Consider the following 544,132-nt stretch of genomic DNA (forward strand, 5'->3'; position numbering starts at 1 on the left):
CTGAACCTTAATACTTTATTAAAAGTAAGCTTTATATTAATAGTCAAGAGCTATACTTATAGCGGACTTATAAATTACTTAATACTATCTAAAGTTAGTAAAAGGTAAAGCAAGAATATATTTTGGGTTAAAAATACCTTGGATTTGCAAGCCGGAATTAACTTAATAGTAGTATAAAAAGAGATAGAAGCCATATTTATAATAATCGGAAGCTTGGAAAGGGATCTCTGGAAGGGTATTAAAGAAAAGCATTTAATTAGAGGCTCTGGAGTTAGTAAAAAGGAGGGGTTTATATAGGGATCTCCTGGAATTCGGTAATCTGGAGAAATAATATATACTAAGCCTATTCGGATTGGAATATTAATACGGCTCTATAAAACCTATATATCGGACGAATTTCGCTATTTTAAAGCTCTCTAATTAGGCAAAACAGATAGAATACGGTATTATACCTTCCTGGGGAGTATATTATAATGAGAATTACTGAATTGGGGCTAGTATAATTGCTCTATTTAGTCAGGATCTATATACTTACTTTCTAAAGCTTTATACTTTACTCAAGCTCTTTTCTAGCTAGTTTAATAAACTCTTTTATTATTTAATGCAACTTCCTACTCTATAATCTTTATATATATTAAATACTTTAGTTCCTTAAAGAAATTCCTTTGCCTCTTTACGAAAAGATTATTCGGAAATATAGTATAGAGCTTAATATCTCTTATATAATGAATTTTAAGGCTTTTGCCTTAATAGCTATAAAGTATTATAAGTCAGATTAAGCTAATAAGGAAATAACTTATTACTAAGACTATTCTTATTCTTATAGTATTCTTGTTAATAGGCTCTAAGCTTAAATAACTACAGAAATAGACCTTATTTGCCTTATTTCTATTTATATAAAGCTAGACTATTACTAGCTATCTATTAGTATATAGCCTATAGATACTAAAGTTCTTATATTAGATATAGCTGGACTTACTTAAGCTATATAAATATTAGTACTATTTCTTAATAATATTTAGGGCTCTTTCCTGAATAGTAATATACCTAACTCGGATATATAAATAGTATTTACCGGATCTGCTCCTTTAAATATAGCTTAACCTCCTTGGTCTTACTTACCTATTTCCTAGTAAGAACTATTAAGATTTGCTAGAGCTAGTACCAGATATTATTTCTTATATTCCTCTTCTTTTTATTAGTTTATCTAATGCCCGGAAGTACTGGCCCTTTATATAGCGGGAATTATATATTTTAATTAAGCAAATCAGATCTGTACTAGCCCTATAGGTTCGGGAGATATAATATTCCAATTTGCTTCCGGGGTTAATAAAGTATAGTAACTTAAGCTATACTCTTAATATATGAATTAGAATATCCGTTCTGGCCCGGAAATTAAGGTCTCTTCTCTTTCTTTAGCTATAGAAGAATATAACTTATATACGGATTCTAATAATAAAATAAGAGATTTTATCTGAACTAATAATAAAGACGGATAGGTTATAGTTAGTGCTTCTAGAGCAGAGAAAAAGAAAGACAATAAGCTATATAAAGAACTAAAGAATAGTTGTAATTAGTACCGGGTATTAAAGAATTATTAAGAGAAAGAAACCGGTATTACTATAATATAATACCTTAGAAGTAGGAAATAAATGCCTATTATAGCTATAAATAAAAAGAAAGAAATAACTTAATAAGATAGTCTTATATTAGACTAGTTATAGCCTATTTTTATATATTTAATCTCTCTAAAGGATTTTACTATTAAGCCTATAGCTTTATCTGCGGCCCTTATTTGCCTTTTATCTAATTCTTGTCCGAGGGTCCGGTATCTAGTAAATGAATTTCGGGATAAGGCTAAACTAGAGCTATTATTAAATAAGATCCTTAATTAGAAAATAGAAGGCATTATAACTCGAGAGCTTTTATTAAACTTTCTGGCTCTTTTAAAGCTAGTTTTCCAAAGCCCTTAATATAACTTATTAGAATCCGGCCCTAGTATTACTATTACTTCCTATAATCTAAAGAGAAGTAAGGAGAATCTATATTATATAGTATCTATATTTAAGTTTAGTATATATCTTAATAGAGCTACTTAAGTTAAGGCTATAATTAATACTAGTACTAAAATTAATATTATAACTTAAGGCCTTATAGATAACTATAGTCTTATAATTACGGGAAACCCTTACTTAATCTTGGTTTCTTATAATAGGGAATATTACTCTTTTAAAGGACTTTATAAGAATATTTAAGTTAAAGTCAGAGGCGTATTATTATATATCTAGATCTTCCTTATTAAAGAAGCTAATTATTAACTTATTCTTAGGTAACTCTTTATTCTATAAACTAATTTCACTATTAAGTATACCTAATTAGGAGCTGCCTATATAATTATCTTTAATATTAGGAAGAATAGGTCTTCTATAAGCCGAGTTATAAAAGCGTTCGATTTGCGGAACTGGGTTTAAGAGTATATCTTTTCTTTAAATAACTAGAGAGTTTTAAAAGAGATATCGGAACTAGGAGAAAAAAGCTTTTAGAAAATGTTTTTATTTCTTCTTTAGGAGTTCGGAAGGGAATTATATATATATTTAATTCGGGGCCTTTAGTAAGTGCCTCTTATAATATTTCTTTATATACAAATATAAACTATTATATTTCTTTATAGTTTAATATTTATTCTTTTATATAGTAGTAAAGTCTTTCTCTAGTAGTATTAGTTAATAGGCTATATAAATCTGTTATAAAGAAAATTCGGCTAGTGAACTCAAGCAAGAGTACTGGCTTAGCTTCTAGAGGGCTAGATAATTAGAAGAAGATACTAGAAAAAAGAGAGGATATTAGTATATCGGGAATTAGGCGCTTTTCTTAGTAGTTAATTCCGAAATTTTCTTATATTATTTCAGGTTTATATTTAAGAGAGGAGAGAAAGAAGGCCTTAAAAATTAGTTCGGAATTATTATATAAGGAGAGAGATTTATTATTTGTAATATTAGATAATAGAAAAGAGGCTCTGGCTTGGGATTTTAGCTATCTAAAGCTATTAAAACCAGAAGTATCTCTGCTATTAGAAATTCGTACTATTCTATATAAAGCTTAGTAAAAATCCAGCTTTTTAGTACTAAGAGTATTAGCCCTAATAATTAATAAGCTTATACGGAAATAACTAGATACGGGAATCTTTAAATACTATAACGGGCTTTACTAGAATCCTTATTTTCTAGTAGGAAAAAAGAAGGCCTTTAAGTATTATATAGTATAAGTAGCTTTATAAGCAAATAAGATTACTATTAGGGATACTAATTTACCTCCAAGTACGAATGAGTTCTCGGAGCATTTTGCCGGCTATATAATTGCGAGTTTAGTAAATTACTTCTTAAGTTATAATTAACTTCCTTTAGCCAAGAAATATAGGGATATAACGGAATTTATGACTTTATATAAGCTTTTCCGCTATACTAGGATTCTCTAAGGAGATATAAACTCAGTTATTTAGTTCGTTCGAATTATATACTATATCCTTCGAGATTTAATACTATTAGTTTATATAGCTTACCTTAATAATATCGGAGTTCGGGGTTCTACTACTACTTATAATAATACTAAAGACTTGCCTAATATCCGAAGATTTATATAAGAATATATTTAGAACTTGGATTAGGTTCTTATATTACTAGAGTATACTAGATTAATTATATCCGGCCCAAAATTATAGTAGTATATAAATAGTATCCAAATTATTAGTTATATCTATTCTTTTAAAGGAAGACTACCGGAAACCGCAAAAATTATTAAAATTCTGAAATAACCGGCCTTTTAAGACATTATATAAGCCTATACTTTTATTAGTATTTATATTTATTATCGAATCTGGATTACTTGCTTTACTAAAATTATAGCCTCTATTTATAAACGTTTCCGGAAAAATTGGGTATTTATCTAGATATATAAATACTATAATGGGGATTTAATTATTATATGGATTTCGGACTATATATAGGTATTAGATGCGTGGGTAGAGGTAAAGAGGGTAGGAAGCTAAATAAGTAGAAGTAATAATCTTAAGACTCTTAGTACTAGTAATGAAATAATATGAATAGTCAAAAATAAGGGGCTCCGAAGATTAATATATTGGGAAGGCTAATCGTATATATGGACGGAGGTCTTATATAACCCCTTAAACTAGTACTAGTATACCTGGGAAGCAGGACACGTAATAGTAGTTACGGGACAAGAAAGAAAAAACCCTACCACAATACTAGCTTATAATAGATATCCTTAAAACTCTCTTAATCTCTTCCCCTATATTAGTTATATTAGGTTTTTTACCGGATACCGGATTAATTATTCTTATAGTAAATACTAGTTTTACTAAATAGAGTATAATCTTAATATAGATTAGCTAATATAATAGAAAGTGCTATCTTATATAATATAAGAGCAGTTATTAAAGTCAAGTTAAGGCGTTTTATAATACTATAAAGTGTAAATATAGAGGGGTTTTAAAGGTACTTAAGAAATACTATAGCTGGCTCTATAAAATAAAGTTCCTCTTAAAAACTAATACGAATATTCTGGTTATATAGCTTAATAGTACTGCTTTGAATCTATTCGGATTATTATTTATAAGATAGATTACTTAAATCCGGCTATTTAACTTTAATATTAAGTATATATTAGAAAAGAAGTATATAGTAGCTAATAGTTTATTATACTAATTATATATAATTCTGGAAATAAAGAAGAAAAAGAAGGAAAAGAATATTAAAGACTTTATAGATATCTAATTATTTTCTCTGAGAATTGCATTTATCTATATCTCTAGCTTAGTATTACTTATCTAGAACGTTTACTCTTATTTAACTATTATTATAGAGAAATAACTCGAAGTAAACTTCTATTTAGAAAGCTTCTATTTCATATATTACTAATAATATACTTACTAGCTTACTATACTTGTCTGGCTAGTAAAATAAAGTACTATAAAGTATTAATTATTTAAGAATAATACTATTAAGTTTCTTATATAAGACAAGATGCTTTTCTAGTAAAATTGAGGTATATTTAGAAAAGTTATTAACTTCCTGAAAAAGCGGGAAGATATTAAGATAGTATAGTATAGCAGGCTATACTCGTTAAAAATTATATTATTTTGGCGGTTTTAGGGTTTAGGTTATATAGTAAAGGCTGCGGTCTTTTATATATAACTTGCGGAAATTATATAAGAAAGCTGGTTTTTTTATAGTTCTAGAAAATAATTCTTTATAAGTATTTATTTAATTAAGCTTTTATATACTATATACTATTTATATTTTACTATTTACGCTTTTAATTTATTATTTTACTATTAAGTTATATTTTGCGCTCTAATATACTTTATATAGGTTTTTATCTTATTATAGTTTCTCTTTTATATATTTTATAATAAGTAATATAAGGAAAATTAAAACTTTATAGTTAAGATAATACTCTTATAAAGTTCTAAGAAGTATTTATAAGGCGGATTATTAGCTTAGTAAGTTAGGAGAGAAAAAGGGCTATTATAATACCTTAAGCTTAAGGCCAAAATATTAAGGATATATAAGTATTAATTTTAGTATCTTATATTAATTTCTAATATATCTAGCGACTTAAATACGGATTAGCCACAAGATATAATTACTAGTATAATATATAGGACTAGTAGAAATAGAGGCTAATTATAAAAGGAAAAGAAGCAGAGAAAATAGAATAGGAAATATTATACTAAAATAATATAAGTTAGACCTTAGTTAGAAATAGACTTTAGTATACGGAAATGAAATTATACTATTAATTTATATATTATTTTTAGTTATAATAAAAGTCGGAATTAAAGTAGCTTTAATCTTAGTAGTAAAGCTTATTTCTAAGTCCGAAGAAAATACCTAAAATAGGAAATACCCTTAATTTCAAGTAAGATAGTAAATAGAAATCGAAAAGAATTAAAAGGAAATCGGAAATAAGAAATTATATAGATAAATTAGAGAAGTCTCTAGAGAAAGAAGAGATTACTAAGTAGAGATAATAAGAAGAATTTAGAGAAATCAGGGAAAATAGCAGAATTAGAAAAATTATTTTTATTATTATTATTTTTATTACATTTATTAATAGTACTATAGAGTATATCTAGTTTAGTGAAATTAAGGGAAAATACTATAGGTATTAAGCTAATAAAATAGAAAAGAGAATATAAATAATAGAAATAAGACTAGAAAAGCTATTGCCTTATTATTACTAATACTAAAACTCGAACCTCGACTATATTCGTTATTATTAACCGGTTTCTTCCTAATTCCGGTTCTCAAATCAAAAGATATACTTAAATAGGAAGTTAGCTTTTTAGAAACCTTATTAATAGAAGTTTCAGGTATAAAAACTTTATAATTAATTATAAAAGAAATTATTAAGATTAATATAGCTAAGAATAAGTATATACTAGTACCGGATTTGAACCTGCCACTTATAGAAGCTTCTAAAGTACTATAGTTTTAGGAAAGTAATATTTCTATATTTTTAAAGTAGTATATAAATATATATAAGAACTATTATATTTCTAATAATACTAAAAGAAAAAGAATTATCTGTTATATCTTACCCATTTATAAGAATTAGATTAAGGCTATACCGGAGTACTATATTAATAATTCAGGAGATTATTAAGAGACTAAGTTCTTTAAGGCCTTATTAAAGGAATTCCGAGAGTATAACTAGGAAATACTTAAAATTAGCTATAACTTTCTTAATTAGATTATAGTATAAGCTTAAAATAGAGGGATCTCTTTTAAGTCTTATATTAATATATTTAATAGAATATTAAAGAAGTTACTAAAGAGAAAAGAGATAAATAAAATTACTTAGTACCGAGAATTTATAAGGGAATTATCTATTCTAGTAAGAGATTATATTTTTAAAAATATAAACTTTAAACCTATAGACGTTTCTACTTATAAATATAATAAGATATATAAGAAGGCAGTAATATTCTATTAATATAAAGAGAAGAAATACTATTTTAATATTACTAATAACCCAGATATATTTAGACTTAAATAAGAATATTTAAATATAATAGTTTATAATATAGTTCTCAAGCCAGAAGATAATTATTCTTTACTAGTTCCTTCTATTATACTTCCTGAAACTGCTATAAATATAGGTAAGAAGAGAATTTAATCTATAGCTAATTATATAAAACCTACTAAAAGTAGTAAATCTAAAAGAGATAATATTAACTAACTAGTAAAGAGTCTGGAAAAACTATTTATTACTACTATAACTTAAGAGAACTTATAGAAATAACTCAATATAGTCGCTATTATAATTCGGAAGAATATCTATAGTTTATTTATATAATCTAGCTAATTATAGCAGATATAATAGTATTAATAATCTAGTAAATATAATTCGGGTCTTCGGGAAAAATATACTAGAAGTTATAATAGAGGTTATAGAAAATACTATAGTAGCTATAGTAATTAAGCTGAAATAAATAGAGGGTCTAAATAACCGTATTCTAGAGGAAATTAGTCTTAAGCGCAATTAGAGAATATTACTTAATAAGCCTAGTAATATAAGTCTGTATTATATAGGGTAATTTGCTTACTAATGAGCCCTATAAGGAAATTTCAAACTTCTAAGCTTCGTAATAACTTCTCTAATTATTATTAGATAATATACTTTAGCTTCTTCTTAATTAAAATCTCGAAGTACAAGTAATAATACAGGCTAGTTATTTAGGGAATTTCAAGTAAAGTAAGTGACTTTAGTATTCCGAAGCCTAAAAAGTGCCCTATATAATACAGACTTATATTACTAGGCTTATAAGTTAATGCAGTCTATAGTATAGATCCAGAACTAAGAGAACGAATTTACTATAGGTATTATAGTAAGAATAAGAATAATAATATTAATCTAGAATATATTTATATCTCTTAATTCTATTACCTACTAATAAAAGAGCTTATAAATTATAAATATACTTACTAATTTAATAGAAAATAGTATAAAGAGCTATTTAAACCTAAATAAGAAAGTATTTCCTTCTTTCTTACTAGTAAGTACTAGTAGTTTGACTAAATTATTTCCTAAATTCGAGAAGGAGAATTTGACTATAACTTAAATACTCGACCTAAAAATATCTAGAAATTAATAGGAAATACCTAGTTTACTAGGCAAGAAAGAGAAAGGAGAACTAGCTAACCGGAATTTATATATAGAAGCAAGCAAGTTATATCTAGGGAATCTAAATAGCTGCTTTGCTTTAGAGGAAATTATATTGGAATTACTAATACTTTAGGTTCTGGAATTAATAAATAGTACTAAGATTTGGCTATAAATAGCGTTTTTATTAATACTATAATAGGTTTCTTATTAAGAAAAAAGAGAAAAGAGGTAGAAATAGCTAAAGAGGTTTTCTAAAAACGAGCTAAAGTAGAAGAAAAGCTACCCTATATAAGAGGCTAGAAAAATAGTACTTTAAGAAGTAATAAATAAGGGAATAGCCTAGCTAAGGATATAGATATTAATATTTCCGGAAATAAATAGAATGAATTGGGAATCTAGTATATTCTTAACTATAATAAGTATAGAACTTCTAAAGTTAATAATATTCTAATAAGACTATTAAAGAAAGCAACTATTTTATTTCTAAAGACTTAGAAAGAAATAAGAATACTTATTAACGAGTTTAGGGCCGCTTTACTAAAATTATTAATTAGCGGCCCTATATAAGCTCCGGAGCCAATTAATAATTTTGCCCTAAACTCGTCCCGAATAAGGTTGGAATTAAAGGAGATATATGACTTGGTAAAGGCCTTTACAGATAGTATAAGAAGGAGAATAGCCTATAAGTAAGTCAAAAGCTAAGCAAGACCCTATAATATTTCTGGGTATACTATATTACTTATATGGTTTATATTAGGGGGTAAAAGAATATAAAGCCCTACTTATAAGGTTACCCGTAAGGCTGCTATATAGAACTGGCCGTAAGAAAAGACCGGTAATTATAAATCCACTCCTACTATTTCAAATAACTGGCCCTATAACTTATTAATAGTTATTATAAAGGATAAAGCAAGTAGAAACTACTTATAGGAGAGTATAAAAGACAGTTACTGATCCGTTAACTAGAGCTTGATTCGTAAAATCGTCCGTAATTAGCTATTAAAGTTACTATCTAGTAGCCGTATATAAATCGAGAACCTCCCAAAGCTATAAATCGATATCTATAACCCGTTATAAAGCCCTTCCTATAGATAGAGATTCCGCAAGAGTATTACGGGTATACCGATCTTGAGTTATAGCTTAGAAAGAAGTAGATCCGGCAAATAGATACTTTATAAGATCTCTAGAGATAATTCTATAATTTCAGGATCCGTTTTATTTATATTAGCCGAATCTACTATAAAATATATCTGTTCCTGGCTAGAAAGCATATCCAGGATTATTTAGTTAAGCTTACAGACTATATTATTCAGGGTTAATAGGATTGCCTATTTACTAAAGGCCTAGTAATTATATAGAGCCTATAAGAGTCATTCTTATAAGTAGATATAATTAATCAGGTCCATAACTAACTAGGTATACGGAATAAAAGGCGGGAGTATAATCTGCCTATTTAAGAACGGGTTATATAGTAAATAACTAATCTAGTCTATAAAATCCTATTTGGACAGGTTATTATAGACCCATATATTAATCTGTAATAATAACTAATAGAGCCATAGCCAGATCTATATCTGCTATAAGCAGGCCCGTACTATATTGGCCTATAAACCATATAGGACTACTAGTAAGATCTGGACAAAATCCCCCCCGAGAATTATAGGTACCCTTCTAAAGAGAATATTGTCTATAACCGACCGTAAATTAACTATTAGCCGGTATACTATCTTAAAGCAGTACTTATACTATATGGGTACCTTATCCCAGATAATCAGGTCTATAGATTATAAGAGAGCCCCGAGCCGGCTTGTCTTAGTAATTGTACTTATAGATGACTTATTGAGTTTAAGCAGGATCCGGAACTAGAAGTAAAATATATATCTGTCCAGGAAAAGGAAAGCCGTAATACCCGTTAATACTATATATAGAACTATCTTACTTTAGCTATAATAATAGTAGTAGAGAGTCTTATAAAGGAATATCTTACTAGTTCTGCCCGGGCCTTATAAGTAGAAGTGGGCAGTTTGCGAATTATCTATAATTATTATTATAATTATCTGGAAATAAAAATACTGGTTTATATTTAGCTAGGCTTGTATTATAGTTACTAGTAATATCTTATAGGTATAATTAACCTATAGATTAGCTATATAGTAGCTTATAGTCTAATTAAAAATATTCTCAGATAGAGTAATATCTATAAGTATCCGCTAGAGATCTATAAGGCCAAAACCAAATAAAAAAAGGCTATAATTATAGTAAGGATTAACTAAGGGTAGCGGGAAATTAATTAACGGATTATAGGCTAGCTTACAGGCCAAGTTATTACAGAAATGCTTCTTATACCGGTCCCAGATTATTTATATATTTATAATTAGCTACTAGCGAATACCTATAAGAAAGAGTATCTATAAACCGTAACCGGTTATTAACCGGATTACCTTATTAAAGTACTAGAACTACTTCCGATTATTCTCTACTAAGCTATAGGTAATACAGGCAGTATAATATATAGGATAACGGATACCCTCGACCAAATAGAGCTCGTTAAAGGACTACGGACCGTATATAACCGTTAGTAAGAGCCGTAAGTAGAACTGCTTACCCGAAACTGGGCTATAGTAGTAAATATAGCTAATACTATACCCTTGCTTATAGTACTTCTATATCCGGGTCTTAGTAACCTATATAAAGTACTATAGGAACTTGTAATAGAGGTACTAGCAGTTATCCTTATATATTATATTATACTTAAAGAAAGCCATTAAAATTAAACGGGTATTTATAGCCCGGTCCGTAACTTACTCAGATAAGAGGTTAGCCGTAAAATAGACTATATACTATCCAGGGAAGTGAATTGCAAGGTATTAAACTAAAAGGAACTCCTGGTATATTAGATACTCAAACAGATACCAGAAAGCCTTTATAGGACCTATATACTAAGCCTGGAGATACTAGGTAATCTTATTATTCGTTTCCGAGACGGCTATAGTTATATGGTCCGTTTCTTTATAGATATACTTATAGATATACTTGATTACTTATATAGATATATAAACCTCGATATTAATATATAAACGGAACTTCTGGAAAAGATACGGGTTATATAAAACGACCTAGTAATTATTATGGATAACTTCCTGGTCTGGAAAGCCTGGTTTATAGACTATAAATATACGGCCGTTATTCCGGTACTAGTACTCGGGATATCCATTCTTATAGATAATTATTATAGCTATAAATGCCTTAGGGAACCTCTTCTAATATATAAGCAGGGCTATAGGTATACTATAGACCATATATAGGGCTTTCGGATTATTATTAAGGCTATATGGCCTATAAGATATCTGGCTAGTAACTATAGCTATAAGTTTACTAATAGGGTCCTATAACGGGTCTGGGAACTCGGTATAAACCACCTTATTAACTAAATTAGGGATTAAGAAAACAGTATCTCTCTTAAGAAATAAGAATAGGTATATATACGGGAGGCTATACTTCTAGTACTTAATTATATAGATATGGCCTATATATTATCCGAAAACATAGTTCTTGAGATCTATAAGAAGCTCTCTTACCTTTAGGATAAAGACCCGGTAAAGGAGATTTAGACGGTTAATTACTTACTATCTATTTAAGAGGTAATCTATAATCTTAGGCTAGTACGGATTAGCTATAAAGGGAATAAAAAAGCTTAGCTTACTAAAGTATTATATAATAGCTATTAAGTCTTAAAAGAGCTATTATATAAAGTAATTACTGCCTATAAAGCTAGATAGGAGAATAAAGTAATAGCTAATATTACTTATATGAATATTCTTATAGATTAGAATATCCATAAGACCCGTATAGATATCTATACGGATATTCTACTAGTATAAGCGGAGCTAGTCAAGCGAGGTCGTCTTATAGGTAATATATATATTAATAATATACTATTAGAAAAGGCGGCCAGTATAAAAGAGTAAAGAGAAGGCTAGATAGATATAGAAGTAGTACCGGTAAAAGGCCTGCTATTCGAGCCGTATCCGCTAGCAGGTCCCGGTACGGTCCTGTAACTATAACTTATAGTACTAGCCCGGGTTACTATATAGGAAAAGTAAGATATAATAGAGTAGTATATATACTATATAGGTAATATTAACCGTATATATCTATAGATACTTGCGGCCTGTTTTGCGGGCTATTAGTACCAGATTATAGTAGCTTATATCTATATATTTGTCCGGAATTAGAATAGTAACTTTATTACTTATAGGAAGGTTCTTATAATAATAATCTATACCTAATTCGAGAATCAAGTATATCTATAGGTTAAGTAAGATCCGGAAATCGGTTTACTAGTTTATAAGATACTTGCGGGCCGTCTTATAAACTATAATAAACGGATTATAGTCCGTAAGTATATCCGTAAACTATAAAAGAACTATATAATCTAAATAAGGGAAGTTAGTAGCCCGGATATTAGTTGCAAAAAACGGATTATAGAAGAAGAGCTATATAAAGGAGGGTTTGATATATAGAGCAGGCTATAGTAGGCCTTGGAAATAGAAGAGCTTGCTATAGATCTAAAAGTACTAGATCCTATAGGAGAAGTTAATCCGGATATCCTTCTTATAGCTAATTAATATAAAGGCAAAAGTATAATTATATATCCGGATATTTATCCGGAAGACCCGGTAGAGCGGGTTATTACCCGTAAAGAGGTAAGAGAGATATAGAAGAGGCTTATAGATTAGAGGAAGTACCATATTACCCTTCTTATAATAGGCCTTAAAGCAATTATCCGTATAGCCAAAATAGAAAGCTCTATAAGCTATATAGTAACCCGTAAGCAGACCGGTTATATATACGGGAGCTGGCCGGAAACGGGAGAGGAAGGCAGGAGGCCATATAGGAGGTGGGTCGGTAGGAGGGTCCTCTATAATATAAACGGGGGCCGTAACGGACGGTTAATGGATCCGTCACTGGTACCGTAGGGCTGGCTCGTCTATAGTAATATCTGCAATTAACTATTATTATTACCGGAAGAGAGAGAGGGCATTTGGATCGAGTTCTTATAAGGCAGGATACTACTAGGTATAATTAGTAGTATTTTGGGCCTATTAACTAGTTAGTTAAGTTAAGAAAAGGGAAGGATATAAATTCGATAGTAAGAGCAAGTCTTATATAGCTTAGCCCGCTCTGTAATAAAGTCAGAAGTAGGCCGGTTCTACTTATAGGAAGTATAAAAGCGGAGAGGATCTATAGTAATAAAGAGAAGAAGGAGAGGAGAGTAATATAAGGTCAGGATTTTTTTTTAGTACTTTTTATAGGACCCCTAGCTTAAGATTTTCCCCCAAGCCTTAAAAAATCATAATAAAAGCCCCTTATATTCCAGAACCACTCAAATACAGAATAAGGTACTTGAGCTACTCTTTTCTAATCCCTAGCTGAGCCCTAAGGATTTGGACGGAATTATATTCCGATATGCGATTCCCTAAAAGGAAGTAATTCTGGTATTCCTTATATGACCCGTTTTTTCTATAGAGTCCCGTAAGCCAACTGCTTAGGATGGCCTAAATATAGAATAATATAGAGAAGATGCCTTAAAAATACTAAATTCAGCTACTATATTTTAGAACTAATAAATTAAGGATAATACTCTCTATTTTACTATCTTGCAAATAAGAAATACTATTATATTAAGTATAGTTAGATATATTAGAAGATCTATAGAGCTAGTAGCTGTGGCTTATATAATAAATAGAATATTTATGAAATTGAAAATACTAGCTCAGGTACCTAATACTAATAGAATTATTTAATTTAAAGGCAATTATAATAGGTATATATAATAGCATATAAATAGGTATCAGATATTATAGATCTAGTTTCCTATTTTGGGTATAGCTTACAATCGGAATTATATAGATTATATGGGATTTCCTAATTAAGTAAAGGGCTTTATATACCTGGCTAAGTACTAGGGAATATATAGGGAGATACTTCTAGCTTTAGAAGGGATATTAATTAGTCTCTTATTAGAATTAATTCTTAGAATTAGTTATACTTACAAGTATTATTCTATAGCTTATTTACCTTAACTACTTATATATTATCCTGCTATTATATACCTTATATTCTAATTAATCTAACCTTTAGGGAGTAGTTTATTATAAGGTAGTTAAGCCGTTAATAGACAAAACTACTAATAGCTAGAGTATTAACTAGAAGAAGTACCTCTATTATTACTAGAGTAATCTAGTCGGGTATTCAGGAGAGTACCTAGTTAGCTACTCTAGCTACTGCCTAATTAGGAGAAGGGAATAGAACTCAGATATTTCCAGAACTAGCTAGTAGGATAATAATAATAGAAAAGCTAGCGGTGGCTCGTTATTATATTACTAAGTTAGAAGTAGAGATATAATAGAGGGAGGATCTAGAGGATTTGGAAGCTCAGATTTACTATTTTAAAGATATTCGGGTACCTATTATAGAACCTATTATACTACTAGTAGTATGTTTGGTTTATAGGGCTCTAAAAATCCGAGAATTACTAACCTATAAGGGGAAGAGTATTAAGGAAGCCCAGGACTTCTTCTATTAGGTAGAGCTAAAATGGTATAAAAACGGCGGAATTATCTGGGCTATAGATATAATAAAGATTATATATTATATTTCTTGCTTTAAGGATATAGCCAGAAATATCTGGAAGTATAGGAAGCGATTAGTAGGTATTAATATTACGGATTAGGAGACCTTTATTAAGTTTATAAAGGATTCTATTTTGGATCCGGAAAACTATAGTAATAATACTTTTACTAAGTTTAAGGATATAAAATAGTAGCCAGGTTAGAATATCTAAAGCTTTATATCCTACTTAGATAGCCTATTAGATAACTTGGGATATATAGGTTTACTATAAGAATAGAATAACTTGTTTAGTAGCTTAAGGTAGGAGATTCGGAACGAGATTAATTACTAAGGGAATACTTTATAAAAAAGAGAAAAGCTTATTTCTATAGCTATAAGAATCGAGAATAACTTAAACTAGTCTATTTAATAGGAATATAATAATAAGCTAATAGGTTAATAAAAGAAAGAAAATTAGAGAAAGAAGAAAGGGAATAATAAAAGGAAACAGAAGAGAAATATATCCCTATTATAAGGTTTATATAACCGGGATAGTAAAAGTATAGTAATAGGATCCAATATAGTATCCGTATTAGGATCTATAAGACCGGATATAACTTGCTTTACCTGCTAGAAGGAGGATTACTATACTATTACCTGCCCAAATCGGGGAAAACCGACTTACTATAACTATAATAAGTCTAGCTATAAGGTATATAAATATCCAGAACTAAAGAAGCCGGGAAACGGGTATATCCTATAATAGTTATACTCGTTTATACTATAGAAGGCAAGGCCCCTAAAACGAGAATAGTAATTGAGGTTACTATTAAAATAAGGAAAAGTAAATAAAGAGTTAGAGTATTAGTTAACTTAGATATAGAGGCTAATTATATAAAGAGGAGATTAGCCTTAGATATAGGTATTCTATTAATATTAAGGGTAACTCCCTTATTCTTATTAGAGGGAAAGAGGATTTATTTATATAAAGATTATATTCTTGGAATTACTACCGAAAATATACTAGGGAATTAAAGAAAGGCTAATATATACTTTATATTATATAATTTCGATCTAAACCATATTAATATAATACTTGGATTCCTATAGCTCTATTAGGTCGACCCTCTAATTTCCTTTAGGAAGGCAATATAGAGATACTAGATTTAATTATAGAAGATTAAAGTTCTAAATATTAGGAAGTTTATTAAAATAATAAAGTATAAGATATATGTTTTTCTATTAACCGCCTATCCTATAATAAACGGCTAAAGAATTACTACTATTACTATAAACGGAATAGCTATATTTCCCAGAAAGTATTAGAACCTTCTCCGAGTATTCTCTATAGAGGCTATAAATATACTACCTAACTACTATATAATAGAGTATTATATAGATCTGGAACCAGGATTCTAACTACTATATAGTCCTATATATACTTTATTAGAAAGGGAGCTTAAAGTCCTTCGGGAATATCTTAATACTAGCTTAGAGAAGAAATAGATCTGTTATTTTACTAGCCTAGCTAGTACTCTAATTATATTTGTTCCAAAGAAAGAAGGCGGCCTATATTTATATATTAACTACCGGAGTCTAAATAGGATTATTATTAAGAACTAAATACCGTTATTATTTATTAATAAGATAATAAATAGGCTTTATGGAGCGAAGATATATATAAAGCTAGACTTAAAGAATACTTACTATTAGTTATAAATATAAGAGGGTAATAAGTAGAAGATAGTATTCCGAATATACTATAGATATTTTAAGTACTATATTATATTCTTTAGACTATCTAATATTCCGGTAATATTCCAGGTATATATTAACTATATACTAGTAGGTCTTATAGATATTATTTATATAATCTATCTGGATAATATTTTAATTTATTTAGAGAACCCAGAATAGTATATAATAGTAGTCTAATATATACTCGAGCAGTTATAATAATACTAGCTCTTTATAAACTTGGTAAAATATAAGTTTAATATAGAGAGAATAAAGTTCCTGGGATTTATAATTAGCCCAGATAGTATAGAAATAGAGGCTAGCCGGGTTATAGCTATTAGGGAATAACTAGCCCTAAAAAATAATATCCGAGAAGTCTAAGTATTCTTGGGTTTTACTAACTTTTACTAGAGATTTATCTATAAATACTTTAGGATAGTAAAAGGATTAACTAATTTACTAAAAACTGGCGAAAAACTACTATATTAGTTTAGCTAGACGGATAAGGCAGATAAGGCTTTTAGGGAACTATAAATTATATTTATAATAGTACTAATTCTTTATTATTTTAATCTAGCCTTAAAGATTTATATAGAAATAGATATTTCAGGATTTATAGTTATAGATATGATTTCCTAGCTCTTTAGTAAGGGAGCAGAAGCCAGATAATACCCTATTATTTTCTATTTAAAAAAGATAACTATAATTAAGAGTAGGTATAAGATATATAACTCTAAACTCTTGGTTATTATTCTGGTATTCTATATTTAGTAGTATTACCTAATATATACCTGGTATACTATTATTATTAAGATAGATTATAATAACTTAAAATACTTTATAACTAAGAGAAAACTAAATAGTTAATAGATAAGATAGGTAGAGAAGCTAGCTGCTTTTGACTTTATTTTAGAGTATTAGCCGGGATATAGTAATCCTGCTAATAGGCTATTAAAGAGGCCAGATTTTATAGTAGATATAAATAAAGATATTTTACTATCTATATTTTATAATAAGCTATAGAATATAGAACAGAGAACTCTATAGGTAGTAGTAATAGGATGCTATACTATTCCTATAATACTGTAATATAAGGCCCAGGAGAGAGAAGATAGGTATTTCTCGATTAGTAAAATATTAAAGAATTCCAAAAAGAAAGTCTATTTTGGTAATAAAGTAGTACTAGAGATACTACTACTTAAGCCTATTACTAGTATAGCTAGTTATAAATAGTATATACTACGGATTCTAGCTATATAAGTAGCTAGGTCCGAAATAGTATATAAGGAAAGCGGAAAGATATTACTTGAACTACTATTATAATACTAAAGGCTCGATCTATTAGTATAATACTAGTAGTATGAATAGTTCTTAAAGGAAACCTCTACTAGAGCTATTAAAACTTAGGAACTTAATATATCTGGATTATTAAGATATTAGAGTACTATCTATATACCAAATAAGCCGGCTCTTAAAGAAGAATTACTATAAGCTAACTATAATAATCCTATAAGTGGGTATTTTAGTACTAGTAAGATACTAGAGATTCTTTAGAGAAAGTACTTCTAGTAGAATATAAGAAAAGATATAAAAGACTATATTAGAACTTATCCTATATATTAATAAACTAAGGTAAAAAGATATCTGCTATATAGTATACTTAGTTCATTTCCTCTCTTCTTTAAGCCATAGTAAGAAATTACTATAGACTTTATTACGGGACTGCCCCTTTTTAGGTTTTGTAATAAAGTATATAATTCTATACTTATTATTATTAATAAATATACGAAAATAATATAATATATTTCGATTACTAAGGAGGTTTTGGCTCCTGAGCTAGTAGAGCTATTTATATACTATATTATTAAAGACTTTGGTATACCTATAGGTATAATCTCTAATAGAGGATCTGTTTTTATAAGCAAGTTCTAGTTAAGTCTATACTTTTATTTAAAGGTTTAATAATAGCTAAATATAGTATTCTATCTATAAACTAATAGATAAACGGAGAATCTAAACCAAACTCTAGAATAATACTTGAGATACTATACTAGCTACTAGTAGGATAACTAGGTAATAAAGCTTACTCTTATAGAATTCATATATAATAACTCTATATATTTAATAATAGGAATATCTCTATTCTATACCTTATACGGATTCTATTCTAGTATTAAACTATATATTAAGAATAATATTCCAGAAAGAGGAATACCGGTAGTATAGGAAAGAATATAAAGAATTCAAGTAAAACGGGAGGTATTAGAGAAATAATAGCAAGAAATAGTAAATATATAGAAAAAATACTATAATAAGAAATATATTAATAAGAAGTTTAAGATATATAATAAAGTTATATTTTATATAAAGAATATTTAATAGCTATAACCTAATATAAAGCTAGTAAATAGATATCTTGGCCTTTTTAAAGTTCTAGAAATTATAGAAATATATAAATAAGTATACTACTTGGAATTATTACTATTATATTAGATCTATAATATTTTCTATATTTCCCTCTTAGAACTATAATACCCGTAAGCTAGTACTATAGTAGAACTAGAGCCGGTTGAGATCGAAAGTAAAGAGGAATTTGAAATAGAATTTATTATAGCCTATAGAGAGAGTAGAAAAGGAAGGGAGTATCTCGTTTATTAAAAGGGCTATTTACCGGTAAATAATATATAAGAACTACTAAGTAATCTAGAGAATATAGCTTAAGAATTATAAAAATACTTGGAAAAGAGTAATATTATAATACTATTAGCCAAACGGAGGTATAAAAGATAAATACTTTTATTAGGAAACTATTAAAAAACTATATATTTATTCTTGGAAAAACTATATGAAAATTATTAAAAACTCTAATTTCTATACCTTATAAATACCCTATTCTTATAACTACTTTCTACTATTCTTATTATTATCCTTATTAGGATCCTCTCGAGAAACAGGTAGTAAATTAGCTTATAAAGCTATTAGCTATTAGTAAGAAATAAGGAAGAAGTAAGCTTACTTAATACTAAAGAATATTAACTATACTATTAAGAGTACTTTATATTTATACCAAACTAGTAAGAATTACTTAACCTATTCCTTGGATTATTAGAGGAATCCGTTAGCCTTAAATAATAGCTTTAATATAAGAAGTATATATAGTTTAGTATAGAAGAAGGGTAGTAATAGCCTTCTTTCTTTCGGGTAAAGAATAGGGAAAATACTTATATATATTAATGGCTTAAAGAAGGCGGTTTAATTATACTATATATATTTAAGGAACCTTAGATAGTATTAAAATAAGGAATAAAAGAAGGAATTTATAACTTATAGGATTATATTTCTTGTTCTTAGAGTAGTAGTAATTATATACCAAGTAATTATTACTCTTAATATAAGTAAGGTTAGGAAACTTGGTAATATTCTTGGAATATTAAAAATAGTAAAGGCAAATTAAGGATATAGGAATATTGGCCAAACGGGTAGTAATAGGCTAATAAATACCAAAAGAAGTATTTATTTTAATAGATAAAGAAGTAGAAAAGGGAATTAGAAGGGGACTTGAATAAAGCTTAAATAAGGCTTAAAGGAGCTTAAAGAAGCTTAAAGAAGGCTTAAAAAAGGAAAGCAAGGGATAAGAAGAAGCTAGATACGGTATTATGGTTAAGGAAAAGGAAGATTAGTTAGTAGGAAAAGAGAGGCCTTTTTATAATATCTTTTCTCTGAATAGTAATTATGAATTCGGAACCGGTTTTATACTAGGAATATTTAGAAAATTCCAAAGAAGAGATTTATAAATAAACCAGAAGATTGGATTAACTTTTCCAAGCTCTTAGGCCTATAGAATAATAATTTATTTGCAAATAGAGGCTAAGTTAGGATTTACAAACTAATTAGGAGATTAGATAAGCTTTATATCTAATAGTATATACTATATTTATACTACTTTTATAAGGGGGAATTACTAGAGGTAATTTACGAACTAGCTAGAAAGAATTAGTAAACTATATCCTTAACTCTATTATCTGGTATAATAATAGGGCAATTATAGGAAGTCTTTAGGGAAAGCTAGTAGCCAGAAAAGTTTCAGGGAGATATTTATAAAGCTATTTACAGTTTTCCCAGGCCTCTTAGGGATAAGGGCCCAGAAGAGGGGTTAATATAATAGATATATATAATAGTATATAGATAGGTATTAGATATTATAGATCTAGTTTCCTATTTTGGATATAGCTTGTAATCGGAATTATATAGATTATATAGGATTTCCTAATTAAGTAAAAGGCTTTATATACCTGGCTAAGTACTAGGAAATATATAGGGAGACGCTTCTAGCTTTGGAAGGGGTATTAATTAGTCTCTTATTAGAATTAATTCTTGGAATTAGTTATACTTACAAGTATTACTTTATAGCTTACTTACCTTAACTATTTATATATTACCCTGCTATTATATGCCTTATAGTAATAGTATTAATATTCGGATATTACTAGCTTATAAATATATTATATAATCTCTATATCTCTAATTTATATTTTAAGAATCTTAAGAAAGTATTAAATATAAAGAAATAATTAATACTAGGGCTAAAGTTAATATTTTTCTCGAAAAGATCTCTAGAAATATTAGTAAAATAGTATATAATACTATAGATTATTAAATATCTACTATTACTAGAACTAAATTTGGATTTATAGAAATAGTAAAGCTTAGAGCTAAGGTTATAAATAAAGTAAAATGTAAAGATGTATTTTTTCTAGTTAAAGAAGCTCTAAAGATCCTGCTTAATTAACTGTTCTTAGCAAAAATAAAGATAAATATTATATATAGAAGTAATAGTTTATAGGATAAAAGGTTTACTAATTCTGAAAATAATTAGAATACCTGTACTATTATAATTATTTCACTTTTAAAGAATACCGGGAAGTAGAAGAAAGTAATAGTTTAAGAATACTAAGCTTCTAGAATTAAGGAATTAAGTAATACGGAATAGAAAACGGAAGGTAAAGAAGAAAAATAGAGCCTGGTATTATAACCGGTAGTAATATTAGAGGAAATAGGAAGATACCGGAATTTCCTATAGATTCTTTTATTTTAGGTTTAGAAGTTCAGGAAATCGATAATATTTTTAGAGAAACTAAAATAGAAAAGGCTTTAATTAGAGTATTAATAAAAGTAGTTCCGGATTTAATAGAAAAGGAAGTAAAAAAGGTATTAAGTAAAGATATTTCTGAAAAAGAAATAAAGTAATATCTTCTAATAGTAAAGAAATATATTCCCGAAGCTGAGAAATATTAAACCTAAAACTAGAAAGAATTCTGAAATATATAGAAGCTTAAAGAAAATATATTAAAATACCGGATAAAAAGGTGCTTTCTATACTTAATTAGGAAGAAGCTAAGTAGAAAGGTTATAAATTCCGGAGATTAGATAAAAAGAATACTAAAGAAAATAGCTATAGCTTTTAAAGAAAAAGATAATAACTATAGTTTATTTCTAGTTACAGAAGTATATAAAATAAAGAATAAGAAAATTCGACTAGTAAATACTAATAATAGAACTAGAAAAGGCCCAGATAAATGTCCGGACTAGTTTAAGAGATCCAAAACTAGAGAATACTTATAGAAATATACTAGAAAGTATAAGAACTATCTTTTACTAAGAATATTAGCTATTTTAAGAGATTTATAACTTACTCCGGAATACCTTAAATAATTAGATATTAGTAACTGGCTTTAGGAAAAGAAACTAACTATATTCCGAGAATTAATAGTTAATTAAAAAGATATAATTATATTTAATTAGAAAGAAGTAGGAAAAGTTTATAAGAATATTAGCTTATTTATTCTAATTAAAACTATTAAATATAAGGCCTGGCAAGAGAAGAATTTCCTATATCCTAAAGCTCTAGTACTAGTAATAATAAAAATACTATTAGAATATTTAGATTATAGAGTTCTTGAGAAATATAATAAATCTTACTAAAATCTATAATTCTTAGTTATAAAGAAGGTTACTAGAACTTATAGACTAATTAATATTACTATAAAGATAAATTCAGTAATTTTATAAGATACTAATCTACTTCTATCTACTAACGAGATCTCGGAGGAATTTATTAGATATACTTATATTTCTCTAATTAATTTCTTTTCTAGATATAATTAACTTATACTAGATTCTTATAATAGAGATTTAACTATATTTATAATGCCTCTGGAACTATTAAGAATAATTATACTGCCTCAGGAAGCTACTAATTCTATTATATAGTTTATATAAATTATTATAACTATTCTAGAAAATCTATTTCCTAAAATCGCTATATTATTTATTAATAATATTAGAGTTAAGAGACCTTATATAGACTATAATAGGCAGTTTATTTTATCTGGAATTTGGCGTTTTATATTCGAATATCTTTAAAACCTAAATATAACCTTAAATAGAGTTAAATAAGCCGGGGCTAGTATTAGAGAAAAATCGCAGTTCTATTATAATAATATAATTATTATTAGCTTTATTTATAGAGTATTTGAAAGAAGCCCTTTAAGCTCAGGAATTACTAAAATCTTAAAATAGGAATATTATAATAGTATAACTAAAGGTAAGGCATTTATCGGAATTATTATTTATTATTATATTTAGATTAAAGGTTTTATAATTATTACTGAATTTATTTACTACTTAATAAAGAAAGATATAATATAGAACTAGAGTAGCGAATAAAAGCAAGCTATATAAATTCTTTAAGAAAAGCTTATTACTACTTTAATACTCTGCAAGTTATACTATAATCCGTTAGAAGATTAGGGAATAATTATATTAGTAGTAAATACTAGCCTAAATAGATAGGACAGAACTTTTAGTTAATATAATAATAAAGGAAAAAAGAGAGTTATATAATATAAGTCTGGAATCTGGAATAATACTAAACGGAGATATAATACTACTAAGAGAAAATACTAAGGGCTAGTAAAATATCTGCAGAAAGTATAATTCTAGCTTTATAAAGTTTACTTTATTTTTAAACTAGACGCTAATATACTTGTTATATAGCTAAGTAAAGCGGCTATAGATTTTTCTAGAGCTTTAGTTATTTGCTAGCTAGTATAAATTTAACTATTTAACTTTAAAGTCAAGTATATTAAAGGAACTAAATATACTACTACTAACGGATTATTAAGACGCCTATAATAAGAAGGTAATACTAAAGATAATGAGAATATTAATAAATAGTTAGTAATAGAGTTTAATACTATTAAAATAATGCCTATTAGATAGAAAGTTCGGTTAAAGGAAGCGGTTCCGGTTCAGTCACGTGACATCGTTTTAAGAAATCAGATTCCCAAAATCTTTACTAGATATTTGAATACTAGTATCCAGTTACTAGAAATTAATAATTAAAGCCTTACTATATCTGGAAGCGAATTAGTAATATTAATAATTAATAATATTCGGAAGTTATATAGTAAAAGCCGCGGCTTTTTATATATAACCTCTAGTAAAATAGTAAATAATAATACTAACTCTTATACTTTACTTAATAATCCGATATTTTTATTAAATCTTTTAGATAATAGCTATTTCGAATAGTACTAGAATATTATATAATATCTTATAATACTTTTTAGACCGGAAGAAATATCTAGAGCCGAGTTTTAAAAGTTAAGTAAAGAAGCTTTAAATTATAGTATAAGAGATTAATTACTATAAAGAATTATATCTAAAGTATATTTGCCTTAACTTATTATTAATAATTAAAAGTAAAGGGAAATCATTATTAAAGAGCTATATAATAAGATTAGATATACCGGAAGAGAAAGCACTTTTTGCTTAATAGCTAGCTATTATTACTAGAAAGGTTATTATAACTATATATAAAAGTATATTAGTACTTATAAAGTCTATTAATATAAGAGTAAAAAAAAATAAGAAGAAGCTCTATATCTAATAAAAGCTATATCTCTTTTCTATTACCTTAGAATTAATATAATTAAACTACTAGACTATAAAGAATATAACTTATTAGTTATTACTAGAGATAACTTCTTAGGATAAATTAAAGCTAGATCTTTAAAGAATTCAACTAGTAAGAAGATTACTAAGTTTATTTAGGAAGAAATTATTTACAGGTATAGTTTATTTAGGTAGCTTAAGGTAAATAGCGGATCGGAATTTAAAGAAGTAGTAATTTAAGAGCTTAATAAGCTAGAAATTAATAGAATTATTATTTTGGCCTATAATTCTAAAGGAAATAGCATAATTAAAAGAGGATATTAACTAATTATTCAAGTACTTATTATACTTATAATAGATAAAAAGAAGCCTTAGATAGATTTACTATTATATATTCTATTTACTAATTAAGTTACTATATATAAACTAACTAGATTTACCTTCTTTTATATAGTTTATAATAGGAAAGCTATATTACCTGTAAAAATACGCTTTCTAACCTAAAGAATATTTAAATAAAATAAAGTCTATAATAGAGAAATATTTCTGGAAATATATATAAAGTAAATATAGATAAGAGATAAAGATATTAAAGAAGCCAGAATAAAGAAGAATAAATAATACTAAGAGAGAAAAGAGTAATTTAATACTATTTACTAGATTTATTTAAAGCCTATTTCCGAAAAGAATCTGGTTCTTATATATAATATTAAATTAATAAATTAAGACAAATTAAGAAATATAAAGCTATTATACTACTAGCTTGGCCTATATAAAGTAAGATATATAGATTAACTAAAAGAATACTATATACTAGAAGAGCTTAATAATACTATATTTTAAAGAATATATACCGGAAATTAACTTAAGTAGTTTATTAAAAGAAATGAATTCTGGTATTTTTCTAAAAACGAAGTTAATAATAAGTATATATCTGTAAATAAATATTTCAAAATAGATATAGAATTAGAAAAGAAAGTAGTTATAGAGTATTATAAGTAAAATAGTATTTATAAGATTAAGAAAGCTACCGGTATTATTATATATATTTTAGAATTACTAGAATTAGAGAAAATAAAGTATATCTTTTTATAGAGAACTAGAAAGAAGTATCTAATAATAGAAACTTTTTTTAATCTAAAATAAAGCTTATTATCTTTAATTCTTTATATATCTTTTATTTTCTTTCTTCTAACTATTATTTATAATCTTTAGAGAATATTATTATTAGATTATTATTCTGGAAATTAGACAAGCTTTACTATTACTTATTTCCTACTATTATCTAATTATTATTACTAGATAATATTCTTAATATATAGAATTCTATTACTAGATTTTGGGAATCGAATATAAAGTATTTCTTTTAATATAAAAATAAATGAGAGGTTAAGAGATTACTTTATAGACTTTTAACTCCGAATTATAGTAATAGATAATAACTATATTTAAAGATAAGAAAAGAAGAGAAAAAGAAAGAAAGCCTTTTATATATCTCTTACTAAGCTAGAAACCTTTTAGAAGCTCTACTCGCCTTTTTAACTAGCTATTCTCGCGGCTTATACTAGTCTAAAGCTAGACTATAATATTTATAGATCTCGACTTTAATTTAAATTACTATTATAAGTTTACTTATAATATTTAAGTAAACTTCCTAATTAGAAGCCATATATAAATAGAATAGCCAAACTAGAAGCCTTATAAGAGGAAAGAGAAATCTTATTAAACCTAATAGTTATTTCCGAAAGTACTTAATAATATATAATTCTAGAAATCTTTTAGATATTAGATAAACTAAATTTATTTATTTAAAGCCTATTTTATATCTAGCTTATCTTAAATTAAGGAACTTATCTTTTTTCCTATATATTTATAGCTGCTTTAAAAGTATATACTAAAACTTATTTAGTATATTATATATTTCTGCTTCTATATAAAAAGAACTTCTTCTATATAGAACTCTTTCTCTAATTATAATATTATTTCATTACTGGGAACTAATTATTTCTTTAAAAAGCTAGTATAATTCGCTAATTCTTGCTATTAATCTATTTCTTACTATTAAATATTATCTAAATAATTAAGAAGATATCTTTAAACCTGTATTTTTAATATTAATTTAGAATATCTAATCTTTCTATATTTTATATTAACTTTAATATTAACTATTTCAAATTTAATAATGGTATTATAAACTCTATTTATATTATCTTATAGTTCTTCTTTCTATAAACTTTAAAGTATTTAATATTACCTTTATAAATATAAATACTATTTTAAAGTTCTAATTAACTAAATGGTTTTATATTATATAAAGTTAATATTAATAAATACTAAATAAATGGAATTAGCTTTCAGAAGAGAGATAGGTTAGTTTCGGAAGAAGTAATATCTTATTCTAAGTTATTTCTTAATTCTATTATTCTAATTTCCTTTCTATTAATACTTATTTTATATTTTTCTAATATCTTTATTATACTTATATATCTTACCTCTTATATATTTCCTATATTATTTCCCTTCTTTTATACTATTCTTTAAGTTAATAGAGATATCTTTAAATAAATAGAGAATCGGGATATACCTATATTATAAAATTTTTATTATTTTCTTTTATATTTCAATACTTTAGATATTATTACTATATCTATATTTCTATTATATTACTTTCTTATTTTTCTATTATTACTATTTAGTTTAACCTACTTTAATTATTTTCTAGATTATATTTCTATAAATATATATATTTATATTCTTTTTTATAATAAAAGCCTAATTCCATATTTTATCTTTTATATTTATTTCTAATTTATAATTATATTACTTCAAATATATCTAATTATTATATTTACTTTCTCAATTATATATATTACTATTTTAGCTTTATTTCTTACTAAAAAGAAAGAAAAAAATTCGAATATATATAATATCTTTATATAATTCAAGTCTATTTCAATTTACTCTTTATTTTGGAAAGTACTTAAAAGAAATTCTTATAACCTCAAAAACCTTTAATTCTATAATCTATAACTATTATACTAATAATATCTTTATAACCTATTAAGAATAATAAAATAGCCGAAATATAGATTTCTTAAGCTAGTAAAGCGTAGTAGCTAGTTCTTATAAGCTATAGTATTATTAAAAGCTTATAAATTAATAATATTAAAGTTCAGAGTATTAAAGAAGCTTGGGTAGTTATAGAAGGCCTGCTAATACCAGAAAAGATAGCTATAATTACCGAATTTAATATAAATATTCTAGATAAGCTAAGTAGTATATATAATAAGCTCTTAAAGTAAAAAACCTTTATTAGAGACGGAACTAAACTGGAATTAACTAAGAAGAAGCTAAAGAATTACTAAGCTAATAATATGAAATTCGAGAATATTATTAAAGGCATTTCTAAAGGCAAATAAGAGAAGCTTAATAAGATTAAGACTATAGTAAACGGTCTAGAAACTAAGGGTTAGAATGAAATTATATTATATAATAAAGCTTTTAGCTAATATATTAATAATATCTATAATAACCTTAATAAAAATATTTATAAAAAGTTATATTCTCTCTTTAAAACAAAAGCTTTAGTATATAAAGCTATTTAGTTAATTAATAAAGCTACTTTAGAGTATATTAAAAATAAGAAGTATTAAAATACTAGTATATTTACTAAATTAGATATTACTAAAGTACTCAAGTATATTAAAGCTATTTTGGAACCTGAAGAATTAAAGTTTAAACTACTATTAGCTAATAATCTTAAAGCTAAATAGTATATCTTTAATACTTCCGGAATCCTAATTAAGGGAATTTATAATAATAAGCCTTTTCTTACTTTCCGAAATAAGCCTAAAGAATAGGCCCCTATTATAATTTCTGCTTTAACTCAATTAGATTTAGCTAATAAAAATAAAACTAATTTAATATAGCCTAGTAATAAAACTACTAATAAGGCTAGCGGAACTAATATAACTAAATAAAAAGAATCTGGCAAGAATAGAAAGTAAGCTAAGCCTAAGATTTCTAATAAATAATAGAGATCTAAATACTAGACTAAGTATAAGATTAGTAAAATAGAGGAAAATAATAAGGAACCCTTTATTCTAAAGAGAAAGATATTATCTAGAAAAACTCCTATAACTATATCTAGAACCAAGAAGTAGAAGACCAAGAATATTAAATTCAGAGAATTTAATAAAGGTATTTAGTATATCTATAAGATACTAGCTAAATAGAAGCTAATACTTACTCGGTAAAATAAGTATATCTTTAAAGAAATATATAGTAGTATTTTAGAACCTATTTATAAGCAAGAATATTATAAGATTAATAATGAATTCCTTAAAGCTCCCTATATAGGATATATCTAGTAGCTTACTAATACTCTTTCTATTAATATATAAGATATTAAGAATATTCTAAAGCTAGTTACTAAAATTTATAAAGTTACTAAAGGCAAGAAGCATGTTTCTATTATTTGGGTAAATAAGGAGATACGGAATTTCTTTTTTAAGACCCAGAAAATTAAGTAATATAGATATAAGTACTATATTTCTAATTAATTCCGCTCTAATCTATAGCTTTAATTCAATATTATAGTTCCTATTTCTAAGTCTAATACTACTAATCTAGATATAAATAGCTATATTTATAAGAAGAATTATCTAAAGTAAATTAAGAAGCTTAGTATTTGAGAACTTTTAATAGAAAAGATAGAAATACTATAGTTTTACCTCCGAAAAAATAATATATTAATATATAGAGATCTTAGTAATAGCTACTTTACTTTAGCCTCTTAACTTTTAATAGTAGATTTATTAATATAGCTTGAATTTTATAAGGTATTAAATAAATATTCTATTTATCTAATTACTTACCCTTAGCTAGCTAGATACTTTATTTCTAAAAATATTAATTATAATTAATATAAAGGTAATACTAAGAATTTGGCTACTACTAAAGCTTTAAATAACAAATTTTACCTTAGTAAAGAATATTGAAATATTAGCTATATTTTTCTTATAGACTATAAAAAGGCCGCTATTTTTAATAAGAAGTTCTTTAAAGACATTAATTACTCCTCTATTTCTAATAAATTTAAGCCGGAAATAGCTAAGGAATTAGGTAAGTATTTACTAAAAGTAGTAAAAGGAAAAACTTCGAATATAGTCTATTTAACTAAACAAATAAATACTTTTAGCTAGATAATCTATAAGTCTGAAATTATAGGAAAGTATTAATTCTCGAATAATATATAAGTTAAAGAATAGCTTAATAATAATTTATTACTTAATAGGCCTTTTATTATAATTCTAATAAATCTAGTTATTATTAAGAATAAAATATACGAAAATAGAGTCTTCTATAAGGTTATTAAAGCCTCTTATCTAGAGCTTTCCCTTTTTATTAAAGGTTAATTCAAGAATATTACAGATAATATAAAATTTAAAAGAGCTATTTATTTAAAGTATATTAGTATAATTTATAATATAATTTACTATAATAAGTCTTTTTATTATCCTATAGTAAAAGCGGAAATTAAATAATAATTAAAGGCAAATACTAATTAATATAAAGAACTATATTATATTTATTATAAGAATATAGCTAAGCGGATTCAGATTACTTTTAAGTAAGTTCGGAAGTATAAAATAAGACTATTTAAGGGTAATAAGTCTTATTTTAGGTATACGGAGAAGAAATTAGATTAACTAATAGAGGAGGATCCTAAATATTTCATTATTTTGGACTCTAAGTAGAAATTTTCTATTATTTTTAGTACTTAGAAAACAAATACAAATAAATAAGGGATCAGATATAATATAGTAGGCTATATTTATTAAAAATTATATTATTTTGGCGGTTTTAAGATTTAGGTTATATAATAAAGGCTATAGCCTTTTATATATAACTTGCAGAAATTATATAAGAAAGCTAGTTTTTCTATAGTTCTAGAAAATAATTCTTTATAAGTATTTAATTAATTAAGCTTTTATATACTATATACTATTTATACTTTACTATTTATACTTTTAATTTGTTATTTTGCTATTAAATTACGTTTTGTACTCTAGTATACTTTATATGGGTTTTTGTCTTATTATAGTTTCCTTCCTATAATAGTAGCTTATAAGGTTAGAAGTTATAAGCCTAGAGAGGCTACTTTCCGCAAAATTACAGACTATTTTTAGTAAAATAAATAATATAAAGATATTAAAACACATATTAAAAATTGCGAGTAATATTAATTTATAGCTTATATAAGAATAAAAAGTAAGCTATATTTTATTTGAATATAAGTACTATAATATAAAGTAGCTTTAAATATAGTTTATATATCTTTATATTTGGATAAAAATAGGCTAGTATTAGCTAGAGGGAAAGGCTCGGGGTGAGTTAAAGGAAAAGTACTAAAGAATACTAATACTTAATTAATTACCTAGTTTATTTTTAAAGATATTATTTATAAATATAAAGTTTTTCTGGAGCTAGTTATAGACGGGAAACCGGAGAATAATAATACTATTATAAAAAAGCTTATAATAATATACGGAATCCGTTATATTATTATCTCTATCTTTAATTCTCTAGCTAATAAAATAATTGAGAGGAAATATAAGCCTATAGTTACTACTCTAACTAAAGCTACTAAAGGTAGTATTAATAATTAGGTTTTCTATCTTCTAGTTATATTTTGGGCTAATTAAATAATAGTTAAAATTACTACTAGTTATATACTCTTTTATCTTAAAGGAGGTCGAGAAAGTCTTTTACTAATAGATCTGGACTATCTAACTTAAAATATATTACTATAATATAAAGTTTCTTCTATATCTAACTTGCTTACTATATATATATATAATAGCTCGAGTAAAGAGATATAAATCTAAATAAAGTACTCTTAGTAGTATATTACTATTAGAAATATAGAAAGAAAGTATTTAATAATATCTATATCTTAAGGCTATCTGGATACTTCTCTATTAAAATTTTTTTTTTTTATAATACCAGGCTAGAAAATAACTATTTATTAAAGCTTTATTACTACTAGAGAGAACTATTTAGGATCTTTAGAGCTAGTTAGATAATTAGTACTTTTATAATTACGGAACTAGATAGTATTCTTTAAGCAAGAACTATAGTTATAAGCTGTCTTAAGAAGTTTGTTTTTTGTAGTATTACCCTAGAAACCTTATATAATTTATATTACCGGAATAAAGAAGTATTAGAGCGGATCTATAGCCCAGTTTAAGGAGGGCCTAATACTTATAGAAAAATGCTATTTCCGAATATAGAGATTAGTATTTTGGAGGAGGAAAATATTAATTCGGATCTAAAGAACCAGGTTATAACTTGGTAAGAATAATAGAGAAGGGAAGAAGAGATTATAAGAAAAGGGAATTAAACTTATATTCCGGCTAGGGCTAGTTTTATAGTAGTTATTAGGCCTCGACGGGAAAAGTAAAGAAAATAAGAGAGAGATACTATTAAAAGAAGTTACTATATATAAATCAAGTATCTTTTTTATATAAAAGAATATTTCTTATATTTATTATATTTAGAAAGTCTTAAAAGTAAAAGAGATATTAGAGAAGAAGAAAAGATATTATATTACTAGTTAATTAAAATTAGAAAAGAATAAGAAAAAAAAGAAACTTGGGATTAATATATAGGTATTTATTTATATATATAATAGTTATAAATAGAGTTTTATAGGGGAAAGTTAATAAAAGGCACTAGTAAATAAAAGATTAATAAGTTTAATTACTAGAAGATATTACAAGTTTCTTAACCTATAGCTCTAACTTTTAAAAATAATAAAGCGAGAGGTAATTAGAAGTAATATTCTTACTTAGCTCCGTTCTATTAGCTATATTTAAAGCTCTTATATCTTTATAATAGCCGGAACTTGGTAGAAAAGAAGATTGCTTTTACTAGATACTAGTATATAAGAATTAGAAGTTAGAATCTGCTATTATTAGAACTTGAATTCGAGTGGAATTTAAGAGAGGAAAGTTATATAGAAAGAATATTTATTTTTATAATATATTCGGAGATAGTTAGCGCAAGTACTAGTATAGAAAAGGCATTAGTAGTAAACTTTAAAGTATTAGAATTTAGTAATATCTTAATATCTTATATAGGCTTTATTATTAAGTTAATTAACTCTAAAGCTTTATATAACTATTATACTGAGTTCTTAAGTATTAGACAAATTATAATTACTATTTATAAAGAAGTGCTTATTATTATAGTTGCGGAGAATATAGTTAGCTTTAAAATAAGTATTAGAGGCCGAAATAAGGTCTGCGGATATATAAGACAAGATTTATTAGAAGAGAAGAATTATAAGAAGGGAATTATACAGAAATAAGAAGAGATATATTACCTGCTTATTTAGTATTATAATACTATTATTTATCTTTATAAGTGGCTTATAAGCTAGTGAAATAACGGGGGAAGTATTATTAGGGTTAGCTATAGTAAACTAGATATTAAGGAAAAGAGCTTAAATAGTAAAGAAGTAATAAAAATAGTTAATAGATATAAAGGCCGGATATAGATAAAGATATTTAGAAGAAGAAGTTATTATAGGAAGAAGAATAAAGTGGGAAGAAGTAGGAATTATATTATAAGAGAAGTAACTCGGAAGAATTAGAGAATAGAATAGAGGTAATAGAAAGCGGGGAATAACGTAAAAGAGCCATATAGGGAAAGGAATAGGCTATTCTAGAAAGAAGTAAAAGAAAATATTAGATAAAAAAGGGAAGCTAGAAGTATATTTTCTGGACTTGCTATAGAAAGAATAGGTAATTCTTTAAGAAGAGAGGAGAGAAGAATTAGGAATATATAAAGGGCCGGGAAATAAGGGAATAATACTTAATAGCTTATTCTTAAATAATAGGAGAGAAGTATTAGATATTGGGAAAAAAATAGCAAAATATTCTTTATTTAGAAAAACTTAATAATTTTGCAAATACTATAGTTTTATACCTATTATCTAATATATATAAGAGAGAGTTTGGCTTTCTAGAGAAAGAAAGTATCTTATAGGAGGTTACTATAAGGAAGGGAGCTAGATAGAGAGGAAATTAGAAAAGGAGAGAAAATATTATATTACTAGTTAAAAGAGATTAGAGAAAAATGAGAGAAAAGAGGGAATTATAAGGTATTTATTTATATATATAATAGCTATATCCGGGATTTTACGAGAAAAAGTTAATAAAGCCAAGAAGGAAATGCAAAATTAATAAGTACTATTACTTTAAAGCTTAATACTAACTACTAATTTTCTTTACTAATACTAGCCTCCTTTAAAAATAATAAATAAAAGGGTACTTTAATATACTTTCCTTATATAAAATAATACTATCTATAATGTTTATTACTCTAGTACCTTTATAATAACCAGAACTTAATAAAGAAGAAAGCTTAGGGAGCTAAGAGACTAAAGGCTTGTTTTTCTAGTTAGGATCTACTACTATTAGTACTTAGATCTGAGCGGAATTAGAAAGAGGCAAATTATATAAAAGAAATATCCGTAAAAGTTATACTTCTAAAAATAACTACTATAGCTAGAACTAAGGGAGCAATATTAGTGGCATTTATTAAAGTGGAACTTGTTCTCTTAGTAGTTTATATAGGCTTAAATACTAGCGTATATAACTTTAAAACCTATAGTAGTTATAGCTTTAAGTTCTTAAATATAGAAATAAGTATAATTACTATTAGTAAGCTTATTAGTATTATTATTACAAGTAAAAGAAGAATAGAACTTTTTAAAGTAACTAATAACTACAGAAGAAATAGTAAAGTAATTAGAATAGCGGTTTAAAATCTATTTAAAGAGGAAAATTATAAGTAGGAAATTATACGGAAATAATTAGAAATATACTTACTATATATTTAGCTAGATAATACTATCTTTAATTATTATTAGGAAGAGGTTATTAGGTATTATATTATAGAAAGAGGTTATTAGGTATTATATTATAGGAAGTATAGCTATAGGCTCGTTTATTAATCTCTATAAACTTATTAGCTTTTGAGGATCTATTATTACTAGAAGAGGCAGATATAATAATTAATAAATATAAAGGCCGGACATAAATAAAGGATAGAGAAGATTAAGGTTATTATTAGAAGAAGAAGAAAGTTATTAGAAATAAGGAAAAAAGGTCTTTTTATAATAGAAAAGTTTATCTAATATTTATTACGGAATTTCTCTCTTTTAGAAATAGTTATATAAAGATAATTTATAGATAATTTATATAAAGATAGTACTATTATAGAAGAAACGAGAAAATTAGACGAAATATTAGATGAAACTAGAAAGAAGGCTAGAAGGCAAGATACTTGGCTTTATTATATTAGAGATAGTAGCGTCTTTAGAGAGAGAGATAAGAGAATTAAGGATATATAAAGAACCGGGAAATGAGGGTACTATATTTAGATACTTATCTGGAAAGGAAAGAAGGGAAAGGCTAGGTGTCTCAAATACTAGAGGAAGTAAAGCTAATATTATTTCTTTATAGCTACTAAAATGCAGTTTTTTTTCTTTTATTACGAGCTTCTATAAGCTTTTACTAGTTATAGAAGCTATATATAATTCTATTATAACTATTATTACTGCATTTATATTCTTTTCTTAGGGGGAAATAAAGAAATAAAAGAAGCGAAAAGGGTCTTAAAAATATAGGCTATAGGTTTCTTTGAAAACTATTTAAGCTTCTAGATTCTAATGGGTTTTATACTTATACGGGCTTAATATTTTCTTTACTATAATTAGGGAATAATTATAAATAATAGAGGGAAGCTATATAGTAGGGTTTTTTCTCTCTTATTCTATAACTACTATTATATATTCTGCTTCCCAGATATACTAGCGCTAGGTTAAGGGGTTATATAAGACTTGCGTCTATATATATAATTAGCTTTTCTAATATATTAATTTTCGGAGCCCCTTATTTTTAACTATTTGTATTATTTCATTACTAGTATTAAGAGTCTTAAGATTACTACTTTTACTTATTTAGCTTCCTATCCCTTTTACCTTTACTTATATATTTAATACCTATATATAGTTCGAAATCCATATAATAATTAAATTCCCATTATAGCGGAACTAATATAACTAGATAAGAAGAACCTGGTAAGAATAGAAAATAAGCTGAGTCTAAAACTTCTAATAAATAGCAGAGATCTAAGTACTAGACTAAGTATAAAATTAGTAAAATAGAGGAAAGTAATAAGAAACTCTTTATTTTAAAGAGAAAGATACTATCTAGAAAGACTTCTATAACTATATCTAGAATTAAGAAGCGGAAAACCAAGAATATTAAATCCAAAGAACTTAATAAAGGCATTTAGTATATCTATAAGATACTAGCTAAATAGAAGCTAATACTTGCTTAATAGAATAAATATATTTTTAAAGAAATATATAGTAGTATTTTGGGATCTATTTATAAATAAGAATACTATAGAATTAATAATGAATTCCTTAAAGCTTCCTATATAAGATATATCTGGCAGCTTACTAATATTCTTTCTATTAATATATAAGATATTAAGAATACTTTAAAGCTAGTTACTAAGATCTATAAAGTTACTAAAAATAAGAAGTATATTTCCGTTACTTAAATAGATAAGGAAATATAGGATTTCTTTTTTAAAACCTAGAAAATTAAGTAGTATAAATATAAGCGCCGTATTTCTAATTAATTCCGCTCTAATCTATAGCTTTAATTCAATACTATAGTTCCTATTTCTGAGTCTAAAACTACTAATCTGGATATAAATAATTATATTTATAAAAAGAATTATCTGAAGTAAATTAAGAAGCTTAATATTTAAGAACTTTTAATAGAGAAAATAGAAATACTATAGTTCTATCTCTAAAAAGATAATATATTAATATATAAAAATCTTAGTAATAGCTACTTTATCTTAGCCTCTCAACTTTTAATAGTAGATCTATTAATATAGCTCGAATTTTATAAGATATTAAATAAGTATTCTATTTACCTAGTTATTTACTTTTAGCTAGCTAGATACTTTATTTCTGGAAACATTAATTATAATTAATATAAAGGTAATATAGAGAATCTAGCTATTATTAAAGCTTTAAATAGCAAATTCTACCTTAATAAAAAGTATTGGAATATTAGCTATATTTTTCTTATAGATTATAAGAAGGCCGCTACCTTTAGTAAGAAGTTCTTTAAAGACATTAATTACTTCTCTATTTCTAATAAATTTGAGCCAAAAGTAGCTAAGGAATTAGGTAAGTATTTACTAAAAATAATAAAAGAAAAGACTTCAAATATAGTCTATTTAACTAGATAAATAAATGCTTTTAGCTAGATAATTTATAAGTCTGAAATTATAAGAAAGCATTAATTCTCAAATAATATATAAGTTAAAGAATAGCTTAATAATAATTTGCTATTTAATAGACCTTTTACTATAATTCTAATAAGTCTAGTTATTATTAAAAATAGAATATATAAAAATAAAGTCTTTTATAAGGTTATTAAAGCCTTTTATCTAAAGCTTTCTTTTTCTATTAAAGATTAATTTAAGAATATTATAAATAATATAAAATTCGAAAAAGCTATCTATTTAAAATATATTAATATAATTTATAATATAATTTGCTATAATAAGCCTTCTTATTATCCTATAATAAAGGCGGAAATTAAGTAATAGTTAAAAGTAGACGCTAATTAATATAGAGAACTATATTGGATTTAATATAAGAATATAGCTAAATAGATTCGAATTATCTTTAAGCAAGTTCGGAAGTATAAAATAAGACTATTTAAGGGTAATAAGTCTTATTTTAGATATATAAAAAAGAAATTAAATTAACTAATAGAAGAGAATCCTAAATATTTTATTATTTCGGACTTTAAATAGAAATTTTCTATTATTTTTAGTATTTAGGAAACAAGTATAAATAAATAGGGGGTCGGATATAATATAGCAGGCTATACTCGTTAAAAATTATATTATTTTAGCGGTTTTAAGATTTAGATTATATAGTAAAGGCTATAGCCTTTTATATATAACTTGCGGAAATTATATAAGAAAGCTGGATTTTCTATAGTTCTAGAGAATAATTCTTTATAAATATTTAATTAATTAAGCTTTTATATACTATATACTATTTATACTTTACTATTTATACTTTACTATTTATACTTTTAATTTATTATTTTACTATTAAGTTATATTTTGTATTCTAATATACTTTATATGAGTTTTTGTTTTATTATAGTTTCTTTCCTATACTAATAACTTTAACTTAGCAGAAATCCTTATATAGGTTATTATTCTATAGAAATATTATAATATCCGGGATCTTATAAGGGTATTTTTTACTATATTTTAGTAAAATAGCAGAAATAGTAGAAGGAATTATATTTGTATTACTTTTAGCCTTATTATAAAGTTCGGAAATAGATTTAGGTTCGGAATTATTAGTAATAACCTTAATATTCTCTATATAAAAGAGCTTTATAAAGGTTAAATAAAAGGTAGTATTACTATATAGTAGAGCTAGTATATAGTTCTTTTTATTAATAGCTACTAGTTTATATAGTTTATTTTAATTACTAAATTAACTAATATTTCTTTTATATTAAATAAGAATATTCGAATTCAGAAATAATTTATAGATATTAGTAGTACTAGAACTATTTCGGATATTTAAAGTATTTATAATTTGATATCTAGTTTAAAGCTTCTAAATTTCTATTATTGCCTTCTTAAATACTACTAATTACTATAATATAGTAGGTAATAAGGTATTATATTCGGTTATTTGAGATAAAGTACTATAAACGAAAAGAGTTAAAATAATGCTATTAGGTTTTATAGAGTTATTAATAGCTTTAAAAGCTATTTGAAATATAGTATCCTTATTAATTCTATTAACTTTAGCTATAATAATAAGATAGATATATTAGATTAAGCTATAATAGTATTTTATAATTTTAATAGAGTTATAAGCTTCTATAGAAATAATCTTAATTTTAGTTCTTATAGTATTTATAAGCTAAGTAAACTTTTTACTAGTAAACTGCTTTCTAGTATTTACTATAATTTAATTAGAAGAGCCTAAATAGTTATTAATTTAGTATTACTTAAATATATTTCAGATATATATTATACTAATATTTTAGAGCTATTAGCCGGCTTAATATCGAGTGCCTTTATTAATAATATAAAGTATAGACTTATTAGAAATATAGAAAATATTAATAATAATAAAGTAATTAAAGCTAATATTATCTTTTAGATTAAACTTAAATTATTCGAATAATTAGCTATATTTCTAGTATTATTTATAATACTTTATAAAATATTTAAAGGCCTTTATATTAATATTATAGCCTGTTTATTCTAGTATATTCCGGAGTTTACTAATAAATAAATAGCTAAATTAATAATATAAATATTATAATTTGATTTCTATAAAAAAGCAGAAGTTATAAGTAAAGAATTCGGAAATAAAGCCTTATAGTATAGTATTTTAAAGTAAGAAAAAGTATCCGAAATATTATACTATAGATATATATTTTCTAGTAAAAGTAATAAAATAATTAGTAAGATTATTAAAATAGATCTCTAGCTTATCTATATTAGCTAATTTAAGTAAAAATAAAGTCTTTAAAAGTATAATATAGAATTATACTTGCCTAATTAATATATTTACTATTATAGATCTAATAAAAGATATAGATCTAATATTAAACTAGATATTAATTTAACCTTTAGTAGTTTTATTAAGTTTAATATTATTATTAGTCTGCTAGAGAGCTTGGAATTAATTAGAACTAGTAGTTAAATATCTAGAGGCTCCGGTATTAATTATAATTTCGTAAAAGTAGTAAGTATTATATTTTAATATATTATTAACTATAAAAGTCTAGGCATCTTTTATTAAGAATTTAATAGACTTTAAAGTATGGTTTTTGCCTATTATCTAATATATAAAAGAAAAGGAAGTAAAGTTATTTATAAGAATATTAGCTATAATTATTAGTAGAATAGAAGTAGTAAAAGTAGTTAAAAAGCTTTTAATTAAAGTAAAGTAGAAATCTAAATAGTATTTCTTTTCTTTATCTATTTCTACTAATAAAGCCTTAAAAGTATTATTTACTAGTTTATTCTTACTACTTTTATTACTATTTTTGCCTTTAGCTTTAGTAATATACTATATATAAGTACTATTAAAGTCTTTATTAAAATTACAAGTATTTCGGAATTTGAACTAATAGATATTTCTATTTCTAAATTAAGCTTTCTTAGCTTCTTATTTCTCTAATATATATTTCTATAAGTAATATTCGGGTTTCTTATATATAAAATATAACTTCGGAATATAATTATTATAATTATAGGGCTTAAAGTAGTTATTATAGATTCCAAAATTATAGTTGAGTCTATATTAATAATTTCCGGAGAAATAATAGCTTAGAGAATTCTAAAAGTAGTATTATTAATTAGTAAAAAAGATTTCGAAATTGGCTTATTATTTATTTTTATATATAGTAATAAATAACTAGAGCTTATTAATAAGCTAGCCGAGATTTACAAAAGAGTCTGAGATTATATATTTATATATTTGGAAACCTTAATAAAAGGTAATAATCTTATTATAAAAGAATTCGGTATTTTATAAGTTAGATATAAAACTATATTATAATTAATATAGTTTATTAATTAGTAATTAAATAGTCTTAAATATTATTTTTTCCGGGAATTTAGTTATTATAAAAGCTAATATAATAGTATTCTATTTATCTAAATTTCGATATTTAAATTTAGGGCCTTTAAAGAAGCTATAAATATTAATATAAGCCTCTTTATATATATATTAAAAGAGCTAGTTATTATAAAAGTGGTTTTAAGCTAGTTTCTTTAATATAGTAGAAAAAGCTTGTATTAGTACCTTTTATAGAAGCTCTATATATTAGTAAATATCGAGGAAAATAGTAAGTTTATAATTAAAATTACTATTAAATCTATTATACTTTTACTTTTTAATATAGATCTTAGTAATTTTTCTAATAAGTTTTATAGTTAGAGATAAAAAAGATAATTAGGAAGTATTTAAATATAGTTATAGTAGTAATAATAAGGCTAGTAGAAGTATACTATTTGCTTTTAAAGCTTCTATACTAATATATAAATCTAGTAAAAATATAAAATATAAAGAAAAAAATAGTAATAATAGTATAGAAATATTAAAAATAATAGGTTCTAGATACTTATTCTTTATAAAAGTAATAAAGCCTAATAGAATTAGTTTCTTTATAAGATCTAATTTAGCTACTAATAGGTTCTTATTTATTTAGATATACTATATATCTTTCTTAATAATAAAAAGCAAAATAGTTATAATAGTAAAAGTATTAGTATTCTATTATATATATATATACTACTATATTAAAGGATCTTATATAGATATAATATCTCCGGAAATTCAAGCTTATTAAAATTCGCTTAATAAATAAAGTCTTTAAAGTTATATCTAAATAGTTCCTAAAAGTTATTATTAACTATTTTATAGAAAATATATTAAAATAGCTTAATATTCAAGAATTCGAATATCTTTTATACTATAGTAATATCTAAATTAATTTTATATCTCTATTTTATTACTATATTCTTGAAATTATTATTTTTTATAAATATAAAATAATTGAATTAAATAGATTTAATAAAGAAATTATTTACTATAATAGGTTCCGTTATTATATATTCTATAGGCTTATATCTAGTTTAAAGTATAGTAATTTATAAGGAGAATAACTTTATAAAAAGAAGAGTAGTTTATAAGATAAGTAAATAGAAGTTATTATATTTAAGATAAAAATTTCGTTTATAATAAGAAATAAAATATCGAGATTCCGAAAGAATTTAATAGTTCTAAAGCTTAAAAGCTCCAGATATTTAGGTAATTATAAGAAGAATGATTTTTTATAAAGAAGGTAGTTTTATAGAATAGTTAGATAGTTAAATAGCTAACTATTTAGTAGTTAGTAAAAAGCAGTATCTTTTCTTTTTATAAAACCGAATTATAGATAAAGGTAACTATTATTTCTTTTCTTTAATATAGCTTAGTTAGGCCTTAATAAGATTAAATGCCTTTTCCTCTCTATAGAACTGAATTATAGATAAAGGTAGTTAATAGTTGTTTTTTCTTTAATATAGAATAATAGCTTTATTTTTAAGAAACCGAATTTTAAGCAAGTATAGCTTAATTCTTCTTACTATCTAATCTATATATATAAACTAATTAGTATTAGTTTATTAGAAATATATAGTACTATTATATAGTTATAAAATACTATTTATATAAGTTAGTAAAGTAGTTATTATTTAGAAGTAAGAATTATAGTATTATAGTATTAATATATAATTTCTAAATCTGCTAAATCTAATAGAGTCTAGTTTATTAGTTAAGTAATTTATAGAATATAAGGTTATATAACTATATCCCGTATCTAATATCTCGTTATTTATATTCTATTACCTATATCTTATTACCTATATCTCGTATCCCGAGTCCTATAACTATATATATAACTTCTAAAGAAATAGTTATACTAATAGTTTTATTATAATAGATTTTATAAACTCGTGCTATAATGGGGATTTGATTGTTATATGGATTTCGGACTATATATAGGCGTTAGATGCGTGAGTAGAGGTAAAGAGAGTAAGAAGCTAAATAAGTAGAAATAATAATCTTAAGACTCTTAGTACTAGTAACGAAATAATACGAATAGTCAAAAATAAGGGGCTCTGAAGGTTAATGTATTGGGAAGGCTAATTATACGTATGAACGGAGGTCTTATATAACCCCTTAAACTAGCGCCAGCATGCCTGGAAAGCAGGACACGTGACGGTAGTTACGGGACAAGAAAGAAAAAACCCCACCACAGTGCCTAGTTCGAAATATAGTAATTTATAAGAAGAGTAAATTTATAAAGAGAAAAGTAATTTATAAAAGATATTATATTCGAGGTAAAAATTTTATTTATAATAAGAAATTTAGAAAGTAAAATATTGAGATTTCGGGAGAATTTAACGGTTCTAAAACTTAAGAGCTTTAGAAATTCAAAAAAAAAAGTAGTTTTTAAGAGAGTTTTATAGGAATTAAATAGAAATAAAATAAAATAATTAAATAACTAAATGTTTTAATATTTGGTAAAATTAAATACTTTTTTTACTTATATAACCGAATTATAAATAATAGAATTAATAGTTATTTCCTTCTTTAATAAGATTAAATATCTTTCTTGCTTATATAACTGAATTATAAGTAATAGAATTAATAATTATTTTCTCTTTAACTTAAATAATAGCTTTGCTTTCAAATAATCGAATCTTAAGCAAATATAGTTTAATTCTTTCTAATTTATAAGTACTAACTAATTAGTATTAATTTATTAATAATATATAATATTATTATATAATTATAAAATACTTAATATATTAAGTTAATAAAGTAATTAATATTTAGAAATAAGAATTATAGTATTATAATATTAATATATAATTCTTAAATCTACTAAGCCTAATAAGAACTAGCTATTAATTAAGTTATATATAAAAAATAAAGTTATATAATTATATTTCGTTTCTTATATCTTATTACTTATATTCCGTGTCCCGAGTCCCGTGACTACACACGTGACTCCCGAAGGAATAGCTATACTAATAGTTATAATAATATTATTATTATTATTAAAAGAAAAAGTAATAATTTAATAATATATTTTAAAATTAGAAATATAAAAATAACTACTAATAATTTATAAGTTATATATATACGAGTGTAATAATAGTTTATAAAAAAGAAACCTCGATTTTAGTAAAGTAATATATATAAAATAAGATACTACTATTTCTAATAATTTTTAATAAGTATAATATAATATATACTAAAAATAAAAAAACATTACCTTACGGGCAATTCTAGCTACATTACAAGATTAAAATGAATATATAGTTATTAGGATGTCGAGAATACTATAATATATTAATATGTAATAGAATTTGTAATTATAATGAAGGTATAATTAAAAATCGATTTTTTTTGGGGTGGGCGGTTGGCTAGTGGATACTTCTAATTGGCTGGTCTAATACGCCACGTGATGAAGCGAAATTAGCCGGGCCGAGTTGCTCCGGTTAGTGCTATAAGTGCCTTACTAAACTGTGCCTAGAATAAGCGTACCCCACTTTACACGATATAATATTGCACAACACAGCCTCAAATTCTGCTGCTTTCCTCTGCTCTCTTCAGAAGCACACCAAGAAGAGTAAACAAACAGTACATTATTCCCTTTCCATCGGACATATCACCCTTTTCCACAAAAAGCGACAGCATGGCGGCGTCCACTTCATCCGTGAAAAGTAAGCGTGGAGAATTCTCTTCGCAGGACTGGGTACCTCACAGGGCAGAAATCGAGAGGCTCTACCTCAAAGAGAACAAAGGCCTACCAGCCGTCATGGACATCATGCGAAAGAAGCACGGCTTCGAAGCCTCGTACGCCAAACCAGTACCCTGATATCTCAAAATGAGGCGATGACTATTATGCTGAAAACTTTGTAGTAAAGCGCAGTATGAAGCCCAGTTTAAACGCTGGGGCTTTCGGAAAAACAGTAATGAGCGTCACTGGCGATACGCGTATTTCAAAAGTCGGACTCGAAAAGAGGCGGGGAAGAATAGTTTGATATATCTCAACAACGTTTTGAAACCGGAGAAGACGGTCAAGAAAGAGTTTCAACGACATGTCAAGCTCACGGAACAACATATGCCAAGTAAGTGAGCCAAAGTAAATTTTATTGATCGAGGTCAGCTAACTGGTACCGCACCTTTGAAGCGCCATCGCTCTCAGAATGTCCAGAAGGGCTATTTGTCTGCACACCTCCAGAGGCGTCGTTGGAAAAACTAAGAACCGATAACTTCCCATGGATGAGCTTCCGAAATATGTTCGGAATGAGTTGTGGGTGCTTTTTACTCTCCCTTGCTGTAAGGGTATCGCATAAAACTAATATAACCTTTTCTGCTAGCCAAATCGGCTCAGTTTGGCTTTGATTTTACGGAATTTGTTCGCCAATTGCCTGTTATCGCCCTCGAGAAATCGAATTTATCCGAACCTTCTTTTGGCTTAGGAGTCTTCGAAGATGCCAGTGACTGGTGGCCGTCAGAAACTTTATCTCCGATAGATCCACCGGCTTCCAGCTTGATGGTAAAGGAGCAACCATCCAACCGTACTTACCACGAGCCGTTGACCTTGCTTCCGGCTACCCTCCGGGAATTTGCTCCGCTGCCGGCTTCCCCGGAAGATGATCCAGATAGCCTACAGACGCATTTAGACCTGCAACCGAGGTCTTCTGAACCAGATCCTGTCAACCTCTTATTGAAACTTTTCATGTACTTGTCGTCAAACAATGGTGATCTAAGTATTGCAGGGAGCGTTGACAGAACAGAGTATAATTTCTTTGACTGGATCATGGACAACCTGCCATCGGCAATGTTGGATGCGTTAGTATCATCGAATACGTCTACAGCAAAAGCCTGCATAGAAAGGATGTTTTTCTACTCACTTATAAAAGGCAAGATGGAGCTTGCTTGGACTCTGCTCACGAAGAAATCCACTCTCCTTCATGAACTACGTGGCTCCAAGACGAACCCGATGAAATTTGAAAAGTATTTCAACGAGTGGGGTCCTGCATCATCATTTCAGGCACTTTTCCTACGCGCCCTGCATATTGACGATGTTGAGCTTGTTCGCCGGTTCCTTGAAACGGCCAAATGGGAGGGCGACCCTAACCTACCACTTTGGAATGCTGAGAGTCCCGAAGTTGTTCAACTTCTGATGGATGCTGGGGCGGACGTGAATACGCTGCATCAAAACTTCTGTGGAGGCGTCTCTCACCACGCAACCGCGAGCTTTTGGGCAACTTACTATGGTAGAAGTTCCGTTGTCCAATCTTTGATTCAGAACAATGCAGATGTCAACATCGCGGCAACTGAGGTTGGCAAATTCGGGCAACACGAGTTTGGCCTCACACCACTCCAAGCAGCTGTCCATCGAGTATTGAGGCATTGTGAAACGTGGTCTGAGCATCAAGATGCAGGTGCAAATGGACTTGATTTGGTCACAATTTTGGTGAAAGGTGGTGCAAACATTGACGCTCCAAGCCGAAGGTTTAAATTTGAACCATTTGGTGTTACAAATACAAATTGGTCCGCAACGCCACTTCAAACTGCGTCGAATGTTGGGCATGTACCACTAGTGGAGCTTCTACTTGATTTGGGAGCGGATGTCAATTCAACAGCGTGCCCTGGGGGTAAGACGGCGCTATCTGCCGCTGTTGAGGCAGGTCACGCCGAGGTTGTCAAAATCTTACTTGCCAGAGGCGCTCAGGTTGATGCTTTCGGTAATCATGAGTCCGAGCCGCACGTTACGTGCCTGATGGCAGCAGTCAGGCGAGGCGATGCTATGCTTGTTCAAATGCTACTAGAAAACGGGGCAGATCCTGATTTGTTAGTTGTGGATTCTTTTGGCTTTTCAATAATTGAAATCGCCGAGGCTTTCCCTGACACTTCAAGGATTGTAGAAATCTTGGTTCAATTCGGGGTTTCACGAGACAAGAAAACCCAGGAGCGAGGCCAGCTTCTTCGGGCAATATCAACCGGTGATTCCACACGTTTCAGCTCTCTACTCGAATATGGGATAGATTTCACAGAGCCGTCCGACTACAGGTCCAAAATTCTTAGCGCCGCCATAGACTCTGGAAACAATAACGCTCTTATTTCCCTTGCTCAAGCCGGAATAGACATCAACCAAAGAATCAAAGTGGACTTTTTGAAACTCAAAAACCAACTTCAATTTACTCCAGCTTCGGATGGGATTTTAGGCATTACGGCTGAGTTGATTTGTATCACTCCGCTTGGTTATGCCATTGCCCACGGAGGATGGGTCAGAAGCGCAGTGCCGGATATCGCAATGACGATGTTGGACCTCGATGCAGATCTTAATGCCAGCTTATGGGAAGAATCTTTTGAATATCAGTCATTGTTGCATTTTGTAATTAGCCAATGGATTGGCAGGCGTAATTCTTTCTACCAAGGAATCAAACATGTCAAAGGGCTTGTTACGCCCAAATTGATTGAGATCCTGTTGAGCAGAGGGGCTTTTCCGGGTGCATCCGGACATGGCCTGGATTCATCCAATCAGGCTACGCCACTCCAGTTAATTACGTCTGATGAACCTAAGGAGGGATGGCCTGAGACGTTTGAAGTTGCCGAAATGCTATTGAAGGCAGGGGCCGATGTGAACAACACGCAATGTTTAAGTGTTCTTCAACCTCTTGAAGCTGCAGCTTTTATGGGGAACTTTGACTTGGTGAAGCTGTTGCTAAGTTATGGGGCCGATGTCAAAAGCTCGGCTCTCCAGGAGGCAATTCGTGGCTTCTTCAAATATGATGCTCAACCCGAAGTCAGCTTGGCAGTTGTGAATTTACTGTTGGAGAGAAAGGCGGATATCAACGCTCCACCGTCTTATGATGGCATGGGCATGACAGCACTCCAATGGGCAGTTCATGGGAACTTTCTGCCTTTGGTTCGTCGTTTAATCAATCTTGGAGCTGAGATCAATGCAGTCTCGCCCGACGCTACATACGGAGGGACAGCGATACAGATTGCAGCAAAGGATGGCCATCTTGAAATGGCGTATCTATTGATTCATCATGGCGCAGATGTCAATGGAGCAAGTCACAACTTTCCTTATGATGAAGAAGAGACATCTGCAATAGACCTTGCAGCAAGAGAAGGACGACTCGACATGGTGCAACTTCTTATCAATGAGGGTGCAGATACACATCTGCCAGGAAGCAAAAGATACCGGAGAGCCGAAAGACTTGCTGAGAGGGAGGGGCACGTTACGGTTGCTGATCTCCTTAAACACTATTTTGAAGATGCAACCTGGGATTAAAGGTCTAGTGGTAAAAGCGTGCCCTCTTACTTCCGACTTCTCTGGTGATGAAGGTGCATAGAAGAAATGCATGGATAAAGGTAATTAAGTGAAAGACCGCACGACATCTGGGTCTGTTAATAATGTTTTGTCGTTCTTCGGAATTTTGATTCCTTTTTAATGCTTGTAAGAACGAAATTAGTTGCTATGATTCAATCTGCAATTAAAAAAGCTTCTATATTTGCTTTCAATTTACTGCCATACCCATTCCTCACACACCTCTCTAACTTGACACGTTTAGAGCTCACCCTTGAAAGATAATTATAACGGAAAACTTCAAGGCCATCAAATTATCAATCGCCATCTACGCCCGCTCAGACCGTAACTGCCCCCACGTACACGCTGCAGACCAAGCACACCTGCTCGCCGGCGACACCGTCGAAAGCACCTACCTTTCCATTACCGCCATCACCGCCATCATCGCCATCGCCAAGGCATCGGGCGCAGAAGTAGTTATACCCGGCTATGAATTCCTGTCCGAGAGCGCTGAGTTTGCGGAGGCATGTGAGGGGAGTGGAATTGTTTGGTTGAGACCTACGCCGCTGCAGATGAGGAGTCTAGGGCTCAAGCATTTGGCGAGAGAACGCGCCAAAGATGCTTGAGTGCCGTTGTTGCCGGGCACGGGATTGCTTGGGGATGTTAATCAAGTACTTGATGAGGCTGAGGTGATTGGGTATCCGGTTATTGTGAAGAGTAGCGCTGGTGGAGGGGAATCGGAGTGAAGAAATGTGCAACTCCTCTGGAGCTGAGAGAAGCTTTTGATTCTATTAGATATCTGGCGGTTTCAATCTTCAAAGATAAAAGAGTCTTTATCGAGAAGTTCGTGGAAAACGCGAGACATGTTGAAGTTCAGATTGTTGGTGATGGGGACGGGTTGGTGAAACATCTCGGTGAGCGGGACTGCTCGCTCCAGCGGCGGAAGCAGAAAGTTATTGAAGAGTGTCCTGCTATATTCGTGCCGGAAAAGATTCGTGGGAGTATGCGCCGCGCAGCCATCGAGCTTGCTTCTTCCGTCTCGTATAGAGGTGTTGGCACCGTTGAATTCTTATATGATATCGGAACCGAGGCTTTCTATTTTATGGAGGTGAATACGCAGCTACAAGTAGAGCATGCCGTCACCGAAATCATTACTGGGCTAGAACTCGTAGAGGCAATAATCAGGATTGGCGCCGGCGCTTCGTCTTGTTGAAGCTCGAATCTATGGCGAGTCACCGTTACAGGATTTTGAACCCTCACCAGGGCAACTCTTAGAGGTGTCGTTTCCTGAGAATGTACGAGTTGATACGTGGATCGAAGCTGGTACCATTATCTCCTCTCTATATAATCCTTTGTTGGCAAAGGTCATCGTATGCGGCAAGGACCGTCCAGAAGCCATCAGGAAGCTAGCCGCTACTCTCCAAAACAATGTTTTTTCTGGCATCGAAACGAACCTAGATTACCTCAAGCAAATAGTTTCGAGCAGCGATTTCCAAAATGGAACGTACACAACGACAACACTCGATACCGTCAAGTTCCAAGCCGATGCATTCGAAGTCTTAGATCCAGGGCCCTCGACCACCATCTAGGATTTCCCAGGTCGTCAAGGGTTGTGGCATGCTGGAATCCCTCCATTGGACCTATGGATGACTATTCATTTCGACTCGCCAATTGTCTGCTGGGAAATGGCCTTGGAGCAGCGTGCTTGGAGTGTACCCACGCTAGACCTACGATAATTTTCCACCAAGACGCTTATGTGGCAGTTGTAGGTGGGCAGCTCAGCCTTGAAATAGATAGGACGCCTATCCCTCTTTTCAAACCTCTCCACGTGCATGCAGGTCAGCTATTGAAGCTTGGGGGACTCAACACTGGCTGTAGAGCATATATATCGGTCAAAGGCGGAATTACTGTATCGCCAGTACTTGGTAGCCGTTCGACTTTTGCTCTCGGAAAGCTCGGTGGGCATTCTGGTCGAGTTTTGCGTGAAGGGGATATCGTCCCTTTTCACGAGAGCGCTGGCACTGGTCAGACAGTGAAAAGTGAAATCTCCGCTCTTCTTGTACCGAAATATGGGAGATGGTGGGAGGTTAAAGTAATGCTCACATACTCGCCCTTAGATTCCGACTCTTGCCTTGAGCTCTGGAAAACATTCGTCTTGAACGGTACCGCGGAGAGCAAATATAAATAGTTCAGCGAGGATTTTCTCCGAGAAATTACAAACCAGGAGATCAATGGACGACAGATTAAGAACATCGTTCAGATGGCATACTCAAGGGCAGGCAACACAGGTCGCGTGATGACGGCGGATGATATCGTTATTAGGTCAAACGCCTTGACCTCCTTCGAGATAGACTTCCAGCATAGGGCTGGCTCGGTGCGGCATTTTGTACCATAGTAGCAGAAAACTTTTCTAGGACGCTAAGGGAAGACTTGACTAACACGAAAGAGGAAATATTTAGGAGGTAGTGCGAGACAATGCTATATTGCGAGAAAATCCGCCTTGGATTTGAAGGGAGTATTTTGGATGGGTCCTGTTTGGGCTCCTCAGGAGCCGACTTGGTCCCACAGAACATAGGCATATAGAGTTGATAGTTTTCGCAGCTGAATAGTAAGCAAATTATGATTGGTCATTAGAGGGGAGAGCAGGAACGTGACTGAACAACCTGAGTAGAGGTGAGACGAGGGTGAGTAGCGCCTGAGCAGAGCGGCGATGGAGACTAACCGCGTTGGAAGGAAGGGAGGTTTAGATTTAATGAGATTACCAGAATACACTCGAAAGGGGGGGCGGATCACGTGAACTGGGACTGGAAGCACCAGATTTGCTACCGCAAGGAATTATTATGGGATGAGGGTGGAAAAATAAATGAAAAAATGAATTTTTTTTAGAAAATTTTGACAAGCCACTCTCCTTGTCAGAAATGACGCTTCCTAGCGCTTTCCCCTCATAATCACTCTAAAGTGGAGCTGAGCAAGCATTTTGAAAGCGTTGCAACCTCAGTGGGGGAATTTATCCAACCACACTGGCACAAAATACACATGTCACCATCGCACGCAGTATCCGCCACCAACAGCAATGTCTGCTCCTGTAGTATAGGATGATACATCGGACCGCAAGTACACGAACGCGCCCTTCAACTCCTTCGCCACATGTTTGGAACTTCGGACAGCTCGTGGATCTAACCAAGATTGGACAGCCGCCCTTCTCAGAAGCAGGATACTTGGCGCCGCTATTTCGCAGGTGCCTCCCTTCCTACCATTGGATAATCTTCTCTTTGACTAGGGAAACAGTCATGTTGCTCGGAGGCTCACGACCTTTATCTGATTTGTTTGTACTTCCCATCTTTGAACCTTTATCTCGCCTGGAGGTATGATACCGCCTCTTTTGTCTCCTTCTCCGGGTATAGTGGGTTGGATATCGCATCCTCTGGTTTAGATACCCTTTTACTATAATGGGGTTGCTACATAAAAGCACCCGAGGCTCTGGCTCTCCGTCCTCGCGCTAGTCGGCGATGGTGATCCTCCTGTTCCGTCATCTTTGAACGATACTTTCTCCAGAAACGTCGAAATGGCAGATATTGGTCTCCGCAAATACATCGACAACATGGTGTCAAAGAGCTCCAAGGGTATCTTGATTCTGCTGATTCTTTGTGCAAGCATCACTTCAACTACTGGAGGATGCGACAGCTCCATAATGAAAGGACTAAACATCTCGGCATCTTATGCCGATTATTTCCACCTCAACACCGCCACCCTCGCTCTCAACTTTTCATGCGTTTGGGCTGGAAGCGCGATTTCGGACCTCTTCTATGGCCAGATTACGAATTCCCTGGGAAGCAGGTGCGTGATGCTCATTGCATGGGTGATCACCATCGTCGCAGCGAGGGTTGCCGGTAGATGAAGACAAGTCTGTGATTTGTTGACTCAGATTAAGCCTGATACTGTACAGCCTCGCCATGGCGATCATCTTCCAAGGTGGAGCGGAAATTTCAAGGTGGTCGAACCCGTTCGAAATTGCCATAGCCAAGGACTTCGAAACCTGCAATTTTCTCAAGATAATGGCAGCTTCGATGAGATCGCCGCCTTGCAGGGGGGCTTTCCGCCGGAGATAGGAGAGCTCGAATATGTCGTTGAAAAAATCGTGAGAAACTCCTACCAAAGAAGACTCTCTCCAATCCTTCCAAAAATTGGTTTCTTGACAATCTCAAATAAGGGCTTGGATCAGGACCTAAAGATCTTCACACCTTGTCTCATCTGCATCCTGAATGGAGGTAAAGGGGCTAGCAATGGCGAATTGAAAGATGTATTCTTCTAAGAGGTCTTTGTAAAACCGATTTCGTGGCATCTGATTATATAAACTCCTTTTATAAACCATCTAGACCCATCAAGGTGCAAGCGATTCTAAGATCGACATCCTGGCGTATTGTCTGGGGGTGGCATGTTAGAGACATGATCTAGAATGCATTTCCGCCAAGCTACTCACCTCAAAAATATGCCGAGCATTCACAGTTACCAGTAGCCATTCATCTCTTCAGTAATGCTCGCAGTCGCGCAAAGCATCACGGACTGAATTGACTGCCTTACTGTAGTTATTCATAGCCACCTGCTCCCACGGAATCCGGGCTTTGAAAGTAATGCTGTACCACACGCTGCGTAAGCATGTATCAGTGGTGGTGAATCGAAAACGCATAGTATCGAAGGTGTCAAAAGCGCAACATCTGATTTGATGTATGAAAGAGAAGAAGTGTCCGAAATTTCTTCAACAGAGACTTCATCAAATCGAAGCTCATGGGACATCGAGGTACAACATCAATATCCTCGGAGAAAGACTGTCATACTTTTCAGACGTCTGTGAAGATATGACAACTTCCAAACTTGCAGAAGGTGTTTCGGAGCACCTGATGAGCTCTCGGCCGCGAAGATTCCGGGGTATCCCATACACAAGGCTCTGCTGAGAGATTCCGACGGCATCTACAACATACAAGCTTTTCCTCACTACATTTCTTCTTCTTACACCCATCATAAGCTTAGCATGCGTCTGGTCGAAGAGCTAAAGCGCTGTTGGAAAGGGAGGAGTGAAAGGGACAACACACAGGTGAGGCAGCCAGAGACTGTACGGCTGTGCTTCTTGGTAGGTTGGGGTGCACGCAAGCCAGCTGGAGAAATCTTGAAATTGGCAACATCAAGAGCTACATGTGTAATCATGCGTTCACAACATTAATTGAAACCCCGAAACTCTCGAGCCACTCGTTATTGAAAGTGGGCTTTTAGACAGTGCTCGCAGAGTGATTCAGATGCGCTTGGCAATGTCTAATCCAAATATGTTTAGAACAGAATGATGAAGCAGAAGCTATATCAAGTGGTGGAGGAAAGCGCAAGCTGCGAGGAATATCAAAGGCTAATGGGTGGAGAGAAGAAGGGTTTGATTATCAACAGGGAGTGAGAAAGTTCAGTGCAGCCCTTGCTTACTCATCCTCACAAACTTATTTTGGTACCCCTGAGTTCCCCGAAAGGTACTGGATAATAGCAAACATGGAGTATGCATGAAGGTGAGTTGGGAAGGCACCTTTGCAACATCATAATACTCAAAGCAATATCGCAGGGAAATGTGATACGGTACATCCTCCAGCTCTCGACGAGCAGCTCCTTTCTGTCCATCAGAGCACTTCAAAATGGTGCCCCTTCACAGTAGTCGCAGGCTTCATTATTGAACTACGGATAGTGAATTATGTATTCCGTTTCTAATTTCTTGACATTCTTTCAAAGTAAAAAATTACTTATTTTGTCCTTTTGAAGTGTTCTCGTAATCTAGTACGGGCTATTAGAAGTACTATACATGACATGAGAATGAGTCGAGACGTCTGCAATGCTGAAATGGCTGGTTTGCACGTGACGGCGCAAAGGATAAAACTCTGATTTTGGGCACCCCAAACCTTATAGGTTACATCAATTATATGCTCTTTTGCTGAACCTCAAAATTGACCTCTCAACATGCAAGTGATAAATGGCAAGCAGAAACTTGTCCCTTGAACGATGCTTTACTTTTTCAGTGAAGTGTACATCAGCATGATCAGGTCATAGTATCCCGCACCTACCCCGCCAAAGTAACGCATAGGGGGTCCCCACCATAATTTAAGCGAGAGGCGCTAATTGTGCCTCAGGACTTGCACCAAAGCCCCTACATCCCTGCGGGTTTGGTGCGTATCAGCGATACGGCGCAGTCACAGCGATACGGTCATTCTTGGTAACAACTTCCACAAAATTAAAAAGTTGAGAGAAGCCAAAATTGCTTAATTATTGGGCGTACCTCTATCTAAACTTTTTCTTTTCAGATCTTGTATTACGTTGTGGAGTTATCAAAAATTCTAGATTTTTTTTGTTAGGGAATAAAAAGTGACCGTATCGCTGACTTTTGACCGTATAACTAATACGCACTAGACCCGCAGGGACTTAGGGGCTTTAGTGAAAGTCTTGACGCACGATTAAAAACAGTTTCGGCTGTACTGACACAAAAGCCTCGGCAGCGGCAACTTCATCCCTTTCATCAATTCTTAACAATATATTGACCACACATCAACAACAAGGTGCTTGAGATTTTTGAGATGACACACTATGGGTGGCTATGAGCTTCACAACGGGGGGGAGGCACAGCCGTCAGGTCCGCGACCGCATTCGAACCAAGGACATAGCTCTGGCCCTCCGAGCTCATCTAATGAGCGCCCGCCGCTCAAGAGAAAGTATCATCCCAGAGCCTCTCGGGCCTGTGAGCTATGCCGAGTAAAAAAGCTAAGGTGGTTTACTATTAAAACAGCCCCCGCTTCCGCAGCACTAACGACTTCTAGTGTGACCAAGGCAGGCCGTGCCAGGTTTGTAAAGGTAATTCTTTCCAGCACTCCAGCATTTAAACTGTCCAGAGTTAATCGACTCTTAGATCGTGAAGTCCCATGTATTTATAGCGAGAGTTCCTCCCAAAAGTTTATGAGAGGATCCGATACAGGTAACTCGTTTCTTCTGGACAAGACTTCGAGACCCCCGCCTCTCCGAGTCTCGCCTGTCGTGCGTGAGCGAGCACTCGAAGATGAGTATTTCCAATTACCTGGCATACCGTCTCAATATCAGCATCAGGAACGGCCTGTTTCCTTTCAAGATGCTTTTCCGTCAAGTGGTGACTATCCCCTCTGGAGGGAATTCGAGAACGAGACGATGCTTGCAGTCAACCACCAGACGAGTGGTACAGAGTTCTACGGACCCTCTTCAAACTTCATATCTTTGAATAAACTCCTATCAAAGGCTCGTCAACTGATTGCAGCGGATCCTTCTAAACCAGCTTCCACGGACCACCACACTGTCAGCCCTGGATTTCTGCCGGACCCATCTGCCGGTTCCTCGAATCTGAGTACTGTTCGTTCGCAGTCTACAGCTGCCGAAACTCCAGGCTTGACACAGAATCTCGCATCGATAGATCCACCACATACCCCTCTTTCGGTTGTCAATCTTCTTTGCGATGAAACTGCCACTCTGCCTGATCCGAGGCCATCATCTCCAGTTACCGTTGCAGGCAGAGCTCAGAAGCAGCCCAGTTCTGCCCCTGTGACACCGGCAACCATTCAAACTGCGTCTCCACATGAACCAAACGCGCACCATGACCCGGAAACACCAGGGGCTCAGCCACGGTCTATTGACGTCCAAGTTGCAGTCCAAAACTCCTCTGATTGTTTCTTCGGGAATCCCATGTTATTGGAGATAGAGTATGTAAATATATACTTTAACAACTTACACTACATCTCTCCCTTCCTAGATACTGGGATATTCAAGGAAAGATGTGGGCGTGAGATATGGGCTGCTAGCGCGTTGAAACGACTTCGGCGCAACCAGATGCATTTTTTGGCACTCTATAATGCAGTGCTTGCGGTCGGGGCATTGGCCGCTCCCACAGACGCACTCGAAAGCAGCCGTTCCGAACTCGGTGCACCATGGGAGGAAAATCACTCTCTACACAGCCGAAAGGTGGTACCATCTTCCATTCGACTTTCGAAGCTTTATTTTCAACGTGCCCGGAGGTTGCTTGGAGATGTGTTCGAAATCTGCTCCTTAGAAGGCGCGCAAGCACTTCTTCTACTTGTAAGTTAATCCCCAATCGAAGCTCCCGATTCCGGACAATTGCTAAATATTCTCTTCAGTCCATATGGTGTCATCATGCTTTGCGACCACATGCCAGCTATATGTATAGTGGGATGGCGGTCAGGACAGCTTTTGCTATAGGAATCACATCAACAAACCGCTCACAGCCCGAAGAATCCCAAGTTGCATCTGCTAGGACATGGTGGTAAGTTGTCACCCAACAATTTCCCCCCCATGTTCCACAACTCAGTCTTAAGCTGTCAATCAAATTCTTGAACCTCGCAGCTAATAATGGATGTTCACAGGTGCATCTACTGCCACGAAATGTGACTGACTACTCTTGCAACCCAACACAATTAGAATTGTTCGCTGATCAGTTTTTCCCAGCAAGATAACTTGTTCCTCCGGTCGAGAAAGTAGTATGAGTGCTCCATCTAAATATCGCCTTCCAACTCCTCTATCAGCTGTAAGTATTCCCAATATTTCAGTCAAGGTTCTCACCAGAGCTCAGGTCTTCCCCTCAACCACCAACTCTTCAAGCTGTAAACCTTCACAAACGTCTATAATACCTGCACAGGTTTCCCTATCCGCAATACATCGGTCGGCATCTCGGAATATTTACTCCTTAGAAGCGAACTATGAACAAATATCTCAGTCCGCACGACAGCTCGACGAGGAGTTGACAGTCTGGAATGCAACGCTCCCTCGTTGGCTTAACCCCGACGTTGTCTCTTTCAAGGAGCCCGAGTGGATGAGCAAACAGAAGCTTGCACTGCAAATAGGTAAGATTCGATTGAGTTTTCAAAATTGCAGCTAAAGTATCCTAACCTTAATAGGCTTTCATCACATCAGAGCATTCATCTATCGCCCGTTCCTGTCATTGCCGTCAGCTACCGTTGACTTTGATCACTCTGTTTCCATCTGCTTGTTGGAAGCAAGCGCGACAATCAAGATCCTCCACTCTGCTTTTACTCATCGGCATTACGTCCGGAGCTGGTGGTACAACGCAACATATATTCTCTATGCGAGCACCGTTCTCTTACAGTGATCTTGCTTGATAGTCCATCTATTCTATTAACAGCAGGATGTGTGAAGGCTGATCTTATTGAAGATGTCAATAGATCACTCGAAATATTGCGGTCCATGGACCAGATGGTCGTAGCAATTCGCTATGCGGATTTACTCCGAGATATCCTCGAGGTTATGGGGCAATCCCATATCAATCATCAGAGTACCCAGACAGAAGGACTACCAGCTCGGGATGTCAACTCGAATATCAACAAGGAAAATCCAATGGAATGTCAAGGGGCAGGCACGGCTGAGATTGGAGGAAATATTGCCTGTTCACTTCAAGCAACGGCACAATTTCAACCGCCCCAGAATTCTATCCTTTCAAGAGATGATGTACTGGCCAACCTTGTGAACCATAACCCGATTGGTCACTTCGAGGCACGATCTGATGAGATGATGTTTGGGGCATTAGAAGGGTGGAATGTTGCCGGGAACGTTTTCTCTAACTTCAATTTCGCTGGACAAAACAACGACGCTTCACTTTGGGACTGGGAACATAATTGAGGGGATATGACATCTTTGCCACTATCTACTGTATAGGGTTCTGAATGGGCGAGGAATGGGCAAATCGTAAGTATAAATTCTATGGTTTAATGCTCAATGGACAACTGATTATCCCCATCTCAGGCATCCTGGCGTACTCCAGCGATCCGTTCACTTCGAACCCTTTGGACTTCTTAAGCAACACTCGCAACGCAACTTGTATCATCCTGCAATCCCGAGTAATGCATGTCAGCTCCACAAAATCTAATTCCAGGAGAGGAATATGGGCTATGTGTGCAACTTACATCCTCGCCAACGGCATTCCTGCACACCGATGCCTCCCTCTTCCAAAACCGAGATGAGAGGTGAGATTTTCTCTGTTCAAGATGAACTTATCAGGGTCTGGAAATACCAAAGGGTCGCGGTTGGCAGCCGCGTAAGAAAGGGTAATTGGTTCTCCTGGGTTGATCTCTCTGCCATGCAAAGAAACCGTTCTGGATGCTGTGCGAGAGAAGCCTCGATATGGGGTGTAGAGGCGTATGAACTCCTCCGTTGCGGCAGGAATCAAGCTGAGGTCCGATCTCAATTGTGTTTGAAGCTCTTGGTCTTTCGACAGGTGGTTGCATATTGCTCCGATCAAGAGGGGTGGAGCGACCATTCCAACAACGAGAGATTGGCGGAGGCAGACTCTAGATCTTGTTAGCAAGATTGCTCGGTCGTTACAATGTAGACTCACATAAGCTGGCTATTATCCAAGAAATTTCCATCGGCATCCTTTTCAAGTAGCAACGACGAAGCTGGATCGTCTTCTGGACATCGAGGATGTTGCCTTCGACTTTCAAGTAATGTCTCGGCAGTCCTATACAGCTTTGTCGAGAACTCCGTTGTTGCATCGCCGTCTTGTGCTCTCCATGCCTTTATCCACCCAGCGGCACTAGCTGCCAATCCTTCAGTGTAACTCGAGTCCAAGTTCAGCCACTCAGTCTAAACCCAAGCTGGAAACCTCGCTCCATATTCCATACATATGTCCCCTCCTCCTGCTTCAAGCATTGGGGCCAATTCCTTCTCCGCATGCGCCTCGAGAGTTTTCTCCAGACGCTTTAGTCTTGTGGGCTTGAGTGTCCTATCCAGTGCCGTTCGATAGGGTGTATGTGCTGGCGCATCAAAATTCAGTGGAGGTCGACGAATGCCTCGTGGGTCGCTGGGTACGACTGCTTTCACTGATGAAATGTATGTAGTCCCGTCGAGAGCAACACTTTTTACATCTTCGAGTCGGCTGAGGAGCCAGTAACCATTGTATCTGTCTGTGAAGGCAACAGGGCACATGGTTCTTAACTTGTCGTATTTAGCGTAGATGTGTCCGGGATCATTGCTTTCAAGGGGATCGAAATCATTGGGCTTTTGGCTGGAAGGGGCAAGGACTTCTGCCATTTTCTCGAATACGATGAATAGAGTGGTTTTGTTTTAAGTCAGATTTCCAGTCTATGGAAGTCACTGAAGAAAGAGATCGAGGTATATGCCAGAATAAAGACTGTACAAGGCCAGGGGGGGGGGGGGGGGGGGGGGGGGCGCAGAGATAAATGTCGTTGCTACTTGCCGAGAAAAGTCGAGGCTTGGAATGGGATCTTCTCAAGATGTTAACTGGAAACCGGGTCTTCTTACGGTATTCACGTTCTCATATGCAGCGAGAACAGAGACCGATCTCAAGCTGGAGTGTTGTTCCGCTTTCCGTTCATCCGCTCTTCCGCTCTTCCGCTCTTCCGCTCTTCCGCTCTTCCGCCCTTCCGCTGTCCCACCTTCGCGCTTCCAGCCTCTTATTCGGGGAACTTAATCTCGACCATCTTATAGGGTCCAACCCGGAATTTACTTCGCCAAGCGTGGTCCACAGTGGAGAGCCCGGTCCCCAGAAAATTTCACTCTGACAAGTGAGTGCACGCCCGCGGGGACCCCGCACGGGGTGGCCTAAGTGGCTCAAGTCGTATATTTCGCGTTTCCCCTTCCCCTTTCCTTTTTTATCACCTCATTTCATGTCATCTTCCATCTCATACGATACGCTCTTGCAGATCCCTCGCAATGGCAATTGAACCGAATTTGAAATATCCTAGCGAGTCTCGCACAAGCGTAGACAAACCTGTCGGTGATGTTGATCTTGTCGAGAATTTGCCAAGTCAAAATGTCCCACACTTCTATGTGCCTCGAACACCGCAGGAAGCGGCACTCGATAGGTCGATCAACATGAAATTAGACTTCATTGTACTTCCGTTGCTTGCATTCAACTTCATGGTAGGCGGCTTCCTCACTCGCTAGATTATTCGAAGTGTTCCGGACTGATGAATACAAGTTGTGCGGTATCGACAAGACGAATATCGGGAATGCTGCTACAACGAGTAAGTTGAACAGAACCCGTTTACTTATGGCAGTAGCTGATTTTTTCTCGTCCAGGCTTTGCAAAAGATGCACACCTAAAGCCTAACGATATTTCCAATGCCGTGTCCTTGGTAGGCTCCTCATACAAGCAGGAAACCCCCATCTGGATGCTTATTTCCGCTGCCTAGCTTTCAGTCACATTCGTCACGCTACAGCCGTTATCTACCATCATCGGCAGACGCGTTGGAGTCAAATACTGGATCTCATTCATGATGGTGGCATGGGTTTCACTTTGCATGGCTCATGCGGGAATAAATAATAGAGAAAAACTAATCGCTTTACGTCTCCTGCTTGGAGCTGCTGAAGCTGGATTCGTGCCCAGTGTTTTCGTAAGTGTCTTGTCGTTCTCATTGAAAACCTGGCACTGATTCTATGGAAGTTCTACCTTTCAACCTGGTATCCCAAATACCATCTGGGATTTCGACTTGGACTGTTCGCGTAAGTTGTCATTTTTATCTTGATGAGGGGAAACTGATTCAGAGTAGGGGAATGTACTCAATTGCTGGAGCTTTTTCGGGTCTCATAGCAGTGAGCGCTTTCGATCCTAGGTTGTGTGATATTGAATGCTGATTGATGTCAGTACGGCGTCTTCAAAATCCATTCATCGAAATACAAGAGTTGGCAGTTGTTGGTAGGTTTGAATCCACGCTCCTACATATTTCCCTGCTAACAATCAAATACAGTTTATGATTGGTACGTTTTGGAATACCCCAATAATACCTATCAACCCTAACATTGTTCCCAGAGGGTGGTATCACAATATTTGCCGTCCTTATCACATTCTTCGCTCTTCCCTTGAAGCAAACCTCAGCATGGTGTAAGTTGACCCACCCCCTTGCCCTCTTGACTCGTGCCATCAACTGACTACTTTTCAGTTCTCAGCAAAGCCGAACGCGAACACTCTCTTCACAGAATGGATATCGACGTAATGAAAAACTTTGAAGTTGACCAAGATGGCAACGCCATTAAAGACACCCGCATGGTCAGCATGCGAGATGTTAAAGCCGTCCTCACAGATTGGAAGAAACTTCTCACAGTTGTTTTCAATATTTTGGCTACGCTACCTGTCAGCGCTTTTGGAACTTTCTTGCCCCTCATTGTTAAAGGTATGCAGCACATCCGTTTTCTTGGCTTTATCTGAGTCTGACTTTGTGGAACAGGTATGGGATACTCTGGTGTTCAGGCAAACTTGATGAGCGTATCACCTTTCGTGGTGTAAGTTCACTTTTCTCCTCCATTTAAATTAAGACTTACAATGTTGCCTCCAGTGGAGCCTTCGGTCTCTTCATCTTCGTCTACTCCTCCGACCACTTCCACGAACGCTCCCTGCACACAGTGACCAGCATGGCCCTCGCGCTCATCGGTTTGATCGTAATGTACACCTCCTCCGATCCACACCTCCGTTACGGATTTACACACGTCTGCCTGGCCGGAGCCTTCTCTGCCGGCCCTCTCATCGTCGGCTGGCTCGCCAACAACACCCCACTACTTGGACCACGTTCCTTGATCATCGGTATCAATGGATACAGCAACATCGCTGGCATTATTGCAGGCCAGTTGTTCAAAGCGCAGTATGCGCCTTCGTATGGGTATCCCCTTAAAATTACGATGATATTGATTGGCGTAGGGATGTTGGGGTTCTTGGGAATGAGAGGCGCGTATATGTATGAGAATCGTTGGAGGGCGAAGCAGATTGCGGGGTGGGACGAGGAACAAAGGAGGGCCGAGGATAGAGGGGAGAATGGGAGGCGCGGAGATCAGAGGCGGACTTTTACGTTTACTTACTAGTGATCATATTTCGCGCAGGGGCAGTGCCGGAAAACGATTGCAGCAGATTTGTCCCGTATTTGTTCCAGTATTTGACTCTTGGTGAAGATAGTTCCCCAAACATTGAAGATCATCTTTTAGTTTGGCTATTTATTTTCCGTTCTTTGCTTCTTACCAAGGTCCTGGCTGCTGTAATGAAGTAAGGTCGGAAGCTTATGAATCGGATTTTGGTGAAGCCCGAGGAGTGATTGTCCGTGGGGATTAGACATCGCTAAACTTTTTAGCGAGCAGCCCCTGAATCCCCATTCCGAAGGGAGAAAATTCACGAAGTCTACGAAGCAAGCCTCTCGTATGTTTCAATTCTTCATCAAAAAGGTTGCATACCAACAGAATCCCAAAGATACAGGCGCAAGCATTAAAAACGCCGATCTTGTCGACGCTCTCGCCGACGGCGATTCATGGAAACGGGACATCCCATACCTAAAACAACTTGGAGCAAATCTCGTCAGTGTATGCGTTATTAATCAGTTATACCAACAGTACACTTCTTTGGTAGACACTCTGCAGAGGCATTCAAGTATTTTTGGCTTCTCTGTAGGCAACGAAGTTGCCCAGAGTGCAGAGTCAACCAAAGATGTTGCCTTCTCAGAGCTGCAGTTCGCGATATCAAGGCGTACATCACGGCCAAAGGATGTCGTTCCTCCCTGGAAATCGGATACACGCACAAAGACCTTAATGAGACTTTGACACCGGGTATCAACATCAACTTGGCCAACTACTTCAGTTGCGGGGACGACACAAACACCGTTGACTTCTGGGGCAACACTATCTATTCCTGTGCAAGCCTTCAGACACGGTGACCTCCAATTATTGCAAACATACCGAAGAGTTTGCAACGCACTCCGTTCCTGTTCTTTTCTGAATATGAATGCAGTGTACCTCGGAGGGGGGTGCTGCTGCCTACCCTTTCACAGAAGTTAAAGCGCTCTATGGTGACCAAATGAAGTCGGTCTTCTCCGGCGGTGTTGTATATGAGTACTCCGAGGCAGACCAAAAGGACCAAGACGCGGATTGTGGTATTTATTCCCTTTTCCTATCTAATGGCTTATTTTGCATTTGCTAACCAAGCCCAGGCCTTGTTTCAGTGCTGGGAAATTCAATAAGCGCCATGACCGATTTCAATACTTATTATCTGTATTATAACTCTACGCCGTCAATTTGCAATTTCGGTGGCAAGGCTTTGTCTGTGACACCAAGCAAGTCTGCGGCGGCATGTTCTTCTCTGCTCAATGTTCTGGTTTCCACTGGAACATCACCTGGAACATCCACGTCCACCTCGACTGGACCAACTGGTCATGGTTCAACTCTGATGACAGGTGATCGCTCAACAAAACCCTCACCTACTTCCATTATCTCTAGTATGGAAAAACCCCCAGCTGGCCATTTCTCATTCTCCAAGCCATTTTCGTTCATGGACCGGGTCTGGGGGTTCATGTACTTGATTTGGTGATTATTGGTGGTGGGCTTTTGTATATAAAGCGTTTCCAAGGCGTATAGAATCTGATTTGGGATTCTCGTCCTTATATTTATAGTGAGAAAGCCAATAGATTGACGAGGCGGGGCAATTTTCAAATTTGCGAGAAGTGAAAGATTCGTGAAAGATTCAAATATCATATGACTAATGACCTTTAATACCTTTTAATGATAGCATTTCACAATCATATACGGGAATGAACAAGGTGACTTAAGCAGTTGTTTGAGTAGAACTCCAACGATAGATCTAGGAAGGGAGAGATGTTATCGATAACGTGATTGTCTTTCTCTTCGTAGGTGAGGTTCTGGTATTACAATGCAACAATTCGTATGCTGAGATGGAATTTATAGGTAGTAAGCAGTTTATCACAGGTTAGGGCAGAGGAGTATTGGGCAAGGTTTTCGGGACGAACTACCGGGATCCGACTTCTCGTCCCACATTTCGTCAAATCCTCTCTGGGCAAAGTTTTTGAGAAGCTATACAGTCCGAACCAAGAACGGCAAACAAGACAATTTGGCAGCACTTCTAAACCACGAAAGATTACGGCAATCCGGCTTCGGGGTAGCTCTCGGGAATTCGGCAACAGTTGAGGATGGGCCACTGGAGCCAATCAATGGACGGGAAGCTGCAAAGGCTGTAAGAAAACGAGAAGTTCGGGCTCAATATATCAACAATCTTCTATTGGATGCGCCATTGTTCGGAGCAAATGAGATTAATGATCGACTGATGTCCTTCCAGAGCTACAAAAAGCTGGTCACTTGGTCATGGCGGCAGTATTGGGACAAATGGCTGTGATGCGGCAGTGTCCCAATGGCGAGTTGTTCGCCTGGTCTGTGATCCCGCGATATCTCCCATATATAACAATTGCTCAAATCTCTGGTTGGGTGGTCGAATGGATGACCGAACACCATGACAATTTCCATGCCATGCATCTAGAAGCGCTTACAAGGAAGGAAACTGACATCGATGATATCAACGGTTGGGTGATTGATCAAGCACGCCAAAATTCCATGCGATCGTCATGAAGGCATGTGGGATCTGGCCAAAGCTAAATCAGAGGAAATCAGGAAAGAAATTGAGGCAATGGAGGCAGCCAAGTACGCAGAAAGCAAATCTCAAAAAGATATTCATCCATCCCTCGACTCCAAGAGTGATATACGGCCCTGGACAGAGTGGAGGTGAAGAGAATGGGGAAGGCGAAAAGGCAAATGGAAAAGCTTGGCAACCAGGAAATTCCAGGCCATGCGTCGCCGAATATCTAGTCACATGGGAAGAAGTAGGAATGGGGAAGAAGACAGATGGAGTTCAAGTGCCTAAAATGCCGAGCCATTTGGAGGGCTTCGTGGCTTCTGCTTTGCCTACTGTATGTATTCCATGACCATCTTCACTTCATCAGGCTTAGAGGAGAGTAAGAATCCGCATCTGGGGACCTCGAGCTCCTTACACGTTTCTTGAGAGTACGTGTCGTGGCTTCAATAACAGCTTGAAATTCGAGCCTCTAAATCAACCCATGCTGGATGATATGAGGCCAGAAATGTATTGCGAGAATGCAGGAAATAAGAAATATGACTGAAATATGAATGAATGCTCGATCAGAAATAGAGACCCATTATTCGAGGAGACATATGGAGAGTGCTCGGATCCCGTGACACCCATGATATGACCCCGAAGGCGGACCATCCCCTACTTCGCAGACGTCTCTCTTTTGACGGCACATGACTAGAGATTAACACTGATGCACGAGTACGAGAGAAACCCCAAGTACTTCAGCTTACGGAACACAACAATTGTCATCGAAGTTCTTGTTCTTACAAGCTCGTCATGTGGCGCCCCATAACGCCTTGCACAGCCCCTGAACATCGCCAATAGTCGCGTGGCTGTGCTAATTATGGAACCCTTGCACTAAACCCGTTGGCACGAACTTTTTATCGAACTTCATCTTACTAATATATTCGCGCCTCAACTTTACGCACCTGTGCGTATTTCTCCTTACCTTTCTTCTGGAGAAATTTACTGAGGTTTCAAGGTGACCCGTGGCTGGAAGGCAAGGGGTCGGTCAGAAAAAGAAAGTTTGGGTTCGAGGGAAGGGGAAAGAGCCGAGAGACGATCATACACCTCGTTGACTGGGATCGCATGCGAGAGGGGGGACAAAGGTGATCAGGGACCTCAAGATTGAGATCGGCCTCTGGACAGCGCAAGGAAACTGCTACGGAGTCTGCAGATGCCTTCTCTCTTCTAACCCGCTTCTCCCATCTTCCAACATACCGATGCGGTAACGAATTCGCGCGACGAGCATAACGAACGGGTGATTTGAGGGAGCGCAATCATGAATGGGACACCTCCTAGCCGCAAGGCTCTTCCGCCGAGGCCGAGTGCAGACTTGGGATACAGAGGAGGTCAAGGAGAGTATGGGATGCCGCAGAAGGGGTACAGGAGTGACGAAAACGTTAAGCCACAGGCCTATGGCGCACCAGGTCAGAACGGACAACGAGCGGGCCCGCAGGAACCCAAAGGGCGCGTAGTCCTAGAGGGATATCGTGAAGATATCATGAATGGATTTGAGGCGTCGAAATCGCGGTTCAATCCAGTGAGTAGACCATCCCTCAAAACATAGCGTTGGGAGCAGCGGTGGATGACATGGGATGGTACTGATGGAGATACTACAGATGAATCCTACGCGACCCCAGAGTTCACCTCTTCTCAATGTCAACGATCCGATTCAAGTTCATCTTCTGGTCGAGACTGCTCTGTTCGATAGCAAGGAGTACGAGATATTTTCGCAGGAAGAGGTGGATGATCTGAAGAAGCAATGCCAATACCTCACTCAGCGGATCGAGCAAACGAGACAGCACCTGGCCATCCAGTCCAAATACCGCGATGCCGCGATTTCAATGGCAAAGTTATACAAGACGGGTGACAGCCCAGACTCTAAGAAACCGAGGAGAAGTATTCTTGGGCACACCCGCCAACCCAGTGATCAGGTCCGCGAGGCAGAGCAGGAACGGATAGCCAGTGAGAAGAAGTGCGAGGAACTGGCTGCCGAGCTGTTCTCTCTTGAGAAACGACTGATGGAACCCCAGAGCAAACTGTTGAAGCATACAGCGGGCATATTGCAGATGACACACAAAGGACCCAAGAAGATGCCCAAGGAGCCAGGAAATCAGCAGCAGCCTGGAATTCCGGGGAGTCCAGAAAGCATGTATACATATTCGAATGCTAGGGGCAGCATGGAGCCTATAGGGGACGAGTTTTTCTTCGACGAGAGAAGTGCATATAAATCTGCGGCCAACCTTGATGGGTTTGGAGATGTCGAACGGGACAGTGTCATTGGACCGCCTCCGAAATCTCAGGCCAGGGAGCAGATGCAAATCATCACGAACACGGAGCAGAAGCTGGAAGCTTTGAACAGTCGGTTGAGGGAGGTCATAGTGAAGGCAAATCCTCAGCGTGATGCAAGCTATGCCGCTCCTACAAGCAAGTCAAATCCTGAAGAGACACTACAGAGCCATCTGGAATACCTTGAGCGGAGTATCACGACAATGGATGAAGAGCTTGGTCTGGCTACGAGGAAGCATGCAGAGTCAGAATCCGCTATGGAAGAAACTCTCGAGTCACTGAATCGTGAACTCAGGGGTCTGCTGCTCCCATATGACGAGAATCAACCAGAACCACCAGAACTTACCGGCAAGGGACTGAATGAGCAACTGATGTTCTTCCAAGATACTATCGGTGCTGTCGAGGTGGAATTGGCTCGAGCCGTTGCTAATGCCAAGAACATGGGCAATCAAGACAATTTGGAGCAGATGGAGACTGTCGTGATGGGCTTGTGGGATATTATTCAATCTGGCGAAGAGGAAAATCGGCAGAGAAAACAGCAGCGAAGGCAGACGAGAACCGCTCAGAATCTTCCTGAAGACGAAGATGATATGTCACCTGACGAGGGCGGGGACCCGAACGAACCGTTCACACTGCAAGGATTCTCTACGAAGGTACAATGGCTTTACGCTCAAGCTACACGCCTGAAGGACCAAAAGAAGGTCCTTCAACGACAGATCAAGCAGCAGCGAGAACTGAACAGCAAATCTGACGCCACGAAGGATGCTGAACTTGACCAGAAGGTCGAAGAAGTTGAAAGGATTCAGGCTCTGCTTATCAGAACTGAGAGGGACGCTGATTCGGTCAGAGAGCAACTCAGTCTCGTCATGCAGAAGCTTGACGACGCTAGACAACAAGAACGAATGCGTGAGCAATCGCGACAAGGAGACGAATCAGCCGCGATCCGCGCCGCGCAAGAACAGCTCAATGAGCGTGCGCAGACGATCGCTGCTCTCGAGGAGGAACTGCAAGATCTGAAAGACGACCACTCGATAGCCAACGCAGAACTGCAGGGCAAGATTGCGGACTCGGAAAGGAAGATTGCCACCCTGGTGCAGGAGTTAGCTGCAGCTGCAGCTGCCCAAGCAATATTCGAGGCTGGCATCAAGGAGAAAGAAAGGGAGGTCTTGGATAAAGAACAAGAGCTGGAAAATTCGAACATGGAGATTGCTCGCTTGCAAACCGAAGTCACGATCGCTCGAGCCGAGCTTGACGGCGCCTATGGATCTCGAGCTCAACGCGCAGCAGAAGTAGCAGCCAACCCAGTAATCCAAAAAGAGATCGACGATCTCAAGGAACGGAATGTCGCTCTCACCGCTCAGCTCTCGGCTCTGAAGCAGAATGGCCCGAGTGGCGGTGCTAGCGACGAGAAGATGCGCACGCTAAAAAAGGAGCTTGAGGAGACCATCGAGGAGTACGAACAGATGACCAAGGCGTCTATTGAGTGGGAGAAGGAGCGCGAGCAGCTGGAGAGCACGATCGATAAGCTCAGAGATGAAAGAGAGAATCTTGAAGCGCAGCTGAGTGATGAGAAGGTTAGGTGGCTGGGCATGAAGAGCCCGGGTGTAGATGGGGCCGCGCAGCCGGGTGCGACGAGCACGACGGTGCTGAAAAACGAGTTTAAGAAGATGATGAGAGATACGAGAGCTGAGAGTGCGAAGGCGTTGAGGGTATGTGTTTACCTTCCCTACTTCCTACCTTTGAATTTCTTGCTAATTTTTCACAGGTCGAACAAGCAGAGAGGCGGCGATTAGAAGACGAACTTCGCGCATTGAAGAAGGCCCAGGGACCAGGAAAATCTAGCTTGAGTCAGAGCTATGGATCCTCTTAACACCTGGTTCATCCCCTTTCCTGGACTTCTGTTCGAAGTTGTACGATTAGAAAGCGCTATTTCTTGGCTGTTGGATTTTATGAGTAATGAATGCGGTTGGGTAGACGGCTTGCTTCTCTTTATTGTTTGATTTAGGGGTGAGAGGCGACAGGTGATCGGTGATCGAGGGGGAAAGGATGAAAGAGGTGTAATTGCATATGCATTATTGGCGTTTTGCAAGCGTTTTGCGGGAGTATTACTTGGGTTTGGGTTTGTCTGTATGAGATAGAGAAAAGAAGATTTGAGTGGTAGGAGTACATTATTTATTGATTTATATATCTAGTGTAGGGTTTCGTTTCGAGATGTGGGATGTGGTTTGCCCTTGGATCCTCGTACAGCCCCAGTGACTGCGGATGTATTGCTGTTTCTGTTCTGCTGCATGTCCCCTTTGGGTTGGTGCTTGGATGTTGATGCTTAAGTGAGCCCTGGTGTTGAAGTGGAACTGGATCCACAAAAGCCTCCACCCTCCAACCCCACCTTCTTATCACGACATTCATATTCTTAATAGCACCATATCATCCTCGAGATTGGGCTTTTTTCCTGGTGTGCAACTACTGATGAAGTTTTCTCTGATTCTGAATCCTGACACTATAGGTCACCCTGGTATCCTTGCAGGCAAACAATTCCAAGGCTGTCCAACTCCCTTCCGATCTTAAGGCTTCTGTAAGCCATTGAGATGAAGGGTAATAAGAGAGGATAAGACCTCGAGAGGAGTACGAAACAATGCCTCATCCAACACCTGTTGCTTACATGGTATGCAAAAAATCTCACTTGCGACGTGATGCGAAAGCTCTCATCTGCACGCGGTATATGGCAGCGAATCTTCAGTGTAACTACACTCCATCACGACGTGGAGACCTCGGGCTCGGAACGGTGGCGCACATTTCAACAAACCTGAGGTGATCGGCTTTGAATGGTGGATAACTCAAAACTTCTTTATAAGCCACTTGAAGTTTCTTATTGAACCACCTATGAGGGCACATCAGCAAGTATTCCGATTTGAAAACTCCTGCTGTCTCCTCTCTCCAACAAAAGGAGAAAAAACCAGATGCCCTCGCCACAGAGAGTGGCTCAAATGTCTCCCAAGAACCCCTGAACCTCTTTTGCACATTGGGCCTAAGACCGAGCGTTCACTCGTATGCAAACTTGATTTTCTCTTCCTCCCAATTATTGGTCAATGCATACCCTTCTCCTCAAACCTCTCAGCACGGCCACTGACATGAGAATCCAGGCCTGGCCTACTTCCCGCACACGCTCGACCACGTCAATCTCGGAAATACCAAAACAGACGGCATCGAAAAAGATATCGGCCTCAAATCCGGCCAATACTCCCTAGTCCTAACTTATTTCTATATCCCCTACGCACTCTTCGCCATCCCGCTCTCCCTATTCGCCAAGAAGTTCCATCCTAGCAGTGTCATTCCGGTTCTCATGTTTATCTGGGGGCCATGACGACTGGTGCTGCTTTCGCTAAAGGGTATTCGGACTTGATTAATTTTAGGATCTTTATTGGGACCGCCGAGGCAGGGTTCAAGCCTGGTATTAAGTATCATTTTGCTAGGTTTTATACAAGGAAGGAGGTGGGGGTTGAGAATGTCGGATTGAGGAGTTACTGTGTTTATTGTCATGAGCAGATATCACTTTTCTCAAGGAAGCGAACCTAAGTAACACTCACTTTTGGAAGAGTGCAGTCAGTGGCCTCATCTCGTGGGACGTCCTTCAGTGGACCGGGAAACCACTCTGGGTAAGTCAAATTTTGATCCAGATAACTGTTGGATTCTAAATGACTTTTTCGTAGGGTCCGCAGTACCTCTTCATCATTGAGGGTCAATGACCATGGGTATTGCTCACTTCGCATTCCTATGGCTACCCCGCAATATCGGCAAATCTCGCTGGTTCACCGAAAAGGAAGTTACCACCTCAACTATTCGGTATGAAAATGGGTTCCAAGAAAGAAACACTAGTGTGGGACTTAAGGAATCCTCCACGCTTTACTAAATTGGGAGGCTTGGGTGTTCACACTCATGGGCTTGTTGTATGGCGTGGGATAAGCCAGTGGCTCTAACTTTCTTCCCGAAGGACCTCCTGCAATCCGAAAATGAGGAGCACCGACTAACATGATTTCCAGACAATCGTCCAAAGACTAACGATCTCCACTCCAAAAGCCAATCTTGCAGGAGCGGTCACAGAAGTATCGTGGTGCTGGCTCTCCGACAGATACCAACAACCAGGAGTCGTCTCATCAAGTGCAGTGGTATTTGCACTCGTTGCGTTCATCAGCCTAGTAACGGTGAACTCAAATGCGAATTCCGGAGCAAGATACCTCTTCACCTACCTCTTCCAGTTGGAACTTTCACCTCTGGAGCACTCGTTCCGTCTTGGGCAAGCAGCAATTTCCCTAATAACACGGCTCGAGCAACTGCGTTGGGAATGATTTACACATTCCCGAATCTTGAAGGAATTATTTCTTCGGACACTTTCCGGTCTCAGGATCCTCCGGTTTTCAAACTTGCGCTGGTTTTGACGGGATGTTTTCAGGCTGCATTCATTGTGTTGGGACTTGCAATGAGGCAAATTTGGGTGTGGAGGAATAAGCAGCTGGATGAAGGCAAAGTCGAACATGTGGAGGGTACGGAACAGAACACTGAGTATCGATACGCAATATGAAGCAAGACTTCTTATGTTCTTCCTTGGTACCCTTGCGAATTGTAAGATTATGTAGAATCTCGTGTTTTCTCAAAAGAAGTTTGCGCAATTCACGCCACCTCACCCGCCCCAAAATCGTTTGCCGATATGTACATGGACGCAACTCCACCAAATGCGACATGCACCCTGACAGAAAGATGAGACCACCCCAGAATACAATTAACAGGTACCTCAGAGAAACCTCAAACTTGTAAAGGGGAAGTATAGTTCCCGGAAACGACTAAACTTTTGAAGTGTGGTCAGTGACTCGGCAAAAACAAGCCAACTCGTTTGGAAGACACCTCCTTTTACCCTTTCGCTATCAGCTGTCTCGCGACTTCCACTGCTCTTTGGCCCATCCCGTTCATTGAAGAACGGTGTTTGTTTGATTTGATTCCTATCTGTTTCCTCCATGCCTAGACTTTTCCGAAACTCTCGGTGTGTCCACCGTGTGGTTGATGACAGCAATTTGAGCTCGGATATGGGGTTGGAGACGTGTTGGATTTGCTGGATAGTTGGCAAACAGGGCAAGAAGAAGGGGGCGGTGGGGTGGTGGGACAGTTGGGAAGATGGTGTGTATCACAGTCGAAAAAGCTCGTCGAAGAGTACCAAGAAGTAATCAGGGACAAACTCAAGAATTGAGTAATATCATAGAGATCTCTCAGTGTGGCTACCAAATACTAAGTGCGAGCTCAAGACGGGATCCATTCAAACTACTAGTGACTGAGTAGAGTTCTTTTTGGTTGCATGTCCCCGGACAGGAAGGAATGGTGCTGCGATGTTGCCGCGAGTCACAACCACCACATCGAAACTGCCCCTCTTTGCTTTCCTTTGCTGGATCTTGCCAGCTCGCCTGAGGGGGTTTCCCTCCCAGTTTCTTCTGAACTCGAACGTCCTTCTCAAGCTCGCACCTGGGAATTAGGGCTACAAAATCAGCACGGGAGTAAGCAGAACACTCCGAACAGCCCGCTTCCTGGCGAGGCGAGCAGGCCCTAGATTCTCGTCCAACAAGCACACGGCACACAACCCATGAGGATACTTGCTCGAGGGGATTGAGTTGCACGACTTCCCCTGGAAATGGGACAAGAGAAGACTTCATCTGACAACCTGCACATCTCGCTCGAATGTACTGGCCTGATTCGAACCTATATCGATCGACATCAACAGCTGTCATATCGAAGCAAATAAGAAATTCAACACACGTGGATATCATGCACAGCTGTAGGAATTTCTCTGAGCGAATGCTTCTTCATTATCGCGGGTGGGATCGCAAGCTCGTCGTCTCGCGCGAGTCTTCTGATTTCATACGTATCGACATCAACGGCACCCCGAACTCCCTAAAGAAAAGAATTAAGCTAACAACATGGCAATCGTGCACTGCTGATTTGATACTTGAGAATACTTTCTCTCGATCTCTGACTGCTGTGCTTCATCTTTGAGAATCGACAAGCACGAAATGTCGCAACCACATCGTCAAACCGTGACCTATTCGGATTTGTTTGCGGAACTTAAATGCAGCCTGATGCAGAGACAAGCATCCCGCATCATCTTGCATCGTCGAGCCGAGCTGCAAGTGCAGATACGGGGGAAGAAAAACAACATCCCGATAGATACAACGCCGGCATATAACTCGTAAGAATCACAACCGAACTGCATGGCACTGCACAAAAAGCAAAACGCAACGTCCACGGGACGGCCCAGATGCCAATGAACAGCCGGCGGCCCCACGAAACTAAACTCGTATCAACCTTTCTCCATGTCCAGATCTTTCTTCTGTTCCAATTTCGACTTTCTTACGGACCGAATTCTGGAAAGGGAGATGTGACCTGTCGAGTCCTTGAGACCGCCGGTCGCGCTGGAAGCCTGGAAATCCCCAAATTTTCAGCTGCCCCGACTCGGCTGTACTCACCCGCAGCCCATGGGCCGCCTGTCTCTGTAGTCTCCATGGTCCACCGTTCCATCCCGACGTTTCTCCACCATCACACCTCGTTCTGTAGGATTTCATTAAGGGATGAGGTTGCGGCACAGCATAGCAACGCGGGTGAACTCGTCGGGCTTTCGAGACAATCCTCGGCAGTCCCAAGTTGAAACACTTAAGAGGCGTGCTATAGAACCTCTTTCTGTCGAGGATCGCTCCGCACTCGCTCTCCACAAATTGTTTGGAGGGTCAGTCGGCCTGGCAGTCCAGCAGGAAAAAGCAAGTGTTGATCCCACCTCGAGTTGCAACAGTCAATCATCCCACATGTTCATGCGGGTGCGAACTAACTTGCTGCAGCGCCACGATGCTGCAGAGGGCTGCAACGCAGCAGAGCGATCTAGAGACCATGGTCCTGTGGTCGGCACCTGCAGTCCCAACAGCAAGTGCTGGGAGACTGGCAGGGAATAGGCATGAAAATCGTACATGAATGGTTTTTCAATGTCGTGTCATACAAAAGAAATGTTCAGCCAAAGAACACAGTACATCTCTATCACTTCTCAGATTGACCCGTGGGACGGATGACTGCAGCTGTCAAGCTTGGAAGTGGCTGCGCAGCAGCGCAACGACAGACGTTCCTTTTTGTATACGCTTGGCTAGGGTGATGATGAGATGGAATTTCGGCGCAAATGACAATATCGACTGCTGTACTTCATACTCGCACAATTAATTGTCAGAATGAGGGGTTTGCGCAAAACAAAAAAGCAGATGGCTGACGGAAATTTTGTTAGACGGCGCTTTGATGCCCTGCCAGACGAGTTGCAACACTTTTGATGGACGAGGAGCTGCAAAAGCAAAGCTTTGCGGACAGTTTCTCCCCTTGTCAGTCTCATTGGAATATTCCACAGAATCTCCAACCTGCTCTCTAGCCGTTTGACCTCTTGCTGAAACGTTTTTGTGAGACCTTAATACCTTGGCGAGTATTATCGAGGCTTTCTGCAATGCAGTATATTCTCCGGTTGGAAATTAGCTCATGGGCCCCACAGGAGCACTGAATGCGCCCCACGAATACATGCCGGGCGAGAACTCTTCGTACTCAGAATAATCTCCTTGACGCCTATACTAGAAAATCTAGGGACGACGGAGAATATCGAAATGTCTCCATTGACGGCTGGAAACGCCGTTGTACGCGTGGAAGCTCCATTTCAGCTGAAAATTGGCGAAAAGGATTTGATAGGGGCTGACGTGAGCTCGAGTCATACCCCAATTTCCCAAAACATCAGATCACCGAGCTGCACCAAAGCTGCTTAGGGGCGGTTCAACTCAGAACTCCGCTTTCAAAAATAGTGGCAGCAAATATTCTAGCTCCACGGGCAAAACGAGTACGACTTCGGCTTCAATCTCCATAGCAACAAATCCTCCGTGTACAAGCAGCAGACTACCGAAGTTTAGGGACATCAGATGGGACAAAACAGGGCTTCGCTCAGGCTTCAAAACGTCCCAAGGACATGTTTGCCAACCAGGTAATCCTCGATATGGTTATCCAAGGATGGGGCCAGGTCACTGGGCTGGGTCTATGCGAACTCCTGCACACCGGCGATGGCAAGGTAAAGTCCTTGTCTGATACTCCGCCATGCTATCATCGGCATGTTCCAATATATTTCAACATATTGCAGAGATCTTCGCGGGGGAAGCCTTGGTTCTATTCTCCTCTGCTTGGTTAGTGGACGTAAAGCAATTCTCGCGGGACGATACTACTGTGACTCAAATCAGCCCGCGCTTGCTGAAATGCGCCCATTTTGTCACTATCACCGCGCAAAACTGTTTGGTTGGCTCGAGAGGAGTTGCTGGAGCTTGAAAACGACAGCCTATCTGAATCTGTTCAGAATTAATGAAGCAGCTATTGATCAGATGCATACGGGATATGCAACTATTCGCAAAGCTGGCGGTTAACGGAATGGCCCGCCCAGCGGACGATGTAACCGAAGTCTCCTGTCCAGAGTTTCACTCTGAAATGATCCGTCACTGCTTAAAACTTGATCAACCGTATTTGACACTCGATAAAAGCAAGAATAAGCAAATCGCTACAAAGCATAGACCAGCAGTTCGAGTCAGCTGAGGGAGCGGATAACCTGATCCCCCCCAAAACTTAGGGGTTCTTTTTCCACAACTAAGACGTCACAAACTAAACGTCCCGCTTTAAGGTCCACATCAATTGAGCGACAAATCCCCATAAAATAACGTGGATACTGTTAGACTATTAAGCGAGGGCTGTCAACTTAACCTTATTCTGTGTGAGATGCGATTGGAAGTGAAGACTTGCATTTGTTACTCGATGAAACTTGATGAAACTTGAAGAAAAAGCCAGAGGGATGAAATGATCACCCTCGGCAGTTGAGGAGAGTATCTCTATGAAGATGTGGTGTGAAACTGTGAAATTAGGAGTTTTTTTTTTTGTAAATGCAAAAGCTTCTTAACTATGACGAACATGTTTTTTGTAGTACAGCCGCGCAACCAGCAAACAACCTAACTCATGGGCTTTCGGAGACTCCTCCGATATCACACAATTCATCAGGAATTCATCTCGGCAGTTCCACAGTGAAGTGGAGTCCTGAGAAAGCTTCTAGGCCCTCTGTTGGAGAGTCTTCCGATCTCATGCTTCACGAGTAGTGTAACCGAAGCATATCCCTTTGACAGTGAGCCGATCATCGACCGATCAAACAAACTATTTTGGGTACCAGAAACCTCTTCATCATCGCACGAAATGCCTTGACTTAGGGGTCTTTCCGCGTCTAAACTTCATGGAAGAACCTGGTCAGCCACTACCTTGATACCCACGCGATACGATGCAATCAGCATCCACTTAGTTGTGCTTTTATATATGATGATATGTGATGATATATGGTATGGGTCTTCGGTTATGACCGGAGAAACGTAGATCGTGATGATCAAAGCTCTGGATGGACAGTAGAACGAAGACCTGCAGCGCAGCAAGCAACTAATCGTGAGCTGCATTGGCGACGATGCTGCACCCCTCCTGCAACCAACAATTGCTTGCAGGATCGAGATCGAACCCGCGCCCTCTCAACGAAAATGATGCAGATAATCTACAGTAGACTATCAATTTTATACATCCAACTACTGTGCCATCATTCCATTCGAAGGAACGATACATATTGCCTCTGAAGGTGCCTTCGGCGTATGGCGGAAAAGAAAAAGGCAAGTAAGTAACTGACTGGTGGGCACGATTCGACAGTTCGCAGCTCTCCAGAGAGCTCTGCCTGCGGAAACTAGGGAACTCCCGTTCCCTTCCCATATCCACTCTATCCGCTGGGAGAATGCGAAAGAAATACTATCCTTACCGCATGCAACGCACTGCGATGCAAGTCAGGCGCTCGCAGAGATGTTCCCAACCTAATTGCGGTCGATCAAATCGGGAATATCTTTTCTTGCTTGCGTTGCAGCAACCTAAGCAGCCAGGCCACGCATCCCGATCGTACCTCTCCTCGCCACTAATAAACCACGATCCGCCATCGATATCTGCTTCTAGTCAATTGAATCCTCCATGCGTAATGCCATGATGAAGCGGTTACACACGACGACGACGACGTCCAGAGAATCGAGATCGCCGCATGGGTCCCCTGTGTGCATCTCCCGCCATGGAACTTTGCCGAGTCCTGGCTGGAACTCTCAACACCACTCACTCACTTCGTATCTCCAACCACAATTAGCATCGAAGGGCCTTGACTTGACGGCCAGGCTTCCCTTACCTTCTGTGTGGGCATGAGACCCTGGAGTTGTTTTGTTGTCGCTGCCAGGGAAGCGGTTCTCGGGATTGCCAGGAGTGAGCGACCCATCAATGCGCATTCCTCTACGGCTGGCCGGATCCAGCCAGTCCCCCCTATCAAATCCATAACCCGGGATCTGACACCTGCCTGCCCCCACTAAGCATCAATATCAATCTCGATCAATAGAAACAGGCCGTTAGGTAAACAAGGTTTCCTTACATAAATGCAGCAAGCATCACCCTTCTTCGCTTAAAGAAACGTATGGCACTTCTCCGCATGGTATTGCGGATCACCACCCTTTGATTGGCAAGCCTGAAACTCATAGTTTTGTCTCACAGCAGTCCGTTGCGCCATTGCAATCAAGCTACGCTATTTGATTTGTTACTCCGGGACGCCCCCGGAGGGCCAAGCACCAACCAACCCGCATCGAGGAGCCCAACAGACGCGGAATGGGATCAATTGCGAGACCTGGCCGGCCCTAGTTTCTCCTTTCGCTGCAGTGCAATGCATGCACTTCTTCATCACCGAGCCATGTCTCGTTATGTCTTGCCGGGTGCCGTGTCTCGGTCCTCAACCGTCTTGAACCGTCCGAAGCAGGAGGACACAAGACCTATGTAATGGGATGGAGAGATGGTATGCTGCAAAACAGTACAGTACGTACGTAAACTCCAGACTAGCCTCCACCATTGGCTGCACAGTCAATTGAGGAAGCAGACAGCCGTTCATAGATGTCTGTGTATCCTGTCGACTCATGCCCCGCACCATCATCGTTGAACGTTTCGAAACTCTAGTGTAGCCAGCCTCCAATGACGCCGAAGACTGCGCCTCCACCACAACAGGGAAAGCCCCCGCGAGCGTCGCAGATCAAACGCTAAAACTGCAAATCTTCCCTAGCGAAAGAACGCTACTAAAGGCGTGGGATAAGAAGATTAAACAAATGCGGAGAAACGGGAAAGCGAAAAGTATTTGGAAGAGAGTTTTAAGGGGGGCCTTGTTGCTATTCTCGGGCTTTCCTGGCGCCTCAGGGATCGCCCCCTAATCAACTCAGAAGGGTAAGCCGGGAGCTCAGTGGGCTGATCCCTGAAAACAGCACTAGCACGTGTGTGCATGGTTTCTGCCCTCATTTCCCCTCTCCACACTACTTATCAATACTGTATTATGAAGGTTATTGCCCAGGAACAGAAATCTTAATTTGTTTGGGTTTTGGGAATTACCTATTTGTACCTTCCACTGGTTACCACTGGTGGGGGTTCGTGAAAGCGATTTGACCACCACCAAAATTGGTGTTCCTCGCTAAGCTGGCTGCACGGCCCAGCCAGCGCAGCCAGCTTAAAGTACCTCTAAGACAAATTTACTATGTAAAATACTGGCCAAATCGCATTCACGAACCCCCTGTTATGGAGGGGAGGCACGAACGGGTAGGTGGTAGGTGTTTAATTTTAGAGAAGGCGGAGTGCGGGGGGATCTTCATATTATTGCCATTTTATGGGGTGAGATTGGGAAAGCTAGGAAGCGAATGTTTCTCGTCTCCGGATTTACAGATGATGCGCGGTGACGAAAAGATGGTTAAATGGATATCGATCGGTTCGGTGGGCTTCGGGTATTAATATATTTCTATATTACAAACAGCAGTGAGACACGAACTGCTGCATATATTAAAAAGCACACACACTCTCTCTCTATATATATTGGGCATGCATCTTGATAAGGATAAGATGCATATGGAGGGGTACGCTATTATTTTTCGAAATTGAAGGTTGAGTTCTTAGTGGGTTATGGTTGGTTGGTAGACAGCTGAGGGCGAAGATGGTCGCCGTCAGTCAGTGCGCAGCAGCACACAAGCCATAAGCTCACAAGCTGAATCTTCGTCGCCCTTTCCTTCAGTCTGAAAAGAGTTTCAGAGTTTCCAGCCACAGGCTGACTGGCAGCTGTTCAGGGGCTTATGCGATATCGCTAGTTTGAGGATGGGTATCAGGATACGCATGTTACAAAGTGGGAGGAAGACGAAGCGAGCAGCGATTCGGAACAGATTCGGAAGACGGATGAACGTCTGTGCGAGCTTGGGTTTGTGATCGGAAGCCGGAAGGACGCTTTGATGGGGTCGTTCTGGGTCCTTCAGGGCTTTCGCCACTGCAGTCATATTTCTTCAAGTTTCTCCAAGTGGCTCGGAAGAGAAAGATGAGGCATTTCAAGTGCGCGAATATTAATGAGTGGTCAACTCGTCGAGCATCCTTGAGTCGAGGAACCAAGGTTTCCGCAGCAGGAACACGACTGAGTGGCCACGTACTGGACGATTGCTCACGATCCCCGGATTGACGAACAGACTGAAAGGAAGGAACAGACATGACGAACAGACAACGTCAAAGTCCCGAATTGAATCACCGGACACAGCTCTCTCGATCGGCGGAAAACGTGCTGGGCATGAACTACTCAATGCGCAAGATAGGAGAATACTCTGTAACAACACCGAGAGCCGGACGCTCATGCGCTCAGTACTCGCATGATTCAAATTTCCAGAAACAACATGACGTGTGCACATAAAGACCAAACTTCAGATTAAAAGATCCCTTGACCTACTGATAGGAAATAGGATGCGAAAGGGCAGCTTCCAAAAGCCCCTGCGAAAAATTCCCAGCTGTGTGGTTCATGATCCTTTTCGATCACGGAAGCAGAACCTCCAGGCCGCAACCGAGTACCACTTCTTATTCAGCTCTGACAAAAACATGACATCAAATCCCCAGTATCCTCTGTCCCAACCACGACCTTAATGAGCGTCGTCTCCAGAGATGAAGGAATTGCGGGGAAACCATGTCCTTGCCTTCACATCGCAGAGCACAGAAATGAGAAACGTTTGCGTACGTACAAGCCGCGACTTAAGCCGTGCCGTCCCGCGGAAGACCTGTCCGTCGCACGTTGAAAGTATAATGTGCGTCATGCATTTCCAACTTCACATGTGCCCAAGTATTCTTGTCGCAAAAGGTTCTCATAGGCGGATCGCCGTTGGGGTGTGGCAACGATACCAGAATTGCTAAAATAAAGGATATGGGTTTTACTGGACATACTTTGAACAAGAGACTAGCCCTGGTAAGTGGTCTCATGAATGATGAACTGCAGAGAGAGATGCACGAACATCCAGAAGAAGCACGAAACGCGGGGAATCATACCTAGGTAAAACATGGCGGTGAGGTTGTGTCGACTTCAACTGTACCAGACTTCCCATTCGCCTACGCCGTTTGTCTTACAGAGCACCTCATCCCGCGATTAGGGGCCCCAAAGTTTGGTGTAGGTTTGGAGGGTACAAGGCAGTACTGACCGCTGTCCGGTCCAGGTAGGTATTATTGGGATCTGAAAGGACGGAAAGGAAAGGGGTGCAGAGAGGCCAATAAGAAATCCGCGGGCGGAGAAAATTCATCAAATAGGGCCAATATTGGTCAGCGGAACTGAAAGCACCCTGGTATCAACCACGCAGCAATGCCTGACCTGGTGCAGAAAGGCAGGTGCTGCTGCTTACACATGTGTCTATCGCAAACACCAAAAAAGAGGGCACCCGTACTGTACCCCGGACCGAACTTGGAATTTATCAATCAAATGTCAAGCAGATATACTTTTCTGGATGAGCATGAAAGGGGATGGAGGGTGCGAAACCGCACTTGAGCAATGTCTATTTTGTGATTGGCGACTTCAACCAGCCACGCCGGGCTCTGTGCAACGGAAGGATCCTTTCCTCTATGCGAGGGAGATCTGGGGCTTGCAGGCTCAAAAGTCTGGCTTCGATAATGGGCCATGGAATTCTGTGTCTGCTCTGTCGAGCAACAACACGCGCACACGCTGCATTGTTCGCTCTATACCCGCATATGCAAGGTAGATGTACGTAACATGCGAGGGAGTGGAAGGGTATTGATGAGTGCATTGTTCCTTCCTCCACTGGAGTACCAAAAATGGAGATGGATCCTGATCATGAGGAGTTGCCGTTGGCGTTTTGGCTTCCAGGCCTAAAGTGGCGATTCGGAGGCAGAAGAGTTCTGTCGTTGTATTGGTGTGTAGTTGTTTGAGCGTGCGTGGACCTGCGTTCTGGCTTGCGTGGAGTTGAAAGTTTTTTTTACACACCCTTTGCAATAGACAACGCAGCACCTGAATCGCGTCGCGGGTCGAGCGTACATGAAGAGGGTGTGAAAAAAGAGCCATTGGCCACCGATCCAGGAAGTTGGGGGCCAGCGAAGACGGACCTTTCTGCCTGTACGGGGCGCTGGCTACGAACTGTCGACACTTTCAACAAGTATTCGACTGAGCTGAAGAGTGGACGCAGTCACCGAGGTGACTAGTTGAGGTGCTATAGCTCGCGAAGCTATACACGTTGTCCTCCTTGTGTCGACACAACTACGAGGTTGAATAGCCACTGCAACGTGGCCTTCTGCCCGTAGCTCGAACCCTTTTACGCTTTTACGACTGGCTACTTTCCAAACGACGACTACGAGGGCACAAGGGATATAGCATTTGAGTACTCGGGGGAGGAGGGAAGGTAGACGCTCAAGTTGGACGATCGGGCTCCCGCGATAGCCTCTTGCGACAGGTCCTTCGTCCTTAATCGATCGGGTCAAACGAGTGGAGGACACCTTGCAGATGCAACCCGAGGATACCGGCTGCGAGTACTACTACGTTATATCTTCTTGGGGAGGGTACAAGTCGGGAGGGGAGTAGACGGGCGGGAATCTATTGGAATTGGTGTCGAGCGTAGGGCTGACTCCCAACCGGCCGTGGAGAGTCCTACAATGAGAGCTGGCAACAGCACTACACAACTTGAAATGCTTTCAAAGGTCTATAGGGGCACTGTAATACCGCGGGATTAGGGACCCGGGATTGCTTGTAATGGGGGGTCTTTTTCCCCTTGTGGTTTTGACACCTATTACAAGTAGTACTCTATTTGTAATTCCTATATGCTTAGCACGTCCCCATACCCCACGGGAGGTCGGCTCACGCCCACGGACGTAAATAACTATCAAATCAAATCAAATCAAATCCAGGAAGTTGGGATGAAAGAATTGGAGATCCCTAATCCGTCAGTTGGAAGTCTCGAGCGCGGAGATTGAAATCTCCCTCGGAACGGTTCTGCCATTGGGTGCAGCAAAGAAGCATCAATTCCGGGAGGGGCTGGCGCAGTCAGCAAGTAGCTTTTCGGGGCCATGACTCGGGACCCTGCACTGTCGTGCGTGCATTGTGCATCCAGCTTCGATCGGCCCAGGAACAGGAAATAGGAGGCCGCAGCAAGCGCTCCCTATCCTGAACGTCGAGTGTGTTGCCGTTCCCCACCTGTTTGGTTCAGTGTGCACTCCCAAATTGAGGCAGCTCGAACATTAATCCCAAGATCTCACCCCGGCCTTCAACGAGTGCTACCCACGGCTCACCCACACAAACGTGGTTTCTATACCGACCTGCATGCTACTGCATACCCCAGACTGTTGTGGAATGTGTAAAGTCACCTCGTCAATAGTCGATCAACGCATAAGACAGCGAGTGGCAATATGATCGGAGGCGGCGTACGTTCGACACCAAACCAACTCTCGGCATATACCAAACGCTGGCGATAAGGTTTCGATGCTTGTGGAGGGGTGGAGAAGGGCCAGAACACACGAACGACGGGAAAAGAAACAAAAGGATCCTATTCTCCGAGAATTGTGGGACAGCAGATTTTTTTCCCCCGTAGCTTCCTTCAGATAAGGGTGCGGATGATGCAGCACATCGAGTGCATCGTGAAGCTTAACTCAAACCAAGCGGGCAGGTCCGCATCATGGCAACGGCTCTGCTTCAAAGTTGGGTTAGCCGTCGCCGGTGTTGATTGATGCTTGTATTATGAGATAGGAATAGCAATATTGCATGTCTGCTGAGCAAGGTCCGAAGATCTTCCATAGTGTGAAAGTCAAGGTTGAAGGTCTATCGAGACCTCGAATGTCGGGAAATTAGATAGGGGTGCCGATAACGAGTCATGAAGGAGAGGCAGAGGAAGGAGCTACAATCTTGAATAGTTACTCCTCGACGTTGATTGTGACAACCTTTCATCAGATCACTGTTGGATGTCAACCAGAGACGCTACTCCTCGCAAGCCACTTTCCGCCGCCAGCTCCAAAGTGCCGATGAGCAGCAATGTTTATTCGACTCTTCTATTCCATCCCGACGTGGGTCTTACTCCAACATCAGGGCTCCAGACGTAGTTGCTCATCACAATCACATCACATTCCTTCGTGAGATGTGCGGGCCGGTCGTCAGGATGTCGAGGTGAACGGTTTCCGAATTTCCGAAGAGGTACATGGACAGTAAGCGCATGGTCCGTGAAACGAAGTTGTCGGACAGCACTATCCGCCCCGCCATTCCAGGGTCTCTGGAGGGGTACAGTAGTGGGGTTGGGCCACCGAATCTGCCGTAACATATTACACTCCACGTTCCTTGTGTCAATCACCCTTGAGAGACCGGTATTCATTCAATTCAGCACTGCAACTCGACAACCGACGACGCTTGCCACAGCCAGCCTGGAGGAAGTCCCGATAAGATATGCTGGTGATAGGCGTTTCACAGACTTCCCTTGGCTTGCGGTTGCTAGTCCAAGGCCATCCCCCTGACCTAGCCAGAAAGTTCTGTGGAGTATCGTATCTGTGCTCGCTGCTAGATGCCCAGCCGCTAGTGTCTGATTATTATGCGACAGGACTTTGGCTTTCTCGCGAATCGGCTCGATCAACCGAAGCTGCTATTCAGCTCGTTAGACTTTACCATCTCCCGTCTCTCGGTGCGGTCCCGACTTTATCATGAATCGGAAACTGATAAACAGGCGTGGCCGCGGTTTTGCCGTCCCCGGATATCACTGAAACACTATGGCTCTGGTCAGTTCGAGGTGGACGGCCAGGTTTATCAGCCATATATGCCGGAAGAGACCATTGTCACCCGTGCAGTATCTCCGACCAGGATACCGCAGCGACTGTGCACATGCATATTACCCCTGGCCCTGCTTTGTGCAGCTTACTTTGTGCACTGCATGAACTGTTGCAAAGTTCTGGTCAACCTTCCAATTGAGGCTTGCATCTTTCGTGGGGAACAGCTACCAAACTACCAGCTAACAGAGGAAGCTTGTGCGTCAATAATTGAAATCGATTGCCTCGTTATGCAGATCTCTCGATACCGCAGGTGACCTCTTTGTATCTTCGATACGAAATCAGCATGGCTTGAAGCCACGGCCGCTGGACCAGGGCTGGAAGTGTGGGGAAGGCGATCCCCCTCCGGCAGACGCAGAGAGACTTGACCTAACAACGCTGAAGCTATCAATACCGCCCCGAAGCCTCGACTTGCGGTGCGGTCTGCGGATTGCGGTTTGCGAAGGGCGAAATGCCCCGCGTCGGCAGTGTCGTCAGGAGAGGTCCGAGCGCAGCGCTCAGACGTCTGCCGCAACCACATGGTATGTAGGCGACTTCGCGCGCAAAAAAACGTTAACTCGAGTGACAATATCCCGAGTCCCGAACGAGCGCCGCCATTTGGCTTGGCTTTCTGAGGGGTGTTGATCCACCAGAGGATCATCCTCAGATTGCGAAAATGAGGCAGTCTGCTCTCAACTCCCCCACGCCCTTTTGGGACAGACGTCCGAATGGCGTTGCAGGATCACGGTGGTGGCCAAGTGGTGTGATATGAGCAGAAAAGTTCTTCTGTCTAGCCGGTTTTGTTGCGTGGACATCCTTTTCAGAATAATCCCCGCTATCCGTTGGAAGGGCACCACTGTCCAACGTCCTGGACCGTTACCAAACTTTTGCCTGAAGGCAGGCTCAGGAAGTGTTGAGACCAGTGTTGTGCATATCGTCTGGCCTCAGATACTGCAGCCAAAAAACTTTTGTGCTATTACCAGATCCAGGGACCAAACGAATGACCCGTCAGAAGAGCCTCAGAGGCCGAGATTGTGGGGTAAGAGTAAAATCTCAACCTCCAACTCCTAGCCACCAGGCACGGTCCACTTCACTCACGAGGGCAAAGTTCATGTGGCCCGTATTCAGCCTATGTAGGTTGACTGTGACGGCTCTGCATGGCAGGAAGAAGGTCGAACGAGACTGGCATTTCAGCCAAAGCGAGCCACTAGCAGCCCAACATTCATACTGACGGTTTGACGTTTGTTTGAGAATCTATTTGTAATAATTAGACAAGAAACCGCGAACTCTTGGTCCGTGTAGTGGGGCCAATGGACAGCTGTCGAGTTGACAGCAGATTGGCAATGTTAGATGCTGTTTGCATGAGTGCCGCAGAGCCTGGTAAAGAATGCAATGTACTTGGTGATACTGAAGTCTGGACGGGAGAGGCAAGCAGTCAAGTCTGGCCAAAAATGTCGGTGTGCCCAGAAGCAGCTCATTGTAGAGAACGAGGCAGGAGAAAGGTTGAGAAAAGCGTCATGTGCCTAGCCAACGCAATGGCACACAGAACTCGAGAACCGAATCTTTTGATGATGTGCTTGTGTGCCGCATTCAGGAGGAAGAAATAGAGGCCCCACTTGGGCCATGGACTCAGTTGAAGATTGCCGCATAATGAGATCTCAAGACTCGTCATTCCAGGTACGATCTGTAGGCAATAGATCCAGCGTGCCATCAAGATAAAGCTCCTCCCCCTCTTGGAGTGAAATCTTGTGGTCAGCAGGTGGCCACGGTCGAGTCCAGGAAGATCTTGGATGCAGTAGGCCATTCTAGAATAGGATGTTCATCCGAACCGGGTGAAGATGACGCGGAGAGGCTAACGGATGATCAGGAGCAAGCGAGCAGAGCAGCCCGTTTCGATTATGTTTCAAAATTCCAATCCCAAGGGTCTCCCGAGGGTGGCGACGGCGAGAGGATCGGAGAGGGCGATGAGAGACGGGCTGCTGTTCTCAAATTTGGGGATGCGAGATGGTGGAATACGCCATCCGTCCAAGAATAGAACCCACGTTCCTTAGCTGGATGTCAATCCCGACTTTAGTGACTTGGGCTGCAGGGCCGTGTGAGATTGTTTCACACTCATCAAATGTTTCGTAGCGGCACGAGCACTCGAAGAGGTGAAAGTCGTTAACGATTTCTTCGAGGTGTTCGTGGTGACCGGGCATTTTCTTCCAGAGATGTGCTTTTGCGACACACGTCCACCACATCGTGCAGCGATGCGGTGGCCCATGGTGGAAAGGCGCGCGTTGGAGCTGCAGGAACTCCATAGAATCGTCCGAATATGGTGCGTAGCGCTGGAGATGCAGCTCGCTAGGAGCAAATGTTGCATCGTAGATAAAAACTGCAGATTGTGCCTGTCACCGCGCAGAAGGCGCTGTGACATCGGAATGTCCTGCTCGCAAGGTGGCATGGCGTTCCCGGATTGTCTCTTTGGGACTCCTGGCTGACGGGTGATAAGTGTGATGAGCCTGTTGATGATAAAATCGTTGTGACCGTTTGACGTTTCTGCAGCGGACGAGGAGTCTGCACGATGTCAACGCCGCAATGAAGGAGCCAGAGAGGGGTGCAATGAGGGGCAGCGCGATAGGGAGGATTGTGAGTACGATTACGACCTGTCCCCGGCTACCTTGCAAATCTACAATACGGAGGTACAGCCCATAAGTATTACGACGCCACTACAAGGGTCTGAACGCCACACGCGATTTCAACACTCATAACTTTTCCTATACACAACCAAAAGCCTTTATTTAAACACTAAAATGATCCCTAAGAGGGGATCTATACATCAATCTATTTTTTGTGCTTTGGTGGTGCGTTGTGGTTGTAACATTAGGTGGTAAAATTGAGATCCCTGCAAGTGGCGTCGTAATACTTATGGGCTGTACCTCCGTATGTAGTTCCCCAGCAGTCTGTGCCATGGTAGGTTAGTAGCTGTTGGAGGCCTCATCGCCAAGGAAGGGTCCACAAGGGATCCACCAAGGACAGGCATGCAGGATTACATGTGGCTTGCACACTCTTTCACTTGGGACCTGTGGCTGCCCGTTGGTTTGGTGGGGCATCCGGCAGGAGCAGGATCAGGATGGGGAAAGCAATCGCCGTTGTCTCAGATACTAGTACTCCGATGCAGCCGTGTTTCTTCCTGTTCTCTTCAAGGTGGGTTGCGGACACCTTCTGGAAGCTCGCTGCCGCGGTCAGGACGGAGGACGGAGTGGCAAGGCCCAAACGACTTGACTTGTTGGTCTTGCTAAACGTAACTTGCTGGATCTCCCGCTGCTGCTGCTGTAGTCTCAGCTTCTCCTTCCTCTTACTCTTGCGCTTTCCCTCTCTCTCGTGGCTCCGTGTCTCTGTCGTCTCGAGGTGACATGGATGCTGCTGACAGGGATCGCCGGCCTGCCCGTACTGTAGCGTCTGCGCGGCACGCTTCGCTTGGGGAGCTTCCGAGAGCCCAGAGGGGGAGGGGGAGGCACGCATTTGAATCAAGCACGCCGACTCGTCACTGATCCGAAGGACCCGGAATAATAGGAGTACTGTACTGGTAGCCAGAGGCCTGTCTTGTATCATCCCACCAAACCTGCGCGGTGGAGGAACCTGAGGACTCCACAGTCGTGGATTCAGGTTGTAACAGTGTGTCGGCTGAGGCGTGGAACGGGATTGTCCGAACTTTGTGTGATTCAGCAGCAACTTCCACGCTTCACTTCCACCAAAAGAAACACCCCCCCCAAGGCCGTCTTCGCAGCCAGATGCAGCAGGAGGGCGCAGCCTTGCGAACGTCCCTTTGCCCCTCACCATCATCAGCTTACCTCTGATGATGGATGGCAGACCGGTGACGTGCGGCTGAGCGTCGAGAAGGTTGAATAGACTTTGAGACTTTGGCCTCCACTTGGCCCACTGATGTTGTGCTTTTGCAGTGAGATTGGCGAACACGATTCTGCGAGCATGAAGTAGACGGACAGAGACCGTGAGGTGAGGTCTCTTGAGAAGGAGGGGTCTAGTCAATCACTATCGCCCCAGTCTTGCACGCATTATCGAGGGATGCCTAGTATGGCATTCCGATTCTCGCAGACCAGCATCTGCATTGGACATTCATCACCACATTCTCATAATGGTTGACGTTCAGGGACCAATAGCAGCTCGAGAATTGCGATCTGAACCCGGTTGCATGATCACATCTTGAAGTAACATGCAGCCTCACATTTCGTAAAAGTCGGCCTTGTCTTGCTGCCCTCCGTTAGACGCTTTTGGAGGGGCTGCCAGGATTTAAAATGAGTGTCTTTGACGCCTCCCCTTTTGATCGTCAATCCCCATCTGGTATGCCAATCTGGGATTCTGGGAATCTTGATGCAACGAGGGAGCGGACGATCCTCTCAGCCGTCCGCCATGAGCAATGGCCCAGGTCCAGAGTTGCAAGCTATTTTATCTTGATCACCGCGATCTCGGTATCGAGCCGTTCCTCCCCTACCAGTGTTGTGCTTTGATACAAGCCTGGCCATCCGCACGAGGCCGCACGAGGGGCGGAGGTATTGATATCGACTTACAGGCCATGCTCCGGCATTTAGATCCAGCGACGAGACAATACTCCGTAGCTCTAGGCCTAGACACCATTTACGGAGCTCGTCGGCGAGAGTGCCGAGAGCAGCAGTAGGGATTTTTCAGCGCCAGTCGGAGCCAGACGTCCTGTCACTGTTGTGTGGACTGAGAGGAAGAGAAGCGTGCCGTTGCGAGATCCGGAGCTGCAGGGGGTTTGGCGAACCCCTGTGAGCAGGCCCTGTACCAATCGAAACGTGACTGCCCCACCAAGCAAGCCAGAGGAAGATGAGCATCCTGGCCCCGTTCAGGGTCGCTGCGCACCTAGGAGGTTGGGAGGTTCACGTTCTGCCAGGGCAGGCCCTTGCGAGCAGCAGGGGGCACCACCCCCCCCCGAAGGCCGCGGAGGTCGCTGAGGACAAGGGAGTAGCCAGGGAGGCGGCCAGGGATGAGAGGAGCTTGTCCCTGAGCAGCCGGGGGCCCTCGCCGTGTTGGTTGTGGTGGTAGTGGTGGTGTGAAGTGTGAGGTGTGAAGTGTGAAGTGTGAAGTGTGGAGTGTGAGGTGTGGGTGTGAGGTGTGAGGTGTGAAGTGTGAATTAAGTGTGAAGTGTAGGTGTGAAGCGTGTGGAGGGTGGCACAGCCAAACCGGGAGGGCAACTCAATGTACCAGTCAGTGTCTTTGGGCTTTTGGGCTTTTTGTGTCCTTTGCCCTCTCCTCTCCCTTTCCTTTCCTTTTTCCTACGCACAGCGGCAGAACCCTACCTGACCTGACCCGCCCGTCCTGTTCCTTCCCCACCACGGCGGCGCGGCGCGCATACCTCTCTCTGCTCCGAGCACACGGACGGGCCTGTAGCAGCGGCATCAGCAGCGGACGCAGACATTCATTCATTTACAGGACGGCTGCGTATTCTCGACTACCGTAGCAGGTGTTTCGATACCTTCACTACGGTAGTCCTGAACCATGCCCGCAGCCCACTTTGCATGCGCTATTAGCCCCCGCCCCGCCCCGTCTTTGTCTGCCGTTGACAAGGCCACCAGCTCAGCGTTCCACTGGGCCCATCCCTGACCCCGACCCCGGCAAGCTACGCAGCAGCCCTCGCCTTCCCCTGCACAGTACCCCCGAGCAAAAAGGCCCCCCTGATCAGCCCAATGGCATAGTCCTGCGCCAACCTTGCCTCGTGAACGGCTAAATCGAATGAATATCTGGGGTTTAAGCTTGATCGAGAATAGCTTCCTCTCCAGCACCCCCTGCTCCTCCGCCGCCATTATCATCAAGCGATCCCTAGGACGTCGAGCTACGGAATTGTACCTGATTGACGAGTCAAAATGTGTGGGACCCCACTTCCACTCGTTATTTACAAGAAAGACCAGACCCTCAGACGCAAGACTCCACCACGCCTCCGGACTGCTGAACTGAACTGAACTGAACTGAACTGAGCTGCTCTCCTCTCCCAGTCTCATTATCACATATAGGGTCAGGCAAACTCTATCTATCGGCCGCAGGTCTCTTTCGTCCGACACTACTACTTCGACCGCGCTTGAGTCAGGACTACTCTCTACTTCTACTTCATTCAGCATCTGGGACGGCATCTTTGTTCTACTATTATCGCATCATCACGTCCCTGGACTCGACGCTCAAGCTTCTGAACGCATCTACCAGCGCTTCTCTTCCCATCAGGCTAACTGACACCCCCGAGTCAAGGCGTACTCGACGCCGTTGCCACAAGATCGTATTGCAATAGCATTGAGCCCTGGAAACGCCACTTGGAAGACCAGCCTGCTTTCCGCCCTGAGATATAAACCGTCTGCCATCATCCTGCCGGAATCCGAGGCCTTCAACGTCCCTGCGCTCAGAGGCTCGACGATCACCTCAGCCACCGATTCTAACGAACTTCGCCCTTCAAGAATGGTCCCTGTTTCGGAAACCTAACACACACTGGTTGACCAGGAACTTGGACGTCGAAACAAGCAGACCCCGTCCCCACCCCCGAGTCTTACGATTGACGGCTAGTCTGTCACGCTCCGACTCCCGAGAACTCTTCTTTTTCTTTTCTTAGGGCATCTGTTCCTCAGCCACTCGCATCAAGCGACCTCTGAAGCTAGGCCAAGGCAGTACCTTAAGTCGGAGGCAATCTCAACAACGTGGGCAGAGAGATCTTTATTGCTCGTGCGCCCCGCCAAACCCTATTCGAGCATTATCCCGGAGCCATCCATCCAGTTATATGCAAGCAGTTCGGGGGTATGTAAACCACTCCGCCCCCCCCTCTCTTACATCTCATGAACCTCATCACACCAGATTCTGACTTCCTCAGATCTTTCCCTTCAACCTTGGAATTCTTGACTGTTCTGTATATTGGCATCTCCACAGTCACAGACTTCCATATCAACTCATCGAAGAACGTTCCATAGTCTGCTCCCTCTCAGCACTGCGCTGGACGCTTCTCGTTCTCTCAATATAATCACCTCCGGGTCGACTTGTGCGGCGCATTAGTCTTCTTGCACCTGCACAGTTCCTTGCCCTGGTTCATCAGAGTCTCCTCTTCCATCCTGAGGACGTCAAACTTGCCACAGCCCATCTCGAGACCTCCATCCATCCCTGGCCTGGCTTCAATATCTCTCTGGCACTCGACAGATCTCCCGTCTTCCGATATTCAGCCCCTCCTTTCCTTTTATCTTACTCCCGCTCGATCTATCCACTTGAGCCATCAAGAGTAGTAAACAAAATCAGAATGGACGTCATGGAGCTGGTAGAGAATGAGCCTAACGCAAGACCTTTCCAGTGTGACTGGCAAACTTGCAATAAAGTAAGCAATGAAGTGGACTTTGATATGGCGGCGTCAACTAACACCCTGCTCTAGAGTTTCAACCGGAAATCTGACCTTCAAAGACATTACCGAATCCACACAAATGAAAGACCGTACTCATGCATGACACCAGGGTGCGGCAAGAGCTTCATCCAGAGGAGTGCGTTGACCGTTCACATCCGTACTCACACCGGTGAGAAGCCACATCAGTGCCAACATATCGGGTGTGGAAAGCGATTCTCTGATGTGAGTATTCTCCCCTCAAGACGGCCAAGAACCAGTACTGACACACACAAGTCTTCCAGTCTCGCCCGCCACCGCCGTATTCACACGGGGAAGCGTCCGTATAAATGTGCGCACGAAGGGTGTTTAAAGAGGTTCGTTGGGGAAAGAAATTAGCTTGAATCCCGCTGACCACTTGGCTAGCTTTTGCAGGAAAACAACAATGGTCAAGCACCAACGACGATCCCACCAACGAGGCATCCATTCTTCCGAAATAGACGATGGTGAGACCTCTGAATCAGACAGTGGTGAATCTCCATCCACGCCGCAGCACTCCAGTCAAATGCAATGGCCTCAGAGCGTCCCGGCCTCAGCACATGTGATGCCAAATGGGCACCACATGCATCGAGCACATTCCTTTGCCGACTTTGGTCATCATCAGATCGATGGGTATCCAATGCAACAAGGTTATGGTCACCGACACAGCCTCTCCGGCGGCGCTCAGAACTACAATGGTTCCATTGTTGAACATGGTCTCCCAAACCCGATGATGCATCGGGCACCCAGCCTTCCCGCTCACGCCTCATACTACGTTCCCGAGCAGAACAACCCAGGTGTAGCAACTTTGAACACGAACCCGACTCCAATCCAGACTTACCAAATTCCTCGCCAGGTGGACAGACAGGAGATCCTCCAGAGCAGCCCAAGCAGCTACTCATCAGCTTCAAGAGCGAGCCCCGTTTCCCAAGAGCCATTTTACACACACCACCCCGCCGCCCAAGCAGCAACATATGCTCTACACAACTCTTCGCCAATTGAGCAGCAGGGACCGATGATTCAATATCAACAACAGATGCCACAACATTTGGCACAACAACAATCTCAGCCAATGCCAACACCCATCTCTCAAGCGCCCCACGCGCAAGAGCAATACCATCCCGCCGGATCACAAGAAGGACAATGGTACGAGAACGTTGCCTACCAAGCTCCCGTTGAAGTCATCAGCCACATCCAGGCATATCCCCAAGCCCATGTCTTCCACGACCCCTGGGTGCAAAAAATCGAGGCCTTCGACGACCCATCCCTTCAGATGCCGAGCGCCCGCATCGAAAACCTGTAATCTTCTCATCGTACAGTAATAATGTTTCGGCACGCATCCATTGGATAACCAGTCTCCTTTGTTTCGCCACTTCAGCGAACTGTACCAGTATACAAGCCAGCTTATTATACCCGGAGAGCCTGCGGGACCACAGCACCACGCACTCCACCATACCCTCAAAAACACAAGTAAAAAAGCAAGCAAGTTCATTTGTACCTTTCGAGCTCATCCGCTGTAATTTCGACGAGTCACGATCGCACACCCAATATCATCGCCAAATACCCGACACGATTCAACGACGCACATACCACATACCCTCAACCACACCGCCACCATCACTGCACTGTCTGTACTGTTCGAGAGCCATCCCTCACGGGGCGGGGCGGCTTTTTGCTTGTTCCCTTCTGGCGAGGTCGTTTGAAACTATATATTTTTCCCTTGCGCAAGTCAATTACCGTTCTCCATTTCTTTCAAGTTTCAAGGGGCGGTTTCACTCATATCGAATGTAATTGATGCTTGTTGAGCATACGCAGTAATGAGGTTGCCTTACGGGGTCACGAGAAGAACAACGGACGAGAGTTTCTTGCGATTTTCTATTGTATTCTGTATGTCCTGCATTGGGATGGGGTTGGCGGGTTGAGTGTTCGGTTGGCTTTTTCAATTGAAGTTTGATTGGAGATTCGGGGAATGGGGATGATGTTTGAACGAATGAGCACCATGTAACATTATAGTCAGTCGCGATCGATGGGCAATTGTTAATTATTGAAATGGCTGGTTGGTTGGTTATATAGGGAACTTACATGTATCTGTAGCAGCAATAAAAGGCAGTACGAATTATCTCTTGTCTTTGAATTGGTGATCTTTTGCAATGTGATAGGCACGTGACTGGAAAACGTTCCTATCGATTGCAAATAATGCAAATAAAGGCATATTTGGCATGATAAGCTCTCTCTTTAGCCCTGGCCATCTTCGCCGGCCCTTGAAATAACCTTAATCACAAATGCATACGCATTTCCAATTCGCTGGGCCCGATAGGTGGGAGCGAGGGAAGTCTTCGAAGGTCGGCGTTAAGCTTTCTAGCTAGTACCATCCTAGTTAGTTCATTTACCGAAGTTCGAATGTTCAACATCTGCAATCCAGATCGAGCATCATCCGTTGTCCAACATCATCGCGTCTGGACCTGTAGACAACACACCCCTCAGCCCGAGGTCCATAGATCACTCGCAGACATTCCTTACTGCATTTCATATCTTTTCATCATAGGAGTGCCGCCCGAGGGTCCCTGAGGCGTGGGAGGACTGCTGGTTGAGATCGGGTCCATTACCAACCATGGCTTTCCAAACATCTGCGCTGCCTGTAAGAAGTGTTCGAGGGGAAGGAGAGGGCTTTGCTGACATCTGGCATGTAGGGTATCGCGGCAGCGACCACCGAGATGTGGCCTTCAGTATCAAATGCGATGTCGGGACCGTGGAGGGTCTTAGGTACAATGACGCAGAGCACGCCACAGTCGAGTCCGCGGAAGGTTCAAGAGCGACGGATACCGCAATCCTCTCCGGTGCTATCTGCTGTGCCAAAGGCATGTTCTTCCTCTTATCCTGGGAGGCTCACCATCGCTAACGCCACTTGTAGCCTTCTAAGTTAGAACTCCTAGAGTGCCTGCGCGACCTACCCTCGTCATTTTCTTCCACCATGACACCTAGGTTAGTACCTCAGACGCCTTTTGGTATTCAAAATACACTTCATTCGATGCCGAAAGGTGCATTGAGCGCTGCGAACCCGATCGCCCGGCGCGCATACATGTTTCCTTCACAGAGCCGGCAAATGTCAACTGCGTTACGCCCACGATTCCAACAACCTGATCTGTTGCTCAAGAATACCGGAGAATCGCAGAAGAGAACATTGTTTGGGGGGACGACGTCGAGAAGCATTTTAGCGCATCTGGAGGAAACGGCCAACAAGAATCCGAATAGTGCCACCTCGCAATACGCTTTCTACCAGGCATTGACCAGGGCCAACATGCCTGCGATAATAGTCGAGAGATATCAGACGAATCAATTTGCTACGAACACGGCTTGTGAGAATTTATATCATCGGGCTCTAGGCTCGGTCACCCAATCTGAAAGTGGGGCTGCTGCGAAACCACAGGTTGAAGCTCAGACTGGCAATCTCACCAATGCCCAGCTGCAGGCTATTGGACAAGCAGTTGCTGCTTCCTCTCGTGGCGGCAATGTAGCTGTCTCTCGAGGACCAAATGTTGGGAGTGGTGCGAAGGACAGCCCTCTTCACGTCGTTGTCGAAGAGACCATCTCCGGACAGATCTTCAAATGGGTCAAGTTCTTCCTTTACTTTGGCCTCTTCACATACCTGTCCTTGGTAGTTGTGGCAATGGTCATCGAGACCTTCCAGACGTTTAGAAAGGTGGGAGGGAAAGCTGAGAATGAGGCGAAGGCGGAACATCAGACTGTTCGCTTCTCTGATGTTCATGGGTGTGATGAGGCAAAGGAGGAATTACAGGAACTGGTCGAGTTCTTGAAGAACCCGGAGAAATTCTCTACCCTTGGTGGGAAGCTCCCGAAGGGTGTTCTACTTGTTGGCCCGCCTGGAACCGGAAAGACTCTCCTCGCTCGAGCTGTTGCTGGAGAAGCTGGTGTCCCGTTCTTCTTCATGTCTGGTAGTGAGTTTGATGAAGTCTACGTTGGAGTTGGCGCCAAGAGAGTCCGAGATCTGTTCTCTGCTGCAAAAGGCAAATCCCCTGCTATTGTTTTCATCGACGAACTCGACGCCATTGGAGGCAAACGAAACGCCAGGGATGCTGCATATGTCAAACAAACGCTCAACCAGCTGCTCACCGAACTGGATGGTTTCGAGCAAAATAGCGGAGTCATCATCTTGGCTGCCACTAACTTCCCAGAGATGCTGGACAAGGCTTTGACTCGACCTGGTCGTTTCGACCGAAATGTTGTGGTTGGTCTTCCTGATGTCCGTGGCCGCATGGCGATTCTTGCACATCATATGAAGAAGGTCGTTGCAGCGAAAGATGTCAGCCTCGAGGCACTCGCAGCTGGTACCCCTGGCTTCTCTGGAGCGGAGTTGGAGAACATCATCAATCAGGCTGCTGTCCATGCTAGCAAAGCCAAAGCTCAAGCAGTTTCAATGTTTGACTTTGAGTGGGCAAAAGATAAAGTAATGATGGGAGCGGAGAGAAAGAGTATGGTCATGTCTGAGAAGGAGAAGGAGATGACAGCATATCATGAGGCCGGCCATGCATTGGCTATCATGTTCACACCGGGGACGAATCCTTTGCACAAGGTTACCATCATGCCACGAGGTGCATCACTTGGTATGACAATGCATCTTCCTGAGATGGACAAGTACTCTACAAGTATGAATGAGATGAAGGCCCAGATCGATGTGTGCTTAGGAGGGAAGGTCGCCGAGGAGCTCATTTACGGTCCCGACCAAGTCACAAGCGGCGCCTCATCTGTAAGTTGTCCCCTCCACCTCCTCCCACTTCCCACAAATACTAAACCATCCACAGGATCTCCAAAATGCAACTCGAGTTGCCTACGCTATGGTAACACAATACGGCATGTCCGACAAACTCGGCAACGTCGACCTAGCATCCAACTACGGCAAGCTCTCCACCACCACTAAAGAGCTCATCGAGCAAGAAGTCCGCCGCCTCATCGAAGAAGGCCGCATCCGCACGACCGAGCTCCTGCAAAACAAGCGCAAGGAGCTCGACCTCCTCGCCAAAGCCCTCATCGACTACGAGTCCCTGAACAAGGACGAAGCCTTCAAGGTCATCAAAGGCCAGAAGCTCGAGGGCAAGATGGTCATGCCGTCCGGCACCATCAAGATCCCTGATCTGGGGCAGATGGGTGGCACGACGCTGCCGGAGGTCCCGCCCATCCCGGGGAGCGAGAAGCCGCCTGCCGAGAAGGAACCCCCTGCGGGCCCGGCTGGGGGTGCGATTGCCTGATTTTCTTCTCTTTTTGAGAACCGTGAAGGGGAGGGGATTCTCTGCTCAGGGCGGCGTTTATTGGAAGCGGATTTCATGTGCACCGTGGGATGAAAAAATGAAGTTTTGTTTCATTGCGAGCATTAGTAGGTGGCCCGTCAAGGGTTGCCGTAGCATACTTTCATTTGTTTTGTGATAGGGGAAGGGAGGTGAGATTAGCGGACAGGGGTGAGGAGAGGAAGCAGGAGGAATAGGCAGTCTGTTCTGTAGGATAGATAGCCAAGCCACAGCGTTATGAGTGTGATCTTTCCTGATCGCTATTTATGTTTTCTCCCTTGATTCAGTAAAGAGTTACTTTGTATCCCATGTACTTAACGGCAAGTAGTTGTGCTTCCATCTAAGGATAGAGTTGGAGGGGGGGGATGAAGAACAACTTGAAGGAGGGGAAGTGTGTTAAGAGACAAGTTGAGACTACTCGTTCGGCCGGGCTCACCTGGTTCTCGCTTAGCACGCTTACCAGGTGAGGGAGGGCAATACGCAAAAACCAGCAATACGCAAATGTAAAACCCCACCAAAAATCAATTATTCGCGCATGATTTTGGGAGCAACCGCACGTAATTAATAACTCGTTAAGAAGTAGAAATAGTTTCTTAATACTAAAACTTCTCCCCTCTAAAATTTAGAGCCAAAAATCCGTAGTTGCGGGGGGTGTCAAATTTCCCCATACAAATTTTTGCGGTGATTTGCGTATTGCTGGTTTTTGCGTATTGCCCTCCCTCACCTGGTAAGCGTGCTAAGCGAGAACCAGGTGAGCCCGGCCGAACGAGTAGAGTAAGGAGGGGCGATCACGACGAGTGGGTCGAAGGCAGAGTGAATCTCCATTAAGGTTTTGTTGCAGATCGCTTCAATGTTCCACCTGTTCTGGTACACTCGAATGTTTGCCAATGTCTTGTCTCGATTCTCTGACTAAAGCTTGGTTAGACTTCCCAGCTGGAGTGAATATTGAAACTGCAAGTTTGTTGCACTTGCCAATTTTCATCTTTGCTATCTTTCCGCATCAAGCTCTCACAGACAACTCACGAGCGCCGAACTCAACAAAAGCTATATCGAAATCCCAAGAACCATCGCCAATGAGCATGAGATGAGAGCTCGACATCAAAGGTGAGAAACGCAATGTCCAATAAAAGTTCTCAAGGTGAATGATACACTCTGGGAACATTCGGTGGAAAGTGAATTCGACTTCAATATCCCAAATCAACCTCAGATATTGACTCAAGCTCGAAATTGTTGATTCTCGCTCCACTCGAGGAAACTTGTTAGGAGAAGCCAGCTTCCTTTCATCTCGTACAATTCTCCATGCTGACGCTCATTTATCAGAACCGCTTCGGACATTGGTACGATGTGTAATGAACGAACAAAAGCTCGAAGTTGAGAATTCTATTCACTCATGGATCTTTTCTAGAGATGTGTGGTTTTATTCATATTAAAAATCCTCTGACATAATTTCGAACTTGAGTTAATGTCTCTCTCATTATGTGTACCAACGAGAGGGCGGTGGAAAACTTGATATAATGCGATGTAGCAACAAAACTGAGTAATTGAAGATTCGATCTGGACTAGGGAAATTATATCAAGCAAGAATTTTCCACTATATCTGGATCATCTCCGACTTTTCATAATCGAGTTCACTTTGTGTAGCTTAGAATCCTTGGTTCATTATATGTGACTCTGATATCAAGAGCTCATTCCTCTTCTTTTCACTTCGCAGACTTTTGCGTCGATATCTAGTCGAGAAGTGATTTTTGTTTGAAGATAGGACGATAGTGAATACAAAGGGGATACAGAGTTTTCTCCGGTGTTCAAACGAGAACTTGCTTTTCATCTGGAGATATAGGAAGACAGTGAATGCTTGGAAACACATTCAATTGCACCTCATAGACCTGTTTATCGATAATTAGACAAGTAGTGAAGTGCCTTTTATCTGAAGATATAGGATGATAGTGAATGCTCAAAATGTGATGTGTTGCACATCGACTCAATGTCCCAGGATGCCTTGGTACAATCAGTTCTGATTGCGCACAGATTGAATATATCACCTTATAGATATTAGCTACTCGTTATATTGAATGTCCACAGGCAGGATCGAACACTGAGAGCACCTGTAGACGACTTAAGTCAAATCAACGCCATCCCATCTAGCCTTTCCATCAACTTCATAACTCCACCAAGCCCATCTCAATAGCCTTTATCTGAAGTGCCAACAACCTAGAATAATACCTACTAATCCAAAACGCTCCCGCCGCCACCCAAAACCCAGGCCGCCCACCGCGTCTCCAAACACCCCGAATCTCACCCATGCCATCAAAGCCCCAAATACTCTCAATTCCATCCGCGACTTCATCACCAAACACCTTCCTCGTCCTCGCCCTGCCATTTTCATATCCCGTTGCAAAGATAATCTCATCCACATTGCCAATCTCTTCTTCATCAGAGAGAACAATGCTGTGCGGATTGATACGTGTGATTGAGAGATCGGGGGATGATTTCACGGAGATGGCGCCTGAGGCTATTAGCTCGGATGCGCCGATGTTGACGTAAAACCCGCCGGCGCGCTGGATGGTCAGGACCAGGATATTGAGGTATGGGTCTGGAGGCGTGGGGCGGAAACCGACTGCGGAGAGGGAGGCGATGAGGGGTGCGTCCATGTGGGAAAGTAGGGATAGGGCATCGGCGCCGATGGTGCGGAAGAGCGTTGAGGGGAGGGACAAGGACATCATGTCTGCATCTTCGGCGGGCTGTAGGAAACTGAGTTGAGGAGGTGGGTAAGGGGAGAGAGGGGAGGAGACACTTACGGTGCGTTCGTTGTATTGAAGTGAGAGGAGCTTGTGCACGCGTGCGAGGCTTACGACGAAGGTTGGGGAGCGTTGGATCATCGTCACTGAAGCCCCGGCTTTGCAGCATGCTTGGGAGATGTCGTGGGCGGAGTTCCCGGAACCGACGACGATGACTTTCTTGCCCTTGTAATCTGGTGATCCTCCTTTGAAACCACTCGAATGCATCGTTTTGCCCTCGAACGTTTCCATCCCGGGGATCTCAGGGATGCGGGGTTCGCCGTTCAGACCGGTTGCTTGAACGATGTGCCGTGGATGAAGAGTTCCTGGAAACCATATGAGCACTTTTTGTGTAATAAGTAGAGATTCTCGAAGTCCTTACGTCTTGTTTTCTTGCCGTCTTGGCATCTTTCTACTTCGACAAGCCAGCACTTCTTGTCTGCTTCCCATTTCGATGAGATGATATGAGTTTCGTTCCACACATTCAAATCCAGGGCAGCTTCATAGCACTAGCAGAAGTCAGCCTCTGTAGCTCAGCGAGGAAAACTTACCTCCAGAAAATCTGCAACTTTATCTTTCGGCGCCAGGACCTAGATGGAAACAGTTCAGTATCTGTAGAATTAGAAATGGAATATTAACCACTCACAGGCCAAGTTGGAGGATACGGGAAGTAGGGTATGGCATTGGAGTAGCAAGAGTCATGCAAGACCAAGTCATCGTATCGCAGCCTCCAAGCATCTCCACTTCTCATCTGTTTGTCAATTACCAGTGTGGGCACGGCAAGCATGCTGAGTCTAGCAGCTGTCATCAAGCCGCTGTGCCCGGCTCCTATTTTACCGTAAGTCTTGGTTCAGATTCGCAAATCCGCATTTGAGCACTCACCAACTATCAGTACAGTTGGCTCTTGATCGATAAAATTCTTCTTCCGTCCGTGATACTCTCCCCAGCTCAAATTTCCCGCAGCTTCCGGCGCCACATGAAAAGGCCTCTTGCTTCCCGTCAGAAATGGGGTATCTGTCAAGTCCCTCAAGGTTGTAAACATTGTATAAATCCTCCATTCGTCACCATTCTCGACATCTTGGATGAGCCGCATAATCCCTCTCCCGTTCCCAATCTTGTTCTGCAACGTAATATGGACCAAGATGCATTTGATCTTTCCTATCGGATCAACGTTGGCGATTCCAGGTTTCTTGTCACCCAAAGCGAAACTTTTGATGTTGCATTGTTTGCCAGGTTTCTTGATGAATGAGATGATCTCTTTCGCGCCGGATAGAGTGCTGAATTTGGTGTTTGAGAGGCAGAGATGGTCGCGCCAGTAGCTTGTCGATGCCATCAAAGAAATGAGCTGGGAATAATCTTTGATGTCCAGCATGGAGTTGAGGCTATCGATACAACTCCTTGCAATCCCATCGAGCTCAGCATCGGATTGAGGAAGCGGGGCAGCGCTCGGTAAGGGGTAAGATGCGGCAGGGAGCTCAAAGGACGACTCTTTCAGAGGAGGCTCGATTGAGGGGTTGAGTGCGATTGAACCCATGGTGATCTAGGAGGGCTTGATGTGCTGGATGCGATGATATTGCAAAAGGAAAAAAACGAAAGAATCCAGAGTAGAAGATGCACTGGAAGGAAGAATAATGCACAAACGAAGACTAGAGATTTTAGCTGCTGAGGTATGGAAGACTTTCAAAGTAGTAAGCATGTGAATCAACGCGGCAACTTCTCTGTCCTTGTGACTTAAGATGAGTAAACTGCGAATTGGGCACAATATGCATCCGTTTTTCAGCAATTACTAAAGTCAGACAAGATGACTTTCGTCTATTTCCTCTCAGCTTTCATACGTAGTGTATGCTGACAACCACACAACCACACCGCCACACTACATCTAGGATTGCACTAGCGCTTACATCAACCTCCAATTGCACCTCCCAGCTGGGGTCTTCGATTGCAGTCGACACACGGCCAATGGACACAATTGGGCGCTCAAATAAAACTGCCGTAAGCTGTCAGATGACAAGTACCTTCTACCTCGGCGGTAGCAGAAGTTGGTATCTGTGGATAGAGATCTCATCAATGCTGTTGGATGTTGCAAGCGTGATCGAGGGGCAAAAACCAGGTCGGAAGACCGCTTGAGAAGTAAGATGTCAAATAAGATCGTTAGACTTAGACATAAATCGAAGAAATACCGTTGTTCGCTCCCAATCTGACGACCGAGACCTACCACTCCTTCTGTGTAGGCTCGTCCTTCCTGAATCCCAACTCGCCCGGAAACCCTCCCTACCACCTCACCATGAACGGGAAACATGTCCATCGCGCTCATCTCCGTTGGTCACCAGTCATGTTCGGATACGTCTTCACCGCAATCCAACTCTCGCAAAAAACAATGATATCACCCATCTCACAGCATTTACCATTGTGAAGAGCTTCCCGGTGATGAGGTCTTTGAGGCCCCCTATGAATCATTCTATGAATTCCGATTTCGAGGGATTGGCTGGCAGTGGTTTCCAAGCGGGCATGTGCTGCTTCTGTCGGCCTGGCCGATTACGATGTACTCGTGGCTTGTCCTTCTTTAGCCTCAAAGCTGAGGTAGTAATCTCGAGACTTGTAAAGGGCGTAAGGGCTGCCGAGCTTTCTGGGGAGTGTAACATAGACAAAAGTGGTGAGGGGATGGTGCGTGCAAAGTGGGAGGCAGGGCTAGAGGACCCGAAGAAGAGATTGAGTGAGAGTAGACATTGCGTTGATGTGTTTTGGCCCAATGGCAATTGTGGGTAGCATTGGGTTTGTGAAAGAACAGGGAGGACAACTAAGACACGATATTCCCGTGACCTTGAGCTTGGTACTGTATGAATCGAAGGCTGATTGACTGCGCACTAGGGCGGATCTGGGGCAGTGGCAGAGGAACGAATTTGATGAGTCGGGCCTCAAATGTATGCACCGAGAGAAATGCTTGGCTCGGCCATGATGACTCGTGCGTCTCAGGGTTGCTGTAGTTTGTCGATGTTGATGGTCTGCATGGGATTAAAACTGGGCTCGCGGTGGACAGAAAAAGCGGCACCAAATTTCAAAATTTCATTCAAGTCAAAGTTGTACCTTCATCTAGACTCGAGAGGGGCAGGAACTCACGTTCTACAATTTCTGAGATATTTGAAAAGAGGAGGCTTTGAAGATAATAACGCATATGTGCATTTAGAGAGTGCAACGTCCAGCTTGGCTTGGAAGATTTCAAGATGAGTGCCGCTTTTTCTGTCTAATGGGAGTTGAGGCACCAGAGGCAGGTCGGATGCTTACGTGATCAAGACCCTAGCAAAGCCAGCTTCATGACGACCAACCGAGTCTTGGTGCCTTCAGCAACAACACCTTCAACACAGTCCTCATCCTCCCCCGGGACACTGAGTGAAGCCATCACGAACCATCGCTGGAGGATCTGGGACAGAGCCCATTCTTCTTCGCTATGGTGCACCATCAGGATACCATGTTCCGCTCGGCGGACATGAGCATGGTCCAGCTCTACATCGCCAACGAAATCGGTCGGGAGATTGTGAATGCATTAGGAGAGCTGGGACAGATCCAATTCCGAGATGTACGCATACAAACATGTTGCAGAGCTTCCGCTGATGATTCTGATAGCTCAACTCCGATGTTACTGCTTTCCAGCGAACCTTTACGCAGGAGATAAGAAGACTCGACAATGTTGAACGACAGCTACGTATGTGCCGATACGAGCTACACAACCAATGCAAGCTGACAAAATGATAGGATACTTTTACTCGCAGATGGAAAAGGCTGGAATTCCTCTCCGCAAGATAGATCTTGATGTGGACACCTTAGCTGCCCCTTCCGCCTCCGAAATCGACGAGCTTGCCGACCGAAGCCAGGCCCTCGAACAGCGTGTGGCATCTTTGAACGATTCCTACGAGACCTTGAAGAAGCGTGAAGTTGAATTGATTGAATGGCGATGTGTGCTGAGGGAGGCCGGAGGATTCTTCGATCGAGCCCATGGCAATGTTGAGGAAATCCGAGCCTCCACCGATAACGATGATGCGCCTCTGCTGCAAGATGTCGAACAACATGGCCAGGGCCAGAATGGAGATGCGGAACGATCCTTCTCGGTCATGAATATTGGCTTTGTTGCAGGTGTTATCCCACGGGAACGAGTTGCTGCCTTCGAGCGTATCTTGTGGCGGACATTGCGAGGAAATCTATACATGAACCAGTCGGAGATTCCAGAGCCTTTGATCGACCCAACGAACAATGAGGAGGTCAACAAGAATGTTTTCGTCATTTTTGCACACGGAAAGGAGATCATTGCGAAGATCCGAAAGATTTCCGAGTCACTTGGCGCTGATCTTTACAGCGTGGACGAGAACAGTGACCTTCGCCGGGACCAAATCCACGAAGTTAATACTCGCCTTGGAGATCTTGGCAACGTTCTCCGCAACACCAAGACCACTTTGGATGCAGAGCTCACTCAAATCGCCCAGAGCTTGGCTGCGTGGATGATAATCATCAAGAAGGAGAAGGCTGTTTACCAGACCCTCAACCTCTTCTCCTACGATCATGCCAGAAAGACTCTGATTGCTGAGGCGTGGTGCCCAACGAACTCCCTACCTGTGATCAAGTCGACCCTTCACGATGTCAACAATCGGGCCGGTCTCTCTGTCCCGTCGATCATCAATGAAATTAGAACGAACAAGACTCCGCCGACATATCAGAAGACTAATAGATTTACTGAGGGTTTCCAAACTATCATCAACGCTTACGGTACTGCGAAATACCAGGAGGTCAACCCCGGTCTCCCAACTATTGTTACCTTCCCATTTCTCTTCGCTGTCATGTTTGGTGATTTCGGACACGGCTTCCTCATGGTCTGCGCCGCTGCTGCTATGATATACTGGGAGAAGAAGCTCAAGAAGGTCCGCGATGAACTTTTCTCAATGGCATTCTACGGCCGCTATATCATGTTGATGATGGGCATCTTCTCCATGTACACTGGACTCATCTACAACGACGTCTTCTCAAAATCGCTGTCCATTTTCCCCAGCGCCTGGGAGTGGACAGTGCCACCCGGATGGGAACAAGGTCAGACAGTCGAAGCACACCGCAAAGGTAGCTATCGCTACCCATTTGGTCTCGACTGGATGTGGCACGGCACTGAAAACGACTTACTCTTCTCTAACAGTTATAAGATGAAGCTCAGTATTCTGATGGGTTGGTGCCACATGACATATTCCCTCTGTCTCTCCTACATCAACGCACGGCACTTCAAGACGCCGATTGATATCTGGGGAGTATTTGTCCCAGGTATGATCTTCTTCCAGGCAATCTTCGGCTACCTCGTCTTCACGATCGTATATAAATGGTCCATCGATTGGATTGCGATTGGCGAGCCCGCCCCAGGGCTCTTGAACATGTTGATTTACATGTTTTTGTCTCCCGGCAAGATTGAGGAGAAACTGTACACTGGCCAGGGCCCCATCCAGGTGTTCCTTGTCCTGATCGCCGTCATCCAAGTCCCAATATTGCTTTTCTTGAAGCCATTTTACCTGAGATGGGAGCATAACCGAGCGCGTGCAAAGGGCTATAGAGGTATCGGCGAAACCTCTCGAGTCAGCGCGCTCGATGGCGACGACGATGATTCCAACACTTTGGATGGCAGGCACAGCCTTGCCAGCGAAGGCGAAGGCGTCGCCATGATCACGCAAGACATTGGGGATGAGGAGCACGAGGAGTTTGAGTTCGGTGAAGTTATGATCCATCAAGTCATCCACACCATCGGTAAGTTTCTCTGTCACCGTGATTTACCGACTTTCGCTAATTATGCAGAATTTTGCTTGAACTGTGTTTCTCACACCGCTTCTTACCTGCGTCTCTGGGCCCTATCCCTCGCCCATCAACAACTTTCCGTCGTGCTTTGGACCATGACATTGGCCATCGGGTTGGGCTCCACTGGCCCAATTGGTGTCGTTTTACTCGTCGTTACATTCGGGGCATGGTTTTTCCTGACCATTGCAGTGTTGGTGGTTATGGAGGGTACGAGTGCCATGTTACACAGCTTGCGTCTGCACTGGGTGGAGGCTATGAGTAAGCATTTCATGGGAGATGGCATCCCTTTCGAGCCATTTTCTTTCAAGCAGATGTTGGAGGACGACGAAAGCGCGGCCGAGATAAGCTAAGGACAAGCTTTCTGATGGACCCCTGATTTTTCGTTCGGTTCCGTAGATGATCCACCTGTAGAATTACTGTATTGAAGCTGAACGAGTCAGTTTGACGTAGCCCACTTATACCTTCCCCTGCTTCTTTATGCATGTTGTCAGAAAGAAATTTGAACACGTGGGATTCAGATCCCTTGCCACGAGCTGGATCTGATTAATCGATTCGTTCGTGAATCATTTGGGAATCGGAATGGGGGTACTCGTTGGGCAACTGGGCTCGACTTCCCGTGAATGGCTTTTGTGGCTCCAATTACAGAGGTGAGTCGGAACACTTGCAGCCGTGGGGCAGCATTGGACCCTAACTACCTTTGCTTTTGCGGGCCCTGTCTGTCGCAATCAATCGATAAGAGAGTTGCTTCTTCACCGCTAGCGTCTAGTGGGGCACAGCTCCAGCTCTCCCCTCCCCCCCTCCTGACCACCCCTCTCCACTGCATTAAGCCAGGGCGTTTTCTCTTTCACTCTTTTGATCTCCTGACAGCAATCCTTCTGTGTTCTCTAATACATCGAAGAAACAATCAGCTCATTTGCCGTGGGGGCTCGACCCACGCATATTAGAGAGAGCACGAACGCACGGGCAGCAAAGATGTCGTTACAAGGAGCATTCGTCAACCGCAAGTTCAGCATGAATCGCAATACGGGAGCCCCGCGGATCTCAACCAAAATTGCGAGGAGGTTCAGCACGCATGAGCCAAGTGCTAATGGTACGTTTGCTTCTCTTTCGAGTGTTTGGGTCTGTGTAGTCATGGTGACTTGCATCACCGTGGCCTCGAGCATAAAACCCCTTTCCAAAGCTACAATGGAACAGCCAATGAGAAAATATATGTCTGCAAATTCATCTGCGGATATTCAATTCCAAGGAAAGAAGAAGGAATGGAAGATAGACGTGGACAAAATGAGGGTATTGCTGCTGCTAATCTAGCTAGAAACCAACTCCAAGATCCACCGCCAATTCCGCAACGCACACGAAGGCCACAAGTCGCACGCCGGTCTCGACCCCACACGGGCTTCAACCGGTGTAATTTGGTGTACGGAACGCGCCTACGAGCACGGCTTCCTTGAGAACCCTGACGAGTGGGCAAACCTGGGCCAAGGAGCTCCCGAGGTCGATGACGAGATCGAAGGCTCGTTCGAGCGCCCCCATACGATCGATGTCTCGATGACAGGCAGAGAATATGGCCCTACGGCTGGGATTAAGTCACTGAGAGCTGCGGTCGCCAATCTGTATAATGCGCATCATAGACAGGGCAAGGAGAGCCAGTATTCGTGGGAGAATGTGTGTATTGTCCCTGGTGGTCGCGCGGGCTTGATACGCATTGCGGCCGTGTTGAACAATGCGTACTTGGGATTCTTCATCCCGGATTACACGGCGTACAATGAAATGTTGTCTCTTTTCAAGAACGTAAGTTAAGTTTTCCTTCAGCTTTTGATTTGATTTGATTTGTTTATGGGGTTGTGGGGAAAGGAGGCGGGAGATCAACATGCACCCCTTTTCTTGGCAGATATGCAGGTGGGCTAACTAATCCCCCCAGTTCGCCGCCATCCCCTCTCCGCTGTCAGAGGAGGATGGATATCACATCCACCCCGACAAGATTGCGGAGGAAATCGCGCGCGGTACCTCCGTCATTCTGACTTCTAACCCGCGTAACCCTACGGGAAAAGTAGTCAAGAATCCAGAGCTCGCCGAGATCCAGAATATCTGCCGAGACCGCGCTACGCTTGTTATGGATGAGTTTTACGGTGGGTACAACTACACGTCTAACTGTGACGGTACCACCATCTCCTCGGCGGAGAACATCGAGGATGTGGATGAGGACGATGTGCTCATTATCGATGGCTTGACGAAGCGATTTAGATTACCGGGATGGAGAATCGCGTGGATTGTGGGCCCGAAAGAATTCATCAAGGCTATTGGATCCTGTGGGTCGTATCTGGATGGTGGTGCGAATGTGCCGTTCCAGGAAGCTGCAGTTGCGATGCTGGAGCCGAACAAGGTGCGCAACGAGATGAAGGCTCTGCAGCGTCACTTTATGGTACGTTGCCCCCTTTCCCCTGCCTCGCCTCACCCCTCTCCCCACAAAATTAACTATCAATAAAGGACAAACGCGACTACGTAATCTCGCGCCTCCGCGCCATGGGCTTCATCATCAAGAACGTGCCCGACTCAACCTTCTACCTCTGGCTCGACCTCGAAAAACTCCCCGAAGAGATCTCTGACGGGCTTAACTTCTTCCAAGCGTGTCTTGAGGAGAAAGTCATCGTGGTCCCGGGCATCTTCTTTGATTTGAATCCGAGCAAGAGGAGAGATCTGTTTGATAGTCCTTGTCATCATTTCGTGCGGTTTAGCTATGGCCCGAAGATGGAGACGCTGAAGATGGGGTTGGATGGCATTGAGAGAGTTGTTAAGCGGTGAGTTTTGCGTTTTCTGAGGGGTGGGCGCGCTGACAGGGATGATAGGTTCTCGAAAGATGGGAAGTTGACGGAGGAGCCGAAGGAGGAGATTTCTAACTGAGTGGATGATGGCATGGGAACCATGGCTACGGCGGGACTAAGATTTGGATATGGAACCATGGTAGGTTGGGATATCGGTTGGGATATGGGTGGGAAAATGGATGAGGAACCGAGGGAGCATGAATTAGTTAGATATACTGTATCTTAGAGATCTTCCTAGCCTGATGTTAGCGATTCGATGATTATGGCCTTTCAAGGTGAAAGTTTCTCCACTTTCCCTTTCTGGATGTGCTAAAATCTGCTAATTCAAGAATGACTCTAGGCTTAGATAACCGATTCAGCTTTAGCATCCCGTCCTGTTGTCAAAGTGATCAGGAAAACCGTGATAACCAATTCGCAGATTACTCGAAGCGCTCCAGCAACAAGAGAGAGCTCATCTCGAGGGGTTAGCTCGCAAGGAAACATTTCTAAAGGAGGTAGCTCTATGAAGATCACGGCATAAAAGTGACGGGATTACAGGGCATTTATGATTTAACAGCACTTGGGTGTCTTTTTTTTTATTTTTAGCGTACTCGGTCACTAAATTACCTTATAATTCCAGGCCATTGCCCTAAAAATACGCTAGAAGGCGAGAGCAAGGGATACCACACCTTTTTAGGGCGCTTATCCCCTATACTTATAAGGGGTACCTCGCTAAAAAGCCCTATAGTAATAACTTATTTAGCGTCTAAGCGCTATCATTACTCCGCTAGTAGCACTATTTACTCCTAAAGATCTTTTTATACCTTGCGAATGTCTTATAGCGCCTCTTGATATTTGTTTAGGGTATATGGCCTGGAGCTATAGGGCTTTACTGCGATCTTAACCCCCTAAATTGTGCCCTGGGGGGATGCCAAGGGCCCAAATGCCCTGTAATCCCGTCACTTTGTGCCGTGATATTCGTAGAGGTGCTGATTCTCAACGAGGTGTTTCCCGAGGAGGAAATTGAATGGAATGATCCTCGCGGCGTGGCGACCCTCGAAAAGCCAATTCTCAAGGTGGCGAAAGCTCGAGGGGAAGTTCCTTAGGAGCGAGTCGTTCTCGGGGAGGACTCCCAAGTAGAAGCTCCAGTTCTGGTGGTGGTGATTCTCAAGGAGGGAGCTCAAACAGAGGCTCTATCAGAGGTGGCAGTTCTCAAGGTAGTAATTCTCGGGGGAGCAATTCCCAAGGAGTTGGAACAAGAATATTCGAGGAGGAAGTGTGCGAGGAAGAAGTGTTCGAGGAATTAGGAGTGACGGCTAGTAGGAACGTGAATGAGTAACCTGAGCCCCTGGTGCTTTGTGCACGCTGATGAGTCAGCTGGATTATGCTCAGGGGGCCCTCTTTTAACCCTCTCCCAAATCAGTTATAGGAAGCACAAAACAGGTTATGGATCTAGTTAGGGGGGTGAGAGTCTACTAGTCGACGTGGGGGGCTGTTGAAATAGTACCTAGTGACCTAAGGAACTCGGAACACTAAACACTCCGGTTTCAGTCACGTCTCATAAACAGACCATATATAGGCTGGAATGCCCTCGCAGCTTTGTTCTCTATAGTTGATAAATAATATACTCGATTTCCTCTATTAAGTTCTGCGTGAAGCCCTAAGGCCATGTTTTATTGATGACACCATTCATCCTATTGACTGGAAATTCGTTTCAGGTGCTGATAATCGCCATTATACCATATACCGCCAAATTGTTACATAACCAAGAACGCAGTTCTTGGCGGTTATCAGCACAGCCTTGCTGGCTGCCATAGAGTTACCTGAAGCCATGCACGTGACCACCTAAATGAGGGGAATCGCTAAATCCAACACGTTAGGCATCACTTCGCCATTCCATAATATTGAAAGGCTGTCAACCTCTTGAGTGAACGCGCCCAACACTCTTGGGTGATATTTACCATTTTGACGTAATCACTTAGCTATGTCGCTCGCCGGACAATTCTCGCTTTCTTTCGAACTATCTAGGATACCGGAGCTGGTCCCAGTAATCGCCAATGCCATCAATGACGTGGTCGATTTCGCCCGCGAGCTTCGAAAATCCGGCTCCGACATTGTTGTAGAGCAAGATCTCGCAACGGTGTTTCTTCAAAACCGAATTGAGGCAAAATTTGCGGAGACGTTCAAACATGCAGTTGTGCCAACGGATGTGGCCTCGCCGTTTCGAGCCTTGCCAATCTATTTCATGAGAGGAGCCGGCCCCACAGTCCGCCGTGCATTAAGAAACCAGGCTTACTTCTCCATGGTCGTACAGTTGTCGATGTTGTGTGCAACTCATGAGATAATATCGTTGTCGGAAGGACTCTTTGAGGCTCTTCGACTCCGTTTAAGAGGAGCGCCTACAGAATCAGATTCTACGTTCTCTCCGGACTCTTTATCAGGAGTCCTAACTGCCTGTAGTGAACAAACGGCATCATTTCCGTGGCACGGATACCTTGCGCACATTAGTCAAGCGCTTGGAGTACCATATGGTAACGATTACAACCTACCCAGGCCTCCCGGACCCAACGATCTCTATACAAATACGGAGCATTACAACAACTATTACTCTTTGAGTGTACCGTTACTACAAGCATCTCTTGACATGTTGGCAGCTGTGCAGAGTTTGTACAAGGACAATATTATGTTCATCGACGGCAGTAGAGGATGCTGCACTATGGTTCTTTGGGCACACTATGTCTTGGGTCATACTGTCCGGATTGAAGGATGCCCAAATGGAACTGTCACCTTTGGCGCCGGTGAGCACAACGTGATTATTGTGTTTGAGCCACCTAAGACGACTTCAGCTGCTGTTCCTTTTGGTAACAGGCCCGTCTCCAAGAATGAACAACCTTGCATTTATCTCATGGATGCAACGGCCATGCCTCGACTTAAGATACAGCGAGACGATGAAGAAGCTGGGGTGGAGATCGTTGCGGATCTCAAGATTCCTGCTCGGGGATATGGGGAGTCTATGTTTGCAGAGAAACTCGATGGCGAGAGTGAACGCATAGATATGGGCCATGTCACGAGCGGCATGGCTTTACTATTCTCAGAGCACATTATGGATGAGGCTGGTGAGGGCAGCAATCAGAGGCTTCTGCGGATGTCATGTGCCTCCAACATTTCCAATGTCCTTAAGGCCAGTGCATTCATCCTTGGGGACACACTTTTCGACCCGCGAAAGGCTCGATATTATCGAGATGCATATGAAGGTCAAGGCATTGATGCAATTCGTCCACCACCGAGCTTGCAAGTCCTTACAAAGACTATCGTTTCCTGGGAGTTACTTCGTGCAAGAGCGTACGATTTGGCACTGGTCATCCTTGCCTTTTCTGCCGTTGGAAATCTGAACGAATGCGAATCGCTGGTCTTGGGGCCTCTCACAAATATCCACGCGATTTGATCCATCCCATCTGTCAATACGAGCGGTTTGGGAATCGGGCGCTATTTGGGCTAAGCGAGGGGCCCGATTCGCTAATAAAAAGGCCTAATTTTAAAATAATATATAACTTTCTAATAAAAAGCAAAGGCTAAATTTTAATTAAATAAAAAACATTAATGCTTATAAGAAACTTAGAGGAGTATTACCTAGATTAAATTCTATTAAAGATAAAAAGATTTATATAATTATATATTTTAAAAAACTATTTTATAATTAAAATTATATATAGTTCTAATAAAAGGCTTTAGCTAAAATTACTTAAATAGTATTATTAACTAAATCATTTTTAATAGATCCTACTAATAGAATTTTATTAATTTATTAATTTGAAAATATTATGATATTTTCAAAATTCGCTCGTATCCGACCTCGGATTTATGAACCGGAGCTCGCTTAAGTAGACGATTAAGCAATCGGGCCCCTCGCTTAGCCCAAATAGCGCCCGATTCCCAAACCGCTCGTATTGACAGATGGGATGGATCAGATTCACATCTCGACGCGTATCATGGATTGGGATGGTCGATCCCCACTTCCTGTGGATCATCGTACCTGGTATATGCTCATTGCTCGCCTCCTTTGCGGGAGGAAGGATGTGGATTTGCATGATACATTCCTCTACAGTAATTGGGGATGGAGTGTCTACGTGGACTCATTGGGTAGCGAGGATCCTACACTTGTAACTCCCGGGAAGATCTGGATCAAATGTGGGACACCACACCGAAATGGCGACTATGCGCACTCTATCAAAAATGGCCCGTATAAAGTGACGCACACAATTCCACAGTGCAGTTCAGTTGAAAGCGCGGATCAGATACTTCGACCGAGATGCATGCAGTGTGGGAAATGAGTTGAGTAGAGTAGAGTAGTGGGCCCTACTCATACTCTACTCAAGTTTTTTTCTCACTACTCATACTCTACTCAATACTCTACTCAACTACTCAAGAATATTCTTGAGTAGTTGAGTAGTATGCACGTGATACCACACGTGACGTTACACGTGATAGGCTAACCTAATTTGGTAAGGCTCCGGGGTGGCCCGAGCCTAGCGCCACTGTACTGCCCAATCAAGTGGTGGCGAGGTTTGGTAAGCGAGGTAGAACCTTCACGATACTTCCAGAACTACCATGGCTTACATATTATATTATATTACTAATATAAGAGCTATATATTAGAAATTAAAGAACTAGAACCTTCGAAATATAGTATTTCTTTCTAATTAGAAGAAGAATTAAGAAGCCTTTAGAATATTAGAATTTTGTATAAGAACAGGTTATTTTCCTCGAGTTCTCGCTTTTTTTATTTTTATAATTACTTATATATCTTCAACTATTACTCTCACAATAATACTTTATATTATAAATACCTTTATATATACTTTACATACTCGAAAATATCTCAACCATCCTCGATTAAGCTTAATATAAGCCAAAATCACCCTGATTTTATATTAAAATCCCTTGATAAAGAACCTCTTCTCTTTAAAAAAGGATATTTAAAAAAGACTTTAAATCCAATTCAAGAGAACCCGGAAGACGCTCGCACTTGTACTATTAGGTGCTTAGTACAAGGCTATTCGTAAGTTAATAATCTTAATTTTAATAGTTTTAATATTAATTAACTTTTTAGAAAAACATGGCTAAATCAACAAATATACGGTCAAACAAGTAATTATTTAGCTCACTTTCGGAACTCACATAAATTTATTAATCTTAATACTCTTTCCGATAGTAGAAATAATAGTAAGTTAATTAATATTATTTAAAGAATTATTTACTAATTATTTACTAATTATTTATTAGGTAAAAGCGAAGCTTCTTCTTCTCAAATCTCTCAACCAACTATAAATAGTCTTTTTAATAGACAATCGGGCCAAAGAGAAGATAGCTTTACTATTAATCACTTTAAGAGATTATTATTAAGCTTTATTATTAGTAATAATATCTCTTTTCGAGCAGTTACTACTCCGAGCTTTAAAGTACTTTTAAAATATTTAAATTAGTAAGTACTTATATTATTATTATTATTATTATTATATAGGCTAATATTTTATAGTCAAGTACCGCCTTTATATAAGAAAACACTTAAGGACAAGCTTAATTTGAGCTATATAGAAAAGAGTTTAAATATTAAAGAAGAATTACAAGAGAATATTAATTCTCAAGGAACCTTTTCTATTACTTTAGATACTTGGACAGGTATAAATCAAAAGGCTTTTCTTGGAATTACTATATAAGTTAATTAATTATTAATTATTAATTTTTTATAAAATATATACTAATTTTATTTTAGATACTTTATAAATAAGGATTTTATATTAAAATCTTATTTATTAGTAATAAAAGACTTAAATGATATATACTCTGGTATTTATATGCTTTCTGTTTTATTAGAAGCTTTAAAATAATATAATATTGAATATAATATTACTAGGTAAGTAATATAATTATATTTTTATAATATAATTACTAATATATTTTATTTAGTATTACTTGAGATAATACTAGCTCAAACGATACCTTATTAAAGGCTTTTATAAAGCATTATAATAAGTAAGGAATTAAATTTTAAGGAGATATTCCTTATATAGCTTACGTATTAAATTTAGTAGTTCAAGATATTTTAAAAGCTCTTATTAAGAACGATTATAATACTTCTTATTCTACTGATTTATACGAGCAAGAAATGGAAGAACTTGAAAATAGAGAAGAAGAAGGAGAGCAAGTAATAAGTAAATTTCCTATATAATTTATAAGAGATTTATTAATAAATTTTAGATTTATTAATTTGGAGAAAGGTTAGAAAGACTATTATAGGTCTTAAATATAACCAAGAAAACCGACGATTATTAGAAGCTCAAATTAAAGCTTTTAATATAGAAAATGCTCGATTTCCTTAACTTGGTAAGTAATTAATAATCTAATTATTAATTAATACTAATTATTTATAGACCAAAAAATACGGTAGTCTTTGACTTATAATATATTAAAGAACTTTTTATATATATATAAAGCTATTGAGGTTGTTATTAATAGCTCTAATTCAAAGGCTTTTAAAAATAAAAGTCTAGTTTTAACTAATATTGAAATTACTTATTTAAATAATATTTTAAATATAATTTCAATATTTATTAAAGCTACTACAAAGTTATAAGCCGAAAACTACCCTACTATATATTATATTATACCTGAGGTATATAAAATATATAATAAACTAAAGAATTTTAAGAAGGAATTTAAAGTAAGTCTTTTTTTAAACTCTTCTTATATTATTATTAATATTATACTAATATTTAATAGGATAAAGCATTTATAGATACTATTAATAAGGGTATAGCTAAGCTTCGAAAATATTATCCTAAAACAGGCGTTTTAGATAATAAAAGTAAAGCTTTATATTTAGCCCTTATTCTTAATCCTCGAATTAAATAAGAAGGATTAACTAGTATTGGCTTATCTAGCGGTATGTCTTCGGATATATATAATAGATTAAAGACCGATTATAACGTATAAGTAATCCCTTTAATTACTTTTTAATAAATTAATTAATAACTAATTTTATTTAGATATAAATACGATTATAATTTATCTCAAGCTAGATCCGATTCCTCGGATTTTAATATGGCCGATTCCGATAAAGACGAAGACGATATATATATTACTAATAAGTCTTCTAATATAGAAGACAAATTAGTAACTTATTTAGAAGAAAAGAGAGAAGATAGGAAAGTAAGTAAATTTTACTTAAATTTTATTAAATAACTATCCGGTATTCTTTTAATTTTTTTTTATATATTAGTACTAATATATATATAGACTAAGCCCCTAGACTACTGGAAGTCTAATGCGGCTAGATTCCCTGTTTTAGCTCTAATAGCTAGGAAATATCTAGGAATCCCGGCTTCCTCGGCCGCTAGCGAGAGATTCTTCTCTCAAGGTACTCTTATTATATCTAAATTGCGTAATAGACTTAATAAGAGTACTTTTGAGATTATATCTTGTCTAAAAAGCTGGGGGTTATTTAAAGATGAATTAGAAGAAGTAAAAAGAGAGGAAAAAAAGAAGGAAAAGAAAGATTCTGAAGAGGGAAATTTGTTTTTTTATAGAAGAAAAGTAGTATTTAAGTAGCCTTATATAAGCTATAGCTTAAATTATATAGTACTGCTTAATAGGTACCTTATTTATTTATTAATAATTAAATGAACATTGATTTTCTACATTCACGTGACTTGCACGTGACTACTCTTGAGTAGTACTCTTGAGTAGTACTCTTGAGTAGTACTCTTGAGTAGTACTCTACTCTACTCTACTCAAGTACCGTATTACGCTACTCAAACTCTACTCTACTCTACTCAAGACTACTCTTGAGTAGCTTGAGTATTTTTTGCCCACACTGGATGCATGACATCTGTTAGTATTCTCCCATTCCTCGTAGCATTGCGTGCAGATACTTTTGTTGTCAGTGTGAGGTACAAAACGAATATAGGTACTTGCTTGATTGGGTATGGCGACTTGCATCGTTTGCGCTGGGAGGCGCAGATTTTGGAGCCTTGCTCTCATCGTGTGGCTAATGAGGAACATCCCTTGGATATCGGGATAACAAGTGTTCGTGGAATGATGTTTGATCCACTCGCTTCTCCTTCGGAACGCATATGTGTTTCAATGGTCCATGGGAGCGGTCCCGTAAGATGGCTGGCTTTGGCTGGCAACCCAGCATACAACCCAAGAGAAAGTGTCCTAAGAGGCTCTAGTACTTGTTTGGAATGCTCTATTCAGCAAATAGTAATTATGAAAGGGGATCAGCTGTTAATCTTATAAGGAAGGAGGATAAAGAAGAATAAATCAAATCCCGCGAGAAGAGGGCATCCAATCAGTGAACAATCGTGAAAGTGAAGTGTGTATTGCTTAATTTCTTCCGTAAGGGAAGGAGAGAAGACTAAATAGAGGAGGAGGAGACCTGAGACTACGGAAAAACAGTTCCTCCGAGGATTCCCTGTATTTCACACTACCATAAACCGAATAATAGTACTTTAATTTACACTATCTAGGTTTAAACTATATAAAGTCGATATACTCGAGATTCTGTTGTACCTAATTCGTATACTTTAAATTGAAGCAGACCGAATTATAGTACTCCAATTTAAACGACTTCGGCTTTAAGTATAAAATAAACCACGTGCTTTAGTCATTCCCTTCTAGCGCCTTTCACGCCAGCAAAATAAATATACTACGAAATGGATACGCCAGTACGTGGGAGCCAAAACTTACCCCCTAGCCCTTTCTAGCGACCGCCACACGTCGGCAGGGAATAGAGCGAGGGGCGCCAGTGTCGGGGGGCCGAATTATTCTCCTAAGGCAGCCCGATTCTGCTCCCTTTTTTCCATGGCGTATACCAAGCGGCATTACATTATATGCGCCAGCGTTAAAGAACAAATTTGGCTCGCGCTGGCGGGACGGGGCTGGCGAGGGCAAGTTTTGGCTCCCCGGCAATTGGTGTATCCATTCCGCTGGCGTGTGACTGGAGGGGAGAGGAGGAACGTGACTTAACAAACCTGAGCAGAGGGTGAGGCGAGGGTGAGTAGCGCTTGCGCAGAGCGGCGATGGTGATTAACCGCGTTGAAAGGAAGGGAGGGTCTAGATTCGATGAGATTACCAGAACATTCTCACCTGCGGGGTTTGGATTCCTAGATTAATAACTAGAGATGAATTGTGAATTATTGATAGACTATGGGATTTGGCGTTGAATCTGATATGTATGCAATCCGTCAAGCTTTCAGGAAAAAGGACAGATGATAGCGCTCACCCTCGTTGATCTCTTTCCCTTTAATCGCATCTTTGTCCTCGATATCTTTTGTTGCAATGGAAACAATGTACCTAAACATTTGGTACATTGAAGCGTCCTTCAACTCCAGAGTGAATCATCTTCCTCAAGTTCCGTTGCAAAATTTGTGTGCATCATTTTTTAGCGCAGTGGGAAAAGCGTGCAGGGCCGGGTGTACCATTGCTGTCAAGAGGCCTGATAGATTAGCGAGCTCGCTTAGCTTCCCCTTTTCTTCTCGCATCAAGACTGTGTATTTTTCAAGAACAGCAAGCCATTCACTAGCACCAATGGACAGAAATAATTTAAACATTGCATGTACTTGAATAAACTGGTGTATTTGATTTCATATGTTATGCCACTCTGGCAACATGCAAACATTACTGAAATAGCTTGCACAAAAAATTGAATTTTGTGAAGCGAGTGATCTAACTAGACCATGTGAAGATCTCGAATTTTGCTAGTCTACTATGGGCAGGTGATCCCACACAAGGCATTTGAATTCCACACTGCACACACTCAGGCATTTCTGGTACACCTATTACTGCCAGAGGGGGATGCCCGTCCGTCTTGCGCTTGTTTGAGGGTGTTGAAACTCTGTACCCGTGCAAAGGTTTTCCCGATTTCACGAATACCGAGTCCCAAGGAGCGAATCACGGCGTCTGGTAGGTTAAAGCCCTTCACATTGACGTCCCAGTCGAACTAGGTTGCTCGGTTTAACTTGAGATTGAGGCGAAGTAGATGTGTTCCCCCCGGTTCGTCAATACGAGCGATTGATTAATCGGACCTAAGCGAGGAGCCCGATTCGCTAATAAAAGATGTCACGAGCACAAGATCTAGGGCCTGGAAGGCGTGGTTAGACTGTCTCTATTTCGACGATTCAAAGCTAAAGAGAGAAGAGGATCTCGAAGGAGCCTCGGATCTAAATAATTGCGAGCTACGCACGGGCCCACGTGCTAGCTTAAGCTCGGGATCACGTGTAACCATTAGGTGATTATAGATGCCACGCTCAGATGCCAGATACCTCGCTCAGATGCCAGATACCTAACTAGCTCTAGTCTAACCCCTACTAGTACCGTATATCGTAATAACCGTAATATTACCCCCCCCCCCCTCGAAGTAAGCTCGTCCCCGAGCTTCGAAAGTCCCTGTTGAATTCTCAAGTTACAGTCACGTGCGAAAGGCCAGGGTCTTTTGCACGTGACTTGCAAGGATTTCCGTCCGTATTATGCGGTTCTGGTAGTATATTATTCTTGGTACAGTCTAACTAATAGGGGAGGTTCTGGGGCAGTTCTGGCTATTCGGGGTTCTTATTATAGAAGCTCTAAAGAGCCAGGGCACTATTACTTAATAAGAATACAGGATATTACTCCGGATCTGAATCCTATTTTTTTTTATTAGACTCAATACTTAAGCTTTCTATAGAATAGCTTTATTACTAGTACCTCTTAAACTTTATATTCTATTTCCCCGTCTTATAATTCTAATAGCAGAAGCTCCGGATTCACTTGTCCGGAAAGGGAATTACCTGGATTCTTATATAGCTTCTCTATATAAAATACCGGATATATTCTTATTAATTCCGGAAGCTTAAGTCTAAAAAAATATCCTACTTATTCCAGGATTTTATATAGTTCTTCTATTTAGTAAGCTAGCTTATAGCTCGAATAATTATTCTTTTAGTACTTAATAATAATTTATACTTTATTTCTTACTTTAAAGTTTACTAGTTAGTAGTACTTATTAGCTTAAATAATATAATATTCTTATATTTATATTATATTCTCCTATATCTTTTACTATAATTTATAGAGCCATATTACTAGAACCTTTACTTCTTGCCTATTTAGCTCTTTCTTTAGAATATCTAATTATACTTGGGTTTTCTAATTAAATAATATCTATAGTTTATAGCCCTTCTTTATAAGAAACAGGAATTAGCCTATAGTCTTATAAATTAGAGCTATTTACTAGTAGTTAATTATTACTACTTATTTATTCTAATTATTCTAATAATAATTTATATAGAAATATAGCTATTAGTTAAAATACTAGTTAATAATTTCTATCTAGCTATTAGTTTAGAAATAATTAATAATTAATAACTTGAGCTTTATACTAATATATTTATAAAACTCGTTTCAGAAATCCGATATAAATTAGGAACTTTAATTAGATATTATAGTCTCCGGAATATTAACTTAGTAAATTATATAAATAAGAAATAGAAATATTAATTCTTTAGCTATTATTATATCTCGGATAGAAATTATAACAGAATACTTGTCTAGATAATTAATAAAAATTATTACTATATTATACTTATTTTTATTTTCTAGATATTTCTTAAAATTTACTAATATATATTACTAGAAATAATTAGGGACTAGTAATAAATATAAGAGCCCTGGCTTCTTATTTCTAGAGATATAGAATTATTAGTAAATATAATAGTTATTATAATATAGTAGGCTATACTTATTAAAAATTATATTATTTTAGTAGTTTTAAAATTTAGGTTATATAATAAAGGCCGCGGTCTTTTATATATAACTTACGGAAATTATATAAGAAAGCTAGTTTTTCTATAGATTTAGAGAATAATTTCTTATAAGTATTTAATTAATTAAGCTTTTATATATTATATACTATTTATATTTTATTATTTATACTTTTAATTTATTATTTTACTATTAAGTTACGTTTTATAATCTAGTATACTTTATATAGGTTTTTGTCTTATTATAGTTTTTCTCTTATATATTTTATAGTAAGTAATATAGGGAAAATAGAAACTTTATAATTAAGGTAATACTTTTATAAAGTTCTGAGAAATATTTATAAAGCAAATTATTAGCTTAGTAAATTAGGAAAGAAAAGGGCTATTATAATATCTTAAGCCTAAGGCTAAAATATTAAAAATATATAAGTATTAATCTTAGTATTTTATATTAATTTCTAATATATTTAGTAACTTAGATATAAGTTAGCTATAAGATATAATTACTAATATAGTATATAAAAGTAATAGAAATAGAGGCTAATTATAAAAGAAAAAGAAATAAAGAAAATAAAATAAGAAATATTATATTAAAATAATATAAGTTAGATCTTAGTTAGAAATAGACTTTAGTACTCGGAAATAAAGTTATATTATTAATTTATATATTATTTTTAGTTATAGTAAAGACCGGAATAAAGGTAGTATTAGTTTTAATAAAAAAGCTTATTTCTAAATCCGGAAAAGATATCTAAAAGAGGAAATATCCTTAATTTTAAATAAAATAGTAAATAGAAATTAGAAATAAGAATTAAAAAGAAATTATAAATAAGAAATTATATAAATAAACTAGAAAAGTTTCTAGAAAAAGAAATAAATACTAAATAGAAAAATAAAAGAGAATTCAGAAAAGTTAGAAAAATTAGTAAAATTAGTAAAATTATATTTATTATTACTTTTAATAATATTAATAAATATATCTAGTTTAGTAAAATTAAGAGAAAATACTATAAATACTAAACTAAAAAAATAGAAAAGAAAATATAAGTAATAGAAATAAGATTAGAAAAGCTATTATTTTATTATTACTAATACTAAAACTTAAACCTTAATTATATTTATTATTATTAACTAGTTTCTTTCTAATTTTAGTTTCTAAATTAAAAGATATATTTAAATAAGAAGTTAGCTTTTTAGAAACCTTATTAATAGAAGTCTTAGATATAGAAACTTTATAATTAGCTATAAAAGAAATTATTAAGATTAATATAGCTAAGAATAAATATATACTAGTATTAGGTTTAAATCTACTATTTATAGAAACTTCTAAAGTATTATAGTTTTAGGAAAGTAATATTTTTATATTCTTAAAATAATATATAAATATATATAAGAACTATTATATTTCTAATAATACTAAAAGAAAGAGAATTATTTATTATATTTCTCTTATTTATAAGAATTAGATTAAGGCTATACTAGAATACTATATTAATAATTCAGGAGATTATTAGGAAACCAAGTTTTTTAAGGCCTTATTAAAGGAATTCCGAGAATATAACTAGGAAATATTTAAAATTAGTTATAATTTTCTTAATTAGATTATTATATAAGCCTAAAATAGAGAAATCTCTTCTAAGTCTTATATTAATATATTTAATAAAGTATTAAAGAAATTACTAAAAAAGAAATAAATAAATAAAATTACTTAATATTAAGAATTTATAAGAAAATTATTTATTCTAGTAAGGAATTATATTTTTAAGAATATAAACTTCGAGCCTATAAATATTTCTATTTATAAATATAATAAGATATATAAGAAAATAGTAATATTCTATTAATAAAAAAAAAAGAAATACTATTTTAATATTACTAATAATTCAGATATATTTAGATTTAGATAAGAATACTTAAATATAATAGTTTATAATATAGTTCCTAAACCAGAAAATAATTATTTCTTACTAGTTTCTTCTATTATACTTCCTAAAGCTACTATAAATATAAGTAAGAAAAAAATCTAGCTTATAGCTAATTATATAAAACTTACTAAAAGTAATAAACCTAAGAGAAATAATATTAATTAGCTAATAAGAAGTCTAGAAAAACTATTTATTATTACTATAACTTAAGAGAACTTATAAAAATAACTTAATATAGCTATTATTATAATTCGGAAAAATATTTATAGCCTACTTATATAGCCTAGCTAATTATAATAAGTATAATAGTATTAATAGCCTAGTAAGTATAATTCGGGTTTTTAGGAAAAATATACTAGAAGTTATAGTAAAGAATATAAAGAATACTATAATAGCTATAATAATTAAGCTAAAATAAATAAAGAATCTAGATAATTATATTCTAGAGAAAGTTAGTCTCAAGTATAATTAGAAAATACTATTTAAGTTAATATAGCCTATAATATAGATCTAAAACCGAGAGAATGAATTTATTATAGATATTATAGTAAAAATAAGAATATTAATATTAATCTAGAATATATTTATATTTCTTAGTTCTATTACTTACTAATAAAAGAGCTTATAAATTATAAATATATTTACTAATTTAATAAAAGATAATATAAAGGACTATTTAAGTCTAGATAAGAAAGTATTTTCTTTTTCCTTACTAATAAGTACTAGTAGTTTAACTAAATTATTTCCTAAATCCGAGAAGAAGAATTTAACTATAATTTAAATACTTAACTCAAAAATATCTAGAAATTAATAAGAAATATCTAGTTTACTAGGCAAGAAAGAAAAAAGAAAACTAGCTAACCGGAATCTATATATAAAAGTAAGTAAGTTATATCTAGAGAATCTAAATAGCTACTTTGCCTTAGAGGAAATTATATTAAAATTACTAATACTTTAGGTTCTAAAATTAATAAATAATACTAAGATTTAATTATAAATAATATTTTTATTAATACTATAATAAGTTCCTTATTAAAAAGAAAAGAAAAAGAAATAGAAATAGCTAAAAAGGTTTTCTAAAAATAAGCTAAAATAGAAGAAAAGCTATCCTATATAAAAGACTAGAAAAATACTATTTTAAAAAGTAATTAATAAGGAAATAACCTAGCTAAGAATATAAATATTAATATTTCCGAAAATAAATAAAATAAATTAGGAATCTAGTATATTCTTAATTATAATAAATATAGGATTTCTAAAGTTAATAATATTCTAATAAGATTATTAAAAAAAGTAATTATTTTATTTCTAAAAACTTAGAAAGAAATAAGAATACTTATTAATATCTTAAAAATACTAGATCTAACTATTATATTTTAGAACTAATAAATTAAAAATAATATTTCCTATTTTATTATCTTATAAATAGGAAATACTATTATATTAAATATAATTAGATATACTAGAAAATCTGCGGAATTAGTAATTATAGCTTATATAATAAATAGAATATTTAAGGAATTAGAAATATTAGTTTAAGTATCTAATACTAATAAAATTATTTAATTTAAAAGTAATAATATTAATATTTGAATATTACTAGCTTATAAATATATTATATAATTTCTATGCCTCTAATTTATATTTTAAGAACCTTAAAGAAATATTAAATATAAAGAAATAATTAATACTAGGGCTAAAATTAATATTTTCCCTAAAAAGATCTCTAGAAATATTAGTAAAATAATATATAATACTATAAATTATTAAATATTTATTATTACTAGAGCAGAATTTGGATTTATAAAAATAATAAAGCTTAGAGCTAAGGTTATAAATAAAGTAGAATATAAAGATATATTTTTTCTAGTTAAAAAAGCTCTAAGGATCCTGCTTAATTAATTATTCTTAATAAAGATAAAAATAAATATTATATATAAAAGTAATAATTTATAAAATAAAAGATTTATTAATTCTAAAAATAACTAGAATACTTATATTATTATAATTATTTTATTTTTAAAAAATACCGGGAAATAAAAGAAAATAATAGTTTAAGAATATTAAGCTTCTAGAATTAAGAAATTAAGTAATATAAAGCAGGAAATTAAAAGTAAAAAGAAAAAATAAAGCCTGGTATTATAACTAGTAATAATATTAGGGAAAATAGAAAAATACCGGGATTTCTTATAGATTTTTTTATTTTGGATTTAGAAGTTTAAGAAATTAATAATATTTTTAGAGAAACTAAAGTAGAAAAGGCTCTAATTAAAATATTATTAAAAGTAATTCCGGATTTAATAGAAAAAGAAATAAAAAGAATATTAAATAAAGATATTTCTAAAAAAACAAATAGAATAGTATTTCCTAATAATAAAGAAATATATTTCTAAAACTAAGAAATATAAAACCTAAAACTAGAAAGAATTCTGGAATATATAAAAGCTTAAAGAAAATATATTAAAATATTAGATAAAAAGGTAATTTTTATATTTAACTAGGAAAAAGCTAAATAAAAAAATTATAAATTCCGGAAATTAGATAAAAAGAAAACTAAAGAAAATAGCTATAGCTTTTAAAGAAAAAGATAATAACTATAGTTTATTTCTAATTACAGAAATATATAAAATAAAGAATAAGAAAATTCGACTAGTAAATATCCGGATTAATTTAAGAGATCTAAAGCTAGAGAATACTTATAAAAATATACTAGGAAATATAAGAATTACTTTTTACTAAGAATATTAGCTATTCTAAGAGATTTATAACTTATTTCGGAATGCCTTAAATAATTAGATATTAGTAACTGGCTCTAGAAAAAAGAACTAGCTATATTTCAAGAATTAATAATTAATTAAGAAAATATAATTATATTTAATTAAAAAGAAATAAGAAAAGTTTATAAGAATATTAGCCTACTTATTTTAATTAAAACTATTAAATATAAAGCCTAATAAGAAAAGAATTTCTTATATCCTAAAGCTTTAGTACTAATAATAATAAAAATACTATTAGAATATCTAGATTATAAAGTTCTTAAGAAATATAATAAATTTTACTAAAATTTATAATTCTTAGTTATAAAAAAGATTACTAGAACTTATAAAGTAATTAATACTACTATAAAAATAAATTTAGTAATCTTATAAAATACTAACTTATTTCTATTTACTAATAAAATCTCGGAGAAATTTACTAGATATATTTATATTTCTTTAATTAATTTCTTTTCCGGATATAATTAACTTATATTAAATACTTATAATAGAGGTTTAATTATATTTATAATACTTCTAGGGCTATTAAGAATAACTATATTATTTTAGGGAATTACTAATTTTATTATATAGTTTATATAAGTTATTATAATTATTCTAGAAAATCTATTTCCCAAAATTATTATATTATTTATTAATAATATTAGAGTTAAGGAACCTTATATAAACTATAATAAGTAGCTTATTTTACCTGAAATTCGGTATTTTATATTTAAATATCTTTAAAACCTAAATATAACCTTAAATAAAATTAAATAAGCTAGAGCTAGTATTAGAGAAAAATTATAGTTCTATTATAATAATATAGTTATTATTAGCTTTATTTATAAAGTACTTAAAAGAAGTTTTTTAAGCTCAGAAATTACTAAGATCTTAAAATAAAAGTATTATAAAATATAACTAAAAGTAAGGCATTTATTAGAATTATTATTTATTATTATATTTAAATTAAAGGTTTTATAATTATTACTAAATTCATTTACTACTTAATAAGAAAAGATATAATATAGAACTAGAATAATAAATAAAAGCAAGCTATATAAATTCTTTAAGAAAAGCTTATTACTATTTTAATACTTTATAAGTTATATTATAATTTATTAGAAAATTAGGGAATAATTATATTAGTAATAAATACTAGCCTAGATAAATAAGGCAGAACTTTTAGTTAATATAATAATAAAAAGAAAAAGAAAGTTATATAATATAAGTCTAAAATCTAAAATAATATTAAATAAAGATATAATATTACTAAAAGAAAATACTAAGAGCTAATAAAATATCTATAGAAAATATAATTCTAGCTATATAAAGTTTACTTTATCTTTAAACTAGATACTAATATATTTATTATATAGCTAAGTAAAGTGGTTATAAATATTCTTAAAACTCTAGTTATTTACTAGCTAGTATAAATTTAACTATTTAATTTTAAAGTTAAGTATATTATTACTAATAAATTATTAAAATATCTATAATAAGAAAGTAATACTAAAAATAACGAGAATATTAATAAATAATTAATAATAAAGCTTAATATTATTAGAATAGTACTTATTAAATAGAAAGTTTAGTTAAAGAAAGTAATTCCGGTTTAGTTATATAATATTATTTTAAGGAATTCGATTTCTAAGCCCTTTATTAGATATTTAAATAATAGTATCTAGTTACTAGAAATTAATAATTAAAGCCTTATTATATCTAGAAGCAAATTAGTAATATTAAAAAATAATAATATTCGGAAGTTATATAATAAAGGCTATAGTTTTTTATATATAATTTCTAATAAAATAGTAAATAATAATACTAACTCTTATACTTTATTTAATAATTTAACTATTTTACTAAATTCTTTAGATAATAGCTATTTCGAATAATATTAGAATATTATATAATATCTTATAATATTTTTTAGACTAGAAGAAATATCTAGAGCCGAGTTTTGAAAATTAAGTAAAAAAGCTTTAAATTATAATATAAGAGATTAATTATTCTAGAGAATTATATCTAAAATATATTTATCTTAACTTATTATTAATAACTAAAAGTAAAAAAAAATTATTATTAAAAAGCTATATAATAAGATTAGATATATTAGAAGAAAAAACACTTTTTACTTAATAACTAGCTATTATTACTAGAAAGATTACTATAATTATATATAAAAGTATATTAATTATTAGTATAGCTATTTCTTTAGAAGTTATATATATAGTTACGGGATACGGGATATAAGATATAAGTAATAGAATATAAGATACGGGATATAGTTATATAACCTCATATCCTATTAGTAACTCAACTAGTAAACTAGACCTCTTTAGGCTTAGCAGATTTAGGAATTATATATTAATACTATAATACTATAATTCCTATTTCTAAATAATAATAATAACTTTACTAACTAATATAACTAGTATTTCCACGCCTATATAATAGTATTATATATTACTAGTAAACCGATACTAATTAGTTAGTACTTATAGATTAGAGGAAGACCTAGCTAGTTAGAAAAACATTTAGTAGCCTAAGATAAGTAATTTACTTCTAGTTAAAAAAGGGAACTACTATTAACTTCGAGAAAGTATTTGGTAGCCTAAAGAAAAAATACTAGCTCTTACTAATTAATAAGCAATTAGTTATTTAATTATTTATCTATCTATTTAACTTCTACTATTCTTTAAAACTAACTTCTTTTAGTTCTAAGACTATCTTCTTAGAAACTATCTTTTTTACTTATATAATACCCGAATTTACGGAACTCTCTTTCCGGAATATATATATCTATATATTCTTAAAGCTCTTTAACTATAACTTCGATTTTACTATTAAATTAAATTCTTTAAGCTTTAGATTTTCCCGGAATTATAATATTTTACTTTCTAAATTTCTTATTATAGATAAAATATTTAAAAATAAAATATTTACTTTAATACCCTTAATATATTTATTATTAAGCCCTTTTTATAAACTTACTATAAATTACCTTACCTTTAAATACCTCTTACTATAAACCATATATATATATTAGGGAGAAACTAAACTTGATTTAGTATAGATAATAAAAAGGGAAAGAAGCTAATTAAGAAATAGGAAAATGGAATTAATACTATAAATATTATAAAGGCAGATCTTCGGAAATATCTAAATACTAAGCTATATTAGTATATCTTATATAGAACTTCTAATAAGAATCTATAGAATTTATTTAAGAATAATTTTAAGAACTTTAATAATATAACTTTTAGCTAATATAATTATATTAAACTATAAAGCCTTTAAAAATACCTTTAATATAATAGTATCTATATTTAATAGAATTACCTATATTTTACTATAGTATAGTTCTTATTTAATATTATTTAGGAAGAAATAATATATATTTAAAATAAAGCTAATATTATTAAAAATGGCCTAATTAGAATAGATTTTCTAAAGAAATCTATTATATTAGTTTATTTTATTCTAAAAAGAACTAGATAGAAAGGAACTAAGTATTCTTAATTAACTAGTTAGTCGAATTAAGGTATCTATTTATTTTCTCTAAATTAAAGCTATTTACTACTTTTACCTTTATTACTATTATTAGACTTACTAAGCCCGAAGATTCCTTAATTAATATCTATTATCTTAGCCAGAAAGCTTATTAGGGAAGTAGTAAAAATATATTCTGAAATATAAAAATATAATAGAACTAATAATAGTTTTGATTATAAACTTACTATCTTTCTTAATATTTACTAATATATAAAGCTTTTATAAGAGGTACTAGTAAGAGCTTTTCCTACTATATTAAAGGAACTAGTATAAGACTACTTTTATAATAACTAGCTCTCTTAATATATATATAAAGAAGCCTATACAAATATTTATAGCTTCTTTAAAGGCCCCGGTTTCTAATATCGAAATTTAGATAAATGAAATACTATTACTTTAGTAACTATAATAGCTAAATACCCTAAAAAGATAATATTTGAGCTTATCTAAATACTAATTAATAACTTATATTAATTATAATATAGCCTTGCTCCTGCTTTATAAAAGATATTTAAGCTTATCTAAATACTAATTAATAACCTATATTAACTATAATATAGCCTTACTTTTACTTTACGAAATACCGAATTCCTATATAATAAAATTATTACCTTTTATTAAGGCTTACTAGTATACTAATATATAGTTTTAGACCTTTCTAATAATCTCGGCTAGCTTATTAATAAGCTCTAATTATTAATTACTACTTATAAAAAGAAGTAATAAATTAATACTAAAACCTATTTTACTAATTAATAATACTATTCTTAAAATCCTCTAAGCTACTATTTGTCCGGAAATTATTAATATAGATCTAGCTATAATTTTGGAACCTATAATAACTACTCTAAGTCTCGTAATTATAATAATTATATTCCGAAGTTATATTTTATATATAAGAGATTCGAATACTACTTATAGAAGTATATACTAGAGAAATAAGAGGCTAAGAAGGCTCGATTTAAGAATAGAAATATTTACTAATTTAGATCCCGAAATACCTATAACTTTAATAAATACTTTAGTAGTATTTATATATAGTATATTACCGAATTTAAAAAAGAAAAGAATAACGAGAGTAATAAAAACAAACTAGTAAATAATGCTTTTAAAGCTTTACTAGCGGAAATAAATAAAAGAAAGAAATATTACTCTAATTTCTACTTTACTTTTATTAAGAGCTTTCTAGCTACTTTTATAGCTTCTATTCCTACTATTTCTATAACTAATACCCTTATAAATAACCTTACTTCCCTTTTTCTTATATACTAGATAATAGGCAAAAACTATATTTTAGAGTTTACTAAATAAATAGAGAATACTCAGATATTTATAATTAATAGTATATTAAGATATAATATATACTACTTTTATAAAGTTATAATTAATACTAGAGCTTCTAGATTCTTAACTACTAGTTCTAACTAATTCCAAGCTTTATAGTAAACTAATAATAGTATTAAACTTAATAAAATTACTAAAGGTTAAATTAATATCTAGTTTAGTATTAGATCTATATCCTCTATTAGATCTATAATAGTAAGAATACTAATTAGGCAAGTATAATTCTATATTATACTTATAAAGACTCTATTTCTATTTAGCTTAGCTAATATAAATAAGCTAGAAGTCTATTTTAATAATCTTACTAATTATCTTATTACTTTTACTAGATACTTTATACCTGTAATATAATGTTTTAGATACTCTTTTCTGCTTTGAAATACTATTCTATAAAGCTTTATTTCCGAATTCTTTACTTATAATTCCTGCTTTCTTATAAAGATTAAATTATAATATCTATACCGCCGTTTTAGTTATTTATCTATTAGTAAGCTCTAAAATATACTAGAATAAGCAGGCTATAATATTAATATAGAAGCCCTTAAGTACCTTATAAAGTACTATAAGTAATACCAGAAGTTCGGATAATTACTAGAATAATTCAAGTTTAACTTAAGAAATAATATTAGTTTTAACTACTTTATTATTATCTTTTTTATATTTCTAGTAAGCCTATACTCTATATTATTAATAAAGGCACTCGATATTAAGCCGGCTAATAGCTTTAAAATATTAGTATATTATATATTTGGGATGCCTTAAAATAGTATTAGATTAATACCTATTTAGGCTTTTCTAATTAGATTATAGTAAATACCGGAAAGTAGTTTACTAGTAAGAAGTTTACTTAACTTATAAATATTATAGGAACTAAAGTTAAAATCATTCTTATAAAAGCTTATAATTCTATCGGAATTATAGAATACTATTATAGCCTGATTTAATATATTTACTTTATTATTATAGCTAAAATTATTAGAATTAATAAGAATATCGCATTCTAAATAGCTTTTAAGGCTATTAATAATTTTATTAGACCCGATAGTATTATTCTAATTCTTTTGGTTTATAGTACTTTATCTCAAATAACTAAATATAATACCTTATTACTAATTATATTATAGTAATTAGTAGTACTTAAGAAAGTAATAGTAGAAATTCAGAAGTTTTAAGCTAGATACCAGATTACAAATACCCTAAATACCCGAAATAGTTCTAGTATTACTAATATTTATAAACTTTCCTTAAATTCGGATATTCTTATATAATATAAAGGAAATACTAGTTAATTTAGTAATTAGAATAGATTATATAAGCTAGTAGCCATTAATAGAAAGAACTATGTACTAGCTCTATTATATAGTAATATTACCTTTTATATAGGAGATATTAAGGTTATTACTAATAGCCCCGAATCTAAACCTATTTCCGAACTCTATAATAAGGCTAAAAGTAATACAGGTATAATTTCTTCTATTATTCCTGCTATTTTATTAAAGTATAATAAAGGACGCCTTTATAAGAACCCGGATTTTACGGTATTTCTATAAGATAATAACTTATATAAGAACTTCTATTAAGTTAAAATTACTAGTCTCCTAAAAAAGAATATATTTGAGGTTACTTTTAGATTTCAGATATTAAAAAAGATATATATCTTTAATTCCTGGTTTATTAATAAGATTAAGAATAAGGATATAGAAAAAGAGTTTAAGAAGTCACGACTAGTTATTTAAGCTTATAATAATAATAAAAAATATATAATATTAATATAATTACTTACTATTTAATATATTAGCTAAAGAATTATTCTTAGTATTATTACTATAATAATAGATATTATAGAACTATATTTATATAATATCTCGTAAGCTTATATTTAATTAATAACCTTACTTAACTATAATTTTTATATTAATTTATTTTATAAGCTTACTAGAGAGCTAAATCTAAATAATAATTCGGTTCTAAAAGTTATAAAATTATTATATAGTATACCGGAAGCTAGGAACTACTAGTTTAAAACTTACTATTTCTATTATATTAATAAGCTTTCTATAGAATAATTAACTTATAATTCTTATCTCCTCTATAATAAGTAATTCTTTAAAATTATTAGTCTTTAAACTAATAATACCCTATTTATTAGAACTAATAATTTTATAAAGGCAAAGTAATTAAAGCTCTATAAGGCTAAGTTCTTAGCTAAGAAGCGTAAATACCTTACTATTAATTATAATTTTAAGTTTAATAGAGGTATTATTTATATAAATACTACTAGAATTATTCTTATATAAAAATATTAATATAAAAACCTCTGAACTATTTCTATAAAAAATACTATTACTATAAGTAATAGAGGCATTATTTATTAAGATCTCTTTATTAAGAACTAATATATTATCTAATATACTAGAGAAGTATATATTATATTAGTCTATTAACTAGAAGCTTTATATAACCTATTAATTATTGCTTAAGCTATTAAACCCTCAGAAACTAATATAAGAATATTTAATAAGCGCATTTAATAGCAAATTAAGAATGCCGCTAGAGAACTAAGATTTATAAAGCTAGTAAAGAAGTTCTTATATTTAATTGTTTTTATAGATGCTTTATTTATAAATAATAGAGATCTCTTTTCCTAAATTAGATATATTCTAGTTCTAATAAATAGAACTAAATATACTAATATTATTTACTAGTTCTCTACTAAATATAAAAAAATTACTAGAAGTATTCTAGCTTTAGAACTCTATAATATAGCTTATAGTTTTAATATAGGCGCTTTAATTAAATCTATAATTAATAGAATACTAGAAATAGAACTATTACTAATAGTTTATATAAATTCGAAGTTATTATATAAATACCTCATTAAATTAGGAACTACTCGAGAAAAGTATCTAATAATTAATATAATATATCTTTACTAGATATATAAATAATAAGAGATTACAAAAGTTAAATAGATTAAAGGAGAATTGAATTCTGCCGATTTCATAATAAAATTAAAGCTAATAAATACCCTTAAGTACCTAATTAATACGAATACTATATAATTAAATATAGAGAAATAGGTCGAGTACAAATAAGGCAGGAAATAGATATATGAGATAGAAGAATATTATAGAAAGAGAAGTTATATATAAAAGGCTATAGCCTTTAGTATATAACTAAAAAAATTAAAAAATTAAAAAAACCTTAGAAGTAATATAGATATATAAAACGTTTGGGAAATCTGGTACTAGGCCGGATTAGGGAACTTATATATAATTAGAGAGAGGTACTATTTTTCGCATTTTTTAGAGAGTTTCTAGTATTAGTATAGCTATTTCTTTAGGAGTCACGTATATAGTTATGAAATACGGGATACGGGATATAGGTAATAGGATATAGAATATAGAATATAGTTATATAACCTCGCGTTCTATTAGTAACTCGACTAGTAGACTAGATCTCTTTAGGCTTAATAAATTTAGGAATTATATATTAATACTATAATTCCTATTTCTAAATAATAATAATAACTTTACTAACTAATATAACTAGTATTTCTATACTTATATAATAGTATTATATATTACTAGTAAACCAATATTAATACTTATAAAGTCTATTAGTATAAGAATAAAAAAAAATAAAAAGAAGTTCTATATCTAATAAAAGCTATATTTCTTTTCTATTATCTTAGGATTAATATAATTAAATTACTAAATTATAAAGAATATAACTTATTAGTTATTACTAGAAATAACTTCTTAGAATAAGTTAAAGCTAGATCTTTAAAAAACCTAACTAGTAAGAAGATTACTGAGTTTATTTAGGAAGAAATTATTTATAAATATAGTTTATTTAGATAGCTTAAGGTAAATAATAGATCGGAATTTAAAGAAGTAGTAATTCAAGAACTTAATAAGCTAGAAATTAATAAAATTATTATTTTAGCTTATAATTTCAAGAGAAATAATATAATTAAAAAAGAATATTAATTAATTATTTAAGTACTTATTATACTTATAATAAATAAAAAAAAACCTTAGGTAAATTTATTACTATATATAAACTAACTAGATTTACTTTCTTTTATATAGTCTATAGTAAAGATACTATATTATTTATTAAAATATACTTTCTAATTTAGAGAATACTTAGATAAAATAAAGTCTATAATAGAGAAATATTTCTGGAAATATATATAAAGTAAATATAAATAAGAAATAAAGATATTAAAAAAGTTAGAATTAAAAAAATATATATTAAAAAGAAAAAAAGTAATTTAATACTACTTACTAGATTTATTTAAAGCCTATTTCTAAAAAGAATCTAGTTCTTATATATAATATTAAATTAATAAATTAAAATAAGTTAAGAAATATAAAGCTATTATATTACTAGCTTAGCTTATATAAAGTAAGATATATAAATTAACTAAAAGAATACTATATACTAGAAGAACTTAATAATATTATACTCTAAAAAATATATATCGGGAATTAATTTAAATAGTTTATTAAAAGAAATAAATTCTAGTACTTCTCTAAAAACGAAGTTAATAATAAGTATATACTTATAAATAAATATTTTAAAATAAATATAGAACTAGAAAAAAAAGTAATTATAAAGTATTATAAATAAAATAGTATTTAGGAAATTAAGAAAACTACTAGTATTATTATATATATTTTAGAGTTATTAAAATTAGAGAAAGTAAAATATATTTTCTTTATAGAGAACTAAAAAAAAGTATTTAATAATAAGAGCTTTTTCTAATCTAGAATAAAGCTTATTACCTTTAATTCTTTATATATCTTTTATTCTTTTCTTCCGACTATTATTTATAATCTTTAGAAAATATTATTATTAAACTATTATTCTAGAAATCGGACGAACTTTATTATTACTTATTTCTTATTATTATCTAATTACTATTACTAGATAATATTCTTAATATATGAAATTCTATTACTAGATCTTAGAAATTAAATATAAAATATCTTTTTTAGTATAAAAATAAATAAGGAATTAAGAAATTATCTTATAAACTCTTAATTCCGAACTATAATAATAAATAGTAATTATATTTAGAAATAAAAAGAGAAAAAAAGAAGAAAAAAAGCCTTTTATATATGTTTTACTAAACTAGAAACCTTTTAAAAGCTTTACTCGCCTTTTTAACTAGCTATTCTTATAACTTATACTAATCTAAAGCTTAATTATAATATTTATAAATCTCGACTTTAACTTAAATTACTATTATAAGTTTCCTTATAATATTTAAATAAATTTCCTAATTAGAAGTTATATATAGACGAAATAGCTAAATTAGAAGCCCTATAAAAGGAAAGGAAAACCTTATTAAACCTAATAGTTATTTCCGAAAATACTTAATAATATATAATTCTGGGAATTTCTTAAATATTAGATAAGCTAGATTTGCTTATTTAAAGCCTATCTTATATTAGAAAACTTATTTTTTTTCTTATATATTTATAGCTATATTTAAGGCATATATTATAACTACTTTAAAAGTATATACTAAGGCTTAGTTAGTATATTATATATTTCTATTTCTATAGAGAACTTCTTTTATATAAAACCCTTTCTTTAACTATAATATTATTTTATTACTAGAAACCGGTTACTTTTTTAAAAAGCTAATATAATTTACTAATTCTTATTATTAATCTATTTCTTATTATTAAATATTATTTAAATAATTCCTATATTCTTAATATTAATTCAAAATACCTAATTTTTCTATATTTTATATTAACTTTAATATTAACTATTTTAAACTTAATAATAATATTATATATTCTATTTATATTATTTTATAATTCTTTTTTCTATATATTCTAATATTTTTAGTATTACTTTTATAAATATAAATATTATTTTAAAGTTCTAACTAACTAAATAGTTTTATATTATATAAAGTCGACTTTAATAAGTACTAAATAAATATAATTAGCTTTTGAAAGAGATATAAATTAGTTTTAAAAAAAGTAATATCTTATTTTAAGTTATTTCTTAATTCTATTATTCTAACTTCTTTTTTATTAATACTTATTTTATATTTTCCTAATATCTTTAGTATATTTATATATTTCCTATATTATTCTTTAAGTTAATAGAAATGTTTCTAAATAAATAGGGAATTAGAATACGCCTATATTATAAAATTTTATTATTTCTTTTTATATTCTAATATTTCAGATATTATTATTATATTTATATTTCTATTATATTATTTTCTTATTTCCCTATTATTATTATTTAGTTTAATTTGCTTTAATTATTTCCTTAATTATATTTCTTTAGATATATATATTTATATTCTTTTCTATAATAAAAGCCTAATTCTATATTTTATTTTCTATAATTATTTCTAATTTATAACTATATTATTTTAAATATATCTAATTATTATATTTATTTTCTTTATTATATATATTATTATTTCAGCTTTATTTTTTTACTAAAAAGAAAGAAAAACTCAAATATATATAATGCCTTTATATAATCTAAAACTATTCTAATTTATTCTTTATTTTAAAATATATTTAAAAGAAATTCTTATAATCTTAAAAACCTTTAATTTTATAACCTATAACTATTATACTAATAATACTTTTATAACTTATTAAGAATAATAAAATGGCTAAAGTATAGATTTCTTAAGCTAGTAAAGTATAATAGCTAGTTCTTATAAGCCGCAATATTATTAAAAGCCTATAAATTAATAGTATTAAAGTTTAGAGTATTAAAGAAGCTTAAATAATTATAAAAGGCCTATTAATATTAAAAAAAATAGCTATAATTACCGAATTTAATATAAATATTCTAGATAAGCTAAATAATATATATAATAAGCTCTTAAAGTAAAAGACCTTTATTAGAGACAGAACTAAACTAGAATTAACTAAAGAAGAATTAAAGAACTACTAAACTAATAATAAAGAATTCGAGAATATTATTAAAGGTATTTCTAAAAGTAAATAAAAGAAGCTTAATAAGATTAAGACTATAATAAATAGTCTAGAAACTAAGAATTAGAATAGAATTATATTATATAATAAAGCCTTTAACTAATATATTAATAATATCTATAATAACCTTAATAAAAACATTAATAAGAAGTTATACTTTCTTTTTAAGATAAAAGCTTTAGTATATAAAGCTATTTAGTTAATTAATAAAGCTACTTTAGAGTATATTAAGGATAAGAAGTATTAAAATACTAATATATTTACTAAATTAGATATTACTAAAGTACTTAAATATACTAAAGCTATTTCGGAATCTAGAGAATTAAAGTTTAAGCTACTATTAGCTAATAATCTTAAGGCTAGATAGTATATCTTTAATACTTCCGGAATTCTAATTAAGGAAGTTTATAGTAATAAGCCTTTTCCTACTTTTCGAGATAAGCCTAAAAAATAGGCCCCTATTATAATTTTAGCTTTAACTTAATTAGATCTAGCTAAGAAAAATAAAGCTAATTTAATAAAGCTTAGTAAGAAAACTACTAGTAAAGCTAGTAAAACTAGTATAACTAGATAAGAAGAATCTAGTAAAAATAAAGAATAAGCTAAGCCTAAGACTTCTAATAAATAATAGAGATCTAAATACTAAATTAAGTATAAGGTTAGTAAAATAGAGAAAAATAAAAAGAATTTCTTTATTTTTAAAAAAAAAGATATTATCTAGAAAGATTTCTATATTTATATCTAGAATTAAGAAATAGAAAACTAAAAATATTAAATCTAGAGAACTTAATAAAAGCATTTAGTATATCTATAAAATACTAGCTAAATAGAAGTTAATATTTGCTTAGTAAGATAAGTATACTTTTAAGGAAATATATAGTAATATTATGAAACTTATTTATAAGTAAGAATATTATAAAATTAATAATAAATTCCTTAAAGCTTCCTATATAAGATATATTTAGTAATTTACTAATACTTTCTCTATTAATATATAAGATATTAAGAATACTCTAAAGCTAGTTACTAAGATCTATAAAGTTACTAAAGGCAAAAAGTATATTTCTATTACTTAAATAAATAAGGAAATACGGGATTTCTTTTTTAAAACTTAGGAAATTAAATAATATAGATATAAGTGCCGTATTTTTAATTAATTCCGCCCTAATCTATAGCTCTAATTTAATACTATAGTTCCTATTTCTAAGTTTAGTACTACTAATCTAGATATAAATAGCTATATTTATAAGAAGAATTATCTAAAATAAATTAAGAAGCTTAGTATTCGAGAACTTTTAATAAAGGAAATAAAGATATTATAATTCTATTTCCGAAAAAATAATATATTAATATATAGAGATCTAGATAATAGCTATTTTACCTTAGTTTCTTAATTCTTAATAGTAAATCTATTAATATAGCTCGGATTTTATAAGGTATTAAATAAGTATTCTATTTACCTAGTTATTTATTCTTAGTTAATCTAATACTTTATTTCTGGAAATATTAATTATAATTAGTATAAAAGTAATACTAAAAATCTAGCTATTACTAAAGCTTTAAGTAGCGAATTCTACCTTAATAAAAAGTATTGAAATATTAGCTATATTTTTCTTATAAACTATAAAAAGGCTATTATCTTTAGTAAGAAATTCTTTAAAAATATTAATTATTTCTCTATTTCTAATAAATTTAAGCCAGAAATAGCTAAGGAAATAAGCAAGTACTTACTAAAAGTAATAGAAGGAAAGACTTCGAATATAGTCTATTTAACTAGATAAATAAATACTTTTAGCTAGGTAATCTATAAGTCTAAAATTATAGGAAAGTATTAATTCTCAGATAATATATAAGTTAAAAAATAGCTTAATAATAATTTGTTACTTAATAGACCTTTTACTATAATTCTAATAAGTCTAGTTATTATTAAAAATAAAATATACGAAAATAAAGTTTCTTATAAAATTATTAAAGCCTCTTATCTAGAACTTTCCTTTCTTATTAAAGATTAATTTAAGGATATAATAAATAATATAAAATTTAAAAAAGCTATTTATTTAGAATATATTAGTATAATTTATAATATAATTTACTATAATAAGCCTCCTTAATATCTAGTAATAAAAGCAGAAATTAAGTAATAATTAAAGGCAAATACTAATTAATATAAAGAACTATATTGGATTTAGTATAAGAATATAGCTAAGCGGGTTCGAATTATTTTTAAGTAAGTTCGAGAATATGAAATAAGACTATTTAAAAGTAATAAGTCTTATTTTAGATATATAAAGAAGAAATTAGATTAATTAATAGAGGAAAATCCTAAATATTTTATTATTTCAGACTCTAAATAGAATTTTTCTATTATTTTTAGTATTTAGGAAATAAGTACAAATAAATAAAGGGTCAAATATAATATAATAGGCTATATTTATTAAAAATTATATTATTTTAGTAGTTTAAAGGTTTAGGTTATATAATAAAGGCTATAGCCTTTTATATATAACTTATAGAAATTATATAAGAAAGCTAGTTTTTCTATAGACTTAGAGAATAATCCCTTATAAATATTTAATTAATTAAGCTTTTATATACTATATATTATTTATATTTTACTATTAAGTTATATTTTATACTCTAGTATACTTTATATAAGTTTTTATTTTATTATAGTTTCTTTCTTATATTATTTCTATACTAATTAATATTTATATCTTAGCCTAGCTAGTAATAATAAGCCTAAAAAAGCTATTAAAGCTTAGCTTATTCTAGATATTCTATTAGGAATTATATATATATCTCCTAAATAAAAGTAATATATAGAAATATCTCAAGTATTATTATATTATTAGGTATAAATAATTTATTATATTATAAGAAAAAGCTATCTTATAGTATTTAAATGCCTTTTTTCTTATTTCTTGCCTTATTTTATAGCTTTTCTAGTTCTAGTAACTCTCGGTTCTTACTTAATAGCTTATTTACTAGCTAGATACTATTATACTAGACTTTTTCCTAAGCCGGGCTTATAAAGGCCTTAATTAGGGCTAACTAGAGATTCTATATAATATTATTATTAATCTTTTATTATAGGAAAAGAATTTAGGTTTAGTAAGCTATTATTATCTTATTTTAGATAATTATATTTTTATATTTCTTATTTAAAGTATTTACTCATTTATTTAACTTATTTATCTAATATATAAACTTGAAATAATAGCAAAAAAAATACTTTATCTAATAAGCTTATCTTATTAAAAGCTTTTTTATAATTATAAAATACTTAAGGGCTTAATAGTCTAAATAAATTATAAAAAGTACCTCTTATAAGCTTTCTAGCTTTACTTATTATTTAATTAAGAAAATAATAATAGCAAGTATTTCTTTATTATAAATATTATAGTTTAGCTTTACTAGCTATATAATTTTGGAGAAAAATATTACCGGATACTAGAATTCTATCTAGAAATCTTATTATAAAAAAATACCGGCTATAACTTTATTTAATATATTTGTTTTAATTATAGTAAAAAGATTCGAATTATAATAATATAGAATTAGTATTAAGAATATTACTTGCTTTAGCTTTATAAAACCCTTTTAATACTAATCTATTTATTTAAATAGAATTTTCTTATATATTAGAGCTATTAAAGGCTTTACTATATAGCTATATTCCGTAATAAAGTACTAATAAAAATTATAAAAGCCTAGAAAGTCTTATATTTCCTTAATTATTTTTAGTAATTACTAGTTCTTAATAATTACTATTTTATCTAGATTTATTTTAATATTTCTAGTAAAAATAATAAAGCCTAAATATTTTATATAAGTAACTTTAAATTCTAATTTCTTAATATTTATTTAGAGGCCGGTATTCTATAGTTACTAAAGAACCTTTTATATATAGTCTTTATATTTTAGGGAATTATTCGAGTAAATTAAAATATTATCTAAATAAGCTATATAAAAAATATTAAGATAAATAAAAAAAATATTATTTATATATCTCTAATATATAATAAGGCTATTAGTTAGGCCTTCCTAAAGAACTTTATATTTATAGGCCCTATATCTCGTATAAAATATTATAAGTTCTTTTAATTCTGAGTCTATTTAAATCTAATAGAATACTTACTAGATATCTAGCTTTATATAAACTTTAACTTAAACTAGCTATATAAGAGTCTTATAAATAAAGAGAAAAGAATAATAATTCTTCCGTATTAAGTCATTTAGCTTATAATAATTAATATAGAATTAGAGAGCTCTATTAGCCTTTTTTATAAAGAGAATTAGAAACGTAAAAAAAAACTAGTTTAGCTTAATAAAATTCTATTAGAGATTCTCTTTAAAAAAAAAACGCTTAATTTCCTATAGCTTATAAATTAACTATTAATAAAGCGGGAAATATCCTAGGCTCTTTAGGCCTTTAGAATTATTAATCTAAATCTTATAATTATATAATTAATATAAGAATAAAATATTTAATATTTTTTTAAGAAAATATTTATAAAATCTTTAAATTCCTCTAGTAAAACTCTTACTAGCTACTATAGCTTTGTCTTTTCTAACTATTACTTACTCGAAATAAACTCGTTCTCTTATTATAATTCTAGCTTTTTATTAATCTTAAAGAATAATATTATAAAGAAAAGATTCTTTTTTTTCTATAGATTTATCTAAAAAGTAGCTAGTAAAATACCTATAATATTAACTATAGGCCTTAACTAGCTCTTATAGCTTTCCTTTAAATAATATAGCTTAATATTTCTATTTCTAGCTTAGAAAAAACTTCTATATTTCCTAAGGCTACTTATATTTCTCTATAGTATTAAGCTTAATTCTTTTACTATATATAGCTTTCTAAGTTCGGCTTAGAAAAAGAATAAGGGGATTTCTTCTTTATAAGCTAAAATCTCTAGAACTTATTTATAGCTATAGCTTTATTTCTTTTATTTATATTTTCTTAATACTAGTCGCTTTTTCTAGATTTCAAGTTCTTATATATAGTAATTAGAACCTTATCCTAACTCTTTTTTCTAAGCTAATTATCTAGTTAGATTAACCTTTTATTCTTATAATTAATTAGAATATTAGTACTTATAAACTACTATTATCCCAAAATTATATTATACTTATCTAGCCCTATAACTAGTATAGGTACTAAAACTTTCCGTCTATTAATTAAGAATATAAGCTTAATATAATAAGTAATAAATATAGTTTACTTACTATTAAATTCTCTTATATTATAGAATAATATTAATTAAATAGACTTAATATCTAGAAATTATTTAATTATTCTTATAAACTTAAAATTAATAAAAGTATATTTATTTACTTTAGTATTAATAAAAGAAGAAGTCTTAATACCTAATTTATTATTACTAATTATATAAGGAAATATAAATGCTTTATCTTATAGTAGCTAGCTTAAATTAATTTCTACTATATCTATATAATATAGCCCTAAAAAAAGACTTTTTTTAGAAGTTCTTATTTCCTTACTTTATATTCTTAGATAACTTACTTATAGTAAATACTACTAGCTTGGCTACTAAAACTTATTTTATATATTTAGTCTTAAGCTCTAGATAGTTTCTAGATATATAACTAAATCTATTATAGTTATAATATTTAAAATTTAAAAATCCGGACTTTAAAGTAATAAACTTATTTATTACTAGAGTCTTAAAAGTAGGCTTTATATAAGAAGTGCTTCCTAAGCTTGGCTTATTTATACTTTTATTAGCTTTCTTAAATATCTAGTTTTTCTTTTTATAGCAAGCTCGAATTTACTAGTTATTTATAATATAATATTATATAAACTTTATAATATAGATAGCCGGATTATTATAGTATATAGCTATAGTCTTTTAAAGCTTCTAGATAAGCTTATTATTTAGATTATTCTTAAAGTTCTATAGATTAATATTTCTATCTATTATATATTTTAGAAATAGAATATAAAACTTCTAAAAAATCTGGCTCTTTTTTATAAATAGCTTTTTAAAGACTTATTAAGTATTATATTTCTTATTTGGGTTATTATATAATTTCTCTAGATAAATATATAATTCTCTAATAATCTTATATATATATTAATTATTTTAGTTTAGGTAAAGAGAGATTAATATAAGAATATAGCTATTAATATAGCCGGAAATATAAATAATCTTGAGATTCTCTATTTAATAAGTATTAGAGTTATTATAAAGCTTATTCTTAATCTAAACTAACTAATTATTAAAGGTAATACTATCTTTAGTTATATTTTTGAAAATAGAAGAATTAGAGAATTTAACTAAATATCTATTTTCTAAAGTCAGGAAACTAGTTATTCTAGTAAGCTATATTATAAGCTTCTTAATAATAGCTTTATTCTTTTATAAGGCTTGCTTGATTTCTTTTAGCTAATTATAATAATTCTTGCTATAGGCAAGAATATTATATATCTTTAGAATTAGCTTAATAATCTCCTTATATAAAGCTTCTGGATTCCGGAGTAACTCTTAGAAGTCTGCCTTTAATAGAACAGATCTTTCTTTTTTCTTAGCTCTCTAAAAAAAAAGTATTTCTTTTACTATAAGTATTAATAAAATACTTGAATTCCCTAGAAGACTTAATAAGAGACTCTAGTCTATTTTCTAGTAATATACTAGTAGTATCTTATATTATAGCTTTTTCTGACTTGCCTAGTTATTCCGGAACTTGCTTTCTTATAAGTCTTTATTTAGTAATAAGATTACTAGCCTATTTGCTTGCTTGGCTAGTCTAAAGCTTTCTTACCTAGTTATTCTAGGGCTTTCTTTTATTCTAATATTAATTAACTAGTATAGAAATAGCTATAGTATATTATATTTATACTTATTAAAAACTAATTAGATAAGTATTATTTAAAATTCTTTATAGAATTAAGAAGTGAGTAAGCTTTAAATTATATTATAAGTATAAGATCTAAGGCTTAAAAAGTATAGTTAGACTATTTCTATTTCAATAATTTAAAGCTAAAGAGAGAAGAGAATCTTAAAGAAGCCTCGAATCTAAATAATTACAAGCTATATATAGGCTTATATACTAGCTTAAGCTCGGAGTTATATATAACTATTAGATAATTATAGATACTATACTTAGATATTAGATATCTTACTCAAATACCAGATATTTTACTTAGATACTAGATATCTTACTTAGATACCAGATACCTAACTAGCTCTAGTCTAATTCCTACTAGTACTATATATTATAATAACTATAATAAAAGAGCCCGATTTTAAAATAATTTATAACTTTTTAATAAAGAATAAAAGCTAAAATTTAATTAAATAAAAAGAATTAATACTTATAAGAGACTCAAATAAATCTTTTATAGATTAAATTCTATTAAAGATTAAAAAATATAGATAATTTTATATAATTTTATATTAAAATTATAATAAAAAGGTTTTAGAGTTATAATAAAAGATTAGGGCTAATATTATTTAATTAATATAATTAACTAAACTATTTCTAATAGATTATATTAATAGGATTTTAATAATTTATAAAAGTTAAAATATTTTAGTATTTTAAAAATTTGCTTGTATTTGACTTTATATTTATAAACCAGAATTTGCTTAAGTAAGTAATTAAGTAATTAGAGCCTGTAATTAGGTAATAGGGACCCCAATTAACTAATTGCTTGTATTAATAAACAGGAAGTAATAGATAGCTATATACTAGTATACGGATTTATTATATATATATAACTTTCATACTAATATTTAAGTTTATTAAGTTAATTTCAAGTATATAATAGTTACTTAAAGGTAGTTCTTTATAATTCCCTTATAATCCAAATATAGGTATTATATAATAAGTTAATTTATATATTTCGTTACTAAGACATATAAGTAATATAAGAAAATTGACTTATTTTTTTTTAGCTCTTTATAGAGGAGGTGAGTCGCATAAGGGAAATATATAATTAAACTAGTATATTATCTATAGTATCTCGTATTATTATCTATAATAGAGACTACTAATAGTATTAGTCTCTATGAATTATAGAGTATTAGTACTAAAATTGGCCCTAATATATATAAAGTGAAGTATATCTTAATAATTATATTTATTATCTATTATACTAGATACTATTAGTTTAAGTATTACGGGATCTAGTGAAATAGAAAAAGTAACTTATTTTAATATTTCAAGTTAATACTAGATAATAAACTAATATCGGGCTTTAATATACTACGAGTTCTCCGGATAATAAAAGGAAGTAGTAAGTAGTCTTTAAATATAAGATTATAATAACGAAGGTATAAGAGCTTGCAGTACTACTTATAGTATTCCTTAGCGAGCCTATTACTATTATACTCTCTCAAATTAAAGACAAAAATCGTATTTCTCTTCTAAAGTATATAAAAAGAAGTACTTCTTAATATACTCCTATATTTTACCTAGTTTTATTATATTTCTATTAGAAAATAAGGGGTGGCTATAGTCGGGTTTCGTTTAGGGGTTCTAAAAGCAATGCCTTATACTCGCATTATCTAATCTGATTTGAAATATTATAATAAGTGAGTTAGTAATTTGTAATTATTTTTGGAACACATATATAATTAATATATTAAATAATTTAATTAATTATAATTATTAGCCAGTAATTAAATCAAATTAAGTCAGAATCGTAATAATTAAATTATAATTAATTATTTGCTTAATTTAATTAAATATAATTAATTACTAGGTTATATATTACTATATATAATTATAAAGATAATATAAGTATTATAATACAAAAGTAAAGCATATTTTACCCTAATTTAGATGTCGCCTTACTATTATAGGCTTAATAGCTAGTATCCCGCCTTTACTCGCTTTACTTATCTTTGTAAATAAGTACTATAGGAAGGATTTTGACTTCTCTAGTTATGTAAGTGCGGTCGTATAATATCCAGAGCAAATAATTCACATATATATTACCTTGCTTTCCTTCTCTCTTCTTTGGAAATCAATTAACATTTACTTTCTTTATACTTTAGTTATATATTATTTAAAGAAAAAGAAGAGAATTTATTACTTATATAACTTTTATATGGGTTTCACGTAATAATTAGAAATATTTAATTATATTTAATTATAATTTTTCTAATAATTAATTTTTTTTTGAAAGTCGATAATCAAATTATAATTAATTATTTACTTGATTTAATTAAATATAATTAATTACCTTAATTATTTTTTTGACACACTGTGTGCAATTAGTGGAACATTCAAATATGCAAGTGACTTCATTCGAGGATTCCACCCATCAACACAATAACTGGCAACACTGAATTACCTACCTCCTTCAACCCGCCAAACCGAGTGTGAATCAAAACTGTCAGCAACTTCAACTGCTCCCCAGTTTCAACAACCAAATACCAAACAAACTCTCACACCATGAGATTCCAAACTAGACTCTTGAGTGCACTTGCGCTCTCAACTCTTTCCCAAGCAACTAAAATCTATGTCTCGTCATACTCAGGAAACATCACCATCGTGACCGTGGCCCCCAAGGAAGGAGAAAAGGGTAATCTGACCTTGACAGCCATCTCTTCTACAGATGGCTGCGCATCGAACCCCTCCTGGCTCGAACTCGACCAAAAGACCTCCACTCTCTACTGCGCCGATGAGGGTTTCCCAAATCCGACCAACGCGACATTCAGTTCGTTCGGGACTGGAGGCGCAGCAGGAAATGGGTCCCTCGTCAGATTCAATAAAATTACTACCTTGAACGGCGGCGTCTACTCAAAGATCTACGGCAATGGATCTGTCCTTGCACTGGCGAATTAGTAAGTCTTACCACACCATGCCTTGCTCTCTGATTCGGAAAATTGATATATCTCTCATAGCGGCGGCTCAGGAATCACCATCATCGACATATCTAAGCAGCAGGGTTCCCTCGACATAGTCCAAGAAATTACCTTCACGTTTCAAACCCCTATTTACAAACCAGGCACAAACGATACAATAAATCCCCACATCCACCAAACCATCATCGACCTAACAAAAACCTTCCTGCTCGCTCCAGACCTGAGCGCCGACCTTATCCATGTCTTCAGCATCTCTCCTTCGTACACCCTCCAGCGCCTTTCCACGCAAGTGGACCTCTCTGTCAAAAGGGGTCATGGTCCACGACATGGTGTATCCTACCAGCTCGGACATGGAAGCAATAAGACGTACCTGTATGTCGTGATGGAGACGGCAAACATGGTACACGGATATGAGGTTTTCTATAATGCGAATAAGACTTTGACCTTCAATGAACTTCAGGATCTGCAACTTCCCGTGCCCTCGACTGCTGCGGCGGCGGAGATAAGGCTCACTGTAAGCCTTCTCTCCTTCCCCCCTCTCCCCACCATACAAGGGACGTGAAGCTCACAAAGGGTGAAATAAATGTAGCCAGACAACAAATACCTAATCATATCCTCGCGGAACGACACCTCCTTCACCATCCCACACCCCGACCCCCAAAACACCACCCACATCCCCTCAGACAGCATGTTCACCTTCCTCATCTCGCCCTCCTCCGGCCAGCTCTGTCAAGTCCAACGATTCCCAGCTGGCGGTCTCCTGCCACGGCAATTCGAAATCAACAAAGCTGGTACAATGCTGGCTGTGGCGTTGAATGGGGATAATCGCCTCGTGGTTATTGGCAGGGATGTGGCGAGTGGGGATCTAACGGGCATACTGGGGAGTCTGGAGATCGATGTTGAAGGGAAGGGACCGGGCATGGTTACGTGTGCTGTTTGGGATGAGGATCATGATCACCAAGGTGGATGGGCCGGTGGGAACTTATCGGCGGCGAACCCTTCGAAGACTAGTTGGCCCTCACGCACTGCCCTCTCCTCAGCTACGGGAGCACCGGTATCGACGCCGACACCATTTCAACCGGGAATGATAGGCAATTGCTCAAAGTTCCACTTGGTGGTCGAGTCGGATACATGTAGTAGCATCGCAACAGCTGCCGGGATCGCTCTCTCCGATTTCTACGCCTGGAACCCTGCCGTGGGCAGTTCTTGTGCGACAATGCTTGCGAAGAACAATGTGTGCGTTGGGGTTGGGGCTGGGGCTCGTGGCTAGACCGAGGATAGCGAGGGACTGACAGAGGGGTATTGTACGATAGGTTGCCTCAGCTAATTCATCTTGCTTTCGAGATTTTGAAGCGTGATCTTAGGTCGGGTAATATCCAAAAAGTACACTTGTTTTGTAAGCTCTGCATTTGAATGGAAAATACGTAAAAAGTCTCGTACAATCAGATTTTGACATCGATGACTGGATATGGAAAATCTCGTGTTCTCATTTATTCAGTACTTTCCGGTCTTCACTGTGAGTGCCAACCTGTCTAACACATACCTCCCAGCCGTGATGGGAGGGAATTTCGAAGGGTTGTCTTTGCTGAGACAGGATGGCAATGTCTCCACAATCTCATCATAGTTGATCGAGAAGAAAAGTGGAGTACTGTATCTCTCCTTCGCCGTACGATTGACCACTCGGTGCACAGTGCTTTTGTATACTCCGTTCGTCCAACGCATTAAGAAGTCTCCCACATTGACCACGATGCCACCATTTACTGGTTCGGCACTAATCCAGTGGCCATCTGGACTCAGTATTTCCAGGCCTGGATTCGAGTCTTGTAGAAGGAGTGTGAAGCATTCGTAGTCGGTGTGTGCTCCCAAGCCAATTTCTTCATCTTCGTTCAGTGCGGAGAGGGGTTTCGGGTTGATGCTCGGTGGGTATCTGATCAGCCTTGCTATTCCTCCAGGATGTGTCATGAGGGTTTCGAAGTAATCTTCAGGGAGGGCAAGTGAGAGGGCGAAGAGGCGGAAGAGATGTCTCGATAGTTGAAGGACCTATTTCCAGATCAGTTAAGATTCGGCCAATTGCACAATTCAAACCCACCTCCCCGTAATATTTCGAGATCCCGTTGTAGAACCCAGGCAATTCAGACTCTTGGGGCCACTGGTTCACAGCTCCTTCCGAAGTCCCATCAAGTTCCACATATTTTCCATCTCCGCCGGTTGGATCCAATCCAGTTTCGTATCCCCAATTGAAAGCTTCCTTTGTCTCTTTACTCGTGAAGTCATTCACGGACGAGAAAGCTGCAGGTTCATATCCGCGAAAGTGATTCGAGTGCTTCATATGGATTGCTTCTTTCGAGGATTGAGGCAGTTCGTGGAAGAATCGGTGGGCGAGATTGAGCACATTGTTGCAAACTTCTTCTGGAATTCCATGAGCGGTGATATAGAAGAAACCCACAGTCGTGCACGCTTCGTTGATTTGTCGGGCTACTTCTTGTCGATCAGTTAGGGACGAAGAGAATGATTTTGTGAGATCGATTATTGGGATTGAGCGGAAGGATGTCGTCTCGGAGGTCGCCGTCAGTCGTGATTGAAGATATTTCTGGGCTTCGAGAGCTGCGGAGAGCGAACTTTCATGTCCTACAGATACGGGGACTTTTCCAACAGTTGCCATGATGCAAATTCTAGTTAAAGCTCCCCTGTTGTAGAGATCAACAACTTTAAAAAGAAGAGAGAAAGAATAGAGATGTCGTCGGCCGTTTCCTATCGGGTTCTTATCTAGAGATCTCGAAGCTTAAAAAGTGGGGGTGGATCTCGACTGGACCTTCCTATTTGAACGGACACATCTCACGTGTCTCAGCCACCCCAACTTCAACCTTGACATTCGAGATGGGGAAGGGAGGACATACAGAGCCTTCATCGCTACAAGTCTGGATGGGTTCATCATCCGCCTTGATGGAGACATAGAGTGGTTGACGCACACTCCTCACAACGACCGCCACGTTCCACCGACTGGCAGTCATTCAGCGGCCGCTGAATACGAGCAGCATCTGGCGTCTGTCGACCACATCATCCTTGGAAGAAAGACTTTCGAGACCGCTGTATCCTTTCCGGAATGGCCATATCCGGATCATGAAGTTCTCGTACTGAGCAGAGCAGTGACCATCTCAGATCCCCGCGTCACTGTGGTCAGGTCAATCGATGCTGCGTTGGCAAAGTTGGATGAGGCAGGTGCCAAGGGCGTGTATGTTGACGGCGGGAACGTGATCCAACAGTTCTTGATCCGAGGTCTGATTGATGAAATTACCATCACTCGAGCTCCGGTGCTTTTGGGGAGAGGAATATCTTTGTTTGGAGACATTGGGAGTGGGATCAAACTGACTCTCCTCGAGTCTTTCGTCATTGATCATGGAATGGTCATGTCTCGATACAAGGTCGACAATCTTTGAACTTATTCCTTGTTGCGTTGACGCGACGTGTTGTTGCTGCTCGTTCCCTCCACTTTAGGAGAGAAGTGTCTTTCCGATCCTGTGATGCTGGGTTTTGCGTAGCCGGTCTTGAAGGCGGCACTTCATGCTCAATTTGGATTCCATTGGACGTGTACAAGATTCCTTATTTCCTATTCGTGTAACACCTCCATTTAGCATTTAAGATGCGTGAGTATGCATGTGGCTCTCGAGAAGTCTTCCGAGCCTTTGCGGGATAAAGATATGTTACGCAAAATAAGTGCTGCCAGGAGCAGAACACCTTGTGACCAATATTCTGCTGCACTAGATGGGCCTAAGGCAAGCAAAACAGTTTCTCAGGGCCCACAGGGTGTTAAATCGCTCAGCACGGGTTCTCACACACTGAATTCTGATTCGTTCGGTCGGCTAGGCAAGCAATTCAAGCCTTCCGCTGTCCACAATCAACACCACATCATGGAGAAATACTAAAGGCCTTGCGCCAGGACCGTCGCTGGCCGTTTTCGTGCCTGCTTGATATATCTTTGAAGGTGTTTCATTACAGGGGAGCTAGACCAGCCGATATCACCCACTGTTCATCTCACCTTGAACAACTGATATCAAAGAAGAATGGAACGGAAGACCATCTACCACCTTAATCAGCATCTCCATACTTACCACCGCCAGTTGGTCGTACCAATGATTAATTTGCTGTCACTGAAAGCGAATCCACCCGTAACTCTTTGATTCACAAACCTGGGACTCCCCGATCGTCTTTCAACCCACTTCATTGTCTCCATACAACTCAAGCCCACTCTGGTCAAAGGGCTATCCCACCACCATAAGAAACACCGCCATATGAGCAACTAACCGTGCCTCGCGCCAGCCATTACTCTCCGGCTCCTACTTCGATTCGTTCATCTGACCAAACTCAAGCCGTGCCCATTCGAGAATTTGGCCAATTACCACATTCAGCACAGCCCAATGCTTCACGAGGAGTTCCCACCACCTATAATTAATCCCCTACCACTCAGAACTCGACTCAAAACTTGTTAGTTCACTATCCCGGTGCTCCTAGATCACCTTTCATCCTAGCTCATTCCTTCCATCCCGCTCAAGCTGACTCTATTCTTCAACCGCCCTACTCAGAATAATCAAATGCTCCACCAGAAGTTCGTACCAATCCTCATTCTCCCTCCTCCACTCATTCCTCCCCTCAAACTCGAGCCGACTCGATTATGTACTTGATTCACCGACCCGGATCTTCCAGGTCATCCTTCTAATCAACACAAAACTTCGTCGTAATCCTGAGACAAACAGTATCTGATGCTACCAACCTCGCCTAGAAAAGCGGCGTCTCTAGTCCATTTAGCACAGCAAGCAATGTACCGGACATAAATGCAGCAGCACGCGCTGCTGCAAACTCTATTCAGCAAAGCATTGTTTCAAGTTCCTTTACCAACATCCCTCCTCCATCCTTCAAACAGGCAACATCCTGAAGCACGCAACGCAGGGATTTCGAATTCTACCACTCCCCAGGCACATTGCCAGTCATGTGGGTCGGCCAAACGGGAGATGATTCAAAGGTCCTCTGCTACATCAGCAACCACCTCGCCCGATCCGGTAACCAAGCATAATCCTTCACTCCAACCACTATCCATCATCGCCACCCCTCGCAGCCGCCATCTTCCCAAGCCTCACAACTCGAGTCGACATCGAGCTCATGGCCACGCCCACCTATTGCGTAGAGCGCAACCCTCTTGGGAAAGGAGGGCGGTTCTCTGCTGGTCGATTCTTCTCTATCACGGTCCGTGGAAGCAATGTACCGGAGCGCTTTGAGTGGAAGCGAAGCCAAGGGAAAGATTTGTCAGTCTACGCGGCGGAGGTCATGGCGAGGAGTTTGCTCGGCTCAAGGCAGGAGAGACTGTGGCTATGTGGACGTTGCTTTTTATGAGTATCAAGAATAAAGGGGTGATGAGCTTCTTGGCGGATCACGAGGTGCTGAGCGAGAAGTTCGAGTTGATTGCTGTTATTTGTATGATGGGTATTATGGGGAGGGATCATGATAGGCATGGTGGGGGTGGGAGGGCTTGGGGTTGGTGCTAGCAAAGGAGGGGCCGCTGTGGGAATATAAATATTGACGTGAATTTGATGTACGGAGGCATCTTATTGGCCTGGCCATGATTGATAATATCTCTTGAGGTTGTTTATAATAGATACAATTACTTAATGGCGTATGTTGAAAGTAGTCGTTGCTAGACAAATCGACGATGCATTCGCGAAGGGGTCTTTCAGAGCGTGTTGGGTTTCTTCGAGGAATAACTTCAAGGCACCAAATTTGCGACTTCTCGAGGTTTATCGATTAAGAAGTAATGTGGTTGGCGTTTATTTATTTCTCTTGCTCTCCGAGATATAACTGAAGACCGCGTGATAATCATTACCGGTAGTGTACTTAGACGTCAACTTCAAAAGCGGACACTTTATTACACTGTAATGTCTCGCTACCGCTTTTCCAGTATCAATTGTTTTTGAAGATTGGCACTTGAAGTTCTTCGCAAGTATCATCATGAACCGTTTCTTGATTGTTGCCCTGGTTCGACTCCGCGTGAGTTTTAGTATTCAAGCAATTTGTGAAAACCAGAGATTTTCGACTAAAAACCGCCTTTCGCACTTCTTTTGCCATGCACCTCATTCACAGAATTTACCTTCCTATATCTTAACTACTACTTAATCAAATTATAAAGCTTTATAAGAAAAGAAAGACCTTACTTATTTATTTAATTTGCTTTATTATTTATTAGATATAGTCTTATATAAAAGGAGTTATTAAAAGTGCCTCAAATTCGTACTTTTATATATATAAGGCCGAGTTATTTTATATATATAAGGCCGAGTTATTTTATATATATTTTCTTAAAACTGCTTGTATTATTATAAATTCTTATTAAATTTACTTCCAAATAAAATAGGAGTTTAGACTAAGTCTATAACTATAATTCTATTATATAAAATAGTAAATTAAGTAAGAATCAGGTAAAGTACTAGTATTTTTTTATTAAAAAAAACTTTATAAGTAAAAATAGTAAAGACGAGGGTTTTTTTAGTACTTTTTATAATACTACTTTTAAGCCTTAAGAATATAATTAATTGTTCTAGCTTATACAAGCATTTTAATCTACTTTCTATTCTATTAGACTTAAATTAGCGAAGATATAAGGGGGTTAAACTTTAAAACAGAGGCGTGAAGGGGAAATGCCGAGTTTTTACTAGTTTTATTTATCGTCGCGCAGAGTCTGTAGACATGAAACGCTTAGTCATTTGGGCCAGTGCCCACCATGTCCCACGGCATCTGGGCTCCACTTCCGATTACAGATAATTCGCATGCAAGGAGAACGATGGGTTTACTCGGAAATGCCTCATTATCGAGCTATCTGCCGAGTTCTGATATCGAAGAGGAGTGTTTAAAGTCGAGTCAGCCATGCGACGTGGGAAACCCAGCTGTGGACGAGACTTGTAAGTGGCTCCGTTCCCAAGGTCGCCTTTACCAAACTCCCTTGTTTGACTCGTAATAGCTCACAAGTTGAACTCAGACAGCCCTCATAATATCAATTGCTCTATAATCTCAACAGAGAATCAATACCCTTCGACCGCGCACAATGATCCAGGCCATGCCGCGCGACTCGGCCCTCAGGACGCCTTGAGGAACGATGAACTTGTACCTAGCGTTGTAAGAGACGATCGAAGTGCCCGAACGAACGAACGTTTTATATTTGATTGGCAAGAGAAAGATATCGATCCCGGAGTCGAGTTGCTGGTTAGTGGTTCTCTGAAGCGAACCGTTCCACACGCCTTCGAACAGAGTGAGAACGAGGACATCTTGGGTGACGCAGGCAATACCGCTTTTTGGGCGCCTTTCAACACCACAGAAACGTCTCTCTCCACAACTCGACGATCATCGTTGATGCCGAAAGGAAATTGGGATGCCCAATCCAGCGACAATAGCTCTATCCTAGACGAAGGGAAACCAAGGCCGAAGCGACCTCGACGCGGCCCGGAGTTGGAACGGTCTCTGAAGCTTGCATGTCCATTCTACAAAAACGACCCACGAAAATACAACATACAAACAAATAGGGTGTGTGCGTCGAGGGCCTGGGATAGTGTATCGAGAGTTAAGTTCGCGTCACGAATCTCGTTCTAGATGGCAGACCTAACAAATTCCAGAGAACATTTATATCGCTGTCACTTAGCCCCACCTTACTGCCAGAGATGCAAAGAAGTATTTGGCACCGAACAAGACCTCAAATCCCATCTCGTTGATCGCATGCCGTGTTATTTTAAGGAAGGAGACCCTCCAGATGGGATATCAGCCGAGACACAAAAGGCATTAAAGAGTCGGAAGAAAGCCGGCCAGAATGTGCCTCAGAAGGAAAGATGGAAAGAAATCTACCAAATGCTCTTTCCTGGCCATGATATCCCAGATCCAAGTACGTTTCTTCTTGGATTCTTCACGTAGTGGTTTTGCCATGGACGGCTTCGCTGATGGTTTACTAGGTTTTGACACAGTGCAGGAGTTGATAGACCTCGGTGATTTCGAAACATATTTTCGACAGGAGCTTCCCAAACTCGTCCGATCTGATCTCGAAGTAGAAGCTTCCAGAAAGCAAAGAGCCTTACATGATATATTGCTTCCCCAGACTGTGCAAACGGTACAACGCTACCATGATTTAGTGCTATCAAGTTACAGAGACAGTTGGCCCCGGCGTCAAATACCTTCGATACCAGTAACAGCACCACCAAAATCATTGGCTGAAACATATATGACCAATCCAATATTCGGATTGAACTGAAGGCGGGAGGAACTCGGGGATCGGATGCCTCACAATTGTCATTGGAAGAGTTTTTCTCTTAAACAAGATGTCAAGGAGAATATCTTTTGCCTCTATACCTCACTCAAAATCTTCTCAGTAAAGTTTGGCCACACTTTGACTGACTTGAGAATGAAAAAGGCAATTCAGCCCTGATTCACAGATCCTGCATTCCCCTGCACGTTCCCCATAAATGTTACAATCACCGCACAATACCTTTTAAACACATCAGCGTGCACTATTCTCTCACCATCTGCCCCCCAAAACAAAGGGTAGACTTACGCGCAAGTGCCAACAAACACTGTCTCCACGCCAGCGCTCGTAAGTAATGACACGAGCATTGCAAAGGTCAAGACGAACGCCAAAACCATGCCGGAAACTGCCCCTCTGCTCATCGACGTCAAGTACAGAAGGAAAATCGGGATTAGCAAGATTGTGACAGCGACACAGACAGCTGCAAGTCTACCCACGAAAGCAATTTTGGCGCTGGAGAAGAAATGGACTGCTGGATCCTGCACGCCATGGACTTCGTTATCTTCACGCAAGAATCGCTGTTTCCCTGTAAGCCATTTGAACCTCAACTTTGTCCTCTATCATAATCGGAAACAAAGCTCTGCTTCACTTACTCGGAATATGTCCATATTCGGACAACGACTCAGGCATGATTCAATGAGACGTTCAAAGGGATTGCTGGAACGTTTCCCCGAAGAAACAAAATCCTCGCCGTGTAAGATAAAGTCGTATTCACCAAGATCAAGTGGTTTGCGGTCGTAGATCCAGCGGAAGACGTGCTGGAAGTCCCGTGCCGGCGCGGGGTCCAGTGAACGTAACTTGCTGTCTTGAAGTAGGACTGCGCCTGAAATGCAAGCAAGTCCTTGTCAGTAAGACCATGACGATGGTTCAGTCATCTTATTGCCAAACTGTGAATGGGGGTAGTGGGGAGCAAGCTTGCCATATTCTAACAGTTTAGTCCTCAATTTGTCGAGGAGGTCCTTCTGCGCAGTATCCCAACCTTCGTGCCACTCATTCCTCCGCAATCGGTATAGCATATCCTTATTCTTTGCATCTGCCTGATCCAAAACGTCGATTTCCTTCTGTATGCTTGTTATTTCCGCCATCAAGTGCAGCAGGACACGGCAGTGTTCAGTGCCAAACCGTCGGAATATCGCATAATTGTCGGCACTATTGAGGAAAGCCGCCAGCTGGGGCCACCCCATGGGGTAGCTCTCATCTGCACCAGAACATAGTTAGCTTCTGGTTCACGTTGAGGCATTGAGGGCTTGAGTGGATAATAATGAAATGGATTGCACAATTTCTCTCAATGATGCGGTGTAGCCCCGCATCTGCTCTGTTCTGCTTTTCCTCTCCATCATTAGGTTCAGGGGTGTTCTCGGAGTTCGTGATGGTCCCTTCGCTCGAAGAAGAGGAGGAAATGTTTGAAGATGGACTGATGAGGCTTGGTACAGCTATAATCTTTCAGCGTATGCAAGTAATTTTCATACAGGTCCTAGTTCCTACTTGAAGTCCTTTGATCTGGCAATTGTTTCATCGCCCTATCTACAGCTGTGCGAACTTCTGTGTAGCGATTGACACCTGCACTCGATGCTGCTGTGTGCTCTGCTCGCATCTCAGCCTCTTCAATTGGCAGTGTTCCAACATCGCTGGTCTTGGGCGCAGACGGTTCCTTCATTTCCAATGGAATTGTAGCAGTAGCATTTGCGCATTTCTCTGCAGAATCGATGTCAACAGCGAAGATCGGAGTGGATATCTGCGATTGCTTTGCAGGAGGGGATAGCAAGGCTGCAGCCACGGCAGCCAAAATAATTCCATTCGGAGCCTCAGCCACGGGTGGAACCATTGCAATGCTCGAGACGGTTCCTATAAAGAAACAAAGGCAGAGAATTACACGATTTTGCCGGCGAGGCTGCGCGCTTGCCAGTGCCAGATAGATGAATCGCACATGGCGACGGTGGAAATATATTTCCCTGCGGCTGCTTCATGCTCGAGAGCACTCTTCGCACTGTGTGTGACATTTGAATCACTGCATCACCCTCTCACATTGATCTTCTGGCATGATTCCTGGTCGTTATCCCAGTAACAGATCGAAGGGAGCCTCACCTGGCACCGACGCATGCGAGGGCGACGAGTTAAACTTCTCTAATTGACAGGGTTTTAAGCGGATTGGATGCGATGAGTCTGCGGTAGTTGAAGGCGGGTGGGATAGCAGACATCAGTCGGGCGTGGAGAATGGAAGGTTGTGCTGACGTGGAAAGGGCGCAGTGGGCGCGGGTGATTGAGCCTGAGGGCTTACGCAAGTTGCGTGAAGTTTCGTCCTATATGGGTTCACCACCTAGCGATGTCCTGTTGCGGACACTGCTCTGTACTTTCGAGGACTTGGGCATTGCGACGAGGCTGTGTTGTTGAATGCAAACACCAAACCGTACGAGTTTGTGTGAACAGAGTTCAAAATAAGACATCGACAAAAAGCCAATTCTCAAATATTTGGGGGAACCAGGCCGAAACGGGACATGAAATAGAATTTAAGAAGAGGCTTGGTAGCAGGGGAGCAGGTTGGGTCATGCTTCAGTGAGCAAGGTAATTTCACAATTGAATGCTTCGAGACAAGCAGTAGCTAACGAACCATTTGATCTATCGTTCGAGATGTGTTACAGATCATCGGTCTAAGGAAACGTTCCTCCAAGCATTATCGATTCGAGAAATTATGGCCCAGTAGTAAACGACCAACGCGAATGGTGTGCGAAGGACTCCCAAAAACTACCCTCCCTGATATGTACACATTCTCGGGCCACCGTGGTCATCATCCGCCTTTCCACCTTTGATACCACCTTACCGATCATGTGCTGTCAAAATAGCCAGCGGCACCGGTACTGATGTATTCTTCTGCCACTGAAAGACCCCACACAACCGAGGGGTCCAAAACAAATATTGTGGGTTCGACAATTCAATTGGTGTTCTGTCTCTTATTACTAGGAGAAGTGGGAGGGGTTGCGGGAGCAAGAGGACGAGGAGGAGTAGTGGTCGTGGTGTCCTTGAGAGTTAGAAATCATTCTAACACAGGCAATAGGATTGTTCAATGAACTCACGGGGTTTGGTTTCGGAAGGGGCTGAACGACCCCGTGTTTCTTTGCATCGCAAGTGCCTGCTGAAGTTCCAACATCCGCTGAGTTCGAGACAGAAGGGATGAAGATTTCTCTGGCGATTTCGTAGGAGGTGGTTGATGTCGCCAAGGAGTTGTTTGTTGTCCGACCACTACCCCTTCCGCTCCAGAGAGCAGAGAGGTTGACTGTGGGACAGCAAGAACTCGCAACGTCTCCCGCAATTACTGGAACAAAGATAAGCTTTGAGGAATAAATGGCGAGCCCATGTCCGAGTCCCGCTGCCTGTGTGCTCGAGATGTTCTCCAAGTTGGTAAATGAGCTAGCCCCTCCTACTCCTATGGTGGGAGAATAGACACCACAGTGGACACGACCGAAACTCGGAGCACCAGTGGGCGGCCCTACATTTGTTCCAAACGTGGACAGATGCCTGGATGGGCTTGACCCAAGACCTCGAATGCCAAAAAGTATCTTCCATAACCTCTCCTTGTAGCTCTCTGGGAACATTGTCGGACACTGAAGTTGCGGGTACATCGTAGGCTGGATTGGTGTGGATAAGGGTCTGACAGTATGGAAGGCGAACAATTTGATGGGCTGTTATTGGAGAGGGTTGTGTGCAGAGTGTGCAAGGAGAAAGGTAGAAATGCGCCCGGGGGAGACAAATTGGAACGAAAGTGGTGCAAAAGTCCCTGAACGAGGTCATAGAAAAGGCCAACAGGAATTCTCCATGGTGGTCAGACATTATAAAGCATTTGCTTGGATATTCGCCGGGTTGCGAATGGTTTATTTTTTGCAAGCTGCGAATTGTTGTTTAAATATTCGCCTCTTGCGAATTCAACCCGTGCGAGTGAGATACCAGGGGCAAATAAGGACTATACATTGAATGTATTTGCTCGTCTATTCGCCAGTTGCGAACGGTTTACTATTCGCAAGTTGCGAATTGTTGTTTGTATATTCGCCTCTGGCGAATCCAAACCATGCGCGTGAGACCGCCAGGGGCAAGTCAAGCCACAGCCTCAGTACAAGCGAAAACCGCAACTTTATACGTCCATAATATGAAATCCCCGGGGGAAAAAACGCCTCTAAGCCCCTTTCCCCGGATATGGGCCAGATATGAGCGGAAATTCGCGTGCGTTTCTCAAGAGTCTGCGCACTTTAAACATCGATTACAAAACAACCACGCATCTTATAGAAAGCCTTGTTAATATATTGATTGCAAACTTCTCTTTTCCAAAGCCATGGCTTTAATGGTATTTATTTGGAGTTATTCCCATTCAAGCCTTTCCTGCTGATACATTCTCAAATTTTTCCACACTCTGGTTCCGGAGAAGCGAACTGAAAGGGCGAAGAAATTTTGGGAAGACAGTCACATGACCGCAAAATATCTCAACAGGAATATATTCCAGGGGTTGCGAGGATGATCAAGGGCTTTCAGGATGCAGTTAGCAACTTGGATGAGTCAGGCTTCAATGTTCCAAAAGTTCTGGGCATTGAGACTATGACAAACGTCGCAGTGAATTCTGTGGAATTGTAGTCTTATGGTGTAGTGGTTTAGAAAAATCGGGTAAGAAATAGAAATTAAATTAACACCATGGCTCTCATTCAGTACAAATTTAGTCCTGCCCATTCGCAAAAAGTGTTCGTCCCCCATCAATAGCAATACTCCTCCCATGGACACACGCCCCCGCTTTGCTCACAAGAAACAACACAATCCCCGCCAAATCATCCAATCCCCCCGCTCTCTTCGCTGGCGCCTTTTGTACCAAATCTCCAAAGATATCTGATCCAGAACCTGTGCCCATAGGATTCATATTGCTCGGAACAACTTTCAACATCAGCTTCACCCTAGTCATTGTGGAGAGTCAAAAAAAAGTACTTACACCCAGGATTGATGCCACAAACTCGCACATACCACCTCGAGAATTTCGCTGCAAGCAATGAGACCAAATGATCAGTAGCTGCTTTTGTCGTCGCATAGCTCATCATATCTACATTCGTAGCATTATGTAGACTCGCGATTGAGCTAGTGATTACCACCACTCCTCTTCCATGATCTCGACCTTTGCTGCCGTCTGGCATTTGCAGATCTCCTGCTGCGGCAAGTAGATCGAGTAAGGCAACCGAAAGGTAATAGTGCGCCATAGTATTGACTTGGAACGACTGTGTCCAATCCTCGTACTCGGAAGACCAAAGGGAGGCTTGCAGCTCGGAGAGAGGTGCTGTCAGAACGTTGCATGATTGTGGTGGATCTCGACGTATCCCTGCGTTGGATATCAGGATATCGAGGCTGAATTCGGACTCCCGGATCTTGTTTGAGGTTTGTAGAATTCCCTCTTTGCTTGTCAAGTTACAGGAGAAGCTGGACTGGACTTTCAGCCCGGGGTCGCACCTCCGAACCCAACCTTAGGAAGTGAAAATTCAAGGAAATTACGCACCCTATTGCAGTCCCTCCGCAGCGAGCACCCAGAGTGTTTAGTTCATGGACTGCTTCTTCAATCAGGTCATTAGGTAATCCGCAAACATAGACTTTCGCTCCGTTCGTGACCAGCCCCTGACTTGCGTCAGCTTGTATTTTTGAAAAGTAAAATATGATACTTTTGCAATCATCAATCCAATTCCACTTGTACCTCCTGTGACCAGAGCCACTCTTCCCTTAACGGAGAACAAAGTGTTGACTTCTGTAGATGCCATGTCGTGTGCAAGGACCCCGCTGCTAAGCGAGAATGAAATAGGGGTTAGGGGTTAGACACCGCCAGACGACCTTCATCCAATAACCAGAGCGAGATTAGAACTGGGGGAGTAAGAAAGGGTTTTGGGATTGGAATCAGATAGTGGGAGGATATCTGCATTGTTGAGGCGCAAGAGTGGGATGAAAGATCGAATCTAATCTCATCCGACTAAAGTTTACCTGCCGGAAACACACTGCCGAGATATCGCTGTCAACGTCCATGTCATTCGGGAACCAAAGTTTAGACATGAGCTGCAACGAACTGCCTTCCTGATCAACGTCTCAAATTTTAATTTTCTTTGAAGAAGTAATCTGAATTCTATGTGCAGCACCATTGACGAAAACAGAGAGAGTCTGTGTGGTCGGCACCGTTTATTTATAAGCAACAGAAGCCTCACTAGTCACAGTAGATACGCGCCGTACGGTCTGTACGAAGTGGCTGTGAATTTGTAAGTTTGTACAGTAACTTGACCCCACCGTTGTTTTCCTCGAAAAGGTTGACTTCGTGATTTTAAAGCACAAACGCTTGTCACTCGTCACCTCTTTCCAACCACGTACTAATAACATGTCCTAAAACGAACCCACATCTCCGCCAACACATAAACTGTACACCATAATTCAAATTGATTAATTCTTCTAACTCCCCGACTAACAATCAAAAATGCCCTACACAATCACACCTTCCCACCCGACCAGCCCCTGGGCACAGCGAGAATGGGAGCCCTTTCTCTCTGCCCTTGACCCAAACGTGCACTGGGTAATCACAGACCCTTTTCCCAATGGTGCATACCCACTTGGCGTATATGTGCATCCACTCACCTCTCCTCAAGGCCCCATTTCACCCTCTCACACGGAAAACGTTGAACAGAACGCTAAGTTCTCGGAAGCGAAAAATTCGGGCTCCGTTAGTGAAGGTTTTGACAACACCGATTAATATGGTGTGGATGAGATGGACATTATTGGCTTGAAGGCGATTGTCGAGGGTAGTGTGTATGCGACGCAGAAGAGTGGGAAACAGTGTTCCCAATGGGTGGGGCGCCTAGCGCCCCCTGGACCACCCACCTGGTAAAGTCCAGGGCAGTTCTAAGTAATCTGACGCCCTGGCTTTTATTGGGTGGTCCAGGGCGTGACTTTTGATTACTCAGGGCGCCCTGATAGGCCCGCTTGGGGTCGATTTTGAAGATATACTTTAGGCCTAGCTCTGCAGATCGGGCTTAAGCTTGGACGATTTCCCACTTTTTTTGGAAAAAAATCTCTGCAGCATAGCAATTTTCTCTCTGGAATTACGTGAGTTGCACTTGATTCTATTGATAATTATGTCTCAACCACCGATTTCTAGCTCTGATCGTGCTATTTCGCCTAGTGCATTACATATAACATCGTCCGCATTTAGTGAACTGTCTTCCATAAGTAGTACTAATCATGGCGATAAATTGATGATACCACCCTATCGGAGTGCTTTAAAGCCTGAAGCAATCGAGGCTAGTGAGTGCATAAGAAGTTGGGTAAAGGGGGGCTTATTTTATGGTAATTACTTTGAGTACTTATCAGCTGATCAGCAAAAAAGGGAGGCATCGGGGGGGGTAGAGAAGCTCCAATCTGTTACTCCTTTTGGCTAGCGCTAGGCTATTTTTAGAAATAAGACCTTCAGGCGGACCAGTTCGACCTGGTCCAACCCCTAATTAGCTAGTCCAAGGTAGTCCAGTTCTTAGATTTTTACTGGGTGGTCCAGGGCTAGCTCAAAAATCGGCCCTACCCACCCATTGGGAGCACTGGTGGGAAACCTTATAATCATGATTGAATTTGTCTGCTAGTTTCCTATCATTTAAGGCGAGAAAGGAGATCAGTGGCCAGGGGGACAAGGAGATTGAGAAAGGGCAGCTGATATAAGTGATCGTGTAGATTTTGTTAGATTTTTATCTTTGAAGCGGAGAGGGAAAAGTTGATTAAGATTTGGGAGTATATTAACACGGCGCTTGTGAGGGAAGTTGCGTAGGGGAATAGGGGGCGAATAGTAGATGGCAGATATGGCTTGAGAGGCTCCAAGAGAGATTCTCTGAAAACTGAACTAAGAGAACACAGTTGCATTTCACGAAGAGAACAGTTCCTCAACTTTCCATTTGATAGTTTTTTACTGACATTTCATAACTGCCATCCCATTGCCTCCCCACCTACACCTCATCCTTCGTCGTCAACTGCCCAAAGATTCCATCATAAATCGCCTGTCCAAGCGGGCCAGAACTGCTTGGGTTCTGACCAGTGATAATTCTGCCTCCACCACTTACAACCACCTTCGCACCCCAGGCCTCTGCAGCCTTCACGAACTTGCCTCCAGACGCCGTGTTAAGCTGATCCTCAAGCATGAACGGCATCGCGGCACTCAAGCCCACCTGATCTTCCTCCGCGTTCGAGAAACCGGTGACAGATTGACCGGAGAGCAGGTATTGGCCTGAGGGGAGCTTGACGTATGCTAAGGCGGCGGGACCGTGACATACGGCGGACACGATCTTGTTGTGGGCCCAAAATTCGTTGATGAGTTTGTGGGACGTTTCGTCCTTGGCTAGGTCGAACATTGCTACAAAGCGCGTCAATATAACATTCCTTTTCCAAACTACACCAGACCAAGGGGTGTATATATGAAAGAGAAGGGTGCGTACGTCCGTGACCACCAACAAAGAATATAGCCTCGTAATCATTCGCATGTCCGATGAATTCCGACAGCTTGTGTGTATTCTTCCATAGTGCCTCCTTCGTGTTCAGGAATTTGGTTGCAGAGGCATCGCCTTTGAAGGCTTCGACGGAGGAGGGGTCGAGCGGCGCGGCGCCGCCGTTGGGAGATGCCACCACGACTTGGACGTGGTCTGCGAGGACTTCATATGGGTGAGCGAATTCGGGCTGGTGGTGAGAGGAACGTTAGCAAGAGTTGAAGAAGATGGGGTGGAAGGCGGTGACGCCGGGGTACTAGGAATTGGGGGAGAAGAAGGGAAGAACTGACAAGATACCATCCAGTGGGCTTCCCAGTGTCTCCCATCTTGTCGTGGGAGGTGAGAACGAAGAGAACTTTTGGTGCCATTTTGAAGTTGTTCAAATTAATTTTGTTGGAGAATTTTTATGTGGAACGGGTGAAGGCTTGTCTTGTCAGCTTGACTATTGTTAATAAATTAACTGATCCTTGCGTAAACAAGACAATTAATGATTTGATCGTGGGATGCGTACTCAATTGATTCTTTTCTTCAGAGGGGTTGAAGGAGGGGTGGTATGACAGCTGCGGCTTGTGCGGGACGCGACCTATTTATTTGAATTATCGAACCGGCCCTAATGCTGGTTCTGGATATTGTCCGAGCTGTTACTTCGGCGATAGTTTGGATTCAATTTTGGTGAGCTGTGTTATGTCCGATGAGGCGAGGGTAGGATGAGCATTTGATGTTCTTTGATTGAAGTTTCAGCACCTGCCCCGCGCTGATGTCATTCGAAATGCCGAGGAATGTGGGGCAAGACCGTAAATACGGTACACACGTGTGAGAGGGATGGTGTTCACAAGATATGAGATACCAAGTAGCAACGACATGAATTAGATGATATGTATTCGAAACCCCAATATCTGGAGGCTAAAGTTGCTAAAGTTGCTCTCAGAATGTGTGACACGTGACGATGGAGTGTCTCTAATAACCAGTAATGGAAAATATAACGAAGCATAAAATCTGAAATTGAAACCTCGCCACAAAATAATTCGGAAAGGAGCCACTTGGCTATGTTACCTTATCCATTTCCTGGGGGAAGAATGAAAGTTACGCTGTGCAAGGAGGCACGATTATGCATTGATTCCAACCTCATTCTCCGGTTCATTCTACTAACGTGTGATGATATTCATCGGGTATTGTTTACTTCACATTCTGCCACGCCATCCCAAACAATGCATCCCTAGCATCAGCGTTCTCCCAATCAATCCTAATTTCCGCCGTCTCTGCCCCTTTCTTGCTCAGTGCCCACAAACTATCTCCCTTGAAATACGCCAACGTGCCATTCTTTCCATTTCCTGCAGCCGTAATTCTGTATAAAGGTCCAGCGGTGTGCATAACCTTCTTCTCGGGTAAGAGCTGCAAGTCGTTTTCGATGCACCAATCTTCCACTTTGTGTCTGAATGTTGATTCTTCCACAACGGGTGCTGAAGCTGGTTTGGGGGGTGTGACTTGTTTGGGCGGCGGTGATACGTGTTTCCTCTGGGAAGGTGCAGGAAGGTGAGTTGCTGCCAAGGACCCGAGATCTAGGGCCTGGTTGATCATTTCGTGGCCCTTGTCGAATTGCTCCTGGATTGATGGCAAGTTCTTGATTTCGTCGGGGAAGACCTCATCTCGCCACCATTCAAACCACTGTCCAATTTCCTCATTTGGTCCCACGACCGTGAGCCACTGGTGGAGAACGTCATGCCACCTCGGGAAGACTGCCTTGACGATGACCTCACCGATGTAGCTCGGTTTGAGGATAACTTTCCAGCCGAATACGCCTTGAAGAGAAGTCATGTAGGGTGCTTGATCGTTGGGATCAACCACAAAATTTTTCTCGTTCTGCAGAAAGCGTGCCATACTAGGGATAACATGGTTCATGATCAAGGGTGTCCACTGGTCATTTTCACGACTGGGGCAGAGGACCTCTCGCCACTGTCGAAGACCTGGTACAACGCCTTTGTGGAAATCCCAAGTGTCGACAAGCTGCCGGAATTTGCGCTTGACATCACTAACAAGGCCGGTTGAGCTCTTGGGATCTGCATGATGCGCTGGAAGGTACTGCAGCCATGGAAAGAGCCAAAGGTGAGGCAGCTCATGGGTGCGTCTCTTTTTCGGGTTCCAGGACGACACTGCTTCGTTGAGTTTTCCAACGACTGCTTGGTTGAGGATTTGTGAGCGAACGAAAGATGGTATGAGACCTTCCCACGCTTCAAACAATGAAAGCAAGGGAGTTGGATCGTATACATCCCAGGTTTGGTTGATCGCCGATACAATCTTCGGAAAAATGATCTTGTAAATCATGCTTTCGTAAGCTGTTGTTGACTTGGCATGAACTCGATGGGATCCATCATTCACCAGATAATCTTGACCAGTGACTGATTTGCTCCTGCTTAAAGAAGCTCCAAGGATGTGCCGTATTTTCGAAAGTTGAGGAGCCATCCCGGCGAGTTTTGAATCTTCAAGTGGTTGCCAGCCTTCCGTAGCTTGGCGGAGAAACGGATGGATTGCTGCTACGGCAATACTCGATAGCTCTTCATTAACATTGGTGTTGGTTCCTGATACCGACAAAGTATCTGCTGCCAGAAGAGCTTGCAAAACAGGGTCCCATTGCAAATCCCTCACAGATTGAGATATTGAATGGACGCTGTCAGCAAAATACTTCATCTGGTCGAACTCTCGTTGTTCTTCGTCTAACTCCTGTTGGTGTTGAATAATGGTCATCTCGATGTAGGCCTTCCGTTCCTCCAAGTTTTTCCACTCCTCCACATAGGCAGAAAGGTCATTTTGAGCACGACGAGCCAATTTCTTGGACTCGATTTGCTCAACACTTTCAGTCCCGGTAGTTGGCGTTAGTAGACCAGACGTAGAGGTCAATAAACGTTGGCCAGGAGCAGTCATATCCAGAATGGGGGCAAAAGCATCTGGGATCTGTAAACCTGGCGCAGCTCTTTGTACTTCCTCTAATGTCCTGAACTTGGGCTTTGGAGCTCGTCGAGGTGTACTCATCCCACTTCCACTTCCACTCTCAATGCCGCTGGCTCTCGGTTTCTTGCGACGTTTCTTCCGCTCTTCATCCGAGTCTTCGTACTTCTCTCCCCGCAATTTGGCCTGCCGCTTCTCTTCTTCAATTTCCTGCTTCGATTTCTCCTTAACAGCACCCAAACCAACACCTTGTGGCCGTAGTGTAACTTCGATCACACCGCTCCGTCCCGTGCCATCTTTTCCAAGACCTTCCCCCTCCTTATAGCCCATCTTCGCCATCATCCTAGCGGCAAACGACCCAGCATTGACCGAAGGCCCTGCCTGGGTCTTCTTCCCACGTCCATTTCCAGAAGTAGGTGTGGAGAATGCACTCGGTCGTGAAATCCTAGGGGTCGATACTTCGTCATCGTCGTTGTTTTTGAGAATCGGAACGGCCGCAGAAGAAGGCACGAATCCCCTTCCCAAAGGTGTGGCACTTTTCGGCGCATTGTTGATCTTCTTTCCAGGCGCAGGACTATGGAATCCCAAGCCTCGCGGCACACTCCCAAATCCCAAGCCCTTCGGCGCCTCTGCCTCTTCTTCAGCATCGTCCATGTCCACATCTTCCTCCACTTCCTCTTCCTCTTCATCTTCGTCCTCATCCTCGTCAAAAGTCTTCTGCCCCGTGCTGACAAACGACATCCCCTTTCCCCTCAAATTGCTCTTCCTCTTCCATTTCCGACCAGGCCCATCATCTTCTTCGCTCTCGGAGCCGAAAACACCGAGTGCTGCGCGCTCCTTCGCGTCTCGGCCTGTTCGTCGACGCTTTCTGGGGTTGTAGTCTGCGAATTCGTCGGCATTTGGATCGGTAGAGGGATGGTGGAAGTCATCTCCTTCGTCCGACGACTCGTCGGAGGAGTTGTGCGCGAAGGCGTGCATGGAAGACATTGTGTTGTTGTTGAATGATGTTTGGAGGCGGGGCCTCGAATTTTTATGACTGGTAGGCTGAACCTTACAGCCGCATGCGAAACACCGTTTAAAATGCGATTTTTTAGCGAGAACCAACAAAACGCGATTTTGCAGAACCATTGGTTAATCAAGACTAATCGATCCACGAATTGCTCCACAACCACCTTATCGAATAGCCCAAAACTCGAAATATATCGTAGGGAGCATGCCCCCAAAACGTTCCTCCAAGCGCTTGCTTGGAGAGGAGCCATCTGCTGAGAAAGTCACGAAACGAGCCCGAAGGCCTAACGCGAACACCCTTGACGCGTTTTCAGTACAGCAAGCTCTTATTCGAAAGCAAAACACTGGAAAGCGGAAGGTTTTAAAGGCGTCTGGGCTTCCTCAAGATATTCTATTACCGGAGAAGACCCCAGTATCTCCAATTCCAATTTCTAGTACTCCCGGAATACCTCCTCCTGCTCCGAGCTCTCCAACACACCTCACCCTAATTCCACTATGCAAGAGAGCAAATGCCCCTCCTCCTTCGTCCCCATTTGATCCAAATGACGAAGGAAAGATGCCTCATAGTATATCTCTAATAATTACACTAATTATTAATGGATTACGCAAGTCTAATACCGGCATTTATATATACCTTAATATTAATAATATCTTTCGCGATAACCTTGAAACGCTTTACGTATACGTTTACAAGAGATATATAAAGCAGTAGGAGGATATACGCAAGCTAATACCAGGAGAGAAACCTTGATTATCTCATTAGAATATTATAATTGGCAATCCAAAAGGATAATACTATACCCTTCGTATTAAAGATACCAAAGCTTGGAAAAATATCGAAATTACGCTCCGTCAAATTAAGAAGGATAATAGAGCTTCTAGAAAACATACCTATAAGGTCGAAATTAATACGATTTATATCTCTTATAATCGTCTGGTTACTCTACCCCCTCTATAAATCGTCCCGTCCAGAGGGAAGAGCAAAGCTCGTCCAGATATAGTTCAATATATGAACCTTGAAGCTACCCCCGAAAATACCTCCGAAGTGGAAGCGAACAAAGAAGAAGAAGACGATAACGGCGATTCAAATGATCTAGATCTACTACCTGTTTACGGACGAGCCTCTATAATAGCAAGATAGCTAAAAGAGAAGAGAGCTCGTAATAGTATACTCCCTAAATATTAATACCATTGCAAATAGCTCTTTGCCCGAACTCGGTATATAAGAGACGGTTACTCGAATAGAGAATGCGGTAGTACCGGTAATTACTTCCTCCTTAAGTAAAGAAATATATACTATAAGCTTTTATAGGAAGAACTAGACGAATAGGCCAAACTAATTAGTATTAATAATATTACCCTTAATATTTCTCTACCTAATTAGATTATTAGCTATATTGCAAGAACAAACAAGTATATAAATAAATAATGAAACTATAAGAAGAAAGAGAAGATAATTACAGTTAATTTAAAAGAAGAGACTCCTATATTTCTAATTATAGTATCTTAACCTCCTGCTTTTATATAATATCCATATCCTTTATAACCTATACCCCCGCCTAAATACTACTAACTACAGCTCCAGTATTACCCTTCTCCCCTATAATTTCAGTATTAACGTCCTTTGCTAGTATATAGTCAATATTATAATATTAACTATAATTATCCAATTACTCTATCTCGACTATATTACCCGAACCCCTCCCGTTCTATAATTCCCTCCTCCCCGATTCGAGAACTATATAATAAAGAGCTTACTAGGCTCTTATAATATATACTAGAATAAGAAGAAAAGAAAGACAACCGAGCCTATATTAAATATGGTTTTAATATCTTGAAGAGAAAGCGAATTCGAGTTAAGGATCTTATCTATACTTAAAAGATAATAAATATACTATATACCGAGAATATATGAATCGATATTTATATATAGATATAAAGGGCAGTAAAGGAATTTAAAGCTCTATAGAAACAATATTATAATACTATATAAGGACTAGTATAAATAAGGCAAGCTTAATATTAAAAAGGGAGATTAATAGCTTTATCTTTTTATTAGGAATTCAGGAGAGATAAGGAGAATAGATTAGCTAGTTTCTTTAATAATTACTAATATTCTAGTTATTTCCTTAGTACGGAATTAATCTCTTTAAGAAAGCTTTTGGGATATAGTAATATTAGATAGTAAAGATCTGAAAAGTATAAAAACAGGTATAAGACTATTGAAATATATAAAAAAAGGCTAATATTTTTCGAAATATTATTATAATAAAATCAAATATCTATTCTATAATTACTTTTGCCCTAAATTATATATAAAAAACTTTCTATTATAATATTAATTAGATAGCCAAGAATATCGAAATATAATAAAATTAATAAATTTTTAATGAAATATATACCTCGCTTCCAAAACTTATATTACTCCTATAAAAAGATACAAAGTACTAAAGAATAAAAAGGCTAATTTGGCCCTGAAATCCACTTAATTATCTAGTATCCCTTATACTCCTATATTCCTAAAATATACTCTTGCTTATTAGTAAGCCCCTATTCTAGTACTAACCTTCTAAACAGCCCATTTAAGAAAACTCTGGTAATTATCGAATTTCCTATACTTCCGGTAATAATATTATTGAATATAGGCCTTTAGATCGCTAAAGCTCTCCTTAATTAGGTTAAAATCAGGTAAGTATAGGGGAAGAAACCGTATCCAAATACTATATTATCTAGCTACCTCTTTAATCCTTTATAAATTAGAGTAATATATCGAGGCATTATCTATAATTAGAACTAATTAAGGACCTAGATATAGTATTATTATTGGAAGAACTTGCTCAATAATAAACTCCTCAAAGATCTCTCTAGTACAGGTGCCTTTAAAGATTATAGATATAATATATCTATTAATTATATATACCGGAAGAACTAATATTCTATTCCTTTTACTTAACTAACGTTTTACCTGAATATGAACCCCTTTATTTATTTATCTATACATTCGATCGCCGGTTCGTTTATTACTTCCTAATTCGTCTATATATACTAATTATAAGGCCATAAAGTCTTGGAGATAATATTACTAATATACTCTTAGTTCTGTATTCCTCTATATAGCCACGACCTTTAATTGCTTTCTTATAACCTTAATCCTCTTTAAAGCTTATAAAACCGTAGATTAATTAACCTTAATATTATAGACTTTATATAAAAATTCGGCAAGCTCGTCTTAATACCACCAGGGCTCTTTATCCAAAATATACTTTATAGCCTGCTTCATCTTCCGAGTAATAATACGCTTAGTACCACCAGAAGGGGCCTTAACCGGTTTATTCGCCAATATATGCCTCTAATAGTTATATATAGTCTGAACTATGGTATTATAGTCGCATGCTAGCTATTAAATAAATCGTCCAGAGGGTCGAGGGCCGGCGCCACGTAAAGCATATTTGATTCGATATACTATATCTGCTGCTAAGTATATAGGCATGGCAGTAGAAAACCCTTCTATACGAAGTTAGTATAGGTGCTCCCCAATAATCTGATTAACTTACTTTATACGTTTACGTCATAGTTATAATGCAATTCGCGGTTCGATTATTTGGTAGAATACGCGACGCGGCAAAAATCGCATTTTGTTGGTTCTCGCTAAAAAATCGCATTTTAAATGGTGTTTCGCATACGGCTGTAAATTTACAGCGATATGCGAAACTAGCTTTAAAACACCATTTTTTACCGAGCTTTGGAAATCGCGTCTGGAGAGAACGATTACTAACCATAGATTTCCAATTTTTGTAATTACTCCACAACCACTTTATTAATTCATCTGTAATACTGCAAAATTAAAGTTTGCCATGCCTCCCGCAAGATCCTCCAAGCGCCTGCAAGCCAGAGCACCTTCTCCTGAGAAATCTCCGAAACGGGCGTACCGTCCTAATAGGAACACGCTGGCCGAATTCAACGCGTCCCAATCACTCGTACGATAGCGGAAGAGACCCAAAAAGCAAGCTATAGCACCTATAAACGCCCCTGAACCCGAAATCGAGAGAGATCCGGTACCTGATACTCTAATTATTATTCCAAGTAACTCTCTAGTTCCCCAGACATCTTCCCTTAATAATACCCTGCTCCCAAAGCGTGCTAAGAAAGTAATATAACCTCCTCTTCCGCTATTTAATTCTTTAATTAAGCAAGAAGCACCCTATAATATATCTATATTTATAATTCCGGTTATAGATAATATATAAAAAGAAAAAATATTCTCAAAGATTATGGATATTAACTTTACTATACGGGACGATTTTAATAATTTATAAGCCTTTCTTTATATTAAGTATATTAGAGAGTTTAAAACTATTTATAACCTCTAGCTATACAAGAAACCAAAGTTATCTTACTAGATAATTAGAATTAGTAATTTTAAGGTAATTAATTTCATATATATTAATAATAATAATTCTTAGCTTAGTCTTTTAACTATACTTTATTAAATAGAAAAGAATAGTAATAGAAATCGGAAGATATGCCATAAGATCTATATAAATATAATATATAGGATATTTAATTATTAAAAGACTTCTTCTCTAAGTACAAATAAAGTAAAAGGTAATAGAACTAAGGGCAAATCTAGACTGCATATTATATAATCTATAAGACTCACTTCCCTTAATATTAATAATAATCTCGAGCTTCCTTTATATCTTTCTTTAAAACTATAAGACTCTATAATAAATTAATAACTTTAAGAGAAAGCAGCCCGTAATATAAGCCTTCTAGCTTAAGAATATATTTATTAAAAGATATTCGTATAATATTTTTATAAAGACCTTAACTATCTCAATTACGGTTCTTACTACTATAAGATAAGCTTATTAAAAGAATACTATAAAGTTATATTAAAGTAATAAAATAAGTAGGCTACTTTAGTTAGTATAATTCCCGAAATTATAATTAATATATTATTACCTAATTAGATAGCTTACTTTCTTTAAGAATAGCAAAAAATAAAGAAGAAGAAATAAAGTTAAAAGAAGGCTATAAAAAAGGATATACCTACTTTTATATCTACTTCTATATAAGTTTAACTAATTATTATTTAATAACCTTCCTAATAACCATAATATCCTTTACTACTATACTTTAATTACCGTAATAAATTCGGTTTCCTTAAAAGTTAGTATTACCATAATAGCCCCCGTACTTTTTATTATTAATAGTACTTTTATTCTCGACTCTTTTCCCGTAATCCTATACCTTAAGCCTTATCCCTAATTCAATATCCTATAGTTAATTTCCTTCCCGATTTCTAAGACTAGTTAATAACTATAGCTAGTAAGAATAAGGAGAATATTAATAAGGCTATATAAGTAATTAAGGAAAAGAATTTCAAGATTAATTAATTAAAAACAAGCGAAATAGTAGCTATACTTTCGTAAAAGGGGATCCCTAGTAATACTATTATCTTTATTTAATCTCAAGTTTCTTAATAGAAATCGAATTAATATACTTATTAGGAAGTAGCTTAAGGCCTTTATACTATAGCAAATCATAAACTAGCTAAATAATATAAAGAGCTATATATAAACTCATATATACCGGATTACTTATAAGGAAATTATAAATACTTTACTTTAAAGAAAGGAGAATTATTCCATTATTATAAGTATTATATATAATATAATATATTTCTGTTTTCCTTATTTTATAATTATAATATTATCTCGTTTATTTCTTTAATCTTTTTTTATTTTATAATTTAATATATATTTTGGGTAAAACTCTAAATAAGAAATTATACTAAGTAAGGTAATTCGTAAAATCTTTATAAAAACATTAAAAAACATATAAATAAAAAGAGCTTTTATTTTATAGACTTTTAATAAAATTAAATAATTTTAATTCTTTAAAATTAGTATAAAAATATACTTAATTAGAGAATTTGCTTTATAAATTAATATTATAAGAAGTAAATTTTATTATATATTATTAGTAAAATATAAGTAAAGTACAAGAAACCAAGCATATATTATAATAAAAAGCTATATTCCTAATAAATAAATACTTCTCAAAATATACCTAAAATAGCCCTAATTATCTAGTACTTTATATATTCCCGTATTTCTAAAATATTCTCGTACTTAATAAGCTATAGTAGTACTAGTTCTAATCTTCCGAATTACTTATTTAATATATTTTTAATAATTCCTATATTTATTATACTCTTTTTAATATATATAATATATATAGGCCTTTATATTACTAAAGCTCTCTTTAATTAGGTTAAAATCGGGCAAGTAAGAAAGAAGCTAGTATATCCAGATATTCTGGTATTAATAAGCCTTAATAATTCAATCCTATAATTCGTAATAAACTAATATATTATCTATTATAATTACTAATTAGGGAGCCAGAAAAGAATTATAAAAAGATAAAAGCTATTTAATAATAAAGTCCTCAAATATAGCTCCTATTAAACTACTTATAAATATAATAGATATAATATACTTCTTAATTATATATACCGGAAGAACTAAGACCCTTTCTTTCTTTTAAAGCTAATAAGATACTATTATACGAACTCCTTCCTCTATATATCCTATTATTCAATTACTATTATATCTATTACTTCCTGATTCGTCTATATAAATAATTTAATTTGCCATAAATTACTAAAGGTTATTCCGCTATTAAGTTCTTAGCTCTTTATTTCTTTATATAACCATAATTGCAAGCTTCTTCCATATAATATTAATATGCCTTAGAAGCTTCAAAATTATTAATCTATTAATAGTAACCCCAAAAGCTTCTAGTAAGAACTCTATAATCTCGTCCTAATATAACCAAGGCATCTTAATAAGAAAGTAGTAAATGGCCTACTTTATATAAAACGTAATTATCCTCCGAAAACCTCCTAAACGGCATATAATAGGTCTTCTAGTAGTAATTTGTCTCTAATAAGTATATATTATCTAAATAGTAGTATTAAAATTAATAGCGAGTTATTAAAGATAAGTTTTATTAATAATGGCTTCGGGATTATATAGGGTATTCTCGATTCGCCTAACTACGTATAGTAGCAAACGAATACCGGGCTTGGGTACTAATACTATTAGGGAACTAAAGATAGGCAGGCAATCTATTATTCAATTAACTTACTTCTTAATCTGGAGTTATGGTTATTGAGTAATTCGCGATTTAGTAATATTAGGTCATGCGCGACGCGGCTCCAGACGCGATTTCCAAAGCTCGGTAAAAAATGGTGTTTTAAAGCTAGTTTCGCACATCGCTGTAACCGAGATCCACAGTCAATGCACACCTCACTAAAAATTACCCTACCACCTTCAAAATTCGATAAAATAGTCAGCGAACAAGATATCGAAAAGGCGATTAATGCGCTGAATGCGCAATTGACCCCTAATTATGGCCAAGTTACTAGGGATTTTGGTATCGAGCATATAACCCTCATGTGAAGGCATAAAGGCATATATGCCTCCAGACAGGAAGTAACCTCCCTATTATAAACTCCTTACTAATACACAAGAGGCTCTCATTAGTCAAATTAACAAGCATAAGGGCTGCCATAACAGGAGCCATGTCGACTGGTACTCTTTCAGGGGCTCTTACTGCGTCGTTCGCGGGACCCATCGGGTGGGCCATCGTCGGCGCTGATGGATACACCTGGGACTGCTGGAGTGCCTTCATATCCTCCACCACATCCCAACCGTCATCTCTTGAAGTCGAGCTCTCTAAACCTCCAAAATCTGACCGAGATAATTGTTAGGATTTGAACAATCGATGCCCCGGTGTGGATTTTTAGTAAAGATGGTATTCTAGTTGGATTAAGGATATTAGTATTGCGCTCAGTTTTGTGTGTTATGTGCTTAGTTCGAAGGGGGTTGGCGCTTCTCAGCTTCGCGCCAGAAAATTGCCAGTGGTGGCTATGCACCTTGGATGTTTCCATATGAAGTTACTTGCATCAAAGTGGTGCCCATCCATAATTGCGTCATTGGTTGGGGTCAAGCAATTTCACGCCATGAGGCTCAGCTGAACAAAGTCGATTGGCTAAGGTTTGGCAATATGGCACTTGCCGTTCTTTTGCAGGGCAAAGATGTTTCACAATCGCCAATTATAAATACCTCGTTGAAGGGGAGTAAGAAAAGAAACGCGGGATCCCAGGGTGGGGCCTCGCCCAGTCGCACAGGCACCCTATTACATATGTAGCACTCTGCAGTGTTAATTCCTCATGATCCCAAATCTCGTGCCCCGCTCGACTTCCCAGCTCCAAAAGCCCAGAATTAGCTACACACGCACGAGTACCGCGAAATATTATACCTCGCAGCTTGGAGCAGGCGGGATAGTCTCCGAATCTATCATGGCAATCCACACAATTTGTCTAATGTGCCGGGAGATTGGGCCTGATAGAGTGTTGTGTAACATTTGTGAGCATGAATTCTGCTCGGACTGCTGGGAACATTGGCCATTGCACACGGATCTCGGTCGAGGGTCACAGGTTCATGAGAAAACTAGCTTGGGGTTGAGTAATAAGGTCTGCAATTCTCTTCGACCCCGGAGAACACTCGACGAGGAAGATTCGCTCCACAGAGCGGATCACGTAACGACGTGGTTCGGTGTTTCTCGTGCCGATGGACAGCAAGATAGTGATGCTACATTCATGGACCATGGTCGGTATGCCCAGCTCATGGCTGAATACCCCCCCTCGACTCGGACACGCTTATATCCGAGCTTGGTATCCTTTGTTGGTCAAACAGGTAACCAATTAGTCTTACGCCAGAGGATTCATCGTGGCTGATCTACTTCAGGAGCGGGGAAAAGTAGCTTGATTCATTTGTTGATCTCTGTAAGTTAGTTCTTCCAGCACCAAAATATAAAACGATTTCTAATAGGGCGTTTCTGAAATTAGCTCAACAATCCTCAAAATATCGCGCTTCAAACCCCAGTTGTCGGGTCCGCCTTCGCTGGCAATCAACCAACTTCCGGCGACGTTCACCTCTACAAAGACCCGAGGAGCTCCACCGACGGGAGCTTGAAGCCAATTCTTTATGCAGACTGCGAAGGGCTAAATGGCGGTGATGCAAACCCAAGATGCCACTCTGCAGTGGAAGAAAGCTCCACAGAAAGTCTTCGATACCACCTTTTTTCCGTTGCGAAGATAGTGAGAACAAAGATTTGGGCCGGGACCAACAAACCAACAACAAGGCAATACATTGTCACTAATTTGTACTCGCGCATACTATACACATTTTCCGACACAATCGTATTCGTTTTGGAAAATTCCAGGTAAGATCCAACATTAGACTGGCTACGCGCAATTGTCCGAAGCTTCAAACCAAGACCAAGCTGATATTGAATAGAACAATTGAAAACGTGACAGAGATGTTATTAAAGTGGGCTGACACAGCAATTGAACGTTCGACAAATAACCCAAGCCTTCCCCACGCAATCATCGTACTTAATAAAACAGAAACTGCTATTCCTGACGAGGATTGGGATCAGCTGAAGACAACAAACTTCCTCTTTGAAAGCATGGACAGAAGTCTTCACACACTCGACAAATTTAAACCATACCTCCAGAAATGGGAACGACCAGGGAGAACACTGAACACGAAAGGGTTGCTCCAATGCTATTACACCACAGTACAGGCTATTCGCATACCCAACCAAGCTGCTGGGATTGGCAGGCCAAACAAGGTTGACGCTCAGGTTTCTGCCCTGTATCGCCAGATTGGCTTGAATGGTGCGCAAGCTCAAAGGAAGAAATTGAGAAGCCGCATGCTTTTGAATGCGGATCAATTTGATCCGTACCTTCAATTCGCGTTCAAACACTTCTCATCCCCGGCTGGCCTCGAGAAGCCATTCGACTTCGTTCAAGCATCATTCCTAAACTCCCCAATCTCAAATACTTTTGGGGATCAAATAGTCAAGGTTGGACGCCATTTAAAGACATTCCATCCCACGATGGAATTCGGAGAAATATTAAACACTCTTAGCCCCTTCATCGCATCTTGCATCATGCTTGATGCTACCAGAAATGGCAGAGTTGGCAATGCCAATGTTATTCTTCCGCAGTATGTAGAGCATTGCAGGAATGCTATCGAGGGCGTGAATCTAGACTGGCCTTGCAGCTTTCCCGGTTGTGTAAACCGCCGATCAGGGCACAGCCTCGGCCATCAGAATAGCAATGGGCAACTCATAGGTATATCGGCTCCTACAGACGGTGACACTGGATTAGGCAACTTTCAAGAGGGCTCAACAAGCTATCAGAACCCGACGAACGAGCGCAGCTTTCTCATGAAATTGGAACAAGACTTAGCAAATCTTCTCAATCGGCGTTCGGATTCTGGAATATTCCTAGCCCCTGAGGTTTATGATCTTCACAAAAGCGAAGTCCGACTCTTCTACGAGCAGCACGGCGGCAATCGTGGTGCCTTGGCATTCCAAGATAATGTGTGCTGTGTGCTGTGTCTTATGGGAGCTGCAGTTCATCCGTTGGCATGTGGCCATGTAATTTGCGAGGGCTGCTTGACAAATTATGGAACCCAAGTGGAAGGCGATGGGAATTACATTACCAGGATTGATGAATGCCCCATGCATTCGCACTTACCATGGCAAGCACCTCTTATCATTAGAGCAATTCCGAAAGAAGCAGGAGTGAGGCTCCTGGCATTAGATGGGTATGTGTGTTCCGAGTTCATCCTGTCGCTTATATCGTCTAATTCTTTACAGAGGGGGTGTTCGCGGGATTTTACAACTCGTGGCTCTAAAGCATCTCGAGAGACATCTTGGCGAGAGAATTCCAATTCAGTCATTCTTTGACCTGATTGTAGGGACTAGGTATGGAATGATATTTTTTTCTGGCTTTCGGACTCGCTGAAGCTTTCCGAGACTGAACTAAATAATTCATAGTGTAGGAGGAATCATTGCAGCTGGTTTAGTCTCGAAGGCATGGAGTGTGACCGAATGTCGTGAACGGTTCGAAAGCCTTTGCGGCCAGTCATTCAAACTCAGAGTTATTCACAAATTGGTACCGATTCCTGGCATGCAGGTTCTCTTCGACCGATTTGATACATATGCTCTAGAGTCGTCGCTCAAAGAAGCTTTTGGGCCGTTTGAATTCCTTTTTGGTGGTAGACCAACTTCCTTCCAGAAGAGATTCGACACAAAAATTGCACTCACATCCTACTCGAGTGTGGGCGGTCCATATGTATTTGGCAATTATAATCGTACTCAGACTGGTGAGTGGTATTGCGATACTCTTTTCATACTTAATGACGCTGATAATCTGCTGGCATTGCAGAGGCTCATTCTACTAAATACAACTTCATGCGTCCTCCACACCCGCAACAGGAGTTAAAGACGTGGGAAGCGTAAGGGACACTCATCTTACCCTATCTGAACATCAGACTAATGCACTTCAGTGCCCGAGCAACGTGCGCTGCGCCGACCTGGTTTTCAGGTTACTTCCACCGAGGAACACAAAGGACTTTCTTGGACGGGGGCCTATACACCAACAATCCCATTGGCATTGTTGATGAGGAACGCAAGTTTCTGTGGTCTGGTCACACAATTGATGCAGCTGTTTCGCTAGGAACTGGACACAACCCCCTTCTAGCGGAAATCGCGGAACAAAATCAGGGGAGCACCGGATTTCGCGATCAGCTTCAAAACTTCATTCTGAATCAGATGGAGAGGTTAGGCTCAGTATATCGGATAGCTAAAGTGGCCTACGATCATATAGAGAACAGCTTGGATTCTGAAAGGACCTGGAAACATTACTACCAAGATCTGGACGATTCCAGAAAGGCAAAATCTTTTCGCCTGAACCCTCTTCTTCCAGCACCAATCCCAGAACTTCACGAGGTTGATAAGATGGAAGAACTGGCAGATCTTGCAGACAAGTATTGGAAGGAGCCTATCCGCAAAGCGGAGCTCTGTAACCTTGCGAGAAAGCTCCTAGCGTCCTGCTTCTACTTTCACAGAATCTCCGGGCAAATTCAGCCAGGGGGAGAATACGAAATTCGAGGTACTGTACAAATCCTTCATTCCTAAAACAGTGCTTTGCTTCCCGCTAACTCTACTGATTACATATCCAGGCTTCATTTACTGTCGATTTCCACGCTCTTCGGAGTACAGGGAGATCCGCGGGCTAGCCTTTTCCCTGAAATCTCAAAGCTCACAACATAGCTCTGAGTTTCCATACTTCAAGATTGAAGATTCGAGGATCACTTCTGGGAAGAAGATTCAAATTACACCGGAGGTCTTCGAAAATATGGAAACGAACAACACGTTTTGCCTGACAGATGAACCGTTTGCTTTCCGCACTTCAAGCTGGAACAGTGTTGTGGATATCTCTTTGTGTTTTGAGAGGCAGGCGCGCCAGCCAATCAGTGGATTTCCCAAGAGCTTCGGAGCGGATAACAGCGAGGTATAGGGATGCTAAAGAGGCGAAGGATATGGCCCCCACGAATTGCAAGAGACGGAACGATTTGGTAGTGATACGTTAGGAAGTCATCGTGAACGGCGTCAATGATTCACTATATCTCGTTATTCTTTATTAACATAAAGAGCTCATCGATACTCAAGTTTCTTCACATTCTAACGATATTCTCCCCACAAGTTATCACATGGAAGAATAATTTTCTTTTCAAAGTGCCGGCCTGCAATTTATCGAATTAGGGTCGGATCTTAGCTAGGGTATTGTGGAAGGGGCCACGACAATTATTAGCTCCCTTACTGTGGGACAGAGTACAGCCCTACCTGCGACAAATGTAACAGAAACGCCCTCACATTCTAGTGCAGACCACGGTGCCCGTTACCTCTGTTCACGCCCGTTCGTCAATACGAGCGGTTTACCAATCGGGCGCTACGATTGGTCAATCGGCCTTCCGATTAATCAATCGTAGCTCCCATTAATCAATAGGAAATGGAATACGATTCGCAAGCCACAGTGGGTCCCGATTAATCAATCGGGGGGCCGATTGATCAATCGCATGGCCGATTACCCAATCGGGTAATATTGAGGTCTCGGGAATAGTAAAAGCTTTACTATACATGCCTCCCACTACGTCTAGGCGCTCCTATAGCCACCCTAGCCCTTTTTGGTGCCCTCCCCTCCACTTGATCACCTGATTCTCCTCCTTCTCTAGCTCCATTCTCACGTGCTTGCTCCTCAGCTACTCTCTTCTTTGCTCTCTCAGATGCTCTTCCAGCCTTCTGAACTGACGCAATTGAACCACGATTATTCTCCTTTGCTACCGCTTTAGGGAGGGTGATTTTATCCCTCTTGTGGGTTGCACCAGTAGTAGGTAAATCAGGATAAGTCAATTGGGAGGTGATTTTGTTAAGGGCACTATACGGCCAGAGAGTAGTAAGCTCACCATACTTAGTAGCTAAGCGGTAGCCCTATTTTAATTAGCTTTTATTAAAAGTAAGGCTTATAAACCATATACCTTTAGAGTCTTTTCCAAAACTCTTACTGGAATTCTAGCCATTTCCGTACCGAATCTGTATTGCTTTGGGATCTGGAGGGTTGCAATCTCTTGAATATTATACTCAAGAGCTTTGGAATTCGCCCTCTTTACCATATTCTCCCTCTGTTTTCTTATATACTCCGCAACCCTCCTAGTTAGCTCAGATAAAATTATCTCCTCAGCTACTTCCTCCTGTTCTGCTTCTTTATCTACGAAAAAGCTATCCTCTCTATCCTCTTCATTCTCTCTATTCTCTCCATTCTCTCTATTCTCTCTATCCTCTCCATCCTCTCCATCCTCTCCAGAAGTACTATTCTCAGTAATACCTTCTATAGGCCCTATAGCCCCTAGGGCCGCACGTATACGGCAAGCACTCTCCTTATAGTCTAGGAAATCAGTAGGTGGCTTTCGTCCAAACCAGACCTCATATGGTATATTTCCCTTAGGAAGAGCTGGTATAGCTATAGTATTAATTACCCATATAATTAAAGGAAGTAACTGTATCCACGATTAGATACTAGTATCCGCTCGTACGGCCCGTAGTCGTTTCTTGAAGATTCGATTAGCCACTTTAATAGAGTCCTGAGATTAAGGATAATAAGCTCGTCCGCAAATAATCTTTATCCCTCTCTTCTTGCAAATCTCAATTACTTTCCCCTTAAACTCGCCTCTATTATTATAGGCTAAAATGGAAATATATCCATTATTATTTAGCTATTTAATAAGCTCGTCCGCAGCTTTGTCCGCAGTCTTAGCCTTAAGCCTACGGATCCATACGAACTTGGAAAAGTGGCATTTTAATTGCCAGATCCATATATATTCTTTATCCGGATCATACTATAATAGTATTAGTAAATAATACTATAGTATTAATAAAGTATAGAGAAAAAGGTTCGGAATTTACGAAAATCGTAGGAATCGCGAAAATCGCGAAAATTGCAGGAAAGGCCTAAAAACGTACGAAAATCGCGAAAATCATAGGAAAAGCTTAAAAACACAGGAAATACAGGAAATACAGGAATATAGGGGTAAATCACATGACTTAAGGGATACTTATACGAAAATCTATTAAATCCAGAACCATACACTCGCTAGGATAATGAGATTGGATAGGTGTAATTCCCTTAGGATTCTTCTGAGCCTTTTCCTTATTATAGTAAGCATAGCAGGCACTTATCCAAGCGTGGTCGTTACGGGATAGGCCATACCAAATACGTCTTATATACTCAAATATAGTATTAAAGGCTATTATATAGGTTATTAGTATAAAAATTAGTAAATTCAAGGGATACTTACCTATATATATTAATTTCTCATAAATAGTAGTCAAAACCTCAAAGGTATTATTATAGTAAAGAATATACCAGGCTGGAATAATCTTATTGCGGCGGGTATCATGGTATTCCTTATAATATACCTAATTATCCTGAAGCTTATATAATTGGGATTCGTACTTAATATTAGCCTAGTAGCGCTTCTCTGCTTTTATTCTACTAGGGAGTAAAGTATCAGGATTTTGCAACTACTATCTAATATCTATATGCTTCCTAGTAGTAAGAATTTTCCTACTACTGCCCTTAGCAAGCCTTTAATCCCATATAGCTTCGTCTTTAGCAGACTAATTATTAGTAGGGTCTTTAGTAATAGGGGAGGGCAAAAACTGAGTACTAGAGGAATATACTCCTGGTATAGTAATATCAAAATATTGCTTTGCTCGGCCATAGATATATTAACGAGATATACGTAGGACTAGAGATAAACGAAGGGTTGAAAGAGACATATTGGAAATAAGGTAATTAATTGGGAGGTATATAGAATTAGTAATTATACTTGGAAAGTAGGTGCTTGTACTGTGAACTATGTACTGTAAACTGTGTCTAGGTAGTAAAAAGGGAGCAGAGGCCCTATATATATCTAGAAGCTATGGAAAAGTGTCTTTACCCCTATTACATACTGAGAACTAAAGGGTTTCAGCTATTAGTCTTAAGGATATATTATTACATACTGAGAACTAAAGGGTTTCAGCCATTAGTCTTAAGGATATATTATTATATACTGAGAACTAAAGGGTTTTAGCCATTAGTCTTGAGGATATATTATTACATACTGAGAACTAAAGGGTTTCAGCCATTAGTCTTAAGGATATATTATTATATACTGAGAACTAAAGGGTTTCAGCCTCCTCAGCCCCGAAACCCCAATATTATGCGATTGATTAATCGGCCCCCCGATTGATTAATCGGGACCCACTGTGGCTTGCGAATCGTATTCCATTTCCTATTGATTAATGGGAGCTACGATTGATTAATCGGAAGGCCGATTGACCAATCGTAGCGCCCGATTGGTAAACCGCTCGTATTGACGAACGGGCGTAAACACCTCGTCCACGGCTTTGAGCATCACGAATTTCTCGGACGAGAGGTAGCGTCCCAGTTTGGTGGGTGCGTTCTCGTACATGTTGTAGGGCTTCTTGCCTTGCCCTTTCATGACCGTGTGGCGGTCTTCTTCAAAGGAGTTCCCACTGATCTGGGCGAGGGCGGGCATGTCAGCGTAGGTGACGAGCTGAATGGTGATTCAGAGGGGATTTGCCATGATTGTGGACATGGATGTGAGACGTGAGAGGGGGTGGTGAGGTCTGAGATTGAGGCACGGCTAGAAGTGCTTGTGTGGGAAGCAGAGATGTGGAGGACCCTTGCTTTGTGATGCGGGCAAGGCGAAAAAAAGCCGGTTAAAGGTTGAATCCGTATCCGTACGGAAGAGGACCCTTTGCATATCATGCAACACTCCACCCTTCCCTCAAGGTCAGGTTCAACGCCTAGATGTAAAAACGAGTTGAAGGTACTCTTTGTCAAATCAAAGCCGACATCACGGCTCAATGCAACGGGCCAACGTGTTTGGAGTTCATTATTCGATTCATCTCCGAAGAAGCGACTCTTTCTTCCTGCAAATGCTAAGCATGACGGTCGTGATATATTTCATAGACAATCCGATCCGGAGAAAGCATCTGAAATGCTCGAGCCGTGACGAGCCAACTCCGCAATTCCCTTCTCCCAACTAACCAGCCAGTCCATCGATTCATCCCTTCATAATCATGACGCGAAGACCCTGACTTTCAAATCTACACTCCCCGTCGCTATGACGCACCTTATGCTGACGTTCGCAGCTGGATCTTCTTTCTTCTTCCCGTTCGGAGTCCCGTTCACTCCATTCGTAGCCGGGGTTTCCTTTACAACGCCCGGCGCCCAGCGTATGCAGCTGACGAAATGCCCGTGGGTCTCGTCTAATGTTTTCACTAACTTGCCTTCTTGTGAGAGGTCCCAACATCGTAATGTCTTGTCGTCGGCCACACTGAGCAGGTATTTGCCGCCCGGATGGAAGACTAGACCACTCACCCAATTGTCGTGGCCCAGCAGTGTCTTAATCAAGGTCCCTCGAGCATCCCATAGTCTTATGCTCTTGTCTCTTGAACCTGTCGCTATGAATTCTGCCGAACTGCTTGCAGGTGGCTTCTTTTGTCCTGCCAGAGTCGCTAGATATCCGTAACTCGTTGGGGGCGCAAATACACAGCATTCGATAACGTGCTCGTGGCCTAGCAGTGTTGCTTGCGGTTCGCCAGAAGTCGTATTCCATATTCGTGCCGTATTGTCGTTGCCCGCAGAGAGCAGATATTCACCATCGAAGGAGGGTGAGACGTCTCGGACCCAATCTGCGTGCCCCCGGATCGTTTTCACACAATATCCTGTTGAAACGTCCCATATTCGCAATGACTTGTCTCGACTTGCTGAAACGAGGAGGTTTCCTGATGACGGAGATCCAGCAGCACCACTAGGTATGAATCGCACAGCAGAAACCGAATGATCATGTCCAGGTAGAGTTCGAATATTCTTGTACTCGTCGCTTGGATCCCACAGTTTGATCGTTAGATCGCTCGAGCACGAAGCAAGTAATGTCCCTCCTCTTGGCCCACCAAAGTCAACATCCAGCACTGCCTTGGTATGCCCTTTAACCGTCCGTTCCAGCTCCCCTAATTCCCAGTCCCAAATCTTTATGGTGTAATCGTCCGAGCCCGATGCGAGTGAGGAAAATACAGGGTGAAATGCAACGCATGTAATCGGGCCTCTATGCGATTCGAGCGTGTGCCTTGCCGGCGATCTTGGGAGCCAAGATGTCGGGTCTTGGTTCCGCCGTGAGAGGGATGTTGGAGTCGCCGAGTCGAGCTCTGATTGTAGACTTGCATTTCTTGATTCGAGATCCATTATCTGGAGCAGATCAAGTCAGTCCTCGGCAGCCTTCGGCAGAAGGTTTTATTGCCTACCTTTTTCTGTAGCCGCACCACACTCGTCCACTTCTTCTCCAGTAACCCCTCATATTTCTTACTTGTAGCTGCATCGAAGCTATCGCCGATACTCAGGTCTTCCCGTAACGCCGCGGTACTGTTTGTGAGACCTATCGAGCTGAGGTAGGCTATGATGGACTTGTGCCTGGTCTCGAATCAGTGGTTGCTCTGCGACATCAGGGGGCGTAGCTTACAGCTCTTCGGCCTGCCGCGGCGTCAGGATTTGGCTCATGGTGACTGCGGTATTCGATACATGAAGCTCGGGGGCTATTTGTTTGCAACTCTCTCCCAAGGCATGCGCCCGGCAGCTGACGCCTGATGTTGCCTCTGTGTTTATTCCTTGAAATTGCAGTGCGGGGAGGTGGTATGCTGCTCAAATCTCTGGCGCAAGTCTGGCTTGGGTAAGGACACGATATTCACTCAAGTAGGCTCTATGCGGTCAAAAGGGAGACGTAGATCGGCGGTGGTTTTGTGCTGTGCGGGATGGCGAAGTTGGGAAGTCTGGCAATTTCTTGTGATGCGCTCTGCTCCGCAACTTATCAAAAACAGGCCTCACCCTTTGGTCAGGGGTTGGGGCCAGCCGAAGTGGGCTAATGACAGCACGGGCCAAGTGCAGGGGTGGGTTGCCACGAGTGACGAGCAAGAAATTCGATATCAACACCTACTGCTTCTCGTCACTATTCACGATTTCGTACCACAACGACCACAACTGATCCGACTATTTGTGCTCTATTGCTACGACGGCTCTGTACATGTTGCGGAACCGACGCGATTACTCTATTTTATCAGCCTTGCGACCGACTGCGACCGACTCCGACACGTCCCCTTTGAGACAGCAGGAGCCGACCAGACTTTGCGCCAACCCGTCCAGGTACGCTCCCCTTCGCCCCTTACGTTTCCAAAAGATGAGGACATCTTTGTGCGTGCGAGATACCTCATCTGTCGCCTATGATCCGTGGCCTTGCAGCCATGGAGAAACGCATCTCCCTGCCACTGCGCAAGCTAACTAAACGCGTGACAGGATCTGGCAAAGAACCCAAGGCCCCTCCCAAATCACCGAATCCCAAGATGGCTGAACAGGAGGAAGATTTCAGCTCGCTGCCATTGCCTGATCGCTTTCAGCACAAGGTACTTACTCCGCCACAATCCAAAAGATGCCACGGGCCAACGGACTGACAATTTCGTTCCTAGATATGGAAAGTACGAAAAGCAGCATACGAAGACGGTGCGAAGCAATTCGAGATTACCCCCGACGAGCATGACCCTGCCTTTCGCCCATTTCTACAAGAGCCTTCACTGTGGAAGGGAGCAGTTGCAGACTCGAATGTTGCCGCACAGCAAGAAGGTATTGCGGCATTATGTGCCTTCCTCAAATTTGGCGGCCGTGAAGGATGTACGAGGTATGTTATGCTGGGTTATTGAGGAGATAAATTCTGACTTTAAGATAGGACACGAGGCCATACATTGACCCCCTTGGTCGAGAAGGGCCTATCCTCCACCAGGGCTGCAACCAAACAATCCGCCCTTGAGGCCATTTTACTTTACATCGAGTTAGATACCCCCGCGCCTGTCATCGAAGATCTCCTCCCTGCGCTTTCTAATAAACAACCAAAGGTCGTTGCTGCAACATTAGCAGCATTGACTGCCATTTATCACAATTATGGGTGCAAAACGGTGGACCCAAAGTCTGTCCTCAAGGTTCTACCGAAAGCATTTGGCCACGCGGACAAAAATGTGCGAGCAGAAGCCACGAATCTGGCGGTGGAATTTTACAGATGGCTGAGAGAGGCGATGAAGCCAATGTTCTGGAACGACTTAAAGCCGACGCAGCAAACGGAAATGGAAGCTTCCTTTGAGAAAATCAAGTCAGAACCAGCGCCGAAGCAGGAACGTTTTTTACGGTCACAGCAAGCTGCAATGTCAAGAGCACCCCCTCCGGGCGCCGCAGGAGCTGTTGAAGAGGAAGATGAATTGGAAGCTGAAGGAGTGGAGATTGATGCCTTCGATTTGGCAGAACCCCAAGACGTTTTGTCCAAAGTTGCACCAGATTTCCACGAACAATTGGCTTCAGCGAAATGGAAGGAGAGGAAGGACGCCCTCGAAGCACTATACGTGATTCTTAATGTTCCCAGAATCAAGGACGGCGATTTTGGCGAGATAGCAAGATGTCTAGGGCCGAAGTGTATGAAGGATGCAAACATTGCCGTCGTTACTCAAGCTGCACAATGTATTGAGGTCTTGGCAAAGGGGATGCGAAAGCCGTTCGGCAGATATCGATCGATTGTTATGGGCCCCACCATGGAGAGACTAAAGGAGAAGAAAGCTTCGGTATCAGATGCGCTTGGAGCAGCATTGGATCAAGTGTTTGCCGCCACCAGTTTGTCCGATTGCTTGGAAGAGACTCTCGAATTCTTGAAGCACAAGAATCCACAAGTCAAGGAGGGCACCATGAAGTTCCTGATCAGATGTCTGAAGACCACCAGAGAAGCTCCCGCAAAACCCGAGGTTGCTTCAATTGCAGAGGCAGCAAAGAAGCTGTTATCTGAGTCGGTTGAGGGTTTGAGATCAGGAGGAGCAGAAGTTTTAGGGACGGTGATGAAGATCATGGGCGAGCGAGCGATGGGACCGTATCTCGAGGGTCTTGATGATATCCGAAAGACAAAAATCAAGGAGTACTTCGATACGGCTGAAGTGAAGGCAAAAGACAAGCCAAAGCCACCACCAGCGGCTGCTCCTCGTGCAGCGGCCCCAGCAGCAGCTCCCCGAAAGGTCGTTGCTAAGAAGCCAGCCACGAAGAAGCCAGCTCCAGCTCCTAGCCCATATGCTCAAGAAGCTTTGGCACCACAACCGACCGCAAGAAGCATTCCTGGCTCGAAGCTCGGGGCCCCCAAAACATCTGGCTTGGCTGCTCCGGGAGCTGGCCTCAAAGCTCCAATGAAGCGGACCCTTGCTGGACCTGGCGGTTCTGCCCCACCAGCTCTCTCATCACCACGACGCCCAGTCTCACAAGCGCCTCCGCCAGAAGAAGAAGCACCTGCACCCCCTCGTCTCGGTCTTGGTGGTCGTGGTCTCGCCGGTCGCCCTCTTGCTGCGAAAGCACCAGCACTTGCTCCTCCCGCCAGTCAATCAATATCTCCCCCGCCAAATTCGGGGTTAACAGCCCTGGAACGAGCTGAACTGGAAGAGCTACGACTTGACAAAGATCGTTTACTGCGACAAAGCGATGACTTACGACAAGAACGATCGAGATTGAACTCGGAAGTTCAAGAATTGAAGAATCAAAACGCGCAATTAATTGAAGACCACACTCGAGATGTCCTCTCTATCAAGGCGAAAGAAACACAGCTCGTCCGCGCAAGATCGGATTGTGAAGCGGCAGAGGCAATGTGTGGCCAATTACGGAGAGAAATGGAGCGACTCAAGCGTGCTCTAACCAGTGCCGAAAGGGTCAACAGTCCTCCGGCATTAAGTCCCGGTCGAGACGGCTCAACAGACGAAGCTGGCATCTACCGCGACACAGGTATGTACAGCGGCACTCAAGAGACCGCCAGAGCAGGGTACGGCCATCGAGCTCGGATGTCCTTAAACTCGGCACTCAGCGAGGAGAAAGAGAATACCGTCGACGCAATGACTGCACAATATGGTCGGGGTAAGCTGAGTCCAGAGCTTGGCCGCAATGGGCGGAACAGCGCTGCGAGCGGCAGTGGTGGCAGAAATAGTCCTGCACCTGCATTCCAATCGAGGATCAGAGATACGAGCACCGAGGGCGCAAGACCGGAGGGTAATGGACAAGGCGTTGAGAGCTGGAAGAGAGCGGCGGAAGTCACGAGTGCTTTGAAGGCGAAGATCGAGCAGATGAAGGTATACCTCCCAGTCCACTCCTCACCACGAATATACGCTAACTGATCTCCCAGGCCCGACAAGGCATCTCGAGACCTTAATTCCCTTCTTTTATACATCCGTAATGGCAGTTCAATGGCCACCTTGAGCGAAAGAAGAGCATACTTGCCGCGAGTGGCTGGGCATTGGTGTTGACGTTCTGTTTGGTTGATTTCGTGATGTAGAGATCTAGCCCTGGGTCGCTAATTTGAAAGACTCAGACGGCAATTAATGACGTGAATGATGGGTCTGTCAGGATTGGAATGGAATGCATAACTGGCGCTGCGTTTGTGTTTGGTTTACTGTTCTTATTGTGGATACCGTAGAGTTTACGCGAGAAAGAGACTTCAGAATAATACAGCTTCACTCTATATCCAACAACCCAGAGCGAGCTTCTGATTTGCAAAGGCAGAATTGATGAGATGGCAAGGAACCGACAAGTGTCCTGCCTACCCGTATTCTTCATCTCCCGACTTTTTCGATTGTTCAGAGAGGGAGGTTGACACATGTTCCTGCATCCACCTCGCATGCCGGACTTGCATATTGCAGTGCAGCAATGTCGACGATGACTTGCATGCGCGCATTACGCCGTGAGATGCCGTGAGACGCTGAGAGCGAGCGGTATTTTTCTGTCCCCTTGGGCTGGCACCCTGGTCACGGATGTGTTGTCTTTGCGTTCCCTTGGGTTTGCAGCGTCGGGTAGAGTTGCAGAGGAGTACAGGATCTAGCGGGTTGGGTACAGACGTTTCTTGTCGTTGCACGGCAGGTGTGGATGTGTTGGCGTTGAGCTTGTTGCGTATTGGGGACTCGAGGAGGGCGAGGAGATACGGTGTGTTTGGTTGAAGGTGCAGTGATAGGTGGCGTGCTTAGAGGTGCTATCGGAATCTAAGTTAGTTGACGGGCGGAAGATTTTGATGTGGGATGTAGTGGCCAGTGGAGGGATTGCTCGAAGAAGATGTAGGATGTGAGTTGTTTCGCGGGAGATTTTGGTAAAGGACGTTAATGGTTTCTGGGATGGAAGGGGAAGGAGTGATGGACGGTGGAGCTTGGTGGTTTTGTTGTCTCTTTGGCATGGAAAATACCGGAGACTAACGACTTCGGAGTGTGGACTTGTTGAAGGCTTGAATATATATCGTTCTGTGTACGAAGGACAACGTGGACACTGTAGGTCTGTAATTGGGGAGTCGGTTGTGAAGATCTGGCGGGAGGATTGGTAGTAATTCCGACTTGTGCGGTGGTTAGTGGAGAGCGGTATGTTCATAGTTTTCAACTCTTCTAGAGATTGTTAGTTCTTCGTCCTCTTGCTCTGCTATTTACCAGGGGATGTCATTGTCCCAATGGCGTCTTGTTGATTTTTGTTGAGCTAAAACATTAGATGGAGTCGTGCCAGGTGCGCACCGTATGGAGACGCATGCAAGACTTTCCATGCAAGATGTCTACGGCCATAATATCCGAGTCAGCAGTATTCGAAGACCGCAGATCGGATAATGGATTAAGGATTGCTTGTGATGGAGCGGTGACGGCTGTTCCGGAGAAATCGGAGTCAGCATACTTCTTTCAGGTATTTTTGGGAGTTGAATGTTCCAGGAGCTGTCGTATATTACAAAAGAATGTTACCGTTGGATTGCTACGGAAGTGGGAACTGACATAGAAGAAGGATTGATGGGGACCCATCCCGTTGGGTATTCCTGTTAAAGACTTTACAAGAGTTTTTCAAGGAAAAATTGCAGAGATGAGAATCAGTCGCAAAGAGCAGCTGCGATGCGACTCAATGCAGAAATTTTGGGTTTTGTCGAGGTAAGTTTCACTGTAGCTGGGGCCATTTCCACACAGGAGTTGACAGCTCCTTAGCAACCTCCGGGTGGATCCGAGGATACAATGACAATAGCGGGAGCATCAAGACATGGTGGTCTTCAGATCTAGCAAGTGCTTATCTCGGTATCTCCGGCGAAGAATGTTTCTGCCGCCTTCGGCTCCCTTTTCTCACGCCCTCCGAGTTCAGCTTCGTATGCAGGCTTCCAGCTCCGGACGGAGCGGCGAAGCTGAACAATGGACACTTTTGCTCCAAATTCCAGTTCCTCATCCAACATCAGCATTCTTGATGCTTCTGTGGGGCTTCGGCACACATATTCCGGTGCGGGTGGCTGCTAAGCAAAGATGTCGAGGCACGCTGAGGTCCGTGATGTGGCGAGGCAGAGCCATCCCAATCACAATCCAAGTCCCTCGATTTCGGCCTTCTCACGACTCATTGTGCCGGATACAACGGAGTAGTATGCCTCCTTTCGGCCAGCTCATTCAGGAAGAACGGTATAATTCGGGTGAATGGAGTCGTTTCAGGGCGGACGGCTCGGCACCAGAAGCAGGCCGAGTATTGCGTTGAATCGAGCTTGCGTCGAGGGATCTCGAGCCTTGAACCTGGAGCTCAAGGGTACGAGACGAGGAGGGATAGAGTATGCTCTATAGTGGGTATGCTCCGAGATGCATTGCATACGGTTCTGCAGCTCGTGTTGTAGCTTCATTTTCAAAACAAACTTCTGGGATCCAGGGAGTTAATTCTATCCACATGTCTATTAGCTTGGGTATCGTATGCAATCTAAGCCAGAAGCCGAAATAGCGCTGACCTTGGACTTGCAAGAGTGGCGCCGAGATGGTTGGGAGAAGGGGAAAGAGAGTTTCTTGAGCGGGAAGTCCTCAGACGGCTTGAGAAAGAAGGCCAAGTCTCACATCATCCCCACAGCTCTCGTTTCGTCCTCCGCCGTGTGACTTAATCTTCGGGCCGAGTCACTGATTTGCCCCATAGAATTATCGGGGACGGCTCTGAACAAAGCAAGTTCTCGGTAAGTGTTGCTCGGTGCTGATGATTGAGACATTGTGTTACAGTAACAACACGGACGCAAATAAATTACTAGATAACAGCTCAGGGCAGAATTGAGTGGAAGAGAAGGTGCTACAGGTTTCCCATTGCTTGATCTCGCCCACTTGGGCTGCGGGATCGAAGATGATCGGGATCGTTGGGCAGCTTGGGCTTGCGTAATGTTCATCTTGGCTTCATTATTGCCACTTTGGGACAGGGATTCATGAATGGATGAAATGGGCATTTTCTCCACTGTGATCGACACGATATCCCATGGCAAGTCCCGGTTGTCCCGTTTCTCAGGAGTTCTGGGATTTGTGTTCTATTTCGATTTCAGGTTACAGTGGGGGTTGGGTTCCATCAATAACAAACGGTGAGGACTCCCGAGAGCGATCACCTGAGATCCAACCTGTGATACAAACTCTATGATTGGTAATAATTACCACAGGCACCAACTTCCTCAGTTGGTGGGTCTCTGATGTGTTCACCGTCTTGTGATTTCTGAATAGGTCGATTAAAGGGGGAATTTACGAGGCTGCAATTGCCAACTTTTAGTATTGTGTGATAAAAGGGCCTTCTGCGGCCAAGGAACTCTTTCATAGAAACATACCCGTTTAATTCAAGGCAAAATTTGGGGGTTTAAAAGAGTAATTGATCTCTTCACGTGCATCTCGATCTTGCATCTTCCTGAGGCCTCTTGGTGCCTCAACTCGATCCAAATCCATCAGGGTCATGACGAGAACCCTGACCCACTTCTCACACGGATGCAAACAATCTCCTCCACTCGGGGACTTAGTTCACCGCATAGCGTGGTTACAATGCATTTGCATGAGAATCTAGGTGCTGGCCGAAAGTGAGAAGGCTTGAGGATGTCGGAGCAGGCCATCACCAGCAACACATGACAATGGATGTATATGTGAGACGTGCTATTCCCCTCCACTAGAAAGTCTTTACGGGGTCCAATGGCTGCCTTACTTTTGCGGGGTTTTGGTTCAGGCCTAAAGACAATTGGGAGCCAATGCGTTTTTAAGATAGAAGGAAGAGAATGTATTGGCTGGTGAGAAGACCCGCTGTGAAGGATTGCGGAAATTCAGCTCCCGAACTTCGACAAATGGTGAGAGGAGAGGATGATTACTGGGCAGATTACTCACGAGGAATCATGGGAACAGATTGCTGCTCTTTTGTTGGCTCACCCGGTGCAAGCAGTCACCGGTGGAGTATCTAAGTTCAACCAGTCTGATATTTGCCCCGCCGCTGCCAATGATCGGAGGTTATCTGCCCCTGTCGGCCAAGTACCAGCTGCGGTAGTCTACAGACGAGAATAACGAGGCTGTTGAATGGGCAGGTTCTAGAACAGGAGGACTGATGAGGTATCTGGCCACCAGGCCATCAACCCTTCCTTTAGCTTGACTGCCGGTACCCATGCATCGCCATCCTGGTTGATGCTGCGACGATCGAGATTCGAGGGACGACAACGCCCACGGACTGAAGTTGAGGCATTGAAGACGCAACGGTCGAGGCCTGCCCAAGACGAATTCGATGCGCGAATGAAGTCAAAGGACTTTCGAAGATGCTCTTCATCAGGAGATCGTAACATGGTGCGCGGTCCGACTACTTGACGTGAACCGATTCGAGAGCCGACGGGATATACATGCCAGCCCGAAACCTCACTGGCCAACTCGTAACCCCCGGTAGTACAAGCTATACCACGCTCAATGCCTCTTGTTTTCACGGGAGAGAAAGCAGGTTTTTCCGCCGAATCGCCGAAGTCTCGACAGCAGCGAAGGTCTAGGCATTGATAGAACAGCAAACACGGCTGGGTAGCATATACGAGCAAGAGTTAGAACTGGTAGATATCATGATGGAGTAACATAATCCTGCCACATTGGAACTTTATTACCGAAGCCCACGACACTCAACGATCCTGCAAATGATCTCCAATTCATCAAACATTGCATGTCTCACATTCGTCGACAAACGCTTTTGGAGCTTCGCCGTGCCGTGACAAGCAGCACAGAGGCGGCACGGAAACATTTTTTAACATTAACGTGCATGCAGTTGCAGTGAACGTTTAAAGCATCAAACAATCCCACTCAGGTGTCTGACACAGCCCACGGGTCGACCGTAGACTCGGAATCGCCAGCGTAAGCACTAAGCAACGAAAGTCCTTCTGAAAATATCCAATCTAACCGACCAGGAGCGGGGCAATCTGCGTCCACTGCTCTCTCCTTTTCCAACGACTGACGGCTCATCGACTTTTGCAATACGTGGACTCCCATCTCTTTGATCTAACCCCTCAACCACAACAGTGGCATTCTCTGGTAACATTCATTCTAAATGACTCTTTGAGTTGAGACTTGATATCCACTACAGCAGAACCTCCATATAACGATACTCGATATAATGATTGGTCTGTTACCCCCATACAAAAACCTGGCTGTATCGTTAGATATTTTCGGTCCCGAACCCCTGTCTCACCAGAATATAACGATATCCTCGCGATATCGTTAATTTTTCTCGGTCCCGAGGCAATAGTTATATCGAGGTTCTGCTGTATCGCCCATCTCAAGAATCTCATTATATTTCATCGGTCATGAATCTTTGCTCATCTCTATCTGTTATTGTAAACCAGAGCTTTGATCAAGGAAAAGCATACCGAGAACCGAATTTCCAGTCCCAGTTCCAGTCCCAAGATTCTTGTTTTTGGTCTGTAAGCATGATGACATCCTCAGATATAAAAGTGATGCATCACTTTTTAACTTGCAAGGGCTACCCGCGAAGTAACACGGGGACAAGCCACTGCCTCCCAAGAACCTGGAATGGCCCGCGCATATGGAGGAGTCCGCTCCCTCTTGCGGGGCCATATATTCCATACATTCAACAACAATGCTATATCGGGTGGGCACCGAGAATAAGTGTCACCGACGGCACTCCCGTCCCATATTTTGTACTCGCTACATCTCCTGCCTTCCCTTCCGTCGTCGCAGAAGCACGCAACCGTGTTGCGAAACAAGTTGTCGGAAACTTGGAAGCCATAGAAGCAGCAGAGAACCCATTTTGCATTGAAAAGCCCCGCTCTCTCTCGGGATCCTGACCAGACGATTGGCACCGCAGGAATAATCCGACCCGGTTCCAAGATGGCCGGTTTCCTCGGATCCAGGACTTCTGGTCATTGGTGATGTGCCGTCTAATGTTGTGTAACTCTGTGCAACGCGCCTTCGAATCAGTCACTCGGCAGCCCCAACTTCGATGGAGATAGTGGACTGAATGGTGAGGGAGAGCTGGCGGCGGAACAGGCGTGAGGAGATTTGAGGGCTTTTTGTTTTTCCAGATTGTTTTGTTTGCTTGTTGATGGCTTTTGAGCACCGTGTGAGCTTGGGAATCGAGCTGACTGACTATAGATTGGGAAGCAATAGGCGGGAAACCTGCACATGGTGAACAGGTGGACTGCAAATCTTTCCTCTTCCTGCTAATGTCGTTCCTGTTGGTAGGAATCTTGCCTGTGATGCATACACGTATTCCCATCTCTACCCGGTTCCCGGGATTCTGGTGACACTCGTGCTAACGGCTTGCAGCGTCGGTATCTTGTCCCACCTCGATCCGCATGGCAAGGACGCAGGTAATGCAGATCGAAACTCGAGGGGTCTTTCTTGGCGGAAGTTGCGGTCCTGGCGGTTCTGTCGGCTGCGAGGCGCTTAAGAAGCGTAGAGAGCTTCGGAAGTGGCCCTTGTAGGTTCTACATTGTACTGCCACACGAAGTTGTCGATAAGATGAACAGAAGAACAGAAGAACTTCGGTGAGATAGACAGAAAAAGCAGAATACAATGATCCATGTACATACAGCAAACCGTTCCTGCGCCCCGATCGTGAGCCCAAGTAACCCCCACGTGCAAGAAGACCCAGCACTTATTCCCAGTCCTGAACACCGCGTTCCCCTTCCATGGAACTCCCACGCCGTTGCCCAGAGGTGTGATCTGACACCAAGATTTCGCTGTGCAGCTCACCTGCCATACTCTAGATTTAGCTCGTTCTTTATCTGGCCACGCTCTATGTTTGGATTCGCGTGTTCTTATTTTGGCGCGTCATCCAACTGGGATGGATAGCTGGCGCCCGACAGTCTCCTGGAAGTAGTTAGAGTCTGATATCACAATAGACGAGACATTTAAGATGGGTCACGAACCACACCGTTCATCTAATCTGTACGACATCGTCAGCATTGCATGATATTGTAGAAGTCATGGTTGTATTGCCAACTCACCTAAACTCGATTGCAACCACCGAAGGCGGGCACCGTTTATGTGTCGTCTCATAATTGGTACACCAAGCTCTCACTGTATATCGAACGTGTCCGCACCGAAACTCGACTTGTGTGTAATCGCACATGATGCTGAGAAGGCTTTGCTTGAGCGAGTGACTTAGACGTGAAGAAGTAGGTGTGGAGCCGAGAAAGATGTGAGCGGGGGCGGAGTGACTTTTCTCTTCCTGTAAGAAAAGTTCCGAGGCCGCAGTATTGGAGTAAAAATATAAATATAATGAATGATATTTGATTTAGAAAAGTCGACTAGAACCGCTCTAATAATCAGTTGAATCAAGAGCTGTGCTGGAGAAGTCTCGAGATCCGTTCGAGTAGTTGCAGTTGTGATTGTGGGGTCGAGAAGGCGAGGGGAGGATGTGCATGCATATAAGCAAAGAACTATCGGCCCAGAACTGTAGGAGGGTCCACTACATATGTACAAGCTTCGGAGGTATGCACCCCTCGATCTATGGATCCACCTGGTGGATTCGGGCCAGGCGTATTCCACCAGGGTGGTGGACCCGTGTACTGTGGTCTCCCTCTGCCGGGGTAGGTCATTTGGGATGGGAGGACTCAGGACTGGCCTTCGATCAAGTCGCGGTATTAAAAACCCCTCGTAATTCAGTCACGACAGGGATGCGAAGAGCCAAGCGATAATGCCGGCGTTGCATCTGCACTAAAGCACCAAGGAACCCAGGCCCTCCAGGGTGCCCTCGAAGCTCCCGAGCCATGGCGGCTTCACTGGCTGCAAAGGAACGTCGCACGTGGAAGGCCCCAGAGTGCCACCCAGCCAGCATCGCAAACCCGCATCGCTCTTGACTCGGGCAGTTTGGCCCCCAGTAGTAGAGCCCAGCGATGTATCACTGCTAGTGATGACTCGGCTGCCCCGTCGAGGACGCCTCAGCAACCCCCCACCTCTCGAGGCACAGGAGTCTGTTCGAGGATAAAGTTTAGCACTAAAGGGCATGATCTCCACTCTAGCTCTCGCACTTGGACATCTTGTTGGCTGGAATCGTATGTTGTTTGCCATGGTCCGAACTCAAATTGTAAGAACCCAATAGAAATGTCTTGGGCTCTACCAGCTTCTGCAGCTGAAAATCCGTTGCGAGGTGGCCTAAGGGGTGGTGCAAGCCTTTGACGGTTGGGCCACCTCTTCAGCGACTTGTGTGCTGATAGATTAGTGCCCGAGATAAGGTAGGTTAGATTGGCCAGCAGGGTCGTCTCTGGCGAGTTACCACGGCTTGTTTGTATGTAAAGCTGGACAAAGATGGTAAACAAGCTGCCCGAGGCAGCAAAAATGGAAGTGCGGAACGAGGTCGCCAGAGGCCAGACAGGCTGCAGCCCTCTTCCGAGGCTTTGTCTGATAGCAGCGGCTTCGGAGATCAAGGATCGGAGACCAGGGACCTTCGCGGTTCTAGGACCGACCCAGAGCAATAATAAGGTTCTGCAACGCTGGCGTCAGCGCTCAGAAATGTCGCAAGGAACCGAATATTTGTGGAGGATGAGCCGGAGGATTACCATATTATCGGTTTAACTCGCGTTTCCCACCCTTGCAACTCGTACTCGTAAGAAATGGCGTCTCTCAGGCTAAGATGCGAGAAGTTAATAGTGGCCAGATTATTGGATCGTTTCGAGGCTTCTGGTTCCATATCTCTGAAGGCTATGAAACTGCCTCCACCGTCCACAGCGTAGTTTCCACATCTCTTTAGAAGAGGCCTGATCGTGAAGATGTGTCACAGACACTCACCGCCTAGCCCCGGGTCGCTGAAGGGGTCTTCCTCGTCTTTTCTGAATCAGGCTTACCACCAGTACCACAGAAGCTTCATGGAAGCTGGATGGAATTCACATCAATGCGCCTCCAGAATCCATGTTCAACCACCAAACCGTAACATTCATCCTGCCATTGGTTATCGAGGAACGCCTCAAGAGGAGAGAGGGGTTCAGCATGGCAAAAGCCAGAAGCCATGAGTCCCTTGATTTAGATGCTGAGCGGACGCCTGTGACGCAGCCCCAGTAGCCAGCCACTGCCAATGTTCATTTGGCAAAGAGCCGACTCGAACTTTGTGAGTTGGGAGCCTGTGAGCACGTGTGCCCCTGAGAAAAGAAAGCAAAGGATTGGTTGTTCCTTCTTCCAACAGGCTCCCTTTCATTCCCCAGGAAGTCTGAATGTTCCCTGGTCTCGAGGCACTGCACCTGCTTCCAAATCCCGCCATCGACGGGACGAATGCGGCCCAAGGCTGCTCCCGACTCCCGACTCCCGAACACCAACAGTGTGTTCATCGTCGTAGGTGAGCAGCTGAAAGGCAGAAAGTTCAACGCCAGCCCCTTGGCAAACTCCCATCTGCGGCTCGCAATCTCTTGCTCAACTCCACAACGCTGGAAATTCCTCCGTAAGGCCGTGTCATCAAGGGCAGAAGAGGAATCGGGCCAATTTTCCACTCGAACTGAACTGGGTTAAGACGACGCCGATGACGGCCAGAGACCCGAATCCAGACAAGGCGTGAAGCCATTCATGCACGGAAAGCCAAGTAGCCACTGGTCTTGAGCGTCAGAATGTCTTGCCAAGTGACATTGCAGGGATCCAATCTGCGCTTCCGTCTGGTGGGACATCCGCTCCCGCGGACGTGGTGCCTGAAAACTGGAGCTGGTTGGGTGGGGACGGTGGGGAAAAACTTTGTGGCACAGTGTGGCATGCCCTGATCCTTTATTCGATATTTTTGCGAGCAGCAGATGAGGCTAGCTTGGCTTGCGTGGCTGATGAGCGTCGTCAAAAGCATGCCTTGCAATGGCTGGATGCTTGTCTTTGACGCAGCTCCCCCGCTGTAGGTGAGAGGGATCAGTGGGCCACTCATAAGTACGTTGTATCTTCTCGGTGGTCCAAAGCCCCTCATGGCGAGAGTGTCTTCCAACAACTTTCATGTCTGGGAAAGAAGGAGGGATTTGGTATGGAGGATACATTGCAACATGATTCATGTACAGGCGATTGACCTCGCTACTCGACGTCTTCGTCCTCTGGCTCCGCGCCTAAAGATCGGTTCTCATTCCGGGAGTTTGAGTAGCCGAGCAGCTCAGAGACATTAGCTTCTGCGTCACGGCCACGCTTCAGCGGCTCATCAACAGGACTTGCACATGGATCCTAAAGCTGGGACTTGCTCTGTTGGACTCTGACCGCACAGTGACCGCACGGCGGCCGCTGGCCTGCACCACACAAACTGTTTGGGGAAACAGACTCGGAGACTTTCATGGAGGATCGGGGGCAATTCCAAAAAGAGGACATTTTTAAAACACGGCGAATCATCCTTCGCTTCACGCACTGGTCACATCCTTTGACACTGGCCGGCCATGGGGACTGGAGGGATTCGCGAGCAGCGCATCCTGATAGGTGGGCCGTCCTCTACCTGGTCTGCTGAAATCCCCACGATGAACTGCAGCGGGCTTTTGGCGGCGCGGCAATGCCGTCAGAACCTTCAAAGGCGGCATAAACCAACGTCCAACCGTCAAGCCTCAAGCACCGACGCTCCAACAAACTCCGTGAGTCCGAGATGGAAGCCTCGGATCGAAACAACATCAAACAATAATGCCTAAGTAGTATTTGCCGGAAATTTCCATCTTCCGAACTACGAGTATGCCTGTGCCCATATTATATCCACAGCTTTCACAACAACCAATGGCAATAATTTCCGCAGTACCAAGACGGAGACTGCCCTCAGGCGGTACTTCCACGAATCCACGTTGTATCCAAATCCATTCAGACGATTAAAGCGGCCGTCCAGTGACACTGGATTGTGCCCCTCACGACTCAGAGCGGGGAAAATGGCTGAAAGGACAGGAGGATGAAGTGAGTGAGAGAAGGAAGCATGTGCCGTATGCAACCTCGAACAGTTGTTACCGGTACTTCGTGTAAACTTACAAGTAATTGGATCCCTTTTGCAAGAAGTGAGAAAACCAGCTCAAAGTCCAACTGAAATGAAACAAAAAGCTCAAGATCACAGCGTGGGGGATTTCCCCGGCGGCCCTCCACCGGAACGTTCTGCAATGCTCCCCGAGGAAGCCTTCCAGCGTGGGGGTTGAGTATGCATTCACCTCCTCCTCAAAAACCCCAAGTTGGCTGCAAGTTGCGTGTTGCTGCACCTGCCAAAGATGCGTCAAGCTTCGTGGTGAACCGCGGGTGCAACCAACCGAGACCACCAACATTCGCGTTTGCATCATGCATGCATATATGCACGCATCCAGTACAGTACAGTACAGTACAGTAATGTACTGTACAGTAATGTACTGTACTGCAGTCGATCCAACGCCCAAAAGCCCAAGAGCCCAAGCCCAAGCACAACTAGCAGCCCAGTCTTGATCCCCACTAACACCCAACTGCCGTGACCCTTGACTCTCCTGCCACACTGACAAACTGCAGACATACTGCAGACATACTGCAGACAAACTGACAACGCCACGGCGGGAAGCCCTCCACAGCGTATTCGCTTGCGTGGACGAACGCCATCCTGCCCTAAACCAGCAGGTAGTTCGGTCCCGATGATCACAACCGCCTCAGGTCCAGCACTCCAGGCAAAAGGAACCCTTCCTTCCATCTTCCCTCCCAATCCAGGAGATTGCTCCGTGCTTCACTGCCCCTATCCTTCGTTTAAGCTTATCGTGGGATTCAAACGTTCGCGAGATGCCGGCAGTCGGAAGCCTCCGTTGCATTGGAGCAAGGATCTTGATAAGTAGCATATCCGGCGCCTGCGCCCTTTGCTCGCCTTCGGGGGTTGCAGCTGAAATCTGTGCTGACTGCTGCTGGGACGCGTTTGCCCACGGGGTCGGGACGAGGGATCTTCGATTTAAATTGCTCGTGCAGAAAGGGGGCAAGTATTGAAATTAAGCGTATTTGCACCCCACGGGATTCGGGAAAGGGAAAAAAAAATCTGATGTGTCGTTTTGGTTGGAATCTTGGTTCAGCCGCGCGGGTTGATGTCAACCCGGTTTTGATAGTTACACAATCAGAACATCCAACACACGGTCGCTCCTTCTGGATCGGACAATGCTACACGTGATTCATTTTGGCATCTGTAACCATGAAACCATATTCTCTGTACACAATGCCTGAAAAATAACACTAAAACTCCATGTCGCTCAAACAGGTAATCTGACGATAAACACATATGCGCGCAATGCATTATGCACGACCTCTCATCTTCCTCTTCGGTGCGGGTGTACCGTTGACAGCCATACCGAGAGCCATCTTACTCCTGACTCCAAGCTTCACAGCGTTCTTCTTTTCTTCAACCGGTGCAGCTTTCTCCTTTTCCTTGATAGGTTCTCTTTCAAGCTCTGCCAGCTTCCCTTCCTCGGTCTGGAATTGAGCAAGCTCTTCTGCCCAAAGTACAGTTTTTCCCTTCTTCCTGCTCTTCTGCTTCTGTGCCTTGTCATCGAAGGCTTCTTTCAATGCACGCTGACGCGAGGCCGGGTCTTCCCTTTCTTCCGCTTGCTTCGCCAATACTTGTATTGGTAGCTGAGCGCCAGCTTTGTTCTTGCGGGTATTGACTCGGGTCAATGCTGCAAGCTCCTTTTCTTCATTTCTCCTCAGAGTGACTGTATTGTCACCATCCTGTCCGAGTCTTCGCACTGGAATGAAGCTGGGAGCTGCGAGAGGAGCTGCTTTCACCGGTAACCTAGTCCGACCACTTCGTCGAATCGACCTGGGCTCTCTCCCCTCATCGTCGTCCAAATTTGCATCTTCCTGTTTACGCTTGGCAGCGAGGTCTGCAGGCAAGTTGACATCGAATTCATCCTTGGACTTTGGCGAAGAGGGAGACAAGGCGGCGTCCATACTCTCCAGAGGAAGTCGAATAGGCGAGTGAGGCAATGATCGTTTTCTCTTGGGAATTGATGTGCTTGCTTTTGCTGCTTTGTTTGCTTTGACACGAGTGAGGAAGTTCCGAAGCATATCTGTATCGTCATGATCAAAAGCATGAGCCGCAGTATTCTCAGAAATGGTCTCGATGAGTTCCGTTGTTGAAGGATTTGGTGTGGATGATCCGGGCAGCTCGTCGGTGGGTTCCTCTATTGAATCTTCCAGCAGCTTTTCCGTGCTTATTGAGATGGGCTCGAGGACTTCGAGGGATTCAACAGATCCTTCTCTCGCTTTGTCAGACGCCGGCTCAACGGCCTGCGCAGAGTCCTCGGGTCGCGAGGGTTTCACTCGGGAGGAGATATGTTCATCTTCTGTTGGAACCACGGTTGCGATAACCTCAAGTTCAACTGTATCTTCTTGGATATCCAAATCACCTGCAAAAGGGGTTTCCTCTTTCACAGTTCCAGCAATCGCCGGGTTTGGACCTTCACCTCCAGAGTCTGCGCCTGATAAGGAGTTTTCAATGGTGGGTCCCAAAACATTGACATCCTCTGAGTGGGAAATTGAGCTAGATTGCCGGATAATGGTAATACCCTCGGTCTCGGTAGGTTCAACTTGTTGGGTATGGATTTGAGTCTCGACATTGAACTTGAAAGTTGGAGTTACGGCTTCAATTTCTTCGCTCATGGCAGCCTCAGCGGAGATGATCTCCCTCGGTGTCGGGTGAGCTGTAGATCTTCTAGATTTCTTGGTAGGAGATTTCGCCATTCGAGACTTGATAGGGGAACTGGCCGGGTTTGAATTTTGAATTTCTGTGGCACTAAGGGCTGGTTGTTCTTCAGGAGGCACCGAGTTTGCTCGAGTCGATCTGGCACTTCTTCTTGAGCCTTGTCGTTGCGGGGTCTTTCGTCTTGGTCTTGGGGTTCCAGAACCCTTTGTTGGAGAGGTGAACTGAGTTTCGGTCCCAACCTCGATGGAGTTGAGCAGTATGGGCTGTGATTTCGGTGTTTCGTTTGCGGCAGCAGTGAATGGGTCCTCAACAACGGTTGCAGATTCGATTGTATCTTTGGGAGATTCTTCTTGGGATATGCCAGAAGTGTGTTCTGAAATCACTTCCTGCTGTTGAGTCAGGGGCTCTTCGCCCAAACCGCCTGCCACAGCCACCGCTGCAATTGGTGGACCTTCAACAGAGAAGTCTGCTTCAGGTTGTGATTTAGAATTCGAGGCCTCCACAACCTCCAGGGAAGCTGGTTCTTGAACGCGTATGGGGACAGAGCGTTCGCGAGGGACTTCAACAGAAGCTGGACCATGCGATTCGTTCAATACCGCCACATCTCCGTGAGCTTCTAAATCCTTCTTTGGAGGTTCCAGAACTGGTTGTGCGGATTCAGAGGCATTGTTGTTCGCCAATTCTTCTGCTGGAGCAGCAGGGGGTTGTTCAGGAGTCGTTCCACGCGTAAGTCGTCGAGTACTTCGTCGAAGAGATTTCCTCCTCCGAACAGGTTTCTCAGCAGGCACTGTAACTCCATCCTCGCCCTGATCCAGATCATTGAGAGGGATCCTCTGTGGGGATGCCTTTGCCAGGCTTGTGATGTCATCCTGATCTTTTTCGTGAGCATTGAGAAGCATCTTCTGCGGCGACAGCTTTGCAGGACTCTGAATGAGAGATTCTGGTAGACTTGGAGCGACCGCCGTAGCGTGTGTAGGCTCAATAAGAGGTATCTTCCATCCAGCTTTCCTTGGCGTAATAAGATGATTCGCATTCGTCCTCTTCCTCGGAACCACCAACGCGTCCATATCACCAGGCCCCATGGACATCTTCTGTTTCTTCGGGGACACAAGTCTCCCTCCATTCCCCCCATTCTCCTTGTCGACTAGCCCCGTCTTCCACGGCGCGTCCGAGATATTCTCCTTATTCCCACCCGTCACCCGCGCCCGCTTTCGTGCCCCCATACCCCCTCTTTCCAACTCCTCTTGTGCACCCTCATGGCCGATATTCTCCTCAGCACCTTCTTTAGAACGTGCTTTCAGGCCGACTTTCTTCCACACTTTCTGTCCTTGCAGACGCGGGGCATGAGCTGGGACCGGAGCTCGTTCCCACGGCTTGACACGACGACTAGGTGCCGGCGGCGCAAAGGCATCTCTGTAGACCTCCCTGTTTCCATCAGTTATGATTCGCCATTCATCATTCCATAGAATATAAAAAGAGGGAAAATACCAATTGGAAGCCTCACTCCGCAGAGCATCCGACCCAAATCCTTCTCCGTCCATGGATAAAACAACGCGCATCCACTTGCGCTTCCCCTCCTTTCCGATTCGATGCGTACAAAATCAATCTTGTTATTCGTGGAATGTAGCCATAAAATTGGCGTCTACGGAAAGAAAGATGATATCCTTGCGAATAATTGTAAGGATGTGGTGGTTTCGTGAAGGTTGGGCACACGAGCTTTAGTTTGTTTACTTTCGGGGTTTAGCGACACTAAACCGTTTTTGAACTAGCGCCAGAATAGTTCGAACCATCAAACACAAGACGAGTTGAACATTGAGATCAGGAAGCTCAACAGGACTGTCACTTCAACACACGATACTCAATTGACTAAGGATCGGAAGATTGAAGGGATAGTGAGGGAGATTGGACGAAGATGCCGCCAAAAGGAGCCTCCACAAAGCTGCAGCCGATGCGCCTGCCCCCTCTGCCCAAGTTACGAGTCCGACGACCAAACCAAACAGATGCAAATCCATGCCTTGTGCTCATGAGCTCAGTGCTGAGTATGCTTGTCCTTCCCTTCCCCCTCCCCCTCCCCCTTCCCCCTTCTCCCTTCTGGATTTGGGAGCTGACGGACGGGATCACAGCATGCTGGGCATCGTCAGGATATACAGCTGCAGGATGTGCAGCGTTGGAGACACAGTTGAGGGCTTGTATGGATGCGCCTGTAAGTCTTGATCTTTGCAGTATCGATAGGGGGAACGGAGGACATGTGCTGATAATGGTGGGTGGCAGAGACCGAAAACGGTGAAGAAGAATACGATTAATTACCATTTGTCGAGGATGTATCCGAATATCATTGGACCTAGAAAGAGGAAGTGATTGATAGGTTTCGTGGATCAGATCAGGAAACAAACTTTATATTTTGAGGTCGAGGGCGAGTGTATCGCGTATAGGACGAGCAGGGCAGCTGTAAAATAGCGTAGGCATTGCGAGGGAGTGGGAGCATTCGTGGCGTTCAGGCTGGAAATACTTCGAGACAATCACCAGAGGACTCCTTTCACGGCGGTATTGGCCTTGAGGTGAAGGTGCATACAAAATAGAAGGGACATCACAATGTACAGATACCAGTCTGACCAAAATCTGAGATGCATGTCTTTGGAGGGTACCCTATATTGTCCACCGCGTTTATCACCGAAGCACAACCCCAATTCCCGCAAATGATCTTCCCTAATGCTCAAAGGCTGTGCGCCAAACCGTCCCCCGACACCCAAATTGTACTGCGGCGCCGGTCGGTGGAATAATTCTGAAATAGACGCCATGACAACGCCGAGCAATCAAGCAAAAACAACCCACACAATAGCAATGTCCTTTCCTTCCCAAACATCTCAACGTTGATATCGTCGTCCTTCATCCATGGATGAGGTAGTTTATCTCAAGAATACCATATAGATCGTGTCCCATAGTAACCATGCTCGACCCATGTAAAGTCTCTCTAATCATCCCAATGCTAATTGTCGACGCTAAGGCAGAAGAGCTCAATCTCACCAAGTTGTCCGGTGTGGTATTGCAGCTTTTGCGACTCTCGCCACTCCTGGAAGGCGATTTGAATATCGTCATCCGACTCAATGGTAACAAAATCTCCATCCTCATCGCGGTACCTCAACCTCATCGTTCCTCGAGCGATGGCGTTGTTTGAAAACCGTCCAACTTTGGCATCAATTCGATCAATGAGTGATTGATAGGTAATATTGAATGCCACAACGAGGGTGACGTAGTTGCCATCACAATTTACTTTAACTTTCAGCTGCGTTGGGAGTGCCATACCGTCGTCTCCGGACATCGAGGTGGCAAGCGGAGGAGACATTGTCCGACCATCAACTGAGGTTATCGGCGGTTGAGTCGTGTTACCCCTGCTATATTGTGCTCCGTTCGGGTACTGGCTTGATTGTGCCAATCGTTCTCGTTGAGTTCCAGGTGATTGAGTATTGGACCTCATCGGGAGTCCATTTGGGGAGTTGTTTGCAGAACGAGCAATGCCTCCATCATACGCTGGATGCAAGTGCGGTGGAATTCCCGGAACTGCTGGTACCTGGCCGCTCATGGTACCGTTTGGGAGCCGCCTGCCTCCGTTCTGAGCGTTGACGTCAGGAGTACTGTAAGATCGGCTTCGTTGTTGTGCTACACTCGCCTGTGATGACTGCAGTCCCATGGCTGGAAGTGAAGGCCTTTGTGGATTTCGGCCATTCACCTGATAGGCATCTGCTGCATTCTGGCTACCTCGGGATGGCGCACGGGCCATTGCTGGTGCTGTGTATCGATTGTGCTCCTCCCAACCACTCTGTGGTGTACCTTGCCGAGGGAATGGGAACATTGATGATGTCGTACTCGTTCGCAATGATACAGGAGACTCCGCAACAGGGGAGAAGTACGAATCCCCTCCTCGTTGACTAGGTGAAGGCATCTGAGAAGATATATTAGTCTGCAGGCTGAGGGCTTGATTTTGCATTCCCATTGGAAACCTTGGCGGAGGTGCTCTGGCAATTCCAGCTAGGGACTGCGTGCTTTCGCCAGTCGTGGACCTTGAACGGAGGCTTGTACTGGACGGATTGCGCGTCATGCCAGGTCCCGGATATGTGGAGTTCGGCTGTGATGGTTGTGGTGGATAGTTATGTTGGGGTAAATCATCATCCTCGTCATCATCCTCCTTCTCGGCATAAGGATTTGGTATTGGGGCGGTCTGATCGCGCATCCAAGCAAAATCTGCAGGTGCGCCATCTGGACTGCTACCCATTGTCAAAGAGGTGGCATACTCTTTTCGCTGTCCATCGACTCCCGCGTACCATTTCTTCATCGTTTCCTCGTTCGAAAACCTGATGATAAAATTCTCAACCCCAGGGTCGCCTTTCCAGAAGATTTGAACCGTGTAGGAACCTACAAATGGTCAATAAACTGGGCAAAAGAAGAGTGATATTCAAGTTACCAGCATTACCTTGCTTCGCGAGAGACAAGACTTCTGTAACATTGGTCATGAAGATCCGACCTTTGAGCTGGAGTTTTGCATTCTTGTTCGGCTCCTTGGTCTTGTTCTTATCCTTCTTGTCTTTCTTGTCTTTTTGAGCTCCCATAAGCTTGTCTTTGGACTTGTTCGGGTTGACTTCCTTGCAACAGAGTAGGATCTTTTCAAAGAGATATATAGTATACTGCTGATAGGAAGGGCAAACGATGCCCAAACTGTTAGCAAATTGTTCTGCTAAAAGGGGATTTCCTGTGATAGGGTGAGAGCCTCTGAATTCGTGGAATATCATATTCGAGAAAAAGTGATCCAAATCTGGTTCTGGGTTCCCATGACGCTCGTCAAGAGAAGCCTGTTCAGATGGAGCCTCGGACACTGCATCCCACTGAGAATCGTATGTGTCGAAAGCAAACATCAAATTCGAGTTGAAATTCTCTATGAGCGATTTTGTCCTGCTGCGAACTTTGTGGCGAATCGTAGGATTTCTGACGGGAAAGGAATTGGATCGTACTTCTTTCTGCACATCGCTCTTGCCTGTAACAACTGGGAAATGCCCGTGTAGCAGCAATTCCCCGAAGTTATCAACTTGGTGATTCTTCCAATCATCCACGCGCACGCAGAGATCTTCCAGGGCTTCACTTCGTAATTCTCGATCGACTGCTGCATTCGCTTGCGTCAGGACTCGATTGGCGGCTTCAATTCCACGGGTCAAATCCTCCTTCGTCTGCTCATCAGCACCGGTCTTATCACGCAAATCCTACGAGAGCGTAAGCATCATTCTAGTTCAAACCGGATTGAGCCTATCGTTAATACCTTCAGCAACAAGGGATACTTGACGAGACGCTGCATAGGTTTGAGGAGAAATCCGTCTAAAGTATTGAAGTCCACAACAACTGGATGTTCTGCCAATGAAATCTTGTCGAACTGCCGCATCGCAATCGCGGCTGCTTTCCGCTGGTTTGCAATGAAGGGCTGGTAGATGCCAAAGGCCTCTTCGTAGTCCGTGAATGGTTTCCCCCACTGTTGCATACTTTCAGGTTGAGAGTTCGTCGTTTCGATTTTGATGAGGAACCTGCGTTGGAAATCTAGTATTGCGTTGATGTTAAGGAATATGTCGTGTACCACATCTCCAGGAATCACCCCTTTCTGCTCAATCGATTTCTTCAGCTCGTGTAGGTTCTCGAGATCCTGGACATATTTGCGTTCGGTGTCCACCAGTTCTCGAACGACGTGGTCTCGGTAGCTCATTTTCCCTCCCGGCATGGCTGCGGGAGCTGCATCACCTTTCTCAGAAGTCATGAGTAGGCCACGCTGCTCTGCAGCATCGAGGACGATGTTTATGATTTGGGTGACCTGGAAGTCGGAAGTCGTTAGCAAATATATTGCGAATCAAGGGGTAGCGACGAGTGATTAGGGGTAACCACCCCACGAAGGAATGCTGTCCTGAAGAATGAATCACTCACTTTCACGAAACCCGTAGTGTCGTCACCAAAAAGGTCTTGAAGTGAAAAGCACTCGCCAGGTTGCAGTTGTAGATCTCCTTCTAAGCACGCTTTAACGAATTTGAACGCGGCGCCTTTGGGCACTTTTCTTGGGTCTGCTGCAATCTTTTCGTCAAGCCGTAGGGGTTCCGGGGGTTGAAGAGAGTTGTATATCGTCAACAACGGAGTCCCTTTCCGCAGACATCTCCACAGAGAAGAAACGGGGTCCATCTCCTCCCCTTCATCTTCGTTATCTGAGTCCGTCAAATGTTCGTCGAACCCGGGTACTTGAGCGAGTCGTTGCCGCAACATCACACATATCTGGTATAGGGACCGGGACGCGTCGGCTCTCTGGTTAATGATATTGTTTGTTGCGACTACCGGGCCCCCATTCGGCTGTGCCATTGATTGCGGTGCTACGAGCGTGGCCGAGCTTGTCATCGAGGACAAAGAGGTCGTCGACGACGAAGTGAATGCCGTCGAGCCTGACAGCTGCGACGAGCGAGAGTTGTGGCTCATCGTTTGCCCTAAGCCTGGCAGGCCGTTGGTGCTGCTGATGCTGCCGCCGGCGCTTCTCGTCGAGAACACTGGCGCCGTGTTAGTCCTGGCGAGGGGTCCATGAACGTGGGCCATCTGGGCACCTGCAACGCCGACAGATGACATATACTGCGTCGGTGAGGATTCTGGTTCGGCATTCAAACCTCGACTCGACGTTAAAAGAGATTGCGATGGAACGTGGGTGGGGGGAGCAGTCGTTCCTTATTCCGCTGTCTCGTGGGTCGTTGGTGTTGTCTCAGAGTCGATGCTCCTGAGAGTGCTCTATGCGGCCTAGCACGGAAGCGGCAAGGCGGGAGAATGGAAACCTTAATCTTGGTGCTAGTTATGCCTGGGGCCCGAGGCTTCAAAATTATTGAGTGCCTGAGGCACTAATGTGTTTGTGCCTTAATGTCGGTATGGTTGACCAAGCAGAGTTCGCCCCTTCTGGCTGCCAGCCCCGGGGTAAGCGTCCTCGAGGCAATGGAAATTATTTAGTGCCTGAGGCACTAACGTGTTTGTGCCTTAATGTCGCTGTGGTTGACCAAGCACAGTTCGCCCCTTCTGGCAGCCTTAGTCGAAGGGTCCGCCCACGACCAGGAATGCAAACTTCAGACTGTCGTTCCTGCGAAACTCCACCATGCCCTCGGTCGCCCTGCACTGAATCCTGTTCTATTGTTCTGTTTGCTTCCACTCCCTGGTCCGCATCCCTGGTCCGCAAGCTCTTCTCTGGTCACAATATCTCCCAAGTCCCCCTAGATTGCGCCTTCACCGATTGGGGCCAGAACAACAAGCCGTGGTGCCTGATTCACTTCACTGTGCACACCACCTTCAGCCTCGTGCTCCCACCTTTCGTCACAACTTCAGATAGTGAATCGTCGCCCGGAGAATTGCTCGGACTTGGTGATTGAGCAGACGACCCTCAGGAGTTGTGCCGCTGCAAATCGAGGCCCGATTTCAACCACCACGGCCGGCAATTCTAGCCTTGTCCTGCTCCTTGTACGATACCACACAAAATAAAACGCGTCAAATTGTCCCCAGACCAGTCAAAATCTGGTTTGTTTGCGATTCATTGACTCCTCAACTACCTTGCTACGCACCTTGAGCAAGCCTCGAGTCCTCGGAGCTCACGCACAACATGGCGGCCTACGAGGAATCTCCTCCGGATGAGGGCTACAGCGAAGACCCTTTGACTGTTGGGCAGTCGGGATCTATGCCGGCCCACCTAGCCAGAATGACAGTACAAGAACGGACAGGTAAGGGCGGAACTGAGCAATATCGAGTCCTCCGAGGCCAGGCTGACATGACAAACACACAGAATATGCAATGATGATCATTGCTCTATTACCTACTTCTGAAGTCGCCGAGATCGTTAGACGTCTTCGACCCCGTCTCTATATAAACTTCTTCCAATACTTGCCGCCGGAGGTGTGTTTGAAGGTCCTCGGTTTCCTCGACCCCGTGTCCTTGATCAACACTGCTCGCGCTTCCCGAGAATGGATGCTATTAGCCCTCGACCGCAAGCTATGGGAACAACTGTACATCCTGGAAGGCTTTCGGGTGATCAGATCGGAGGTTGTGAGCTTCGAGGAGTCCTTGAATGTTGAGCGGCCAAGACCGAGCGGGCAGAATGATGATGAGCATGCCAGCAAGAGACGGGCCACGCCACAACGTATTCAGCCAACACTCCATGCGGATGGCGATTCGGAGATGGTGGATGTGGACACAGCGGGACTCAAGCAGGGATCGATCTTTGGTGGGCGGATGACGAAGGAGCCTGTGTCCACCAATGTTGATGTTCCCATGACCTCTCCGAGCTCTTCTTCAGCTCGCCAGTTTCCTGCACGCCATTCCAGCACCTTTCAGAGCCGCGCAAGTCGGCGGCTCTCTAGTGGATCGACCCTCTCTTCACAAGCAGCATCTCCTTTGGCCAGCATTTCATCCTTGGTGGTCGTAGATCGGAGCGATAATAAGAAGAAACTGAACTGGCAGTACCTCTACTCCCAACGAAGAAGGTTGGAGGCAAACTGGGAGGCAGAAAAATACACCAATTTCCAGCTACCGCACCCCCATCATCCAGAGGAAGCACACGAAGAATGTATCTATACCATCCAACACTCTGGCAAGTATCTGGTCAGTGGAAGCCGAGATAAGACTCTGCGAATTTGGGACTTGAACACGCAACGGCTAGTCCGACCGCCGCTGCGGGCACACATCGGTTCAGTCTTGTGCCTTCAATTCGATGCGGATCCGGAGGAAGATCTTATCGTGTCTGGCAGTAGTGATGCTACCGTCGTTCTCTGGAAGTTTTCTACAGGCCAAATAATCCAACGGCTCCGGAAAGCGCACCGAGAATCCGTTCTCAATGTGAGATTTGATAAGAGAGTACTGGTGACGTGTTCCAAAGACAAGACAATCAAGATTTTTAATCGGAGACCGTTGATGGCAGGAGATCTGGGTTATCCAGACATCTCCCAAGGTGTTAATCCAGTTGCGACTTCTCTCAACAACTGGGGCTACAACCCTTCTCCGAATGCCGGTCTACCCATTAAACCGCCATACACCATGATCGGTTGTTTGGAAGGACATGGCGCCGCAGTCAACGCAGTTCAGATCTTTGGCAATGAAGTAGTCTCGGCTTCTGGGGATCGCACTGTTAAGGTCTGGAACTGGCCGGAGCAGACTTGTATCCGAACTTTGATTGGTCACACAAAAGGCATCGCCTGTGTTCAATATGACGGACGCCGGATCGTCAGTGGCAGCAGTGACAACGAAGTCAAGGTGTTCGATAAAGAGTCTGGTCTTGAAGTGGCAAGTCTTCGAGCTCATTCAAACCTCGTCAGAACCGTCCAAGCCGGGTTTGGTGATCTTCCTTATAGTGCCGAAGAGGACAGGGAGGATGCCAAAGCGATCGACCACGAATATTTCAGGGCTGTCGACTCAGGAGCCGTTTCTCGAACCGTCTTTTTACAGCGGGGACGTCCTCGCAATGCTGGATCCCGGAAACCTGAGGATATCACAGCCTATGGGGCCAAACTTCCTCCTGGGGGCGGCGGTGGTAAGTTTGGACGTATCGTCTCCGGATCTTACGACGAAACTATCATCATATGGCGTCGGGACAAGGAGGGAGTTTGGAGAGCCCAGCACACGCTGAGGCAAGAAGAGGCCGCGCATGCGGCATCAAGGGCCGTCCAAGAACCGAGAAGGAGCAACGACATCACTACAAGTCAGCCATCACAGTCTGCTTCGCTACCTCACCATAGAGGAAATCTTGCTCTCGACGTCGACGCACCCACTGCACCCTTCGCGCCAGGATCTGAATTATTCTATCGTCACTTAGTCGATATCACCCTCCCGCAAGGTCCTGCGGCTTTGCGCCAGGCTCTACAGGCTCATCCGCAAATGTTGAATTACGATTATCTTTCTGAATCGATTGAGGAAATGCCCCCTTCTACCCAACAAGCCATGGACGCTGTTGTAGTGTCAGCAGTGACAGCTCAAGAGCAACTTCAAGTCGGTCTTCCAGACTCTTCATCTTGGCTTGCTCCCTCTTCTACTAGCGGGGGAATCGGGGCTGCTTCATCGTCTCACGCATCGACAAGTCAGCCCCCTGCCACCTCAGCACCACCTGTAGCTAAATCGGCTACTACCCAAACTACCTCACAACCACTCACACTGGTAACACCCCAGCCCGCTGCGGCAGCTGCCGCACCAGCAGCTCAGACCGCGGGCCACCACCATCACCACAATGCTCCACACCATCATCTACCAACCAACATGGCTCGGGTCTTTAAGCTTCAGTTTGATGCTAGAAGGATTATTTGCTGCAGCCAGACCAGCGTCATTGTCGGCTGGGACTTCGCGAATGGCGATGAGCAGATTATCGAAGCTAGTCGGTTTTTCGCACCAATCGAATAATAGTTATGATCTTTCAACGACCAACGGTCTCAATTACTTTCTAGGTAATCTGCATTGCTTTATGGGGCAGCCTTTTTAGAACTCATATCTCTCAGCGCCGGAGTTCCATAGCGAGGAATAGCCAGGTCAATCCACGTAATGAAACTGGGCTTTCAACATTCGATTCGGTGGGACGGAGTTGTCAAATGATTAATTAGCATATCATGAATATACGTGCCTTGAACTATTCCCAGATCCTCACTGCAGCACGTGAATCCCAACCGTGCAGGCAAGTGCTCGACAAACCAAGCTCCAAGTGTTTCTTTACCCTCTCCCAAGGAAGTCCCTGCCAAGTCAGTAGTTGAAACATCACCTCAGTAGTATCTAGCATGAGGCTGTGCATCTGCAGCTTCCCGTCTCCCCCGGGCCGCGATTGGAAGGATTAAGGTTACCCCACATTTCCATCTGCAAGGCGCGGTTCTCAGCCATTGCCGCGCAAACATCTGTTGCAGAGCCTGCCACATGACGAAAACGCCTTGCGAGGCGTGCATGGCCTGATTTGCACAGCCCTTTCGTTCGTGCTGGTTTAGCAAACAAACAAGTAGTCTCTCCCACGCTCGCTCTGTACTGTTGTAATTGTACTCCATCTTGTAATCTGTTCGAGTCATTTCAGATGAGCGGTTTAAGGGACGGGAAATGAATAAGGAATCGAGATGGTGTCTCGCAAGGTTGACGTAAACTGGAACGAGTTTGTCGAGCGGATGAGTGCTGGTTTGCCCATCACAACTCCGCAACCCGCTTCGAAGGAACATCTTCCGAAGATTGGAATCCTAGAGGCAAGCAAGAATCCGTTTTCGTCGTCGTCGTCATCCAAACCGGTGTTTGTATCGCCACCGGGACTGGGGAGCCAACATGTGGAAGATGACGGGTTACAAGTCGTACCGTCGGGTTCAACAGCTGCGAGGACTTGGAACCAAACCCTCGTCCCCAAACCACTCGCTTTGCCTTTGAAGCTTTCTATGGGATCGGGAGTGGCAAGCGGGAAAAGGGAGGTGGAAAGTGGTAGAAAAAATGGGAATCCCTTCACTCCTCGTTCGAGCCCAGATTCCGAAGGTCTTCAAGCTGTATCCCCCATGACCCCTGGGGCTCGTAGCTGGAATCCATATCCTACCCCCGTCTCGCTACAGACTCCGCTGAATCCGTGGAGCTCAGGGGCGAACCCTGTTTTGAGCAGCTCGGGCAATCCTTTTCGAGATCTAAGATATGCTGATGCGGAGGGATTGCAAGCTGTGGTGTCGAACTTGGGAATGGGAATGGCAGAGCCGGTGCAGATAGGAGATGAGTATGTGGTGTCGAGTCCAGCGAATATGGAACGGAGGAATCCACTGCCCTATCCTGTGACGCCGGAGCTGAGGAACAGTCAACCTGCATTACGGTGGGGAGCGCCCTGGGCACAGGGTCTTCAAAACTCCTTCCCAAATACTACTTCCCTTCCTTATCCGGAAAACGACCCAGTTCAGCCACCTTCGTCGGAGCCCACGGTGGGAGGAAGCACCAACCCTGCGTCTCCAAACGATGAAATTCTCATTGCGGTCTTTGGCATGACAGGAACAGGGAAGACAACATTCATTGAAAAGGTCTCAGGTCAGAAACTCAACATTGGACATAACCTCCATTCCTGTTCGTGTCGTCCCTCCCCTCCCCATACCTCTCAAACCCGCAACTTACACTCCTGGCAGGCACAATGAACATTGAAAAAATCCACTGCAAAATCGGCAACTACAACATAACCCTCGTCGACACCCCCGGCTTCGATGACACCTCCCGTTCAGACACCGACGTCCTAATCCTGATCGCCAACTGGCTGCGCGAGTCCTACAAACAGCACACCCTGCTCTCAGGCATCATCTACCTGCACCGCATCTCCGACCCACGGATGTCCGGCTCCTCCATCAAAAACCTCCGCATGTTCCGGAAACTCTGCGGAGCAGAAAGTATGCATAACGTCTCGCTTGTAACCACGATGTGGGACAAAGTAACTAGAGTTGAAGGAGAGACGAGGGAGAAGGATCTCATGGATGGGGAGAATGGGTTTTGGAGAGCGATGATTAAGAGTGGGTGTTTGGTGAGGAGACATGATGGAAGTGTAGAGAGTGCGAGGGGATTGGTGGCCGAGTTAGCTAGCATGAAGAGAACGGTGCTAAGGCTGCAGGAGGAGATTGCGGAAGGGAAGAAGCTGATTGAGACGGATGCGGGTGTATCGCTCAACGAAGAGTTACTAAGAGTGAAGAGGCAGCATGAGGAGGAGTTGAGGTGTGTGAAGGAGGAGATGGAGGCTGCGATGAGGAGTGGTAAGCATCTCGCCCATTCAAATCCTCTCGTGTTCTCCCGCTCTGTGGGGAGTGGAAAATAATTGATGATGCACAGGGAACGAGGCGTTACAGAAAGAACTTGAAACCCAACACGCGCAAGTAATAAAAGACATCGAAGAGCAAGCTTCCAAACAAGCGGCGCTCCTGAATACCAAAGCCTGGGACCTCGAAGACCAGATCCACGCCGAGCAAACCAAAAATAGAGAGGAACAAGCGTCTCTCTCTCGACGAGTCGAGAGTCTAAGCATTGAACAGATGCAAAGTTTTTACAATCAGGAGGAATTGAGGGGTCAGGTGAGGGGCTTGAGGAGGGTGTTAACCCAGAGCCAGATGCAGAGGAAAGGTAATGCGGAGTATTATCGTAGGTGGGTTTGTACGAGGAGTTTCTGTAAGAGGGCGTTTTATGCGCCGAGGGATCAGCAGCAGATTTGGTGCTTTTACTGTGGGAAGGCATTTAAGACTTGACGGGTAGACGGGAGATGATTCCAGTCTAACGAACTCTGGTGAGCTTTGGACCGTTTGCTAAAGATGGCGTTGAAGCTTGTTTTCTCTATACGGCGGTTTGTCTTTCGAGGGCGTTGGTTTGATTACATTTCTCGAGGGGGCTGGACTTTGTTCCAGTAGGCCGCAGGAACAAAAATAATCCGTAGGGTATTATCGAACTTGAATTTCCATCTGTTGCTATCGCCTTAGTAGGGAAATATTACTACCGTCACAATATTTGGATGACTCTCCTTCCCACTAATTAGGTAGCGAGGCAACGCGACTCACGAGTGCGGAGCCCCTACCTAACCAGGCCAGTGTATCACGTGCCAAAGTCACGTGTTAAGTAATCAAAGATATTCATAATTATATATTCTAATCTAATCAAACTATTGAGCATCAAGATAATCGCGAATATTCATGAATAGTCTGACTACGGTGGTTACATTTTTGACACACTGTTTCTAGTGGTGTTGTTGAAGTAAGATTCGGCACCGCCCGATTGAAAAGGGGCGCCTTCGCTTAAGGTTGGAACTGACTTAAAGTGACTTGACATTCCAATCTCTTAGAATGTGCTGTCACCACATCATCCCAGACACTGCATTTTCTTCAATTAGGATGAAGTTTGATCGCGTGAAAGTAAGTGTAAAGATCATTTGATCGAGGCGAAATGCAAAGCCATTTCCCTTAAGGGGAGAGAGAATGGCATACCAAAAAGCTGGCGGGAAAACCTTGCGTTGCCAAGAGGAGCAACTCGTCAACTTTATTGTCCTACGTCTTTGAGATGCAATAAGTAGAAATGAGTGTACGTAATGCTCAAAGAAAAAAACTTATGTTGCCAAGGATGACACGTCCCACTTCATGTCTTGATTTTTGCCGTGGCAGCTATGCTAATTAATTGGTTGCTATTCTATATACTGCGTCCTCTCACTCATTGTTTTCGCCTCTAATAATAATCCTCCCTTCAGCAAATCTAGAAGTGCTGGCCATAGTATTAAAATGGTTGATAGTCCCTGTTCGCGTGGCGTTCGAGCAGTTGATCTTACAAGTGAACAAAGGAACTCACTCTATATTCTCATCTGTCTCATTGCATTCTCGCATATCACACCGGTAAGAATTAAGCTTCGCAGGTTCCCCTTTCCTTAAATTTCTATGGCGTCCTAACAATGCTAAGTGTGTCACTTGCTACGCTTTTCACAGATTTGGAAATGAGACAGACACATTCTGCTCCTTGATTTCGACCAGCTCAGAAGGAATGAAGCTTAATCCTCTGAACTAGCTTCGGGTTCACGGATGCACTTGCGGTACATCCAAAAACTACCGCAAGTGGCACGACCGCCACGACGGCTAGCGCCACTGCTATCACAACCGCCACAAAGACGCCTTCGCCCGCAAGTAATGATAGAACTGCGAACAATGGGACCTCGAGTTCGAGTGGAAATGGAGCGGCTCCAACAAGATGTTGCAATGCCGAACTTAGGATTATTGCCGGGATTGCCGGAGTCCTTCTAACTAAGCTTTAGGTTCCAAAGTCAGAGTCTTAATCTATTTTAGGGTTTGATCACTGTCCTCTCGTCAGATGATATGTGGAATTGTTTGTTAGTACGGCTGCGTAGTATCCATTAATGCTTTCTCCGCCACGTTCACCTTTCCATCACTTGATCATGCTGGGCATTTAGTTACTGTACAAAGAAAGATATTCCCAACAATGCTGTTTTCGGATTTTGCTCTATGGTGTCGCCCTCATGCAACTATTGATTCGCCAACAATTCCAAATCTTAGCTAATAAGTAGGCAATCGCCAACCTCACTTGTGGACCCAAGATCCTCGACGGGACGTGGGCGAAACTCAGGCGCCATTTCCAATCAAAACATTTTCAAGTCGATAGGATACCCTTGCACATCACCTAGGTTCTTACCCGAAGCTTTCGTGGATTTCGAAATCCAAGCCCATACTCTCTTTCGACAATTTCCCGCGCGAGAGGTTCTCGAAGACATAATGACCCGAACTAGGGCATCATCTTGATAGCCCTTCGCGATAGATATTAACGAGAGGACACTAGTGTTTTCAAAGCATGGGAGGTTGTTACTAAATTCAGACCAGACACCAACTGGTAGTACTTCATCAGAGATTCGTAGAATAGAATAAATGTACAACAAATCAACAATCGTATCGGTATCCTATTTGTCTACTACTTCGGGACCTTTAAAAGCTATAGGTATATGGTTATAGATCTTCTAGAACCTAGCTTAGAAAACTTATATAATTTTTATAACTGCAAGTTTACCTTAAAGACTATTTTCTTTCTTACTAATTAACTCATTTACTATATAGAAGAGGCTTATAGCTAACCCTACTTCCTCTACTATATTATGTCTAATAGCTTGGCTATAGGCTATAAGAAGTATTCTAATTAGGTTTATCTCCTTAAACTTAGTTATATATATATACCTGAAATAAATAGCCCATTAATTAATAGACCTTTAGAAGTTAGTATATATTATATATAAATCCCTATTATTACTTAGTACTAACTTTTTAGAACTATCTTATTATTATAACTTAGAATTATTCGAATACTTACTACTTTACTTTTCTAGTAGCTATACTACTTGCCTAAATCCAATAAATATATTAAATATAAAGCTTTATTTATAGCTTATTACCTACTTTGATTATACTAGTAGTCTTTATTCCAATAATAAGCCCGACTACTCTTACTTCTAAAAGATCTTTAATAATCTCTTTATTTATTAAGGCTTTAAGAAAAATAATAATTTCGACTAGTATAAAAAGAAGTACTAAAAACTAGATAAGGAAAAAGCCCGAATTAAATTAAGACTCTTATCTCAGGATTAGTTTCCTTTATAAATAAAGAATATATATATAAAGGTATTAAAGGCTAAATAGAAATATAAGAAGGTATAGGCTAAACTCCGAGCTTATATAAAACCTGGCCAGGTCTAATAAGAAAATCTACTCCGACTATATCTTAGTCTTATAATCGAGTATACTAATCTCTTTAAAATAACTTAATATTCTTTTATAGGCTCAGATTTATATAAATTATAACTTAAATAAATAAGGGCTATTATAATATAATACTATAGAATCTTTATATCTCTTAGACTTCTTATATATAGTAATTATTTACCCTAGTTTCGTTCTATATAATTAATAGTACTATTATTTTTACGAAATAGTTCCCGAATTTGAGATAATATAAATTAAGTACCTTTGGTTTCTTATAGATTATAAAATGTCTATTAAGAATACTAGTATTAGATATAGAGAAATTTAGGGAAATAAAAGTTATTATTAGGACTTTTAGTGAGATCCTAGTATAAAGGGCTTTCTTTAAACCAATTTCACTCTAGCTAAACTATCTAAATTATATTAAATATTAGAAAAAGAAAATCCTTTTATTATCTTTTTAATTTTTATAAAGTAATCTCAACTTATATTAATAATTAGTATATTAGTAATAATATTTGTTTTATTATTTATAAGCTAATAATCAAGTTCTCCTTTCTATTAAACTAATAATAACTAACTAAGATATTTCTTTCTCTATTTTTAAGAAATAACTAGACTTATAAAACGAGTTATAATATACTTATTAATAGATTATTATAATTAATATTAGAGAAATCTCGCTTCTAGACTAAATAAAGGCATTTTTAGTTAGTTAGAGCTATTTCTTTAAGTCTAGAAAACTAGTTAAAATAATTTATTATACTTTTCTTTACTAATATAAATAATATAAGCTCTAGTAAGATAAAATAGATAAGTACTATATATATAGGAGCCAAAACCGGTTACTCGAAATATTAAAAGAAGAATCTGGCCTTAAATGCTTTTATATATAGGGATCCTATTTTAGTACCTATTTACTTCCTAATCTTAAATAATAAATTAGTATATCCAAAAATAGAAAGTATAAGATTATTATCCTATTACTAAGTAAAGATATTAGTATAGGCTATATTATAATAACTCGGGAGTAAGCTTTAGTATTTATATTAAAAATTAATTATAGCTTTTTTTATAAGTATTCTTATTTTATATAGCCTATTTCAATTAATTAATTTAGCTAGCCAAAGTCTATTCAATTTAATTTAGAAGTCAAGTATAACCTTATATAACGGGATATAGTAAAGGCTCTAATTTACTAGAGCCCTTATTTAATATTAATCTAGCCCTTAACTTATTTATTAGTAATATTACTCTATTTACTATATAAATATATTTATATATATTACTTCTAAAATAATCTACTACTATTATACTTTTTTATAAATCCTAATAAAGTATCTAATTAGTAATTATAAGCTCTTTTAGTTCTTACTCGAACTATTATTAAATTTCGGATTCTACTATAGTCTAATTCCTCTATTACTTTAGCTCTTATTTAAGTATTATACTTTCTCTATATAATTTATTTATCTTTATACTAAAGCTCACTTATATAGGCTAAATAAGTTATTAGCTAGATTTAGAAACTTAAGCTATTTATATATTTTTACTAATATAAGAAACTTCTAGATATTACTAATAGAACCTATTCTAGTTACTATACTTGCAAGTATAGCCTTAAACATAATACTAATTCCTTTCTATAATTCCTTATATACCCTAATTAAATAATTACTTATATTTTTTAGAGAAAAGATATCTTTTTTTTAGTAAAACTTTTTATATATAAGAATTATTAGTTCTAGTTATAAGACAAACTTATAATAGTTTAATTAAGATTTCTATTTTATTCTTTAAAGTTTTATTAGTAAGAATTAAAAGAGATATATAAAAAGAAACTTATAAATATATTTTAATAATTCTTTTTAGTACTTATTTCTTTACTTATTATATTTAAGGTTATTTAATCTAATTAGGGCCATTTAATATAAAGTATAAAGAATTAAAAGCTAGAAGGTATTATAATAGTTTTAGAAATAAGTACTAATATATTACTTAGCTTACTTAAAAAGGCATAATATAATATAGAACTATTTTTAGATCCCTAAACTAAAATATTTATTTTTAGAAAATTCCCTTCTAGCTCTATTACTTTCCTAATAAATAATTGCTTTAGATATAGGAATCGGGCAAATATAGCCTCTAAACTAAATTTGCATTTATAGAGAGAAACTATAGATTAGCTAATAGCTTATAGATCCAGGCAAACTAGAAACCAAAATAGCTACTATTTATTCCTATAATAAAATAACCTGCCTAGCTAGTAATAAGATAATAAATTTATTTTTACTAGATATTAGCCTATATCTGAATTCTTTTAGAAGTCCCTAAATAACTTATAATATGTTTATAATAAGATTATAAATATTTACTTTTATTTTCTCGGTATAATTCTTTTTATAATACTTCTAATATATATATATATAAAAGTATATAGTTATTATACTACTATCCAAATTAGTAATATAATTAGCTTTATAATATTCTTTTTTAAAGTAATCCTATACTTTTCCCTTTTTATATCTTTTTATATTATATTAAATTATAGTAAAAAGATAGTAGTATACTAGAATTAATTCGACTATCTGGGAATTATTATTCTTATATAGGGATTAATAGTTCCTTTAGTTTATTACGGATTCTATTACGATCTATATCTATAGAACCTATACTAGGTTATAGTCTCTATCTTGGCTATAATTTATACCATAGTAACCTTAAGCCCAAAGTTTCGATATCTAGCTCTCAGGCTATATTAAACTATAATATATGCTTCCCTTAGCCTTTTGGCTATAGTCTTTATAATATATGAGCTTATTATTTATAATTAGGTGACTCAGAACTATAGGATAGGCCTAATATATATATATTAATTACGGTAATACTCAATTTCCTAGGAGCTATAGTTTATATAGCAAGAATTCCAGAAAGATAATACTAACTATAATATAATATTTACGGATATAGCTACTAAATATTTCATTTTATAGTTATTTTTACTAGTTTAATATATATGTTTGAATTACTAAGCGCCTTTGGCTTTATCTACTTATAGGCTCATATATACTCAAAGACCGATATATATAATTATAATTAATATAGCTTTTATACTTTCTATCTCTCCTAGTATTTACTATATAAAGGGTTCTATTATATAGAACGGTTATTAAGAGCTTCTTCTTTATAACTAGATCTCTTAGATAGATAATTCATCCGATTAAAAACTTAACTAACGTCCGTCCCTGGGTCGAGAGACGTACCCTATTACGAGACGAATCTATAGTTTAGGAATCTCAAATTTTTTCTTGGCAAGTTTATAAAGTAATTATTAATATATTACTATTCTTTAATTATTTCTCCCTAAGGAAACTAGTCAATAATAAGAAAAAGAATAGTATTAATCATGCTATTAATCGTTTTAATCACGCCACTAATTACCGCTTCGGCTATTTCCCCCTGCTTAATCGCGACTATTAGAGTCTCTTCAAAATTCGGAGTACTTGGGGAAAGGTTCCATAAAGAAAGAATATGACTCCAAGTTTTGAAGATACTCAGAGAGGAAAATAATATAGTCCGGACTTATGCCATACGAGGGAAGTTATAAACGCCATATGTTTTAGCTTTATAATTTAGTACTTATTAATATATATTAGCCTGGTTATAATATACGGTATTCAAGTCCGGGCTACTATATTTTACTAAGCCACGATTCTTGGGCCTGGTTATATATATGGCGTAAGAATATTATGCATATAGTATAGTAGCAGGTTTCTCGAACTTTCCATAGGTATATATACGGCAGTAGAGATAGTCCGGACAGCTATTATAATCTTCTCTAGTAGCTAGCCACAATTGGCTGGTCTGGCGTACTCCTAGTAATAATATATAATACTATACCGCAAGGTTATTGTCTAGCTAAGCCCTATAAGTACTAACCTCGATCCAGCTTTTACTCCCAGCTTAATAAATGCATGCATTCTATAATAACTATTTACTAATATTCTTTCGTTCAGATATCCCCTCAGATCCTGTCTAAATAATGCGCCTACTAGAATATAATAACCATGGCGAGTTTAGCCTTACCAAGGACTTCGTTAATGGCAAGATTCCCGAATATACTATCCTTTCGCACATATGGGGGGCGGACACAGAAGAGGTCACGTATAGAGACCTAATAGATAGTACTGGTAAGAGCAAGGCTAGCTATGGCAAGATCTGGTTTTGCGGAAAACGGGCCAAACGCAATAGTTTATACCTCTTTTGGGTCAATACCTGCTATATTAATAAATCCAATACCGTCGAGCTTCAGGAGGCTATTAACTCAATATTCCGCTAGTACCAGAATACGGCCAAATACTACGTCTATCTATCAGACGTTTCGACAAGGAAGCGGAAAGCAAGCGATTAGTTCTCTGAATATACTTGGGAATTAGCTTTTCGGTTAAGTAAATGGTTTACTCGGGGTTAGACCCTTCAAGAGCTTCTTGCCCCAGGCCTAGATTCGGTTGAGTTCTTCTCCCAAAAAGGAAACCGTTTAGGGAATAAGAGAACCTTAGAGTAACAAATTTACGAGATAACGGAAATTCCTATTATAGTGCTTCGAGGAACCCCTCTGTCTCAGTTCGACGTTAATAAACGATTATTATGGGCCAAAACCCGTCAGACTACACGTGAAGAAGACAAGGCATACTCGCTATTTGGCATTTTCAATATCTAAATCCCCCTTCTCTATAGTAAAGGAAGAGATACGGCATTAAAGCGACTCCGGGAAAAGATTAATAAACTTTTAAAGGATAAGCATAGAACTTCGGTTTAATATCCTCTATTAGTAATCAAACTAAGCGCTAACTAGTAACTCAGGACTTGATTATCTTCTATCTACTACTAATATACTATTTAATTCATATAATAAATAATACTTATCTACCTGCCTCTCCGATACCCGAATTGACCTGCTATAATAGATATACGGCTAGGCTACTAGACAAGATAAGCGGTATATCTTCTGGCTAAATGGCTTAGCCGGTACAGGAAAGTCGACGATTATATATACTATTGCCCGTAAATACTTGAATTAAAAGCGCCTTGGGGCGAGCTTCTTCTTCTTAAGAGGTAGTAGAGATATTAGCCATACTCGCAAGTTCTTTACGAGTCTTGCTATATAGCTTGCATATAATATACCGCAAATCTAATAATTTATCTCTAATACTATTATAAAGCAGAATAATATTACAAACCAGTCTCTCTGCGACTAGTGGCACTAGCTTATCCTCCGTCCGTTATTAAGGCTAGATAGTAGCTCATGTCCGTTATTATTTATGCTTATAGTTAATGCCCTTAATAAGTGTAATAGTGAGGTTAATATTAGAATAATTCTATAACTCTTAACTAAAGCTCGAATATTAAAGACGGTCCGACTTCGGGTCTTTCTAATAAGCAGACCTGAAATTCCGATACGATACGGCTTTTCTCAGATCCCAAATACTAAACGCCAGGACTTTATACTCTATAATATATTACTATTAATTATGGACCACGATATTAGTATCTTTCTATAATATAACCTTAATTTTATTGCTAGTAAACGCTCTCTGGGTACTGGCTGGCCAGGTAAGCAGATTATTAAGCGTCTGCTTAATAATGCAAGTGGGCTATTTATCTGGGCGGCAACTATATACCGGTTTATCCGTAAAAGAAAACGGTTTGCTATAAAGAGACTAGATATGATCCTGGAGAGTAATAGCACTACTATTAATATGGCCGAAAAGCACCTCAATAAGATTTACCTTACTATTCTTCGGTACTCGATTTCTGCAGACTATATAGCTAAAGAAGCAGAAGAGCTGTATTATAAACTCAAAAGCTTGCTTGGAAGCATTATAACCCTCTTCTCTCTGCTTTCTACCTAATCCTTGAGCAAATTAATTAACGCCTCGCAACAGGAAGTAGATCAGATACTTAATAATCTTTATGCTATTCTAAATATCCCAAAGGACCAGACCTGCCTATTCCGTCTATACTATCCTTTATTTCGCGACTTCCTGCTAAATAGAGAGAGATGCGGCAATTCGAACTTTTATATAGACGAGAAGCAAGCGTATTAAACATTAGCTAATTACTATATATAGCTAATGTCCATATCTCTTAAGCAAGATATCTGCGGACAAGAAGCTCCTGGTATACTTGTCGCTAATATAGAAAGTAGCCGAATTAAGCGCAGTCTTCCTCCTAAGGTTTAGTATATATATCTCTACTAGGTTTAGCATTTTTACAAGAGCGGTACTTAACTTTACGACAATAACCAAGTATATTAGTTCCTATAGGAATATCTCCTTTATTAGCTTGAGGCTCTTGGTTGGATATAAAAGGTTTCTGAAGGGATCTATACTATTGCTTCTTTAGAGTCTATTGCAGCTATAAGCTAGCTTCTAGCATAATACGAATATTTAGCTAATATATAGTTTAGGTATGTGAGTGCCCCCGGCTATCCGAATTTGTCCACAACACAAAGCGATTCGTCCTCTATAACCGGCCAGCAATCGAGCAGGCTCCCCTTCAGATATACTATAATACGCTGGTTTTTATACCGGCAATAAGCATAGTAAGGAAGCAGTTCAAAGACTATATACCTCAATAGATACGAAGGTCGCCGGAAGTCGAGAGTAATTGGAATGCCTTGCTGCAGACGCTTGAGGGCCATAGCGGATCCATCAGCTCAATCGCCTTCTCGCCCGACGGGACGCGGCTTGCCTCAGCATCGGGCGATCACACCGTCAAGATCTGGGAGCCAACGACAGGCCACTGTCTGCAAATACTCAATGGCCATAGCAATCCCGTCTATTCAGTCGCTTTCTCGTCCGATTCGAGTATACTTGCATCGGGATCGGTTAGCACAATTGGAATCTGGAAGGCAGCGTCAGGCCGCTATTTGCAGATACTCGAGAGCAGTGGCTATTCTGTCGCTTTCTCGCTAATAACACTAACCTGGCATCGGCGTCATACAGTGGCATTATTAGGATTTGGGAGCCGGTAACAGGCCGCTATTTGCAGATACTCGAGGGCCATGGAAGTTTGGTCAACTCCCTCGACTTCTCGCCCGACTATATACGGCTTGCCTCAGCGTCGCGGGATAAGACTATCAAGATCTGGGAACCGACGACCGGCCGCTGTCTCCAGACGCTCAAGGGCTATAGAAGGAAAGTAGGGTCAGTCACCTTCTCGCCCGATAGTAGCCAGATCGTCTCGGCGGCATACGATTATATAATCAAGATCTGGGACCCGGTAATAGGCTACTGTCTACAGACACTCAAAGGCCATACTCGTTCGGCCGGGCTCACCTGGTTCTCGCTTAGCACGCTTACCAGGTGAGGGAGGGCAATACGTAAAAACCAGCAATACGCAAATTTTTCCCCGCCCCCCCACCATCGACTTTTCAACCCACCAAAATGCCACCCAAAGCAGAAGCTATTGAAGAGCGAATTGCTAAGGCCTCTGAGGCTATGGATCGAGATCCTAGGCTCAAAGGAACGAAGGCTGCAGCCCATTTTGGGGCCCCGTACGATCGATTAATGGCCCGGCAAAGGGGTCGTCCTGCAAGCAACTCTCGGGGTGGACATAATAAAAAACTCTCAGTATTACAAGATGAGTCTTTAAGAGATTATCTCTTAATACTCTATACCTCCGGGCGAAGTCCTAATCTGGAAGCGATTTAAACAGGTGCCTCCAGGCTAGTTTATTATAATACTGGCAATATTAATTCCTCCGTATCTCGCAGATAGACAAAAGCCTGGATCGCCCACAATTACGAATTCCTAAAGCAAATTCGAGAGAAACCAATATCTGCGAAACGTCTGAGTATACATATTATAGAGGATATTAAGGAGCATTTTGCCAATTTTGACAAGTGCAGGAGAAAATGGAGTATTCGTACGGAGAATATGTCTAATTTTGACGAGAGTGGCTTCCAAATTAGAGTCATAACGGGGGATATTATATACGTACCACTGGATTGCGAAGTAGTATATAATACTAATCCAGATAATCGAGAATTAGTTATAGTCATAGCTACGATTAATTACGGTAGAAGGAAGATTCCTGTATATATTATTTTCAAGGAAATATATTATCTTTGCGGATATTTTCCACGGATACTTAACGGCGGTATCGAATTTGTATGCTCTCTTACTGGTTTTATAAATAATCGCCTGGGTTTATAATATCTCAAGTACTTTATTAAGCACTGTCCTTCTTTACGAACGGGTGCCTATAGGATCTTGATTTTCGATAGGCATGGTTCTTATTTATCTGACGAATTTTTATACCTCTGCTGGGAAAATCGCATTCGACCATTCAGATTACCTATATACACAACTCACCTCCTTTAACCACTTGACGTTATTGTCTTCCAATCTTTAAAATACTGGTTTCAAAAAGAGCTTTGTTAAGAGATTTTTAATAGTACGGAGGAGTTTAATAAGACAGACTTTTTTGCGATTTTCCAGAGATTTTGGGATAGGGTTTTCAAGAGCCGGCGCATCGCAATCTCTTCCTTTAAGAAAACTGGATTAATACCCCTTAATCCGCTCAGAGTTCTACAGAAAATAAAGGAGTATAAAGAGCTTTTAAAGCGTCCGCGAACTCTAACTCCTTAGAGTAGTAGACGCGAGTTATGACGGAAAAGAAGAGGAACGAGATATCATTTTAGAGGGGGTAGTAAAAGACTTATTCGAATGATCGGAGAAAGAAATGATCGGATTTGGGCGAGAAGGGGCGTTCCGGGTCTAGAATCATAGGAAATAGATCGGCTCTCGTGGGTCCGATTTTAACTGAGAGAGACTATTTTGGCGAAAGGTGGAAGCGGAACATGTCCTTTTTGGGCTTTCCTCATTATCCCATATGGTGATAAATAAAATTAACGTAGCATGCTTTAAAAAATTATATTAATTGTGGCGGAGCAAAAGCAAAAGGCCTTCGTGTTATATTACCGTATTCCGGGTTAAGACGGGTGTCAGAACGCACCCAATCCTTACGCCCCCCCCGCCCCATCGGTTTTTGGTCCTCTTTTTTCATTTTTAAACCCATTTTCTCATGGGCATCTCCCAAAAAAAAAAAAAAAAAAAAAAAAAAAAAAGGGATATATATATCTTGGTACCTCAAAAATCGGGTGGTATTGGGGGATAAAAAGGGGTATTTAGGTATTAGTCATCGGAAGTAAAAGAATTAATTAATACAGGGTCATTAGTCGAAGTTTGGAAGCGTAATAAAAAAACATGAATAAAGAGATTCCGAATGATCGGATCGTACGGAGTATAATTGGTGAGCTCGAAGTAGGAGTAGTAGACGGAGTTATAGGAAAGAAGGAACGAGATATCATTAGAGGGGTTATAAGACTTATTAGCATGATCCGAGAAAGAAACGGATCGATTCTGCCGAGGAAGAGGCGTTCCGGGTTAGATCATAGGAAATAAGATCTGCTCTCGTGGTCGATTTTAACTGGAGAAGACTATCGGCCGAAGTGGGGGAAGAGAACATGTACATTTTGGCTTCTCATTATCCATATGATAAATAATTAACGTAGCATGCTAAAAATTATATTAATTGCGGAGCAAAAGCGCATACAAGTTATAATTACGGGAAAAATTTGCGTATTGCTGGTTTTTACGTATTGCCCTCCCTCACCTGGTAAGCGTGCTAAGCGAGAACCAGGTGAGCCCGGCCGAACGAGTAACAGTTTCGTCACCTCAGTGGCCTCCTCGCCCGACGGCACTCAGCTCGTATTAGCTTCATGGAATAATACTATCAAGATTTGGGAGGCAGCAATAGGCCACTGCCTCCAGATATTCGAGGGCCATAATAATTACGTCGACTCAATTACTTTCTCGCCCGACGGTAGCAAGCTCGCTTTGGCATCAGATAAAACTATTAAGACTTGGGACCCGGTAATAAGCAGCTTTGTACAGACACTCGATACCCATAGGTGTCTCGTTACTTCCGTCGCCTTCTCGCCCGACGGCAGCCGGCTCGCATCAATATCAGAGGATAAAATTATCAAGATCTGGGACCTAGTAACAGGCCACTATTTGCAGACAATTAAGAGCTATAGTAATAACGATGCTTTCTCGCCTAACAATAGCCAGGTCAAGTTAGTATCAGAGGATAAGGCTACTGGCTCGCAACCGGTAAAGAGCGGCGATACTTACGTTAGCTCAGTCGTCTTCTCGTTCGACGGCACCCGGCTCGCTTCGGTATTATACGATTATACCGTCAATATCTGGGAGCTAGCAATAGGCTACCGTCTGCATATACTTGAGGGCCACAGCCGTGTAATTAACTCAGTCGCTTTCTCGCATAACAGTAGCAAGCTTGCGTCATCGTCATATAATTATACCATCAAGATATGGGATCTTGTAACAGGTTACTGCTTACAGACGCTCAAAGGCCATAATAACCCTGTTTCCTCTATTACCTTCTCGCCGGACAGTAGCCGGCTCGCATCGGCATCGGATAATGGAACTATCAAAATCTGGAACCTAATAATTAGCCGCTATTTGCAGACACTCGGGGCTAAGAATACCTATATTAGCTCTCTCGCCTTTTCGCCCGATAGCACCCGGCTCGCTTCGGCGTCATACGATTATAGCATTAACCTTGGTTTACATATCATCAGGATCTGGGAGTTAGAGATAGGCCGCTTCATATATATGCTCGATATTGGAACAGTCCTCACTACTCTATCTTTCGATACGACTGGCTCTTATCTCTATACTAATATTGGCACGATTCTTCTTAATCTATTGCCAGTACTAAATATGACCTTAATTCCAACTTTTTCTCAACAGCCTTATTATACAGGCTATGGCGTTAGTTCGGATAGCGTATGGATCACGCGGAATTCGAAGAGGCTATTATAGCTGCCGACGGAGTACCGGTCGGTCTGCTCGGCCGTAGCGGGGTCGGCAGTTGTCCTCGGCTATTCGTCGGGGCGGGTATTAATCTTTCAGTTCTCGATCAAGGAGGCTCTATAGCGGACTTCTTTAAGGATAGAATAGAATAGGGGTTCAATCCGTCAGTCAGCGCAGCCGGGACAAAAAAGAATTCTGAAGCTCTTATACAGACGCAAATAATTATATGGCGAGATAGTCAAACTTTAATGAAATTTTTAATATTAAGCAGTTATAAAAATTAATAGATAGTCACAGGACATCTTAGTATATATAAGATTCGAAATAGTCGCATGCGGACGCGATTAGACGGGCGATAATACCAAGTACCTCGAGTTTGTTTCCGTATATAGAGTATTTCGCCTCGCAAGAATGTCATTTAGGTCATTAAAAGCAGGGTCTAAACTCAGCTAGCCAAGACTTAAATTATCGAAAATGGGAATATTATCTTTAACTTATAATCCAAAACTTGCCAATAAAATCTATATACCGATTTTCGCCAGTATTAGCTAAATCCTCAGGCAGTACTATAATCCTGCTCCTCTCGGCACTCTTCCGACCCTTACGGACTCTGTCATTAATAAGGTCATCTTCGAATTCGTTAGCAATTTTGCAAGAGAAGCGGATTCCCCTTAGAGGCTAGGGCTAAAAATCGAAGAGGTTCGTCGTTCTAGGCAGAGCGTAAAACAATTTGAGAGAAAAGAAAAATCGGAAGTGAAAAGCCGGAAGTGAAAAGCCGGAAGTGAAAAGCCGGAAGTGAAAAGCCGGAAGTAAAAAGCCGGAAGTGAAAAGCCGGAAGTGAAAAGTCGGAAGTTTGTTGCAACAGAAGCATTTCTTACCCGAAGAAGAGGATGGGCCGATTTTATTGGCTGCGCATAGGGCCACTTCTTGCTCTGGTCGGAGGATATCGGGAAACGGAATTTTCCGGCAAGGTATGCGAGCCACAAACGTCGCAGCCCCACGTTTAGTAGCCACAGATTTTTATTACAAAAATATAATAAATTTTACCAAGATTACTATAACCACGATATAGTTAACCAGGATCCTCGATCGCTTATTAGAGAAAGTATCAGTCTATATGGCAACATCATATGACATAATACGCCCCGGCTACTACAAGAGTAATAATGGCTTCTTAGTATTATAATAAAACTCGGATATCTATATCTAATTATTCTATGAGTTTAAAAGGTAAAAAGAGCTTAATAGTAGTATTACGGGTCGAGAGGTCTTATTATACTATAAAAGGAGGCTCTTTATAAATTCAAGGGGGCGGCGATAACGCAATTGTAATTTTTGGAGTTAATAAGTCAGGAGTATTCGGGAGAGATATATAATATAACTAAAATAAAAATATATAGAAATTTTAATATGTTTAAAGATTTAGAGCCGCTTGAATTCAAAGTACCTATGGTTTATCTCGTAACAGGATATATCTCTCGATCCAGGAACGGATATTAATATATATTCTGTAATTATAATATATTATATATTTAAAAATCAAGCTTCTATAATCTTCTAAAGATTTATAATACAATATTAGTAGTCTAAATTTGGCTCTATCTATACTATAGGAACTAATTCTGCCTACTAGTATATCCGTTTACATATTTTATTAGCCCTATAACAAAAGCCGCGGGATAATATAATAAGGTTATTAGTTTATTTTTATAATAAATCTAAACTTTCTCTCTTATATAATACTTTTTTTATATTTTCTTATATAATATTAATAGTATTATTAAATTACGCTTATAGAGTACTTATTATTTTATTATAGTTAATAAATAAATTAGACTTACTAACTAGAAAATATATTATAGTATCTTACTTTTAGTAAAATATAACCTTTTTAGTATTAATTCCAGAAGTAAGAGTACTAGTAAGAGAAAAAGGCTTCTTAAGTACTAGAATAGGCCCTATAATATTAAATCTACTATTTTTAGTTTTATATAGGAATAAATACTAGCCTTTAATAAAGCTATTTAAGGCTCTCCTATCCTAAATTATACTTATTCCTGAGTATATATACTTGCTATACTTATATTCCGGCTTACTTAATTTTAAATTAACTTTAAATTAGAGTTTCAAAATACTATAAAGCAAAAATTAGCTAAAATTAGAGACCCTAGTAGTTTTCTTCTTTACTACTCTCTATTATATAGTATTAGGAATTTAGTTACTAACCCAAGATAAGATAGTAAAAGCAGGTATTATAACTTTAACTATATGAATTTCACTTCTTTTTTCTTATTACCTAGCTAATATACTTTTAATTATAGTTTAATTTAACTAATATCTATTTACTAAATCCCTTAGTTAAGCCGCATATTATATCAGGAAGTAATCTTATCTAATTACTCTAAAGTAAAGTTTAGAATATAGCAAGTATACTTATAATAGCTATTATTACTACTAGTAGTAAAATTTAGAATATTATAGATATTACTAAAATAGCTATTTCTAAAATTAATATAATTAAAGTATTAATTCCAAGAAATTATTTACTTAGGATTAAATAATTCTATATAAGCTTTAGTAATTATATGAAATATAATAACTTATTATTAAATATTTCTAATATAATACCAGAAATTATTATAAGCTTTATTAATAACGAAATTTAGTCTTTTTAGCCTCTAGAAGTAATTATAATAAAAGTTATATTTATATTTATTTAAGACTCTTTAGTATTTAGCCTAGGTTTTTTAATTTTTATAGCTATTATATTTATTTATTTAATATTTAAACTAATTTCTATTATAACTTTCTTTCTAAGATTAGGAATTAGTTTATTAGCTATATTATACTTTATTTCTTTTATTATATTTACTATTATTCTTTACTATATATAATTAGAGATATATGGGCTTGAATTAGTTATAGATATAGAAAAAAGAAATATAATTAGTTAGTATATAAAAGCTCTTATTTATACTAGTATTATAATATTATTAATAATCTTTATATTATTTATTATATAAAAGAGGCTTAGAGCCAAGTAATTAGTATTAGGTTTCTATTATTCTATTACTAGATTATAGATTAAGCCTAAAAATATAGCTTTCTATATTTGCCCTTTTATAATATATAATAAAATTCTTTCTTGGCTTATATATAACATTTTTCTAATTTATGGCTTTAATATAATAGAATTAATTCATTTACTTAAATAAAGTTTCTATTTATAGATTTGTCTAGATAAGAGCTTTAGATAATAGCTAGTATTCGTATTATAGAAAATTAATATAATTCGTTTTTAGACCCCGAATTATCTTTAAGTATAAGGAAATTTATATTCCGGATTTATTTGAATAAAAATATAAGAAATATATAAAATACTAAGTATTTTAATAAGTAAGAAAGAATTTATAGCTCTTATCTAATATTATATTTATAGTTATACTAGTAGTATTTTATTATATAAAGTTAATATTCTTTTAGAAATTTCTATAACTAGCTATATAACTACTTTTATTCTACCTTAAATACTACTAAATTATTTCTATTTCTATTTCCTATAGTTATAAATAATAGTATTTTAAAGCTTTTATAAAGGCTTTTATTAATACTACTAAATAAGTAATAGGTTAATACTTTAATAAGCTAATAACTAATAAACGAAGAATAAAAGATTAATGTTTTAATAAGTTACTAACTAATAAATAAAAATAAAAATATTAATAAATTATTAAGTTATTAAAATATTAATAAAATACTAAAGGAGATATTTAAAGGCCCCTAAGAAACTTTTATATTTCTCTAAAGCCTTTCTAGCTTCGAATTAGTTAGAGTCTTTATTATTATAATATATTATTAAAATTATAAAGCCTTTTATTTAATAATATAATTAATATTATATTTGGACTTTATATATTTATATTTGGGATTCTCGGTATTATTCTAATATAAGTAATATAGAAATAAATAAATTAGACCAGAAGATTTATATAAGCTAAAAGTATATATATTAATCTATTTCTTAAATATTATTATTAAATTCTTTAGCTAATTTTATTTAGTTAATTATTTCGAACTTATTTATAAATATATTTAATAAATAGTAATTAGGCCTAACTACTTATAGAATTATAGACTTAATACTAGAGAAATCTTAGGTAAAATATACTTTGCCTTTAAATAATCTCAAAATAAAGTAATAGTTATAAAGATAATTAAATCTTAAATACTTAAGAATAGTTATATTATTTATAATAAACTAATATTTATATTTTCTAAATAAAAAAATATATATATATTTATTCTATAATAAATCCAGATATAATATACTAGGTACTATAAAATCTCTAGCCATAATTAGCCTTTATATCTAAGGCTTTATAAGAAATTATAATATAAATATTACGGGATATATGAGGCTATTTTATACTAAACTAAAATTAGTAGCCGAGATACTAATTCATATAATAATCTTACTTAATTTTGCCTGCTATAGTACTATAAGGCTAATAATAATCTCCTATATAGTAATAAGGCCTTAGAGCTCGAATAAGACTTCTTTAGAAATATTAGAAATAATATAAGCTTAGTAATAAAGCTATAATAAAGAAATATAATTATATTATAAAAGAAGACTTTATATAAATCAGGTATAAGAGTAATAATATAAATGTAATTTTCTAGTAAAGGAAATTTAGGGTATCTAGAAATAGCTATAAAATATAATTTATAAAAAATTATAGGAAATATTAAAATATATATAGATTTTAAAATACTTTAAGTTAAAATATCTATTATTTTTTTCGGTATACTAGTTTTTTTAATATATAAAAATAGATATTATATTAATTAATCCTAATAAAGCTAACTAATTAGTTAAATATAAACTATAAAATAAGCTAAGTTTAAAAAAGTCCTAAAAATTATTTATATATTAAGATACTTTCTCTAATACTATTATAATAGCTTCTATTTTTTAAATTAGCTTCTAGGCTACTAAAATAAAATATACTACTAATAAGGCTATTAATTATCTATAATAACTACTATATTAAACTAGACTAGAATAATAGGCCTAATTAAGATTATATTCTAAGTATTAGAAATATTAATAAGATATCTATAAGTTTAGTCTTAGAACTCTCATATAAAGAAATTAAAGCAGTTGCCTTAAGTAAAGAAATTATTATAGAAAAAGTTATTATAAATACTATTAAAATAATTAGTATAAATAATAAATAAAAGAAATAGTTTTTATTAAATAAGCTATAATTAATTTTGGAAAATTAAGTAAAGTTAGGTAAGAAAGAAATTAGTTTCTTTATTTATTTTTAAATATTTGAATTTTTTTTATTATTTAATAATTTTTAATAAAGTAATATCTTAGGAAATATCTTTTATCCTATTTACTAAAAGCAAGCCTTAAAAGTAAAGCCCTAGAAATCCGAGTCTAAATAATAGAAAATTAAATAATTTTAGATTTAGAATAATTATTTTTAAATAATAATAGTATAATAATATAGAATTAATTAGCTTATCTAAAAAAAGACAGAAAATATAACTATATATATATAAAATACTATAAAACCGAAATAGTACTTTTATATAATCTTATATATAATATAACTTTAAGATAAGATCTTTCTTACTAAATAGGACTTAATATAATTATTACTTAGATTAGCTTTATTAATCTAGCTATTTTAATCTTCTAGATATCCTGCTTATCTAACCTAATATTAGGTAATTATTTTCTTATATCTGCCCTATCTAATTAGGATAACTTAATTATTTATAACTCACTTAATTATAAACTTATTATACTTAAGAACTATAATAAATATCTTAGATATTTAAATATCTTATTTACTAAATATCTTATTTACTAAATATCTTATTTACTAAATATCTTATTTACTAAATATCTTATTTACTAAATATCTTATTTACTAAATATCTTATTTACTAAATATCTTATTTACTAAATATCTTTATTTACTAAATATCTTATTACTAAATATCTTATTTACTAAATATCTTATTTACTAAATATCTTATTTACTAAATATCTTATTTACTAAATATCTTATTTACTAAATATCTTATTTACTAAATATCTTATTTACTAAATATCTTATTTACTAAATATCTTATTTACTAAATATCTTATTTACTAAATATCTTATTTATTAAATAAAAAATATTCTGGATTTTAATAAGAAATAGATATATTTCTTATAAAGTTATTACTAAGTTTATTATTAATCCTACTAACCCGAGAATTAAGTAGCTTCTTATTATTAAGAGTATTTCTTAGATCTAGTCTATAATAAGCAAATTATATATAAATTAAATAAGTAGTTTTAAGTTACCTAGATTTAATAAGTTACTAGTAATAATAAAATCTTTATTAAGATAATTATAACCTTATTTAATAGCTATATTTTTATAGGTTAGAATATTAGTTAAGTTTATTACTAGTCTTTTTATAAAAAGAATATCTTTAATAATTAAAAGATTAAACTAATTAGTATTATTAGTTAGGGAAATAAAAGTTCCTATATCTTAGTTAGACTTAATTCTCTAAAAAAATATTAGTATTATTAATATATACTAGAAGCTATAGTAAAATCTATAGGAAAATCTCTAGGTTCTAAGGCTTGGGGTTTTTTTTAATAAAGGTTTATAAGGTTCTTTATCTCAATTATATTATAGTCTAATACTATAATATATATCTTATAAGAACTTAATTTACTAGGGCTAGTAGTAAAGCTTTAATATAATAATAAGATAATTATATTATCTTTAATAAATAAAATAACTAATTAAAAAAACAGGCTCGAGTTAATATTTTCAAATATATTGAAATATAATAGCTAAACCGGTATATAGGTTTTACTCTCGAACTCGTCTTTAGCCTATTTAGTTAGTAGTATTAAACTTCCCAAGTTTACTAATAAAGAAGTTAATAAAGTAATTAAAAGTACTATTAATATAGACTTCGAATAATAGATTAAGGATATTAATATTCTATATCTTTTTTAGTTACTATATTTCGCTATCTAATTAATAAATTCATAAATATATATTATATATTCTCTAATACTAATATCTAGGTCTTATTTAAAAATAGTTCTATTTATCTTATAATTACAGGATCTAGTACCTATATTATTTACTAGCTTAGATCTTTTTAATATCTTAATAAACTTACTATAATAAATATTGTAAAAATAGAATTTAATTTCTTAAATAGATTTAAAAGTATTTTTATATTATAATAAGAAAATATCTGGATATCTAAGTAATTTAGAATTATCTAGGCTTTATTTTTTAAAGGTTATAAAATAATTAAATAAATACTTTCTTTATAAAATAAGATTAGAAAATAGTTATATTTATTTTATTACTAGTAATATTATATTACCTTAATAAAAGAAATATATACTAACTAAGGCAAGTGCCCTATTATAAGTAAACGGGTTATATTATACTAGAAAAGGTTTATAACTATTTAAGTAAGCCTAGTAATAGTTTTTCTATGCCTGATTTCCTATAATTTATTTATTATAAAAGAAGTATAATTTAGTAAAACTATTTCTTATAATAGCTATATATATACTACTATTTTTATAAAGCCGGTTTACTATTAATAGAACTTATATTAGCTAGATATATAATAAGAAAAAGAATAAAGAAAGCTATAATACTAATTTATATATCTTATATTTCTAATCTATTATTAGATAAAAGTATTTTTTAGGCTTTAAGTTAGGGTAATATACTACTTTAATATCTTATTAATAAAAAGTAATTAGATTATAGAGAACTACTTGTCCTATATTACTATAAATAGAAATAATAATAAATATATTATTTACTAAATAATTATATTCTAGTATTAGAATACAGGTATAGGAAAATAAAATCCGGTAGTATTTAGTTAAGTTAGACTTGCTATTCTTGGAAAGAAGCTCTTTTAATTAGTATTTCTGGTATTTATAGAGCTTTTCTATAATAAGCTTCCTTTTCTATACTTATAATTTCTTTTACTAATTCTTTATTACTAAATTATTTCTAGAGAATAAAAAAAGGTTTTCTAACTCGTTTTTAATAGCTTTAAATTCCGGGCTATTCTCGAGCTCGTCCTGCTTTTTAGTAGAAAGAAACTACTATAGTTCCGGATTATGAAATATAGTCAAGTCCCGAAATAGATTACTAGGAAAGCTATATATTAGAGTACTAAAATAGGTACTTTAACTATTAATTCCGGTATTATTTAAAGTATAATAATAAATATTTTCGTTTATATAATTCCTATACTTTATTCTTTAAGTTAATAAATATAACTTATTTATATATATTAGTTAGAAGCTAAATATTTCAAATTAGTATAAATAAATATACTAATAAGCTAGAAGCTTTTTATTCTAAAATTATAGATTATAAGTAATATAATATAGGAAAAACAAAAGCCTAAATCTCTTAAATATTTATTATATATACCGGCTATATTAATCTCTTTAATACTTCTCTAAAAAAAAGATATATTAAGAATATTTAGATTCTATTCTAATTAATATATCTTATTATCTAATAATAGCTTAAGATTAAGAAATACTTCTATTATCTTATATATTCTAAAAGTATTCTTTAAAATAAAAATAGTAAGATATATAAGAATTAGATTTCAAAATAGTAATATAAGTATTAATTTCTTATATAAGAAATATTATAATCTATTAAATTATTAGCCCTTAATTAGTCTTAATATCTTTTAAAAAAGTAAATCTTTTATATAGGGTATTAGTTATATTCTTTATATCTTATATAAGCTATATAATAAACTCTAGGTTTCTATTCTTATTTCGAAATAATTTAAACTTAATATCCTAATAAAAACTATTAGTTATAATATCTAGTTATTACTTAAGTACTAAGAAACTTACTTAATAGTAAAGGCCTTAACTAGAACTAGGTTAGTAAGTAAATTCTATATACTTTCTTATTTTTAATAATAAGAAAATATTTGCCTAGATCTTATTCTAAAGATCTATTCTAATTCCTGACTTTAAATATATATTCTAATTATATTACTAGAATTAAGTTCTAAGGTATTTAAAATAAATTATTATATTATATCTTTTCTTCTGCTTTTAATATACTATTTTAAGCATTTCTAGTAAAGGGCCTTATATAAACTAAACTATATTAGTAATTAGAATCCGTATTTCCGGGAAAAAGAAATTATATATATTTCTAGTATTTATAATTAATTATTTACTAAGTTCTAGTAAATTACTATCTTTTAAACTACTAGAAAAATTCTTTAAATATATAATAATTATACTTATATATATTATAGAATTACTAAAAACTCCTTTAATACTATATATTATATCTATAGTAAAATCTTATAGTATTTTTATATTATATAAAGTAATAATAAGATATTTAAGCTTAAACTAGTTAAGTTTATATCTATTAAATAAAGAACTAAGTATTAGAAATATCTTATTTTAGATTATAGGAACTTACTAGTTCTATATTACTAGTATATAATAGTATTTCTTTAAAATATATAATTAGAGTATTTTCTTGATTTCTTTTCTAGTAATAAGAATATTTTTATTTTTCTTAAAGCTATTCTTATAGGCTTTCTTAAAGAAATCTTTAGATAATTTATACTTTAGTATTATAAAGAGTTATATAATAGTAAAAGTAAAGTAAAGAAATAAAAAAGAATAAAGTAATATAAAATATATAATATTATCTAAAAAAAAATAAGATTAGAAATAGTCTAGTAATTAAGTTAGGAAAAAGGAATTCAGGTTATAAATAGAGACAGGAAGAGAATTTATAGGAACTAGTAATAAATCTCTCTTCTTAAATAAGACCTTTATATTCTACTACTATAGGTAATTACTTATAATATAATATAAATCTATTTTTATAAGAATCTAGTTCGAGATTCTTGGGAGCCTATTTAGGCTTCCTAGGGATTATTGCCAAAACTTAATAAAAATGAAAACAAAAGGCCCTAGTTTATATCTAGCCTGATTAGAGATTAAATACGTAAGTGAGAAGTAGGTACTGCTCAGGGGCTGCTCAGGGACTACTCAGGTTACTCAGGCTGCTCAGGTGAGCTAGATGAGGAGAGGGTGAGCCAAGGGTAATTAGCGCCTGAGTAGAAGCGGCGAGCTTACTAACCGGCCTTAGGACGAAGAAAAAAAAAGTTGTGCTCGACTACCAACTCATACAGTCTCCTGAATCAACGCATTTATGCTTCCTAATCAACACTCAGTTTATCCTTAGCGGCGAGATGGCTGCTCCAGACTTCGGATTCTCGTTTGGCGATTTCGTATCCGCTATCAAGATCGTGAAGGATATTTGTCGAGCCTTACGGGATACAGGGGGTGCGAAGGACGAATTTCAACATGTTTTAATTGATTTACAACACTTGGTCATCCTTCTAGAGCAGCTGAACCATGGTGTGTGGGACCATGGCGGTGATGCGGGCCACCTCAATGCAATCAAAGGCATGGCCTTAACTTGCAAAACACCTTTGCAAGAATTCCTGGATAAGATGGAGGAATATAAATCTTTGCAGGGAACGAGTATTAAAGGTTTTAAGGCTAGATTGGGGAGTGAGGCAAGGAAGGTACAATGGGCCATTGGTATGAAGGAGGAGGTGGAGAAGTTTAGGACGGTTATCATTGCGAAAATGGTTTCGATCAACCTTCTCATCCAGCTTCATACACTGTAAGTTCCATTATTTATTATCAGTGACAGAACTTGCTAAGCTGGCAAATTTAGTTCAACGGTATCCAAACTTAGCTCCGAAGCGCGACCTCTGGCGGAAACATCGACACCTCTCCAAACCCAAATGCAAGGCTGTAGGGAGGATATCCAGCAGCTATCCGGAGAAATGGGGAAAATAAGTCTGGAGCAAACTGACACGGAAAGAAGTATTAGCACGCTTGTTCGAATTTTCACAGGCAGTAAGGTTGGTGTGGAGCATTTTCAAAATCTCAATAGAGCGCAACATACCGAAGTACAACGGCGGTTCAATAAGTTGGAAAAAATGCATAAATGCGGGCATGTTATCACGGTATCAAACTCTGAGGCAATCAAAAGACTGGAAAAGATTATTCAGCAGCTTTTGGTTGTATTTGGAGGGTTCTCGGTGGCTGTGCTGAAGCTCCTGAGATTCGTCCTAAGGACTGATCTGGAGACTTATGCCTTGTTACGAGAGATGCATTGCACGATACTACGGGCCCTTGTGTTCGGAAATCAGGATTCTATACAATTTACCGATGCTCTGGGGAGAACGGAACCACTTCCTTACCAATATTTCCGTCACTGGGATATCTTTGAGGCGATGCTTAGATGCCGGTTTAAGCAACTACCGGGGGAGAAGTTAGTGGAACAGGGACGATATCATCTGCTCGACACAAAGCGAAAAGACCTTGTCATTGATCGAAGCAGATGGGAGAGGTCTGTTTTCCCTGGTACGGGTATCAGCATGTCAATGATTATTCTCGGCATGCTATTTAATAAAGGGTCATGTCCAAGGGTTACATGTGGCGCACGAAATGCTCACCGCTCAATCGAGTCTAGCTTTATCATCCGGTCAGTACCTCGAATTGCAATCTGTGGCAATCCTGACGCACTTCAGCTCCAAATGTAATCTCGAGTATCGCTGCCTTGATATATCTTTGCAACGGGAAACCGGTGTGGAAGAAGCTGTCGATCATGAAGGTAATTCTCCTCCAGCTGGAGGACAAGATATGTCCTGCAGTGAAGGATATCGTCCCCAAACGGAGATAAAGCTTGATGGCCTTGACTTCCCAATGCCACTAAAACTTAAGATTTCCGTCGAAGAGGAGCTTGAGGCGTTTAAGTCAATTCACATCCAGACAAAGTCAAGCGAGTTATTAGACGAAAAGCCGCTGGAGAAAAATGACAACGGTACAGCTCCAGCTACGGTAATTGAGGAAAGGATCAGTATCCTTATACCAAATCTTTTATTAACAGATCTGCAGATTCTGCCAGACGAGCCTCTCGGACTCCATCCAACACCAGAGTCTCGGGTCGGGAAGTACCTTATGCGTTCTTTGGAAATAAAGGGAATTCTGGGAACGGGAGCATACGGAATCGTTTACTCGGCGATGGACCATTCTCATCAGACTTGGTATGCTCTCAAAGCACTCAGCAAAAAACGCATAAATGGAGCGCCATTGGACAGGAGGCAACGAGAATTCCAAAGTCGGGAGATTCAACTTCACTACGCCGCCTCAGCGCACCCCAACATAGTTTCTCTGTTAAGGATTATAGACGATCCGGAATGCACCTATATTGTTCTACAGTATTGTCCAGATGGAGATCTCTTCTCGAATATTACCGAGATGGGTCGGTTTGTGGTAAATGACTATCTCATCCGAGCAACATTTCTTCAACTCTTAAGCGCTGTACAACATTGCCACAAATTAGGGATATATCACAGAGATCTCAAGCCTGAAAATATACTTGTGGATGGGACGCAAGTTTTTCTTGCCGACTTTGCTCTTTCCACAACAGATTCAGAATCAGATGACCATGGTTGCGGGTCCACATTCTATATGAGTCCAGGTAAGGTTACCTCCCTAGATTCCTCCCACGGCTATTGACCTGCCTGTCTCTCTTCAGAATGCTTCAAAAGTTCCGAAATGTACCGATGCGCTCCGAACGATGTTTGGTCCCTGGGGGTCATTTTGGTGAACTTGACATGTGGCCGCAATCCATGGAAACAGGCTTCCCCTTTGGATGCTAATTATCTAGCGTATCTAGAGGACCGCAGTATCTTGAAGTCTACCCTACCACTATCGAACGAATTAAATGACATCCTTGTCACGATCTTTGAACCCGACGCCGAGGAACGCATCACTACCGAAGAGCTTATTACCGCCGTCACTACCTATCCGACATTCTCAAAGCCCTTGGTTACTCTTTGAAGCTAGACTGGAATAGCATAAGCTTCTCTTGCTTTGAGACGGGTATATAATTTCTCACTAATTTCCGGCACCATAATGATCGCCTCAACTTCACGCTAGGAAATTCAACCAGCATTCACAGGCAGAGTTTTCGTACATCGGATTTTGGGCGAAGGAAATGACTCCTTCGCTGGCGATAGAATAGCCGCCATTTATATAGCCTATTTTTAAACTTCCCAGTTCCCTGGATTTCACCCCCTAGCTGGGCGAAAAGAGGCCATTTCGGCCCCCTCGTTAAAAATTGACCATTTCTGATAAAGATGCAGTAATAACTCCGTTCTTAAATCCACCAGTACTCCGATATTTGAGTTTGCAGTTGCAAGTCTGATCCATTACAAAGAATTGTCCTGTATTTAATTGAAAGTTCCTGTTTTTGGAACTCAAAATACTCTTTGCTACATTCTTGACCCTTCTACCAAATTCAAAATTTTAAGCAGGAGTTTCCCAAAATAGTAACTCTCGTGGGGAAACAAATCGGGCCAATTGGTTTCGGCCTCATGGATAGCAAATTCCCCATCTCTTTCTAAGAACGACTTGAGATCCTAACTCACTGTAGACTTCACCTGCCGCCCCAGTCCTACCCCATACGAATAAGGTTTCAAAAGCCATGAAGGCTGCCCTCGAGTCCGGGTCCAATTTCTGGAATGGAAGCGAATTCTACGGGCCCCCAAATGAGAAACTCATTGCACCTCTTGCATGACTATTACACTGTATATACCGAAGATTCGGATAAGACTATGCTGAGCCTCAAGGGAGGTTCTATGCCCGGCACCTTCACCCCAACAGGAGACAAGGCAAGCCTTACTCGGAGCATCGAGTAGTACCTTAGGATCATAGATGGCACAAAACGGATTGATATCTTCGAGCGTGGCCGGGTGGTTCCAAAAAATCCCGATCGAAGAGACTGTTGGATATCTTGCTGAGTTCGTTAGGGCTGGGAAGATAAGGGGGATTGGTCTTTCCGAAGTTTCAGTTACCACAATTCGCCGTGCCGCCTCCGTCCATCTGATCGCTGCTGTCGAAGTCGAATTCTCTCTTTTCAGCCCCGATATTCAGGAAAACAATGTTGCGGCAACATGCGCTGAGCCCGAGATCCCAATTGTCGTCTACAGCCCACTTGGAAAAGGATTCTTGACAGGGCAGATCAAGTCTTTCAACGACCTGAGGGTGTTCCAGAAGATGGATCCGAGATTCCACGAGGAGAACTTCCATAGGAACTTGGAGCTCATTTCCAACATGAAGTTCTCTACCACCGCAATGGTATTTGCCACCCTCCTCTCCGCCGCCCTCGCAGCTCCCACTACCATCGTCTCCCGCGGCGGCACAGCCTGGAGCGTAGTAGATTTCCTCTCAGAAAGTTAGTCTCTCTTTCTACCTCACCACCATCCACCAGTTAACAAAATCCAGGCCGCAACAACCGTGACTTTTACCTTTCAATTCACCATCCCAGAGCCAGGGTGTGAAACAGTACGCTACCTCGACTGCGCGCAATCGACTTCCTCTTGGTGCATATGCGATGCGGCAACCTGCCTGATTCAAAATCCGCGCCACTTCCACCTTAGTCCATTAGCTGGAGGTATAATGAAGGTGGCGACTTTGCGGTCATGGCGGTGGCGAAGGACAACCAGGCTGCTTGGTTCGGGTATAATAATGTTTGCAGCATGGACGGGAAAACGATGCTCGGGAATGTGGGACTAAATGCTGTTAGCACCCTATACTAGGACTTCTATCTGTCTGATGGCTTGCTTATTGATTTTCAGCATGTGCATTGGAGTTAGCAAGCGCTTTTGGAAGCATTGAAGCTTGCGATTGGTTTACATTCTTTTCTGGTGAGAGTTCGGGTAGTGTTAAGCATAGTAGTTGGACTTCGTCTATTTTTACATTAGGCCAGTTGATTATTCACAGTATGTGATTTACTAGCGGCACTTGCGTTCTTCTTGCTCGGGTTAAAGGCAGTTCGTGCGGCCCTAAACCCCTAGAGTGCCGTCGAGGCTGAACATCTGATCGATGTTGAAACTCCCTTGTGGTTCTTGTACAATTAATTAATCTAATTATTGGTTATCTCTGCCTGCATAGCTTAAAATGAAAAGCCAGTTCCAATTTGAAGCCAATTCTAACCAGTTAAGAAACGATGGATCCTTGGGCCTGACTTTTCGCTCCTCATTTCGACGATTTCTTTTTTGGATTTCCCATCTTTCTAAGTTTTATCTATTATCGAATTTATCTGACGCTTAATTGGTTCTTATATTTACGGCTTTCGTGTCTCAGCTTGGCTTCTATACTTCTGTAGCCTTTTTAGGACATCTTTCCTCTCGCTTAACGTTTGCCGAGGTGTTTACTTCGAGTTAAGCGAGCCGATAGGGGGGGATTATTTCTATTCGGGCGAGCCAAAAACTACTTGAAGGAAGTCGCGCAGAGTTTAAGGATAACCTTGGAGCTAGATTTGGACGACCTTTAAAAATCATGTTCATTATAGGTTCGGATAGACTAAACCTTCTTTAGCGCGCCCGCTCTTTCCTATTTTGGTCTGGACTGACAACAATTCTCTGAAATCCTACTTTATATTTCGCTGACCTGATATCTCACAGATTTGCAGACTCCGAGTCCACCTTACTTATTATGTCTGAAGTCAAGAAACCTCCCCGCTTACAACGCCAAGGTCTCCTCTTCTCCTCACGAAAGCGAAAGCGCTCTCCTTCACCAGCAAATGAACCCACCATACCTCACAACCCCCAGTCTCCAGAAAAGAAAACAATTAAAACAAGTATCCTCATTCTCTCTGACACCCACGGCCACTCTGCCCTCCCGTCCCAATTACCAGAAAACTTACACCTTGACGCCGTCATCCACTGCGGTGATCTATCACAATGCGGAGAGATAGAAGACTACAAACGAACCTTGGACTTGCTGAAAGCAATACCTGCATCTATCAAGCTTGTGATTCCGGGGAATCATGATCTGTCTCTTGATCCCGCTTTCCCGACTCACTCCTCTCCCACCTTCACCACGACCGAGAGGGAAGATTTGTATGCCCAAGCCCTCGAACTCTGGACCAGCCCCTCAGTAAGGGAAGCAGGAATTATCCTCCTTGATCCGGGATTTCAGACCTTCACCCTCTCAAATGGCGCTAACCTCCGCATCTACACAACGCCCTACACGCCCTGCCCACCCACCGTCTCCACTTCAGAATGCGCATTCGGCCATCCCTCCTCTCACGACATCTATAACCCACCTGGAAGCGGGATCTGGTACAGTACTCCATCTGGAACTCCACAAACGCTAATTCTAGATGACAAGAGAGGAAGAGTTGATGTCCTAATTAGTCATGGACCGCCGAGATATAGGTTGGATAGGACGGAAGAGGGGGAGAATGTTGGGTGTAAAAATATTTGGAGGGCGGTTAGGAGGTGTAGACCGAGAGTGCATGCTTTTGGACATGTGCATGCCGGGAATGGGGTTGACAGGGTAAGGTGGAAAGAGGAGGGGGAGGAGTGTTTACCAAGGGATGATGATATTGATGATGGGATTGAGGAGGTGAAGAAGGTTGATGGAAGAATTGCGGAGGGAGGGGTGAGGCTCGTTGAGGCGAAAGGGATTAGGAAAGGGAAAGAGACTCTGTTTGTTAATGCTGCACTTATGGGGGATGAGGTGTTGGAGAGGACGCCTTGGGTGGTGGAGATAGAATTAGAGAGGGCAAAGGTAAAATGAGATGGAAGCGATGATGGGAGGACTGCTCCGCGGTGGCACAGTGTAAGTGAAGATTGTGGGATGTCGGCCTCGTATAAAATAGAAGATTGTACCATTCTGAGCTGGAACCATGCGGAAGTCTAACTGACCTTCCCCTTAACTAGCCGTGAACAATTCTGAAGCCCTAACAAGACTAAGTTGCCAAGCGCGTACAAGCATGGCATGGACATGGCTGAGAAACATAAGCTTTCGGAATAACGTTGGCTTGTGGTTTGGTATGTAATCTTGCAGATTGACACTTGGGAGGCTGTGTCAATTCGGGAGGTTGCTGTATTGAGTGTTAATACATGAAGTTATGGACCTGATAGACTAGGGATACTTACAAAAGGCTCGCCATAGTCACGTCTCCAGTCGTCTCAAGGAATGTGAGGGAGGCTGGATGCAGGCGACAACCTGTATGTCAAGAACCTAGATGAGGGAAGGATATTACCAACGTTTCGTCTCACCATATCTCGAGAGCAACTCAAATAACAGAATGTCATGGATGCAGTTGGAACATTGGAAAATTTCATTTCAGGGTGTCCTCGCAGCGTGCTGTGCAACAAAACCTGGGAATGCGAGTGCGCTACCCAATTCATTTTTCTTTCGTCATTCAAAGCCAACCTAAGGAATTACTGTTGGAATTCATTCCCCCAACTCTGAGTCATGTCATTCATAAATTCAACAGAGCCGGGAGCGCCATAAGAATCATGTTCTTGTCCAGTAACAAGTGAAAGCTGCGTCAGCTTTTGAAACACGGCTTTTGCGTCGGCTCGTAGGGCTGCACCAGAGCGGTGGAGAATGCCAAAGCGAGACCAGTAGTTGGGAATGAACGCAAGATGCGTAGTTTGTTGTAAATTCGCCTTCACATTATCTTTGAATTCCTGGTTGAGGAGTCTGTTTTGAGGACCGCTCCATACACGCCACTTCAACAAATTTCCGTCACCAGATGTGCCGGAGCCGGAAATCTGGACCCACCAGTCCTCACCAAAGTAAAAGGCATCGAGAGAAAGATCGGCATATATGTTAGTTGTACCAAAGCACAGGCGATAATGCTTGAGTACGACCTCTCGAGATTCTCGACAGATGGAAAGGGCGGCAGGGTTGTATGGATTGTCGTTTTCACAAAAAAAGAGACCCGAAGGCTTGCGACGACCGGCAACGCTGAGAGTATGGGAACCGGGCAGAGAGAACTCCGAAATCACGAGACGTATCTCCGGAGGTGCTTTTGGAAAGCGGTGGAATGGGACAACATCTGTAACGGCTTGCTTTTGGCGGAGGTCCAGCTTTTCCCGCGGGACTGACGATCCATTTGTTCTGCCCAGAGAATTAGCACTTCAAAATCCAAGACACATCAAGGGAGCTAAGAGCGTCGAAGTTGTCTTGCTTCACAGATACAAGGCTAAATATTTTTTGTTTGCTCCCGGAACAGCTCCATCGCTCCCGTCTATCGTGGAATGAAATTGTAACTTAGAAGGAGAGGAAACCTTACATACTTCTTGATGCATTTGACCGACTCAGCCTTTACGCCGCTGTGTGCAAGCCCTCAACGCTTTGGTTCTGATCGAAGTTCTGCAGTCAATCAGGATGTCCACGGTGGGTCGAGTTCATTGTCGACCCCGTAGACTCTATGAGCAGCATTAGAAGCGTTCTCAGAAACTTTCTTTCGAGCGGCGATAGCCTCAGAGTTCTGTTGATTCATCGTGACAAGAAGCTGGAATCTTCCCTGTAAGGCTAATACCTAGTCGTAGGGTTTGAAGGCAATCGCGTGCGTCCAAGATAGACTTTTGAAGAAGGGCTGATGCAACACTGCAAGGTTTTCGGTCGACTGCGGTACAACTCAACGGATGGTTAGCTCTAAAACCGGAATTCACGTGGATGACGTGGATGGTGTGGACGAGGGAAGAAGTAGTAGGGAACCTTAAGCGCAAGGTAGGGAAATGAACATTGCGTCAAAGAAGGAAGGGATATAGGAAGGACGAAGCGAGCAGCTGACCACGTGAATAATTGTCGTCACATTTGAAGCAAGTTCTACAATTTCCGATCCTTTCCTTCGATACCTACAATCCACAAAAGTAAGACGCAAGGCTACTTTCTTTCGAGACGAGGCCAGAAATCCTGATAGGAGAAACTCATGGTCGCCCTAGTGGAGATGATATTTGCGTCAAAGACCAACTCCGAACTCCAACGGAGTATTGAGACTACAATGTGGGTGATAGGAAGACAACAGGAGCTCTTGGATAGCACTTGCAGATGAGGAAGAAACCACGACAATGCGATGCTGCCCTGGATGGGAGCACGAGAGCAATCACGTGAGAACGAGGGAGGCTAGGGCCGCAAAAGGAAGTCTATGATTAATTTCTTGCTACTCAATCGCACTAATCCAAATCATACAACGACAAAGCCTTCTGCTTTCAAAATCGCAATGCAATGCAATGCAGAGAAGGACAGTGTCGAAGCTGCAAAATGAAGGAAATCGCTCAAATCAAAAAGGAGTCTTTGTCCAAAGAAAGGACCACGAAAAGCCTTTTCACCCCCGAGTACCTGGCCGTGTGATATCGTACCCATCAATTGTATGACGTCGCTGATCCATCCATCGAAAGTATCTTGAGAAAAGGAGGGGGGTATCTTGTCGTCCAACCGTCGTCCACCGCAGAATATTTCCCATCAACCCAGATTCTGGTAACAGGCCACCTTAGCTACCCATCTTCTCATTCGCAACCTCCTTCGCGTGCTCCTTCTTCTTGCTAAGGAACGCGCCCAACCAACTCAACGCATCACTGCTAACCACAAGACCTGTCGCGACCGTTGCCTTCGCAACAGTAACCAGACCCTCTCCACCAACCTTCTTCTTCTCACTGCCAAAGATACCAAATACATATTCCTTCCCCTCATTCCCCTTCTTCAGCGGGAAGAACACAATTGCTTTGCCCTCATCGTATAACTCTCCCGTGGGTTTCTTGACAACAGGGAACTTGGTGTCGATGGTAGAGAGGGTAGAGTCGCCGATTGAGTCGGCTTTCTTGACGTAGGGAGAGACGTATTGGTATGGTTTTGTGAAGAACGGGTGCAGGGGCTTGCTGAGCTCGGTCACTTTGTTGTATGAGGCGGTTGTGAAGTCGAGGGATTTGGCGCCGATGGGGTTGGATTTGAAGGTGCTGAAGCTATCAGAGATTACGGGATAGGAGAAGAGGTGCTGTTGTTGTCTGTGTTAGTGGGTGGTCTGATGTGTTTTGATAGGGGTTGATGGAGGGGTAGTGGGAGGGAAGGACGTACGCTGAGGAATGCAGAGGATGGCGTTTCGCCGTTTACTTGGGGTGCCATCTTTGTCGGAGTTGATTCTTCGGAGTGTGGCATAGAGAGCTTCTGCGGAGGTCTTGGTTAGCTGTGTTCATGCTCTTTGGTATCGCGCGACGCTGCCGGAGGGATCCGGATATGCCGTGCCTTGCATAAAAGCAAGCTAGATAGGATGCTGGATGTGCTTACTAGTTGGAATAGTTGGAAGGGGATCTTTTGTGCGTGGTACAAGGAAGTTGGGATTGTGTATGAGGGTGGTCAGAAGGACAGTCGACGGAGGTGGAGGTCAGTCAGTTTATTAACCTTTCGTGGGAGCTCTGCCACATTAGGTTGCGCCACAGCTGCGCTTTCCCACGCGATCGATTTGCATGTGCTCGCTTCCCTGTTTTAAACGGTGAAATTGGAGCATGACGAGAGGCCGGCAACAGCCACATGCCTGTGGTAAATGGCGCGGACGGCCTCAGCTGCCAATCAGAGGCAGAAGGTAGGAATGCATGCAGGGGGAAAGGTGGGCTTGAGCTGCGAAAGAAGAGCAAAGAACGTGCGTGGTGCTTGGAAGGCTGCTTTGATTCGAAGATGGATGGCATTCCGCCTGATATTCTGATACGTGGTGGTGAGGCGCCACAGTGGGCAGGGTGAAGCGTGCATTTGCATGTGAAAGTACCTTTCGTCATCAGCTTCAATTTTATTTTTGCAGCACAACAGCGTGGGCTACACACGATCAATGCCATCATTGCACTTGCTTTCGTTCCTCCCACACAGACTCAATTAAAGACTCATACATCCTCTCCGCATTCAGCTTCGTGGAAGCGTTGTCCAGGCTCAATGGTCGTGGTCATAAGCACGGGCAGCTCTTATCAGTAAGGTTACTCTTATCGGAGCTTTCCTCCCCTCTCCCCCGCTGAGGTTTCATCTGAACCGAGCATCATCTCAGGAGCACATCAGAATATCCTCATCCGGATGCCCGTAACTTCTTCAAGAAGAGAACAAGCTTTTTAGAAACAGGTGTTAATGTATTCTATCTAACACTATTACTCTCCACGAACTGTTGTTCTTTGCTACCAGTAGCAATGTTTTTTTATTACTTTGAAGCGGCGGAGCTATTTGTAGATCGCGCGGCTTCAAGGGGTCAATTCCCCGACTTACTAATGCCAATTAGGATTATTGGAATGCTGAGGTTATCTCCCTCTCTTCACTCTCACGATGCACAGTACACCCCAAGCTTAAACCCCTTCGTTACCTCCTCCCTGGATATATTTTCCCCCTCTCCACATACCCCTCACCGAATTCTGCCTCTTGCTCCTTCGTTACACAGCATCTTCCCTCCATTCAAAAAAAAAAAAAAAACAATGATTCAAAGCCAAGCGAGACAACCACGCGGATCACCCCTGTCCGCCCACCCAGCTCCAGGGTTCACTGTCACTAAAAGCCCCACTACTGCGGCCTGAGCTCACCAGCCACACCTCCCCTTCGCTCTGGCATGTGGAAATGTCTCAACGCTGCCTTCTGTCCTCGCTATCCTTCAACGATACGACGTTAGATCGCTCAATACATTCCATTGTGTAAGAAGCGACCCAACAGTTACGAATACTATTCGATTGATGCGGTGGCAACTCGGAGCTGCGGGCCGATGCGGAGGGGAGGAGGGACGGACATGTGGTGAGATCTCAATCTCTCAGATAGGGACCGAGGGGAGGCGAGATCTGAGTTTTCTCCTGCGAACGAGCGATCCGAGGTTAACAACTCTTCATTCTTCATGAGATTTCTGTTCAAAGAGCTACAATACATGCCTCGGGCACGCGATTCATTTGACGGTCGAGTGGCGGCGGCACAGTCCTGGTAGAGTCTATGCTCTGCTTGAGCTTGAGGTATTTTGAGCTGTAAGCGAGATCCTTTTCCTTCTCTTACGAAATGATGTTAAAGTCCTTCCCGTTAGTTACACCTCCCGTAACTCCCGTTCCTCTACAGCTTGCATGAGAAAAATGGAGCAGGAATGCAAGTGCTTTGATGGGGAAACTGCGGAGTGCTTCTGTGCTCCACTCTCGCGTTGCGGACTTGAGTCTTTCATGTGATATTTCCCTGGAAAAATGCCAAGCAGGGCTGACTGGATCTTCCCTTTCATTACCTTCGGCTTGGTTCAGCTTCTTTATCTAGATAAGATGCGGAGAAGATGGGCTTCTTATAGTTGTCAGGTATTTGTTGTGTTGGATTCACAGTTGAATTTCCAGATGAACATTTTGTGCGTGATATTTCAACCTGTGTTATAGTTTGGTGAACATCCAAACCTCGTTTTCATTGAACTTCTACTAGGAAATAGTAGAGTGCGCTAAGAGAGGTCCCTAACTTATGTAGCAGAGGTAGTTTGCCTTCAGCACGTGATCCTCAATATGAGGAATTCGCACGTGATGTGAAATGACACTTTTCACACATTCATGTTACGTTGCATATCGACGGCTGAGAAGGCTATTGCATTTGCGTTTCGTTTCTACCTCTTCCTGATTTTGTGCTTGGGCGGTGGCAAAGGCAAGTATGCTTGCCGTCAAAGGTCTCCCTGTCCTAACTAGAGCTCTGCGTAATTCGATAATCTTTCGAGAGATGAGATTTCCTTTCTGGGGAGATCTTTACCTGCAAGGCTCATCACCACTAGGTGGCCATTACATTACCTCTCTTTCTGCCCGCAATTTCTCGATTATGCGCGATACAAAGCTTCGCGTTCCCGTGGAACTACTTTTGGAAGGAGGCGGGTTGTATTTGAGGGTAGCACGTGATCTCATTCTCATCTCTTCGCACTTTTCAATCTCAATGCCCCATTTCGCTTGTATAGCACCAACCCAGTACGATAGGATCATACCCAGTTTAGAAATAAATTCGGATCCCGATCTCAAATCTCCAAACGAGCTGCTTTGTCTTAAGCACGAGTACTAAGTGTCTTGCCATCCTTTTAGTAATTCGACATATTCTCCTCTCTACTTTTTAGCTCCAGGCTCTCGCGTCTTGGCCTAACCCTCTACTATATGTAGTTACTCAGCTAGAAACAAGACATATTATAAGCAGAGAGATCGAGACGGGCGTTAGGTACAATAGAAGATGTGCAAAGAAAGCAAAAAGAAATATAGGACTTGAGAATTAAAGTTTTGCCGTTTAGACTTACAGCTACCTCCTCTGCACATTCTATTCTAGCTATAATAGGCTAGTGCTGTAGTAATTCGGCACTAAGGGGCTAAAATCCTGAGAGTTGATCATTATTTCCAAATTCAATATCTAATCTATTATCTATACGATAGTAAAAACTTCGTCCGGCCCCCTTGCACTTTTCAGGGTCTCACTCAACTCCATCAAACCGAGTACGAATGCATCTCCGATCAATAACCATTCCCCCGTTTTCTCCTCAACTTGACGCAGAATAAACAGCGGTCTCGTACCGTAGAGTACGCATACCGTGTCACCTTTCTTTAGCTCAAGAGGGCCGACCCCGAGGTATCCCTTTTCAGTGCTGAAATAACGACGGCCTCCACAAATTCGACCGATTTCGTACCCCATATGATGGAAGAGTTCTAGTCGTTCTTTTGGAGGATAAGTGGCCCCTCGACCTTGGGCAGTGCTTTTCATATTTGCCAAAAGATCGACGTAAGCCTGGTGGAAGTCCTCATCTTTCGTGTGTGGCAGTTTCCGGCGAGTATGGCCGACTAATGTGAAGATGTGCCCCATGGGAACGGTCTCCGGTATGATCTTCTGAGCCAGCGCCAGACATTGTGCTTCCCATGTGAGAAAGTCCCCAGCCAAAATCGAAAACTCTGTTCTTAGAAGAGGGTACTCCGCAGTCACGATTTCAGCAACAGTGTCTGCTTGGAATCCACTGATGACTAAGTGGTTGTTCGCTGCTGTCGCCTTCGTGCGGAATAATTCAGCATTCATTTCCTCATCTAGAAGTCCTGCTCGATACCAGTTGGTCGATATTTGATTGGTCCGTGGGTATGAATTCAGATTGGGACACCAAGAGGGGAGACCGGGAACTCGTTGTCGGCCAGCTACCAGGTCGAGGATAGTTGGGAAGCCCTCTTCAATACATGCCTTTGCACAATCGATGGAGGTTTGGATAGAGTCTTGGCTGGGGTCGTTCGAGTAAGAGACTTGAATCCGGTCCCGGAACCCTTTCCCAGTCATGCCGAGCATGGCGTAGGCTCTATCTCGCGGATCAAGGCAAAGTTTTGAGCTTGCAATAACCAAAAGACATGGAAACGAGAGCTGTCTATTAGTCTTTAGGTATCTTTTGGCACTATCCACAATTTCCATCGCGCGTAATCCGTGTTCATGAACCTCCAAAGTCTGGTATTTAGAACACCGGTGTTCCATGTCAAGTCGCCTCAGTTCTTTCGCCACTACAATGAAGATCTCGCTGCTGATTGTTTTGCGACCGCAGATCATTAGAAGATCCGATGCCAGCACGGCCTCCTGAAAGGTCCAGAGACGCCCAAACCATGGCCGGCGAAAGAGGTAGCCAATGGCTGGCCATACTGTACCGTCTGCTTCAGGAAGCCCATATTTTCCAAACTCGGGAGGCCAAGGTGGAAATTGGATTCGTGGCAAAGCTACGCTCAGCCGTTCAAACCAATCCATAGCGAGATCACTATCCTGTCCCGATGGACCAAGCCAAGCCACAACCTGGTATGCTTTCCGATAGATATCCCCCATCCGGCTCACTTGGACGGCTTTCTCCTCGTCATCGTGTTGGTTGATACAGACCGCATCGATCCAAATAGGGAGGTCGAGACTCATAGGTGGATTGAATAGTGTGCGAATAGCATCGTGCAGATTAGCTTTGATCTGCATAGCGAGTCCGTTGCATAATATGGATTCGGTGGCCTCATCAGTGCCCCAGGTATACGATAGGGCATAGAAACGCGGGGCTTGTGCGAAAATAACATTGCTCACTTCGCAGAATATATCACCAGCAGCATTTGATGAAATTTTGAGAAGTCGGACGGAGTCGTCAGGCAAGGCTGAGTAGTTGAAGGTGTTTGTCATGGTAGGTTGAGACCGAATAGGATGCGCTTTGAGAGAGACGGCAAAAAGCGTATGTTAGACGGAGCTGACTACAGGTGTTTGAGGTACTTGGTGGCTGAGAGGGATGTGGTGTTGAACTTGAACAGATGTGGAATAGATGAATGCTTCCAGATTGCGTCGTGTTAGCTGCACGTGGTCAAACGAGGCTGCGGCTTTTACTGGAATTTGAGAGCGGCTGCGGCCACATACTGATTAGGAATGCCTAAGGTCTCAGTTCTCAAATTTCCTGCTTCGTATTTCCAGATCGATGTTGATACCAGCCTAAGTAAAGAGAAGCTACACAGTAGCTTGGGAAATTAAGCGAGTGCGAAAGGGGAGAGCGGGGCAGCCAGGAAAGTTGGGGAGAGATTATAAGGAGTGAGTATCCTTTTAGAAAGACCTAATAAAAGCCATTTCCCATTCGAGATTCAATAACAACTGATTTTCGATGAAATTATATAACAAAATGACTTCCGACTAGTTTGGCGAAGTTGCAATTTTGGAGCCGGCGGAACACTTCAAGAGATCAATACAAAACGGTCCATCTGATTTGAAAATGATTTGAATGGATTGAATCAAAGTAAATTAAAAGATTAATTTAGTTTAAGTCTAAGATTTAAGACAGTCGTGAAAGTCGATTGTTTGAAGTGTTCTGATCGAAAAAGAAGAAAGTGCTCGTTGACAGACGTTGCTTGCTTTTTTACATGTCACCCATAACGATAGACTCCCATCAACGATTTTCGAAGATTGTCTAATTGCCTCTGCCTACCCAATATCTTCGATCAATGAAGGGGCCGGGGCGGCGAATCTACCACAGTGTGAGAAATGAGTAGAGTAGAGTAGAGTAGTGGGTGCTACTCATATTCTACTCAAATGAATTTCTCACTACTCATACTCTACTCAATACTCTACTCAACTACTCTAGAATATTCTAGAGTAGTTGGGTAGTATGCACGTGATACCACACGTGATGTTACACGTGATGCACTAGCTTAATTGGGTAAGGCTCCGGGGTGGCCCGAGTCTAGCGCCACTGTACGAAGGCGGGGGCGTTGAAAATGGTCCATCTCGCTAAGCGAGGATTTGGGACACCCTAGGGGCTGCACAGTTGTAAATGTCTCGTAATGTCTCCCCAAATTTAATTATTATGGAAATCTCGGAAGAGATTGACATACTATTTTCCTATTATATAAGACTCTAATCAAAAGATTCAAGCGTTGCCGTGGGGATTGGTGTGACTTTCCGTACAGGGCGATTTTGGTGTTCCAGGGCGCACTGGGCAGATGGACCATTTTCAACGCCCGTCGCCTTCGTACTGCCCAATCAAGTAGTAGCGAGGCTTGGTAAGCAAGGTAGAACCTCTACTAGCTTAATATATTCTTAGGCTTCCTTGGCTATTAAGGGCAAACTCTTCTCTCAAGGTACTCTTATTATATCTAAATCACAAAATAGACTTAATAAGAGTATAATTAAGATAATATCTTGCTTAAAAAGCTAGGGGTAATATAAAGACGAATTATAAGAAAAAGAGAAGAAAAAAGAAGAAAAAGAAAGATTCCGAGAAGGGAAAGCTGTTTTTTTGAGAAGAAAAGTAGTATTTAAGTAGCCTTATATAAGCACTAGCGTAAATTATATAATACTGCTTAATAGGTACCTTATTTATTTATTACTTTTATATAACTTTCACGTGACTACTCTTGAGTTACTCTAGAGTAGTACTCTACTCTACTCTACTCAAGACTACTCTAGAGTAGCTTGAGTAGCTTGAGTAGTTTTTGCCCACACTGATCTACCATGAGAGTTTTCGAGTCACACAAACTTCTCTCGAAAATAGAAATCAATGGCATGAATCATTTTTCACATTCGCACAGAGGTTTATATAAGGCCAGCCAATTGCAAACGTTAGATGCAACGCCCAATCAGAAGTATATGCGGGGTGTTTCATTTCAACCTCAGCCTGCAAATCCTATCAATTTGTCATTCTCCATCTTCCCGGTTTCAGATCCCTCGCCCTACCATACTAGTCCCAGCCCCGCAATGCTTAACCCACACGTCAAAATCTTCGGGTGTTTTTCTTTCCACCTTGGCTTAATGCTTTACTCCGACGCTAGTCCATCCCGAAAAATTTCCGCCTCGAGTTTGACTTCAGGAACCAGACGGCAAGGGGTTTTGAGAAGAATGAGATATTCGCAGAGTTGAAGAACCAAGATAGTGTAAAAACGATGTTGGATTTCATTATTGACAAATAGAAATTATCTCCACTACCACCCTCCACATGCCCCCTTTAGCTTCATCCCTGCTTTACATCACATGTCAACCACCTTCTGAGAAACCCATGCAAAAACCAACCCAGACAGATCCAGTTCGTCTTTTGCATCCGCCGTTCTAACCCTTCCAACCAAAAGCCTGTGAACTCATGACAGAACAAGCAATTTAGATGGAGATGCCCTCGATTTGAGCGACCGCGATGCTGTTGCCGCCGAAGCTATTGGCGTTGTTGCGACCGTTGGACTGGCTTAGCTGGGCGAGGTCTAGGAGTTGCTGGAGGTTCTGTTGGCCTGAGATGGATTCGATGAGGGCGAGGATCTCATTGGATTGCCAGTTGGACGAGAATTGATTATTGAAGGAGTTCGCGAATCCATTCAAGTCGAATTGGTTGTTGTTCAGGAGGAGGTTGTTCTGGTTAAAGATGTTGCTTTGGCTGAGACCCTCAAGAATCTGGAAGATGCTCTCAACGTTGAAATTCGAGCCGAAGAGGCTGTTGAATCCGTTCAGGTCGAAGTTGTTGAATTGGAGGTTGTTCACATTGCCAAGATTGAACGAACTCAAGCTGTTTACGCCGTTATTGCTGCCGAGGAGTTCTTGCTCGAGGATCTGGAAGCTCAGGGCGTTGAGGATATCTTGGACGTTGAAGCTGTTGAGATCGAGCGAGTTGGCGTTCAGTTTGGAAAAGTCCAGACCGTTCACGTTGAACTGGTTGTTCGAGTCCAGGTTTTGACCATTGTTCAAGTCTTGCCCGTTCAAGTTCTGGTTGTTGATATCCTGGGATGACGCATCGGTGGAGTTGCTTTGTCTCTTTTCACTAGATACACTGTCAGATAGGCCTCTTGATCTCCCCTCCCATGAAGCTTACACTGGAGCAGCAAAGACGCTGGCGGCCAAGGCCAAGATGGTGATTGAGTAACGCATAGCGAAGGAGTTGTGAGTATCGAAGATGACGATAAAATTAAAAGATACTAAAAGAATAGATGTAAAAGCGACAGACCAGCTGAAGGAGTGTTGAAGTGAAGATGAGGAGACGAGGTAGTGGAAGACACTGCTGAATGAACAACCGTGGATAGAGAAGAAAGAAGAAAGGGAACCTGCATCAACGGCCACACCACTCCTTATACTATCCCGTCAATTCGTCACATCCACGGAACTTTACACATCCATCATCCGATCCCATCCTCTAACCTTAATTACCCCCCTAGCTTTGGCCATGGCAATGCCTGTGGTGGGGCCTCCCCAACCCCTCCCCCAAAACTCTAACTCTACTTCCCCCTCACAGCAAAAACATCGGCTCGTCCGGTGTCACTCTCCACGCTGAGACGAGCGAGTCGAGTATCCGACAATTTTCAAACGCGTCCCCCGCCGTGCCCCCGACAGAGCCGCTGCCAAACCTGCCACCCCATCTTGACATCAGACCGGTGTCTATTTTTTCGGGCTCAGACCAGCCTGGCAATGCGTGGCCAACAACCTTGAAGCTTTTCAACCCAGATGAGAGGGTCCGGCAATGCGTATCAAGCGGTGCTTGATGGTAGTTGGCAGCCAGAGGTTGGTGCCAAGCGAGAGCGTGATCGCCCGTCTCGGAATCTGCATCAGATCAGATGTCCGGGCTTTTTTCTCCTCGATGTCAACATTTTACCTCCTTTCATTGGCCTGTGATGACAGTAGTGCGCTGATTTCTTCTGGATTTGTAGAGAGGGCGCAGGGAGTTTTGCGGAGTGGACGGATGCCGTGGGAGGCTTCCAGAGAGCGGGTGGGAGGCGTTGGCGGGAGGTGTTCGCGCATGTTTTGGCCAGCATTGTCGAAGCCGGAAAGAAGTCCGGAAAATCTAATCTAATAGATTAAGTTTGAATACCCCCTGCTCCATTTTCTCCGATTAAAGCGCTGATTTGTTCTTAGAATAGAAACATTGCTCGATTAAAGTATATCACGTGAGAATGCCCCCTGAATGTAACGTCACTAAGGAAACGGGGTTTTTCTTTCCAGTTAAGGAGTACACAGGCTTAAAATTTGATCTGCTCTGGGTTCCCTTCCCTTTGAGTTGTAAGGTGTTGGGTTTCGAACTATTCTTATAATTGCAAATATAACTGGCTCTCGAGCAAACTCGGATGGCTTATGGTCCGGACTTTCAGGTTCGCATTATTGTGACTAGTCAAGGAGGCCGTTCCTTTCTGTTTAACTCTTTCGAAGATTTGTCAATTGGTTTGGGATGCTGTTGTGCTCAGAGCCTCAGAAACACTAATCGCCATTTCAGCAGTTGCTGTCCACTAACTCAAGAAACGCGCCACTTGTCAAGCCCTGAACTTCTGGATCTTCACGGACTTGTGCATATTTCATTTGCGTATTCCTTTTAATCACTGCCAAATCAATCACATTAAGTAATACCAAATCCTTTGAACTAACAATCGAAGCATATGATCAAGGAATACATCATCCACGTAATCGTACCAAGTCCTCCATCTCCTTGTTTCCCCCCGCAGCAAACTCAACTCTAGCCCCACCAAGTAGTACAATCACCATATTCTCTTTCACCACTCCCGCAGAAACGATTCCAAGGAAACCCTTTTCCGTGAAAATCAGCTCAGCAGTGGACTGCAGTCATTGCTCTATCTCTTCCAATATTTCAAGCTCATATTGCTAGCTCAGCTTCGTCAATTGCTCGCATCTCCGCACCATTTCCTGTTTTCTCGGTAGTTCGTCGATGGTTAATGCAGAGACATCTCTCGACGTGATGTTCCAGGCGAGGAAGCCAAAGATGCGCCCTTCATCCCACAGACCTTATCCTCGTTCCATTGCAGAGCGCGCTAGAGGGAATCGAGATAGAGCGATGTTGGAGAGCTGGGATTTGGTGACAGATACAGACTGAATCGTTAACACTACTGAATAGAGCTTGGCAATATCACAGGCCTCGGAGTAACTCTCCTCGTTGATGAAAAAAGTCACTGGATTATCACATGAAGATGTTATACCCAGTTCGAAAGAGATCGGCACGAATGTTGATAACTTTGCTAGAGCCTAGAAGGAAATAAATATTGCCATATGCGTAGTCGAATCTCAGTTACCAGTTTGTTGAATAGAATGAAATGTCTCTCTTTATTTTCAGGTGTCTCGGTGCGGGGAAGAGTATTCAAGGCGTTGGCAACGGTGATGCTCAGGGCAGAGTGTTCTTGCCTCCGTTGAACTACGATCACCGCCACGTCTCATACATTCTCGACACCAGCGAAATGATAAATATGGCTGGGGAAAAGACAGGAAGAAACGGAATAGCGAGGGGAATGATGGTGAAGAGGGGCACGAATCAAATGCTGGCGGTATGCCCTCATCGTCGAGCACATTGCATGTCCTTCTCTGTCCTGTCACTAGCCTGGCAAGAACTGTAGCTGACAATGCAAACACGATTCCAGAATGTTTTAGCCTTTCCTTACCTCTTCCATTCTTCGAACTTTCATGCTAGCTAACGCTTAATTGATTATCCATTTTAATTTAGTCCACCTTAATGTACCAATTTTTTCTCGGTACAAATCAAATTCTTACGGGTGAATTTCATATTCTCTAGAATAAACAACCAATGAAATAACTTTGATGCAGAAGATGAAAGTCCGATTCGTCCTCATGGCATGAGAAACTTTAAAATTTTCTCAAACAGAGGATGTAAAAAGATAGCAATGGTATTGTCATGGATGGGGTAGAGCTCGAGGTGGACCTTGGCCTCTCGATGTGAACACTTCACTATATGGAAACCTTTAACTTCCTTTTGAAAGTTGAAGTTCAGACGAACAGATAGATTCTCTCTCAAGTAACCTCGGGAAAAGCCGATAGCTTATATCAATGGAGGTTTCAGAAGGAGTCTGGCTAGACACGTGACCTGAGAGCATCTGTTCCGTTCCGTTCTTAGAGTGCTGTTGATCCCGAGGAGGAAACAAAGTGTTTAGATACAGGTCTATTATAAGTTAATCATATAGAGTCCTGACGTATCATGTTTTGATTCGACAAAAAGCGAAATAGCATCGAAGACTCGTCTCTCATATCCCAGGTTTTATTCCTCATACCCAAGCACCCCCAAAACCTCCTTTTATTAAGATGATGTCTCATGTGAAGTTCTTCACCTCCTTCCTATGTGTCTTAGATGAGTATAATAGTATACTTGTAACTGCTTTTGCCATCGTCGCTATGTTCCAATCCGACTTCTCGGCGCCGGCATCAAGGTACTGTATACATACTTGAGTAACTTCGAGATAGGATGCACTAGTTTGAAGACTCCAAACCGCCGGTACTTGCCATAGACGAGAGTAAGTTCTATCAAGAGCCCTTCCAAGAAATGCTGTTTGGGATGGCCGTCGACGCCAGCTATAATTGGCAAGCAATACTATCAGGTACGTTTCTTCCCGCGAAGTAGCATCTGAAGAATTTTTATAGTGCGGATGTTTCCGTTATCTGGATGAACGTGCGTGAAGATAAACCCCGGAAAAGTTGTACCGTATTGCCTTTTCAGTATTAAGCCTTTTTAGCGTTTCAGGGCTAAAACAACCGGTATCGAGAACAATGTTGTGGAGATCCGAATCAATTGCGTCAAGTATGCGTCTCTCAATTTCTCTCTGTCCACTGAGGATACAAATTTGTTGAAGATCGGGCTAGTTCCGTTGAATGATCGTTTTTAACTATTAATACTTCTCAGCATTTCCCGAAGTATGGAAAGATGTTCGTCTGTTTCGGTTCTCAGTCTTATTGTAGGGCACCTATCTTTGCATTACTAGTCGACGGGATTTCGAAATCGTCTGGTGTGTAAGTGGCACTTTATGATAGTCGATTATTAGTTGAGAAGTTTAAGGCCGTTGAAGTTACGACGGTCACTTACGCGTAAACAATCGAATGCGTTTGGTAAAGAAGAACCAGCAGCCTCTCCATCCTCACGGTCGGCTTCATCATCACCATCACAATATGTCATCTAGTCCCTGACTCCCTGACAATCCTCATCCCCACACTCCTCGTTATAGAGAGAGGAGATTTCCGAGTTAGATAGGTGGGCCTTATGTTCTGAGCTAAGGGAGAAGAATTCATTGCATTGGAGGTCATTAATTGATTTACTGACAAGTGACGAGGTCCTCGCAGCCACAAGCTCGCCTGATGTGGGGGTCAGGGTTTTGGTGTTCCTCACGTGACCAGGTGATCAAGTTTCTCCTACCTTATTGCTTGAGGAAGGGATCTAGGCCATATTAGACCTAGCCATTTGTGGAGAAGCGAACAGTCAAGATTTTCGGTTTTGTTCGAATCCTCCGACCACCACAATCACCGCAGCCGACAACCAGTTTCCCAAACCCTCCAAAGAAGCAACCATGTCTCACAAACGCAAGCGGGGAAATGAAGAAGAAGAGGAAGGAGGAGGAGGAGGCCGAGGAGCGAAATCGAAGACCCTTACAACTGGCGACCCGTCACCTATGCCCTCTCCCCCTCTGCTTGGTACCGACGGAGGCGAAGAGCTCGCCAATCTCCACTTACCCCCCTCGACATTTGCGACAGACCCTGTCACATTCGCAGAACTCAAACTTTCTTCGAAGACGGCTCAAGCAATCGATGCCATGGGTTTCACGGAGCTGACCCCGATTCAGCGCAAAGCTATACCACCCATCCTCGCAGGACGCGATGTTCTTGGTGCTGCCAAAACGGGCTCAGGGAAAACACTGGCGTTTCTGATACCAGCCGTAGAGCTTCTACACTCGTTGCGCTTCAAGACGAGGAATGGCACTGGCGTTCTCATTGTGTCACCGACCAGAGAGCTAGCTTTGCAGATGTTTGGTGTTGCAAGAGAACTTATGGCACATCACTCGCAGGTATGACTTCTTCGCTCGCGGGGCCCATGGTTGCCGTTGGCATACTAACGTTCTCCAGACATGTGGTATCGTCATGGGCGGAGCAAACAGATCTGCGGAAGCGACCAAGCTCACAACTGGCCTGAACCTGCTTATTGCTACACCTGGTCGCCTACTCGATCATCTTCAAAATACAAAGGGATTTGTCTACAAGAATCTTAGGACTCTTGTAATTGACGAGGCGGATCGAATCCTAGATGCAGGCTTCGAGGATGAAATGAGGGCAATTGTGAAAATCCTTCCTGATTCTAGGCAAACCGCCCTCTTCTCTGCTACGCAAACCACAAAAGTTGAAGACCTCGCACGCGTGTCCCTCCGACCTGGCCCTTTATACATCAACGTCGAAGAAGCGATGGAACACAGCACGGTCGAGGGTTTAGAGCAAGGCTATATTGTCTGCCCGTCTGATTTGCGGTTCCGGCTTCTGTTTACCTTCTTGAAAAAACATCTAGCGAAGAAAAAGAAGATTATCGTCTTCGTTTCAAGCTGCAATTGCGTCAAGTACTACGAGGAACTGCTCAATTATATCGACCTTCCGGTCTTGGCTTTGCATGGTCAACAGAAGCAACAACGACGGACGGCCAATTTCTTCAGCTTTGTAAACGCTGCAGAGGGTGTCCTTATATGTACTGACGTTGCTGCTCGTGGACTTGATGTAAGTTATGATGATCAGAATTAAGGTGTGTTTCGTCTAATCTTGATTTAGATCCCGGCTGTTGACTGGATAATTCAATTCGATGCGCCTGATGAGCCGCGTAACTATATCCATCGCGTTGGCCGCACCGCACGAGGGACCAATGGGAAGGGGAAGTCTGTCCTTGTCCTTCATCCGTCGGAAGTGGGGTTCGTGCAATATTTGACGAATGCGCGGGTTCCGCTTGTCGAGTACAACATTCCGAAGCTCATTAACATCCAAGCTCAGCTAGAGAAGTTAATCGCATCCAACTACTACCTGAATCGCACCGCCAAAGAGGGGTTCCGAAGCTACCTCGCTGCGTATGCGGCGCATAGCTTAAGGAGCGTTTTCGATGTTCAGAAGCTTGACCTTGCCGCCGTTGGGAAAAGCTTTGGATTTAGCGTGCCACCAAAAGTAGACATTGTTTTAGGTGCTCGCATGGCTAAGAGCAAGCAGCCAGCCAGAAGGAGGGCGTATGGAAGCCAACCACGACAGCGATCAGGCTAGATCTATTTGCTAGAAATGATGTTTACGCGCGAAAAGAGAAGACGCTGCGCTTTGTCGAACCCATCGGTACTCTGGCACTAGCCGTGGTTGGTATCGCTTGGCAACGTCAGGGACTTGTCCAAAACATGTATTAGCTAAACTAAAACATCGGGAATGAATTCATCCTTCCATAGCTCTCTCAAACAATTGAAATGTTAAAGTAACTCGCAGTTATACAACCAAATGGGACCACCTTCCGGGAAATTAAACCTCAGAATACGATGGGATGATGGTACGCCAACGGGTCGCAGATTGAATTGTGTAGGTTCAGATCGATATCAAGACCGTTTCCCCCTTTTGAACTCTCGCAGCCGGCACTTTCTCCGCCTTAATACCGCACGAAGACTCCTCACACCAGCTGTCCCAATTCAGTTTATCACAGAGCCACCACCAAAAATATCGAATATTGGTAATAATCTCAGCGGGATTTGTAGGCAGTGGAGGAGACTCGCTCGAGTCAGGAGACAAGACATGCTTGACCGACATGTCATAAACGAACAAGTTCTAATATCCACCTCCCACCTCTTGTCTTCCAGGCTAGCCAGCATATGTACTAGGGCCGCGCCAGTCTCTTTCGCTCGCTTAAACTACTCTCTCTATCCGCCCCAATATTCATTGGCTGACTTCTCTCCAATGCATGGGCTTCGGTCTGCCCTCCCGCGTTCAGACGGGCATAGGAAACAGATTTCAGATTCACTCCGGACTTCCAGGACAATCTCCATGTACTAGGCCGACTTCACTTCAGATTCGATGTGCAGCAAAAACTATTGAGGGTGGGAAGGATTCACTTGATTCCTGGGATAACGGATTTGGGCGAGGTGTTGGTAACTTGTGTGAAGCCGCAATTGGGGATGGTGGCTTGGGATCTTAGAGAGAAGTGAGTAGTGAGCACTGGCTTTTAGATCTCTGGGGAATTCGATAACATCAACAAGACAAATGAACGGGGTGAGCAGGATAATTCCCCATCATTGGCTGCATCGAGAGCGATTTTTGCATATCGCCGGGCTCGCCATGTTAGAATCAGACTAAGCGTTGCTGATCGATCGTTCTCTCCAAGCCACAAAATAACGAGTTGCAGACGCAACTGCGAGAACTCCTGTCCAGTGTGCCATTCATCATCCATTTCCAGACACCATGCCATTCCAACGCCAGGTATAATGCAGCCATTCCAAGCCCACCCAACCTCTTTCTCCACTTGACACACCCTCCCACATCCTCCTATCTCTTCTTCATCTCCCCCATCCAAACCCTCATCGCCTTACTACTATCATGCGCACTCCGAAACAGCACCCTCTCCTCCTCACTCAGCCCCCTCAAAAACTCAACCCCCTCTCCTCCCCCCGCTCGTACTCACAGCGTGATCCCCAACCTCGCTGGCCCTAACCCTCCAACTCTCAAGCAGCACATCACACACCTCCTCCTCCTCAAACAAGTCCAGTATCCTTTCCGCCAGACCGTAAAAGTTCGCTGCTAGACTTCTCAGATCGACGGACTTCGGGTCGGCTTTCAGGGCGTTCATCACGCGGGGTGACAGTGAGGGGGGCAGGTCGAGGGTTATGAGGGAGGTTTGGGGCGTTAGTTGGGAGACGGCGAGGCGCTCTGCGAGCCAGAGGGGGAGGTCGACTTTTGTGCCAGAGGGGAGGGGGCGCCCTGGGGCGGAGTCGAGATACCCGAGGTGGGGGAGGGTGAGGTTGAATGTGCAGGGGACTTTCTGTTTCTTGTTAGAATTGGAGGAGGAGGGGAGGGGAGGAGATACTTGGTTATCCGTTAGGATGGCGTCTATATCGTAGTAGGACATCCTGAGGGGTTGGATTACCGTGATGCTATCGTCGTGTATAGAGGGTGTTGGGCGGCATCAATTGATTGTTGTAGTTGTGGTGAAGACGCGATGTTGAAGACGCGAAGTGGGAGGTTTCGGCTCGGCTTGCTGATCCCTGCGCTTTCGCTTCCGGCAGTGACGTTAAACCTTGTTTTGGGGCTCCAACTCCAACTCCCCTCCATTGCACCATCTCCAACACGACACTTTAATTGAAGCTTTATCAAAAGCCATCAATTGAACCAGCAATCATGTCCGCAACACTCTTCCGCTCGTCAGCGGTAGGTCGCTCGGCGCTCAGAGCCGGAGCTGCAAAGAGAGCTGCCTCTGTAGCAAGCACAAGCTTCGTCCGGGGCAAAGCCACGCTTCCTGACTTGCCATGTCTGCGCCCCCTTCGCATTCTCATTCAATGTCCTTTCCGTTGCTGATTGATGGATGCCAGATGACTACGGCGCACTCGAGCCCTCCATCTCCGGCAAGATCATGGAGCTGCACCACAAGATGCACCACCAAACCTACGTCAACAGCTACAACACCGCCTCGGAACAGCTGGCGGCCGCCGAATCCAAGCAAGATATCCAGAGCATCATCGCCCTGCAACCGATGATCAACTTTCACGGTGGTGGACACCTTAATCATACGTTGTTTTGGGAGAACCTGGCGCCGAGCAAAAAGGGTGGTGGTGGAGAGCCAGAGGGGAAGTTGAAGGTCTGTTTCTTCCTTTCCTCCCATTTCCCCACAAACATTGAATTGCATTACATTGGAATGGTACAGAGGCTGATGAGACTGGGAAATAGACAGCAATTGAAACCTCCTACAAAGACTTCGCCTCCTTCAAGACCAAGTTCAACGCCGCGCTCGCCGGTATCCAGGGCAGCGGCTGGGCCTGGCTCGTAAAGGACAACGAGACCGGCCAAGTCCTGATCCGCACATATGCCAACCAGGACCCTGTCGTAGGCAAGTTCACGCCGTTGTTAGGCATTGATGCGTGGGAGCATGCGTATTATTTGCAGTACCAGAATCGCAAGGCGGAGTACTTTACTGCGGTTTGGGATGTGATTAATTGGAAGGCTGTTGAAGGACGATTGAAGTAGGAGAAGGAGCAGAGATGTGTATGTACATTAGCATGGAGATGGAGGATGAGTGATGAATTGAGCGTAAAAGCAACTGAGTCTAATTCCAAATGTACCGCCTACCTGCGAACTGTACAGTACAATCACATTCCTCTCCTCTCTTCTCTCCAAATATCCCGTCGCCTCGGTCCTCGTAAAACCTCCAACAAGAAACAGGTCCTATTCCATGTAAAACCGGCGTCCCGGGCTCTACAAAGCAATTCCCTCTTCAAGCGAGCACCAGGGAAGTACCCCGCAATAACCGTCGATCCCGGACCGGATCTATGTCCGCTAAGCCAGCGGGTTCGCCCCATCCGGAATTCCGGGGCGATCTACATGCTGGCTTGGTCAGCAGTGGAGTGACAAAGTGACACCACTGTGGTGGCGAAAGGCGTATCTATTCTACTTTTTCCTGTGCAGATGAATGATGGCATTTCGTAAATCCGATAGTGAAGGAATCCTGTTTCTGTGATTGTTTTCGCTTGTAAGGGGCGGGGTTGTCATATGAGTGTGTGGGAAGGAAGGAAGGAATCACGATTGGAAGCACAAGCAGAAGGGGTTGTTAATGCGATATATTTCTTGGTGGAGCGAAGGTACTGTAGCTAGGCAGGTTGAAAATGCAGCAAACGCGATGCGCCAACCTTGAGTCCTCAAAATCCCAACCACCCGTTCCCATAAAATCATAAATCCCCGAACCTTCAGACTCCACTGCCCAGGCCCGTGTCTCTGTAGTTCGTCCTTCTAACGCGACTCCTTTCTGGTGTAGCCGAGTACTACGCTCTGCAGCTGCTGTCCCAATCTTTCTCTTGAACATTCTGTTCGTCTTTTGCCGCCTGATGCCTCCCGCGTGGAACCGCTGATCCCTTCCTTGACTTTCTCAACTCCCTTCGACCGTTGGCAATTGGCGACGTGGCCGCTCGACTCCCGTAGGTCCAGCAAATATCTCTCATATTCTCTTGTTGCTGGTGGTCGTGGTCGTGATGCACGCATGTGACACGACAGTCTGGTGACCTCGACGTGATGCCCAACCCGGAGAAATAACCCAATCCAAATCCCTTTCACATGCAATCCCTCTCACTTCTTCTGCCGACTTCGTCCTCTCTGTCATATTGTCAGCATTCATTCATTCCTTAGAGACTCGGCCAAAATGGAAAGGGGCAAACTCACATGCTCACGTGATCCCTGCCTGTGCTCCACCGCGTATCTGTTCTCCTCATACAGCAAATTCAACGGCTTGCCATCAAACATCAGATCCTTATCGTCGATACTATAAGGCAGTTTCCAGGACTGCGCGTGCAAGTCGACTTCTCGTTCCTCCTTGGAAGAGGAGGAGGAGGAGGAGTTGGAGGAAGTGCGGACGCCGGTGATGAGGTAGTACTGTTTGTCTGAGTTTTGAGAGGCCATGTTTTCTTTCGCTTGGGTGTGACGAATGATAAGTGATGGAAGTGTTTTGGATTTGAGTATTTATTTGAGTGAGGATGGAGACGGGAGGGTGTTTAAATAATGTAGATCAGATCAGACCAGAGGTAGGAGTTTGGATGGAAAGGACGTAGTCGGGATTATAAGGTCGGTCGGGAGAACGAGGTAAGTAAGTCGGTGACGTGCGGCGAGGCGAGGCGGGAGCGAGCCAAGTAATAAGTCAGACACCGACAGCTCAGCCTTGTTTTGTTGGTCTTGGGTCGGGGTCTGCCGTGCGGACGTGTTTTGTGTGTTGTGTGTTGTGTGTTGGGATGTTCGTGCTCGACCTTCCGGTTCCGTTTCGTTGGTGTGACGTTTGCGACTTTCGCTTTCGCTTTAGCTTTGATCGCGATTCATTCATTAAATCCTGTTCCGCGGGTGGCACACACTGCCTTTATTTATATCTCTCACCTACAAAGCAGATGCGGCAAAAAGGCGCATCCTGATTCTCGGACATTGATTACCGTACAGCTGAGATGCGAGTAAGGGACGAAAGGCGGTCCCGCCGTAATGGTTGCATCACGGCCAGCCCACCACCGCGCTGTCATGATCTGTTGTTCCTGATGACTTGATGCGGAAAGGGTGTAGATCACATTCCCAGTCCAGGCTCGGAGCGCCCATGGCTGTCAACCATGTCAGCTCGGATTTGGGTGCGCTGAGTCGAGTCGGTGAAAGCGGCAGCAGCGGTATTGGGGAGCGGATGCCGGGCGCTGGGAACGATCGGAGATGGGGATGGGGATGGGCTGGCTGGCCCGTTGGGAGGGGGAGGACCCCACGATCATGCCATTCGCTGCATCTGGATCGCAAAAGCCACAGCTGGACCTCGTTGAGGCAGCCAGAAGCCACGTCCGGACCTCGTGGAAGTATGAGCAAGAGCATGATCCCATATGCGACCGCATTGAGGACGATAACTACGTCGTACCCCGTTCTTGTCTGGTGAGCTCGGATGGGATGGGAGGGTGGTAACACCTGACCATCGACGTATCCTTTGCACATGCGTGGTGACCAAAACCTCGACATCTCGATTTCGTGATTAGGTGAGCATTAATTAATTATTGCGCCGAGGATACGAAATAGGACGACGCAGATGCCGGATCAAGGCACTGACTGCTCACTCACTCACTCACTCACTCACTCACTCACTCACTATCACTGTATGTCACCGTCAGGCGTCAGCCAGCAGCTGCGAGTCAGCGAGATGCAACCTGATGATTGATGAATTACTGTGAGGCCACGACTAATCCATCCATCCCCCCGAGGTCCGAATCTTGCCCGTAGGGACTGGTACGTCTTCACACTTTATCAGAATGACTTCGCCGTCTTTCTCAAGGATGAAGAAATTAATTGATTCTGCACGCCGGCCCCGTTCATCTATTCGGGTTATTGTTGGGAAGCGGGAAAGGGTGGGATGGAGGGTGACATGTGACGTGGGGTCGCTGTTACTGTGATTTCTGATCATGCTTTTGTACGTAATCTAATTCCACGTGGAATCACGTAAGCTCGTTCGAGCCTATTAAAGGGCCCAAACGTGCAGGAATGGAAACGTTACGTCCTTTTTAACCTTTCCAATCACATATAGTAGTAATGCCTTAAAAGGGCTCAGTTTTATCTGAGGCCTTATACTAGAATTCTATTCCGGAGTTTCCAGAGAGATATATTAAACAAGTATTATTAATATGCTCCCTATAGCCGCCCCTCGCTTTAGAGCAAGCTATCCCCGAAATTAGAGCACCTATTATAATAAAACAAGGATATACTCTAATAACTACCTCTCTGGAAAAGTCATTTGAGGGTCGGACAAGTAATTCCCTCCCTATAGGTCAAGCTATGAGAAGTGAAAATCTCGGCCAATCTCGTTAAGGTTCTTCTACTTATTTGACTTATATAGCAGAGGCATCTGACTATTAAATATACTAACTATAAACTAGCTTCTATTCTCCGGGCCTACCTCTCCTAATATAAGCTAATCTCGGGAAAAGTAGGAACTTGCCGGGCGAGTTTTTATATTCCTAGTAATAGCTAAATATTAGAAAAGATTAGTAACTCTATTAAACGAGTTTACTAGATAGGCTAATTAAGACTCTATAGTAATAATCCTGGAGAAATTCTACTACCCGAATAGAGCAGAAAGCTTAGTAGAATAAGGCCGAGCCTGGGCCTATCCAAGACTACTAAGATAAAGTAGAGAAATCTATTATCCTAATATTAGGCCTCAAATAAGGAGAAGAAGAGTCTAGAAATTAACTAAACCTACTAAAACCCCGTATAAGGATACTACCGGAATAGAGGAGTTATAAACCTCTATTTCAGAAATCGAGTTACAGAGAACCTAACTAGTTCTCGGCTTAAACTTATAAGCTTTCTATACTCGACCGAATTAGGGACCTATAAAAAGGAAAATAAAAAGGGAAATCTATCCAGATCTCGACTAATAAACTCTAGTTATTTCTCTTCTTAAATTACTTATTTCTTTATACCCGAGTTACTATATCTTTTAATAAAAGACCTAATCTTACTATAATAGGAGCTAGTTAAGATATAAATTACCCTACTAAAGAAAAGTCCCTGAGTAATACTATATAACTATTTTAATACCTTATTAGAAACTTATAAGAGTATTTATCTTATATAAATAAGATAGCCTAGTAGGTTTCTAGCTTAGTTACTTACTAAGCTATTATTAATAGAGATTTGGCCGCTTTACGAGATTATATAACTAGTTTTCTTAGTATTATTAATATACTTAATAATTATATAGTTTATATTTCTAGCTTATTTAGAGATCTTTTCTTAGCTATAGCTAACTTACAGAAATATATCTGAGAACTTGCCCGAGTTCTAAATAATATATAAGAAAATACTAATATAGCTATTAATAATCTTATTACCCAAGTTTAAGCAAAGCTTATTTCTTTAATCCAGGCTATAAACGCTTATTCTTAAACTTTAATTACCCTAGCTATCTCTAAATTAGATAATACTACTACTACTAAAGAAGTATCTACTCCCTTAACCTCTGGGCCTAGAAATCTTCCTAAAGCCTCTATAAAGTCCGGAAAAGCTATAGTCAAATATATATTTTATTTTAGAATAAGAATTAGAGATTATTCTAAGTATAATAAAGATTAAATAAATAATATAGCCTATTTTTAAACTATAGAAGCCTACTTATAACTTAATAAATATTAAACCCTTACTCGAGCTAAGATTTCCAAAAAATAAGTATTAGCCCTTTTCTCGGATATACTTAAAGAAAAAGCCTTAAAGTAATAAATATAATTAAAGAAAAGTACTATTCTTTTGAGTAATCCTATTCTCTTTACTATTACTAGTTTTTTTACTATTATTTATACGGAATTTCAGGAGCTTAATATAGAGAATAAAAGATAATAATACTATAAGAAAGTTTAGTAAACTAGTTCTATTTAAGGCTATATTACGGTATTTAAGAATTGCCTTATATACCTTAATCCTTAATTATCTAATTATAAGATTTTTTACTAATTTAAGAAAGGGCTTAATAAGAAGATTAAATTTGAGATATTTACTTATTATTTAAATATTAATAGCCTAGTAAAATACTAGATACTAGCGGACTTTATTAACTGAGTATTTAAGAAAGCTAGAGTAAAGAATAGCTTATCTCATATAAGATTTCGCCCTACTTCTTATCTCAAACCTTCTTTTTCTTAGCCAAGGCTAGATAAAGAACTTAAATAACTCAATTATATTACTTTCTTTATACCTAATAAGAAAAAGAGCCCTAAGCTTTTTAAGACTTAGTACTTAGTAAATTAAGCCTGCTTTATATACGGAAGTAAAGACTATTACTTTTCCTCTTATTTTAAGACCTCGTAATTAGCCTCTAAGACCTTATAATTACCTAAGAAAGCTTCTTATTCGGGAAACTAGAATTATTTCTAGTATTAGCTTAATTAGAAAATAATTTAGTACGGGCTAATTAATAAGCGTATAAAAATACTCTAGAGCCGCTTATATTATGCGAAACCAAGGCTCTTTTAGTTATAACTAAGGTTTATTCTTAGCTAAAGCTTAAAAACTTTTTCTTATATAAATTCTTTAAGAAACTATTTTCTTTTAATATTACTAGAAATAATTTACTTATATTTACTACCTATAACTAATAAAAAACTACTTTCAAGTATTTACTTAATAGTAGATTTATATATAATTAGGCTAATACTTTATTTATAAATTAATAAAATTAACCTATTTTTTTTTCTTCTCTTATTATAATTGAGTTTATAAATAAAAAGATAAAAGAAGTACTAGCTACTACTACTATTCTCGGCCAAATTAGATACTATTACCTTTCTATATAAGCTATAACTATAGACTTACTATACGAATATAATATTATACTTGAAATACCCTAGTTATAAGTCTTTAATTCCTATATTAATTAACTCTATTTAACTATTTAGATCCGAGATTTTAAGAGAACTTACTTACTTATAGCTAATTAGGATTACTATTAACTAGCCCAAGTTATAAAGCTTAACCTTATTATAACTAAAAGTATTTATAAAATAGCTAGAAAAACCTAAAGCTTTATTATGAATTTGTTTTTTATTTGGCCCCAGATTTTAGAAAATTAAATAAGCCTAAATAATTTACTTAAGGATATTCCTGCTCTTTTTAAGGAAGTTATCCGGAAATATATAAAGGCCTTTTATTTAGACTTACTAGATTACTTATTATTTAGTAAAGTAATCTAATACTTAATTAATACTAGAGATACCTAGCTAGTTAATTTAGTAGCTTATTTCCTTTCTTAATCTTAGCTAGAGAAATAAACCAAGCAAATTACTATAATACTTAAGAAGAGGTTAATCTAAATAAGTAATAGTTCTTAGGAAATACCTATTCTTTTTATAAAAAGGTCAGATATTACTTAGTATATATATATTAATTACCGGGACTTAAATATGATTATAAAGAAGAATACTTATCCCTTGCCCAGAATTCAGGATTATCTTAATTAAATTAGGAATTCTAAGTTTAAGTTTATTTCCAAGTTTAATTTACTTTCTGGATTTTACTAGGTTCTTAATACTAAGTCTAGTATCTTATATATAGCTTTTAATATATAAATTAGCAAGTTTAAATACCTAGTAATACTAATAGGACTTATAAATACTTTGGCTATTTTCTAAATACTAATAAATATTATTTTTTAATTTTTTCTTAATTACTTTATTATTATATTTCTTAATAATATTCTGGTTTTTTCTAATTTAATTAAGAAATATTAGAATTACTTAAATTAAGTTCTAAGTAAGCTAGAAAAGAATAAGCTCTTTACTAAGCCTAGTAAGTATATAATTAGTATTTTAGAAATAGAATTTTATAAATATATTATAGGAAATAAAATTATTAAGATTTCCTAATTAAAAATAAAGCTAGTAGAAAAATAGCTAGTATTTATAAATGTTTATAAAGTCAGACAATTTTTGGGGTTAGTCTCTTATTACCGGAGATTTATACGTAATTTTATTACTATTATTATTTCTCTAAGTAATTTACTTAAGGAAATAGATATAAAATTACGAAAATAAAAGAATTAATTAATAACTTAGATAGCTAAATACTAATATGCCTTTCTTATTCTCAAGAATAGACTTATAAGCAAGCCTATCCTATAATAGCCAGACTAGTATTAATTATTTATTATTAAAACTAATATTTCTAAATAAACTATTAGCTATATTTTACTTTAAACAAATAAATAAGGCCTTTTTTACCCGGTAATATTTAATAGCAGAAAACTTTAAGGTACGAAATTAAACTATATAGTTTAAGAGAAAGAACTATTAGCTATTAAGTATACTATTTATATATAATTATATTATATTAATAACTATACCCATATAAAGATTCTTATAAATTATAAGAGCTTGAAATATCTCAAGAATATTAAGATTTCTTCTAAATAACTAGTATACTAGATTACTAAATTTAGAATATATAATTTAAATATTTTATATTAACTAAGACTAGAAATAATAGTACCTAATACTATTAGTTATTACTCAGATTTTATTAGAACTAGCCAAGCTTATTAGGCCTAATTTAACTCTATTTATTTAGTTAATAAAATAAAATAGAAAGATGCCATAATCCGGTATTTTTATTCAAGTATAGAACTAATAGACCTAAAGCTAAGAAAAGCAGTTTTATATAATTAAAACTACTTGCCTTTAAGCTTTATACTCGAGTAAGGCTTGCTCTTATATAAAATATTTAATACTAGTTATTATATATCTTATTATATATCTTATTTGAGCCTACTAATCCGCAGATCCTATATAAAATAAATTTATAAGAAATATAAATATCTTAGTTAGCCTAGATTAAATAAAGTTCTTTACTTAAGAGCTTAGTAGCCCTTAATTAAGAAAGATATCTAAAATCAAATTTATATATATCCTAATTATTAAATAGTAAAGAATTCCTGTCCGGAAATAAATAAAGAGCCTTAAAACTCTCTTAAGAAAGAAAATATTTAGCTTTTTAAATAATAATTAATTAACTTAATTAGAATTCTGCCCCGAACCTATTCTAGAAACTAATAAATTATTATAGCTATTAAATAATTAATAGGCTAGCCTATTATTTAAGTACTAAAAGATACTATAAGCTAGAGTATAATAAATTTTATTTAAGAAGAGATTTTTACTATTTATAGAACTCTAAATAAGATTCTTATAAATAATAATTTTAACTTAGTATTAGAAACTATAAATATCTTTCTTTAAATAATAAAAGTCCGGTATTATATAACTACTTTATATTATTTATAAACTAATAGGAAAATTAAGTAATTTAATAGAATACTAGAGAAAATACTTATATAATATTTATATAATAAGCTAATTATACTCTGGAATAAGTACTTATATTAAGTACTCTTTATTATATAAATTAGAATTTACTTAATTAGTAAGTATAATCTATTTTTTTTCTTATTTAAAGTAAATTTAAGACTTCCTAGAAATCCGAATAAAGCCGAGCTAGTAAATAATTAAAAAGCTTATCTAGAAGAAATAATTACTAGATATATTACTATAAATAAAGCTTGACTAGTATATAATAAGTTCTTAGTAAAAAGAGCTATTAAAGTATATATTATATGGGATTAAATTCTCAAGAAAAATAAGAATATTCTAGTAAGAACTTATATTCTTATATGAGACAAATCCCTATTAAAATTTAAATTAAAGTAATTTAGTTCTTATAAGATTATACTTATTACTCTAATTAGAATATATGATTTATAAGATACTTATAGAAAGATTCTTAAATTTCTTATTTATAGAAATTAACTTATATAATTATATCCAAATACGATTAATAAGGAAACTAGAAATTAGAATATAATATATAACTTTAACTAATTATATAAACTCTATAACTTAGTTAATTCCTTAAAAGATATTTAAGATATATTTAAATAAGAAAAAGTTCTTATATATTTCTATAAGAAATTAGAAACTCTTTATAAATAAGAATAATTAGATCTTCTAATCTAGAAACTAGATTAGTTTAAATTAAGAAAAAGAAAACTTAGTAATACTTATATTAATTAAGCTCTTTTTAATAAGCTTTAATTAAGAATAAAATATAAAGAAAAGCTAGAAAGAAAAAAGGCTAAGCGAGAATTAGTTAAGGAATCCTCTTTTTCTTTAGCTTCCCTATCTTTTTATATCTCTCTAAAATAGGCCTACTCGAGCCTTAATTAAGTACTTAAAAGCTAGTTATAGATTCTAATAGTAACTTCTCTTGGAATGTATTTGGAGCCCCTAATTAATAAATTAATAAAGTATCCGGAAATAAAGAGAAATAGATTTATATAGAAGAATAAAATTATATACTTACTTATATATAATATTTTGGTTTTACTAAGCTAGATACCAGAATCTATAATTATAAAGCCTATTATAGAAAAGAAGTTCTCGAATAAAGTTCTTAAGATAATAGTAATTATTCTAAATAAAGCTAAGAAAATTAAGCTTCTATAACTAATAAAAAAGAAAAGAGAATGCCTAAAAAGGTTTTTTAAAGTAATAAAAGAACTATTAAATATATAAGTAACTAAACCAAAATCTCTCCTAGCTAAAGAAACTAGGTAAAGAACTTATATAAGCTATAAATTAAGGAAATCCTTAATTCCTGTAAAGAATAAGAATAAAACTAATTATAATACTTGAAAAATATAGAACTTTATTCTTTTACGAAAAATTATATAATGAATTAAGTAGATATTATATATATCTATAAGACTATTTTATATCCTTTTTATAAGAAATTATTACGAGCAAAACCCAAGAACTTTAAGTAAATAGCCTTTAGCCCAGATATTTACTCTCCTAATTACTAGATTCTTTACTAGTACTATACGTATACTTTTTAAAAGTCCTAAAACCCCTAATATATTCTTTACTAATCTCGTATATAAATACTTAATAATACTTCTTTTTACTAGAACTAGAACTAGAAGATTAATAATTATCCTAATTATTTTTAGTTTTAAAGTTCTTATATAAATTAGAAAAAGCTTATAGATATAAGGAAGATCCTTAATTACTCGGGCTAGACGGGTACTAAGAACAAATTAAGGGATCTCTAAATAAAGCTTTAGGAGCTTAATTGCGGTTAAAATTAAAGAATCTAGGAGATTTAGAATAAGAACCCAAGTTTATAAAAGATCTAGGCTACGAATAAGGAGAATTAGGAATATTAGGATAATTTCTAGTACCCGAATAAGATAATAGCTAAATCTATATATTACTAGATTATATATTTATAATAGATCTATTAGAATAAAATTAAACGTGGCTATAAGAATAACTAGCTATTATAAAAGCCATGAATTCTCCTAATTAGAAATTACTTAAATTAAAGCAGATATGTCTGCCTATTTCTATTTAGGAAATAGAGCCTATTTATAATTAAAAAGAATAAGAACCTATTACTAGATTTCCCAAATTAAATATATTCTTATTACCCGAGATAACCTAACTATTATTATTATTAGGAGAAGAGTTTTCCCTAATATTAGGAATTACATAACCTAAAGCAAGAAGATTTCCTTAATATTAAAGAATATTAATAATACCTTATTATTTATTTATAGCTACTTTAATACTATTAGGGATATTTAAATTAAACCGGAATCTAATTCGAGTATAATTATATAAAGTGCTTTAGTATAAAGGCATACGAATATAATAAGAAGAAATAGAAGCTAGAGCTAGAACTTAGCCTAAACTAGGGAAAAATTAAAGAGAGAAATATATCTTTACCCGAATAAAGAGAATATAAAGAACCTTGGCTATTCTAATAATAATTAATATAAGAGCTACCAAATAGAAGAGGAAAATTAGCAGGAGAATTAGGAACCTTATTACTTAAGAACTCGTAAAAAGAAATATATTAGGAGAATAGGCCTAATTCTCTCTTATATTAAGTATATTTTTAATTATTTACTAGTCCCATAATCTAAAGAAAACTAGCTTTAGGTATAGAGGAATAATTACGGAAATTAATTAATTTCTTCTTATACTAGCTAAGTTCTTAATAAACTTAGATATTTATACGAAGCTAGTAAGAAGCCTTTAAATAAATTATTCGAAAGATAGTCTTAATCTCGATTTCTTACTAGCTTAGCTTTCTCTTTATATAAAGTTAGTTCTAAATAAGGAACCAGAATATATAACTTATAGAATCCTTATATCTACTAATTATACTAGAATAATAAGGAGGCTTGCCTCTACTACCAGAACTACTACCTTCAAAACCTGTAGTATAACTACTAGAAGCAATATCTATATTAGCTATAAAAGTAATATAGATATAAACCAAGAGAATAAGAAAAAGGTAAAGAAGCTTTATAGTACTAACTTATATACGAAGCCAAAAGCCAGAAGCTAAAAGGAAAGAAAGAAGAAGGTGAGAAGTAGATACGAGCAAGTAATTAAACTAGGAAATAGTTTAAAAGAAAAGGGAATAGTATATGGAAAATCTTGGAAGACTTGTAAAGTAACCAAAACACAAAGACTTGAGTTAGTAGTATGGAGATTATTAATAGAAAGGAGGGAGGATTACGAATAAGTAAAGGAGGCTTTCTTATACTCGCTTGGGCGAATTTCCAGAGCTCTAATTAGCCCGTTTAATGGGAATTACTAAGATAGAACTACTTGGAATATGCTTAAACGAACCTTCCTAATACGAATGAACCTTGGTTATACTCGAACGAATCTGGCAAGAGCTAGAAAAGAAAGGTACGAGTAGGGTACAGGTCAAAAACATACGAAAATAGACCCTTTTTATCCGGTTTAGTATATAGAAGGGGTAATAGCAAGAACTCCCTCGGACGAAAGAACCTTGGGATAAAAGGAAGCTATTTGAGGAGCCTTGCAATTTTCTTTTATAAAAAGGAATTCGATTAATACAGAATTATGGCAAATGGTTTTAATATTCTCTCTTTTCGTACGAACTTCAGGAGTAAGTTCGCTTTTAAGTAGGGGAGGATATGATTTCTGATTATGCTTTTGTATGTAATCTAATTCCACGTGGAATCACGTAAGCTCGTTCGAGCCTATTAAAGGGCCCGAACGTGCAGGAATGGAAACGTTACGTCCTTTTTAACCTTTCCAATCACATTACACGAAGTAGCCAGTGCTGCAGTGTACTGTAAGATACCAACTTGCCCGAGCAGGATTTGGTAGAGAAACTCTATTATTTTATTTGACTTGTGTTACCAGTTCCTCTTTTCTTTGAATCCGAGAACAGTAAATAAAGGTGGTTAGAGAGAGTGCGTCAACCATGATGGGTTTCTCTCGACTGCGCTTCGTCAAGTTGGTCTTCTTAATGAGTTTGTAAGTTAACCTAAGACAAAGCCAGAGTTTGTGAGAGTAGTTAAGAAGAGCACAAATACCACAACTGCATATTCTAGAATGGAGTAGTTGAATCCGGGTTGTGGGATGTTAATCACCTGATTCGCCTCCGCGGACTACCAAATTGTTAACGTGACCTGTGTAACCCCAAAGCATCTTCTTTCGCAAACACCAAACATTATCAGAACTATTAACTAACACCTAATTCACTAGTCACGTTAGGATCAATCACTATGCGTTTGCTTTCTATCTTGTAATATTTCGTCTGCAAATATACAAAGATTCCCATTAGCTCACCTCGTATTCAAAGGTCCAAATTTCGAGTGCAAGTGGATTAATTACCCCTATAAATTTGTGCTCGGATTGGATCACTGAAGGCCATGAAAACCCTATGGTAAATAGCCACAGGATATTTAGCCAGACCCCCAACTTTGAGGTTTTCCATGTATAAACGTAGAGCTCCTCGAACCTCTTCCTTTTCTTCTAAAATCGAAACACAAACTAGTGAGCAAGCTCAATGCAAACGGAAGGAAAGGCAAGACAAGGCAGCATGAGAACAATCTCTTCTTCCAGCAATAACACAATAATCAATAGAAGATTACCATCTCCATACAATGTCGCTCATTAGCGAGAACAGATATGCTCCTCTCTTCGCAGCCCACGACTTTAGTGACGCTCCCACACTTGATATTACCAAGTAACATGTTTTGGCTAATGGCCTATCTAAAGGGGTACTGTACAAAAGCGGTACGCTACCTTCATTCCCTATTTTTTGCCGAATGGTTTCATAGTCCCGTAAATTTGTTGCTAAATACAATGCTCCAGCAGGCACTTCTCGCAAACCAACCCAGTCTTTCCCAAACATCCAAGTCCTTGCCAAGCATCCCGCCTGAAACCCACCTCCTGCTCTTCGAGATTCTCCAAGAGAGCCCCTCCCTCGGCAGCTCTATCTGCTTAGGGCTGACCCGCAAGAAGTTCTATCAGCTTCACCGAGCACGAGATGGCATTGTTCGACTGTACGCAGCTTACCCAATCCCCTGGAAGCGCCGGAGCCTGCCCTATTTTTTGACCCGCAGACAACTCCTACCCGTTGGGGAAGCTCTTTGACGAGTGGGTTCCTAAGGGGTTGAGTTATGGTTGTATGGGAATGTAATCTTACATTGCAGCGAAAGGGGGGAAGAGTGTTAGGAAGATACCGGCCCGGTGGACGCCGACGCCGTCAATGGGATTAGGTTTTGGCCTCAGATAGGCTAGTCAAAGAATCTGTTGGAGGCTTTATGAGATGAGACCGAATTTAAGAATTAATAGTGACTTGGAAAGTCGAGAGCATTTGGCTCAGAGCATAAGGATCACGAAGTGCTCATAATATTCGGTGGATTCATGCAGTTGTAGATTGGCAATGAAAAGCATCTCCCACATTTGAGTGCGCCAAAAGGTGAAGGAGACTACAGAGGATCATGCAAATCATGCTTGAAAGCAGTGTCCAAATCCACTTTGCTAGGCGAGAACAACGCTTTCCGTTAGGAAGCCTCTGATTTTGAACTTGGCTGCGTAGCCGGCCGTGTTTGGTGTAAGGAATTCCACAGCAGCCAGCAATTCGCCGTCAATCTTGTTCTGTGTATTTGTTATTATGAGCGTCCAAGTTGCTGGTAGCTGAGCAAACTACGCTGACGAATGGTGGCTATAAGCGAGGTTAGGCGAGTATTTAAGGGGGCGGGGGGAGAGGAGGGGAAAGTAAAACGATCCCCCCACCCGTCCCCCGCCCTCTGGTGTCGATTAAGGGTGTCGATTAGGGGCTACACTAACCGAAATCAGCAGGCGGTGGCAAGTGCTTGTATATATTACTTTGTATGTACCAATGTGTGCATATTAATGTATATTGGCAGCTAATGCGCGTATGGCATTCACTCTATAGCTGCCTCCTTCGTCGGCAGAGAAGGAATGGATTCTCCTTCTCGACCCGCAATAATCTTACGAACCAATTTTGGGACCGTGTATGGGTCGCTCCAGGTTTGGAAGTGCAGATATCATACTAAACGAGGGGATTGGTGAACAGTGCAGTGACAGAAAGGGAGAAGGTGAAGGAGGTCGCTCTTCCCGATGAGCATCAAACAGGATTTGATGCCTGGTCAGATACGTAACGTTGCTAGCAGCCTGGTGGAAGATAATGCACTTGCTTATTTTCTTGAAAACCTTCCGGCCATTTTCGCAGCTTGGACATCTTTATTCACAACAATGGCTTCAGCGAGCGTCGGTGAGTCCGTCGTTGCTGCGTTTGATACGGTGCACTCTTTAACCCAGACCAAAAATCGCAAACGCCTTAACTTAAGGTTTACTTATGTTCATTTAAACCGCGCCATTAATGCTCGCCTTCCCCCACACGTACCGATACCGCGCGGCAGGGCTGTTTCTGTAGATCATGGATATACTCTTCCTCCTCCTCGTATATTGCCGTAGCAGAGGATGCAGAGGAGGATGGCTGAGGCGGTGCTTCTCTGTCGGCGGATGCTACCTCAAGGCGTGGCGTAAGGTCGCCGAGATCAAGCGCGCCCGTTCGCGCTCTGCCATGATAATTAGGGAAGGACAGAGAGGGCAGAGTCGGAGTGTAACCCCATACCTCAATCTCCGAAGGAGAACTCCGTCTTTCTGTAGCTTTTCTGGGTCCTCCACAGCAATGTCTCCGTGTCTGAACCTTAGTAACTCTAGAGATCACAAAAGTTCTAGGAGATCCTCCCCTCTGTTGGCTCCTAAGGTAAGGTTGGATGGGGAAAGCAGAAAAGGGGAGACTAGGGTTGTGGCTGCAGCCGACGCCCTTTGTCGTCGAGAGCCTCGAGGTAATGAACATAACGCAACGCTGCCGAAAGAGCAACCGAGTTGGCGGGGGCTACAGCGTGGTGCTTCCAAATACTTCAGTTTGCGAGGTCACGGCCCTTACGACGCCAAGAAGTCGTTTGAATGGCTGTTACGAGAGGAATCGACAGAGGGAGGAGATATTGGTGGTGTTTGTGGTGATGGGTAGGGTAGTTACCCTTGCAGATCGGTATAACTCGCTCAGGTGGCTTACGTTGCACGGCAACTCTCTCTTGCCAGGGTAGGGATCTTTGCATGCGAGATTGGAAGGTAAAATATACTACCATCATCAAGCGAAAGCTAACTGGGCGAAATTTGTATGCGTTGGCGGAATCGAGCTCGTTAGTCAAGGCTGTGAGAGTCGGTACAGTATCTGAAAGCTTGTTCTAAATTACAGTGGCCTATCTCTTCAGCATCTCGATCGCCAAAGCATACGCCTCATCTCTCTTCTCCTCCGCAACACTCCCTGCCTCAACCTGCTTATCCCAAGCATGTCCTACGCCAGGGATTCTCTGGGTGACCACATGTCTCTTTCCATCCTGCAGCTTCTTTGCGAACTCCTCGCCCTCAAACGCCAACGGATCCTGACCGCACGTGATAATCAAGATATTATCTGGAAACTTCGCCGCATCGATAAACATCGGGGAAAGCAACGGGTGTTTAGGGTCCTGGCCCTTGAAATAACACTCGTTGAACGTTGCCACGATCCATGCCGGGACATTAGTCGGAGCTGGCTCCGGCTGGACTCTCTTGTATGGGTCAACGGAGACGTCGGTCGGAGGGTAGAAAGCTAGGACTGATCTGAAGGTTTTCGGCGGAAATACATGGCCAGCGAGGGCAAGTGACATGTTTGCACCTGCGCTGAAGCCACCGATTGACACATGAGTGAGATCATATTCCTCTGGGCGTGAAAGGACGTATTTTATGGCATCTTCCACATCATTGGGTGCTGCAGGGAATGGGCATTCAGGGCCTAAGCGATATGCACAATCGAGCACTGTGTATGGAGTGTTTTCTGCGATGCGGCGGCAGTAGACTTGATCACTGCCATGTAATGGGAGAATGAAGCCGCTGCCGTGGAAGTTGAGGAGAACAGGAGATGGCCCTGGTTGTGGATTGCTTGGTTTGTAGACGTAGACTTTGATTGTTCGGCCATCATCCCGAGATGGAATTTGAAGAACACCATCAGTCTGTGGCTTAGGTATAGCTGGTATGCCGAATCGAAGGAAAGTAGCGACTGCCTTGAGACGGATATATGTAAAGAATGACATTTTGTGCTCTTATTGCTTAGAAAATTGGGATCGCAAGGAGGAAGGAAGGAGCGAAAAACAAAAAAAACAAAAAATGGCGAGGCGCCTTCAGTGAAATATCCCCAGAAAAGTATCGTAGGCGGCGCCACATTCTTGATAAATGCGGAGTCACGTTGCCAACGGATGGGACCTCGGCAGTCACTGGTCGGCATTTTACCACAACCTACACCGGCACTTCTTCGCAAGGAAAACGAGCTCATTACTCGCGGCTTGGAGCAGTCTCCCACGAAATCCATGACACAGGCTCACATTTTCTGTCGCAAGGAAGGGAGATTAGATACAGAGGGGTTTCAGGACCGCTGCACTGCTCGAAGAGCGAGTCACAAACCATCAACATTTACCTTGCGAAGGCAGACCGGCTTTGAAAATCGGCATTCCGCTAAGCGAGACCTTTTCGGAATCGTTCCCTCGTATTCAAAAAGCCGCAATAAAGTCTCCCTGGAATTTAATAATCACTACAACACAAGAATAGATACCTGTGCTTCTTTCATATCGCATGATACTTCACATAAAGTATTTGTCAAGACTAAGAGATTTTCGTGTTCCTTTTGCGCTAGCCAAGTGCCGGTTTCAGCTGCGTTCGAAACTAGTGCGAAAATCGATTTCGAAGCGAGGGGTAGAACCCGAAATGGATACGAAGTAAACCACAAAGGACTCAATTCTTAATAGAACTCTTAGTACTTATATAAATAGAACGAGGAGCAGCTCTCGGTTAATTGAAGCCTATATATGCCTTACTTAGAGGCGTAATTATAAAGTTATTAATAAAAGCAATTTTTGTCTTATTTGCTTATTATACTTGCTTAAAGTTTCTAAGTTACGAGAAGGGAAAAGAGCCCTTTTTATTAATAACTTTATAATTACAGTTTTAGAAACAAGAGCAATCAAATTCAAATTAACTAAGACTTGCTCACTTTTAATCCTCTATAAAGACTAGTAATTTAAATAAGAATTAAGTATAGAGTTTATAAATTATTAGAAAAGCTCATTAAAAATTGAGGAGTAAGGTATAAAAAATGGTTCTTAGAATAACTTTATAACTACGCTTCTAAGAAGCAAGCACGTGGGCTGAAATTAACCGAGAGCTGCTCCCTGTTCTATAAGCGGGCTTATAATTTAAATAAGATATCGTGGCGTACTTGGTAGTCCCTGAATCATAGTTCTCGCAAAACTTAAAAATCGCAATTTCGCAACTGGTTTCGCACGCCAGGCTGTTTTGGTCGTGCCGAGGCCCTTGACCCACTTTACCTAATCAGTAAGGCCTCCACGACCAAATGGTCAGAGCGTTCTGTGATGGGTTTTAACTTTTTAGGCCTGAATCACGAAGACTGGGTTCTGATTGATGCCTCTGGCGTTCTTTGTCGCTTAGTTGGGAGTAGCATAGAATTCAAAGCGGGCCAAAGGCTGGCATAATTGGAAAACCCTTTGTTTGGACAAGGTTAATAGACAACCCCGCACCATATCAAAGAAGACAGGAAGATGGTATTGCACACGGGTCCTTGTAGACGTTCGCAATGTAAACTGTGCTCATCTTACCAACGTAGCAGAGTTTCAAACCCGAGAGTCCCAGCTGCGTACTAACTACTAAGGAAGCCCATCAAGTTAGTAACTCGCATGCCATCGTACCCAGCGACTCCTTCCTAACTACATATGGAAATCTTTGATTCCCTGCTTCCTGGAGATCGGCGGTCGAGGAGACCAATGGTGGATTCAGACCGATATTAATAGTTGCTTCTATGGCGTCGCCGCTGCTCCGGATCAAAAGTCCTGCGATGCACAAATCAAGATTTTGTTTTCTGCACTAGAGAGGGTAGAGGGCATTTTCGGGGAACCGGGACACGGACATTTTCTCCTAGGGGACACTATTACCGAGAGGAATATCAGATTATTCACAACAATAGTAAAATTTAATTTTACTTACTTCATTCAGTGCTTTACGTTGTGGGTTGAAACTCTTTGGGTGCCATAATCCGATCATTCATAAATGGATGCAGTTACACGAGTGGGATAATTCTTCGATGTCTTATGGTGCTTTCAGAAATACAACTTTCTTCGATCATGTGAGTTGTGATTCCAGTCCGGCGGTGGTAAAGAATGTGTTCGCCGAGGAGAACAGCTTCTGAATCTGATAGATCAAAATACTTTACTCGGCATGGACGCCCCATAAGACCATCCTCGCAAGTTCAGACCCTCCAATTCTCCCCTTATCTTAATACTCGACGAGACGAATTATTATTCCAGCTACGTAGCACATGGAATCTATTAAATAGTATCATTTGAAATATGACAGCTTGAATTTTATAGTTCAAAATTTTGTATATCTCTTTATTGCCTAGAAACACCTCGAAATCTAAACTTAGAAGAATTCAGACAATCATGTAAAAAATCATTTAACATCCCTCGGCGTAATTTTGGTCCACAACTTGGGCTTGTTGAAAAGAATGAAGGTAGGGGAATCCCTCACCCAGTCAAGTGTATCATCAACCAATTCATAGTCAAACAAGAACACCATTTTTGCGACCAATATTCTCAGCTCCATCCATGCCATGCTATTTTCAAGTCAGTATTAGGCAGAACAACATTTGAAAGGCGTACTTCTGTCCAATGCAAGATCTCGGTCCAAGAGAGAAAGGGTTACTGGCCGAGATTTTATCTGTGCTCCCCGAGTCAAGCCAACGTTCAGGAGTGAAGCTATCTGGATCTTGGAAGTTCCTAGTATTGTGAGTCGCGGCCCATGGATGGACACTGACAGTTGTCTAGAAAGAATTCAGCTTAATTGATTAGTTCCAATAGCGAAAAGACTCACTCCTCCCGGAATGAGGAGCCCATCCACCGTCTCGCCGCCTCTTGGAACCACTCGCGGCATCCCAAATGGTACCGGAGGATACATTCTCATCGCTTCCTGAATAACGGCAGTCAGGTATGGAAATGTTGCCGTCAAACTAGTGATCTCGCTCGAAGATTTGTACCTCGCCCTGACTTCTTTCTTTAGCGTTTCGTAGGCACGTGGTGTCCTACAAAGGAAGTAGGTCAACGCGCTTAAGACAGTTGCTGACGTTTCACTGCCAGCAAGTATCAGAGCATTGCTATAGGCAGCCATGTGCCAATCGTTAAGACCCATGTCGTCTTTTATTCTAAAGATATAAGAACAAAAATCTCTTCTCACCCCTTCGCCTTTCCTCATTCGAGCCAGGATTTTTGCTTTGGATTGCATGACGTGATTAAGGGCACCTTGTCTGATCTTTGGTGGGATGATAAGCGCCAGTAACTTTTCCAGCCTCGGGGATACGCGATAGATCGCAGAGTCCCAGGCAATAAAGAACACCATATTTAGGATCGTGGTGATCCATTCATCGGTTTTCCTTGTCTCCACTGAGCCGAAGGGCTCACCGAACGCAAGTTCCCCGAGGACTAATTGGAATTAGGAAGGTGTGCAGCAAGCCCTAAGGTCTACTTACTATCGAACGTAACCCAGTTGTAACATTCGGTGAGATTCAGAGAACCTTTGGAAGACTCTTCTGCAATAGCCACCATAAACATGTCCGCATACTTCAAAATCATATCCTCCTGCTCAAGTAGAGCTTTGGGAGAGAATGCATGGGACTGAAAAGTCAGACAGGTTCAATTGAATGTGCTATGAGACAAACAAGTATTTTCTTCGCTTTTGCGTGCTCCTCGACGTTGATGGTGTTGATTATATGCGGAGCACGAAGCCTGTGTCTCACTCAGCACTCCTGATCCAGCCAATAGAATTCACTTCTTACGCATTATCGGTGATATAGAACTGTTTGTCCTTTATAAAGACATTGCCCGACTTGCGTTGTGTGTAGATATCTTTCCAGGCAGTCGCTGAAGAGAAAGACAATTCACGTGGAGCAATGCGAACAACCTCACCTAACAACTATTAGCCTAACACTTATGTCGGTTCAGTGGATGGTACACACCATACTTCTCATGAAGTGCTCTCATAGCCTTAGTTCCGGACCCACTGATGGTGGTGTGGGCGTAAAAAATCTGTGAAAATCAATAGTCTCCCCAGCGTATCGACTGTAAACTTACATCTGAAACAACAGCATACCACGGACCAGGGAATTTGGACAATGGGTGCAAGTACAGATTGTAAATAACATGGCTGATGAGAAGAGTCGTGATCTATAGGTTCTTGTCAGCCTGCTCTGCTACCATTCGTGGGTCACTTACAAATATCAGTAAGAAAAATGCAAGTGATAACCAGCCCCAGGAAGCCCAGAGCTGAGCTCGGCTCTCATCAAGACAAGAAAATAGACCCATGATTGCCTATGAGATGCTGGACAGCACGGTGATGCGAAGTATATGTGAAGTAGATGCGAAGTAGATAAGAAGGCAATATAGTCGACGGTTGGGCATTGTAAACCGCTGCCCGGTGGAACACTGATGTGTTGTTGGCAGTCCGGCCACCGCCGCTGCATGTCGGTGCCTTCGGTCAGGCTGGGCCGCTTACGAGTCAAACGAGTCTGGAATCGAATGACTTGCCCGACGCGCAGAACTCAGCTAATCAGAGCTCTTGCCAGAACGAAGGCACCCCGCATTGAGTATCCCGCTTTCTCCTTCCGATGAAGGCAACCTCTTGTCACGACGCTAGTTCCCTTCTTTTTGGGCGAATGATCAATTCAGCGCACTAATCGGGGCGGTCCAATGTTGACCTCGCCCTCAAAGTCGGGATAACTGAATGTTCTTTTAGCACGGATCTTCTTGGCACACAGTACTTCGTATGCACTCACTCCTTCAGGAAACTTGGTCCGTAAGTCCAATTGCTAAGCGTTCGAATATGAGTAGTAAATACAGGGTTGATTGCAAATTCAGTGGGTGACATTTGGATCAGAGTATCTTCCGGTTTGTAAGGCCAATTGACTGATATTGTCTCATTGGCCCTTCCTTTGAGGGCCTCAAATTTATCGTGATAATGTGCGTCTCGGCACAATCTATCTCGCGACTTAGGCCTAGAGCCTTTCAGCATGTGCTAGCAAACGTGAGGTATAGAAAAAGTGAAGTGCGACAAAATTTGAAGTGTTGAACATACCACGGCATTATGTCGACCCATATAGGATGAGCTGTACAGAGTTGAGCGGCTCCAGGTCTTAGCCAGTCAGGCATTGCGTAGTAATCTTCTTCACTGCCCGTGATTATCCACTATTATATTACTATGAGTTTCTCGAAACTTCAAAATACGGAGCCGACTTACTCGCAATATATGACACATAACGTACAGGATTCCAATCTGCGTGTGTCAGTATTAGGTAAGAGAACGGGTAAAGAACTCACCTGTTCAGGAAGGCTTTCCACTGTAAGACATCGGATTACCTCCTAATTAATTAGCACTTATCTTGCCTTAGTTGAGTTGTTCTTCGCATACCTGGACGATCACTGAAGTTACAGGATATAAAATTGAGTGCTGCTGTGGGTTCAAAAGAGCCGTGACTTGTGGAAACTTGGAAGTGGAAAACTCATAAGCATTTCCCCCAACACTATTAAGAGGGTTCAATTGCCGAACAAGGTCGAGGAAGATTTTTGTCAAGGCCGCAGGTTGCAGGGTAATGAATTGGTTTGGCCTCCCAAACTTGGATAGATATGGGTTGCTGTTTGAAGTCTGTGTATATATTGCAAAGACTTGGATCAAGTACGGTTTGGGGCGCAGGTCCTACATGTGGTTGTGAGCAAATATCTCCTTAACTTGGTGGTTCCAGATTACCTGTACTGACTGGTCCTGAAACAGTGAAAGGGTTTGAGAATTGGGAACCCATTCCCCCATATTGTGGTGGGCAGCTCTTCTGTCGCACCTGAACATCCATGAGTGCAGCAATACCTTCTGGATAGTGCCCAAGACTTGTTATCGGCAGTGGGGGTGCGGTTACTGGAATCGTTCCTGGAGGTGAAAGCTGATTTTTCTGCTGAAGCGAGGCAGTCTCCAGTCTAGTAAGACGCAGTTCTTGCGTCAAAAATTCCACCTGTTTCTCCAACTCTGCGATTGTTTGCTTTACACGTGCCCTACAGGTGGTCAGTTTTGTGGTTCTTGCTGTGGGAGAAGTGGCTTTGGCCGGGTTGACTTGAATTGACTTGCCTGGTTTGTTTCTGACTTTCACGGTCTTGTGCGCGCTTTCGTTGCAATTGTGCCGGAGTCAGAAGGGATACGGAGCGTTTGGCTTGCTGCTTCGTCTTGGATGAATCTCCCGAGTCTGAAGAATTGCCAGAGGTTCGAGGGGTCGACATGTTGAATTCCACGCCAGGAACACGATATTGATCAGTCATGAGGCACATTCGAGCCAGGACAGAGGAATGGGCAGAGAATCATGAAAGCAGGTCGTTCACTGGCTTGGCATTTCTAAGGCGTTTCAAAGGCGGGGCTGTACAGTACTGTATATAGGCCGACGGGGCGAGAGGGCAACGGGCAGCGGGATTCGGGACAGCACTTGTCTGCCCTTCGCCGTCTTGGCCTCATTGTCCCGGTCATCATTTCTCATGCTCGCCGACAATAATAGGGATCGATCTTCGATCATTAGAATCAGGGGGCTGAGGAAGGGGCCTTCCATACGTCGGGGCCAATAGGATGTTCCGCGGCGCTCCGCTCCTTGCTTCCCCAGCCTCTGCACCAACAGGCATTCTGCCGTCGCTTAGACCCGCATTACCTTGGCGCCTCCCGTCCCGAACACTAGCTAGAAGTTATGGGGACGGCTCAAGAAGAAAAGAAAAAAGAAACGACGTCGAATCAAAAAGTTAGTATTCTACTAACCTAAAGTCTACGGAGCACCATAAGAACATACTTAGTAGGAAGGAATTTGCCAGTCTGGAAAACAGGAAGTAGCGGCGCACCCGTTTTCAAGAAGTCCACACACGCACACTGCCCATTTGAGAGCAATGAGCTTGCTTGTGCGGTGCAGCTTCTCAGCCCACGCCATGTGTACGTTGATGAGACCCTGGACCCCGGAATTCCCAGCACGCTTACGAGTCAAGCTGCGGGGCTGCACATCTCAACTCGACGGTCTCCACACCAATGCTCCCTCCAAGAGCCGCGATACACCGCCCGGGATGGCACTGTGCCAGCACCGGCTGCCCATTTCCAGTCGTGTGGAGTCGAGAGTGCAGCCTCCTCATGCATGCCAAGCGACATGGAACGGATGCGCAGCCCAGCTCTCCCCGTGCGCTGTGAGCGACACACTCCTTAAACATGCTGGTACTCGGCTCTCGGAATCTGTTCTTCCCAAGTTTCACTGAACGGGGACGACTTCTATCGGGTCTCCAGTCTTCTTCTGCAACAAAGTTTCCGGCAAATCTCTGGAACAAGTGGAACCCACTCGTCCTTCCTCGAGATGGCCACCAAGTCAAGCAGCGATGGCGAAAATGCCGTACCAGTAGAGTATGAGAAAGAAGGTCCAACTTCTGTCGCCACCCAGCAAGTCGAGGCAGCCGATATCGATGCCAAAGATTTGCCTAGAGGTTACTTCCTTAAACCTTACTTTGTGGGAACGTTACTGGCCTCTGGCCTTTCCGTGTCCGGGGTATGTCGCTGTCCCCTCTTCTAAGATAACCAAAACTCACTTTTGATAGGGTGTTGGGGTATTTGCTCTTGTAGCACCACTGCTTGGGATTATCAACAATGATATTGGTCCCGATCCCAACTATGTCTGGATTGCACTGGTCTATATACTTACTCTTGCTATTGGACAAGTTCTCGTCGGCCGTCTGTCAGATTTGTTTGGACGGAGATGGTTTTTTATATTAGGATCTGTAAGTGTTAGGGAGAAGCCCTTTCCTACTTGAAGCTGTTTCATGATTTGCTCCTCAGACAATACCCACTCCCGAAACAATCTATATCGAGCAATTATTAACTGCCCCGGTACCTAGCTTCTAGCTCTCTTGGGCTGTGTCATTAGTGCAGTCGCAACGAGTATCAATATGCTCATTGGTGGAACTGTATTAGTCGGATTTGCAGCAGCGTCCCAACTTTCGTACGTATTCGTCGTGGGGGAACTTATACCTTTCAAGCATCGATTCCTCAGCATGACATTCCTATATTCCTGGGCGGTCCCTTTCTCGGGATTTGGTCCAGCGATAGCGTACGTCTTTGTGCAGCACACAAAACACACATGGCGATCATGCTACTATCTCATGATTGGAGTCAATGGTTTGGCCGTAATTTGCTGGGTTTTGTTGTAAGTCCAAAAGCTACTCCCTGCGATTCAAGTACTAATAGTACACAGCTATTTCCCGCCCACATTCGACCAAAAGTACGCACATAGAAAGACGAAACGCCAAGTTCTTCAGGATTTCGACTTCATTGGACTGGTATTGCTAGTCGGTGGTTTGTTAATCTTTCTTATGGGCATTTCTTGGGGAGGCTCACTCTATCCGTGGAAATCTGCGCATGTATGCAATCCATTTTTCTGCCCATACCTCAAGCTCCTGCTCTTGTGCTTTCGAGGATGTTTCATCTCCCGGCTCGCTACTGGATCTCTCTTGCCTTCAATAATACGTTGCTAATTGGTGGAAGGTTATTGCAACAATCATCGTCGGTTTCTTCACCCTGGTTGTTTTCACTCTCTACGAGGCTCTAGTACCGCTTAAGGAGCCCTTAGTTCCCATGTACCTCTTCAAGAACCTTCCATGGGTGGCAACCATGTTTATGGTTGCCCTTGGAGCAACTGTATATTTCGCCTTCTCTATTGTCTGGCCGACGATGGTGTTCTCGTTGTATACGAACGACTTGACATACGGGGGCTTGCTTTGCACCATTACTGGATGTGGTACAAACAGCGGTCAGATTGTTTGCGGTCTTATTTGCCGCCGGCTAGGGAAGCAGAGGATTCAAGTAATCGTAGCAGCGACATGTATGGGAACATTCCTTGGAGGTAAGCCTTCCCTTTCCTGAATTATTTCCCAAATTTGACCTGGCTTTCCAGCTTGCGCCTGCGCGACCCCAGACAACCGAAGCACGATTATCCCATTACTCTACCTCGGCTGCTTCTGCATGGGCTACGTGGAGACTGTCGGCACCACTATTATCGGAATTACATGCAGAGACCAGGCTGAGATTGGAACTGCCGTTGGTGTTGGGGGCTCAATGGTAAGCTTATTTCCCTGCCAACTCACCATTCTTCTCTTTGAGAACTCAGAGCGCTGGAGCTTCCCAGGAGTCTGCATGTCCATTCGTCTCAGGAGCATGGCTCCTCGGCTCATGAGCTCCCTCAAAAAAAACAAAAAAAAAACAATTGAATCCCATACTAACCAGATGGTTAGCGTTCTACCGTGTCAACAATTGGATCAGCTATTTATACAGCCATCCTCACTAATCGCCTGGGAAAGACTATTCCAAGTGAAGTGCCCCCGAAACTCATTGCGGCAGGGTTGCCCGCTTCGTCTGTTAAGGCATTCCTGTCTGCAATTTCTCTAGGAACTCCTTTCACTGACGTTCCGGGAATAACTCCATCTATCGAGGCTACAGGGATTGCAGCTTACAAACTTGCAAGCTCTCATGCATACCGCACTGTTTTCTTTTCAACGATTGCATTTAGCGTTTGCTGTGTTATCTGTGCTTGCTTCACACCGAATGTTGACGATCGGATGACGGACAAAGTGGTAGCAACACTCCACCGCAACGACGAGGAAGTCGCAAAGAAGTAATGGTAATGTTTGACGCAAATTATGTTTCATCAGGAATCATCTTGGTTTTGTTTACGGCAAAGGAAGGATGCACAGCCTTATGCATTCGCTTAAAAGGCTCGTTCGGTGGAGATTGGTTGACTTAACTGGAATTTTCCAAAACAATTGAGACTGATTCAGGCAAGTAGTACTACGGAAGCCATATCAATATATCTAATTACATCTTCCGATTATGCACCTGTCGTTGAGATTTGTGGCATTGGCTGGTCGTTGACATGTTCTCTAAACCTGCAACCACTTCTACCCTCCGTAAGAAATATCGACCCCAGAAACACAAATCATACATTCCTTGCGCATCCTTTGCGATCCTTAAATTATTTTCTCCATCATCTGTGGCTTCTTCTGACTAAGGCGTAACAAAGATCCCGATTGTACGAGTCGTCCAGTTTCTGCTTCGACAAACGCCTCAATGTCAACTTGGTTCTTTCTGGATGATATCTTTGAGACTTCGAAATTCTCCAAGATGGAAGACAATATCGCATCTTCACGGCTCGACATGAAGAATTTGGCAAGGCTGGATGAATTTCGGACCACTGGTTTGACGGACTCGATGAGTGTAGCTCGTCCTTCTCTTGGGCATTCGTCAAGTGCGTCGATGATGATAATTGTGACCGGATACAAGGCGGCAGGCTATAATATCAGGTCCGTAGCATCGTCGATATTGAGAATTCCTGACGCATTGCCTTGCTATCCCTCTTTAATGTATTCCTGACCACAGGAGGAAGAAGAGTTGATGATGGAGATAGATTAGCAAGTTGTCGAGCGATACTAGCAAGTATGGATTCTGGATCCTGTATCTGACATCCAATCAAGAATTTGTCTTCTTCTCATGCCTAGATTCGAGGTTAGCTGTGCTTCACCCGGTTTGGTTGGGTCCTTACTGTCCAGGTTATCTTCAAAACTCTACACTTGAACTTTAATCTGCAGTATGGGTTCGCCCAACCTCCCGAGTTAGGCACTTGTCCCCTTGAATGTGGCACGCTATGCTTCGACGATGGTCTTGACTTCTCCATACCGAGCGCAATCCTCTAAATCAGGGTTGTTAATAGAATAGAACTCTACTTCGGGAGGGAGTCAGCATGGAAAATTAGGAAAGTAAAGAACCTTCACAACAAATGAGAGCTGCAGACTTGTTTACATCGTCAAACGCCTGCGAGATTTTGTTCATGATAGTCTCAAACTTACTCTTAGCTCGAAAAGCACTCAAAACAACACGGATTATACTTAAATCAGTACCCAGGTTGTACAGTGTCATAGCTCTAATACCAACCAACTTTTTGCTTGTCAATATACGCCTTTGCTCTCGCCAAATAGAGAAGAATTTGGCCATAAAGCCGGACCAATGCGGCCTTGAGGTCCTCATTGAGCCCCCCATCTCCAAATACGGCCCCTCCAGATGGCTGCAGCGGTATATATATCTCGACTCCGCCTGACGACCTTTGATCTATTTGAGGTGGTGGGGTTTTTTATTATGAGGGATAAGAAGGAGAGGTATTGGGAGGGCCATGAGAGGATTGTGCCGATATAGAAGGGGAGAGGAGCGAGGGTGTTAGGGCAATGGAGGAGGCGAAGCATGGGTTGGTTAGTAGGACGCCTTGGGGGTACTTTTAAATTGGCTTTTTTTTTGACAGATAGGGGGAACCTGGGGAAGGAGTTGAAGGTGCGAAGCCAAATAGGGATGTTGAGTTGAGGGCTGGTGCAGCTGGGTATGTTGGACAGATGCGGACGGCACAGGAGATTTCAACTCCCAGGATGGTCGGTCCGACTGGTACTTTATGATGGGTCGGTTATGGGGGATCTTCTTTAGGGGCTCATTTTGTAATTCTGGCGTTTGGAGGTATACCCCCAACATTTTTGTAATTTTCTGCAATGAATTTCTCATTGGTTGTTCCGAAGTCTGCGCATGTGGACCGCGGACTTGCGTACTTTACAGAACACACTAAGCGTGTGCCGCTATCAGCCTCATCACATAATAGTCGGACTTGACGTCGCGCTAAAGGGGCCCTTCCCTTTAGTCTGGGAAAGCAAGATGTCCCGCACCAAATAAAATCCTTAATAACTTGAAACCTTAATCTTTTTAAATAATTCTAAGTAATAGAATTAAAAATATAAGCCTTATAAACTAGATACGATTTTCTAAATCTTAAAAAAAGATGTGAGTAGAGAGTTATTAAGGTTTTAATAATAAAATCGCGAGGAATACAAAAATTGCAAGAATTATTTATTCGCGACCATTTCGCAAGTATTAGACCTATAACTTTTACTTAATTATAAATTTGTATTCTTTTACTTAAAACTTTAGCCCTTAAGTATGCGATAGGTAACTATGAGATCGCAAATAAAACGTATTAATTAGATTTTCTATAGCTAATTCCTAATATTATTTTTTAGAAGGCAAAAAAGGCTGGTGCGGGACATCTTGCTTTCCCGGGACAACTTGCTTTCCCCGACTAAAGGGAAGGGCCCCTTTAGCGCGACGTCAAGTCCGACTATTATCCAGTGGCCCGAATTTTCCCACATTATCCATCACGGTGAACAGCAGCGTTTCACAACAATCACGGGGGCGGGTTGATTCACATCGCATGCATTTTACTATGTTACATTTTTGCATTTCTGCAATTGATTATCCTGTCGCCGATTACCTGTCCATGGCTTCACGATGCTTTTTTCATTTTCTCAAGTCATCCATTCCTCAAGACGCCTCTCCTTATGCAGCGCCAAAAAGCACCCAATATCAATTCCCCAAACCAAAGAAAACGAGAGACTCAACAAAAGACTAGCCATCAACGCAAGTGCGAAAAAAGCAACATCTAATGAGAAGTCTTGCTCGCCTCACAACCATCATGCTTGCAAGCCTTCCGCTTGCAACCCTCATCCGTCTTCGTGCAAGGACACTCGCACGTCTTGCCACCATGATGAGAACAAGCATGCCCCTTGTGGGAGTGCGGCTGGGCCTTGACAGCGACGTAGAAATTCTCGCCCGTGTGGCCGACAGCGCGGACCAAGACCTCGTCGCCGTATGGCCACTCGCCCTCGAACTGCTCCTTCTCGTCGTACTCAGCGAAGGACTCCTTGGTGACTTCGTCATCGAGAAGAGCCGTGTGGGCGGCGATGAAGGCGGCCTTGCGGGTTGGGTATGTGCCTTCGACTTCGGTGCGCTGGATGCCGCCGATGCGGTCGTTGTTGTAGTCAATGGTTGTCTGGAGGACTGTTCACCTTTCATCAGCCTCCTCCTTTACCCACTCAGACCTTCAATACCCAAAGTGAGGGAAATGGAAGGGAGAAACGACATACCATAGTGCAAGAAACCATCAACCTCACCACTGGCATTGCCCTTCAACTTCAAGACATTGGGCTTGGTATCAATGCGGACATCGAACTCCTGGCCTCTAGGAGCCTTGGCGAAGACGAGACAGCCATCGCCGTGCTTCCACTCTTCTGAATCCGCCTCGTCCTTCTGCTCCAGGACCTCGAAGTCATCCTTGATATAGCCTTCTGCTGCCAGGGCGCCGCGAGCAGCGTTCTTGGCGGCAGCCAGAGAGGTGAAAGTACCTAAGATGTCAGTGACGCGGGTTGCGCCAGACTTATCCTCGGCGAAATCGGTGATGGTGCGCTTGACGTGGAAGAGGTATTCCGGGGCCTCGGTCGCACCGTTGGTTCCGTTGGCAGCCATGATACTTGCTTGTGTTGGTTGATTGGGGTGTGTTGACTTGAAGGTATGGTATTCGCAGAATAAAGGTAAGTAAGTTGAATTGAGTTTTGTGGTTTTGTTTGGTGGAAGAAATGGAATTTAGGGCAAGCTCGAGCTCTTATAAGCTACTGATCTGCGCGTGGTAGCATAATCTGTTTGCTTGCCCGCATTCCCCATAGGTGCACGTGATGCAATCGCGAGATTGTGGGGTGACTTTGCGGGGGAAGTGGACTGATACAGCGTTTGATTGCAGAGCCTGACACCCCTGGTACGTCATAAGGTCCAGCTCCCTTGTCGCCTGATCTGATCATGGCAATTCTACTATATTGAAAGTGAAAGCGTTGCGTTGCACATGTCGTTCAAAAAAAAAACGAATCATATGTTGGCTGATGTTCTGGGGCTTTGTTACCCGGCATATACGTCACGCTGGCCATGTCAACACCCAACATCTCACATTTCCTCCACAACATCCGTTTCCTTTTGCAAAACCTGAAATCATCCCTCGAATTTCATACAAAAGTCCAAGAAGATCCCTCAATCGAACTTCAAACTTTCTCTCATGCTTCAATTCCAATTTCGGAAAAAGAGATGTCACCTTTCAGTCAACTCTCACTCGCAGCTGGCGGCGGTGGTTACGGCAATGGGATTGACAGAGATTTCTCTCCAATCCTTCATTACATCGATGAATTCGACCGTCATTTCTCCCATCGTCATCGTTTCGTGAACTGCTTCATCCCGCGTTTCGATCTGGAAGAGGACGCACACAACTACTACCTCTACGGCGACATCCCAGGAGCGGTTGTAAACGACATCACAGTTGAAGCCCACAATAACCACAGTCTAGTCATTTACGGCAAGACACTTCGTCCTGGACCTGGACCTAGAGAGGAGGATGAGGTAAAGGGCCAGGAGGACCCGGAGTTCGTGAAGGTTATGGTGGAGGACCATGAGCATGGGCAGGAGATGGGCAGTGCTGACCACAAGCCTGCTGTCCCAATTTCCAGCAACGAAGACCAGCAAGCTGCCGTGTCGCCAGTCGGTCCTTCTTTCCCTCCCCCACCAACTCAGCCAGTGCAATCAGTGCATCCCCATCATTCTCGCCACGAAACCTATACCGCTGCTGCTGGTTCCCAACAGCTGCAGTCTGAGCACCGGATCCTGCTTTCCGAGCGTTTGGTCGGAGACTTCCATCGTACCTTCGCTTTCCCGCAACCAGTCGTCGAGGAGGGAGTCAAAGCTAGCATGGAGAATGGTGTCTTGAGCTTGCTTGTTCCGAAGAGAGAGAAGGGCGAGGAGGTCAAGAAGGGACGAAAGGTACCAATTGCGCATGGTAAGTGGTGGAAGGGCGAAGAAAGGGGCAATGCTGGATTTGGATTTAACAGCGGTGCGGTCTAGGGACGTCGAAGGCGGAAACGAATGGGAACGGGGAATAATGAACTTAATGAAAGGTTGATGAGATGGACAAAATTGCATACTTGCATTGGATTCTGTGCTTGGAATGGGGCTGATTGGGAATTGGCATCGGCAATTTGTACGTTATGAAGATGCTTTCTTCGTCCTCGCAAAGAATCTTAATTAGGTATTGAATGCTCTTTGCAAATTAAGTAATGAAGTGCAGAATTCCCCCCTTGATCCGTGATGTTTGAACGTGAACAACAGTGCTGTTCCTATCTTTTATGAAAAGGCAAATATGCCGAGCTGTCCCCAGATGCCACTTGCCAAGGTGTCGAAGAAAGATCACGCAAAAAATAAAACAGTCTGTAAAAGGATTTTTTTTTCTTCCAAAAACGGCCGTCTTAGTGACAGGAAGTTGCACTGTATCAACTCCCAAATTTCAGAGCAGAAACAAAACCATCGACCACCCAGAGTTGCAACTTACCAAGGAGCTACGCCCCTTCAAACTGTCTCTTCAAACTCTCCCACATCTCATCCTGGTACCCCACATCATTCCCCACGTTATTCCCTCCCCCCCTCGGCCCTGGGTCATCAAAAGCTCTCACCTCCCTAACCGTCTTCCCAATCTCCATAATCGTGCCCCCCACCCACTCCTCCTTCTCCACCAGCCCCAACATAACCTCCGCGACAGCCTCCGGCGTCACCCATCCAGGTTCCTTCCCCACCATTTGCATCTTGTCCGGGTTATCCGTCCACAGCGGCGTCAAGATCCTCGCTGGCGCTACAGCGTTTACGCGGATCTTAGGGAGGGGTGAGGGAGGGTATTCGAGGGGCGCTAAAGAGCGCACGAAGCCGTTGAGTGCGTGTTTCGAGGCTACGTAGACTGGCGTCGGGAAGAAGGGGCTTTGACCTGCGATGGATGTGATGTGTGGTATGCAGCCTGGCTTTTTGCGGGAGAGGAAGTGTGAGATTGCTATTTGGGTTACGCGGATCGGGTGCGTTATGTTAATGTCGATGAGGGCGTATCTCGAGTCTGCGGGATCGTCCTTTGATGGCGGAGCTCCTGGTGGATGCCAGAAGTTGGACCATGGCTGTGGGAGAGAGGCGGATGTTAGTTAGCTGGGCGTGGGAAGGGAAGTGGGAGACGAACTGGCTCATAGACTCCTGCTCCTGGACACACGATGTCTGCGCCTCCGAAATGTGCGATTGCTACCTCGAACATCTTGTCTAGCTGCATCCAGTCCATTACATCTGTCTTCTGGAAGACGGCTTTTGCGCCGGGGGAAGTGGAGGGGTATTGTGAGACCAGGGCCTCTGCTTCGGGACGGAGGGCGAGGTCTGCGAGGACAACGTTGCAGCCTTTCGAGAGGAGGATTTTTGCGAAGGAGAAATTGATGCCAGAGCCTGCTCCGGTGATGATTGCTGTCTTGCCTTCCACATTCATGGCCATTGTGCTGGTGGTGAGTGAGAGAAGGGGATGGTGAAGGGAGAGACAAGAGAAGTGGGGGATTGTGCTCAATCGTTCTGATCTGTTGCACAGAGTGTAACCCACGAAGGAAGGAGCATTCGCAGCTTGCCAAGTTACCTATATACCTCACAGACTCGTTAGACCTACCATGAGTCTGTTCGCGGGGTACTTGTGGTGCCTGATGATGTGTCTAGTCCATGCATCGAAATACCCGGAGGGAAGGAAGGGGTGTGCGGCATGGGCGATTGAGTGAGATGAAACAGGGAAGGAATTGCTGACGAGGGACTTCCCTTCTTCAACATCACTCGTGAAGGGCATACATCATTACAAGACAGCCCAAAAATCGTGGTGAGTTGCACTTGAAAAGGGATGGACCTCGAGTGTGTTGACATTTTTGGGGAAAGTGTGCCGAGGAGTGGCGTCTGCAGCTCCCTTGCTCCAGAGCAGCTGATCTCGCTTGCCGGAGGATCATGTTGAACTAGCTAAAGCAATATAGCTAGGGTCACGTGCTTGCAATGTAAACCAAGTAAAACGTACTGAATTGACTGCTGTTCTACAGTGGTAAGTAGCCCGTATATATAGCCCTGAACCCCCTAAGTCACATGTACTAAATCCCTATGCCAGCTGAACCGATTACAGCTATACAGGGTATTCCAGCCGTACATGGTATTCCAGCTATACAGGGTATTCCAGCCGTACAGGGTATTCCAGCTATACAGGGTATTCCAGCCGTACAGGGTATTCCAGCTAGGGTATTCCAGCCGTACAGGGTATTCCAGCTATACAGGGTATTCCAGCCGTACAGGGTATTCCAGCTATACAGGGTATTCCAGCTGGACAGGGTATTAAGCTAGTGCACAGCCCCATGGCGTTCGGTTCCAGGGCTTACTAAGCCTATTAGGGGCCTCAGGCCCCTAATTTCAACAGATCACACGCTGCTCTCGAAGCACCGCTAGCAAAGCAATAGAAGGCGTGATGATGCCCAAGAAGTTCTTCAAGTGGAGACACTTACTTGAATATTGTCTGTATCTGGAAGTCTAACGGTTTTCATGTTCACTGGTGCCGATTTGAAACAGTGGTGGCCATGTCAACGCCTAGAATGTGCTTTAAAAATCTCTGGGCTATCATTGGAACAACGCCCGGAAACTTGCACGCATATCCAGACTCGCCACTACCATTTGTCTTGTAGGCCCTCGCGCATTTTTCGGTGCGATGAATGGCTCTGGGTCACTGGTGTTGGCCAGTGTGTCAAATGATTAGATTAGATTAGATTAATGGCCATTAATCTAATCTATTCACGAAAAAAACTCATTAATCATATTCTAATCACGTATTAATTAGATTAATTATGATTAATCTGATTAGCCCGCACGTGACCCTAACACGTGATAGCACTAGCCGAATCTGGTAACGCTCCTGCCCGCTCTGGCTCTAGCGCTACGTTAATTAGGGGCAGTAACGCTTAGTAAGCGAGCCGAAGCCAAATAATAAAAGGGGGAATATAGAGATTCCGAAGAGAATAACTAGTTTATTATTATTAAAAGTTAGTATTTAGCTACTATTATATAAGCCCTAGCTTAGTTTAACTAGGGCTACTTAATAGATACCTTAGTTATCTAATAATTATTAAGTAAACGTTAATTTACTACAGTCACGTGACTGATTAATCTGATTAATTATTCTAATCTAATCAAAAAAAAAATCTGAATTACGTTAATCATATTCTAATCTAATCTAATCATTATTAATCTGATTAATTCTTTGACACACTGGTGTTGGCCGGTCCGAGAAAAGAACGCAGAGCAGACCTTTCGTTTAAGAATTCGAAACGTGTGGGATAGTTTCTCATCCTGCCTTTAGAACCCAATTTCCGGCAATGTCTTCAGATTGTTCGTATAAATGTTCATTTGATCCTGGAACTGTTCAGCTCTATACCAATATCTCTGGAATGGGAGTCCGTGAGCCCTCTTTGTTATTGTCTTTGTTGCAATGCTCTAACGCGTCTTTTAGTCAGAGGTTGTTATCGCCTTTGTTGCGACAGGATGGCTTACCATCGTAGTCATGCTGGGGCATTATCTCTGTTGGAAATGGGTGCGTGCCCAGAGCAGACAGTGGCAATTTAGCTGTGCAGCTGTACAGGGGGTTTCAGGGGGTTTCGAGGGTAATAGGGGTTATTTGATGTCTATCCCTTTGTCCCCTGAGACATGTCCAGCGCTAGCAAGGGGCCACGCTCAAGGCAAAAAGACATAGAGTTGCTCCAATTGTGACGGCGGGATTAATGCAATGGCCGAGGCACAAAGTTCAGAGAATCTCATGTATTAAAAATACTAAGCTAGAGAGTAAAGGAGAAGGGAATACTTTGACCTTTAGTGGTTTTTTAGTAACCTCTAGCTTACTTGCCCGTTTTAGGCGCGTTTCCCCTCGTATCATATTTGCAGCAAATTATGTAATTATACTACCTATTACATTACCTCCTCCCCTAGAAGAAATCTAAATGCCCTTATTTAAACTATATCGGGGAAAATAATTAAGCTTAAAGTACTTTGGAATTAATATTTAAGTATTAGATAATTTAAATCCCTCTTTTAATCTTTTAATGCTAAATAAACTATCACCCCTCAGGAATTAAGACCCGCTAAACCACCCCTCCGACAAACGGTTTTCAAGATACAACTGCTTCATAAATACTCGTCCTTTTACCAAGCCATCCCAATTCCTTTTCAAGAAGCACCAGACGCACCAGACGCACCCGACCTAGGTTTAACCAAAACCGAAACCGGCACACCACCCAACCTCCCCTCCCTCTCTCTCTCTCCCCTCGCCTCCTCCAACATCCTCAAAATCTCCTTCGAAGCCTCCTCATCCCTACTCCCCAACGCCCTCGCCGACTCCTCAGCACTCGACTCATACGGGGTCTTGATACACGCCAGCGGATGCGCCCCATACCCTAGCAGCACCCTTACAACCTCTACATGCCCCTTCGTAATCGCCGCAAGCAGCGGCGTCCCCTGATGCACAGCATGATAAATGTCAAGCTCATCCACATCGACGGCTTTGCTATCCAGCAAGTGCCGGATGATAGGGATTTGCGAGGGGCCAGCGGAGGCGGCGCCGTGGAGGGCGTGCGCGTAGGATAGGTTTGCCCCGTGTGAATGCAAGAGCGTGAAGGTCTCGAGACTGCTGAACATGGAGGCGAGGTGGAGGAGCCAACCTTTGGAGCCGCGGGTGATTGTGCGGGGGTAGGGGGGCGGGGTGTTTCCGACGCGGGGGTCCGCGCCTTGGGCGAGGAGGAAGCGGGTCAGATCTATGTCTCGTAGGACAGGGAGTGCGCTGTGCATATATAAGCAGAGTATATTTTAGGGAATCTTAATGTATATCTTGATGAATAATATAATAAATACATATATATATGAATAGGTATGAAAGGTACGTACCCTAGCAACGACGGACATCCGTTCATCCCCTCGCGCTCCCGATTCATCTCCCACCCATTATGTATGAGATATCGCAGGAGCGGATAGCATTTCTTCCCCAGCGCCCACGGAACCACCGACCCAAAGGGGGGCTTGTCGGTGAAATGGGTCGTCTTATGCAGAGCGAGGATTTGGTCTGCGTGGGGGAGGAAATGCGAATCGATGGCTTGTTGTATTTCGTCGTTCGTGCGGTAGCCGTGGTGGCATATGTGGCGGATGAGCTTTTCGGCTTCTTCTGGGGAGGATGGGGCGGGATTTGAGTTTGGGCTTGAGGTTGCCATTGGGTTGTTTTTCGTCCCGCGAGGAGAGCGATAGTTTAGTAGTTTAGTTTACCTTTAGGGTGTGAGAGGATGGTGGCGGGATACTTGCTAACTTTAAAACAGCGCGAGGAGGGGTTGCGGTTCACCGTTCACCGCTGTGGGCAAATGAAATAATGAGGCTTGCAACATCCTATTAATACATCTTCTACGGAGTAGACCAATGAATTAATGAGGCTTAATATCCTATTAATACATCACCAACATCGCATTAGTCTTGACTCAGCACCCATCAGATGCCGCGATTCCCATAAGGTGGTGCACATTGGGTTTGAGGATTTCGACGGTGCCAGTATAAATTTATAGATTTCAATCTCAGATTGCTATGATATGATGTGATAACGCCGGATACACGAATGAATAAAATGAATCCTTTCCTCAACGCCCCAATACCTAACCGAACCCCTTCCCCACCATCACACCCCCCTATCCCCCTCAAAAAACCGTCTTGACAGCCCTTTTCCCCGGCGCCACCGTCACCGTCACCGTCTTATTCGGATCCCCATCACAGTCCGTCCCCACCTGCACGCCGTTCGCGCCGAGCTCCCAATTACTACACAGTACAGAACCCGCCGCAGTCGAACTCGTCGTTGCAGCTGGTTGCGCAGCTGGCGATGTTGGTGATGCTGGCGGCGATGCTGAACCTGAACCTGATGCTGGTCCGACTTGTGAGGTCACACCCGTTACTCCACTTACAGGCGTACTGATATCGAAAAAACTTGCGGGCTCGGCCGTGCCATCGCCCTGGGCCGATAGGATCTGGGGGAGGTTGACGGGACACGCGCCCTGCCGCTTGTTCTTCGATTTCGATGGCCCGGCCGCGTTGGGGTTTGTGGAGGGATCGGGCCAGTTCCATGGGATGATAGGCTGGATGGCATCTTGGATGTGGATGCGGATGGCGCGAAGGACTTCGCACGCATTGTTGTCGTTCGAGACGTGCTGGGGCACGTATTCGAATGTGAGGAGACCAAGCCATGGATTGAATACTATCTCGGCCTCGTTCTCAACAGGCTGATATGTCGCGACGTTAATTTTCTGGTTCATGTTCGCGAGCGTGAAGCCGGGGATCTGGTTGACCAAAACGGTCTTGATCTGGTTGATCTGGTCGCTGTAAATGGGGTCCGTACGTTGCGAACCTGGGGGCAGCACATTCCTTGGGCGGAAGCTGGGCGTGAAGATGACGGCACCTGAGAAGACGGGGACTTCGACGATCTCTCCCTCTTCCTCCCCGGGTGACGGTCCCGAAAAGAGCGAGGGGACCACGTCGCTGAGCCCTTCGAATCTTCCTGGATCGCCCGAGCGGATGAAGTTAAGCACTTCGCTATTGAAGTCGGCGGCTTGCATCTGCTCCAGCTCCCAGAAGTGTGCAATCCATACCCCCCGCTCAGAATAAACCAACACACTGGTACAGCCCCAGGAGGGACCGCTTCCCGTGGTGATGGCATGTTGCCGCAGGTCTGCATAGTTGAACTTCGTCGACGAGGCGCCCCCTTCTTTTTGGTCCTCTCCTACAGCGAAAATTAAATTGCCCGGCCCTTGGCTCTCCACAAGCGTCTGGGCGTTTGTATACCACCGTCCTTTACCAGATAGGCCATTGGTTTCATCTGGATACAACGAGTTTGGATCTGTGAAGTCGAGTTGTCTGATCGATGTCGGGTCTTCTGCATTTACATCCCCGACCCGCTTGATAATTTTATCAACTCTTGTGATTCTTCTGTGACTTCTTTTGGATGCCGGGTTCGGCAAATCCGCAAGACTTGGGATCTGATCGCCCGGAGCGTTCGTGGTTATAGCTGGCGCTATATTCGGGGCGGAAGTTCCACAGACAGCGCCAAAACACGAACCGCCCTTGCAAATAAAGGCTGAGGCCGAGGCAGTTGTAAAGGATGTTGAGGTGGTTGTGCCTGTTGTGGAAGTACATCCACCGCCGCCAGCCTGTCTTCGACACAATCCAGGACTGCCGCAAGAGGTGGTGGGAGCTGAATCGCCGGAGCTTGAGATGACCGTACATGTTTGGGTACAAGCAACCTCGGTGAGAATGCATGCCTCTGTAGATAATGCGGATCTTGTGCTCTCTTGTTGCGTCGACTGAGTCGAGGGATTGTTATCGCCATCATTGTTATTGTTGTTGTTGCCCCCTCCTGGGTTGTTGTTGTCCCCCCCTGGGTTGCTGTTATCCCCCCCTGGGTTGTTGTTATTCGACCCTCCTGGAGTATTCCCGTTGCCATCAATGCTGACACCTGTAGGCAAAGCCCCAGTTTGTCCGATAAAACCGATACCGCCGGGACCCACGACAATTGGACCTTGAACTGTGGTTGTCCCTCCACTTGCATCCGTTTGAACGATACCGGTTGTGACTGTCTCGATTATAGTGAGGGTTGCGAGATCCGGGAAAACTGTCTGTGAAAATGTCTCACTGGATCCGGAGGCCGCTGCGGGGATGGTGATGAAGGATGGTAATGGTGCTGCTGAGACCGGTCCTTGAGGGGAGTCTGTACTCGATATCCCTGCTGGCGATGGAGAAACGCTTATAGTCGTTGTTGGCTGTGCACCTCTAGTAACGCTTGCCCCAGTACTTCTAGCAGCCCCAGTCGCAGCCCCAGGCACACCGGGGCAGCCGGCAGTTGGAAGGACGCCAGAGGTCTCTGTAAACAATGTGCCCTCGGCACTAGCAACACATAGTGGAATGGCGCCTACTGACCCGCCGTACTCCTGTCGAGCCTTGAGATGAACCTTATTAGAAACCGAACTCCCGACGAGAGAAAAGAGAAGAATCTCCCTAAAATACAAGGAGGAAACCATGATGAAAGACGTGCGTAGGGAAAAGACCCGAGAAGGAAATGTGAAAGAAGGAAATGGATATTCGACTAATGCTATAATTGAAGGGAGGACTTCCACTCTATATACACAACCTCGATTACGTCCGGCTTCGAATACCTCCAGCCGCCGTTACTATTTCGAGACCAACTCGTCCCTTCCTCCGACCTTCCGGGCCCCCCAAGTTGTTAAAAAACGCAGTCTCCATCAACGTAGGATGCCAACATAATGGAAGGATGAAACATCGCGAAGGGTCTGTACCACCACACAGAAACAACATCTCAATAAAAGCAGGAGAAGTTGCTGGACCCGGGCCCGAGGAACCAACGCTTCTCGCTTCTCGCCTCTTTAGACAGTAGGTCAGCCGCGCGGAGGCGAGCGAGTGAACACACCATGTCGCGTATAACTCATGAAAATAGTTTCCCGCAATGTAAGATCTTAAAATAGCGAGCGCTTACAGCGATATGAATAACTGGCTTTAAAACGCGTTTTTTAGCTGAGGCGATTTTGGTGTTTTCAACTTCGAATGCGCAAATGCACAACCAACAATACAAATACAATATCTGTGTGCCCCTGCCAACCCCTATGGACCCCCCTGTTCAGCTCGCGTAGCATTCCCAAACCAGGGTTGTCCGCCCAAGGCAGTAATTTTCGCGCTCGACTCTCTTTCGGATATATAATAATAATAATACTAGGTAGGGCAGCCCTTAAACTAAATATTATGCAACGAGTCAACTACTTTCACCCTCGCGACCTCCTACGTTCAAACATTATCAATTGTAACCTTGCAAATGTCGCACAGCATATTTCTAGGGTATATAGCCTCGAGATATAGGGCCTTATAGCGTGGGCAACGCATGAATTGGGCTCTATAGTGGGCTCAGTGTCGAAATGCCCTATAATCCCATCACTTTATGCCGCGATCTCCGTAGTCAACATTACCGCGCCAGCTGTGCCAACCAACTACCTTTCCCAACCCAAACTCCTTTCGTTGTCCGATATCAAACTATCTCGGCGACAAGAATTTCCGCATCTTGCTCGCTGGTACCGAGAACTACACAAATCCTCAAACCCAGTGAGTACATTTAACTCTCTTGCTGTGGCGGGTGATATCCCTCAGGGTTCGAGTCTTACTTTCGTTGCTTTCGATGAACATACTACTATGCATCAGCCTATTCCGCCAGAGGATGTGCAAGCTGGATTCTATCATAAGTTGTACGCGCTTCAGGGTGGAAGGTCGGCGTTTTATACTAGGAGGGCTTGCTGTGGACAGTTAACTTACAACTATCCGATGGGAGTTTGATGATCAATGGTTGCTGCCTGAGTTGTTGGCCAGTTTCTGGGCTGAATTTTGCGCATGCTCCAGCGAGCATGATTACCAAGGTCTGAGAAGCGTTGTCCGTTGGATATTAGTTCTGCGACGCTATTCTTCATCCTCAATTACCCAATGCGGCTTCCCCGACCACTTCCCATCTAGTATCTCATGTAGTTCTCGTACCATTGGACTATCGCGGAGACTCCGCTGAAGTTCGATTAGATTGAAATCCGTGAAGTCGTGAAGTCCAAGCTCTTCGTTCTTCACAACTTTCGCACTCCTTCGTCGGAGCCTTTCATCCCTAACAGCTTGTTCAACCTGTTCAGGCAACGGGAAGCCATTTCTCTCCAGCATATCATTCACCTCAAAGGCGTATTCGAGAAACGCTTTGCGAAAGCCTTCCTCATTGGTTTTTTGAAACTCGTCTAAGGCTTTGAGCGCTTCGTCGACTTGCTCAGCAGGCAGGAGTTTTTCTCCGCCCAGACTTTCATATATATTGGGTGCGAAATAATGAATCATGCCTTGGAAGGAACGGTAGCCCCCAAATCGCTCGAAGTACTGGTCCTGGTGGGAGTCGATGGTATCTCCATAATCGAGGTGACAGACACTTCCTATGTTATGCCTAGGACACTCAGCAAAGGTCAAGAGAGTCAGCTCCTTTCCTATGTGTGAAGGGGTTGATAGCCGGATCACGCAACGACAGTGGAGGTAACGATGAACAATATTGAATACCGGTTCCCATTTTACGATGAGACGTCTGCAGACAAAATCGATTGGTGGATTGTCATGGGTAGTACCATTGGTCGTCGCGGCCGTAGGGCCTCTCTCTGGAATGGAACGGGTAGTCCCTGCACTTATCCTCTTCCTGGAGGCTACACGGTAATTTCGATACTCATCAGAACCTAATCCTTCTGATACATCTGTTACCTCGAATGGAATTGCATCGGGCTCTACCCTGCGTAGTTCTAGGCCACATGAAGAACTAACAATTTATTACTCTGAAGTGAAGGTAGGCAAGGTTTTTGAACTCACCATTTTGTATATCTTCGTCCCGATGTATTCTGACCCCTTGGTTTGTAACATCGTATACACTTGCCCAGCGGAAAGCCGTGCCAAGTACTCATGATGAAAGCCAGCTTAATCCCTCGACCACCTTTTATCATCGAGTCCCAGTTGTCGTCATTGATGTAGGTGTCTTCGCTCCAGTTGAAAGCTCCAACATGACCTCGCTGTATTTGTGACAATCCCGGGAGTTTTCTTGACCTGTACTTTACAGAGAGGACGTTGATAAAGTCCTGGGCTCGTCAATACAATTAAGAGGACGATTGAGTTGGATGTTACCTTCGGAGTCGAACATAGATCAATCGGTAAGTAAAAGGGCTTTTCTAAGCCATCATCAACCTTGACATGATCCTCCAGCTGACCTGTCTCCCAAGAATAACCTAAGTCTTTTGGCGTTTTGGAGGACAGGGAACTAAGAGCTCGGAGATCCTGACTGATTATCGACGTTTGATCAGCATTTTGCGCCATGCAAAGGAATGCCAAACCCACAATATATAACAAGATTGCAATAATTGCAGTGTTCCCTTCGCACCGTCAAGTTGACCTCTGAGCATTGCAATCTTCTTCTCGGAAAGCACAGTTTGCACACGAGCCCATGTACGGGTGAGTCTCTTATCAGAGTGCACTTTTCGTTCGAGATCCGAACTGAGGCTTGATAGTTTGCTGATGTCATCTCTGACGAGGCCGAGACATTGTTTTGTCGTAGCCTCGCTACTTTCGGGAAGTGAACGCTTCTCATGCACAAGTTGTATATTTGAGACGATGTTGGACAGGATGTGTAGTTCTGTGAGAATTCGTTGAATATCCGTTGGAGCCTCCCTGATGGACTCGCAGAAGTTGATAACCTTGTTGAGATTTTCGACAATCTGGATAACGAGGGACGCGACGCTGATTCCGCTTGCGACTATGCCAAATGCTTCGGTCATACTGCATGGAGAGTATCTATATGGGCCAGGAGGCCCAAAATCACCAGTTCAGAATGAAATGGCAAAAACACTGCGAAGGTGGAAGAGAATCACATTTTATGGAGGGTAGTGCTGGGTTTTATCGCAGGGTTGAGACGAGTTGGCTCCGTTGTGCGGTCGCACAATGCAGCCTGGCTTCCTGACTCTGGGCATACTCGGTCTCAGGCAGTCAACGAGTGGCATCGACGCGTTCTCGGCTGTCGTGAAGGTTGTCAGCACAGCCACCACAAGGAAATATTTTCGTCCAATCACCGGTTGAGCTGCTTCGACTAGCTCTGAATCAACAAGTATAACATGAATGCCGGAACTGTCCCTCTTTGAGTCTCTCAATTGAAGCCTCATCTTAATGCTTGCAATTTCGCTAGATATTTCAAGGTCTCCGTGATGTATTCTAGTCCAATCAAGAATGAGCTCCCCTTCGCAAAGGGCATATGCCATTCGCGGATAGCATAGTATTCTTGACCGGCACGTCTATTCACGAATGGTATATGCCGGCTAAAAATACGAGCTCATAGCTACGCAAGAATACCCTTTAAGCTTCCTCACTAACTTTATCACTGACCTTACTATTAAATATTACTAACCCACCCCACGAGCTTTACCTGCTCTACTCATTATTAAGTATTGCGCTATCGGACAAATAATAAGATTTAAAAAGAAGTTATAGCTCGTGAGTAAGTGAAAGGGAAGGCAAGAAGTTAACAGTGTAATAAGTAAGAGATAGCAAGGTAAGTTAGCAATAGCGCCATCGGCTAGTATATTTATTAGGGCTGCGGTAGGAGCTATTCTCGACTGGCGCGGTTATGAGCCCATATTCTTTACTGGCACGTTCCATTCGCGAATGGCATAAATCTTTAGCGAAGAGGAGGGTGCCATTCGTGAATGGGATTATTCGTGATTGGACTAAAACAGGTGCTTTCCTCGAAAAACCTTGGTTTGCATTTTAAGGAACGAACTAGCAACACCATTGAGCGAAAACTCCTATACATCTACTCCATCAAATTGCCGAAATGAGCACTTGTACCACTTGTTGCGGCCTTCGTTCTTGCTGACAAAATAAAACATTGTAGCTCTGCTTTTGGGCAAGCTCCATCGAGGAAGGGATGTTGGAGGACCTGTCTCATATCCATTCGGGACCCCACATCCACACGCAAGGTACAGTGGCGGGATTCCTTCAAACCTCTGCTCTAGCCCTCCAGACTATTGAAGCGAGGCTTCCCGTTGGCAGCGATTGAGTCTAGAGCTTGGAGCGGTTCTTTATCAAGATAAGGTGGTTCTCCTTCCATCATCTCAATGGTTATGATGCCAAGTCCCCAAGTGTCGGCTTTTGAATCGTATTCCTTTCGCTTTATAACTTAAGAAGCCATATAATATGGAGTTCCAAACACTGAATTTGACTTGTCCTTTGTTGAAGAAAGGTTGAAGTCCGCCAGAATAAATCAATTTAAATATCCAGAGGGTCCTTTCCGCTATTGTCTAAAGGGGATAACCAGTGTGTCAAAAAAATAATTAAGGTAATTAATTATATTTAATTAAATCAAGTAAATAATTAATTATAATTTGATTATCGACTTTTAAAAAAAATTTATTAGAAAAATTATAATTAAATATAATTAAATATTTCTAATTATCACGTGAAACCTATATAAAAGTTATATAAGTAATAATTTCTCTTCTTTTTCTTTAAATAATATACGACTAAAGTATAAAGAGAGTAAAGGTTAATTGATTTCCAAAGAAGAGAAAAGGAAAGCAAGGTAATATATATGTGAATTATTTGCTCTGTATATCACATGACCGCACCCACGTGACTAGAGAAGTCAAAACCCCTACTATAGTACTTATTTACAAAGATAAGTAAAGCGAGTAAAGGCGGGATACTAGCTATTAAGCCTATAATAGTAAGGCGATATCTAAATTAGGGTAAAATACGCTTTACTTTTGCGCCATAACGCTTATATTATCTTTGTAGTCACGTGTACTAACACGTGATCCAGTAATTAATTATATTTAATTAAATTAAGCAAATAATTAATTACAATTTGATTACTACGATTCCGACTTAATTGAATTTGATTACCGGCCAATAATTATAATTAATTAAATTATTTGACACACTGGGGATAACTCACTGATTTTGACATCTCCATTGTTAAAGAGGAGGACATTACCACTTTTAACATCACGGTAAGTGATATTGTGGCTGTGAAGGTAGCAAAGTGTTTGGGCAACCTGTTTCGATCAATGTTTTATTCTGGCGGATCACTTTTTCCAAAGATGACGAAGATGTTTAGGAAGAACATACCTCATGACAAACCTGAGCAATATGGCCTTCACGCATTATTTTCATTTAGGGGTGATCGGTTAAATCTGTAAGTGCACCGCAATCTGCATACTCCATCGTATTCCAAATTTGGTTATCTCTAATCATCCAGACGACATCGTAGAAGTCGACGACGTTCGGGTAATTCCACTGGCTGATGATTACAATTCCATCGAAGACTGTATCCAGCCGTGTCTGTTAAGTGATGCAAATCTTTTTGATAGCCACATAAGGAGTATAACTCTCGAAAATAGGTGAAGCGTTCGCTCTGCAAGGTACCATCCGGGCTCTGTAAATGGAAGAAGATCCGCCAACTCCAATCTTGGCCCTCTTCCTATACGGCTTGTATGTAGTTGAATATTGGCCAGAATATTTCAAAGCTGAGATTGTTGTTCTGACTCAGACTCACTGGATCCTTGAAGTCCTGCGGTGATGATAAAGTGGGTCCATCGGGCTTTAACAAACATCGCCGTATCTAAGCTAAGATTGGAATACTACTATCGAGACTTGCCAGAAAGAGACCTTTTGAATACATTCTGGGATGTGGATTCTTTTAAAAAGAGCAATTTCGGCTTGCTCTCTCTTGCGGGACTGAAGTCTTGCTTGATTGAGGCGCCATTCGGCCATGTTATCGGTATCTGTTGCCGGCACAGCAGCTCAGGATCTCTGGTAATGAACAGGCTCGACAATATTATCTCAATATCGTCTGTAGTAGTCTATGTTATCTTGCTGGATTTAGACGAACTGTCTGTGCTTTCTGAAGAACGTATCTGGGATTTTCTCCAACCGTTCGACAACCCGGGGTTTTTCACAGGTGTGAATTTAAGCTCACACTTGGGACTTCAAAATATATCAGCCTTGGTTTGAGATTGTCTTTCTTCGGGTCAAGGTACCATTGCAGAATGGGCTGCATCACCGTAACAGGAGCCCCTTAGCCAGAACAGCTAGGTCGGGGACACAAACGATCACGGACTCGTAAGTTCCCCAACATCATTGGCATCTGCAAGTTTAAGGATTAGTATAACTTAACCAAAATGTCCAGTATTGAAGGATCCTAAGTCACGAGTGAATTAAAAGAACGGAAGGGATGGGGCTATAAATACAGCCAGCGATGACCTTGGGGTCACAGTCTCTGTCCAATTCTAATGAGTAATAACAATGCCATCGACGTTAAGAATGTGGAATTGTTTTTGCCTGAATAATGAACCCCAAGGTCTTCCCTCGAATTCCTACAGAACCATCGCGTGAAATGCCTTGCTTGGGATTAGTATACAACCACAAGTCAGGTCAAAGCTTAAGAGCCATACCTCCCAGTGTCGGAAACACGCGTACTCAAGGCTTCTGATCTGGTCGAGGCAATCTTCAAACATAATGTTGCTGCTGAGTAGTCGAGATGGAGCTCTAGATATTGTAGCTTGAACGCTTATCAACGCAAGTGCAAGTTGTGGGGCCATGAACCTGAGACGTCAGACTGTTCTATACATGAAATAACGGTCACTCACAACAAGGTTTGAAGAACGCATCCTATAAATGCTCCAGCAATTCAAAATCTTACAAGCTGATTAGCGATTGGGGGTAATCATTTACTGAGGTCATATAAATGGTGGAAATCGCCTTCAGGAGCCAACTCAGATCAGAATTTGAAGCACGTCCTGACCTGATTCGCAGGCTTGCGGATGTTTCAGAAGACAGGTGATATTTTTGAGCGGTCAATGTCTTAGCAATTTGGGAAAGTTCTTGCCGTGTACTTTTCAGGTCCGCCATTGTCGAGGCTTTCTTGGCTCCTTGTAAAGCCAGACGGTTGATCACCGGCCAGAGATGGACAGCATTCGCGGGATCTTCCAGGGGATCAGGACGAGTAGATGTGATTATGGAAGGTAATGATTGAAATATTGAAGCTGCGCTCACGTTGCCTCTCTCAGTCGCAAGTCGAGCTGCAATTCTTGATAATGTGCCCCCTAAGATGTCCGGTGAAGCGGCCACAATATCCAAGGTTCTGGAAGATGATACGCGGAGTCTTACCATTGCCTGATGCCCATAAGCAAGGTCACCTTCTCAACCTCCGGGTCGATGACGGCGATAAGTTTCCTATCGAGAACGCAAACGGTGGGACAACCACGCCGACAACTTGACAAGGGATCACAGATCTAACATTGAAGTAACAGGATTCAACTCGAGCTAGTTCATGATGGCGAGACAATGAAAAATCTCTCAAGCCTCAAGCGCCAAGCCCAAGTCACAAATGAGCCTCGCAGTCAACCCCGCCCCCACTGGAACCAAGAAGCCATTCTCGCCCGTGGTGAACATCCACTCGTACGACCACATTTGTTGTAAGTTAGGCTTTACCTAGTAGCCTGACCGTGGAGGTAGTAGCGCGGACTTGGAATTGAAATTGAGGGAGAGAACTTTCCCCGCATAGAATACGTGCCATCTTTTGAGGTGATCTACTCGGTGATCTGACAGCTCTCCGAGCTGGTTGACATCCGATCATGTAATGTTCTCAACTGACACCTGTCAGAGCCTTAGCAGACTGGCAGTTGCCGATTTGGAGAAGGGACATCGATGCTTGCTGGCCCTTTCCTCGAGACTTTGGAGAGGTCTACCGAAGATGTTGCCCCTGAGCTTTCGTCCAGACTAATCACCTGATTCGATGAACACTTTCTTCTACTGTAGGTATTGGCACTCGTCACAGCGTTCGCAGAATGAAAACTCCCAGTATGTCCAGAAGATGTTCAGAACATCCTCCCCCTTGGCGTTAGAGATTAGAGGATCATCAGTCAGGTTCACCCTGGGTTCTCGTGAAATCACATGATGCAGTGTAAGGTACAACAACTGGTTTTCTATGACGTTGGATAATCTACAACTACCTATAGCGCTACCCCTGACGTCTCGTCGAGGCCAATCACATGATTTCGCCCCGGTTCTGCTCCCGAAACTCGAAATAGTTTCACCCCTCCCCTGCGGCCTGCCACGCCGCACTTCGTTTCAACGATTCCTTCTGGCTCTGCGCCGCCACGACGCGATCGAATCACCACCTGGCAAACGCGCTCCCCCGGACGGCCTATCTGTATCGGGCCTAATCGAGACACCCGATAAGCTTCTGCCTTGTTTTCTCCAGCTGCAGGGAAAAGGAAGATTGCGCGCCAGGGACGCCACAGCGAGAAATTGACCAGCGAGAGGAAGCAGCGCCGCCGCTGGCTTCGGCAGGATATCGAAATGTGCTGCAAGCCTGCAAAAATCGCATGCTGCTGCAGTGTGAACTTCCCAGCTTTTGTTCCGGCCACTCAGGTCGCGAGTTCTGCCCGGGGTACTTCCAAGTTCCAACCAAACACCACCTCACTCACTCACACCTCCCTGGCTGTGCTCTCCTCCACCTCGCCCTCTTCAACACCATTATCGCCTCTCCCTTTTTTTTGCTTCACTTTCACTAGTTGCAGCACTTCGGCGATCCAGACCGGGAAGAAGCCTCGCACAGTCCATCGCGACTTCACACTCGTTTGCATCGCACTGCAAAACCTGTCGCTACGGAAACTTCACCAGGCTGGTCCAAAACGGCAAGCTTCCCTGTCGCTCACTCGCTGCCAGCCTGCACCTTTCCACCACGAAGACGCGTAGCCATACCCTCAATTCTGCTTCAATTCTATCCAGACATCGTTGCATAGCTCTACCCTCGTTCGCAGAACGGCAACATGTTTTCAAAGGCACTGGCAACAGCTGGGTTGCTTGCTGGCCTTGCCATCAACGCCGCCGCCGCCGCCAATGCGGTCCCCACCATTGAAGCTGTGGGAGCCAAGTTCTTCTACAGCAATGGAACTCAATACTTCATTAAAGGTATGGCCGTCCCCCTCCTGTACGACTATAGCTAACTGTTGCACAGGAATCGCGTATCAATTGACGGAAGCCGACCCTTTGGTCAACACCAAGCAATGCCAGCTCGATGCAGCCTCCATGCAAATCCTGGGCGCGAATGCCATTCGAGTATACCACGTCGATCCTGCCGGAGACCACACTGGGTGCATGAGTGCGTTCGCGGCTGCTGGAATCTATCTGTTTGTTGACTTGGAGACATTCAACACTGCTATCGATCCTGTAAGCCTCTCTCCCAGCAGTCATAAAGACGGCCACTAATTCCTCTGCAGCGCAATACATCATGGAACCAAACCCAATTCGATGCCTACGCCAAGGTCATGGATGCCTTCCACACATTTGACAACACCGCAGGTTTCTTCATCGGAAACGAAGTCATTGCCCTGAACAACCAGTCCCTCGCAGCACCATACGTCAAAGCTGCAGCCCGCGACCTAAAGGCATACCGAGACAGCAAAGGCTACAGAAAGATCCCCGTTGGCTACTCTGCCGCAGATATCGCCGAGCTGCGGCCCATGCTGCAGAACTATCTCGCCTGTGGCAGCAACGCCTCTGAAGCAATCGACATGTTCGGCCTGAACGCATACGAATGGTGCGGAAACAACAACATGCTGACCTCCGGCTACAATACCCTCAACCAATTCGCAACCGGCTACAACATCCCGATCTTCTTCTCAGAGACGGGCTGCAACACCGTGCAACCACGTACCTTCGACGACCAGTCTGCAATCTTTGGCCCGGAAATGAATGGTATCTGGTCTGGAGCGATTATCTACGAATGGATCGAGGAAACCAACAACTACGGCCTCATTTCCTACGGTCCCTCCGTCGCCGCTACCGTCGTGGCCACCAACGTCGTCGCAGGTATCTCCCGCACAGGTACTCCCATCCCTGTGACACCAGACTACGCGAATCTGCAATCCCAATGGGCAACCTTGACACCCACTGGTATTGCGAGCTCAGCATACTCGCCAAGCTTGTCACCGCCTGCGTGCCCGACTTCTACTGCCGGAGGATGGCTGGTGCAGGGTGATGTCAAGCTGCCGAGTATCGGGCAGACACTGAGCACTGATGCTTCCGGTGCGGTGGTCACGGGAACACCGACGAGCACGGGGGCCCAAAGTACGAGCACGAAGAAATCCGGCTCGAATGGAAGCAAGGAGATTACGGGGATGAGTGTGGGACTCGTAGGTGTGATGCTTGGATTTATGTACTGGCTGTAAGATACCTGTATCACGATTCGGAGTGGGTCTTGTTACTTTCTTGGTCGAAGGCATTGTTGTATATATATGCATTGCATGCGGAGGATGCTTTGCTTTGTGCCCTGAGAAAGGGCTTTGCATGAGAGCTATAGATGAAGCGCGGCGTTCTGGGCTTGTGGCATTTCAAAGAACCCTTGAAGCGTAATGTTAATGGCTAGAGATATATCAGATACCTCCTTCGTGAGGTATCAGCTTCAAGAAGCAAATGATACGCTTCATGAAAAGCCCTTTCGCGTGCGGTGGGGCAGCAAGTGAGCTGGATGTGACAGGTGAGCAAAGAAGTGCTAGCAAGTGCAACTACTTCTCAACAAGCCGCGGCTGAATGAAAGAGATTAGCAAGTGCAAGTAATATACAGTCAATATCTACCTGGAAAGCTCATTCCCATAGTTTGGCTTGTCTCCTTGCGATTTTCTAACAGGCCTGGAAATGTCGATGATGGTTTCACGATTCACGTCGTTAGACAACGAATCTCCTGCTGTCTTAGCACCTTGACACTTTTTCTCTCCCAGTGCTGAACTCGCGAACAATTACTCGGGACATTAATGTCCTTGTGTTTAGGGGAAATGGAATATTTTGCACCCAGCTTGTGTCGGTCTATCTTGAAGTTGAATATCACGTGCTTCACCCACATTCATACTTGCTTCTAGCTTCGTTATCTGCCTTTAAATATTCTCGGAATATCCAGATCGTTCTCTAGTATCTGGTGTCAAGTCTTTCTTCACACACTGAGAGTATTCATACCTACCAGAATTCCACAGCAATCTATTAGTGAAGGAGAAATTTCCTTGCAAATGAATTCAATAGGGTCCGCGGATCAAGGTAGAGGATTCAGCCTATGTTTCTGGGGAAAGAAATGAAGGAAAAACAGAACGATCAACCTCAGCTAGTACTTCTGAATCTCATGAGCTTCTCTTGCCTCACATCATTTGCCTCTCGCACACATCCCATTCACCCCTCGCGCTGACTTCACACCGAAAGCAAGTTCCAGCTGCCTTCCTTTCTCGCGTCTTTTGGTATTTTCCGTCCAAAGAAGTTCATGGGATAGAAAGAGTGATTGAATTTGATCCGAGATATATTCACCACTTCCCCTGTACACCTACACCTTTACACAAGACTTCTTCCAACTTCCTCCTTCCTTCTACATCACACAACAAATTCCTTCTCTCAACTTCCGAGGCATTGGAACTCCGATTCTGCCTGGATCCTTCCAGCTACGTCTGGAGAGAAGATCCCGCCTCCTCCACAACGATTCCTCTGATGTTTCTGGAAACCTTCCTCCATCTTCGAGATTAGATTATTAGAATCGACACAAACAACGCTTTTCACTCGGGTCTCGACCTGAAAGAAAATCGGAGATAGCTTTTTCAATAGTCGTTCCTGCCGTCCGATACTTAACATCTCGACTTCCACCAACTCGTCCTGCCACGACTTGTTGTCACCTTTCTTACAAAACTCAACATCAACTGTATCGGATGGTCACCATCCTCTTTAAACATCAGGACTCGGCCGTTCTTGACGTTTCTTACTTGATATCGATTCAAGTCCCTAGCCTTTTCCCTGGGCTGCTTCTTCTCAGCTTCAACCTCGACCTCGCTTTGCGGGGCGACCCCTCCCCATCGCCTTCACACACCGATCCCGACACCATCCCATCACCCTTTCATCCCTCCTCAAAATGCCACTCTCCTCCCTCCCCTCAACCTCCGGCCGCAAACCCAAACCGGACGCCAAAACCCTCAACGCGCGTCTCGCCCACACAATTCCACACACCTCCTCCCCTCCTTACGCCCACTACTCAACCCCTCTGCACAGCTCGGTGGGCTCGTACAACTCACCCACGCCCCCCTCCTCACCACCCCGCGAATTCACCACCCCAATCTCCCCGCCGATTCCCGGAGAAGGCCGCGCTCGGCTGGAACCACATCTCCCCACCCTTCAAGCACTCGACAAAGTCTACTCCCAGAGCGAGCATCCTGTTCTGGACGGGTGTCGGATGATTGGTGCTGGTGGCGTTGGGAATCCTTGGCCTGAAGCGAAACGCCGGCTGCGAGATGAAGAAAGGGGTGTTCAAGGTAGAATTGGTGGTGGTGGCGGTGGTGGTGGTGGATTGGATGGAGGCGACGGGAGAATGGAGGAGGATTTTGATGAGGGTATCGAAGTCAGGACAAGAAAGGCGATGAAGGTGTTGGAGGATCATATTAGGGACCGCACGCCGTTTGTGCAGGCGAGTAGCAGGCGGATGCAAGCCGTTATGGGCGTTAGGAATGAGTTGGCTTTTGGTTCGTCCATCCCTTTTCTCTCGTCTCTTTTCGCGGATGTTTTGGATGGCTGCTGGAGAGGGGATTTGAGCTGATGTGTAATGCAGACCTCCCAGACATCAAACGCCCAACGGCCTACGTCCCCCTACCCACCCCACCGTCCTCTCTCGATGCAGGCCATTCGACCCGCACCACAGCCCGCAACCCCTCTACCTTCCACTTCATCAACCCGCTCTCCCCGCTCAACAGCCCATCCGTCGATTCGCAAACTGGAAAAGGATTGAGAGAATGGTTTCTGAGCAAGGGCAAGGAGTTCGGGATGCGCAAGATGGAGTGCAGGAGTATCTCTTTCCATGACTTCACCCCGGATATGCGAAATAATACCTGGAGCAATAAGTTGTTGGGTCATTTTACTGCGGATGGGGCGCGAGAGAGGGTGGATTTTTATGAAGTCGATTTGTAAGTCCTTTTGCCTCTGTTTCCCCCTTTTCCTCCCTGAGTGTTCTATTTAGTGGAAAGAAAGAGAAAGAGGGAGAGAGAGCTAACGATCAACAGACCAACAGCAACCACTGACCCCTCAACCGGCACCCAAATCCCAACCACCCAAACCTGGCTCTGGTTTCTCATCTCCCGACCCCTTTTGACCATCAACGCCAAAAACACGTCTACTCGCCCTCCCTCGCACAACAAAATCTCGCACCCCTCGTCTGTCTCGAACTCGCCGCAAACATGCCACACACCAAGCACTCGCCCCCCAAACTCGCCTGCTCAATGGCCTACCCCCTCTCTGGTGCACCCCCAACCCAATTCTAACTACACCCTTCCGCCAAACTTCCAAATTCCAATCCCAACAAGCTGGCTAGTCTTCGCCTGCCCCCTCGAAAACGTCACCGCGTACCCGGAAGCTCTCGACACCCAATCCTCTTCTGGCACCTCATCCTTCTCATCTCGCACCAAATTCCCCTCTTCTTCGAGAAAAGGTGGCAAGAAAATATACAAGAGGAGAGATTTCGATTTCAGCCATAACGGCCTACCGGTTTTCGAATTCAATAATACCACTGGTGGGATGTTCAACGGAGATGATGGGAGCGAGCTGCCGCCATTCCTGGAAGTCGGCGGGATTGGCCCGTTCTATTCAGGCGACGAGCATGAAAGCTTATCCGATGCCGACCGCGAGGCGAAAATCAAGCAATCCGGAGAGAACGAGAAATACTGGCTCGGCCCGGAGCAAGGCGGAAAGAAGGTAGTGTCTCCGTACAAGGGACAATGGTGGGAAGTCTTCTACGAGCAGATTGCCGCGGACGCTGCGCGCTGGGAGGGCATCCGTGCTGCTATGAGTCGGGGCAAGTGCAGAGTCGTTATTCGGTACATGGAATTCGCTGAAGATACAAATTTCGAGTCGGATAATCTGGCTATGGCGATTGGTTGCGAGGTTAAAGGCTTATTTGGGCTTGGGATTGGTGGTCTGGATGCTGGAGCTTGTGGTGGTGGTGAAGAAGGCAAGAAAATCAAAGAGCGCATTGCTGGTAGACAGAGGTTGACGAGGAGCGAGACGAGACGAAGAAGTGGATTGGGGTTGATTGAGGTTAGTAGCAGTGGAGCTGCTGTTGGGATTGGTGGTCCGGGGGCTATGGGTGCCGGAAAGGGGAAAGGCAAGAGTGGTGGGAGGAAGTGAGCTCAGGAACGAGACGAGGACCGGCAATGGGTGAGCAGTTGCAAGGTGGGAGTGTATTGGTGAGAGAGTGTACGATACTGGATTGATATTTTCCGCTCCAACGAGCGGAGTGTGGCTCTTGCAAGGAGCTCTGGCTGAGATATTTGAGTGTTCCAGATATGAGGGACAGTGCGTGCTGATGAGGGATGGATGGATGGGTTGGGAAAAAATGAACTTGCTAGATAGGATGAATGGATTCGCCCGATTTGCACTGGAGCCACTTTATGTTGTCATTGTTCCTTGTGTTGTCTCGAGTGAGGAGTTTGGAATATTGTCCCGAGTGCGAGAAAGCATCCAGAGCGAGACTCATGCTACAGAGAATATTGAAGAGAGATGTATTCCTATTCTTCGAAGCTGGATTGAACAACAACATTCTCTTCCATACGAAAGAGCGATTGGACCTGGCACTGGCTTTGTTTCTTATATTGAGCGCTTCGCGGAAACAAAACATTGTTTCCCCCTGACCAAGTGGCCATCTTCCGACTCCGATCGAGCAATTCCCAGGTCGAAATCGTCCCAACGGGAATGTCCCATTGCGTTCTACTTAAATGCCGGCGCTCGTTAGTCGCCTTGCGATCTTTAAACAAATCTTATCCAGGCGTTGCTTGAGGATCATGCATAATTCGACGATCCTTGAATTCAACTTGAGAGGCGACTGCCTCGACGTCCACGACACTGCGGTTACGGGACTTTATTCACTAATCAATGGCTGCAACTCGTAGCTTGGCATCTCTCTATCATTCAAGAAAGTTTATCGTACTCATCCTGTAGGCTTCAAAACCTTCTTGTCGCTCTCAATGTCTCTGCACATAGTCGTTTTAGGGCAGAATTTTAGACGGCAAAGAGTCAAAATCCAAAAAACCGAAATACTAAAATACTAAAACCTAAAACTACTAATTGTATACTACTTAAAAATAGGCGTGTAATTATATTAAAATTATATTAAAGCCTATAACTATTATAGCTAGTAAATTAAACTAAATAATTATTATTATAAAAAGCTTTTTTAAAAATATATATATAACTCTTTATATATTTTAGAGAATTATTATTTAAGAGGCTTTTAAAAATATATAAAAACTCTTTAAAAGATAATTATTTAGAAAATAACTCTTTAAAAAAGAATTCTTATAATATCTAAAGAATATTTTAAGAAACAGCTTTTTAAAAATAATTTATTATAATAAATAAAGTGTTTTTTTAATATAAAAAGAAAGTTTTTTAATAACTTTCTAAAAAATAACTCTTATTAAAACTATATACTTTATAACTATTATATACTTCCTATACGTGATATATTAAGCTATATTAAATTAAGTTAAGAGCTATTTTACCTTGCTTTTTAAGCTTGAAACTAGGCCTTATAATAACTTTTTAGAAACTAGCTTATTATAATATAATTTTCATATAATTACATGCCTAATTTGAAGTAATATGCAATTCGTAGTTTTGGGTTTTGGTATTTTGGTATTCTAGTGTTTCAGTTTTTTGGATTTTGACACTTCACCGCCTAAAACCCCGCCCTACTTATTTGCAATCTCTAAGGTGAGGTTGATGAGGCTTACGCAAGGCAGGCATACGGAGGTACAGCCCATAAGTATTACGACGCCACTTGCAGGGATCTCAATTTTACCACCTAATGTTATAACCAAAACGCACTACCAGAGCACAAAAAATAGATAGATATATAGATCTCCTCTTGGGGGTCATTTTAGTGTTTAAATAAAGGCTTTTGGCTGTGTATAGGAAAAGTTATGAGTGTTGAAATCCCGCGTGGCGTTCAGACCCTTGCGGTGGTGTCGTAATACTTATGGGCTGTACCTCCGTAACATCAATATGGAAGAACATCAGGTTTCACGACTGCGGTTCCTCCTAACCAGGTACGATACCACAAGAGACATCATTTCCTAAGCCTACTTCGCACAATGGCAGTCACCAAGTCCCTAAGCTCTAGCTTCAATGTCCCAACGGTGGACCTCGATCCGTACCTCGTAGACCCAACCTCAATCGAGGCCATGAAGATCGTCGACCAGGTCCGGGAAGCATGTATTACGACCGGATTCTTCCAATCAATCGGTCACGGGATCCCACGCTCGCTGCAAGACGAGGTCTTTGCGGGCGCGGCTGCATTTTTCAAGTTGCCGTTTGAGGAGAAGAAGAAGTTGGACAAGGGCGAGTCAGTTGGGGCTAGTAACCGGGGCTATGAACTTATTGGGAATCAAGGGCTACAGGAGGGAACTTTGCCTGATTTGAAAGAGGTTTGTTCAATCGCTGTCTGTGATTGAAGGATTGAAGAAAGCTGATGGTGATGTTTAGGGATTTTACGTTGGCAAGGAAATACCAACCACGGATCCGAGGGTGCAGAATAATGCGTTCTTAATGGGACCAAATCTCTGGCCGCCGACATCCATGGTGCCTGAGAAAGTCTTCCGAGAGCCTATGGAAAAGTACTACGACCTCATGTTCAACCTGTCCCTGACCGTCATGGACATCCTCGCCGCCGGCCTCCCTTACGGTCCCAAAGTATTTGAGGAATTCGTCTCAAACGACGCAGTAGCATCTATCCGTCTTCTGCACTACCCACCTCAAACCACTAGTGCCGAAAACCAGCTAGGAGCCGGCGCGCATACAGATTTTGGCGCCATAACTCTCCTTCTCCAAGACGAGATCGGGGGCCTTCAAGTCTGGGACAGCGAAGGCAAAAACTGGGTCGATGTCACGCCCAACAAAGATTCGTACGTTGTGAATGTGGGCGATATGCTGCAGATGTGGACGAGTGGGAGGTATAAGAGTAGTTTACACAGGGTTATTAATAAGAGCGGGACGGATAGGTATAGTGTTCCTTATTTCTTTGATGGAAATATTGATTGTGTGTTGAAGCCGCTGGATGGGAGTGCGGTGGAGGGGGAGCCGTTGACGGTTGAGGGACATATGAGAGAGAGGTTCTCAAGTACATATGGGAGGGGCAAGAAGAGGGAGGATGACATGCCGAACTTTAAGGCCTGAGCTCTGGCTTTCTAGAATGGGCTTTGCTCGTAAAAGTTTTGGACAGGGCAAGATAGCGATTGCGATGTTAGCCCCATCTCTTGCATTCTTGGAACCTTCATTATCGCTTGTCGCCCGAAACGAAAAAGTCTCTCCTATCCTGTGCTGCTGCTTTAATGGTACCCACAAAGATGAGCTCAAAGGTCTTCTGGAGGGGAACAGCCTTAGGCATATAAGATCAGATGGACTCCAAGTATACCCTTCAGTAGCATTGACGACTTGCTCCAAATTGTGCTCGAGAACACTCCTCCCTCCCTTCTAAGTTCAGTCAAAGAACTCAAGTCTTGCCTTCTAGTCCCAAGTATCGCTCACATACGGCCTCTTTAAATTCCAATCTTCTATTTATTACCGCGGTTGTTTTGTTTCTCACTGTCGCGATTTATGTCGTTATTGTACTGCCAGCGAGAACATGACATTGAAGGGCTGGCATTGGGGAGTTCGAAGACTTTATCGAATCCTCTTACAGTAGGAAACATATGGACTCCTTTCCGTACAACATTGCGCTGGTAAGATGCATGCTAAAAGTCGCTTGTGGATCTAGATCTGAGATGACCTTGTCCGGCAGATCCCATTCGGCATAAATCGGCGTAGTGCGCTCTTGCATAGTTACATGCCTTTTATGTGTTCCCGACAGTGACCTGAAGTCAGCTCAAGAACTGGTCGGATTGTCCTCAACTTTGGGTTTGGCTGAGACCTAGGAAATGGATTTCAAGTGACATTCAAGGTTTCTCCATATTGTCAACAAATATTGCACCGCAGGTTCAATAGAGTGGTTTATTGCCCACATCAACATCTGGACATACAAAACTGTATGGCTATGAATACCATTGAAGTTTCTTACGTTGTACGCTCTTATTTGGTAGAAGAAAAAGAACTCGATGGATCGTGCTTTGGACATGCTCGCTGGGCACCCTCTCGAACCCAACATACGGAGATCGCGGTATAAAGTGTCGGGAATACAGCGCGTTGGGACTCTAAACCCACTATCCGTTCAGCTGCCGCCAGGTGCGCCCTGATCGGAAGCGGAAAAACGATTATTCCGGAGGAACACCAAAACCTGAATCTGTATTTACATGTAAACAAATCAATTAAATCATCAATTACACCGCAACCACCATACCAGAAGACACTGTATTTGATTCTACCGATAAAGGAACCCTTCGGCCGAACGAGGATCCAATACGCAAGCAAGGGGATACGTTTAAGCCCATGCAATTGCCCAATTAGGATTGGGAAATCACCTTACCAGAGAATACCTCTCCCAATGATCCCATTACATTATTTACTATGTATTATATACCAGAAATCATCGATTTAATAGTCGAGAAGACGAATTAGCATCTGCGAGAACCTCAAGACGATTCCTGCCCTTACACACGAGCAAATAACTGGTACCCAACCTGCTCTGGAGAGATTTATCTCTACTTAGCCATTCGGATATATATAACCTTATATATATGTAACGAGATCTCCGATTACTGGAATACAAAGAACTTTACTCCTGATTACCCAATTGCAAGCTATATGAGCAGGAACCGCTTCCAGGAGTTGCATATGCGTATGAGAATATATGGAGAGAACATTAAAGGACCATATACTAAGGTAAGTAAAATGGACGGTTTCTTACCTTAATATCGGCTAATATATAGTACTTTAGGTCGAGCCCTTAAGTGCACGCATTCAAGAGGTTAATTTGGGTGTTTAGAAGCCTGGACGGGACTTGGTAATCGATGAGATAATCGTATGATTTGAAGGTCGATCCAAAGAAATAACTACTGTTCCAAACAAGCCCATACCTATAGGATATAAGGTCTGGGGGGCAGCCCAAAGGAGGTTCTTACTCGTATGGAACTGGCATATTCCTGGTCAAAAAAATGGGCCTGTAGGAGTACGTACTTCACGAGAGCTTGGTGGGATAATTAAGGCTGGAAATGGGGGAAATAAGACACAAGCAATAGTCCTGTACCTAATTCAAAGGTTGCCTAAGCCTCCTAAGAGATCTGGCTACCACGTTTACCTCGATAATCTCTTTGTTTCTACCCGCTTTGTCCAATATGCTCGCTCCCAGGGAGTTACAATTACTGGGACTTGCAGGACCACTGGTAGGATTATTAAGGAGCTTCTTGACCTTCAGAAATCAGACAAAAAGGATATAATCCCTTGGGGAGAGACCTATTCTATGTATACGCCTAATAGAGAGGTGTATCACGTTGGGTGGAAAGATCAAGCCTTTGTTTTAATGATGTCTTCCTTTATATCAGGTAATAAGCGAGTTGAGAGGCTAAGGAAGAGGCCTAAGGAGACTTCTTCTAAGGCAAAGACTATACGAAAGCCCTTTGGTAAAGAGCCTGTCAAAGTACTCTCGATTCCTGCAATTGCGGACGGATATAATTATTATATAAGGGCTGTGGACGAGTTTGATCACTTGACTGTCCAGAACGCTGGCTTACGGCACGTGAGACGAGGGGGGCACCAAGTACTTGAGCACTGGCTACTTCGTACGGTTCTAATTAATTACTATTTACTTGCTTTATATAGCAATATTCCAGAGCCTAGACAAGTAAGCTTTAGAAGCCAGCAAGACTTTAGAAGGCAGTTAATTGGTGCTCTTGTAGCTAAATCCAGGGCTAGTGAGGTTTGTCCAAAGAGAAGAATATCACATATTAGCCAGGGAGCTAGTGATATGCCTCCTAGAGCACATGAGCAAGTTAAGCTTGGTAAAAAAGGGAGGTGTATTTGCTGTCAGGGGCTCCGGTTTACAGATCGGCCTAAAAAACGAGTTGCACTAGCTCAAATCGTATCGAATCAAGGCAGGGAAAGCACGAGGCATGATTCTATATATGGGTGCAAGCAATGCGATATATATCTATGTAAAGATCGTGGTTGTTTTAATGTATTTCATAGATTAAGGTAGAATTAATGCTTTTGATAAGGGAATCTAGAAGGGTTCACCCACCAACCGCCCAAACCCCCATTCCGCCCAACCAAAAAATCGCGATTTTTGATTCTTCCTTAATAACTATTAAAACTCCTATTAAAACTTGATCTTTAATACCGAAATTAGTTTCCTAATATCTTCTAAAGCTATTAGTATTAATAGAATCATAAATAAGGTAGTTTGTACGAGTATAGTCCTGCAGGGGAGAATTAGTGACTTACATTTAGCGGGGAAATAAGCCTAAATCCAGGTACCTTATACTTGCTACGTAGAACTAAAGTGTCTTTCCCAGGGATATTATATAGAATCGAATTTCGGTTTACGAAAAGCTCAAAAATAGCCATTTCATTTATGCTATATCTATGCCTTCTAATTGGCTAGACCCTTTACAAGCATTTCATCGTGGAATAGCCTCCTTTTACTCCTTCGTCCACTAATTATAAGAGTCTCTGGAGGTTTAATTATCTTATTAATTGCCTCCTTTGCCCTTCTTGTTCTTCGTCTTACCAATTGCTTTACTGGAGATCTTCGTTTCGATAGAGAGGGGGCAGATAGAGGAGTCGTAGGTATAAGAGGGAGAAGACTAGTTAATCGTGCTTTTGCAGGAGGAGCAGGGAGATTATTAAACTCGATATGAGGGAGAATATACTTGATTAGAGGGCTCGCTAGCGGCGCTTTCTTCGTACGATATCTTGGTATTTTTAAAGCTTTTAATAAACTTGTTCCTATTAATAGTTAATGCCCAAGATCTATATTATCTTTAACCTCCTAAAGCATTTCAGGGCCCTATTTCCTGAATTCAACTAAGGTTTGATTATAGAGGCTTTTCCACTACTTTGAAATAGCCTTGAGTCTCTTTTGCTTTGCAAGCTCCTCTGCCTTTACCTTCTTTTGCTTTGCTTTAATTCGTATTACCTTATCCATTATTTCCAAGCTTAAGACTCTTGTATTGGTGATCTTGTTTTTGGCTTTTGCGGAAGCCTTCTTGCGATTTTTTTTAATAATCGGACGATTTGACAAGCTCTTTATTGACTCCTTTGGTAAGGACTATCTCTATAATTATGGTAGTGGCGGAATTACTAAGCTTTTGAACCATAATCTCTAGATTTTTTAGCTATTAATCTTATAATAAATTAACTATTCCAAGCGTACTTTTGAGGCTATTAAAGCTAGACTTGAAGGATACTTCGACGATGACTTTGACGGCATTAATATTAATAGGAGTTTCGATAATTAAGGGAGCTAGTTGTCTAGATATAGTTAGTTAACTAGGAGGTTTTGGAAGTGCCTTTGCTTTAGCTGCCTCCTCCTCTTGCTATAGGATAATTACTGGAAGTGAGCTAATTACGACTTTAGGATTAAATGGAAAGAGCCCTGTCTTCTCCCAAGATCTCTTAATATTGTACTTAGTAAAGGCTTGAATTTGTACCTTATGAAGGATCTCCAAAAACATGAGTTTATTAATAGAATATCTAGCTCCCTATCGAGTCTTTTTCGTGAGAATCTTATAATAGGCGTCCGTAAGTGATCTAAAAATACTAATATTATATGGTTAAAGGATATATATAGAATGGCTAGGAAGGCAAAGTAAGATAATCTTCTTTTCCAAGTAGTAAGAGACTACTTGACGTGTTAAGTGAGATCTATGGCTATTAAAAAGTAGTATTTAATACTTTCCTTTTTTGATCTTTGTAGTTTCCGGTTTAAAGACGATTTTAAACTATTTAAGGCAAAGCTTATTGTCCGTCTAACCTTAATTAGAAATAGTACAAGTTCCCTCTCCGTCCTTCCTGAATTCGTTATACTAAGCCTTATTAAGCTACTTGGCCTTGAAGATAATATACGGAGAGAGTACTCTTCTATTTAAAGATATATACTTAATTAATAATACCTATTCTCTGCTCCCTTATTATGTTATCCTTGTTTTTTTGTGCTTCCTGGAATAGATAATTTTGAGCTTTGCTAATACCCCTATTATAATACCCTTCTCGTCTATATTATATATATCGTTATCGTGAATATTATATTTGTCTTTTATAATTTGGAAAAGCTCAAAAAAGTATTAAATTTAATCTGGATCCTCTGAGATAACTCGATCTTTATCTAATGGTATAACGAATCGAGCCTTGAGCTATGGATGGCGTCTAAGATATTTCTGTATCTAATTAATTCCAACCTTCCGTAGATCCCCCTTCGTAATTAAAAACTCCTTTGCCATTTTCTGAACCTGGGAAACTATTAGAGGCCATCCCCAAACCTCAAGTTATATAATATGCCGCTTAATTATTTGCTCTTCTATTAGAGTCAGGCGCTACTGTGATTCTGCTACTTGTTTGTATATTATATTGCTATTAATTCGATCTCGCAGAGTCTCCTATTTAACCCCATGGTATTTAGCTGCTTTTCGTATTGATAGCTTCCCATTCGAGTCAATATAGGCCTCCCAAGCCATTTCCAAGCGTTCGTGGTACGGTATCTCGTTAGGGTCGTCAGGGTAGTTGATAATCGGTTTCTTCTTGATAGGCATGGTGGCAGATTTGAAGAGGGACTAAATGCGATTAAAATGGCACTGAAATCAATAAAATTCATTAATTGGTTGTGTTGCAATTAATGATGAAAAGCGATGATTTTTTGGTTGGGCGGAATGGGGGTTTGGGCGGTTGGTGGGTGAACCCTTCTAGCCCTTTGATTGGCCAGAATTAAGCGAAAACTAGTGTGCACGGGCCAGGGCGCACCTGGCGGCAGCTGAACGGATAGCGTGCAATAGTAGGGGCTGAGCCCGCTATGAGACCCTGTGACTCTAGGCTATACGCCCTGAAAGCACGCTGTGAGATATTCGCAAGGTTGTGGAAGATCTTCAGGGGTATTAGCGCTACTGGCAGAGCAACTATAACGCTCGGACACTGTAAGGAGAGTAGGATGAAAAAAATTACATAATTAAATTATATTTAATGGGCTCAGCCTAAATTATATTTAATAGGCTTGCCATTATTATATGTATAATTTTATATGTAATTTATGATTTTTTTAATGCAAATAACAAGTCACATGGCATGGTTTCAGGACTAAAGTTATACTTTTTATTCTTCTTCCACAAGTAGGAGAAGTGGGTCTCACGTGCATTACTTTCTAGCCATATAATTGGTCCAATATTGGACCCACATAATATAACGCATAATGGGCTCAAGAGCATTATTTATACGTATATAATAATAGGGTAGGAATTATATATAATTATCCACCCCTAAAGGAGAGCAATCATAGGGCTCTTTAGCGAGGTAGCCCCTGTAACGACAGGGGAGAAGGCTTTAAAAGGTGTGCCACCTCTTGTTGACTGCTTATAGGGCATTTTCAGGGTAATGGCCTAGAAATATAGAGGCTTATAGCGGTTGAGTGTGCCAGAAATGAGCTCCATAGTGGACTTTCAGCACAAATGCCCTGTATTCCCGATACTTTATGCCGCGATCTCCGTATAAAACATCTCGGCATGCTAATCCATAAGCAGTGACGTCCGACGTATTCACATTGCGCCAGTAACTTCGGAACACACCACATTGCAGAATCTGTTGTGGAAAGAGGCGATACTTTCCATATAGAGGAGAGTAATCTTAATTGTCGGTTCACTAGTAACGCGTAGCACCGTCACGTAGTCGTGGAATGCCGTTTGCGTTAAGTTAGTGAAGTGGTTGATATTCAGAAGTAAGGATCGCAGATCGTGGTGTTGATATGCGATCCCTAAATCTGCTAAGCCTAATGGGGACTAGGCTACCGGTCGAGCCACGCCTACAATGCGAGATCACATAACTAGTCACATGACCAGAAATTCGCAGTATAGCTATTTAGACATTAATTTTTAGTATAATCGAAATCTCGATCCAAATATTGTGTTTTGGTTAACCTGTACAAGTTCATCTACTATATACAGAAGCATGACTCTCGGACAAACTTGAACTGTGGAAAGTGGCGATGATAAAAGATCTCAATACCGACATGGATATTAATAATAGGAACCTGTTTATGTGTTTGTGCCGCAACATCTCCTAAGAAAGTAAAGGTAAAAGAAATGAGCCTCTTAATATTCTTTATCACTACGCTATTTTTAATTAACTATACTCCGTATTAACTATTGTCCCTAAAGTCATAGGCTTATAAAATAAGGAACTCTAAGCGCTTCCAGTCATCCCCTAGGCCAGATGTCTGTACAGGACTATTGGCAGTCCTTTCTGAACGGATGGTTTTCCGCAGCGGCCCGGTGTACACTCCTACCCTCCTGTACGTCACGCCCATGGTCATTGATATTGTGCAAATTCTGCAAAAGGAGGCCATGCCATCGACAGCTACTGCCTGCAAGATTCTCCCACTGCGAAATAAGGGCTATGATTATGGGCTCTTCTGGCTGTTGCCATTCACTCTCTTCTTTGCTGTGATCGAAAACGTACGTGCCCAGAGAGTCTTCTTGGGCTGCGTCTAAAATCCTTAATTTGGCACTCAGTATCAGAAAGCCTGACTCGATGAGACCATATTGACATGATGCATCTTCATCCTTCATTTCTGTCAGTGAAGAAAGCACCGCATTAGGAAGTAATTTCAACGACAATTCAATGATTTCAGCATCTTCGGAGGTCTCAAGACGTTTGGTGGTTGATGTGTAGAATGATACTGCCGACCCTGAGGAGGCCCATGACCATGATGGTGCAGCGTAGTCAGAGAAAGCAATGTCGGACCCAGCTCTTCGCCACAGCAGACCAACGTGTAAGTCGTCCTGCCAGATGCCAGCCCAATAGCGATTGCCACTGGCGAAGGCTATTGCGAGGCTGCTCAATGAAACAAGTCGGTCCGACTGAAATGTCACCTCTGTCGAAGTGTGATATTCGACGAGGTTGTACCATATCGACCGGTCACCGCCACGGACGGCTGAGCCTGGGATCCTCCAAAGCGGTGGCAGACATACCGTGGAGCCCTCCGACCAGAAAGATTGGTTACAATTCCAATATATTTGGTCATTGCCGATTATCAACATTCGGCTAGCAAGATATCGCTCCCCTATGGTCCATCCCCGTTTTGCCCAGGCACTTTGAACAAGGCTTGTACCGCCGTCCTCCAAAGGTGCCCGGATGGATATCTTGGTCGTGAATTGGCTTTGCAAAGGAATTTCCCCGGGAGGGGGCGGGGATAAGCAGTTCAACGTGAGAAGTGTACTGTCCGTTGATCTTTTGCGCTGCAGAGCTCCCGAGCTGTCTGAATGTGCGGATGCTATGACGAGGGTTGCTTTCCGATAATAATCTGAGATCTTTACGAACTCTTCTCTCCAAGACTGTTCATCGTCATGTATAACGCATAGCCCCTCAATCCAAATGTACCTAAATCCCAATCGCCGAGCGAGTAACGCTGCATCGCGCCATGATGTTGGTAGTGTCTCCAAAGGGATACCATGCATTCTGGCCATGATATTCGACGTAGTGGTATGAGTAAGGCGCTCGGAGCCCCCCGCCACCCCTGAATAGGCGCAGTATATCCCACGACCCCTCCCATTACGAAGGATCAGTCTATCAGTTGAGGAAAGTTCCAGCACACGCGTCGGTAGATCCTCCCCCGAAGACCGCCTACACTGGTCGTGGCAGTCCTTGCAAGTGGATAACCAGACCTGGATCATTTCGAGAGCTCCTTGCTCGAACGTATCCTCACTCAACGGGCAACTGCGAAACCTTCCTACATAAGAGGGATTATCACCATTCGTCCCCTTCACGTCTAGATTTAGTGAGTCTGTATGCTTTCAGCATCAAAATCCTATAAGTGAGCAAGCATCTTGCCTTACCTCGACTTTGACAAATCTCAAACTCTTCTGAAGTCAACACTTGGCGTCCTCGTACAACTTGAAGAGTCCAAATACTCATATACGTTTCTCGAAAGATTTGCTTTTTGCAATACAACGAGACTTCGACTCGAGTCTGCCCAGTCAGAGCATTCCAATCAAAGTTCTCTTTACAGTAAAGGACGAGACAGCCCCAGAGCATAAGAAAGAGTAACCCTGCCCCTAGCGAATAGTAGGTTGAGTATAGCAAACCCGGTACTGCAGCCCAATAAAGAATATGATGTCGACTTGAAGCATTGAAAGCTTTCTCCTTTGGACCCAGGCGCCCAAGGATTCGCTTTTCAAACATGCTGCACATCTTACATCCCAAAATAGCTCTCGCGGCGAGATCAGCGGGGCTACCAAGCAACTGAGGGGGATCTCCAGAGTTGTTATACTTGATGAACAACATTTGGCAGTTGTAGCACAATGTTGAATCTTGACTAAATATCATCGCAGGAATTCTGTTATAGTTATGTGTGCCTAATAATGCCGTTCGGCGACTTCGTGCTTCGCCACGCACACGGCAGAGACTCATGGTATAGGATTTGGCGGTAGAGTCTGAGATTGGAATTTTACCGTTTTCTAGCAAAGCCGACCACAAAACATCAGCACATCCAAAATGGTGCTCCGCAAGAGCCACATCGATTGGCATTAACCCATCGGGCTGTGGAATTGCGAGGCACCTGGCCCCTGACTGTGACTTGAGCAGCATGCGCATGCCTTCGCCTGTCCCATTACAGGCTGCTACATGTAGTAGAGTGCGCTTGTGAGAGGCAGCAACATCTACCCTTGCATCGTAATAAAGTAGCATCTCTAACAGAGAATCGTTGTAAATAATAGCCAGTTCTATGAGTGTCTTCGGATCATATCGAAAGAACATGCTTCCTTGCACGTCCCCAGTGGCCAGAAGCTCTTCTCTATAAGAGCTCACCTCTGTCGAGAGAGATACACCGCAAGCAGCAAGGCACTGAACCATTGCCAGACTCCAAGACACTCCTTCGGGCTGCCCAGCTTGCAGCATCTCATCCAGAGCAAGAAATGTAGCCGTCATGATCGTCCGCGCAACCTCCAATGCCGAGATGGGCCAGGTATTTTCAGTTGCATAGCGGTAAAGTATCTGGTCGTCCATATAACTGTGCTTGAGGAGTCTCGGTGACTTGGCCATGATGTAGGTCGTATACGAAAACAAGGCCTCGCGTATCGCGTCACTGTCGCGGAATCTCCCTGATGACTGTAGATGTTGGATCCAATATGTACAACAGTATGAGTAGAAGCTCCATTTAGAAGGCAAAGAGTCAGACAGGAATTCCCAGTCGGTTTGACTCGGCTCATGAAGTAACATCGTTTCTATGCAGCGTCTAGTAGCTATTTCATTCCAATGTGCGGCATCTAGAGAGAATCTTCCGTCCGATGTTGTGTTTCTCGGTTCTGTAAGGTATTCCCGAACAGACAAATGTGTGAAGACGATTCTATTTTTCAAGTTTTTCCGAATGAAGTTGCTACCTTTCCTGAGTAGATATTCCTCATCGATACCATTGATGATAGAGCCATTGTCGTTGACCCTCACGGCTTCCAGCATCTCACGTACTCGCAGTAGCCGGTGTGCACACAATGCCCACAGAAAGATCCTCTGCACGACTGCCTCGCGCTCAGCTTGGGCGGCATCTAGATCTGTTGGTTTACGACCAACGTTCGCGTCGTACATGTCATCGTAAGCTGCGTACAATTTGGCCTTGTCGTCGCCTTTCAAATTCAGAGTTGTTTTTGTTAGTCGCTGGAGGCCCTTGTCGAAGTCACTCGGTAGCTCAATTCTCAGAAACAGATCGACTTGCAGTTTAACCCATCGAAACCTATATATTGGTTGTTAGCTGACGTCTAATGTTGCTTTATTATCCTCTATTGCGGTCTCACGAGAACATATTTAAGTGCTGGCATGTGAAAAAATTTGACGGATGTGAACCTCTTTCGGGTAACACTTACATGCCTGAAGCCTGCTCTCTCAAGAGGTCGTAAAGAGCGGTAGCCTGATGAAGGCTCGGCATATCATTCTCGCCTCGAGAGTTAAGGGTTAATTCAGTTTTCAAAAAGTCTTGAATGTCTTCCGTGGTGTAATCTGCTACATCGAGCTCGTCGATGCGATGAGCGTGATTAAGCCTAGAGCGTGTTGAAATGTGGGGTCTTTCAGAGAAGAGGAAGCGTAGGTTTTGTGATCGCTCGGAAACTTCGTTGAAAAACTTTAGCAAATTCTCGAGGTCTGCGCACTCGTCGAGAGCGTCAACCACAACGATCGCTCCAGGATATTTATTCAGAACATTGACCATGAGATTTGAAAGATCGTTCCGTGAGAGGCTGAGGTGATTCCAGGATTTCTGCGTCCTTCTCTCGTACTTGTCGAGTATTACCGAGTTCAGCTTACGAGTGTCTCCTGCTAAGGCGAGCTGCCGCAAGATGCAAAGGATGACTGTTCGGGGGCTGGAATCAGCCATGGGTGTGCAAGAACAGTAGTAGAATCCCATGCAACTGGTTGTGGTGTTCAGAAGATGCTCGACAACGATTGACATTAGTGAACTCTTCCCGGTTCCTACACTCCCACGGAGAATCAATACGCCAGAATGAGATTGCTCCCAGTTCCTGAATGCCTCTTCACGAAACAGCCACTGTCCAGACAAGAGGTAGGCGGCGCCAATTCGCTCGCGCATTTCATTATGATCTTCGAATGCATCATGTTCTGAGATCCAAGACAAAATCTTAGATTTTGAAGGCTCATCATCCATTTGGATCAGTTTTTCAGCCATGGCCTTTAGGCTTTTTGTCTGCTCCGCCATCAGATCTGCCAAAGACCGCACTCCGGATCGCGAAGCTTCTGAGTCGTGGAGTCTCATCCAGACTTGACAAGTCTCGTCTGCGGACAAAATATTTGCTGTGTGCTCTGTCCACCCGCCCAACTGCATGCTGTTAATGCCAAAACGGCGAAGGGTATTCTTGCCCAAATAGTCGGCGAGGAGCGCTTGATACTTGAAGATCTCTGAGTACAGATCCACAACAGCATTTTTCATCTTAGTAAATGTCATGGAGCCCGGCTCAATGTGAATCTCCTCGACAAATTTGTATCTAGCCATAATCTCGGTCACTTTCTCGAGGCCGTTGAGTGCCATGTTGTGTTCTTTCGAGTCATTGGTGATGAACTGAAGGGCTTTTCGTTAAAAACCTTCCATCTATATATATATCATTGGCTGGAATATGTTGTCTCTGTTTCTTCTGAAAGGGAGACAGACGAGTCATCTCAAATCAAGGTAGGGTAGGGGACTCTGAGAACGTAAATTTTTAACAAAAGACTCACCGGGAGCAACGTAGTGATTGCGGTCCATGGCAATGAGACATAGATGGGCGCAAAATTCATACCAACCGATATGATACTGCTACTCTTTTGAACAATGTCAAGAATCGTATCGACTTGGCCTCGCACTTCCCGTGGCCGATTGCGCCATTTGTACGTCCACTGGCGGTTCGCAACTCGTTGCTTCCGACGTTCCACCAGTGAGGTAGCTTGTTGATCGATGCTTGCATCAAGGCCGACATTGAGCTCCGCTTTTAATACCGCTTCGTATCTTTGCTTCAACTCTCCATCAAGTTGCGCATATGCCGCTTGCCACAGCTCAGAGTGGAGCTGCGACCCCGAAGAGGACGTGGACGTTGGGACAGGATCGGTCATTGCATCTGATAAGGTACTCGTAAGGTACGGGTGGAAAGTTTATTGCCCTCTAGTTAAATCATGGGTGACGGCCACGATGAAACTCGCTGAATCTTTTGGCTTGGCGACTGACTGGTTTTGGCTGTTAAGAATCGATGGAATACACTGGAATAAGTCATGATATTAAAGGTACGAAAGCATTAATCAAATCCTAATAAGGGCGTTGGTTGGTGCCACGTGTTATTGCCAGGTGGGGTGGGGAAAAAGTAAAACGACCCCCCACCCGGTGTTGATTAGGGGTGTTGATAAACTTGTAATTGGCTGCCTAAGCTCTTTAAAAATCTGAAGTTATATTTTTTAATATAAGTATAAGCTAGCATATTATAACCCTAGTATTATAATCACGTGCTTCCTAGCTTATAATAGAAATATTCCTTAAAATGGAATTTCAATTTAAGAGAGTTTATATACTAATTAATTAGGTTCTAGTTTTTTAGCCCTATAAGGCCCTATAGATTAGGGGCTTATAGAGCTCTTATATTTGGTTTTAGGAACTTATTTGCTAAATTTCTAGGCTTTCTTAAGCTTATCTTTAGGCTATAAAATATATATCTTTTAACCTATTTGATTTAGAAAGCTATTACTAATCCATATTTTATAAAAGATTATATTTAAATAGCGCTTAATTAGCGCTATAAGGAAATAAAACAAGTATTAAATTATATTAATTCCTTATAAAATTGTATTAAATTAAAGAAAAAGCAAGAGTTTTGGTGTCCTGTCCGAGCGCCTCTACTTTGAGTTAGTGGCCTTTCGCCCCTAATCGATACCGCTAATCGATACCCGGTGGGATTGGGGGTTGTTTTACTTTTTCCCGGAGACATGCGTAAGTTGGCAATTCCAACTCGACTTTTATTTCTTTGGTATCAGAGAGTCTTCAACGACGTGGATAATATCCGCCAGTTGTCTCGGCTTAGCGTGCCCTTCTTTGCGGAAACTTTTCTTTTTTGGTGGAAGGGGTTTTCACTCAACTGCGCATGTCTCCGGGAAAAAGTAAAATAACCCCCAATCCCACCCGGTATCGATTAGGGGTGTCGATTAGGGGCGAAAGGCCACTAACTCAAAGTAGAGGCGCTCGGACAGGACAACAAAACTCTTGCTAACTTACACTATCTCCGTATCCAAGAATGCGTTTGCCACCATCATGCGTTGAAATTCTTTATCTTAGCAATGAATAGAAACATCACCGATCTGGTCAAGAGTGCAGTTCTCGCATGGCGAGTCAGGGAGATAGTACTTGCGCCGGCATGCCTTTATAGAGAGGGTAGGTAGATCAATTGAGCTTGAGCCTGGTTCGAGAGCGGTCCCATGTCCCTCTTGTCTCCGATCGAGAAATAGTTGAGAATCTGCTCGTGACCAAAGAGTGAGGTGTTCGGAGTATGGGTGTGGTAATACCAGCGGCAAAACAGAATATAAGGAGAGTGAATCCCCAAGTTTCATATTCTCAAATCCAAGGATCAAGACACTAAAATTACAGCAGCCAGATATTGGAAAGGCACAGACGCCACAAACACAGATTAAAAGCCAGACACGTTGCGCGGAGATTCTTAAGCAAAGTGGTGAAACAGTCATGTGTATTGACTAGCTTCAGACTCTATATATGAAATTACGGCGATGATAAATTAAGTGGTGACGAAACGGTTGTTCAATGGCGAAATATGAGATGACGACACCCCCTCAGAGATGAACTCAATGCAGTGGCCCCAGCGGTGGAATTTGAGATTCTGCGATCTTGCTACTTGCCTTGAGCTCAGTTTGCTCGTAGGGGGTGTTAAGATATCTCTACTCAGCATTAGATTTCCGTCTTCGGCATGAGTGATGAGCAACATGAAGCTCGTATCTTCGTGCGTCATGCAGGCCGTTCGGGAGCTGGGTGGGAACTTTCCCTCGTGGCAAAGCATAAAGTCAGGGTTCAACGAGACGGCAACAAGAGTATTGGAAAAGATATGAAAGTTGCATATGTGGGTATTATATAGTATGTACAGTCTATGCCGAGTGGTGTTCCCGTCATCGCTCTAATGCTCCAAAATCAAATCGCTGAAAATCTACGCAGTTCACTCACGTTGATGCAGTAATATGAGTCATTCCCATCTCAAGATCCCCACTCTTCTCGACATTCTTCCCCTCCTCCGATTCATTATCAAACACTTCCTCCTCGCTATTCACCTGATCAAGAATGGTCGGTTTCTTCGGCTCAGCGTTTTGGCCAGCAGAATATGCGCCTGGGCCGTGGACGCCATCTGAGATGTGGAATCTCTTGTCCACCCTGATTGCTGCATACAAAGCCACCACAATGACCTCAATAGTAAAATTTAAGATGTAGAAGCAAGCTTTGGAGTGGTACCAAGCAGGATCCGCTCGTGGTCGAGGAACGTAGGCAATTCCGGCACGGAACGCAGCACCCAAAGTCAGAATGAGAGACGAGAAGAGAAGAACGCGAATCTTGGTCCTGAAGCGTCCCTCTCCGAATTTATCGACGTGCTCCACCTTCTTGGGAAGGACGACTCGAAGCAAGACGAGAGGGATGGGCATGAATGCAGCAACCGCAAAGTACGTCGACCCAACAAGTTGTACATCGCGATCAATCCGTCTCGTGTTATGCGACAGCGTGTAGAAACTTTGGACCATACTCGTTATGAGTGCGATAAGCATTACCACAATCGAAGTATAGTAAATCTTGAATGCAACTGAGAACCATTTCGCCCAACCCCAGTTTGGATGTGAGGCGCGGACAATCCGTTGCGCGAAGATCAGGTTGATGACGAAGAGGAGAATGACGCCCGCGGACACGAAGACCTGGGCAGCGATTGCGATTGGGACGCTTTTGATGTGTGTACTCCAGACTAATCGCATTGTGCAGGTTACTGTTCGTGCCATGCAGAATCCGAAGGTCATGCCTGACATTACGAACTTTTGTCCCCTCCGTCGATTGACTTGGAATATTGTCATGTGTACTGCCGCGAGGGTAATGAAAATGACGAGAAATATGGAGGTTATCTATAGGAAGTCGGGGGTCAGCAATCACTTGCTCCATATGAGATATGGAGTATGTGCTCCTGAGACAAAAACTTCATTTGCTCATTCCATTTGGGAGATTCTGTGTACGTACCGGGTCGTCGAGGCCCGTTGTCGGCGAGCCTCCAAGGGCTGCCACTGTGGGCGCGTATGGAGCATGCTGTTGAGTTGACTAGAGAGTAGATTAGCATGTGTTTGTCATTGAGAGAGGTGTCAACTTACGGCCTCAGATGAAGACATCTTGATGGATTAGGAGGTGTCTGTATGTACAAGGTAAGGTTGTGCTATACGAGGTTATTATTGTAGATCTGTACTTGGTAGTGGTGATTGTTGAGCTATTTGTTCAGGCTATGTGAAAGAACCATTGAATGCTTGTTATGTACCAAAAGACGAAAGTGAATGAAAATGAAGATACTATATACTGATAACCTTTTGCTTAATACGGAATACTTTCCGTGACTTAATTGTCATGAAACTTCATTCACCACACAAAATGTGGTGATGCTCCAGGAAAGTCGGACATTGTCTAAGAGCGAAGGCGCGAAACTAGCGAAAGAATTTTTGTCCACCCAATCACCACTCCGCAGACAGCCCCTTTAAGCCCGCTCACCCAATGATAGCTCAGGCTGAAATGACTAATGCCGGCCTAGCTCGCTTTAAACCCTTCTCGGCCTGATAGTTCGGTCACAACGGCTCCGACATGTTCGTCGGAACGGACAAGAACGGGGAAACTAACAATTCCGACCCCTGCACCGATTCGGCCACCGCTCTTTCTGATACCCCCCGTTCGTCAATACGAGCGATTGATCAATCGCCCTCCCGATTGATCAATCGTAGCGCCCGATTAATCAATGGGGGGGGGGGGGGGGATTACGATTCGGGCTCCACAGTGGGTCCCGATTAATCAATCGGGACCCCGATTGCCTAATCGGGTAATATTAAGGTTTCGGGAATAGCAAAAGCAGTATATATTAGTATACTTCACCCAAACCAAGCTTTATTATACATGCCTCCCACTTCGTCTAGGTGCTTTCATAGCTACCCTAGCCCTTTTTAGTACCCTTACACCCACTTATTTACCTGATTCCCCTTCTCTAGCTCTATCCTTACATGCTTGCTCAATAGCTACTCTCTTCTTTACTCTCTCAGATATCCTTCCAGCCTTCTGAACTAACGAAATTAAATCCCGATTATTCTCCTTTGCCACTGCTTTGGGGAGGGTAATTTTGTCTTTCTTATAGGCCGTACTAGTAATAGGCAAATCAGGATAAGTTAATTATAAAGCAACTTTATTAAGAGTATTATACGGCCAGAGGATTATAAGCTTACTATACTTAGTAATTAACCGGTAGCCCCGTTTTTAATTAGCTTTAGCTAAAAGTATATTCTTATAAGTTATATACTTTTAAAATCTTTTCCAGAACTCTTACTAGAATCCGAGCCATTTCTATACTAAATTAATATTACTTTGGGATCTATAGGATTACGATCTCCTGAATATTATATTCAAGATCTTTAGTACTAGCCCTCTTTACTATCTTCTCTTACTATTTCTTTATATACTTTATAATTCTCTTAGTTAGTTCAGACAAAATTATCTCCTTTACTATTTCCTCCTATTCTACTTCCTTATTAATAAATAAGCTATTCTCTCTATTCTCTTCTTTTTCTTAAACCTTAATAGTAGATAATTATTCAGAAGTACTACTCTTATTAATATTAATTTCCCTTTCTCCTAAGGCTATATATATACGGCAAGTACTTTCTTTATAATTCAAGAAATTAGTAAGTGGCTTTCGTTTAAACCAGACCTTATATAGCATATTACTTTTAGGAAAGGCAAATATAGCCATAGTATTAATTACTTATATAATTAAAGGAAATAATTATATCCAAGATTAGATACCAGTATCTATTCATACGGCCCGTAGTCATTTCTTAAAGATTTAATTAGTAACCTTAATAGAGCCCTGAGATTAGGGGTAATAAGCTCGTCTATAAATAATCTTTATTTCTCTCTTCTTATAAACCTTAATTACTTTCCCCTTAAACTCGCCCCTATTATTATAGGCTAGAATAGTAATATATCTATTATTATTTAGCTATTTAATAAGCTCGTCTGCAGCTTTATCCATAGTCTTAGCCTTAAGCCTACAAATCCAAATAAACTTGAAAAAATGGCATTTTAATTACCAGATCTATATATATTCTCTATCCGGATTATACTATAATAATATTAGTAAGTAATATAAATAAAAATCGCGATTTTTATAATTTTTGTAAAAATTACGAAAATTGCGAAAATCGCAGGAAAAGCTTAAAAATACAAGAAATACAGGAAATACAGGAAAGACTAAAATAGGAGTAAATTACATAACTTAGGGAATACTTATACAGAAATCTATTAAATCCAGAACTATATACTAGCCAGGATAATGAGATTAAATAGGTATTACTCTTATATTATTCTTTTGAGCCTTTTCCTTATTATAATAAGTATAATAGGTACTTATTCAAGTGTAATTATTATAAGATAGGCTATACCAAAGTCGTTTTATATACTCGAATATAGTATTAGAAGCTATTATATAATTAGTATAAAAATTAGTAGCTTTAAGGAAATACTTACTTATATATATTAATTTCTTATAAATAGTAGTTAAAATCTCAAAGGTATTATTATAGCAAAGAATATACCGGGCTAGAAGGATCTTATTACGGCAAGTATTATAGTATTTCTTATAATATACTTAATTATCCTAAAGCTCGTATAAGTGGGATTCGTACTTAATATTAGCCTAGTAGTGCTTCTTTGCCTTAGTTCTACTAGGAAGCGAAGTATTAGGATTTTGAAGCCACTATCTAATATTTATACATTTCCTAGTAATAAGAATTTTCCTACTACTTCCCTTAGTAAGCCTCTAATCCCATATAGCTTCGTCTTCGGCAGACCAATTATTAGTAGGCTCTTTAGTAATTGGGAAGGGCAAAAACTGGGTGCCAGACAAACGAGCTCCTGGAGTAGTAATATTAAAATATTACTCCGTATGCCTATAAATACGCTAACGAGGCGTATGCGGGATTGGGAATAAACGAAGAATTAAAAGAGACATATTAGAAATAAGGTAATTAATTAATTAAGAGGTATAAAAATTAGTGGTTATGCTTGGTAAATTAGTACTTATAGTACTTATAGTATGAACTATATCTAGAAAATAAGGAAGTAAAGGCCCCATATATATCTAGAAGCTCTGGAGAAGTATCTTTACCCCTATTATTACTTCTCTTAATGCCTAGAAAAAAATTAAATAAACTATATATACTATAGGTATAGTATAAATAAGTAAGGTATAAGCGAAATAAGAAAATTAGACTTGAGGATATACTTAGTATTAAATATTAGAAATCTATATTATAGTATAAAGAGTAAGACTTAAGTAAAGTAAAGAATATAGAATTGAGGATATATTTAGTATAAACTAGTAAGTAAAAGCTTTTAGCTCCATTAGCCCCATTAGCCCCGAAACCCCAATATTATACGATTAATTAATCGGGACCCACTGTGGAGCCCGAATCGTAATTAGCCCCGATTAACCAATCGTAGCGTCCGATTAATCAATGGGAGGGGCGATTGATCAATCGCTCGTATTGACGAACGGGGGGGAACATTTCGACAATATGGTTTCGGCGAAGCGACGGGGTTAATGGAATTCCAATGTGGATTTTTTTTGGTGGGTGGACTATATCTATCATGCGCTTAGGTGCGGATATATCAGGGGAGAGTTCGACGCCTGGTTCGTGGGAAATGGATCGAATTTTAACACAGGAGGCAAGTCACGAAAATGCTGAGATTTAGTATGGGGGCAGATACTGGTATCTAAATGCTACCCCCCAAACCTTTGATCGTAACTTGCAAACACTTATTTTTATAATATCGGTAGTATCCGAATATTCAAGGGTTGCGAAACGGGCCCATAGCATCTCATTGTCAACAATCATCAAAATGACATCTCAAGATTCCTTTCCACTCCCAGACCCCCGACTCAACAACAAAATCGCGCATTACGACCGCAATGAAGTTATTGCCAATCTGCACTCCTTCTATAATTTCCTCCCCCACATCTCGGCCTCACAGATCGCCACGGCGCCCCCAGACGGCTGGCCCGAAATCACAGCCTCAAGCCTGGCAGTTCATGGCATCTACAAAACTCCCGAAGCCCTTGAACTTCTTCGCTACTTGCCGTACATCTCCTGCGACCAGCCTTGGATCATGATCACTGCAATGGTGTGCGACTACAGACGCGTGACTCTATCACCAACGGCACGTGAGAAGCCGCTTTGGATGTACCAGGTAGCGGAGAAACAGTGGCCTGCGTGGGTGGTTCAGTTAACATCGGGGACGGATCGTGAGGACCATCGTTACATGCTGGACACGACCGACGGAACCATCACGATGCACTGTACTGGTGGCCACTTCGAGTACCCTCCGACGTATGAACCAGATGATCCACGCGGTTGGCGCGATCGCGAGTGCTATCCGGAGACTGTCACTTTGAAAGACTGGCTGGAGAAATGGAGGGAAGAGTACCGCCAGACGACCGTCCTGGCAGTTCCGGAGGATTCTATCTACGACGGGTATGGTTCATGGGACCTTTTTTTTGGTGGTCTGGAAGATAAGCCTGGCTCTTATAATTTTGAGGAAATGGACGTGAGTAGACTTTCTGATCTTGTTGGCTCTATTTCTTGGTCTCTCGATGTCTGTAAGATGGTTTCAAATGACTAACGTATCGATCACAGGGGTTACGCAAAATTTATCGTGAGTACGGATGGCCCGACAGGGAGAAATATCGAAAACAGGCCTGTATTCAAGCTATTCAGCATTGGTATCGGAGTTTCATGGAAGGCAAACGTAAAGAGAGGAGGATTGAGTTGCTTGAATTCTGGAAGCAGCGAGGAATTGCTCCACCCGAAGAGTCGAATACCCAAGATACGGGGAAGTAAAGTTGTGGATGAGTTCTGAGTCACAGAGGTCTTCTCTGCGGAGATCGAAGTCACTCGGCTCGGTGATCTTGCATTGTCATCATCTCAGAAACTTTGTTGGCGATGCTCATTCAGGCCGTCGATACAAAAATACAGAAATTGGGGACAGTCAAGTTGAGCAACCGAATTAGAATCCTCCAGGACTTCGAATACTGATCGACATGAATTTCTTTTTTACATGAGCGCCTCGTTTGAGGATAATTTACACTAGAATTTCCCCCTTCCTCTTGAAAACTTTGGAAACTTTTTAGGCATGCTTGTAGCTTTTCCTGTCTCTGTAGGAGACTCGGCGTCTATCGAATTTGAACCCGGCAAGCTTATTAGTATCGGCTCCTCTCGAACAATAACGCTTTCGTTGGCTGAGATCGGTGTAGCCTCAGCATTGACTGAGCTAGGTTTCGTGGGTGGCAAGGAATCTTCCCTCACGGTCTCGGAAATGGCTCTCAAGGCTTGCAACTCTCTGCTGCACGAATCATCGCTGCAAGAATCGAAACCAAATTCCCAACGAAGCTCCTCAGGAGAGGCGACACGGCTGGAGTTGCCGTCAATCATAATAAGTTGTAACACGCCTGACCATAGATGGCGCAGAGTATGGGATGAACAGGGTTTGTGGGGCCGAAATCATCGATGGCAGTGATGACTTTTCTGTGAACTGAGGGGTCACACCAGCCGTTGTTATCTGCTCTTTTTGCAGTATTCCCACAGGTGCTGGTGCTGGAAATCGAGTGGCTTGATTCGGTAGGCCGAAACTCTTTTGTAGCTGTTGGTTTGTCCATAGAAAGCGTATGTTCTTTGCCGAATACCTTGAATTCGGCTTGGCCTTCTTTTTCAACGTCCTTGACACACAGATTGATGAGTGCTGGGGTAGCAGTAATCTCGGCAATGTCCAAGATCTTGCTTGCAAGGACAATGGTCAGCCTTGAATTGAAAGTGACAGAGAGACGGAAGCGGCAAGGTTGAAGAGAAGGTTGAACTTACCAATAAAGGAATAACATCCTCAAGCAGTTCCAGAGGAGCAAGCAATTCTGGAACAGCCAGACGACAGAACGCCCTGGCAGCGATGCCAAGAGCCGCTTGTTCGGCAACAGCTTCAGCTGCTACTTTTGCTGCGTCTTCAGCCTGAGTTTTGAGATCGCTCCCCGATAGCACTGGCGTGAAGCCTTTGCAGCAATGACTTTATGTACCACCTGTGCACGCCCGGGCGCCTTTCGATTTACCAAAACTGTTGGTGTCCTTCACAATTTCGGTTCCCCCGTCCGCGCAACCGCCCATGCATGAGAGACCCATCCCACGGTACCCGTGCTACTGGCAAGTGCCTACCGTGGTCTTGTCTGCACAACTGTATGTTCCGGATCGTTAGCACACGTTATTTATTCCTGATTCAACGTCCGAATCTTTTGAAAAAGAAACTGAAGCAGCTTGTTTGAAAGCAGTAAATGAACTCAGATTTGCTTACCAAAGATTGCGGTGCTGGCCAGCGCCACAGCGGCATAAGTGGATATTTGATTTGGCTGTCCATCCATTTGTGTCACTTCGTTTGTACCCGTTTTTCAATCGACGTTGCAGTCGGTAATATAGCAGGTAACTCCTGCTGCCAGATTGTCGCTCATCTGTTTAGCATCGGCTTGATTTTGAGTTGTGATACCGCTGACGCGAATAAGTCAGTTTGGCAGTATAGAAATGGTTATGAAGGGGGCAAGGACCAACGCAACTGGGGAGAAGGTAGCAGGAAAAACTTACGGAGCGGCTGCGAGCCCGTTATCAGCGGTCTGGTTTCTTTGATCAATGGCCCAAATTTGTGTTACGGTTAGCGTATTCAAAGGCTTTCTTTGAATCATCCCTTACCATAGTACCTCCGAGGTGTCGCGAGTTTGCAAATGTTCTCTTTTGTTGGAAAGTATCATCGCCGTCATAGCTCACCCATTGGTTGCTGTCCCAAGTTATCCATTTGACAGCGGCTGTTTTATCCCAAACGGGTGTGAGGCTGTTCGTTGAGATGATGTTTTCGATCTCTTCAGATCCATGATCCCGCTGGCATCCGTGCAGGGGCCAGCGTTCGCACCTCCTGTGAATTGACACACTCCATTTGGGGTGCTGCACGATGGGCCAGAAAGTGTAAAGCTTCTGCCATACTGATTTGGAGTTAGTATACCCTCGTTCACAGAAACAAATTGAACTTGCTTACCCATATGAGTCCCAAGTTAACTTGCGCAGGCTCAACACCAGCACGCCAAAGCAAATCCAGGCCCATATCAATCTCAGTGACATTTGTATGCGAGTTGATATAATGACCTAGAAATAGGGAAGCTGCATCCCACACGCCATGAACTTCCTTCTGTTAGCCCAACACAGACTCGAAAACGTCCTTGAAGGAATGGCATGCTCGCTTGCGATCATGGGTCATGAAATTGAACCAGTCAACGCTTGGAGCAATGTTCTTGAGATCAAAGTGTTGGGGACACCAGTAAGATGTAGGGAGAGTCATGGAGATGCCGTATTTCGTGCCCGATTGATTCTTGGTCAGCTATAATCATGTTGACGAACTCGAGATTGGGAAAGCAACTTACCAAGAGCAGCTCGCAACTCTGTCACAAGAGAAACATAATTTTCCGTATCGGCCGTGACACCTCCTCTATCGTCGGCCTGGGGGTAACCCCAGTCCAGATCAACGCCGTCGAAGCTGTAATGATTCATGAGGGCAAGCAAACCCGTGATGAATTGCCGACGGTTTCATGACGAGCTCATCATATCACTAAAGGCGCTTCTCGTTGGGCCCGGGTCCGTAAATGACTAGCCTCCGACTGATATCCATGCCTGTAACCCGTTTGCCAATATAATTCCAATATGTGTGGCAGTCAAAAGAAGGGATAGTATCCAGACGATGAAGAAGTGGTAGGGGATCATAGATTGCATTTTTGCTAAGGCAACACATTGGATACCGATGCTGGTTATGATTGTTGATCGCTGAAGCAGAGGAGTAGTTTTCGGAATACTTTTCCTTCGGTGTTGCGTTTTGATTCGCTGAGGATTATGGTGCAGAATATGAAGAGGGATGTTCCAGCTGTGATGTCGAAGGAGTGGAGGACCTGGAGGCTGTTTAGTTATTGTTTTTAGAGGGAGAAGGGGGCTCGTACGCCCGCGCCTGCGTGTCCTGCATCTGCGTTCGCCTCGCTGGGAGGATTTGTGCAATTGAGGGAAGCCACAGTCAGCAACAGTTCAACATTCCTCAACCACGAAACTCTTGAAAATTACGCAAGAAGAGAAACAAGGTGTACCGCTTAAAGAGAGTTACTTTAAATTTACTTTTAAACAAAAAATATATTTAGCTTGTGTTTATAACTATAATTCTATAATATAAGCATTTTATAGAAAGATTAAACTATTATAAATAAAAGTAGCAAAAATAGTTATTTTTAATATTTCCTTTATAAAAGTTGTATTTATTTTTTAGTACTTTTTATAACTTTAGTACATTTAGGCTTCCAGAACCTAAACCCCTTAATAAAATAGTAGTACTAGTCTATGCGACTATTTTAATTTACTTTTTATAAGTATTAGATTTAAATTAATAAAGATATAAGGAAGTTAAACTTGGAAAACGAGGTGCGAAGGGATACCCCCAGAAACTGTGCGCACAGACAAAAAGCGCATCTCCTTACAAAGCAGCTTTGCCACGTTTCTGGCTTGTTACCGGCTAGTGCTTCCTCCTTCGCCGCAACCACCTTAACTAAGGCACGGGGAGAAAACGACCGGGCCAATGGCTAGTGAGTTCTCGTATAACCCCTCCCCTTCCTTATAGGACGGAGCTTATGGAATTCATTCATAGATCTATATATATCAGCGGGAGATTCTGGTCTCCAGCATCCAAACCTCTCGATTTCTCCTGGTCAACAAGAGCACGTCTTGTAATAACAACCTACCAACATGGCATATAATACCTCAAAGAAAGTCGTTATCGTCGGCGGCTCCCTGGGCGGTCTTTTCACAGGCATCGTCTTCGTTCGCCTTGGCTACAACGTCACGATCCTAGAGCGCACTCCCGCCTCATCTCTCCAAGACTAGGGCGCCGGCATCGCATTCTACCTGATGATCCCTCCTATCCAAGAAGCGATGAAGAACCTCGGTACCTCAGGCGCTCCTATCGTGGATTTTCTGGAACAATATGATGGGACCAAAACTCCGACTCTTACCGCAGATGGAATTCAGTATCTGAATAAGGATGGGAGTATTAAGTTCACGACAGGGGGAGATGGAATAACAGCTCAAGTTGCGAGTTGGGATTTGTTGTACAATATTTTGAGGGCTAATTTTGACGGTGGGCATGAAGCGGGTTATGTTGCCGCTCCTCCGGAGATGGAGGGCGATGGGGTAGCGAACTATGTTTCTGATGTGAGAGTCACTGACCTGACGGAAGTTGATGAATTGGTGGAAGTTGGATATGAGAGTGTGGATGGAAGGAAGGGGGCCTTGCAGGCTGATATTGTCATTGGCGCTGATGGGCCGAGTTCTACAGTGAGGAAGCTTTTGCTTCCTGAGGTCGAGAGAACTTATGTGGGGTATGTTACTTGGAGAGGGACGGTCAAGGAAAGTCTACTTTCAGATGAAACTAGAACCTTACTCGGCACCAAGGTTCGTTCTGGCTTGCGAGTCTTTAAGGCTGCAAAAGCTTACACAGTGTAGTCTTGCATCGCCTTTACCAGGGGGTCCCAGGTCGTATGGTAAGTGACCCAAGTTTTCTAGCTACTGCATACTTGTACCTTGCTGAAAATGTGGATAGTTATAAGATCCCTGGCTTGAAAGGATCCCTTGTTCCTGGGGACTTATTCGCCAACCTCGTTTGGTACCAAAACCACGACCAGGCCGAACTCAAAAGGATACTCACTGACAGCGATGATGTCTCACATAAGTACTCGCTAAAAATTGGAAAGATCGATCCGAAAGTCAAGGAGGAGCAGGGAAAAGTAGCAGCAGCCATTTTTCCACCACAACTTGCAGAAGTCTGGCAGAAAATCGAATCTCCTTTCATCCAAGCAATTACTGACAGCTTGACTACAAAATCAGTCTTCATGAATGAGAAGGTGTTCTTGGTTGGAGATGCGGTGGCCACGTTGAGGCCTCACACTAGTGCCGGAACCTCCCAGGCTGCAATGAATGCGTTGTTCTTGAAGAAGGTATTTGATAAGGAAGGTGGAATGAGCATCGAGGAGCGGGAGAAGACTACAGTCGGGTGGGCGACTTTTGCAAAGAAATTGGGAGTGCAAATGGGGAATTTGAGTCAATTTGGGGACCATCCGATGGCGGATAATGGAGAGCTTTCCAGCAAGATGTAGAGCATCTTTGAAGGTTCACTGTCAATGAATAGATAATGTTTGCGAAACAGATCGCTTTGAGTTACGTGACATACAGGGGCACTATGCTTCCGGGATCAAGAAGTTTCCTTAAAAAAATGGGGGGGGGGGGCGGGGGGGCGGGGGGGCGGGGGGGCGGGCCCTGCAGAGGAGAACTTGCTCGCCAGACTTGAGTTTCAATTTTTGTTGGCCCGGAAGAGTTTCCATTAGCTAGTGACACCACTCAGCTGTCAGTTGACATACACGTGATTCACCCCTTTTTGAAGTAGCTCAGCTGCAAAGGCATATAAACCCTCCGCCAAACCGCACTTCTTGTACTTTAGACCTCTCAATCTACGTCAACTTTACCCTCACATTTTGAAGCCTTATGACATGCCAAATACTGCTTTATTCATGCAATTGTCATCAGCCTTGTACATGCGACTATGTTTACTCAGCCCCTAGTACTGTGACTCTAAATGCTTTCTATTAACGTCTTGGGATCCGTGAAACTGCATTTCAAAGTTTCAAGCTGCTACTTAAGAGTAATCCACCTAAAAAGAATCTTCATATACAAATACTTGCTCGAGGGTGTTGACTCCAACACTAGAACACTACATGTGTGCTCCAACGGCCACTCCAGAATCCCGAGCACGTACGCTAAAGAATGCGCGGCTCCCTGCATCGTAGGAGAGTTCGTCTCGTACGCCTCAAAATAAAGCACGCCTTCAAAGGCTTCCTCTGGTTCAAATTCCTTTTACGGCAGGCCGAAATGTGTGAGAAATGAATGAGTAGAATAGAGTAGAGTAGAGTAGAGTAGAGTAGAGTAGAGTAGAGTAGAGTAGAGTAGAGTAGAGTAGAGTAGAGTAGAGTAGAGTAGTAGCCCTTACTTATATTCTATTTATTAAATATTCTTGCTACTTATATTCTACTTATATTCTACTTATATTCTAATTAAGGTAATTATAAATATTTATAAAATACCTTAAATAGTATATATATAAGGTATATAATAGCAGGGTAATATATAAGTAGTTAAGGTAAGTAAGCTATAGAATAACGCTTGCAAGTATAACTAATTCCAAGAAGTAATTCTAGTAAAAGACTAATTAATACCCCTTTCTAAAGCTAGGAGCATCTCCCTATATATTCCCTAATACTTAGCCAAGTATGCAAAGCCCTTTACTTAATTAGGAAATGCGATCCCATGCGATCCGTATAATTCTGATCGCAAGCTTTACCCAGAATAGGGAACTAGATCCACGACATCTGACACCTGTCCATGCGCCATCACGTGTGCCCATTACAACACATAACGTGCGTACGTGCCTGGCTAGCATTATTAGTTAAAGTTCCGGCTTCTCCCGCTCTAGCGCCGCCTCGCTATCTAAGTAGTGTGGGAGGGAAACTGCGACAAGACAAAAACCCACATAAAGTACACCAGAGCGCAAAACGTGACTTGATAGTAAAACAACAGGAACAAAGGCATAAACAGTAAAGCATAAATAGTGTGCAGTGTGCAAAAGATCAATTGATTGAATATGAAGAAGGGATTCTTGTCTAGAACTACAGAAAATCCAGCTTTCTTATGTGATTCCCGCAAGTCACGTGCAAAAGGCCCGGTCTTTGTCATGCGACCAAAACCTCAAAACTGTCAAAACAAAGCGATTTTGATAGAGTACGGCTTGCCGTCCCACAGTAGGCAATGGCAAGGCATGGTAAGTGTGAGGCGCACAATAGCAGGGTGCTACGCAAGTAGTCAAGGTAAGGGGTGGAATCCAAGGTAAAGTATGGAGTGAAGCGTGGAAGTATAATTGATTCCAAGAACTGGTTCCAAGATGCCCATTTCCAAAGCTCGCATGCCTCCATATATAGTATCTAGCGTTCCGCTGGATGTACGAAAGCACTAGTCCCAGTTAGGGAATGCGATCTCACATAAGTACTAGCCCAATTAGGCTACCAAATCCACCTGGACGTTCGCTCGTGCTCTGGGCACATGTGCGCATCACACTAGTAAACACTCGTCACGTGACCGGAATAAATTAATATTTGCTTAATAATTATTAATAACTAAGACATTTATTAGTAGCTCTAGTTAAACTAAGCTAAGTCGTATATAAAACTAATATCCTCTTCGAAATCCCGTGCTTTAGTTCGCTTACTGTAATACGCACATTAACAGTAATATCAGGCTGAATTTGGTAGCCTAATTGGGACTAGTGCTTTCGTACATCCAGCGGAACGCTAGATACTATATATGGAGGCATGCGAGCTTTGGAAATGGGCATCTTGGAACCAGTTCTTGGAATCAATTATACTTCCACGCTTCACTCCATACTTTACCTTGGATTCCACCCCTTACCTTGACACTTGCGTAGCACCCTGCTATTGTGCGCCTCACAACTAGCATTTATAAATATTTTTTTTTTTTTTTTTTTCCATTTAACGTGCTTTATCAGTTTACAACTATGTAGCACTGTAGGTCCTCTCTGCCTACGAGCCAGAATACCTGACCTCAGTCAGTATGTTCTTCTCTATTACTAATCCAAATTCCTTCAATGACACAGAGCCCCCTAGATATCCATTCGGTACAGTAGTTAAGGAAGACTATCCCTGTACGTTCTTACCCATACAACTTGACAAACTCTAGTCATTTGCGTCTACTGCCCTGCCAGGAAAAACCATGAAAACCAGCTGGTACAACGTAACCCGTTCGCCGGTCCTAGATCTTAAATCCAAGAGTCAACGGTACGAGATAACGGACTATTACATAGCCTAACGCTGTTCAGCAACAGGGGCAGGTATCCAGGCTGTGTCTCCGACCTCTCTCTTCCCCGAATATCCTCCTTATACCCCCTCCCAAACCTCAGTTCGAGACCCGATATAATGCCACAATATTCGTAGTTATAGAGAGTAAACTTGGCGTCGTGAATCCGCTAGCCACCATTCCAGGTCCGTAGAGGCGTAGGAAACGTCTACTCATTACAAGAAAGGCTCTCCTGGCTAGAAAAGGGTACGAAAAGAAGAATAGGACGACGTAACCGAAATTGAGGTCCAAAGGAGTGGCGATGGAAGGGGCTTCGTACTTTGCGAGAAGTTACAAGCTCGAGGCGCTTGTAACAGACAGTAGATGTTGAATCTAACCAGGTCCTCTGTAACTGTCGATGCGTTTCGTTCCAACTAAATCCAAAACCCTTCCTAATGTATTCGTATTCTGGTGTTGTCGTGTTGACCAAAGTGGGGTGAAAACTCTGATTTCGGTGGCGGATTCGCCCATATAAACAGAATGCGACAAAACTAAGGCTCTATCAGTGAGGTGTTGGTTAACCTATCGTCGTAGTGGCCACTAGAAGTCGCATATGTCGTACCGCGGGCGGAGTGGCGGCGAGGAGGAGGATATTCGTCGTCGTCGTATGACTCAATCTTGGCTCTGCAGACTCTCAATCGAGAGCTGGAGGTTCGTAGAGGACACCGCGTACAGGTGTTGAGTCTTCGCCCTCCATTTATAAATATTCATGATTACATATTTTACTCTACTCAAATTTTTTGAGTTTTACGCTACTTACATTCTATTCAATACTACCCATGAATATTCATGAGTAGTATGAATACCTTGAGTATTTCTTTCTCATACTGGGCCGAATAATAGTGCCGTCGTAGGCGGACCCTTCTTCTCATTTCTACACCTTGCAGCCTGCCTGTTCCGCGTGGCCTTATGTGGCCTTTTCAAGCACACTCTTCTATTTTTATGAGCCCAGATCTCTGTAAAACCGTCTTTTAGTAACTAAGACGGAAATCTTAGTGATCTACTGTTCTTCCTGTTCAAGTCAGCCAAGCCAGGGTCCGGGCTTCGTCAAGGACTTCCTTCCCTCGTGACCTCCTTGACGCGCTTAAGGACAAGCAAAAAGCCGGGAAGCTCGTTTGCGACATTTTAATGGAGACATGCCGGCAGCCATGGAAGACCTTGAAGTGCCGTCTACGATAAAATCGAAGGCGACTTCACCAGTGTACCAACTTCATAAAATCTCTCCCCACGCTTGCCCTCAAGTCCAATTCCTTCATCCGCAAATTCGCAAGAGAAAATTTCGAGCATCGCAGTTATTTCGCATCCCCTGACTTAGGCCAGTCACTTGAAAGGATTAGATTATGTAATATATTTATCATCCAGCAAGTTTGCTCATGATATCGAAAAGAATTTGAAATTTTCCGGAAGTCTGCATTGTCAGCCTTGCAGTTGCCGCCCCGGTAGCTGGCACTGGCCAATGACGATATGCTGACAAGTCCTGAATCAGCATCTTGAAATCAAAAGACCCCACATTTCTCTAAGGCTGAGATCCTCCATAAGTCCGTCATGATCCGCAAAGAACATTCCTTCTCTTTCTCTTCTTTTTCCTATAAGTATACCATTCATTCTCAATGAGGGTTCTCCTTCTGATTTTCTCAATCATTGTCGCATTCCTATCGATCGCATTCAAAGACACGATAATCACCACGATCGAGTCACTCACCACAGACTTCTACAACACCAACACGACGGCTTTCAAAGGCTTGCATCTTTTACCACCTCTCGCACTCTACGTATCAAACAAACGAGCAAACATGACGATCCCACCTACTTACTTGAGGGGGCCGTTGACCACGAAGACTTTGCTGGCAATGCGGGGACAATCGAGGCAGGAGATCTACAATTCATGACAGCAGGAAAGGGCATAATGCATGCTGAGATGCCGAGACAGAATCCTGATGGCAGCGCGAATATTGGCATGCAGTTGTGGGTTGATCTCCCAGAGAAACTCAAGAAATGCGAGCCAAGATACCGTGACTTGAGGGCGGGGGAAATACCGAATATCGATATCGATGAGGGAAAGGTGCATGTCAAAATCATCTCGGGCCAAAGCCACGGCGTCGATAGTGTCAAGGAATTGGCGTATACACCAGTTTGGATCCTTGATATCGAGATCAAGCCAGGAGGAAAGATCGTTCAGAGTTTACCCGAAGGCTGGAATGCTTTTGCCTATACTTTGAGCGGAAGCACCGCATTCGGAGTTGGCAAGGACAAGACAACGATTTGCCAGTACCACAATGTGGTATTTGAGCAAAAGGGTGATGAAGTCAATGCTGAGGTTGCGGAAGACGCAAAGGAGAATGGACATTTCAGTAAGTCATGTGATTTCCTTCTTTCTCGCTTGCGCACGACCCAAAAATTTGTGATATTGAGGCAATACCCGAGTGGAGAATTGTCTTCCAATATTGTAGACGGATCTATTAATCCAAGTGATCCGATTCCCGAGAAGAATTTGACCAAAAATTCGCCAGAAGGTCTTCAGTTTTTGAAGTGTTTGAATAAATCCATCCTTCCTCCTCCCAGACTCTGAGACTTTGATGCGGAGTCAAAAGTTCTTCTTTCTGGATGGCAAAAAAATTGCCAAAAAAGAAGTTTCTTGTTGTTATTTCTACTGCGTTCGCCGGGAATCGAACCCGGGGCCCATCGATACTGCTCAGGAGATAGAACTCTTGATTTGGCAACGATGGATTTTACCACTAAACCACAAACGCCTTTGCTTGAATTGTGGAAAGATGGCCTTATTCTGGGTTATGAGGAGAACAGGAAAATTCAATTTTGTGCGTGTGGGCTAGCCAATGGCGGCCCACTTGGCGGGCTCTTCTGCCTCCACCCGAGATGGCGGTGTGTGAAGTCATTACCCGCAAATTACGGGTGACCACAACGACCAAAACCTTCTATGACTAATTGCCGCAAAATCAAATTTTGCCTCAACCATAACTTGCCCTTATTATCCCACTTTTAATATATCGCACGCATTAGATTATACTCAGAATGCCTCCAAAGCTTAGTCTTGAGCCTTATAAAAATGAGATTCTTAATTAGGTCTCTGAGAAGCTTATATATCCCGAGATTTTAAGTAAAATAAGAGTAATTTTATATATAGAATATAGCTTAACTACTCTCGAGCGTACTCTTAGGGCTTGGAATATATTACGTAATAGGAAGAATGGGTCTCCTAAGATTAAGAGGATCAAATTACGTATTTCTAAGTTATTTATAGGCAATTATAATAATAATATAATTCTCCAAGTATTCTCAGTTAAGGGAATACCCCTCTACTGCCAATAGCTCGTACGATATAGGCTAGATCTTGGCCTTATTCGGAGAATAATAGTAGAGGAGAGGGAGCAGAAGTACTAGTAGCTTGTAGATATTATATAAGAGGAGCTAGACTATGGGAGGATTAAAGGCTATAGAGCAGGCTTAATTAAGATATACTTCCATTAAATAGGGATTACTGCTCCTTGCAAATTAATCTATAATATTATTAAGGGCCTAGATAGTAAGGGCTATAAGCGTTATACGAATAATATATAGTATAAGAAGTAAGAGATAGTAGTTAAAGGCCCGGATTAGGGGTAGTCTCTTAATTAGTATAATAAGCTAGCTTTATAGGGCTTCCAAATCTATACTACTATTAATATTTATTCTCGTAATATTATCTGGTACTATATAGGCATTTCTAATTATATGGCATATAGTATACTTGGCTAGTTCCTTTAGGTATTTAGAAAGCTTGGCTATTACCCTCGAGTAATTTTCTCTAATAAAGGAAGAGAGGTCCCTTTTATTACTAAAGTCTAATATGCTCTCTCTCGTATAATAATACTAATTCTTCCTTTTGAGAAGGTCTATTACTTTGAGACTAGTATAAAGAATTAAAGAATTAAGTCTTAGTAAAATTAACTTGAGAAATCCCGGCTATATTACTAGTATATTTATATTTATACCTATTTATATAATTCTATTATTTGGGCTAATCTAGTATAGGACTTTTTTTAAGCCCTTATAGTAGCTGGGGACTTTAATAGTATTCTTATAAACCAAATTACTATACTAGCTATTTATATATCTATTATATAATATACTATAGTATTATATATAGATATATGGAATTACTACCGGATCCGGAAAGATCTAAAGAAGAAATACTATATAGCAGGTATTCCTGTATTTCTCTATAAGTATATAGCTATTTAGTAATATAGACTTCTAGTTAATAAGAGGCTCTTGGCTAAATTAGAGCAAGATTATATTAATTAGGGTAAGTTATTCCTGTAATCTCTTTTTTTTCCTAATTTAGGCAGTAGCTTATAATATAGCTTAACTCAGGGGCTCGTATAATTCTTGTTTAAGTAAATAAATCGAGCCCTAATATCTTTTTACTACTAGTTTCCCTTCTTAGCTCTAGGGCCTCTTAGTTAGCTAGACTACAAATTTATCTTTATATACTAAGATTATTAGCTATAGATATTAATAAGTACTTGCTATATAATATTTTAATATAATGCAAATTATAGCTTGTAAATATTAGGATTAATTCTTTAAGCCTTATAGAAGGAACTAGTAAACCAGATAATTCTAGGCTTTATATTAAGATATATTACTGCCTTTGGCTTATTATATAACGTTATATTACTAGTAGAAACTCAAGCCTATAGCTAGGACTTATTCCAAAGATTAAAATTAGTACTAAGAAGATATAGCAAAACGGATCTTGCCTTAGGTAGCTAATCTTAGAGAACTAGGAGTTTATAGAAACTATATAATCCTAATAAAGAGAGATTAAAGGAATAAATATTAGTAGAGAAGGTAATTTGAGTAAGTTAGATAAGGAAAAGTGGAATAAGGAGTAGCTAGATAAGAGAAACTTATTAGAGTAAGAGGCCTAAAAGAAGAAATAAATCTTTATTTAAGGATCTTGCCATATCTTTATCTTTATTATATAATTTACTTATAATTATATCTTCTTTCTTCCTTTATTTGAAAATGCCTTCTAAAAAGATTTCTGGCTTTCTCTCAAGATGCCCTATATACAGGAATACTTTTAATAAGCCTAGCTAGTTCTAGTATAAGTAATATAGTACAGAAACCCCTTATTTGCCCGATTTATATAATTTAAGACCTTAGTATTATAGTATTTCTCTAATTAATCTTATAGTATCTTCTCCTATATTCCAAAATATAAAAGAGACTACTATTAAGATTTTAGATAGTAATCCGGTATTCCCTATTAGTAACTCCTATTATATAGCCTCCTCTTCTCCTTTTCTATTACTTGAGGAGCTCTTTACTAAGTTTTATTAAGCCCGGGCCAAGCCTAAATAAGAAGCCTCTCTAATTAAATAAGAGGAAAAGGAGGAGGCCTTTATATTATATAATATATAGGCTACTAAACTATGTCCAAATTACCCTAGTTAGATTAAATTAAGGCCAAGACTCTCTAGAGCGAGCGATTTAAGCCTACCCCCCTCTATACCTGCTACTTAATTATATAAGCCAAGAGTTATTTCTTATATAATAACTATAGCTGGTTTATATTAAGCTTCTGCTACTACTACTACTAGAAAAGAGTAGAAATATCCGAATACTAGCTCTTTTACTTTCTCTTATTATCTGTAATTCCAGACAGGAAAATCCAAGTTTAGATCTTAAAGAGAGATTATATAATTAGCTTTCTTTAAAGTTTAAGGGTATTATATCTAGCTATCTAATAAAGAGCTTAATTCTCCTTTTCTTATATCTTCTTAGTTCCGTATTCTTAGTATATATATACTTTCCTTACTTATTAATTATATAATACTTATATTATCTTAGGAAGTAATATTAAATATAAGGTCTTTGGAATAAATCTCTTAAGACTTGAGTATTGAAATAATAACCTAATATAAGCCTTTATTATTAATAAGCTTATAATAAGCATTTTAAGCAGAAGATATGGCCAAGTATATAGTTATATAAAGGAGCTAGTTCTCTAAACTGGGAAGTATAAGACTTGGATAGCTATAATTTAGAAAGATAGAGATAATTTCTTTTTGCAAGATTTAAAAGAGCTTTCTTCTAGGGAAATTCGTATAATAGGGAATCTTTTACCTTACTTGGTTATATTAGTCTAAAAGAATATTTATAAGTTCCAGGCTTATTTAATTCTATTTACTAAGGATAAAGATCTTACCCAGAAAAGCCTTTAATACTATTAAAAGAGATATAAGGCTATTCTTATATTACCTAAGCTATCTAAGCTATTATATAATAGAGGAAAGAAGTTACCTCTCTTATCTTCCTTTCTAACTCCTTCTTTAATAGGATTTACTTCTTCCTAATTAGAAGCTATTAAAAAAGAGAAATACCTGGTTTTATAAAACCGTATCTTATTATATAATTAAGTAGCCCAAGAAATAAGTTCTTTTACCGAGCTATTTCTTTACTTTTAACTAATATTTATTTCTAGCCTGCCAAAGTAGCTAAAGCCAAGTATATAAAAGTCGAGCCTGCTATTAAAGTAGAGCCCTCTTAATCCTTTCCGAGACTAGTAATATATTATATAATACTTATTAAATTTATATACTAATATTACTCTGAGAAGAAATCTTTTTCTAGCCAAGTTCTAGCCTTACTAAAAGAAGCTACCCTTCCTCCTCTCTAATCCGCACTTCCTAATTCCCTAGAGATTATATATTAATATATAAATCGGTAATCTATAATCCTTAAATATAAGGAGATAGCTAAAGAGTATAAGAGTATGCTTCTTACTAAACTTCAAGAGCTTAAGGACTCTATAGAGGAGGAAGATATAATTCAGGACTTAGTAAGCCGTACTTTTAAGGAAAGAGGGAGCTTAAATAATTATATATAGAAGTAAATATAATCTCTTTTGGATCCAGGAGTATTTCGTCTAGAAAAACAAGCTAAGGAATAAGTTAGAGCAGATTATACTCAGACTGAGAAGAATTAAGCTCTAGCTAAGGGAAAGATAGAGAGGGCTATTCTACTTATTCAGAGTATATTATATAGTAAAAGGGTTAGAAAGATATTTATAAAAAAGGCTAAATAAGTTAAGTTTAAGGGTTTAAAGAAAAGAGGAAAGAATCTGAGAAAGAAATAAGGCTTCTTAACTTGGTTTAATATTAAGAGATTCTATACTTATTATATAATACTTTGGGACTAGATTAAATTCTCTTTTTTTTAGTTTTTAGGTATTTCTAAATTAAATTATAATTATAAGTAAAATTAAAAGAGGGCAAATATTAAGAGCTTAATATAATCTATTAGGTATTATATAAAAGCCAGGCAATTATATAATATAATAAGAGTAGTCCTATTTATCTATTTATAATAGAAGGGATATTCTGGCCAGGGTAATATCCAGGCTTTAAAACCCGGCTATTTCGTATAATTTAAGGGGGTTTAGGCTATTCTCTACTATTACCCTCTCCTCTATTATTATTAATATCTCGAGTACTATATTAGATCGTATAACTATAACGAATATAGTTACTATATACTCTATACTATTCTTCTTTAGGAACCCTTAAGTACTTCTTAAAAATGCCTTAACTATTTTGGCAAGTAGTATAAGAAGTTTAAATATTAACTTGGCTACTATATTACTTAGTACAGATTATATGAACTTAGGAGAAGTAACTTATACTCGTTAGGTTAAGATTATATTAATAACCTCAGGGAGAAGTGGAATATTAAAGGTAGTAATAGTATAGGGACCCTTGATTATAATATCTGAGGGTTCTGGATTATTAATATTAAAGGTATGCTTCTACTAAGGGCTACTATTAATAACTAAGGGCTAGAGCTTATTCCCTCCTATATAAAGGAAGTACTAAACATTATCGGAGGCGTCCACACGAGTCCAGATAACTAGATCTTATTAAGCTTAGGCTACTATTATATATATATGAAGTATTATATATAAAGTATATATAAGAAGAGAGAGAGAGAGTATAAGTATATATATATATGTATATATATATAAGGAAGTTAGAGGAAGGATTGGGAGCTAAGGGCCTATTTTATAGATATCTAGGGCCAAAAATGACTCAAATAGAAGCCTGAATAATTCAGATTAAACTATAAATCAAGCTATAAATCATATAGTTATTTGGTATAGTTCAGATGATACGGGCAAAATAATTAGCTAGGGCCTTAGAAATAGGGCTATAAAGCTGTGAATCATATAGTTATTTAGTATAGTTCAGACTATAGGGCTAAAATAATTAGCTGGGGCCTTAGAAATAGTATATGAAGCTGTGAATCACATAGTTATTTGGTATAGTTCAGATAATGGGGTCAAAATAATTAGGTGTGGCCTTAGAAAAATGGCGAAAATGGCGAAAATCAGGCATAGAAGGTTTTGGTCGCTATGGTCAACCAGACAAATAGCCTGCATGACATGACTCGGCAGACTATGCTGAATTGATTGGTTCGATCTATTTGGAGGATCTCTTGCTTCAGGAGGAGTGTTAGCCACTTTTGGCTTCGATCTATCAACAACACTTCATGAATTCTCCCCACTTTCCTTTCGCCAAACATCCAGTTATACAGCATCACAGCAACTTCAAGACCAATTGCTAACTATTTAAACAGTCCTCGTTGCCGGTCTCCCACTCGATCAAAAAGTCGTCCAGTACGGACCTTTCGTTCTCAACTCGCAAGAAGAAGTTTACCAAGCTATGATGGATTTTCAGACGCATTCAAATGGATTTGAACGAGCGAAGGGATGGCAGAGTGAGATTGGGAAGAGTATGGTTCATTGAATGGGAGAACTGGGAGGAAATGAGAGGTTGTATATATGAGCACTGAAGCCTGTTTTTGATTCTCTGATGCATCTATAAATGCTGCAAACTCCGAAGTGGCTAACTACGCGCTCCAAGGCTATCTGTAAAACATTGTAACATGCACAAAAGAAAGGCCCACCACTTCGACCTCCCTCACCAATTCAAAAGTCTAGAACAAAACCGGTCTACCCGTCTCAAAACATCCGCCATATGCGCCCTCCCCCCCCAAAATGCCCCTCCCTTGGATAGACCGCCATCTCAATCTTCCCCTCCACCCCATAATCCGCACAGGATTCAGGTTTGAACCTGAGCCTGCGACTTGATCCTGGAACCCCAACATCTGCTAGCCAAAGCGGCGAACTTGGCTTGTCACGTTCGTGCCCGAAGCGCCTCATAGTGTAGAAAACTTCGTCCCAGAGAGCGAGATGCGAATCTCGTCGATTTTAATACTCTCGACAAGCTTCGCGATGAAAGGGAGTTCCCAGCGAGCGGGCATTGGTGGAACTTCAGTGTTGTCGATAGTTTGCAAAAAAAAAAGCTTGCTAGTCCGTTTTCGCTTAATTTAAAATTGACTAGTCCGTTTTATGCTTTGTAAAGTAAACTGGTAGTTTAAAAGGATCACGTGAAAGTCATGTGAAAGTCACGTTTTTGCTAGTTTCTAGCTTAAAAATGGGGGTAAATCGTCGAAATTTGCTATTTTGACGCTAAAATAAAACTAGTTTACCCTCAAAAATGTTATCCCGTTTTACAAATTTTATCCAGTCCGTTTAGGGCCTCTAAAATTCCCAACTAGTTGGAACTATCGACAACACTGGGTGGAAGGTTTGCATTTCGAAGCCAGTAGTTGATAAAAAAAAGACTCAAAATTCGAGATCTTGCAAGACAGCTGATATTGAACCTCGACCAGTCGCGAATGAATTGATATATAATCCAGCAGATGGCCGAAGGCCTGAAATGGATTGTGGGGTGCTGACGCGAATGGTGGGCCAATAAAATATTTCTACCTAGTCCAGTGCATAAGAAATCCTGCTGAAGTGTCGTGTGTATGCTTCCGCAGCAATATTGTTGCTAACATTCCCCAATGCTTTTACCCCCTATACTGGGAGGCCAATATAAGTTTAGGCTAGGCCGAACCCGCTGCCAATGTAAGCTAACCAAACTCCGTGGCCGCCGAACGCCAGGGGTTTATTCCGTGAAGGATAGTGTATGAAGAAAGCATTGGATTGAAACAGAATGTGAAGTGCGACGAAAGTGGAAGCTCATAAATCAGGGGGCGCCTCTGGATGACGCTCGTCTATGAAGTTCTGTGGGCGAGTTAATTTTCAAACGGAACGCAATTAGAATTATCGTCACTCTCCACTCTAGCCCTCAATTGAAGAAATCGTAGATGAATCCAAGACATAACGCCCGTCTCTTTTCCCTCTCAAGCTGATGCCAAGTCGGGTTAACGAAGTGGTTTTCTTCCATAAAGAACATGGCTAAACTCGGTCAGTATGCAACTGTCTCATCAGCGGTAGAACTCACATTGGCATGTACGCACGGATCTCCCTTTTCATCAGATCGTCCTTGACCTCCTGTAAGAATGCATCGACTTTGTCTGGCGGCCACTCCAAAGCCTTTATAAACAACGCTCTGCTAGCACCCAACGCCTCCTGCAGATCCGCGTTAAACCACATCCCCAGCTCCTTGGCCTTTCTTTCCCTAGGCCAAGGGTTTGTTGGAACCTCGAAGATCCTCTCATTCACGTCCTCAAACCCAACCTCTTCCATCCATCCCTTATAATTCGGGGTGTTATTCCAAGGCCGTCCCATTTTAGTTCCTGCTTCGTGGCAACTCTTCGCCCAGGCATCCAACACAGTGCCCTCAAGGGAATCGTCGTGGCAACGCAAAGGAAAAACGCCATCCATCATCTCCAGATAGCCACCAGGCGCACATGTCTTGTACGCTTGTTCGATCACCGCCTTCGGATTCGGGAAGCAAGTCATGACGAATCGAATATGAATATAATCAAACTTCTTCGAGTATACCCACTCGTCCCCCGCATCATCGATCTCGAATAGGCAGTTCGCAGGCAAGAATTTAGGTTGAATAGGACTCAGATCACTTCCGGTGACGCTGGTGGATGGGTATTGCTCCGCGAATTCAATGGCCCATATTCCCGTTCCCGTCGCAACATCCAGCGTATTCTCCACAGTGTTGGGTATAGGAGCCAAATGCAACTTTCCATCTAAAACCTTCAGCGCCATATGATGTTGCAGATCCAATCGGTTCTGCTCCTCTGTGTCGTTCGGAAGCACATATTTCCCCTGCTTGTATTTGTGATATGTCCGCCCATGTTCCTCCACAAATTCGTATACATTTGAGGCCACAGAGTGCGTAGAGCATAGGTTCGAAGCCATAGAGTGTGCGTCGGAGTCATCTTGTGCTGAGAAAGAGGAATCGATTTCAAGGGCGGAGTTGCTTGTGCAGGGAGCGCTGGTGGGGTCGGCCATTAGGCCGTCCTCAGGAGCGTCCTCCACAATTGATGCTTTGGTCGCAGATGGAGGAGGGCGATTATGGGAACCCATCTATCGTTTGCGGCGTGAGATTGATTCGACTTCGAGCAATGTTGGTGGATCTTTCATGGTGAAGATTGCCGTTCGGGCAAGGCTGCTAATCCTGCCTGGTGGCGGTGTGGTTGTGTCTCGGGACCCCGCGTTCAGTTGTCCATGGGTAGGAGAACAAATCGTCCCTCGATCATCCTCTTCAAGAATCGCTCTGCGTCCCTATTGTGCAAACTCCCTCACGACTCTTCGCAATCAAGCGTTTCAAATTTCGTCTTTCTCATAAAAAGAAACTGCAACTCTCTCGCCAGCTCAAGTGACACAAAACGCGGGGTGGTCTTCCTAATTGGGCTTAGCTTTACCCCTTTTCCCGCACCAAGATTCCCGATTCCATCAAGTACCACCGAACATCTCAATCGTTCAGACATTTAAACATCCCATCTACTTTCTATGTACTCGTTCGCGTGGAAAGTTTCATGTTTGTCAAATGAAAATATTGTGTAGTTTTAGGGCGTGCGACGACCGACGCTGCTTAGTATAGCGTGTCCGCTGCACACCCGAAAAGAACTTCGAGGGAAGAGTCTGGAGTCTCATTTTGAGTCTCATTGCTGCTCTATGTCTCTTAAATATTCTCACAGCTTGCCATAGGATTCAACCATTGCCTGGCAAATCCCTTCAGCATCTTTGAGCGGCTCAAAGTCTACACCATTGACAACAGAGGTGGAATTAGGCACTAGGATTGTTAGCACACTTTCCTGAAATGATTTTTCTCTAAAACTCACTATCTCCTATACTCTTTCGAATTTTGGAAACAGCGAATCGTCAGGGGCGCATATCCCTAAACCTGTGCATTTGATTTATCGAGAAGTGGGCTTAGCTAGTGCAGGGTGGGCTCCGATAAATTATTATCGAGCGAAGAGCAATGTTTTGGGTGCTTTACAGGCGGGAATTTCTGCGTACGGGGAGCACTCTATGGCTAGGTTTTAGGGAGAACTATTGCACATCAGTTGTAACTACTCTAGCGCAGGACTCTCCTCTTTAAAAATACTACAAAAACAATGACAACGCTTGCTAAATTATTATCGGTAATTATCGGTAATTAATCGATGAAAGTAGGTCTAATTCTTTAGCGATGGTTACAGGGCCAGTGCGCTGTATTTCTAGCGATCGGTTCCGCAAACCATGAAATGAGTGATTGCGGTACTATACGCAAGTAGTTTAAAATATCACGTCAGAGGAGGGTGTAGTAAGTTCAATCCTCGATAATTATTTCGAATGTCGAAGTGCCTTACCCTAAAATTGAGGTCTTCTCGAGCAAGAAAATAATTCGGCTCTGCAAGTGTAAGAATACCATGGTTTAAGGCTTGTGCATGCGAGGTTGGGTCCACGAATTATGGAAGAGTACGGGACAAAACAAAATATTTCTTTTTTGATCCATTCGGGTCTAGTAAGGGCTGATTTAGCGGGGTAGTGCCTTCCCGCTCAGCCGAAGTTCAACCCATTCTTTAACCAGCTATCACGGTTCATAATGGACTCTTGACGATCTAATGGATACTGAATCTGCGATATCATCACTCTCCGAATTATCACCCTCCGATGGTGAGAGCGAGAATTCAGAAGGGCGTACGAATCGGTTCAAGCGCCAACGACGGAATGCCCGTTCACCTCCAGAAGTATCCCCAGACGGGAAAAAGTGGCGTAATCGCTCCCCTCTATCTTAATACTACGATTCCGAAGGGGAGGCAATGCAGAGGTTGAAGGAAAGGCTGCCGTCAGATCAACAGAATCTCTACACGTACGTTCCTATCAGCGACGATGAAATCATGCTGGTGCTCTTAAGTCCTGGCAAAGAAGACGATAAGATCTATTGCGAGTTGAAAGCGATTCGTATCTCGAAAATCAAATACAAGAAAATAAGATACCAGGCATTGTCGTATTGTTGGGGTAGCGAGCATCCCACCGAAGCCATCTTTGTCCAAGATATTTCTGTTCCACAGGCAACAGGCGAGGCCGAGGAGATGATGATTCTTATGGCTACTCAAACAAAACCCCGCCCTTTTGCCGTCCGCCCGAACTTATTTGCTGCGTTGAAATGTCTGCGGTCTGAGACCGACGACGTCTGGCTGTGGGTTGATGCTATATGCATCAACCAGGAAGACGACGACGAAAAGAATCATCAGCTTCCAAAAATGCCCGACATCTATAGAAGGGCTTGGAAATGTAACGATATGGATCGGTGTTTATAGAGAGCAGGAGGATTGTGCACTGGATTTTCTCCCGTCAATATTGAACCTCAAACTTCTGGACCGTTTAGTGGAAGGAGACGGCCATGACGAGGCAGTCTTGAGGTTATGGGTGAAATTTGCCGGTATATTGAAGCGGCCTTGGTTCTCACAACGTTGGGTAGTCCAAGAGGTTGCTTTTGGAACGGGATTATCAGTCCGGTGTGGAAATAAGGTGGTCAGTTGGCTCGATTTCGCTGATGCCGTTGAGCTTTTTATGAGGAAATTGCCGCGAATCCGGATCCTCTATGATGCCTCCGACTTGTCAAGATATGACCCTGATGCCTTAAATAACGTCGAATCGGCGGGCGCTCAAACTTTGGTTAGTACCACGAATAGTATGCTGAGCAAAACAGACGAGGGCTCTATCTTTGACTACACTTGGGATCTAGAGTCCCTGGTTATGAGACTCACGTCATTTGCTGCGTCTGACCCCAGGGATACCGTGTTTGCACTCTGTGCGTTGGCGAAAGATGGGAACAAGATATTGTCAGGGAATCGAGGCACCGAGGGTGGGGTTGAAGGATCGTTCAGTCCCCAGTACACGAAGCAGCCAGAAGTAGTATACATGGAGTTTGTCGAGTATTGTGTCAAGACCACTGGATCCTTGGATGTTACTTGTCGACACTGGGCATTACCTGTTCCATACAAACTAGGGCACAATAAATGGTATACATCTTCACTTCCATCTTGGGTTGGCCTCGTAGAGGACTCATCTTTCGGGCCCCCGTCGAGTTTGACAGGTCGCATCAATAGAGACAGTCTCGTGGGGCAACCTGGCGCAAGGATTTACAATACTTCTCTGCAAATGGCACCAGTCGTGCACTTCGGTCTTCGATCACCTCCGAGCGATGGTGGCAAGCGATTTACCGAAAAAGAAGAGCTACAATCAGCCAAGTCCAGAAAGAAGAGACCTCGAAGTACAAGCAGCAAAAACGATTTACAGTCGTCTCTTGCCCTGACTAATCCCAATACCTCCAATATTACCACTAGGAGCGATCTCGAAAGACCGGGAATAGTCCTGGAATCAAATGCCTCTGGTTCCGCAATACATTCGTTGGAAATACCTCGCTCCTTGAATGGCAAACTCCACGCCAAGGGAATTATCCTTGGGGATATCAGTCTCGTCTCTTCCCGCGTAGTTGACGGTACCATCTCGGAAGATTGTCTCCGTATCTTAGATTGGAATCCTGATGAGTAATTTGAGTCCATCAAAGATCGAACATGGCGCACGCTCGTTGCAAACCGAGGGCCAGATGGCAAAATCCCACCTATGTGGTACAAGCGAGCCTGTGTCTATGCTCTGAAGAAAACCAGCCATGAAGGGGATTTGAACACCTCAAAACTCATGGCTCACAAGTCTTTACCCGAGTCAGTTCTCGAGTACCTAAAACGAGTGCAGGCGGTTGTATGGAGCAGAAAGTTCTTCAAGTGTAACATGTCACTCGCCTCAACTACACAAGAGCTATTCGCTCCTCCACGAGAGTGTTTGGTTGGGGTAGGCCCAAGAAACATTGAGAAGGGAGATTTGGTGTGCATTTTGTTTGGTTGTTCAGTGCCGGTTATTCTGAGGAGATCAGGCACATCATGGGATGGCAAAACACCTCAAGTCAGATTCTTGGGCGAAAGCTATGTACATGGGAAGATGGACGGTGAAGCTCCAGGGATTGGGTCTACTCTTTCACAATTTGGAATGGACTTTGTGATTAGTTAACATACAATTGAACATCTTAAACCTCCGGGCCCGTTCGGCCGGACACCTGCCCTCGTAATGCCCTAAATGCCCTTTACCTGCCCTTTTAGCGTTGATTGCACTTGCTAGAGCTCTTAATTATTAAATAAATGTACGTGGAACGTGGGAGAAGTAAGTAAAGTATAATTAATTACTCTATAAAATCTGTTAAGGGGGAAGCTCTCCTCACATACTTGCTGGTGCAGGCTAGTTAGCCTTGCACGTGATCAGGCATATAACCTGTCACCTAATTACATTCGATATTAATGCCCCTTAACATGCCTGGTCGAACACCCCTGGAAAGAATTAAGTGCCCTTTACCTGCTGAAAGGGGGCTTTACTCTTTAGTTTTACTGACCACCCGGAGATCAAGTTCGCTTCCAAGCTCGGCTTGGCGGCTGAACAGGAAGCATAATCTAATCCCCGAATTGGCAAACTTGAGCGAGGGTCTCCGAGTCACGAGGGAGGTGCGTCGTGCTATTAGCGGCCACTGTGAAATGAATAGGGGGTACGACACTTGTCAACCATCGGAAGGTAAGAGATCACAGGGTCTTCGGCAACAAACAAGACCAAGGAATGGAACAGATACAGATATCATTTCTCATCTGCCTTAGTCGTCCATCATAACTCATCCTTAAAGAATATCTCCTCACTCCCCTCTTCATCCTCATCTCCTTCTTCGCTTTCATCCACAATCCCAAAGATCTCCATAGCCCGTCCAGGCTGATTGACAACCTCAATCTTCCACCCTTTATCCTCCGCCAGCTTCTCAACCCGCCTCTTCAACTCGTCCACCATCTCCGGATCCAAGTCTAGCTTCTGAAGATCAGCATCACTGATCATCTCAACTTTGCCGCCCTCCGCCTTGCCACCACCCTTAGCGATAATATCTACCGTCTTACCTTGATTCTCCTGTCCAAAGTTGGCTGGAATTGGCATCCTCTGTCCTTCCTTGTTCACCCATTTGCCGGCTCCAACTAACAGGCCACCAACATTCGCCAGCTTCTCTTTTGGCGCCGTGGCATCAAGTTCGGCTTCTAGTGTCTTGAGTTCGGTGCGGAAGGCAATCTCGTCTTCATCGACCACCTCTCTGCAGAGAATTGAGTTCGCCTTGTTTTCCTTCGGCGGCATAAACGCAACGTCGCTGCAGAGGCGCGGCGTGTAGACGACCATCAAGTACGAGCATGTCGTGACTTCTTTGATATAACCAATCCGATCCGTAACATGCGGGTTGCAATGATACTGGATCTCCACTCTCCTCGGCCTGCCCGTAAGATCACACGTCGTGCCGCCCTCCATCTTCTGCACCAGATATCGCGTGTCGCCTTTGACTTGTAACTCCGTCTTTGATGGCTCGTCGTGCTTGCCCTTGCCCCTATGAACATCAATCTGATTTCCCCACTCATCTTCCGTGCTCTCCTGTCCCTTCGCCTTACCCAGAACGAATTGCTTCGTGGCCGGATCTCGCTGCGGCGGAAGCAACGGCTTTCCCGGCTGTGGAGGCAGCTGGTGGAACTGCGTGATCTCGTTGTTGTAGCAGAAGCTGTATGACCACCATCCTGATACGAAGTATAGACAGCCGCCTTCTAGGTCTTGTAGCAGTTCCCAGCCTCTGTCTGTGGCCCGTGCTAGCTCTTTCTGTTCGGCGGCTCGTGCTTCGGCCTCCGAGGTTTCGTTTTTGGGGGGTATGTCGACGATAGGGATTGTGCAGAGGTACTGGTCGCCATGGAGGTACATTATTTCGTAGGTCTCGTGTGCAGGGTCGAATTGGTGATGAGGTTGCGAGGTGTGTGCTCCGTCGTGACTCCGCCGCGACTCGATGCCTTTGGTATTCGCTGGTGGTGGAGCATTGTGAATAGCTGATGAAGCTTGCTCTATGACCAGGCTCGCTTCTACGTCGGAGATGAATGAATCTGAAAAGATCACTTCGTACTGGGAGCTGTTAGCTGTGAAGTAAACAGATACCTGAGATGCGCACTTGGGGATACGCAAGCAAGTCATCGTGCACGCTGAACACGGTTTGACTTGCAAGAGCTATCGGGGCTGCCAGTAAGGCGGGGATGAGTTGACGCATCATGCCATATGGCAATTGCGAGAAGTTCAGATCTTCATCGATGGGGTGCTGAGGTTGAAATGTCCAAGTTGTCATCATCGTTTGCCGTGATCTTGAATCGGACGGAGATTCGTTTGGCCGAGCCGAGGGTGGCTTGCACGTGATATGAGAATTGAAATCTTGTCATTTTGCAATTGAAGAGAATGCTGCCTCTGCCGTCTCCTTTCTTAACAAGATGCAAGTGTGTCTGAGATCCTTTATCTAAATTAATTGGGTGCCCTTCGAAATTGGTCTCGGCTTCAAAGTCACGTTTTAGTCAGTTCCGCAGCCTCGAAAAAGTGGATCAAACCCAGTAACCCAGCTGGTTAGTATTACAAAGGTCTCCTGAAATCTAACCCCAACATAGCCTGAAGCCAGGTATGGGGCACATCAATCATTTAAAGCTTCCTCCTTCTCACTTCATCATGCTCTTCACGTGATCCAATATGTGAGAGCGGAATGTGGGGTTAGACTTCATTTATTTTCGGAATTCTAGGTCTGCAAGTCGCTCATCTCTTTGACCTTCTTGCACACCCCTGTGAAACATAATGTCAGCCTTCTCGTCCCGAAGAGGCCTCTTTGAGAACCTGAGCCGGGCGTCAGGAGTCAGGAAATCATAGTGCCAATGCAAAACTGCCAGCGAAGAGACTCGGGCACCGCGGCACTGGATTGAGAGCCGTTCACTCCAACACCGTGTGACAAAGCCTCTCAGAAATGGTACGATTCTCTGCCGTCTGACTGAGGGCGAATGCCTCATTCCCATGGCACAACATGCACGTTGAAAATACCAATAATCAGCCAAAAGAAAAGCCTCGCCGATCTCAATTCGAGAGATCAAGGTGGTCGGTGTAGGCCACGAAGCTGTGACTGGTTGCACAAGCAAGACCGTTGGAATCTCCACAGCAGAGGAGGGGCCACTGAGAAGCAGGGTGCCGTCGACGTGACCAGGCACAGGATATGCTGTGCAAAATATTGCGAACCACGTCGGACAACGTGGTGGTCGTGGAGTCGCGGTGGAACGGGCGGGCGACGAATACGAATGCTTCCCTGGAAGGAATAATCTGGCTGCAGTCAATCAGCGCCAGCCAGTTCGGTGAGGCGGACAAGCGTCCTGGGGTTCTCCAAGAAGCCGTTTGCCTCACTTTTGCGGTGGTCCCAGTCGGAGCGAACCGCACCGCGTGCCAAGGGAAAAGGGGGCCAGTGATTCGTCGCTTCACTTCTGGAACGCTGGAATTCTGCGTGACGCTGCGTGATTCTGGGTAGCTTTGCATGGACCAGGGCAGAGGTGAGTGCAGGAGTGCAGCGTGCGTGTGCGTACACAGTATTGCCGTGTTGTGCTGTTTTTCTCTGTTTCTGCCAGCATCACGCATGCAGACGACGCCCGATCGGTGTGTGTTTTGGGAAATCCCGTGCTGGCTGGCTGCCTGGGGGGAAGCAGGCTGATGCTCGCCGATAGACCTCGCTTGGCTGCCGGCTGCTGGAACGGACCACTAGGAAGCCGTCTTGGCGAGGTGTTGACCACTCACAGCTTTGCAGGCCGCTCAGTCGCTCGCGCGCACCACTCACCACCGCCATTATTACGAAATTCCTGGGACGCACAGCACAGTGCTCTCGCCAAGCACGCTTCACTCCCCTCCCCCCCCACCCCTCCCAATACTCTCTGCATCTACTCTATGCATCTCGAATCTTCACAGTGCCCACTCCAATCCAATCCACTCAACCCAAATCCGCTCCACTCTCCGTCATCTTCCAATCCTGCTGCTCCACTCTGCTGCTGCAGCTGCTCCACACCCGTTCCAGCCCAGTCACTTTGGCCCATCCCTCATCCTGGATCGACACCGACATCTCGCAGAGCCCCATATGCTTCCCGCTTTATTTGGAGCAATACATATGACCATCCATCCCTTCCATTCCTTCCGCCTTACTTTTGATCTGTTGTCAACCTCGTTGCTCATCACTTGTCCCCCAAACAACAGTTTGAACTCTCTCCATTCTCTTGTTCGCCGTAGGTGTAGATCTCATTCGCGTTTCATTCTAAATGATCTCTCTGTTTGGCGTAAGACGAATCCACAACTGACGATGCGAGGCTGCAGGCGTTACATCTCTACACGCCTCGAGCAAAGCAACGCTATACAGCGACTAACACAGCCAAAGAACGCCTGGCAACATGTCCAACCCACGGCTCGACTCCTCTCTCGGCGACCAAGATCGACTACAGCTTCTGTTCGCCCAACAGCAAGAGATCCAGGCTGAGATCGCCAGACTCCTTCCCTCCGAACCCCACCAACACCACCGGACACCCATCCACAAGCAACAGTCGCAACGACGACATGCCCCACGAAGCATGTCCAGCAGTGGTGCCATTACCACCATGGCCAGGACACCTTCAGTAGGACAATTCTCTTGTCCTATACCTGACCAGCTCTAATGTTACTTAGGATCGGATCGAGATACCAGCTCCACGTCAACGAACATACTCTCAGCAGTCCGCACCTGCGCCTTCCATGGCACGCACCAACTCGAGGGGCACGTCCTCGCAGCGAAGCGGCAACCTTCCTTTCACCAAGAACGGCCCGACCCCTCCGCTCCTCCACACCGAGTCTCGTCAGGATAACCACGCAATGCTAGCCTTCCTCTCGCAGGAAACACCCTTCAATCCGCAAAACCTTTCCCACCAGACCCCTCAGCTTCAACGATCGATGTCGCAATCACAACGAAAACCAGACCTCGAGCAGGTCCTCGAGGCACCTCTCGGAGACATGGAGGACCCCAGCGAGTATATATTTCGAACATTGGGCACACCAACAGTCTCAGTCTCGCCCTCAGTCCCGACCTTTTCCAATACGCTTAACACTTATCAACTACCAGGGGGCTCTTTCAACACTCCCTCGACACCAACAAGCGACTCGCTCACTATAGCAACTACACTCACGAGCGACATGAGTCGACAGAATAGTGTCATTACTATTAACGAGCCTCTGCTCGAAAGTATGCAGATGATGAAGTGCAGTTCACACACTTCCTATTCCCAAAACTTCAGTCCAGATCAGACATTATATGATCAAGTTTCTCCTCATTTTACATCCTCTAGTCGTCATTCATCAAACGAGGAGCAGACTCAGCTTCTCGTTGGTACTGGTGGTGCAAGTCACGAGTCACAGTTTCCTCCCCCCTTTCCCTTCCCATCTTCTGGCTCTTTCGGCGAGAAGATGGAGAAATCTCATTCGATTGAAAGTACTTCTTCGTTGTCATCGAATGCATCATCTCGAAGCAAACTACGCCTGCAGGCCCAGAACATGCTGGCTGCTGCACGACCGCTCATGCCCAAAGGTGGCGGCGAAGATACCCCAATGTCTCGAGATAACTCATCACAATCGATGAACCGACTCGATTCGAAAGACGGGTCGTCTGACAAACTTGCTATTGCGTCGAAAGTTGCTACTTACCAACGACCAAAGCACGATCGCGTCAAGTGCAAGCTGTGCGATAGCCAGCAAGATGGTTTCCGCGGCGAGCATGAGCTCCGACGACATGTAGACCGAGAGCACAAGTCACTCGTGAAGAAGTGGGTATGCGAGGAGCCGAAAGATGGCCTCCAACACCCCAAGCCTGTCCTGCCGCTCTCAAGATGCAAGGCATGTCATCAGCAGAAGAAGAAGTACGGTGCATACTACAACGCCGCCGCCCACCTCCGACGGGCTCACTTCAAGCCCAAGAAACCAACACGCACGAAGAGCAACACCAAGGTCGAGGACGGTGAGAAGCGCGGTGGAAAGGGCGGCGGTGACTGGCCGCCAATGTCAGAGTTGAAGTACTGGATGAAGGAAGTGGAGGAGCAAGTTACCCAGCTCACCGAAGAAGAGCAAGCACTACAAGACGCCGCCGACGCCTCCGACGACGAGAACCTCGACGACGCCTTCGACGACCCCCTCTTCACGCAACAAGTCTCATCAGGTATCAGTGGCAGTACCTTTGACAATAGCTTCGCCGACATCTCGCCAATACACCCCTACCCATCAGCCATCAACACCAACATCTATAGCATGTCAAACATGCCTCTCGATCTCACTGGCTCTGGCTCGCAGGGTAACTGCATGGACTCGCAGTCCATGTACACGCCCTCCAGCCAGAGCAGCTTCCCCTCTTTCTCTCCGCATCTGTTTCAAAACGACGCCACTATGGCGTTCTTTGATACTTCCTCTTCGTCCATGCTCTCCCAAAACTTTCATCTCGACGACCAGGCTCTTCTTGCTGGTCCAGACTTTGCAGATTCTTCTTTCTATCAATGATGCATCTTGATTCTTTTCTTGCTCGATTCTTCATGTACCGAAACTCTGTTTCGCATTCGAAATGTATGATTCTCTTATTGTCTATGCATATGATGGTAGTAAGGTGTCTATGATCTTCCTTTCTCCTACTTTTATATTTATTACATCTCTTCAACCTTTCGTCGTGTTGTATATATTATTAAAGCATGGAGAGGAATACAATTCATTATGAATTGAGGCGTTTGATTTTTTTTCGGCGTTTTTTTCTTTTATGGGAGTTCAAATGACTGGAGCATGATGTTATGAGATATGAATGTATGTACTCCGAGCAAGGGTCGGCATCGGGGTCGGAATAGTGGCGTATCTGGTGACTCGCGCCATTTGGCAGTGGGCAACAAATGGCTTTGTTACAATTATACAAACAAGCAATGGATATACAAAAATTTTATACCGTTAAAGATGTTTAAATATCTGCTCCTCGCGTGTCGACAAAATTCGAACTACCTTTACTCAAGTCTCGGAAAGCTGCCTCACGTGAGCATAAATTCGCTCATTTTTACCGCGCATTCGAGCCTCAAGCTCTCTATCTTCTTATCTTATTATAATATAACCAGCATTCACGGCAACACCAAGTCCTCATTTTTGGGGTTTGGCCATAAGCTAGTTGGAGGCCTTTGTATATCCAGAAGATCTACAAAGTTGAATCTTCTTTCCCTTCACCACCTTCGGCCGCCAACTTCAACAATGCCTCACCAAAATCAACCATAGCCGTAATGGGAAACACCTTTGGTCAGGGCCGACGCCCTGCTCAGGTGCAGCAGCTTACCATCCGCGCATCCACCACTCTCCGACTTGGTTGGCTGAGGGTCGTGTGAGACATCTCTTTGCCAGTGAGGCTGTGCAAGCCGGTGACGAATATCGAAGATATTCTGTTCACAACCCTGTCTTCAAAGCATCGCCAAACTCCCATCACAATGAGAAGATACGGTTGATGTCCTCTTCTTGAGCACCGGCCGAAGCGGTGGATACCATGCGAACAGCCGCCAATGGCGAGTCCGATCAGACTTAGCGCAGGCGACATAGTCACAGCAGCACAGCTCCTGAGAAAAGGTTACCAGGTACTCAAAGACCAGCACGGCGCATGTGACGATTACAAGCATGTGGCTCATGAGCTCGACAGCACGGTTCTCGCCATCGAGCAGCTGCAACACCTCCCTTCCCTACCTGAGTACATACCCTACGTCAATGCCATCATAGCCCAAGCACAGCAATTACTCGCCACTGCTTCCGCGACCCAGAAAAATGTCTCTAGATTTGAGTGGACGCTGGGCGAGAGGAGACGCAGGGGTTTCCATCGTTCTGTACTTTCGAAAACGAGGTGGGCAATGAGGGTTAGTCCCGAGACCAAGGAGTGCCTGCAGAGGATTGAAGGCCAAAGTTCCGCACTCAAGTCTTTATTATCACAGCTTACCGCGTAAGTGATAGTGTACTGTACTCTCAAACCAAACGCGGAGAGCTAACATAGCAATAGGAGTGTATCGTTGTCTGGGCTGAAAGTGGGCCGGCAAAACCTTGCCATTGGAACCACTATTCTCGAAAACGTTAAAGAGGACGCTGAACGGCGTGAGCGGAAGTTCGATCTGACCGAAGACTTCATGGCCAAGGCACAGGTCGCTCTAGAAGCGATCGAGAAGCAGAACGTGGCAATGCTTCGTTCGGCGCCAAGCTTCGGCTCTGGAGCTGGAGCTGTGCTCCGGCAGATCGACTCTCCTGAGCCCGAACCCCAGCTTATCCAGATACCTCCTACAAAAAATAGGCGGCAACACCAACATCAGTGCGGATCCCTCGCCGTGTCATGGTCACCGTCTTTTGTTCTGGATCGTGCCTCTCCCATCCGCCGAAGAGCGAATATGTCAGAGAAATATATACCACAATGGCCGACATTGAACGGAGAAGCTTTGTCAGGGAGTCAGATCCGTTTCCTCCTTGTGTTTGGGACACTCTTTGAATTATTTGGAGGAGCTTGTATTCTTTCTTACCAGCTGATTCTCTGCACCGGATTAATGATTTCTCCAGCCATCTCGAATATCCTACCTGACAACATAGTGGTACGCGATGCTCTCGGACGACGGTACAGCCTGCCAACTGCAGTCTTCAGTGACTGGCCCGTCCTCGCTGCCATGCTCCGTTCTCAATTCAAAGATTGTCCAGGCTTGCTGAATGTCGAGAGCGGGCAGTTCAATATGATCGATGAGGATGACCCCGAACTTCCGGTCGGCCCTGGCAATTGGACAGCAGTTGTGGTCCGTCGAAAACGGTTCAAGATGTCTGTAGTTCTGTCTCAGTTGCAGATGAGCAATCAGCTGTGTGCCAAGTGTGGGGCAGCGGTTAGGACGATGGGCGCTTCAACCTCTGCCTGTCCACGCTGTGGTCTATTTTATCGATCCTCTAGAACGTACCGCAAAAGGATACAAGCAAAAGATATCAGAAAGGAGCAGAAGTATTTTGGCAATGCTGTACTTCGTCCCCTCGATGACGGTTTACTTCAAGTTCCTACCCCTGAACGGAGATTTGATTTCGAATCCTCAAACCAGGTGAATCAATTGGGGGCGGCCCAGACCTAGGATTCGTATTTGACGACCTTGTGGTTTGAAAAAGAGATCATTTCAACCCATTCACACTTGGCCGGTGCTCTCGGCGACGCTTGCCAGCCGCCAAGACCACAAATCAGCGAGCAGCCACCGAATAAAGAGACACATGGGAGCGGACAAGAGATAAATCCGGAGAACACGATGGAAGAAGACTTGCATCAGCAAAATCTGGAAGAAGAATCAGAGGATGAAATTCCTAACTATGGACTGACACCTGAATTAGAGGAAGAGAGTACCGCTGTTCGATTGCGCGAGTTAGAAGAGATCCGGCATTTCATCAGCGTCTGCATGAAGCAGGATGAAAGGCTCCACGATGCAGCTCTGAAAGGCGATGTTCGATCACTACAGGAACTCACCATCGGCCGTTTTGATGTCGATCGAGACTGTGGAGCTTGGGGGACTCCTCTTGTCGCAGCAATAATGGCTCGCAGTGATGAAGCGGTTACCTTTCTCCTCGACGCAGGTGCAAATCCTCTGTCTCAAATTGGCCCGATGAACAGCCCAGTCCTCGCAGCCACTCTCTTCGGCACTGCCTTTGCACTCCGTGCAGTTCTGGCCAAGGCTTCTTCGGGGCAGAGGAAGTCAAACTTGTTCCAGGAGGCCGTGGACAAAGCCCTGTTTGCAGCAATCGATGAAGGCCGCCCATACCAGACGGAGGAGACGAAAGCCTTGCTGTACGCGGGTGCAAATCCCTTTTCTTCAATGGCTGATCAAAGAACGGCGTTTTCTATCTCGGTTAGCAGAGGCAACGCCGAGCTGAGGGAGAAGTTTCTGGCACAAGCATGGGGACGCAATCTACTTACCGACATCGAAACGCGGCAAATGGCTGCTTCGCTTCGCAGAACTCCTCTTCCGGACATATCAGATACTTGGATAGACACTTGCTGTCTCAACCTCCAGATACGAAGGACAGAGATGGTAGAGAAACGGATAGCCTCCCGTCTTGTAGGGAAGGCAAGCTTCTCGTCTCTCATACCGCTTTGGCGTAATCAAAGCCGGCCATCCACTTACACAGACCGCTTTAAGCCAGGCGACCAACCCTTCAGCTTGCCTCTAGATAATGCGGAGAACTCGGTGCAAATGTTAGATTCACCCCTTAAGATCAACGTCGAATTTGCACCCGACATACCCTCGTCGATCGAACGACCTAAGCCAAAAACTAGACTAGATACCCTGAGACCACCGGATTCTGGTACGTGAAACATTGACTGTATGTTACACCTCATACTGACAGGACTAGGCCGTGATCGCCGGGTAGATTCGGAACAAAACCACCAAGATATCTTAGGAATTCCCGAATTTCATGTCAGAGCTCCTACTTCCGGTAGGAGTCCCGACATCCTCAAGAGTCCCGCAACATTCCAGTGTACGCTGTGTCCGAGACGGTTTACACGAGCCCACTACCTTCGGTCCCATATACGCACGCATGCCGATTAGCGTCCGTTTCTCTGCACGATATGCGGCACAGGGTTCGGGCATGAACACGACAGACGGCGTCATGAGAGACCGCATGTCAGAGGAGCAAAAGAATGCGTACAAGACGCGTACTCAATTGGCCTGGAGTCACTGGAAGATCAAGATTGGAGTGATGGATATATCAACCCAGGCTGAGTGCTGAATATATATATAACACGAGGCATGAGATATATAATCTGGATTTTCGACAGTTAGGCCTCGTTCTAATTGAGTCAGTCTTCGACTTATTTCTGCTTCGTTCCCTCAGCGACCTCGAGATCTCCCTTGTGTTGCACACCATTCTCTGTTTGATCTTGGACAGCCTCTCCTCCATCGCAATCTCCCCTACAAAATACCCTCTCCTTTCCCCATGTCCCTCAACCTCTCCGCCACCTAACTTGTGGTTTCTTGCCGGTGCAAAATCCTTCGATTCTTCATCTCCGAATCACTCAGGGAATTGATAATCGGATATGATTGATTAATTAGCTCGTTCTTAATCGAAAACCTCTATTTTATCGGCAGGGACACCTTCATTTGGACTTGGCGGGTTCGTCTTCGCAATCCGAGGTAGTTGGAGCTGAGGAGGTTATTCAAGAGAAATCGCATTTAAATATCTCACGGCTCTTTGCTAAAATAATTTTGTTCCTTGAAATCCCATCCTGATACGTGATTGGCCTTCGTATCTCCAGCAAATGAGAGCAAGCGAATTAGAAGGATCACCCACCAACCGCTCAAACGCCCTTCCCGCCTGCGCCCGCCCCACCAAAATTTTCTCGATTTTTCAAAGTCTTTGGAAAATTCCAAGACTTTCCAGATTATAGAGAATACTTGAAATATTGCAAATATCGTATTAATTTTTCGAATTTGCGACGTTAAGGTCTCCAAAATCCAAGTTGAGCGGGAAGGGGTTATGGGCGGTTGGTGGGTGATGTCTTCTATTACAACCTCAACTTAGCGGATTCAGCTCCACTCCCCTGCAGTCAGCCTTCAAATTGCGGCACGCCGTTCGATTAGTGCAATATTACTACCGTCCTCCTCTCCATCATAACTCTACCTTCTTCTTTTACTCCTTTTGGTCGTGTGTCCATCTTATTCTCTGACTGTCAGGCTCCGGTCTGCTAGGCGCACACATTTTGCTAGAGCCGAGCCCTGGCATTCCACGTCCGGGAGAAACCTAGTCAGAGTGATCACTTCCAGAGCACTATAATGTCTATCAACGATGCTTTAGGCTTCTTATTCCAGGGCTATACGCCCTCGGTTATTCTTGCAGTTCTTGGCGTGCTCTTGATAATCCGGCAACGCCTGGCGATCCAACTAGGTCCCCAAGAGCCTCCTATACTGAAGCCAAGAATTCCATACATTGGGCACATCGTCGGACTACTTCGATATCATTCTGCATATTTTGACAAGCTGTAGTATGCCGTTCTCTCATGGTGTCATGGTATTCTTCTAACAATCGCAGCACGCGGAAACCGGTGCCAATTGCAACCCTACCCATGATCAATGGCAAGGTCTACCTGATTACCGATCCAACGATGGTCCAAGCCGCTTTAAGACATAGGAATTTATCGTTTGAACCATTTGTTCTGGAGTTCGGTCAACGTCAGCTTGCGCTTTCGGATGAAACAATGGCCCCAGTCAGCTTTGCTGGCGACGAGAAGGCTCCAAGTTTTCTCCACGAGTGGGCCAAAGAAATTCATGGAGCAATGGCTGAGAAACATCTTAACAAGATGAATGCGAATGTGCTTCACAGCGTAGCCCTAGCCGTCAATGGATTCGGAAAGACGTTCGAGCTCGATAGTCTGTTCTATTGGCTCAGAAACACAATGACGCTGGCGACCACCGATGCATTATATGGATCTCACAATCCTCTCAGATTCGATAACAGTCTAGTAGATGCACTCTGGTGAGTCAACGAGAGTTTCAGTGTACCACCACTAACACTCAAGGTCAGGGACTTTGACGGCAATATGCTTGGCCTACTACTAAACATTTACCCATCCATCACTTTCCCCAAGGCATACCAAGCTCGAACCAAGCTCCAAGACGCTCTAATCAAATTCTACTCGGCCAAACACGATCTCGAACCAGAAGTATCGCAGGTGACCAAAGTGCGCGCAGCTATCCTTAGGAAACAAAACGTATCTGATGTTGATATCGGGAAATTCGAACTTTCACTCCTCCATGTCGCAACCGCTAACGCTATTCCCACCTTATTCTGGCACCTCTGCTTCATTGAATCTGATGCCGTGGCCACAGCTACCATACGCCAAGAACTGGCATCTTTGGTCACCCTTACAAACCTCACAAGTGGGAGACGCGAGGCCGTTATAGATATCACCAAATTCGACACTCACTGTCCAGTCCTCGTATCCTCCTATCGCGAGACCATCCGCCTCACCAACGGAAATGTAGGCTCGAGACGGGTCATGGAGGATACCGTGATCTCAGACGGCAAGAAAGAATACCTCCTTCGTGCTGGCTGCGACTTGATGATGCCTGCCTGCGTACCTCATTTTAGTGAAACAGCCTGGGGACCCGATTCGGCCTCCTTTGACGCAAAGCGGTTTCTCACTCCCGAAGAAAGGGGTGATACAAGTGCACAGGCTCGCGCTGGAGACAGAGAGCGGAAGAAATCTTACTTCCCTTTCGGTGGCGGAAAGCACCTATGTCCTGGCAGGAACTTTGCCTTTGCGGAAATCTTGGGGGCTGTTGCGGTTCTGATTATGGGGTTTGATGTTAAGGGTGGTGATGGAGGCTTGATCAAGGTTCCGGTGCTGGGGAGATCGAGAATTGGAGAGGGTATTGCGAAGCCGACGGGCAGGGGCCTTCTAATGGGAGCGAAGATTGCGAGGAGAGAGGGGTGGGAGGATGTTATCTGGAAGTTCACTTGCTAGTTGCAACCTCGTGGTCTGAATTTCTCGGCTGTCTTAGTTGAAAATAAGTGGATATAACGTAGGATGCCTGTAAATTTTCCGATATCTCAGGAGACTCTTTCTTGTTGCTCAACAGTATGCAACTTGCCTCACCTTGTTCTGCAAAACTTCATACATGAGGCCGTGAGTTGACAGAAAAAGGGGTGTGTGTCACGTGACTAAATGTGCTCTGCTCAGGGATAGCCTCAAGAATCCCGAACAGCCGCAAACTTCCCAACTTCACACCACGCATGGCACAGAGAAATCACACTCTCACCCATCCCTATCTCATCTTACAATGGCGCAAGATCAAGCCGTCGACTCCGAGCACTCCGAGCCCTACACGTACTCACCGCTCGATGAAGAAGCACAAGAGATCCGCCTCTTGACTCTGCTGCCTGGCAGCTTCTCCTCCGACGTCCGCGTCTGCCTCGACATCACACCATTCACAAAATCTCACGTCCCGAATTTCGAGGCAGTGTCATATACCTGGGGCTCGGCTGAAAATCCTGTGAGCATCTTCATCGGGAACTCGGGTCGAACGACGCTGGCCGTTACACAAAATCTCGGCAAGGCCCTGCCGTACTTCCGCTCTGAGGACAAGTCTCGTGTTCTCTGGGTCGATGCTATTTGTGTTGATCAGAAGAATCTCAAGGAGAGAGGGCAGCAAGTTAAGAGAATGGCAGATATATTCTCGAAAGCAGTTAGAGTCTTAGTTTGGCTCGGTCCTGCATCAGAAAATTCCGAACTTGCACTGGACCTCTTTGAGAGAATTGCGTCCAAGGTCAAGGTCGACGAAGCCACGTTTAATATAGTCGCTACGACTAATGAAGCCCACTGGGTGGATTCAGAGGCTGGAGTTCCTTTCAATGAAGTCGAATTCCTCTCTATATGGCAATTCATTCAAAGGCCCTGGTTCGGGCGTCTCTGGATATGGCAAGAAGTCCACCTAGCGCTAGGGGATGTTGAAGTCATGTGTGGTGTCCGCACAATTCCATGGACTGCCTTACAATTAGCTATCCGATGGCTTGGTCGGAAGCCTCTCGCCATACTTGACCTAGACGAAGAACACTATAAACGCTTCATCAACGTCATAAATTTGTGTCTTGGAGTGAATCACTATAGAACCATCAGGAGAGTAATTCACTATTCGAAGAACTCCAACTGCTCAGACCCAAGGGACAAGATCTATGCCTTGCTGTCATTAATCTACAGACCCTGGTCGATCAGAATTGAGCCGAATTATACAAAAGGCGTATACCAGACTTATCGGGATTTTGCATTATCATTGATCGAATCTAGCCATGATCTAGATATTTTGAATATTGTGGAGAGTCATGAGCACCTCGAAGGTGTTCCATCTTGGGTTCCCAACGTCAGTATATCCATTGATTATTATCGTGCCACCCCCTCTATTCCTACCAATAACATTATTGACATGGTGTTATGCCCTGATTTGAGGATTTCTCCTTAAATAATTATCTCGATGCGTTATTATTCAATGAAATTGGAATAGTTTGACTTACAATTTTGTTTAGCTTATTTCTCCACTCCCCTACAATCATTTAGAACTCAGTAATGCTTCAACCAGTTCACGTCATAGCTTATCTATCAAGCATGTCGTGAATATTTTGGAAGTTGAAGGGGTCATCGTTGCAGGAATAAGACAAGTTGAACCCATGGTCTTCTTCCAGAATGTTTCCGGAGGAAAGAAAGACGTTAGAGGTTTAAGGGATTTTGCGACAAGTATAGGATTCCGAAAAGTGTCCTTTCAGAGCCGTCAACATAAAGCATTTACCAGGACCATTTGTGGAAACTGTTTTGGGGACCGAATATCGCCGGTCCAATCCTCGGTGCTAAGTGCAGCAGAAGGTGAAGCAGTAGCGTATAAGATTTTGACATTTGATATGGATGAGGACTTAGGAGCTGTTTGGGAAAGCTCTAGAAGGGAATTAGACTTCATTCGGCACGTTTGCATAGGGCGATCTTTCTACTTGACCGAGGACGGAATCTGTGGCCTAGCGCCGCTCCTGGCCAATCAAGGTGATATAGTCACTGTTCTATTAGGCTGTCAATCTCCTATTGTGCTGCGTCCGACTATAGATGGGAGATACAAAGTCATCGGAGAAGCGTATTGTGATGGGTTCATGGACGGGGAAGCATTGTTTGGAACTTTCCCGGATTCATTCGAAGCAATTTTGATATATGACGCGAGCGGTGGCTCTTATGGATGGGCGTATTTTAACAAGGTGACGGGAAATTTTCAAGTTGAAGATCCTCGGCGAGGCCCGCTGCCTCCAGGGTGGCAAATATGGAGGCATCCAGGAGAGGATTTTGATCAGATATTCAAAAATGATGAGACAGGTGAGGAAACGTGGCAGGATCCAAGATTAACCTCCGGGGAACTGCGAAAGCGAGGAGTTCCGCTACAAGTGTTCAATTTAGTCTAGACTTGTGGCGTTCTGTGGTGTTTCCGGAGAGATCTGCCAATTCATTGCCTGAGTTCTCACGGCGATGTGCTAAGAAACAACCAAGATTGCACCTAAATCATCCATCACACTGTTCTTAAAAAGACTCTAACTCTATCCTAATTCTCTTGTTATTGTTCTTCTCCTCCATCTTCTCCTCCCGCCATGCAATACTCGCAGAGACCAAGTATACCACATAGCCTAACGTCACTATCCAACCAAGAGCATCTTTCGTGGTTGTAAGTCCCTTCTCAAACACTATTCCAGAGACTGCAGGACTTGAAGGCGCTGAATGAGGACACCAGTGTGGCAGCAAATTCGCATCACTATTCGGAAGTATGATCTCACAATCCGTCCAAATACTAGCAACGACAATCCAACCAACAAGGAATATGCTTCCAGTCGCCACCATGGCTCTTGGCGTAAGGTAGAGGCTCCGGTTCGAAAGAAGAAGCTGGATTAGAGTTTGGGTGAGAGTGAGGATTGGCATTACGACAAGATATAGGAAGAGTGAACTGCATCGAAGAGGGCGTTCAGCTGTTGGTCTTGAGTGGCGTGGTTGAAGAATCACTTACGCTCCGTCCTGCAAGGTGGATGCGAAAGAGTGGTCCACGATCATTTGATTGTAGTAGTAGATAGACAGGATAAAGAGGACTAGGCTGGCGAAGAAAATGAGCGCTAAGGATATCAGAATAACGTGGTGGAACAGCCTCCCATGTTCATAGCCATTGCGTGAAAACATTTTGGTGGTTTTGGTTTAAACAGAAGGAGCAGGCGAATCAAGGAGCGGGAACGAGGAAGAAGGAAGAAAGGAAGAAAGATGATGATGCACAAAGATGTAAAATATATGAGTGCAACATGTTGGTCGACTCTCAAGTGGGAGTGGAATCTGAAAATATGCCTGCAAGGCGGTTAGGGTCGCGACTGAGGCTACCCGACCCAGGTCATTGGGGCTAAGCATGTCAGTTGATGTAGGGCTTTCAGTGCTTCGCCTCAGTGTTTTGGTTCCAAGTCATGCCGCTGCCGAGTTGGTATTACTGCAGTGTAACCACACCTTTGAGTCGACCTTTCGACTGCAAGGAAATCAACCAGTGTTTGAGAATCCTTTCAGGTTTCTCAATCCAACCACACCGAGCATCCTTCCAACCTTTTAAATACATATTATTTACTTCTTAGGTTGATGTTAACGAGAAGTCAGAAATTGAAAGAACATTTTTCCTTGAATCTGGCCTCCGATCCTCATCACTGGCGTTGACCAGCGTGACGAGATCCAGTGAGACTGCGAGTCTGACGGTCAGCCTCGAACCAACAAAGACTGTAAAGTCTGTCAGATCTCAATAATGGAGAGGTGTCTAAATGGAATCCGTGCCCGTGTGCTTCAGAGAATAGCTGCCTCTGCTCCTCAGATATCATGAGAAAATGAGATATAACTCTTAATTCTACAAATTTAGAATACAACACAGTTGAAGTGAAGGCCTTTAGAGGAATCCGGATTCTAAGACGCTTGCCTAGAGGGTTATAAACACTCTCACGAGATCCATAAAACTTCAACCTCACTACTTTTCCATGACTTAAATCTATCAGAGCCAGTGTATACAGATCGGTAATTTCTCTTCATGGATTCCACACTCAATCGCCTTCGCACCTTTCTCAAGACTAAATTCACGCTGGGGCTACAATGGTCGTCATCAAGATCCCTCAGCTTCTCTTGCTTATTACCCTCCCTTGTGTCTGGCTGGTTCTATCCATCTCAATCCTCGCCAACAAGCCGCTGGAAATTTTGGTGGCACCTTTGGGTCTGTTCCAACTTCATCTCAGGACTCAGACAGATGCATTCCAAAACACACAGTGAACCAAATAAACAACTGCGGTTGCTACCGCTAGAAGGGGCTCTGCTGGGGCAGCAACTGCGTAGGATAGTGCGGTATCCTCATGGGTCCAGTGTCGACTCTCGAGTCCACTTACCTTCTCTCAACAGATCAGCAACTTCTTCCATGGGCCCGATAATTGGGTCTGTACAGATATCGTATTTTCTCTCTTTACCCCGCTCTTGGTTTATTGCGTGACTTGGCGACTAACTAGGAGGTACACAGATTTTCATCCTTAGTTCTTTGCAAACCATACATACGGTAAGTCTTTCCATGCCAGAATAGAGTCAATAGAAATTACTAACAAGGAACAATATGCAAAATCTTACCAAAGGATTAAATGATTCTTCTAGATGCGGTGAATGAGATGCTAGTTCTGTTCCAAATTACTCACTCATCCAGAGTTCTTCCGAACTTTGGGCCATTTCGTCTGCTTTGAGAGCGTATTTTTGAGGTTAATATCATATGACTACAGCACGTAAATTGGATGAAGTTCAATTTTTGAAACTGTTTAGGGATTTTAAGGGCTGAGGTTCTCAGAGTAGACCGAGTTCTACGTGTCGTTATTGCTTAGCCAAGGATTTATTTCCATTCACAGCGCTCACCGAAGCCTATGTGGCTTTGGTACGGTATTTTGAGGAATCAAAACTTTAGTTGAGCGATTATCGGAAGCAGGAGTGACTGTGTAAGCGAGGAAGTGAGAAAAATGAGCTTTGAAAAGAACACTTTGAGGTCCTGTACAACTCCCGAGACCGATCAATAGAATAGATTAAACTACATAAAATAAGATATGAAAAATCCCGACTGGGCCTCGCATGTTGTAAAAAACTTCACCACAAGTCAGATTCCATCTTACTTTTCCATATCAGACTGATTCCATTGACTCATTGGTTCCTTCTGGTCTGCATTAAGCATATTGCCGCTCATTCCTTCACTTCCAGGATTTTCTTTCCTCCCATCCTCCTCTAAGTCTCGATCCTTTCGCACCATCAACTTCCGGAAAGTGAACTTTGCTCCAGACCATTCATCCCCGAATCCGATTCCAGTGTGCACGACGGTCAAGCACATGGACGTAGAGAGTGCCGTTACTCCGTCAAGGACCATGAATTGAATCTAAGTATTTGCCATTTTTCCAGTAAAACCGCCACAATTTACCAGGTATCGTCAATATGGTTATCGTTTTGCCTGGCCTGGACGGACCAGGAAAACCAGGAGTTCTCCGAACGAGATAATTTCCAAAGGTCTTAACCGAAGTTGCGACATTCCTGGTGATCATTGTGCTAGTGGCTTTTTATCTAACTCTACTCCAAGACTCGAAAGACAGCGGACCGAGCCTGTTACAAATAAAGACAAAGCAACTACTTCGGTTCGAAACCCGCTTGCAACCAGTGGTCCGAGTTCCCAGCTCATTGGCGCAGTTGCCAAGATGGCAATGTATGAGGCAATGTTTGGTGACTCAAAGGGCGTTGAATTGCATAGGGCAGGAATAATCAAAATGATTGAGATGCGAGGGGGTCTCTCGTCGATGGGCTTAAACGAGGTGTTGGCACGGATGTGTGTGTGGGTTGATCGCAACTCTGCGATGTTGCTCAATACCCTAATACATCCCAAAATTTCTATGTGGAGGTGGATCCCAGTGGTTTATTATTATTATTAACAATGCATTAATCCAAGCATGCTTTGTTGCGCTGAGTTCTGGAGGCAAGTCATTGGGTTGTATTGGGCAAGGGGAGGGCGAAATAGTAGGCCAACTGTACTGTAGATGAGTGCGGACTTGCAATGCTGTGTCAGCAACAGTGATCCCTCTCGCCATGGGAATTAAGCCTGAACGGGGGATTGTGAAGAAAGTTTAAATGATAATAAGGGACTGAGCCACTGTGAAACCCAGGGGTTGCGGACCTTGCTTCCCAAGCCGATCATTTCCCCACGAAGTTACACCAAACTTCGGCTCAAATCTCAGCTCCTCTCCCTTTCCTGTCTCAAGACCGGAACAACAATTGTACAAGCTGACAAACCTGAGATCGATGTAACGTTCAATCTGATGCAGTCATATTCTTGTTTGAATGAGGAAGGTGTCTATAGTCGTTAGACGGCCCAAAATCGCTCCCGGATTCAATGAAGTGAGTCGCTCCTCCATGAGTCACCCTTCGCTCCTTCTATATTACCCCCTTCAAGACCATCAGAATCATCAATCCCAGCAGTATTTTAATACCATTTAGGGCTTAAGCAATTGAGCCATCGATGCTGCAACTCTGAAAAGACTCTCCAAGAACTCATTCAACAATCACACCGCCATTCTCAGCCCCGAATCTCACCATGGAATTCGACTCCAACAATTCCCCCATTATTCGCCTTCCTGCACCACACACCAACATCATCATCACTCCGCCCCGATATTCCGATGGCGAAGCCGTGATCTCCATGCTCAGCGACCCAAGAGTGTACATGAACCTCGCAGGTCCGCCGTATCCCTACGCACAGAAAGAATGGGATGAATGGTTCCCAATCATTCAAAAGGGCTCCCATGACGCGCTACTCGAATGGAGGGAAGCCGAGAAGTCGAGAAAAGACGGTGGTTATGAAAAACGATGGGTCAAAGGAGCGCCTGTGATTGCGATTCGAGATGTTGATCCCGTGAATCGCGAGCAAAAGCTCATCGGTATAATTGGGGTCACGAGGATGGATTTTATGATAAAGGCTGCGAGTGATGAGAATAAAAGGAGACAGGAAGTGAACGAGGCATTGGACGCTGGAGATCCTGGGATTGTTTGGGAGCTGGGCTGTGAGTCATGCTCCTTCCTCTCTTTGGAATGGCCAGTTTTAAGATATTCTGACACTCCTGATAGTTTATCTTGCGCCTTCACATCATGGTCGTGGTATCATGCCCGCCACGATCCGTGCACTGATTCACGATTTCATGATTCCCTACATGAACGCACATATCATCACGGGGTCGTATTTTCAGCACAATGCTGGAAGCAGAAAGGTCTTTGAAAAGAACGGGTTTGTGTTCGAAGGGGTCATTCCAGACTGCTTTGAATTACCTGAGAGTAAGACTGGTGTGAAAGGAAAGAAGGCCAGTGTGGGGTTCATGAGGTGGACACGGTCGCCATAAAGTTCCAATGTCAGGAATCGAACCGAGATCGTTCGTTTGTCCTCACTACAGTTTGTTAGATAATTCCAGGAGTCCGGTATATGTTGTTCCATAAAATGAACGTTCCTAAATTTCACTTAAAATAGAATTTTGCGTCTCTACTCCTGCTTCGCTCTGTCGTACATTCTTCAGAGGCGAAGACTTCTGGTTGCACCGAAAGTCAGTGGCAAACAGCCTTTCTTGGCAAATGTTCTAGAACATCTTTTGTTGCACAGGACTAATAGGTTTGTGTTGCTAGATTTGTATAACCACTTCTCAATATGCATAGATTACTTGGGCTGAGTGTCTGGATTTAGAATACTCAGTTAACTCGCCCTCCCCCTCTATTTTAAGCAACGTCGCCAAAGGGGGAGCCGCCCAGACGAAATATATATGCTCCACTGAGTTCCGGCCCGGAAAAGATATTTTTTCATATCACCCACCGCTCGCAATCCCCGGACCAGCCGACGAATAAAAAGCAATATGAAATTCCCACTCACACTTTTTACAGTCGCCCTTCTGGCAGTTGGTGTAAATGCCAGGCCCTTTCCTCAAACATGCAGTATGTGTCCCACCTGAACGCTCCTCAAAGACTAACACAACTCATTAAATCCAGACTCTTCCATAGCACGCCGCCAAACCTCAAGCTCCGTTTCCATTGGTACCATCCTCACATCTGACCCATGCCTTCCCTCTACCTACCAAACCGCTTCCGCCGAAGCTTCCCGCTCATCCACCGCCTCCGCAAACCGCCTCTCCCCGGAAGTCCTTCTGGAGCTGGCTCCACAAAACGTGGGATAGAATCCGCAACGCGATCAAGAAAATCAACATCAAAATCACAATTCCATGGAACGTCCTTGAGGACTGGATCAACAAGATGGCTGATGGCTGGACGGTGCAGCAGGATCCGAATGACAGTCAAGCTGTAGATGTGATTCCGTCAGTCGCGGCGGCGAAGGCGGGGGCACAGGCGTACAAGTGGAAAGCGCCGGTCATGGTGAGCAGGCCGCCTGTGGAAGAGTGTGGGGTTGCTACGGCGCCAGGGAAGCCAGTTAAGGTTTGCCCTTAAGAAAGCTTTCGTTGGAGTGAGAATTAGTGGAAGCATACTCATAGTGCAGATTTTGATTTTAATTTGAGGGTAATTGCAGACGGCAGGCAAACACGACGAATATGGGATGACGAGATATCAGTGAGGACGAGAGGAAAACTAAAAGTGACATTTTCTAATAGATACAGGAATAGAAGTTCCCTGCCCATTTATACACCAGAAACCCGAATCCAAGACTCCGACAAACCCAGGTACTAACTAATTGAGACCACTGAAACCCTTCAACCACCTTTCAAATCACTTCCTGCTATGAGCAAACCCCCACTCAAACCCCTTCTCCACATCCCTCGGGCTCGAAACTCCCACAGCATGTGCCAGTCCCGGCTCCGCAACATGTTCCTCAGAGACTTGCACCGTAGTCGTCATATGGATGCCCTTATCCCCCTTAGCACTTTCCCACCCCCTGAGTTCGACATCCTGATTCCCATGCGCCGTAACCGGCCTCTCCTCCCAACTATCCCCTCTCGAAATCGCGCCCATCTCAGTATCATCCCCACTGCTGAGCTCCTCCGTACTCTCCCCCTTCCCCTTAATCGTTGTGGTGATCCCATGATCGCTCAGCCTCTTGCCGCCGAACCCACCACTGAGATGTCGTCCCGCAATCGTGGTTGTGCGGGGTCTGCCACCGAGCCCCGTAACTATACGCTCCTTTGTGTTGAGGGAGGACTTCTGCCCAGGTGTCATGGTGCGGAGAGCAGGGAACCACTCGCGGAGGAGCGGCCAGATCATAGGGAGGTTAGAGACGTAAACCGCCACAGACGCTTCACGGGTGTACCAGAGCATGTAGCTCGGGTCCCAGATATTGCTAAGATTAAAGACCTTTGTTAGGATAGCGGCGAGGATGACGAATAATCCCATCGAAAAGATGACTAGCAGGATGCCCTTTTGCTTCCATGGCATGTTCAGCCGCGTTACGAGCGGGATGGGGATGGTCAGCATAAGCGTGTCGGAGCTGATGTTGAAGCATGCTTGCACGATTGCGTAGTGTTGCAGTGTGGTGCATTGTGGATCTGGCGGTGGCATAGCCCAGTAACCGTAGAAAGGGCGGCAAGCAGTGAAGAAGGCAATTTCGGTGGCGGCCCAGCCGATGAAGACGTATATTGCGAGGTAAATGACCATCTTTTGTATTTGGGTGCCGAGGGTTAGGCGCGTGTACATGAGTAGCATGCAGCATTTTATTACGTAGATAACGTTGAGCATTGCCTGTCCAGTTGTTAGCGAATATAAGGTAGCAGAAGAGAAGTGTGTCTATTCACTTGTTCAGATACGATGACGATTTTGGAACCGTTGATGCGTTCTTGGATCTCGAGCGGAGTGAAGGTATCGAAATCTTCGGGGGGGTAGAGGTTGCTGCCACCTCCGCCGGCGATGACGTTGAGGCATACTACAAGTGCTGTGTAGAGACCCTGGCCTTTTGTCAATGTCTCCATATGAAGGCGGGGAAGAAGGGTTGTCGACTTACTCCCGCCAACGCCATGAGCCAATCGTCAGGCTGGAGATTCTGAACACCGAGTCTATGTATTCTTGCATACCTTTTGGATGTCAGCACGCCGAACAGTGAGAGGAAAGGAGGAGATCCTTACAATCTCAACAAAATGAGAAATATGCCAACACTGTATAAACTCCATGATTGCACAGCTAGAGCATGTATGAAAGAAGGATCGAAGTCACCCATGGTGAGACTTTCCCCAGGTGTTCTGCCCTGACGGCTGCTCACAACAAAGAATGCAGAAGAGAAAGAGATATCTCAATCGAACAGAGATAACTACGTAAAGGCCGCCAAGCACAATTATCGCTGCGGGAGGATATGCCAACATTATGTATGGACCCATTTTTCCTTTTCTCGCTTCTTTACAAGACAAGAACTGACCGAGACCCCATAGTAATTCTCCGCATTATCACAACGTGGTCTCATCTCCTGCGTCAAAAACAGCAGGTGCAGCTTCCAGTCGTTCGTGAGGATCTCCGGATCGGGGCTAGGAGTGGAGAAAACATCTCCAGCAAGTGTGACAACAGAGATAAGCAACGTGCAATGAACGGCCAGGAGGTCGTCTCTCGGCTTGCCAATTTCTTGCTTTTGCGGCCGCTATCGATGTCTCCTGGTACCTGATCCTAGAAATAACGGTAGAACGCGGAAAAGAGAGCGAACAAAAGGAAGATTGTGAGGGTGCTAGCTACAAAAGGACCCGAATTGCGACAACTGAGCAATGACTGTGCGCGTCCCGTACCGTTGTGGCAAGCCACGACAGGCACGACCCGTCCCAAGGGGTGTGGCGAGGCAATTTCTGCACCAGGGAACGGCGACTGGAACCTTGATAAGGCTTCTTGGACCTCGTGAGGCGCTATTCCTGGAAGTTTGTTGAAGAGAGATACACAATCGTATGCAGGCTTTTGGGACTTGGGACGGAGGCCACTGGGAGGATCCGCAGCTGAGCCGTGCTGTGCATTTCTGCATGAGGCCTGCGTCGCACACACGGAGCACAGGCCAGAGTACCAATGAACACCCGTGCACTGAAGGGAAACGGGAATGCTCAAACGAGAGAATGACGAGAAAAGAAATATAAAATGCGTTATCGCGGGAAGAAACGACTGGAGTGTGGGAACTTCTTCGGCGGCGTACGAAAGTACGTTAGTCAGGGGCTAAGCGATCCTCTTAGTGTGGGGGTGGAAGGGGGTGGCGCTGCGTGGCACTACGGATTGGTGTAAACTCAACAAGGGTAAGATTTCCGTGGGTTTGGTCCAGAAGTGTAAGTTCTAGATGGCGGCATTTGGCCATTTTTGAACACGAAGAGACGTGGAGGTGTTGCTCAGTTAGTGGAAGACCCCGCATTTTCAGACCAGAAACAGCCGATTGCCCCTGAATCTCTCCAAACCATCGAGTGGGGGATTGCGGGTCTTATCTTAACTTCAACTTGACAGATAGGCTTCCCTCACACTCGTCATAGCAATATCGAGAGAAAGTATATTGTCTTTTTTCGTTAATACACTTCGACCTGGCCGGCTCCAGCCAGTATTGTGTTCCCATGGCTGCATACAGCGTGATCCAAGTGGAACATGCCAGTGCGTTCCTATTGAACTATGTGTCAGCGCCTAGCACTTGTTGTCCTGCCTTTTTGACTTCTTGCAATACTCGGTACTGAGGCTGACTCCGATATCTTCTTTCGGGGATTGTGGCTTGGGTTGAGTGGGCCTCTCCTGGATTTCAAGGCTTGACTGCAGAATTGTTGCATGCTCATACTTCTTCACTTCGACTTTGAGAGGCGGAGTATCTACATTGCTTTTATGCAAGTCTATCAACTTATTCCTCGGCTGGCAAGTGTGCCGTCCCGATCATAATTTCGTTGAAACCGGCGAAAGTGAACATTGAGAAGCGGGAAGGGGGCAAGTTTCTCGGGTGCTGAAGTTCAGCCGAGGAAATCAATCTCTATCTCCGACGACATCTTCCTTTCTTACATCTGCTACAACAGTGCCAAAGGCACCAAGGCATGGACAACTGCACCACTCTCGCTCAGAATCATCGGGCAGCATTAATCATTTCTCCGGTCGCCAGCTATGGAACAACCAGTTAACGAAAACATCTGCCGGCCCCCATTTTCAGCCTTTCGGGATCACCAATTCCAGCAACTATGCGAAAATTAGCGCCTCAGCAAAGGTGCTTCTCCCCAAAATAGCGCAGAACACCAGGTGATGTTTCCTCTCTCACGCAGACTAGCAACTTAGGGATCAGTACTCGTCGAGCTTTGGGAGACCATTCACGTCACGTGGGTTGGTTGGTCCTTCCTGGAATGATATTCCTGAAGGAAACTTCAACAACAATATTAAAGTAGAAGATACACGTGCCTTGCAAAGCATACTTTTCGGCGTATGAACTGCAAAGTCACCGCAGACTGCAATGATGGCTGTTAACTTTTACGGCAATGTCACGTGTGATCCCTTAATTACGAATATCGAAGGTTGATCCAGGTTGTGTTTGTTCACATGCTAAAGCCGGCGGCGAAGAAAGCAGGCTCACGGCAGCTGCCAGCATGCCCAACTAATCTCATTTGTGCCAAGCCCGGCCATCGATCTCATCATGGACGACGGACCAACCTTCGGATCCATACTATCGGCATGCCAAGGGCTTGACCTCTTGGCCAAAGAGCCCGTCAACACCGCGACAAATGAAAACCTCATATCTCTAAAATATCAGAGATAAGGGATCTAACAAACTATCTCAGCGTCCTCTGTTATAAAGGAGCTGGCGGGCGTTGGTTTGAGAGTCAAATTTTTAGACTCTTCGATTGCGCCGCCAGCGGAAGTTCGTCATAGTTCGTCATGCTTGGATTTACGAAGAAAATTAACGAAACAGTCGCGAAAAGCATTGTGGGGAGAAGATTTCGACTCGATGGCTCAGGGCATACCAAATCGCGTGAAAATTCCAGATTCTTGACCGAGATTCGAGCAGGTCTCGCGACCTTCTTCGCCATGGCGTATATCATATCTGTATAGCTTTTGACACCTCGAACAGCAAACTGAGGACTAACGGAAATAGGTCAATGCCACCATCTTGACAGACAGCGGTGGGACCTGCGTCTGCACCGATGCAAATGATCCAGCTTACGCAGATAATATAGAGTATAATCTCTGTCTCGGCATCATCCATCGGGACTTCATCACGGGCACTGCTGCAATAGCTGCATTAACATCCTTTTGCATGGGTCTGTTTGCCAACATGCCTATCGCCCTGGCGCCTGGTAGGGTTTGAATGCTTACTTCACTTACACGGTCGTTGGATTCCATGGGCTTGGTCCAGTCAGTTACAAGCTCGCTTTGACAGCTGTCTTTGTTGAAGGATTTGCGTTTGTGGGGTTGTCACTTCTCGGTCTGAGACAATGGCTTGCGAGAGCTATTCCTGCGTCTATCAAGCTGGCGTCTGGCGTTGGTATTGGGCTGTATCTGAGTGAGTCACTCATTTCCCTCAAAGAGTCCTGTTAATGGAAAGTAGCAATCATCGGCCAGACCTACAGTGCTGGAATTGGTGCCATTACTGGAGCCACCGCCACGCCACTAGAGCTTGCAGGCTGTCGTGCCGAAGAGATTGTCGACAGCGTCTGTCCAGGTTCCACCAAGATGCGCTCTCCAACGATGTGGATCGGTATATTCTGCGGTGATTTCGTAACCGCCATCCTCCTAGCCTACAAAGTCAAAGGCGCCATTGTCGCAAGCATCCTCCTCGTCTCGATCATCTCCTGGCCAAGACCAACACCTGTCACATATTTCCCCTACACACCTGTTGGCAACGACAACATCGACTTCTTCAAGAAGGTGGTTACTTTCCACGGGATTCGGAACAAGCTCGCTGTCCAGGATTGGAACCTAACTGATGTCTCAGGACAGTTCGGCCTCGCATTTTTCACTTTTCTCTACGTAGATATCCTGGACTGTACCGGAACACTGTACTCTATGGCCCGCTTCGCCGGTGCAATCGACGAAGAAACCCAAGATTTTGAAGGTTCCGCGGTAGCCTACCCTCGTAGACGGTACCCACCTCTCCACTCTTTTTATTCCTCCTCCGCTAACCTATTATAGCATTGGGAATCTCAATCGGTTCCCTCTTCGGCCTTTCCCCAGTAACACCCTTCATTGAATCCGGCGCCGGCATCTCCGAAGGCGGTAAAACAGGTCTCACGGCCATCACCACCGGCCTCTGTTTCTTCATCTCCATCTTCTTCGCACCAATTTTCGCATCCATCCCTCCGTGGTCTACCGGCTGCACACTCATCATCGTCGGTGCCATGATGGCGAAAGCAGCCAAGGACATCAACTGGCTGTATTTCGGCGACGCTCTACCGGCCTTCATTACATTGGCCGTAATGCCGTTTACATATTCCATTGCGTATGGGCTGACCGCGGGGATCGTGAGTTATATGATTATCACTACTACGACTTGGTTTGTAGAGATGGTGAGTGGGGGACGGATAGTAGTGCCAGATAGGGAACTGAGAGAGCCGTAGACGTGGAAGGTTAAGGGTGGGTTGTTGCCTGCTTGGATTGTCAGAGCAGGAAAGGGGAAGAGGGATTTTCTGGCATGAGGATCCTGTGCCGACTGGTGTAGAACGGGGTGGAGACTCAGGGTCTACAGAAGGGATGGGCAGCGTGAAGCTTCCTACGGTTGAATCCAGATCGGATGCGGAGACGAAGTGTGGTGGAGATGGAGACAAGGGTGAAAAGAAGTTGGATTGAAGGCGTTCGAATGTAGATTGGAGTGGCTATGACACTACTTTCTTGTAGCCCGCATTCAAAACTTTGTGGTGACCCAAATCCCAGCATTCTAAAACGTCGCCGGCTGGTTCACATTCACAATTTCAAAGTCAAACTTCCGAAGCAGTTAGGTGGTGGTTAATTCAAGAAACCTCAGTGAAACAGAGCACTGATCTCAAAGTAATTATTGTTTAGCTCCATGAGAGACTCGGGCTTCCCAAGGCATTGAGTCTTTCCGTAATGGAACACCAAGTCAACTCTGCTCGTCATCTCTGCAAACTGATCTCCTTCCGTTTCAAACCACCTCTCGCGTCTGGCTGTATCTGCATCCTCGCCGAAGACTTTCTTCAAATGATGAAGCCCTTAAGATGACGAACCAGCCTGCGTGCCTTCAGTTACGAATATCCCATTCAAAACATCTCCACCTTTTGGCACCTGTCTGCTGAATAGGCCCGTTGCTGACGGGGTATTCCGGAGACCTTCTCCTCTCACAGCCTGTAAGTAGGATAGTTTCTTCCCTGCAGAATTGGTGATGACATTTTGCCCGCCAGCAGAGCAGAATCAACCTCGACTTGCAGCCTCTGGTAACATTGTGGGTTTATCAAGAGATTCAGCAACACCACGTGGATGGTTGCAGCAGACATATCACTACCTGCAACGATTTGGAGAAGTGATTTGCGGATTAAATCTTCTTCAGTAAGGCCATGTCGGGTGAAAGAAGCCACCGCATCCTTCTGTGACTTGGCGCCCAGCAGAAACCGCTCTAGGACCACCTTCCTGGTAACCTGCAGAGCATCAACCACGATCGGAATTTCACTAAATTTCGAATTACCCAATGAAAGCCCCGAATCCCAATTTTTCACTCTCCTTCGGCAACAGCCGTCCGAAAAGTCGAGAATGTGTAAGTCCGCCAGCAATGGCTCATTCGCCATAATCAGCATGGCAGGGATGTACCGCTCGATTATTTTTATGTACTCAAAAACATCTCGTCTTGATAACTAACTAAGGGAAATAGGGATGAGATAGAAATAAAAACAAGAAGCTTGGCGTCGTTTGGAAGGGTCAAGGACAATACTAATTTGTTGCCTGCGATACAGCGGGTATGGAACATGGAGAACGAACCACAGATGCTCGGATTTTCATTTGAGTGAGCTCCTGAACGCTCGAAGTAGAAAAGGAACATTTGGTCCAATAAAGATAAAGACCCCTTCCCCAACTATCATATTCTCGGACAAGCCCAAGACATTCGTCCTGGTTGCAAAAAACGTGTCTCTTACACAAAGCTGCTGTCGCAACTAAATGTATCTTGTTAAGTTCTTCTCCATCTTCACCTTTTTTCACAGATCGTATTTCGTGATGAACATAGACTTCCTGAAATCTTTCTCAAGTCAACCGGTGTCAGCTATACGTCTCCTCAGACAGAGCCTCCTCAACACCAAAACTCCTTGCTTTCAATCTAACCTCAAAAGGCTTCCTCTCCACAGCAATATACACTTTCTGCTCCTCCCACCTCAACTGCCCTTTCACACTATCAACTTCCTCAAAATCAAAATTCCACACCAACCTCGCAAGCAACAATCTTATCTCAGCCCACGCTAACGCTTTCCCCGGACAGCTCCTGGATCCCGTACTGAATGGCAGCACTGCGTTACGTCGATCACTGTGATAAGGAGACATAGGGTCCTCGATGGCAGCAGAGAGCCACCGCTCAGGAATGAAGGCGGTAGGGTCGTGAAAGTAGATAGGGGAGAGATGGATACTTAAAGGCTGGACATTGACGTGTATGTTTCCTGGGAGCTGATGGCCTAAGACGGTGCCTCCGGTGGGAGGAGTGAGACGGTTAAGACCTCCAGCTCTTGAAGTGACAATCGTGTCAGTGAAGGGTAGAATACCAAGTAGAATGTAAGTACTACTCACGCTGGCATACAAACCCTCAGTCCCTCTTTGATGACGCCATTGAGGTATTCCAAATCCTTGAGCGCAACCTGCGTTATCCCACTTTTGTTCCGAATATTTCGTACTTCGTTTATTAAGATGGCTAATTTCTCGGGGTTTTTGACCAGAAAATTCACAATTCCGCTAAGGACTGTGACGATCGTCTGGCTCCCTGCAATAATAATGAGAGGTGCATGGGCATGTGGCTCCCTTATCGTTAAACCTTTTTTCCCTTTTTCATCCAACTGAAGCATACCGATTACATCAGGTCTCCGTCTCTCTTTCTCGCGTCCCAAACGACGTTGGACTTTGTCGACCGCGAGCTGAAAATGATATTTCTGCGTCTCCCAGACGCGTTTGGGGATCGCCAGCCTCAAGAAACAGTCCAGGTAAGGATAATAGCGCAAAGAGGCAGCACAAGCGACAGCCTTGAAACTCGCTAAGATCTCAAAGGCCCAAGGACGAAATTCATTGCTCTCAAGGCAATTGAACGATTCACCAAAGGCAAGATCCCCAATACAGTCAAAGGCTGCAAAATTAATCCAACTCGTGATATTCAATACTGCCCCTTTTTCGGATTTAGAGACTACTTGCTCCAGGCAAGCTACCAATTTAGTAGCATATTTTTCTATCAGGCCTTCCTGTGCCCGGACAGCTTTCTCGCTGAATGCACTTGCGACGCCTTTGCGCATTCTGGCATGATCACTCGGATCCAGAGCATTGAGGACCATGAACGGTTGCCCTTTAATAGTTCCATTCCAAAACGGCCCCTTGGGAAAGGCTGGATGAGTGGCGGTTTTTGCGTAGATATCTTGCAAGGCTTCTGGGGCTGCGAAGGAAAGCTCATCAGGTGCAACACGGACAATATCGCCATACTTGCAATGGAGTATTCGAATTTCTCTAGCCAAAGCGCCGGCCTGGATATGGCTAATATATGGCAATCGAGAAGCGGTCCAGGGTTTTGGTCCTGGGAAGCGTGACAAGGGGTGAAAATAGACGTTGTAGATTATGCGACCGACAACACACTTCGTATGGATTAGGAAGTGAATTTTAAGGAAAGAGTCCTAGGACTCACTAGAACACAGAATGCTAGAATTCCACCGAGAATTTCCAAAGTCTTCTTAATCGGGTATTGCAAGAGAGGAGTCATGGCGAAGTGACAATTTTGGTAACAGTAAGGACAGGGCTACTTGAGATAGTCGCAGGGCGGACCTCGATGTTAGTAACAATAGTCTTTTACGCAATGCACTTAAATCCCAATTTAACCAGAATCCGAAGTGGTGTGGGCGTCAGGCACCAGAGAGGACTCAGGAGAGAAGACGCGAAGTAACGTGGGGGAGCCGAGTCGGACCACAATATGCAAGCACTTCTCAATTTAGGTGCTGCAGAGTGCTGAAAACCCCGACTGTAAGGTGTCCGAAGTCAAGTCATAAGCTCACTCCCTCTTGATACTATGACTGCTTCTTGTATCTGATGAGACTACTATTGTCTTTAAACTAGGGCATTATCCTCTCTCTCCCAGGTGCAGCTGTACAGTACTCTCGCCAGATACTATGGAGACTGCTCGCTTTAATGAAAACTCGGCTTTTTCTTTTGACGCCCAAAAAGGAATGTCCGGGCCGCGCCCCCTGAATGCTTTAGCGAGCACAAATATTGGCATGGCGTCAGCCAACCGTACTCGAGCTTTGGACGCATTGGGCTCCACACAAATTGCTAGAGACGTTTTGTCTTATAAATCGCACCCATATGATTTCGCACACTCAAGGCCTTCAATGAACTTCGGCCATGGCAAAGCACGTGCAGCTCTTATCGTGTACTTTGCTTACTACATGTGAATGATATGTGCTAGCAATGAAGCCATGGACTCTCTGTAATTCCCCAAGCTCCACGACAATCACATCTACTACTAACAGTCGCTCGAAATGCAAATCCTAGGCATTTCTTGCGGTTCCCCAAATGGAAACAGCGAAATCCTTCTTAAAACCGCCCTCCTCGCGGCGGCCTCCTCATCCCCAACTGTCACCACTTCTTTAGTGTCCCTGCAGTCCCTCTCCCTCCCCACCCACGCGATGCCCAACGACCTAGAACGCCCCTTGGGCCTTTCCTCCCCTTCTATCTTAGCCTCATCTCCAATTCCGGACGACCGCCCTGCGCTTGTAGACGCTATTCTTCTTGCCGATGCCCTGATTATCTCTTGCCCCATCTACACGCGCCAGCCTGCTGGCCTCCTAAAAGCCTTCACCGACACGGCACTTGGCCCCTTCGTCGACGCGGCGTTCGTTTCCCGTGCACTTAAGCAGCAGGCCACTGGCATCGCTCGCTTCAATGATTACGTGAAGGACTATGTGCCCGATGAGAGGGTACTGAAGAACAGGGTTGTGGGCCTGATTGCAGTAGGAGGAGCGACGTGCAAGGAGTGGGGAGCTCTTTCATTGCCTGGGTTGCAGCAATGTGTTTTCAGTTTACATGCGAAAGTTGTGGACCAGGTGATTGTGAGAGGATGTCCATTTCCAGGAAGGTGAGAATTCTTAAATCAACATATTTATCTTCTTTTTATTTAAATATATATTTATGAGTTTTGCGACGTTATTTACACTCGGGATCTACAACAGCCCCCCCCCACCGTTCCGTTAGTCCTGGTATATTGTACTATTAAAAAAAAAAAGCTAACTTCCCTGTGATCAACAGTGTGTTGATAGAAGGTGTGGGGGCTGTTGAGTTGGCTGAAAGGGTAGGGAGGAGTGTAGCGAGTCAGGTTGGAAAGGGGTACGAGGAGGCTGTGTATCTTGGGGACGAGGGTAGTTGTCCTTACTGTCACTTGGATCTTGTTGTATTAGAAGGAAAAGGGGGGGATGGGTGCGAATGCTGTGCTTGTGGGGCAAAAGGGAAGTTGGAAGTTGATTCCGAGGGCAGGATTAAACCTGTTTTTGAAGTGGAGAGTAGCACGAGTGTGGTTACGTGGGAGGGAAAGGAAAACCATATGGCGGAGATTGAGAAGGCGGGGAAGATACTGAGGCCGAAGATGGGGACTGTTAAGAGGAAGAAGGAGGAGTTCGATAAGATGGAGTTTGGGAAGATTGAATTTCCTAGTCAACGTGTGGAGGGGACATGATCTAAATCTGCTGATTTAGCCACGTAAGATTATTCTCTCTAAGCCAACTAGGTGGACCAAGATGTGTCTATTCGGAAAATCAATATCATATTACTGTTAAGCTAGCGTCTAGTCTTATTTTGGCCGACAGTTGGAACTCGACATGGAAGCAAAACCGGCTGATTCTCAGAGAATGGTTGTAAATTGGTTCTATGTGTCCAGCAATACCACTTACCCTTGTTATGAGGAGAACTGGAGGAGAAAGTCTTCCTGTGCGGGATAGCCTAGCGAGTAGTAAACTCCTTGCCGCAACAGCTCCTCGCGATCAGGTGTTTGGCCTGGTAGGTTTGATGGATATTAGAATGAAAGTTGGCTGCCTAATGTCCGTGAATGAGGTCTCCTGCAAGGCAACTGATATATCTATAAAAGAAGTACCTCTGGATCAATGGATAAACTAGGTACAATTTGGATTGATATCTGAGGATAGAATGTCTAACCTTCTATCATGGGTTGTCGATTGGAGCTCGATTGCTGAGAACAGGACTAGGTCTGTCGCTGTCGAACCTTCCTTGTATAACGCCAACACAGACATGCCGAAGATTGCTATCGAAATCAAACCCCATTCCCAGGATCTCACGCTCTTTGGAATACATTTCGACGAGATTAATCTCACAGCTTCCCTCCGCCAACCAGCAAGAATGCCGAATCACTGCCCTTCAAACTCTCCGAACTCCAATTAGCGATGGGAACGGGTATCACATTTAATCTGACATGTTAAATTCTAGATGTAGACGTCAACAATGAACTGGTACCTCCTGGCATTCCACGAGGTCGTGCCAGTCTCCGTCTGTGTTTTGAACTCTCTAGCCATGGCGGCTATTCACCAAACACGATATCATTTTTGTGATGAACTCGGAATTTAAAAGTCTCGCTGCTGCTTACTTAAGAACACACGAGAGGCTGTTACACGTTCAATGAATCGAATACAAGCACAACGTGCGCTTTCATCGTCTATTTCTCGGGGGAGGAGCTCATAGTGTCCTAGAAGGAAGCGAGGACGAGCGCGATGAAGAGAGAAGATGAGGTAGAAGTTAGAACAGAAGAAGGCAGAACAGAAGACGACGGTGGCACCCGTAACCCTTCGGACCTTGAGACAGGGCTCATTCTTCAATCCACAGAACACTACGAGCAAGCGCGTCTTTTCTGCACGGCATCGGAATACATCGGCTACGGCCCACACAGCATCCAAAAGGGCGATCTCATTTGCGTGCTCCCACAAATCCGAGTTCCGATCATTCCCCGCCAAGCGGGCCGTTACAAATTATATCGTCAGCACTTGCTTCGTGCTTGGGCTCATGGACCGCGAATCAGCGGAGATGTTGAAGCGAGGGCAGGTTGCTCTGCAAAGATTTCATATTCGTTGACGTGGTAGACGTGAGCATAGGCATGTTCTCAGGCAAGGATGCAAGAAAGGAAGGTCTGGATTCTAGGCAGGTTACTGAATGCTAGAAAAGAAAAGAGGAATCACACTAGAGCCTCGCCTCTTGCACCAACATCAAACACTGCGTTAAATGGCTCTCACTATTTTCATCCCTCAAATAAGCAAAATCAACGGGTGTCTTCCCTCCGACTCCCCAGACACCGAACTAAAAGTCAAGCCTCTTTAGCTCTCTGTTCTGTATAATGCAAATACTTCTTCGCGGTCCTCCTTCTAAAGCTCTTGCCCCAGCGTACCATAATCAAGAAACTCATCATGGACACTAGACACAGTACTGATAGCATGATGGCCGTTACTTGGCCGCCGAGGCCGTCTATCCATGGTTTGTTAAAACGTTAGTTGAGATGGTTTAAATTTGGGAGATGCGAGGAGAAAGGAATGACTTACTGAATCGCAAAAGTAAACGAAAACCCAATCACGTTTCGTATGAACAATATGAGTACCATACTCTCGGCAGCAATCCCCGGATACGCATCAATCGCATATGTCAAGCAAATAGCTCCCCCACTTCCGATACCAAACCCAATAAAGGCGGTCCCAATGCCAGCGGAGATCACCCAGCTCAATCCATTGTACGCACCGAGGCCGTACATCAGGAGACCAGCGGAGTTCAGGATGGCAGGCACAATGAGCAGCCAGAGACGGAATTCTGGCTCCATTATACCTTTGTTTTGGCGGGAGCGTCGCAGGATATACCAGTCTGAGAGGGGTCCGCCCCAGCACATGCCAAATATGCCACCGACGAAGGCGGCGATATTCGTATCGCCGACTAGATGAGGAGTGAGTACAGGGTAAGGGGAGGTTGCAGGGAGACGTACCAGCTGCTATGCCAAAACTGTAGGGTGGGGCGGAGAACAGTTCGGACTGTGTGACTGAGAGTAAGGAGAGCCACATGATCTGGATACCGACCATAATGCCAACCCACATGATTGCAGGAAACGTGAGGAGACGAAAAGGGAAGATGGCTAGCCACCACCACTTTTTGGGGTTCGCATTTCGGGTATGGATTGGAGCCATCTTTTGCCAGTATGTTTGCGCTGGTATTGGGAATGCTGAGACCGCGGTAACGGTATCTCGTCGAATGGGTTGGGCAATGAGAGGGTTTGGATTCTTTCCAGTAAGAGCACTGTCATTGGAGGCGTCGTTGTTGAGTTCGTATTGTGGCTCCGGATCTGCTAATGGACGCCTGTAGATGCTTTCTTCCAGGGTGAAAATCTGTAGCACCAAGATAATTCCGAAAAAGATGACCAGGTACCAGAAGCAAAATCGCCATCCTTGTGCTTCTGTGATGTAGCCCGCAGCAACTGATCCCATATACGATTGTCAGTTCTGGAACATGGTTCGGCCCAGCATACCCACCCAAACAGGCCCACTCCAATTGACTGACGCTGACATGAGGACCCCCCAGATTATCAACAACCAAAAGTGGTATCCCTTTCGCAGAGGGCTCCAATTGAGAGGGTCATCGGGGTCGCTTGTGGGTTGAGGGACCAGAACGATGTCTGCATTGTTACCAATTCGATGCTTGAGGACGGATGTTCCTTGCACTGAGGAGCGTCAGCATTGAGCAGAGAAGAGACCGTAGCATGGGGTATCTGCCCTGGAGACACTTTCTCCGAGGATAGAGAACTCACTGTCAACCAGATGCACCGTTCCTGGCACCATCTCAATCCCTTCCCGAACCTCGAAAGCGTTCTGTAGGATAGGTTCCCCCGGAGTGTCCATGGCGCGAAGTTCTATGGAGCCGTCTCGTTTCCGTTCTCGCGAGTGTGTCAAGGAAATGCAATCGTGACATTGTGGAAGGCGCAGAAGGAGCTGAACGCTGTGGTCTGGTCGAGGCACAGCATAACTTACGAGTTGTTGGATCTGACTGGGGGAAGTCGCTTTTCAAGCCCAGCAAAAGCAGTCACACACAGTCATGGCCAAGCGACCCCGGCATAGGTGCATGTCTGCGCACGGCAGCGCTCAATCGTGCGCCCTCTCTTTTCTTTCATCCAGGGGCATGGCCTGACCTCTCGCCTGTCCGATCCGGTGGGTTGCGATGTCAAGATGATCCGCGCTTGATTGTTCCTAGATCGAGAGATCTGCCAAGCTGCCAGACTGGAGCAGCTTCCCGCAGCGGGTCTGACTTGCAGACATAAGTCTGTGCTTTTTAGGGTATTTTGCTAAGAAACGAGCCCCATAATTATTTAAATGCTTTCATTTTATATTCAGAATTAAGTTTACATGCCTTCTAAGCTCAATCTATCCTTTTTCACTGTGTGCGCTTGAATTATACGAGGTTCTAATCTGTATTTGTAAAGAAAATGTGAAGTAAAATGGGCAACCTTGGTTTTGTGATGTCTGAAAACATCGCTAAAAACACGGATTTATATCGCAGGCTCGTAATGAGCCCACCCTCAAAAGTCTGTACGGTATTTCGCTAAGAAGCGAACGCCAAACCCAATTTTGGCCTTTTATCCTATTCTCTAAATCGCTTTAAAAGAGTTTTAAAACTCACTCTAGCTTTTTTAATTATATGAATATAAATTATAATAGGTCACAATTAATAGTTGTTGTATATTTGTCAAGTGAAGTGGGCGACTTTGGGTTTGCGATGCCTGAAAATATCGCTACGAAGGCGGGCCGGGCCGCATTAAAAATCGTCCATCCGCTAAAAAGCGAGGAACATCAGATCTCAATGCAACCCCTAAAACTCTTTAAAATAGCTTTGTGAGGTAGAAAAGAAGCATATCTAACTTTTATGGAATTTTCTCAATGATTAAATATAATACGGAATTACGAGAAATTTATATGTATATATATTGCGAGAGTCAAGGTTGTGCCCGCCCGCCTTCGTAAAAACACGGACTTTTGAGGCCGGGCTCGTAAAGATTGGCCTCCGCCCAATTGCTTGTCTTCATCTTGCCAAGGCCCCGACGTTGATAGCTCAGAGGACAAATAGGCAGAAGTGAACCATGTACCAGGTCAACCGATCGACTGGGTAAAAACACACTTCACGCGATACGAACAAGATTTCTAGAATTGTGTATTTTTTTTGGGAACATAAGCGTGATGCACGTACGAAGGCGGGCGGCATTAAAAATCGTCCAATTAGCTAAGGGAAGGCGGCCGCAGTCTTGACTCTCGCAATATAGAAATTCTCGTAATTCCGTATTACATTTAATTATTAAGGAAATTCTACGAAAGTTAGATTTGTTTCCTTTCTATCCCACACAGCTATTTTAAAGGGTTTAGACTCTGCATTCAGATCTGGTGTGATTTTTAAAACGTAGCGATTTTGGTGTTCCTCGCCTTTTAGCAGATGGACGGTTTTTAATGCCGCCCGCCTTCGTAGAAGCTGGGAGCCACGGGAGCAAGGCTAAATACTCCTTAGCGCGATAATTAAGCGAATTTTCCCCTCACAACGTCTCCTGCATCGATTGTTCAGCACTCTGTCATATATTAATCACGTCCACCAGGTCCTCGTTCTGAAGAAGCTGTCAGCCGAGCCGAGCAAGATACCGCACTTGATCTGGCGACCTACGCTTGATCAGCCCGTGGCCGCAACGAGATCTCGGTCAAGCGACCCGTGAGGCCATAAAGAAGCATCACCACGAAGAATGGCACAATATTCGTTGGTCCTGTAAGCAAGTTGCCATATGATTTAAATCCCGCAAGCTATTCTCGGAATCCTGAAGGTTTCTGACGCCAAAGAAGAGTGTTGACCGGGGAGAAAGGAAGTTCGACATCATGTCTTCTAACGAGACCCGCAGGCACCACCCATACACAGCTCACTGTTTTATTTACATTAATTTGAGTCCAGTGCAAGTCGAATTTTCGTGTCCAGCTACTCGTCGGCCGATCCTCACTCTGTTTAGCCCCCCTCGCTTCGCTTATCAGAAATCTTCCGCCATTATGAAATTAAGCAATTTGCTGCACATCATGGAAGCAGCGCAAAGTCAGAAAGGGAGTTTATCCCTTCGTCTGGCAAGACATGGTCCGTACTAGCAAGGGGGCCTGGCTTAGGAAATGCCAAGGATCCAAATGCCCTGTAATCCCGTTACTTTATGCCGTGATCTTCGTATTGACTCGAAGCTACCAAGAACTGGCAGCTGGACTATGATCGGGAAGCTACAGCTGTCCAAGAACCGGCGATTGTTCCTTTGTCTCTTATTATACTGGACGAATTCTACACCTTCTCCACGATCCCCAAGGCCGAGCACAACGATGAATTTACCTTCACCTCAACAGCAACAAGCAATTTTAGACGGATGTCCATACTGATATATTTGAAAGGGCTAAAAATCCAGGCCCGGGGGTCCCGGCCATGGGCTGCAGATAGATCCGGTTACATTACTACATGCGCAAGGAGGCTAGAATCGAGCCTTTGGGGGGCAGAGCCGTTGTCTTAAACAACGTCGTGCTTCAGTTTTTCTTAGCTGCCCCCCTCACAAACACCTGCTCTTCCGTCTCCTCTCTAGCCTCTGCCACCATTCACTCCTCGGCTTTACGTTCTTTACCGACTTGTTACTGGAGTAAATTCTTTTCCAAGACGTGCTGGGTCACTGTCCTTCCATTCCTCTATAGTATTACTTAACCCTCAAGCCAAGAGTTGGATTCTTGTCACCACGTATACCTCTTTGAAGACCGGTGCCTTTCTTTTCTTGCTTGCAGTGCAAGTTCAGGCTAAAATCACCAACAAAACCACACTTGCGATATTAGCGAAAACTTCAATAGCAGCCGCCACGACTTTACCAACGGTTGTTGCGGCGGCGAGCACAACTGCAGCCCTCGATCCCAACGTCACCAACTGCTTCCTCGCTCTCCCAACTCAACCTCTCACAGCTGCGGGTCTCTCCACACCATTCCTCCTCCACGCCCTATGTTCCCAAACGGTCGCTACACAGCAAGCCTTTGCCGAAGCTGCGATATATGATCCGGCCACTGGTACCATCTCCATATATCATCCTCCTGTCCCTGATGCCGGCAAGACTGCGGGTGCTCCACCTGTCGTTCCAACTCTTCCAGCTGGAACTGTAGTTGCTTTGTGGTTTCGATTCAATCGTTGGAATTCTTCAGCTTCTCGATGTCAGCGGCAAGGAAACAAACCAGTCACCCACCCTGAAAGCAGCGGGATGTATCGGCGGTCTTCAAGGAGCAAAGGCGATGTATTCGGACAAGTGAGCTGGTGCAACGCTGCATCCTGGTTTTCCGCCGCCAACGCTGGAATCGCATCTGGAAAGGCTGTCATTCCACCTCTGGGGGTCGACAAATTGGGAAATCCATGCCCCACTAGTCGGCCATTTGAGATTACGGACGCCTGCCCACCTGACAACGTCCCAACGCAGCACCTCCTTCTTCCCGATGGCTCTACTGCACAAGATAACGCTGGGAATCGGGCCGCTCACCACGATGCTCAAGTCATTACCAACGCTTCAGATGAAGCTCTGCTCACCAACATCCTCGGCCCTCTCATTGGCTGCACCCCATACGTCGCACCATAGATCGGCAGTCCCGGGGTAACAGGTCCTGCCCTCGCCTTGTCCAAATTTCAAGCTAGTGCGTCACAGGCCGCTCCAATTGGCTTCCGCTCAATGATCCGGACACTCTCCTCACATCTAATGGCGAAGTCGGTGTCCAAAAAACAAACGAGTACCGCCTCGGTGTCGGCCAGCCCATCATCTCAGCCGGTGCCAACTCAGGTGCTCTCGTACCTTACTGCAATAGCATGGCTGCAGTAAGTCCCCCCTTCTTCAAAGGCTTCGAGGGCGCCTTCATTGCGCAGGTCTTTCCAGCTCCAAATATGGGCCACAATCTGTTCACGTTCCTGTGTGAATGGTATCTCATGTCTTTGACGCAACTCACTTGCCCTCCTGCTGCTTTCCAGCCTCTTGTTTGCAAGCTTGGTGGGAATGGAGTGGCTATTTCTTGCGTTATTACGCTTCCGAATTCCAACCCGACGACTACGAAGCCTTCTACGAAGATCACAGCATAAAATAACGGGATTACAGGACACTTGTGTTGTAACGGCACTTCACCGACTGTTTCCAGCGCACTCGGTCACTGAATTGCCCTAAAACACGCTTATACGGGGCAGAGGGTATCATAACGTTTTAGGGCTTCTCCCCCGTACTTACAAGGGACACCTGGCTAAAGAACCCTACAGTAATTACTTAGCGCTATTATCGCTTCGCTAAGAGCGCTATTTACCCTTAAAGATCTTCTCATACCTTGCGAATTTCTCACAGCGCCTCTTGAGATCTGCTTACGAGCCTGCCGACATACGAAGGCGACGGGCGTTGAAAATCGTCCATCTACAGAGTGCGCGCAAGAACACCAAAATTGCCTTGTGCGGAAAGTCGCACTAATCCCCAACGCAACGCCTAAAACTTTCCATAAGAGTGTTATATAATAGAAAAATAGCACATTAATCTTTTCCAAGATTTTTATAACGATTAATTTTAGGGAGAAATTGCGAGACATTTATAACCGCATAGCCCCTAGACTTCCCAAATCCTCGCTTAGCGAGTTGAACTGATTTTAATGCCCGCCGCCTTCGTAAGTCTGTTTTTAGCGAGTGATTTTCCCCACCAAGCTTCACTCTCATGCCTCCTGCACCCCCCCTCTAGACTTTACCCACTAACCGGGGGATGAAATCCCTACGAAATACAAAGAGGCGATACGCCAGCTCTACGGCTTTGCTAAGGTACCAGTTGAGCTACTTATGACGCGATACAAGCTTGGAAGGAGCACACTTGATAAGGTTTTACAATATGACGCACCCGAGCGCTCGCGCATCTCTCGCACCGGGAGACCCTCTCTTCTTACCGATAAACAAGTCGACGAGATAATCGAATACGCGTCCGAGACATGGGATTATCGAGTCCTTAGCTTTACCCTCCTTCATAACGAATTATAGCTTGAATGCACTGTTAAGACGCTTGAGCGCCGACTCAAACAACGAGGCTATTTCCGGTGCGTCGCGTGCCAAAAGCCCTACCTTATGGCAGATCAAGTAGTCGCACGATTACTTTGGGCGATCACACATATCTTCTGGACGACGGAATGGCTAAAGGTCCTCTGGTCTGACGAGGTTACATTCTTAGTAAGAGGGAGGACGGTAAAAGAGAGAGTGATAAGAAACAAGGACGAGAGGACACACCCCACTTGCATTCAACATTAATTCCACCGCGGAAGCACGACTCCAGTCAACGTGTGGGGAGCAAATGGGTATGGCTATAAGAGTCCCTTAATATTTGTCCACGGTCCTGGTAAGAAAGCAGCCTTTACGCAAGTCGATTACCTTCACCAGATCCTCTCGCGCATTCAGCTAATTCTTGAGACTTTTGCGGCTATTATACACCTCCTTCGGCCCTCCGCCGAGCCCTTATTTATGGAAGATGGCAACTCAGCTTACGGCCATAAGTCTACTCGCAATTACTATATTCAATACTATACGAAGTACAGTATTATATTAATGCCTCACCCGTCTACGAGCCCCGATATAAACCCAATTAAGAAGTGTTGGAGGAGAATCAAGCAGGCATTGCATAGACGAAGGCATTAACCGACTACGGTGGCTGAAATGGAAGCAATAGTCTTAGAAGAGTGGGAGCGTATACTACAGGAGCTAGTTTTAGAGCAGGAATATTGGGTCAATGTACTTATGCAGCGTCATGGGTGGTTAACTCCTAATTAAATGCTAATTATAGACATTGTAATAGTGACGTGTGGGACACGCTAAAAACACAGACTTATGTCGGTAGGCTCGTTAGAGCGTATGGCCTGGAGCTATAGGGCCTTACGGTGGGTTCAACCCCCTAAATTGTGCCCTGGAGGATGCCAAGGGCCCAAATGCCCTGTAATCCCGTCACTTTATGCCGTGGTCTTCGTACCAGTGCCTTAACTACGAAAACTTCTATAATTTCTCTAGCTACGTCTGTAGCTAAGATCATAACAACGGTTGCAAATCTCACCTCTAATACCTCGACAACCACACTCTCGATGACGAAACTAGGGTAAGTTCCAACTGTTCGGAGTACTACTCCGTCTGGTAGCCATGTCGAATAGCTCTTAGGATTTTCTACTCCGGAAATACCTGAAAGAGGTATGGTGACTCAGATTTCTTTGGAGCAGGTCGTCCGTAGTAGCAAACACCACCAAGGCACTTTCAACAGCCACACTCGCCACACCTCTCCCAACCAAAATTCTCAATACCACCGCACTATCCATTGACAAAGGAGAGGTTCTGTCGAAATCTGTAGAACACCTTCTACGTGAACTTCGCAGAAACATCCACCAACGGCGCCCTGTAGGTCAAGTGGTGGATATATTGGACTGGTCCCTAGCAATGCTGAAGAAGGGGATGAAATCTGGGTCGGGAAGGGAACGTGGGTTCCCTTGGTACTTCGACAATCTGGAGACTTTCGAACTTTCATTGGGGAGTGTTACATTCATGGAATTATGGATTGGGAAGCGCTGAAGTTTTCAACGTTTCAAATGCAAGAACTCAAGGTCCTTTGAAGGCCTCGTCTCTGGACCTCCCCTCCTGCTTGATTGTTTTTATACCAATCATATATCCCTATGTCCCAACTTTTTTACATTAAGGTGAACCACTGTAGACTTTAGGTGCTTGGAGTAGAGAAACTTAGCCAGTTTGAGTCCAATACCGGTATTAGATCAGGCTAGAATGTAGACTTTTTTGGTGTAAGTACGAAATTTATGGGAAGAGGGACGAGAAGACCAGCCATTCCATGGAGTGTGGGAATGTCATTCTCGGTGAAGCGGGGCTTGGGCAGATACATCTGTGGGATGAGGCTAAAGACTGAAGACTTTCTTGTGGCAATGAAATTATCACGATGCGATAGCATACTATTAATAACGCAATATCCTAATATATTTTTAGCCACCTGAAGTGTTTTTGCTATCAAATCTTATATAATATATGACCGAGAACCTAAGGGCAAATAGAATATCTCTTAGTGTTTAAGCCCATTCCGAATTGTGAGTCCATGTGAAGAGTTCCAGAATTCTCCTCGGGGATACTCATACTTCCTAATTGCATCAGATTTGTATTCGACGCTGTAGCCAGCCTCCTAAGGTGTTATGAAGTAACCATTTTCTACTTTGACCGGGTGTGTGATGACCTCACTAAAGGAATTGATATGTTCCAAGAGAGCCCTTTCTCCACCCAACGAGATGTAGTTAACGAGAGCCAGGTGTTGTGTGTATTCGTTGAGACCAATTCCTCCGCTATGGGGTACTACGGGCACGTTGAATCTATAAACATGTTGGCATGATTTTGAAAATAACCGTATTACCGATGGATATAGGTGATACTTTTTGGCCATCAACAACACCGACAAAACCTCATTCACGCCTCCCAAACGACAGGCATCTATCTGGCAGACGTCTATGGCACCTGATTGTAGCAGCTGTTTGAAGACAACACGGTTTTGGCAGTGCTCTCCAGTAGCCACACCAACCCCAAATGGTTTCAGCGCAGCACGAATAGCAGCATGGCCCAAAACGTCATCCGGAGATGTTGGCTCTTCGATGAAACTAGAAGGAAACTCGTTGTTAGTACATCTAAGCGGGTGATATTTCTAGAAAAGGTAAGATTACACGGGCTTGAAAGGGACAAGCTTAAGCATATACTCGATGGCCTCGGAAACGCTCCAAACTTGGTTTGCATCAATCATAAGCATCTTGTCGTAGCCGATCACATCCCGAGCGATCTTCAGTCGACGTATATCGTTCTCAAGACTGCCCCCTACCTTGAGCTTGAACTTGTCGAAACCTTCCTCCAGCATGCTTCGCATTTTTCCAATCATCTTCTCGTCCGAAAATCCCAGCCATCCAGCTTGTGTTGAATAGGCAGCCACAGCACGATTGTTCTTTGCGTCCCGTATCCTGTCGATCTTTGTGCCGTCCATATTTTTGAGCATATTGATAGCCTCGTCTGGTGTAATTGCATCGAGAATGTATCGGAAGTCGATGCACCTTACAAATTCATCAGGTGTCATCTCACCCACCACTTGCCACACAGGCTTTCCCAGATAGCGGGCCCAGAGGTCCCATAATGCGTTGACGCAAGCGCTCAAACCGAGATGAACCACCCCTTTCTCTGGTCCAAGCCAACGCAGTTGCGAGTCACCAACTAGATACCGCCATGTCTTGCCCATATCTTTGGTCATCTCTGCCAAGCTCTTTCCCACAAGCCTCTCGGCCGTATAGCGGGTGGCAGCACAAACGAGATCATTGCCGCGTCCAATCGTGAATGCAAATCCGTGGCCATCCAACTCTTGCTTCGACGTATGGAGGATAACGTATGACGAGCTGTAGTCCCCTGCTGGATTCATAGCATCTGAACCGGATTGATCCAGACTCGTTGGAAATCGTAGATCTGCGGATAGACTGACTTTAGCTGTGGCTCTTATACCGGAAGAAGACAATTCGAACCGTAAATGTCGAAGGATTTAATAACGATTTCTTCGATTGAATTATTGACTCCAGTGGCATTATTGCCGTTCATGGTTTCGTCAATAGACATTGCAAATATGTGTGTGTGTGTTCAGAGGCAGCAGAGCCGAGGTTATTTAAGTAAATATATATATAGCTTAAAGCAAGCACGTTTATAGTTATGAGAAGTTGGAGACCATTTGGGCCGCACAACTCATTATATCGCTCGGTGGAACATGAATTGTATGGGGGGCTGCTAGCAAACCCCGAAGGGGTAATTCTCGGCCTTTGAGCGGCTGACAGGTGGGATTTTGTCCGTTTATCCTCTCCGTTAAGTCAACCACCTTCCAGATTCCGAAATGCGTTGCCGCTTTTTGCCGGTATATAAAACAACTCTAAGTTAGATCGACAACAGATGCAAGGGAGAGTAAAGAGGATTCCACGATGTTATAGCATTAGGATGAGTGGGCACATTCCTCTGATGAAATCAACGATGGTTGAAAGCTACCAAGAACTGCTCAAATTTGTACCGCTACGGTCCAGCTATCTTTGGCAAGGACAGCTTGTATGCTTGCAAAATCCACCTCAATGAGACACAACCCATTTCCTTTTGATTTGACAACAAATGGAGTCGAGATGTTATCAACCGTGACTCTGGCCCTCTTCCCAACGTCTTCCGCTCTCAACATGACGAGAAAACCAGCAACGCCATTGAAACTAAAGTCTATAGACAACTTCCCGGTTATGGCTCGACTCCTTTGGATAGCCGCAAGACCAGCATATTTATCAATCAATCCGAGACATGCAACCATGGTGTGGCCGAGATATTCGTAGGGCGCAATAGTAAGCGTCTCTGACGCCTGCGGGCCTATCAACGTAGATATCACTGGCATCGAAGATGTCTCATAAAATTTGTCTTGTCCAAAGCCCCTCAGTCTCACAGACTTAGCTGCGCCGGCATTAGAGAGCCACAGCGCAACATCGAAGTTCCCATCTCCATTAACAGGTTTCTCGATGCCTTCCAAAGCATCAATGAGGTCGAGCTCGAAGATAATGTCCACTGCGTTATCGAATGCGCTTTTTCGTGCGTTCCAAGGGATGAGAGATGCGGATCTGGCGTTAGGAAAATATGAGACGCCTTTGATTGCTGGGCCAGCACCCCCATCTAAACATCCTTCCCACACATTCCTCGACAGCGGCCTGATTGTCTGTGGCGCCTTAACTACTTCGTAGGTGTTCGTCGTTGACCTTCCAACCAATTTATTTAGGATCTCGAGATCAAGCTGCCCTGGCTTATCAGCGAGCAAGAGAGGGCCTTCGAAAAAAGCACGCAAGACTGCGTGGTATTCTGGCCACTGGGCACTTGTCACAAACATATCGGGATCTGGAATAAGACATAGTTGGGAGGTAAGCATCGCGTTGTAGATATTATAGTGGATATGGTTGCGGTGGATATCAGGTCGATTGAGACCAAAATCATCAGAATTCCTGATGACGATCTTCCTGCCTTGCGTCGCAACCCCCATTCCAATGTCACCATTGAAGGTACGCTCGTAGTGGGCCATGAAATGGATTACTTTGCTGTCCCCGAAGACTTCATTGGCGGCTCTGGTCATGCCATCCCACATAGCGACGAACTCCTCGCCGCCCGAGACCCCATCTAGAAGTGAGCCATAAGCCTGGTCATCGACTTTCACAAAACTGATGCCGGCATCAAAGCAGCTTGTAAAATAGTCTTTCCAAAACGCATACGCCAGATGGAGAGGCGGTAAGCACCATGTCCTTTTCTCGGGGTTGGATATAGAACCGGATTGCTGGTCATCAAAGTCATTTTTGGGCCAGTCGATTCCTTGAATGTTGTCCCGATTCAATTTGAATGTCCGCATCTCATACTTCTTTGCTAGCGGCGAAGTTGGGGCAATTGAGTTCCAGTATCCGTGTAGAGTCATCCAGACTCCAACGTCTTCCACTGTCGGGAGCGTCTTCTTGATCAGACATACAACATCCGAAAGCGGACTGTTCATGTGCTCCCATGTGTCAAAGCTCCACAGCCCTCGCGTCTTCTCGCTGCCATTGAGCCCATAACGAATATCCTGCCAGCCATCATCAATGATGAAAGTACCGACTGGGATGTTAAATTTGGCCAATTTATGGACCAAGTCATCCATAAGATTTAGTGTTAACGGAACATTTTCACCAATGCTTGACCATGTGCAGAAGCCAAGACGGTCGAAGGGACTGTGGCCAGTCTCCTGAGTAAAGGGAGCCGTAGAGTAGCCGTACTTTTTACGCGCAACATCAATTGCTCCGCGAATTGCATTTAGCTCTCCATTGTGAACGGTAAGTTTTGCACCAACGTATGAAACGATCCTGCCACACTTCTTGACTCGCCGGGCACGGATGTAAACACCAGGTGCCTCTCCAACACGCGCGGCACTGAGATGGATAAAAGCTCCAGGCGGAGAGGCTGGGAATACCGCCAGGACTGATTTAGGATCTATTTTCGGGGGTTTTGGCCGTAGCAGGAGGTTGTGTGTCGGTGTATTTGGTAACAGTTTGCTCAATGGCGTAAAAGACGCCTCAATCCACGTCTCTCTTGATCTATACCAGGCCCAGCCTTCCCAGTCGTTGATATCGAGCCAGTCCAGTTTTTGGCTCTTTAGATTCTCGCCTTCTTCGAGAACAAGCTCTGTTGAAAACTCCCGGTCGTGGTCGCGGGACCACCCATGTGCAAACAAAATTTTGCCTGGCAACTGGACTCCATTTGCGAGAATCGAGATGTGCTCAGGAAAGTCTGAGCACGAAAAAGAGGTCTTGTAGGTATACAAAGCTCCAGATGACTCGAGGTCGACCTGCTCGAAATCCGAAGTACCACCTTCGAATTTGGCCACCAGTTTGATTGGTTTCGGCGAGTTTGCATAAACTGCAATTCTTGGAACTCTGGGGGAAACTGTAACCGCCTGCCCGAGGGCAGGGGTAAAAACGATATACTCAGTAGTAGCCATGGTAGCTATGAATCGGGGAAAGAGAGAGTGCCTTTGATATAAAGTAGTACTAAGTTACCCACCATGTACCTTGTGTCTCACCTGTCTGCGAATATTTACATTACTTGCTGGTAATATATATCTAAGGTAAGGAAATATGCGCTCCCTAAAGAATTACTGTGATGCGACGAATGGAATAACCTCATCGCGTATCAACGATCTTTATCCGCCGCTAGGAGAAACTAATCCGGACTCGGATTCTATCTGCCTTCTCGATTGAAGTTTGAAAGGCAACAGGGGAACAGCAGCGGGCAAATTTTCGGAAGAGTTTGCATGCGCATGCAAGTGCAGTGATTAGAAATCCTCCGTCGAAATCGAGGCACTAAATTAGTCTGCCGAGAATCCTGCCGGCGGCCGACGGGACTCCTCGGTTGGCGTTGGGATGGTCTAGTGTAAACGTGAACCTAGAGAAGCGAGGCATCATACACACGACAACGAAGATCTCCACGGTCTTTCTGACGATCATCATGTCAGATTGGGCCGCAACGTTACAGCGTGGTATCTCATGACAATACCTTCTGCCTTCTGCCTTCTGCCTTGTGTCTTTGGCCTTTCCCCATACCTCGGCTTTCTCCATCATCAAGCTGGCGGAGGGCGGGGTGTGGAGGTACCCGTGACACCATGCCCGAAAATGGTACCGAAAGCATCCCAGAAGCATAACCTAGGTAGTCGAGAGCGGGTTTTATACAAACCGGCCAAGTTCGAATTGTGGGATTGATTTATTTGAACCTTGTGCTCAAACGTTTCAAACTTCTCAGAATATCAAACAAAGAATGGCTTTAGTACTCATTGTTGTTTTGTTGATGGCGCTCAGCGCCACCGCCCAATGGCAATGCGGTGGGGCAACCTATCCCCCCGGATCCGTGAATTTTACGACCGAATGTATGCAGGCAGCTCAAAACTGCATCAGTCAATTTGCTACAAACACAAGTCAAGAATACTGCCAGGACGCGGCTGGAAACCTCTACATGCAACAAGAACCGTTCAATGGAAAGAACAGCGATTACACGACTGCTTTTCAGGACATTCTTGACTTCTGTCTCCTCGATGGCTGGACCACTGGAACCTGGGCAACAGATGATGGCCAATGGTTCTGGATGGCTGCGGAGTCGGGTTGCTACTCATCAACTGGGGCTATACCGACAAAAGGACCTGGTTTCTGCGTTCAAGTCCGCACCGATACCATTATCAATGGATGTTATCCACAGCCAAGTGCCAATTCAGGGCATTTACAGATTTTAAAAACCGGACCGACTGCCAACCGCTTCACTGGTCCCGCGAGAGGATGGAATTCTTGGGGTATCCAAGCTACTCCTGCGACAACTCCCAGCTGGCAAATCTTCAACCAGAGTAATGTGATCAAGCAATGCACCGTTCTGGCTCGACCTGAATTCCAGCAAATGGGTTATGATCTATGCAGCCTGGATGCCGGTTGGTCTACGAACGATGTTGATGAATATGGAAGAATTCAGTACAACACTGCCTTGTTCGATTTGGTGGAACTTGGAAAATACCTCCACAGCATTGGCCTCAAGATGGGTGTCTACGTCATCCCGGGTGTTCCCTGCAGTGCCGCCAATAAAACAATCAAAGGCACAGACATCCGAATTGACGATGTTCTGATTGGAAACAACGATGGTCTGGCCTTTTGTGACTGGGACTTCTCGAAGGATGGTGTTCAACAATGGCACAACTCTTTGATTGAATTATGGGCTTCGTGGGGTGTGGACATGATTAAGCTTGACTTTGTCACTCCTGGCAGCCCTTATAACGGAGCAAACCTGATTTGCAACAACAGCGCAGCTGTAGAAGCCTATCATAACGCAATAGAGCAGTCTGGGCGTCAAATTCGATTGGATCTATCTTGGAAGCTTTGCCGCAACGAAACTTACCTTCCCCTCTGGAGTCGATTTGCCGAGTCAATGAGGACTGACCAGGATATCGATAACTATGGACAAGATACCTTTGTCGCTTGGCAAGAAGTTCAACGTGCGATTGACAACTACCGGCAATACATCTCATTGCAGAAACAACGGAACGTGGCAATTACAATGTATCCTGACATGGACAATCTTTTCGTTGGAAACTCAGCGAATGTTACTGGGGTCAGCGACACTCAAAGAATCACCGTCATGAACCACTGGCTTGGAGCTGCCGCCAATCTGATTATCGGCTCCGATCTTACACAGCTCGATGCTTTAGGATTGCAGTTGCTGACAAGTTCGCAATCGGCTGCTGTTGCCAGCTTCTCTGCTCAATACCCCATGCAACCTCGAAATCCTGGAAGTGGCAACAATCTAGCCCAACAGCTGCAGGCTTGGATTGCCGGCCCTAGCGAGGCGAATGAAGCCTATGTCATTTTGGCTAATTACGGGCCAGACGAGGGCGCTGGTGGATTCGGTACATCTTTGACTGGAGTTCAAGCGGTGACGGTCTCGTTGAGTGACTTGGGAATTTCGGGTCGGAATTGGAAATTTACTGACGCCTGGAACGGGAACTCGACAGTGGTCTCAGGGACATTCACGGCTTATCTCCACGAATACGGCTCTCAACTATTGCACCTTGGCGCATAGAATAGCTTCAAATGATTCAAATTTAGATATGCCTTCCGCCAACTTCAAAGTTTGCTTCTTGAATTATGCCTTTGAGAGTAACTCCAGAGAATTGCTCAACCAAATGACCTCCAAACTGTAAAAGGACAAGTGAACCTGATAATTTTTGTAGTATAATGTCACACGGCCCGGTGAGAAAGCCTTCAATGTCACCAGCGTCAAATTTCCATCTTCCCACTTGATATCAAATTCCAGATTGCCTCTCGCCCGAAGTCCTCGGACAAAACCAGAAGGCCACTTCAAGGGGAGAGCAGGAAGCAGATCTATCTCGCTATCACTGCTTCTCAAGAGCATCTCACCCACCACCGCTGCCCCCCCAAAATTACCGTCGATCACAAAGATGCTGCTCTCAGCCCCAGCAACTCCGGCTTTGGAGTACGAAAGCAAGTTCTCGAAACAGAGCTCCCCAATCAAATGGCCAACATGCTCGAGGGCACTGTCGCCCTCATTGAGACGTGCGAAGTTGAGTCCGAACAATGCAGCGGTGAACTCAATGTCTTCCAGATCTGCGCGAGCTTGTCGGTTCGCGAGAGTTACTCTGATTGACTCTGCGAGTGCGGGAGAATGACGAGGCGTGATCTGGTCACTTCTGCACAAAGCAATTGTATGTGAAAGATGGCGGTGGTCGGGTTGTGACTCTTCGCAATCCTCTAGCCACTCTTGCAGCTGTCCTTTCTTCCCGATCTTGAAGGGGGGAAGCTTTGTGAGAGCATCCTTCAGCCGAGAGCAAAATCCAGCATCCGTATTCAATTGACTTCCAGCCTTGATCAAGAATTTGAAGAGATCACGGATGAGGATCGTATCGATTGTGGGGCCAAGGGAGAGCTGCTGCTCGCCATCCTTAGCATCTCCGGTGAAGAAGCTGTTCTCGGGTGACACAGATGGCCCTGTAACGAGACAGCGGCTAATCGGCTCGACAGTCATGTAGTCCAAGTAAAACTCTGCCGACTTCTTCAGGATTGGGAAAGCTATTTCAGATAAAAACGTTTTATCTTGCGTGTACTCGAAATGTTCGATCATATGCGAGGCAATCCATAAACCCCCAGTGACATTCAGACCCCAGCTAACTTCCCATCCAGGATCTGTGAATCCCCACACATTCGAGAATACGTGCGCAACCCATCCTGGGCTGCCGTAAAACTGTTTTGCTGTTGTCTTCCCGTCTTGGGCGAGAGTCTCAATATAATCAATAAGAGGGGCGTGACACTCACTAAGATTAGCCATCTCTGTAGGAAAGTAGTTCATCTGGGTGTTGATGTCCAGGTGGTAATCGCAGCTCCAGTTCATCTTACTTGCTTCGCCATCATTCCAAAGTCCTTGCAAGTGGAGAGGCAAAGGGGAGTTGGCACGCGTGCCTGAAATTGTAAGATATCGACCGTATTGGAAATATAAAGCGAAGAGGCTTGGGTCATCAAACCCAGCTTCCTTAAACCTGGATTGCCTCTCATTCGTAGGCAATGCTGCGCGTTCATTGCTTCCAAGATTGATGCTGACTCGACGGTACAAACTCTGGTGGTCGTTCATGTGATCTGTTTTGAGTTGTTCGTAGGTATATGATTGTGCATGTTTGAGTTGCGCCAAAGCCAGTGACATCCAGTTGTTGTTGGCCTGTCTGAAATCGGTGTTGAATGTCAAAAAAACAAGAATGGATTTCGCATCCTTTACCATCAACTTTTCATTGTTGACCTGTATTGAACCCCCCGGCGCTGTGATTTTGACAATTCCTCGACCTCGTACCCCGCATTTTCCATCGCTGTGGGCACTCTCAAGTGCATGAGCCTGAAATTCGAGAGCATTTCCCATACTCGCCACGGTGAAATCAGAATTCTCACTTGAAATCGAGAGGGTCAGTGATATGCCTTGGGATGAATCGGTGCTGATTTGGGACACAAGGATCTGGTGGCAATTGGAAACGAGTGTTTCCCGACGGTAGTTATGGTCGCCAACCATGTATTGAGCACTTGCAACAGCTTCGTCTAGACTAAGTTCTCGTCTGAAGTTACTAATTGCGGCTGATGACTGATCGAAAGCTAGATTTATTTTGGCAACAGTCAGATTTGTGCCGTAATTCTTCTTCGGGGGTTGCAGATACTGCTCAGCTAGCAGCTTCCCACCGGTGAAGTCACCACCAAGATATCGGGCTTGGATTTCCTTGATTGCAGCTTTGCCGCCATAAGCCTTGGGTGATGGCTCAGACCGGCCCGACCAAAAAGATATTTCATTGAAGCTCCAGGTTTCCTTGTCGATTTCCGACAGTACAACGGCACCAATTCTGCCATTCCCGATTGGAAGCCCCATACTCCACGCCTTGGCTGGCTCATTATACCACAGCGCCTCGGCCATAACTGTCCAAGTTGTCGAAACTCTATGTCGTAGTTAAGGGGCAGTTATCTAAGCGTTCGAAAGGGGCGTCGGCACGTGATGATGGCGGGAGGAACTCGCAGCTTGTTTGTGTATCTGAGCACCTTGTCAGCGTCCCAAACGCTGCATGATATTCGCCCATTTCTGAGGCTAGACGTTCATGAACGTACATAAAGTTCTCCGATTAAGAATTTTCGTGGCGTCCAAGACAAGATTTAACACTGGCGGGGCTTCCTTCCTCGGTACATAAGTTTTCCCTTTGCGATCGTGTTTGCCTAGCTGGCAAAATCCTGTCTCTGTAAAATGGGGGTTGCCGAAGCTTCGTGACACAAATGGCGGGATATCCACTGTCAACGTCGGCTCTAAATACGGGTCGGCGGGATTCTCGGGCGGGGTTGGCCAGGGGTTCAAGATCAGCTTACCCGAACTGCGCTCAACCTGGGGGAGCTGGGGGAAGCTGGGGATAGCTACGCAACAGACCACTTCGTATTGGTCGCTCTACAGATATGAGATTTCCACTTCTTGGCGCGGAGCACAGAGATGACGGTATCACGCGCACAGATTGGAGGCCGCCATTTGGCCTCCCCATCTTTCAAGATTCCCCTCCGGAATCCTCGCCCTGACCATGCGCGCAAATTCTCGGCAGAGTGTCGATCGGTGCATTCGAGGCCACTCCAAGACTCGTGCCAGGCACATTAATATTACTGTGGGATGATTCTCACCCTAGACAATCCAGGCGCTGGCAACCTTTAGCTATATATCTCCCAGTTCTAGGTTGATCGTAGGACATCAGCACCTCCAACTTCTCACATCGATTTGTTATCACAGATGGAGAAAGCCACGGAAACCACGATGATTGAGAACACCACCTCCAATTTGGACGCGGAGGAGAAGCGTCGCGAAGCAGCGGCCAAAGGGAAGCTCGATGAGATAAATAGAGACATGGCCAAGAGAGGCACTGCGACTGAGCATAAGATAGGAAATTGGGAAGCCATGAAGATCTGCCGAAGAGGCGCCTTCTGGTCTATGTTCATCTCTCTCTCGATAATCATGCGTGCCTACGACATCGAGATCATGGGCAACTTTTACGCACTTCCGGCTTTCCAACAACGTTTTGGTATTTTCTATAAGGGTCACGGCTATCAAATCCCCGCCGCTTGGGTAATGTTCCAATTTCTTCACGCAAAGGCCAACATTGACGTTTTTCAAGCAAGTCGCCATGTCCATGGGCTCCCTGGTCGGACAGATTATTGGGGCATTCATTGTCTCATATCCAATGGAGATTTACGGTCGGAAGAAGACTTTTGCTGTCTGTCTTATCCTCACTGCCATCCTCACCTTCATGCAATTTTTCGCCTCCACGATTGGTGTCCTCACAGCATCTCAATATCTCTCGGGGGTTGTCTGGGGCGGTTACTGCGTTATTGCGACCACCTATGCCTCAGAGGTCCTCCCACTCAGTCTGCGAGGCTTTCTGACAGGCTATAGTATGTGTTTCTCGGAGTTATCCATCTGTTGCCCTGTCCAAATTCATGAGTTCTACTCGCTACGAAGGGCGCCATAGGAGAAGCTTTGCTCAGAATTCCCCTCACTAGCTTTATTAAGCAATACTGACTGTGAATCTTTACAGTTAACCTGTGCTACGTCATGGGCCAATTTATTCAGACGGGCGTTACGCGTGCTTTCATTAATCGTTTCGAGTTCGTACTTCCTGGAGTCATTCCTTCCATATTGTAATCGGATTCATGAGCCCTGTTCTAATATCTATGTGAATCCTTCCTTTGGCGGTCTAATTCCGCAGTTAGGCTCGGGCAACCTCGCTTAGCCCATCCCCTATCTGCTTTTACTGAGTAATGCTGACTCCGAGGTTTCACAGTCAATGGGCTTATAGGATTCCGTTCGCCCTTCAGTGGATCTGGCCGGCTGTCCTTCTCTGTGGCCTTCCCTTCGCTCCTGAAAGTCCATGGTGGTTGATTCGACAGAATAAGTTGGAGTCTGCAGAACAGGCGCTCGAGAGACTTTCTGAGCCTGATGAACGCATCAACACGCGAGAAACCCTGGCAATGATGGTACAAACTGACATACTGGAGCACGAGATTGAAGTCGGCACTACATATGCAGACTGCTGGAAAGGTGATAACCGTCGCCGTATGGAAATCTGCATTTTGCTCTTCGTTATCCAAAACTTCTCGGGCAATCCGGTTGGATTCGCGACCTATCTCTTTGAGCAGGTTGGCCTTAGCGGCGAGCATGCGTTTGATGTGGGCGTAGGTCTCAACGGAATGGGCTTTGTGGGGACGTTGTGCTCTGCCATTCCATTGATTTATTTTGGTCGTCGATCTTGCTACATCTTCGGACTTTCAACTGTTGTGACGATACTCTTCATTGTTGCCTTCATATGTCTGGCAAAAGACTATTCCACGAACCAGAACTATGCGTGGGCTCAGGCTACGCTGCTCATCGCGTTGCAGTTCATTTGGCAGATGACTCTAGGTCCACTTACTTACGGTTCGTCCTCTTAGTTCCTTTCTCTCCTTATTTTATATCATTTCGAGAGCTGGGAGAATTCCTTCCACTCTCAGTCAAGGCTCACAACATCTAAATCAAGTTCCAATTCTCTTAAGTCACCCTATATAAAGCGATTCTGACTCTGAGATCCCGAATAGTCGTCGTCTGCGAAACACCATCGACCAAACTTCGATCCAAGACCATTGCACTTGCAACCGTGATTGACGCCATTACTGGTCTCGCTACTTCTGTCGTTGGGCCTTACTTGCTGAACCCCGGTGCAGCTAATGCAGGTGCCAAGATCGAGTTCTTGTACGGAGGGATCTCAGTGTTTTCTCTTATTTGGTGCATTTTTCGTCTTCCAGAGACTAAGGGACGGACCTATGAGGAGCTGGATATTTTATTTGAGCGAAAGGCGCCGGCTAGAAAGTTTAAGGCGTATGTTATTGAGGATGCTGATGATATCGTCCCTGGAGTTTAAGGCTTTCTGGGTTGGCTGTACATGGATTGTCTGAACAGAGATATGCCTGTTGATCTTGTCCCCCGGTTTTTGATGAAACTCCATAGCAATGAGATAAATCTATTCATTCACTGCTGCAACTCAAACTACGAAGAATGAACTTTGACATCGAAGATATAACTTCAAGTGTCTCATAATCCTATAGTTCTATATACGAAAATCCGGGAGCGGACAGTCATGCAAATACTAGAGACTCGTCAGGCACTGGCAAAAACAAACTCGGTGAGAATCCATTCTCATCGCATTCGAATTCATTGACCTTCTCAGCCGCATCGATACCACGCGGGACCATAGATCGCCCAAGAATCACATCAAGCTTCGATGACAGCTTACTCCTCAAGTCTGGGTTGTTGACTTGAAAGGAGAACAAGATCCCAGCCAAACATTGAAGCGTTTCCCTAGGTCCAACCAACAGGGAAGACTGTTCTTCCGGCTTGCACAGAATAGAATCGGCCAGCACATTGGCGATTTCATATATCTTCACCTCCATTCCCGGCCCATGTGCCTCAAAAGCTTCAGGCGAAAATTTGGACAACCCACCAAGCGCATCTTGGGCAATTTCCAAAGGGTATGTGACGTTCATTTCTCGTTTGCTGTTCAGCATCACATAGCCCAATTGTATTGATAGCTTCCAAGCTAACGACCTCATCCAGTGTTGAGAAACGATAATATCAACTTTTTGTATGTCGTTGGAATAATCGGGATTCTCCAAAGGTCGCTGTAATGCGTGCTGTATCAACAATAGGCGTTCCCTGTTGATTGAGACGTTTGAGCTGTGTGAAGTCCATTTGCTGAAGAAATCCGTGCCAGGAGTGCTAAATAGCGTGACGAGGTTGAGAAATCCTGAGACCACTTCAGGAGTTTCTTCGTTCTCGGTAATGGGCAGATTAATGGACTCAAGAACAGTCGGAATACCATCGTTGATGCAGAGGTATCGCTCAGTCATGAAAAGCAAGAAGTATAGCTTTCGCATAACTTGTTGGTCCTTAATGGGGTACTGTGAATAAGAATCCTCAATATGCATGCCGTATAGCTGTGCAAATGTGATCGCTTCTCGAATGTAGAAAATGGCTGTTTGCGTGCGTAACGGCTGCCGACCATAGAAAATGTGTAGGAAGTATGATGTAAGAGTTGTGTTGAGTGTGACCGGTTCCATGTAGTCAAACGTTGAGCGTACCCGTTTGGCCTCCGTGATAAATGACTCCGCTACCAGGGGTTCCATGAGCGATTTGTGGACTATAACTTGATTTAAATTCGACAAAGTGGCTCCAGAAAGTGCAGTGGCAAGCGCGTAGATCTCAGGGTTACTCGGGTCATCCTCGAGTCGCTGGATAAGATTCTCAGCATTGAGCAGTGGCCATATGCCGTATAATTTCTCCCCATACATTCGCAAAGGAATGCTCAGAAGAGTGAGTGGAATTCGATGGGGGACAGGAGGAGGCCCAGGCATATATGGTCCGATGGAGTGCGTTTCCTCCATGGCGAGAAGTGCCGACACAGTTTGCTCCTCCCATATCTTTACCATGGACCCTGGTCGAATATTGCGAGGTCCGCTCTTCCGTCGCCGTCTCAGGAAGGTACACGTGAGGCCGTTGTCAATGCAACGAGCACATGGATAGTCGCCATGGCATTTGACCTTTCTGATATTGCAGCAGTCACATGCGGGCGTCGGCATTATGGGAACAGCTTTGGAGCAAGGCGCAGTCAAACTTGGCCAGGTGAACGCTGGAGGCAGTAAAAAGCCTGGATGCTAGGCAGGTGCAGCAGAGGCTGGTCGATCATTAGAGATATGATTCTGATATGAGGGGCGCACATCAAAGTTGCGCTTAATAGAGTGAACAACGTGTGATACGGAGTAGGAGGGGAGAAAATGAAGGGCGGCGGGTCGCCGTTTTCTCCATACCCCGCATTTTAACGAGGAACGACAGGGGGAGGCCAGGAGGTCAGGGAGGTCAAAGATCTTCAACCAAACTCGTGAAAGCGGAAATCGATGAGTCAGTTGGCGGACCCCGTCACCAGCACCATTGTACAGCAGTCAAGTTCCGGCCTGCAGTGGGCACGAGGGGCACATTGGACGATTGAGCTTTGGAGAAAAGAGAGAGAACAATTCCCATAATCTAGCCCTGCTTAATCATGGTCCAGAGCAGCATATGATAGTCACTTCATAACTCTGATTTGATCTCTGTGCCCACTTTGAGCTTTTCCTCCTTCACATCCTGCCACAGACTGGCAGGCAAGTCCGAATTATCAACATCGAAGATATGCGGAAGAATGGTCGATAATTTCTCAGTCCCCAACTCTGGATATCTATCTCTGATGGTCTGAAACAAAAGATTGTACCAGAGCTTGTACCCTTTGCCAGTAAAATGCACCCCGTCGCTGAGTAAATCGTCCAAGGTCTGCCCACTCTTGTCTCCCCTTTTGCCAGGAATAGGATCTCCCTCTATCCAGCCCTTGGACTCTAGAAACGCATGCCAAAGATCAATGAAAGGTACCCCAAGCTCACTTGCAACCTTGGAGGCTGCGTTGGAGTACTCTAGATTTCTCATCGTAACCTTCCCCGCAACGTCCACGTACTCGTTGATTGGCGCCGGGCCAACAATGATGAGAGGAATTTCGCGCCCAACTACCATTTTGGCAATAAATGTAAGATTAACTGCAAACCTCTCCAGCGACACCGCATCAACACCAGCATCGTTCGTGCCAAAGAAGATGGTCATAAGCCTGATTATGCTGCCGCCAGCTTCCTCTGCATCCATGGTCGGCCCAACGATGTAACGCCCGTGTTCGGTGGTATAGCCACCCACCAGTGGGTGTCAGAATTGATGCCGCACGCCCCAGTTTAGCGAAATCCTCACCAAAATTCAACCAAAGTCACCGACTTTAAGAAAATATAAAGTCACAACGTAAAGCAAAATCAATCTATATTTCTAGATCATAATAGAAATATACTCTCTTATTTATTTTAATTAAATTAAATTTATATTTAAACTCGCCTTATAGGTAAGATTCTAGTCTACTTAAAAGATATAATTATACTAAACCTTTACAAATATTCTATAACCCAATTATTAATATATCTTACTTATACTATTTATTAGCTTCAAAGGTAATCTGTTCTTTGAAATTGGCTTATTTTATAAGAGTATTGTATATTTGTAATATTATAAAGATGGTAGCTTTTTGGTGGTTTGTGGTCTGTGCGCCATCAATTCTGACACCCACTGGTGACCGTAGCCACGAGCCACGACTTGGAGTTTGCGGAAATACTCGTGTTGGAGTGCCGGTGCGAGATTAAAGCCAAATTCTTGGTTGTAGCTCATTTCGGTGATTGAGTCACCGAAAAGTAGTATTTTGTCAACGGTGACTTTTGCTATCTCCGATATGGTCGACATCTTAGATTGAATGATCGTTTGTGAGAGCTTTGCAGTACTTTTGATATTCTCGTAATAGTAAGAAAGTGGTAATAAACTAGACAATCTACAAAGGAATGGGAGGGGGTGCAACCCCACATACCGATCTCGCTGTGGACTATACTAACAGCGCTACCTTTTCCAGCTTAGCGTTCCATCTTGGGATATAGCGCCTCGCTTAGCGGTCACGGCTATGAGTTTGAATTATAGCAGCCGAGTAAGTATCTAGTTAGCGAAGAATATTATATTCAATTAGTAATATAATATATATTATTATTTTTAATATAAGCTACTCTTATTTGATTTTATATAATAAGACCTGAAGTCATATATATTTTATATTCTATTTCTAGTTATAATAACAAATACTATGAGTTCTGTATTTCCTAAGAATTAAGAGAGCTTAAGGCTTGAATATGCCGTAATAGAGTTAATAGATATTACGAGAGACCTGCATGTAATATATGCCTGCATAAAAAAACACATATGCATAGTCCTCCACGCTTCACTCCCTAACTTTACGAGAAAGGCCAGAATTCTATACAAAAAGCTCAAAAATAGTATAACATTTGTATACCGCCCTTTTAACCTCTTCTTCCCTATTAGGCGATTCTATCGGGTTGTCCTCGTGCCAAGGGTATGCGCCACAAATTGCTAGCGGAGGCAGCCCGATTATCAGGATACGGCTTAGGTTGAGAGCTGAAGTGTGCCTCAAAACGTCAGCCAAGTGAAGAGTGGTTTGCTTGTAAAAGCGTCCAACACTTCAACTCAAATTCATGGGCATTTCCCACAGCTTTGTAATAGGTATCTACCCGATCTGAGGGGAGAGGCACCTTCGAACTTCTCAAAAGTCCATAGCTATATCGAGATCACAGAGGGCAAGAGTCTGAAGAGGATATGAGCGACTCGACAAAGCGGTGAAGAAGGCGTTCATGGTGTACAAGGCGACTACCATACGTCGGCCTTTCTGCAAATGGGATACGACAGCATGACTGACACAGAGGGAGATCGTTGTCAGGCTGTTTAGTTGATACTAAAGCATTCAAATCCGAACCCAAACCTTCATCCCTGCAGTCGCTGCTACTGTGTATCTTGGTGGGGCTCCTCGTCGACTTGACTCTCCTGGTCAAGCCAGCCAGTCGCAGCATTTGCCTCCAATCACGCATCTCTGGGGCTGATTCTGTTGATGAAAGATTTGAATCTCGATCTCGGGCTCATTTGGGATTCGTGGCTTTTTCTCGCCTGGTCGAAGATCCTATGTCGCGACAGAATGTTTGATGTCGATTGAAAAGCATGCGATGCAGTTGCCAATAACATATCAGCTGAGCCAGGGTCGAAGTGCTCAGCCACCACCCGAAAGAAACGGACCCGATACATCATTGCCTATGTTTCACCACCTTCTCCCACGGCGTTCCCAGTCATCGAGTGTGGCTGGTGCTTCCCAATTCGGCTAAGCTGCTACCCCTTTCTTTCACAGAACTGTTCCGTCAGATAGCTCAAACACGGGACCAAAAGGGCAAAGTGGTGAGGGGAGTAGTACAAAACGATGATGATGTTGAGAATGAAGGGAGTCCAGTTCCAGGTATTAATCGCGAACCGGAAGAATAGATGGCCCACGATGTACCTCGCTTCTTGGTAATCTTACAATTCAACAACACTCAGGCACAAGATCCAAACCATGTCATTGAATGATGTTGTAGCAAGAGAAGTGAAAGAGCTCAAGACACCAATACATCTATTCAGCACATACAGCCAAAGTTGCTATCCCACTTGGAACTTCAACCCCTTAAATCTCTCAAGCTACAACGTACTCAAAGTCAACGTCACGAAAAACGACATCTGTAGAATCTCGATAATATACCATGTGTCTCTACTGTACAATCCCAATGTAACTATATCGTACACTTTTTCCCCACTTCACCTCCCCACAGCCTCTCCTTCAACGCCTTGCATCTCCGCATGCTGAATCTCAACCAACTCCTCATCATCCCCCCCCTCCCTCTCCCCCGCAATCTCCTTCCCAACCTCCATCCCAACGTGCACAACCCCATCCTCCTCATCGTCGTCATCCTCAAGACTCGTCCTCCTCTTCGCCTCCGTTGTAACACTCAACCTCCTCTTCCCACCCTGCCCATCACTCCCAAACTCCGTTGCCCTTCCTTCCCTTTCAAGTTCTCGGTCTCCATACCCAAGTTCCTCGTCAGAAGAATTAGAAGAATCACTCTCATCGCTCTGCACATCGTTGCCGTTAGCACTCGAACCTCTGAAATGGCATTGATTATCGTGTGTTCCTCCGTCGTCCACTCCCCCTTCCACGGCGAAACTTGCTCCTTTGTGACTAGGGCTAGTACTGGCGCCAAAGGGCCACATGCTGGGGAAACTGGCACGTCCAATGCCCAGGGGTGTGGTAGTGTTTGTGTTGGTGCTTGAAGATATCGCAGGGGGAGTACCCACATTCACGTTCTTGCCCTTATCCTCCCCTATCTCTCCACCACCAGGTAATCCCCTCGCACCAACCTCAACATCCAGGTCTCCGATCGAGAAATCCCGCTCATTTTCATCCTCGTTCCCAGAGTCGTCGTCCTCCTCCGTTGCAAAGGGGTTCAAGTTCTTCCGATGTTGCTGCTCGGCTTTATCGCCGTTCTCACTACCGGTTGGTATGGGTTCGGATGCATTTTGCTTCGAGTGCAGCGCCAGTCGAGCAGCTAGTTGTCTTCGGGCTCGCGAGGGCGGAATATTCAAGGGAGGAGGTGGTGGCGGTGGCGCCGAAGGCGGTTCAAGGTCTGAGGCTGAGGTGGAGCTTGTTGCGACAGTTGTTGAGGGTGTTGAGATATAGCGGGAAAACTAGGGGTTGAAAATTAGTCCACGATATTCCAAATTCAAATTCACACAAAGTCCACTCAATGGAGTAGACGAGCGATCAATGGATCGCAGGAGACGGGGGCTTCGAAATTATCATCTAATTTCTGGAAACCATCTCGCACGTATTGCCAGCTCTCCGCCAAGGAAAGATAGTGTACAAGAAAACATGAGTTAACATTATTGACCAGGGACTCCACCCTCCGGAAACAGAGGGGTCTCGCGATCAAGTTGCTCCAAGTACTCATAATCAACTTCGTCGTCGTCGAACTTGTCAAGATTGGGGGCTGAGGGGACAGAAACACCCACTTCGGCCGCGCCACTGTTACTCCTCCCACCCTCTTCGTCGTTGTCCTCGTCCATTTCGTCGTCTTCCTCGTCGCTCGAGCTTCCGAATCCGCTGAGAGTTCCGCCGCTGAGCGTGAAGCCCGTTGTGCCGTTGCCGTTCGCCAGATCGATACTATCGAGTCCAGCTCCTCCGTTCAGACCAGCTTCGGCCAACGCAGATGAAGCTCCGCCGAAGTTGTTGGCTGCATTGACTGCGTTCATGACTGCTTGCCGAGGTCCAACAGACATATCTGGTCTGACTCCGCCCAGAATGGCGTTATCTCGTTCTCGCGTCTCCGCGAGAGTGACTTCAACGTACGTAATCCATTCGCCGTTCATTACCTTCTCCAAGACTGACTCGGACAGTAACTCAGGTGGATGTCGTTCCGTGAACTTCACGACCTCTTCGGCGATCAGAGTAAGGTGGCCCATATATCCCAGGCGCATCTTGTCTCTCGCCTGGGCTTCATCACTCTTCTTTTGTCCATCGACGATGCGCATCGTGATATCTCCCGTCTCGAAGAGGTCGATGGCAAGAGACCGATTATACCCGCGGTCCATGGGACCATTGAAGACCTGTTGTACAACGTCATAGACTACATTATGTAGAAAATTATTCCATGGGAATCGAAAGAAGAAATCCTGTGACGGTTACTTGTGGTTCTCGGAGCCGAACGTTTGGACTTACTAATATGGTTGGAACAACTTTGTGTTCCACAAACTGCATCTTAAGGAAATCCCCAACTACAGGTGCACTTGGAGTTTCCTCCGGGGGTGTTTGCTGGCTATGCTCATCTGTGTTGCCCATCATGATCGAATTGGAGCTATCACCAGCTTCTCCCATTGTCGTGTCAAGACTTTCCACGCTCTGGGCAACCCCAGGTGCTTCGGCTACTGGTATCACTTCAGGGGACGGTTCGGATTTCTTGGCGAATAAAGGCGCTGGTACATCTTCAGGACGGGTTTCCGTCGCTTCAATGGCCGGAGTGAGTTCCCGTAATGAAACCTCAGGTCCAGTCGACTTCTCATCTTCTGCCTTGGAGCTTGGGGTTGACTCCTTGGATGGCTCTTGGATATGCTTGCTCGATTCAGGAGAAGAGGGGGCGCTATCTTCGGCGTGTGTATCCACTGATGGCGGTGGAGAGGTCATTGCTGTGTCTTCCTCCTTGAGATCAAGAGTGTCGACTTGATTTGAAAGATCTTTTGTAGGTGATAAAGGTATGACGGCCATCTCGGGATCGTGTAGATGAGAGTGATCCAGCTCCTCGGTCTTCAGGCGGGGAGAACTTAACGGCTCGTCAACAAACTCCTCATCATCCTTGTCCATGAAGGATAGCGGTATTGACTGGCTCGTTGGGGTCAAAAGATCCTCTCCCGGTTCTGGCTTCTCATCGAAGTCATCCTTGGCGTCATCTCCGAGATCTGCAGCATGTGTGACCTCTTCGAATCCGTCATCATCTGAGGCATTCTGAACTTCCAGTTTCCTTGTGCCATCAGGCGATCCAAGTCGCGTTTGCGTTGAAGACTTCATGGTCAAATCCTCCTCCGACAAAGTTGGTTGATTTGGTGCAACTCTGAGTTTGCCTTCTGCTTTCAGCCTTTCACGCTCAGCGTCCCTTGCCTTCACAAATTCCTCGCTGCCAGTTTCGTTCAGAAGACCCATGTTGCTGCAATGAAGAAGCTCCGCCATCAATTCACAAGTCTTGAATCTGTCAAATCCAAGCGGTTCGATCTTGCCACCAAAAGCTGCGTTGAGGTCTTTCCTCCGTATGTTCACAGGGCCATCTCCACCTCCAATTGTGTGGTTGGGACTCAGGATAAGCTCCATAAAATCAGGTACTCTTTGAGCAAACATCCGGAGGAGGGTCCCAAGATAAATGGGATCCCGACTTGAGGGCAGAGAATTTGCTTCCGAACCAACATCTGGGTCGTAGTCGGAATTGTTCTTCCGTATAACTTCAATAACAATGCCAACGCCGACCGTCAAAGGATTCCCACCCTTCAACATGTCCGAAATGAGCTTCTCGATGCATGGTTGTGACACCAGTTGTCTTGTTAATTCGTTTGGACCAATACACGACTGCTCATTTTGCGACGCGTTCGCGGAAATTGTAATGATCGCCTTCAAAAAGTCGCCAGCGGAAGTCTGTGTCGCCCAGGAGTGTTCGGAAGACAGGAATGAGAGGAGAATTGGCATCAGGTCCTGGGAATGAAGCCACTGGAATTTGTTAGCAAAGCAATCACGTCTTCATGCGCGAAACATACGTCAACTATTCCCTGGCCCCCCTCCGCCTTTTCCAAACTTATTATTTTCAGAAGCAAGTCCATGACCATGGGCGAATCCACATGCTGCAGCATATTCTTCACTGCACCATCAATGGACTTGAACAGGTCGAGCATCTCTTCTGTCTTCTTGTCCAGCAGAGCCTCGTTGACCTTGGTAAAATAACTGGCTTGTAAAGGATCAAGGGGTGGAGGTAACCTCAAAAAGTCCCAGAACTTTCGCAACAGAGCTTGGTTCTCCATCAGTGACTCGCATATTGACCAGTTGTCCGAAGACAGAACTTCTGCCGCAACGTAGGCGTATCGATTCCGCTTCTTCTCTCTTTCGTCCTCGTCATCTTCGGCTGCTTCTTGAGGTTTGGAAAAAGAGCGCTCCTTGCCCTTCTCTGATTCGGGTTCCTTTTCTGCTGCAGGTTCGGGCTTCTCAGATGCGACGACCTCCAATTTCGGGGCAACAACGTATTCGAGCAATCTCTCCAAGATCTTGTCCTCCCGTAAATATTCTATCAGCTTTGTATTGTGTTGCTTGAGCTCCTGTATCAGATCACTCTCGTCCAGCAGCTCTTCAAGAGTGACCTCAGGCTTCTCAAGGAGGGTATCGATTGCAGAGACGGTGGCATAGCCGCCAAATCGCCAAAACATCTTGAACTATGTGACAGCGCTCGTCTGCCACCGGGTAGATGGCGGCGGATCGAGGGAGATGTCGTTTCTGGGGCCGCAGAGGGGTTGCGAAATGGTCATGCGAGTATATTGAGGTCGTTACAAGAGTCGCAAAATATATTCCCGAACGAAGGATGACGTCTGTGTATGTAGAGTCGAGGTCGAGATGCGCGGGGCAGAGATCTATCTATGCTCGAGTCGTGATTCGTAAAGAGATGCTGCGGACACTGGGAGAGAGGAGAGAGTCAGCGGTGAGCTCGCCTTGGGGATGGTGGCTTGTGGAGGCCGATTGATGCCTTAAACAAGGCCGGTTCAGCCCTGCGCGCAGCCTGTGCGTCCGCGAGGCTGCAATGAGGGGAAGGAAGCGTACAGAAGATGGCCGAGATGCTCAATGGGTATTGTACAGTGTAGAAGGGTCGATGGTGTCGTGTGCCGAGGATCAGAGGGGGCGACAGGATTTATGTGGAGGCTCAAGACCAGAACTGAGTTGGCAACGCGCTACCGGCGAGGATTAGAAGGCGACGACGGGATCCAAAGAGCGGGTATCAAAAGAACAACAAGAAGAGAAGGCGTAGAAGTACAATGGGCTGGAGAAGAGGAGTCGTCGTCGATGAGGCACGCGGTGTTGTGGTGGTTTGCAGGATGTCGGTTTTCTTGCGAGGTTTTGCTGATATGATCTGGGTTTGGCGTCTGCTTCCCGACGAATCCCTGCAGCAGCGTGGGCGGGCGAGACTGTAAGAACTGGGCCCCTTTAATTGGTTTGGGAGGGGGACACGGAATTGAAAGGGGGTGGTAGGGCTCTTGCAATTGATTTTGATTTCACGATATATATCCTCAGGATCCTTTGCAGCATTTAGTCTTGGCCCCACGACTGCCACGTCGTGCAGGAGTGATTGTTCTGTGCAGCGTCGTGAGTCGCTGACTGATCGCAGAACCTGAACGCACGCTCTTTCCACGTGACCCGTGATTAACCGAGAGCTAGGCCTGTTCGGGCCTTGGGGTAATGACGATGATTGGGAGGGAAGCTCTGGGGATCAAGCACACGAGGCAGCCTTACGACCAGCCACGAGGGTCCATCTCAAACAAGACACAGCGGCGTGTTCAGAAGAGAAGAAGCTTGGACGTCAGCTTCAAACAACAGGCCAAGCCTACGGAGAAACACTCCTACCATCAAGCGACCGCATCTCCCAAAACAACAGCCCGCCATCCGGATTCAGCCTCGAGACACGGCCCTTCTGGAGAGAAACAACGGACCGCGAGCCGCGCAAGCCAGTACACGTACAGCCGTCGGCTTCTTTGCGTACAACAGAAGGGGCCCTCGACCTTCTCTCCCGGCACAAGGAAGCTTGGAACCTGCGCGCAGCGGAGGACAGGGTGGCACATCTCTGATCACACGCTGCGGACTAATTACGGATCAGATCAGAAACAAAACAACTCAAGACCACAACAAACGAATCAGCTAAGATGAATCGCCTCTTCGGCGCGAAGAGCTCGGCACCCAAGCCCACACTCAACTCCGCCATATCCAATGTAATTCTCCCCCTCCCTCTCCTCCTCCCTCTCGGTCATCTCCCCTCTAACATCCACAGGTCGACGAACGCGTTTCCTCAATCGACGTCAAACTCGCCGCCATTAACGCCGAACTCACTGGTTACCAAACAAAGCTCTCCAAGATGCGCGACGGCCCCGGCAAGACCGCCATCAAACAAAAAGCACTCAAGGTTCTGCAACGGCGGAAAATGTACGAGGGACAAAGAGATCAACTTCAACAACAATCCTGGAACATGGAGCAAGCGGGCATGATGCAAGATAACCTGAAGAACGTCATGACAACGGTGGATGCGATGAAGCAGACGAATAAGAGCCTGAAACAACAATACGGCAAGATCAATATCGATAAGATTGAGCGGATGCAGGATGAGATGGCCGACTTGATGGATATTGGCAATGATATACAGGAGAGCATAAGCCGGAGTTATGATATTCCAGAGGATGTGGATGAGGCGGAGCTAGATGCGGAACTGGAGGCATTGGGAGAGGAAGTGGAGTTTGAGAATATGGGCGCCGAGAGCACGCCAAGTTTTATGGTGGACGAAGTGCCGCAGTTTATTGATGAGCCGCCCCAGAAGACAGATCAAGTCAAGGAGGCTGCCGGATAGGGGACTTGGGTTAGGTGCAATGGGAAAGGAGGTTGGCGCTGGAACTGGTTTGCATTGTACGAAGATTTCTTGTACTTTGGAGAGAAACGAATACTCTCAGATATCCCCTTCAGCTCTGTATCGTTTGCAAGCAATCGTTGCATCATCTCTCGAAATCCGAGAGATCATTTCTCTGCAAAACCGCGTGCTATTCATAAAACTAGTGGTCCTCTTCCTATGGGGATTCTCGGCTATGAAGTCAGCAGCCCGAGGGACGGTTGCACCGCGAGATTGTGTGCATTTCGCGAGCCCAGCGATTTCGTTTGCATTGAGACTCTGCTGCAAATCTCGAACCTCCTTCCTTAATTTTGCCTGCAAGCCCTCCCCATCCTGCCAGAAGACTTTTGGCAGAATCTACACCCGAGAAATATCAATTGATATTCTAATAAGCAGGATTTTTCTTCCAGTCCAGAGTGCTACCATGCAAGTGTGCATGGGCAACTCTTTTCCTTGTCCCTCTATGAACACTTAGTCTTCAACGCTTAGTGTCAATGAGTATCCAGCCCATAACGCCTTTCAGCGTATCAAAACCCGGCGGGATTTGCTATTCCACTCAATTCTCCTCCAGTCCTGCCTGTTGAGCAGTTCTCTTCCGTTTCTTGAAAGATGCTCCCCCTCCCGCCCTATCCCTACAGAGGAATTTCATGTTTCCAATTCTACTCTGCCATTTAAAGTCAAGTTCCTCCTAGGTTCGCTGATCATTCATCGAATTAGAGAACATTCAAGCTTCTTACCAAGTACCTCCCACAACTCCAAATCAATAGTACACATCTGCGAAAGAATTCAGATTCACTCTACTCCCGTTTCGAACTTTTCTTGCACTTCGAAGCAGCTAATTCGCTTCCTTTTGAAAAGTGAGATGAAACTCCGTCCTATATTAGTTATTAGTTGCCAACTTATACTTCTGCATGTGTGCCAAGAAGTGCAACAAAGTAGTCTTGATTACTTTTTCTGAGAATATTTAACGAAACCCTCTCCCGAACAAGATATTCTCCCAATTTCCCAGAGATCTTTGGATAACGAGTGGGAAGCCTTGAACTCGTGGCCGAGGATTTTGTTTATGATAATTAGAACTTGAAATATCTGCTTCAATCGCGTATGTCCATGAACGCAATGGCACTACTTCCTGTCTCGGCTGGCTGATTCTTATACTAACAACTTTTCAGAAGCCTTTTTCTTCTGATCCAAATAATGAAATCATGAGAAAGAAATCCATTTCTAACAGTAAGTGTTTCCCCCCTGCTATACTCAATAGGAGCCACAAACACATCCGTCGATTCTAATCAGGATCATGAGACGAGTATATTAAATATCATCTCGTATTCAAGGGGAACAACTTTGAGGAGCCCGAGTACGAGATGCTACTTCTATGCTGGTATATACATTTCCATCGTAATGGCATTAATAGCGAATTATCTGTTTCCTAAACCAATGGAACGTCAGGGTTGTCGGGTAAAGTTTGGATTGGAGGTATGACGCTGTGCTACTTAAAATAGATATCTCTCGGCCTCGCACTTCTCTGGATAGCTACACTTATACTAATTGAGCATCACGTGCAAGGAATTTAGAAAAGAAAATATCATTGGAAGGGTATTTTCAATGAAGCTCTTATCCGAGACTTGCTTAGCAACTGTTGCTCTTATGATAGCCGGGTGCTGGGTCTTCTCGATTGTAGCAGCTTTATAGATGAAACCCTGAGTTCCCGCAGGGGTCTTAATTTTGAAGAGCGGCTTCAAGGTGGTACCTTGAGATTCTTATGGTCTTGTCGATAGTAAGGGTAGAATTGGGACTGGGGTTGTTACAAAGGCAAGAAAAGTGTAGAGGTCTTTAATCTCGTTACATTGTGGGTACCTCTAGAATTGTTAAGAAGGTGGGGGAAGATTTAGTTGGGTAGGCGCGTATGTTTGGCAAATCCTTTCGTCGGGCATCGAAGGCAGTGGTAGAAACACCTGTTGGTGTCACGGGATCAAAGTTTGAACTAGGTGCAAGGTACTTTTGCATTCTATCCTACTTTTGATTTACCTCCATAATTATTCCGCCCTCCGTACCAATTCAATATCTCCTCCGGACCTGTGGCTATGCGATACTAAGTCTCTTCCTCCTTCTCTCGGCACCTTGCCTTACTTTACGCACTCAGGCCTCCTCCCTCATCATCTGCCCCGCAATTCGCTTCCTCGTCCCTTTGTCTCTGCACTTCTTCCAATCCCCTTTTCTTGAACCCTCCGGGCAATAAGCACCAAAATGCCAAGATAGCCACGAACAATGCAAGTGCAATCGGTTGCAAAACCTGCACACCTTTTGCCTGAGCAATCGCCCCCACAGCAAACGGTAAAACTGCAGCACCACCTCCTCCAAAGGCTGCCGCAAATCCAATCGAACTAATATGCAACCTCCTCGGCAGAAGTTTTGTAGCCACCACAATTGCTGCGGGAAATAATGGGCCCAGGAAGAACCCAAGCCAACCCGCGAACACTGCACTTGCAACAAAATTCGGGATGAGCCAAAAGCAGAGCTCAAGTCCCATGCAAATGAGGAGATAGCCTGCGATCGCAAGTTTCTCTCCTATTTTCCCTGTCACGAACCCGAGGATCACCCGTCCAAATGTTAAACCTAGCCAAAATCCCGTCACAACGAGACCTGAAGCAAAAGGTTCTCCATGCCTAACTTTCAACATGAAGGTAACGAGCCAGCCGCCGAGAGAAACCTCAACCCCGACGTATAAGAGCAGGAAGATGGCGCAGAGCCATGTGATTTTGTTACGCAGTGCTTCTCTGGTCCGTGAATGCCCTTCTTCAGAATGCGTCCCAGGGTTTTTTGCGCGATAGATGGCTCCTGTTGCCCTCCGGAAAGTGACAATAGAAAGGACCAATTCTAGAACTGCAACTCCAACCTGGAGAGGTTAGTTGGAGAATCTGGATGAGAAGTCCAGGATTCAGTGCTAAAATCGGGTTGACGGAGACATACCATTAGATAATAAAACTTATACCAAACTAAATGCGCCTTCGTGACCATAGCCGTAGCAATCAACGGACTGATCGCCGCTCCTAGTCCATAACAACCATGCAAGATTCCGAGCATCTCATTTGCGTTCTGCATATTCCCAATCCAGGCGTTCCACCCGCTGTCTGCCAACCCTATCCCGAAACCTGCGAACATGAAAATCACAGGAAGAACGGGGTAGGGCGGGTGGATGCAGATTACTACGTAGGCGATAATTTTGCAAGATGGTCCAATGATCGCTATGCCAAGCTGACCGAAGCGCATGTGTACTGTGTTGTTGAGGAACGCGGCGAGTGTGTAGCCGAGAAAGGGAGCCAGAAAGACGAGTGAGATGATGGTGTAGTTTACGTTGTAGTAGACTTCAAGCTGTAAGATAGTTGGTAAGAGAAAAGAGAGATGCTCAAGGTGAAGCCCAACATTGAACTCAAGGAAGTACAGAAGGAATGAATGCAGGAGTAGAAATGGATGAAAGCAAGACCAGTATTTAGATGAAAAAAGTAGAGGTGTGGAATGAAATCAAAAGTAACAGTCGAATGAAAACAGGAGGTGGTTCTTACATAAGGTATTAAAGCCTCTAGGAGTGTTAGATCGTCCTCTCCAAGTTCCGGGAAGACTTACACCGTATGCAGCATCATTCATTCCCATGTTTATAAAGCAAAGAAGTGTTGTGAGGTACCGGTACATGTTGATCCTCGGGTAATTCCATCGTTCTAACTTGGTGGATTCATCCGTGGGATCCTGGCCTTCTTCCTTGGTATCCTCTACTGCTTCCCCAGAGTTATCATTGGGCCGTGAAGAAATTACATCTTTTTCATTCTCTTCATTAACCGTTAGAGTCGTCACTGCCGAACTTGTCATGATGCGTTAAGGATGTCTAAGGCCGAGGAAAATTGTTCCAGACTGAGGATTGAGCCAGCTCTGCTTTAGAAAGACTCAGAGAAGATGGGGTTGAAAAGGGATAGAAATAGGAGAGGCAAGTTCATGAAGTCGCCCCGAAGTTTAACCGGGATCGCCAATCATGGTTGACGACGTAACAAGTGCTAGGCCCCGAGAGGCAAAAATCAGAGTGCCCATCCCACTTTACTATGCGTCCCAGAGGGCCACGCCGATCAGATATAAAAATATGTGGAGGATCTGCATGTCTGGAGGACCGGCCCGGAAACTCCGTCAGCGTGGTCTTCGAAATCAAGAACTTTCGGTTGTCACACCACACTTTCTCATCTAACAATGTACCAATTTCGTCGTGTTTTCGTCTAGCACGCGAAAATGCTGCCCTTTACCGACTGTTACATTCCTATCCCTGATGAATATTGCAGGAATAACAGACTCAAGGGAGAACTTCTTAATGTCCAGGCTAATTCTGGACATTCAAACGCTTGAACATCGGACCCAATTTGGGAGAGTCATCTATGCCGGCAAGTGCATTTGCTGGTTCAATTGCAAGTCTAAAACCAAATTGACGTGTCCCATTAACAATAGAAAGTGCTCTCAGAATATTGAAAACTAATAACAAAAGCAGGCCAGGAGGGAGACGAGAATTGAGTCTTTATCAGACTCTACAAACAGAGGATATGGGGCCTAATACCGTGCGCACCATATATTCTCCGTCCCCGCCGACGCTCACATATTCCAGCCATTCCTCGTTCCGGACATTTTTCAAGTCATCCCCACTCCACAGCTTGTAATTTTGTCCCAATACTTGTATACTCCGTTCCGTTTCTGTTGACCCTTCTTAACTCTAGTGGGTTGCATCAGAATAGAGCGAAGTCTTAAGTCCTGTGGATCTTTGGCGAAGATTACAAGGCAATGCAAGTTGCGCAAAGCCTCTCGAAGCTTTTGAAGGAGATCACAATCTTCAAGAGATCTGTTCCACCCACGAATTCTGCTCTATGTTCCACTATTTCTATCCGTCCCTTCAACATCTCTACAAAAGTATGTTGCTGTACGGTCGATGTTGGGACTTCTTGGGGTTAAGAGGAGCTATATGAACGCATGCGCAAGACTGTTCGCTTAAGCGCATACGTATCTCATTCTATTTCATTTAAATTTGATAGTGTAGTGAAGTTTAATATGGTTGTGTCCAGAAAGATGGGAAACGGGGGAGAGCTACTTTTGTATGCCTGGGAGGAATACAGTCTGTTTGGTGAAGTTGAAATGAATGCTGCTTTATAATAGAAAGAAGGAAGAAATCTAAGCAAGTAGCAGATCTCAGAGCTAACAGGAGTCGCAATTTTAGGCCATGAAGCTGCTTAAGTGTAGGTGACCGCCATGATATTTGGCGTAGCCACCTCCACCTTCACCTCGGTGATGTCGGAATCTTGGTGTACGGTAAGGAAAGTCGACTAGGCTAAGGTCGGCGAATCTTTTATCGACTTGGGGGAGCAACTGCTCGAGCGCAGTGTCTACGAGAACTCGAGACAATTTCGAATGTCCCGCGACGAACAGAAAGCGAATCGAGTGGCAAACACATCCTAGGGTGCGAAAGGACAAAATGAGCTTTGGGATGGACGAACGGAGCCTTCCTAGAGGGACAAAAGAACTTGTGGAAGGGAGGGAGAAAGGGGCTCGCACATTGCAAGGGGAATGAAGCATCGAGCACCCGGTCTGTTGCTTGAGAGTTCAACATTCCTTCCCTCCACGTCCGTTGCATGTGCCATTTGCTGAGAGATCGCACGGGCAGGAAAAGGATCCGTGGAAGGTAGCGATGTCAAGTAGAGGTCCGTAGCAGTGCCTTCTCGGTCATTTCAACAGTGCTTAACCTCACATCCAAACCCTGTCCTGACTCCGATAGCTCGGCAGTCTGCAGATATGCGGAATATCATCTCTCAGCTTCCTTATCATCGCATGGTCTGCTATCCACCCTTCCAGGATCTCGCAGAATTTTCTTCCTTCGAGGCTGATATCGTCGCGCGCAGAGGTATCAAGAGAGGCAGGTGTTGTAGATGGAAGGGTTCGGCGCAACGCCGCTCGTCGGTGGATGAAGGAATGGTCGAGGACATTCGAAGCGCTGGCTATTTGGGGTCCTGATATAATTAGCATCTCCCCAAGTCAACATGACGAAGACATACCATCCTATGGACCTGTGGGAAAGAGCATAGCCGCCTCAACAGCGCCAGGAGCTACCGAGGTCGGACCAATCCCGCGGACAGCAGCGATCTAATCCGATCAAACATCAGGTCTCGGAGATGTGCGCGGGGGGGTTCCAAGATGTGGGGTCAATCCTTAAATTCTTCGAGGGGTCCCTTTTCAGCTCCAGTCGTCCCAATCTGGATGGGCTTCCATGGATATGGTGGACAAACATCCAACAGGAAGCAGGAGTAGCGGCTTGCCGCTGGCCAAAACATCGTGGCCCACACTGCTCGATTATGAACTGGCCTTCGTACATATATTGAAACGTCCCTGGTCTTCGAACTCCGGGTGGTTCCTTCTGTGAAGGTCAGCAAAAGGAACCTCTGCTTTGTCGCGCGCTCAGGAGATGTCGGGACTGTGCCGTGCAAGCGGCCAAATCCCGCCTGCAAAGTACAGACCGCGTCCAGTTTCAAGAGCCTCGGCAGTCCGACCGTGCATCAAGCAGATCCTCTGCCCCTTTCGTTGGTCGCGATCTCGGACTGGCAGCTGCAGGGTCTCCCGCGGTCAATCGATGTTGTTTTGGGGATCATGTTTAATCACGTCAGATAAGCCGCCTGCTGCCGCCATCGTTCGCCTGCGTATCAGATCCTCGCTTAGGGCCCTGAGTTCGGCCTTGCCCCTGGCGACAATCCAGACATCAGACGAGATCTCCAACGCTCCGAGTTTCACCGCCAGCCGATTTCTCGACTTTGGACGAACATGGTCGTTCGCGCCCAAAAACAGTGTTTTCTCTTGGGCAGGGTGCTCCAAAGTATTCAGAGCGCCATGAAACTTTATGGAAACGCCCTGATTTCTCCTTTACCGCGCAGGATCGTGAGGCACGACCTTGGCGTAGAGATGGAGGTATATCTACAGCTGGGAAGGCCATCTTTTACTTTCGGCATCATCTCCGCCGATCTCTTCTCGTCCACTCCTTTGCCTACGTTCTTCCTGCTGAGCAGATTTACACTCCTTTGCCTAGCGCATTTACATTCATCATGATTGCATCACTTTCACTCCTTCTTTCCTCCGTCGCCCTTTCTTTCGCTTCTCCTCTGGGACCTATCGAAGCCCGGACTGTTGCAGCGCTGAACACAGCTGCTTTTGAAGAGGCCCAACAGAGAGATGCCACAGCCACGCGTGCTTTTTCGGGTATAGAGATAACTGTATGTTTCTCTACCTGTGTAGAAGACCCCTGCTAATGGACAGACCTCAACTGGCCAATGTCTCTTCATCAATGAACTATCTGGGGATTTCCGTGCAAACTTGAACCCCATTCAAGCTGGTACTTGCGATGGATCTCAAGGACAATTGTGGGATGTCATTACCAAAGGCAAGCATGATGATCAGGCGGGAACCATGCTTCTGGTCAACACTTTGGTATGTAGGCACCTTGGCTCCCCTATTGATGCTTACACTCGCAGACCCAAGCCTGTATGAACTTCGACCCTCGTCGAGCCGCCGGAAATACTGTGATCATGTTCTCTTGTGGTGGGAGAGCCGACGGAGGTAAGATTTCCCCCTGCTTGTAAAGCAAAACTAATCTTTGCAGGTGGCGCTGTAACCAATTCCCAATTGTTCGCATTTGCTGGTGGTGCTGGACCATTGGCACTCCAACCAAAGAATGCTGCTGGAACCTGCTTGACTGTCACTTCGGGTAACGTTCTTGATCAAGCCCCATGCAATACCGGTGATGCCAAGCAAGCATTCAGCTTCAGTGGTGGCGGAGCAGCATCTGCCCCGGCATCAACCACAGCTCTTGCTGTATCGTCCATCTCAAAAGTTGCTGCTGTTGTCGCCGCAACTTCCAACCTCCCGGCTGTCGCTCAATGCAACTCCGTCACCACCGTCTTTGTCACTCGAGCAGCATCAAGCGCCGGCGCAGCTCCTGCAACGAGCAACGCTGCAGCAGCCTCTTCAGCAACCTCCCCAGTCTCTGCTCCTGCTGTATCTGCCATCGCCGGCGAGGTAATCATCAAAACCGACACCTCCAATCCTTCAACTCCCGTCCCAGTCTCAGGCGCAGGAGGAACCCTCCAGCCATCCTCGGCTGCCGAAGCAAACAAGCGAGACGATACAGCAACCCGTGCCTTCACCGGCGTCTCCCTCAAGGCAGCAAACGGACAATGCCTCTTCATCAACCCAACAGCTGGCGATTTCAGGCAGAACTTGGTCCCAGTCAACCTACAACCCTGCACGGGCAGTCTGAACGAGAAGTTCGATCTCATCACCGCTGGCATCCACAACAATACACCCAACACCACTCTTGTCGTGAGCTCTTTGATGCAAGGATGCATAAGCTTCGACCCTAGACGTGCGGACCCTACCAAGGTTCAGGTCTTCGCATGCGGCGGTAGAGGCGACGGCTCAGGCCAAGTCTCCAACTCCCAACAATTTCCTTTCGGAGGAGGGAACTCGATACTCCTCGCTCCACTTAACAGCAACGGCCAAACTTGCCTGACCAGCAACGCAACCCCGAACCCGCCGATTCTGGATCAAGGAGCTTGCAACGGTAACGCGGATCAGCTTTTCACTATTGCCCAGTAGTTTAGAGGGCATTCACATTCGCTTTTCTACCGTTGTTTGGGGAGAATGAACATCCTTTCGGTGGCAGGACACCCACATTCGTTTCTGTGTACGAAATTTGCCTTCTTTTCTTGAGGGCATCAAGAGCGGCTTTGTACCTGTATCAGTATGGATCAAAAGGCTTTGGGATGGATTCTTCGATTCTTCACTGTAACATTACGATTAGAGGAGTACTTTGCTAAGACTACACTCGTTTTCACGGAGACAATTCATGTTTGCACCTCCGCACAGTTTGCATGTTTGGATAGATTCCGAAAGCAGATTATCCTAAATGATGACTACTTCCAATTTGTATGATTGATCCCATTCTTGCCTTTCTTAATAGTGTTGAGGGTAAGATACAGCCGCTCTTCTCTGGCTCAAGATCTCGACCAACAAGAGCAGCGTATTATGAATTGCGAGATAATTTGAATTAGCAGGGATTGTGTGGATGCGGTAGGGCTGAGAGTCCTCTTCGTGTCCGACAGCTCAGTGCAGGATCGATATCACTAATAAAGAAAGAAGGGCCTCAGATCTCTGCTTTCCTTTTATTCTTTTTTACTATTCACTTCTAGAGCCAGGTTTAGAAGCGCATTATAAAATAAATAGAGACATAGCACATTTTGCCTTCCCAGTTATAGATCCTTTATATTATATATTAAAAAGCTTTAAAGTATTAAAAGAATTAAGTAATTTTAATATATGAATTATTTTGAAATTACTTATTTATAATTTATAATTTATAAATATTTCAAGATTATATGACCGCGCCACGTGACTAGAAGCAAACGCTTGAATGTATATATAATATTTAAAGAAAAAGTTTTTAATTAATTAAAATATTAAAAAATATAAATGCTTCTAAAAGCTTATATAAAAATTAAATAACTTTCAAAATAAACACTTATATTTACTTCTTTAATAAGTAAGAAATATATATTTTATATATTTAAATAAATTATATGTGTGACGGCGCTGGCTGGGGGCGGCTGTCACCTGACTAGTTTCACCTAGCTAGCCGGCATTTCAGTGATTTTAGCTGGTATTTCCCCCCTTTTATCCCCTTTCCTTCTCTCTCTCTTCCTCCTTCTTCTCTTTAGCTTAGTGTTCTCAATATATGGAACTCTCGGATCTTTGAGCCTTGACCATTACCTTGATCCCGCCGTTATAATATAATTAAATAAATTATATATAATTAAGTTAAAGTTTTAAGTTTATGCCTAAAAGTAAAGTTATAGATTTTAAGGTTTGGGCTTTAGGTAATATAGCCGGATAAGAGGTCATCGGCCTTAATACGGCGGATATAACGATAAGTCTTGTAACTAGTAGGGATGAGCGCCAAGCCTAAAGGCGCCACACAACTTTGGTCTATTTACAGTGCTTGGGGCCTTAGTAGCTTAAAGGAATATTGCTATTAGTAATGTTTATAAGGCTTAAGTGCTATTATTTAAGCATGACAAGCTTTTGAGGCCTTGTTACCGTGCAACGCACCTGCTATTAAAGCGAGTGTGGCGTCAAACCTTGGCAGTTGCAAAGCTTTTAGCCGCGTCCTCCTTAGAAATCGAGCTTTACTACCTCTCGCTTAAAAGTCGAGCTTTTGTACTTGTTTCGCATACCGCTCGTAATTGCGCCGTGACCCACAACTGTAAGAATGGAAAACTTTTACATTGGAGTTAGATGGGATATATAAACTCTGGCAGCTGCCCAATACCCGCAAAGTTCCTCAAAATCTCTTACCCCAATTGCCAAGTGCATTAATCCTTGCTGAACCCAAAATGCTTCTTCATTACCTTGCACTTACTTATGGTACAGCCCTAGTTGTGGGCTCACCAGTTCCCGACCTTGAGCCACAGCTTTCTGAGCCCCTACTTATTCCAACTATTCTTGGTATCACCGATCCTATGATCTCAAACGCACCAGCTCTGCCAATCCTGCAGGTCCCAGGTCCACCACTCCCTTCTATTCCCTTCACAGGAAGTAACACTAAGCCGAAGAAGATTGGATATTTTTGGACTGGGGCTGGCGACAATCAATATGCAGGTATGCAAGACCATAGAGTAATTCCACCAGTATGCTAAAACTATTAGATTTCTTAGCGACTTACAGTCTTGATGATGATACTTTCGGCCAATTCATCTGGTTAACAGATGTACCCACCAGTGGCAACTCGCCTCATCATCTGGGTGTCAGCGCAGATGGAAAAACATTAGTTGGAGGTGGTTTACTTTCCCTCTTGAAAACTCAGGTGGGTTTCACAGATAAGCATTATACTCTTGATTCCTCTAACGCCTGCACTTAATAGGACACTGCCTACTATTTCGATGTCTCAAACCCATACCGCCCAAAATTCTCCCACAGCAACAGGGCTCTACTGTCCTCAATGACGGATGAGATTCACGCTAAACCAGACGGGTAAGCCACAAAAGCTTTCTATTATTATTAGCAACGAACTGACATTCTGCAGAGGTTTCATCATCACCTACATGGGCTCAGCAGCCGGCGCTTCCCCGGGAAGACTCGTCGAAACCGACTCAGAATACAATATCATTGGCGAATTTCCAGCCGTTACAGATATTGCTGGAACTCTCAACACTGTCGAAGAACCATTCAACCCTCACGGCCTGACTGTCGACTGGAACAAGAATATTATCCTCACCTCAGACTATGTGGTTCCAGTCACGATCCTGAAGCCATCTCTTGGGATAGTGCTTGACAACACCTTGCGTCTCTGGAAACTGGATACTCGCACAGTCATTAGCACCATTACAATTCCTAACGTAAGTGTTCGAACTTAACTTTAAAGCTGCCGCGCTAACTGTGAAACAGGGAGGCGGTATCCAAGACGTCAAATTCATCCCCGGCAACCCCGAGTCCGCTGCTGTTGCTACAGCAGTCGCCTTGGGCCAAGTCTGGATCATCTACCCCTTTCGCTACGACAGAAGCGGCAAGCAAGGTGTAGCAGAGCTTCTGTACGACCTCGGTCCCAAAGCCGAGAACGTAGTTGCAATCTAGCGAGTCCCCCTTTCCCTCCCTAAACACGTCACTAACCTAACCCCTCCAGCTCCGATATCACCAAGGACGGAAAATATGCATACTTCACCCTCACAACAGATAACCACATTGCAGCCCTCGATATCTCTGACCTCAACAACGTTAAGCGACTCGATGACCCAAGCACCATCCAACCAACAATCGGACCGCATTACATCAAAGTCACTCCTGACCAGAAACACATCATCGTCAATGACTACTTCTTGCAAACCGGAGACAATGGACTGGTCAACACACCTGCTGATTACAGAGCGCTGTATATTGATATCAATCCTGATGGGAGTTTGCATTTTAATCGCAGTATCGATTTTGTACAGCAGTTTTCGAGGGGTGGAATCAATGATCGCGGTGGGGCGAAACCACATTCTACTGTGGTGTTTGATTTGACGGACCCGGCCCATCCTTATTATTCCTGAATAATTAGAAATTGCAGCGCTTGGGGGTGACTACGTTACTTAGACCAACGTGGATTCAAGACTCTTTCTGTGTGGAAGATAACTAGAGAGTAAGCTTGAACTGGAAGCTCTAGAGCTTGTCTCTATTCTAATGGGAGCTTTTTTCACGTGTACCGTAGCTTTCTTATAGCCCAAGGCGACCCTATCACTCGCCTTCGGCGCGTGTCTTCGGTACAGCTCCTTGTTCTATATTATGTGGATTATACAAGTAGGTAAGAATAAACTCTTAAGCAGTATACTAGTATAGCTTGCTTAGAGAGCATACTATAATGGGAATATTAAATTAGGACAATATGTTAAATGATTTGATTTGATTTAATTAGACCATCTAAATCAAATCAAGTTATAAATAAGCTAACTAAATTATACTTAATTATAATCAAATATAATTAAGTATGAATCCAAGACAATTCCGACACTCGGCGGTCCGCAAGCTATGCCGGCTCGGAATCGTCCTTAAAAATAAACACCCCTCTCGCGGATGCCGTATGTGCCAGAAAAACTGACCACCTCAAAGTCTTCCAATGGGCTCCTAGTTTTCGAATTCTGTAGTCATCTCAGGACCGATCGGCACAGGCAAGATGTCTCGTTGAGGAACAGGCATCTTAATAAGTGTTGAAACAGCACCCGGTGGACCGAACTTTTTTGATCTTGGTCTTTCCTACTTTGTATAGAGATACCGAATAGCATCAATTATCTCTTCCGGTATGGGATGCAAGACCGGCCAACTACCCCACAACATGCACATTCAAAAAGATCTGTGTAGACCTAATCCAGGAGATAAAACGTCTCAACTCTATTGGAGGACACGCTTTCGAGTTTTCCTGTCCCCAATTCCCACATGTACAGGCTCATTTCAATCCGCGGGGTTATGCTTCGGCATATCCTGTGACGACAAGCAAGCGTATTGATAGGTTGAAGATTTCTGGGTTACGTGTTTGCATATAACTCGAACAGAACATTATCTCTGTTATAACTATGCAAGGCTTCCTTGAACAGATTCATTTTGGTCAGTGTGTCAAATTAGTAGATTAGAGAAGAGTAGTGGGTCCTATTCATACTCTACTCAGCCAAAATATGTCCTACTTATACTCTATTCAATATTGGATGAGTATATACTTAAGTAACTTGAGTAATTTTAGTATTCATTTGACACACCGGTTTTGGTACAAATGTTGCAGCCACGGCTAACCTGGTTCTGATTGCTATTATGTATGTAATGTGTTCAATGATTGGAATGGGATCAAACGAGGATGATTACAGGTAGCGAGGAAGATTTGTATCAATGACGGGTCGATATTTAAGGCTATTCCAGAGGTTTAGGGCACAATCCGGGGCACACTTGAGGGCTTGCAGGAGATTTAGGGGGGGGATTAGTAGCGACTTTCAGGGCATTTAGGGCCTTTAGGGCCTCTCTAATTAATATGATAACCTGGAGTTTCAGGCCTTTGAGGGTAACTATTGGGACCACGTGTCCTGAATTATATTCTCCTTTATGCATGAATTATACTCTATTTATGCGCTACTTTAGACGAGCTTTAGTACATTACATAACGTAAAGTACGACTACTTTACGTAAAGTTTGTACAGTGTAAAGTTTACCATCCTTCGGTGTGAACAAAGCTAATCCCACATAGCTTTGCCAAGAAACAATATTATGCAGCCTTTCGGACGGGTTTTGCGGCGTTGGGTTCATGATTCCCATCCAGCCTCTGTCAGTGACATCTTTCACGGCCTCCAAGTATCTTGGCCTGTGAGGCTATCGGTTTGTTCCTGAACTCGGAGTGCGACAATTATTTACTCGTGGCTTATTGGTACGCAAATGATTAGGCATCTTCCTTGGCCGTCTAAATGCGGAAAACCCAAGACATGTCCTCTTAATTTTTCAGACGAGTTACGCCACCGATTCTTCCCAACCAATCCCCTAGGAGCAGCCATTGCCCGTTCCGTCCTTCAGCCAGCAGACTAGGCGAAGCAAAGCATAGCACCTAGCGCCTGCTGCGAGGCCACAAGTGTCAAGTTCCTGAAATTAGAGAACTGTTCCAAACTCTCTCAACTTCCTCGCCTGAGTTCGGCTACCATGCCTGCTAGCATTTCTTCTTTCAGTTAGACACTTTAGTCTTTGCTGCAACAAAGAGTTTGCTTATGGACTTTTCTACCTCCACCTATTCTTGGCCAGTTCTTGCATACTTGTTAAAGTAGCATATATTTCGGTGCAACGCACGAAGCCTTTACAATTTTCTTTTTCTGTTTGCACCTGTATCTCCGAACCTGGATGTCTCATGCGCCTACCGCTTAAAAATTTGCATTGTGTCTCTCATCCTCCCAGCCCAGCCATATTCCATTCACAGCCTCACAGAGCAGCAGCTTGGCATTGGGTTGTGGCAACTTGGTCTCGATCTTTGATTCGTGAGATGGACACCTATTTTCTAAGACACCAAGCATTGTGAGGCTTCTTTCACCTGATGAGCACGGAGAACTCCCCTGAGGATCAAATACGATGTCTCAATGCTTGGCTGAGAAGGATGGCCATGGAGCTATATAACTCATGTTCATCTCCCCTCCAGCTGAACAAGCTTTACAGTCATCTGCTCTCAAATACAATCCCCAATCTCATTCAGAATGTATTTCACCACTTTCACAATTGCAACGCTTCTTACCGTGGGGTATGCTTCACCGATCTCTGTTCCAGGCGTAAACATCGCCCCTGAGCCTCAGGGAGCAAAAATTATTGCCAACAGCTGGGTTGTTCTTTACAAAAACCACACCACCGACAAACAGCTAGATGACCATTACAATGACATAGCCAAGAAGCTCGGTAAGAAGCCCACAGCCAAGATCAACATCAACGGCTTCAAAGCCATTACCCTGGAGACGGATCTACCCGGGCTCGGGAAGGTCGGAACCTCGCCACTTGTAAGTCACACCGCCCCTGAATAAGAAAGTTGACTAACATGATAGATCTCATCTGTAGAATACGACGTACATGTCTCTAGTGCGCCCATCCCATCGGCAAATGGAACGGAGGTCAAGCAACCCATCGCTGATTTCCTGGTCTCGCAAAACTCGGCAACTTGGGGCCTTGGACGCATCTCCCACAGGAACAAGTATATCTACAACTACGTTTATGATACCTCTGCTTGCGCCGGAACAACCGCATATGTTGTCGATACAGGCATTCGAACCTCACACTCCGAATTTGGAGGGCGAGCGCGTTGGGGTGCAAACTTCGTCCCAGGCGGGCCTGTTAGTATCACTTCTGAAAGGGGTATCCTTTTCTAACTGGTTTAAGCTCACAGACGACCGGTGGGAGGTCGAGGTTTGGATTCAGGCAGGCACCGGTGCTGAGAAGCTTGTTTAGAAGGCGGATTTGCGTAGATTGAAAGATTTGATTGTAGTAGCAAGTACATCAATGCTATGGATAATCGGAGCTCAAAACAGCTCCTCCTCCTAGGGTATTGTTTGAATTGCCAAATAACGAGAAAGACAGCCTCCATGATACAAATGCCAAAGCTAAAATGCATGCAGAGGAACTACATAGATGTAGGAACAAGAAATCAGTATTTGCACCCAGAGCCCGAAAGTCGAAAGCAACGATCTTGACAACAGGACCTTGTCGATTGTGGCGATCCCTCCGGTGAGAGTCTCAGCCAAGTCCTGGTCTTCAATCCTCCTCGACCTCGATCTCATCAGAATCGGCGACCTCGATAACATGTTTAAAACGACGGGGCCGCTTTTCATCATTATCTTCCTCATCATTGTCGTCATCAAGAACAGGCTCCTCTTCTTCCTCGTCATCGTCGTCGTCAAGAACAGGTTCCTCTTCCTCCTCGTCATCGTCGTCGTCAAGAACAGGTTCCTCTTCCTCCTCGTCATCGTCGTCAAGAACAAGCTCCTCCTCCTCCTCATAGACGTAGTCATCAGCAACATGTTGAACATCGCCATCGTCGAGAATAATGAACTTGAAGGAATAATCGTGGTGCGAACCAACCTTTTTGATAAGCGGTTGGAGCAAAGGGCACACTGGGTTCTTTCCCCTGCGGCCTCTCTTCCTAACATGATGCATCCAGGAAGCCCTAATAGCGAACCGTTTCTTACACCCAGGTGCCGGACAGATCCATGGCTGAACGAGTAGCAGTTGGTTCGCATGTTGCAGGTACAATAATAGGGAAATCAGTTGGTGTATGCAAAGCAGCGAATGCAGTTGCGGTGAAAGTACTGACCCCAACCAATGATGGCACGGGGCGTTCAACGGGAGCATGGTCTTGGATCATGGCTGGCATGGCGTGGGGTAAGTTTTTCATGAGTTCGAAGGGGTTATGTTAACTCCCTTAGCCTACAATGACGCTGTTGCTAGAGGCATCGTCCACAAGTCGGTTCAAAGCATCTCCATTGGGGGAGACCTCTACACCCCAGTTAACAATCTTGCGAACGCAATTGTTAAAGGGGGAATGACTATCGTTGTGGCAGCTGGCAATGAGAACGTAAATGCAAAGACAAAGTCTCCTGCATCCGCCTCAGATGTCCTCACTATTGCCGCATCTGACATCAATGATGCCAGAGCAAGCTTTTCGAATTTTGGCTCGAGGGTGGATCTCTTTGGGCCGGGTGTTGATGTTCTCAGTTCATACAACTCTTGTGACTCCTGCTACTACTATATGAGTGGCACTAGCATGGGTAAGTTTGACATGATGTCTGTGAAACTTGCTAACAGTTGCAGCTACTCCTCATATTTCCGGCCTCGCGTTGTATTTCATCGCAAAGGAGAATATCCTCACACCAAGCAAGTTGAGGCAGCGCCTTGTTACAGTTTCCACGCAAGGGAAACTTACAAATCTCGCCGGTAGCCCGACACGTCTTGGATATAACGCCGACGGACTTTGAGGCGAAACATGGGACAATAATAGTTAATGACTTGCAAGATGGGAATAAAAACATTCATTTGAATATTACGATTGGGTGGCTATACTGTAGTCGGAATGGGTTAATGTGAGTGAAGTATTTTAATAAAATGTATTTTGCGTGGACATTTGTTCACGCTGCTTCGAAGTAATGTTCTCCACATCGCCTTCAAACGAGGCCTTTTATTTTCATGGAAACTCCGCAATACGTGTAATGTATTTATGTCCCGAATACTCCAGTATGCCTCACCTGCGTATTGAAGCTTTTCTCCCAGCATTGAGCTACATTATCGCACAAAACCCTGTTGCAGCATTTCATCATCTATAAAACTTCCAAACATCCTACTACAATCTTGCAGAACATGTTGGATCTTATCTATCTCGTTCGAATGCATCGTGAAGAAGAGACGTATCTATCTCGTAGTAGATCTCAAGATGTGTGATTTATAATTCTAGTCGAACTGTACTGATTCTTCAATCCGGAGCAAGCGACCCAAGATGCAAACGAAGAAGGAAGAAAAGTTTGCTCGAGAGGTTGCACACATTCTATGTCGGCAAACTTATGAAATCTACAAAAACTTCAAATGGGTACAAGAGTACTTGCAACACTCCTCGTTCCCAATCTTATTCCAGGTGTTTCTCATTTCAGCTCATAACATGCAATTTTTCATCCCCACTTGCGAGGTGAAGCACAAATATCCTCACCGCGTCCAGACGAAACTACCGGGGTCGATTTCTTTTCGTCAAGTCATTCACTTTTTAGACGCGAATCAAGAGAGTGTTGGCAGCTTCAATGACCTACAAACTAATGTTCGACTGGGCAGCAGCTATCGTTCAACGCGCGGAATGTTAATCTCAGATGGCCCCGATGTACGACAAGCTGGTAGATCCCCAGATATCGGGGTGATTCAGACCCTGCCGCGGATTATACGGTTGGAAACTGCCACAAATTCTATATTACATCTCAGCCATCTAACGCAAGCAAAGCTCAGAGACTCCACCCTTCAACCTACAAAGTGTATTCTAACTCCCTATTAGTCTTCTATCTCCGAATCACTTATTTTCATCCCGTCGGTTATTCTCATCCAAACGCCTCAGTCGAAGTATCCCTGTCGCTTAAGAGCGCCTTTCCCGATAGTATCTACTGGGTGTATGATATTCAGGCTGACGAGAGCCTCAAACATCAACACGGCATCAAAGACATACAGATACACCTCGCTCGATATCAATGGTCCATCATTCCCGTGTGAAGTGGACCACCCGAAATACGGATTGAATTAAGATCAAAATGCCAGTGAGATACAAGGTGAGCATGTGCTTCTGCTGGTAACAATGAAGATGCCAAAGAAGATGGTCTGCAAGAAGAGACCGACCACTTGATGAGAAGACTCCCATCGCTGACGCTGCTAGCTTTCGACGCCATGGAGCTACCTACAGAGGTTAGTATTGCCGTTTCAAGCGCAAGGTGTACATACTTGCAGACTGCACCAAAAACGACAGAACATCTCCGTACATGAATATTTTAGTCAACCACTTTGCCCGGATCGGAGCCATGCTCTCGCCTTGTGTCAACAGAATCAATCGACCCAGGGACATGTATATGTTTGCAGCAGAAAGCGCCGGGGCGACCAGGAGGAGGATGACTTGCACCACATAGATTGAGATGCTAGTTTCGTTGCTACGGGCAATTGCTCGTATCCGCCGATTTCAAATTGGATTGTCAGCGGGGTAAGAAGGCAAAGGGTTTAAACGAACAGAAGCCTCTTATGATGTGTGGAATTAAGAACATTGACCCCTTCCTTGCAGCTTGGAAGACGTGGTAGTAGGTGAACCGCATGGCGAAACTGAAACAGGCAACAAGAAAGGGTGGTATCTGGACGGTGTTCAGCATGAACCCATGAATTCCTCACTGGCCAAAAACTTCTCACCTGTAGAGCACAAAATTGCGCAGAGCACGAGTAAATAGCGTTGTGAGACCTACAACGAGGGAGGTCGCCGAAAGAGCTGCGAGCGTTGGGTATTTCAGGGAAGAGAAAATCAACAATAGTTAGGCATTGACAAAACAGAGCACGAAGTAAACGCTACTAATAATACACATTGCATGCACTCAGTTGGCCTTTTCCAAGTTCCTGAACCCCAGTCGAGCGCAGATAACAAGTTGCATCTTGGAAAATCCATCGTATTTCAAAATTAAGCAATAGTCTCAGCTGCGCCCACCGGCGCCACGCCGGAACGAACCCCTGAACTGCGGGCGGGAGGCCTCTCAGACCCCAATGCGGCCCATGCTTAGCGGAGACCCCTTAAAACGCGCCGATCGGTCGTTTATCACGTCCTCTCACATACGACACTCACTCCAGCTTCATCAAATGGCTGAGCCGGTATCAAAGCCCAGACGCCCGCATCACAAGAGCCGGAACGGCTGCGCCCAGTGCAAGCAGCGGAAAGTCAAGGTACTTGGGCGTTTCGTATTCTTGCTCTTGTCCGGATGCCGAGGCTCCGTTGAAATTGCATCTTCACAAGTCCACAATTCAGCTCTTGCTCATATCTCAGCAGTGCGATGAACAGAAACCAACATGCCAGAAATGCGAGACCTATGGATCACCATGTTCGTTTCTTCAGACTCACCCGCAGAAGAGTAGAGTCCCAACGGTGGCCTCGATGCTAGCATCACCTGAGCCGACTATCTCATCCGTCTCAAGTCCTGCATCAAGCGCTTCCCTACCAACCAAATTCTCAATACTGGACATGGAACTCCTGCATCATTGGACCACGGTAACTTGCCAAGTATCAATCGACTTCGCCTCTGGCAGAGAGCTTCACCGGACTGTACTAGTTCAATATGGTTTCGATTACCCCTTTGTCATGCACCTGCTTCTGGCAATAACCGCTCGCCATCTTGAACATCTACGGCCACAGAAACAGTCTGTCTACAAACATGCAGCTGATTCTCACGCAGCGGCAGCTTTGTCTCTTTTTCAGCCTGAGATCGCCAATCTCACGACCGAGAACTGTCATGCGTGCTTTGCATACTCCACCTCCCTGGGCTTGTACACTTGGGCTTCTCAAGCGCTAGACAAACCTTCAACGCTCCTCTTCAACCCTTCATCAAACTACCAATCCGCGGATATCCAGTGGGTGAGGCTTCACCGTGGGGCAACAACGATCTTGGCATCCATGTGGCATTTGCTGGAGAATGGCCCCTGTCATTGTTTGTGGGACGACTGGAAAGATCTTGATGAAGACCGTCCTGATCCTCTTTGTCCTGATGATGAGGTATATTTCAACCAGCTGCCCGAAGCATGGAAAGACCTACCAGAACAGCAGAAAGAGGTTCTGGACAAGAATCTCAAGGTAACGACAAGAGTATTGAGCATGGTGGATTTCCCGGTTGGACCCGGTAAACTGGCATCTGGGATGTCTTGGTTCTCGCACATCTCGGATGAGCTTGTTCAAATGCTGTCAGAAAAGAAGCCGGAAGCCTTGCTGCTTGTGTGTTATTATTGTCTGGTGCTGAAAAGGTTGGGCGGGACGTGGTGGATGGAGGGGAAGGCGGAGAACCTGTTGAAAACGGTCATGACTGAGCTTGGAGGGGGTTGGGAGACTTGGACGAGGTGGCCGGTGGAGAGGGTTTTGGAAGGGAATGGAGCGCTGCCTGGGTTGGTGTATCGGGCCTGGATTTGAGACGGCTCAACTTCAGCGAATGGGCGGGATTGTGGCTGCGTCTCGGTTGCGAAGAACAAGCACACTTGTCGGACCCTTCTCACAAATCACCCCCGCACTTCTTTTCCTTCCACGCCCAATTCAACTATTGATCACGACACGCGCGACTCACAATCATCAATCGCCAGCTTCCTCCCGCTCTCGCGATGGATCCAGCATTTGTGGACGTCGTGAACAGATTCGGCCTCCAACTTCAAGCCCTCACTTTGGACCCTGAAAAACCCACCGGGCTCTGTGCTATGAACATCTACCACTGCCTGTCCATGGTCGCAGCCGGCTCGAAAGACAACAACCTCGCAGCGTTCTGTCAAACCTTGGGTTTCGACGCCGATGGTCTGAAGGCAATGGTGGACAAGACTGTTCAGCTGGACGCCTACTCCAAAAAGAATACTGCCGTGGACTTGAGCAGCGGCAGCTCGATTTGGCATCGCGACGATTTCATCCTCGAGAAACCGTGGCTGGAAACCATCCAAAACACATTCGGAGCGACCATTGGGCCGCTGGAAATCAAACCTATCAACGACTTCATCTACCGTGAGACGAGAGGGAAGTTCAAGGACTTGATCAAAGATCGTGATTTGGCCGGTGCCGTATTGATGCTCATCACATGTTTGTACTTCAAAGCAAAGTGGCAGAATCCATTTGAGAAATGGAGAACGATGGACAAGAGCGTTTTCCACACTTGGGAGGGGAAGACGCAGGCGTGCGCAATGATGAACAAGGTGGAAAGGATGGAATATGCCGAGGATAAGGAGATGCAAGCTTGCTTTCTGCCGTATGACAGTGAGGCGGGGAGCTCTGGGCCAGAGTGGAAGGCAGCTGTTATCCTCCCGAAACGTTACGGAATGGACGCCATGCGGGATATTCTGAGGAGCTTCTCCAAAAGTCCTGACCTTCTCTTGGCCCTTCTCAAGGGCGGTGGCGGTGGTCAGGCTGCCGCATCTTCATCTTCACGCCCCTCTATGTCCACTTCGTCTCCCCACCCATCTGCAGCAGCACGTACACAGAAGATCTCTCTCAGCTTGCCCCGCTTCGCTCTAAGGCTCAACCTCGATTTGATTCCCGCTCTCAAGACACTTGGACTCGGGCCTGCCTTCGTGGCTTCGGAACACTTTGCGCCAATCAGCACCGGGCCTTTGAGGATCAGTCGGGTGACGCATGATCTCTTCCTTGAGGTCAACGAGGAGGGCACTGAGATGGCAGCGGTTACTGTTATTGCTATGAGGTGAGCTTCGCTCTTTTTTTTTCTGTGTAAATTTCACTTTTTTGGTCCAATGTTAAGGATAGACTTAGCCGGAGCATCGAGGACTTTCCAGAGATAATTGTCGATAGACCGTTCTTATTTCTGGTCTTTGATGGTGTCACTGGATTGGTGCTTTGTGGTGCGGTTGTGAACTCCATTCCGGGAGGGAAGAAGAATGCCTGAGGATTTCTTCCCAAGTTGCATGCTGCTTGGAGTTCTGAGAGTACTGATACTGAGAGCAGAAAAAGTAGGAGCCGACCAGTGATCAAAGAAATGCGAGTTGATCGACCGTTTCTGTTCTTGGTGTTTGATAGTACTTCGGGCCTTGTACTTTGCGAGACCGTGGTGAACTCAATCAAGGAGGCGTGAGGAAGGAGACTGAGGAAGGAGCCAACTGGATCCTAAAAGCAGCAGCGGCTCAAGCGGGGTCGACAAAGGGGAGATGTGGAAATGGGTGTAGTATAAACAAAAAAAGAGAAGTCTCTGGCTGAAGAGACTTAAACTATCTGAATAGAAGAGATCAAGACAGGACAGGTACAATTGGAACAAATTGAAAAATTAACGACCCATGATTACAAGATCCAAGTGCCGACCTGTTCAGAATCCATCGCCGCTTTGATGGACCTTAGATCCGCTAACGTTATCACTAATCGAAAGTCCTTACAGGGGTTGAAGATCTTCAACCGCTCATCTTCCCCCATCTAGCCTTCTTCCGTCAACGACCTCAATCCGCACAATCTCTTTTCTATATGCACGTAACAGGATCCCGACTGCCATATACATGCGTCCGCTGTATGCGAGCTTCTCAGCTCTGGAATGGATCTCGACTCGATTCCGGAGCTCCAGTGCGGAGATTCTCCAAGCTTCTGCCACTCCGAAATCCCCAGCAGGATGCGACGAAAGTAGAAGAGAGGGAGGATATTCCATCCACCGAATTACCAAATGCCAATAATTTGAAAGCTTCAGCTGAAAATCATGCAGAACCAGAGCAAGGCGCAATGTCCAGACGTCTCGCCGAAGCCACCGAAGATGCACTGCTCGAAGGCGGAAGAGCAGGACGAAAGGCTGTTGAGGAAGCTGGGTTCTCAGATGAATTGAAGAGCAAACTACTGGAAAGGATCGAAGCCGCCAAATTTAAATCGGAGCATGCAGCAGCCTTCTCGGAAGTTGGGATGACATCAATCGTTGGACGAGAATCAAGAGACATTGCCACCGGGCAGGCATGGACAGGAACAGAAGCTCCTGAAGACGCAGTACTGCGAATGCTTGACGATGCTCGAAAGCCGCTGAAGCCTGGTCTGCGGGGTCCATCCAAGCTTCCAGTTGTTGACCTCAGGCCAAAGGGCCAACCGAAACAACGACCTGGGCAGAGATTGGCCAATGCCAGGGACAAGACATCGATATATACTACCTCGAAGGATTCAGGTATGACAGAGAAAGAAAGGGAGGAGATGCGGAAGGAACTGAAGGAGAGATTTTCCCCAGGGGCGAGGGCCATTCCGAATTCGATTCGGGGCTTGGCTGCACTGGCGAATGAGAGGATTGAGGATGCAATTGCACGGGGGCAATTCAAGGTAGGTATCTTCTACCCGAGAAAGGGTCTGTTCTAACATTCTATATAGAACATCCCACGAGGGAAAGCTATTCAAAGAGATGCCCGAGCCGATAATCCTTTTCTTGATACGACCGAATACATCATGAACAAGATGATTCAACGCCAGGATATTGTACCGCCATGGATCGAGAAGCAACAGGAACTTGTCAAGGCAGCCAATGTGTTTCGAGCGAGACTGCGAAATGACTGGAAAAGACATGCGGCGAGGACGATTGCCAGTCGAGGTGGAAGCCTCCAAGAACAGATGGGACTCGCAGATCGATATGCGGAAGCAGAGAAAGTTCACAACCACAAGAGAAAGGCTGTGGAGCAGATCTCTATTCCTACAAATGCCACCAGTGATCCAGTCATGGTGAAGATTACTCAGGAAGCTCCTTCTACGTCCTCTCCTGAGAAGCCAGCGATCCAGATATCTTCGGAGACTAAGAATGGAGAGGCCACCGTGTTGGAGCCAACAACAGATACATCCACACCAATACTGGAAACCCCAAGAGCACCCCTCCCCGCTCCCTTCCGAATCCCCACTTGGGAAGCAGCAGAGTTATCCTACCTTAAGCTCGCCATCACGAACCTCAACAGCCTCACCAGATCTTACAACCTCATGGCCCCCGAGCTTGCCAAGAAACCTTACTTCTCTCTCGAGCGGGAGTTGAAATCTTGCTATGCGGATGCCGCACCCCAACTAGCGGAAGAGATTAAGGAAAGGGCCACGAGACCAGTGAAGGAACTGGTTGAGAAGATCGGGCATACGCCTGGCTCTGTTTTGGATCGATTTGCCGGCGAGCGGGCGAATGTGTATGACTCGAAAAAGCCACTGTATGGGTGGAAAGAGTTCTGGAATGATTTATGGGAGAAGCGGGTTTGAATGGGTCTATCAGGAAACAACTCGCCGCTCTTAATGACCCCTTAGTTCGTCTGATGGTTAGTCGGGGAAACTCGATTCGTGCCGATTTCCCGTGTTTTGATCGTTCCTTCCTAACTTTGGCCTCACTGCAGGTCGATATCTACATCTTTTTCCGTTGCTCCTTCAGCCTACCATCCTCAAATGCAACTTTGAATACTCCAGCATCCTTTCTTTCACGAGCCCTTACATCAATATGTCGGAGCCCCCCCGAGCGATCTCGACGGATACTACACCGCAGCCCCCTCTTGGGCGCTTTCGACCCCGTGATACGCGGCGATTGACGAATCGGCTTCGAGAGTCGCTCGAGGATGGAGAATACAGTCCAGTCGCAAGTCCCAGCAGGTGCGATGACTCGGGGTATAATGGCGACGAGGTTCAAAAGGATAGGAAGGCATTTGATAACGTTGGGAGTGGAGTTAATGGGGAAGTGGAGGCCCACGCGAGCACACAACAAACACCCAACCACTCTGGCATCAGTGTTCTTAAGGCAGCCTTGAATCGGTTACCCTCCTACCTCAGAGACATTACGGAATCGGTTGATACTTATGGGATCGATAGTGACGTGAAGACTCAAGATGGCGATAAACAGCAATATAGCTTTTCAGCAGGAACACAACTGGCAATACACGACTCTGGCATCGATGTCTCTGAGGAAGTTACTAATTTGCTAAACCACCCCAATGGAGAGTGGGAGGATTCGACCGACGTTTCTGGAGTCGACGAAGACGTGGAATATGTGGGTACGGCCTACACAATACCGTTAACTGGCGCCAGCAGAAAGAGATTCAGATACAGCCTAACCACCAAGACGCTTCATGAATATGAAGTGGATTTTGATGAGTACATTCAAGAACCTGTCAATCTAAACTTCTCACAATACGTGGACCAGCCGGACAGTCGGCATGAAGTGCGTACTGGGAAGAGGCAACGCGCAAACATCACCATTGATGACCACGCGCACCCATCTTCTGTCGCAGCAATAACGACGCCACGTAGCTCGCCAGAAACACGATTGATAGATCCAATGTCGAAGCCCGGCAAAAAGTCCAATCGAGTACAGCAATTGGACGACAACGGTGTACTCCGCGCATCCAAATCAACCCAAACTCCATCATCTAGACCGATTTCCAACCCACCGGTCCCATTGACAACACCCGACCCAAATCCACTCTCGTTTGATGAGTTTGCGACCTTCGCAAATGCCGACTACTCGACATTGCAGAGATCGTGGGATGGAACAGACTTTTCCGGAATCCAGCTTACCGACGAACCACTCTCACGCCAAAACTGCACAACCGACTTGCTTGACCCGGACACTACTTGGATGGATGCGAGCCAGGATGTTCAGATGCATTCAGTTCCTGAGATTGGCAAGCAAACAAGTGACAAGACACCGGAAGAGATATTGGATGAGTCTTGGCAGGCACAACTCGAGGTATACGATCAAGACAAGAGACCCCTCACGGTGGGTGGTGGTAACCCGCAGTGGGAGAATTGGCGGCGAAGTGGGGATCCTTCGTGGGACGAGGATTCTCAGGCCGAAGACCCATCTACTTTCGTGAATCCTTTCAACAAATTACTCGGCTACAAATTTGGGGGCAGATATGACTACGACGAGGACCTCGTCAGGCAAGTTAAACTACACTATGGCCACCCTCCAGAATTTTCGGGCGATGATGGCGAGGAAGAGACTCCAGGAATGAGACTGCGTGGTGGGGCTTTGCCGAAACCACAGGGCGAGAATGGCCTGGATGAACATGATCTGGCGGCCGTGGAAAACCTCGTTCAGGATCATCCGCGTCTGGAGGAAGAACAAAACGACGAGCATGCTGAGGAAGGACAAAACAGAGAGCCTGTTGAGGGAGAACACAGTGGACAGCGTGACGGACATACCGAAAAGCATGTTGAGGATGGACCCATTGGACAGCGTGTCGAGCAAAGCCAGCAAAACCCCTCGAACGGCGTGGACGTCTCCAGGCATTTGCGCATTGGTGAAGTGGACGATGGTGTTTGTTGGTGCGTCAGTATGCCAGAAATTTAACGAGTATGGGCGTTGGTGAGTGGATGGGTGAATCTGGGGGTGGCGGGGCTGGGCTGAAGTGGTGAGTGGCTGCCTTGGATGAGAGAGCCTGCAACTCACGGATCATTGCTTTTTGGAGTATGGGTACAATTGAGCCTTTGCGTTGCTTTGGGGAGGAAAGACAGAGGCGTGCTTTGTATAGATACACCAAGTCACCTGACAACACTCAACACATTTTTTCTCTTTCATACTTCACCTGTCGTGCCAAGCTCTCGAGGATTAATGTGCGACGTTTGTTCTACGTTCTACTGCGTGGGAAACCAGGGGACGTTCCGCAAGCGTATTGGGCACAAGCTCGAGGGCTAGCCAAATGACCTTTCCCATGTTGTACTGGTACAACTTTGGACAAGCTGCGAAGCATACTTCTTAAGCCCACTACCTAGGATCCCACCTTGCCTCGCCTTCTTTCCACATGACTAGTCTCTAACTAACAAGTTCGTCTGAGTCTTGCGGGACATGGCAATACCGGAACATCGCATATTTTGCAATGGGTGTTCAGGGCCGATCCACAACCAGCTCCCAATTTACTGTACAGTACAAGTACAAGCTGGTGCAAGTACACCCTTTGAGTTCAACGCCACAACCTTCTCACGCACGGGTCACCTTCCTCATCTTCTCCGTCCACTTTCGCAACCTCTTCCTCATCCTCATCCTCATCCTCATCCTTTCCCCCCTCCTCGGCCCCGCACCCAACCCCCTCCATACCCTCCATACCCTCACGTGCGCTGCCTCATCTCAGTCCCTCGCTTGCACGAGCCCCTTTTTCCCCTCGCACGGCATGAGCCAGGTTCTCCCAGGGACATGGTTCGGGAAGGAAGGGGATTAACCCGAAGGGGCTTAAATTCTCCGCGAATGCAAGGTTTGCAGGCGTCCGGGATGCAAGCCGGGCGAGCGTGCGATCCAAGCAACGGGCCGGGGCCGCAGCCAATAGGGGGGCGCATCACAAATTGTGACGGGCCCCTGAAATAGACGACCTGGGAGGGAGCTGGGAAGAGAGCTCCCCGCCGGCAGCGGGCAGCGGGCAGCGCCGTTGGAGGAGGCCATGGCCCATGGAGGAGGCCAAGATTAGGGCCAATTTGGCGGCCGTGGGCCTGCACGGGCGGACTAGTGAAAAGGCTGCATAAAAAATGGAATTGACGAGTGAAAGAAAGGAGGGAGGGAAGGGGAGGGGAGGGGAGTGGAGGGGATCAAAGAACCTGCTCGTGAGGTGTTTGCGCTGCTGACAGGCTGCTGACAGACAAAGAAGGAAGGAATCCATGCAGCAGAGGAGCAGAGGAGCAGAGGGGCAGAGCAGAGCAGCAGAGCAACAGATCAGCAGGGCACCAGGGCACCAGGGCAACAGAGCACCAGAGCACCAGATAGATATGTAGACGTAAAACCCAGGAAAAAGAAACCCCAACCTCACCGCGCTAGAGCCCGCCAACAGGTTTCACGATTCACGAATCCCCCAAGAAACCCAAACCTTCTCACGCCTCATCCTCTAATCCCATCTTTTTTGGGCCATCGTGCTACAGTAGCTTTCGGCCCTGCTCTGGCACATCCCCTCCAACCAAACAACGGCAGGCCTCCTCCATCATCCAAAGGCTGCTTGCTGCAAGTGCCGTGGGAAACACCAACTGCCTGATCTTCTCTGCGCATATCTTGCTGGGGCGAGCCGCCTCTGTCCTGCATCCTGCATCCTGCATCTTCCCTCCTTCGATACGTTCTCTCTCACCTTCGACTGTCTCACTCGCCGGCGCACTGCATCGCTGCTGCACGATGTGAAAGCCGACAAAACCACCACAGCAGCCATTTACACCGCATCCCAGCGATCTGCCATTCATTCGCATCTGCGCTGTAAATTACAATTGGAAAGGGGCCCGCGTTGCTGCAGGCGAGGCGGCTTCCACCCTCTCACCGCCCGACGAAAGACCAGGAAGCCCAGGAAGCCCAGGAAGACCCTTCGAATTATTGCCAAACCCGCGATCATAGCAAGCAACATCCCAGTCCACGCGCAAGCGCTGCCACCATTCCATTCTGCCACCGACGTATTTTGCTCTGCCCCGGAAACAACAAACAAAACGCAAGAGAGAACTCAGAGAATACTATTCGCGCCCTGGACCAGCATGGAGGACAGCAGCCAAGGATCCAGACGGAGTCGCGCTCCTCGGCCAGAATCGAGCGCCAGCAGCCATACCAGAATGACGCCTACGTCGAGCAATAACTCGGCTGCGCATCTGCCAGCGCGGTCACAGAATCCTTCGACGCGAGCACCGTCTGGAGGCGCGAGTTTACTGCAGGAGAGATTGAGGGAGAGGAAGGTGGAGAGCGCGCGTCAGAGTCGGAGGAGAAGCATTGACATGGACGCAGAGAGGGGTGTGCAAAGCTCACCGGTGCGGGCGAGAGAGGAACGCAGACCAAGTTCGAGTGGCATTGCTGCTGGCAAGGGAATGGGAGTTAAGCAGATCGAGGAGGTTGGTTCGTTCGTTCGATCTGTCACAGGCAAATGCTAACATTGCGCAGCAAGTATCTTCCCTACACAAGCAGAACTTCGATCTCAAGCTCGAGCTATACCATCGCCGTCAACGACAAGAAACCCTCGAGGCACGATTGGAAGCATTGGAGAAGCAGGTGGAGGAACAGGCCGAGCTACAAGAGGTCAATGAACAATTGTTGGCGGAGTTGGAGAAGAGGGATCAAGCGGTCGAGGAGGCTGTCGGGATCATTGTTGGGCTGGAGGATAAGGTCGAGCGGTTGATGCAGGAGAGGGAGCATGTCAAGGATTTCGACAAGCAGTTTGAGGCCAGCTACTTCCGCCCGAGCAATGATGATGGACCACCGAGCTCGCCACCAGAACTCAAGGACCATCAGCTGGTTGTGGCAAAGAATGGGCTTACCAGGATGCCATCGTTCTTGTCTGAGACTACCGAGGGGACGGAGGCACTGCGAAGCCTTTATCTTCCACACAGCCAATACAGCGATGCAACTCTGCCGAAGTTGCAGGAGGAGGAGACCATGAGTGGAATGGACAGCCCCCGTCTAAGTGTTTTGAGCAAGAGCTCGTTCTTGAGTGTATATGGAGATAAACAGTTGTCACTCGATGCCTCTGAGGATGCACAAGATACCCCACGACGACATCGAGCATCTTCCTCCATCGAAAAATGGGTTGGTGATGGACCTGCTAAGGAGACTCCTGTCCGTCCTTCGCCTGCCCTCCGAAAGAACCAGTTTCTCTCAATCAATGATGTTCTGGAATCCCCCTTGCAACGATTAGAGAAGTTGAAGCATACACTAGAAAAGCACAACACCAGCTTGGCATCTACCCGACCTCAGCCAGAACGAGCAGTCAGCGTCCAGGATAAACGCAAGTCACGAGATGCCCTTCGACGAGTCTTCACGGATCAAGCAAGCTTTGAGCATCAACAGACACTACCTCCAACACCTGACACCATCAGCACGAGCACATTAAGACATTACCAATACTCCAATGACACACTGGCTGGAGATCACAGAAAACAAGGAACACTCCTCCACAGCACATCTACCGTCCCCGTCTCGCGTACCACCCGGAATGCACATCAATCTACAATCTCTATTCGCCCACGAAGTGCTGGTGAGACGGTGACTTCCAGACGTGAAGGCCATGGATGGGATACCGAGACGCAAGACGACATAACCGATACCTGTAGCCAATCCAGCAACGCAAGTGCCTCCGGTTACTACCGCTCTAAGAACGACATGAGTCCCAGCTTCTTCAACTTCTCTACCCACAATTCCTGGGGACGGGACATAATGTTCAACAATGACCCCAGTCTACCTTCTCACCGGACAACTCGATACGAGGAACTCCGAGGATCAAGCGTGGTGGACCCCCTCAGAAGCGACGGCACAATTGTCCCATCCCACAGCAATGTTGTCGCCAGATATGTCGACACTCCCCAATACGGCACCATCCCCATTGACACGTCACCAAAGCCTCAACCACCAGATCGCCGCTCCTCCCTCTCAGCATCTACCAAACTCCGCCTCACCGCTGGTTCTTCGTCTGCACAAGCCTCAGAAACCTCACCTGCTTCATCCAAAGACTCGAAGAAGTCCCGACTTCCGAGCCTGCGGATCTTTGGACGAAGCGAGACAAGCCCGACTGTTAGTAGCTTCCAGCTGTCTGCACAGCATAACGTGCGACCAAAGAACACTGCTGTCAGGGGTCAGACTTACTTTGGTGGAGGTGCAAATGGGTATGAGGAAGAGGAATTGGCACGCGCTACGCCACCGCCGATTAAGCGTAGTCGAGGACCGCAGGGGAGTGGATATAGACCTGTGTCTGCGGGAAATGGTGCGGTGGGGAGGGATAGTATTGCCTTTGACACTGCTGGTCCTGGACAGGGGATGAGACAAGGCCAGGCGAGACGAGGGAGTGTGAGTGAGAGTGCTGCTGCCGAGGTTGAGGAGGCGAAGGGAGGGAGAAAGTGGTTTAGTATTGGACGGGCTAATTCTTTGCGCCGAACCTGAAATTGAATATCGCGATGGGGAAAAGTTCGTTTTTCTTTCTGTTTTCGGATGGGGGAGGTCAATCTGCTTTACTTTGGAGTTTGGGGAATTGGGTGGACGGATGGGTTGGGCGGGGTTTTTGATTTACATATCGTTTGCCTGCGAAGGCTTTGCGTGGAGAGAAAAGAAATGGGGTGACTTGTATGATATAGGAGAGATGGTCACGCGCGAGCGTTTTCTGTACAGTACCTTTGGTTTTTCGAGATCAGAGGAGATGGGGGGGATGCTTGGACTAGCTTTGCTTCTGCATAGGAAGATGAGCTGAATGTACAACATTTATATCTACCCTTGACCTCACCTGCATCCACGACTGTGATGGTGAAGGATGTAGAAAGTTGAGTGGGTTTCGGAGAGCGTCAGGGGAGTTTCGTCAGGGCGGAGCACTGGTTCCAGCAATGGATGTTTTGTATTATTTTCAACTTATTCTTTATTCCTCGGCTTGGGTTTGACCGTTTGAGGGGATGCCAGATGGGCCTTTCTTTCTAGAATGAGATTTGTATTCGTGGTATGAATTACGAGGTTACGGGTGTTAGTTAATTCTAGCAGTTTAAAAATTAGATACTCACGAAAAGATTTTACTACCCCCACGGACTCTCAAGTAGAGAGCATTCGGAGGGGAGGCAGAAGACGTGCCTTGATACAAGATTAATTCCCCTTTCCGGCTTGAGATTTGTAGTAGTGGCTAGAATTGTGGATGTTGGGGTTAAGAGTAGCGATTTTGACTGCTGCAGATGATGCTGATCGATGCTTTTCCACCCCTATAGATCCTAGAGTGGACTATGAAATGAAAGCGACCCTGGGATATGACGAACATTTGAGATTCGTTCTTGTTTTGAGTATCATATTTGTGGTAGTGGTGAGAATGGCCATTGTTAGGTCGATGGTAGTGATTTTGACTGCTACAGGTACTGCGCATCGATCCTCACCACAGGGTTTCCCCCTCCATCATGCACTTTGAAGCGCGTATTCGCATCGAGTTCGAGGATGAAGCGGGCTCCGTGCAGGAGGAAGCGTACTTTCGCAAACACCTCAAGAGACCTCCGCACTTTCTCTTGCCAGCATCACACCTGCGTTGAGCATGATCCATCCCAAACTCCGGATCCGTACCTGGCGACCCGCTTCCTTCCCAGTGGATCATATCAGCCAGGGGTTTCTCTCCACCTAGCCAAATTGGCATCCAACGTAGGCACAATATCTCCCCATCTGCCACCCGGGTCGTAGTGCTGCTTGCAAAGGAGTGGGGCTGTAGTGATCTTTTCCTAAAGGCCTCTCATGGCCTCTTTCTCTTCATCGCCTTACACCCAAGGTTTGTTCTCCTTTAACAACCTGTAGATGGGTTCCGTAGTTAGGCTATAGTTCTTGATCCAGTTACGGTAGTACACACAAATCCCGAGGAATGCTTTGGTTATACATATCATATCAGTGTGCCCCTGCCAACCCCTGCCAACCCCGCCCCAATCGACACCCCAATCGACACCCGGGGGGGGTGTCGTTTTACACATTCCCACAAAGAGGTTTTTTCCTGGCAGTGGCTCTCAGCCAGCTCACAAAGGACTTCCTCAACTGGCTTAACACCCTGAATTCCTACCCGCACCTTTTCAAAACATACGGGCTAGCAATTATTTACTAGGGGGGGGGGATAGTAGTTGTCCAAGGCCGTTCTTGATTCGCTCGGTTAAACAGTGCCGCACGATTATTCGCTGGTAGCCCTACCATAGTTATGTATCCCAGGTGAGGCTCGTCCCGCACCTACGAAGTAATTGCATCCCTGGTCGCTGGAAATTGCGAGCCGAGGCCACCGAGTTAACACCACATTTCTTAGGACCGTTGCGGCCATGGAGTTAAACCACTAACCTTAAGCTTGCCCTTTACGTTTATAACACCGCTCACTTAGCCCACCGCCCGTCGGAGATAGTCTCAGCTCTGTTCAGCTAAACCCAATCACAGGTCGACACGTAGCACATCGGATTGTGTAGTTTCAGAAGTTCGGCTGAAGATAAGGCTCTGAATTCGATATACAATGCAGATTTCATTTGATTTGCCTTTATCGCCAAGAGGTTGATCCTAAATCCAAACCATACCTTTCCGGCATTTGAGGTAGCACACGAACGATGGATCCACTTAGCATCAGCGTGAGCATCATCGCCATCCTTGAAGCATCTCACGCCGTTCTATCTATCTGTTACGATTACCGCGCCGGCGTGAAGGGGCTCTACCTGGGGACTAACCCGCGTAATCGAAGAAGCAAAATCTCTTCGCACCGTAGTCGAAACTCTTGGAAGTCTCACGCCAACCGCCTCAGTCACCTCGGAGGAACACAATGCAAATAAAACTACAGCGTCACGACTCCCGACATTATATCTACTCTGCAAGCCCAATGGCGATAGAAGAGCATTATTAGACCTTTGTCTAGAGGAGCTCAAAACGATCGAGAGGAAGCTAACGCCACCAGGATGGGCAGGACCGGCGGGTTCGAAGAGGTTGGCAATCGTTCGGGCACTAGGCTGGCCGTTCCAGGAGAATGACTTCACGGAGAGGTGTTAGTATAATGATTCATTATCTCCCAGTTCCCGTTTCTCTCTCCCTTTACAGTTTATTTTATACTTCACTTGCTCTTGTTTCTGCCCTCGTGAATTGCTTTTGCTTCTCTTCCCGAAGGAACGTTTAGTAGAATTGCTGATCTAATGTCTCAGTGGAGACAATTGGGAGGTATAGGGATACATTGAATTTCGCTATCACTGCAGATGAAACGTGAGTTTTAGATCTTTCCACTACCTTTCAATTGAATGATGCCAAATTGGTAGGAAAGTTGGAAGACTTCCGTTTTTAATAGAGAAGTTCAAGTATTGATATATCCAAGACCCAGCGGCTCCCTGACCAGGCTTTCCAAGGGGTAACTGCTCACACATTCCCTAGGGCCTTCGTGCTAAAGATTGACGAAGTGGTGCAAGCAATACGGGAGGAGACATTGGGGGTCCATAATGAGGTTGGCAGGGCGATCAAATCAATTAATAGCATCAAGATCGGTACCTTTAAACCCTCCATGTTAGAAAATTCAGCACGGTAAAGTGACAAACACAAGATAGCCACCTCCAAAAGATACATGACTGGCTTGCTGCACCAGATCCATCCTCGAATCACGTCGATGCACTTAGAAAACGACAAGCGACGACAGGTTCATGGTTCATTGGGGGCGGAAAGTTTGCCTATTGGAAGACAACCCCGAATTCATTTCTATGGCTTTACGGAATTCCTGGGTGCGGCAAAACTATTCTCACTTCGACGATAATCGAAGAAGTACGAACTCATTGCGAGCTGAATCTTGATATAGGGGCTGCTCCGAAACCACCTCCCACTTGGGCAGTCGCTTACTTCTACTTCGACTTCAGCAGTCAAGGTAAGCAGAATCAGGAGACAATGATCCGGTCGCTCATCAAACAGTTATCCGAGCAAAATTCACACACTTCGGAGGCTCTGGACTCACTGTTCTCTTCATGCACCAATGGGAATCGTCCACCAACGACCGAAGCTCTTCGAACTTGCTTGGGACTAATAATTGCGGAATTTGACCGTGTATTCATTATTCTCGATGCTCTTGACGAATGTGCCAACAAGGACGAGCTTATGAACAGTATTCAAGAAATTGTCGGTTGGGATCTTGAGATGCTGCATGTGCCAGCCACAAGTCAGAAGAAGAAAGAGATCGAAGATGTACTTGATCCCACCCTTACAGACGAGCAAAAAGTCTACATCCAAAGTGGTTTGATTGAAGGAGACATTCGTGCATGCATCTATGCGCGGCTTCAGACTGATAGGAAGTTGAAGAGATGGCAGAAAGATGAGTATTACTTACGGATGATCGAAACGACATTGATAGGAAGAACTGACGGAATGTAAGAGATATTTCTTCTCTTTTTGGTATGAAGCCGTGACTGAAATCACTGATCAGGTTTCGGTGGGCTGCGTGTCAGCTCGATGCGTTGGAGAAATGCATTCAACCACGCCAACTTCGACTCGCACTCGCGTCGCTGCCGAAAACGCTTCATGATACATACGCGAACATACTATGCAGCATTGATCAAGACAGCACTGAGAATGCATTGAAAATACTTTAATGGCTAGCCTACTCGGCTCGACCCCTTCGAATTGAAGAAGTCGCCGACGTAATTGCTGTCAACGTCAAAAGCAAACCTCGAGCTGATCCCGATTCCATACTCCCAGAGCCGCGAGACATACTTACCATCTGCTCCAGTCTCGTTACAACATATGAGGATGCAGCATGGCATTCTATTGGGAAGAGTGTAGGGGAACAAATCAGACTAGCACATCTGTCTGTCAGGGATTATCTTACCTCAAAACAAATCTTGGATGGCAAAGCTGCTCACTACAGCATCCAGGAAACTCATGCCCACGAGGCTATTGCTGAGATATGTCTTGCATATCTCCTGCAGTTTGACAAACCCGACTCGTTGTCTCGGGTAGCCGCCAACGACTACCCTCTTGCCCAGTACGCAGCAGAGTACTGGGCCCATCATGTTCGAGCGTCTGGAGCTGAGAAAAGCCAAATTGTTCTACTGATCATGGAACTATACTCTGATTAAGACGCGTTTTCCAATTGGCTCCAACTGTTTGATCCAGACGAGGCTAAAACTTACGCATTACTCCGGAACATCAATTAATGCGCTCCGTTTTCAGCTGGTCTCAAACACATCACCTTGGCCTCTTAAATTGGCCAAGCCAACTCACTTGGTCTGCATCTATTCCCTCTCTCTCCAGCTCAAGAGTGAAGTGTGCAAGTCGACCAGCACCCAAACTGCGAACCAGGGCCGGTTTTATGTGTAGAAAACGCCGGAAGAAATGCGATGAGCGAAAACCTCGGTGCTCAGGCTGCGCAAGCCAAGACTTCGACTGTGTGTGGCCCGCGCCTGGGAATGCAGCAGCAGAACATGGCAGGTGTAGGGGGGAGAATGCAGTTCAGAGGGTAGGCCAAATAGTATCACAGGATATGTCCACTTCGCCATTCTCGGATGGCTCGACTAAATTTGGACTCGCAAGCTGTGCAACTTATGGTCTGCCGGGAATCACAACATCAATAGATCATTATTTGTCTCTCTATCTCAGAGAGAGGTTCCTGCCTGGAGTATTCAGGGCCAATGCCCATCCTACTACTTTCCACGACTGGCGCCATTTGATTACGGCGGGAACGGAAAGCACCACGGCGATGGGTGCTTTCTTGGCTACGGCCGCTATACATACATCATGGACAAACCGGAGCCTCAAGCTGGTGGCGACGAGATACTACAATTCCGTAGTCAAGGCCTCGAGGAGAGGCATCGCCGACGGGGAGGTAGATGGAAGTGAGGATTGGGTTTTGCACGCGACGAACTTTTTGTGCTTGTTTGAGGTTTGTGGGTTTTTGCCTGCATAGCCATAGTGCTAGCCCGTGACTAATGAATCTGTCCGGAAATTTCAGATAAACCAGGGCTGGAACACTGGTCACAACCCGTCAGGAGCGGCTCCATACCTTGAGGGCATGGCCCGGATCCTCAAGATCAGAATTGCTAAAGATTCCAAGCGACCCACCGATTTTGTGCATCCCCCAAACCGCGTAGCCGCTGAATCACTAGTACTATTCACCTGGACCCTCTCCTTCTACTATTCAGATGTAGATCGTGCCGGTGAGGCGATTGAGTGGGATAGTCTCAGTGTCTACCTCGAGCCAAACGTCTTTTCGGGCGCATCGATGCAGACTAATTCACCCCTTCTCGGCTCGAATTGGGAATTGTATAGAATTATCATCGAGATTGTTCGGCTTAGCCACAATGTTCCCTTCGATAGCATCTCCTGGTGCCATGGACGGGAGCTCGAGCTCGAGCTCAATCGGCGAGAAGAGGAACTCTACGCTGAAAGAGACAAGGTAGTCGACGTCACAGAACGCTTCGAAGTTGTTTTGGAGCAAACGCTGCTCTATGTCCTTGTCACTTAGATCTTGGTTTTCAAACCTCTTAAACCAGAGATTCGGACGTGCGATTCAAACACTGGAAAATTTGTTGCAGACGCCATATCAATTTTACGATGTCTGATTATCGAACCCAAATGTGGACCATTCTTTTGCTGGCCGCTAGCCGTTCTCTGTTGTTCGATCGAAGAAGATGAGGATGGCTCGTCCTTCAGGAATGCGCTCCAGAAGCTGTGGCTGGCCTCGTACTGCGGCGAAGTGCAACGAGTAATGAAGGCAGTGGAAGTCTTTTGGCAAAAGGTTGATAATGGCAGCAACCTACTTGATTTGTTAATCCATCCAAGGGGGTTATTCAAAGATCCCTATATGGAGTCAGGTTGGGGGGAAACCACTGTGAACAAAAGCGTGGGGGATTATGTATGGGGGTTGAAAGTTGCCGCCATTGAAATGAGGCTCGGAGAAGAACTAGCTAGATCTTTGCCTGGCTGGGGTTTTGGGAATACCTTGTTGGTGCCCTGTTTTAAAACAAATTGATGATCCTATGGGAATTCCTAAGTACAATGGTGCCAGGCTAAATAAACATACCATACCAGGTTCTTACGCAGACCAGACTGAAATGCACTCAGATTTACTCCTTCACTACCTTCTAAAGCTCAAACCTACACTATCTCTGGTCTAACCCAAGCGGAATCCCACGACCATATATTCAATCCTACCTTCATTCCTGACCTGACCGGTAAGCCGGCATGATAGACGCCCTTGTGCCCGGTCCCATTAGGGTGAAAATTCTCCCAATATATGGCTGATCCCACAATCGGCTTGAAAATCACGCCCTGGTAGCCGTCCCTCCCTTCCTCGTCACACTCGATGACATCGCACCAGCGTGTATCTCTAGGTTGCGGCAAAAACGGGAAATTCGTCCCTCCTCCGGTGCAGTTGCCCACCAGGTAAGCCATAAAAGTCGTAGCCCGGTTTCCCTGGGCCAGAGATTCGTCCCAGTCGAAGTGATAGCTGTAAAACCCGTCGACATTGTACCGCTGGACCAACAGGGGCTCGATGAGTGTGGCATTGCCGCGCCAGCCTTGGAACTCCCTGGCCCGCTTTGAGATGCGGCGAACCACCGGGTCCTTGCGATGCATGAACGCAGACTCGGAGACTCGCGTCTTTTGGTCGATTGGCCTCTCATCCAAGCCGCCGTAGACCCTGGATGGCTCGTATTTGTCCTCACTAACGGTGTGTACGAGTTAGTTGATTGCTCCATTTGTACAAAAGTAGTCTATTATATATACTCCATACCTGATATCGAGCAGGTAAGCAATCTCGTCGCTACTCACGAAATTCCGGATGTAAACAATGAGTGGATCTCTCGAGAAGATCTGAACTTGATATTTCTGCTCGTCGTGGTTCAAATTTGGCGTGCAAAGGCTGGCCATTTGTTTGCAAACTGTTTGGCCAACTGCGGAGCTCGAAATACTGAAATCAGGTAGGAGGTGACCAAAAAGGGCAAACATGGCTCCAGCAATAGCTATAGAGAAATAAAACGTATGCAAGAAACTCAAGCCTGACATTGAAAACATTTTGAATAGGGGGATGGGCTTTGAGGGCTGTCAAATGTGTTTTGTTGAGCTCCTTGGGAGATTTGACTGAATTCCTGCTGGGGCGGGGAATCAGGTAAAGATATACATAGCCACTAAAATATTACGTACCTTTCCAGATGGGCGATTGGTTAATTAAGCGGCGCTGCACCATTCAGATAGCATATTCGCGCATATGCATGTAAATATACCCCTGTGTCAGATGTGCATGCAGTCTAACTGGAACAGCGGCACCGCGCTGGAGATACCCAATTCAAGTTTTGGGGGATGAGTGGATAGCAGAGCAGTGAAATCGCCACAATAGAGAAATGGGAATACGACGCGTGTGGACGAAGACTTGATGCTCGATCGATCAGCACAACCTGGGGCGAAAATGGTAACCCCGCCGTCTCGTCGCCGAGTATACGACACAACAGGATTTCGAATATCTTCACACAAGACAAGATATGAGGCTCTCTCCATAAACCATCACGAGAAGAAGGGAGTTAGGCAACCTCCTCCTGATATACATAAATCACATGTACTGCGAGAGAAAGACATTAATTGTTATCAGGCCTTTGCATTTGCACGAAGATTAGGGAAACCTCATAAGAGGACAAAACCTAACCAAGGCGAATTTGACCAACCAGCCCCGATGCGTGTCCTGATTCTTGAAAATGGACCCATATCTCTTCCTCTACTCTTCTTCCTAGCATACCCATCGCATAAGAGTCGTTGCTTCAAAAAAACGTAAAGAAGTACTTACGGGAAGGGAAACTCCGGGAGGCTAGTTTGCAGGTCAGCGGCGTCGCAAAAAAATAGAGAGAGGTTACTTACGACCTGGATTAGATTCATAGTATTAGCATCTGCATCCCGAAGCATCGTGTCAAACGGCTAAGATACACTTACAGGCTAAATCTAGTATTACCACCGCTTCTAGTAGCAGTAAATCTCTCAACACAAACGTGATATTACTTACGCACTGTATCGCAGCCATTACGTTAATAATTGTATCATATACGGCAGTTAAAATACACGCTTGTAAGGATTAACTCACGGCCTAAACAAATGTCAGTTACATCCGTAGGTATTCCCAATGGCCATTCCAAGAGGAAAAGAAGGTATACTTACGGGCTGGTTATGTCCATTATATTAGTACACCTGTATCCAGCAGTCTATATTGAAAACTGGTTATGAAGCGACTCACGCCCTTCGTCATGCCAATCATGTTAGTAACCTGTGACCTCGTTGCTATCAAGCACCGAAGGAGGATTCACTTACTTGCTATACCACACATATCGAATTAGCATGGCACTCCAATAAGGGTAACTATCTCAAGCAATGGGTGGAGATTTACTCACAGGCTAAGTTGTAATAATTGTGTTAGTATTCTGTGATCTAGTAACCGCCAACCGGAGGAGATTAGAGGGGCTCACAGTAGGATCCTTTAGAGCGTGTTAGTATGAATTCCTTGAGTCGAAATCTAATTGAAGAGAAAACGCACTCTGGAATCAAGAGGGACTGGGACTCTTCTAATCAAGCCCGAAGTACATCCGTCAGGCACAAGAACGGCCGCAGTCGCTAAGGTTGCGAAGAGGAAACTCAGGAAGATGTTGATCTGCATGATTGCTTTTGTAATTGAAGTAAAAAATTCGAGGTGAATTTTGAAGATAGGAGTGCGAAGGTTGAAAGATGATCTGAAGTTGTTTTAATGTCAAAACATGTGTTTTATAAGAAAGGGGAGCTGCTATTCATCTATCAGATGAGCGAGAGTCATTTCCCATGTCTTCCTCTAACTCCATCTGATTATTCCTTCCGCGACTCCGATGCTCACATTCTCTCCTCCGCCAGGGGATATAATAATAGTGCCGATACTACGCCGTGTCAGACGCAACCCTATTTTCCCCGCAGCCTTCAGAGACCCTTGTACTTGATCAGCTTTTGATCACACTGTCAAATAGATTGGCAAAAAGTCATTAAATAGGCCGGTAGTATGGCTAGTACTTCCTGCCTGACAGTCGGTGTGTAGAGCATGCAGGAGCATGTGGCAAGTCGTATTACACACTCACTAACATTTGGGCCGTAGCAAACGGGAGCCAGCCTTTGTCATAGTGGGCAGATCATGCAGTGAGCATATAGCTAGTGTTACACAAACACCAATTGTCGGGCAGTGACAAATGTAGCCGGTCCTTTTTAAAGTCTACAGAGCATGCGGTGAGCATCCATCCAGCTTTGTTCTACACTCAATAACAGCCAGGGTACGCGCATTTAGCAAGTCCTTGTCTTGGTGTGTAGAGAATACAACCAGCCCTTGTCAAAATCCAAATAAGAAATCTGGGAGGCGTTGTGGTATACAACTAACATACGATAGGTTGAAGGTGCAAAGGACAATTAATGCCGAGTTTCAAAGGAATGTCCAGTGCTTGTCGGGTCCCTTTAGTCCTCGTACCACCGAAATAGGAAGGCCAAGTAGGGACTAAGGCTTTTTGATCTCCAACACTCACCTACCCTGCCCAAGTTTTGGCCTCAGGTGTGACAAAGGTGCAAAAATCTGTGGTATCCATAGTCAGACGTCACTTGCCAGACTGGACGTGTTTTCGTTTCTCTATGCCCCAAACCAGTGTTTTCAAAACAACTACAAACACGAAGTTGGCATGCCTTCAGCTATGGTAAGAATAGTGATGCCGATACTTTTCACTTATAGAATATTTCTAATGCAACGAGAATGTTAAGGAACCTCAGACGAAATACGCAATCCTGCTTGTGCCGATTAGCATAATGATGCTCAGTATCTTGCGCTGCGGACAATTTATCTCCGAGCATAGCAGCAGCATCTTCAATGTTGCCATTCCGGGACATCTTGATACGGACTCCTACAGCTGTGACCAGAGCTACACGATTGAGCTCCTTTCAATTGATCCACTTGCTATATACATCAACAATTTCTTACGTGATGAGGAGATAGAACATCTCCTAGAATTGGGGTAAGTATTCTCTACGCTGGGGAACCAGTGTCTGTCTCTTGGAAGCTAACATTGTGACTTCTAGAAAGGATAGCTTTCGCATATCCCTAGTATTCACGGGCTCCGAGGGCTTTACGGAAGTCTTGAATCAGACACTTCGCAGCTCTCAGACCGCCGTTCTACCTAAGGAAGACATTGTATGTGAGTGTTTGACGAAAAGAATGAAATCCATCCTCGGCAACGTCCAGCACATGGAGGTCGAAACGCTGCAAATTGTCAAATACGACGCAGGTGGTGACCATTATAAATCCCACACGGACTGGTTCGACGCGCCAAAGAACGATCTCCCATATGGCTCAGAAGGCGGATCAGAAAAGCCGAGCAATCGCCTAGGAAGCATCTTTGCCTATCTCGATGATGATTGCGAGCGCGGTGAGACTTATTTCCCATTTCTGCCGAGCGTATTAGAGTCGGCAGATGTAAACAAGTTCGCTCTAGCAGCTGGGGACACCGGGTTGCTTGTTAAACCTCGACGAGGGAATGCTATCTTTTGGAACAATCTGCATGGGAACGGATCTGGGGATGAGAGAACGGCTCATGCAGGCATCGCGGTGGAGTCGGGAACCAAGATTGGTCTCAATATATGGAGCAGGTACTTTTTGGATGAACCAATGGTTGGAGGGGACTAGGAAACTTATGCACACCTCAACGTTCAATCTAACATGCCGCTGGTCAAGAAAATTAGAAAGAAGCGATAGTCTTGATTCTTCTCAGATCTCTAATCTACAATACGAAGGCTGCCGTTAAGGAAACTTTGAATGGTCTCAAACCGAGTACGTTGTGAAGTTGCCCAAGCATGAATCTTGTCAAAATTTCTGCAAGTGTGGCGAGTATCCGTCTTCAAAATGATTTTAGACCCAACGAGCCTCCATTCCATAGGCGTTAGGTCTGCGTGACATTGGAGTGACTGCCGGATATGGTTAATGCAGTGATCTACTTTGATTAGCTGCAAGACTATCTAAAGTATCAGAATTTTTTGTAACACAAACCTATGTGGTTAACGCGTGATGGATCCATTGGCCTGTCGAAAACATGGGTGTAGTAATCGGGATACATCGCCTGACGGAGACGGTTCTAGTAAAGGCTATTAGCTGCTGTGTTCTTGGAGAACAGTTAGAGGGAAAGACGTGTATACCAAACAATGGAGTGAATGATATACATCCAGCCCGCTGAAGTAGAAGCCTGATTCTGGCCATTGGAACGTCGAGTCTGCTAGATTTACTTCATTTTTATCGAAGTCAAGATTCAATCCTAATGAGCTATCAGCAAAGATTTGTGTTTTCAACTCCTAATTATTTATACTGACCTCCTAGAAGCATTTCCCACGCTTCATCAACTGCTGATTCGGGTGGTCCAACGTATTCGTGTCCCCCCTGATCTGTGAAGAAGTGGCCTTCGCTATTCAATTCGACACCCCCTGAGAAACTTTTAACGACTAATTCAATTTCGCTCCGGGCAGGTTCTAAAGGAAGGAGTTAGTCAAATGGTATAAAGAATCTAGATTTAAATGCTATTTTGTATGTACGTACCGAGATCCGAGGGAAATCCATTTTCGTATGATGCCTTAGCGATTGAATCTTGTTTATGAGTTGAAGTAAAGAAGCCGAGAAACGCAAAAAAAATATTAAATGAGACAGAAATAATGAGAAGGAGGGGCAGAAGCTGTAGGTCCCTCTTCGACGACTGTGACGATATCTCGGTGGTTTCCAGCAGATTTTCCTCCTCTTCTTTTCCCATATTGTTCTTGTATGGGACACCAAACATGACTACTGTTAGAAAAGACAGTCAACGCCCGAGAGAAAGAAGCTTGTCGACAGTAGAGCTGTCTTAGGTGCAATGAAGGTTATTTTGCGTAGACATCTCCTGTGGTGGCCCCGGCCGGTCGAACCCTAGCAGAAGCCCCGAACAGGAAATTGCTTTTTCGGCGGGTCTTCTGACTCCGTGTTAATCGGTCGCCATAATCGGAGACGGAGGCGGCATAAGCATGCAGCAAAGCTGCATACTCTGTATACAACGGCATCAACTAGGGAAAAGCAGGAAACCCGGCAGATGGAGGCGTGTGACCTTCCAAACCTGGACTAGCCCTATAATCCTGTTGTTTATAGAAGTTGTTATTGAGCTGGAAGATTTTCCTGTCCTACGTACCCTGGAAAGCATCCTATGTCGAAAGCACGATTGGCCTCTGAAGGAAGTGAAATCGGCTAAACCGCGTTGTCCCTTCCACAACCTCTTTCACAAACTATTCTCAGATTCACATCGTTCCTCGCTTTCTCTGAAAGCTCGATCATTATCACCTCTAAAATGAAATACGACAAAGTTGAAGGGACAGAAGACGCTAACTCGGATCACGACCTAACTGAGGGCTTTCTCTATGACGAGACACCTTCCGCACCAAGACCGCAACGTTTCGGTCGTTTTTTATGGCTCGTAATCACTGAGAATGTTCTCATCGCCCTCGCCGTCTTCGCCTTATGGAAGACATTTGTTCCACCGCGTACAAACCTCCACTATCAAGTCCTCACCGCGGACAACAAAACTTATCCATCGGGCCCGCTGTCCTGGTCGCAGCACTTCGAGGCACTGCCGTGTGGCAAAACGCCTGAGGAGGCGCGAGCCCGAGGATGCGAATTTGACATGCTCGTCACCGCATGGCTACCACCAAAATGTATCGATCGCGAGCTGGTCGATGAATTTTTGGAATTGGGCAACTGGGACTTCTACGCAAGGCAGGACGGCACGGAAAAGGACAAGTTAAGCACCTACGACCCCGACTTCCTGGGATCGGTCAACAGAACCATCTGGACCACAAGACGCTGGCATGTCACTCATTGCCTCTTCATGTTCAAGAAGCTGAGTCGAGCATTGGTAAATGGCTGGACGGTGGACGCCGAGGCTGTCTCGGAGCCGCACATGGAGCATTGCATGAAGACGTTTATTGAACAAGTGTTGTTTGGGCCCAGTCTTGATCCAAATGAGATAGAAACCTACCTGGAAATCATCTACCCACCATGTTGAGTTTCTCGAGGGAGATGTTGGCGGCATGCGTGGAGCTCAAGGCGAGGGCTGTTAGGTGTTGTCGGTTTTCTCGGTGTATTATTGGATCAGAGTATTGTATATGAGTAGCCAATCATAAGCGAACTGTCTCCGGACAGATGGATCGAACTTAAGGTTTCAGATCGATAAGAAGGCGGCGAGGCGTGTTTCGGAGCTTTGACAGAACGCCAAGATATTATAATTAATAATTCAAAGTATTAATTTTTGCGTAAGCGGGAAGTAGGTTTGGGTAGTAATTGGCGGGTAATCCCTTTTAGCGAAGCGCGCTGGAAGATGCGGCAGAATTAAGCTTATCGGATCTGAAACCTTACGCTCGATCCATCTGCCCGGAAACAGTTCGAATGATAAGCTTTTGGGCGGCTGCGCTCTCGGTGTTACCTCGTATGCAGCCATGTCATAATCTGCAGTACCACAAGCGTTTGCCGTTATCTAAGAGGACAATGAGCACCGGCATAAAGAGCCGTGCCGCCTTCTCGCTGTTCCTGCAGTCCCTGTCGCCATCAGCCGCATTACAGTACATGCATTCACATATCCGAGCTAGGGTGGAAGCCGGGCTGGTCTTACTTGCATATCATTGGGATACATTCTACAGCCCTGCAAGCATACGACAGTTGAATACCACCGACATCTGCATATCTTTCTATCCCCTTGAAGGAGCAGCGAAGGACTGCGGCGACGTTGCATATTTCTTCTCGGAAGGCTAAACCTTCCAGCACCTCGATCACCAAAAGTTACGCAAAAATTCAAGGCCCAGACGCGCGCTGTGATGTCGCATGCAGACGCCAGTGGACGAGGCGGCACATTGAAGCGTAATGCATAAGTAAACTCGACATGGCTTTTGCGTCCAACAGCCCCCCTGTTTATCAAACGAGGGAGCATGAGTCACTGTCATGGTCATCATCCTCCTCCTCCTCCTCCTCCTCATGTTCAATCCCCTTTCTAGTCGTTGACGCCTCGTCCTCAACTACAACACTACTCGGAAGTACTGCGGCCAATGGCCATAGATTCAGGGGTCCCGTCCTTCATCGAGCGGTGTCGTCCGTCTCTGTTTGTCTTAGTTTCGCAAGTGGTCGCTGCTACGCTGAATACCGTGGCAAAGTTCAGTGAGACAAGACCCGAGGCAGTCCATCCGTTCATGATCCTACACATACGGATGCTGATCACGGGACTCGGATGTACACTGTATCTTTGGCATATCGGATCCTCAAAGTTAGAGGTCTTGATCGGAATACCAGATGTGCGAGGTCTTATCTTATTGCGGGCCTTTGGTGGAGTTTGTGGTGCTACGGGATTCTTTTGTACGTTTTGTTGTCCATCTCTCTCATTCCGAGAATCTTTTCATCATGCGAGTTTAAGATATTTGACTTGTTGGTCGTTACACTAACTCACCAACTTCACACTAGTCTCCATGATATACTTGAGTCTCAGTGAAGCCACAGCTTTGAATTTTCTGGGCCCTCTAGGATCGTTGATCCTAACGAGGTGCCTGTCCTTCGCCACGGTCCATTGGACTGACTGCATCGGCGCTGTAGGCGCGCTTGTAGGCGTTGTGCTCGTAGCCCAGCCTGAAGACATATTTGGCATGACAGAGACCGGTTCTGATGTCTCTGGAAAGGTGCACGGCCACTTGAAAGGCTTGGCTTTTGGTGTCTTTGGAGTCTGCGGAGGTGTAGTAAGTGATGATAGCTTTCATTGCGATAGATTTGGAATTCTTGACTGCTGAAGGACTAATATCTCCATAGATTGCACTAACGTCAATCCGTCGGATTGGGACGCGGACTCATCCACTAACAAGTGTCAATATGTTTGCGTGGAGCCTGGTGTTTGTGAGCGGGATCGCCCTTATGGTAATTCCAGAAATAAAATGGCCGAGGAGTCCATTTATATGGGCTTGCTTAATATATATAGGCACCTGCGGCCTCGCGATGGTAAGTTAACTGCATCTTATCTTTTACCCTCCTCTTTGGAAGGCTTCCGACTCAAAAACCTTCTTAGGAATATCTCCTCACAGTTGGAATATCGAGGGACTCATCTTCAGCTGCTACGCTCATGATCTATACTCAGATAGTTTGGGCTCTCGCAGTGGACCGCGCTTTATTCCAAATTACAACCAACGCATGGGCCCTTTTCGGTGCCGCAACTATCATCAGCAGCCTGTGTCTTGTCACTGTAGTTGGGGAAGGCGGACAATTCGGCGGCGGCATTTATACACATCTAACGAGTGAAGAAGACGAATACGCAGAAAGGTTGAGTTTGGATGAACTCCACGCTGAACAGATTAGTCTTTAGAAAGAAATCGACCCAAAAAATAAATGTGGCTGTCCCAAAGTGTACTTATTCTTCATCTGTAGTGATCGATTCTGTGAGGAGACGCAATTGCATACATGACATCTTATTTCCAACACTCCAAGTAGTCAGAATATGACCTGGGGGACTTTTGGAAGCTAATAGAAATGGTGCAAGATGTGATGCTTGGGCGTTTAAACACTCACTACTAACAACGCTACTGAAGACCTAGAATCTGAAGCAGTCCCAAATTTCACTCACTTTGCTCAGATCCTCCGGGATGTGTTTACGGATCCGCGGCATTAAAAGCCTCAATCTTCTTGCGAACATGTAGGGGCATCATCCGTGGTAACTGCCTTGGAAAAGCCATTATGAGTTGCCTAGAGTGGATAGAACTGGCGTCCCTGTGTCTTGGCTTACTTCTCTGTGGCCAGGAGCTATTCTTCCTCTTGGCCACCTTCCAGAAAACCAACTGAAGGCATATGTCCGTAAGCATTGAATCAAGGCTGATCGTCGGGAGGCGTCGGCATGATGGCTGCAAAACGATACTAGGATGTTTATCCCGCGCCTGGCAGCGGTCTGGCTCAACCCTGAAAAGTCCAACCCTTTCGGGGCAGACACTTTTGAAGGCTGCCTGCCCCATAATATTATCGGTGAAATGATTCTGCCGCCCGTAAAGGCGCTCGGACAGAAATACTAAAAACCAAGCTTAAATTAAAAAACCTAAATATTTAATAATTTATAACTTAATAATAAGCTTAAGAAAGCCTAGAAATTTAATAAATAAGTCTTTAAAACTAAATATACAAGCGTTATAAGGCTTAAAAAAACGAAACTTAATTAATATTAATATATAAACTTTTTTAAATTAAGTTTTTTTTCAATAAATTATAAAAGAAAAGCTATTTAATATTATATTATTATATAATAATTAAAAGCTAATTATGTAACTTGTTTTTATATAATTAAAATTATTGTATTTGAGCTTAAGCCTTTTATATTATATATAATTAACTTTATTAAATTAAAAATTTAATAAATTATAAGATTTAATTTTATTTTCAATTATAAAATAATATTAAATTATTTAAAAACTCAAAATTTATATAAGCTATAAGCTATAATTATATTATAATAATAAGAATAAAGTAATAAAATAAATTTTAGAAACTTAAAATTCTAGTATTTTTAAAATTTAAGGCTAAAGAAAAAGAAAGAAAATAAAATATAATAATAAGTAAGTAAGATATAACTAAAACCCTTAAAATGCTGAGTATAATTTAAATTTTAGCTTGAAATTAAGTTTATATTAATTATATAATACTAGCTATTATATATATTAATTACTTATATTTTCTTTTTATTTAATTTAGATCTTAGAGACACTAATACTTTAAGTTAAAATAATTAATACAATATTTCTAACACTTCGAGTATTATCTAAGAACTTAAATTTTTTAAATTTTTAATAAAGTAAATATAAGCGTAAGCAAGAAGGGGATTTAGGCAATTATTAGTGAATAACCCCTTCTAAAGTTCAGCACACCCTTTACCTCCTTGAGTTTCGCCGATAATATTACGGGCCAGGCAGCCTTTCAAAAGTGTCTGCCCGGAAAGGGTTGGTTACATGGCCCGCTACCTCCGAACCTCCGTAACTGTTCAGAGGGAGGGGGGCGGCGGTGGGGAAACAGTAGGTATTCCTGGGTCCCCCGTTAGCGTAAGTTGAATCACTCAACGATATTCTATACACCTCGTTGATATATACTTGACTTCCATCGAAGGCCGAGGCTCAAACCAAAAATTGAAGATATACCCCAGTCGTTTCAATAAAATCCTCTTATCACGGGATCTCCGTACGCATCAGTTGAAAATGGCGTCCAAAGAGATTGCATACCAGCCTCTAGAGAGGTCCTCTGATGATATCCGCGATGAGGTTCTGCTTCAACATTATGCCACAAGCACTGGAAAGCAGCGCTGGGAAAGAATTGTTTGGACATTGTGTATTCTTGCCATCGTGATCAGCAATGGAGTCTGGTTCGGTGTTTACAAACACCAAAAGAACGTTCCTGGTAAAACGTCAATCTATTTTGCTCGTCGTTGGTAACTTTGATGGCTGACTTTGTTCTCGCCTGCTTCTAGCTGCCAAAGAATATCACGTACTCTCCCCCTATGAATACGCAACGCCATACGTTGACGGTAATCTTACGGAGATGAATCAGCTTTGGACAGACCTTTTCCCGCGTAAGAAAAGCCCTCTTCTCGTCATATTAAGAAGACTCCAGTTGTCTGACAGACCAAAAACGCTTAGGAGGTGGCGGAGCGGTCAAAGTAGATCCCCAATGGGCCATTGACAGTAACCTTCAACAAACACAAGGGTATGCCGCAGACGGGAAGGCTATATATGTTGTTGCAATGTACCATCAGCTTCACTGTGTTGTAAGCCGCCAGTCGAAAGAGTCCAGTGAATACCGTCTAGAAACTGACAGAGACCAAGACCGTTATCCGCACCAGCCTTTACCAACAATACAACGGACGCAAGCAGATCGATAATTGGGGTCATATCACCCATTGCATTGATACTTTACGACAAGGGATACAATGCTTAGCCGACCCAACTCTTGGTGGCGTTGGTGCGAACCATGAGTGTCGAGACTTCGAAGCACTCAAGAGATGGACGAAGGAAAATGCGTACACGGACAATCTGGACCTTTTGAACATCGAGTAATGCTGATCGCATCTCATGACCCTTGGACTTAGACTGGAGTCCCTCCCCTTTCTTCTATTGTTAAGAGTGAGCGAACACAAAGGTTATGGGTGTCTGGACAATGGATTGATTGAGGGCATATATATATCTGATTTATTTCCCCGCTGAAATGTCCCTTTTTTCTGTACTTTTTTTTTGTATTAGGCATTCTTCGTGTTTTAGGTTATTGGCTATGGCTGTTTAAGATAGTCAACGCTCAAAATATTTCTATCCTAGAGCGAACCCACGCTGCTGGACCCTCAACATACTCCTTATAATCCTTCATTTCATCCAACGTCTACCAGACACTAGTGGACTATTATTGTAGGATACTCTGTCGTCAGTCAGGGTTTCAAGTCTTGTAGTCCCACATGCCTTTCCTAAACTGTAACAATCATTGAATAGAACTGCATTTTTACAGGCCTGATTTCACCTGATGTAGGTATCTAAGTAGGCATCTATACCGCGGGGGAATGCTGCCTATGCGTGTCTCTGTGTTTTATTAGAGAGGATGCCGATATTCCTGTGAGTAAATTCCAATAGTTTGACTCAAGGCCGCTATAACCGGAGTGCCTCACCCAATTAAAGCAAACCATGGCATCTCATGAAACTGGTTTGTTTATCTCTACCAGATAGCACTTCTATTATATCAATACATGTACTCGTAAGCCTCGGCAGCACTATAGAATTCTCGCACTTTAATAAGGTTGCAAAGGCATAGTTATCTAATGTATTTATATAAAACTGTATTAGAATTTCTCTTATTACTAAAAGTTTAAAGGTCTTTAAATTAAACTATTATAAGTTTTATTAAGTTCTATTGAATTCGAAGAAATAAATATAAATAAATTAAATTATATATATATAATTTTAGTATATTTTAATCTATTTAAAAGTATAATAAAATCGGCTTATTATTTAAATATATTTAATTTCTTATTTAAGTTATTTTATTATTATATATAAAAATAAAACTTTTTATTTTAATATTTTTTTTTAATTATTTTTATTAAAAATTAATGAAATTATATATATATATAAAGAATTATAAAAAAAATCTAAAACAAATTTTAATAATATTAATTTAATAAGAAAGTTATTTATTATATAAATTAATAATTAAATATATTTTTATTAAAATTCTGGTTTAAATAATATTTAATTAATAAAAAGATAATTCTTAAATATAAATAATTATTATAAGAGAAATTATAAAAGAAAAATTAATTAAATTTATTATTATCTTTAATTATAATTAATAATAATATTTTTATATTAGTATTAAATATCTGCGCCCGTTATAAGGCTCTCTTTATATAGTTTATAAGGGAAATTATAAATAACGAATATAATAAATTATTCGAATATTTCTAATATATCTAGTTCCTTTGTTTTTGAGGCTTGCAGCTGTCTTTGGCAAGCGGCGCTGCTTTTTCACTTAATCAGGAGCTGAATGGTATAGAGCTGATACCCAAGTCGGTGGAATGAGAGTAATGATTTATATTGCAAAAGTAGTAATTACCTCTGAGACTTGCAAATTTTATTTTCATTGACTTTTCCCATTTTGAGTTGTTCTTCACAACTCACGATCGCTTGTTCTTACCCAGTGTGTCAAATGAGTAGAGTAGAGTAGAGTAGTGGGTCCTACTCATACTCTACTCAACCAATTATAGCGCTACTCATACTCTACTCATACTCTACTCAAGCTACTCATAAGTAGTATGAGTAGTGTAAGTAGGCACCCACGTAACGGTTACACGTGACAGGCTAGCCTAATTAGGTAAACCTCTCATCTAGCGCAGCTCTAGCGCCAAGTTTCTACCCAATTAGGCAATGGCATTGCTTAGTAAGCGAGCCAAAGGTCAGGGGGAAATCAAGATTCTAAGAAGCATAACTAGTTTATTATTATAGAAAATTAATATTTAGCTAGTCCTATACAAGCCCTAGCTTACCTTTACTGGGGCTACTTAATAAATATTTTTATTATTTAATTATTATTAAATAAACTTTAGTTTATTTTTGTCACGTGACGGCTACTTATTACTACTCATACTACTCATGAGTATATACTCTACTCTACTCAAATTTTTAGGACATTACGCTACTCATATTCTACTCACGCTACTCATGAATATTCATGAGTAGTATGAGTAGCATGAGTAGTTCTTTGACACACTGTTCTTACCGAGGCCTCCAACCCTTATCCTGCCAAAACCCCGATTTTTCATGACATTGCGCATTTCCGCATTGCACATTATGCATTCGCACATTGCACTTGAATTCGGAGATTTTTAAATAAACTAATTATTTCAATTCCTATTAATTTATTTAATTCTTTATTTAATTCTTTATTAATTAGTAAGAGCTATTTTAAAAAATTCTTATATAAGTAATTAAATTTAATATTTTCTTAAATAAAGGCAAATAATAGTTAAAAGTATATAAGCTATTTAAGGCATATAAGCCTTTAAAGTATACCAGCCTTTAGGATATATAAGCCTTTGCAGCCGCTTTGCTTAAATCTTACTAGAGTCTGTAAGGCACGTAATAGCAGGGTGATGCACAAGTAGTCAAGGTAAGTAAGCTGCGGAGTGACGCTTGCAAGTGTAACTGATTCCAAGAATTGATTCCAACAAGAGACTAATCGATGCCCCTTCCAAAGCTAGGAGCGTCTCCCTATATATTCCCTAGTGCTTAGCCAGGCATGCGAAGCCCTTTACTTAATTAGGAAATCCCATGCGATCCATACGATTCCGATCGCAAGCTGTACCCAAAATAGGAAACTAGATCCACGACATCTGACACCTGTCCATACGCCATCACGTGTGCCCATCACAGAGTCTTTCCAAAAATCTTTCTTTCATATATTAAGCTTATTAAAGCTCTTATTAGTCTTAAAAAATAGCCTCAAATTTCTAAGAAGAAAATAATATTAAAAGAAGAACTTGAAAATTTTACAATGAAAAAAAATCTAATTAGAAGAATTCTAATTAATCTAAATTAAAGAAAATAATTAAAAAAGTATAGGAGCTATTTGCAAGCTTATAAATATCTTATATTATAAGTGATTTATTATATATGAAGTAAAAAGTTGCGAAAATATCAAGTGCAATGTGCGCAAATGTTGTTTGCAATGTTTTTTCGGGGTTTTGGCAGGAGGATCGCTATCGGGTGCAAGTAGCTCGACAGCAATGACATGTGGCACAGCGTCGATCATTGGTGAATCTCCGGATCCCAAGATTTTTCACGTCTTGCTCCTTTGTCGAGCATTTGAAAATGGTCGAATATTCCTATTGACGTGACGCGTCTTCTCTAGTGAAGAGCCACACATCAAGTGAAGTCTGTTCTCTTCAAAGTTGCTGAAGACACCTTTGCTTCTTGCTAAGCACCGGGTTTGTTTACTTTCGAGGTTTTGGCATGTGATCGCGTCAGGGAGAAGAGTTGTCTTGAAGCTGTATCTGCTGACGATGGCAGGTACGGCGACAAAGTTGAGTCACAGATATGAACATCGTGCAGAGACGATGGGAAGGTCGTGAGCAGTATCACAGATTTGTTTTGAGTGGGAACGGAGGGTTCGGGTTTCTCATGCCCCTTTTCCAGTTGTTAGTGCTGACAAATACGCAGCATAAATTTCTCAGAACGCCAGGCCCCCCTGTATAAACCTCCGGCCCTACGTTTGTATCAAATAGTCCCCTAATAAGTTCTCAAATTGAAATTATTGCAAATAGCAAGGAACAGTGATTTGCATGAATGGTTGTCTGATTAAAAGAAGCTCTGAAGGGAGCCTCTAGATCTAGCTAAATAAAAGGGAGCCGCTGAGTAAGCGAAGCTAAGCTCCCTACAGTCGGTCCGATCCAAAAGCGACGAAAAAAAAATAAAAACCACCACAATACTAATTGATATAAATTGTATTAATTAAAACTATACTATATACTATAGGAAATAATTCTATGTTCTCAAAATTATAATATTTTTATTATTAAGAAAGTTATAATGCACGTGATTAAGCGAGCAAATATTTTTGCGTTTTATATAGTCGTTTTTTTACTTTGGTTATCACGTGACTGCCCCCCTCAGTTAACCGCTCTTCTATAATTATATTAATATCTCAATAACTATAAACCCAATTAAGTACTTCTTTTATATACTTCCAATAGCTACCTCTATAAGCCTTTAGAAACGCAAGCGAGCTAATTCGACTCTTGATTTAATTATAGTTCTTATTATAGCTAAAGAAGCTATAATTCAAGTATCTATTAATAAATGGTATAGGAAACCATCTAATATAGAGAACGATTCTAATAAATCAGATATTGAATAAAATAATAAAGTAGAGCTTGAAGATTTGACTTTCTTTTGGGCTTAACGAAAGCTTATTATTAGTAGTAATAAGATAATTATTTTAGAGAAGCCTATCTTTATATAGCGAGAGTAAAGACTTATAGAATAGGCTAGTAAGTTTCTTATTTTATTTTCTTATTTTTATATTATAATATAAGTATACTAATATTATTTCTAGCTTCCAGAGGCTTATATATCTCTAAATTAATAAAGGAATTAGTAAAGTTATTAAGAACTTAATAAAAACATATATATAATTAGAGGGCAAAAGATACTCAAGTTATAGAGTAATCTAGTAGGTTTAAGACTCCTATAATTATACTATCTTTTAAATAAAAGAAGCTATAATTCAATATTATTAGGGGGTTAATTAATATCTCTAGGGATATATAATTAAGGAAAGAGTAAAGGCTTAAAGATAAAGATAATAGAACGAATAAGCTACTTTTAAATACCTTTATTAGAAACGCTTACAGAGATAATAAAGCTCTAGATATATAAATGACTTATTAAGAAGTCCTTAATAATATAAATATTAAGCTAGCCTAAACTAAAGAGCTATATACTTTATATATAATTACTAACTTATACTTATTCCGGTAATATACTTAATAGCTTCTAAAGCTAGGGTAATATTGACTTAAAAGGGTTAATATATTACTCTTAGTAGCCTCTAGTAATTATTACTTAAATAATAGAAAGATATTAGCTCGGCGAATTAGGGGGCTATTTAATTACTATTAATAGTAGTATAGTATTCCGTAAGAAACTAGAAGTAATAAAAGAGAGAGTGTCTTTTATCTAGATAATAAGGATATTTTTTTAGCCTGCCGTACTTGGTTAATTAATTAAGAGCTTGAAATAATATTACTAAATAATTTCCTGAATACTATTAATTAGGAGATTTTATCTCGATTATTATTAATAATAGAAAAGCCTATTGCCCGTACTATAGCTTACTTATAGCTTTTTAGACTCGGCTTTTATTACTATAAGACTAAAAAAGGGCTTTATATAAATGGATATAAATAACCTAATATAATTTAGTATTATTAAGAGATATTTTTACTATTAATAAAGGAGCTTTTATTATATATAGTTTAATATAAGAAGAATAAAGCTAGTATATAGTATATAATTTAATCTTTACTTCTAATTAGAGTTCAGGTATACATAATATACTTCTATAATAAGAGCTGTTTTTATGGATTTGACTATAAAAAGAGCCTCTGGCTAGCAGATAATTAGTAAAAAATGCCCGGAAAGAGTAAAGGGAGGCTAATTCACGATTCTGAATTCGTAGGCCCTGAGGGGCGTATTAGGGTACCAAATAATAAAGGCATTTTTATTCCGGATAATTCTAATTTGAATGCCCGTCAAATTATATATCCAGGCTTAAATAGGGACCCCTGGTGGGATATAAAACAGCTACTGGTACAGATTACTAGGATGCTTAATATATTTGAATAGAAGTACCCAAATTATATAGCTATTCTAATATTTGATTAGTTTTCTATATATACTTCATATAGCAAAGGTGTACTGAATGCCTTTAGTATAAATAAGGGATTAGAGGGAGTTAAAAAGGGTAATATTAAGGCCTATAGAAGGAATATATACTTTTCACTAAAGTATATAATCCCGGGGTTATAGGGCACTATTTAAGTCCTTTAATAACTTAATTCGAATAGAGAAAGAGAGCCTAAGGGTATGGAACAGATTCTTATTAAGTAAGGTTATAATATATCTGGCTTAAGATTTAAGTATCTAAAGGATACTAAGTATACTGCATCTCTTGAATACCCTTCTGATATTGAATAAACGTGCTGTTTAGCTTATATACTATTGAATTACTAAGACTTCTTTAAAGAGAAGTCCCAAGTTAAAGAGCTTATTACAGATCGGGAATATAAGGCTGTATTTTTACTAAAGTTCCACTGCGAAATTAACCTAATTAAGATATACTAGGGGTATAGTAAAACTCGATATCGTTAAGTAAAGAAGACTAGCTTTCCAGATGCCAAGATTAAGGTAATAGAGGCACTTGAAGCTTGTTTAATTGAGACTATACAGAGGTTTTATAACTATATATTCTGCTGAATGGATGCATATTAGAAGGAATTAAGTATTAAATAAGCTGCTTAATATATACGGAAGCAAAAACGCTATAGAACGATATCTAAAAAGGTAATAGATAAATGGGATAATATGTAAAAGTAAGGGAAAGAAGGTAGCTAAGTAATAAGTAAGGTTTATGGATTTAGTTTGGCCAAAAATTAGCTTGAAACCTATATAATTAGGGCCCTACTATATATATAATATATATAGTACCAGAAAAAGCTATATTTAGTATTTAGGAAGGCTTACTTAAGCTTATAGGGCTTAATTATTATTATTATATTAATAATAAGGCTGGTGAGATGCCGCGATCTCCCCTTAAAGCCCGGGCTCACGTGACCTTAGCAAGCAAATATATTTGCGTTTTGTATAGGGAAAAATCAAAAAAGTAAAAAGGGTCCGTGCACTTTAAGCCTCGATTATTAATGAACCACAAATTATATTAAAAATCTGATTAATAGGTATTTTTCGCCTGGTTCTATTCTATAATCGCATTACTTAGAATAAATTAATTGGGGTTGTGGTTAAAAAGTTATTATGGGCGTAAAAGAGCGACCGTTTTGTCGCTTTTGGATCGGACCGACTGTAGTACCCGTATATACGACAGAAATAAACACTGTGCAGATTGCATCTTTGTATCCCTATTTAATATAAGCTTCCTATAATACTAAATAAAACTCACTAACTAATACGGTCGATGTTTTGGTGTCTCCTCTGGAGGTGTGCGTGCGTTTGGTTTGCACCTTGACTTTGCTCTAGTCTGCCCATAGAGAGCGTCCGGATCAAGCTTCTTAAAATTTGAATTCCAAATCCAGCCAACTTCTTGCGACGGGCCATCTTGGCTCGTAGCAAGCCACAGTATAGTCTTTTGTCCAAAAATAAGAATTTCCTTTTCTTCAAAAACATCGAAAAGATACACTCGAATCGGTAAAGTTTATTTTCAGTGTCATCATCACTCACTTCTCCAGCCTGGAATGATAGGAATGGGTATCCTACTTCAAATTCCATGGTAGTGCGGTTGAATACGAATAGAGTTGCAATGAGGTACAAGATGCTACGCGCTAACAATGTGTCGTCGCTCTTCCATTGGACCCAGGGGTAGCTCGAGTCGTACCTGGCACATCGGGGGTAGTAACAGTTTACTCAGGATCTGGAAAATGATGATTAACAGAGTTCACTGTTTCAATGGCCGATGTAGGTAATAATTTGAGCATCGAATTACCCTACAATCATGAAAAACTGTCAAACGGGAGCGAGAATTCAAACTTGTTGGGGGATTCTTCAGTAATATTCGGCATCATCTCGATCTCCTGTAGTTTTTGGGTGGAATGAAAGCTAGGAGGCATTGATCGAAGACCAGAAAGCTACACATAGAAATCTTCCACAACAGCTCTTTTCCGCCTTTTCTCTGGCGTTTAACCTCGCCAGAGTCGAGGCTTGGTGGCTGTGAGCCATTAGCAGACTACGTTACACAGCGACGTGCACAACTACACTAATGATAGAAATGAGTAACTGACGGTAGAATAAGTTTCGAGGAATCGCAGGTGCTGATTAATAGATGAAAAGAAATGGATTAAGTGAGCTTCATCACCATCCCCTCGCCTTTTAAATTCCCACGAACGCTCGAGGGTTAACATGAGCAGCACATGTTTCAAGAATTTAAGGGCTTTTGGGTAGTCTCATACAGTTGTGATTGTCTTGGAGTGGACGGGGTGTTGCGTAGCTATCCTCGTGGGTTTATTCGAAATGCAAAGTCTCAACTACCATCTTTCCTTCCTCCACTTCTGCTAGAATTTCCCCGTTCATCAAACCATAAATATAACATTTGCCTACTACCAGATACTTTTCTCCAATGGCTCGAATGACTAATGGTTTATCGCAGCCGAGCACAACACATATCTTGTCCCCAATTTGACTGTCCGGCGGACCCATCCCCATGTATCCTTTAGCGGTAATGAAAAGGGCTCTGTCACTAGAAGCAACTTCGAATGTGAATGCCCAATCTTGAGCATGTTGAGCAACACCAGATTCGTCGTAGGGTTCCGGCCACTGAAGTTCATCTTCCGGTCTAGTGGCCGCGAGGAATGGATCCAGCATCTCTTTCTTTGACGGGATACCGGTTTCCACAAAGTCCAGTGAGGAGCATCTCCAAACAGTAAAGTTTTGTGCGAACAAACTCCCACTTTTATCGCCTTCTATAAATCTCTCTATTTGTTTTACAAACACCGGATCATTTTTACGACGCACTAGGCTGCCAGCCCCGACTATATACATGAAGCCGGCAGCTTCGTCGAAGAAATCGCTTTGCCTATTTCCGTGAACCCTCACCGAGTCGTCAGTGATTGTTGTTCGGAAAAATACTTGATACTGTGAGATTCCTGTAGGATGGGGGACCTCGGCATGACTCAAAACTAGGTCTTGCCAACTTCTTTTCGGCCAACGCTCATGTTGTCGTTGGGACGTGATCGTATCAACTACTACACCATCGCAATTCAAGATTTTCGATCCTGACGAGGAGCTGAAAATGCTTTTGCGCCCACCAGACGCACGATATTTACCTAAGCTCATGCTTTGGCCATGTCTGTTACCACTTCTAAAATCAGGGACCCACGAAGGTGTATCCAGAGGGTATTGGTCGCCTAAAATGCCAATTCCCGCAAACGAAATAATGGAAAGGTCAAGATATGCCATGATATATTTCATGGTAAACTCTGCGTAAACCTCAGAGATCGGCTTATCATAGTCCGGCACCAGAAGTAGATTTTTCAGTTCTGCGACACCGAGCAGAGCATAAACCAAATCTCTCGGATCTGTTGATTTCAATCGAGTCATCAGATGTATAGGGGAAAAGTTCCACAAGTCGCCAAGTTCTCTGCTTTCGAAGTACCTGGGGAGTTTGACGTGGATAAAGTCCATGGGAATCGAAAAGTTTGCAAGAATGAGGTAGATCAGCTGGTCCCCAGTTAACAGACTTCTTAATGGGCTGCTCACAATCCTTCCATGCGCCACCGAAGCGGTGCTAAGATCCAACCAGTCAAAACGGTCAGGGCCGCATCGAAATACCGCAGCCTTGGAGACTATGAACTCCTGGAATACCCAGACTCGGGTCCACCATGGCCTTTCAAACAGCCTCCTCACTGCTAACCAGGCAGTTTCATCCAATAATCCCGGATTTTGCTCATATAGGTTCGAAACAATAGGTATTATCTCAACAGCTTCGGTCGCGGCGACCAAATTATCGACCAAGTTTGTATCAGTTAACATCCTAATCAACTCCACAGCCAGCGAACTATCCTCCCCTTCCTCGCCCAGCCAGACATCCACAAATTCGGCCCTGTGGTATAGATCCCTCATTATAGTAACCTGATGACTCTTCTCTGGGTTGTTCGTTTGATCGATGCAGATAGCATCGATCCAGTAAACTCGCGACTGGTCCGCATGCCTCAACCTTCGCAGCGCATGACACAAATTGACCGTTACCGGAAACGAAACTCCATCAACGATGATAGGAAGGCGAACAGACGCGTCCCCCCAGCAATACGACAAGGCGATGTATTCTATTGCGTCTTCAAGGTTTGTCTTAAATGCCTTGCATTCCACTGGAGCGGAGAAAGTGGGGGACGGCTGGATCTCGAGCAAGCGGATTTCACGCCGGCGGCGGTCGAGGGGTTGGTACTGATACGACATGCTTCTGTGAAATAAAGACGCGAGCGAGTGCAAAATATTTGACTCCTTGTTCTGGACTCTTCCTAGGAGGCACAGTTTGTCGAGAACAGAAGTTGAGTGTGTGTGGGGTCGCGATCTCTTGAATTGGTGTTCTGTTGTGAGGCAGTGCTGGCTTCCGGCGTGTACCGAGCCTCTTTAGTACGGGTGACCATAGCGACCAAAAGGGTCAATGGCTTTTTCCGCAAAATCGAATTTTTGGAAAATCGAATTTTTGACCCATTACATATTACTTACTTGAATTATTCCACTTTTAACATATTGCACGCATTATACGGCACTAAAAATGCCTCCAAAGATTGATCTTGAGCCTTATAAAAATGAGATTCTTAGTTGGATCTCTGAGAAGCATATAATTCCTGAGATTTTAAGTAAAATAAGAGGAATTCTATAGATTAAATATAGCCTAAAAATACTGAAACAAGCTCTCTCTAATTAGGATATATCGCATAATAGAAAGAATGGGTCTCCTGAGATTAAGAGAATTAAATTATATATCTCTAAGTTATTTGCAAGTAATTATAATAATAATATAATTCTCTAAATACTTTTAGTTAAGGAAATATCTCTCTACTACTAATAGCTCGCATAATATAAGCTAGATCTTGGCCTTGTTCGGAGAATAATAATAGAGAAGAGGAAATAAAAGTACTAATAGCTTATAAATATTATATAAGAGAAGCTAGACTATAGAAGAATTAAAGGCTATAAAGTAGACTTAATTAAGATATATTTCTATTAAATAGAAATTACTATTTTTTATAAATTAATCTATAATATTATTAAAGGCTTAGATAATAAAGGCTATAAATATTATATAAATAATATATAATATAAAAAGCAAGAAATAGTAATTAAAGGCTCGAATTAGAAGTAATTTCTTAATTAATATAATAAGCTAGCTCTATAGGGCTTCTAAATCTATACTATTATTAATATTTATTCTTATAATATTATCTTATATTATATAGGCATTTCTAATTATATAGTATATAATATACTTAGCTAGTTTCTTTAAATACTTAGAAAGCTTAACTATTATTCCCGAGTAATTTCCTCTAATAAAAAAAAAGAGATTTCTTTTATTAATAAAGTCTAATATACTTTCTCTTATATAATAATACTAATTTCTTCTTTTAAGAAAATCTATTACTTTAGAACTAATATAAAGAATTAAAGAATCGAGTTTTAATAAAGTTAATTTGAGAAATCCCGGCTATATTACTAGTATATTTATATTTATATCTATTTATATAATTCTTTTATTTAGGCTAATCTAGTATAGGACTTTTTTTAAGCCCTTATAATAGCTAGGGACTTTAATAGTACTTTTATAGACCGAATTACTATATTAGCTATTTATATATTTATTATATAATATATTATAGTATTATATATAAATATATAAAATTACTACCGGATCTAAAAAAATCTAAAAAGAAAATACTATATAATAGGCATTTTTATATTTCTTTATAAATATATAATTATTAAGTAATATAAGCTTCTAGTAAATAAGGGGCTCTTAGCTAAATTAGAATAAGTTATTTCTATAATTTCTTTTTTTTTCTAATTTAAATAATAGCTTATAATATAGCTTAACTTAAAAGTTTATATAATTTTTATTTAAATAAATAAATTAAACTCTAATATCTTTTTATTACTAGTTTCTTTTCTTAGTTCTAAAATCTCTTAGTTAGCTAAACTATAAATACATCTTTATATACTAAGATTATTAGCTATAAATATTAATAAATATTTTCTATATAATATTTTAATATAATATAAATTAGAGTTTATAGATATTAAAATTAATTCTTTAAGTCTTATAGAAGAAACTAGTAAATTAGATAATTCTAGACTTTATATTAAAATATATTACTGCCTTTAGTTTACTATATAATATTATATTACTAGTAGAAACTCAAGCCTATAACTAGAACTTATTTTAAAAATTAAAATTAGTATTAAGGAAATATAATAAAACGAATCTTGCCTTAAATAACTAATTTCAGAAAACTAGAAGTTTATAAAAACTATATAATTCTAATAAAAAGAGATTAAAGAAATAAATATTAGTAAAGAAAGTAATTTAAATAAATTAGATAAGAAAGAATAGAATAAGAAATAGCCGAATAAAAGAAATTTATTAGAATAGAAAATCTAAAAGAAAAAGTAAATCTTTATTTAAGAATTTTATTATATTTTTATTTTTATTATATAATTTATTTATAATTATATCTTCTTTTTTTATTTATTTTAAAATACTTTCTAGAAAGATTTCTGGCTTTCTTTTAAGGTATTTTATATATAGAAATACTTTTAATAAATCTAGCTAGTTCTAATATAAATAATATAATATAGAAGTTCCTTATTTATTTAATTTATATAATTTAAGACCTTAATATTATAGTATTTCTTTAGTTAATCTTATAATATCTTTTCCTATATTATAAAATATAAAAGAAACTACTATTAAGATTTTAGATAATAATTCAATATTTCCTATTAATAGCTTTTATTATATAGCTTTCTTTTCTTCTCTTTTATTAAGTCCGAATTAAGCCTAAATAAAAAGTCTTTTATAGAAAGGAAACTATAATAAAATAAAAGCCTATATAAAGTATATTAGAATATAAAATATAACTTAATAGTAAAATAATAAATTAAAAATATAAATAGTAAAGTATAAATAGTATATAATATATAAAAGCTTAATTAATTAAATACTTAAAAGAAATTATTCTCTAAAACTATAGAAAAACTAGTATTTTTATATAATTTCCGTAAGTTATATAGTAAAGGCTATAGCCTTTACTATATAACTTATTATAAATATAAGATCTAGGGCCTAAAAGGCAGAGTTAAACTATCTTTATTCTAATAATTTAAAGCTAAAAAAAGAAAAGAATTTTAAAAAAGCCTCGGATCTAAATAATTATAAGCTATATATAGACCTATATATTAGCTTAAACTCGGGGTTATATATAATTATTAGGTAATTATAGATACCAGATATCTTACTAGTTCTGGTTTAACCCTTACTAGTATTATATATTATAATAATTATAATATTACTTCTTTCTTTAAAGTAAGCTTATCTCTAAGCTTTAAAAGTTCCTATTAAATTCTCAAGTTATAGGTTATATATTAAAGGTCAGGGCCTTTTATATATAACTTTAAAGGATTTCTGTTTATATTATATAGTTCCGGTAATCTATTTTTTTGGTATAGTCTAACTAATAAAGAAGGTTCTAATACAATTCTAGCTATTCGGGATTCTTATTATAGAAGCTTTAAAAAGCCAGAGTACTATTACTTAATAAGAATATAAAATATTACTTCGAATCTAGATTTTATTTTTTTTACTAGATCCGGTATTTTAGCTTCCTATAAAGTAGTTTTACTACTAATATTTTCTAAACTTTATACTTTATTTCTCTGTTCTATAGTTCTAATAATAGAGGCTTTAGATTTATTTATCTAGAAAAGAAATTATCTAGATCTTTATATAGCTTCTCTATATAAAATACCAGATATATTCTATTAATTCTAGTAGCTTAAGCCTAAAAAAATACTTTATTTATTTCAGAATTTCATATAGTTCTTCTATTTAGTAAACTAGCTTATAGCTCGAATAATTATTCTTCTAGTATTTAGTAATAATTTATATCTTATTTCTTATTCTAAAGTCTACTAATTAGTAATACTTATTAGCTTAAATAGTATAATATTCTTATATTTATATTATATTCTTTTATATCTTTTATTATAATTCATAAAGCTATATTATTAGAGCCTTTATTTCTTATTTATTTAGCTCTTTCTTTAGAATATCTAATTATATCTGAATTTTCTAGTTAAATAAAATTCGCGATTTATAGCCCTTTTCTATAAGAAATAGAATCTGGCCTATAGTCTTATAGATTAGAGCTATTTATTAATAATTAATTATTATTATTTATTTATTCTAATTATTCTAGTAATAGTTTATATAAGGATATAGCTATTAGTTTAGAAATAGTTAGTAATTAATAATTTAAGCTTTATACTAATATATTTATAGAACTCGCTCTAGAAATCTAATATAAACTAGAGTTCTTAATTAGATACTAGAGTTTTTAGAATACTAATTTAGTAAACTATATAAATAAGAAAAAGAAGTACTATTTCTTTAGCTATAACTATATCTCAAATAGGAATTATAATAAAGTATTTACTTAAATAATTAATAAAGATTATTACTATATTATATTTATTTCTATTTATTAGATACTTCTTAAAATCTACTAATATATATTATTAGAAGTAGTTAGAAACTAGTAATAGATATAAGAAACCCGGTTTTTTATTTCTAAAAATATAGAATTATTAATAAGTATAATAGTTATCTTTATACTAATTAATATTTGTTTTCTAGTCTAGCTAATAGTAGCGGGCCTAAAGAAGCTATTTAAGCTTAGTTCTTCCGAAAATTTTTATTAGAAGCTATATATATACTTTTTAAATAAAAGTAATATATAAAAGTATCTCGAGTATTATTATATTATTAGATATAAATAATTTATTATATTATAAGAAAAAACTGCCTTATAATATTTAAGTATATTTTTTTTTATTTCTTGCCTTATTTTATAGCTTTTCTAGCTCTAGTAATTCTCGGTTTTTACTTAATAGCTTATTTATAAGCTAGAGATTATTATATTAGGTTTCTTTCTAAGCCGGGCTTACTAAAGCCTTAATTAGAGCTAATTAGAGATCTCGTATAATATTATTATTAATCTTTTATTATAAGAAGAGAATTTGAATCTAGTAGGCTATTATTATTTTATTTTAGGTAATTATATTCTTATATTTCCTATTTAGAATATTTGCTTATTTATTTAACTTATTTATTTAATATATAAACTTAAAATAATAATAAAAAAAAAAATTTTATCTAATAAACTTATTTTACTAAAAGCTTCTTTATAGTTATAAAATACTTGAAAGCTTAATAATCTAAATAAATTATAAAGAGTACTTCCTATAGGCTTTTTAGTTCTACTTACTATTTAATTAAGGAAGAAATAATAGTAAATATCTATTTATTATAAATATTATAGTTTAGTTTTACTAACTATATAGTTTTAAAAAGAAATACTAGCTATAACTTTATTTAATATATCTGTTTTAATTATAATAGAGAAATTTGGATTATAGTAATATAAAATTAGTACTAAAAGTATAACTTACTTTAGCTTAGTAAAACCTTTTTAATACTAATCTATTTACTTAAATTGAACTCTCTTATATATTAGAGCTATTAAAAGCTTTATTATATAGCTATATTTTATAATAAAGTATTAATAAAAGTTATAAAAGCCTAGAAAGCCTTATATTTCCTTAATTATTATTAGTAATTACTAGTTTTTAATAACTACTATTTTATTTAAATCTATTTTAATATTTTTAGTAGAAATAATAAAGCCTAAATACTTTATATAAGTAATCTTAAATTCTAATTTCTTAATATTTATTTAGAAACTAGTATTTTATAATTACTAAAGAATCTTTTATATATAGTCTTTATATTTTAGGAAATTATTTGAATAAATTAGAATATTATTTAAATAAACTATATAAAAGATATTAAAATAATTAAAAAGAATATTATTTATATATCTCTAATATAATAGAACTATTAGTTAGGCTTTCCCAAAAAACTTTATATTTATAAGCCCTATATTTTATATAAAATATTATAAGTTCTTCTAATTCTAGATCTATTCGAATCTAATAAAATACTTACTAAATATCTAGCTTTATATAAACCTTAGCTTAAGCTAGTTATATAAGAATCTCGTAAATAAAAGAAAGAAAATAGTAATTCTTTTATATTAAGTTATTTAGCTTATAATAGTTAATATAGAATTAGAAAGCTTTATTAGTCTTTTTTATAAAAAGAATTAGAGATATAAAAGAGAACTAGCTTGGCTTAATAAAGCTTTATTAGAGGTTCTTTTTAAAGAAATACTTAATTTTCTATAATTTATAGGTTAATTATTAATAAAGCAGGAAATATTTTAGGCTTTCTAGGCCTTTAGAATTATTAATTTAAATTTTATAGTTATATAATTAATATAAAAATAAAATATTTAATACTTTCTTTAAAAAAATATTTATAAATTTCTTAAATTTCTTTAGTAAAACTCTTATTAGCTATTATAGCTTTATTTCTTCTAGCTATTACTTGCCTGAAATAAACTTATTCTTTTACTATAATTCTAGCTTTTTATTAATCTCGAAAAATAATATTATAAAGAAAAAATTCTTTTTCTTTTATAGATTTATCTAGAAAATAGCTAGTAAGATACTTATAATATTAATTATAGGCCTTAACTAGATCTTATAGCTTTCTTTTAGATAATATAATTTTAATATTTCTATATCTAGCTTAGAAGAAACTTCTATATTTCCTAAGGCTATTTGTATTTCTTTATAATATTAAGCTTAATTCTTTTATTATATATGGGTTTCTAAATCCGGCTTAGAAAGAAAATAAAGGAGTTTTCTTTTTATAATTTAAGGTTTCTAGAACTTATTTATAGCTATAGCTTTATTTCTTTTATTTATATCTTTTTAGTATTAGTTACTTTTTTTAGATTTTAAATTCTTATATATAATAATTAGAATCTTATTTTAATTCTTTTTTCTAGGCTAATTATCTAGCTAGATTAACTTTCTATTCTTATAATTAATTAGAATACTAGTATTTATAAACTATTATTATTTCAAAATTATATTATATTTATCTAGCTTTATAACTAGTATAAATACTAGAACTTTCTATTTATTAATTAAAAGTATAAGCTTAATATAGTAAGTAATAGATATAGTTTACTTATTATTAAACTCTCTTATATTATAAGGTAATATTAATTAAATAGGCTTAATATCTAGAAATTATTTAATTATTTTTATAAACTTGAAATTAATAAAAGTATATCTATTTACTCTGGTATTAATAAGAGAAGAAATCTTAATATCTAATCTATTATTACTAATTATATAAGGAAGTATAAATACTTTATTTTCTAATAGCTAGCTCAAATTAACTTCTATTATATTAATATAATATAGCTCTAAAAAGAAAACTTCTTTTAGAAGTTCTCGTTTTTCTATTTTATATCTTTAGATGGCTTACTTATAATAAATACTATTAGCTTGGCTACTAAAACTTGCTTTATATATTTGGTTTTAAGCTCTAAATAATTCCTAAATATATAACTAAATTTATTATAGTTATAATACTTAAGATCTAAAAATTCGGGCTTTAAAGTAATAGGCTTATCTATTATTAGGGCCTTAAAAGCAGGCTTTATATAAAGAGCGCCTTCTAAGCTTGGCTTATTTATATTTTTATTAGCTTTCTTAAATACCTGGTTTTTCTTTTTATAATAAGCTCGAATTTACTAATTATTTATAATATAAATAGCCGGATTATTATAATATATAGCTATAGCCTCTTAGAGCTTCTAGATAAGCTTATTATTTAAGTTATCTTTAAGGTTTTATAAGTTAATATTTCTATTTACTATATATTTTAGAAATAGAATATAGAACTTCTAAATAATCTAGCTTTTTTTTATAGATAGTTTCTTAAATACTTGCCAAGTATTATATTTCTTATTTAGATTACTATATAGCTTCTCTAAATAGATATATAGTTCTCTAATAGTCTTATATATATATTAATTATTTTAGTTTAGGTAAAAAGAGATTAATATAAAAATATAGCTACTTATATAGCCGGATATATAAATAATCTTGAGATTCTTTATTTAATAAATATTAGAGTTATTATAAAGCTTATTTTTAATCTAAACTAACTAATTATTAAAGATAATACTATTCTTAGTTATATTTTTAAAAATAGAAAAGTTAGAGAATTTAATTAAATATTTACTTTCTAGAATAAAAGAATTAGTTATTCTAGTAGGCTATATAATAAGCTTTTTAATAATAGCTTTATTCTTTTATAAGGCTTACTTAGTTTCTTTTAGCTAATTATAATAATTTTTATTATAGATAAGAATATTATATATCTTTAGAATTAGCTTAATAATCTCTTATATAAATTCTCTAGATTTCGAAATAACTCTTAGAACTTTATTTTTAATAAGGCAAGTTCCTCTTTTTTCTTTACTTTCTAATAAAAAGTATCTTTTTTATTATAAATATTAATGAAATACTCGAATCTCTTAAAAGACTTAATAAGAGGCTCTAGTCTATTTTCTAGTAATATACTAGTAATCTCTTATATTATAGCTTCTTCTAACTAGCCTAGTTATTTCGAAACTTACTTCTTTATATCTTTTTTAGTAATAAGGTTACTAGCTTTTTTACTTGCCTAGCTAGTCTAAAGCTTTCTTATCTAGTTATTCTAGAGCTTTCTTTTATTCTAATATTAGTTAATTAGTATAGAAATAGCTATAGTATATTATATTTATACTTATTAAAAACTAATTAGATAAGTATTATTTAAATTCTTTATAGAATTAAGAAATAAATAAGCTTTAAATTATATTATAAATATAAGATCTAGAGCCTAGAAAGTAAAGTTAAACTATTTCTATTCTAATAATTTAAAGCTAAAAAAAGAAAAGAATCTCGAAAAAGCCTCAGGTCTAAATAATTATAAACTATATATAGATTTATATACTAGCTTAAGCTCGGGGTTATATATAACTATTAGATAACTATAGATATTAGATACTTTACTAGTTCTAGTCTAATTTCTACTAGTACTATATATTATAATAATTATAATATAACTAAAACCTTAAAACTACTAAAATAATATAATTTTTAGAGAATATAACCTACTATACTATACTACTTTATATAATTTAAGAAGGTTTAGGCTATTCTCTATTATTACTTTCTTTTCTATTATTATTAATATCTCGAATATTATATTAGGTTATATAACTATAATAAATATAGTTATTATATACTTTATATTACTTTTCTTCCAGAATTCTTAAATACTTCTTAAAAATGCCTTAATTATTTTAGTAAATAGTATAAGAAGTTTAAATATTAACTTGGCTATTATATTACTTAGTATAAATTATATAAATTTAGAAGAAGTAACTTATACTTATTAGATTAAAATTATATTAATAATTTCAGAAAGAAGTAAAATATTAAAAATAATAGTAATATAGGAACTCTTAATTATAATATCTAAAAGTTCTAAATTATTAATATTAAAGATATACTTTTACTAAGGGCTATTATTAATAACTAAGGGCTAGAGCTTATTCTTTTCTATATAAAAAAAGTACTAAATATTATTAGAGATATTTATATAAGTTCAGATAACTAGATCTTATTAAGCTTAGGCTATTATTATATATATATAAAGTATTATATATAAAATATATATAGAAAAAGAAAGTATATAAATATATATATATATAAGAAAATTAGAGAGAGGATTGGGAGCTAAGAGCCTATTTTATAGATATCTGGGGCTAAAAATAACTCAAATAGAAGCCTAAATAATTCAGATTAAGCTATAAATCAAGCTATAAATCATATAGTTATTTGGTATAGTTCAGATAATACAAGTAAAATAATTAGTTAGGGCCTTAGAAATAAGGCTATAAAGCTGTGAATTATATAGTTATTCAGTATAGTTCAGACTATAGGGCTAAAATAATTGGCTGGGGCCTTAGAAATAGTTATATGAAGCTGTAAATCATATAGTTGTTTAGTATAGTTCAGATAATGGGGTCAAAATAATTAGGTATAGCCTTAGAAATATGGCGAAAATGGCGAAAATCAGGCATTGACCCTTTTGGTCGCTATAGTCAACCAGATTTAGGGCTTGGTGGCTGCGGCCACTGGAAAAAATATGGCAATGCATTATTCATGATTCATGACTGGAGCGGATAGAACAATATTAATTTTCCCGTCTCTGATTAGAACCCTTGGATTCGTTATTATCTGTCCTCTTAATCTTCGCTTCCTTGGTCTGGCTGGTAGTGTGTAACCCCTTTGGTAGGGAAAGGAATAGTATATTTGAGTTGGTGCATTCTAAGAGCCAAACGTTGATCTCCACTCGCCGAAGTTCTGATGTGTCTTGACCACGATCCCTGAGCGTGCTGGTCCATCCGCGTTATCCTTCATACGGGGATATTGTCTTTCCGGCTCTGGTCATGGCTGGCCCTCAGGAGAAGTGGAGGAATTCCTAGCATCTTCCCACCACGGGACCTCCTGGTCTGTTGAAACATTCACCGTAACAGGATCCCAACCGCTCACCTTCGTCAAATTCCCTCCGTCTTCATCCTCGGTCCACATTTGGGTCTGGGAATTTCTACCAGCTTTTGACTGGGCAGGTTCCACCTTCCATTCCTCGTTTCCCCATCCTTGCTTGCTCTCCTCGCCATTCCATTTCTCACCCTCCTTCCACTTCTCCTTCTCCTCCCATCGTTGGGTCTTCCACCCTTGGTCTTCCCATTTGTCGTCTTCCCATCTCTCGCCATCATTAGATGTATCGTGGGATTTCCATCTCTGGTCGTCGTTCCATTTTTCGTCCTCCTTCCATACCACTCTTCCATTCTCCGTTTTGATATTGATCCTGTGGAACAAAATCTAACTGCTTCGTCGTATCAGGATGGCTGGGAATGTCCTTCTGGTCTTCATTGCCCTTCCGATCTCTCGATGAAAGGTGAAGCTCTCTGTGACCATTGTGAATTTCTTTTCTCGTCATTCTCTGTTTGAACTTACAAGCTCTTCAACTGAAGGGACAGCAACAGCGTGGTTTTGTTGGACTCTGGACTAGAACGCATCTTTTGCAACTCCGTCCGGGTTAATGACCAAAATAACCCAACCATTGACTTGTTTATCGAGCCTTGCGATGCAGACCGCCTGATATCTTTGCATTTTGCTTTGATTGCTTTTAGCGTTGCGTAGCAGGTGTTCAATGTGCTGATCAAATGTTTATCATCTAGTGGTGCTGCGAGTGTCGATTTCCCTTCAACATACTTCTCGAGGCTATTTATTACTAAACTCAACGATTGAAGCTCTGCAGCTAGAGTCTCTAGTTTCGAGAAAGCTTTGTAATCCTGCGCGAGGCTGTTTAAGGAAACGAACGTTGCCTGAACCAGGGTCCCCAAGGCTATGGCACTGGCGGTGATGGAGAGGGGGTCCATTTGCACTAAAATTCAACTTTTCTTCTCAGCGTTCCGCACTTGCTGTGAAGTAAACCGAGATCGATCAGCAATCAAAGACATTGGGGTGCGTGATATGCAGGAAGGCAAGACAGATGGGGGATGCAGGGTGTCATAGCGTTTCAGTAGATTAGCATCGTAAAATGGGGAAAATGTAAAACGACCCCCCACCCCCCCCCCCCGGGTGTCGATGAGGGGTGTCGATTGGAATTTGGGGTGTCGATAAACTTGTAATTAGCTACCTAAGCTCTTCAAAAATCTTAGGTTATATTTTTTAATATAAGTATAAGCTAGTATATTATAACCCTAGTATTATAATTACGTACTTTCTAACTTATAATAAAAAGATTTCTTAAAATAGAATTTTAATTTAAGGAAGTTTATATACTAATTAATTAGGTTCTAGTTTTTGAACCCTATAAGGCCCTATAAAATAGGGGCTTATAGGGCTCTTATATTTGGTTTTAGGGACTTATTCGCTAAATTTCTAGGCTTTCTTAAGCTTATCTTTAGGCTATAAAATATAAAATTTTTGATTTCTTTAATTAAAAGAGCTATTACTAATCTAAAGTCTATAAAAAGCTTATATTTAAATAGTACTTAATTAGCGCTATAATAAAATAAAATAAGTATTAAATTATATTAATTCCTTATAAAATTGAATTAAATTATAGAAATAGCCAAAGTTTTGGTGTTCCTGTCCGAGCGCCTCTACTTTAGGTTAGTTCGGCCCCCAATCGACACCCGGGGGGGGGGGTCGTTTTACATTTTCCCGTAAAATGGTTCTTCTTATCTGTTCCGCCTCGGCAAGTCGAGCCGAAAATACCTCCAACCCCACTCAACCACAATCCTGCCCACTAGTTCGGTAGCTACACCGTTAAAGATAGTCCTGCCCATAGCCGTTTCCCATCCATATATCCAGCTCCGAGACAACAAGTACCTCGCCATCAGCGGAAGGCCAGCTAAACCATACAAAGCGCAGCCGATCGGAATCCATATCAACCAGCGTCGCGGAAACTGGTACGATGGTTCGATGTCGAGCCTCGTCGGCTGCTCTGTGGCCTCTAGGTCTTCGACCGAAATTTTATCGAGGGATTTTGCAAGCCGCTCGTATCGAACTCGCTCAGCCACGGCCTCTAGTCGCGGAACATCGATCAGGTAATATAAGGCGCGCCTGCCGCGGAAGAACGCCGAAGACATGGTGATCCGTGCATGGGGCATAACCATTTGAGTGAATTTGTAATACCAACTAAGTCCCGGAATCGTTGCCATCCACTGCATGAGCGGAGTGCCTTTGAGCGGATCGACGTGCGACCAGCAGGGATCTCGGTATAATGAGACTGCTGCATAAGCCCAAACTACTCCTATGGTAATACCGATTGGGATTCGTAGACTACCTTGCAGGCTTTCAGCAATTGGTCTCCTGTATCTTGGCTTCAGTCCATCTGGAGTATCTAAGGTTGCGAGTTAGCGGCGGCCTAGACGAAGCCGGCAGAAGCCTTACCACAACTTAAAACGCAGATACGGTCGGTGATAATGCTCCCAGGTTCCAAATCCACAATATCTCCGCCAGCGTTCGATTGGATACCTCTGGTGGTAGATTGCAATTCCCATGTCAACGGGCAGATGAAATTTAACCGCATTCGAGCATCTACATCGTTTTCCTTATCAGATAGAAAGCAGCACGCCCCGAGGTTTGTTCGTGCGTGTATAAGAATACAAAGTGTAGATCCTGCTGGCACGCGACGTAAATTTTCCAACGAATTGGGGTTCAAGAAGACAGATATCGTGTTGACACCTTTCTCATTGTTAGGCAAATGTGTCGTGCGCAAAAGGCTCGGGCTTGAGAAAATTGTTCCGTTCAGAGTTTCTACGCTGGACTGTGTCATCACCGCCTCCAGATTAGAATTTCGTAGGGAAAAACTCAGTCCACCGATCTTATCCAGTCCGCTGCAGTCCCATCTCATGGTCCCGAACTCTAGATCCAATGATCCAGTTGGGAATCGAGGCATCCAGTCATTATTGTTACACATTGGCGTATTTGGAGGAAAAGACGTGAATATCATTGACAACGGCAAGGATGCTTGTGACAGATACACTGCCAGCATCCGCTCAGCCGAGCTTCGTGTTTTTTGGTCGTCGTATGCCGGCACCCTCTTATCTTCGCCGGCGTCTGACTTGTGTGATCGCATTTGCGGATCAAGAATTTCTTGTGCGCTTAAACCGAGCAGGACGGCGAGGAGACCGTGCAAATCATCCGGTATGCTTGTCCTTCTGGACGCGAGATCATTCCATATCTGGACAAAGAGTGCCGGTTCCTGTGGCGATGAGCCATGGACGCTTCTGTTTAGTAAGTCTGGCATATCATTGAGTCCATCAAGAAATTCTCTCATGAGAGCTTTGACGAAGGTCCGTGGCGGCTTCCGAACAACACCACCGGCGTTGAGCAATGACAGGTGTTTCGGGTTGACCCACCCATCCATCAAGAGGAAAGTTGTCTGGCGTGACAGCGAGCCTTCCTGGTACGTCCAACTGCGTGTCATCCACGGACAGCTCATTAGCTCTGCTGCAAGTGAGAGCCCAGTTTCTGTCTGTACTGAGAGCTCTCTGACTGACTGATCGATTACCAAGACTTGCATTGCCATGGAGTATACTAGAGCCATGCTGTCGATTGCCTTCCTTTGAAGACGTTTTTCGTCCGGCGCTGGGTTGGCTGGAATGCATAGTGTGTCTATCCACAGGTATATTGTAGACGTGTCTTCGCCAGTGGCACCGAGAACGACACGCTCTAATGCATTTTGAAGCCAGAACCAGCCTTTTAAACCATAGTAGAGGGGAAGCAGTGATATATCGCCTTCGAGCCAGTCAGTGGTTTCCGTTAGATCTCTACCACCATCGCGATTGCCATAAGATATGTCGTGCTTGTTGGCCTTTGCTCCATACAATTTCTGCCTGCAGGAACGAGCGCTCCGATAGAGGAAGTCTAGCTGGCACTGCGGAAGCGTATTTTCCGAGAAATTGCCAAGACCACCAGACCACACATGAGAGATGGCGATATATGGTTTGCCATAAGCATGCTCTACGACTTCAATGTCAATATGAGCGCTCGGGCTGTCGTCTCTCGGCCGTAGTCGAATAAGTGGAATGCCGCCCCGAGAGATTATCGAAGATAAATCATCAAGTCGCCTGCCATCAACGCCGCGAAAAGCACAATCTGTCTTACTGCAGCTCGTTGCATGCTTTGTCTGATAGGTCGCATATTCGACGTCGTAGACTGTGCAGGGCCCGGCGGGTGGACATTCACCGTGGCCAGCGTGACGTACATGCGGTATACCAGACATGTAGTACAGCTGAATGGGTGAGAGCTTTTGAGCGTAGACACGTGTCCAGTACGGGCACCAACCAGCCCCTATCAGTCGATGCTCCGGCCATTGAGCCCCCGTACGTCGACGGAATTCATAGAATCGCGACGTTCTTCGAGGGGATACTGACCATAGAAGCGCCCAAATCGAGAAACCGATAGTCCAGCAGGGCGGCTCGAACGTCTCAAGCAGGGCCACACATTGGAAAAACGCGGACGTAGCGTGTTGATTTCCGCGAAACAGGTCCTGAAGAAGCTGCTGAAATACCTTATCCCTGTCGAATAACCACTTCTTGCTCCAGCCGCAAGATTCATTCAACCTCCTCAGTGTGATGACTCGTAATCCAGGGTCCAAGGTGCCAGTGGTGACGAAGTCGCGAACGTCAAAGCTCTCACCGACGAGCTCGCGAAGAACGCGTAGGTAGATGCCTGCCTGCGCAAGCACAGCAATCTCGAGCATATCGTTTGATTCAGCCATTTTCAAAAACAAATAATCAATGATGGAAGACGGGAAGTCAACAGAAAAGGCTTCTGGAGGCACATATCGTGCCAAGTTCGCGTCAGTGCAGAAAAACGGAACCTCGATGCCCGCTTGCGCAGGGTCATCAGGATATGGAAGAAAGTCCATCGCAGGAAACTAGGCTGCACGCAGAGCGGAGGTGTTAGTCGAGCGTTAGAAGTAGCCGATATTAAAGAGTCTCTTTCGCAATACGTCACGAGTATTCATGCCGAAAAAATACGCTGCCGGGGCGGCGGTAGTGCATTTTGCCGGTCACGTGATTACGCTTTACTATTTATAAATGTTGAAATTAGGGCCCGAGGCCCCTAATGGGCTTAGTAAGCCCCGGAACGGAACGCCATGGGGCTGTGCACTATGGGGATTAGTACCCTGTACAGCTGGAATGCCCTGTATAGCTGGAATGCCCTGTATAGCTGGAATACCCTGTACAGCTGGAATCGGTTCAGCTGGCATAGGGTAACTAGTGCATGTGATTTAGGGGGTTCAGGGCTATATATATGGGCTACTTTCCACTGTAGAACAGCAGTCAATTCAGTACGTTTTACTTGATTTACATTGCAAGCACGTGACCCTAGCTTTATTATTAAGCTAGTTCAACAATAAATAGCTAAAGTTAAGACTAACGATACTAGCCGCCGCGCCGTGACTTGATACAGTCTAAGAGCTAAATATTATAGTCGTTTGCAAAATCAGCTTCGTTTCCTTTCGGCTAAAAAAATTCTAAGTATAAACTATATTAGTATAATACTCACATTGCTTAGTACAGTGAACTTCGAAACCGGCTTGGCTTGGTAGTTTATTATGTCGAGAATAATAGTCACTCCTCACGTGAGATTAGTTATCATGGCGCTATATCTTCAAGCTATAGAGCTCACTTTGTAAACCAGTTCAAGACCATTTGACAGTTTGCTCATTGGCCTGAAACTGTACTTTTGTTTTCCTATTATCACTTTCTAAGAGACGTAACAAGCATGCTGGAAACAGTCTGCTTCTTTCCCCTTTATCTCTACTAATAATGCCATCTTCACTCTATGTGCTTGTTAATAGTTGATTTCGTTGGAAAATTGTAGCCGCTCATCAGATTGAATTTGGCCAGGAGTAATATTGCGGTTGTTGATTACTGAGGATCGGTGATGGCTTTTAAGATACCACATAGAATGAGAAGGCTTGAAGTTGTAGTGGGTTGTTGGCGTACAGGTATGTGGATTTTTGATTGTAACTCGTATGCCCTTTTTCATGCCGGATGCTCGAATTCTGAACTTGCAGCTATTGTCCTTACAAAGCAATACAAATCGTTGACTGTCTGATTTAGGGGGAGGTTCAGTCATTTGCCGAAATTTTAATTATTTTCAGGAAACCAAGTTAGCTATTCCCCGGCCCAATGACTCTTTCGTAAATAATCAAGGAACTTAAACAGGTTGAAGTAGGCTCACGAACCTAGAAGCCACCACTTCACAGGGGCTGGTAATACTGGAGCTACGATTTGATTTGAAATTCCTCAATTTTCAATACCTATCCAGAGCTTAATATAAGGTATAGCATTTCACTCTCCCAACTCAACGCCCTCTTCAAATTAATATTAAAGTCGGTAACCAAGTTCCCAGACATCTTTTTCTGGGATGCTTGGGGTCTGTAGAGAATCCCACGAAGTGCCACTTTCTATACGAACCTCGACTTCGGCTAATGAGCCTGGACGGGTGCTTTAACACGAGCCTCGCTAAGGCTCAAGAGAAGCTTTTGAAGTGGGCAGTTAGTACTACGGCAGCCCGAACGCCCAGGCTTCGGGAACTCCGGATGCTTATACAATTAAGATCGAGGAGTATAATACTAGGCAGTTGGCCTACGGGGGAAAAGCAAGCTTGAGTTTCATTTCTAATTAAGGACCTGGACTTGAGCATAATACTACGAATCGTACACAGCTACTTCTTTGCTATATTGTGATCCCTCCTATTGCCCTCTCAACAGCCCTAGGGTTGTTACACTCGTAAAGGTGGTCTATAATGTAAGAAAGAACGCTTTTAATTAAACTAGTGAAACTATCTCCCAGGCCCAATTTTCGATAGAAATGTTCGGGTTTTCGAAAGATGCTATTCCAACACGACGATAAACGCTCGGCTCTCCCTCAACCAAATCAATGATCAAAGCATTCCATTTGCTGTGTTCCCTCTGCGTTGGCGAATTTGTTGAATCATGATTCCTTCCATCGTCCGGGGATTGAATGGTGGATCCGATGAGAAGTAGCTTGTATGCCTGCTTGCGGAGGTTTTTAGGATCATACCTCAGTATGCAATTACTAACATCTTCAGGCAATTCGAACTTAATTGCGCCCCAATTGTAATCATAATCACCTGGCTGAGGTCAAAATAGTACAAGCCGGCTAAAGGAACCGATTTATCGTATTGCCTTTCGCTCCGAAATAGTGACTGAGTACGCCCCTTTACCCGAAGTCTTCCCGACTTAACTTCACCGAAAGGGTTCTGCTGAACCAGGCCGATATCACATGTTATGAATTCTGCATCATCGAGTGTCGCCACCCGTCGATAAAATGGACGCGCAAAGTGGATCTCTCCTTCGCAGGATGCCCAACTCCATGAAGGTGCGCGAAACGCTTTTGTTGGCCTTGTTTTCGACCAGCTCTTCCATAGCAACCCCAGGTGCAGATCGTTACGCCACAACCCTGCCAGATAAATATCATTGGTGAGTTGATGGATATATGAAGCTAGTCCGGAAAGAGCAGGAAATTTATCTTTCTCGAATGTTAATTCTCGGTTGTCGCAGTAGAGGGAAAGTACACTGTGCCACAGGTTGTAGATGTCGTCTCCTCTTGCTTCAGAGTGGGCTACTATGTAATTTGAGGTCGCCCAAAGCGTTGTGAGTGATAGAAAGTTGACGAAGAAGGATTCGATGACTGGAGAGTCTTGTTCTCCATCAGCTGCATGGTGTCCTCCTTGGCACTCCCAATAGATTTGCCTCTTCCCGAAATAAAGAGTCCTGTGAGACAATAGTCGTTCTTGCAGTGTCCAACTTCGCTTTGCTAATGGTGCGTCAAATAGGCAAAAGAAGAGGTCCTCCTCTCTCCAATCAACTCTTGTCAGAGAGACTGTATCTCGCGAGTCGGAGTTCGCATGAAGCTTGAGCTGGCAAGGCGGGTCTAATTCTTTGGATGCCTGAGGTGGTACACTTAAAAGTCCCGTGTGACTATTTGGGGCACTTGCAGCCGCAATTGTAATGGCAGCTCGTCGATATATCTCTCCCATCGCGCCTGACTCCCTGTCCCAGTCGTCTGGACAGTCTTGAAGAATGCACAAAGAGTCAATCCATAGGTATGAAAATCCAAGTCTGTGTGCAACAATCACGGCATCTCTAAACATGGCTGGCATACTAGCGAGTGCGATGCCTCTTGACATTTGTTCAGTCGTTGCCTTAGTTGCTACCAGTGAATTTTGCCCTCCCCAGCAGTAACTCAGCGCGACATATTTGCCCGTCTAACCCTCTGAGGTTAAGAGGTGAACGTCTTGCAGATCGATTGTTGTCCCGAAGTAAAGGATCCGTGTTGGGAGAACGACATCTTCGATATCTGGACATCCCAGGGATCGGTGTTCTCTTTGACAAGTTGATAGCCATTGTCTCGCGAGATCCAAGTTCGAAGTTGATCCAAGGTTGGCATCTAAGTCAAACCGCCCTACTCTATATTGTCCCAGGCTCCTAAGTGGAACTGAGATAATCAGCCTAACTGAAGTAAATCAGTTTCATGCATTTGAATGCATTTCACGTACGTCTTGGTGCACTCAGCCGAAAAACAACCAGCATATCTTCAGGTAATGCGCTCGCAAACTGCAGATACAGAGCATCATTTGCGGGAGAAAGTCCATGTTCACGCGTTCCGTGATAATCTCCTAGACAGATTCTCACGTCTACCCTCTGTCCTCTGGCAAGTGCTTTATATATCATCTCTTCAATCGTCTTCTGAGACCTAAATGAGTCTAGGCCACCGTTCCATCCATCCCACAAGTCTGGTCGTCCAAAGCACTGGTACTGAGAGCATTCTTTCCAGATAGCATGGCACAGCTCACAGCCAGCTTTAGCTGATGTAATGAGATCTTCGTAGCTCGGTTGGTGTTGGTAATATCTCTGAGGGAACGTGAGAGGATATGCATATATATAGCCAAGTTTCTCGGCTATCTGGAGAAGGCCAGTAATCGTAAGGTTGTCACAATAGCTACAGAGCACCTTGAGGGCAGGGTACGACAGGGTGGGTTAAAAAAGGAAAGAATCGACCGTTATCAATCAAATGAAAACTGTGATCAAACATCGAGCTAACAAAATTGTTCGCTTAGCTCTGTTGCGAGTAACCGAGTTTCACACTCAGTATATAAGGGTTTAGGGTTAAGCTAAGGTCAGGGCCATTCATTCCGAAAATAAACGTTGCCAAGGCGCAGCGTTTTTTTCTGCCGGTGCACGTGATCAGCACGTGCCACACGCGAATAGCTATATTCTTCACTAGATAAAAGAATATATTTAGAAAGGCTATATAAAGATTACTAGTAAAGGAAATAAGGAGGCTACTTAATAAGTAATTAATTAGTAAGTAATTAATCAAGCATACGGGATCCTTATTAGTCAGCTTTCCCCCACTACCCAAATTTTCTAAACAAGGGGTAATTTTCTTAAAAACGCTGCCACTAGCAATAGCGTTTTCAGTTACGGGATAAGTAGTAGTTTTTATTATAATTTGAGATAACTTGCCCGCAATAAGGTATTTCTTTAAACGGAGAACGAGAAGCTTCCATTAGTACATTGTACTATAACTCTATTAATTTAATTTATAAGAAAAATGCTTGTTATTATCGTACTAATTAATTAAAGGGGCCTTGTAACCGGACCTAAGCTTTACTCGGGCGGTGAGGGATATGCGCACTAGCCGTATCTGGGGCGAAGGTGCGGCAGCGTTTTTTTTGCGGGGATAATCTTACGAGCCCAACCTCATAGGTCTGTGCGTACAGGGCATTTTAGTGATAACGAATATTTTAGAACTTTTAAATTTTGAGAATTAATTCATAGAACTATACTTTACCTACTTTAATTCTCAAAGCCCGGATCGTGGGCCGTAATTATTTGTTGCTGTCTTGTAACAGTTACGAGCCTGCGACCATGGGTCTGTGCGCACAGGCGCTTTTTCAGGCTTCACTCAACCAGCCCCCTAAACAACCCACCATAGCCCTGAACACACCCCCACCGCTCAATTTTCAGCACGAGAAAGGCTATGAGATCCCTACGAAACATAAGGAGGCTATGCGCCAGCTTCGCTGGTTTGGAAAGGTCCCCGTTTGCGCCCTAATAGTACGATACAAGCTCAGCGATACCACGGTCCGCAAGATCCTTAGCTACCCTTACCCAGAATGACGACGCCCTAATAAGCTGATTTTAAGGCAAGAGCATTGGGTACAAGTACTTATGTAGCGGCATGGGTAGTCAACTCCTAATTAAACGCTACTTTAATACCTAACTTTCGTGCTTTTTTGATGAAAATGCCCTGTGCGCACAGACCCATGGTTGCAGGCTCGTTAAGTGATTGTGAAGACTTTTGCTATTCGAGACCCTGAAGTAGTCTTCGCGTAGCCTGAAAATGCCCGGAAAATGCCCTGTGCGCACAGACCCATGGGGTTGGGTATCGTTACATTCTATCACGTTTAAGAATACAAAATCTGTCATTATTCATCGTCCCTCAATTGCGCGCGATTGAGTAAAGCCTCGAATGGTTATCCAACTTGGATATCGTTTTTGCGCCGGAAATATTCGAGCAGTGAATCTGGACAACCCACTCGGTGCGGTCACGAAGTCATTCCACAAACGATTAATCCATCCTTTTCGTCTCTACATCAAAACTTAGCCCGTTCCACCCAATTTTAAGGTCCTTTGTATCCAACCCACCACCAAGCTCAATTTCGTCTTCCTGCATAGTTTCATCCTCCGAGTCTTCCTCTTCCTCAATCACTTCATCTTCATCTCTTCCCATAGCAAGATGCTTCGCCTTTGCATACTTCGCCGGTCCCAGAACAACATCGTCTCTGAAATAGCCAGGGACTGATTTATCGAAAGGCCTTTTCACCTTGACGACATCATACGCAACCGCAAAGATCAGAGGCTCCTTCGACGAAAACTTTTGTCCGCGCACATTGTTGTCTGATGCCGATAGCTTGACACTCAAATCGGGTCCAGGAATTGGTCCAAGAGCGATAGTTGATAATGGAACCTGTCCTTTGATGCCAGCTGAATGTCCTCGCGTCCGCTCACGAGTCCAAACGGAGCCTTCTGTGGTGATGAATCCAACGACGAAGTAAGCTTTCCGGACACCATGCTCTTTCAAAAAAGCTCGAACCTCGGTGTTGTAAGCATCATCTTTCATCAGTCTACCGAAGGAATCTTTGGTCTGCTCCAGCGAGTATCTTTTGACCACCTTGCTTTCCAGAGTCAACTTCTCCTCGTCGGTCCTCGCGACGTTGAACCCGAAGAACTCGGTGAGACCAGTCCGTGCTTCCCCCGAAATGTTATTTTGGATGAAATCTTTCCGGTTTGTCGACAGGAGGGGACTAGGGAGCAGATTTGGGATGATGTCTTGTGGATTTCGTCCTGATGAGGTTTCCTCCACAGCCTCTCTGGGTGCGAATGCTTGCAGCGGTGAGGCTATATCTAAGACGACACGACCAATCAATTTCCCAGCATTACTTTCAGCAATGGACTCGTCGAGGACGAAATGGCGGGCTGGCATGTTGAACAGGTAGAGCTCTGGTCGGTGGTGCTGGCGTCGTGACCCTCAAGCCTGAAGCTGCGGGGTTGGGCACGCCTTTTCAGCTTCGAGTCAAAAGAAAAACTTCTAAAACGCCACGCTCGTGGTATAGTGGCTATTGGCATATTGGTAGCACTAAATCGGGCCTGAAACATGACCTAAGGGGCATTGGTACAAGCGCGGTGGCTGAGTGCCACAACATCCAGGGCTGAATCACGAGGATGTGTCACAGTGTCACTGACCTGACCCCAAGAAACACAGCCTCCATCCTAAAGATGTGAACTCTTTTGCTATCTCCATCAACTTAAGTCCAGTCCCCGAACAATTCGTTCACCAACACTCGTCACGCTTGTCCACAGCAATGGGAGAAGCCTCGGGGACAACAACCTATCACCTGAGAATACTCGCTGAAGCCTCGAAGACGGACGTGCCTGGATGGGGAGTCGCTGTGTATCTCGGCGGGGCCTGTTTTGCCAAGAACATCACACTTTCAGACCCCTTCACAAATATCGAAGAGGATGAGTGTCGGTGGTATCTGGAAGACTATCTCACCAAATCCCCTTTCGAGAAGGGCAGAGCAGAGCTCGCTGTCGAGTCCCTGAATTCGTATGCAGACAGTTTGTTTGAACAGTTGCATCTGAGTCGAGTCTGGAGGAGGCTGAGTGACAAGACAAATCACTCCAACAAAGTCCTCGAAATAGATATTGTGGAAGACACCAAAGACTCCAGCTCTGTCTCATCGGATACAATCCACCGACTTCATTGGGAAGTTCTCGAGTGGCCACGACTATGGAAGCATATCAGGCTGCAAACATTACTCCGGCGTATCATCCCGCAAAATGAAGCAACGAATCTCACCATTAACAGAGTTGAGTCTTGGTCGAGAGGGGTGCCGTCGGTCAACGTGCTGCTTGTGATATCACGGAGACTTATCAATCAGGGAGCAGATGAGGTGGATCCGAACTTGGCATTACAAAGCCTCCAAACTCTTCAAAAAGATTTGGAGACTCGAGAAGCACCCTTCCGCCTTAACATTGAGACCGTTCGTCCAGGCTCATTCAAAGCCTTGAAAAGACACTTGGAAGAAAGATCTGAACGTCAACACAGCGGCGATGTTCATATTGTTCATTTCGATGTACATGGCCGAGTGGGTCTTCGAAGCGTGAAAGGGGAAGACAAAGCAACAACGGCAGCTTTCCTTTATTTTCAATCTGGAAAGGGCGACGGCAGATTGTCCCCAACTCGAGCTGGGTCCGTTGCGGACCTCTTGCGGAAACACAACATTCGTATTGCCGTCCTTAATGCTTGTGAATCTGCCAAGGCAAACAAGGGAGACGAGGCGAACCTAGCAAGAGTCTTCACCAAAGCCGGCGTTCAGAATGTACTTGCTATGGCGTATAGGACCCTTGGGAGCACATCAACGGAATTCATGCGTGCCTTTTACGAGGCTCTCATCGCCAGAGGCAAACCATTTTCGACGGCTATACGTATTGCACGAGAGCACCTACGCGCATCACCAATTAGAGACGCCCGTTTCGCTCTCAGGAGATCACTAGAGGACTGGATCGTACCTGTTGTGTACGCAAGTGGAAAAGATGTTGAGCTTCATATTTCCTCTGTTGAGAAAGGTGTCCTCGCCCTCGAGAATCCAACACTTACCACAACAACTCCCAAAGACCAACTTACAACTCCTCTTACGCTCTTTGGGCGCGGTTTTGACGTCCTCAGGTTCGAAACTATTTTCCTTGCCTCAAAGCTCATTGGAATTTCAGGTCCTGCAGGAGTTGGAAAGACTGCGTTCGTTCACCACCTTTTGCGCTGCTGGAAAGACACGCGACTGTACGAAAAGACACTTTATGTGGACTGTGCGTCAATCGATGTGAGTGAAGTCGATACTCCCGGAGCGCTATTTCAACGAATCTTAAGTGATGAAAATCCGGGGAAGAGTGGCCAATTTGAGGAAGACGAGACCGTATATCGATCCAACTTGTCAGAACTTGGGAGCCATTTTCAAGTCATCGTTTTCGATAATCTGGAAGCAAGCCACTCGGCATTCAAAGAAATGGACGAACATGGTCGCTGGCCAGAAAATGCAAGAATTGCTTTGGTAACCCTGATAAGAGATATCATCAACAGCAGATCACAGTACGAAGAAAGCCCGTCACTGATTTTGGTTGGGAGACGGGATGACGATGACTGGTGGGCGGGGCAGTTCCCAGACCTGCCTGGATTTCCCCGCTATAAACTGAGGGATTTGTCCCATCCGGATGCCATAGAGCTCTCTCATAATGTTCTTGAAGATTTAGGATTCGACAGAAGTCAGTGGAACAATGAGGATGAGAATATCTTGTCACAAGTTCTGAACATACTTCAATGCAACCCATTGGCCATTGATATCGTTCTAAGAACAGTTGTCTCCAAGAATCATCCCTGGAAAGAATTGTTCAATCAGATATTATTCCACCAATTCACCGGAGCATGGCTTTTGCATGAGTACCAATGCCGCTTTCAAACCCGAGACATAATGTTTGGTAGTAACACGGGACCCCTTTCGGAATATTATGCCAACGTCTACTGCAATTTGACCCTTTACTGGCACGAAGGACCAGTAAAGGATGTTTTTCAAAACTGGTTGGATGCTTCTCTAGAGGGAGGTGGTTGCAAAGCGATCGAATTTGGGGTCGATAGGGGATATTTCTCTTTGAATCCCGAAGGACGTATCGAACAGATCCACCCATTGTTCACTCTTCTCGGGCGCTCCATATTTCCTTTGGTACCTGGAATTCTTGCAGTGGGGCTTGTGTGGGCGATGGCAGCGGAGGAAGAATCATTGCCAGATCAGTTTGTCGAATAGTTCGTCGCGTTATTCTTCCAGGGGATGTGGAGTCGAAACTTAAATGAACCACTACGTTCAAACGTCGTCGATGGAAAGTTCACAGAGATAGAGAAAGATGCGAGGCCGGCCTTCTACAACATTCTCACCTGTCTAAAACTCTGCTCGATGGGTAAAGACTTCGTCTATCCAAGTATCTGGCCGGAGGATCTAATCGTATACGTCACCCTTGGAATATATTTTCTTTCCGTGGACGAGATGTCTCTTCTTATCAAACATTACGAACATTTCCTCCGGAGATTCATAATGCGCCGCACAATGACGGAAGATGCGCTGACGCTCTTCCGCATGATCTCAATTGGAAACAGCCTTACCACTGCCCATTGGACTCTCTCGACCCTCGACATAAAGCGAGCTCTAGAGTTTTCTCGATTGACATACGACATAATCGACAAAACGGACGCGGCATTGCTTAAAGACCCTAGTCTCACCGGTGCTGTTTCGTTCGCCATGATGAATCGTGGATTTGCCGACTTTGCGCAGGGCACGAAGACTGTGGCGGAGTGCAGAGCTTCGGGCAACTCAATACCTGACATGATGTTCCGCCAGGTCCGAGATGACGAACAGAGGTCCTTGATTGACTCGTTGACCTGGGATGACGTCCCAAATCCCAACCAGGTACCAAATCTACAGCAACTGGCTCCTCAGATGGAGCGTATCTTTGAAAATAGAGATATGCAAGCCCGTGTATCCGAGATAAGTGAATCAGTCCATCGCGGCACAGGTTCAGTTGAGTTGATGGATACTGTTCTCGGGGAATCTGCCATACGCCCAAATCAAGAGGAGTTCCTCGAGCGGTGGACCAACTTATGGAGTCAGGCAGTACAACAAGGTTCCAATGTGAGGAGTCTGGACTTGGAGAAAGCACTCGACGTACGAAATCGGCTTGACGCAATCACACATTACAAAGCACTCTTGACGCAGGCGCTCAAAGAACAGAACGTGGAAGCACTTATCGAAATACTAAATTCCATGATTGAAATCTTCCAGTCAGATGAAGTATTCGCAGAGGACCTCACCCAGGCACTGAAGGTCAAAAAGGCGTTCGAGAGTGTCGTCCGAGTCATTCAAGTGTGTATATCTCCAGGTATAAACAGATCCCCTACAGAAATCCAAGCTATCTTGGATGACGTCGACACCGTGGAGTTTCTGGAATCTCAGAAAGAGTACCATGACTCCATGCGAGAACACCTGCGGAAAGTGGTGAAAAGAAAGCTGCTGGAGGGTGAAAGTAAAGAAGCGATCAAACACCCGAAGAGACGCTTGAACGATGTGATGAAAGAGGTGATGGGATATGCGGCCACACCGGAAGGCCAGGCAAAATTGCTCGAATTTGGCGTCCCACTTCGAGCTCGTATCAAGCAACTCGAGCAAGCGATAGAGGCCGAGGACTTTGAGACAGCTATTGCTACAATGGACCAAATCGTCGAGAACAACAATCCAACTATGTTCGCTGACTTCGATACAATGGATATGGCCCAGGAACGGCAAAGGCTTGTCAGTTCTTGTGACTTCAAGAAAGCTCTTGTTCCTTATAATCATGCCCTGCAAGAGAATCGCCTTGAAGATGCAATTGCCATAGCCGAGGGTCTTCTCCAGGATCATGAAGGCGGCAAGTATCCAAACTTGATGGAACATCTTGTCCTCGGTACACGGGCCGCGATGGAGCGGCTAGTCTGGTTAAGACATGCTCAGAAATGGGAGATGGCTTTCATTGCTGATGACTACCCAACTGCTTTCACTGAGATCAGGACACTGAGGCGACTTGAAACGTCGAGAGCACTCGACGAACCAATAACAGCACCAATCCTAACAACAACACAAACCGTCACCTTCTATGCACGTGATATTACCGAGTGGGACTATCTCAGAACGCTTCATCGACACTTCGGCGAAACTAAACGCCCTCGGCTTGCTCTTAGGACAGTGGTGGCTCTGCTAGAGCGATATGACCATCCCGACGACCTCGAACAACCTGCATGGCTTCTTGCCGGGGTCATTGAGAGTGAACGTGGGTTTAAATGGCTTTACGAGATTGAAGTTGCAATTGGAAAGTACACGAGTTGCCTCGCTGTGGACCGCAATATAACCTCAGCTGCCAAGCACCTTGAGGTTGTGCAACGGCTCATGACCCAGAATGTTCCCGAGGAGATACCGCAGAAAGAATTCAAGAGGGTAAATTTCAGCAGAGAAGGACTCGACAACCTCTGAAGGTCTTTACGCTCGGATTCACCTCTAATTGGCGGTACCTCTCATCCTTCGTCTTCTTTTTGATCTCTGGACTGGACAAATACTCACGCTCCCCTCCTTCGACCAAAACCAACGTACTGCCAGTGTTCTTGTCGTCTTCTTGAACCAGACTTGGAGCACAACAATACTTCCAATTTGCCAGCTTTGTCCTCAACAGAACGCATACCAACATTCGTCTCCTACTCAGCCTGCGCTTCCTTCTACTGAGGCCATTAGCGGGCTAGCGGACAAATCCGAGAAGCGAAAAGTGATTTTCTGATTTTCTGATTTTCGAGCCCACACCTCACTAAAAAAAAAAAGTACAGCATACACGCCTTATTCTTGACTACTCCTAACCCCCCCTTAGCTTGCGTGGTCCGTAAGGCAAATCCCATAGATTACGAGGCATATCTCTATTTCCCTTACTATCTATATCCTCCGTACTACCTATATTACTCGAATTATCTATATCTCCTTTATCCCCTTCTCCTCTAGTATCCTTATCCTCTTCTACTATAACCTTTTTCCCTATTACCTTCTAACCTTATATCTGTTTTTATACTCGCTTTCTATATCTTATAGGCGGTCGAGGCTTTAGTATAAAGGATTTTATAGATATAGAGTAAGGCTTTCCAGACTTGGTAGAATTAGTATTAAGTTAATAGAAAGTATAAACTTTACTATTATTATTATATCTATAATTTATATAAGTACTATTATTATTATATCTATAATTTATATAAGTACTATTAAATTTGCCTTCTATAACTATATAGTATTTAAAAAGGCTTCTCGGTCTCTTCTTATTACTATAAGTAATATAAGTTTAAGAGAATTTAGTTCCGCAAGTATATATTAAGCTTGCCTCTAGATTTGCCTTGCCTTTCTCTAATCTCTTTAGCTCCCTGCCCTAGTATAGCTTTATCTCTCTAACTTTAGTCTTATTATTAATTCGCTTTACTACTTTAGTAGTATTATTAGGTAATATAAGGAGATTAAAGTATTATTATAGAAAAGAAGAAGAAAGTCATATATAAGAAAGAAGTCGAGGAGTAAAGGGATTTATTAGTTAAATATATTAATGAGAGAGAATATTATAGACTAAGTCTAGATTATTAGAGAATATATTATAAATATTATTTTTCTGCTTATTTATAGCTTTATTATCTTTTTTATTACTTTTACTTTTATTAGAGCTATTATCTAAAGCTATATTTAATATATCTTTAATAAAAAAGAACTTTAATAATAGTATTATATATTAGAATTAAAGTTATTTTTAAAAGAAGATTAAAGTTAAGGTTAAGGCTAAAGTTAAAGCTAATATAGCTATATCTTTATTATTTACTTTTAGAATATAAAAATATATATTTAATATAATTATTTAAATCCAAATAAATTTATAATAAATAATACTTAAAAATAAAAATATTAGTACTTAATAGCCCTAGATTAAGTATATTTAAATATTAAAAAAATTATAATTTTAGATATTATAATTATAAAAATAAAAATATAAATATTTTTTTTCTTACTAATTCGTAAAAGCTAAGATATACTAATAATAATTAAATTATATTTAACTTATATAATTAGTTAATTTACTTTACTAATTATAAATAATTTAAAGTAATTTAAATTTCCTTAAATCTCTATATATAGCTTATTATATAAACTTCTATATTTCTATATTTAGTAATATTATAATTTTTAAATAAAAAAAATTCTTTTATTCTAGTATATATAATTATATTTATTTCTTATTTTTCAAATATATAATTATTAAATTAAAAAGATTTAAGAATTCTAAGTAATACTTTTTCCTAAAAGATATATATTCTTAATAAATAATAAAAGTAAATATAAAATTATATAATAATATAATTACCCTATATTAATAACTTTATTTTCTATAAAACTATAACTCTATTTTATTTTTACTTTAAAACCTCTATTCTTCTTCTATATTTTTTCGACTTTACTATTAATACCAAGAGCTTCTATCCTCTACTAATACCTTCTCTATTAATACCTTTATTAATACTTTTATTAATACCTCTATTAATATTAAGAGCTAGTATCTAATTACCTTATAATCTTTCTTTTCTTTTCCTTACTTCTTCTTACTCTTTCTCCTTATTCCTCTTCCGAATCTCTTTTCTAAACCCCTTCTTCTTTAATACTTCTTCTATTAATACTAAAAGCTAGTATCTAACTACTTTATAATCTTTCTTTCCTTTTTTAAATTCCTCTAAATCCCTTTTTTAAATCCCTTCTCCGAACCCCTTCTTCTTTAATATTTCTACTAATAATATTAAAAGCTAGTACCTAATTATTATTTCCGGGTCACTTTTATTCAGAACTCTCATATTATAAGTCTTTAATCCACTTACTTCTTAGAAAGCTAAATTTTAAATTCCTTCTCTCTTTTTCTAATATTTCCTTTTCTCTTTTTCTAATATTTCTTATACTTTTGGGCCCTTTAGAAATACCTTCTCTCAAACTTCCAAAAAAGAAACTAACTTCTATTTAGATCCCTTCGAACTTTAATATCTTCTCTCCTCTTTTAATACTTATAAAAGCCTTTGGGCTATTACTAAATACCTCTATTCTTTATCTTGAAATATATACTAACTTATTCTTATAAGAAATAGCCTTTCTTTCTCTAATCTCGATTTCTTTAATATATATTTCTTATTTTTAGGCTATTTAGATATTTCTTTATTTACTTTTATAAAATATATACTAACTTACTTTTTAGTTTCCCTTATCTTATCTTTTCTTTAATATTACTATATATATCTAGTTAGTACTAGTTCTTATAACCTATAATTAGGCTTTCTATTTATTAAATACCCGGGTATTTTATTTTACTTTTACTTTATATATTTTATTTTATATATTTTATTTTTCTTTTATTATAGATTAAAACTCAAATAGTATTTATCTTAAGTACTTATATTCTCGGATATATAAGACTTCTATATATCTTTCAGGGTTATAAACTAGTCTATTTTAGTTCGGAAAAGCTTTCTTGAGAATATTTTAGGAATTATAGTATTTATTATAATTTCTTTTAAAAATTAATATAATATAAGTATTTCTGGTTTATTCTCTTTTTATAAAGCAAACCGCTATCCTAAGTTTATATAAAAGTTCTAATTATTTTTTGAGTTAAAATATAAGTACTTTTTATTTTTATTAAATTAGGTATAAAAAATAGTAGGTGCCTTTAGGCTAGATTATAATACTAGTTAAATACTAAAACTTCCTATATCTATCTTATAAACTTATAATTCAAGATATATTATATTTAATAGGGCTTTTATATCTAATTATTTTATATTATAGTAAAATATCTTAGTATTATAATTAGAAAAGTTCTACTTTATAATCTTATTTACTACTTATAGATTTTCTAGCTAATAAGTCTTGGCTAATAACTAAGAAACTTATTAGCTATTTTATCTAAAGCCTTTAGAAGCGGGAAGTTACTTTAATAAAGACTTAGTATTAAAAATAGGTTTAACTAATTAATCTAAATAAGGAGTTTATAGTAGAAGTTTTTATATATAGGTAATTTTATATAATAAACTCAAGTTCCTATTTCTAGTTATATAAATAAGCTATATAAGAAACTCTTTCTGGCTTATTAGAATAATTCCTATTCTTAATTATATGAGTTATAATATATAATAAACTCAAACTTTTCTTGAATTATTTTTAGAAAAATTAGTAAGCTTTTCTAAATAAACTTATTAAGGCCTTAGTTTTCAAAAATATTAGTCTAGCCTTTTTATTTCTTTCTTAAGTAATAGTTTAGCTCTCAGGAATTATATATAAATATTGAAATAAAAAAAAAAATATACTATATATATTTTCTAGATAAATTAGAATAAAACCTATAGGATTCCTATAATATTTTTATTAAATTTATAATACTAGCTAGTAAAAACTTTAATAATCTTAATAAGACTTGAATTATAAATCCGGCCCTCAGATTTCCTACTTAACTTAAAGGTTAAGTAGTTTATAATAGATTACTTATTATAAAACATATTATATTCTTTTCCTAAAAAGTATTAGATATTAATAATAATTTAGAAGCTCTAAAGCCCTTTAGACTTTTTATAAGTTTCGGGCTTTAGGGCTTTTTTATAGCTAGCTAATTATATAAAGTCACGTAATTATACGAGTCCGGTATTAATATAAAGTAATTAGTAACTTTATATATAAATATAGTATAGTTTTTAGTATAACTAATCTAATATATTATATATTTATATATAAATACTTATAATTTTATTATTATAATATAATATATTCTTAATATATCCTTAATATAAAAATTTCTTTATAATCCTAGATTTTTAGGAGCCTCTTTTATACTAAAGGCAAAGTATATAATACTATTTAGGTATTAAACTCAAAAGGCAAAGAATTATAAAAGCCCTAATAATTATAAGACTTTATAAACTTAAATAAATTTGAGTATTATAAAAGTATTAAATTTAGTAGCCTGATTTTTAAATTATATAAGAACTAATTAAAGAGTATTATTTTAAAATATTAATTATAAATTTCAAATATATATATATCCGCAAGAAAATAAGACCCAAAATAGTATTAAGCTAATTATAAGATATAGGAAAAAATATATTAGATATTAGGCCTATTTTTTCTTAATTACCTTAACCTTAATAAATATTTATATATAATTTATTAGACCTTATATAATAAGTTTACTTAGGAGAAATAAGGTTAATTAGCCTGAGAAGTTTAATAATAATAGTTAGACTTCTGTTTAGAGTAATAAGTAAAGTACTAGTAATAGCCCGGATATTTTGAGTTTGACTTATAAAGCTAAAGATATTATACTTATTAATTTTCTATATCTAATAAAAAAGAGAGATAATATATTTATATCTTTAATATATTTATTATTATAGAATAATACTTATATAATTTATAAGATTAATTATAGTTCTCTTTACTAGAAAAGAAAATAATAAAATTAAAGAAGAATCTAATAGCTTACTACTATTATTATTATTATTACTATTAGGATTAGCTTTAGTAATACTTTTAGTAATACTTTCCGTATTATCTTATAGCTCCTAAAAATTAATAAATAGAAAAGAATCCTAATATATATAAGTTAATTAAACCTAAAAATAAAAAAGAATTTATAGAAGAAATAAAGAATAGAAGCCAGAATTAAAGAAAAGAATTATATATATACCTTTATTTACCTACTAGTTTATTAGATTTCTTCTTATTCTTAAAGTCTTATACCTATACTAGTAAGTAATACTTTTCTGGGCTTTTTGGGCTTCCTTAGTCTATTATTTAATCTCCTCAAGTTATTATACTTTCTAAGTATTTTCTAGCTCTTTATAAGTAACTTTAAGATAAAGATCTTTATATAAAGTTTTCTTCTAAATATTTTTTAGCTTTTTATAAGTAATTTTAAGACGGATATCTTTATATAAAGTCTTATCCTAGTATAAAACAAGAAAAATTATTTAGATATCTTTAGGGTCTAGATATATATTATAGTAAGAAAGATTAAAAATAGTTTAAATAGAACCTAGTAAGACTATAAGTTCCTGAGCTCTTTTATTATTAAGACTAATATAAAATACTAGTTTATTTATATTATTAATAAATTAATAATAGCGGATAGGTTTACTAATATAGAAAGAGAAGTAAGAAAGTAATTACTAAGAAACTATATTAGAAAGAATAGAAAAAACTCGATTATTTATTTTAAATTAAAAGCTACTTATTAAAAAATATCTATTAGAATTTATATAGAGAATTTAATAAAAGAAATAGAAGAAAACTTACTACTAACTTCTTTAGAAAATTAAATAGTTCTTTACTTAGCTCTCTAATTCTTTATATTATTAAATACCTACTTATAAAGAACTAGTTATAAAATTATAGTTTATAATTTTATAAGACTAGATCCGGCTATATTTTAATTCATAAGACCTTAAAAAGCTCCAGGTAGCCTATTACCGGTATAAGAAGCTATAGCCTAGATAGCGGCCTAAATAACTCTTATATTTATAGCCCGTTAAGCTTATATAATAATATAAGTATTATTAGAAAAGTAGTTAGGTTAAGTAATATGGCTTATAGTAAAAGGAAATATAGAAAGAAGTAATTATAGGGCTATTAAAGTAAAAGAAGTTTAGAATAAAGTAAAACTAGTACCTAGTAGCTATATAATAATAGTAACTAGAGAAATAGATATAATAGATATTTCTAAAAGAAAAAATACAGGATAAAAATACTAAAAAAAGCTAGAGATTTAAAGTATTTTAGGTATAAAAAAGGAAATAAATATAAACGGAATTCTAGAGCTATAAAATTCAAGTTTACTAGTATTATTACTTTAGGCAAGTAAAGTAGTAGCCTTTATATTATATTTATTATTAGTAGATTAATAAAACTTATAATATTAGATATTATTATATTAGTATTTAGTTATAAGATATATAATATTAAAGCAGGTTTTAAGAAATAATAGTATTATTTTAAGAGATAAGAATTTAAGAATATAGAATATTTATATAGTAAATAAACTTAATAATTTTATTAGTATTATTCTTAAAAATAAGAAAAGAATTTCAAAAATAATATATTTAATAATAAATAATACTTATCTTAATATATCTAGTTATTTTACAACTGGCTCGTTTAATTACCCTATATTATTAGAAGTATTACTAATAAAGGGCTATTTCTAGATAAAGTTCTGAATTATTAGGAATTATACGAGTATTTTTCTAGCTTATATATTATTTATATATTCTATATTTATTAGAATAATTTATTTAAGAATTCTATTTCATATAATAGTAATATTATATTTACTAGTTAGCTTCTCGAACTCTCCTAATATTAGTAGCTGCCCTGAGGCTATATATATCCGGACTATATATTAGAGCTAGTAATAAGCTTAAATATATAATTAGTTATTATTTCTATTAGTATCTCCTATATAAATATTAGCTATATTTATATTATAAAATATAAGCTTCTAATAATATTACTCTAGTATTTCTCTTAATAGAAACTTATTAATATCTATATTAGTATATAAGTAAATTATTTATATAAAGCTATATAAGGTTATATTACTTACCCTAAACTAAATAATTATTAAGGATTATATTATAAAGCTTTATATCTATAGGACGACCCTAGTACTATATCCTGCCTAGGGGCCTTATATATAGTCTAAATAGCTTACCGGCTACTATATTAGGTCTAGATCTGTCTTTTCTAATCTTATAAATATTTTATAAGTTTATAAACCTATATATCTTATTTTAAATTTACTATATATAAAGTACTAGTAAAGTAATCTGGTTTTATAGGTATTAGTAATTATAATTCCCGGTATAAGCTAGTTCCTAAAAGTAGTTCTATATATACTAATCGGAATTAGTTATATAATCCGGTACTATAATACTAGACCTAATAGCCTTAATAAAAAGTAGTATAATTATTAGTACCTAATACTTTCTCCTAATAATAGAAAGAATAAGAAGCAGATATAAGAAAACGGAATTACTTATATATTACTAGTATAGCTAGCTTTTCTAAAGCTCTTATTACCAGGATTTAACCCGTTAATTCTCGGTACTTTTCCCAGAAATAAAGTAGTTTTCTATATATATAACTAATAAATTAGCTATCTACAAGAATATAAAGTATATTTTAGTAATAAGAAAGAATTTAGAGCCTTAATTAGCCCTAAGAAAGTAAAGGCAGTAGCCTATTTAAGTATAAATCTAAAGATACTACTATATAATTAAATAAGTAATCTAATTAGAGATTTTAATATATATCTAGATAATATTATATAAATAAATATTAATATAAGTATATATCTTAATCCCAAATAGTAATAGCTTATTATATTTATTAATTAACTAAATCTAGTCCGGCCCAGATATAATATATTTTCTCTTTTTAAACTATATCTATTATATTTATAGTATAATTACCTCGGGATCTAGAAGTTATAATATTATATATAAGCTCTCCCTATAAATAATAAAATATATTAGTAAATAAGGCCCTAATTTTCCAAGCTAGGATAAAATAGTAAAGTATAAAAAGACTAACCGGGTTACTAATAAACCTTATTAATAGAAGTATATATATAAATACTATTATCTATAACTTATAACCTGCCTATTATTTAGCTTACTCTATAATATTATAAATAGTTACTTATTCGCTGCTTACCTATCTATTATAGTTATATAGTAAATAAGACCAAGCTTCTTATATATATAAATAACTTTAGTAATTAAAGCTATATAACTATAATTCTCAAGATCCTTAAGTATTTCCTTATTTATATCTCTCAGATAATATAGGATTATAATCTATATATAAAGAAAAGATATATCTACTATTTAAATATATATTTAGATATTCTATTCTTATAGTTACTATTAGATCATATATAAATTAACTGAGATTTTATATAAATCTTTTAATCTATTTATAATTTCTTCTTAATTAATATTTATATAAGCCCATTTAGTAATAGCTTTATAATATAGTAATAGATTTATTAAAAGTCATAATATTATTTTAATAAAATCTACTAAGTTATTTTAATAGGGATTAAGTTCAGGGCATACTTTACTATTATAATATACTTTTTAGTAATATAAGTACTAAAAAACTCGAGTAATATTACCCCTATATAATTTTATTAATTAATTACTAAAAAAAAGTAATTAGCCGGCTTCTTAGTTATTTTAATAATTTAATTTTCTTATTTCTAATCTCGGAAACATTAAGGAAGTTATTAGACCCTGTTAATAGCATTATCCTAGAAGGGCTTATAGCCTATAATTACCTGACTATAGTAATTTGTAATAAATACTTAATTTTATATTATATTACCTGGCCTAATTTTGGCATAATTTCATACGGTAATATAGGCTCTCACTTCGTTAATTAGACAAGCAAGCAGCCTTACTATTATTGCGTTATCTAAGCCGAAAGTCACGTATGGGTGCTATACCCCTAATTAGGAATTCTGCCTTGGGGAGGAGAGGGGGGGGGGGTGTGCGGGGCGCTAGTGCGAAAATCAGAAAATCAGAAAATCACTTTTCGCTTCTCGGATTTGTCCGCTAGCTAGCTGTGGGCCTCAGTACCTTCGCTTCGCCTTGAAGCACAAGAAGCCGGTGGTTGAGGAATCGCCGCCCAATGCCGAATATCCCATGGAGATGATCAGTATAGAGAGAGACATATCGGGTGAGCGGAGGCGAAGGTCGAAAGGACATGGCCATCGACACCTTCACCTATATATATCGAGGCAGGGGATAGCGAAGGAGAAATTTCTTTTTGCACATGGTTGAGCCTTCTCCAGGAGACAAAAAGCCGACCAAGGCTACCTATTTTCGTACCCACGCTTGCACCCAGTCCGACAGTAATTTTGCTACGGGATCTGCGCTGCTTGCTGGTATCGGCGTTGAGCACAGCTTTTACCTTCTTCTACCGTTGTGACGAACCCAGTCAGCTGACCTCCTAATAGTTAGCCTTACCTGTAGCGCATACAGGTGTAGCGGCTAAGCAGGGTAGAAAGTGGTGGTTCTATTAAGGATCTAAGGCTGAGGAGAAAAGGAGAAGAAGGAGAGCTGAAGCTCCGGACGAGGGGATATAGCTACAGGCTAGTTTCAGGTTAGGTTTCAAGCTATACCCGCTATCTATCTGAAGAATAGGTTAATAGTCTAGAGGAGTAAGCATTTCTAGCAGAAGAGAGAAGGCAAGCCAGGAACATACCTGACCCATGTTTTCAATCAGTAACTTGTTGTACGCAAGACGAGGAGAGTTCATGGTCTCGACTTGTCTGCGATATGTTGGTTGAATGGTCGAAGATCTCGGGCTGGTATGATGGGGGAAAATGTAAAACGACCCCCCCCCAGGGTGTCGATTGGGGGCCGAACTAACCTAAAGTAGAGGCGCTCGGACAGGAACACCAAAACTTTGGCTATTTCTATAATTTAATTCAATTTTATAAGGAATTAATATAATTTAATACTTGTTTTATTTTATTATAGCACTAATTAAGCGCTATTTAAATATAAGCTTTCTATAGACTTTGGATTAGTAATAGCTCTTTTAATTAAAGAAGTCAAAAATTTTATATTTTATAGCCTAAAGATAAGCTTAAGAAAGTCTAGAAATTTAGCAAATAAGTCCCTAAAACCAAATATAAGAGCCCTATAAGCCCCTATTTTATAGGGCCTTATAGGGTTCAAAAACTAGAACCTAATTAATTAGTATATAAACTCCCTTAAATTAAAATTCTATTTTAAGGAATCTTTTTATTATAAGTTAGAAAGTATATAATTATAATACTGGGATTATAATATACTAGCTTATACTTATATTAAAAAATATAATCTAAGATTTTTGAAGAGCTTAGGTAGCCAATTACAAGTTTATTGACACCCCTATTCCAATCGACACCCCTCATCGATACCCGGGGGGGGGGTCGTTTTACATTTTCCCGTATGATGGGCTGAAGAATTTAGGATGACTCATAAGCCACAAACCTGTCGCCCGCAAACCCGTCGCCTGCAAACCCGTCGCCTGCAAAGTTGTGGCCTGCCAGCCTTTCCGCCCGGGATCCAGACACGGAGGGGCTTAGGATGACGTGGTGTTCAGAGCGGTCAATGTAGTTCAGATACTGTACAGAGAGACAGTAGAGTATTTCCTCTTCCGATGTACAAAATGGACGGCGCACCGGACAGAGATGCTCCAATGCACAGACACACATAGAAGTAATATTTCCTTCTATTTGGGAGGGAAATCAACTTCAGATGACAAATGCTGGACTCCGAACATGAAGGCCGTTTGAGCAACAATACAGTTCGCAATAGCTACCGTCCGACTTGACGCAAACCAACTGCAGATAAACCAGAGCACCTAACTCGCAACACCCGACCCAACACACCCATCACCTCGTGCCACAGACAGCAGGCACCGCTTCAGTTGCCGAAGATAGGATGCTGAACACTTGGAGAACCGCCTTCAAGTTAGCCTACTTGGGAGGGGAGCCCATAAGCCCGGGTGGTGTTTGTACCTTTGTTGCCGATTATTTTCTTCTTCTTTTGATTTGGCGTTATTATGGGGGATTTCTGCTTCAGTGGGATGAAGTGCAAATGGGCGCAAGCCTGGTGGATGTCTGAATATCTCTTTTGTACTCCATACAGCACTCTCAGCGTTTTTTTAATTTATCTTTCGTCATTCTTGTCGCCCCGAGCCTGGCCATGGTGATCATGAAAAGAACTGCCGGTTCCCCCCTGTTCTAATTGATGCAGCCAACGGATGGGCACACTTCAGTCTGCCTCGCTAGCAAACTCATTGCAGGCAAGTGCATTGTTCTGCAAGTCGACCATTTCACTGTCCACGTGGCACCAATGAAAATTCTGCTGCATGAGGCTGATAGCACGGTACAGCATCCGCAAGCCACTGCAACGAGTTTTATGCAGCCATTGGTATGGATCCAGGATGGTTGAGCATTTTTGGGGGCTTCTTGCACGACCTCAACTGCATTCGTCGAAGACCGAGTGGTCGCGACCAGTAGAATGACAGGAAGTGGACCAATGGTACAATGGGCAAGCCAGAAGGCCGATTCACTTTCAGATGTGGTCGTCTTTCCCTCCTCCAAATTCCTTTTATACTTCCACATATGTTCTTGGGAAAATCTGATGGTACCCAGCGGATTACTTCCTGAAAAGTATATTCTCTTCGAGCAAAACCGGTCGGCGGTCACAGCGTGAAGCTATTTATACTTCCAAGTATCAAGAGATTGCTTAACCTACGAGACGTTCACGACCAAGGAAGATGGCTGTCCCTCGCGAGCCCTTGCACTGCTCTTGGCCCCTCAAATTCTTCGAGACACGTCCAAACTCCGACCGCGCTCTCGAAAACCAACCTTATATCGACTGGGTAAAAGAATGTGTGAGTGATTCATGGGGTGCTGGAGATGATTCTCATGATGAAGACGATTCCGAGTGGACGAGTGACGAGGATGGAGAGAGTGAATGGAGTAAAGCCTCTGAACTTTCAAGTGGTGCAGAAGATCATACCGCCGAAGAGCCTTCTCTAGATCTAGAAGACTCCGAATCGGTGGTATGTTATGACCAGAAAAGTACTGTTAGACTTTTCAAGGAAGGCGAGGGTGAAGAATTGCTCCCCTATCGCGATCAAGTTGATGTGGTGGCTGGGTTCTGTGAGATGGATGGCACAAACCCAGACAACACGAGAAGAGACAACCCGGTCGAGGGCAGTGTGGTGCTACTTGGCGAGAGCGGTAAAGCAGAGAAAGCTCACTCAAAATATGGACAATATCGGTGTTACCGAGGACCTATGACTTCTCAACAGCTTAAGTCAGAATTGAGTAGGAAGGTAGTGAAATCCCACTCCCATGCTGTTCTTTTTGCTAACTCACAAATCACAGCGATTCTGCAACAGTTCAGAGCGAAATAATCGCAGAGATTTTGACGTAGAGAGAAGGCTGATGTAAGAAAATTGATATCCTTTGGGAGCTATAATCGCACTAACATGGCTAGATTCATCACTCATTTAGATGCATCAACCGTCGAGACACTTGCTGCAACGGCATCGAGAAGTCAAGCTTTTGCTTTCAAGAATCTCTTTTACAAGCACTTGGCCGGCCGAGCGTCCATTGGCGTAGCAATTCACGTAAGTCATAAGTTGCTTTCAGAGCGCCTCATTTCGCTAATACTACACTTTGTATTGTAGTTAAGGGGACTCATGACCTACAATCTAGAGCTTCATATTCCGTTTTATGTCTTAAAAGGAGGTTTTCGACCGGTTCAAGACCCGCGGAAGGGACATGACGGCTGGTAAATTCCGTTCGAATGAACTACCTTCAACACCTAGGGAGTATTTCTTCAAAGTGTTTGAGATTCAACTTATTCAAGTTCTGCGAGAATGAGAGGCTATAATTGAACAGGTGGAGGAAGACGTTGAAACGTGCGTTCGAAACTTATTTCTTTTCAATAATCTTGTGGGCTTGAAGTTTGAACATGCCATCTCGTGCACGGCGAAATTTTCTACATGACATGAATTGTCAGCGTACTAGCAAGGTTCTCTTTTCTTATATCTATTGGCAAGACCAAACATCCTTCCATAAGGACCAAATTAACCGATTTTAGATCTTCGAAGAATCAACCCTTGAGCTTGAAAGAGGGGGAGACGCAAACGAGGAATTCTATCCACGAATTTGGGGAATGGAATAGAGAAATGGTGAAACTGTTAAGAAAACTGATGAGTAAACTCGGGGATACTGCCGAAGCGTGGGAAAGATTCCGGCGCAAGGATATTGGCTACTTTATCCCCGACGATGATGGCGTGCCTTCAACATCCTCGTTCCTCAAATGCTCGGTTAATGTTGTCGATAATATCTTTCTGGATCTAAAGGATATTTTGAGGAAATTTAGACATCTGGAGCAGGAACTCTGCAAGGACAATTCTCTTATGGGAGTAAGCTATTCTCTATACTGAACTTCAACGAGCAAAATATCTGCGCGTTGAGTTACAGATGGCTCATGATACTGACCAAAGCAGCTCAATGCCCATTTTGGCCATGGAAACCATGAGGCTCAATTATGCCAGCAAAAGAGCGCCCGTCACATCCAAGTTCTCACTGTTATCACCATTGTAAGTAGTCTCTAGAACGTCTGATCAGAGATTTAATCTACTAACGGAACACCAAATTTTTAGATGTACCTACCACTAGCCCTCGCAGCAAACATGTTCAGCACCGCTCCGGGAGTTCTTCCATTTACGCCAAATTTTGGACGCTTTATACTTTCATCCGTTGCCCTTTCCTTACTAGTGTTAGCTTCAATCGCTACCTTGTTTAGATGGCGTAGCTGGGCCGAAAAGTTATTGCACATCTTGCCAATTGGTCAATTTGGTCGCAGCTCTCGCAAGCACTGGGACGTGGAACATGGGCAATACGGAGATACGCCGAACTTTGGAGTAATGCCGTGTCCATTGCTTGAGGGCCCAAACCGCTCAGCATACTCGCCCCTTCCCATGAATCATGATTCTCAGCGAGATCATAGAGGCGAATACCACGGCTATATAGTGTGGGTAAGAGACTTCCTAAGTCGAGCCCTCAAACGAAATAAGACAACGCTATCAAAAACGAAACTTTCTGGAAAGTTCACACCTTTAATTCCAAGGTCATCGATCAGGTATTTTTTCACCTTCAGCAACGTATTGAACATATTTCCTCGTCCAGGACCAGACCGTGGAAAAGAGCGAATCCATTGGACATGTGTAAAACTTCCCAACTTACCCCATTTCAAGTTTCGACTACTAATGGTTTTTTGCTAGAGGTGCGGCCACGAATTGTACACAGATCTTTCCAATCGGTCACAAGATGAAATTGCTCGGCTCGCTTCGATCTTGCAGCATACTGGGTATTCGACAACGAAACCTCACGAAGCGCATTGTTTGAGTACTTTACCAACAAATGACTCACGCTTGCAACCCAGTATCTCTAGCAGAGCTACATTCTCTTCCCCAGCCCAAAGCACTGCGGCGTTGAGCACTTCAACTTCTGTCGCTTCAGATTCGAGTGCAAACGTACCCAGCACTGATCTACCACAGAATCAAAGTTATCTCGAACTTTGCATCAATACATCACAACGCACAAAGATAATTTGTGAGATAGGCTTGAAAGATATCAAAACTGATGTGGAGCTCTGGGCAAGAATTCGGCGCGAATACTTCCGCCTCCGCAAGCCCCGCTCACTTCTTTGGTTTCTCAAACCATCGGGAATCAAATTTGTGAAGGTGTGTAAAGTCAGAAGCAATCTAGAATGGGGTCCAAAGCAATGCGAATGGAAACAAAGACTCACATATGCTGCAGTTCGCGATACGAGATTCTCTTGAGGTCTCCGTTCTCCAGTCCGGGTCTGTCCCTCCGCCCGAGGAAGTCACCGCCGGACGTTACGATTATTCGCCATACCCCCTCAAAGATGACCGCCCGATGGATTCGGACACGGTCTTGCATTACTTGTATTGCGACCCTCCGCTCTCCACCGCCTGGCTTCCTCGTCTTCCCAAAAAGTCTGAGGAATCTATTTTCCGATTCTCGGGGCCGATGAACGAAGGATGGGGAATATATATCACTGAAGGACTAAATTGGTTCACGATTTCGATATTGCATCTCTTTATTATAGTCATAAGTGGTGTTGCAGCGGGACTTTGGAAGCTATATAAGAATGATTTTCAGGGAGGATTTGGGTTCGCTGCGTGGATCCTTGGGGTGGGTGTTGCAATTATGGGCGTGTATTTTGCGAAAATGAAGAGGACATAGAATTTGAATAAAACCTTTAACTACCCCTCACTATATTAGTCGCCCTTTTGCAGGGCATGATTTCCCTGCACTTTAAAGTGGCAGGCAGCAACCCGCTTCCTTTATTCTCAATTTAAGCGAGAATAAGTAATCTTTCAGCTATAGCATAATATAATCCAGTTATACAGATTTATTACTAAAATATATAACGAGATTATTAGAAATTCTTTTCGAGTATATAGCTTTATAAATTTACTAGCTATTTTAAAGCTTTTAATTTCTATTTTTTTTAAAGCTAGTTTTTAAAATTATTTAATTTAAGTTTTTATAAGACTTTATTTATTTTAGTTTTTTATTTTATTAAAACTTTATATAGCTTATATTTTAAGGGATTTTATATTAGAGCTTTATATTTAATAGCTTATATATTATTATTATTATTAATTATTTTTTAAATAAATATTATCTTTTTTATTAAATTATTATTAGTAATAAAAAATTAAATAATATTAGTAAAGATATATATAAAGTTAATATTCTTTTATTTTTATTTATTATAAAAATAGATTTATTAATTAAAATAATTAAAAATTTAAAAGAAAAATACTAAAACTTTTTTTTATATTAAATTAATTAATAATATTTTCTAATTTTCTATTATTTCTTTAGTTTTATTTTAATAATAAATAATAAAAATCAAATCTTATTTAAAAAATCTTTTATTAAACTTTATAATTTCTTTATTTTTATTAATATTCTTAAAATATATATTATATATTATTATAAATATAATTAATATAATATATTTCTAAAAAATTACTTCTTTATTTTTAATTACTATATTATTTATTATTAATATCTAATAAAATAAATATAAATTATATAATATTTAGAATAATTCTAATTTATAAAAATTTTTATTAAATTTTAATAAAAAACTTTTTTATAATTTCAAATATTATAGCTATTATATCTAATAGTTCTAATAGCCTTATAAAGTCTTTTCTGGCTAGCCTAAAATATTTTGTTTTATTTAATACTACCCCTTATACGAGGCTCCTTTTTCGGTAAAAGGTAAGAATGCCCATATACTAATTAGTATATATACTACTAACTAATACACTTTCCGGTAAAAGGGATTTCGGTAAAGGGGTACCTCCCCTACTACCTTTTAATAAGTATTCCCTTGTCTCGAAGCGTATTCTCGTTATGTTATTATATAATCTAGCTTATAGAGTTATTATCTATTATACCTATAAGTTCTATATTATCCTAGAGGCATATAGTCAAGAATAGTACCTGCGAGTATAGCTATACTAACTCTTGGGAGACAAGCTCAAGGCAACTATAAAGCTTCTTAGTAGCTATAACTTGAGGAGTATAGCCGAGCTAAGAGAGTATAAGCCCTGGCCTAAAAACAAGTACTAGATAACTAAGCACCTAGTTAGCTATAATAGCATTTACTATCTATAGCCATAGTATAGCTATAGTACCTGCCTATAGGGCCGGATCTTATATATTAAAACAAGGAATTACTTTATAAAACTCTATTACCTAGTATAGGCTAAACAAGAACTAACTGCAATTAAATAGTAGTTACTAAAAGGCCTAATAGTATAATAGTAGTATATAGAGTTAGCAAACTCTATAGCCTAGATTTGATTCCTAGTTAGGCTCCTGATTTGCTTCTTGATAAATGCTCCTATAGTATTTAGTAATAAGTAGATCTATTTTTTTTGGTCTTGTTTTTTGAGTAAGAGATACTATATAGGGACACTAGTCCAGCTTCAAGAAGTATATAAAGCCCTCCTCGCCTGCCCTTTACCTCTCCTTCTCTTCTTCCCTTCTCTTCTCCTATTCTCTTCTCCTCTGGCCGCTTCTCCTTCTCTTCTCCTTACTTTCTCCTAATTAAATAAGCAAGAAGTAGAGATAGTACAAGAACCAGAATAGTAAAAGAATTAGTAGCCAGTTATACTCTAGGGTTTTACTCCCTAAGCTTTCCTATACAGGTCATTTCATCGGGTACTCACCCCGGAGGGAAACCACTCACGTTACCTGCCGGGGCTTTAAATCTATAATTAGCTCACTAGTATAGTATACTCGAGACTATTTATAGACCGACTGCGCTGCTCTCTTCTTCCGGAAGGCCATTAATACCCGAAATAGTAATAAGGAGGCCGGAGCTTCCGTTATATTATAGCTAAGGGATTGCCATAATAGTAAGGATATATATAGTTAGTTCTAACTATACTATAAAGGCTTGGTATTAGGCTTTTAGTAAATCAAAAAAGCTTATTTTAATATATATAACCTAGAGCCAAAGTGAATGCAGTTACGTACTCGCTTAAGTCACGTGACTGCATTTACTCGAGGCGTCCCAGTAAAATCCACTAGCTAATTTAATTATAAATGCTATAAGCTAGTAGGATATATAGCCTGGCTTAAATTAACCTAGCTTCTTTAAAGAAAGAAGTTATATAATTATATATTACTTGGGCCCTCTCGTACTTAGAAGTAAGAAATTAGTTTCTAGATTCTATTATATAATATAAGCTAAGTAAGTATATTATATACTTTTTTATAATATCTTAAATTTAATTCTTTATAGAACTCTTATCTTTTTTATTCTTTTTACTTTTCTTTATTATTTAAATTTTTAAAGTAATTTATAAAACTTAATATATTTATTTTTCTAATAATCTAATCTAGTTAAATATTAAAAGAAAATATAAAATTAGAGTTTAGATTCTAAGTTTATTAGAAATAAATAAAAGAAATTAACCTAGTATTATTATAAATATAAATTATATTAATATAATAAATTATTATAAATAATTTATATAATAATAATAAAAAGAAAAGAAAACTTAAAAATATAAAAGAAATTCTAAAATTAAAATATATTTTATTTATAATATTTAAATTATAAATAAAAGAAAAAATAAGAAAAAGAAAAGAAGAAATAGAAAAGAAAAAGAAATAAAAGAAATTTTTTATATATTAAAGGAAAAAATATAAGAATTAAAATTAAAGAAATTTAGTACTATATATAAAAAGAAAATATTTAAATTATAAATTAAATTCTAAGTATATTTTTAAAATTTAAAATATTAAAAAAATAAGAAAAAAAGAGAAATAAAATATAAAAAGAATTATAAAAAGAAGTAAGAAGAAAAATAGAAAAGAAATTAAAGAAATATAATAAAAGAAAAAGTAATAATAATTAAAATAAAGAAAAAGAGGAAAAAAGAGAAAATTAAAAATTAATAAGAGAAAATAAATAAAAGAAGAAAATAAATAAAAAAAGAAAATAAATTAAAAAAGAAAATAGATAAAAGAAAAGAATAAATTAAATAGTATTATAGTTATATTTTTTTCGTAATAGAAGTTAGCTTTATATATTTGGATTAAGAAGTTCTAGATAGGAATTCAAATAAGTTAAATAATATTATAAGATAATAGTAAGAAGTATTATATAATTATAAATATAAGAATATTATTTGAGTTAAATATAAAGCTTTAAATATAATAGAAAGTATTTTATTTATATAGACTTTTTATATTATATAAATTCTATATATTTTTATAAATTATATAGAAATATTTAGAATTTATTAAAATTTCTTATATAATCTAATACCTGTAATTTCTATTTAAGAATCTATAATATAGTAAGTACTATATTAAATCTATAGTAAATAGTAAGGAAAAAAGAAGAAAAAAACGAATTTATAAAAGAAGTAAAATTAATAAAAGAAAAAGAATTAAATAGAATTTCGTAAAATATAAGATTAATTAAAAGAAATAAGATATATAGAAAATATAAGCTAAATAATAATAATAATTTAAAGAAAAGTAAGTTAGATATAATAAATATATTAAAAGAAAGAGAAGTTAGAACTAAAAGTAAAAGTAATAAGTAAAAAAGAATATAAGAAGTAAATAAGAAATAATTAAGAGAAAAGATAATTAATAGAGAGAATAAATAAAAGAAGAGTTTTATAAGCTAAAGAAAGTTATAATAAGGGAAAGAATATAAGAAAAAAGTTAGAATTAAAAAGAAAAAGATAAGGGAAAAGAAAAATAGTATAAAAAAAGTAATTAGAAAAAAAGAATAATAGCGGGAAAGGAAATCAAATACCTGAAAAGCGGGCATATAAGCAAGGCGGTTTTGAAAAACACATATTAGCGAGAAGCTTTCTTACTAAAATCATATAGTTAATAACTCGATATTAAATAACGGACAAATAGCTATAAGTTAGGTACTAAAATAATCACATATTACCAGGTTTTTAAAAGGTTATAGCTATATATTACGTATTAGTTATATAGTAAATTAATCGCGATTTTATAGTAAGAGTATATATATTAAGAACTAAAAAAGCATAATATACGTAATATATATATCTTAATAAAACCGATATTATATTATTAATAACTTTCTTTATATTAGTTTAAGGCCCTAAAAGGCTACGAATTAAGTACTAAATTAATTATATATATTATAATAGAAAGTATATATTTTAGGATTTAATATATTATAATATATATAATAAATTTATTACCGAGAGTTTGGAACTCGCTTAGAGATTAAGGCTAGAGGTACTTTCTAAATCTAAACCCCTTTTACTCTTAGTATAATTAATAATAATTTTTTTAGATATTACTTCTAAATAAGCTAATTCTTTAATAGCCTTTTATTCCCGAACCCTTAGCAAATTATTACCAGATTTCAATCTTTTATTTCTAAATCTAATTCTCTAAAAATACCTTACCTAAAGAAAAGCAAAAAAGAAAAAAAAGAAATAAGGTATAAAAGCAATATAACTAGATAAGTATACTAGCGGGAAAAGTATTAATAAGTTCTAGATCCTAATTTAATAGATTATTATTTGCTTACTTATATTTCCTCAAGCTTCTTCTATTTACTATAGATTTAATAACTAATATATACCTTTTCCTAGCTTCTTTAAATACTATTTAGTAATCTTCTCCTTAATAACCTCCTCCTTAATAACCTCCTCCTTAATAACCTCCTCTTTCTTTATAACCTCTTTCCTTAGATATACTAATCTCTTTAATTCTAATTATATAATAGCCTAACTCTTTATATATATTACTTTCTTGCTATATCCAAGAATATTTAAATACTATAAGCACTTTAAGTATAAAGCTACTTGGCTTCTAAATACTATTAATTTGACCTCGAAATATACAAGAATTATTAACTAGATATTAAAGATCTATACCTGATTCTATAGGACTTTTATTATAAAGTATAGGCCTGCCTTATATAATATAAGAGCCTGCTATTCGCAAATCTGCTAGAATTTAAAGGCAAAGTACCGAGTTATTACTAACTAAACAAGAAATTACTATCTGCTTATTTACGAGAATCCGAGAATAAAATATTAAATAATAATTACCTAATAATAGATATTATAGAGAGACCTAAGAGATTCCTAGTAAGATCCAAAAGACTCCCTACTTGAGCCCAAGTATTATAAGTACTATCTTACCTTATAACTTTTCCGAAAATATAGTAGCTTTCTAGCTAATTACTACTAAATTAATAACTATATCCCTATAAATCTACTATAAATACGAATCTCCTAGACCCTTATAACCGAGAAATAAGGGGCAGATATATATATGTTTTATAGAGCCTGCTATATAAATAAGCTATGAATTTGGTAAGGCCTATAGGATTAGGCATTTATAATATATAAGTAATAAGGAATTAGAACCTATTAGTTAACTTTAAGGGAATTAATAATCTATTCTCTAAATACTAACTATTTACTAGAATACTAATCTGGAACTTTCAAATTTATAAGACCGGAATAGGAATTCCTTACTAAGTTATAATCTTAGGGTTAGGGTTAGGGTTAGGGTTAGGGTTAGGGTTAGGGTTAGGGTTAGGGTTAGGGTTAGGGTTAGGGTTAGGGTTAGGGTTAGGGTTAGG

At 41.5% G+C, this 544,132-nt stretch overlaps 136 protein-coding genes and 1 non-coding gene across 137 annotated transcripts; 77 read left to right on the top strand and 60 right to left on the bottom strand.

The window, feature by feature from the left end:
- Positions 1-22,341: 22,341 nt before the first annotated feature.
- Positions 22,342-22,521, top strand: K444DRAFT_525799 (uncharacterized protein; the record flags this gene model as incomplete). Its single annotated transcript, XM_024874481.1, has 1 exon — positions 22,342-22,521. A coding segment is annotated over one exon (180 nt), but the record flags the coding sequence as incomplete, so codon positions are not given.
- Positions 22,522-43,773: 21,252 nt separating this feature from the next.
- On the top strand, positions 43,774-44,524 carry K444DRAFT_361104 (uncharacterized protein). The gene is made up of 2 exons (XM_024872184.1): positions 43,774-44,062; positions 44,129-44,524. Exons 1-2 carry the CDS (start codon positions 43,902-43,904, stop codon positions 44,343-44,345), a joined length of 378 nt encoding a protein of 125 aa, XP_024738941.1. The 5' UTR covers positions 43,774-43,901; the 3' UTR covers positions 44,346-44,524.
- A 1,252-nt stretch (positions 44,525-45,776) lies between these two features.
- K444DRAFT_558734 (ankyrin) lies at positions 45,777-47,719 on the top strand. Its single transcript, XM_024876839.1, has 2 exons — positions 45,777-46,139; positions 46,983-47,719. Exons 1-2 carry the CDS (start codon positions 45,999-46,001, stop codon positions 47,517-47,519), a joined length of 678 nt encoding a protein of 225 aa, XP_024738942.1. The 5' UTR covers positions 45,777-45,998; the 3' UTR covers positions 47,520-47,719.
- Positions 47,720-48,152: 433 nt separating this feature from the next.
- K444DRAFT_642232 (uncharacterized protein) lies at positions 48,153-49,123 on the top strand (the record flags this gene model as incomplete). Its single annotated transcript, XM_024884712.1, has 3 exons — positions 48,153-48,205; positions 48,267-48,742; positions 48,798-49,123. 3 exons carry the CDS (start codon positions 48,153-48,155, stop codon positions 49,121-49,123), a joined length of 855 nt encoding a protein of 284 aa, XP_024738943.1.
- Positions 49,124-51,067: 1,944 nt separating this feature from the next.
- K444DRAFT_718781 (uncharacterized protein) lies at positions 51,068-51,846 on the top strand (the record flags this gene model as incomplete). The annotated part of the gene is made up of 3 exons (XM_024888436.1): positions 51,068-51,371; positions 51,481-51,506; positions 51,587-51,846. Exons 1-3 carry the CDS (start codon positions 51,100-51,102, stop codon positions 51,844-51,846), a joined length of 558 nt encoding a protein of 185 aa, XP_024738944.1. The 5' UTR covers positions 51,068-51,099.
- A 2,199-nt stretch (positions 51,847-54,045) lies between these two features.
- K444DRAFT_361138 (uncharacterized protein) lies at positions 54,046-57,066 on the top strand. The gene is made up of 8 exons (XM_024872185.1): positions 54,046-54,322; positions 54,374-54,407; positions 54,463-55,652; positions 55,712-55,857; positions 55,958-55,978; positions 56,040-56,118; positions 56,230-56,434; positions 56,489-57,066. The coding sequence occupies exons 1-8, from the start codon at positions 54,302-54,304 to the stop codon at positions 56,698-56,700; spliced, it is 1,908 nt and encodes a 635-aa protein (XP_024738945.1). The 5' UTR covers positions 54,046-54,301; the 3' UTR covers positions 56,701-57,066.
- Positions 57,067-57,273: 207 nt separating this feature from the next.
- Positions 57,274-58,719, bottom strand: K444DRAFT_651952 (putative cytochrome P450). Its single transcript, XM_024885751.1, has 4 exons — positions 58,210-58,719; positions 57,943-58,164; positions 57,512-57,895; positions 57,274-57,433 (listed from the first exon to the last, which is right to left on the bottom strand). Exons 1-4 carry the CDS (start codon positions 58,635-58,637, stop codon positions 57,307-57,309), a joined length of 1,161 nt encoding a protein of 386 aa, XP_024738946.1. The 5' UTR covers positions 58,638-58,719; the 3' UTR covers positions 57,274-57,306.
- Positions 58,720-59,063: 344 nt separating this feature from the next.
- Positions 59,064-61,505, top strand: K444DRAFT_662175 (MFS general substrate transporter). The gene is made up of 12 exons (XM_024886666.1): positions 59,064-59,489; positions 59,548-59,593; positions 59,649-59,704; positions 59,762-59,962; positions 60,013-60,071; positions 60,119-60,161; positions 60,214-60,264; positions 60,317-60,326; positions 60,379-60,450; positions 60,509-60,739; positions 60,794-60,848; positions 60,902-61,505. The coding sequence occupies exons 1-12, from the start codon at positions 59,280-59,282 to the stop codon at positions 61,419-61,421; spliced, it is 1,554 nt and encodes a 517-aa protein (XP_024738947.1). The 5' UTR covers positions 59,064-59,279; the 3' UTR covers positions 61,422-61,505.
- A 2,450-nt stretch (positions 61,506-63,955) lies between these two features.
- K444DRAFT_628059 (uncharacterized protein) lies at positions 63,956-64,507 on the top strand (the record flags this gene model as incomplete). Its single annotated transcript, XM_024882879.1, has 2 exons — positions 63,956-64,297; positions 64,337-64,507. The coding sequence occupies 2 exons, from the start codon at positions 63,956-63,958 to the stop codon at positions 64,505-64,507; spliced, it is 513 nt and encodes a 170-aa protein (XP_024738948.1).
- Positions 64,508-65,482: 975 nt separating this feature from the next.
- K444DRAFT_642235 (uncharacterized protein) lies at positions 65,483-68,112 on the top strand (the record flags this gene model as incomplete). The annotated part of the gene is made up of 3 exons (XM_024884713.1): positions 65,483-65,521; positions 65,601-67,962; positions 68,036-68,112. The coding sequence occupies 3 exons, from the start codon at positions 65,483-65,485 to the stop codon at positions 68,110-68,112; spliced, it is 2,478 nt and encodes an 825-aa protein (XP_024738949.1).
- A 737-nt stretch (positions 68,113-68,849) lies between these two features.
- On the top strand, positions 68,850-69,439 carry K444DRAFT_611253 (uncharacterized protein). The gene is made up of 2 exons (XM_024879909.1): positions 68,850-69,315; positions 69,411-69,439. The coding sequence occupies exon 1, from the start codon at positions 68,903-68,905 to the stop codon at positions 69,080-69,082; it is 180 nt and encodes a 59-aa protein (XP_024738950.1). The 5' UTR covers positions 68,850-68,902; the 3' UTR covers positions 69,083-69,315; positions 69,411-69,439.
- Positions 69,271-69,971, top strand: K444DRAFT_718813 (uncharacterized protein; the record flags this gene model as incomplete). The annotated part of the gene is made up of 2 exons (XM_024888437.1): positions 69,271-69,352; positions 69,411-69,971. Coding segments are annotated over 2 exons (303 nt in total), but the record flags the coding sequence as incomplete, so codon positions are not given.
- A 16,543-nt stretch (positions 69,972-86,514) lies between these two features.
- On the bottom strand, positions 86,515-87,434 carry K444DRAFT_628061 (uncharacterized protein; the record flags this gene model as incomplete). The annotated part of the gene is made up of 2 exons (XM_024882880.1): positions 86,515-87,156; positions 87,297-87,434. The coding sequence occupies 2 exons, from the start codon at positions 87,432-87,434 to the stop codon at positions 86,515-86,517; spliced, it is 780 nt and encodes a 259-aa protein (XP_024738952.1).
- Positions 87,435-90,748: 3,314 nt separating this feature from the next.
- Positions 90,749-92,165, top strand: K444DRAFT_642236 (uncharacterized protein; the record flags this gene model as incomplete). The annotated part of the gene is made up of 4 exons (XM_024884714.1): positions 90,749-90,823; positions 90,878-91,069; positions 91,121-91,200; positions 91,250-92,165. The coding sequence occupies 4 exons, from the start codon at positions 90,749-90,751 to the stop codon at positions 92,163-92,165; spliced, it is 1,263 nt and encodes a 420-aa protein (XP_024738953.1).
- A 1,995-nt stretch (positions 92,166-94,160) lies between these two features.
- On the top strand, positions 94,161-96,126 carry K444DRAFT_525712 (putative mitochondrial inner membrane i-AAA protease supercomplex subunit YME1; the record flags this gene model as incomplete). The annotated part of the gene is made up of 2 exons (XM_024874470.1): positions 94,161-95,627; positions 95,683-96,126. 2 exons carry the CDS (start codon positions 94,161-94,163, stop codon positions 96,124-96,126), a joined length of 1,911 nt encoding a protein of 636 aa, XP_024738954.1.
- A 2,019-nt stretch (positions 96,127-98,145) lies between these two features.
- K444DRAFT_611261 (FAD/NAD(P)-binding domain-containing protein) lies at positions 98,146-100,593 on the bottom strand. Its single transcript, XM_024879910.1, has 6 exons — positions 99,819-100,593; positions 99,583-99,764; positions 99,488-99,526; positions 99,319-99,445; positions 98,958-99,262; positions 98,146-98,900 (listed from the first exon to the last, which is right to left on the bottom strand). Exons 1-6 carry the CDS (start codon positions 100,468-100,470, stop codon positions 98,319-98,321), a joined length of 1,887 nt encoding a protein of 628 aa, XP_024738955.1. The 5' UTR covers positions 100,471-100,593; the 3' UTR covers positions 98,146-98,318.
- A 1,691-nt stretch (positions 100,594-102,284) lies between these two features.
- K444DRAFT_586831 (V0/A0 complex, 116-kDa subunit of ATPase) lies at positions 102,285-105,220 on the top strand. The gene is made up of 4 exons (XM_024877997.1): positions 102,285-102,510; positions 102,558-102,636; positions 102,687-104,705; positions 104,754-105,220. Exons 1-4 carry the CDS (start codon positions 102,382-102,384, stop codon positions 105,101-105,103), a joined length of 2,577 nt encoding a protein of 858 aa, XP_024738956.1. The 5' UTR covers positions 102,285-102,381; the 3' UTR covers positions 105,104-105,220.
- A 330-nt stretch (positions 105,221-105,550) lies between these two features.
- K444DRAFT_611264 (class I/II aminotransferas-like protein) lies at positions 105,551-108,045 on the top strand. The gene is made up of 5 exons (XM_024879911.1): positions 105,551-105,843; positions 106,066-106,541; positions 106,672-107,172; positions 107,238-107,548; positions 107,597-108,045. The coding sequence occupies exons 1-5, from the start codon at positions 105,726-105,728 to the stop codon at positions 107,649-107,651; spliced, it is 1,461 nt and encodes a 486-aa protein (XP_024738957.1). The 5' UTR covers positions 105,551-105,725; the 3' UTR covers positions 107,652-108,045.
- Positions 108,046-109,477: 1,432 nt separating this feature from the next.
- K444DRAFT_611265 (uncharacterized protein) lies at positions 109,478-111,069 on the top strand. Its single transcript, XM_024879912.1, has one exon. The coding sequence runs from the start codon at positions 109,536-109,538 to the stop codon at positions 110,994-110,996; it is 1,461 nt and encodes a 486-aa protein (XP_024738958.1). The 5' UTR covers positions 109,478-109,535; the 3' UTR covers positions 110,997-111,069.
- A 3,784-nt stretch (positions 111,070-114,853) lies between these two features.
- K444DRAFT_513405 (uncharacterized protein) lies at positions 114,854-115,045 on the top strand (the record flags this gene model as incomplete). Its single annotated transcript, XM_024873513.1, has 1 exon — positions 114,854-115,045. A coding segment is annotated over one exon (192 nt), but the record flags the coding sequence as incomplete, so codon positions are not given.
- Positions 115,046-145,356: 30,311 nt separating this feature from the next.
- K444DRAFT_628068 (carbohydrate-binding module family 50 protein) lies at positions 145,357-147,039 on the top strand (the record flags this gene model as incomplete). Its single annotated transcript, XM_024882881.1, has 3 exons — positions 145,357-145,748; positions 145,809-146,283; positions 146,359-147,039. 3 exons carry the CDS (start codon positions 145,357-145,359, stop codon positions 147,037-147,039), a joined length of 1,548 nt encoding a protein of 515 aa, XP_024738960.1.
- Positions 147,040-147,263: 224 nt separating this feature from the next.
- Positions 147,264-148,431, bottom strand: K444DRAFT_525717 (oxidoreductase-like protein; the record flags this gene model as incomplete). The annotated part of the gene is made up of 2 exons (XM_024874471.1): positions 147,264-147,809; positions 147,859-148,431. The coding sequence occupies 2 exons, from the start codon at positions 148,429-148,431 to the stop codon at positions 147,264-147,266; spliced, it is 1,119 nt and encodes a 372-aa protein (XP_024738961.1).
- A 235-nt stretch (positions 148,432-148,666) lies between these two features.
- Positions 148,667-149,206, top strand: K444DRAFT_525746 (dihydrofolate reductase; the record flags this gene model as incomplete). Its single annotated transcript, XM_024874474.1, has 1 exon — positions 148,667-149,206. A coding segment is annotated over one exon (540 nt), but the record flags the coding sequence as incomplete, so codon positions are not given.
- A 3,381-nt stretch (positions 149,207-152,587) lies between these two features.
- On the top strand, positions 152,588-154,528 carry K444DRAFT_611268 (uncharacterized protein). The gene is made up of 4 exons (XM_024879913.1): positions 152,588-152,713; positions 152,791-153,373; positions 153,422-153,684; positions 153,752-154,528. The coding sequence occupies exons 1-4, from the start codon at positions 152,596-152,598 to the stop codon at positions 154,045-154,047; spliced, it is 1,260 nt and encodes a 419-aa protein (XP_024738963.1). The 5' UTR covers positions 152,588-152,595; the 3' UTR covers positions 154,048-154,528.
- K444DRAFT_662184 (uncharacterized protein) lies at positions 154,344-155,923 on the bottom strand (the record flags this gene model as incomplete). Its single annotated transcript, XM_024886667.1, has 5 exons — positions 154,344-154,616; positions 154,692-154,921; positions 155,078-155,296; positions 155,376-155,531; positions 155,584-155,923. The coding sequence occupies 5 exons, from the start codon at positions 155,921-155,923 to the stop codon at positions 154,344-154,346; spliced, it is 1,218 nt and encodes a 405-aa protein (XP_024738964.1).
- Positions 155,924-156,749: 826 nt separating this feature from the next.
- On the bottom strand, positions 156,750-157,871 carry K444DRAFT_662185 (uncharacterized protein). The gene is made up of 2 exons (XM_024886668.1): positions 157,170-157,871; positions 156,750-157,114 (listed from the first exon to the last, which is right to left on the bottom strand). The coding sequence occupies exons 1-2, from the start codon at positions 157,713-157,715 to the stop codon at positions 157,028-157,030; spliced, it is 633 nt and encodes a 210-aa protein (XP_024738965.1). The 5' UTR covers positions 157,716-157,871; the 3' UTR covers positions 156,750-157,027.
- An 819-nt stretch (positions 157,872-158,690) lies between these two features.
- On the bottom strand, positions 158,691-159,946 carry K444DRAFT_558766 (short-chain dehydrogenase). Its single transcript, XM_024876840.1, has 4 exons — positions 159,777-159,946; positions 159,617-159,732; positions 159,062-159,540; positions 158,691-159,006 (listed from the first exon to the last, which is right to left on the bottom strand). Exons 1-4 carry the CDS (start codon positions 159,870-159,872, stop codon positions 158,795-158,797), a joined length of 903 nt encoding a protein of 300 aa, XP_024738966.1. The 5' UTR covers positions 159,873-159,946; the 3' UTR covers positions 158,691-158,794.
- Positions 159,947-162,080: 2,134 nt separating this feature from the next.
- Positions 162,081-162,982, bottom strand: K444DRAFT_525585 (putative chaperone protein HSP31; the record flags this gene model as incomplete). The annotated part of the gene is made up of 3 exons (XM_024874458.1): positions 162,081-162,484; positions 162,567-162,804; positions 162,905-162,982. 3 exons carry the CDS (start codon positions 162,980-162,982, stop codon positions 162,081-162,083), a joined length of 720 nt encoding a protein of 239 aa, XP_024738967.1.
- A 720-nt stretch (positions 162,983-163,702) lies between these two features.
- Positions 163,703-166,589, bottom strand: K444DRAFT_558771 (TFP11-domain-containing protein). Its single transcript, XM_024876841.1, has one exon. It carries the CDS (start codon positions 166,542-166,544, stop codon positions 163,791-163,793), a length of 2,754 nt encoding a protein of 917 aa, XP_024738968.1. The 5' UTR covers positions 166,545-166,589; the 3' UTR covers positions 163,703-163,790.
- An 8,371-nt stretch (positions 166,590-174,960) lies between these two features.
- K444DRAFT_525620 (FabD/lysophospholipase-like protein) lies at positions 174,961-178,631 on the top strand (the record flags this gene model as incomplete). Its single annotated transcript, XM_024874460.1, has 8 exons — positions 174,961-175,333; positions 175,385-175,422; positions 175,486-175,862; positions 175,937-177,256; positions 177,309-177,416; positions 177,489-177,817; positions 177,880-177,949; positions 178,001-178,631. The coding sequence occupies 8 exons, from the start codon at positions 174,961-174,963 to the stop codon at positions 178,629-178,631; spliced, it is 3,246 nt and encodes a 1,081-aa protein (XP_024738969.1).
- Positions 178,632-183,141: 4,510 nt separating this feature from the next.
- K444DRAFT_525423 (nuclear distribution protein PAC1) lies at positions 183,142-184,620 on the bottom strand (the record flags this gene model as incomplete). The annotated part of the gene is made up of 3 exons (XM_024874444.1): positions 183,142-184,311; positions 184,368-184,533; positions 184,583-184,620. 3 exons carry the CDS (start codon positions 184,618-184,620, stop codon positions 183,142-183,144), a joined length of 1,374 nt encoding a protein of 457 aa, XP_024738970.1.
- Positions 184,621-185,062: 442 nt separating this feature from the next.
- K444DRAFT_361676 (ARM repeat-containing protein) lies at positions 185,063-188,407 on the top strand. The gene is made up of 5 exons (XM_024872187.1): positions 185,063-185,259; positions 185,410-185,516; positions 185,580-185,788; positions 185,837-188,249; positions 188,303-188,407. Exons 2-5 carry the CDS (start codon positions 185,457-185,459, stop codon positions 188,327-188,329), a joined length of 2,709 nt encoding a protein of 902 aa, XP_024738971.1. The 5' UTR covers positions 185,063-185,259; positions 185,410-185,456; the 3' UTR covers positions 188,330-188,407.
- A 487-nt stretch (positions 188,408-188,894) lies between these two features.
- K444DRAFT_361674 (uncharacterized protein) lies at positions 188,895-189,883 on the bottom strand. The gene has a single exon (XM_024872186.1). It carries the CDS (start codon positions 189,526-189,528, stop codon positions 188,992-188,994), a length of 537 nt encoding a protein of 178 aa, XP_024738972.1. The 5' UTR covers positions 189,529-189,883; the 3' UTR covers positions 188,895-188,991.
- A 3,674-nt stretch (positions 189,884-193,557) lies between these two features.
- K444DRAFT_361743 (uncharacterized protein) lies at positions 193,558-194,281 on the top strand. Its single transcript, XM_024872188.1, has one exon. It carries the CDS (start codon positions 193,715-193,717, stop codon positions 194,213-194,215), a length of 501 nt encoding a protein of 166 aa, XP_024738973.1. The 5' UTR covers positions 193,558-193,714; the 3' UTR covers positions 194,216-194,281.
- A 6,009-nt stretch (positions 194,282-200,290) lies between these two features.
- On the bottom strand, positions 200,291-203,672 carry K444DRAFT_361833 (uncharacterized protein). Its single transcript, XM_024872189.1, has 2 exons — positions 203,479-203,672; positions 200,291-203,415 (listed from the first exon to the last, which is right to left on the bottom strand). Exons 1-2 carry the CDS (start codon positions 203,547-203,549, stop codon positions 200,583-200,585), a joined length of 2,904 nt encoding a protein of 967 aa, XP_024738974.1. The 5' UTR covers positions 203,550-203,672; the 3' UTR covers positions 200,291-200,582.
- A 139-nt stretch (positions 203,673-203,811) lies between these two features.
- K444DRAFT_651968 (mitochondrial ribosomal protein 10) lies at positions 203,812-204,348 on the top strand (the record flags this gene model as incomplete). Its single annotated transcript, XM_024885752.1, has 3 exons — positions 203,812-204,029; positions 204,114-204,193; positions 204,262-204,348. Exons 1-3 carry the CDS (start codon positions 203,903-203,905, stop codon positions 204,346-204,348), a joined length of 294 nt encoding a protein of 97 aa, XP_024738975.1. The 5' UTR covers positions 203,812-203,902.
- Positions 204,349-204,401: 53 nt separating this feature from the next.
- K444DRAFT_361865 (uncharacterized protein) lies at positions 204,402-204,882 on the bottom strand. Its single transcript, XM_024872190.1, has one exon. It carries the CDS (start codon positions 204,786-204,788, stop codon positions 204,510-204,512), a length of 279 nt encoding a protein of 92 aa, XP_024738976.1. The 5' UTR covers positions 204,789-204,882; the 3' UTR covers positions 204,402-204,509.
- Positions 204,883-204,976: 94 nt separating this feature from the next.
- On the bottom strand, positions 204,977-208,626 carry K444DRAFT_525456 (uncharacterized protein; the record flags this gene model as incomplete). Its single annotated transcript, XM_024874448.1, has 5 exons — positions 204,977-206,400; positions 206,459-206,669; positions 206,994-207,239; positions 207,296-207,835; positions 207,946-208,626. 5 exons carry the CDS (start codon positions 208,624-208,626, stop codon positions 204,977-204,979), a joined length of 3,102 nt encoding a protein of 1,033 aa, XP_024738977.1.
- Positions 208,627-209,522: 896 nt separating this feature from the next.
- Positions 209,523-212,491, top strand: K444DRAFT_361884 (WD40 repeat-like protein). Its single transcript, XM_024872191.1, has 2 exons — positions 209,523-209,753; positions 209,816-212,491. The coding sequence occupies exons 1-2, from the start codon at positions 209,636-209,638 to the stop codon at positions 212,413-212,415; spliced, it is 2,718 nt and encodes a 905-aa protein (XP_024738978.1). The 5' UTR covers positions 209,523-209,635; the 3' UTR covers positions 212,416-212,491.
- Positions 212,492-213,761: 1,270 nt separating this feature from the next.
- K444DRAFT_525488 (P-loop containing nucleoside triphosphate hydrolase protein) lies at positions 213,762-214,807 on the top strand (the record flags this gene model as incomplete). The annotated part of the gene is made up of 2 exons (XM_024874450.1): positions 213,762-214,074; positions 214,134-214,807. 2 exons carry the CDS (start codon positions 213,762-213,764, stop codon positions 214,805-214,807), a joined length of 987 nt encoding a protein of 328 aa, XP_024738979.1.
- A 10,079-nt stretch (positions 214,808-224,886) lies between these two features.
- K444DRAFT_492065 (WD40 repeat-like protein) lies at positions 224,887-228,346 on the top strand (the record flags this gene model as incomplete). Its single annotated transcript, XM_024873215.1, has 3 exons — positions 224,887-225,028; positions 225,262-225,546; positions 227,931-228,346. Coding segments are annotated over 3 exons (843 nt in total), but the record flags the coding sequence as incomplete, so codon positions are not given.
- Positions 228,347-239,447: 11,101 nt separating this feature from the next.
- On the top strand, positions 239,448-240,815 carry K444DRAFT_525361 (uncharacterized protein; the record flags this gene model as incomplete). The annotated part of the gene is made up of 3 exons (XM_024874440.1): positions 239,448-239,742; positions 240,052-240,290; positions 240,360-240,815. 3 exons carry the CDS (start codon positions 239,448-239,450, stop codon positions 240,813-240,815), a joined length of 990 nt encoding a protein of 329 aa, XP_024738981.1.
- A 163-nt stretch (positions 240,816-240,978) lies between these two features.
- K444DRAFT_525624 (kinase-like protein) lies at positions 240,979-242,118 on the top strand (the record flags this gene model as incomplete). The annotated part of the gene is made up of 2 exons (XM_024874461.1): positions 240,979-241,756; positions 241,814-242,118. The coding sequence occupies 2 exons, from the start codon at positions 240,979-240,981 to the stop codon at positions 242,116-242,118; spliced, it is 1,083 nt and encodes a 360-aa protein (XP_024738982.1).
- Positions 242,119-242,922: 804 nt separating this feature from the next.
- Positions 242,923-243,519, top strand: K444DRAFT_718913 (Aldo/keto reductase; the record flags this gene model as incomplete). The annotated part of the gene is made up of 1 exon (XM_024888438.1): positions 242,923-243,519. Exon 1 carries the CDS (start codon positions 242,995-242,997, stop codon positions 243,517-243,519), a length of 525 nt encoding a protein of 174 aa, XP_024738983.1. The 5' UTR covers positions 242,923-242,994.
- Positions 243,520-244,776: 1,257 nt separating this feature from the next.
- K444DRAFT_525550 (uncharacterized protein) lies at positions 244,777-245,865 on the top strand (the record flags this gene model as incomplete). Its single annotated transcript, XM_024874454.1, has 1 exon — positions 244,777-245,865. The coding sequence occupies one exon, from the start codon at positions 244,777-244,779 to the stop codon at positions 245,863-245,865; it is 1,089 nt and encodes a 362-aa protein (XP_024738984.1).
- A 650-nt stretch (positions 245,866-246,515) lies between these two features.
- Positions 246,516-247,391, bottom strand: K444DRAFT_662197 (uncharacterized protein; the record flags this gene model as incomplete). The annotated part of the gene is made up of 2 exons (XM_024886669.1): positions 246,516-247,183; positions 247,376-247,391. The coding sequence occupies 2 exons, from the start codon at positions 247,389-247,391 to the stop codon at positions 246,516-246,518; spliced, it is 684 nt and encodes a 227-aa protein (XP_024738985.1).
- A 1,187-nt stretch (positions 247,392-248,578) lies between these two features.
- K444DRAFT_642253 (uncharacterized protein) lies at positions 248,579-249,207 on the bottom strand (the record flags this gene model as incomplete). Its single annotated transcript, XM_024884715.1, has 2 exons — positions 248,579-249,079; positions 249,160-249,207. 2 exons carry the CDS (start codon positions 249,205-249,207, stop codon positions 248,579-248,581), a joined length of 549 nt encoding a protein of 182 aa, XP_024738986.1.
- Positions 249,208-253,602: 4,395 nt separating this feature from the next.
- On the bottom strand, positions 253,603-254,088 carry K444DRAFT_514127 (heterokaryon incompatibility; the record flags this gene model as incomplete). The annotated part of the gene is made up of 1 exon (XM_024873534.1): positions 253,603-254,088. A coding segment is annotated over one exon (486 nt), but the record flags the coding sequence as incomplete, so codon positions are not given.
- Positions 254,089-256,450: 2,362 nt separating this feature from the next.
- Positions 256,451-257,855, bottom strand: K444DRAFT_662199 (uncharacterized protein). The gene is made up of 2 exons (XM_024886670.1): positions 257,357-257,855; positions 256,451-257,305 (listed from the first exon to the last, which is right to left on the bottom strand). Exons 1-2 carry the CDS (start codon positions 257,410-257,412, stop codon positions 256,657-256,659), a joined length of 705 nt encoding a protein of 234 aa, XP_024738988.1. The 5' UTR covers positions 257,413-257,855; the 3' UTR covers positions 256,451-256,656.
- Positions 257,768-258,290, bottom strand: K444DRAFT_628091 (uncharacterized protein; the record flags this gene model as incomplete). Its single annotated transcript, XM_024882882.1, has 2 exons — positions 257,768-258,078; positions 258,131-258,290. 2 exons carry the CDS (start codon positions 258,288-258,290, stop codon positions 257,768-257,770), a joined length of 471 nt encoding a protein of 156 aa, XP_024738989.1.
- Positions 258,291-261,770: 3,480 nt separating this feature from the next.
- Positions 261,771-263,779, top strand: K444DRAFT_611291 (DEAD-domain-containing protein). The gene is made up of 3 exons (XM_024879914.1): positions 261,771-262,319; positions 262,378-263,013; positions 263,065-263,779. The coding sequence occupies exons 1-3, from the start codon at positions 261,825-261,827 to the stop codon at positions 263,539-263,541; spliced, it is 1,608 nt and encodes a 535-aa protein (XP_024738990.1). The 5' UTR covers positions 261,771-261,824; the 3' UTR covers positions 263,542-263,779.
- A 676-nt stretch (positions 263,780-264,455) lies between these two features.
- K444DRAFT_651974 (GINS complex, Psf3 component) lies at positions 264,456-265,585 on the bottom strand. Its single transcript, XM_024885753.1, has 3 exons — positions 265,337-265,585; positions 264,950-265,291; positions 264,456-264,909 (listed from the first exon to the last, which is right to left on the bottom strand). Exons 1-3 carry the CDS (start codon positions 265,376-265,378, stop codon positions 264,799-264,801), a joined length of 495 nt encoding a protein of 164 aa, XP_024738991.1. The 5' UTR covers positions 265,379-265,585; the 3' UTR covers positions 264,456-264,798.
- Positions 265,581-266,743, top strand: K444DRAFT_611293 (manganese and iron superoxide dismutase). Its single transcript, XM_024879915.1, has 3 exons — positions 265,581-265,777; positions 265,839-266,104; positions 266,194-266,743. The coding sequence occupies exons 1-3, from the start codon at positions 265,648-265,650 to the stop codon at positions 266,488-266,490; spliced, it is 693 nt and encodes a 230-aa protein (XP_024738992.1). The 5' UTR covers positions 265,581-265,647; the 3' UTR covers positions 266,491-266,743.
- Positions 266,744-267,452: 709 nt separating this feature from the next.
- On the bottom strand, positions 267,453-268,603 carry K444DRAFT_362174 (uncharacterized protein). The gene is made up of 4 exons (XM_024872192.1): positions 268,378-268,603; positions 268,030-268,300; positions 267,676-267,885; positions 267,453-267,609 (listed from the first exon to the last, which is right to left on the bottom strand). The coding sequence occupies exons 1-4, from the start codon at positions 268,512-268,514 to the stop codon at positions 267,583-267,585; spliced, it is 645 nt and encodes a 214-aa protein (XP_024738993.1). The 5' UTR covers positions 268,515-268,603; the 3' UTR covers positions 267,453-267,582.
- A 13,425-nt stretch (positions 268,604-282,028) lies between these two features.
- Positions 282,029-283,098, bottom strand: K444DRAFT_611297 (putative esterase/lipase). Its single transcript, XM_024879916.1, has one exon. The coding sequence runs from the start codon at positions 283,004-283,006 to the stop codon at positions 282,137-282,139; it is 870 nt and encodes a 289-aa protein (XP_024738994.1). The 5' UTR covers positions 283,007-283,098; the 3' UTR covers positions 282,029-282,136.
- A 2,333-nt stretch (positions 283,099-285,431) lies between these two features.
- Positions 285,432-287,386, bottom strand: K444DRAFT_586885 (putative cytochrome P450; the record flags this gene model as incomplete). The annotated part of the gene is made up of 9 exons (XM_024877998.1): positions 287,246-287,386; positions 287,105-287,197; positions 286,990-287,059; positions 286,810-286,939; positions 286,693-286,759; positions 286,504-286,648; positions 285,852-286,456; positions 285,641-285,801; positions 285,432-285,594 (listed from the first exon to the last, which is right to left on the bottom strand). Exons 1-9 carry the CDS (start codon positions 287,333-287,335, stop codon positions 285,432-285,434), a joined length of 1,524 nt encoding a protein of 507 aa, XP_024738995.1. The 5' UTR covers positions 287,336-287,386.
- Positions 287,387-289,893: 2,507 nt separating this feature from the next.
- K444DRAFT_558809 (MFS general substrate transporter) lies at positions 289,894-292,873 on the top strand. The gene is made up of 7 exons (XM_024876842.1): positions 289,894-290,577; positions 290,627-290,806; positions 290,924-291,231; positions 291,280-291,445; positions 291,570-291,927; positions 291,979-292,142; positions 292,316-292,873. The coding sequence occupies exons 1-7, from the start codon at positions 290,389-290,391 to the stop codon at positions 292,697-292,699; spliced, it is 1,749 nt and encodes a 582-aa protein (XP_024738996.1). The 5' UTR covers positions 289,894-290,388; the 3' UTR covers positions 292,700-292,873.
- Positions 292,874-293,047: 174 nt separating this feature from the next.
- Positions 293,048-293,362, bottom strand: K444DRAFT_525500 (uncharacterized protein; the record flags this gene model as incomplete). The annotated part of the gene is made up of 1 exon (XM_024874452.1): positions 293,048-293,362. A coding segment is annotated over one exon (315 nt), but the record flags the coding sequence as incomplete, so codon positions are not given.
- A 1,990-nt stretch (positions 293,363-295,352) lies between these two features.
- On the bottom strand, positions 295,353-296,568 carry K444DRAFT_558812 (uncharacterized protein). Its single transcript, XM_024876843.1, has 2 exons — positions 296,033-296,568; positions 295,353-295,946 (listed from the first exon to the last, which is right to left on the bottom strand). The coding sequence occupies exons 1-2, from the start codon at positions 296,409-296,411 to the stop codon at positions 295,549-295,551; spliced, it is 777 nt and encodes a 258-aa protein (XP_024738998.1). The 5' UTR covers positions 296,412-296,568; the 3' UTR covers positions 295,353-295,548.
- A 449-nt stretch (positions 296,569-297,017) lies between these two features.
- Positions 297,018-297,824, top strand: K444DRAFT_525776 (HSP20-like chaperone; the record flags this gene model as incomplete). The annotated part of the gene is made up of 2 exons (XM_024874479.1): positions 297,018-297,399; positions 297,511-297,824. The coding sequence occupies 2 exons, from the start codon at positions 297,018-297,020 to the stop codon at positions 297,822-297,824; spliced, it is 696 nt and encodes a 231-aa protein (XP_024738999.1).
- A 491-nt stretch (positions 297,825-298,315) lies between these two features.
- On the bottom strand, positions 298,316-299,274 carry K444DRAFT_525574 (NAD(P)-binding protein; the record flags this gene model as incomplete). The annotated part of the gene is made up of 2 exons (XM_024874456.1): positions 298,316-298,915; positions 298,975-299,274. The coding sequence occupies 2 exons, from the start codon at positions 299,272-299,274 to the stop codon at positions 298,316-298,318; spliced, it is 900 nt and encodes a 299-aa protein (XP_024739000.1).
- Positions 299,275-299,354: 80 nt separating this feature from the next.
- Positions 299,355-299,829, bottom strand: K444DRAFT_362277 (uncharacterized protein). Its single transcript, XM_024872193.1, has one exon. The coding sequence runs from the start codon at positions 299,682-299,684 to the stop codon at positions 299,436-299,438; it is 249 nt and encodes an 82-aa protein (XP_024739001.1). The 5' UTR covers positions 299,685-299,829; the 3' UTR covers positions 299,355-299,435.
- Positions 299,830-301,837: 2,008 nt separating this feature from the next.
- On the bottom strand, positions 301,838-303,126 carry K444DRAFT_662209 (uncharacterized protein). Its single transcript, XM_024886671.1, has 2 exons — positions 302,727-303,126; positions 301,838-302,622 (listed from the first exon to the last, which is right to left on the bottom strand). Exons 1-2 carry the CDS (start codon positions 303,044-303,046, stop codon positions 302,013-302,015), a joined length of 930 nt encoding a protein of 309 aa, XP_024739002.1. The 5' UTR covers positions 303,047-303,126; the 3' UTR covers positions 301,838-302,012.
- Positions 303,127-303,517: 391 nt separating this feature from the next.
- Positions 303,518-305,884, bottom strand: K444DRAFT_662210 (uncharacterized protein; the record flags this gene model as incomplete). Its single annotated transcript, XM_024886672.1, has 1 exon — positions 303,518-305,884. The coding sequence occupies one exon, from the start codon at positions 305,882-305,884 to the stop codon at positions 303,518-303,520; it is 2,367 nt and encodes a 788-aa protein (XP_024739003.1).
- A 2,661-nt stretch (positions 305,885-308,545) lies between these two features.
- On the bottom strand, positions 308,546-309,512 carry K444DRAFT_362390 (uncharacterized protein). Its single transcript, XM_024872194.1, has one exon. The coding sequence runs from the start codon at positions 309,200-309,202 to the stop codon at positions 308,714-308,716; it is 489 nt and encodes a 162-aa protein (XP_024739004.1). The 5' UTR covers positions 309,203-309,512; the 3' UTR covers positions 308,546-308,713.
- A 5,741-nt stretch (positions 309,513-315,253) lies between these two features.
- Positions 315,254-316,654, top strand: K444DRAFT_642262 (glycoside hydrolase family 72 protein; the record flags this gene model as incomplete). The annotated part of the gene is made up of 3 exons (XM_024884716.1): positions 315,254-315,395; positions 315,442-315,653; positions 315,704-316,654. 3 exons carry the CDS (start codon positions 315,254-315,256, stop codon positions 316,652-316,654), a joined length of 1,305 nt encoding a protein of 434 aa, XP_024739005.1.
- A 1,484-nt stretch (positions 316,655-318,138) lies between these two features.
- Positions 318,139-320,975, top strand: K444DRAFT_611305 (uncharacterized protein). Its single transcript, XM_024879917.1, has 3 exons — positions 318,139-318,970; positions 319,057-319,408; positions 319,505-320,975. The coding sequence occupies exons 1-3, from the start codon at positions 318,367-318,369 to the stop codon at positions 320,622-320,624; spliced, it is 2,076 nt and encodes a 691-aa protein (XP_024739006.1). The 5' UTR covers positions 318,139-318,366; the 3' UTR covers positions 320,625-320,975.
- A 1,674-nt stretch (positions 320,976-322,649) lies between these two features.
- K444DRAFT_611306 (2og-Fe oxygenase family protein) lies at positions 322,650-323,797 on the top strand. Its single transcript, XM_024879918.1, has 2 exons — positions 322,650-322,921; positions 322,980-323,797. The coding sequence occupies exons 1-2, from the start codon at positions 322,679-322,681 to the stop codon at positions 323,667-323,669; spliced, it is 933 nt and encodes a 310-aa protein (XP_024739007.1). The 5' UTR covers positions 322,650-322,678; the 3' UTR covers positions 323,670-323,797.
- Positions 323,798-325,455: 1,658 nt separating this feature from the next.
- On the top strand, positions 325,456-326,325 carry K444DRAFT_479362 (uncharacterized protein; the record flags this gene model as incomplete). Its single annotated transcript, XM_024872971.1, has 1 exon — positions 325,456-326,325. A coding segment is annotated over one exon (870 nt), but the record flags the coding sequence as incomplete, so codon positions are not given.
- Positions 326,326-328,555: 2,230 nt separating this feature from the next.
- Positions 328,556-328,705, bottom strand: K444DRAFT_525737 (uncharacterized protein; the record flags this gene model as incomplete). The annotated part of the gene is made up of 1 exon (XM_024874473.1): positions 328,556-328,705. A coding segment is annotated over one exon (150 nt), but the record flags the coding sequence as incomplete, so codon positions are not given.
- A 2,613-nt stretch (positions 328,706-331,318) lies between these two features.
- Positions 331,319-332,230, bottom strand: K444DRAFT_514448 (uncharacterized protein; the record flags this gene model as incomplete). The annotated part of the gene is made up of 2 exons (XM_024873541.1): positions 331,319-331,718; positions 331,833-332,230. Coding segments are annotated over 2 exons (798 nt in total), but the record flags the coding sequence as incomplete, so codon positions are not given.
- Positions 332,231-335,526: 3,296 nt separating this feature from the next.
- K444DRAFT_362497 (uncharacterized protein) lies at positions 335,527-336,366 on the bottom strand. Its single transcript, XM_024872195.1, has one exon. The coding sequence runs from the start codon at positions 336,210-336,212 to the stop codon at positions 335,784-335,786; it is 429 nt and encodes a 142-aa protein (XP_024739011.1). The 5' UTR covers positions 336,213-336,366; the 3' UTR covers positions 335,527-335,783.
- A 1,825-nt stretch (positions 336,367-338,191) lies between these two features.
- On the bottom strand, positions 338,192-339,674 carry K444DRAFT_558829 (uncharacterized protein). Its single transcript, XM_024876844.1, has 3 exons — positions 339,489-339,674; positions 339,361-339,438; positions 338,192-339,248 (listed from the first exon to the last, which is right to left on the bottom strand). Exons 1-3 carry the CDS (start codon positions 339,504-339,506, stop codon positions 338,310-338,312), a joined length of 1,035 nt encoding a protein of 344 aa, XP_024739012.1. The 5' UTR covers positions 339,507-339,674; the 3' UTR covers positions 338,192-338,309.
- A 3,559-nt stretch (positions 339,675-343,233) lies between these two features.
- K444DRAFT_662217 (uncharacterized protein) lies at positions 343,234-344,555 on the top strand. The gene is made up of 2 exons (XM_024886673.1): positions 343,234-343,974; positions 344,064-344,555. The coding sequence occupies exons 1-2, from the start codon at positions 343,270-343,272 to the stop codon at positions 344,265-344,267; spliced, it is 909 nt and encodes a 302-aa protein (XP_024739013.1). The 5' UTR covers positions 343,234-343,269; the 3' UTR covers positions 344,268-344,555.
- On the bottom strand, positions 344,514-345,301 carry K444DRAFT_662218 (uncharacterized protein; the record flags this gene model as incomplete). The annotated part of the gene is made up of 4 exons (XM_024886674.1): positions 344,514-344,875; positions 344,973-345,066; positions 345,110-345,224; positions 345,285-345,301. 4 exons carry the CDS (start codon positions 345,299-345,301, stop codon positions 344,514-344,516), a joined length of 588 nt encoding a protein of 195 aa, XP_024739014.1.
- A 501-nt stretch (positions 345,302-345,802) lies between these two features.
- On the bottom strand, positions 345,803-347,000 carry K444DRAFT_718941 (glycoside hydrolase family 18 protein; the record flags this gene model as incomplete). Its single annotated transcript, XM_024888439.1, has 6 exons — positions 345,803-345,953; positions 346,047-346,075; positions 346,152-346,337; positions 346,388-346,438; positions 346,492-346,598; positions 346,874-347,000. The coding sequence occupies 6 exons, from the start codon at positions 346,998-347,000 to the stop codon at positions 345,857-345,859; spliced, it is 597 nt and encodes a 198-aa protein (XP_024739015.1). The 3' UTR covers positions 345,803-345,856.
- A 1,230-nt stretch (positions 347,001-348,230) lies between these two features.
- Positions 348,231-349,680, top strand: K444DRAFT_662219 (uncharacterized protein; the record flags this gene model as incomplete). The annotated part of the gene is made up of 4 exons (XM_024886675.1): positions 348,231-348,305; positions 348,369-348,935; positions 348,987-349,024; positions 349,084-349,680. 4 exons carry the CDS (start codon positions 348,231-348,233, stop codon positions 349,634-349,636), a joined length of 1,233 nt encoding a protein of 410 aa, XP_024739016.1. The 3' UTR covers positions 349,637-349,680.
- Positions 349,681-353,984: 4,304 nt separating this feature from the next.
- K444DRAFT_642265 (RmlC-like cupin) lies at positions 353,985-361,249 on the top strand (the record flags this gene model as incomplete). The annotated part of the gene is made up of 3 exons (XM_024884717.1): positions 353,985-354,031; positions 354,228-354,790; positions 361,080-361,249. The coding sequence occupies 3 exons, from the start codon at positions 353,985-353,987 to the stop codon at positions 361,247-361,249; spliced, it is 780 nt and encodes a 259-aa protein (XP_024739017.1).
- Positions 355,091-355,189, bottom strand: K444DRAFT_t18. The gene has a single exon. It is a non-coding gene; the product is annotated as a tRNA-Gly (tRNA).
- A 1,465-nt stretch (positions 361,250-362,714) lies between the features above and the next one.
- Positions 362,715-363,669, bottom strand: K444DRAFT_525682 (S-adenosyl-L-methionine-dependent methyltransferase; the record flags this gene model as incomplete). Its single annotated transcript, XM_024874466.1, has 2 exons — positions 362,715-362,748; positions 362,795-363,669. 2 exons carry the CDS (start codon positions 363,667-363,669, stop codon positions 362,715-362,717), a joined length of 909 nt encoding a protein of 302 aa, XP_024739018.1.
- A 1,666-nt stretch (positions 363,670-365,335) lies between these two features.
- On the top strand, positions 365,336-367,809 carry K444DRAFT_662222 (uncharacterized protein; the record flags this gene model as incomplete). Its single annotated transcript, XM_024886676.1, has 4 exons — positions 365,336-365,412; positions 365,551-366,033; positions 366,128-367,243; positions 367,313-367,809. Exons 1-4 carry the CDS (start codon positions 365,361-365,363, stop codon positions 367,807-367,809), a joined length of 2,148 nt encoding a protein of 715 aa, XP_024739019.1. The 5' UTR covers positions 365,336-365,360.
- Positions 367,810-368,405: 596 nt separating this feature from the next.
- K444DRAFT_558839 (uncharacterized protein) lies at positions 368,406-369,945 on the bottom strand. Its single transcript, XM_024876845.1, has 2 exons — positions 369,806-369,945; positions 368,406-369,759 (listed from the first exon to the last, which is right to left on the bottom strand). Exons 1-2 carry the CDS (start codon positions 369,902-369,904, stop codon positions 368,449-368,451), a joined length of 1,410 nt encoding a protein of 469 aa, XP_024739020.1. The 5' UTR covers positions 369,905-369,945; the 3' UTR covers positions 368,406-368,448.
- Positions 369,946-371,605: 1,660 nt separating this feature from the next.
- Positions 371,606-374,646, top strand: K444DRAFT_662224 (uncharacterized protein). Its single transcript, XM_024886677.1, has 3 exons — positions 371,606-371,924; positions 372,013-372,308; positions 372,358-374,646. Exons 2-3 carry the CDS (start codon positions 372,087-372,089, stop codon positions 374,206-374,208), a joined length of 2,073 nt encoding a protein of 690 aa, XP_024739021.1. The 5' UTR covers positions 371,606-371,924; positions 372,013-372,086; the 3' UTR covers positions 374,209-374,646.
- Positions 374,647-374,807: 161 nt separating this feature from the next.
- K444DRAFT_662225 (uncharacterized protein) lies at positions 374,808-378,449 on the top strand (the record flags this gene model as incomplete). The annotated part of the gene is made up of 5 exons (XM_024886678.1): positions 374,808-375,661; positions 375,719-376,781; positions 376,812-378,030; positions 378,073-378,204; positions 378,307-378,449. Exons 1-5 carry the CDS (start codon positions 375,234-375,236, stop codon positions 378,447-378,449), a joined length of 2,985 nt encoding a protein of 994 aa, XP_024739022.1. The 5' UTR covers positions 374,808-375,233.
- Positions 378,450-379,156: 707 nt separating this feature from the next.
- On the top strand, positions 379,157-381,320 carry K444DRAFT_558843 (cytochrome P450). Its single transcript, XM_024876846.1, has 3 exons — positions 379,157-379,708; positions 379,756-380,199; positions 380,248-381,320. The coding sequence occupies exons 1-3, from the start codon at positions 379,500-379,502 to the stop codon at positions 381,188-381,190; spliced, it is 1,596 nt and encodes a 531-aa protein (XP_024739023.1). The 5' UTR covers positions 379,157-379,499; the 3' UTR covers positions 381,191-381,320.
- Positions 381,321-381,462: 142 nt separating this feature from the next.
- K444DRAFT_558846 (HET-domain-containing protein) lies at positions 381,463-383,761 on the top strand. The gene is made up of 2 exons (XM_024876847.1): positions 381,463-382,583; positions 382,747-383,761. Exons 1-2 carry the CDS (start codon positions 381,507-381,509, stop codon positions 383,656-383,658), a joined length of 1,989 nt encoding a protein of 662 aa, XP_024739024.1. The 5' UTR covers positions 381,463-381,506; the 3' UTR covers positions 383,659-383,761.
- Positions 383,717-384,129, bottom strand: K444DRAFT_362650 (uncharacterized protein). Its single transcript, XM_024872196.1, has one exon. The coding sequence runs from the start codon at positions 384,086-384,088 to the stop codon at positions 383,774-383,776; it is 315 nt and encodes a 104-aa protein (XP_024739025.1). The 5' UTR covers positions 384,089-384,129; the 3' UTR covers positions 383,717-383,773.
- Positions 384,130-387,860: 3,731 nt separating this feature from the next.
- Positions 387,861-388,659, top strand: K444DRAFT_525319 (acyl-CoA N-acyltransferase; the record flags this gene model as incomplete). Its single annotated transcript, XM_024874437.1, has 2 exons — positions 387,861-388,326; positions 388,391-388,659. 2 exons carry the CDS (start codon positions 387,861-387,863, stop codon positions 388,657-388,659), a joined length of 735 nt encoding a protein of 244 aa, XP_024739026.1.
- A 553-nt stretch (positions 388,660-389,212) lies between these two features.
- On the top strand, positions 389,213-389,884 carry K444DRAFT_718961 (uncharacterized protein; the record flags this gene model as incomplete). The annotated part of the gene is made up of 2 exons (XM_024888440.1): positions 389,213-389,239; positions 389,306-389,884. The coding sequence occupies 2 exons, from the start codon at positions 389,213-389,215 to the stop codon at positions 389,744-389,746; spliced, it is 468 nt and encodes a 155-aa protein (XP_024739027.1). The 3' UTR covers positions 389,747-389,884.
- Positions 389,885-389,893: 9 nt separating this feature from the next.
- On the bottom strand, positions 389,894-391,474 carry K444DRAFT_586933 (uncharacterized protein). The gene is made up of 4 exons (XM_024877999.1): positions 391,369-391,474; positions 391,248-391,317; positions 391,042-391,191; positions 389,894-390,988 (listed from the first exon to the last, which is right to left on the bottom strand). The coding sequence occupies exons 1-4, from the start codon at positions 391,458-391,460 to the stop codon at positions 390,023-390,025; spliced, it is 1,278 nt and encodes a 425-aa protein (XP_024739028.1). The 5' UTR covers positions 391,461-391,474; the 3' UTR covers positions 389,894-390,022.
- A 373-nt stretch (positions 391,475-391,847) lies between these two features.
- On the top strand, positions 391,848-392,154 carry K444DRAFT_611322 (uncharacterized protein). The gene has a single exon (XM_024879919.1). It carries the CDS (start codon positions 391,993-391,995, stop codon positions 392,146-392,148), a length of 156 nt encoding a protein of 51 aa, XP_024739029.1. The 5' UTR covers positions 391,848-391,992; the 3' UTR covers positions 392,149-392,154.
- Positions 392,155-394,099: 1,945 nt separating this feature from the next.
- K444DRAFT_651987 (uncharacterized protein) lies at positions 394,100-395,957 on the top strand (the record flags this gene model as incomplete). Its single annotated transcript, XM_024885754.1, has 6 exons — positions 394,100-394,267; positions 394,317-394,518; positions 394,578-394,724; positions 394,770-395,297; positions 395,354-395,727; positions 395,779-395,957. The coding sequence occupies 6 exons, from the start codon at positions 394,100-394,102 to the stop codon at positions 395,854-395,856; spliced, it is 1,497 nt and encodes a 498-aa protein (XP_024739030.1). The 3' UTR covers positions 395,857-395,957.
- A 459-nt stretch (positions 395,958-396,416) lies between these two features.
- On the bottom strand, positions 396,417-396,966 carry K444DRAFT_628125 (uncharacterized protein; the record flags this gene model as incomplete). The annotated part of the gene is made up of 2 exons (XM_024882883.1): positions 396,417-396,520; positions 396,678-396,966. The coding sequence occupies 2 exons, from the start codon at positions 396,964-396,966 to the stop codon at positions 396,417-396,419; spliced, it is 393 nt and encodes a 130-aa protein (XP_024739031.1).
- A 387-nt stretch (positions 396,967-397,353) lies between these two features.
- On the bottom strand, positions 397,354-399,110 carry K444DRAFT_662231 (cytochrome P450; the record flags this gene model as incomplete). Its single annotated transcript, XM_024886679.1, has 3 exons — positions 397,354-397,878; positions 397,953-398,985; positions 399,036-399,110. 3 exons carry the CDS (start codon positions 399,108-399,110, stop codon positions 397,424-397,426), a joined length of 1,563 nt encoding a protein of 520 aa, XP_024739032.1. The 3' UTR covers positions 397,354-397,423.
- Positions 399,111-399,876: 766 nt separating this feature from the next.
- On the top strand, positions 399,877-401,146 carry K444DRAFT_662232 (uncharacterized protein). The gene is made up of 2 exons (XM_024886680.1): positions 399,877-400,478; positions 400,649-401,146. The coding sequence occupies exons 1-2, from the start codon at positions 399,883-399,885 to the stop codon at positions 401,070-401,072; spliced, it is 1,020 nt and encodes a 339-aa protein (XP_024739033.1). The 5' UTR covers positions 399,877-399,882; the 3' UTR covers positions 401,073-401,146.
- Positions 401,147-402,704: 1,558 nt separating this feature from the next.
- On the bottom strand, positions 402,705-404,274 carry K444DRAFT_628128 (uncharacterized protein; the record flags this gene model as incomplete). Its single annotated transcript, XM_024882884.1, has 6 exons — positions 402,705-402,727; positions 402,786-402,862; positions 402,937-403,318; positions 403,368-403,853; positions 403,905-404,096; positions 404,184-404,274. 6 exons carry the CDS (start codon positions 404,272-404,274, stop codon positions 402,705-402,707), a joined length of 1,251 nt encoding a protein of 416 aa, XP_024739034.1.
- Positions 404,275-406,483: 2,209 nt separating this feature from the next.
- Positions 406,484-408,035, top strand: K444DRAFT_662234 (uncharacterized protein; the record flags this gene model as incomplete). The annotated part of the gene is made up of 2 exons (XM_024886681.1): positions 406,484-407,066; positions 407,137-408,035. Exons 1-2 carry the CDS (start codon positions 406,892-406,894, stop codon positions 408,033-408,035), a joined length of 1,074 nt encoding a protein of 357 aa, XP_024739035.1. The 5' UTR covers positions 406,484-406,891.
- A 569-nt stretch (positions 408,036-408,604) lies between these two features.
- K444DRAFT_362732 (uncharacterized protein) lies at positions 408,605-409,263 on the bottom strand. The gene has a single exon (XM_024872198.1). The coding sequence runs from the start codon at positions 409,012-409,014 to the stop codon at positions 408,682-408,684; it is 333 nt and encodes a 110-aa protein (XP_024739036.1). The 5' UTR covers positions 409,015-409,263; the 3' UTR covers positions 408,605-408,681.
- Positions 409,264-410,829: 1,566 nt separating this feature from the next.
- K444DRAFT_511409 (uncharacterized protein) lies at positions 410,830-411,012 on the top strand (the record flags this gene model as incomplete). Its single annotated transcript, XM_024873463.1, has 1 exon — positions 410,830-411,012. A coding segment is annotated over one exon (183 nt), but the record flags the coding sequence as incomplete, so codon positions are not given.
- A 497-nt stretch (positions 411,013-411,509) lies between these two features.
- On the bottom strand, positions 411,510-413,083 carry K444DRAFT_642272 (enolase C-terminal domain-like protein; the record flags this gene model as incomplete). Its single annotated transcript, XM_024884718.1, has 5 exons — positions 411,510-411,626; positions 411,657-411,810; positions 411,871-412,092; positions 412,156-412,936; positions 412,993-413,083. The coding sequence occupies 5 exons, from the start codon at positions 413,081-413,083 to the stop codon at positions 411,510-411,512; spliced, it is 1,365 nt and encodes a 454-aa protein (XP_024739038.1).
- A 427-nt stretch (positions 413,084-413,510) lies between these two features.
- On the bottom strand, positions 413,511-415,997 carry K444DRAFT_586938 (glycoside hydrolase family 36 protein; the record flags this gene model as incomplete). Its single annotated transcript, XM_024878000.1, has 2 exons — positions 413,511-415,745; positions 415,845-415,997. 2 exons carry the CDS (start codon positions 415,995-415,997, stop codon positions 413,511-413,513), a joined length of 2,388 nt encoding a protein of 795 aa, XP_024739039.1.
- A 747-nt stretch (positions 415,998-416,744) lies between these two features.
- K444DRAFT_651991 (glycoside hydrolase family 27 protein) lies at positions 416,745-418,609 on the top strand (the record flags this gene model as incomplete). The annotated part of the gene is made up of 1 exon (XM_024885755.1): positions 416,745-418,609. Exon 1 carries the CDS (start codon positions 416,810-416,812, stop codon positions 418,607-418,609), a length of 1,800 nt encoding a protein of 599 aa, XP_024739040.1. The 5' UTR covers positions 416,745-416,809.
- Positions 418,610-418,641: 32 nt separating this feature from the next.
- Positions 418,642-421,190, bottom strand: K444DRAFT_558866 (glycoside hydrolase family 95 protein). Its single transcript, XM_024876848.1, has 2 exons — positions 421,180-421,190; positions 418,642-421,105 (listed from the first exon to the last, which is right to left on the bottom strand). The coding sequence occupies exon 2, from the start codon at positions 420,989-420,991 to the stop codon at positions 418,673-418,675; it is 2,319 nt and encodes a 772-aa protein (XP_024739041.1). The 5' UTR covers positions 420,992-421,105; positions 421,180-421,190; the 3' UTR covers positions 418,642-418,672.
- A 761-nt stretch (positions 421,191-421,951) lies between these two features.
- Positions 421,952-423,998, top strand: K444DRAFT_525498 (general substrate transporter; the record flags this gene model as incomplete). The annotated part of the gene is made up of 5 exons (XM_024874451.1): positions 421,952-422,170; positions 422,220-422,496; positions 422,640-422,709; positions 422,886-423,517; positions 423,676-423,998. 5 exons carry the CDS (start codon positions 421,952-421,954, stop codon positions 423,996-423,998), a joined length of 1,521 nt encoding a protein of 506 aa, XP_024739042.1.
- A 148-nt stretch (positions 423,999-424,146) lies between these two features.
- Positions 424,147-425,872, bottom strand: K444DRAFT_611327 (uncharacterized protein). Its single transcript, XM_024879920.1, has one exon. It carries the CDS (start codon positions 425,710-425,712, stop codon positions 424,213-424,215), a length of 1,500 nt encoding a protein of 499 aa, XP_024739043.1. The 5' UTR covers positions 425,713-425,872; the 3' UTR covers positions 424,147-424,212.
- A 327-nt stretch (positions 425,873-426,199) lies between these two features.
- On the bottom strand, positions 426,200-427,432 carry K444DRAFT_586951 (SGNH hydrolase; the record flags this gene model as incomplete). Its single annotated transcript, XM_024878001.1, has 3 exons — positions 426,200-426,786; positions 426,916-426,959; positions 427,257-427,432. 3 exons carry the CDS (start codon positions 427,430-427,432, stop codon positions 426,200-426,202), a joined length of 807 nt encoding a protein of 268 aa, XP_024739044.1.
- A 2,214-nt stretch (positions 427,433-429,646) lies between these two features.
- On the top strand, positions 429,647-430,318 carry K444DRAFT_362862 (uncharacterized protein). The gene has a single exon (XM_024872200.1). The coding sequence runs from the start codon at positions 429,819-429,821 to the stop codon at positions 430,284-430,286; it is 468 nt and encodes a 155-aa protein (XP_024739045.1). The 5' UTR covers positions 429,647-429,818; the 3' UTR covers positions 430,287-430,318.
- A 79-nt stretch (positions 430,319-430,397) lies between these two features.
- On the bottom strand, positions 430,398-433,745 carry K444DRAFT_362857 (SAPS-domain-containing protein). Its single transcript, XM_024872199.1, has 3 exons — positions 432,902-433,745; positions 431,325-432,854; positions 430,398-431,278 (listed from the first exon to the last, which is right to left on the bottom strand). The coding sequence occupies exons 1-3, from the start codon at positions 433,559-433,561 to the stop codon at positions 430,490-430,492; spliced, it is 2,979 nt and encodes a 992-aa protein (XP_024739046.1). The 5' UTR covers positions 433,562-433,745; the 3' UTR covers positions 430,398-430,489.
- An 880-nt stretch (positions 433,746-434,625) lies between these two features.
- K444DRAFT_558877 (putative charged multivesicular body protein 5) lies at positions 434,626-435,925 on the top strand. Its single transcript, XM_024876849.1, has 2 exons — positions 434,626-435,109; positions 435,169-435,925. The coding sequence occupies exons 1-2, from the start codon at positions 435,044-435,046 to the stop codon at positions 435,736-435,738; spliced, it is 636 nt and encodes a 211-aa protein (XP_024739047.1). The 5' UTR covers positions 434,626-435,043; the 3' UTR covers positions 435,739-435,925.
- Positions 435,926-437,760: 1,835 nt separating this feature from the next.
- On the bottom strand, positions 437,761-439,690 carry K444DRAFT_586958 (MFS general substrate transporter). Its single transcript, XM_024878002.1, has 4 exons — positions 439,396-439,690; positions 439,335-439,349; positions 438,742-439,143; positions 437,761-438,667 (listed from the first exon to the last, which is right to left on the bottom strand). The coding sequence occupies exons 1-4, from the start codon at positions 439,633-439,635 to the stop codon at positions 437,903-437,905; spliced, it is 1,422 nt and encodes a 473-aa protein (XP_024739048.1). The 5' UTR covers positions 439,636-439,690; the 3' UTR covers positions 437,761-437,902.
- Positions 439,691-442,575: 2,885 nt separating this feature from the next.
- K444DRAFT_586963 (uncharacterized protein) lies at positions 442,576-444,757 on the top strand. The gene is made up of 4 exons (XM_024878003.1): positions 442,576-443,051; positions 443,095-443,265; positions 443,310-443,394; positions 443,438-444,757. The coding sequence occupies exons 1-4, from the start codon at positions 442,884-442,886 to the stop codon at positions 444,430-444,432; spliced, it is 1,419 nt and encodes a 472-aa protein (XP_024739049.1). The 5' UTR covers positions 442,576-442,883; the 3' UTR covers positions 444,433-444,757.
- Positions 444,758-446,225: 1,468 nt separating this feature from the next.
- On the top strand, positions 446,226-447,917 carry K444DRAFT_525706 (uncharacterized protein; the record flags this gene model as incomplete). The annotated part of the gene is made up of 6 exons (XM_024874469.1): positions 446,226-446,490; positions 446,538-446,695; positions 446,753-446,862; positions 446,915-447,227; positions 447,277-447,447; positions 447,528-447,917. 6 exons carry the CDS (start codon positions 446,226-446,228, stop codon positions 447,915-447,917), a joined length of 1,407 nt encoding a protein of 468 aa, XP_024739050.1.
- Positions 447,918-451,007: 3,090 nt separating this feature from the next.
- On the top strand, positions 451,008-452,840 carry K444DRAFT_525691 (subtilisin-like protein; the record flags this gene model as incomplete). The annotated part of the gene is made up of 4 exons (XM_024874467.1): positions 451,008-451,187; positions 452,061-452,247; positions 452,292-452,633; positions 452,677-452,840. Coding segments are annotated over 4 exons (873 nt in total), but the record flags the coding sequence as incomplete, so codon positions are not given.
- Positions 452,841-453,990: 1,150 nt separating this feature from the next.
- K444DRAFT_719015 (uncharacterized protein) lies at positions 453,991-454,987 on the bottom strand. Its single transcript, XM_024888441.1, has 4 exons — positions 454,786-454,987; positions 454,613-454,730; positions 454,333-454,548; positions 453,991-454,288 (listed from the first exon to the last, which is right to left on the bottom strand). The coding sequence occupies exons 2-4, from the start codon at positions 454,692-454,694 to the stop codon at positions 454,083-454,085; spliced, it is 504 nt and encodes a 167-aa protein (XP_024739052.1). The 5' UTR covers positions 454,695-454,730; positions 454,786-454,987; the 3' UTR covers positions 453,991-454,082.
- Positions 454,988-455,223: 236 nt separating this feature from the next.
- Positions 455,224-456,538, top strand: K444DRAFT_525663 (uncharacterized protein; the record flags this gene model as incomplete). The annotated part of the gene is made up of 2 exons (XM_024874465.1): positions 455,224-455,307; positions 455,411-456,538. The coding sequence occupies 2 exons, from the start codon at positions 455,224-455,226 to the stop codon at positions 456,536-456,538; spliced, it is 1,212 nt and encodes a 403-aa protein (XP_024739053.1).
- On the top strand, positions 456,390-458,386 carry K444DRAFT_611339 (uncharacterized protein). Its single transcript, XM_024879921.1, has 2 exons — positions 456,390-457,802; positions 458,063-458,386. The coding sequence occupies exons 1-2, from the start codon at positions 456,724-456,726 to the stop codon at positions 458,187-458,189; spliced, it is 1,206 nt and encodes a 401-aa protein (XP_024739054.1). The 5' UTR covers positions 456,390-456,723; the 3' UTR covers positions 458,190-458,386.
- Positions 458,387-458,818: 432 nt separating this feature from the next.
- Positions 458,819-460,300, top strand: K444DRAFT_525418 (uncharacterized protein; the record flags this gene model as incomplete). The annotated part of the gene is made up of 2 exons (XM_024874443.1): positions 458,819-459,394; positions 459,443-460,300. The coding sequence occupies 2 exons, from the start codon at positions 458,819-458,821 to the stop codon at positions 460,298-460,300; spliced, it is 1,434 nt and encodes a 477-aa protein (XP_024739055.1).
- A 2,341-nt stretch (positions 460,301-462,641) lies between these two features.
- On the top strand, positions 462,642-463,534 carry K444DRAFT_363026 (uncharacterized protein). The gene has a single exon (XM_024872201.1). The coding sequence runs from the start codon at positions 462,876-462,878 to the stop codon at positions 463,386-463,388; it is 513 nt and encodes a 170-aa protein (XP_024739056.1). The 5' UTR covers positions 462,642-462,875; the 3' UTR covers positions 463,389-463,534.
- A 1,065-nt stretch (positions 463,535-464,599) lies between these two features.
- On the top strand, positions 464,600-466,910 carry K444DRAFT_525758 (uncharacterized protein; the record flags this gene model as incomplete). The annotated part of the gene is made up of 2 exons (XM_024874475.1): positions 464,600-464,872; positions 464,922-466,910. 2 exons carry the CDS (start codon positions 464,600-464,602, stop codon positions 466,908-466,910), a joined length of 2,262 nt encoding a protein of 753 aa, XP_024739057.1.
- Positions 466,911-469,020: 2,110 nt separating this feature from the next.
- On the top strand, positions 469,021-471,616 carry K444DRAFT_662247 (uncharacterized protein). The gene is made up of 7 exons (XM_024886682.1): positions 469,021-469,181; positions 469,216-469,488; positions 469,643-469,700; positions 469,866-469,975; positions 470,074-470,842; positions 470,899-470,915; positions 471,072-471,616. Exons 1-7 carry the CDS (start codon positions 469,061-469,063, stop codon positions 471,548-471,550), a joined length of 1,827 nt encoding a protein of 608 aa, XP_024739058.1. The 5' UTR covers positions 469,021-469,060; the 3' UTR covers positions 471,551-471,616.
- Positions 471,617-471,954: 338 nt separating this feature from the next.
- Positions 471,955-472,935, top strand: K444DRAFT_628146 (uncharacterized protein; the record flags this gene model as incomplete). The annotated part of the gene is made up of 2 exons (XM_024882885.1): positions 471,955-472,353; positions 472,423-472,935. 2 exons carry the CDS (start codon positions 471,955-471,957, stop codon positions 472,933-472,935), a joined length of 912 nt encoding a protein of 303 aa, XP_024739059.1.
- Positions 472,936-473,504: 569 nt separating this feature from the next.
- Positions 473,505-474,535, bottom strand: K444DRAFT_719038 (putative prolyl 4-hydroxylase alpha subunit). The gene is made up of 2 exons (XM_024888442.1): positions 474,205-474,535; positions 473,505-474,135 (listed from the first exon to the last, which is right to left on the bottom strand). Exons 1-2 carry the CDS (start codon positions 474,483-474,485, stop codon positions 473,568-473,570), a joined length of 849 nt encoding a protein of 282 aa, XP_024739060.1. The 5' UTR covers positions 474,486-474,535; the 3' UTR covers positions 473,505-473,567.
- Positions 474,536-477,263: 2,728 nt separating this feature from the next.
- K444DRAFT_525389 (uncharacterized protein) lies at positions 477,264-478,134 on the top strand (the record flags this gene model as incomplete). Its single annotated transcript, XM_024874442.1, has 2 exons — positions 477,264-477,466; positions 477,609-478,134. 2 exons carry the CDS (start codon positions 477,264-477,266, stop codon positions 478,132-478,134), a joined length of 729 nt encoding a protein of 242 aa, XP_024739061.1.
- Positions 478,135-478,223: 89 nt separating this feature from the next.
- K444DRAFT_525796 (uncharacterized protein) lies at positions 478,224-479,269 on the bottom strand (the record flags this gene model as incomplete). The annotated part of the gene is made up of 5 exons (XM_024874480.1): positions 478,224-478,441; positions 478,489-478,579; positions 478,641-478,756; positions 478,812-478,967; positions 479,035-479,269. The coding sequence occupies 5 exons, from the start codon at positions 479,267-479,269 to the stop codon at positions 478,224-478,226; spliced, it is 816 nt and encodes a 271-aa protein (XP_024739062.1).
- Positions 479,270-479,806: 537 nt separating this feature from the next.
- On the top strand, positions 479,807-480,520 carry K444DRAFT_628150 (uncharacterized protein; the record flags this gene model as incomplete). The annotated part of the gene is made up of 1 exon (XM_024882886.1): positions 479,807-480,520. One exon carries the CDS (start codon positions 479,807-479,809, stop codon positions 480,518-480,520), a length of 714 nt encoding a protein of 237 aa, XP_024739063.1.
- Positions 480,521-481,553: 1,033 nt separating this feature from the next.
- K444DRAFT_586977 (uncharacterized protein) lies at positions 481,554-482,282 on the top strand (the record flags this gene model as incomplete). The annotated part of the gene is made up of 2 exons (XM_024878004.1): positions 481,554-481,857; positions 481,963-482,282. The coding sequence occupies 2 exons, from the start codon at positions 481,554-481,556 to the stop codon at positions 482,280-482,282; spliced, it is 624 nt and encodes a 207-aa protein (XP_024739064.1).
- A 271-nt stretch (positions 482,283-482,553) lies between these two features.
- On the top strand, positions 482,554-482,882 carry K444DRAFT_363203 (uncharacterized protein). The gene has a single exon (XM_024872202.1). The coding sequence runs from the start codon at positions 482,609-482,611 to the stop codon at positions 482,846-482,848; it is 240 nt and encodes a 79-aa protein (XP_024739065.1). The 5' UTR covers positions 482,554-482,608; the 3' UTR covers positions 482,849-482,882.
- Positions 482,883-484,715: 1,833 nt separating this feature from the next.
- K444DRAFT_719054 (uncharacterized protein) lies at positions 484,716-485,614 on the top strand (the record flags this gene model as incomplete). The annotated part of the gene is made up of 4 exons (XM_024888443.1): positions 484,716-484,914; positions 484,994-485,086; positions 485,154-485,281; positions 485,340-485,614. 4 exons carry the CDS (start codon positions 484,716-484,718, stop codon positions 485,568-485,570), a joined length of 651 nt encoding a protein of 216 aa, XP_024739066.1. The 3' UTR covers positions 485,571-485,614.
- An 8,140-nt stretch (positions 485,615-493,754) lies between these two features.
- On the bottom strand, positions 493,755-495,839 carry K444DRAFT_611347 (HET-domain-containing protein). Its single transcript, XM_024879922.1, has one exon. The coding sequence runs from the start codon at positions 495,732-495,734 to the stop codon at positions 493,785-493,787; it is 1,950 nt and encodes a 649-aa protein (XP_024739067.1). The 5' UTR covers positions 495,735-495,839; the 3' UTR covers positions 493,755-493,784.
- Positions 495,840-505,976: 10,137 nt separating this feature from the next.
- On the bottom strand, positions 505,977-506,724 carry K444DRAFT_662250 (uncharacterized protein; the record flags this gene model as incomplete). The annotated part of the gene is made up of 2 exons (XM_024886683.1): positions 506,550-506,724; positions 505,977-506,400 (listed from the first exon to the last, which is right to left on the bottom strand). The coding sequence occupies exons 1-2, from the start codon at positions 506,654-506,656 to the stop codon at positions 505,977-505,979; spliced, it is 531 nt and encodes a 176-aa protein (XP_024739068.1). The 5' UTR covers positions 506,657-506,724.
- A 1,647-nt stretch (positions 506,725-508,371) lies between these two features.
- K444DRAFT_363221 (uncharacterized protein) lies at positions 508,372-511,024 on the bottom strand. Its single transcript, XM_024872203.1, has one exon. The coding sequence runs from the start codon at positions 510,979-510,981 to the stop codon at positions 508,471-508,473; it is 2,511 nt and encodes an 836-aa protein (XP_024739069.1). The 5' UTR covers positions 510,982-511,024; the 3' UTR covers positions 508,372-508,470.
- A 1,673-nt stretch (positions 511,025-512,697) lies between these two features.
- K444DRAFT_719073 (HET-domain-containing protein) lies at positions 512,698-514,644 on the bottom strand. The gene has a single exon (XM_024888444.1). The coding sequence runs from the start codon at positions 514,278-514,280 to the stop codon at positions 513,153-513,155; it is 1,128 nt and encodes a 375-aa protein (XP_024739070.1). The 5' UTR covers positions 514,281-514,644; the 3' UTR covers positions 512,698-513,152.
- Positions 514,645-516,522: 1,878 nt separating this feature from the next.
- K444DRAFT_611350 (uncharacterized protein) lies at positions 516,523-517,673 on the bottom strand. The gene has a single exon (XM_024879923.1). The coding sequence runs from the start codon at positions 517,640-517,642 to the stop codon at positions 516,728-516,730; it is 915 nt and encodes a 304-aa protein (XP_024739071.1). The 5' UTR covers positions 517,643-517,673; the 3' UTR covers positions 516,523-516,727.
- A 348-nt stretch (positions 517,674-518,021) lies between these two features.
- Positions 518,022-522,664, top strand: K444DRAFT_662253 (uncharacterized protein; the record flags this gene model as incomplete). Its single annotated transcript, XM_024886684.1, has 3 exons — positions 518,022-520,513; positions 520,688-522,607; positions 522,649-522,664. 3 exons carry the CDS (start codon positions 518,022-518,024, stop codon positions 522,662-522,664), a joined length of 4,428 nt encoding a protein of 1,475 aa, XP_024739072.1.
- Positions 522,665-533,456: 10,792 nt separating this feature from the next.
- K444DRAFT_363245 (uncharacterized protein) lies at positions 533,457-534,117 on the top strand. Its single transcript, XM_024872204.1, has one exon. It carries the CDS (start codon positions 533,834-533,836, stop codon positions 534,014-534,016), a length of 183 nt encoding a protein of 60 aa, XP_024739073.1. The 5' UTR covers positions 533,457-533,833; the 3' UTR covers positions 534,017-534,117.
- A 404-nt stretch (positions 534,118-534,521) lies between these two features.
- Positions 534,522-535,987, top strand: K444DRAFT_363253 (uncharacterized protein). Its single transcript, XM_024872205.1, has 4 exons — positions 534,522-535,238; positions 535,291-535,352; positions 535,403-535,535; positions 535,596-535,987. The coding sequence occupies exons 1-4, from the start codon at positions 534,675-534,677 to the stop codon at positions 535,701-535,703; spliced, it is 867 nt and encodes a 288-aa protein (XP_024739074.1). The 5' UTR covers positions 534,522-534,674; the 3' UTR covers positions 535,704-535,987.
- K444DRAFT_363261 (uncharacterized protein) lies at positions 535,811-537,491 on the top strand. Its single transcript, XM_024872206.1, has 4 exons — positions 535,811-535,829; positions 536,012-536,339; positions 536,424-536,516; positions 536,580-537,491. Exons 2-4 carry the CDS (start codon positions 536,100-536,102, stop codon positions 537,198-537,200), a joined length of 954 nt encoding a protein of 317 aa, XP_024739075.1. The 5' UTR covers positions 535,811-535,829; positions 536,012-536,099; the 3' UTR covers positions 537,201-537,491.
- The last annotated feature ends 6,641 nt before the right edge of the window (positions 537,492-544,132 follow it).

Source organism: Hyaloscypha bicolor, assembly GCF_002865645.1.
Source record: "Hyaloscypha bicolor E unplaced genomic scaffold K444scaffold_55, whole genome shotgun sequence".
Classification (NCBI taxonomy): domain Eukaryota; kingdom Fungi; phylum Ascomycota; class Leotiomycetes; order Helotiales; family Hyaloscyphaceae; genus Hyaloscypha; species Hyaloscypha bicolor.

Bases quoted from the DNA above. Each gene is read 5' to 3' on its own strand.
- K444DRAFT_363253 (XM_024872205.1), top strand. From the start codon at position 534,675: ATGGCTGTCCCTCGCGAGCCCTTGCACTGCTCTTGGCCCCTCAAATTC. The intron at 535,239-535,290 runs GTAGTGAAATCC...CACAAATCACAG, and splicing joins AGTCAGAATTGAGTAGGAAG to CGATTCTGCAACAGTTCAGA. The intron at 535,353-535,402 runs GTAAGAAAATTG...TAACATGGCTAG, and splicing joins GACGTAGAGAGAAGGCTGAT to ATTCATCACTCATTTAGATG.
- K444DRAFT_361676 (XM_024872187.1), top strand. From the start codon at position 185,457: ATGGCTGAACAGGAGGAAGATTTCAGCTCGCTGCCATTGCCTGATCGC. The intron at 185,517-185,579 runs GTACTTACTCCG...TTTCGTTCCTAG, and splicing joins CTGATCGCTTTCAGCACAAG to ATATGGAAAGTACGAAAAGC. The intron at 185,789-185,836 runs GTATGTTATGCT...ACTTTAAGATAG, and splicing joins GGCCGTGAAGGATGTACGAG to GACACGAGGCCATACATTGA.
- K444DRAFT_362857 (XM_024872199.1), bottom strand. From the start codon at position 433,561: ATGTTTTGGCGATTTGGCGGCTATGCCACCGTCTCTGCAATCGATACC. The intron at 432,855-432,901 runs GTATGTTTCGCG...AACAAATTCCAG, and splicing joins GGGGCCAGGGAATAGTTGAC to TGGCTTCATTCCCAGGACCT. The intron at 431,279-431,324 runs GTAAGTCCAAAC...TAACCGTCACAG, and splicing joins AAGTTGTTCCAACCATATTA to GATTTCTTCTTTCGATTCCC.
- K444DRAFT_611265 (XM_024879912.1), top strand. From the start codon at position 109,536: ATGTCGCTCGCCGGACAATTCTCGCTTTCTTTCGAACTATCTAGGATA.
- K444DRAFT_361674 (XM_024872186.1), bottom strand. From the start codon at position 189,528: ATGAACATACCGCTCTCCACTAACCACCGCACAAGTCGGAATTACTAC.
- K444DRAFT_361884 (XM_024872191.1), top strand. From the start codon at position 209,636: ATGGCGGCCTACGAGGAATCTCCTCCGGATGAGGGCTACAGCGAAGAC. The intron at 209,754-209,815 runs GTAAGGGCGGAA...ACAAACACACAG, and splicing joins GACAGTACAAGAACGGACAG to AATATGCAATGATGATCATT.
- K444DRAFT_558812 (XM_024876843.1), bottom strand. From the start codon at position 296,411: ATGGCTGCCAACGGAACCAACGGTGCGACCGAGGCCCCGGAATACCTC. The intron at 295,947-296,032 runs GTATGTCGTTTC...AAAGGTGAACAG, and splicing joins TGATGGTTTCTTGCACTATG to TCCTCCAGACAACCATTGAC.
- K444DRAFT_662217 (XM_024886673.1), top strand. From the start codon at position 343,270: ATGACATCTCAAGATTCCTTTCCACTCCCAGACCCCCGACTCAACAAC. The intron at 343,975-344,063 runs GTGAGTAGACTT...TATCGATCACAG, and splicing joins ATAATTTTGAGGAAATGGAC to GGGTTACGCAAAATTTATCG.
- K444DRAFT_362390 (XM_024872194.1), bottom strand. From the start codon at position 309,202: ATGACCGAAGCATTTGGCATAGTCGCAAGCGGAATCAGCGTCGCGTCC.
- K444DRAFT_651952 (XM_024885751.1), bottom strand. From the start codon at position 58,637: ATGGCAGAAGTCCTTGCCCCTTCCAGCCAAAAGCCCAATGATTTCGAT. The intron at 58,165-58,209 runs GTTTCCAGCTTG...CTTGGACTCGAG, and splicing joins TGTATGGAATATGGAGCGAG to TTACACTGAAGGATTGGCAG. The intron at 57,896-57,942 runs GTGAGTCTACAT...AACAAGATCTAG, and splicing joins TTGGATAATAGCCAGCTTAT to AGTCTGCCTCCGCCAATCTC.
- K444DRAFT_586831 (XM_024877997.1), top strand. From the start codon at position 102,382: ATGGTGCACCATCAGGATACCATGTTCCGCTCGGCGGACATGAGCATG. The intron at 102,637-102,686 runs GTATGTGCCGAT...ACAAAATGATAG, and splicing joins CAATGTTGAACGACAGCTAC to GATACTTTTACTCGCAGATG. The intron at 104,706-104,753 runs GTAAGTTTCTCT...CTAATTATGCAG, and splicing joins TCAAGTCATCCACACCATCG to AATTTTGCTTGAACTGTGTT.
- K444DRAFT_363221 (XM_024872203.1), bottom strand. From the start codon at position 510,981: ATGGACTTTCTTCCATATCCTGATGACCCTGCGCAAGCGGGCATCGAG.
- K444DRAFT_651974 (XM_024885753.1), bottom strand. From the start codon at position 265,378: ATGTCCTACTACGATATAGACGCCATCCTAACGGATAACCAA. The intron at 265,292-265,336 runs GTATCTCCTCCC...AACAAGAAACAG, and splicing joins CCATCCTAACGGATAACCAA to AAAGTCCCCTGCACATTCAA. The intron at 264,910-264,949 runs GTTGGGGATCAC...GGGGGAGGAGAG, and splicing joins GGAGGGTTAGGGCCAGCGAG to GGGGTTGAGTTTTTGAGGGG.
- K444DRAFT_361104 (XM_024872184.1), top strand. From the start codon at position 43,902: ATGGCGGCGTCCACTTCATCCGTGAAAAGTAAGCGTGGAGAATTCTCT. The intron at 44,063-44,128 runs GTACGCCAAACC...AAAACTTTGTAG, and splicing joins AAGCACGGCTTCGAAGCCTC to TAAAGCGCAGTATGAAGCCC.
- K444DRAFT_611264 (XM_024879911.1), top strand. From the start codon at position 105,726: ATGTCGTTACAAGGAGCATTCGTCAACCGCAAGTTCAGCATGAATCGC. The intron at 105,844-106,065 runs GTACGTTTGCTT...TAATCTAGCTAG, and splicing joins GCATGAGCCAAGTGCTAATG to AAACCAACTCCAAGATCCAC. The intron at 106,542-106,671 runs GTAAGTTAAGTT...TAATCCCCCCAG, and splicing joins TGTTGTCTCTTTTCAAGAAC to TTCGCCGCCATCCCCTCTCC.
- K444DRAFT_611253 (XM_024879909.1), top strand. From the start codon at position 68,903: ATGCCTCATCCAACACCTGTTGCTTACATGGTATGCAAAAAATCTCAC.
- K444DRAFT_363203 (XM_024872202.1), top strand. From the start codon at position 482,609: ATGATCTATACTCAGATAGTTTGGGCTCTCGCAGTGGACCGCGCTTTA.
- K444DRAFT_558771 (XM_024876841.1), bottom strand. From the start codon at position 166,544: ATGTCTTCCATGCACGCCTTCGCGCACAACTCCTCCGACGAGTCGTCG.
- K444DRAFT_558829 (XM_024876844.1), bottom strand. The intron at 339,249-339,360 runs GTACGTACACAG...GACTTCCTATAG, and splicing joins CAACGGGCCTCGACGACCCG to ATAACCTCCATATTTCTCGT.
- K444DRAFT_611327 (XM_024879920.1), bottom strand. From the start codon at position 425,712: ATGCCGACGCCCGCATGTGACTGCTGCAATATCAGAAAGGTCAAATGC.
- K444DRAFT_611350 (XM_024879923.1), bottom strand. From the start codon at position 517,642: ATGCCAGCCCGCCATTTCGTCCTCGACGAGTCCATTGCTGAAAGTAAT.
- K444DRAFT_558877 (XM_024876849.1), top strand. From the start codon at position 435,044: ATGAATCGCCTCTTCGGCGCGAAGAGCTCGGCACCCAAGCCCACACTC. The intron at 435,110-435,168 runs GTAATTCTCCCC...TAACATCCACAG, and splicing joins TCAACTCCGCCATATCCAAT to GTCGACGAACGCGTTTCCTC.
- K444DRAFT_363245 (XM_024872204.1), top strand. From the start codon at position 533,834: ATGCTGAACACTTGGAGAACCGCCTTCAAGTTAGCCTACTTGGGAGGG.
- K444DRAFT_611305 (XM_024879917.1), top strand. From the start codon at position 318,367: ATGCCACTCTCCTCCCTCCCCTCAACCTCCGGCCGCAAACCCAAACCG. The intron at 318,971-319,056 runs GTTCGTCCATCC...TGTGTAATGCAG, and splicing joins TAGGAATGAGTTGGCTTTTG to ACCTCCCAGACATCAAACGC. The intron at 319,409-319,504 runs GTAAGTCCTTTT...AACGATCAACAG, and splicing joins GATTTTTATGAAGTCGATTT to ACCAACAGCAACCACTGACC.
- K444DRAFT_558766 (XM_024876840.1), bottom strand. From the start codon at position 159,872: ATGGCATCTACAGAAGTCAACACTTTGTTCTCCGTTAAGGGAAGAGTG. The intron at 159,733-159,776 runs GTATCATATTTT...GACGCAAGTCAG, and splicing joins TTGGATTGATGATTGCAAAA to GGGCTGGTCACGAACGGAGC. The intron at 159,007-159,061 runs GTAAGTACTTTT...TGATGTTGAAAG, and splicing joins TTGTGGCATCAATCCTGGGT to TTGTTCCGAGCAATATGAAT.
- K444DRAFT_611268 (XM_024879913.1), top strand. From the start codon at position 152,596: ATGGGTTTACTCGGAAATGCCTCATTATCGAGCTATCTGCCGAGTTCT. The intron at 152,714-152,790 runs GTAAGTGGCTCC...AGTTGAACTCAG, and splicing joins CCCAGCTGTGGACGAGACTT to ACAGCCCTCATAATATCAAT. The intron at 153,374-153,421 runs GTTCGCGTCACG...AACAAATTCCAG, and splicing joins GATAGTGTATCGAGAGTTAA to AGAACATTTATATCGCTGTC.
- K444DRAFT_611306 (XM_024879918.1), top strand. From the start codon at position 322,679: ATGAAGATCGTCGACCAGGTCCGGGAAGCATGTATTACGACCGGATTC. The intron at 322,922-322,979 runs GTTTGTTCAATC...GGTGATGTTTAG, and splicing joins CTTTGCCTGATTTGAAAGAG to GGATTTTACGTTGGCAAGGA.
- K444DRAFT_361743 (XM_024872188.1), top strand. From the start codon at position 193,715: ATGAATCTTTGCTCATCTCTATCTGTTATTGTAAACCAGAGCTTTGAT.
- K444DRAFT_611347 (XM_024879922.1), bottom strand. From the start codon at position 495,734: ATGTCGTATCAGTACCAACCCCTCGACCGCCGCCGGCGTGAAATCCGC.
- K444DRAFT_558846 (XM_024876847.1), top strand. From the start codon at position 381,507: ATGGCGCAAGATCAAGCCGTCGACTCCGAGCACTCCGAGCCCTACACG. The intron at 382,584-382,746 runs GTCAGTATATCC...AATTTTGTTTAG, and splicing joins TTCCATCTTGGGTTCCCAAC to CTTATTTCTCCACTCCCCTA.
- K444DRAFT_361138 (XM_024872185.1), top strand. From the start codon at position 54,302: ATGCCGAGTAAAAAAGCTAAG. The intron at 54,323-54,373 runs GTGGTTTACTAT...AACGACTTCTAG, and splicing joins TGCCGAGTAAAAAAGCTAAG to TGTGACCAAGGCAGGCCGTG. The intron at 55,653-55,711 runs GTAAGTTAATCC...TATTCTCTTCAG, and splicing joins CGCAAGCACTTCTTCTACTT to TCCATATGGTGTCATCATGC.
- K444DRAFT_662232 (XM_024886680.1), top strand. From the start codon at position 399,883: ATGCAAATCCTAGGCATTTCTTGCGGTTCCCCAAATGGAAACAGCGAA. The intron at 400,479-400,648 runs GTGAGAATTCTT...TGTGATCAACAG, and splicing joins GGATGTCCATTTCCAGGAAG to TGTGTTGATAGAAGGTGTGG.
- K444DRAFT_611293 (XM_024879915.1), top strand. From the start codon at position 265,648: ATGTCCGCAACACTCTTCCGCTCGTCAGCGGTAGGTCGCTCGGCGCTC. The intron at 265,778-265,838 runs GTCTGCGCCCCC...GATGGATGCCAG, and splicing joins CACGCTTCCTGACTTGCCAT to ATGACTACGGCGCACTCGAG. The intron at 266,105-266,193 runs GTCTGTTTCTTC...ACTGGGAAATAG, and splicing joins AGCCAGAGGGGAAGTTGAAG to ACAGCAATTGAAACCTCCTA.
- K444DRAFT_558843 (XM_024876846.1), top strand. From the start codon at position 379,500: ATGTCTATCAACGATGCTTTAGGCTTCTTATTCCAGGGCTATACGCCC. The intron at 379,709-379,755 runs GTATGCCGTTCT...TAACAATCGCAG, and splicing joins GCATATTTTGACAAGCTGTA to CACGCGGAAACCGGTGCCAA. The intron at 380,200-380,247 runs GTGAGTCAACGA...ACTCAAGGTCAG, and splicing joins AGTCTAGTAGATGCACTCTG to GGACTTTGACGGCAATATGC.
- K444DRAFT_362862 (XM_024872200.1), top strand. From the start codon at position 429,819: ATGCTGGGGAAACTGGCACGTCCAATGCCCAGGGGTGTGGTAGTGTTT.
- K444DRAFT_662247 (XM_024886682.1), top strand. From the start codon at position 469,061: ATGGATCCACTTAGCATCAGCGTGAGCATCATCGCCATCCTTGAAGCA. The intron at 469,182-469,215 runs GTAATCGAAGAA...TTCGCACCGTAG, and splicing joins CTACCTGGGGACTAACCCGC to TCGAAACTCTTGGAAGTCTC. The intron at 469,701-469,865 runs GTGAGTTTTAGA...CACATTCCCTAG, and splicing joins GCTATCACTGCAGATGAAAC to GGCCTTCGTGCTAAAGATTG.
- K444DRAFT_586963 (XM_024878003.1), top strand. From the start codon at position 442,884: ATGATTGCATCACTTTCACTCCTTCTTTCCTCCGTCGCCCTTTCTTTC. The intron at 443,052-443,094 runs GTATGTTTCTCT...GCTAATGGACAG, and splicing joins TTTCGGGTATAGAGATAACT to ACCTCAACTGGCCAATGTCT. The intron at 443,395-443,437 runs GTAAGATTTCCC...TAATCTTTGCAG, and splicing joins TGGTGGGAGAGCCGACGGAG to GTGGCGCTGTAACCAATTCC.
- K444DRAFT_362174 (XM_024872192.1), bottom strand. From the start codon at position 268,514: ATGACAGCGCGGTGGTGGGCTGGCCGTGATGCAACCATTACGGCGGGA. The intron at 268,301-268,377 runs GTGAGAGATATA...TCAAAGCTAAAG, and splicing joins TTGCCGCATCTGCTTTGTAG to CGAAAGCGAAAGTCGCAAAC. The intron at 267,610-267,675 runs GTGAGTTTGCCC...ACAATATGACAG, and splicing joins GGCAGGGATCACGTGAGCAT to AGAGGACGAAGTCGGCAGAA.
- K444DRAFT_362497 (XM_024872195.1), bottom strand. From the start codon at position 336,212: ATGACCGATCCTGTCCCAACGTCCACGTCCTCTTCGGGGTCGCAGCTC.
- K444DRAFT_361833 (XM_024872189.1), bottom strand. From the start codon at position 203,549: ATGCGCGTTGTTTTATCCATGGACGGAGAAGGATTTGGGTCGGATGCT. The intron at 203,416-203,478 runs GTATTTTCCCTC...TGATGGAAACAG, and splicing joins CGGAGTGAGGCTTCCAATTG to GGAGGTCTACAGAGATGCCT.
- K444DRAFT_558809 (XM_024876842.1), top strand. From the start codon at position 290,389: ATGGCCACCAAGTCAAGCAGCGATGGCGAAAATGCCGTACCAGTAGAG. The intron at 291,446-291,569 runs GTATGCAATCCA...AATTGGTGGAAG, and splicing joins ATCCGTGGAAATCTGCGCAT to GTTATTGCAACAATCATCGT. The intron at 291,928-291,978 runs GTAAGCCTTCCC...CTGGCTTTCCAG, and splicing joins TATGGGAACATTCCTTGGAG to CTTGCGCCTGCGCGACCCCA.
- K444DRAFT_662224 (XM_024886677.1), top strand. From the start codon at position 372,087: ATGTCCAACCCACGGCTCGACTCCTCTCTCGGCGACCAAGATCGACTA. The intron at 372,309-372,357 runs GTAGGACAATTC...AATGTTACTTAG, and splicing joins CCATGGCCAGGACACCTTCA to GATCGGATCGAGATACCAGC.
- K444DRAFT_611291 (XM_024879914.1), top strand. From the start codon at position 261,825: ATGTCTCACAAACGCAAGCGGGGAAATGAAGAAGAAGAGGAAGGAGGA. The intron at 262,320-262,377 runs GTATGACTTCTT...AACGTTCTCCAG, and splicing joins TTATGGCACATCACTCGCAG to ACATGTGGTATCGTCATGGG. The intron at 263,014-263,064 runs GTAAGTTATGAT...ATCTTGATTTAG, and splicing joins TTGCTGCTCGTGGACTTGAT to ATCCCGGCTGTTGACTGGAT.
- K444DRAFT_662175 (XM_024886666.1), top strand. From the start codon at position 59,280: ATGGCAATTGAACCGAATTTGAAATATCCTAGCGAGTCTCGCACAAGC. The intron at 59,963-60,012 runs GTAAGTGTCTTG...ATTCTATGGAAG, and splicing joins GATTCGTGCCCAGTGTTTTC to TTCTACCTTTCAACCTGGTA. The intron at 60,849-60,901 runs GTAAGTTCACTT...TGTTGCCTCCAG, and splicing joins AGCGTATCACCTTTCGTGGT to TGGAGCCTTCGGTCTCTTCA.
- K444DRAFT_611339 (XM_024879921.1), top strand. From the start codon at position 456,724: ATGGATCCAGCATTTGTGGACGTCGTGAACAGATTCGGCCTCCAACTT. The intron at 457,803-458,062 runs GTGAGCTTCGCT...TACTGAGAGCAG, and splicing joins GTTACTGTTATTGCTATGAG to AAAAAGTAGGAGCCGACCAG.
- K444DRAFT_362650 (XM_024872196.1), bottom strand. From the start codon at position 384,088: ATGGTGGCGACTGGAAGCATATTCCTTGTTGGTTGGATTGTCGTTGCT.
- K444DRAFT_662209 (XM_024886671.1), bottom strand. From the start codon at position 303,046: ATGGCAACCTCAAGCCCAAACTCAAATCCCGCCCCATCCTCCCCAGAA. The intron at 302,623-302,726 runs GTACGTACCTTT...ATATATGCACAG, and splicing joins GGATGTCCGTCGTTGCTAGG to CGCACTCCCTGTCCTACGAG.
- K444DRAFT_362277 (XM_024872193.1), bottom strand. From the start codon at position 299,684: ATGTCAACACACTCGAGGTCCATCCCTTTTCAAGTGCAACTCACCACG.
- K444DRAFT_719015 (XM_024888441.1), bottom strand. From the start codon at position 454,694: ATGCGGTTCACCTACTACCACGTCTTCCAAGCTGCAAGGAAGGGGTCA. The intron at 454,549-454,612 runs GTTCGTTTAAAC...GGCGGATACGAG, and splicing joins ACACATCATAAGAGGCTTCT to CAATTGCCCGTAGCAACGAA. The intron at 454,289-454,332 runs GTATGTACACCT...TAACCTCTGTAG, and splicing joins GTTTTTGGTGCAGTCTGCAA to GTAGCTCCATGGCGTCGAAA.
- K444DRAFT_719073 (XM_024888444.1), bottom strand. From the start codon at position 514,280: ATGTCAAGAGGCATCGCACTCGCTAGTATGCCAGCCATGTTTAGAGAT.
- K444DRAFT_611322 (XM_024879919.1), top strand. From the start codon at position 391,993: ATGACTGTGCGCGTCCCGTACCGTTGTGGCAAGCCACGACAGGCACGA.
- K444DRAFT_611297 (XM_024879916.1), bottom strand. From the start codon at position 283,006: ATGTCATTCTTTACATATATCCGTCTCAAGGCAGTCGCTACTTTCCTT.
- K444DRAFT_586958 (XM_024878002.1), bottom strand. From the start codon at position 439,635: ATGACAAGTTCGGCAGTGACGACTCTAACGGTTAATGAAGAGAATGAA. The intron at 438,668-438,741 runs GTATGTCTCCGT...TAACCTCTCCAG, and splicing joins ATAAGTTTTATTATCTAATG to GTTGGAGTTGCAGTTCTAGA.
- K444DRAFT_558839 (XM_024876845.1), bottom strand. From the start codon at position 369,904: ATGATGCGTCAACTCATCCCCGCCTTACTGGCAGCCCCGATAGCTCTT. The intron at 369,760-369,805 runs GTGCGCATCTCA...AACAGCTCCCAG, and splicing joins ACTTGCTTGCGTATCCCCAA to TACGAAGTGATCTTTTCAGA.
- K444DRAFT_662185 (XM_024886668.1), bottom strand. From the start codon at position 157,715: ATGTACCCGCAACTTCAGTGTCCGACAATGTTCCCAGAGAGCTACAAG. The intron at 157,115-157,169 runs GTGAGTTCATTG...CTAACTCTCAAG, and splicing joins CCCTTCCGAAACCAAACCCC to GACACCACGACCACTACTCC.
- K444DRAFT_558866 (XM_024876848.1), bottom strand. From the start codon at position 420,991: ATGGCCGAGGCGCTGTGGTATAATGAGCCAGCCAAGGCGTGGAGTATG.
- K444DRAFT_558734 (XM_024876839.1), top strand. From the start codon at position 45,999: ATGGCAGCAGTCAGGCGAGGCGATGCTATGCTTGTTCAAATGCTACTA. The intron at 46,140-46,982 runs GTAGAAATCTTG...TCGGCTCTCCAG, and splicing joins TCCCTGACACTTCAAGGATT to GAGGCAATTCGTGGCTTCTT.
- K444DRAFT_362732 (XM_024872198.1), bottom strand. From the start codon at position 409,014: ATGTCTCGCAATTTCTCCCTAAAATTAATCGTTATAAAAATCTTGGAA.
- K444DRAFT_719038 (XM_024888442.1), bottom strand. From the start codon at position 474,485: ATGTTTTCAATGTCAGGCTTGAGTTTCTTGCATACGTTTTATTTCTCT. The intron at 474,136-474,204 runs GTATGGAGTATA...ACACACCGTTAG, and splicing joins GCTTACCTGCTCGATATCAG to TGAGGACAAATACGAGCCAT.
- K444DRAFT_662199 (XM_024886670.1), bottom strand. From the start codon at position 257,412: ATGCGTTACTCAATCACCATCTTGGCCTTGGCCGCCAGCGTCTTTGCT. The intron at 257,306-257,356 runs GTAAGCTTCATG...CAGTGTATCTAG, and splicing joins AGCGTCTTTGCTGCTCCAGT to TGAAAAGAGACAAAGCAACT.
- K444DRAFT_586933 (XM_024877999.1), bottom strand. From the start codon at position 391,460: ATGGGTGACTTCGATCCTTCTTTCATACATGCTCTAGCTGTGCAATCA. The intron at 391,318-391,368 runs GTAAGGATCTCC...GACATCCAAAAG, and splicing joins TTTCTCATTTTGTTGAGATT to GTATGCAAGAATACATAGAC. The intron at 390,989-391,041 runs GTGAATAGACAC...ACAACTGGACAG, and splicing joins TCGTCATCGTATCTGAACAA to GCAATGCTCAACGTTATCTA.
- K444DRAFT_363026 (XM_024872201.1), top strand. From the start codon at position 462,876: ATGGCAATACCGGAACATCGCATATTTTGCAATGGGTGTTCAGGGCCG.
- K444DRAFT_611261 (XM_024879910.1), bottom strand. From the start codon at position 100,470: ATGGGTTCAATCGCACTCAACCCCTCAATCGAGCCTCCTCTGAAAGAG. The intron at 99,765-99,818 runs GTGAGTGCTCAA...ACGGTAAAATAG, and splicing joins GCCAACTGTACTGATAGTTG to GAGCCGGGCACAGCGGCTTG. The intron at 99,446-99,487 runs GTAAGTTTTCCT...GACTTCTGCTAG, and splicing joins AAGTTGCAGATTTTCTGGAG to TGCTATGAAGCTGCCCTGGA.
- K444DRAFT_363261 (XM_024872206.1), top strand. From the start codon at position 536,100: ATGGTGAAACTGTTAAGAAAACTGATGAGTAAACTCGGGGATACTGCC. The intron at 536,340-536,423 runs GTAAGCTATTCT...TGACCAAAGCAG, and splicing joins AGGACAATTCTCTTATGGGA to CTCAATGCCCATTTTGGCCA. The intron at 536,517-536,579 runs GTAAGTAGTCTC...CCAAATTTTTAG, and splicing joins TTCTCACTGTTATCACCATT to ATGTACCTACCACTAGCCCT.
- K444DRAFT_361865 (XM_024872190.1), bottom strand. From the start codon at position 204,788: ATGGCGTCTATTTCAGAATTATTCCACCGACCGGCGCCGCAGTACAAT.